Source organism: Hyla sarda, chromosome 3 (assembly GCF_029499605.1).
Source record: "Hyla sarda isolate aHylSar1 chromosome 3, aHylSar1.hap1, whole genome shotgun sequence".
NCBI classification, from domain to species: domain Eukaryota; kingdom Metazoa; phylum Chordata; class Amphibia; order Anura; family Hylidae; genus Hyla; species Hyla sarda.
In genome coordinates, this window is record NC_079191.1 from 80,185,284 (window position 1) to 80,761,999 (window position 576,716).

At 43.2% G+C, this 576,716-nt stretch overlaps 3 protein-coding genes across 3 annotated transcripts; all 3 read right to left on the reverse strand.

Annotated features, from left to right (window-relative positions):
* Positions 1-11,202: 11,202 nt before the first annotated feature.
* On the reverse strand, positions 11,203-335,938 carry EPHB1 (EPH receptor B1). The gene is made up of 18 exons (XM_056564388.1): positions 335,797-335,938; positions 335,267-335,354; positions 334,583-334,661; positions 199,494-199,558; positions 161,954-162,635; positions 90,803-90,958; positions 77,024-77,359; positions 57,571-57,695; positions 55,286-55,448; positions 47,081-47,189; positions 45,258-45,322; positions 33,239-33,361; positions 30,863-31,110; positions 21,853-22,068; positions 16,629-16,778; positions 13,868-14,061; positions 13,372-13,527; positions 11,203-12,356 (listed from the first exon to the last, which is right to left on the reverse strand). Exons 2-18 carry the CDS (start codon positions 335,318-335,320, stop codon positions 12,248-12,250), a joined length of 3,030 nt encoding a protein of 1,009 aa, XP_056420363.1. The 5' UTR covers positions 335,321-335,354; positions 335,797-335,938; the 3' UTR covers positions 11,203-12,247.
* Positions 335,939-350,753: 14,815 nt separating this feature from the next.
* LOC130360578 (kyphoscoliosis peptidase-like) lies at positions 350,754-423,423 on the reverse strand. Its single transcript, XM_056563102.1, has 7 exons — positions 423,393-423,423; positions 412,933-413,015; positions 411,240-411,348; positions 410,523-410,640; positions 389,780-389,968; positions 355,399-355,589; positions 350,754-351,667 (listed from the first exon to the last, which is right to left on the reverse strand). Exons 4-7 carry the CDS (start codon positions 410,606-410,608, stop codon positions 350,775-350,777), a joined length of 1,359 nt encoding a protein of 452 aa, XP_056419077.1. The 5' UTR covers positions 410,609-410,640; positions 411,240-411,348; positions 412,933-413,015; positions 423,393-423,423; the 3' UTR covers positions 350,754-350,774.
* Positions 423,424-483,639: 60,216 nt separating this feature from the next.
* On the reverse strand, positions 483,640-544,320 carry LOC130360974 (kyphoscoliosis peptidase-like). The gene is made up of 13 exons (XM_056563534.1): positions 544,234-544,320; positions 542,382-542,478; positions 536,191-536,244; positions 527,125-527,184; positions 523,220-523,294; positions 520,132-520,194; positions 519,038-519,079; positions 518,533-518,615; positions 496,856-496,961; positions 492,837-492,954; positions 490,556-490,744; positions 487,810-488,000; positions 483,640-485,612 (listed from the first exon to the last, which is right to left on the reverse strand). Exons 1-13 carry the CDS (start codon positions 544,318-544,320, stop codon positions 483,646-483,648), a joined length of 3,132 nt encoding a protein of 1,043 aa, XP_056419509.1. The 3' UTR covers positions 483,640-483,645.
* Positions 544,321-576,716: the final 32,396 nt, after the last annotated feature.

Genomic DNA, 576,716 nt, shown 5'->3' on the forward strand with positions numbered 1-576,716 from the left:
CGCGCGCGCGCCCTAAGGAGCGGGGCCGCGCGCGCCGGGACAGGACCGACGGGGAGCGAGTCAGGTACGGGAGCCGGGGTGCGCATCGCGAGCGGGCGCTACCCGCATCGCGAATCGCATCCCGGCTGGAGGCGGTATCGCAGCGCCCGGGGTCAGTGGATCTGACCGGAGCGCTGCAGTGAGGAGAGTGTAGCGAGCGCTCCGGGGAGGAGCGGGGACCCGGAGCGCTCGGCGTAACACCCCCTTTCTTAGACCAATTGGGACTGCTAGATGTGTGGAGAATGTCTCACCCGGATGATAGGGAATTCACCCATTTCTCCAATGCCCACTCTTCCTGGTCTCGTATAGACTATCTACTGACATCTCCGGAACTTTGCTATAAAGTTAGCTCAGTAGACATTGGAGAACTGGCGTTGTCAGACCATACCCCTCTCTGTCTGCGGCTCCTGCCCTCCTACCCCAAAGGGACAGATATTCTTTGGCGTTACCCCTCACTGCTGGCCAAGGATGATACCTTTCTCGAATTACTTAGGGGTTGGTGGTTAGAATATACCGTATATAATGGGGAACACCGCTCAGACCCAACTCTGTTCTGGGAATCGGGGAAGGCAGTATTAAGGGGAAAATTGATGGCACACGTGGCCCACCTAAAACGCACCTCTCTGAAAAATCTGAATGAAGCAAGTGCTCGACTAAGGGATGTCTATGCCACCTTCGTAGCCCACCCTACTATTCAGAACCGGGAGGAATGGAAATCGGCTAGAGCCAATTTTGAATTATGGTGGGATAGAAGGGAACGCCTAGGGAGGTCCCACTTTGAGGTAGATCTCTTTAGACACGGTAACAAATCGGGACGTCTACTGGCCCGTATAGCTAGGGGAAAGATACCTACCCCTCACATAACAGCACTTAAAGACTCCTCGGGAGTCACGCACAAAAACCCTCACTCCATTAACAAATTGCTGTCCTCCTACTATAGCTCGCTTTATGAAAACTCTCCCTCTGACCTTTCGGCGGGTGAGGCCTTCTTGAAACGGGTCCAACTTCCCACACTGACGGAAGAACAGAGGGAGATTCTTAATGCACCGGTGTCGGTGGAGGAAATACAGGGAGTTATCGGTCATCTCCATAACGGGAAGGCCCCGGGCCCAGACGGGTATTCAGGCGAATTTTATAAAGCCCTATCAGAGCAGATTGCCCCAGTCTTAAGGGATATGTTTCAGGTATTCATGTCTACGGGATCATTACCCACAGAAGCCTCTCTTGCACACATAAAAGTTTTGCCTAAACCGGGTAAGGACCTAACTGACCCAGGTTCCTATCGTCCGATATCTCTAATTAACCAAGACATCAAGATTCTATCAAAAATTTTAGCTGACCGTCTTTCTCGATTCATGCCAGCCTTAATCGGTTCCCATCAAGTGGGCTTTATTAGGAACAGATCAGCTACCATGAATTTGAGAACGGTTATGGCGGTTCTAGATCGCCTACAACATCAGCCCCAAAGGGGTGAAGCTCCTGCCTTGCTCACTTTGGATGCCGAAAAAGCATTCGATAATGTAAAATGGGAATGGCTGGGACTGGTGCTGGATGCGATTGGTATTCAAGGGTCATTTAGGAATTACATTTCTGGGATTTATGCAACCCCCAAGGCTAGAATACACACACCTGGTATCCTATCCACGCCCTTCCCTCTCTTCAAGGGCACCAGACAGGGTTGCCCACTCTCTCCCCTACTCTTTAATTTAGCGTTAGAACCCCTGGCGCTCTCCCTACTGTCTGAAAATATTTATCCTGGCATTAAGGTGGGGAAGAATGAAGTAAAATTGACAATGTTCGCAGATGATATTTTATTGTTCCTTGATGGCCCGACTGCTTCCCTAGGACGCATTCTTGAACATCTGAGAACATTTGGGGCGTTCTCGGGTTACAAAATAAATGTGTCTAAATCGGAACTTTTACCCCTAGGTCCTTTCCGTCACCAGTGGCTTCCAGAGATATCAGGTATGGGAGTCCGCATTGCTGACTCCTCCATCACCTACCTGGGTATCAAAATAGGGAGAACGCCCGACACCATATATAGTTTAAACTATACTCCCCTCTTCTCCAAGATTAAAGCTGAATTACGTAAATGGGAAAAACTCCCCCTGAACTTTATGGGGAGATGTGCACTCATTAAAATGGTCAGCTTTGCGCGTCTCCTATACCCCCTGCAAACCCTACCACTTCTGTTAAAACATACTGACGTGAAAGGCTTAAACTCAGCATTCACCAAATTTATCTGGGCGGGGAAGAGGCCCAGAATCGCACTAAACAAATTGATGCTCAATAGGTCTGATGGGGGACTGAATTTTCCCAATGTAAGAGGATACAATCTATCATGTCTTTTTCGATTTGTTAATGACTGGATACATGGATCCTCTTATCATGCTCTTTACGGTCTAGAGAGTGAATTGGCGGCTCCATGGAACCTAGCAGTCCTCTTACATACTACATACTCTAAACTCCCCTCCATAGTGAAACGCTCTGTACTACTGAGGGATACGGTGGCATCTTGGAAGGAGGTCAGGAAGTTATATGGACTGCCTTACCTCTTATCCAAACATCTACCACTGGCGAAACATCCAGAGTTTCCCCCAAGACTTCCTCCTGAGGTGCTTGGCCTTTGGTCGGACAAGGGCCTCACGACGGCCAAGCACTTTATGGACGTTACTCAGAAACGATGGCTCCGACCATCCACACTGCTCTCCCTACACAACCTTCCCCCGTCTCATGCATTCCCTATGCAACAGATATGCTCCTTCTTCTTTAGTCGATTGCGTAACCTGTCCAAAGAGGCCACAAAGAACGAACTAGACTATCTTATTGGTTCGGAACCCCGTAAATTGTCCATCTCTATGATATACACATCCCTTAGGAAAGTACTACTGAAATTTACACCCTCTTCTATTTTTTCAGCGTGGACCTCATGGGTACCAGGAGACGATATTTCGGAATGTATCTTGAATGGGTGGAATATCATCCGTAAATGCATTATCAATGAGAGATGGCGTGAAACCTATTACAAAATGGCTCACAAAGCCTTATATGGGTTTAACATACTGCCTTCCCCGGATTTCCCCGATCGTATCACGGCCTGCCCTAAATGTACTACCCCTTTGACGAATATGTGGCATGGAGTTTGGACGTGCCCCCATACAGAAAGATATTGGCAAATGATTATATCATACATCAGAGAGAAATGGGAAATGTCACTACCACATACACCAAGAGCCCTATTGTTTCATCAGTTTAGACCACCTGACTTGACCGACCAAGGCCCCACCAAAACACCCCAACTAGTTCACATTGTCCTCTTAGTGGCACTTAGGTGTATCTTCGCAGCCTGGCTCTCCCCTTCTGTTCCCACCATCTCCATGGTCATATCGCAACTTAAATTGTTATGTGGGATAGATAGGCTTGATACTGAACGACACATGAACACAAACACGGCAAAATATTTCGCCAAATGGCAAGATTTTATTGTTACACACTACACATCAGCTGAAATCGAGGACATAGTTAAGCCCTTTAGCTCGACAGACTGGTACTGTCTTGGGGTTTTGAGTGATTCACTGGGTCCATTACGACTTACCTCTTGACCTTGACTTCTAACATACTACGAACGTGGCACGCCTAATTAGAGCGAGGCGAATGAATATTGTGATACTGCCGCGCATGTCCACTTGGGTTATCCATTAGCTGTGTGGAGTTTACAGTTTCTGGTTTTGTAATTTATTGAATGTTCTTATGGCTCCTATTCGACGATATTCCGCACTTAACTATCAATGTGTGATGTTTGTTTATAACAATGAAAATTCAATAAAATTTGTTTTAAAAAAAAAAGTCAAGGTCCACAACAACGGTCAGTCACTGAAGTGTATGAAGACTGTATTAATGAGACTGTTACTGTTCATTGGATGTACCGCAAGTCTTTAAGTAAAGTTTATCCAAGTTCAAGTTCAACTACCTTGTGGACCTTCAGTCATTTTATGCATGCACCTATCGTTACTGGGAAGGGCGGCGATAGGCCGGAGAATTACCTCAGCATACTAGCCCTCAGTCTGGCGTCACGAACAACAGGGTTAACCTTAACCCTTGATATACTGAAACAACACCCTGACTACACTACCCCTACCCCTGAGGCTTACCACACTTGTCCTCAGTGCAGAGCCCTGCTTGTCTTCAGTGTACAGAGCCCTGCTTGTCCTCAGTTTACAGAGCCCTGCTTCTGGATACATTTTTTTTTAAACGTGCAGTAAACTTCAGCCCCTTCTACTTTAATAAACGACTTGCCTTAGGCAGTGCCACCTGGTGTAAAAGGGGGCATGGCACCTTTGCTCTGGGTCCTAAGTGCTGCTGACAACTACATGTGTGTAGTGAGCCATCTCTTCCCCACTGCTCATTCCTTTCTGTGGTACAGCGCAGCATGATGACATAATCACGCTGACTACACCATGACACTGACATGACGCTGACATGTCTGAAGAAAAAGCTTGTAACCTACAAGAGGCTAAGAGCCCATATCGGCTTTACCATGCAGTCAGCATGAGGATGTCAACCTGGACTGTGCTGAGGACCCAGGACAAGAGTTGCAGGAGCTGAGGTAAGTTTTTTTTAATATATATTATTATTGCTGTGTGCAGTACTGCAGCTCAGTTACAGTCACTTCAATAGCACCAAGCTGCAATACTAGATACAACCTGCGGACAGAAAGTGCTGTATTTGCACACACATACAAAAAAAAAAACATTCCTTAACCCATCCTATAACAGCAGATCTTTTGTTCTGTACTAAATATTCCATAATGAAAATATTAACTAAACTAATTGAAATGTCCTGGTGTTCAAAAAGGTGGCACAAAGATGAGTACATTGTCAGAATTTTCTTTTGTGATCCACATTTGGTAATCTCCCGCTTGGCGTTTACCTTCCCGCATGCTTTACCTCAGCTATTTGTTTGCCGAGACTGGGAATTTGAAGTATGAGCTGTCAAAAGTCTCAGAGCAAATCCAGTACACGACAACAACAACAACAAAAAAAGGAAAGAAATAATAAAATAAATAAGACAGAATACTAAGCTGGGATTTTACTGTTGCTATAGAAATGTCGTGATGAAAGTGACAATTGAAAAGCATCTTGTACTTGATAGCGACAATGAAAGAGACAGAATTATCGGCATAAAAAGCGAGGACGAATAATAAAGAGAAGACTGAGAAATGCAATACGGGAGAAGAGAGAGGGGCCCGATCAGCAAGTACTGAAAGATACCAAGTGTCACCTTATTTATATTCTGATAATCGCCATAGCCGCGCTCAGTACACCACTCTATACACCTAATTGGTGCCGGACGGCTTTATAATCACTATACCGAATGCACAATAAGAAACCATCTGTAGCAAGGAAAGGGCCCTAGAAACGAGGATGAATTCTTAAGGTTATTTCATTATTCTTTAATAGCGTAAATATATCTGGCAGCGTGTTACCATCCAGACATAGCACACATACAAACAGGGCTGATGATGGCCCTTAGAGAGCTCGCATTCTGAAGTGAATGATGGCATTTTCAAAACCAACATGACAAATGATACAAGGAGCAATACAGATACCAGAGAAAGCATTTGTAACATGGTGATGAGCTTTCTCATTGAGCATTGGGAGTGGATACTATTGTAACCCTATGGGTACATAACAGTGGCATAGCAATATGGTTGGGGAAGACCATAATTGCAACCTGGCCTCTTAGCTAGGGCCCCCTCGCCACATATTGGATATGCAGTCCAGTCCCTTTATTTAATTGTTTGGGCATCCTTTAGATGCCAATACAGCTGAGAAGCTGAGCATTCGGCTCCCTGTCCTGCAGTGCTTGCTGTGTGATCTGGAATCGATTAGTGCTGCCTGCATAACACAGCATCCAGACCTGACCAGAGGAGCAAGAGCAGTGAGGAGCCGGACAGATAAGTATTACCTGGGGACAGTTCATTTAGGGTCAGTGATCCCCAATCCGTGGCTCTCCAGTGCTGTATGGGTATGATGGGAGTTGTAGTTTTGCAACATCTCGAAAGCCACAGATTGAGAAACAATGCTTTAGAGTTATGGGGCATAGTGGCATGGTCTATTAGCTGCGTAGTGGAACAGATCATTAGGACATGGTGGCACAGTTCATTGGAGCGTGTGGCCCAGATTATTAGTGGTATGGCACAGACCATATGAGCATGGTGGCACAGATCATTAGGGTCATGATGGCACAGTACATTGAGGCATAGTAGCACAGTTCATTAGGGAATAGCAGCACAGTTCATTGGGACATAGTGGCCCAGTTAATTGGGTCATGGTGGCACAGATTATTTTGGGCATGGTAACATAGTTCATTTTGGGCATGGTAGCATAGATCATTAGGGGCATGAGAGGGCCCAAGCTGAACTTTTGCTCCAGGGCCCATGTGCCATTAGCTTCATCCATGGTACATAAATGAGTTCCTAAGTGTAGACAGTTAGGCTGAACTGAAGCATAGCTAGGGGGGGGGGGCCCTCAAGACTGGGTTTGTCAGGACTGTGACAGAATGGGTTAATGGTGTTTTGCGGGGATGTGAGTTTGTGAATTGGGAAAAAGGGGTTGGTGTGTGGAATGAGGGGGAGCAGCTACAGGCGGGGCAGTGGGGAGTGGATGAATAAGGTGGTGTAAAGGAAAAGGGGGGCTATTTATATAAGGGAGTGAAAGGGCAGTTGGAGCAACCATTTTGTGGTGATCCAGCTGGGAAAGGAGAATCTCCCATCCGCCCACCCTAAGAAATTTTTAAGGGTTTTTCTCCTTTATATTTGGTGTATGGCGGGGGATTTTATTTTTTCTAGAGAAGACTTCAGAGTGGATTGTTGGTTGAAGGGGGTTTGTTTTTTTCTGTCACAGCAGTGGGTTGGGGGCAGGGGGTCCTCAGAGTCGGGAGCAACAGGAAGATGTTTTAAGGTGGTGGAGGGAACCAAAGTTGGTTCTGGACTCTGAGGCGGAAGAGGTTAATGGCTGAAGGTTCTGGGAAGAGTGAAAGAAGGATGCGAGGCTTATGTCTCGATTGGGCATGCAGGTTCATTGTGGGGTCGTGCCTCCGAGTCAGTGGGTGGGTCAGCTGGAGGTAAAAGGAACCTGTGTGCATGGTCAGTGGGGGACCACCAGTCGGCTTGTTAGGCTCCGAGGACCTCTGCCACTTTCAGACGAGCGTATTTTGCACCTGATTACTTGCATTCTACGCCCTATTCACATGGGTATAAATTTATGCATCTTGTAAAACAAAGTATGCGCTAGCTTCATCTGTTTTGTAGATCGAAAACACCAATTGAAATCTATGGAGAGGATTAAAATAAAGATGCATATGTGTTCCATATATGATCTATATTGCCTCTGTATTCCATCAGTATTTTATCTGTATTGCATCCATTTTTGCATAGAACACTGCACAGAAATACTGAGGCAATACTGATGGAATACAGAGGTCAATCTCTTATCTGTATTATAGTTTAAAAGTACGCTTGTGTAAACCAGGCTTTGGGTCACTTAAAAACAACAGTATTTCGGTCGGTATTTTCTATCGGTATTTGTAGCCAAAATCAGGAATGGGTACAAAGCACAGAAGAGGTGTAAATCTTTCCATTACACTTTCTCTATGTAGGTTCTATTCCTGGTTTTGGCTTATAAATACTCATACACTACTCAAAAAAATAAAGGGGACACTAAGATAACACATCCTAGATCTGAATGAATGAACTAATCATATAAAATACTTTCGTCTTTACATAGTTGAATGTGCTGACAACAAAATCACACAAAAATTATCAATGGAAATCAAATTTATCAGCCCATGGAGGTCTAGATATGGAGTCACACTCAAAAAGTGGAAAACCACACTTCAGGCTGATCCAACTTTGATGCAATGTCCTTAAAACAAGTCAAAATGAGGCTCAGTAGTTTTTGTGACCTCCACGTGCCCGTATGACCTCCCTACAACGCTTGTGCATGCTTCTGTAGAGGTGACGGATGTCGACCCAGACCTGGACTAAAGAATATGCCAACTCCTGTACAGTCTGTGGTGCAACATGGCGTTGGTGGATGGAGCATGACATGATGTCCCAGATGTGCTCAATCGGATTCAGGTCTGGGGAACGGGCGGGCCAGTCCATAGCATCAATGCCTTCCTCTTGCAGGAACTGCTGACACACTCCAGCCACATGAGGTCTAGCATTGTCTTGCATTAGGGGGAACCCAGGGCCAACCGCACCGTACCTAATGGCAGTCAGGCTACCTCTGGCAAGCACATGGAGGGCTTTGCGGCCCCCCAAAGAAATGCCACCCCACACCATTACTGACCCACCAACAAACCGGTCATGCTAGAGGATGTTGCAGGCAGCAGAATGTTCTCCACTGCGTCTCCTGACTCTGTCACATCTGTCACATGTGCTCAGTGTAAACCTACTTTTATCTGTGAAGAGCACAGGGCGCCAGCGGCGAATTTATCAATCTTGGTGTTCTCTGGCAAATGCGAAACATCCTGAAAAGTGTTGGGCTGTAAGCACAATCCCCACCTGTGGACGTCCCTCATAAAACCCTTATGGAGTCTGTTTCTGACCATTTGAGTGGACACAAGCACATTTGTGGCCTGCTGGAGGTCATTTTGTAGGGCTCTGGAAGTGTTCCTCCTGCTCCTCCTTGCACAAAGGCGGAGGTAGCGGTCCTGCTGCAGGGTTGTTGCCCTCCTACGGCATCCTCCATGTCTCCTGATGTACTGGCCTGTCTCCTGGTAGCGCCTCCATGCTCTGGACACTACGCTGACAGACAAAGCAAACCTTCTTGTCACAGCTCGCATTGATGTGCCATCCTGGATGAGCTGCACTACCTGAACCACTTGTGTGGGTTGTAGACTCCGTCTCATGCTACCACTAGAGTGAAATCAACACCAGCACTTAAAAGTGACCAAAACATTAGCCAGGAAGCATAGGAACTGAGAAGTAGTCTGTGGTCACCACCTGCAGAACCACTCCTTTATTGGGGGTTTCTTGCTAATTGCCTATAATTTCCACCTGTTGTCTGTTCCATTTGCATGTGAAATTGATTGTCAATCAGTGTTGCTTCCTGAGTGGACAGTGTGATTTCAGTGAAGTGTGATTGACTTGGAGTTACATTGTGGTGTTTAAGTGTTCCCTTTATTTTTTTTGAGCAGTGTAAAAAATACTGCCATGTGAGGCCTTAGGCAGGCTATAAGAGTAAAGTACCAAAAGTGTAATTGCAGGACACTTTTGCCTTTGTGTTTTATTGTCGGTGTATTTTTAATGTTATGTAGAATTTATAGATTAGTTGAACTGGTAGGAAGCATATTGGTTTGTTTATATGATGTGAGAAATTACAATAATAACACTTACAGCACGCTGCAATACTGTGACTAGACAGATCAATGATGAAATCTATGGAGTTATCCACCAAGATTTTAAAGGGGTACTGCGCTGGAAAATATCTTATCCCCTTTGCAAAGGATAGGGGATAAGATGTCTGATCATGGAGGCCTGCCGCTGGGGACCCCCACGATCTCCGGGTGGGCACCAATGGTCTCCGGAACACGGAAGCTTCCGTGTTCGTGACCTCACACCATGTCACCTCCATTCATGTCTATGGGAGGGGGCATGACGGTTAGTACATAGCATAGCTGTCACGCCTCCTCCCATAGATATGAATGGAGGTGGTGTGGCGGCTGTAGTCGCCAGTCATCCGGTACAGAGCAAGGTATATTGTGGGGGTCCCCAGTGGTGGGACCCCCCGTGATTATTTGGATAGGGGATAAGATGATTTCCGGTGGATTACCATTTTAACACTGCAAAGATAACGGTGGTGGCTTAAGTCTCTTAACATGGGCTCTTCAGGGTCAAATATCTATCCAGGTTTACCTAAATAACTGGATATACAAATAATCATACAAACATTGCAATGTACAGGATGCCCGCACCATAGGTCCAGTCCCACGGTGATTCCTCTGTGAACCCAGTATGTTGTCCTTAGTGAAAGTGCATAAATAAAGCAGGAATGCGATAACCCAAGATTGACCGCCATACTATTGTAATGTGTAGCTTATGGCCATGACATCAGTGACTTGAACTGAAGGATCGTCTCAGAACTGGACAGTCACAGCGGGGGACAGAGCAATTTCTAAAATATGAGTTTTTCACTATTTCTGTTCTTTTACTATTCACCTAGTTTTGGGAATCTAGATAACCCGACTCTTTGTGACCAACTTCTTCTAGTATGAGCAACATGCCTAAGAAATTCCCAATAATCCTCTTGTGAATGTAACACAATGATAAAATGATGAACTGAACTCCAGTCAAAACTGAATTTTGAGGTTTGCAGTGGTGCAAAAAAAAAAACAAAAAAAAAAACTTGTGATTAACGAAAAGCATTGGCTTATTTTACCGTAAACAGCGCCACTCTCCTCCAAGTCAGTACCTGGCATTGCAGCTCATCCACATACAAGTATCTGAGGATGAGCTTCAATAGAATATGCTTCTAATGGACAAGATTGGTTATGTTCCCTTAAATAAGCCCTACCTGTGGACAACTACAAATAAAATGTAACAATGTGTATCCAATGTACATAGTACTAGAAATCACAATTGTTATGAATAGACAAATCAAGCAAAAGCCTATAGAAATATACTGCAAAAGTATTGAACACCACATTCAGGGCAGATATTTGGAGTCAAAAGAGGCGTATAAAATGATTCTCTTGCCAGCTTTTCTTTTCAGATACCCATACATACTCATGAATGCATGTAGTGTCTACAGGGATAACCTTTTCTATCAAGAAACAAGAGACAGGTGTATTTTGCATGATACTGTTAAGGACTTTGATCAATTCTAATGACAGACGTCTAAGATTACAGCAAATACAGGTAACTAGAAAACGCCAAAAACCTGTTCATCGGTGGAATGTGATAGAAATGATGTGTACGGCTTTATCTTCATCGAGAGGCTAGCTAGATAAGAAAGAGAACTCCTAGAATCAATGGATCATAATTCCACTGGGGAATTCTTCAAGGGTAGACAAAAGTCAATAAGTAAAGTGCATGGTAAAGTGGACTCAACAAGGCCAACATTGTGCACCCGATGTAATAGCTACTCAGACTAGATGTTGAGTTGATAAATCAATTTTAATACTGTACAACAGAACATACAACAAAGCTCAGTACTGACCTCTTAAACTAGAAGATGTCGCTGCCATGTTCAGCATTAAATATTTCCACACAGACAATAAGATTGTCTTAGGGTACAAATCACATGAGCCCAGTGACATTTGTGCCATGTTACTCCAAAATCCATGGTGCACCAACCACAGCAGATGTCCTCATTGTCCCCATCTGTGAGCTGCTTCTTGGCTGTGCTAAGCTCCCGAGACAAAGTCTGCTATTATCCTGATCAATGTCCAGAAAGAAGAGAACTGAACAAAGTCCTCTGTATTTCTAGGTTTCATTCCCTTTTCCTCTCTATATACAAACATTGAATCCGCAGCTCTAAATTATTCAGTATTTTCATTTATTCATTTCTTTGACATATAGGACACAAAGGTAGACGCATTGTCAGGGTTTTTTTTTTTTCTTCCTGAATCTTATTTTTTTTTTTCAGTTTTTCCTTTTTTTTTGCCAAAAAATGCAAGCAAAAGAAGAAAAAAAAAATGTTAGTTCTTCCATATGACCTCATCTTCAATATGAAGACAATCAAAACAATAAAAAGAGAAGATGGAAGTGTGCCGACGGCCTCCCTCCCTGATGCAGCAGCAGTGTCAGTATGAGGAGATGTGGGGCATCCATTCATGAGTGAAGCAGGCTCAATGTGCCATCCTCAATCTCTTTGCAATTTGTAATGTGGTAAAATAAAGCACCTTAATTTCCAAATGACCAGTACCATTGATGTTCACAGTTAAGACTTCCCTAAACAGGGTCCTATGGATATTAAGTACCAGTCTTCCACCACCAGTGACTGGTGGGTTACCTGCCTTCAAATATCTTCAGCGCTTCCTTTCATGAGACAATAAGAGCATCGGTGTTATAGTGTGGATGGACAGTCCACCATCAAAATTGCAATAATTTTTCTTTCCCCACTGCCTAAAAGCTTTCTATTTCCAACCACTTCTCTTCCCCACCCCCACCCTCAATGTCTCCCTCACCCAGTCCAGAGTCTCATGCTATTGAAGTGGGAGACTGGCTCATTTGCACCCTCATGGATTGAATACAGTTCAGGATTTTTTTCTGATGTCCAGCTAGTGTTATTCCTATCCTCAGGAGGTCCCTGGTAAAAACAAAAAACAAAAAGAGAAAAATAAAACGTTTGTTTTGATTGATAAAATTGATCAATTTTTGATAAAAATTGATAAACAATTTAAAGATAATCTGACAGCTAGTTTACACACACTAAACCTAGTGAACAAACAAAGGGTCACTTACTGCTTTTGCAGTTTTCTGTGCACGGTTATCAATCTTTACACTTTTATTCATAGTGTCCCAGCACACGATGGAGGCAGGGAGCCGGCTCACCCAGCTTCCCTGCCTCCTCCATATTTCTCCCCCATCTTGAATATTCAAAGATAAATATTCAAAGTCACTATGACATGAGAGCTGGGGGGAGGGGGGATGAGCTCTCTTAATATTCAAGACAGGGGTGGGCCGGGGAATATGAAGGAGGCAGGGGAGCTGGGGGAGCCGTTTTCCCATCTCCATTGCACTCTGGAATAAAAAAAAAAAAGATTGATAACTCTGCACAGAAGCCTGCAAAAACAGTAAGTGACCCTTTGTTTTAAAGCCCCTTACCGACAATATAACCCAGTATACCAGGTTAAGTGCGGGTTAACCAGCTGTCAGATTATCTTTAATGGATCTTCTAGGAACTGTTTATTCTGTCTTGTATAGGAGACCACCACAAAGAACAGCTCATTTATAATATCTATGATAGCATGACAAGGTAAAGAAGCTTATATGTTATTCATAGGCTTACTTAATGTTAGCATGTTAGCCTTATTATAGATCAATAAGTACCTCTACAACATCCTACTAAGGAATCTGCCTATTCCACCAATCCCCATCTTAAAGATGGCCACATACATTAGTCAGAAAGAACATTCATGGATAAAGTTTTTTTTTTTCTGAATAAAAAAATAATTCCTTCAATAATCATCTAGAAGATGGTCAACTTCTTTCCGAATGATGACAGTGTATCATTTATTGTTAAATTTCACCTATTTTGGATAAAATTGCTAATTTCCTTTAACTTTATTGTGTATAGGCACCTTAACCCTACGGACACTTACTCTGGGGTCATCTGGGCAACAAGCTGCAGAGAGGTGAAACCAGAGCTCAGGAAGTTGTCTCTGTATTGTCCCATTTTGATAGCGCTCAGCCAGTCATCTACTGAGGTAAAAGCTGTGAAGTCTGGGATGGAGCGGTCGAGCAGTGGCTGGGAAGGCCTATAAAAAAAAAATTATAAATAAAAAAAATTTGACTTAAAGTTATTTCTCAATAGCATTCTTTTGCAAATGGCATACGGAATGATTAAAGGGCTGAATTCATCCAGGTCAGTGATAAGCTATGAAATCCAGGAAATAAGAGAACATAAGCAATGTAAAGCTGGAGCTCTAAAGTGTTGGTTGGCATGCCTAGTACCTAAGCCCTTTCTATCTATAAAATGACAATGGCACTTGAATAAAATATGCCCTTTCAGCTCCCATCATAAACAAACTGCTTAACTTCATCAAAACCCATTGCATCGACTGACATAGCGTATATGGTTTCTGCAGCCAAACTCACACAGCAGGGATGGTGGCCACTGTCTTGAGGCTGGCGGGGTTCCGGATCATTTTGTCCAGAGTATTGACAATCTCCCCAAAGCGTGGCCGGCTGTTTCGATCCTTCTGCCAGCAGTCCAGCATGAGCTGGTGCAGGGCAGCTGGACAGTCCATGGGGGGAGGCAAGCGATAATCCTGCTCGATGGCATTGATGACCTGTAGAGGGAGGGAGAGGTAGTGAGGAAGCGGATTTTACAATCCAAATGGCAATTACATTTAAATAAAAATGATCAAGAACCAAATCGCAGTAAAACTGTAAAACAACAGGAGAGACAATGACTAAAACGATAACCAACAATGCATAAGAACAACAGCCTAGCCTGTCAATAGAATAAAATGCTCCCAGTATTAATATAATCTTCATATACTATTAGTGTAGCCGGGATTAGGATTATAATAACTGTATGTGTTATCAAAATAAGCAAATTATCATCATATTATGAATTTACATTATTTTATATACATTATATAAATAGCTACTTCTGTATGTTTGTAAGTCCTTGCATACCTACAGATAAAGCAGAGCTGAATTTGTCATGTAATAGTGCATTCAAATACTCTCCTATGTCTGTAGTCATTCGGCAGACCTTCTTATACCCTCATTGCACTGATCCTGCCGTTGACTTTTGCTATAGCTCAGTATGGACTTGTATTAATTACTACATGCAGTGCCCTCCTATGTGACTACAGGGGCTCCCGGAGTGAGGGCAATGACCCAGCCAAGGCTACAGCAGGTTAATGACAGCCGCATACTGTTCAGAGCATTGTTCTGTTCTCCCCTTCATTATATCCGCCGCTCACTGCATTACAGTAAGAGCGAAGCATCTCCACCAGCCTGACATATGTTCAAAGCTTCTTCAAGTCCAATTACTTCCCAGCGCACTGGCTGCACTTTCCAATTTTCTTGCTTTATGTGGATTCTTTTCTTCTTTTCCAGCCTGATCCATCTGACACAGCAGTAGCTTCAGTGCTCACTCCCAGTCAACCCTCCCTCTTTCTTTCTTACGCTTTGATTTTTTTTGCAATATTTGAACATAGCACCAGGCAGGAACATCCCCTCCGCTCCACCTCAACCGTGTGATGATAGAGTCTATGTAAACCACCGGCAGGCACCTGCGAGTCACCCCTGGTGTGCCCAATCTGCAGATATGTATGTGTGAGGAAAGGCGTTGTGGATGTGATCAGTATATATATATGTGTATGGGAACAGGACTGGTTAATGTAACTGTGTCAGTAGAGCAGGTCGTATGTATATGAGCAGCAGATATGTGTGCCAGAGTAACTCTGATGTATGGGTTAAAAACAGGTCTGGTGTGTGTACGGGATACATGACCTGGTGTTCCATCATCACCATCATAATCATATGTACAGTTGTGCTCAAAGGTGTACATACCTTGGCAGAAATTGGGAAATTTTGCATTCTGATTTGAAAAAATTATGACTAATCAAACATTAAAACCCCATCTCTTATATTTAAGCATAGTGATCATATTAAAGAGTACTCCACCCCTAGACATCTTATCCCTCATCTAAAAGGTTTGGGGATAAGATGTCTGATTGCGGGGTCCCGCTGCTGGGGACCCCCGTGATCTCGGCTGCGGCATCCTAGACATCTGGTGCCTGGTGAAGCAGGGTGGAGAATTGTGAGGTCATGGCCACGCCCCCTCAGCGAAAGTCTATGGGAGGGAGTGTGATGCATTGAGGGGGCATGGCCGTGATGTCACGAGCCTTCGGCACTGCACCTGATGCTCTAAAGGAACGCCAGGTGCAGCAGGGAGATCGCGGGGGTCCCCAGCAGTGGAACCACAGCGATCAGACATTTTATCCCCTATCCTTTGCATAGGGGCGGAATACCCCTTTAAGCCAATTATAATCACATAGTTGTTTGGCTCCTTATGAAATTGTAATAATAGCAGAAATTCCCCCAAATGGCCCTGAAGTTTACCATGCTCTTGAATGTTTGACCTTGTTACAGACACACAATTTGCCACACACACACACAGGTTAAAAAGGCAATTAAATGTTTTTTGTTTTTTTTATTGCAATTTGTATCCATGTATAAAATAGCCAATGAGTTTGTTAGCTCTCACTTGGATGTACTGGGGAGATACTGAGCCATGGGGAGCAAAAAAAAAAACTGTCAAGATCTGCATTACAAGGTATTGGAACTTTTATGGAACTTTGCCTAGGGGCACAGTACCCCTTTAAATTACTAAGTATTGAGTAGCCTATATCACAGATCTCCAGATGTTGCACCTATTATTTTGTGCATCACTTTACTATATCGTAGGAGCAGATCAACAATAAGGACAGGGTTAGATTCATTACATGCTGATGTAAATGATGCCCAGGGACCCCGCTGGGGTTTGCCAGGTTTCTTATATGGTGTCTTCCATTTTTTGTGATATAGTAGTGCTACAAGCTGTGCTATTTTGTTCACCATTTGTGATTAACAAAACCTCAGCTGCAGATGTGAACACAACCTTAAATGCATCAAATATTCCTAAATGTTCTTAATCTCCAGAGCATTTATTAAAGCGCCTATTCAATTATTTGTGAACAGTCCCCGCCAACTCCTTGGTTACTAATGATATGTGTGTCGGGTGGCATGATGGCCTTATATACTGCCCAGCCCCCAAGGAGGAATTATTTCTCGAGCCCACAGTCATTCCTTTTTCAGATTTTTTTTAGATTATACATATCTTAAGGCAGAAATATCTTACATCTTGGTTGGACATGTCCCAGTATGGCCTCTCTCCGAAAGACATCACCTCCCACATGACAATACCATAACTCCAAACATCACTGGCAGACGTGAATTTGCGATAAGCGATGGCTTCTGGTGCTGTCCATCTCACCGGGATCTTCCCACCCTGGAACAAAACAATAACACTCATTTATATCTAATGTTGGTCTAGTCATTCTCTATGTCAGTGTTTCCCAACCAGTGTGCCTCCAGCTGTTTCAAAATTACAACTCCCAGCATGCCTGGACAGCCAAAGGCTGTCCAGGCATGCTGGGAGTTGTAGTTTTGCAATAGCTGGAGGCACCCTGGTTGAGAAACATTTTACGTAGACAATGGACAATAGACAATATTCCTGTTTCTGATAACATGGGGTAGATACTTAGAAGAAATTCACTAAGACCATAAAACCATAAACCATGAACCATAAATAAATCTCCCAAACATGTCCCTCTCCGGGGAATAATGGGTGGTGCCACGATCCAATATGGTCAATAGAAAAATTATTAAAAATGTACAACGTGTTTTCTGGTAATTCCAGACCCTATCACTAAAGAGTAGCAAAAAATAAAAGTTATTTCTTATGCATTAAAATATATTTCCTCCAGCACATTTATGTGCAAATTAAGGAAAAAGAAAAGTACCAGGATCAGCCGATACCACGATGAAAAAGGGATATCGAGCAGAACAAAAAATATTGGAAATCACACCAACACCGTCCAGGTATGTTCACAATAAATTCCTGCTATGTAAACAACATAATGTCCCAACGGGGTTTTCCCTTGTATGGTTGGTCACAGTGTAGGGGTTCATCAGGGGACCCAAAAAGCAGGATTGACTAGTGTAAATAATAACCAATGTGCAATGAGTTGATCTGGTTCTGGCAGAAATTAATGTCACCTGAGTTTGGCTGATGCATCCTGCAATGATGTGATGATGCCCGGGCCAATCAGGAGGCTTGGACAAAAGGCCAATTACATCTGGCCTAAACTTCCACACCCTTCTCAGGTGGGATATATATAATCAGCCAGTCTATTACTCCTTCATTGTGATTGAGTTCTTTCTACACTAGCTCTTGTATTACTCCTTGTTTGATCTATCCTGTGTATATACCCTTGGCTAAGTGCGCCAACTATTTTTCTGTTTTCTGTATTTGTACTGTGAGCACTCTAGAGTTGGATTCGGCCTGTCTGTTCACTCTTTTACTGTTTGTCTGTTTATACCCTGTGTTTTGTATCTAGTTCTATACTTTTTAACCTGTTGTGTTCTAACCTGCTTTCCTGATTTCTGTACACCGTGGTTGGGGCCATCCTATTAAGGAGGTGGGCACCCCAAAAGGCAGAGACAGTGGTGTGGGTGAGCTCAGGGCTATACTTTTTCCTTCCTGGGACAAAATGTCTGCAAAGCTAAATAGCCAGGTCTAGTATTGAACCAACTTGCTCAGAACCTGTAATGATAGGATATCAATACACTGAGATGTTGTAATGCTTTCAGGTGATGATAGGATACCGATGAGCTCATATATGGAGGGATCCTGAAATGAGGAGCCTCCTTTCCTACAGGCAGCAGCATCTGGTACCTGAGGAAGGGGCCAGTAAGGCCTGGAAACACGTTGTTTAATAAAGTTTCTATTGACCACAATGGATTATGTCTGGGCCCATTTTTTTCTGAAGGATGAAGTGTTTGAGAGATTGGTTTATTGCTGTTATACGCCTCGTGTGTTGGGAGCAGTGACAGATTTGGAGGATCCATAAGGTTTAGCTTATATGTGAGTGACCCAATTCACCTGTTTTTCTCATGCCTTTCTTTTTACATATAACCAAAGAATAAGAAGACAAATCCTAAAAAAACATTTATTTTATTCAAAGCATTGCAAAATAAAGTGTACAAAACCATCTCCATGCGTGTTTCAGGAGTTAGTCTTTTGTGATACCGCCTGGAATAGTAATACGCGTCACCGTGAAAGGTCCACTAGGAAGGACACGGCGGACCACGATGAAGAATTGTACATTAGCTTCCACCAGGGGTGAAGTGGCAGCGCTCAGAGCACTAAGCAACTTTAATAATATTGCTGCTTATTTCAAGGGCAGTGGAAACCTTGACTTGAGGAAATGCATTTAATCTAGAGTGATAAAGACATCTCATTCAGGACCTCGCCATATCTACTGAGCAATGAATTCTCCTCGGCATCTGACTAACACAAACTGAAAACTGCTTTATTCAATCATCACTTCCGAGAAATAAGCTATGCATTATGGATAGGATTTAGATGGGATTACAGGACGCCAAAAAAAAAAAAAAAACTAAAAGAAAGGGAGAAAGAAGGAAGGAACAAGGGAATGTATAACGCTGACCAGATGTGAGTGGAGCTCAGAGACAGCTTCATTTAAACAGACCGCCTACATTATATTTGGAGAGCAGAGAGACGGTATTATCCGTTGTCGGATGAGGGCTCAATAGCGGTGTTCTTTTTTTTAAGGGAGATTTATTCTTAAGGCGCCAGCCCTTTGGTTTTCAAATTATTTATCTTAATAAAATGTCCAATAGATTAGACTTTCAATTACTGGAAAAGCATGTACTGTAAGTCATCGATACAGATACCCAGCAAAACTGATTTATGTTTGTATAGTCCGCCTCTTCCTACCTACAATCCCGCTGTAGTACAATATGATCCATTTACAAATGTAAAATAAAAATATATTTGAACTAAAAATAAATAAGTCAGGGTCAGACCAGTAAAAAGGTGTAGCTATAGAGCAGTAGTCACCAAACCGTCGACATTTAGCTGTTGCAAAACTACAACTCCCAACCGTTAGCTGTCCAGGCATGTTGGGAGTTTTAGTTTTGCAACAGCTGGAAATCCACAGTTTGGAAACCATTGCTAAAGAGGGTGCACATGCAGAATGAGGGTCACCTAGCCTTCTCTCATTTTAGTGTAAGGCACAATGAAAGCCATGTAGAGCAGGGACCTCTGTCATTGTGAGGAGTCCCTGCTCATATGCAATAACCAACGCTTTGCATCACTGTTTACTGTGTAGTCCATAGAGGGAAGTGTCAATATTATGCATCAACACTTAACTCAGCGTTTCCCAAACAGTGTGTTTGCAAAACTTGTACTTCCATCATGTCCATGGGGAAAAAAAGTTAAGTTAAGTGAAGGAAAATGTAATTCTCCAATTTTGGTTATATTTTTTATGCTATTTACTGTGCAGTATAAATGACATAATAAAGGGTCTACTAGGGCAAAACATAAATTTACTCAAAGGCTGGGGGTTGTTGGTTGTATAAATATAATAAACAAACCATAACCTTCTCCTCCCATCCCCCTCAGCTGTTGTGCCAACACTGCCAGTCCTCTTCTGGTCTCTGCTTCTCCTGGGTTGGGTGTCAACTCGTCCCCACAGGACCTGTCTACTTAGCCAATCAATGACTGAGGGGAGACAACTCTGCGGTCACTGATTGGGTGACTTGACATGTCCTGTAGGAAAGGGATGACACAGAACCCGGAAAAAGCAGAGACCGATGGAGGACTAAGGTTATCAGTGCATCAGCTGTGGGGGACTGGAGGAGGTGGGTGCAGCATCAATATCATGATCATTCCAACAACAGAAAAAAAAGCTGACAACGAGTTGTCTACAAATCCTTAACTATTAAGGTGATACTAGTTAGTCAAAAGGACTCAGAAAATATGGTACCAGCACTTTGTTAAATCCATGCCATTGACAGTCAAAGGGGTTATCCAGGAATCAAAAAACAAACCTCCTTTCTTTAAAAGCCCATCCCTGTCTGTCTCCACTTTGTGTGTGGCATTACAACTTGGCTCCATTCACTTCAATGGGACTGAGTTGCAGAACCACACTCAAACTGGAGACAGACGGGGAGTGGTTTTCGATAGAAATTATCTCTGTTTTTTTTTTTATTCCTAGATAACCCCTTTAAAGATGTCCTGACATCATCTAGCACCTTAATGATGTCATGACCTGGTGCCTGAATGATGTTATTTACTTGTGTTCCCATCAGATAATCTGGCTATTATTAGTATAAGATCACTGGCAGAAAACAGTAGGGTTGGAAGAAGGCACTATGCATGAAATAGCCTTAGAGTAGACAATACATTAGGCGAGTATAATGAGTAATAATATTAATAACAACAATTACTATCAACTTATAAAATACTGATTATTTTACTTATTTTGCTTACACTTTTATATGACAGCTGAAAAAAAAGATAGACAGACAGCGCTCCGTAGTGTATTAACCCAGGGATGCACGAGGGGAAGGGGCAAGGTGAATTGCGCGCTTACCCCAGGAGGTTACACTCCACCAAGTGCAACGATGGTTATAAGTGAAATAATATAAAGTGACTGCAGCCTTTCCTCGTCTGGAAATAGTTCATAGAAGGAGCCTCCAAGATTCGGCGGAATAGCAGGGCGCTGACACGGACACACAGGGGAAATGGGAAATGACGTGTTTAATCACCTATGATGCAACGCGTTTCACAGTGCAACTGCTTCATCAGGCATACTCAGGTGAGTACAGATACACCTTTTATACGGTCCTTAGATTAACCCTTTTGGGGAAATCTTAAAGGAACCGCAAAACATTAAAAATCACAATTCCAGTACATGCAACCAATAGAATAAAACATATATGCACAAATATGAAAAAATATATGAAAAAATATGTGAAAAAAATATGTAAAAAAATGTAAAAATATGTGAAAAAATGTATGAAAAAATATATGAAAAAATAAATAAAAAAATTTTTTTCATATATTTTTTCATATATATTTTTTCATATTTGTGCATATATGTTTTATTCTATTGGTTGCATGTACTGGAATTGTGATTTTTAATGTTTTGCGGTTCATTTAAGATTTCCCCAAAAAGGTTAATCTAAGGACCGTATAAAAGGTGTGTCTGTACTCACCTTAGTATGCCTGATGAAGCAGTTGTACTGTGAAACATGTTGAATCATAGGTGATTAAACACATCATTTCCCATTTCACCTGTGTGTCCGTGTCAGCACCCTGCTATCCTGTCGAATCTTGGAGGCTCCTTCTATGAACTTTTATATGACAGGAATCCAAATGACTAATATAAAACTAGTATATCTCATTGTAAACTGTTGTATTGCTCTATGGTAACATTTTTCCAGTGTATATTTTATCTATATATTTTCTCCACAAATGTAAGCTACCTTACCAAGGAGCTGGTATATGTTGGATCCGACGTGTCATCTTGAAGGTAACGGGAAAGCCCAAAGTCTGACACTTTACAGACCAAGTTGCTGTTGACCAGGATATTCCTGGCTGCCAGGTCCCGATGCACATAATTCATTTCAGACAGGTACTTCATGCCAGCTGCAATTCCTCTGAGCATACCCACCAGCTGGATGACTGTGAACTGTCCATCGTTTTGCTGTAGGAGATACAAATAAAGAACAAATAGTAGTCAAATCGGAATAATGCCGGTAAGGTAATGTAAAATGTCCATAAATCACCAGTAAATGGGAATCCATGAGTTGCCCTTTTCTGTCAAGTTGGGTTGTTCTTGGTTATATCTGTGTGTTGGAAACACATAGAACAACCAATATGTCGCCCATTATAGTTCCCAAAAAGGTTTACACCAATTTAAAAGGAGTTGTCCTAACTGGGAAACACCCCTTTTTTTTTAGAATGAAGCTGCCATGACCTAATAGTGCCCTCTGTAGAGAAACAGAGGTATTGCATAATGCCCACTTAAATGTATGTCCTAGAGTAGTGATATAAAAACTGTTGACCTCAATGGCCCTCATTTACTAAGAGTGTTGTGTAGGTTTCTTTGTGGGTTTTAATTCCCTACAATTTATTTTCCACGGTATTTACTAGGGTTTCCCTACATTTTCCACTTTCCCTACACTTTGCTTTTTTTTTTACACATGCTCTGATCTGTCTGGTTTTCCTCAGCTTAAATACACTACATTTTATGTGGAAACCTTAGTAAATATGTTGGGTTTTTGTGAAAATGTCGGGGACACGCCCCTTTGGAGACCATGCCCCCTTTCCCCAGCAGCCACGTCCTCTTTTTGGGTTTTCCTAGCAAAATGGAGAGTTAGTCGAGGTTTTTTTAAATTCTGGCGCAAATTCTGGCACAAAATCTGGCGCAGACAGAATTTCTGGTGCAATGCGACAGAATTGTGTGCACAACCTGACAAAACATGTCGGGTTTGCAATAGTAAATGAGGGCCACTATGTTGCAAAGCTACAACTCCCAGCATGCCCGGACAGCCGTTGGCTGTCCGGTCATGCTGGGAGTTGTAGCTTTGCAATGTATGGAGGTCCACAGTTAGAAGACCACTGTCTTAATAGAGTAAAACTGTGAAAGTCACTGGTTAAGAGAAGGATCAAGGTATACTTGAAATAGACTACAGAACAGCATGCAATGTCAATGAGCTGCTTCTATGGATAGGGGAAATTGTCATGTATTGAAACAGACATGGACTCAAGGGACTGGGACCTAAGCCTTCTTTACCATAAGAACTGCTCATTCATGGAACAGTCTACCTCAGGAACTGCTCACAGCAAAAACAATTGAGGGCTTCAAAACAGACATGTGTCTTTTTTTCAACCAGACTAACTATGTATGAGGAATCCTAAAATAGTGGGAACCACACTTTAAGGCAACTATTGCTTAAAAACAGAGGTTCTTCGTTGGACAACAACTGTGATGACAAATGTGTCAACAATTTTAATCAAAGACAACATGTGTCACAATATAACTAGGTGGACTTAAAGGGGTACACTGGTGGAAAACTTTTTTTTTTTTTTTAAATGAACTGGTGCCAGAAATTTAAACAGATTTTTAAATTGCTTCTATTAAAAAATGCTTAACGGGGTACTCCGCCCCTGGCATCTTATCCCCTATCCAAAGGATAGGGGATAAGATGTTAGATCGCCGCGGTTCCACTGCTGGGGACCCCGGGGATCACAGCTGTGGCACCCCGCCATCATTACTGCACAGAGCGAGTTCGCTCTGTGCGTAATGACGGGCGATACAGGGGCCGGAGCAGTGTGACGTCATGGCTTCGCCCCTCGAGACACCACGGCCCGTCCCCTTAATGCAAATCTATGGCAGGGGGCGTGACAACTGCCACGCCCCCTCCCACAGACTTGTATTGACGGGGGCGGGCCGTGACGTAACGATGCTCCGGCCCCTGTATTGCCCGTCATTACATGCAGAGCGATCTCGCTCTGCGCAGTAATGATAGCGGGGTGCTGCACGAGCGATCCTCGGGGTCCCCAGCAGCGGGACCCCGGCGATCTGACATCTTATCCCCTATCCTTTGGATAGGGGATAAGATGTCTAGGGGTGGAGTACCCCTTTAATCTTTCCAGTACTTAATAGCGGCTGTATACTACAGAGGAAATTATTTTCTTTTGAGGTTTCTTTTCTGTCTGACCACAGTGCTCTCTGCTGACATCTCTGTCCATTTTAGGAACTGTCCAGAGCAGCATATGTTTGCTATGGGGATTTTCTCCTGCTCTGGACAGTTCCTGACATGGACAGAGGTGTCAGCAGAGTTCACTGTGGTTGTGACAGAAAATAAATCACAAAAGAAAAGAATTTCCTCTGTAGTATTCAGCTGCTAATAAGTACTGGAAGGATTAAGATTTTTTTATAGAAGTAATTTACAAATCTGTTTAACTTTCTGGCACCAGTTGATTTAAAAAAAATAAATAAATAAAGTTTTCCACCGGAGTACCCCTTTAACCCTTTGAGGAGTCTGGAACAAAATTGGAGCCAACCCAAGTGTGACCATACTGAATGTCCATCAGCCTTCCCGACACCACCATCTCTAAAGAACACAAATCTTTTTTTTTCTTTTTTTATTCAATAGAAAAGAAAAGAAACCTTTTTTTTTTTTAGAATTTTAAATTGAAATTAAATTGTGAATCTCAGACTGTTTTATGTGTACATAGAGTTTTCTCAATGCCGCTCTGCTCTCAAAAACCTTATTCAGATACTGTCCTTTCTTTCTACACGAGAAAACACCAAGGACTTCATCTCCAATGCAGCTCATAAATATAAAGAAAAACACACAGGAGCGGCTTTATTAAAGCTGTATGTGAAATATAATAAGCTGGCTTTATTCCTTTCAATGCATATGCTTCTGTCAAACATGCAAGGGTAGCCAGCAGTCACAATACATCTGTAATGCTGCAGCGAGCGGCTGACAATTCTCTTCATTAGTGGATGAAAAACATATGAGGTGTTATAACAAGGGTTGTGACTGCTAACTAGCAAAATAGCTATTTAAGCTTATGGAACACATGGTTGTGTAACATTATTATCGAAAATACAGTATGTAAATGTAGGAGGCACATTATGAGCACGACAGGGTGGCATGCCGAACTTATAGCAAGCATGTCCCTAGGCTCAGGTCACTACAGATTCTATACTTGCTCTGAAAAAAGGAATAAATAAAGGAAAAAAGCATATGTTTGGTAGGGGGGAAAATAATCACAAAAAATAAAATAAAATATTGACTCTCTATGGGTTTGAGAGAGAGAGAGAGAGAGAGAAAGAGATGACAGATGGATAGATAGATGGATAGATAGATGGATAGATAGATATACAGCAACAGAAGAAGGCAGCAGCACACTGCCAGCACAAGGATATAGGTGAAACATGAATATGCAGTTAAAACATGGAGAGCTATACAGCTATGGTGTAATAGATGCAAATGTGAAACTATGAAATAGTGAGGCACTTAGCTCGCAATTTTGTCTCCGCCGGCGGTCAAATAGCTTGGACCGTCCCACCGCGATAAGGTGGCCTCATTGGGACGGACCCTACACTGTGTATATGCCTCTGTGTGAACAGTTCAGTAAGCATGGCAGGATCTGGAACATCCAAGCCACCTTATATACACACCTGATAGAGGTGGGTGGGGTGCAAGGCCAACATGGAGGTAGCCACTCCCCCGTATGTGCAATACAGACAAAGAATAAGTCAGCCAGCACTTTAGTTGATACCAAACTATTATATGGACCTGGCCTACAGGTGCACGCTACTTGGCTTGATATACAGCAACAGAAGAATGCAGCAGCACACTGCCAGCACAAGGATATAGGTGAAACATGAATATGCAGTTAAAACATGGAGAGCTATACAGCTATGGTGTAATAGATGCAAATGTGAAACTATGAAATAGTGAGGCACTTAGCTCGCAAATTTGTCTCTGCCGGCGGTCAAATAGCTTGGACCGTCCCACCGCGATAAGGTAGCCTCCTGGGACGGACCCTACACTGTGAATATGTCTCTGTGTGAACAGTTCAGTAAGCATGGCAGGATCTGGAACATCCAAGCCACCTTATATACACACCTGATAGAGGTGGGTGGGGTGCAAGGCCAACATGGAGGTAGCTTGGATGTTTCAGACCCTGCCATGCTTACTGAACTGTTCACACAGAGGCATATTGACAGTGTAGGGTCCATCCTAGGAGGCTACCTTATCGCGGTGGGACGGTCCAAGCTATTTGACCGCCGGCGGAGACAAATTTGCGAGCTAAGTGCCTCACTATTTCATAGTTTCACATTTGCATCTATTACACCATAGCTGTATAGCTCTCCATGTTTTAACTGCATATTCATGTTTTACCTATATCATTGTGCTGGCAGTGTGCTGCTGTATTCTTCTGTTGCTGTATATCTAGCCTAGTAGCGTGCACCTGTAGGCCAGGTCCATATAATAGTTTGGTATCAACTAAAGTGCTGGCTGACTTATTCTTTGTCTGTATTGCACATACGGGGGAGTGGCTACCTCCATGTTGGCCTTGCACCCCACCCACCTCTATCAGGTGTGTATATAAGGTGTCTTGGATGTTCCAGACCCTGCAATGCTTACTGAACTGTTCACACAGAGGCATATTCACAGTGTAGGGTCCGTCCCAAGGAGGCCACCTTATCGCGGTGGGACGGTCCAAGCTATTTGACCGCCGGCGGAGACAAATTTGCGAGCTAAGTGCCTCACTATTTCATAGTTTCACATTTGCATCTATTACACCATAGCTGTATAGCTCTCCATGTTTTAACTGCATTTTCATGTTTCACCTATATCCTTGTGCTGGCAGTGTGCTGCTGTATTCTTCTGTTGCTGTATATCTAGCCTAGTAGCGTGCACCTGTAGGCCAGGTCCATATAATAGTTTGGTATCAACTAAAGTGCTGGCTGACTTATTCTTTGTCTAGATAGATAGATAGATAGATAGATAGATAGAAAAAAGAAAAATGTGCTGCTATTTTTATTTTTTCTACATAGCTAGCACCAAAAGACTTTCTTTTTCCAGTGCTGCCCATATTTGTATTTTTTACCTAGATAGATAGATAGATAGATATGAGGTAGATAGATAGATATGAGATAGATAGATATGAGGTAGATAGATAGATAGATATGAGAAAGATAGATAGATATATATGAGATAGATATATATGAGAGATAGATATATATGAGATAGATATATATGAGAGATAGATATGAGATAGATAGATAAATAGATAGATATAAGACAGATAGATAGATATGAGATAGATAGAAAATAGATTGATAGATAGATATGAGATAGATAGATATGAGGTAGATAGATAGATATGAGTTAGATAGATATGAGATAGATAGCTAAATAGATAGATAGATAGAAAGAATGACAGATAAGTAGAGATATATTGATAGATAGATAGCAAAAAGTTACTTTGGAGCAGCACAACCAAAAAAGAGAAAAATGGTGATGGGTGCCAGCGGTCCGTTGTCCCCGGTAACGGGTCAAGAGGTAGGCAGCCAAGAATAAGGAATTCCGCAGTACTCCAAAATCAAATGCAAAAAATTGGTGGATTTATTAGCCTGACGGCATAGCGACATTTTGGCTGCCCACTTGCAGCCTTTCTCAAGCTTGAGAAAGGCTGCAAGTGGGCAGCCGAAACGTCGCTATGCTGTCAGGCTCTTAAATCCACCATTTTTTTGCATTTGATTTTGGAGTGCTGCTGAATTTTTTATTCTTTGATAGATAGATATGAAAGAGAGAGATGCGATAGATAGATAGATAGATAGATAGAATGTCAGATAAGTAAAGATAGATAGATAGATAGACAGATAGATAGGAAGATGAATAGTAATAGATATTGTAGATAGTGATGACAGGGGCCATATTCGAATTCGCGATATTTTGTGAATATATGGTTGAATATTTGTCCTATGTTCGCGAAATTCGCATATTTGCTATGTTCACTTTTTTTTCCATTCGAAAATCATAATGAAATTCATATAGTGTGCATGCATGAATATATAGTGAAGGGGTGGGAAACTTTCCTATTGGTTGTTAGGGATGTTGCTAACCTTTAACAACTGTATTTGCAACCTTCTCATTGGCCCACAAGCTAAAAGAGGGGAGGGATCAGTGTCCTCTGGAAGTGCCAATATTCACGAAATATTCGCGCTCCACACTGACTCACACAACAAATAATATTAGAGCCTTCTTTGGACCACAAGCTGGAAGCAGGGAGGGATGATCACTTTTTTTTTTTACACAGTTAACATCATTGTTGCGATGTGGACTGTGAAGAAAAAAAAACGAATATTTGTCATTACGAATATATAGCGCTATATTCTAAATGTTCGCGAAGTGCTGATATTCGCAGTAAAAATTCGCATTTCGAATATTTTCCCTCAACACTAATTGTAGATAGATTTAATAACAAGAGATGAATAGACAAATAAATTGGTAGATAGATAGATAAAGATAGATAGAACATCAAGATCTTTACATTGTTAGAAAACAAATAAACAAAATATTAATAAACAAAGTGAAGTTTTAAATTTCATCTTGAAACCCATAAAGATACAAAAGAGAATAAGGGGCCAAAATAATAATTTCCTGTTCTAAGGTGCCCGTTTCCAGCTTGGATTTGGTAAGTGTAACTACTGATGAAGTAGCCGCCAATATGATTTGTGCATCCTTTTCCCCTTGCATTCTATGCTATTATTGTACCATACGATGGAATGTTAATGCAGGAGCAGGGACTTCTGTCAAAGTCTAAACTCCCTGCTCCTGTACACTGAGCACCAATGCATTCAGTGTTGTATGTATCGCAGCTCACTTGACATTCGCTGGACCAAGTGTTGCCTCACCTTTCAGACACCATACAAATTCATGGGGTCAGGTGTGAGAGTGCCCAGCCCAAGAATGTAGTTAGCAGCGATGCACACAGTACAATGCATGCATTGCCGCTCGTGTACATGTCTTGGTTAAAGCTCGGCATTTGATGATGTCTGCGGTTCCAGACTTCAGACAGACAGTAACTGTAAAATATTTTCATCCAGGTATTAAAAGTATTCTTTATATTTATTATAATATTTCTTTTAGTTACTTTTAAGCCTGTGACAAGGCATAAGAATAAGGCAGAGAGACTACCCATAGAACATCCGCACCGGTTCTCAGCTCATAATTCTCACTAATCGCCTGTGACATGGGGATTGTCATACAACATGTACTTGACATATAGAGGTAAATGAAGAAAAATCTCTGCATAGGGAAAATGTGATGACATAGACATAAAACACCTCCATGTGACCCATCCATCCCCCCCTAGGTGATGTGTTTGGGTGAGCAGGTTTGTATGGCAATGTGTTATGTTCATTCTCAGACACAGGAGGTCCCAGCGGATTGAGTCCTATAACCTACTTCCAGGAGTTACCAAGGTTCCAATTAATGTCCCTATTTTTATCCTGAGGCTGAAACTAGATTTTTTTTTTAGGTCATCTGCAGCGAGCGTCTGGCTGGTGCTTCATCTTTACAATCACACTGCACCGGCTCCTGACAACTTCATCAATATGGCACAAGCATGTCCACACCTATGTATGCATTACATGTAGTGGATATCCATCATTCTAGTACAGTGTTTTTCCAACCAGTGTGTCTCTGGCTGATACAAAACTACAACTCCCAGCATGCCCGGACAGCCAATGGCGGTTTACTATCTGTGTGCATGCTATGTTGTTGTAAACACACTGTACAGGTCATAACATTCAAACTACCCCCCCAGCAATAAATCATGTTATTCTCTGAATGGCAACAGTCAGTGATTATATCTACAGCAGGAAAAGAGCAGCGTTATGTGCTGAGGAGACTTATCTGCCAGCAAAATCTTCACACAGGGAGGGGAGGTGTGTCTGTGAAGCCAGAAATAACGTGGTGTTTGTCTTCCAGGAGGGTGAGGGCTAGTCTCAGTGAGGGGTTTGCACAAACACAAGGTGGATCTCATAATGACGTCTTTCTCTCACTCCCTGCATGTAAGTGACAGCTAAAAAAGGGAAACTGCTCTATATAGCTAATGAATGATATTTAGACAAATACATGGGTTGGTGAAAGGGAAAGGATGTGCCATGGGTTTAGTTCTCCGGAGTAGCCCTTTACACGCTGGATTTCTGACCATTACCACCTGCTCCTGCGCCACTCCCTCCCGAAACATGTGTGTTCAATCCTGCCTGCTCACGCAAAGATTTTAGAGCTTTTAGAATTAGTATATTAGTGTTGCATGGAGGAACCAGGCTATGTCGGAACAGCAGGTGATCAGGGAAGGTGACTACATGTTATTTATTGCCTTTAGTCCTTTATGGCCACATTTAATTGTTATTTTGTGGACAACCAATAAACAATAAAATAAGAAAAAAACAATAAAGGGTTTCAACTTAACTATATATTAAAACTTTTTGCTCACTGACTATTCTGTTCATCCTTATTGTTCAGGTAATTCCAGTGTAGCCCATTCACATTAACATTAATGGGGCCAGTCACAGTTCCAGAGTAGTGAGGAGCACGGCTGTGCAGGAATACACTATACATACTTTTGAATGAATCAGTCCTGTAAAGCCAGATATATTACAAAGTTGAGTAACTATCTTAAATTGTTTACCAAGGCTGGTACCCAAGACATACATTATGGAAAGACCACTGAGACATAACTTGTAGGTTCTGGGCCCCAATGCAAAATGTGCAATAGGGCCCCATATGACAAGTATATGTGTTTTGGGGCCCCCTTAGGCACCAGGGCCCAGATGCGGCTGCCTCTGCATTCCCAATAGCTACGCCCCTGAAAGACCATGACATAATGTGTTCATCATGTAGTTCACTGGGCTTCTGTATCACCATCAGTACCTGTGTGTAATGCTTAATGCTCACCCGAAGGAAGGAGTCCAGGGCTCCATTTTCCATGAACTCCGTAATGATCATAACAGGTCGACTCTTGGTGACAACACCTTCCAGTCGGATGATATTGGGATGATCAAACTGACCCATGATACTGGCTTCACTCAGGAAGTCCCTTCTCTGCTTTTCAGAGTATCCAGCCTTGAGAGTCTTTATGGCAACATAGATTTCCCTCTTCCCAGGGAGCTTCAGTCGGCCCTTGTACACCTCTCCAAATTCTCCTGCGGGTCACAGAAAATTGTTTATGTTAATACGTTCTGCAATAGGCTAGCACTTTATGGCAAGGTTTGGTAAAACTACAAGCCAACCTCAAGATTTTCCCAGAGCAACATTCTTATGATTTTTGCTTGGCTTCTTCCTCCAAAGAATAATACAGAAGTTGCACAATGTTTGCTGTTAAACCATGACTTTAACCATACCACAACAAAATGTCAGTGTGGAAACCCAGTCTTATGGTAACAATTAGATCAATGTAATGGTATGTAAAAAAAAAAAAGGTGATCATAAAGCCTTAGAAATACTCAAAGTCACTGGATATGGTTCTTATGCCGCATGATTTCTAAACGAGTTTTTTCAAAGTAAATTGAAAACTGTTTCATCATAATTGTTTTTAGCATTAATGCAACAGTAACTAACTAAAGGGATTTTCAGAGACTATAATATGGTCAGCCTATCCTTAGGTGATCACATGTCTGCAGGGCTGTAGTGGACAGGGTGTTGTAGGATAAATGTGCAATGCAACAGCATTACAGTGTATTATACAATTCCCTGAGTGGAAATAAAAAAAGTAACAAAAAAAAAAAAAAAAGGTAACAAAGTTTTAAAATTTAAGAAAAGAGTATACCTAAAGTTGAAAACATTCACCTTTTGTAACTTACCATGTGAAAAAGATCAAAACAATAAATATTTAATTGGAAAGAGGTTTTTTTACAGACGATACCTGGACACAGCTGTGTATGAATTAGAGTCCTCACATTCATTCAGTGATCCAACTGTATGACATACGATACTCACTTTGTAGAAAAAGAATTGTAGCACTTCCCAGTAGGTAGCTTCACAACTTCTTTATTGAACTTGCATAAAAGCGTGGATCACATACAGTGAGGGAAATGGCGGTGAACGAGTGACGAGGTGCAGCAGGACGTGGTGACAGCTGTTTCACGCTGGTAAGATGCTTCTTCCAGCCTCAACCAAAAGAAGCGGCTTACCGGCATGAAACAGGTGTCGCCTCGTTCTGCTGCATTCCCGCATTTAAGTTCAATAAAGAAGTTGTGAAACTACGTACTAGTAAGTGCTACAGTTCTTTGAGTACTGTATGTGGACTGCTTCAAAATCTGGAATCAACATATTCTAAGTAGTGGCAGTGCAAGGTACTGCAGCATTGCCCTGCTCACTTTAAAGGGGTACTCCACTGGAAAACATTTTTTTTTTTTTTAATCAACTGATGCCAGAAAGTTAAACATGTTTGCATATTACTCCTATTTAAAAATCTTAATAATTTCAGTACTTATCAGCTGCTGTATACTACAGAGGAAGTTCTTTTCTTTTTGAATCTCCTTTCTGTCTGACCACAGTGCTCTCTGCTGACACCTCTGTCCATGTCAGGAACTGTCCAGAGTTGGAGCAAATCTCCATAGCAAACCTATCCTGCTCTGGACAGTTCCTGACATGGACAAAGGTGTCAGCAGAGAGCACTGTGGTCAGACAGAAAGGAGATTCAAAAAGAATCTCTCTGCTGACACCTTTGTCCATGTCAGGAACTGTCCAGAGCAGGATAGGTTTGCTATGGGGATTTGCTCCTACTCTGGACAGTTCCTGACATGGACAGAGGTGTCAGCAGAGAGCACTGTGGTCAGACAGAAAGGAAATTCAAAAAGAAAAGAACTTCCTATAGTAAGTACTGGAAGGATTAAGATTTTTAAATAGAAGTAATTTACAAATCTGTTCAACTCTCTGGCATCAGTTGATTAAAAAAAAAAATGTTTTCCAGCGAAGCACCCCTTTAATGGGACAATGCTGCAGTATCATGCATCACAGCTACTAATAGTAGCGCGAAGCAAGGAGTAGCAAAAGTAAATATTAATAAGACTGATCAGCAAAGAAGCCAGCAGTCAGACTCCCACCAATATAATCTAATCCTGACGGTAGGCCATCAATTTTATAAGGCTAGATAACCCTATTAAAAGGTAAGTGTCATTTTGGGTGGCCATCTCACAGACCACAAATAGTGATAGCATCTAGTCTAAGCATTATATTTATTGATTACGGTTGCTGTGCACTTGTGTAAAGATTTATAAAATATAATCATAAGTAAAATGATTAAATAAGTAAATAAGCGCATTTTCCAACCTGCCCCAATGACTTCCTCAATCTTCACAAAAGAGACGTCAATTTCCTTAGCAAACTCTCTTACAGCCTCATTGGGATCTTCATATGTGAAGGGGTCAATGTAAATTTTCATCCCTGGGGATCCTGCAGGCAAAACAACCAGAGAAGATAAAATGGAGAAACGGATAGTGTTTCAAACAACAAGTTATTTACATGCCGATAAATTCATTCTCTCAAACTTAATGAAGCTTTGAAATTGTCCTCATGGCCATTATGGGCTTCACAGGTCATTTGCCATTCTCCGATATCTGAGATGTGACAGTAAAGGAACACAGATGTTACGAATGATCCTCTTCACGATGGAACGTTTGTCAGACGCTTAATTCTGATTGTAGCAAAAATTGTACTGACTGTATACTTTGCTCTGACACCATGGGGACTTTTTGGTCCATTTTATAGGATATAAAATATAACTAGAAAGTGGGAACTATGAACTATTTTCTAAACATGTCTCGTAGACCCTTAAATAATGACATTGCCACCACAGACATGAAAGATTTCTGTTTGATTCCATATTCTGTACTGAGACCAACAGAATGATCTTCAGGTATTAGCTATTATTGGGTGTATTAGCTTTTGTAGAAAATGCCTATAGATTTACTTTAAATTGGCACTGTCAGATTCAAAAACTTTTTATATGTTGTACATATTGGCAAAACATTAACCTTTCTAATATATTTCATATGAAAATTTTATTTCCTTTTTATGGAAATCATGGCTTCTTAAAAAAACACCCCATAGCATACAGAACATAATTCTGTCTGGCTGCAGCATCATCTTTGTCCATGCTGAAGCACAAGCATGGACAAAGTCCAGTAAGTGAGGGCTGGACAAGCACTCCACTGTGCTCACTCCTGTTCTATCAGACTGCAGCATGAAAAGGGGGGAGGGGGCTTACTTGCAACTGACAGGTGGCTGCAGACTTTAGGATTGATGCGTCCAATGCTCCGGACACACACACTGAGACGACTTGACTGCACTGGACCTCAAAAACTAAGAGAAAGATTGCAGTCCCTCCCCTGGTTATATAGGGAGGATGTGCAAGGAGCCCATAGGTCACTTGGGAGGGTCACCTGATCACTAGTGCCTCCTGGGTAACCATCACATGGTATAACAATTAAAGAAACAGTACATTATTAATATCCTAACTTATATACACAGGGGACAATGCATAAAGGGGGCCCTGGGGACATGGAGAGACTCTGCCTGACAGGGCAGGAGAAGTATGGGGAAATACCATCCTGTACTGGGCTACCACATATATTTATTTGATTTATTTTAGCTTATGGCCTACAAAGTCCTCTTCCCTGTCCCTCATACTATAGCTCTTCAAATCCAGCTCTGACTGGTACATGAGAAAATTATGAGTGCTGTTCAGGCTATGGGACAGTCATCTCAAGCTGGCTCGTATCTGTCCAATTCTACATCTTTTGATATAGGAAAAATGCATTTCCTTGGATATGACAAGCCTTCACAGATCAGGATTAAATCTTCCACAGCTCTTGTCCAGCATGCAATGAAATGAAGACTTGATACTGCATCTCTTCCCTTCCTCCCCCTCCCTTCTCCACCAGTTTATCTTACCTTGTGCGCCCTATCTCTATAGAGCCATCACTGCTCACCTTACTCACCACTCAACACCCCTCCTCGTCCTCTCTCTCCCCCCCCCCCCCCCTCCCCTTACAGGAATCTTGTTTCCTTTCTCTCAATCCTTCAGCCATTCTCTCCTTGGCTTTAGCTTCATTTTATAATGAAATCATCAATCCATTATGTTCACATTTTATCACAGTGTCCTGGGGAATGTTTTGTTCCTCCCTTCCCCAGGTTCTCTATGTACCACCATCAATAATATGCACTTTATAAGAAAGAAAAAAATTCAATTTGGTGTTCTCCATTCGGCTTCCAGGAAGTCATTGGCATTTCACTATCAACTCGATCATTTGCTCTTTCACAGTCGCATTGCACAAGGAGGTTAATCTTTCTGATCTTAGAGGGTTAATTAATTTTCACCCTGTCTGCAGCCAAGAATCTTCCTGTGGAAAGGACAGATATCATTATGGGGGGTTTCTGCAGCTCGTGGGCCGCCGCAAACTGAGTGTTTAATGAGAGATGCATCTATCTGCCTAAATGACACATGGGAGCAAGCTGGCAAATGACATTTCTTGTTCTACCATGAAAGAACCCATTTTTACGCATTTAATTCAATATAGATAGAAGAGAAAACACAACCTCTGCATTGTTGAAAGTTGTTTAAGGCACAATCGCAGAATAGTAACAGGTCAATCGGCCAAACCCTATTAGTCTCCAAATGGTACAATTGGCTATTTATTTGGTAATTCACAAAGAAGGAGACCGGAAGAAGCGTCGTTTAGACGAGAAACAGTCTGTTGTCTGTTACCCTCCCCAGCACGCACCCCCCCCCCCCCCCCCCCCGCTATCCTCGCTGTATCTTGCTCAGTTTGGAGTGCTGTTTATCTTGTCATGCCTGGACACCAATAAAGATTCCAGCTACGACCATCCTATTCAAGAGTGTGGTGAGTGCATTTTTCTACTCTCTAAGATTTATTCTACATGAATGTTCCATTTCCCGAAAAATTGCACCCCACACAGAAACTAGCAAGAGAAGTTTTTTCTCCATGACTTATTGTACAGCAAGCAGTACCTAGAAATATTATCCTTACTTCATTTTTGCAATTCACAAAGAATATTGATAGATAATATTGATTTTTGTGCATCTTCTATCCTAACCTACCTCCTGTTTCCTAAATACTTTATATAGTTTTGGCACTGTAAGTACTAGTTAGGACCTAGACCGGTTTTCCCCAACCTCTCTGCATGCTAAAGACAGTCAGATCATGATGGAATTTGTAGTTTTGTAAGAAATGGAGGGCCACAAATTGGGAAACATCAGTGTCACGATGCCGGCTGGCAGGTAGTGGATCCTCTGTGCCAGAGAGGGATGGCGAGGACCGCGCTAGTGGACCGGTTCTAAGCCACTACAGGTTTTCACCAGAGCCCGCCGCAAAGCGGGATGGTCTTGCTGCGGCGGTAGTGACCAGGTCGTATCCACTAGCAACGGCTCACCTCTCTGACTGCTGAAGATAGGCGAGGTACAAGGGAGTAGGCAGAAGCAAAGTCGGACGTAGCAGAAGGTCGGGGGCAGGCGGCAAGGTTCGTAGTCAGGGGAGATAGCAGAAGTTCTGGTACACAGGCTAAAACACACAAAACGCTTTCACTAGGCACAAGGGCAACAAGATCCGGCAAGGAAGTGCATGGGAGGAGGTTAGATATAGTCAGGGACCAGGTGGAAGCCAATTAAGCTAATTGGGCCAGGCACCAATCATTGGTGCACTGGCCCTTTAAGTCTCAGGGAGCTGGCGCGCGCGCGCCCTAGAGAGCGGAGCCGCGCGCGCCAGCACATGACAGCAGGGGACGGGAACGGGTAAGTGACCTGGGATGCGATTCGCGAGCGGGCGCGTCCCGCTGTGCGAATCGCATCCCCAACGGCCATGACAGAGCAGCGCTCCCGGTCAGCGGGACTGACCGGGGAGCTGAAGGGAGAAAGACGCCGTGAGCGCTCCGGGGAGGAGCGGGGGCCCGGAGCGCTAGGCGTAACAGTACCCCCCCCTTAGGTCTCCCCTTCTCTTTGTCCGGTAACTGCCTCCCCTGGGATGAGGACACCGGGAAAGGATGGAGGGATTCCTCAACGGCAGGCAGAACAGCAGGAGTAGGAATGGGGAGAGAGGGCAGAGGGCGAGACCTGGCACGGGGCAGTGTGACACCAGGACGAGGGCCATGAGGGGACACAGAGGCTTGCCTGATGGGACTGGGAGGGGGGGAGAGGCATTTCCTGTGGCAGGCAGAGTCCTTAATGACCTTAGGGGGACCGGATACAGGAGGAACCACAGGGTCACGGCAGGGAGTACTGGGAACCGGTTGAAGGCAGTCCTTGGAACAAGAGGGACCCCAACTCTTGATCTCCCCAGTGGACCAATCCAGGGTTGGGGAATGGTGTTGAAGCCAGGGTAGTCCAAGGAGAACTTCAGAAGTGCAATTAGGAAGGACAAAAAATACAATTTTCTCGTGATGAGGTCCGATGCACATTAGGAGGGGCTCCGTGCGGTAACGCACGGTGCAATCCAACCTGGCTCCGTTGACCGCGGAAATGTGGAGTGGCTTGACAAGACGGGTCACCGGAATGCGGAATTTATTCACTAAGGACTCCCGAATAAAATTCCCAGAAGCTCCAGAGTCCAGGCAGGCCACGGCTGAGAGGGGAGAGCTGGCTGAAGTAGAAATCCGAACAGGCACCGTGAGACGTGGAGAAGCCGACTTAGCATCAAGAGACGCCACACCCACGAGAGCTGGGTGCGAGCGTGCGTTTCCCAGACGTGGAGGACGGATTGGGCAATCCACCAAAAAATGTTCAGTACTGGCACAGTACAGACAAAGATTCTCTTCCTTACGGCGATTCCTCTTTTCCAGGGTCAGGCGAGACCGATCCACTTGCATGGCCTCCTCGGCGGGAGGCCTAGGCGCAGATTGCAGTGGAGACTGTGGGAGAGGTGTCCAGAGATCTAAGTCTTTTTCCTGGCGGAGCTCTTGATGCCTCTCAGAAAAACGCATGTCAATGCGAGTGGCTAGATGAATGAGTTCATGCAGGTTAGCAGGAGTCTCTCGTGCGGCCAGAACATCTTTAATGTTGCTGGATAGGCCTTTTTTAAAGGTCGCGCAGAGGGCCTCATTATTCCAGGATAGTTCAGAAGCAAGAGTACGGAATTGTATGGCGTACTCGCCAACGGAGGAATTACCCTGGACCAGGTTCAACAGGGCAGTCTCAGCAGAAGAGGCTCGGGCAGGTTCCTCAAAGACACTTCGAATTTCCGAGAAGAAGGAGTGTACAGAGGCAGTGACGGGGTCATTGCGGTCCCAGAGCGGTGTGGCCCATGACAGGGCTTTTCCAGACAGAAGGCTGACTACGAAAGCCACCTTAGACCTTTCAGTAGGAAACTGGTCCGACATCATCTCCAAGTGCAGGGAACATTGCGAAAGAAAGCCACGGCAAAACTTAGAGTCCCCATTAAATTTGTCCGGCAAGGACAGGCGGAGGCTAGGAGTGGCCACTCGCTGCGGAAGGGGTGCAGGAGCTGGCGGAGGAGATGGTTGTTGCTGCTGTAGCTGTGACTGTACTTGCTGTAGTTGTGACTGGAGTTGCTGTGTCATGGTGGTCAAGTACGACAGCTGGTGATCTTGTTGGGCGATCTGACGAGCTTGCTGGGCGACCAGCGTAGGGAGGTCAGCGACAACTGGCAGAGGAACTTCAGCGGGATCCATGGCCGGATCTACTGTCACGATGCCGGCTGGCAGGTAGTGGATCCTCTGTGCCAGAGAGGGATGGCGAGGACCGCGCTAGTGGACCGGTTCTAAGCCACTACAGGTTTTCACCAGAGCCCGCCGCAAAGCGGGATGGTCTTGCTGCGGCGGTAGTGACCAGGTCGTATCCACTAGCAACGGCTCACCTCTCTGACTGCTGAAGATAGGCGAGGTACAAGGGAGTAGGCAGAAGCAAAGTCGGACGTAGCAGAAGGTCGGGGGCAGGCGGCAAGGTTCGTAGTCAGGGGAGATAGCAGAAGTTCTGGTACACAGGCTAAAACACACAAAACGCTTTCACTAGGCACAAGGGCAACAAGATCCGGCAAGGAAGTGCATGGGAGGAGGTTAGATATAGTCAGGGACCAGGTGGAAGCCAATTAAGCTAATTGGGCCAGGCACCAATCATTGGTGCACTGGCCCTTTAAGTCTCAGGGAGCTGGCGCGCGCGCGCCCTAGAGAGCGGAGCCGCGCGCGCCAGCACATGACAGCAGGGGACGGGAACGGGTAAGTGACCTGGGATGCGATTCGCGAGCGGGCGCGTCCCGCTGTGCGAATCGCATCCCCAACGGCCATGACTGAGCAGCGCTCCCGGTCAGCGGGACTGACCGGGGAGCTGCAGGGAGAAAGACGCCGTGAGCGCTCCGGGGAGGAGCGGGGGCCCGGAGCGCTAGGCGTAACAATCAGTTTATAGACTGTCAAATAGGCAATCACTATGGCCCTGTTCTCAATGGCGAGAGAGCTCAGGTTCATGCCAATTGACAATTATGCAGTGGTAACTATTTATTTGACAGTCTACACATATCACTGCAGTTTAAAGACCGTCAAGGGCAAGGTCACTGCTGTTCTAGATGGGACGTTAATCTGTGTATCTTCTCATTGAGAAATGGTGGGGGCCACTCAGTTGACAGTTTAGGAACTACATAACACATTGGCACAAAGCATCAAAACAGCAACAAAGGTTAAGGAATTAAGTGGGGGGGGGGGGGTGAAAATAAAAAGCACATAAATCTACAAAGTGGTGACTTTTATAAAGAATTACATTTTTAACCCCTTAAGGACCAAGCCCATTTTAACCTTAAGGACTGGGAGAATTTTATTTTTGCGTTTTCCTCCTCACCTTCTAAAATCCATAACTCCTTTATATTTCCATCTACAGACCCATATAAGCAACCGTTGTCCGTAACTTGGCGTTGGAGTCATTATTGCCCCGGTGCCTAACCCAGGATCCAGCGGTATAACTTTGGGTGGTATTGAGGATAAACCATGCCCTGGCGTCACAAATATGTGGTGACTCACAGTGATGGCATGACCACGGGATGTAGCGGTGTAGGTGGATGGGGCAAGATGGTATTAGCCCCAGGGGCAAGATGGTATTAGCCCCAGGGGCAAGGTGGTATTAACCCCTAATGCTCATGACGCCAGAGTGGTTTTTGGGTACCGGAACCTCCCAAAAGGTGTCTCCGCTATTCCAATAGTTAGGCAGGGAAAATGTCCACAACCAGGTTATGGTTTCATGGAGACTGTAGGTTTGAGGCCTTCCAGGTACTGGACACTAGCACTGAGACATCTGGTCTCCACTGTCCCTCAGCAAGAGTGAAAAAAAAAAGGCAAAACAGAAAGAGATTGCAGCACCTCCCTTCCTTATAAAGGGGGGCTGTACTAGAAGCCCATAGGTCAAGATGCGGGTCATGTGTTAACCTGATGCCCTCTGGGTAACATGTTATAACATAAACATAACATGTGACATTTCACAGGTCCTTTAGACTTTTACTGGAGTGCTCCAAAGGTCCTTTATACTGTCTATACATTAGTATACTGACTATATACCTATTACAATAAATAACATTAAAGTAACAGCAGGGGAGACACTGCAGGAGAGCCCCCAGGTCACTGAGGGACTCAACCTGACAGGGCCTAAGGGTAGTACAGGACCATGGCCTGTACTGCGACATTAGAAATACAAGGGGTTAATGCCATCTGCCCCTAGGGTAATTCCATCTGCCCTGCATCACACCCCATACCACATTGACATAGCTGCTTTCTTCCAGCAACAGCACCACACATGTCCATGGGTTATGTCTGGTATTGCATCTCGGGTCCACTGTATAGAAAGGGGCTCAGTTGGAATTACTTCACATACAGACAGGAGTGGCACTGTTTTCTGCGCAGTCCCTTAAAGTTGGCCTTACACATTAGACCAGAGATTCCCAACCAGGGTGCCTCCAGCTGTTTACAACTCTCAGCCTTTGGCTGTCCGGGCAAGCTGGGAGTAGTAGTTTTGCAAAAGCTGAAGGCACCCTGGTTGGGAAACACTGCATTAGACAAAAGAGTATGACGGAAAGAAGGAACTAAATGTGCTGGATTTCAACTTTTCCAACAGACAGATATGTAATTGATTGATAAAATGATAAATAGATAATAGATCGATGGACAGACAGAAAGATAAATGGATGATAGACAGACAGATAGATATATAGATAGGTATATATGAGATAGATAGATATATAGATAGATATGAGATAGATAGATATGAGATAGATAGATATATATGAGAGAGAGAGATATATAGATTTGAGATAGATAGGTAGATATGAGATAGATAGATAGGTAGATATGAGATAGATAGATAAATATGAGATAGATAGATAGGTAGATATGAGATAGATAAATATATAGATAGAGATAGATAGATAGATATGAGATAGATAGATAGATAGACAGATATGAGATAGATAGATAGATAAATATGAGATAGATAGATAAATATGAGATAGATAGAAAGGTAATTATATAGATAAATATGAGATAGATAGATATGAGATAGATAGATAGATAAATAAATAGATAGATAGAAAGACAATTAGATAGATAGATACATATGAAATAGATAGATACATAAATAGATAGATAGATAAATATGAGATAGATAGATAAATAAATAAATAGATAGATAGAAAGATAATTAGATAGATAGATACATATGAGATAGATAGATACATAAATAGATAGATAGGCAATGAGGAGACGAACAGCACACCAAAATAGTAGAAAAAATGCTGGCGGTGCACGCAGATACTGGAGCTGCGGTCAGGAGCTCACCAACGATACAATCAAAAAAGGATAATTCCGCAGCACACAAGTTAAAGTGCAAAAAAATAGGTGGTTTATTCCATATTAAAAAGTGTTTTCACAGCAAGCACAGCAAGTTTTGCTGTGAAAACACTTTTTAATACGTAATAAACCACCTATTTTTTGCACTTTAACTTGTGAGCTGCAGAATTATCCTTTTTTGATTAGATAGATAAATAGATAGATAGATAGATATGAGATAGATAGATAAATAATTTGATTGATAGATATAGAAATTGATACAAAGATAATTGTGGTCCCGCCATCTCTCGCGGTCAGCACTGCTGGGTCTCTTCTGTGCTCACGACATCTATCTCTACATTCCCAGCTGCTTTAATATGAGAATGTGGGACACTCTGTGTAGTGTGACTGACAGATTGGGGACAGGCAGTGTTATGCCAGCTCCAACCTGCAGCCCGGCTATTATTTACTGTGTCATAGGAAACCTATTAGCAGATAAATGAGGGGATGACTATAGCAAGAAATCAAGATTCATCACATGTGACAAGGGCCTGAGATTGGAGGCCGGAGCAAAGGTGAGAGCCAGCATCTGCAGCCACTGAGTGATGTGCAATGGGACACGGCCTGATAAGAAGTGATGAGAAAGGGGAAATAGAGAGGGGGATGGGACAGTCAGGGAACTGAGGGGAATTCATGAAATACTAAGAAAACCACAATACTAGAAGGAAAATACAAAGATAACAAGACCATTGTGGATAGCTGCAGGTTCCAGCATTGGTTTATGGCAAAGGCAAATACAAGACTTAAGATCCAGTTTTATATGGTCCTGTAATGATCCAAAAAAATAATAATACTTTTTCATTGCAATGACTATATGTGACATCAGGGAGTGCAGCCATCTTGGTGTTCACTACGAACTGGCCTCTCTGCACATACTAGAGTAATGTTACTTTGTCATTGACTGAACATGGTGACATAATGGAAAGCTGGGTGTCAACTTTTAAGAAGCTTATTTGAAGGTACCCAAAAACCAATATGGCTGCTGCTTCTACCAGATTGAAAAAAATCACCGTGGCAACTTTGCCCATAGCAACCGATCACACCAGAGCTTGTAAAGAAACGAAAGCTGAGCCATGATTGGTTACTATTGTTAACACTAGATAGTCCTGGTCTCTTTGTTTGTTTTTATTAATTTTTTATTAACTTGAGCCTATAGAGACAGATTAATACTAACAGTTTTCAACAAAAAGTGGTTTTCTCGCCCATAGCAACCAATCACCGCTTAGCTTTTGTATTTCAAGGGCACAATATGAAACGAAAACTGCACTGTGACTGGTTGCTATGGGTAACAAGAACCATTATTCTATAAATCTTCTCTTATCAGCTAACTTGTGATTTACCCACGTATGGCAATTTTGGGGTCTTAAATGAATATAAATGACAACTTGTGTAAGGGGGTTGAACTATTCAAGCTACATGGTACAATACACCATAATATTGTCCTAAAAATTGTGTAAATTGGGTATTCCAGTAAGGAATGCTTTGGAGTAAGGATGCATTAAAATAAAAAATAAAAAGAAATCATACTCACCTGCCCCAATTCCCCTCAGCTGTCGTTTCAATGGGTCGAGTCCCTGCTCCTTGACGCTTTCCCATACATGTCAACCCTACAGGAAATTCCCACTCAACCAGTCACTGGCCCGCCACGGCTGTATCACGCCACGGCTGTGATTGGTTGTGTGGAGTTTTTGAAATGGACGGCACATTAGAAGCGTGGAGCGATGGGGACCAGAGTCATTTGCCTCTCCTTGCCACTTGCTTTTTCCTCTATGATTTTGTCATTAAATGGCAGCTGTGGGGGGTTCTGGGCAGGTAAGTATGATATCTTTTTTATTTTTAAATCCCTTCCTGGAATACTCCATGATGGTTGTCCCTTCATAAAAACTCCTGTCCATATGTCCTATTAAGAAATATGCACAGTATAAAGAGTGGTTCTCCACTACAGACCCTCCAATATGAGCTAGAGCTGGGAGCCACAAACAAGCACTGGCTGTCAATCTGGTGGGCTCAGGTGATCCATGGATAACATCGATGTCTGTTCATATCAAAGAATACCTATTATTTTTATAAACTTCTGACAAGTCCCATAAACTTTCTATGCATTTAGATGATCCACAAACTAAAAGGGTACAGGCTTAGCAGATTGCTTCTGCCCCTTGGTTATAATGATCTGTGAGGGTCTCAGCAAATGGTCCCCAACAATCAAAACATCTGACATGTAAGAAGTTTGTAAAAATGGTAGGTATCCCAATGTAATGGTAGGGTCACACGTGCCATATTTCACTTCGTATTTGCCGCTGCGTATTTTCCTACCCATTGAAGTAAATAGGTAGCAAAATCAGCTGCATATATTTCTACCCATTAAAGGGGTACTCCGGTGAAAACCTTTTTTCTTTTAAATCAACTGGTGGCAGAAAGTTAAACATATTTGTAAATTACTTCTATTAAAAAATCTTAATCCTTCCTGTACTTATTAGCTGCTGAATACTACAGGAAATTATTTTCTTTTTGGAATGCTCTCTGATGACATCATAAACACAGTTCTCTCTGCTGACGTTATAATAATAATAATAATAATAATAATAATAATAATAATAATAATAATAATAACAACACTTTATTTATTGTTGTTCTCAGTGGGATTTGAACCCAAGTCCCCAGCCCTGCAAGGCAGCCGTGCTAACCACTGAGCCACCATGCTGCCCTTAGCATACATCTGCTATGCACGGTTGCTAAAATGGACAGATATGTCAGCAGAGAGCACTGTGCTTGTGATGTCATCAGTGTTCTAAAAAGAAAGGAATTTCCTCTGTAGCATTCAGCAGCTAATAAGTACTGGAAGGATTAAGATTTTTTTAATAGAAGTAATTTACAAATATGTTTAACTTTCTGCCACCAGTTGATTTAAAAGAAAAAAGGATTTCACCGGAGTAACCCTTTAACTTCAATGGGTAGGAAAATATGTTGCAGCAAACCCTTATACTACATTTCCTCAGCAATAAAATGAGCAGTCAGCTACATCTTCCTCCAACAAAGTCATATAAGTCTCTGGAGCTGAAGAGTGGAGGTTCTCATATGAAATTACATTGTTTTTTTGGTTAGGCAGCCCATTAATAAATGTAGTTTTATTGTGGTTACATTGTGTACAATAGTTTAGTAACACTACATTACATAGGGTGATGTGCCTTCAGTCTCCACCAGTAAATCTGCATATCCATAATACGCTGGATACAACCATTTTATCCAGACTAACCATTTATCACTAAGTCCTTTTGAAATGAAGCCACTTATTGGGAAGGCAACGTGTTCACATAGATTCAAGAAAATGGATGACCCCATATGTGTTATTTTGACAGATGCACTTTAGAAATGTTGAGTGTTGCTCTACTTAGAATTAATACGTAACTCCAAGCCTGAACTCTGCTGACAAATGTTGTCCCCGGTGGCTATGTCTTACCTCTGCCGGTGCTGTAGTGCTGCAGTTTATCACTGTACACTGCCTCTTTGCTGTACGTTCTCTTTCTGAAATACAAAAAAAAAAAACAGTAGACTTGATGCAAATGGCTATAATGCAGTTCGCTGGAGGATCAAACGGATCATTTATATACTGTGTTTGCTGGGTAAAAGCTAAATATATTAGGGGCAGCTGTCTAGCTCTAGGACAAATAGTCAGCTGGTGAGTACACTGGACCCATGGAGATCACTATAGTCAACCGCTAATCTGCAGAACTGACAGTGGCACCTATTGGGGATACAACTTTAGGCCTTCTGCCTCCAGAATTTTGCCTGTGGTTTAGGATGGGGTCTAGGATCTGGCATAGTTTCCCATTAGGCAGGATCAAAAAATTCTTGATCTGCCAAGTTGAAAAGTGCTCATACGTCCAACACCAAGTCCTTTAAGTCTATGAAGTGCCGGAGGGGATGTTGGGTACAACACATGCACATCCAACATTCTTATTTAGGTATGTCTTAAATCCCCAGATTGGAACATACCCTTAAAGAGTTGTAGACCTCTTTTTTGTATTAAATACAAATTCTCATCATATTCTGGCCAAATATATTTTTGAAGAAATCTTGGTTGATATACATTTGGGTTCCTCGGGTATACTATGGGAAGTGTTTCTGGCATATAGGCTTAAAGGGGTAATCCGGGGGGCCCGCTGCTGAGGCCCCCCGTGATCTACCACCAGCACCCGCATTCTATGCAGGTACTGCGTCTCTAGTTTAGGAAACCACCAGGTTTCCGGGACTGGGGACGTGACGTCACGCCATGCCCCCTCCATTCATGTCTATGGGAGGGGGCGAGACGGCCATCACGCCACCTCCCATAGACATGAATGGAGGGGGCGTGGCATGACGTCACGTCTCCAGTCCCGGAAACCTGGAGGTTTCCGAAACTGGAGATTCAGCACCCGCATAGAATGCGGGTGCTGCAGGGAGATCACAGGGGGTCTCACCAGCGGGCCCACTACGATCAGACATCTTATCCACTATCCTTTGGATAGGGGAAAAAATATTTTTGCCCAGAATACCCCTTTAAGCACACGTAATGTGAACACAGCCATTGTAGACAATCTTCTCCCCTTACCCATTCTTTATAGTAAATGTTTACCTTAAATGGTTACTCCGCCCCTAGACATCTTATCCCCTATCCAAAACATATGAGATAAGATGTCCGATCGCGGGGTTCCCGCAGCTGGGATCCCCGCGATCTCTGTGCAGCACCCGGTGTTTGTTTAGAACGCTAGGTGCGGGCGGCGGGGGTTGTGACGTCACAACCACGCCCCCTCGTGATGTCACAGCACGCCCCCTCAGTGCAAGTCTATGGGAGAGGGCGTGGCAGCCGCCATGCCCACTCCCATAGACTCGCATTGAGGGGCCATGGTGTGACATCACAAGGGGGCGTGGCTGTGGCATCACGACCCCCGCCGCCCGCTCCAAGCATTCAAGACAAAATGTTCCTAATGCTAGTTCAGCGGAGTACCCCTTTAAAGTCATTGAAACATGTCAGAAGAGGTTAAATTTTCTTATAATTGAAATGTTTTTTTTTTCATTTGCACATCGCATATTGTGTAACGCACCGCCATCTTACATATACAGTATGTATACACATACTTTAACGTATGCATCCTTCAGGCAGAGAGAACATCCAGCTATCCAGACATATTGAGACCGGTAAGATGTTATTGTGTCGCTTTTCACTTTTATGTGACACAAGCTTACAAAGAAATCACAGCCATAACCCCATCAAGAGACATAAAGAAAGCAGAGCACACTCACCTGCTGCAAACAATGGAGATGGCCACCAGAGAGACGATGAAGACGATGCCTGCAGCAGCCGAGCCGGCAATCAGGGGAAGCTGCTCTCTGAGCTCAGATTTGTAATCCTCTAAAAGAGGGGATAGGAGAAATTACATTGGGCGCTGCCAGCCTGCCCTACGACAATCAGCCTTTTGTAATGTAGCCTATCATTTGTGTCAGATAGACCATGTAAGCGAATCTACAAATCTAGACCTCGCGTCCGATCTTTATTATATGTATGTTCTTTTCATGATTCATGTTGAACCATCTAAAATGTCAAGTCTCCATTATGAGCCTCCACTCTTTTCACCCAGCAAAGGTCAGAAAATCTGTCAGAAACCTATCTTCCAGTAATTTCTTGTGTGCGTACAAATATATTCATGAGGTCTGAATAGTAAAAGACGTACGTACCCAGCATTCTCTATATCCCCCATGTTAATCACCATGGGGGGGGGGGAGTCATTGCGTAGCTAAAGGCATTAAAGGGTAAACAACATATGATCTCTATTCTTAAAGGAGCCCTAAGGGAGGATTTATAGGCTACAGATTTTAAGGGTGCTGACTTGTTTCTATCACAAAATTGTAAATTACTTGTAGGCTTGCATAGTTAAGTTATGGGGGTACAAATGCTGCCCTTGGACTTGGGCCTTGAGCTTTAATTTGGTCTAAAAGGTCCCATAGAACCATGGAAAATAAATTTTTTGAATCAACTGGTGCCAAAAAGTTAAACAGATTTGTAAATTGCTTCTATTTAAAAATCTTAATCCTTCCAGTACTTATTAGCTGCTGTATACTACAGAGGAAGTTCTTTTTGATTTTCTTTTCTGTCTGACCACAGTGCTCTCTGCTGACACCTCTGTCCATGTCAGGAACTGTCCAGAGCAGGAGCAAATCCCCATAGCAAACCTCTCCTGCTCTGTACACTTCCTGACATGGACAGAGGTGTCAGCAGAGAGCACTGTGGTTAGACTGAAAAAAAAATCAATAAGAACTTCCTCTGTAGTATACAGCAGCTGATAAGTACTGGAAGGATTAAGATTTATTAAGCAAAGTAATTTACTAATTTGTTTAACTTTCTGACACCAGTTGATTTAAAAAAAACAATAAATAAATAGTTTTCCACTGGAGTACCCCTTTAAAATATACCTTTATTTACTAACATGGTAGAAGGTTGCCGAATAGTATTGAATCATAATTGAATATAAACACATTGCAAGCCTAAAATTGAACTATTTAGAGAGAGGGGTGGCTAAATATAGATAAACATGTATATAAATGTTCCCCGAAGGAATGTTCAAAGGTCATCATACAAATTAGTAAAGTTAGCCAAAACCTTTTTCATCAGGACCGCCAACCATCTAGGGTGTATGGGACCTCCTTTAGTTGTCAACCAAATGACCAGCCCACAGCTATTAAAGGTGTATGTGCAGTTAAAGGGGTTATCCAGGAAAACACTTTTTTTTATATATCAACTGGCTCCAGAAAGTTAAACAGATTTGTAAATTACTTCTATAAAAAAAATCTTAATCCTTTCAGTACTTATGAGCTTCTGAAGTTGAGCTGTCTTTTCTACCTAAGTGCTCTCTGATGACACGTGTCTCGAGAACCGCCCAGTTTAGAAGAAAATCCCCATAGCAAACCTCTTCTAAACTGGGCAGTTCCCGAGACACGTGTCATCAGAGAGCACTTAGACAGAAAAGAACAACTCAACTTCAGAAGCTAAAAAGTACTGAAAGTATTAAGATTTTTTTGATAGAAGTAATTTACAAATCTGTTTAACTTTCTGGAGCCAGTTGATTTATATATATATATATATATATATATATATATATATATATATATATATAAAAGTATTTTCCTGGATAACCCCTTCAAAACTCTGGGCACAGTTTAAGGTAAAGTAGTGATCATGTTGGCTACTTGCAGGGAACAGAAGATTGCAGTATATATATATATATATATATATATATATATATATATATATACACACACACATATATATATATATATATATATATATATATATATATATATATATACACACACGCACACACACACATATATATATATATATATATATATATATATATATATATATACTCTTTAAAATGCTAGTCCTGCACTGAAGGACTAAGAAATTTTCAATCACACTATGTTGCTTCCGAATCCATTTTTATGAACAGAAGATTTTTTTTTTTTTTTTTCTATTTTTATTTATTTCCTTTTCGGAACAGTTGAAGAAAAATGATCAATTTGCAAGCAGCCGCTCAAGGACAAAGAATGAAAACCTAGACATAGCCTAGACATAAAAATGGAGCAAGGAGGGAAGAAGTGTAAAGGTTGTGATGACTTATGGCATGGTTACCTGACGCTATTATCACTGGGATCCAAACTGGTGGGTATAATTCATGTCCTACGTAAAACTGAATTATCTCCAACAAATGTGTGGATGTTATGGTTTGGGCTAACTAGTGACTTGTTGGCCGTGTGGCATAAGATCGTAGTGTGGCGCAGGAAGTCAGCCGGTTTGGATCTCTGCACACTGAGGTCGCAACGTAGACACTTTTACCTTCATTAGCTGCAATGTAACAGCGCAATATTGTGATCTCCTGTCGCACAGCCAGACCTCATTGTGTAGCCCTAGCCTTGACTATGAATAGAGGACTACAGAAGTGTTTCCCAACCAGGGTGCCCCCAGCTGTTTCAAAACTACAACTCCCAGCATGCCCGGACAGCCTTTGGCTGTCCGGGCATGCTGGGAGTTGTAGTTTTGCAACAGCTGGGGGCACCCTGGTTGGAAAACATTGGACTACAGGAACACAATACAGATATATCATCCACCCTTTATCATGTTCTCATCATTAGGCTATGTTCACATTGCAGAATTTCCGAGTGGAATTCCTCTGGAATATTCCACTGCAGCAGAGTACTATTGATTTTAATGGGATTCTGCTGCACTGTTCAATGTTTCTGCAGATCCCGCTGGGAAATGCATTGCCTTCTATAGAGACGGCGCATTTCCGATAAGTCCTAATGCCGCCAAATCAAGCAAATGGGCGGAACATCCCCTAATTTTTTTCGGCAGACATTTCACTCATTATTGCCCGCGTGAACATGGCCTTAAAGGGGTACTCTCGTGGAAAACTTTTTTTTTTTTTTTTTAATCAACTAGTGCCAGAAATGTAAACAGATTTGTAAATTACTTCTATTAAAAAAATCTTAATTCTTCCAGTACTTATTAGCTGCTGAATACTACAGAGGAAATGGTTTTCTTTTTGGAACACAGAGCTCTCTGCTGACATCATGACCACAGTGCTGTCTGCTGACACAACTGTCCATTTTAAGAACTGTTCAAGACCAGGAGAAAATCCCCATAGCCAACATATGCTGCTCTGGACAGTTCCTAAAATGGGCAGAGATGTCAGCAGAGAGCACTGTGGTCATGATGTCAGCAGAGAGCTCTGTGTTCCAAAAAGAAAAACATTACCTCTGTAGCATACAGACCCTAAAAAGTACTGCAAAGATTAAGATTTTTTAATAAAAGTAATTTACAAATCTGTTAAACTTTCTGGCACCAGTTGATTTAAAAAAAAAAAAGTTTTCCATGGGAGTACTCCTTTAAGTGGCAATTTTTCATAATGGGCCCTTCAAGACTATTATGTTTAATTTATACTTTAATTTGAACTATTAGGTGCCAGCTCCAAAAACCAATGGGCATTTACGCAATTCATGCCAACAGCCCATTGTTAGGCTAAGTTTCCATTGTTTTTTCTTTAGCAAAAATGCCCCCACAAAAAAAAAACACCACAAATGCTACACTGCTTTATTTTTGTGAAAAAACATTGTGGGCAAATGTTAGCTAAAAGTCAATAGGGATTTATGAAAAGCTATACCCACTTGGCATTTTTTTTTCTTTGGCATTTTGACTTTTTTACATCTTTTTTTTTTATTTAAGAGTTTAACCCCTTAATGACTGAGCCTATTTTCACCTTAAGGACTCAGCAAATTTTCTTTTTTGCATTTTCGCTTTTTCCTCTTTCTTTTCTAAAATTCATAACCCTTTCAATTTTGTACCTACAGAGCCATATAAGGGCTTGTTTTTTGCATCACCATTTGTGCTTTGCAATGACATCACTTATTTTATAATATAACCTGCGGCGAAACCCCAAAAAATTTTTTGTGTGGTGAAATAAATAAAAGAAAATGCCATTTTGTTACTTTTGGGGGCTTCCGTTTCTATGCAGTGCAATATTTAGTAAAAATGACACCTTATCTTTATTTTGTAGGTTTATACGGTTACAAAGATACCAAATTTATATAGGTCTTATTTAAATGTAATACTTAAAACAACTATAAACTACATGCACCAAAATTAGTATGTTTGAAATTGGCATCTTATGACCCCTATAACTTTTAAATTTTTCTGTGTACGAGGCGGTATAAGGGCTCATTTTTTGCGCCGCCATCTGTAGTTTTTATAGGTACTATTTTTGTGTTCATGGGTCGCTTTTTGATCTCTTTTTTATTAATATTTTTATGGAATATGAAGTATCCAAAAATGCACAATCTTGGACTTTGGTGGTTTTTTTTTTACGTGTACGCCAACCGTGTGGTTTAGCTAAACTATTTTAATAGTTCGGACATTTACACACGCTGCGGTACCACATATGATTAAATGGGAAAAGGGGGTGATTTTAATAGGGAAGGGGTTAATGAACTTTTATTAAATTTGATTACACTTTTTTTTTTTGGGGGGGGGCTAAAACATGCAATCTTCTGATTGCATATACTGATTAGTGCTCTGCCATTGCAAAGCGCTGATCGAGTGTAACCTGCTGCACAGGTGTGGATCAGTAGATCGCCGATCGGACAACGGAGAGGCAGGTGAGGACCCTCCCATCTTCCAGTAAGCTGATTGGGACATTGCGATTTTGTCGCAATAGTCCCGATCAGCTCCACTGAGCTGCCGGGATTATTTAACTTTTGTTTTAGACACCACAATCAACTTTGATCGCAGCATCTAAAGGGTTAATGCCAGGCATGGGCCCGACTGGCCATGCCCGGCATTAGCCGTGGGTCCTGGCTGCCCGTAGCAACCGGGACCCACCGGGTTTAACCCGTTCTCTGCTGTTGAGAGCGGTTTAAACACGGTTAACGAGACCAGGGCGTACAGGTATGCCCTGAGTCCTTAAGGATCAGGGATGCAGAGCGTATGCATACGCCCTGCGTCCTAAAGAGGTTAAAAAAGGGGTGGGCACAGGAACAAGAAAACCTGCCAAATAAGAAAAAATACAGTTTCACACAAAGGAAAAAGCGCTAGAAAAACATGTGAAAATGAAAGAAAATGCAGTGGCAGTTTCTCTGGCATTTTCCATGAGTTTCTTTTCTGGACAATAGACACAGGCAAAAAAAAAAAACAAGTGGAAACCTAGCCTTACTGTGTCTCTCTGCCTAGAATATAAGAGGGGGAACCAGATTGGGATACCATTATCTTGCACCCCCGAATGTCCTAATAGCGCATAAGAAAAAAAATTGTTCTCATTCTAAAATGCTGTTAAAGATAGCATTAGGCCACCGAGGATCCCATCATTCAACATGTAACATTCACCACCCCTTTCCAATATTCTTATTTGGACTGTAATAAAAATTGCAGCCTTGTTCCAAATCTGCAACACTAAGTTACTACCATCCACATTAACCACCATCTACGCTTTCCCACTTAATGAACCCAAGATTAATGGATATAGGAATCCGCTGCTAACTGTGGGTGACTGAAGATACAAACCTCCCATTGTTCACTGTTGTTGAATAGTATTATATGATAGACAGTGACATGTTTGGCTTCCCTTGGACACCTCACTGACCTATTATGTCTCCCTCCCAAGTGCTCTTCCTGTACATACTATATCTTATCTTCCTGTCCTTGTTCCCCTCCTGAAATTTCCTCCTGTGTAACTTTCCATGGTCTGACCTTTGTGTTTAATACTTCCCAAATGACTGTCCAACCCCTACAACTCATTGACATAAGTGAACGTTCAACCCGGAATAAGGTGGTTCTATTTTTGATGACCACATTTCCATGTTGATAACTGAGATTTTAGATGAAGGCCTAGGGTTGGGTAATGGACTATGAAGAGTAGGACTTGACACAAAAGGACAAACAGTATTGGAAATGAATGACAGGATAGGGTGGGACATGTTTCTCTTGTCTTTACTCTTATTTTCTATCACTCCATTTATAATCCATTGTTTTACTCTCATCTGTGTGAAAACAAAGGGGGAGAAAAATTCCCTCTTCTCTGTCTTGGCCACATTCCATCGAACCTTTATTGGGCACACAGTCCAAAGAGGATTGGCAGGGAAGGTGTTAAGCTCTTTGAAACAATACATACGCACAGCATCTCTTGGCAACTCTACCTCCCTTCCTAATGCCCAGACTTGGTAAGGAGTGATGCCCAGCAGCGTTACGCATGCAAAAGTCTGGCACCGTGCCCCATGCCAGCGTGGGTGGAATGTTTCCGCTCGTGGAGGAGAACCCTCGTGTCTGTCAAGCGGTGACACATGTGTTGGAATTAGATTATTTAGCAAACAGGGGAAAATGAGAATTTGACTGAAATATAACACGGAGCAGGGAGGAATTGTGAACAGAATGGTACCAAGAATGAGATATTCTGGACTAGTTCTCTGGGGGAAAGTTCCTAGCTGTAAATACACGGAATGCACATCGTCTGAATGGTATATGAAACACTCAGACTCAATGAGGCATATATAGTTGGAAATCTAATATAGGTTCCATTTTACACTTCATTGCCAACATCACAAAACGTTAACATGCCAATCAATTCTTCATATGGAATCTGATAGTAGTAACCAACCAAATGACCCGTAGAGATTGCTCATTTCCCTACATGTAGATAGTTATAAAGCAAGGCATAATATATATATATATATATATATATATATATATATATCTCATGTACATCATTGGGTGTCTTCAGAAATGCGGTACAATATGATTTCCTATTTAAGTGCTGATAACCGCATTTATGTCTCCTTTCATTCCCCAACCTCATTGGAGGCTATTTATGGCCAAAAGCAATATTACTTAGTCTAGTCAATACAGTTAATAGAGTGTACTGTAAAGAGAGATGGGATGTCCTGCATGTAACATTTACGGTGCCAGTATTCTCATGCTTAAAGGGATTGTTATATCTTTACAAGCCTGTGCCATTTGTCATAGGGCATGTGGACATTATACGTGCATTTTCACCTAGCAACATATGTTGTTTATTCTGGAGTGGTCTGTTTAAGAAGACCATTCCTTTAACTGAATGTGGGTTTAAAGGGGATATCCCCTTTAGTGCTTACCTTCCAGACAGTAATGGACTTGCTTAGGAAGGCTAAATGGCTATGTTGGGAGTCTACCATAACACTGCTGCTTTATTTTTGTGAAATGGCTATTTCCTGTTGGAGTTTCTCCCTAAACTACAAGTTCTAGGATCCCTTGTTTGTAAGTGTAAGGTCAATTTTCTCCCTCCCTCACCCATTGCAGCACAGCTAAGCTCCCTTCCATGCATGCTGTGCTCGAAACTACAATTCTCTGCAGCCCTGTGGAGAGTTATCTCATTCCCACCCAGGGGTCGCTCCACCCATTGAAGCCCTGCCATGTGATTTAATGTCCCGGGTCACACTGCAACCTAGGAAAAGCCTGAGACAACACTAATTTTGTATGCTGCTAAAAACGAACATTGGGACAAAGATCACATAAGAATTGTGGGACCAGCCATCAAACACAGGTACAGACACTATATTATGAATGGCATTTAACTTTAAAGCCCCTTTAGTATAGTCAAATATAAAGGAAATCCTGGAATACCCCTTTAAAACCTCAAGATCCTCTTTGAGCATACCTGATGGACTACATAGGCAATGTATACAATGAATATGTATACAACGGTAACCAATGCTGCCTATGCCACCACATGTGAGGATTTGTATATTTAGTGGCTCCCTTCATAGGTGATAAGCTCTATTAGAGGAGACGCTGCAAAGCAAGGTTGTGAAACCATAAAGCCTCTTGATATCATTACATTGGTCCAGCCCTATGTCCACACCATGTTTACTTAACATACCTTCATGTTTATAATAGTATACATATCTACATCTCCTGCAGGCACCACTTACCATCAGTCAGGGTTTGGAAGCACATTTTTCCACTATATTTCCCATAACCGGCCACTGTTCTTGCCCGGACCTGCACCACGTAGACAATGCCTGGCCTTAGTCCTTCTATGCTTGCTGTGTTCGTCTGGCTCTTGGCTATAGAAGAGTTAAATTCATTGTGATCCTAAAGATAACAAGTAATAGAAAGTAATTAAGAAAAAGTGATGACACGCAGAGGTGTTGAGTAATGTTACAACTGCACAACCACTGTGGAAGTGGAGCAAATGTGTGCTGTACTGAAAATACTATACACCTAAAGTATCTATTATGGAGGCTCACCTAGCCTTCTATAGTTTTTAGTGTGAGGCACCATGAAAGCTATGTAGAAAGCAGGGGCTCCTGTTATTTTGACAGGAGTCCCTGATCATATGCTCTACATTACTGTTTACTTTGCAGCCTATGGAACTAGTGTACCTGTCTGGGCATGCTGGTAGTTTTGGTTTTGCAACAGCTGGAGGCATACTAGTTGGGAAACACTGACTTAACTCCTTACACTTTATGAAATGGACGCCCTGCACCAGGGAACAAAGGACCCAATTCAAATCAACTTCAAAGCTTTAGCTGTGAATCAAGTACTGGGGTGAAATATAGCACTTACTAGAACTTTCAGCAGCTTCTGTGTGTCTCCCTGCCTCTGTCTCACTCTGCAGCTGACTCCTCCTCCCTTTACATTGTCCATAAACGTCTATGGGCAGCATGAAACTTGATATCTCAGTGATCCATCTGTAGATGGACTTATGCAGCTTTTCAGAGTGAATGGTGAGTTTATTTTCTCCAATAAGATCTATTACAAAGTTTCTGAACTCCTTAAGTACAAAGGGTGATCCCAGTGATGCCCAGCAGTACCCCCTTAGATGCCGCAATCAAAGTTGATTGTGGCGTCTAAAATAATTTTTGTTTTAAAACAGCACTGATTGGGACCACCACGGTAAAACCGCAGTGTCCCGATCAGCTTAGAGGATGGTGGGAGGACTTTTACCTGCCTCATTGCCATCCGATCATTGTTATGAAGCTCCAGTCAGCCATGGCAGGCTGGAGCAGCAGAGCACCGATAACACTGATCAAGAGCTATGGGGATCTGCTTATCCTCTGAACAGTTCCTGACACAGACAGAGGTGGCAGCTGTGGTCAGACAGGAAAGAACTACACAACTTCCTCTTGAGCATACAGCAGCTGATAAGTACTGGAAGGCTTAAGATTTTTAAAAAGTAGTTTACAAATCTGTATAACTTTCTGGTAGCAGTCGATTTGAAAACATTTTTCCCATCGGAGTACCCCTTTAAACTGGTAACTCACCAAAGATTTCAAAACAGCAAGGAGCATATTGCCTCTACTGCCTAGTGGTCATGGTCAGTATTGCAGCTCAGGCTCATTCAAGTGAGTTGGGCTGAGTTTCAATTTTAGACCCAGTCTGTGCACAAAAGTGGTAATATTTTTGGATTTATTTTCAACATTGACAACCTCTTTAAACCATTTCTTAATACACTTTAATTGCTGCTCATTCTCAGGTTCAACATTATCACATTACATCCAAGCTCCTGGAGGCCATCTGCCTCCCCCTCATTCTTATATGTCTCTGTTTAATACACAAAAATGGCTGCCAGCGCTGGGCACAGAAGATAAAACCAGCAAATAATAGGCTGCAAAAATGCAGAATGCACTTCTGCTGGTAAGAGGTGATTCATGTATTAATAGGGATTTCTTCATCGGCAGAGACAATAAATCTAATCACCGCTATTGTAATTTCAGCCAAATCCGCGGAAATCAATGTATTGTCTGAAAGCCAGAACACTGCGGATCAATGGACAGCGTCGTGACCACCAATGGATATTCATGAGAGGCATTTCACAGGTAAGGTGGGACAGTCATTTACAGCATCAATTTTTAAGAGAAAAATCTGAAATGTCACTAAGGATCCCAGTTACCCCAGTTTCCAGCTAGATACTATTGTTCTCATATTTATACCTGGTTCATGTTCTGCACCATCAACTCCCAGATAACAAATCCTAGTGACCTCCGAGCAGGTGAGACAACAGTATTTGGCACCGCAGCCAAGAAGAACATTACGGAATTAGTAAACATTGCGCTCTTTATGGATCATTAAGACTTCCATAATCTTCATATAGTGTTAATAACTTACTGTTGACTCCAATGCTACATCAGCACTAAGCTATTCGGCGCTGGAAATAACGGGCACTTAAAATGAATGAGCAAATCTGCTAGAAAACAAACATTCAATGTCTCACCTTCTCGTAATATCGGATCTCGTAATCCAGAATAATTCCATTGGGTTGTTCTGGCTGTGGCCAAGACAGGGTTATGCTCTTCATGGTTGCTCGGACTTGGTGCATGATGGGTACAGTGGAGGGAGCTGCAGAAATCAAAACGGTAACATAAGACTTTGGATAGGCTTCATGTGAGCTTCACTTATATAATATTAAACTTGGATTCCGAAAACATTTTCCATAGTACTTTAGTGCTTTACAGTTCACTTTTTCAATAGTAAATGCTAGGATATACTATTTATCACAATTAAATAATTGCCGAACAAGTGCTTGGTTGATAACTTCTACATTTAATGGGCCAAAATTTGTAAACCGCACCTACCAAACATTTAAACCAAATGTCCCAGGGAATTTATGGGATTTCAACCCAGGAACACTGACAAACACCCTATTATAAAACAATAAAATATACACACGGCACCGGCAGTTATCATGTGATATTTAAAGGAAAACTGTCAGCTTGCTCCCCCCGCACTAACCAGCAGTACTGCCTGGTAGTGCGGGGGACGCTGATCAATTTGATACCTACCATGCCAGGATCCGCCCTGCCGTTCCACCAAAATCTTCGATTTTCTCTGATGTCAGTGCCGCTCGTCCACAGCGCCGCCCAGCTCATCAATATTCCTCCCCTCCCTCCACCTCCCCCACTTCATTACAGAGTGGGGAGAAGAGGGAGAGGTGGAGGGAGGGGAGGAATATTGATGAGCTGGCCGGCGCTGCGGATGAGCGGCGCTGACATCAGAGTGCCAGTAACCCCGGCCTGTGCCAGTTAGCACCTAAATAGCATATACAGAAAATCAAAGATTTCAGCGGAACGACAGGGCGGATCCGGGCACGGTAAACATCAAACTGATCCGCGTCCCCTGCACTACCAGCCAGTACCGCGGGGGGAGCAAGCTGACAGTTTTCTTTTAAATGGGGACTCTCATTAAAACTATGCGTTTCGGTATCCTGCCAAAACGCATCCTGTTTCTATATATCCTGACATGTGAATTAAAGATTCACCTTCTCTTCAACCTTTGGTGAGTGCTGGGCCATGCGCACCACCACAGAAGTGCCGACCACTATCTCTTGATGTATCGAACACTTGTCTAGGACACAATCCAGTACAGAAAATCTTTACTCAGTGATACAAGAAATAGAAGGAAAGATTAATTTGGACCATTCCCCTATGCTCCTATAACTGAGCATTGTGTTTATGTAATATAGACATGTAATGTACATTCCCATGTACTGAGGCAATACATACAAGGTGAGGACAGATAATGGGGTCTCATTCCAATGTAAGCACTACACATTTTCTCAACAATTGATGACACATGCATCTCGGAATGGAGTGCAATGCATACACTTTACATATTGCAGATGGAGCAGATCAGAGTTTAATATATTTTACACATCTCCTATCACAATGAAGACATTTTGGTGTCCCAGCACCAAAGGCTGTCCTGTGGGCTATGTATCTCCTCGGGCATGCCTGCTGCACATATGCTGGGCCCACTGAGAGACTGTCTGTTGTATTTGTAATGTTCAAGCACCCTAAATTAATGTTGGCTATATAGTGTAGTGGGGGGAGGAGTTGCCCCAGTTTAGCGTGTGCTGTGCTCAAGTGTGGAAAGGAGGTGAAGTTGTGTGTGGAGAAATCCTGAGGGAAGCCTAAGCTAATCTCTTCTCAAGTCAGCCCCGCTATTCTGCAAGTGTTCCCCCGTACAGTGCCAAGCCCTGACGGTGAAGGTAAATGGACCTTGTCAAAACCCTAGCCAGCATGGGAAATCTACAGTCTCTAATCTCAAGTCAGTATCAATTAAGTGGGTGAAAAGCACCATAAGTCCCAGTAAGGAAACAGGGCTCTCAAAGGGTTAAGCTGCATCCCTTCTACTCTGCTCCAGACTGTGTGTAATACCATCTGCACTCTGCTCAGTAAAGACAGTTATCCATAATCCAACGTAGGTGTGTTTCTTTACTCCCCGTGTTTGGCCCAGGAGAAGTGCTGTCTCCACCTCGGACTGTGTATAGGCTAATGGTGCCCTGGCATCACAAAGTGATTAGGAATTCCCCCCCGTGTCACCACACATTTGCAGTTTTTTAGGCGGTGCCCAACAAAGGTGTGGACTCATACTCAGAGTCAGGCCCTGTAGGATCCACACTTTTGCAGAAGCTTCACATGGACTACTAGATCCAGCTCCTAAAGGGATAAGTTGCCTACTTGTAAGATTTTGGACAAGGGCTTTTCCTTGGAAGAAACCATAACTGAATAAACAGGAGACTTTACTTTATCTTCCTTTGCACACAGTGACACACTTGATAGCTTGATAGTTGCAGTTCACTCTAGGTGGCACTAACCCCTTGAACAGTCAACAACACAGTATGAATAATCACTGCAATCACAACAGTGTTATCTGTCACTGTTTATTTCAGGGGGACTTATTCACAATAGCCCTTCCAACAAAGTCCTCCTACCATGTTCTATTCAGTTGATTATATTATAGCACTGAACCATCTAGGCAACAATGTAGGCCTCAAGGTATCCACACTGCTGTACAATTCACTTAGGTATAGCTTAATGTAGGAATGGGTCAACTCCCCTTGGCTTCCTTCCAACCTGACCTCTCCCAATGCCCCAACAGACCTCCCAGAACAGACTCACTCACAAGTCAGCCTATGCAGTGATATCCTGAAAGCTATCCTCTTCTGCAACAACACTATTTTAGCTTAATACTTTGAAGCAGCAATACATCTTTAAGGCTGGGTTCACACTACGTTTTCTCCCATACGGGAGCGCATACGGCAGGGGGGAGCTAAAACCTCGCTCTCCCGTATGCCTTCGTATGCGCTCCCGTGTGTCATTCATTTCAATGAGCCGGCCGGAGTGAAACGTTCGGTCCGGTCGGCTCATTTTTGCGCCATATGCGCTTTTCCCCAGGACCTAAAACTGCGGTCAACCACGGTTTGAGGTCCGGACAAGTATTAGACCTAACAGGTTTTGGAGTCCTCACACTTACTATACCATATGGGCCATATCCACACTTGCAGCCTCTTTACAATTTTACATAAAGGAAGGGGATATATGTTCAACCCTTTACATACTAATAATGCTTAAATGGTCACTGTCACCAACTTTATTTTTTGATATGTTGTAGTACTTATGTACTACAACATATCTCTAATATACTTTTATTTTTTCATTAAAAAGGTTTAATTTACACTTAAAAACCGGCTACTGAAAAAGGACTGATTTTGGAGTGGCAATCAGTCTTTTTCATTTAGGCTGCACTCGCTCTCTGCCTGTCAATCAGACAGGCGGGAGCAAGTGCATTGGCTCCCCGGCCACTGGCTGGGAGGCCACTCCTCCCGCACAAAAAAAATTGGATGGTGGGAGCTAGATGGTGGCAGCAAGTGGGATATCACAGGGGATATTCAACATTACGTAATTCTCATTCACATTGAAAGAAATCGGCTGATGATGTGCGGCACAAACATGCTGGGTCCTCCAGAAAAAGAGAGATGAAAAGAGAAAGACATCCTTGTGGCTGATGTCTAGCCTGCATGATAGATGAGGGTCCTGAATGTGAGACCCCTCTGTCAACGCCACTCTACCTAATATAGTTTTAAAAATAGGTTTTCAAAACCAGACATCCCCTTTAAGGTCTCTTTTTTTTAACAGAAACATTCCTCCTTCACAAAGACTTTTTTCTGCATTTTTGTTTTGCTTGTAAAAGATGCCATTAAGTGTTTTCCCTGCATTTTTATAAGCATTTTTTGTTGCTTTTGTAACGCTTGTAACAAAACTCCAATCTAAATTCCATATTAACCTATATCATTATGTTTTGGGGTGTGAGATAAAACCAATGCAAACACGAGGAGAACATACAAACTCCTTGCAGATGTTCTCCTTGATGGGATATGAACCCGGGACCCCAGAGTTACAAGGCAGCAAGACTAGTTACTGTGTTACCCCCATGCTTTTTTGTGTGTTTTTAAAGTCCTACATAGAATTCTATGGAAAAAAAATTCTAAACTATTCCATACCTGGAACAAACAAATCGAGCAAAAAAAGCTACAATAAATGCATTGCTTGTAATATGTCTAATATTTTACTATACACCTGAAACTAGTACCTAGGTGCAGGAATTTGTTTTATAAAATGCTGCTAAAAAAAAAAAAAAAAAAAAAAAAAAACAATTGGAAATCTGTTCATATGTAAATGAAATGGTTTCACAACTCACTGATAGATAAAAGTTATTAACACATCAATGTAAAATTAGGTTTGGTTTCACTTTAAGCTCAGACATGCACAATTGTGTTATCATGGAAACCAAGCAACACATGAATTCTGGCACAGATGCGCCAAATTTTCTATGTACTGATTTTCCCTGAAATAATACAATTTCACCATTTCAGTTTAGGTGCAGCAAAAAACAGGCGAACTGTGTTTGTTGATGCCCTAGGCCACGCCCCCTTTTTGTGTCCCTATCAGGTTCATTGAGAAAATGCAATTATAATGGTGAAATCTTTTCATTTATTCATCGGCATGAAACTTCCAGTCATTTTCTAGATTTTTTATCCTGTTTTCATGTGTGAACATGTTCTATGTATTCTCCCAAATGTGTGCGAAAACAGTTTTAGGGCTCGCTCACATGAGCGTATTTCCTATCAAACTTACAGCAGATCTTCTGGAATCTCCACTGTTGAAAATCCGCCCCAGACCCTATTGACTTCAATGGGATCTGGGGCAGATTTTCATCAGCGAGATTCCGCTGGCGAAAATCTGCTCTGGGTAGCGCATGGAGATACTTCCCCTTTTGAAACTCACACCGGGAGATCCACAGCGAGTTTGAAAAGAAATACGCTCATGTGAACGAGCCCTTAGGCTGTTGAACCCTTAGACTTTTGGTGCTTTTTCACCCCCCCTGTGATCTGATGTAACTATTAAGGGATATGCCGATACTGAACAACCTATCCCCTATCCATAGGATAGGGGAAAAGTGTCTCATTGCAGGGATCTGACCGCTGGAACCCCTGCGATCTCTTTCCCGATGCCCTGGCTCTCCCCATGCATGAAGCTATATCGACCACATCACGAAGCGGTGGAAAACAAGCCCCCTCCATGCATCTCTATACACAACGGTCATGTATCTCCAGAAATCCCAGAGAAATGCATGGAGGGGACGTGTTGGCCACCGCTCCGTTAGGTGTTCGACATAGCTGTGATCAATCCGTGCATGGGGAGAGTCAGGGCACTGGGCATTGGTCAGGCCTCCCGCAATCAGACACTTATCCCCTATCCTGTGGATAGGAGATACGTTGTTCAGTACCCCTTTAAAGTCTATAGTGAATTATTACATGCTAGATGTTTTTCCAGGTGATGTTTTTGGCATGGATTTAGTAAAATATGCATTTCCTTTTTAACAAGCAAAAAACAAAATGCTCCCAAAACTGGAGGAGGCATAAGGGGTTCAAAGAGAGTTTTTAAATTAGGAATACTTGAGACATTTCTGGCAAAAAAATCCATGTTTAATTGCCAAGAAGACACTTGGGTTTCTAGATGTGGATGTTAAAATATATGGAAAAAAAAAAAAAAGAATATGCGTTTTTAAAGGCAGTTCACATGGCTTAAAAATATTCTTAAAATTTTACCTGCATCTGAGTCAAAACAGTGTCAAATTCCAGTTGGTGTTAAAATAATGAAGAATTGACAGAAAAAACATTAAAAAAATAAATAAATAAAGTGTGTAAATAAACTGTGTAAATTTTCCATTAACATACATTTTGGGCACACAGAATTCAAAATACTAGGTGTATAGGTGGAGGTGGTATACAAACTAGCAGGTGATTTTTATTAATTTATTTTGTTTGTATGATTATTTTTATGCTGATATACCGGTAATACATGCATATATATATATATATATATATATATATATATATATATATATATATATATATATATAAAATTTATTAAAAAAAATTACATTTTTTACAGAAGAGCCAATGCATTATGTACTATAATTCCTTTTTTTTTTTTTTTTTTGTAATCGATTTTCCCTCACTTTTCTATCATATTCATGATAAATGAGGTGTAATATGTCATTAAACCCTGGCGCATCAGAAATCGCACCAAAGTACACCCCATTGCGGTTTTTAACCATCCTATTGAAAGTGAAAAATTACAGCCTGAAAAGACTCTAAAAACAGGGTGAAAACAGAATGGTCGAAAAAATAGTCACACTTTTGCGCATGACCTTAAATAATATAGTGATATGCATTTCCTCCTAACCTTTTTCTAAAAAATTAAGAAAATCCAATAGTAAATGACTTCACACAGGCAAAAAAATGCACGGAATGTTTGCACAAACAACAGGTATGGACATTCTGTGCATTTGACTAACCGGGGGGCGCTAGGACTGCTCAAAAATCTCGGAAATGCGCTCTCTCATAGACGGCAATGCATTTCCTTGTGGAATCGGCAAAAAGTATAAACTTGACTATTCTTTCTGTGGACGCTGGAATCTGAATTTCCGTGCCAGATGTTTCAGTGCCAAAAATCTGAAATCAATGGGCCTCTTCTGACAGCAGAATGCCCATGCGGTATATTCCATGCAAACATTACGCACATTTTTCGCCCATGTGAACCTGGTCATTAAAGTGTACCTGCCATCAACAAAAACATCTTATATAATGTAGATAATACAATTATATGTATATTTGTAATTTACATTGGTTACAAAACTGTGTATATTTATGGGTGAAAAAGAGCTGTCTCTGCAGCTATTGCCTGCGAGGAGTCCAAATACAGGAAGTGAGGAAAAGACAAGCAGGGCTCTGTGCAGGCTCCTGGCTTGTCAATCATCCTCATGTGAGTCTACAGCATGTCACAGAGCCTCACTGCACAGAGCCCTGCTTGTCCTCACTGCACAAAGCCCTGCTTGTCCTCAGTGTACAGAACCCTGATTGTCCCCAGTGTACAGAACCCTGCTTGTCCTCAGTGCACAAAGCCCTGCTTGTCCCCAGTGTACAGAGCCCGGCTTGTCCTCAGTGTACAGAGCCCTGTTTGTCTTCAGTGTACAGAGATCTGCTTGTCCTCAGCGTACAGAACCCTGCTTGTCCTCAGTATACAGAGCCCTGCTTGTCTTCAGTGTACAAAGCCCTGCTTGTCCTCACTGCACAGAGCCCTGCTTGTCCTCAGTATACAGAGCCCTGCTTATCTTCAGTGTACAGAGCCCTGCTTATCCTCAGTGTACAGAGCCCTGCTTATCCTCAGTGTACAGAGCCCTGCTTGTCCTCAGTGTACAGAGCCCTGCTTATCTTCAGTGTACAGAGCCCTGCTTATCCTCAGTGTAAAGAGCCCTGCTTGTCCTCAGTGTACAGATCCCTGCTTATCCTCAGTGTACAGAACCCTGCTTGTCCTCAGTGTACAGAGCCCTGCTTGTCTTCAGCCTACAGAGCCCTGCTTGTCCTCAGCGCACAGAGCCCTGCTTGTCCTCAGTATACAGAACCCTGCTTATCCTCAGTGTACAGAGCCCTGCTTGTCCTCGGTGTACAGAGCCCTGCTTGTCCTCGGTGTACAGAACCCTGCTTGTCCTCAGTGTACAGAGCCCTGCTTGTCCTCAGTGTACAGAGCCGTGCTTGTCCTCAGTGTACAGAGCCCTGCTTGTCCTCAGTGTACAGAGCCCTGCTTGTCCTCAGTGCACAGAACACTGCTTGTTCTCAGTGTACAGAGCCCTGCTTGTCCTCAGTGTACAGAGCTCTGCTTTTCCTCAGTGTACAGAGCTCTGCTTGTACACCCACACTTCCTGTATTTGGTCTCTTTACGGAGGCACACAGACAATAGCTGTTGGGACACAAATATATGCATTTTTTTAAATAATGTATATTACAAAAATATATATAATGATATTATCTACATTATATAAAAATGTTTGATTGTGACAGGTATATTTAAGACATGCCCGCCTCTTTTGACATACCGGAATGTGTAGTTCTTGATGTGTAGGCTTAATGTGATGTGTACTTGTGGAATTATGCAAAGCAATGTTATTTTTTTTAGAAGAATACTTGACGGTGATCCTGTTGCTGTAGCTTTCTGGATTCTTATGCATTACCCATGCTAACCACGCAACAGTGCCATAGCTATGAAGCCTGCAATTAACAAAACAGCAATCAAGTTAAGTGCTTAATTTCAGGAAATTAACATCCTTCTCCAAAAGGATGGGAATAGAAAACAAAAAAGGCGGATTAGAGGAGATCTGGGTAAACAGAAGAAGCGTCGGCTTTCTGCCTTCTGCGAGCACTTGAAAGAGAGACCTCGTATCGGGGAGGTAAACAGAGCTGACCTCCGAAATGAAGCAATATGCAAAGCGGTGAGGAACCAGGGAAGACCTGAGCTCCTCTGATTAGAAACTTAGGAATTATATGCGGCCTATACATATGAGGCAGGGTTTAACTACGTGTCCTCCAAGTAGAAGATGAACATCTAGGATTTTAGCTCCATCCAGCAGGATCTTATGGCGTTGCCTTGATACAAAGCTTAATGCGGATTAATCACAGAACCAATTACGAGATGAACTCTGCTACTGTACATAATACAAATTGGCATTGCAGCTGTATCCTTCTGTATAATTGACCGCTTTATGTTCTTATTGCGCACAGCACATGATCTACAACAGTGGTCTCCAAACGGCGGACCTCCAGCTGTTGCAAAACTAAAACGTCCAGTATGCCCGGACAGCCAACAGGATGCTGAACGTTGTAGTTTTGCAACAGCTGGAGGTCTGCCGTTTGAAGACCACTGATCTGCACCCACTGTTTTCTATAACTTGAGCCATCAGAAAATGATTACAGAAGAAGAATACATTACAATGACTTAAAGTGTACCTGTAATCCACAAAAACTTTTTATTAAACGTAGATAATGCCATTTTATGTATATTTGTATTATACATTGGTTAAAAATATGTATATATTTGTCCCTGCAGCTATTGCCTGTGTGTCTCTATGAGGAGTCCAAATACAGGAAGTAAGGGGGACAAGCAGGGCTCTGTGCACTGAGGACAAGCAGGGCTATGTGCAGTGAGGACAAGCAGGGCTATGTGCAGTGAGGACAAGCAGGGTTCTGTACACTGAGGACAAGCAGGGCTCTGTACACTGAGGACAAGCAGGGCTCTGTAAACTGAGGACAAGCAGGGCTCTGTACACTGAGGACAAGCAGGGCTCTGTACACTGAGGACAAGAAGGGCTCTGTACACTGAGGACAAGCAGGGCTCTGTACACTGAGGACAAGCAGGGCTCTGTACACTGAGGACAAGCAGGGCTATGTGCAGTGAGGACAAGCAGGGCTATGTGCAGTGAGGACAAGCAGGGCTCTGTACACTGAGGACAAGCAGGGCTCTGTACACTGAGGACAAGCAGGGCTCTGTACACTGAGGACAAGCAGGGCTCTGTACACTGAGGACAAGCAGGGCTCTGTACACTGAGGACAAGCAGGGCTCTGTACACTGAGGACAAGCAGGGCTCTGTACACTGAGGACAAGCAGGGCTCTGTACACTGAGGACAAGCAGGGCTCTGTACACTGAGGACAAGCAGGGCTCTGTACACTGAGGACAAGCAGGGCTCTGTACACTGAGGACAAGCAGGGCTATGTGCAGTGAGGACAAGCAGGGCTCTGTACACTGAGGACAAGCAGGGCTCTGTACACTGAGGACAAGCAGGGCTCTGTACACTGAGGACAAGCAGGGCTCTGTACACTGAGGACAAGCAGGGCTCTGTACACTGAGGACAAGCAGGGCTCTGTACACTGAGGACAAGCAGGGCTCTATACACTGAGGACAAGCAGGGCTCTGTACACTGAGGACAAGCAGGGCTCTGTACACTGAGGACAAGCAGGGCTCTGTACACTGAGGACAAGCAGGGCTCTGTACACTGAGGACAAGCAGGGCTCTGTATACTGAGGACAAGCAGCGCTCTGTGAAGTGAGGGCAAGCAGGGCTATGTGCACTGAGGACAAGCAGGGCTCTGTGCAGTGAGGACAAGCAGGGCTCTGTACACTGAGGACAAGCAGCGCTCTGTGCAGTGAGGATAAGTAGAGATCTGTACACTGAGGACAAGCAGGGCTCTGTACACTGAGGGCAAGCAGGGCTCTGTGCAGTGAGGACAAGCAGGGCTCTGTACACTGAGACCCTATGACACACCCCCGGCTCACACAGCAGGATGATTGGCAAGCCAGGAGCCTGCACAGAGCCCTTCTTGTCCTGCCCACACTTCCTGTATTTGGACTCCTCACAGAGACACACAGGCAATAGCTGCTGGGACGGCATTTTTTCACCCAAAAATATACAAATTTTTTAACCAATGTATATTACAAATATGAAAATAATGGTATTATTTATATTGTATCAAAAGCTTTTGTTAATGACAGGCACATTTTAACTAGTGTAGAGCTTGAATATTCGTAAAGTCTAATTTTTATCGCGAATATCGACACTTTGCGATTTAGTAAATATTTAGAATAAAATGCTATAGATTCGTAATGATGAATATTGTTTTTTTTTCCACATGCACATTTTTATGCAAATTGTTATGCAAATTTTTAATGCGAATTTTCACATGGAAAAAAGTGAATGAACATAGCGAATATTAGAATTTTGCGAACATAGGACGAATAGGCATCACTATTTTTGCGAAATATAATTTGAATATGGCTCCTACCGCTCATCACAAATTTTAACCAGCTGATTACATCTAGTTTTATTAAACATTTACTTTAATTTAATGTTAAAGGGTACCTCTCATCAAAAAAACTTTTAATATATTATAGATTAATGTATGCAGAATAACTTCACAATTGCATGTTATTAAAAAATATGCTTCTTTCTATTTAATTTTCCACTTTGAAGAAATTACCACTAGGGGTCTCCCTACCAGTACTGGCAGCAAGCATTTCAGACTCATGCTGGAGTCCTAAACACTACGAGCTGCCAGTCTGCTTTGTTCTCAATGGAGAACACTCAGAGCTGTTAGCCTGCTTTGTTCACAGCCTGTTTGGCTGTGAACAAAGCAAGCTGGCAGCTCTGAGTGTTTAGGACTCCAGCATTAGTCAGAAATGCTTGCTGACAGGACTAATCGGGAAAAATACAATAGAAAGAAGCATATTTTTCATTAACATGCTATTGGAAAGTTATTCAACATTCATTAATCTAAAATATATCAAAAGTTTATTTGATTAGAGGTACCCTTTAAAATGTAAAAATATTTTCTTTTTTTGTTTTGTTAGATTTACCCTTTTAAGTAGCCGCAAGAAGATTTTAGTGTTCTCAATGCTTTTATGAAGCCTTTGAGTCTTTCCTACAAGGTTCATGGTTATTTTTCATTCTTTCCTATATAGAAAAACTGTGATAATCAGTCTCACCACACTTACCTGTTTGTCCAAGTGTGTAGTGCGAGTGTCACTGATGACAACCATACTTACCTGTCCTTGTTCTGTGGTCCCGATATCTTGCTCTGTATCTTTCATTCCGGCGGCAGGCTTGGGGCATGGGCAGAGCATCCTGATGTCACCGCTGATGTTTCCCTGCTGGGCCTTGCTCGAGCAGGAGGTGACATCTGGAAGCTTCGCCCATGCCCCAAGCCCGTCACCGGAACAGAAGAAACAGAGCAAGATAGCGGGACCACCAAACAGGGACATATAAGTATGGTTGTCATCACTGTCACCCGCACTACACACCTGTACCAACAGGCAAGTGTGGTGAGACTGATGACAGTTTTCGTTTAAGGTAGTACCAGAGCTGGACTGTTTGCCTATGGTATTTATACAGGAACTTCCCTTTCTTTACTTATCTGGCCAATCATGGCACAACACAGGACCTGCCCCTCACTTCTATTCAAGCACATAGTGCTGGTGAAAGTGCACAGGACTTAACTTAAATTTTCTCATATCAACTGGCTCCAGAAAGCTAAACAGATTTGTAAATTACTTCTATTAAAACATCTTAATCCTTCCAATAATTATCAGCTGCTGAAGTTGAATTGTTATTTTCTGTCTGGCAACAGTGCTCTCTGCTGACATCTCTGCTTGTCTCGGGAACTGCACAGAGTAGAAAAGGTTTGCTATGGGGATTATCCTCTTCTCTGGACAGTTCCCGAGACAGGTGTCATCAGAGAGCACTTAGACAGAAAATAACAACTCAACTTCAGCAGCTCATAAGTACTGAAAGTAATTTACAAATCTGTTTAACTTTCTGGAGCCAGTTGATTATATATATATATATATATATATATATATATATATATATATATATATAAAGGGTTTTCCTGGATAACAGGCCGGCGCCATGCTGGGGGAATGGTTTAAGTAGTGCACTTATGCAGATAATGTGTTGATGGTGAAGGGGTTGCTGATGCACTGGCTTTGACAGGTGCTATGTGATCAGAAATTAAAGGATTAACTAAAAACCGGGGAAGGATTTACACTAAGCACTAAAATGATAATGATGATGATGATGATGATAACAAGCTAAAGGAAGGAGGGATATTACATTCAGGAGGCAACACTGTGTACCCACAGTAATAACACTGGTACTTACAAAAGGGACAGTTGCCAGAAACTTTATGGGTGGTCAGCATTGATTTACCATTTAAGCACAATGTGAATCCTTTAAAGCCAGACAGAGTCACAAATTGAAATTACATAGCACAGAATTTCTTCTACTCTCCTTATCTAAGCCCCACCCACACTTCCTGGATTCTGTCTTGGTCTCTCTATTGGATAAGATGGACTAAGCCTAACAATAGGCAGTGAACAGCATAATGCAGAAAGAGAGATCCCTAGTGGACAAGAATTTAGACATTTTTTTCTGGGGTAAAGAATAATTTTCTGTAAATTAATAAAAAAAATATCTTAGAAGGATCACCTAGGCTATCACAAGGAGAGAGATTGTTTAAAACAATGGTGTCCATTTAAATGGGTCCTATGCTATCAATGACATCACATCTCTAACACAATGTTAACAATGTTTGATGTAGAAGGTCAGTATAATCCAGGACTCATTGCTGTATTACAGTGCCATTTTGTACTGAACTGTAATAGGGTGCACAGAGGTAAGAAAGGTGCATGAGCCATCTACCACACCCCAGTATGCCTCTAATTTCATACAGAAACACATGGGGGTTTCCTACTATCACAATCTGTATGAATCTGATATGGAAATATTGTGGCATTCCCTACTGGAATAATCTCTAGGAGAAAAAAACCTCTGTCCATACAAAGTCTGTTTCTACCGTGTGCATGAGCCCTAAGATTGCATGAAATGGGCACATAGGCCATCTGTGCCTATTCCTGGTTTGACTCCTGATATTGACACCTGATGATATGCTAACCTTGTTGTTGTTTTTTAGCACCCATGCAGTAAAAAAAAAAAATAGGGAGTTCTTATTTGCGGTTGAAGTTACAAGAAAATGAAAGTTCACTCATACAGAAAATACTATAAATAGGTAAAGTAATACCATAGTAATCCAACAATCTTCTTGAGATTGAGTTGAAGATTTCAGAAAATTTTTCGGTATAAGGCAGGAACCATAAATTTATGGTAGTGCACCTCAAAACTTCACTGAGCCATATAATGTATGTAACTTAATATATTAATGATGGGGTAACCTGCAAAAGTTGGGTGACCTAAACTTAACCCCTTAAGGACCGGGGTTTTTTCCGTTTTTGCATTTTCGTTTTTTGCTCCTTGCCTTTAAAAAATCATAACTCTTTCAATTTTGCACCTAAAAATCCATATGATTGCTTATTTTTTGCACCACCAATTCTACTTTGTAATGACGTCAGTCATTTTGCCCAAAAATCTACGGTAAAACGAGAAAAAAAATCATTGTGCGACAAAATTGAGAAAAAAACTAAGATTTGTAAATTTTGGGGGCTTCTGTTTCTAGTACATTTTTCGGTAAAAATGACACCTGATATTTATTCTGTAGGTCCCAACAATTAAAATGATACCCTACTTATATAGGTTTGATTTTGTCGGACTTCTGGAAAAAATCCTAACTACATGCAGGAAAATTAATACGTTTAAAATTGTCATTTTCTGACCCCTATAACTTTTTTATTTTTACGTGTATGGGGCGGTATGAGGGCTAATTTTTTGCGCCGTGATCTGAAGTTTTTAAAGGTACCATTTTTGCATTGATAGGACTTATTGATCGCTTTTTATTCATTTTTAAATGATATAAAAAGTGACCAAAAATGCCCTATTTTGGACTTTGGAATTTTTTGGTGCGCACACCATTGACCGAGCGGTTTAATTAATGATATATTTTTATAATTCGGACATTTCCGCACGCGGTGATACCATATATGTTTATTTTTATTTACACTGTGTTTTTTTTTTTATTGGAAAAGGGGGGTGATTCAAACTTTTAATAGGGGAGGAGTTAAATGATCTTTATTCACTTTTTTTTTGCAGTGTTATAGGTCCCATAGGGACCTATAACACTGCACACACTGATCTCCTATGTTGATCACTGGTTTCTCATAAGAAACCAGTGATCAACGATTCTGCCGCATGACTGCTCATGCCTGGATCTCAGGCACTGAGCAGTCATTCGGCGATCGGACAGCGAGGAGGCAGGAAGGGGCCCTCCCGCTGTCCTGTCAGCTGTTCGGGGTGCCGCGATTAGCCGCGGCTATCCCGAACAGCCCGACTGAGCTGGCCGGGAACTTTCACTTTCACTTTTAGGGTTAATAGCGCACGGCGCCGCGATCGGCGCTGCGCGCTATTAGAGGCGGGTCCCGGCTTCACTATGACGCCAGGCCCGCCGTGATATGACGCGGGGTTACTGTGTAACCCCGCGTTATATCAGAAGAGCAGGACCAAGGACGTACCGGTATGTCCTTGGTCCTTAAGGGATTTTTAAACATCATAAAGGTCAATGTTCATTACTCATGACCACAAAAGTCCCAAGAAAGTCAAGTGGCATCTCTATTTACTTTACTGAAGAGGAAAGTCCATCTACTTGAGTGTTCCACTATGCCAAGTTAGGCCACTTTCACTTGGCAGTAGATTTGGTCAGAACTTTACAATGGTATTTCTAAGCCAAAATTTGGAGTGGATCCTACAAAAAGAAACGCCATAATGGAAAGATTTGCAATACTCCCATATTTTGGACCCAGTCCTGGTTTTAGCTTAAAGGAAATCTGTCAGTAGTATCACTCGCGTTAAATCTGTTACACAAGCTTGTAGTGCAGGTGATGCTGATTAAAACAATACTTACATTGTGTAGATTCGCCCAGCTGTTCCACCACAAATTGCGTTTTACTATATATGCTAATGAGGGCCTCGGGGCATGGGCGGAGCTCCAATCCGAGCTTCGGGCACCCTGACGTCATCTTCGCTGGGCGCCCGCTGTGCCTGGCTCATCAATATTCATAAACCCCCTCCCTGCTCCTTCGGCCATGTTATTGGACTGGGCATGCGCCGCTTACTGTGTCCTCCCGCTCCCCTCGGCTTCACAGCTGCAGATGTCGTTGCACAGTAAGCGGCGCATGCGCATTACTATAACACGGATGAAAGAGCAGGGAGGGGGTTTATGAATACTGATGAGCCAGGCGCAGGGGCTGCCCAGCGAAGAAGACGTCATGGTGCCAGAAGCTCTGCCCATGCCCCAAGGCCCTCATTAGCATATACAGAAAAACGCAATTTGTGGCAGAAGGGCTGGCCGAATCTACACAATGTGAGCACCATTTTAATCATCATCATCCGCACTACAAGCCTGTGTAACAGGTTTAGTGCTGGTGATACAACTGACAGATTTCCTGGAATACTGGCCAAAATAATATCATGTGAAAGAGGCTCGGTAAAGGTGAATAGGCTTGAAGTCTTTGATTTATACAACTTTGTTCCAAAGATGCATGATATCTGCATGTGAAAAGTCTAAGGGCACTCACGGGGTTAATAAAGAGCAGCCCTTCTTGTAAGAAGCTTGGACCATGTGTGAACGTTCATCAGTTACCTGATGTATAAAAGATAAATGGCTGCGCTAAGATCCATTCCGCAGAGGTGATAGATGTGTTTGCATTAATGGATATTGAAACTAGTTATGTATGTGACACAAATAAAAATATGAAGAGTCGACAAAGTCCAAGATAATATGGATGGATGCTAGATTGAAGAACATGACTTGGAAGATAAGGAATAGATAGTCTGTAGGTGAAGGAGAATGGTGGAGACGTCTGCTGCAAAACTAAAAGCTTCTGTCTCAATCTGTCTGCTGCTATTTCTGGCAAATACCCAAGAACAAGTCCAATATTCATATCATATCATCTCAAATTGTCAATTATTGTCTTACCTGATGGTATTTTAATGCAGTTAAACCATTATGGATTATAGACTATATAGAATTAAACCACTGCACTCTTCTAAAGCCTATGGGAGTTCAGTATGTGACAGTACTGCCAATGAGATTGTATAATATATATTGTATGTGTTTGCCTAGCATTTCCAGACTGATATATTTTGTTACAAACAATTTATTGTAACCACACACAATCACCTACGTACACACACTTATATACCTACATGCACACTCACCAACATACACAATCTACATACACACACTTATATACCTACATGCACACATAATAATCTACATACAGAATCACCTACATACACACACTTATATACCTACATGCACACATAATAATCTACGTACAGAATCACCTGCATACACACACTTATATACCTACATGCACACATAATAATCTACGTACAGAATCACCTACATACACACACTTATATACCTACATGCACAATCATCAACATAAACAATCACCTACATACACACACTTGTATAGCTACATGCACACTCATCAACATACAAAATCACCTACATACACACATGTATGCACCTACATGCACACATAATCTACGTACAGAATCACCTACATATACACTCTTATACATCTACTTGCACACTCACCAACATACACAATCACCGTCCTACATACAAACACTTATACCTGACAAAGCAGCATAGGGAAAACGCGTTTGGGGTTTGGAGGTGAGAGGTGTTCTGTAGGGTGCATGTTCATGTCTCTCGCATACGTACTTTTATTGTCTTTTATTTTTTGCGCTCCTGCTACGTTGTGCGCTCCGGCCACACACGCTGGCCGTGAGCGCATGGTCCCCTTAACTTCTGCTGCCAACGGGGCTGGGACTCGCATCGTGGGACACGCCCGCATGCGAGCCCCAGTCCGTCACTCTCCGGGTGTTTCCCCTGCCTCTCTGCTCCGGCACGCGTGTCCCCGTCCCTTAGGGCGTGCGCACCGGAGCTTTAAGATTTAAAGGGCCAGTACGCTCATTAGTGTAATCCACCTGTGGCTCATTTATAAATTCCTCCACCCTCCTCAGTTCTCTGCCGGATCTTTGTTGCCTTGTGCCTTCGAGAAAGTGTTCCACTGTATTGCCTTGCCGTGTACCAGATCTCCTGCTCCTGTGACCTGACCTTGCTTCTCTGCTGCCTGCCTACTGAACTCATGCTACATCCTGGCTACGCCACTGTGCCACCTGCCCTGACCTTCTGCTATCCAGACTACGAGTTGCCTTATCCATCCTGTGCCTCGCATCTCCTCAGCCGCCTGTGTGGTCGAGCCGTGCCAGGGGTAGCGACCTGGGTGTCGCCTGCAGCTGCAAGTCCATCCCGCTTTGCGGCAGGCTCTGGTGAATACCAGCAGCACCTTAGACTCCGCTCCCTGGTACGGTCCGAGTCATCTGCCACACATGTCCAGCAGATCCACATAAACCGGAGTTCCTGTCTTCAGAAACGTGAGTGTTTCAGCTCCTTTGTACCAGTAGTGGCAGCCACAGTTCTTTCTGTGGAACCAAATTAGTACATGTGCTTTATCCCTGTATATTTGGTACATTCCAACTGTGGTCATACTCACATTATTTGTATTTTGCACTTTACTTGAGTTACCATTTAAATGTTATTTATTTTGGCGATACATGTCCCTATATATACCTGCACAATTATGTGATATTTTTACCACTGCTTTCACCCCCTGCTCTTCTGCCTGAGTATTCTCTTGTACCTACCTATTGTATGTTTTTTATTTGTTTTTATGATTTTTTGTGATACAATAAAGATTGATTATATTGTCAGATATGATTGTTTCATTATGGTCTATAGTGTTGGTGTTGATGTTTGAGATCGACCATATGATTTAGGCTCTCATATACACTTTTGGGTAATTACAATCACCTACATGCACACACACCAACATACACACATAATAATCTACATACACACACTTATACACACACAAAAATACAATCACCTACAGTGCATACACACTTATTTAGCTATATGCACACACATATAGCAACATAAACATGCATGCACTGTATATATCACACATTTTAACTATAATCATTCATGAACAATTTCTCAGTCCTCTATATAAAAATAACCCCTCTACTCTTTCCTAATACCAGCGTACTAAATGTCTAAAGTCAATGTATTGCTCTGCAATAAATTTCAAATGTAAGTTTCCATACAATAAATGTTACAGTGTGATGATAACCAAGACCCTAAATGTAATCTGAGATTCGTAACCTTTGCAAGTTTAATTCAATGGCCTGGGCTAAGGCTACTTATTACCATGTACGAATCATGATAAAAATTGGGGCCTTTACTTATCTCTTCTATGGGGAGAAAAGTTGCAAGTGATCATGGGACAATGCAAACTTTTTGTATTACCAACAGGTAACTAAATACCCTAAATGTACAATACACTCTTCACTTTTATTAATGACTAGGCCTAAAAATTAAAAGCCCTGCAAAGGATCAGTGATATGAAATCAGGAGTGATTCAGGAAAAAATATTACAGTATACAATGTGTTCCTTATGTACATCAGCAAAGGATGCCAATAATATCTTTACTGTATTTTTTGTATTTTTTTTAAATACACTGCCACCACCACCACCACCACCACAACATGTTTCACCACATAAGGTGGCATCTTCAGTGGTAAATGAGGCAATGCCCAAAACTCAATTCTGAATACTGGCAGCCCATGAATACTTGCTTTCTCCATGATAGTAGTGACAATATTCACAGGGGATCCGTAGCTAATGTTCAGTGATGCCCTTACATTGGCACACAGACCCATCAGTGTCAGTACATCAACACTACCATAAAAGCAGTGACTTGTCAATGTCAGAGTTTTAGCATCATCCAAAGATCTGCCATGCAGCCAAAAGAACAAGCCACCATTGCTTGGGGTGCACCCACTGCTATTGGGGTCTGCTCCTTCAAAGGAGCTCGTAATGTACAGACCAATTTTCTCACAAATAACTATCGAGTTGCGAATAGTTATACTGACCATGAACAAGATAACCTTTAACTTAACAAGAACTTACCAGCCTGGTTAGTGGTGATATTGACAGAGACATGCTGAGGAGGAAATGGACTTTTATTGGTGACTCCATTCACAGATTGGATTTCAAAGGTGTAAGGGGTATGAGCCCATAAATTACTAATGAAGACCCGAGTGTTCGTCAGCCCCATCTGACGTGGAACAAAGTCTACATTGTCATCACATCTGGAGCAACTCCGCCGGTCAGATCGGCATTTCTTGCAGATAATATTGTAGGTGACATCGTCCCTGCTACCAGTCTCACGTGGTGGATGCCACTCCAAGGTGATGGTTGTCTCGTTGACTATTGAAATGACGTTTCGGGGCCCAGAAGGAACACCTGAAGACAAAAATCACAGGTTAGTAATAAAGTATTCATTATTTTATTTAAGGCCTCGAAAAAGTGCATGGGTTGAAAAAATTACAAAGAATAGGTTGAAATGGATTTATGTTTTGGAAATAAAACATTACAATCCACATCAGGAGCATTTACATCAGTGAACCTGTCCTCCTAAAAAACATTGCTTTGACCTTACATAAAATTAATTATGTGGCTGCTCTATAGGCTATTGCCTCTTCACATAATGTAATGGCCTAACCACTGTGGCAAGTGAAGATCTTTGAGATTTTAACTGCTTAAGGCAATAAAGTTTGATTTATTTTACGTAACTGTATGCAGGATGAATTGTGGGGGTATGCCATCGGGATGAAAATGTAAATCCACTTTGATGCTAAAAGTCCCTATTGGCTATGGCATCTAAAGGGTTTAAATGCCAGGATATAAAGGGGTACTACACCCCTAGACATCTTATCCCCTATCCAAAGGATAGTGATTAGGATGTCTGATGGTGGGGGTCCCGCCGCTGGGGACCCCCCGCGATCTCGGCTGCGGCACCCCAGACATCAGGTGCAGGGAGCGAACTTTGCTCTGTGCCGGTCACGGCGATGCGGGGCAGAGGCTTGTGACGTCACGATCAGGCCCCGCTCGTAACGTCATGACTACGCCACTTCAATGCAAGTCTATGGGAGGGGGCATGACAGCCATGAAGTCCCCATCAATAGACTTGCTGTGACATCACGAGCGTGGTGTGGCCGTGATGAGCCTCCGGCACTGCACCCAATGCTCTGAACAAACACTGGGTGCAGCAGGTAGATCGCGGGGGACCCCTGCGATCAGACATCTCATCCCCTATCCTTTGGATAGGGGATAAGATGTCTAGGGGCAGAGTACCTCTTTAAGTTATCTCTATGGTACTACAACCATATTTACTTGGAAAAATCCTTTAAGATCCGATATGACTGAAGAGTTTTTCTCATTACTACTAAAGATCATGCACTAGGCCTCTCTAAAAAGAACCATGAAAGAGATTAACTGATTTGGAAAATAGTGTGGCACCATCAAAAAGAAATAGGGGAAGATTTATCAAAACCTATCCAGAGAAAAAAGTAGCTGAGTTGCCCATAGCAACCAATCAAATCACTTCTTCTATTTTTGAAAATGCTTTTGAAAAATAAAATAAGCGTTCTGATTGGTTGCTATGGGCAACTCAGCTACTTTCCCTCTGGACAGGTTTTGATAAATCTCCCCCATAGTTTTTATGGGTGACTTTCTAAAATCATAGACAATGTCGAATAAAATAAGGATCTAGATGGATCTTTATTCCTGCTGGCACAGAGGCGGCTTTATATTGCGTTCTGTTACTTGTACCAAAGGCTTCCTCTGGGATTCTATTCCAGGCATTTACTACCCACTCAATAAAGTTATACTTTCTGACTTTCTGAACTCTTTCTATTTCTACACTCAAGTGCCACAGTGTGATTCCCCCTCCTCTCCCTTTGAAGAAAGGCTGTCCTCCTGAACTTTGTTAAGGGCCGTTAATGTAGTTTGTGTAGTACTGACATCCCTGGGGTCCAGAACGGTATATGTGAAAATGTGTCGACCACAAAAAAAGATTGTCTAGGTCGTGCCGCTAAAAATTCTATTGGGAACAAGATCAAAATGTGTAAAAGGGATGGATACATTGGGTTAAAGGGTAACAGAACTAGTAGCACTTGTTTATTGTAATGATGGGGCACCACAGCTTTGGCATGGTACATCGGGAAGCCTGATAGAGTTTTATACTGGAAATGAAATGTAAATATCAGAAGTCATAAATGGGTTTGTATAATAGATCATAGCATATTATACTGACTTCTGAATTCTAAGAAAAAATAGTCTAGAATACAGATAGAGTTGATAGTTTTCTTAGCATTTGTGATACTGGTACCATACAGATTATAGCTTATTGCTTGGGGTCCTAGCAGGGAGACCCCTTATGATTAGCTTCTCATTGCTTGCCATGCATATAAGAATATACAGTGGTCCTTCAACATACGATGGTAATCTGTTCCAAACAGACCATTGTTTGTTGAAACCATCGTATGTTGAGGGATCCGTGCAATGTAAAGTATATGCCAGTGGTCTACAACCTGCGGACCTCCAGATGTTGCAAAACTACAACACCCAGCATGCCCGGACAGCCGTTGGCTGTCCGGGCATGCTGAGAGTTGTAGTTTTGCAACATTTGGAGGTCTGCAGGTTGAAGACCACTGGCATAGGAAGTTGTACTCACCTGTCCCCGCCGCTCCGGACAGTCACCGCTCATCACCGCTGCCCTGGTGTCGCATTCCATCGCTGTCGCCGCGTCCCCGGGTGTTCCCGACGCTCTGGAAAGGCCTCTGCTTCCCCAGTATCCTCGCTCTACATCGCCGCCATCACGTCGCTACACACGCCGCTCCTATTGGATGACGGGACGGCGTGCGCAGCGACGTGATGACGACGGTGGAGAGCGCCGACCATGCAGGGGATCCCGAAGAGGACACGCCGGAGCCCCGAGGACAGGTAAGTGATCGTCAGCGGACCACACTGGGCACCGTAAACTGCTATCCGGTGGCAGCTGAAGCAGTCAGCGCTGCCGGATAGCCCTTTATGCGATGGCCCCGACATAAGAAAAAAGCATCGTATGTTGATGCTGCCTTCAAAATGCGATGGCCTCTGAGAGGCCATCGCATGTTGAAATTATTGTATGTCAGGGCCATCGTAGGTCGGGGGGTCACTGTATATATATATTCACACACCACTTCTTCTAGAGTGGAGCAGTGGTCAGGATCCTAGGCAATGAGCTAGGGGGAGGAAAGGAGCAGGAATATAAGGAGAAGGAGGTAAAAAGGCTAAATGAATGTATTTGTACACTACCTTTAAGTATAAATAGTACAGAATGCAGAGCTATTCTGTCAAAGAGTAACGGGAACATAACAAAAAAAAGAAGTAACGCAAATGGGGACGCTACTATATTTTTATATATATATATATATATATATATATATATATATATATCTTGTTTGTTATGTTTCTCCAAGACTTTACAATGAATAACTATGTAACCATTATTTACTGCTAAATAGTGCCAGGCATTGACCATTCTTCCTAACTTAACCTTGTGGGACAGAAAAAGGGAAAATGATAAAGAATAAAAAATAACAAAAAAACAGCTCACTCTGAATTTTCGTATATATGACAACGATGACATGATGAAATAACTGTAACATTACACACTATTATACAGGCCGTGCTCTCACTACTTTACATTGTAACAGAGGGTAATTTCTTCAGTGTTGTCACATGAAAAGATATAGTAAAATATTTACAAATATGTGAGGGGTGGACTCACTAATGTGGGTACTGTATACACACATACATTGAGTTTTATATATATATATATATATATATATATATATATATATATATATATATATTTAGATTAAGATTTAAGAACTATACAATTAATGGTCAGGTACCTTAGAATATGGCAGTTTCCTGACCCATTCTTGGCCCGTCCAAGCATAGAGCGTGTGCCCCATAATATATATATACATCAAGCTGAATACATTTTTATACGATATACACTAAGGCAGCCTGGATTTCCAGTCACATACCAGGGCCGATAAGAGTTAATAGTTGCAGCCATGCCATTCAAGTACCATGTCACTTAATCACGTTATGACAACCACTTTGTAAGTCTCTCAAGAATCTGTTTCCACAGTTACCAAGTACTAGAAAGTCGAATTCCCACCGTTTGAGAGGCCGGGCACGTTAACATTTCATATCTTGTTTTCCTCTTGAGTAAGACTGATATCTATGTCTATTACAGATTAGGACCGGTTCTGCGATGGACCTTCTGCACCGTAAGTCCTGGGGTTAAAGTGGATTTAGGACCCTGATTGCCTTTAGGGCTGAAATACCCATGGTCAGTTTGACCTATCTTCATTCTGAGTTCTAATCCTGAGAAAATACCATTTTGTTTAGTTTTTTATTAAATTTATTGTTTTCCAAAAGCCAAAATCTGCAGCTATCTATAAAGATGAACATCTGCCGCCAGCGCTTGTTATAGACCGCACTAATTATATCTATGGCAATTTTACAGTTTGACCATAAATTGTAAAATTAAAGATTTTTACTGAATTGTAGATTTATAGATCTGTTTAAATGCCACTCCTCACCGGGGGAGCAGTGTTAGCACTGAGCTAAGGATTCGGGGAGGTCAAGCAGAGAGCTTGGTATTTTGAAGTGTATAGTTTGTTTGATTATGTATTGTATATGACATTGTTAATAACTGCAGCTATCAATACGCAATGACATTATTTTCTCCTCTTCTAGGAATAATATAATTTAACCGCTTAGTGCCAAGGTGTACTACATCGGCAATCCATATACGTGTATCTGAAGGGTATACGTTAACATAGTTATGACAAAGTATGCTCCTTGAAATTGGATAATGAACATTATGGCAGCAGGTATCACCATCTCCTGTGGATGTCACCTCCTTTACATGGACAGAGGTGTCAACAGAGAACACTGTGGTCAGACAGAAAAAAACAACTCAACTTCCTCTGGAGCATACAGCAGCTGATAAGTACTGGAAGGATTAAGATTTTTTTATATAGAAGTAATTTACTAATCTGTTTAACTTTCTGGCACCAGTTGACTTAAAAAAAAATGTTTTCCACCTGAGTTCCCCTTTAAGACAACACTTTCTTCCAGGCAGACTATGAGTGTTCTCCTTATGACATTTTCTTTTTAACTCCTAGAATACCTCATATTCACATGAAAATAATGAAGAAATCATTATATTATTGCTTTGTAATATATACAGAAGGTGTTGGTGCAATCGTATAGCATGGTCACAGTCCTGTATTGATCAAATCTGCACATACAGACACCAGATGATCACACATCCATCTCCATCTAGCGGGGTTTGTTATCATGCAGGTCAGGCCTCCTGAAGGCCGATGCAATCATTTCTGCCGCTTTCTGATGTTAACCTTCAAAGTCCTTCAATACCACATGTATACCTAGCAATCATCATATACACCGATTAGCCATAACATTAAAACCATTGACAGGTGAGGTGAAAAACATTGATTTTGATCTGGTGACAATGGCTCCTGTCACGGTTGGGACACGAAAGGCAGCAAGTGACTGTCAGTTCTTGAAGTAGATGTATTGTAAGCAGAAAAATGGGCAAGAGTAAGGACCTAAGTGACTTTGACAGTGGCTAAATTGTGATGACTAGATAACGGAGTCAAAGCATCAACTACACAACTCCAACCAGGCAGGTCTTGTGGGCTTCTTCTGGCATGCAGGTGGTAAGTACCAACTAAAAGTTGTCAAAGTAATGAGAACCAGTAAATATAAAAGGGGGTCATGGGTGCCTGATGCTTATAGAAAGTCAATGCTAACTTAACAGGGACGTGAAGTCACGGCCATGCCCCCTAGTGACATCACGCCACGCCCTTCCATTCATGTCTATGGGAGGGGGCGTGACGGCTGTCACCCCCCCTCCCATAGACATGAATGGAGGGTGTGGTGTGACGTCACTAGGGGGCGTGACCGTGACGTCTCATCCCCACCTCAGAGGCAGTGCCCGGTGCAGAATGCCGTGGCCTGCACCGAGATCACGGGGGTCCCCAGCGGCGGGACCCCTGCAATCATATATCTTTGGATAGGGGATAAGATGTATAAAGCCGGAATAACCCTTTAAATGGTCACTGTACTCATGCTGACCCCTGTCCATCGCTGAAAGTGCCTACAATTGGCCTGAGAGAACTGGATCATGGAGCAACGGAGGAAGGTGGTCTGGTGTAATGAATCACATCGTATTTTCCATCATGTTGACAGCTGGTGCATTTGCATTGCTTAGGGCTGGTTCACATCACATTTTCTCCCATAAGGGAGCGCATACGGCAGGGGGGAGCTAAAACAGTAGGCTCATTTTTGCATGGTCAACCACGGTTTTAGGTCCGGTTGTAAAAGCGCATACGGCGCAAAAATGAGCCGACCGGACTGAACGTTTCACTCTGGCCGGCTCATTGACATGAATTACATAAGGGAGCGCATACGAAAGCATACGGGAGTGCGACGTTTTAGCTCCCCCTGCCGTATGCGCTCCCGTATGGGAGAAAACGTGATGTGAACCCAGCCTTACCTGGAGAAGAGATTGCATAAGGATGCACTATGGGAAGAGTACAAGACGGCAAAGACAGTGAGATGATATGAGCAATATTCTGCTGGGAAACCCTGTGTCCTAGCATTTACTAGGAAGCTACTTAGACATGTACCCTCTAGCTGAGCATTATGTTTCTTAAAGGGGTAGAATACTACAGCGGAAATTATTTTCTTTTTGAAACACAGTGCTCTCTGCTGACATCTCTGTCCATTTTAGGAACTGTACAGAACAGCATATGTTTGCTATGGGGATTTCCTTTTACTCAGGACAGTTCCTAAAATGGACAGAGATGTCAGCAGAGAGCACTGTGCTCATGATTTCTCTGTGTTTCAAACGGAAAAGACTTTCCACTGTAGTATTCAGCAGCTAATAAGTACAGGAAGAATTAAGATTTTTTAATAGAAGTAATTTACAAATCTGTTTAACTTTCTGGCACCAGTTGATTTAAAAAAAAAGAAAAAAGTTATTCACCGGAGTACCCCTTTAAAGGCAGTGGCTTCCATTAGCTGGATAATACCCCAGCCACACTGCAGAAATTGCTCAGAGGGGAACATGACAAAAAATTTAAGGTGTTGACTTGATTTTAATATGATCGAGCGTCTAGTCTGATCAACTGAGGCCCCACTTCATACCTTATTGGACGTAAAGTGGTACTCTGCTGCTACACATCTTATCCCTTATACAAAGAATGGGGGAAACTATGTCTGAACACGAGGGTCCCTCCACAGCACCCGACGTTCTGAACAAACACCAGGATCCAGTGGCAGTGGTTGTGACATCATGCCACCCCACCCCATTCATCTCTATAGGAGGGGGCGTAACATTACATCACGACCACTGCCGCTGGAACCCAGAGGGACCCCCGCGATCAGACATCTTATCAGACATCCAGATACCACAGGGTACCCTTCAGAGATCTCGCACAGTCCATGCCTTCACATAAGTACAAAAGGTAGTAATATTGTAACTGGCAGTCTAATGGTCATATTAGATATTACTGACCTAGACCGCCAGTAAAATGATGTAAAATGAATCTAGAATAACAGAATCTCTACGCTACATCTGAATACCATCTAATAAGGGCATTTGTTACAATCACATTATACTAGGAAATTACTTGTTGACATATAGTTAAGTTCCAATAAAAAATTCTCAATTGGAAACAGAGGTTGAGGTCATTTTTACCACCTATCTTGGCGCAGCTGACTAAACAAGCTGCCCACTTCACGATATAACTTGTCACTATTACTACAGAAACATGCAGCCTACGGTATATTTCAATGACTGTATTCAGCATCGAGCCATTAAACCTAATTATATATAAGCAAGCCGTGCCAGATGACCGATGAGTCAGGTTTTTCTGAGGTTTCACTTTTCTTCACTTTTTATGTCTGTGGGTATCTGCGAAAATTAAATCCTGCTAGAAAAAAGATATGTTGGTGGATTTTTCAGCCAACCTAAGCTGTGATTCTTAAAAGGCATAGCTACAAAAACATTAAATGTTCTACACTTCCTAGTTATTTTACTTAAAGTGGTATTCTGCCCCTCAACATCTTTTCCCCTATCCAAAGGATAGGGGATAAGATATCTGATCGTTGGGGACCCCTGCGATTTAGGCTGCGGCACCCTAAACATCCGATGCATGGAGCGAACTTCTCTCCGTGTCAGATGACTGGCGATGCGGGGCAAAGGCTTGTGATGTCATGGCCACACCCCCTCAATGCAAGTCTATGGGAGGGGGTGTGGCAGCCGCCAAGCCCACTCCCATAGACTTGCCTTGAGGGGGAGTGGTCGTGACGTCACGAGACTCCGATGCTGCACCGATGCTCTAAATGAAGGCCAGGTGCTGCAGGGAGATTGCGGGGGTCCCCAGCGGCAGGACCCCCGCAATCAGACATCTCATCCCCTTTCCTTTGGATAGGGGATAAGATGTCTAGGGGCGAAGTACCCCTTTAAGGATTTACAAAGAGGAAAAGAATCCCATGATGTTTCTTCAAGATGCGGCTTTCTTCTAGAATCTAGTGCACACCCCACCTTCCCAATGAGATAGATTGAGACATCATCCCATCTCTATTAATGTTCTGCAGAGTCACCTGTATGTCAGGAGAGGAGGGAGAGGCCAACCTTAAAGGGGTACTCCGGCGCTTAGACATCTTATCCCCTATCCAAAGGATAGGGGATAAGATGCCTGATCGCGGGGGTCCCGCCGCTGGGGACCCCCATGATCTTGCACGCCGCACCCTGTTAGAATCAGCCCTGATCACAGGGCCGGAGCGTTGTGACGTCAAGGCTCCGCCATGTGTGACGTCATGCTCCGCCCCCCTCAATGCAAGCCTATGGGAGGGGACGCTCCGGGGGCTGATTCTAACGGGGTGCGGCGTGCAAGATCCCGGGGTCCCCAGCGGCAGGACCCCGGCGATCGTGCATCTTATCCCCTATCCTTTGGATAGGGGATAAGATGTTTAAGCGCCGGAGTACCCCTTTTAAAAAGATGCTCTGCAGGAAACAGAATGATACATAGTTATCCTGTTAGTGAGCATTGTGTATTTTGAGGGTTGTGCTTATCCTCTAGATTTACAGGAACATTCTGAACTTTTATTGAGATTTTTGTTGTGTTGTACACCTCAACCCCAATGCATGGTTTATACTATACTGTACAGGTTTCACATGGATGCTTCAACGGGGGAATCAAACTAAGTGGGCAACATGATAGGAGAACATTGAAGAGTGAAGAAATGGTTTTATGGATTGCTGAGGCACGAGCCGTTCTCCAAGGGTGAAGCTTTGTCACAGATGAGCAGAGTAAGGGTCTATTCATATGGCAGAATTTCCGCTTGCAGAATTCCGCCTCAAGTTAAAGCCCATAGACTTCTATGGCATTCTGCACTCCCATTCACTCTGAATTTGTGAACGGTTGTCAACCAACTGCACCACTCTTCCTCTGCACAGGTTATAATAAATCTCCCCCTATATGCCAAAAAGAATGCAACAAAGAGAATATAGAAATTGTTTGCTGCTCCATTGTTTTTCATGTGCTCTGCACTCATTCCAGGGTTTGTAACTGGTGGCTTATCAACACTGTACATCCAACACATTTTTTTGTTTTTGCCTTAAAAAAAACATTTTTTAAATCAACTGGCTCCAGAAAGTTAAACAGATTTGTAAATTACTTTGATTAAAAAACCTAAATCCTTCCAGTACTTATCAACTGCTGAAGTTGAGTTGTTCTTTTCTGTCTGACCACGGTGCTCTCTGCTGACACCTCTGTCTGTCTCAGGAACTGTGCCGAGTAGGAACAAATCCCCATAGCAAACCAATCCTCCTCTGGACAGTTCCTGAGACAGACAGAAGTGTCAGCAAAGAGCACTGTTGTCAGACAGAAAAGAACAACTCAACTTCAGCAGCTGATAAATACTGGAAGGATTAAGATTTTTTTAATAGAAGTAATTTACAAATCTGTTTAACTTTCTGGAGCCAGTTGATATGTTTTTTCATGGCATACCGCTTTAAAACTGAAGTTGTGGTTTTGTCTATTTTTCTAAGGTTACTACTTATAAACCTCTCCTCTGAATAAGTCCGCAGGGGTCTGACTTACGACACCCCTAGTAATCAGCTGTTAGAAGGTGCGGCGGTGCTGGTGCATGCACCGCAGCATCTTCCATGTTTACCTACACTTGTCCTTGCAGTCACTGTAAAATATGTAGCGACGATGTAAAATATCCTTGCACTATTATTAAAACTACAGAGATTACAGGTAACACTAAAGAGGCTGCAGGGCCATCAGTATGAGATCATTGGTGGTCTGACTCCTGGCACCCCCTTTCAACCAATAATAATGACTTATGTGGAGGTGAGGCCTTTAATTATTACAGGCTGGATAATCCCATGAAATTGCCCATAATTGGATTTTTATAAATTTCCGTACATCTCTGCTGAAATTGTGGCGCTATATAAGCTGCAGGACAAAATACAGAGGAAAACTTCTGTAGAAGAAGTTTTTGCCGCCAAGAGACAGCCTTTTATCTGTCACGCTGATCAGTTTTATTTTTGTGGTTTCTTATTACCGTATATACTCAAGTATAAGCCGAGTTTTTCAGCACAATTTTTCGTGCTGAAAACGTCCCCCTCGGCTTAAACTCAAGTGAACTCTCTGCCTGTCAATCCCTTCTTAGTGGTCTTCAACCTGCGGACCTTCAGATGTTGCAAAACTACAACTCCCAGCATGCCCGGACAGCCGATGGCTGTCCGGACATGCTGGGAGTTGTAGTTTTGAAACATCTGGAGGTCCGCAGGGTGAAAACCACTGTGGCCTTCGTCATCATTAAGACGCCCCTTTAGTTTTCTACTCACCTCCCCTCGGTGGGAAGGAAGGGTGAGCTGGTCCGGGCCATCTATGCTGCAGGGACCGTCCGGTGGGGAGGGTTAGTTGTTCCGGGCTGCCATCTTCACTGGGAGGCCCTCTTCTCCAGGCCGGCCCTGGACTAGTGACGTTGCATTGACGACGACGCACAGGGACATCTGTCCCTGCGCAGGAACGTCCCTGTGTGTCGTTGTCAAGACGGTCTTCAACCTGCGGACTTCCAGGTGTTTCAAAACTACAACTCCCAGCATGCCCGGACAGCCGACGGCTGTCTGGGCATGCTGGGAGTTGTAGTTTTGCAACATCTGGAGGTTCGCAGGTTGAAGACCACTGATGAAGGGATTGATAGGCGGTGATGATGAAGGGGGGGGATGATGACAGGCGGTGATGATGACAGGCGGTGATGATGACAGGCGGTGATGATGAAGCGGGGGGATGATGACAGGGTGATGATGAAGGGGGGGATGATGAAAGGGTGATGATGACACGTGGTGATGATGAAGAGGGGGGATGATGACAGGGTGATGATGAAGGGGGGGATGATGACAGGGGGATGATGACACGCTGTGATGATGAAGCGGGGGGATGATGAAAGGGTGATGATGACACGCGGTGATGATGAAGAGGGGGGATGATGACAGGGTGATGATGAAGGGGGGGGATGATGACAGGGGGATGATGACACGCTGTGATGATGAAGCGGGGGGATGATGACAGGGTGATGATGAAGGGGGGGATGATGACAGGGGGATGATGACACGCGGTGATGATGAAGCGGGGGGATGATGACAGGGTGATGATGAAGGGGGGGATGATGACAGGGGGATGATGACGGGGGTATTAATGACGGGGGTCTGGATGATGACATGGGGGGATGATGTATTTCCCACCCTAGGCTTATAGTCGAGTCAATAACTTTTCCTGGGTTTTTGGGGTGAAATTAGGGGCCTCGGCTTATATTAGGGTCGGCTTAAACTCAAGTATATAAGGTATAAGCTCTTAGACCTTGAGGTTACCTTATGTTTCTTTATCCTTCAACTAAATCATTGTTGCTTTCATGTAGCAGCAAAATAGTAATACAATATCTTGTCTGGCCTGAGACGATGATACTGACGCCTCAGTGAACAGTGTAGTACGACGCTTACTATGTCCAGAATGAGATGATGCCTCCTGGCGAGAAAGGAAGGTTGAGTCATGTGGTATACTTTGTGTGTATCGACTGGAATGCTCCATAGAGGGCTTGAAATGGCTTCGCAATTACAAGGTTCTCTATAAAAACAGCCTTTTATTCTGCAGCGGTTTTAGCATCCTCAGAGTTAACCTGCAATGAGCTCGCTCAAGTCCCAAAGTAATAATAATGCCATTAATATTACATGAAAGCCGTGGTGTAACCTTTTGGGACAGAAGAAGAAAAGATGGCCCTGGTGTTATGTTCGATGGCAAATTTGTAAATTCATTTCCCTGCTAAATGTACAAAGCTATGAAAGGAGGTCAGGAGGGGCTACCGGAGAGATAATAAATGTATTTCATTGTGGAACACCAGACAGCCTCTTAACATCTGCAGGGGAACAAGCTTTTCTTTTATTTCCCCTCTCACAAATTGTCAGAAATAAAATTATCAGCAAAGCTGAAATTGGCCTATGGGGCTGATATAAACTACCGGAGACAAAAACACGGACAAACGTGCACAGTACAGACCCGGCATAGTATATTATACTATCCCGCTACCAGCAGATAACACCCGCCATAACTAAATTATACATTAACATAACACATTCTTATATAGAGTAGACTGCGCTAGCAGAACCAGCAGCTGCTTCATTAATAACAAGGACATGAGGCTGACACCACCACCCAAGAAGGTTTACGGCTAGAAGTGGCCCACGTTGAGTTTTGCCAATTGGCAAATCAGTCTGTGAATCATTGGCCATCACAATGCACCGCCAACATCTGGGAATCGGAAATTATCCAAAATTTCGCTTTTGTTTAATCCTGTTTTTTTTATATATATATCTAAATAGGTCCAAAATGTTACTGTAAATATCTTAAATCTTAGCAGGCCAAATATATATATATATATATATATATATATATATATATATATATATATATATATATATATAGACTTAAAGGGGCATTCCACTAGAAAACTTTTTTTTTTAAGTCAACTGATGCCAGAATGTTATTTCCTCTCCAACAAGGATTAGAAAGGAAAAACTGGGCAACGTCGGGTACTCAGCTAGTATATATATATATATATATATATATATATATATATATATATAGACTTAAAGGGGCATTCCACTGGAAAACATTTTTTTTTTTTAAATCAACTGATGCCAGCAGAACATTAAATAGATTTGTAAACTACCGGTACTTCTATTTAAAAATCTTAACCCTTCCAGTACTTAAGAGGAAGTTCTTTTCTTTTTGAATTTCCTTTCTGTCGGACCACAGTGCTCTCTGCTGACTCCTCTGTCCATTTCAGGAACTGTCCAGAGCAGGAGAGGTTTTCTATGGGGATTTTCTCCTGCTCTGGACAGTTCTTAAAATAAACAGAGGTGTCAGTAGAGAGCACTGTGATCAGACAGAAATACAATTCAAAAAGAAAAGAACTTCCTGCGAAGCATATAGCAGCTGATAAGTACTGGAAGGATAAAGATTTTTAAATAGAAGTCATTTACAAATCTGTTTAACTTTCTGGCACCAGTTGATTTAAAAAAAATAAAAAAAATAAAAAAATTTCCAGCGGAGCAACCCTTTAATATATAGAAGTTGTATGTCTTTAGCATTTGACCCCATAAGAAAAATGAAGATGAGACAGTACAATGAAACATATAAAAGAAAGTGAGTGCGTAAGAATATTCCTCATACTCACTGGTACACATTGCCTCTGGTGGATCGCTATCTGCCCTATAATATCCGTTGCGGCACACACAGATGGGCGAGGCCTCGGCAGTAGAACGACTGTTGGTAGGACAGGGTGCGCATATTCCCAGGCCCTGGTTAGCTTTAAACATGCCGGCGGGACAGGCTGGAAGATAAAGAAAGAACAAAACATTGCATTACATAGGGACGTAATGACGTACGGCAGGAATCATGAGACATTTTCCAAGTGTCACCACGTCTAGATGACAACCCGAAGGTCAGGGAAAGTCAGACTGTTGTGTCTGAAGGCAGATAACCAGTCAGTCAGACGGCTGCCTCCATTCAATGTCAGATCTGGAATCGAGGCAGGTGGATCTGACAGACGGCAGTCAGGGATATGTTTGCTCGCGTCCCTATTGATTTCCGATTTACTGACTGTGTCAACACTTTAACATGTTCGGCGACTCAGTAGATATGTCTTCTAATGTACAAAGCAGAATCTGTTGCAACCCTTACACTATGCATTGACCTACAAGTACCATGCAAGTACCTACCTTATACGTCTCCATAGCTGAGATACATAATACATAACCATCAGAAGTATTTTTCTAATGCTTCATGGCAACGTATAGACGTAGCAGTTAGAGATGAGCGAACTTACAGTAAATTCGATTCGTCACAAACTTCTCGGCTCGGCAGTTGATGACTTATCCTGCGTATATTATTTCAGCCTTCAGGTGCTCCGGTGGGCTGGAGAAGGTGGATACAGTCCTAGGAAAGAGTCTCCTAGGACTGTATCCACCTTTTCCAGCCCACGGGAGCACCTGAAAGCTGAACTAATTTATGCAGGAAAAGCCATCAACTGCCGAGCCGAGAAGTTCATGACGAATCGAATTTACTGTAAGTTCGCTCATCTCTAGTAGCAGCAGCAAAAGCAGCTTAGAGCTAAAATCATAAAAGAATAAACAGCACTTCCTACATTTAGTGATGCTATGTGGAAAGGGTTTCCAGCCTGCGGCCCTCCAGCTGCGGCAAAACTACAACTCCCAGCATGCCCGGACAGCCGTTGGCTGTCCGGGCATGCTGGGAGTTGTAGTTTTGCAACAGCTGGAGGGCTGCAGGTTGGACACCACAGCTATATGGCCATTTTGTATTTCATACTACTACTAGTAGTTGTATTAGAAATAGAAGAAAGAAGCATAGTAGTAAGAGCATGTAGGCATTGTATCTATAGTTTCCTGAACAGTAAAAGTCTTGGTTACATTTTATTCTTTAAAAAAAAAAAAAATACATGGCTGACATTTGCTCAATCTTCCTTCCTAAACCTTGTGGGAGAGGGAAAAAAAACTATGATATAGAAATTTTTTTTTTAATTATAAAAAATAATAATAAAATAAAAACAATAAAAAATACTGTATTTCATTACCTGTTTACAACATTTTTGCCATTTTTCTTTACAGATTGGGAAGGTTTAAACAGAACAAGCATCTTGTGTGCCACCCAGCTTTTCCACTCTCATGAAGCCCCAGAAGTGATACTAATCAGCCCTTTCATGTCCTCTCTCTGCCTCCATACTGATATTTTCTCTTTCCCCTTACTCTTCTCTCAGCCCTCAATAAATCTTATCTCCTTCACCTGCCCCATCCCCTCTCCCTGCCCCACATTAACTTTTCTGCCTGCCGGATAACTGCATCATACTTTATCATGATGTTGGCCCGACGACAGGATGTTTAAAACTACTGGGCAATCTCTGCAGCCCAGAAATAACAAACACAATCAGGGGTTGTAGTGTAAGTCTGGTTGATTTGCATGGGACTTCCAGTACATCTCCTGATCTCGTTACTCACAGGCTGAGGAGATTGACCAGGAGTTTTAAACATCTTGTTGCCAGACCAACGTCATTGTAAAGTATGATTTAACTGTCTGGGCTTCACTGTTTTACTGACGGGCTGTGGATATTATTGGTATTGGGACATCCCTAAACTCTACTTTATTTCAATATTTTCAATTGACATATAAGAAACAAGACTACCAAGTTTAAAGGGGTATTCCAGGATTTTTTTTTATTTCACTATGCTACAGGTGCTGTAAAGTTAGTGTAGTTCATAATATAGTGTCTGTACCTGTGTGTGACGGTTTTCTCAAAATTCTTATGTGATTTTCACCCCAATATTTATTTTTAACAGCATACAAAATGACTGTTGTCTCAGATTTTTCCCAGGTTGCAATGCGGCCGATACCTGACTCACTAGTCAGCTGATGACAGGGAGCCTGTCTGCTTCAGTGGGTGGAGTGATCGCTTGGTGGGAGAGAGATCATTCTGCAACTAATGCAACAGCTGTAGGCACCCTGATTGAAAACCACAGGTCTTTTGAATGGATGCAGCTCATTTATGTTTCAATGGGTGGGGTGACAGGAAATACCAGTTCACAAAAAACTAGCCACAGTGTTATAGTAATCTCATGACATAACCATTTAGCCCTAAAACAAGTGCAGATCCTTCCTAAGCATGTCCATTACTGTCTGACAGGTACATACTAAAATCACCTTATGGTGGATAACCCCTTTAATCAAAACATACCCATATATACACATGTATACACACATACGTTGATAACATATGTGGATTTGCCTTGAAATTTATCATAATGTTCCATCTCCTAAAACTCCAAGACTCCTCCAGTATTTTTTACAATTCTTCATCTAGTGCCAACATATTACAAGAAGCGCTACAGGTGATGTATTTGCTCAAATTCTGGAAGTCAGCAGTATAAGTTAAAAAAGAAATCAGAAGATTCGATAGGAAGCATATAGGAAGATATTTTGGATTTATGAGAAAACCAAAAGGGATCCATTGGAGGACAGGGACAATACTCAGAATTCATTTAGCTTGTGACGCCTTCAGAATTGAACCGGTGGCCCTCGCGCTGGGTCACTGCAGATAATCATGTGACTCATAATGCTGCCTTATTCATAGTTCTTAAGAGAGTAACCTAAGAAAATGATACATGTTGGGGGTCAAATGGCACAAGCTAGGCTTTAATGAATCCAGTTTTTTTACAGTATAGGCTTGTCATTGGGAGTTGACCTTAGTGCACCACATGGCCACGAACAGACTTGAGAGTTGAGAAATAATAGTGGTTTTTAAAACGGAAATAAAGATCATAAATATAGAGGAGGGAATTTATCAAGAACTATGTGCCAGCTCTGTGATGTAAAAAAATATATATTTTGAGTTATGATTAATTCAGTATTAAAGGGGTACTCCGCTGCTCAGCATTTGGAACAAACTGTTCAGAATGCTTAGAGCCGGCGCCGGGAGCTCGTGACGTCATATCCCCGCCCCTCATGATGTCACGCCCCTCAATGCAAGTCTATGGGAGGGGGCGTGACGGAAGTCACGCCCCCTCCCATAGACTTGCATTGAGGGGGCGGGTGTGGCATCATGAGGGGGCGGGGATATGACGTCACGAGCTCCTGGCGCCGACTCCAGCATTCGGAACAGTTTGTTCCAAACGCTGAGCAGCGGAGTGCCTCTTTAAAGCAAAAATGTATGACATTTCTTTACACTCAACAACTTTGAAACGTAGTAAGAAAAGTCGGCAAGGTTCGATGGGAAGGGACAGGATCTCTACCAATCCAATACATTTTCTAAGTTTAAAGCCAGACAATGGAACATATTGTGGCTCAAATTTACCCCTGTCTAACAGGCATAGATTTCATTTTTTGACTTTAAGACAGACCAAAATGTGTTCAATGTGCTAAGAGTGGACATGGTCCAAAGAAGCCGAAGACCAGATCCTTCTTCGTCGCTATCTCACAGTATATAATTTCAAGTTATCGTAATTCCGGACCAAATATTAGAAAAATAAATGGAAGTTAATATAACCAGACAACACGTTTCAAGGATGTAGCACCCCTCTTCATCAGGTCCCTAACATAATACAGTAGGTTAAATAAAAGCAGGAATGTCTCTAAACTGGGGGTCAAGATAATGTAATTGGAGTAAACAAATGACATCACACATACAAAGGGATAACATTTAGTGCAATAAAATAGACTTTCACAAAGAGTCATTAGATCCATATTAAAATCATACAGCATACAATCAGACACAACTTCTAGGGGAAATGGTCATCACTTTCATGCCCCCTATAGCATGAATCATTGAGGCAGTGTTTGCTTATAGGGAGAGATCTATCAATCAAGGCCAGAAGAGCAGACATAGGCCTCCTGGGACCAGCCCGATGACATGTGGTTTAGGCAGCATGAAAATGATTACAAGTCCCCTTTTAGTTTTGACCAAATGTCTACAGATTTTACACAGGTAGCAGTAAAGTATAGGAAGATCACAGGTCTTAGGGGTATTTGATAAAGAGTGATGCAAAGTACATTTTTTGAAATGTTATCTACTTAGTAAAATGTATGGGTCACAAATATTCAGTTTACCTTAAAGGGGTACTAACGTGGAAAACTTTTTTTTTTTTTTAAATCAACTGGTGCCAGAAAGTTAAACAGATCTGTATATCACTTCTATTAAAAAATCTTAATCCTTCCAGTACTTTTTTGGGGCTGTATACTAAAGAGAAATCCAAAAAGAAATGCATTTCCTGTGATGTCCTGACCACAGTGCTCACTGCTGACCTCTGCTGTCCATTTAAGGAACTGTCCAGAGAAGCATATGTTTCCTATGGGGATTTTCTCCAGTTCCTAAAATGGACAGCAGAGGTCAGCAGAGAGCACTGTGGTCAGGACATCACAGGAAATGTATTTCTTTTTTGTATTTCTCTTTAGTATACAGCCCCTAAAAAGTACTGGAAGAATTAAGATTTTTTAATAGAAGTGATTTACATATCTGTTTAACTTTCTTGCACCAGTTGATTTAAAAAAAAAAAAAAAAGTTTTCCACGGTAGTACCCCTTTAATAATTCCAAAAAGATATGGCATTAAGACATTCATAAATATAATACACACTTGGCACTCAATTGCAGGTGAATTAGTGAATTTTTATTATGAGAGTCTAAAATGTATGTTTCGGTCCTTCCCGGACCTTCCTCAGAATTTTACAGGACTGGTGCGGACGGAGGTTTGGATAGGAAGACGGCCAAGTGCTGTGCTGTGTAGCAGCGTGTGCAGTGACCAAAGTCACACCGCCTTTGGTCACTGCACATGCTGCTACATACTCATCATTAAGACATTTATAAAATTGCACTTGCTACTTAAAAAGGGTGTCTCATTTGGGCAAATGAGAAGTTCGGAAACCTATTAGATAGAATCAGTCATCTAATCTTAGGGGGTCATGGGGATCTCATTGGCAATAATTCATCAGAAATGTTCATATCCAGGAATGGCCATTTATAAAAATCCAATGAGCAAACACCCAGTATCTATAAAACCAAATCAGTACCAACGGTTCTAGAATTTACCACGTTCTGTAGCCCCTTCCTTTATGGGTATGGGTAAGAGTCTAGAACATGTCAGAAAACAGGCTCGGCTTTTTTAAAGACTCAAGACAAATTATTTTTCGCAGTGTCACATACAATCATAAAGTCGCATCCATAATTTCTTCTGCCAAGTTTTTATGCTCATATTTCGTATTCTTGTAATTGGTATTTTGTTTTTTAAAAAAGCAGCGAAGCCTAAAAGCAGCCGTCGCTCCTGACACGGCAATCAATTTCTCTTCATCATCAACTAATATCCAGAAAGAAGCGGTGAGTGACAGGTTAAAGGGTTTCAATAAAGATTAGCAAGACCATATCTTCAAAAGGAAATTGCTTGAAAAAGAGGTTATTCTACCGGCTTCTATTAATTTCCTCTGCCCTGGTTACCTGAAGGAGTCTCATATCCTGACACAGAGGAGATGGGGAATGTGGCTTCGTTCCCTTATCCCAATCAGAAACACACAACCACTCAACACTTAACCCCATCAAGGTAGCCATAGCTCACCGCTCCGCAATCAGCCGCGCTCCCTATGCAAGGACACAAGGTGATCAATCTTACCACAGCTACGTTTGCTGGAAATGCATTAAAGTAGAAATTCACAGTTATCTAACTCCTCGTAAACCTTCACAAAGATATTGCTACACGGAAAAGTAATACAGTGTGGGGTACTCACTGAGCAGCACAGGAATAGTGCCACCTTTTATGAGCAAACAAAGTCAAACTAGAGCTGGAATTGAAGTATTACGGGTTTTAAAGAGATTTTATATCAGTAGCAGTGAACGTGCCATGTTATCGGGGCTCCCAACCTACTATTTGCTTCAAATAATACTTGTGAGACATTGGAACCAATGAGCCCCTCATGAACCCTGTGCCACCCTACAGCTGCGGCATTGTTCAGTGTCTGAAATAAAAGTTTTATTCAGACACCTGGACGAACTACACGTTTCAAGAGGTAGACGACACGAGTATTAGCCATGCCACGCAGAGCCGCGGCAGTGCTGGGTCCCCGTACAGGAGACCGCTGGGGGCCCTGTGGATAGGGGATAAGTTGTCTATGGCTGCAGTACTCCTTTAATACAAGCAAACACACTTCTTGTAAGACAGAAAAGCAACTAGACTTTGTTTGTTGTCCATTTGTTTCCGAATGTTATAATGTGGGTGCACTTTCATGCCACCCATGAGGCCAACATAAGCTGCAACCCCTTACTCCACTGTCCAATTGTAGCCATTAGATGGCCGATGTATATAGTGTATGGATGATTTTGGATATCCATGCAAGATCCACCTGACACTATAATGCCTGGACATAGTCCAGCCTAAGTCACATATTCATGGGCAAACCAGGCTGTAATTCTGAGCCCAACATAGGGACGGGCAATAAAAATATTTAAATAATACAAAACACATACCGTATTTTTCGCCCTATAGGACGCACCGACATATAAGATGCACCCTATTTTAAAGGTCCAAAATCTAGAAAAAAAAGATTCTGAACCCAACAGTGATCTTCAACCTTAGGACCTCCAGATGTTGCAAAACTACAACTCCCATCATGCCAGGACAGCCAACGGCTGTCCGGGCATGCTGGGAGTCGTAGTTTTGCAACATCTGGTGGTTCGCAGGTTGAAGACCACTGGTATAGGAGGTAATACTCACGTGTCCACGCTGACCTGTCACCGCTGCCCTGGATGTCGCTCCATCGCTGTCCCCGTGGTGTCCCCGACGCTCCGGACGTCTTCTTCCCCGGGATCCACGCTCTCCTTCGCCGTCATCACGTCGCTACGCACGCCGCTCCTATTGGATGATGGGACAGCGTGATGACATTGAAGGAGAGCGCCGGCCATGCAGGGGATGCCGGCACGGAGCAGACACCGAGGAGGCAGGTGAGGTCCCTCCCGGTGTCCTGTAAGCTGTTCGGGACGCCGCAATTTCCCGAACAGCCCGACTGAGCAGCCGGGTTAGTGTTATTTTCGCTTCAGATGCGGCGGTCAGCTTTGATCGCCGTGTCTGAAGGGTTAATACAGGGCATCACCGCGATCGGTGATGTCCTGTATTAGCCGCGGGTCCCGGCCGTTGATGGCCGCAAGTATTCGCCGTATAAGACGCACCAACTTTTCTCCCCCAGTTTTGGGGAAGAAAAAGTGCGTCTTATAAGGCGAAAAATACGGTAGGTAAAATGCAATTGAGTTGCATTGCACTGCAGAGTCTCATGGCAGCTGGATACACATGAGCAGACGAATGGAGACGGCTTACATTAAGGCAGAACTAGGACAGCATATAAGTCTTTTAGTAAGGCCGTATAAAATAATGACACATTCTACAGTTTTTGGTTAATCACTGTTCTGCTGTCTAAATGTCATCTTCAATGCTGTTATTTGCGAGGCTGCCTGTAAAAGGAGGCAGTTAGTGACAGTAAAATGATATGATGGAATAAAAAGGCAGAGCTGGAATATTAGAAAAGTACTTTATTTTCTAAAATTTACATCAGCTACATCCAGTAAATGTTTTACTATATGATCAGGCCGAGCATAACCAGAAACCATACACTAAATCACATGCGCATGAGGACATTCGGGACCGAGTCAGCAGGGGCTTAGATACAGTACCTCAGAAGTGTATTGTCCCTTGATATCCTTCTATAAGGAAAATCTGTATTACCAGCATTACTTGTTGCACAGGCTTGTAGTGTGGGTGACACTCATGACAATGATACTTACTAGTACAATGATACTTACAATGATACTTACTAGTACAATGATACTTACTAGTACAATTATACTCACAATGATACTTACTAGTACAATGACACTTACTAGTACAATGATACTTACAATGATACTTAATAGTACAATGACACTTACTAGTACAATGATACTTACTAGTACAATGATACTTACAATGATACTTACTAGTACAATGATACTTACAATGATACTTACAATGATACTTACTAGTACAATGATACTTACAATGATACTTACTAGTACAATGATACTTACAATGATACTTACTAGTACAATGACACTTACTAGTACAATGATACTTACTAGTAAAATGATACTTACAATGATACTTACTAGTACAATGATGCTTACAATGATACTTACTAGTACAATGATACTTACTATTACAATGATACTTACTAGTACAATGACGCTTACTAGTACAATGACACTTACTAGTACAATGATACTTACAATGATACTTACTAGTACAATGATACTAGTACAATGATACTTACTAGTAAAATGATACTTACAATGATACTTACAATGATACTTACAATGATACTTACTAGTACAATGATACTTACTAGTACAATGACACTTACTAGTACAATGACGCTTACTAGTACAATGACGCTTACTAGTACAATTATACTTCCTAGTACAATGATACTTACTAGTACAATGACACTAGTACAATGACACTTACTAGTAAAATGATACTTACAATGATACTTACTAGTACAATGATACTTACAATTATACTTACTAGTATCAAGCCTCTGTTCCGTGCCAATCCCAGTTTTTCTGTACATGTAAATGACCTGCTTGGTGCATGGGGCATCTTCCTATTAATGCCTCCTCCCCTGTGTTCAGCTTCTTCTGCTGCAGAATGGAGCTCCACTCTGTAGAGGCTCAGCACAGGGGAGGAGGCGTTAATTGGAAGATGGTGGCCGGACATCACCATGTACAGAGAGCCTGGGAACACCCCATAAACCAAGCAGATCATTTGCATGTACCAAAGAACTGGGATTGCTGTTAAACAGAGACACAGAGAGGTGACCAGTAAGTATTATAGTCATCAGAGTCACCCACATTACAAACCAGTACAACAGGCTAGTGCCATTGAACTGAAGACAGATTCCCTTTAAATGAGTTATCTGACATTGTACCTTACTCCCATTTAAGCTCAACCACAGCCCATGAACTGGCTCCTCTTCAGATCCAGGCACACTGTACCCTGATGTCATCATTTGGGGCCTGGTGGGTGATTGTACACACAATGTCCTTATGCAGGACAATGTCAAGAGTGCATCAGTGCCTGAACCTATAGAGAAAGGTCTGTAGTCTAAATATATTTCCCAATCTGGACTGAGCAAGATGCCAAAGATTCAGGAGAAGTTGTCATAGAGGTCACTTTTTTTAATCTAAATGGCTATTTTGGATGCGATAAGGATTAGAAGACCAAAAATCCTTGTGCTGCACAGTGTGGGCCGTGCTACATCACACCTATGGTAAGTAAACAGGGTCACACTAGAAGCCAAAAGTGGCAGCGACCACCACCCAGCATTCACATGAAATCCATGACTTTCGTGATTGTTGGGTTGCAGTGGGTCATAATGTGACCCTGTTTACTTACCTTAGTTGCAGTGCAGAACAATCCACATAGGGTTCAAGGTGATTTTGGTTGTGTAACCTATGTAGCAGCCAAAATCACTGTGTAGCCCAATCCTCATATAGTCCTTATTATGGAGTTGACTTACAGACATCCATTCTGACCAGTGAATAGTAAGATGACTCTAACATTAGTATCATTTGGTGTGCTTAGTGCACCGAACAGTCTGTATTGTGACACTGGTGTCTCCATCGCTGATATCATTAAAAGGGACAAATGAGAAACTACACTACTCCAATTATCTATAACGTGTAGTGGATTTTACATGTCAAGACAAGTAGACAAAGGACCATTCTGAACATAAAAGAACCCGAAAGAAACAATGTCTCAATTTTGTACAGCGGGGAAGGAAATGTGCAGCCTGGAGAGGACTGAGTGAGCAATTCTAATCTGTCATAAGACTCAGTTTTCAGAAACTCATTAAAATAACAGTAAAAGGAAACTTTAATTTTTTTGTCAGTATAAAAAAGGCCGTATTCTCTCTAGTGACAGAAAGGCGAAGCTCGGATAAGGCTTGTTTGTAGATTTCATATGACATTTACCTTTTACAAAAGTGTTAAAAAAAAACAGAGAACATAATAGCAAAGAAAACAGCTGAACTGGAAATAAATAAATCCCGGCTCTAATTAGTGGTACGGACGTGTTCACACTGAATTGTGTTCATTATAGATGTGTGGCGGGAGGTGGATAGAGCGATTGTCCTGCCAAACACACAAACACCATCACAATTAAGAACGATCAACTTGTAATAGTCATAATGGAGATGACCGCGAAATGAGTGAAGGCCAAATAAAAGGTGATTAGCGGCAATGGACAGGGAGATAGAGAACAGACATAGTAAATGAATTAGACAGAAACAAGTGAAAAAAATACTTAGAATGGACTATAATGATCATTTATTGATGGGAATTTTTGAGTATCTTTTAGGCCAAGTTCTGTTGAAATTCTGTTGCAGCAGAGTCCTATTGTTTTCATTGTTGATAAATAAAATTATTACCAGATGTTATTCCATTGAGTTTGATTGAACTCAATGGACTGGCGTAAAAATGCTGCAATGCTCAAAATGGAGCTTGCAAAAAATGAGCAACTTTTTTTATGCCACAAAACTGGCATGCAATCCTTAAATGGGTACTCCAGTGGAAAACTTTTTTTTTTCTTTAAATCAACTGGTGCCAGAAAGTTAAACAGATTTGTAAATTACTTCTATTAAAAAATCTTAATCCTTCCAATACTTTTTAGGGGCTATATACTACAGGAAATGCTTTACTTTTTGGATTCCTCTGATGTCATGACCACAGTGCCATCTGCTGACCTCTGATGTCCATTTTAGGAACTGTCCAGAACAGGGGAAAATCCCCATAGCAAACATATGCTGCTCAGGACAGTTCCTAAAATGGACAGTAGAGTCAGTAGAGAGCACTGTGGTCATGACATCAGAGAAATCTAAAAAATAAACCATTTCCTCTGATTCAACAGCTAATAAGTACTGGAAGGATTAAGATTTTTTAATAGAAGTAATTTACAAATCTTTTTAACTTTCTGGCACCAGTTGATTTAAAAAAAAAAAAAAAGTTTTACGCAGGAGTACCCCTTTAATAAATGTTACCTAATATTTACTAAATAAACACCATTTTTTTTAGCCAGAATTTGAGCTGTGTCTTTGGACATTTTACGCTTCAAGGGCCAAAAGGGCACCAAAATACTGTGTGAACAAAGCTTCACTGTAAGAGGTTGCCACAGGGAGCGGGGAAGGTTGTACACAGAAGCTCAGTTGGGAGAGCATGTATGGAGGGAAGGTCACATAAGTTGTAGATAGGAAGGGAAGCACACAAAAGGCATTTTAGAGGAAGAGAAGGGTAATTCACGAGTACAAGTTTAGAGATAAAGTTGAACACCCACAGCAAAATCAATACTCCTAAACACACTAACCTCACAACCAACATGCACTACCGGGAGTACACAACCACTTGAGAAGAGTCTACAACTAGGTGCAATGATAGAAAGAAGGAATTCCGGCACCAGCGACTTAGATGCAAAAAGGGTTTAATGATAATACAGCATGTATTATACACAAGTTACAAAGACGCGTTTCGGCAGCGATAGCCTTTCTCAATCGTGACACGATTGAGAAAGGCTATCACTGCCGAAACGCGTCTTTGTAACGTGTGTATAATACATGCTGTATTATCATTAAACCCTTTTTGCATCTAAGTCGCTGGTGCCAGAATTCCTTCTTTCTATCATTGGATCTATATGATTCACGTGCACGGCGCACCTGATCCTGGTGCCGTCCTCCTCCATACAGATTGTACAACTAGGTGCAGGCTGAAAACTCCATATCAGAGGGTCTGATAAGTAACAATTAACATATTTAAAAATAATTTTTTCTATGTCAAAGGTGTCCATAGCCTCGAATATGTCTGCTGAAGGAACATTTCACCAATACAAATGTAAGAAGACAGATTCAAGGATTTACTGCTAGTGGGAAAAAATCCTGGCCTTCTACAGCACATGCTGTAGTCAGTGTTCTGTGTAAACATATTAATATTCAATGCTCCTCAATCTCCTTTTACTTACAATGTTTATCATAGGTATGATCAATATCTTTGGTACTTATAAGTAAGTGGCTAAAGCCTCAGAGAAAGTGCTATACAGAATAGATGACTCCGTAATGCATCCATACTACCCCCTACTCATCCACATCACCAACTTTAATATAACTACATTATAATGTTATAGGGGTCGCTTCCTTCTAGAGCCACAAGAATGGCAGCCTATAGAGCCTCACTCATGGAAGATTAAAAGCCCATGCCACGGCCATTTCTACCATAGTCAAACCTTTTTAACCTGCTTATTTCTCGAAAAACCCAACCCTGGTTGTCATATTTGACTGACTGTCAAAGGCCTTAACAATGGAGCTCCCTTTACCGGAGTACAGCGGCAATGTGAACGGGCCCTTATGTGTATGGACAGTTTTAATTTAATTTGGGCAGCTTGGTGTCTGAGTGGTCAGCACAGGGGGTCCTAGGTTTAAATCCCATAAGGGCAACATCTGCGACGAGTTTGTATGTTCTCTCCATGTTTGAGTGAGTTTCCTCACACAATAACAGCAAAAGTTGGCGGCTCACCTCAGCCTGACTTTCCCATCCGCTTCCGGACTGACCGGTTGTGCCACCGGTCCAGTAGGCAGAACTAAGAAAAGGAATGTCCAGTGCAGGATGAGGTCAAAAAGGAACTTTATTGATGATCACATGGAGCACACAGAAACACCAACGTGTTTCGGGTCAAACTGGACCATCCATCATGGCAAAACACACACTCCAAAACATACTGATGGGCAAATTTAGATTGTGAGCACCAATGGGGAAAGGGACCAATTTAAGAGAACAGTGTACAGCGCTGCTGAATCTCTGTGCTATATAAAGAATTATATACTGTAGATTGTGTAAAATTGTCTTTTAAGTTGTGCAGTGGCACAGGGAGCATTAGCCATTCCTGCTGTGGAGGGTGCCACTAAAAGCCTGGCACTTACGGCTAGAAAACACCTCCCAACTTAAGAATTATTGTATAGAATTTGTATTTATTCCATTTATATTACTCCGGTTTCTTCCTAGTCTCCAAAAACATTCTGCTAGGTTAATATGGAATTTAGACTGTGAGCCCCAATAGTCGCAGTGACTGATGTGAGTGATGACAATATCTATGTAGTGCTGTGGAGTATGTTGGCTCTTTATAAAATAAACAATTATCATTATTATTATTAATATTATAAGGGTCAAGACTAGAGATGAGCGAACTTACAGTAAATTCGATTAGTCACGAACTTCTCGGCTCGGCAGTTGATGACTTATCCTGCATAAATTAGTTCAACTTTCAGGTGCTCCCGTGGGATTGAAAAGGTGGATACATTCCTAGGAGACTCTTTCCTAGGACTGAATCCACCTTTTCCAGCCCATCGGAGCACCTGAAAGCTGAACTAATTTATGCAGGATAAGTCAGCAACTGCCGAGCCGAGAAGTTCGTGAGGAATCAAATTTACTGTAAGTTCGCTCATCTCTAGTCAAGACCATTAGTGGATACAGTGGTTATACTAGGACCACTCTCCAAAAATGTCCCAGAAATCATCCAATAGATGGCTTTATCACACATGACGGGGCGATACTGTAACATAACTTCTCCGTAAATAGCACCGCCGCCCCTGACTCCACCGCTTTCCTATAGATGGGAAACCTCATAGAATGTACAGAGCCAGAAGAAGTAATCAATGAGATGATGAAGCATGTCGTCCTCGCTGACATCTCGTTCCTTCCAAGTAATTCAAGTGTTGATTTCTTGACAATCTGCAGAGCTCCTGCCCCTGTGACCAGAACCTCTCCAGATATTTCTTTATTGATCACAACACATACAGTAGATGAAATCTTCTCTTCTTCACAGACTCACACTATTGGAAGGCGGAGAGACCACATAAAATCTGAAAGCTGTCTAGTACGGAGGGCATAGATTTTTAACAGGACTATCACGGATGATGGATTCCATATACATGCAGATCAGTAGATGCTGCTTCAAGGAAATACATATATCAAAACATTTAGTAGATTATTTTCTGCGACTTTTTGATTGTGCAGTGTCCTAAGCAAAAAATAAAAATCTTGCTTACCAAAGCAAAAAGTGATTTTTGACTTGCAGTGGTCAGAGATTCGCAAAAAAGTCGCATTGCATGAAAAAACCTACTAAATTTACTCCAGCTCACACATGGAGCAGAAAAAGCCACTACCAAAGCCAAAAAAGAAAAATTGCTTACATGAAAGAAAATTATCAACAGGCTGAAAGCAGTTGATAAATAAGTCGGACATAAGCAAAAAAATAGTAAGAGAAAAAGAACTAAAAAAAGGAATACATAAGCAAACATTGATAAATGTCCCCCTTACAGTCTAGAGTTATGTGACAAAGTATGTAAACAAAACTATGATATTGTGGATGAAATTAGGCCGAATGGGAGTGTGGAATTCCATAGAAGTCGATTGGGCTTTCATTTGAGGCGGAATTCCTCAAAACGGAATTCCGCAAGGGGAAATTCTGCAATGTGAATAGACCCTTAGACTGTCCCATCATAATGATTTTGCAAATGGTCCCTATTCTTCAAGGCAATGGAACTCATAGTTCTGAGTTAATTCACAGAGACTGAGGAGCTCGAAAGACAAAACACTAGATCAGGTGCCCACTGCTGTTTTTTTTATTTTATTTTTATGGAACTACAGAAAAATACTAAAAGAATACTACAATAAAATGTCCTAAATAAAGTGGAGGGCAGGGGTCTATCTGCACTTTTTAACCACTTTTACATGATTGATATACTTCTGAACATGATTGATATACTTCTGAACATTTCTAATTTCTTTGGGGCGATAAAAACATTTCAGGTTTATTAATAAGTGGGCACAGTAATAAAGGGCAATCTTCCAGGCAAACCACATAGACTAGAGGCAGAACCCACCTGCATCACTATCATGGGATAACGGCCTCTCTGAAATGACCTATACTGACTAGTTATATATAACAATTGTTCGATGTGTGCCGATATTGTGATCGGTCACCTTGATTTTCATCTAATAAATAAGTGTATCATACGAATGGCCAAATTCGGCCTATCATTTGCCACTTTGATCTGCCAGATTAATCTTCCAAATAATTGAAAGGCCCATGTGTATAGCCAGCTTAAGAGTTATGGTTTATGTAGCTAGAGTCCATTGTTTATCTGCATTTGAGTTGATAAATAAAATGTTTTAACCTAAATAAATAAATAAAATATTGCATACAGTGTAAAAGGGGTGCTACCTTATTGGCTTTATCGGATTAATTGATCTAAGTTTATTCTCTATAGAAAGCAATACTTGTTTTACCCTTAACTTGTGATGCCTCGCAAAGCATGCTGGGACAGTAAATCCTACACCATCTGGAGAGCCCCAGGTTACCTGTAGATGTAGATTCCTGATTTATCTTGTGCATTATGCATTAAATTCACTCCAGTCTCCTTTCCAAATGACAGCACTGTATAGACAAAGCTACACACACAGGGGTTATAGAAATCTTTGTGCCTGCCTCTGTTTGCACAGCAGGAGCATGCATTATTCTATGGTATTATTATTGAGTTATGTTAATGCCATCATCAAGCCTGGAAAAGTCCCAGCTAATGTACAAGGAAGGCACTCGCCTACAAATTGGGAAAAGCCACTCGCTTGTTGACTGGGAAAACAGCCAATTAAAGGTCTGGAAAACACCCAACTAGGAAGGGATTCGAAGCCTTGAAGGAGTCGCACTTTCCAGTAAACTGAAGATGCACCCAACTGTGGCGCTGAAGAAAAAGGGACTTGATGTGATTAAATCAACCGAGCAAACCCGACTCCTAATCATGGGGAAAATCACTGAGATGCATAAATATTAACTCGCAATCCCCGGGTGTCATGTCAAGCCATTTAATGGCCGGACCACAAACTGTTTGGTAAATGGCACTGGGCTAGTCTATGCCCATCTGTTGTTCATTTCTAAATGGAAGAGAATTGGTTCGGAAACAATTTTTTAAAATTTTATTTTAATAGCAGGTTATTTTCATTTACATTGTAGAGCTAAACATAGACCATGTTGTGTGGCTGAACACATATCTTCGAGGCTTACTAAAGTCCCCATAGTCCTGTCTATAGGGTCAAGTTGTGGGAGTCAGCACTCATATGTAGCTGTGGTGCTCATAAGGATTTTAGACTTACCGGTATTAAAGAAATTATGTCATAGGAGGAGATGTACTTTCAATAATCAAGCTTTTTTGGGACCTTTGACTTCTTGGGTTATGTGAATCTCTTACCTTAACCTTTGTAATTAAAAATACACACACATGCTATATCCAGAATATATTTTTTTTTTCATTAATTTTTTTGGTTCCTATTTTGGGGATGGGGGCCATTCTAAATGTTGAGGGGCCTATATTTTCTGTATTGCCCCTACCCTACCTTGTCCCTGCTTCCCGCACACATAGATCGTCGCGGAGTTTTGCTTCTACATCAGGTTGTCTCTGCCTTTTGTTGGCTGCTGGCTGTATATTCCTGATGGATAAGTTGCTGTAAACAAGCAGCAGGATGTTTGCAGATTGTTGGCCCTTCATTTGAGGAAACATCTCTGCTTAAATTAATACAATTTATAAATGTTGGCCAGCCGACTGAGAACCCTTGACATCCTCCCTGCCATCGGAGCATTGAAGCAGCAGGAGATCATAAAGTAGACCGCACTGAGGTTTGGCAGAAAGCAGGAAGGAAATGTGAGGATTCTGTTTTTCTTTATTTGGGATTCTAGATGTGTGCATTCTATGGAAGTGAATGTGATCTTTACATGTAGATCAGTGTGATAGGGCTGATGTTCCTGGCGGTGTCAGTGATGTGGAAAATGATTGAGCTTCACTAGATAAATGGTCAAAACAAGAAGAACTGCAATTCAATGTGAAATGATGCACTTGCAGAGTAGGAATCTTCTGTCTTTGTATGTTATCAGTAGTTCTTAAAGCTACAGAGGTCAGTTTTAACAGTGTTCAATATAAGGATATGTCGGCTCTTCCGTGGAATCTGCGGTGGTGCACGAGGTAGGGTAAAGCCACAGGTAGAAGAAAGATGATACCCAGCACTCACCAGTAATGCACAGTGAATATTTATTATGCCATAGTGTAGTACAAGGACACACTAGTCTCCCACACCAAAACGAGTCCTTGTTCTATACTATGGCATAATAATAGCTTCACTGTGCATTACTGGTGAGTGCTGGGTATCATCTATCTTCTACCAGTTTCAACAGTGTTGCCAGGCAGTAGGTAAAGCAAGTCATCTGCTTGGCAGGATAGCTAGAGATATAACCAGGGGAAGAGGAAAATTATGATCCTGCTGTAGAGAGCTGTAGCGAGACCAAATCTATAATACTCTAAAGACCTCATCTACAGAAAGATATAGATAAAATAGATCAGGTCAAAAGACAAGCTATAAAAATGATGGATGGCCTTACAGGCATGGTGTGGTGGTTTAATTTTATTTTTAAAAGTGGCCCTGACTGAGCTAAAAAAAAATAAATAAATAATATTAATACTCACTCAACACCCAACCTTACCCGGTCCCTACTGCTCACCACTTCCTGCTGTGCTCTTGACACAAGAAAGTGCCTGCTTAGCCAATCACTATCTGAGGAGGGTCACTGCAGCAGCCAGTGATTGGCTCAGAAGTCACTTCCTTGTGTAAAGAGGACAGCAGGAAGTGGTGAGCAGTTGGGACCGGGCACCAACAGAATAATGAGTTACCAGCCTGGCCAAAAAGAAAACAGGGGACAAGCCATTTAAGTATAAAACAGATGTAGAAAGGCATAGCGAAGGTAGGGCATGATTAAAAGCTATACCTGTTCTATAGAGTTAAATAAGGTACAAGGGGGGGGGGGGGGTTAAGTAACTACACACTAAAACAAGGGGGCCCAATTTGAAATGAGTTGGGGTACAATCAGAAGCAATGTGAGATAATATTTTACTGAAAGAGTAGAAGATAGTTTGAACAAACTTCAGCAGACGTGGATGGTAACTCCACAGTAAGTGAATGTAGGCATGCCTGGGATAAACATGTATTCACCATTAGATAAAATTAATAGGAAATAAGGGGCAGACTAGATGGACCAGGTGGTCTTTTTTTTGCCATCTGTCTTTTATATTTTTCTGTAGACACACGTGAGTGACCTGTACCATATACTGACACCTCATCTTGTTTCCGATCCCCCGGTTGACATCTGAAAAGGTTGCAGGCACCGGTGTCTTCCCAGATAGCTTATTTCAGCCGACCTTTCTTTGTATTAGTGTCACTTACAGTATATTCAGGTTAAAGAATCCTCCTGAGGTTTGTCTAAATGGAGATGGTTTGATGTGAAGTGACATCCAACTGAGAAAAAGGGGGGGGGGGTTATCTCATGTTTTTGCCTGTTTGTTTTGGGTATAGACCATGACATCATTCAACTCACCCATCGCATTGCCTGCATGATATTGTGAATTTGACATTTAATTGGCTCTCTACAGTACCTGCTGTAGGCACAGCCTTGGTAGGAGTATGATAAAGTGTTAAGTAAGAGATAAGGAAGATGAACAGGAGATGGTATGGCAGTGAGAACAGGGAATGTCTATGGGAGAAGTAACAAAGTTAATGGTCCTCCAGGGAAAGAAGGGACCGCAACACCGCCGGCTGCAGATTGTGCCAGCACCTGTCATAGACTGAAAGACGCCCAGGAAACCCAAGAGGCTCACATACCTCCAATATGCTGTTAATGAAACCTCTTCTACACAACCCTTTAATGTACCGCATCGCCTTGTCACACATACTATGTCAACAGAGAACAGATTTCTGCTGCACCAGGAAAGCATATGGAGACACGATTCAGAATAAAGCAGAATAGAATGAAGGAAAATAGAATGAAGCCGTTCTCCACAGTCCAAATAATTGGAAGAAATTGCTTTACAAGGAGGGATGATAATTGTTGGACAAAGGGAACCTGATTTTTTCTTCAATAATTATATCTAGGAATACAGAAGCCAAAGCGTCTTATCCTCGGCCTTAGGATGAGCATTGGCCCGATCCCAACCCTAACTCTTAGGGGAGGATGAAATCCCCACAGTCATAAATCTCAGCCCGCACTCATGGATTTCACACAGCTTCAAAAATCAATGCTTGCAGTCTCACATCCACTGAATAAGCAGCTCTTATGTGCACTGTTGGGATATGCTGAACATAAAGAACGATAGGAGTTCATAAAGGGGCTCTCCAATGATAAAATCTAATCTGAATTTCCTAATAAATGAAATTAAATTGCTAAATACTTTTGTAAGGTTTTCATGCTTTCATTTTGATGCTAATACAAACTGTCTGCTCTTTTGCCTTCACTGCCCCACGTCCTGTATGGTGACCATCCTTTAAAGTAGTTCTTGTTTTTGCTGTACACTCTAGCTTGAATTTCAGTCAACTTTAGCTTCCACTATGTATGTGTGTGTGTGTGTGTGTGTGGGGGGGGGGGGTTCTTGTCAGTGACAGATAGAGTTAGCTTAAATTCCAGCCAGAGAGTACAGCAAGAACAGGAACTCCCTTACAGGATGTACGCTAGACAGGAGGTGGGGCAATAGTTGAAAACACTTCCTTAAAGTATGTTCTAAATAGATTTTGTCCGTATCCCCTAATTTTGCCTCTATTCCCCTGTGTGGTGACTATCCTGTAAAGCAGTTCTTGTTCCTTCTGTACACTCTAGCTGGAATTTCAGCCAACACTGTCTTGTTTCAAACATGTGTGGGGGGTTCCTTTGGATGACAGAGTTGGCTTAAATCCCAGCCAGAGTGTCTCTCACAGGATATACACTGTACTAAAAAATGGGGCAATGAAGACAACAGTGCAGACAGTTTGAAGAAGGAAAGCATTAAACATCACAGAAAGATAGTAAAATATCTTTACTTACCAATATATTTACTTTTTCAACTTAAATTAAGTTTCATTGTTGGAAAACCCCTTTAATGATTTGAAGAAGAAAACACTGATCCCTACTGGTTTAGACTTCAGAAACAAGTCAGGGCAATAGAGGCCATTTTTTTTACATTTTTTTACTGTATATTTTTATGCTTTTTTTATTAAGTGTTCAAAACCTATTCATCAGATCTATGGGCAAGATGAGCCGAGCCTGCTCTAGTCTGCATTATGTTCAATCCCAATCCTAGACAGATATTGTCAAACACAAATTCTACATGTAAAATTCCTCCTGAGATGGATTCCAGAATACTTTGGCTGACAGTTCTGCTCCTACAGATAATTTCTTACAGAACGTGTCATTCTCAACAAATCCATGTGGTCAATAGATATAAGAGCTGCATGGTACTGATACAACCAGGCTGCCAGACGGGGGATACAAGGAAAATCTATTTAGAACACACTTTAGGGAAGTGTTTTCCAACCAGGGTTCCTCCAGCTGTTGAAAAACTACAACTCCCAGGATGCCCGGACAGCCAATGGCTGTCCGGGCGTGCTGGGAGTTGTAGTTTTGCAACAGTGGGAGGCACATCTGTTGGGAAACACTTATGCAGGGTATCAGCACTTCCCTCCATGGGCTGCACAGTAAACAATAATGCAGAGTGCATTGCTGGTTATGGCATATGATGAGAGACTCCTGTCAAAATGACAGGAGTCCCTGCATTCTACCTGGCTTTTACGGTGCCTCGCACTAAAAATTATAGAAGGCTAGGTGAGCCACATTCTGCCTGTGCACCATCTATAGCAATGGTCTCCAAAATGTGGACCTCCAGTTGTGGCAAAACTACAACTCCCAGCATGCCCATAGAGACTTTGGCTGTCTGGACATCATGGGGGTGTAGTTTTGCAGCGGCTGTTGGCACACTATTTGGAAAACACTAATGTGGGGTATCAGTACCTCCCTCAATGGGGTGCACAGTAAACAATGATGCAGAGAGTATCACTGGTTATTGCATATGATCAAGGACTCTTGTCAAAATAACAGGTGTCCCTGAGCTCTACATGGCTTCCATGATTCCTCGCACTAAAACTTATTCTGCCTATGCACCCTCTATAGGAATGGTCTCCAAACTGTGAACCTCCGGCTGTTGCAAAACTACAACTCCAAGCATGTCCGGACAGCCAAAGGGAGTTGTAGTTTTGCAATAGCTGGAGGCACACTGTTTGGGAAACACTGGTCTTAGAATTAAAGACTTCTCATTAGGCAAAATCCATTGTGAAATAAGGTTTTACGTGGGACTTCACAGAGGTCTTCTGCATTATCTAATCTCACTTGCAATAATTATCTCTGCGCCAAACAATGACAACGTTAGTCCTGCTACATCTCTACAGCGTCTATTCTTCAAGTATCACATCACAGGTAGAATGATCTGCATATATGGTATACTACAATCATTGTACATTTCCTTCTATACACTTAGTAAGGTCACCGTACTGTATACGAAAAATAACACTAAGTATTGTTTATGCCCATTTGGGGGGGTGTCCCCCCCCATTCAATAATACATGTGTTTATTCATTATTAATGTACCTCTAATATTTTTTGCGCCATTGTGCTGTCATAGAGCTAAGAGGATGAGTGATGGGGAGGAATAAATCAACATCTAGCGCCTGAGTGCAGGGGGGTCTTCTCTCTGGCAGGGCACCATCACACGGGGTAATTGACATCCTAGTGACAGAAAGACGAGATGACAGCACGGGAATAAGGAGTCAAGTGGGGAGCAGCTGGTCTGCTGGGAGAAGAGACGGGATACCATATGTAGGCTGCCAGCTGATAAGATGGCATTTGTGTCCCCGGCTGCCCCATTAGATCTCGCATACACGTCACATCACATTATCCTGTCTACATTGCGGGGATAACACGATGAGCAGGGTGAATTTCACCGTAAAAAGATATTGTCAAAGGGGGCGACAGAATGGGGGCGATGTGTGGCGCTGGACAAATGTGTAATCGATAATAGGCAAGTAATAGATAACTAGTTACATCAGTGTTTCCCGACCAGTGTGCCTCCAGCTGTTGCAGACGGACAAGAGCGCAGCACTTAGAAAATCGGCCCTCATGTGAAGATGGTGCCCAGTTCACAATCTATCACCCATGTGGGTAGCTGGAAACAACAAAAGGCACAGCGACAAAGACTGTGGAGGACAAGCATTAACCCCTCTGTGTCTTCTGGTGGGCAGGTCGGGCACATTTTGCTGAAACGGCAATGCAACAAATGGTCACATATAAAGCATACGTAGGTGACTCCGCATATGGTGACATGATACACAAAGGAAACTACAGATACAAAAATAGATACTTGTAGGAAGATATGTTAAAGGAGTACTCCAGTGCAGGAACACCTATACCCTATCCAAAAGATAGGTGACAAGTGTCCGATTGCGGTGGGTCTGACTGCTGGGACCCTCCGCGATCTCCTGCACGACACCCGGAAAGCCCCAGGAAGGGAGCGTATCGACCCCCACACAAAGCGTTGGCCTACACGCCCCATCCATGTATCTTTATGGGAGAGCCGGAGATAACTGAATGCTGTATCTCTGGCTCTCCAATAGAGATACATAGAAGGGGCACATAGAAGGGGGTTGACACGTTCCCTTTCTGGGGACTGCTGGGTGTCGTGCAGGAGATCGCGAGGGATCCCAGAGGTCAGACTTCTTGCGATCAGATACCTGCGATAAGTGTTCCTGTATTGGAGTACTCCTTTAATCTAGGTGATCAATCCCATATATATATTAGGAAATCCTGCTTGTTCACAATAATAAACACTGTAGGCGCGCAGGTACAGCAGGATACTTGAGGACCAGAAATCAGATACTTGAAGACCGCATTAATGCGGTCACATAAAGGTTCGATTGCAGTGTTTCCCAACCAGGGTGCCTCCAGCTGTTGCAAAACTACAACTCCCAGCATGCCCAGACAGCCAATGGCTGTCTGGGCATGCTGGGAGTTGTAGTTTTGCAACAGCTGGGGGTACCCTGGTTGAGAAACACTGATGTAGAGGGTTTAAATACCTTACAGAATATGCTGGGAGTTGTGGTTTTGGAAAAGCTGGAGGCACCCTGGTTGGGAAACACTGATGTAGAGCATTTAAATACCTTACAGAATATGCTGGGAGTTGTAGTTTTGCAACAACTGGAGGCTCCCTGTTTGGGAAACAATGATGTAGAGGGTTTAAATACCTTACAGAAAATGCTGGGAGTCGTAGTTTTGCAACAGCTGGAGGCACCCTGGTTGGGAAACACTGATGTAGAGGGTTTAAATATCTTACAGAATATGCTGGGAGTTGTAGTTTTGCAACAGCTGGAGGCACCCTGGTTTGGAAACACTGATGTAGAGGGTTTAAATACCTTACATAATATGCTGGGAGTTGTGATTTTGCAACAGCTGGAGGCACCCTGGTTGGAAAACACTGATGTAGAGGGTTTAAATACCTTACAGAATATGCTGGCAGTTGTAGTTTTGCAACAGCTGGAGGCGCCCTGGTTGGGAAACACTGATGTAGAGGGTTTAAATACCTTACAGAATATGCTAGGAGTTGTAGTTTTGCAACAGCTGGAGGCACCCTGGTTGGGAAACACTAATGTAGAGGGTTTAAATGCCTTACAGAACATGCTGGGAGTTGTAGTTTTGCAACAGCTGGAGGCAACCTGGTTGGGAAATAATGATGTAGAGGGTTTAAATACCTTACAGAATATGCTGGGAGTTGTAGTTTTGCAACAGCTGGAGGCACCCTGGTTGGTGCACAATATGCTGGGAGTTGTAGTTTTGCAACAACTGGAGGCACCCTGGTTGGGAAACACTGGTCTATGGGGTCAATAATTCATTAACGTTCAGGGTAATCAAAGGGAATGGCTATGAAATGGTGTAAGCAATATGAAAGTGGCTAAGACCTAAGAATTGATGTCTATATAGCCCAATGACACTGCCACAAGGTTATTGGGATTAATTGAAGGTTGATGTGAAAAAGGGGGCTGGGAGACCCTAATGAAGCTGTAAGGAGAATCCCAGGAGAGTAATAGTAAATAGGTTAAAGTGCAAATTAGAAAACTCGCAAGGCCTGGGCCACCTGACGCCACATGGGCGGGTAAGCGAGTCAGGTCAATGTGTATAGAAGAGTGATGCAGAGCTGTATTCTTTATGCGGAGGGATAAAGATCGCATTAGTAGAATAGGATGCATGGAGGACATATACATTTATATTCTGCATGCACCGCACATGAAGTGGCGCCATAAATCTACCGTCCAGCCAACAAATCCCTGTTAGATATTCGGGCTTGAATGAATAAAAATGATAATGAAGCCAGAGGGTGCTGGTTCAGGGAGGGGGGTAAATTGAGTATGATCCCATAAATCAGGGGGGGCAATCATTTATTTTCACTCATCCTTCTCACATTACAAGCTTCCCGGAGATATAAAACGTCACGCTGACATTAGGGAATGTGCGCATGGGGGGTGATAATGGTCCTGATATTACTTTGCTTATGGTCATTCATTATGACACCTTATTCTGGTTATTGCTAGGCCCAATGCTGGTATTACAATCCATGTATTGTGCCAATGTACAGAGAGCAGGAACAGAACAGGACTAAACTAGTGCTAGACCTAGGGTGGCCACCGGGTCCGTATTTTACCGGCACAGACGGTATTTTGGTCACCCTGCCGGTATTTTTATATTAGAAATACCGGCAATGCAATGACCTGTATTTATCCAACCAATCCTCCAACTCCCGGAATGTTACACCATATACTATACCAGTGTTTCCCAACCAGAGCGCCTCCAGCTGTTGTAAAACTACAACTCCCAGCATGCCCGGACAGCCGTTGGCTGTCCGGGCATGCTGGGAGTTGTAGCTTTGCAGCAGCTGGAGGCACCCCTGGTTGGAAAACATTGACCTTTACTATATACTACTACATAGTCCAATGTGCTGGGAGTTGTTGTTTTGCAGCAGCTGGAGGCACCCCTGGTTGGAAAACACTAACCTATACTATATACTACTATATAGTCCAACATGCTGGGAGTTGTAGTTTTGCAGCAGCTGGAGGCATCCCTGGTTGGAAAACACTGACCTATACTATATACTACTACATGGTCCAATGTGCTGGGAGTTGTAGTTTTGCAGCAGCTGGAGGCACCCCTGGTTGGAAAACACTGACCTATACTATATACTACTATATAGTCCAACGTGCTGGGAGTTGTAGTTTTGCAGCAGCTGGAGGCACCCCAGGTTGGAAAACTCTGACCTTTACTATAAACTATTAGATAGTCCAACATGCTGGGAGTTGTAGTTTTCATTTGGGGGAGGTGGTGAAACACAGGCTGTATCAGGGCATGCTGGGAGTTGTAGTTAGTAACTAACTGCAACTCCCGAATTTAATAAAAAAATAAAAAAATGATCAAAAGGTCACATTGAAACAAAAATGGTTCTGTTAAAAACTTCTGTTAAAAAATGAGCCCTCATACAGGCCGGTATAAGGAGAAATAAAAAAGTTATAGGGACAGAATAGGACAAAACTTTCCCCGGCATAAGTGTATCCTGTGATGTCACGCATACAAAATTTGTTATGCAAATTAGCATTTATTTTTATTTTTTTTGCAAGAAAGGTGGCAACCCTACCTAAACCTGATGATACTTCTAGGCCTTCTAGTCCAGCACGTTAGATGGTGTCTACTAGAGATGAGCGAACTTACAGTAAATTCGATTTGTCACAAACTTCTCGGCTCGGCAGTTGATGCCTTATCCTGCATAAATGAGTTCAGCTTTCAGGTGCTCCGGTGGGCTGGAAAAGGTGGATACAGTCCTAGGAGACTCTTTCCTAGGACTGTATCCACCTTTTCCAGTCCACCGGAGCACCTGAAAGCTGAACTAATTTATGCCGGAAAAGTCATCAACTGCCGAGCCGAGAAGTCCGTGACAAATCGAATTTACTGTAAGTTTACTCATCTCTAGTGTCTACATATTACTAATAATGTAAAGTATGTGGCCATAGGGTAGAAGACAAAATATGATTCAGCTCATCGCTATGTACAGGAAAAGTCCCTAGGACAGTGGTCTCCAACCTGCGGACCTTCAGATGTTGCAAAACTACAACTCCCAGCATGCCCGGACAGCCGTTGGCTGTCCGGGCATGCTGGGAGTTGTAGTTTTGCAACATCTGGAGGTCCGCAGGTTGGAGACCACTGCCCTAGGAGAACATGGGGGGGTCTGAAGGAAGCTCAGGAGACCAGCAGATGACAGGCTGATTCCTGGTAGAACTATGCAGAAAAGGGCTTCAAAAGTTTATTACAGAATGGTTAAAAAAAAATAATAATAAATTACTAAAATAGTTAAAAGGGTATTCCAGGAAAAAACTTTTTTTATATATATCAACTGGCTCCAGAAAGTTAAACAGATTTGTAAATCACTTTTATAAAAAAAAAAAAAAAAAAAATCTTAATTTGTCCAGTACTTATCAGCTGCTGAAGTTGAGTAATTCTTTTCTGTCTAAGCGCTCTCTGATGACACCTGTCTCAGGAACTGTCCAGAGTAGAAGCGAATCCCCATAGCAAACCTCTTATGCTCCGGACAGTTCCTGAGACAGGCAGAGGTGTCAGCAGAGAGCACTGTTGTCAGACAGAAAAGAACAACTCAACTTCAGCAGCTGATAACTATTGGAAGGATTACGATTTTTTTATTAGAAGTAATTTACCATTCTGTTTAACTTTCTGGAGCCAGTTGATACATATATATATATATTTTTTTTTTTTCCTGGAATACCCCTTTAAAAACCGCAAATGAATGATACACCAACAGGTTTCAAACTGCCAGCAGTTATGGCTTTGTAACTGTTTTGTTCCCTTTTTTTTCTTTTAGCCATGCTCAAATAAACTTTTGAAATTGTTAACCCTTTGGCAGCTGGATAGACTTTTTCCATTTTTTTCCTGCACGTGGCAGAAGATGCCAACATGAGCATAAACCGTACAACTAATAATGCAACAATTCATCACTAAATGTATTATTTTTAACGTGCCAACCCAGACGCAGAGCTTCAGTATTGTGAGTCATCCACCTACACACCTTTTACCAAGCATGCATTCTATACCGTACCAATAAAAGGTACATAATATGTTTCTATAGTGAGAGTGTCAGCACGATGATATCGCTGTGCATGAAGAAGTTATTTCTCCATTATATCACCTTATAATAAGCTTTCCTATATGGCTTTGTGAAATTTAGGCTCTCATGATTTTAAAGCGTAACCGTCAGATTCAACAAAAAAAAAAAATATTTTGTAAAAAACATTAAATATATCACTCAGTACCTAATCCTGACCATGTACATCTAATTTTTATGAGTCTAGCACCTTTATTTATTTTTTTATTACACTTTTAATTTAGCTCACTAGTCTGAATTCTTCTCAAAGGGAGGGGGTGTGGCCTCACTGTGCAGGTCTCCGCCCCCTCCCTCAGTATTCTGTCTGCTCACATCTCCCCTAGCATTAGCAAAACTACAACTCCCAGCTGGTCCTCACTGACAGTAGCGGGCACAAGCTGACAGTGGGAGGATTTTCCCGGTGCTTACAGCTGTCAATCAAGGAAGTGTGTCCATGATATAGGTGATGACGCATGGACACAGCAGGACTAGTACGTGTCCAAGCAGGCAGGGGGGGGGGGGGGGCAGTTGTTTGACTGGCTTTTTCAGAATGAAATACTGAAAATTTTCAAATGAAAGCAATTGCAAAACCTATTGGTTATACATGCTTTACAACATATGAAACGTTTTTGTATCTGACAGTGCACATTTAAAGGGGTACTCCGGCGCATAGACATCTTTGGATAGGGGATAAGATGCCTGATCGCGGGGGTCCCGCCACTGGGGACCCCCGTGATCTTGCTCGCCGCACCCGTTTATAATCAGTCCCCAGAGTGTGTTTGCTCCGGGTCTGATTACCGGCGACCACAGGGCCGGCGGCGTGTGACGTCACGCCTCCGCCCCCGTGTGATGTCACGCTCCGCCCCTCAATGCAAGCCTATAAGAGGGAGCGTGCAAGCTGTCACGCCCCCTCCAATAGGCTTGCATTGAGGGGGGCGGCGCATGATGTCACACGGGGCGGAGCCTTGATGTCACACACTGCCGGCCCTGTGATCGACAGTAATCTGACCTGGAGCGAACACGCACTAGGGACTCATTATAAACGGGGTGTGGCGTGCAAGATGACGGGGTCCCCAGCGGCGGGACCCCTGCGATCAGGCATCTTATCCCCTATCCTTTGGATAGGGGATAAGATGTCTAAGCGCAGGAGTACCCCTTTAAATACTGGTCTATGCAATCGATGTGGCCAGTCTATTAGTGCCAACATATTCAGTAGAGCAGTGTTCTTCAACCAGGGTGCCTCCAGCTGTTGCAAAACTACAACTCCTACAACAACTAGTTTTGCAACAGCTGGAGGCACCTTGTTTGGGAAACACTGCTGTAGAGAAATGCAAGCCTTTGGTCCTTGTCCTCAGTTGGGCCCACAAATATATTGTACATTATAAAAAGCCAATAGATTTAAAGAAGCTTGTTGGGGGGGGGGGGGGGGGGGTTTAATCCTTATATCTGCCTGGATAACATGTATAATAAAAATAAAAAAATAAATAAAAAACTCAGCTATACTCCCCTACCTTAAAAGGGGTACTCTGGTGGAAATTTTTTTTTTTTTTTTTTTAACTCAACTGGTGCCAAAAAGTTAAACAGATTTGTAAATGACTTCTACCTAAAAAAATCTTTACCCTTCCAGTACTTTTTAGTAGCCGTATGCTACAGAGGAAATTCTTTTCTTTTTGAATTTATTTTTTGTCTTGTCCACAGTGCTCTCTGTTGGCACCTGATGCCCGTATCAGGAACTGTCCAGAGCAGGAGAAAATCCCCATTGCAAAACTATCCTGCTCTGGACAGTTCCTGACACAGACAGAGGTGTCAGCAGAGAGCACTGTGGACAACACAAAAAAGAAATTCAAAAAGAAAAGAATTTCCTCTGTAGTATACAGCCGCTAAAAAATACTGGAAGGGTAAAGATTTTTTAATAGAAGTAATATACAAATCTGTTTGACTTTCTGGCACCAGTTGATTTAAAAATAAAAATTCCACTGGAGTACCCCTTTAATCCCCTTCATAAGTATAGCACAGGGCATGATCTTAGTTTTTGGGAGAAAATAGATGCCATTTATTACAGTTGGGGAAGAACAATGGAATTGTACGATCTCATATATTACACATATCTGAAATTCAATGCATTCCTATAGCTAAGTCCTAAGTCCTCACCCAACATTTACATTCTCCAGTCATGTTCAGGAGCAGAATGCTACAGACATTGACTGCTAATTACATATGAATCAACAGGGATGTACATAAGAATAAACAATACAAATATATAACATATAACTGGTTAACTGGTTGTAATGTATTTAGTCTATGAGAAATATGGGGATCATGTCTTCTGTTTATGAACCAGCAACAAAGGACTATGCCATAACCCTCTCTGAAATATTCCTCCATTGCCCAATGTATCATTCAGATCACTGACATCCATGCGGAGGAAAACAATGCACATAACACCGACCAGAGGGCCTGGCAGGAGAGGGGTTAACAGCCCACACTATGACATCTGCCGAATCCTGACTGCATTTCTGCCCATAATTGGTAATTAAAAACCTCCATTAAAAGTTCATTGCACTCGTCTGAAACTGGTAGAAAGAAAAGGTTTATTCTTGGATGTCTGCCTCGTGAAATTATGACAGCACTTAATGGGAATCTTAATTAAAAAAAATTGTACGCCTTTTTTTACTCCCCCTTTTTTTTTTCATGCGCATTACTCTGCCAAATGTTTATTGTGTTTAACTGTGGGGCGCCATCAGCCGGCGTGAGAGATTGCATGTGATCACTACCCTCCTCTACTTCTACCCATCTGAGGGCCACTTAGAAACAGTATGTAGTACCACACGTTCCAGCTGACAGGTTTCCCTGCACTGAGACTCAGCATAGTATAGCAAGACCACTAATCCTAACCATGGAGACGCCAATGTTTGCCCAGAAGATACACTGTCTTGATGTTCTTTACCTGGTTAAGCATCAAGTTAGCTGACTGATGGGGCAGATTAAAGTATAATCATTTTAATACAGTTGCCCGGTGAATATATTTTGGAAAAAGAAAAAAAAAACTCACACTGACCCGTCCGACCCCCTACTGCTGCTCTTAGGAAGGCCCAATTCTCTCAGATGGGACAAATTCAAGTGTAATAATTTTAATACAGTTGCCCAGTGAATACCTGTCCCAGCACCAGAGGCGGTCCTGTGGCTTCGGATTGCTTCGGTCCACTGAAAGACTGATTGTTATATTAACTATGTTCAGCACTTTACAAAAAAATAATATATTTTTGTAGTTATTTTCTTGTTGTTATCCTTATGTATGTTACGTATGTGTTGCTGTGCCTTTAAGAAGAGGAGAAGTGTACTCCACATGACCCTGACTGCAAATAGGAACCCCTAAATTCTTCCCCATATAGTGTAGTGGGGGAGGAGTTGTCCCAGCCTAGATTTAGCGCCAAGTCTGAGCACAAATCTGGTAAAAGTGTAAGGTGTGTTGTGTGCTCTCAGGGAAGGCCCAGATCAAACCTACTTTATCCAGTAATTCTGCAAGGATCACCCGCGCGGTGGAAGTTCATGCCCTGGCGGAGGAAGCTACAAGACCTTGACAGAACCCAAGCTAGCAGGATCAATCTGTAAGTCTCTCAAGTCAGTATCAATTTATTGCGTGAAAGCCCCACAAGTCCCATACAAGTCCCATCAAGGCAACTGGGCTCCCAAGGGGTGGCGCTGCATCCTCGCACTCTGCACCATACTGTCAATGTAATACCATCTGCACCCAGCTCAGTAAAGACAGTTATTTATAACCTGACATCGGTGTGTTCCTTTACTTTCAGTGTCTGGCCCAGGAGAAACTGTCTCCAACCTCGAAGTATAGGATAACTGTGCCCTGGCATCACAAAGTGATAAGGTATTTCCCTACACCACCCGTGGCACCACACTGGTAGTTGTAGTTTTGCAACAGCTAAAGGTACACTGGTTGGGGAACACTGATCTAGACAATGGCCAATGTAACACCAACCCCAGACCTGATGCCTGCTGTATACAAGGAGTATTGTTGTACGAGAGCAGGTGCTGACTCCCATATCATGCAGAGATCAATATTATAAAGGACCAACCTAGATAACAACCAGTGTATGGAGTGATCTAGCAATATGTAGTAGTGATATTAATTTAACCCTTCATATTCTGCCTGCAGGCCAAAATATATATATTTTTTAAAGCTGTGCTTTGATTTTTTTCCGATCCGAGCTTTGATATATATAAAAGCCTTTACAATAACATTACAGAACCATCCCCTACAGCAAGGGAAAGTGTATAAATTGTTAATAAAGACGGTGCATAATCAAACTTTATTGCTTATTCCCATACGACAAGAAGAGAATGCATTATTCAATTACGGCTGTTTGTACAGTTCTGTATCTTGTCCTATTTTATTCCATCCTTCAAAGCATGAAGATTGCGCAGAATTTTTTTTTTTTTTTTTTTTTTTGTTATTACCAAAATGTTTCCATTTGGAGCAAAATAAGAATTAAGTTTCGGAAAACATTGCTCAACCTTACAGATCTTCACTGCTTCCCTATATTGACACTCTGGTTTGAAGATCCCATATTTTATATGGGGACATTATTACAAGCTGTTCCTAATATATATATATATATTTTTTTTTTTAATATATATATATATATATATATATATATATATATATATATATATATATATACATACACACATATATTTGTGTGTGTGTGTGTGTGTGTGTGTACAAACTCTGCTGCCAAGGGATGCCTCTAGACCAGTTTGGAGCAGTTGTCTCCAAACTGTGTCCCTCCAGCTGTTTCAAAACTAGAGGGACACAGTTTGAAGACCACCGCTTTGGATTATGGAAGCCTAGAGGAGTCATTCTACAACCAGTACAAGGGATAGTTATCAAAATATATCTGACATCAGGACATTCAGTCCTGGATACCAGAAGGTAGAAGAAGATTGTCTTTGTATTACAATTTCTGCTTTTTTATTTAATTATTTTATAGGAAGTGATGGGGACAAGTTAGTTCCCGGAAGTTGCATTGCGTGTGCTTTGCGATCACTTACTATATTTTTGCTATGGGCATTGAGCCATGTCGGATAAAGTGACCCCGAATGCAATATAACACATTTCATTTTGTCAGGGGTCTTGAAATTCTTAAAACTAGTCCAACCAACATGGAAAGGCGTGGGAGAAAATGTATCTGGTGCTATAAGTGGAAGTTATAATCTAACATAAAACAGAACATTCATAGACTACATAGAAGAGAACCCTAAAGCACCAAAACATAATGCATCATTGCTATGGATATCATACATGCCCATTTTGGGATTTCTCCCTTCTTTAATTGAAATGATTAGAGTTTCCTCTATTACTAGTAAAGGATTTACCTCCTCTCCCTTGCCTAACCACATAATGAGCATCTCCATGCTATGCTCCCCAAATGAACACAAAATGTCAATATAGATCATTGAGAAACCAGTGATGCCGAGATGAGTATCCAACAGTGATGTCAAAGTAGACTAGTAGACTCCAAGAAGCTGTTAATGGACTTCCCGCTGCACCATTCAGCACTGATCCCATACTCTATCAATAAATAAGCCACCAGCCGATTACCGGCATTTCGCAAAAAGAACGGCTTCATAGTACAAACAACCATGTTCACAGGTCGTGTATTTCCATAAAGATTGCAATAATAATAATAATAATAATAATAATATTTCCTTTGTGTTGATAAAAATCTCCATTCGCTATCACATACGTGCTTCAATTTGTAGGTGGAGGTTTTTATAATGGAAAGGGGGGGGGGGGAGCGGCAAAGATCAGAATAAATCCCAATTGTGGTGGTTGATTATTTTATTTTTTTAATTCCTTTATTTATAATTTTTTCCCCCAATATATTTTTATTGAATAATTTTATAACAAACATAACAAGACAGCATAAACAATGAGTGTCACATAAAAGGTCACATGCGACAACATACAAGGAAGGAAGAGAAAATCATTTAAGGCATGTGGTAGTCCAGGTGTAAGTACCTGAATGTGCCTGAGTCTCCTGTGACCAATAATGTTAAGAAACGTTAAGAAGCGTCCCCTTCTACCCCTATCCGCAGATCAATCCACATCCCCCTCCCCATAAAAATTTGTTACACAATGACCCGAACCAAAGGCCCATATTCGCAGTTGAAGTTGAAGCCCCCGCCTTAGACTCTCTGTGGATTTTACAGGGAGTAGAATAGAATAGGCTATTCCGATTCATCATCAGGCAAGTGAAGCGCACCAAGGGAACCTCGCAGAGCCTCAAAACTGTACTACGTGGTGTACCGGAATGGGCAAAAATGTTTCCCAATCCGTGAGAGTCGAAGTGAGTTACAATCAAAGATTTCCATTTCTGAAAGGAACGCTTAGTGCCTGAGTCACAATGGCATTCTGCATCCAATCAGCATTGGCGAATCCAGAGAGTCTAACCATTTGGTAAAAAGGCAGTGTAACGCCACTAAAAGAGCAACATGAATAAAATGGGAGTCCATCTCCCCTCCCCCTCGTCCCCCTTAGATGGGCGTAGTTTGTGGAACAAAAAGGATTGGGGAGTGAACTGAAGCTTCACTCGCAAATAATCCCAAATGTACTTCTGTACCATCTTCCAGTACTCTTCTGCGACCAAACACTCCCAAACTCCATGATAAAGATTTGTGAGTGGGGTCTTGCATTTGGTGCAGTTAGTAATCCTGTCAGGAAAGGATGGGGGAGGCAGAATGTTAAAACCATATAAGGCCACATGTGCCATTTTAAAGTATGTTTCCCCCATGGCTCATTGATAACATTCTTGCGCACCACTTCCCAACCCGCCAAGATGACGTCAGTGATGTCATCATCTCCAGTCCACCTCTCCTATGTGCAGAAAATCCATTTAGGGTCAACTTTCAAAATGGTTGTGAAAAGCTAAATAGAGATCAGATATCGATGCCCTCCTTACGTTCTCACCTATAATCTCATCTAGGGAGTGTGTTGGTGCTTTCCTTGTGAGGTCTATGAGCCTAGAGGAACAGAAAGTGTATACCTGATCAACTTGTGATCCTTCCGGGAGTCAGCCGGTGATCTTGTACGACTCCCTCTGCGTCTAAGTGGATAAGATGCAATGTTGCCTCTGCCTTCCGGAGAGTGCGAGCGATGCGGTGGGGATCGGGGACGATGAGCTGTTTCCTGCAGGAGCGCTTGAAGCGCTCCTAAAGCAGCTTCGGGTGTCTTGTAAGTGGAAAAGGTGCCATCAGAGCAAAACACTTTCAGGGTTGCAGGATATTGAAGCTAGAAGCGTCTCTTAGCCTTGAACAATGCAGTGCAGATTTTGCCGTAAGCTCACCGGGGCTTAGCCACATCCGCTGAAAAATCTTCAAAGATCAGCACCTTCTTATTGCAAAAAGTGAGCGGTGAGGTACGGCGGTGGTAAGCCCTCAGGATCTCCCCCTTGCCATTGTAATCAAGCAATTTCAGGATAACCTGCGGCAGGCGAGACAGGTCAGTTTGATGGGACTGGGAGGTAGTAGCAGGTGCTTGACCCAGGCGGTGCGCTCTCTCCACTCTTGATTTATGTTGGAGGCCCATGGCTGCAGGCAGGTCACTCTCGCAGAAATCTTGTAAATCTGAAGGAAGAAGAAATTTGCTGACCCCACTAGTCTAAGATTGTTCCGGCGCGAGTGGTTTTCCAGGTCTTCTAGCTTTTCATTAACGTAGCAGAGGTTAGTTTCTGTTTGGCGCAGCCAGGTAGCTAGGCCGCTATTTTCATCTTCTAATGCAATGATCCTCTGTTCTGCCTCACCCTATGTCTCAGCCTGGGCTCCCAGATCAGTTTGGAGCTGTGTTAACGCTGATCGCATGGAGTTTTCAAGTGTTTGTTGTATAGTAGGGGTGATCAGTTGGACTAATACTGCTGCCAATGTCTGAAGATCCGTAGGTGTAGACACTGAAACATCCATAGTGCCCGCCAAAGGTGGGATCAGGTGAGGTCCTGCTTGAGCTGGGGCCCCCCCATCTTGAGTGAACAAGGGCTGACTGGGGGCAACCTCCATTGCTGAGGATCGAGCCTTTGCATTCTGCACCAGTGATACCAGGGTACCGAGCACGGGGACCTCTTGTTGAGGCACCGCTCCATAAAAATTAATGCGGTGCTGCGGCCCGTAGTAATAGAGTCACTGGGGAATGTCTCTCAAGCAGGGCTAAGGAGAGCAGGGACCCTTAGGCAGTATAAGGCTGGCAGGGAGGGCAGGTTAACATCCCCTGGGGACTACAGTACAGGACTACAGATTTTACAGTAACAGTAAAAAATGTTTCCATAATACGATCTTCCCCAACCCTTACTCCGCCCCCTACCGTCGCCTTGCCGCCCCCTTTCCTCAGCCACCTTCCTCCTGCCATGCACTTCATTGTGTCTGATTTTTACCAAGAGAAAGGACTACTGCCAGTGCCCTCTTCTGCAGTGAGGTATATTTTGAGCAGTTTAATGAAGTATTACCTGACTTTATTGGGCTGGATGTAAAATGGTCTGTAACATTGTTTAGTTGCACTTTTTTATGTAACCAGGTAATGGCAGATGGTAATAAGGAGTTAATCCCATTTTGGGTGCATTCACACCATGTTTGGGACAAATGGCAGCCGGATCTGGCAGGGGAATTTTAGAACTGCCTCCATGTCGTACCGCATTCATTGTAATGAGCCCCATTCAGCTAGTGACTACCGTCGGGTCTTTTTCCAACCGTGTCTGGTTTTTAAACTGAACTAAAAAAGTGCAGCAGACCACACTTTTCTGTCCAGTTCAAAAAATAGATGCTGTCAGAAAATAAGTTGACCAGAGTCACTAGCTGACTCGTGTAGGCTTATTAAAATAAATGGCATATGGCATGGAAGGAGGCAGTTTTAAAATTCCCCTGCCACATGCCCCCAACATGGTGTAAATGCACTCTTACTTCAAATACACTTACTACTGTGGTATCCCGGTACCGCATCCTATACGGTACCTATGTATGTGTGGATCCCCATAGCCAGAGTCCCTAGGACGTAGGGATCCCTGTGATGTAGTTTACCCCTTGTCGCCTCTATTCCAGCTCATAGACCAGTAATTTATTTAAGGTTAATGTAAATAGGGTAATATATATGTAAATAAATGGTTAATTACCTGTTCCATAGCGTTGCAGGACTTGCAGGTCACGTAACTTGGTAAACTCTATGGTATTCTGCTTAAGGACCTTTGGAGGCCCTGTGACGTAAGCAATCCCATTACTCTCTGTAATGGTGAATGACCATTGACCAGATGTTCGGACCAATCGAATTCGCCCCTCCCCCTGCCCATATAAGGGAGAGTCGGCCATGTTTTCGCTCTCTTGTTCCTGTACTCCTGTCGTGGAAAGACCTGTACAGCAACTAACGCAGTGAGTTAGGCCCGAGCCTTGCGGCAACGGCTGGATCATTCAAAGTATAGAGTGTATCAATTTCCAGACACTCTGCAGCATCACCGGACCTAATAATACCCCTAAATCCGGACGGATCTGCAAATATCTACCCTAAATTCAGAGACTGTATAAATAGCTCAAGGTCCGCAACAACTGTCAGTCACTAAGCAACATAAGGACTGTTTATATAAGACTGTTACGGTGCCTTGGATGTATCGCAAGCACTTAAGTAAAGTTGTTCAAGTTAAATCTATTTGTGGACCTTCAGTCATTTCATGCACCTATCGTTAATGGGAAGGGCGTCGATAGGCCGGAGCAGTGCCTCAGCATACCAGCCCTCAGCCTGGCGTCACGAACTATAGGGTTAACATTAACCCTTCATATACCGATACCATACCACCACTACCATACACCCCCCAAGGGCTACCACACTACGCTCTGCCGCCACCCATGTACAGCATTACATAGATAACTTTCTAGCATTCTCTGGTATTCCCTAGAGTTCACTAGAATCTTCTAATAAATAGATGGGGTTATTATAATCAGCTTCCTATGTAAGTTTAGCTTTCCTAGGCCACATGGTATAGATAATACATGCTATGACACAGGACTATGAAATTCTGTGTAAGGACTTTGACCTGAAGGACATACTTTTTTCTCCTGAAGTCGCCAAGGGTAGGGTCACACACACAGCGTATACTCTGCATATTTTACACCGGCCAGAGGGAAATACGCAGCATATTTTGCTACAGGCTACAGGCCGACACACAGGGCTTCTCCACAGCAGCCCTGTGTGTGCAGGAGGTTTGGAGGCATGACCAGCACATCAGCATGCCTATGACGTGCGACCCCGCCTGCAAACTTGTCTGTCTGTAACAAAATACACTGCGTTATTTCCCAATGTCCACAGCGTATACGCAACCTGTGACCCTACCCTGAAAAAGATTGAGGAGATAATGATTTCCAGAAATGACTGCCTTTTTGGTCCTTCGCTCACGCCAGATGAACATGTCCGGTTGGGAGCTAGACGAACATGTCCAGAGTTTTTCCAAAGTCTTCCCAGGAATTACCAACTCAGGAACTGCTCAAGCAAACATCTCTTCTCCAAACGGGTTAAAGGGGTTATCCAGCAATTGAAAAACAGAACTACTTTTTTCAAAAACCGCTCCCCATTTGTCTCCAAGTTGGGTGTGGTTCTGCAGCTCAGTTTCATTGAAGTGAATGGAGGCAAGTTGTAAAAACTACACCCAACCTGGAGACAGATGTGGAGCTGTTTTTGAAAGAAATTAGCTGTGTTTTTCTATTCCTGGATAACCCCTTTAACTCATTCACTACCATCTGAATGTTTTGCTGTTTTTCTAATTCTGGATAACTCCATAACCCCCTTTAATATCTATGGACATATTAGTCGGAAGCACAATTGAGCTTTTAATGCGTTATGAATCATAGCATGTTTTAATAGAGCCTCAATAAAGAACTGCATTTTATTTGGATGTGCCAAGACTATCTAGAGATTTTAAAGTTTGCCTATTCACCGTAAGCCAGCAAGTAAGGCTGGGTTCACATATATCGGTCGTTCGGCACAGTTTCCCTCCGGCGTGCACCGGAGGGAAACTGATGCTAGAACTAATCCCATTCATTTGAATGGGACAGTTCACAATCATCCAGCGTCTCAATTTTGACGCCGGATGGTTGGGCATGCCGCAGGGCACCGGACAGGGGAACGCTGCCCAGAAAAAATGGACGCCGCATGCCATACAAGTGATGACAAGTTGTCATAAATTGTGGCATCAGTTGCATCGAGATTTAGGCTGAGTTCACCTATGCCGGACATATGTGAACCTAGCCTAAGTCATTAGCACCCAGGATTCCAGCAATTCTTGTATTACTTGCACTAGATTTGGTGAGCGTCTTCTATGTTCTTCTTAGGCTTCTACTGTACCTTGGGGGCATAACAAATTTGTATGAATCCAACAAATATCATGTTCTATGTATGACTTGATCAGTGTTCTAGTTGACGGTACATCTAACATAAGATGCCCTTCGGAACACCATAAGGGAGGATCCAGAGTCACTAAGGTTGCCTAGTAGGCTAGTAGTAAGCCACAAGGGACTGATTCAGCCATGTGCATGTAGATCAGTGGGTTGAAACTGTGGCCCTCTAGATGTGGCAAAACTACAACTCCCAACATGCCCGGACAGCCGTTGGCTGTCCGGGCATGTTGGGAGTTGTAGTTTTGCAACATCTGAAGAGCCACAGTTTCAAGGCCAGGGATGATGATCGACAAGTGCCGTTTTAGCAGTTTGCGCATGAAGTCCAAATAACTACCCTTGACGGCATTTTTTATTGAATTAAACACGTTTTGCAGATTTTATAATACAATTCTTCCCCCCGCACCGAAGATTTCCTCCTAAGCAAATTACAACAATTTTGCACTATGTGCTCAGCTGTTAAAACAAGGTAGAGCTGAACCTTTGCACATCCCACAGAGCAGCAAATAGATTTCCTTCCTATCTTTAATAACATTACCCTATTATCTTCTCTACCTCATCAATTCTGCAAGGCGTTCAAGTGATACGGCGAAGTAGGCGAAAGAAAAGCGATCTTTATTTAATGAATATAATAAACGCTCATTGCAGTTAGTGGACATAATAATATTAGAAGCTTAATTCAAATTACGAATTAACCTCTGCAAGGTTTAATACTTTTAATTGCAATGATTCATGCTAAATTGTTGGCCAGGGTCCAGGCGAGGGCCAAATACCTATTAGGGTTTTCTATTGTTAAATTAGTATAGTTTAAAAAAAAAAAAAAAAAAAAAGGGAGGACGCCAAAGCATCAGATTGGCACATTCTGTAAAATGGGAGCAGATATTAAATGTCTATGGCTTCCTTAAGCCAGGTTCATTCGGCGGAAAATGTGCGGAATGTCCGCATGGAAAACATGTGCAGACATTCCGAACATTTGTCTAATCAGGTGGGTGCTAGGACCTCTCGGAAATGTGCCATCTCATAGATGCCAATGCATCAACGCCTAGAGGAAAGAAGGTTTAACCATCATCACAGATAGAGATTCTTTACTGTAAGAGCAGTGAGACTATGGAACTCTCTGCCGCATGATGTTGTGATGTCTGACTCAATAAACAAGTTTAAGGGGGGCCTGGATTTTTTTCTGGAAAAATATAATCTTACAGGTTATGGATAGTGTTGAACCTGAATATTCGTAATGCAAAATTTTATAGCGAATATCGGTACTTCGCAATTTTGTGAATATTTAGAATATAGTGCTATATATTCGATGAATATAAATTTTAGTTTTTTTTCCATGCACATTTCCCATGCAAATTTTCGCATGAAAAAAAAATAAACGAACATAGCGAATATGCGAAGGACAAATGATCGTCAATATATTCGCAAAATATCGCAAATTCAAATATGAGGATTGAACATTGATCCAGGGATTTATTCTGATCACCATTTTTGGGTCCGGGAAGGAATTTTTCCGCTGTCATGTCTCACAGAGGCCCAAACTTTGCCCCCCCGTTTGGGATGTCTGCTTTGGGGATACTAGATGGAATAGTGTGGAACTCCTTGCTATCTCTCATAGCTATACATCAGAAGTAAATGTTCAGAACTCACATGCATATGATGGACACTGAGCCTTTTTTCATAACTTGTTAAAGGGGTATTCCAGTGAAAAACTATTTTTTTTTCCATATCAACTGGCTCCAGAAAGTTAAATAGATTTGTAAATTACTTCTATTAAAATTTCTTAATCATAGAAATAATTTCTTCATTACTTATCAGCTGCTGAGGTTAAGTTGTTCTTTTCAGTCTGACCACAGCGCTCTCTGTCTGTCTTAGGAACTGTCCAGAACAGAAAAGGTTTGCTATGGGGATTTTCTCCTGCTCTGGACAGATCATGAGACAGACAGAGGTGTCAGCAGAGAGCACTGTGGTCAGACTAAAACAAGAACAACTCAACTTCAGCTGCTGATAAGTACTGATAGGATTAAGATTGTTTTAATAGAAGTAATTTACAAATCTGATTAACTTTCTGAAGCCAGTTGATATGAAAAACATTTTTTTCACTGGAATACCCCTTTAAGGACCTGATGAAGAGGAGAGTTTACCCTTGAAAAGCGTTGCCTGATCTTTCAACTGACAATAAAGAATCCTTGCTTATTATTTTTCTACTGTATGGTCCATATTGGTAATTTACCACACGTTTATCGGCACAGCTCCATCAAAGTGTCCTTTTTCCTCTGCACACTTTTATTTCTATCACTTGCAACTGGCTTCAGGCCGTGCCCTTGAACTAGCTGCTTACATCCGTGGTGTTTTAGGGTCTGCAACTCACTCGGACGCTAGCTTGTAGCTTGCAGCACAGGCAATGTTCCAGCCAACTTGGCATCACTGGAACCTTGGCTTCTTCTCACTTGCCCACTGCACCTCTGGGGCTCCTTCTCACTTGCCCACAAACTCAGGATTCCTCCTCCTCTCTTGGCCTCTTAAAGTAACCAATACCCGTTAAATGAGAGCGCTGAACAGGTGCTATAGGGTACATTCGTAGGGCCTATTAAATCTTTTGAATTATGATTTTTAGCACCAAATTGGTATATTTGCTGTCTGAGATTAGAAAACAGGGTTTATATTTCTCATATAGGGCACCACTGCTGTTTTTGGTCTGTAGTAGAATAGCAGTGGAAAAGGATGCACTTACCCGTATCAGCTTGCTTGAAGAAATTTATTGACAAACAGCGCAACATGGTACAGTGGGTAGATTCAGAGGAGCGGACTCAAAGCAACAGACTGTTTCCTGCACCCAAGCGCACTTCCTCAGGCAGCCCGAGGAAGTACACTTGGGCACAGGAAACAGGCTGTTGCTGTGAGGCCGCTCCTCTGAATCTACCCACTGTACCATGTTGCGCTGTTTGTCAATAAACTTCTTCAAGCAAGCTGATACGGGTAAGTGCATCCTTTCCCACATCTTTAGAATTTTGCCTTTCTATGTGCTGTTTTGGAGGATTGCACCACTGTTTATATCCTGTACGTTGTAGCCAGTACCATCTAGTTGGGAAACACCAATTATCGGCAGCGGTGCCGGACTCTTTTCTCTATTGTATTGGACTATGTGCTGTGTCTGGTATTTCAGCACCAACCCAGTTCAGGTGAATGGGGCTAAGCTACAATCTGTGGCCACCGCCGAAAAAACACTTCGGTGGCAGGAACTAGCAGCCCTGCGCAGTCACCGTTGACGACAATGCAGTGCTCAGGGACTTCGGTGCAAACAATGAACAGGTTCATTCTTTGCGTGGATCAATTTCAGCAGTGGACTAATGGGTATCGGTTACTTTAAGAGGCCAAGAGAGAAGGAGGAAGACCTGAGTTGGTGGAGCTCCAAAGGTGCAGTGCTCAGGAAAAGAGCCAAGGTTCCAGTGATGCCAATTTGGTTTCCGCAGTGTGAACAGGTTCGCGGAAAACCCATTCACACAATTGGTAATGTTCACAGCTCAATTTTTTTACACACAATTCTGCGCAAGGAAGTTCCGCTCAAATCTGAACATAGCCTAAGGACACAACATTTTTCGTTCAAATGCTACTTTTTCATGTATTTTTTTTTGGCCAAAGCCAGAATTGGATTCGAAAGGAATGGAAATATAATGAAATGACTTATTTACTTCTCCACTTTTGGCATCAAAAACTGCATTGGTGTTTAGTTTTTTTAAACATTTGTGTGTGAAACCACCCCTATGAGATGCATAAGTTGAAACATCAGCTAGTGAATCTGTTCTAGCTGTACAAGCCTTTGCATCCTGTCCGCCTGTAAAGGTCACCATCTTGGCATCTTCTAATACGGAATTGATTCTCTATCTTATCATTATCAGACATTTCTGGGAATGATTTTTGGGATCGAGCAGTGTTGTGTGAAATCCAGTTAACAGTCAAAGATCAAAATGATTTAGAATTCTTGCAGTTCATGGGATAATGGCAATGCTTTTAATATGACAGCTTTTCCCATATAAAAAGGCGTGAGTTTTGTAACCAAGGGCTGAAGGGCATAACAGCAAGACAGTGAGCAAATAAGAAATTAAAGAAAAGATGAAAGAAAAGACTGCAAATCCATCACGAAGGGAGGGCCGCCCAACAAAGAGCAATTACTTTGATCTACTGTAGAGGTAGAGGGGGGGAAAGAAATCAATAAATAATTCAATTTCCTAGTGAATGAAGGCCGACCGCAGCGCTGAATGGATGAAAATGAATAAAGTCAACATCACCTTTGACTCTGGCAACACGATCCTGCACTTACAGATTTTGGTTCCCCCCAACATTTAATCTTTCAACAGAAGAATCTGTAGATTTAACCCCTTAATGCCAGGGGCTGTTGCTTCAAATTCGCACATATCACGGCAGAATAAATCCTCTGTATGAGTATAAATAGTCACTCATGTTCACATCCATTACATATTTCACAATTTTTTTTAAAGCAAAGAACAGTAAGGCTAGGTTCACATTACAGAATCTCTGGACAGAATTTCTGCAGGAGATTTAGCCGGCGACACTAAGACAGCACGGACTGCATTGCCGTCCTCATAGATGTCAATGCATTTCTGAGCAGATCTCCCAAAATATCTACCCAGAAATGCATTGCCATCTATGGGAATGGCAATGCAGTCCGTGCAGTCCTAGTGCCGCTGGCTAAATCTACGGCAGAAATTCTGCCCAGAGATTCCGTAGTGTGAACCTAGCCTAAGGGTCTATTCATATGGCAGAATTTCCACTTGCGGAATTCCACTTGCGGAATTCCTCCTTCTATAGGATTCCATACTTCCATTAGCCTAAAGAATACCCGCCCGGAGATTTAGAATTTGAACTTCTGCTGCAGAACTATCACAGAAATTCAGCAACGTACTATATTGTAGTGTGAATATATACTTAGGGCTCATGCACACTGAGAAAATTCAGCGTGGATTTCCTCAGCTGATCTGGGCCGCATGGAATCGGTGGTAATCCTGCCACCGAACTTCTAATGTGTGAACAGAGCACCAGAATCCTGTTGAAAAAGGGGGAAGCTTCTGCAAGCCGATTCTGCTCAGAAATTTCTTTTGAAAATTCTAAACATAATTTTCTTAGTGTGCAAGGTTCTAGAACAGAAACAATGCAGTGATATAGGAAGGGCCTTACTATATCACTGCATCTTTTCTGTTCTAGAACCTTCCTGCTTAGTGTCTAGAACCCATAAAAGAAACTAGCACTGTGTTTTTGACTTGGAAAAAACTGAAAATGTTTGGAAAGAATAGCATTCACCATAAACCTCTGCACTTAACAGGACAGAAATTATTTATTAATTAAGTTGTCCTTTGACAGTAGACATCTCGAAATGTCTAATAGCCAACCTATAGATAGGTTTACATCTTATCTTTCCAGATTTCTGTTCTGCCATGGGAGCACAAACAAAAATAACTGCAGTACCATCCATTACATACAACACTACGGGCACCCAACAGATCCCACTGACTATAACCAAGCCCGTCATGGTGTCCAATATTTTACTAAAAATAAATAGAGCTGTGGTACTATTTTTTGTAACTTCTTTGTCGGAATCTGAAGCTAGCCTAAAAATTACATTGTTAGGGATTCTGCCAAAAATATCTACAGCTGATTATAGGTCAATGACGATTATTGTGCTGCTGCCATTTTGCGGCAAAGAGACATTTAAGCCCCTTCAGGTACCCAGCACTGGGAGCGCCTCCTATCTTTGCAAGCTATATAGCAGTGTTTCCCAACCAGGGTGCCTTAGCTGTCCAGTCATACTGGGAGTTGTAGTTTTGCTGTAGCTGGAGCCACCCTGCTAGGGAAATATTGCCTCTATAACTATACCACTGACTCTGGTATTAACCAACATCTCCCACCTACCTAGATATTAATATGCATGGTTGGTTGTTCATGTTAATAGAATATTTAGTGGTGTTAATACCTAGATGAAACATACTTTGCGTGGCCATTATCCTATGTCTGCGTCCAGCTTTAAAGGTCGGTTGATATATGCGACTTTTTATAATCTCCCTTTAAAACCCTTTAGGCAATAAAGACAGCACTTAGCAGGCCATTGTCCTATTCGGCCTACGAGGGAATCTTGGCTCGCAGCATAATGTAATATAGGACATACATTAAACACTTAAAGGGGCTTTCAACTTCTGTTAGAAATAAAGCTGTATGGTTATAAATTACAAATAAAAAAAAAAGCAGTAACTGTAATATAAGCCTCTTTATTCCTTTGTGTACCATTTCCTAGTTCTCGGAATATAGCCAGCCATATAAACAATGGAGGTTTTCATTCTTGTTGCCATGGCTACATCCAGGGTCATGTATATACATATACGTGTAGGTACAATTCCTTTACAATCTCTAGACTATTCAGACGTCTATTAGAAACAATAATATGCTACAGCACACGTGTCGAGCAACCATACATATGACTCTTCCTTAAAGGAAATCCTGTTGAAGATGACGTGTCCCTGGACATTACCATGGCAACCAGAAGGAACACTTTTATTGTTTACATCAGGGTTTGACAAATTGGTTAACAATCTAGGAGATCCCACATCTCCTCCTGTGTCCCAGTCATTAGTGTCCCGTCATCTCCTCCTGTGTCCCAGTCATTACTGTCCCCACATCTCCTCCTGTGTCCCAGTCATTAGTGTCCCCTCATCTCTCCCTGTGTCTCATAGTCATTACTGTCCCCTCATCTCCTGCTGTGTCCCAGTCATTAGTGTCCCCTCATCTCTCCCTGTGTTTCATAGTCATGACTGTCCCCTCATCTCCTGCTGTGTCCCAGTCATTAGTGTCCCCTCATCTCTCCCTGTGTCTCATAGTCATTACTGTCCCCTCATCTCCTGCTGTGTCAGTTAGTACTGTCCCATCATCATCCTCCCCTGTGTGTCACGGGTATAACTGTCCCCTCATCGCTTCCTGTGTGTCACAGCTATTATCGTCCCTTCATCTCCCCTGCTTGTCAGTTATTACTCTCCTCTCATTTCCCCTCTGTGTCCCAATTATTGCTGCCCCTTTATCTCTTCCTGTGTTACAGTTATTACTGTCCCCCATTTCTCCCTGTGTGTCACAGTTATTACTGTTCTCTCATCCCCTTCCATTTGTCATTGTTATAACTGTCCCCTTATCTTTTAATGTGTCACACTTATTACTGTCCCTTTATCTTTCCCTGTGTCTCACAGTTATTACTGTCCCCTCATCTCCCTTTTGTGTGTCACAATTATTACCATCCCCATCTCTCCCTGTGTGTCACAGTTATTACTGTTCTCTCATCCCCTTCTGTGCATCACAGTTATCATTGTCCCCATATCTCTCCCTGTTTCACACTTATTACTGTCCCCTCGTCTCTTCCTGTGTCTCACAGTTATTACTGTCCCCTCACCTCCCCTCTTGTGTCACAGTCATTACTGTTCCCTCATCTTCCCTTTGTATGTCACAGTCATTACTGTTCCCTCATCTTTCCTTTGTATGTGACAGTTATTACTGTCCCCTCATTCCCCCTTTGTGTGTCACAGTTATTACTGTCCCCTCATCTCCTGTGTGTTACAATTATGATACCGCGGTCACTTGACATCTGTTGTTCATGTAACACCAGAGCACTGACGGCAGGCAGAACAGGAAAGCAGCGTGGGAATGGACACTGAGGTAAATAGAACAGTTTGTTTCTTTAAAAAATAGACAATCCTTATTGGAAAGGGCTGACAAAAACCCTAAGTGCTCCTGAAATGTGTAAAGACCTGGTATACATCGCTGAATACATGTAAACAAAACAAAAACTAGAAAACAATGCACAATCAATATAAGGTTTATACTAAATAGGTAAGGGAGAATTACTGCAGGATCCATTATTGGTATTTTCTTCTTCTGGATCAACAATGATACATAACTATGTGTCTTTTTTTTCTAACCTCATACAATTATACAAGTATTGCAGTCTATTGTGTAGCTATGACGTCTCCTCTTTTGTGAGACCCTAAGCTTTCTTGTGTTATCATGACAGCTGGGTCAGCCTGTTCGATACAGATATGGCGTATTTAGGGCAAACATGCTGGCGAAAGTGCCGTACAAAGCTGTTGTCATCATAATGTGTGCAAATATCGTACCATAATGTTCTATGCAAAAACTCTGCCATGATGTGCTGGGCAAATATGCTGACAATCTGCTTACCATCTGCACCAGTTCCGGCAGAACATTAATATTATGTGGCGTCGGGGTGTAAGGTGCAGGGTAGCCGTTTTAACCCTAGGGGCAGATGTTATTAACCCCTTCTTGTTGTGACGCCTGGGCGTGGTATAGCCTTAACCACCCGAAGGTAATACCGCTGGTCCTGGGATAGGCAGGGGCAATGAAGACACCGACGCCAAGTTACGGACAAATGGCAGCTTTACTGAGGGTAGACAGATGACACAGTCTATGCAGTACAGCCAATATCCCAAGGAGGTGACCAGTGACAAAGGGGGGCCTCGCAGGCTTGCTGGGACTTGCAGTAGTTAGACTTTGGTGTAGGCCACGGTGACTAAACAGTAGACTTGACTTGACTGACAATGACTGACAATTAGATGACTTTGGCTTACTTGCAATTGACAGGTGGCTGCAGACTTTAGGCTTGAGGCCTCCAATGCTCCGGACACACACACTGAGACGACTGCACTGGACCTCAGGAACTAAGAGGAAGATTGCAGCCCCTCCCCAGGTTATATAGTGGGGCTGTGCAAGGAGCCCATAGGTCACTTGGGGGGGTCACCTGGTCACTAGTGCCTCCTGGGTAACAATCACATGATATAACTTTAATCACATGGTATAATATTTAAAGGTACATTACACTTTATAAGGGATAACATATGTACATAGGGGACAACACTGCAGGGGGCCCTGGGGACATAGAGGGATTCTGCCTGACAGGGCAGGAGAAGGGTACGGGGAAACACCATCCCGTACTGGGCCACCACAATTACTATTAATTAGATATTATCGACCTATAGTTATAATAGACTCTAGTTTGCCCAGGGACTAGGGTAACCATACATATCCCAAACAAGCGGCCCAAATATCCCTCTGCCACATAAGAAGACACAAGTGGAACATGGTAGGTGGGGGCTCTGTTACAGATATGCCCAAGGGCTTCCAAATACTGCTTTAAACTTAAGCCCTGATATACGCAGCTGAAGCAAAACTACAACTCCCAGCATGCCCGGACAGCCAACGGCTGAAAGTAGTGGTCCTTGAGGGGGTCTTTCCACAAAAGACACTCAACATCTATTGGTAGGACAGGCGATGTGTGCAAAATGGATGGGTTTCTGACCCACATAGGTGGGTTTCCTGAGACCCCCATTGATCACAATAACAGAAATGTCATGTCCCCCACTCGTTGAATAAAGTGGTGGTCAGACATGTGTGCTAACACACTACGAGTCTGATGAAGAGCACAGGCTACCTTCGCCAGGTCCATACGATTAAAGAGTACCTCTCATGATCTTGTTAAATGTTATAATCCTCCCAGTTCACTGCCACATCACGATAAACCACTACCATTCCCCGAATGTAAAGACCAGTTCCCTGAATGTCAGCTGCCTGTCAGTAAGTGTACTGCCTCTGGGAACGCAGGGGCAGTACAATAGAATGGTGGAGCAGGAGTTGTAAGCTCCCGCTACTCCATTCACTCACACGCTGCAGACACTTCTGGCTTACAGCGTGTGAGCCGCAGGAGTATTCAGAGAGCACAGTGTGTAGCAGGGTTATAATGATTATTGTTTTCATATGAAGGATCAGAATGCGCTGACATAGTGAGGAGCCATTTGGGGGTCACGTTCTGCAGAGAGAAGATTTTGCTGGATGAAGTCCTGGCGGGATGTACCATCTGAATTATATAAGGAAAGACTACAAAGATGTCACCTGTAGTCACTGATATTATTGTGTATTCTCCTCACTATAGATAAGACGTCACCTGTAATCACTGATATCATTGTGTATTCTCCTCACTATAGAGATGACGTCACCTGTAGTCACTGAAATTGTTGTGTATTCTCACTATAGAGAAGACGTCCCCTGTAATCATTGATATCATTGTGTATTCTCCTCACTATAGAGAAGAAGTCACCTGTAGTCACTGATGTAATTGTGTATTCTCCTCACTATAGAGAAGACATCACCTGTAGTCACTGATATCATTGTATATTCTCCTCACTATAGAGAAGACCTGTAGTCATTGATATCATTGCTTATTCTCCTCACTATAGAGAAGACATCACCTGTAGTCACTGATATGATTGTGTATTCTCCTCACTATAGAGAAGATGTCACCTGTAGTCACTGATATCATTGTGTATTTTCCTCATTATACAGAAGACGTCCCCTGTGATCACTAATATCATTGTGTATTCTCCTCACTATAGAGAAGACGTCACCTGTAATCACTGATATCATTGTGTATTCTCTTCACTATAGAGATGACGTCTCCTGTAGTCACTGATATCATTGTGTATTCTCCTCACTATAGAGAAGACGTTACCTGTAGTCACTGATATCATTGTGTATTCTCCTCACTATAGGGAAGATGTCACCTGTAGTAACTGATATCATTGTGTATTCTCCCCACTATAGAGAAGACATCACCTGTAGTCACTGATATCATTGTGTATTCTGACTGTCCCATCAGAGCTGTAGTCACTTGTAAGTTCTGCAGTTATGATGGGTGAAACAACAACTCCCAGCATAACCTTGGTTATTTGAGTATGTTAATTTGTGTTTTCCTTATTGAGCATGATGGAGAGTGCCGAGTGCCCGTGGGCCCATGTCCCGGATGTTTTAGGTCCCTAGCCACACCCCTGGTCATTGCCAGCAGGCGTGACCTCATCTGAAGCCATACAGGGGAAAACTTCCTCCCTCACTCTGCTACACACAGCCCAGAGCAGTTCAGTGTGTGAGTTATGATTGGCTAAGGCTGCACACCCCCCCCCCCCCCTCAGCACTCCAGACTGCATTTCCTGATTTTGGACTTCTGCAACAGGAGTCCAATGTCTGTGCAAGAGATGGGGGGAAATGTGCTCTGGACAAGTAGGGAGACACCTAGTGGCAGCTTTTTTAAACACAAATAAAACATAGATAATTCATTTTTTTTTTTTTAAACAAAGTACATTAGAAAGACTTTTCATTCACCATAAGGAGTGCATTAGCAATTTATTTATTTTTTTTTAATGACAGTGCCCATTTAAATGGAGCAGCAGTATCATTGCATGGAGGAGTGGACTCACTTATGGGAGATACTGTATATATAATGTGAGGGGTGGGCTCACTTACGGGAGATACTATATATAATGTATGGGGTGGACTCACTTATGGGAGATACTGTATATAATACAGTGGCGTTGCGACCGGGGTGCGGCCCGCACCGGGTGACACCATCCTGATGGGGTGACACCAGGTACGCCCCCGGTCCTCACTTGCGCTGTCTCTGTAATAGCATCCCCTCCCCCCCCCCGTCCATCTCTGTTTGTGTGTGTGTGTGTGACTCTGTGTGTGTGTGTGTGACTGTGTGTCTGTGTGTGACTCTGTGTGTGTGACTCTCTGTGTGTGTGACTGTGTGTGACTCTGTGTGTGTGTGTGACTGTCTGTGTGTGACTGTGTGTGTGACTCTCTGTGTGTGTGACTCTCTGTCTGTGTGTGTGACTGTGTGTGACTGTCTGTGTGTGACTCTGTGAGTGCGACTGTGTGTGTGACTGTGTGTGTGTCTTTCTGTGTGTGTGTGTTTGTGTGTGTGTGTGTCGCTATCTCTGTCTGTGTGTGGCTCTCTTGCTGTGTGTGGCTCTCTGCCTGTGTGTGACGCTCTGTCTGTGTGTGTGTCTCTCTCTGACTGTGTGTGTGTGTCTCTCTATCTGTGTGTGTCTCTATGTTGTGTGTGTGTGTGTGTGTGTGTGCGCAGTTTTTTTTGTGTGTGTGGGGGGAGGGGGGGTTTGTTTGAACCAGCAATCTAATGTGGGGAGACTTTGACCTATTGTGGGGAACATGCAAGGGAACCTGCGGCCTAATGGGGGGAAACTACTACCAAATGTGGGGAATCTATGCTACCTAATGTGGGGAAACTGCTACCTAATGTGGGGAATCAGTGCTACCTAATGTGGGGAATCTGTGCTACCTAATGTGGGGAAATTACTACCTAATGTGGAGTAACTGGTACCAAATGTGGGGAATCTATGCTACCTAATGTGGGGAAACTGCTACCTACCTAATGTGGGGGAACTGCTACTTACCTTAAGTGGGGGAACTGCTGCCTACCTAATGCTCCCCCCCCTGGCAGTAGCACCCTAATCATCCACCAGCAAACCCCCCCCCAGCAGCAGCACCACCATCAGCAGATCCTGGTGGTGGATGATGGGGGTGCTCCTGCCAGGAGGATGATCCTGCCGATGGATGATTGGGGTGATACTGCCAGGGGGGATGGCCAGTAGCACCCTCATCATCCTCCAGCAACACCCCCCCCCCCCCAGTACTAGCACCCCCATCATCCACTAGCAACACCACCAGATTTATATTCAGAGGCAGATTTATATGTGGCAGATTTATATTTAGATGGTACAGTATGTGGTAGTATTATATTCAGAGGGTACAGTGTGTGGCGGTATTATATTCAGAGGGTACAGTATGTGGCAGATTTATATTCAGAGGGTACAGTATGTGGCAGATTTATATTCAGAGTGTACAGTATGTGTTGGTATTATATTCAGAATGTACAGATGTGTGGTAGTATTATATTCAGTGGGCATGGAAGGTTTATAATCAAAGAGTATAGTGTATAGTAGTATTATATTTAGAGGATACAGTGTCTGGCAGGTTTATAATAATACTTGTTTTCATATAGAGGAGGAGAATGCGCTGACATAGGGAGGAGTCATCTGGGCGTCACATTCTGCAGAGAGAAGATTTAGCTGGACCAGGCGGTATGTACCATCTGAATTAGATAAGGGAAGACTATAGAGAAGACGTCACCTGTAGTCACTGATATCATTGTGTATTCTCCTCACTATAGAGAAGACGTCACCTGTAATCACTGATATCATTGTACATTCTCCTCACTATGTCCTATCAGAGCTGTAGTCACTTGTCAGTTCTACAGTTATGAGTGAAACTACAACTCCCAGCATAACCTTACCACTGCATAAAGGGGTAATCTACTGGAAAACATTTTTTTAATCAACTGGTGCTACAAAATTAAACAGATTTGTAAATTACTTCTACTTAAAAATCTTAATCCTTCCAGTACTTATTAGCTGCTGTATAAGTGTTTCACAGGAAGTTCTTTTTTAATTTATTTTCTGTCTGACCACAGTGCTCTGTGCTGACACCTCTGTCCATGTCAAGAACTGTCCATAGTAGGAGCAAATCCCCATTGCAAACCTATCCTGCTCTGGACAGTTCCTAACAAGGACAGACAGAGCACTGTGGACAGACTGGAAAGAACTACACAACTTCCTGTGGAGAATACAACATACAGCTTATAAGTACTATAAGGATTAAGATTTTAAATAGAAGTAATTTAAAAATCTGTTTAACTTTCTGGCACCAGTTGATATAAAAGTAAATGTTTTCCAGTGGAGTACCCCTTTAAGTAATTCTGGGAGCTGTATATTTAAATGGTGAAAACTTCTTTAACACTTTCCCATTCTGTGGCAACTGGTATATCTGATTATTATACTGGAATTTCTCACAATGCGCTACAACAGTGGTGTCTGTTACAACAGGCTAAAAACTTACTGAGGGGGGGGGGGGGGGGGAAGGTATGGGGTGACACCATTTTCTACCGCACCGGGCGACACCAACCCTAGCAACGCCACTGATATAATGTGAGGGGTGGACTCACTTATGAGAGATACTGTATATAATGTGAGGGGTGGACTCACTTATGGGAGATAATGTATATTTTCTCTCCTTTCCCGATCCAGCAAAGTTGGCTTGGGTACAAAATTCAGTGTATACCATATATAACCAAGTACAAACACATAATTTCTTCATTTTACATTACTTTATTTATAAACATGCACATGTTTTTAAATAGTATTTAATGAATATTATTATAATATCCCTATCCAGGATTATGGGGAATTTATTGTCCCTTGCCCATGAATTAAATCTAGGCCTAGGAGACCCTCTTTATAGCAATGTTAAAAGATGGTGTCGGTAACCATCTTCTATCTACCATTTATGTGACACCTCCCAAAAAGACGTGGAGTCCAGATGATGTACAATCATATAAATGTATTCTTTAGCTGCAACGTGTTTACAATCTGTACAGGATTCATCATGAGGCGGACCTTATCTCAATGGATTGCCATGAAAGGGCACATGTCTGCCAATGGATTAGCCAGGCAAGGGCAAGGAATTGGAGCTTCACTGGAAATCGTGTGCTGCTATAGATTACAGTAAGAACATTATATTACCTAATGTATCCTAGTAAGGGAACTTACACTTTAATAGGCTCCTCACTATACAATGTAACAAGGATGAAGAAAAATAACAGAGCAAGAAAAAGAGCGAGGGACTGATTAGGGGAGAGCAGACGCACAGAGTAATTGTAGAGTATGGCCAACTGTGCGGGAGCATAGCCCTCGAGAGATGCTGATGAGCGCTGTGTTTGTGCACTAACACATGTTCACACAGCATATCAGTAATTCAGGGGGACACCTGCTGGGAACCGAGCCCCCGCAGACCATCTTGTAATCGCGCTCTACTTTATTACAACCAGCGAGAAGACTTCTCTATTGCCTTCCTGCATTTCCAGGTGTTCCCACCCAGTCTGACCTCAATCTTCTCTTCAGGAACAATATATTAATTTAACAAGACACAATCTGGCACATACAAATGGCAGATATTTAGGCGTGACCAGCCGGCAGAGTCCTGCGAATTACAGCTGTAACATATTACACTGAACCGTACAATAGGGATAATGGGGGGTTGATTTTTCCTTGTTACAATTTGTCGTCCTGAAGTAGTTTCAGTCACAGCCCCCAGAGATCCGTCACAAAATGTTCAGAGAGTGCTTTATGAAAAACTGCAATTTGAGGCATGAAAGCTTTGGTTTATGTGTTTATTTTCTTGTTTTTCTTATTAAAGTGCCCATAGTGGGGGGGTCGGATAAATGTAGGTCTCATATAACCAAGAACAAGTAGCACTCACACTTCCCAATATGCAATGAGATTAGATTGGTAGGAACAGGGCTGTTGATAGGCCTTCACCCAGGTAGGCGAACGCTCAGTATCACTGTACGGAAATACCCAAGCCAAGGCAAAGTGGCCTGTGGGCACCTTCCCTGGCATTTAGTATTTCCAGCAGATGTTCTGGTAATCTTTTTCCCCCAATTACACTACCATCTAAAGAGTAAAACTGAGCCAAATTTACATTGAGATGACGTCAATGGGCAAATTTCCATTGTTAAAGGGGAAAAAGGGGTGTGCTGCCCACAGACATCTCATCTCCTATCCAAAGGATAGGGGATAAGATGTCTGATCTAGAGGGTCCTGTCACTGGGACCCCCCTGCGATCTCCGTGCAGAACCCTTGCCGCAACCGGCATTCTGAACAGTAAGTTTGGACCTCAGAGTTTCCGTGGCCGGAGACGTGATGCCTTGTAGCATCACGTCCGTTCCCCTCCATTCATTTGCATGAGAGGGTGTGTGGCTGCCGTCACACCCCCTCCCATAGACATGAATGAAGGGGGCGTGATGTGACGTCACAGGGTGCTGCATCCAGAGGATAAGATGTCTGTGGCTGGCGTACCCCTTTACACGCAGCTTAGTAATGGGGAATCATCCCATATGCAGAATGCAATCCAGCTGGGAACAATATTTTAGAGATTTTTCAAAGACAAAGATAAGGAAAAGTAATGCAGTAAACCAGATTGGCTGACATGGGTCACGCCGCTACTTTTTTCTTCACATAAGTTTATTTTTTTATAAATCTCATACAATGTCCTAACTTTCACCTTGCAATCTGCAGCTCCAGATGGCAGACTGGAAAATCATTACTGGCTGTCACAGTGTAGTACACATACAGAGCGGATATTCTTGTCATATTCAACACACACGTCTAGTCAGACATGAAAACCCTTCTATATACTCTTCCAATATATAGGCCAATATTCTTCTATAGCCAGTCATACCGCAGATTGTAATACAATATTGAATGGAAGTTTTTCAGATCAATAGCTACATGGGTCTGCTAAATAAGGATCATTGGAGAGATTTATCAAAACCTGTGCAGAGGAAGAGTGGTGCAGTTGCCCATAGCAACCAATCAGATTGCTTCTTTCATTTTCCACAGGCCTCTTTAGAGGCCTGTGGAAAATGAAAGAAGCAATCTGATTGGTTGCTATGGGCAACTGCACCACTCTTCCTCTGCACAGGTTTTGATAAATCTCCCCCCATATTGTTACACAGAAATGTGCTCAAAGCAGTGGTCACCGCCCTTCCTAAACCCCCCCTAGATAAAGCAGCATATTTGTAGACCAATTGGCTCAATAAAAATCAGCAAAGTATTACTTATAATTTATATTATTATACTGAGCCATGTTCTTTATTCCTAATAATCTCATTTTTATTTTGAGATTGTCATTTTATTTTACTCTATTTTTTGTCTATTATTATGGGGGCAGCCATCTTGCCTGAGCTGTTCTTAACAGCATTTTGGGTAGAGTTACACGTGAAGTATTTTGCTGCATATTTTCGGCAGCTGATTTTGCTACCCATTGACTTCAATGGGTAGGAAAATAAGCAGCAGCAAATATGCCGCAAAATGAGTGTGACCTACCCTTAGTGACATGCTTTACAGCAAGCCCAAATGGACATAGAAAGCAATAGACTGAAGCAATCCCATAAATGGGAAAGGCATCTGAGCATGCTCGTTGACCTTTGCTGAGACCATTCTGGAGGGAGAGGGAGGCTGATCTGTGAGAAACTGCTATTGCACGTACGTCATCTATTATCTATATACCGTGTCCCCTTTCACTGTAATCCGTAATGATAAGGAGGACATGGCTGGGAAGTGATCTGTACAGAACAGGAAGTCTCAGCTAAAGCCCCTTTCACACTATACCTTCATCCATTTTTAAAGATCCGTTATACGTTCCGTTATGAAAACCATGAAAATTGTCCGTCAAACGTCCGTTACAAAATCCCATTATAGTCTATGGGATTTTTTTACATTATTCGTTTTAACCCCTCATAGCCCTTTATTAATAACGGACTTTATTTTGTGACGGGAGAAAGTAACGGGAGAAATAGTGCATGCATATGACGGGTTAAAACGAATAATGTAAAAATCCCATAGACTATAATGGGATTTTGTAACGGCCGTTTAATGGCCGATTTTCAGGGTTTTCATAACGGAAAATTATAACGGGTCTTTAAAACAGATGAAGATATATATATATATATATATATATATATATATATATATATATATATATATATATATAGGCTTAGTCGCCAGAATGGAAACTGCAAGATTTCAGGATTATATAATAAAATAAAAAAGTAAAAAATTTTTTTTTTTAATCTAAAAAAATATATAGGTCCGTTTCCCTTTAATTAATAATTCTTGCAAGCATAGATTCTTGCACCAGATATGACCATGCTCTTATACAGTGTGGTCATGGTCAGGATGATGGTCCACAGTATAGGTAGGTCGGCACTGTGAGAGTCAGTGACCGAGGATTTAGTAGTATCCAATAGAGGTGAAAAGAATCCCGGCACTCAAATGGATGCTGGTCAGGATGATGACTGTCAGTCCTCGGTGTAGACCAGTGTTTCCCAACCAGTGTGCCTTCAGCTGTTGCAAAACTACAACTCCCAGCATGCCCGAACAGCCAACGGCTGTCCGGGCATGCTGGGAGATGTAGTTTTGCAACAGCTGGAGGCACACTGGTTCGAAAACAGTGGTGTAGATAACATAGGTAGTTCCTTTTTCTTTCTTACACATTCAGTCTACCGTAGCATTTATGTTAATACGATCCCTGACAGAATTTCCCTTTCATTTCCCATCCAGACTGCAAACAAAGCTGTTACTTTGCTTTTTCTTAACTTTTGTTTTCCAAGTCGTCAAAAGTTGAAGACAAACACGCAGGCAAGTAGGCACATCAAGGATGGCATGAGCCTGCCTATCAGCATCTGCTGCATCAGGAAGGGAGCGAAACGCCTGACTTCAAAAGGATCCTGCAAGCCTTTCATGTCCCTGTTTAATTGGTCGGTGTAGCGGGAGCTCTGATTAGCGCTGCAGTGATTGATACGCTCTTTACAATGCGCAGCACTTTCCCCGTATATGTATCAGGCTAGGATTCCACTCAGGTTTTCTCCCACCAGCAAAAACGACAGGAAAAAAACTGCCAGAAAAACTGCCACAGGTTTTTCCTGAGTTTTGGCAGTTTTTCTGGTGTTTTTTCTGGCATTTTTCCTGGTTTTGGAAACAGTCAAATTTGTCCCCTGTTGCAGTTTTCTCACTGTCTTCAGGTACCACTCTGTGGGTCGGATGCTGAGCGCCCGGTTCACAGAGTGTAAGGAGATGAGGAGTGATGTACAGCGTCACTACTCACCTCCCTCGGCCGTATAGTATACAGGGGGGCATAGTGTACCCGTGTATACTATACAGGAACCGGGAATCCAGTCACTATACTGACAGGACTCCCTGTTCCTATAGCTGCTTTGGCTCCCTTGCTCCTGTCCTGGCCAGGTCTGTGTAACTCCGCCCCTAGTGATGATGTCATAGGGGACTATCAATAGCAATCGGTTGACTGCTAAGACTGTTCAATGCTATGCATAGGGCATAGCACTGATCAGCATTATCGGTGATCTTCTGCTCTGGTCTGCTCGATGTCAGACCAGAGCAGGAGACGCCGGGAGATGCCCAGAGGCAGGTGAGGGGACCTCCGGCCGCCATTACAGATGATCGGATCCCCGCCACAGCGCTGCGGGCGATCCGATCCTCTATTTTAAGATGCGCATTGCCACAGATGCCATGATTTGTATTGATCACGGCATCTGAGGGGTTAATGGCGGGCTTCTGCGCGATCGCGGATGTCCGCCATGACCTGCTGCTGTGTATGACGCGAGCACCGCTCCGATGCTCGCGATCATACACAGGACGTAAATGTACGTCCTGGTGCTCTAAGTACCGCCGCACCAGGATGTACATTTATGTCCGTGGTCGTTAAGGGGTTAAAATACATTACTAATAAAAAGTTTTACAAAATGAATTCTAAAAAAATATATATTATTTTTTATCATTAAATGGCCCCTTTCTACATTTATTATATTGCGGCTAGATTTTTAAGTCCAACAAAAGAATAAAAACCACCTGCAAAAATACCAAAGTTAAAACCCACATGGCGTTTTTTCACTCCCATCGACTTCAATGGGAGGAAAACACCAAGATTTTCCCGGAAAAAAAAATGCCATAAACCAGCCTCAGAGACCAAAAGAGCTAAAAAAACACCCAAAGGATTAACCCCTTAAGGACTCAGGGTTTTTTCCGTTTTTGCACTTTCGTTTTTTCCTCCTTACCTTTAAAAAATCATAACCCTTTCAATTTTCCACCTAAAAATCCATATTATGGCTTATTTTTTGCGTCGCCAATTCTACTTTGCAGTGACATTAGTCATTTTACCCAAAAATGCACGGCGAAACGGAAAAAAAAAATCATTGTGCGACAAAATCGAAAAAAAACCGCCATTTTGTAACTTTTGGGGGCTTCCGTTTCTACGCAGTGCATATTTCGGTAAAAATTATACCTTATTATTCTGTAGGTCCATACGGTTAAAATGATACCCTACTTATATAGGTTTGATTTTGTCGCACTTCTGGAAAAAATCATAACTACATGCAGGAAAATTTATACGTTTAAAAATGTAATCTTCTGACCCCTATAACTTTTTTATTTTTCCACGTACGGGGCGGTATGAGGACTCATTTTTTGCGCCGTGATCTGAAGTTTTTATTGGTATGATTTTTGTTTTGATATGACTTTTTGATCACTTTTTATTCATTTTTTAATGTTATAAAAAGTTACCAAAATACGCTTTTTTGGACTTTGGAATTTTTTTGCGCATACGCCATTGACCGTACGGCTTAATTAATGATATATTTTAATAGTTCGGACATTTACGCACGCGGCGATACCACATATGTTTATTTATTTTTTTTTTTACACTGTTTTATTTTTCTCATGGGAAAAGGGGGGTGATTCAAACTTTTATTAGAGAAGGGGTTAAATGACCTTTATTAACACTTTTTTTTAACTTTTTTTTTTGCAGTGTTATAGGTCCCATAGGGACCTATAACACTGCACACACTGATCTCTCATCCTGATCACAGGCGTGTATTAACACGCCTGTGATCAGCATTATCGACGTTTGACTGCTCCTGCCTGGATCTCAGGCACGGAGCAGTCATTCGTCGATCGGACACCGAGGAGGCAGGTAAGAGCCCTCCCGGTGTCCGATCAGCTGTTCGGGACGCCGCGATTTGACCGCGGCGGTCCCGAACAGCCCGACTGAGCAGCCGGGATACTTTCAGTTTCACTTTAGAAGCGGCGGTCAGCTTTGACCGCCGCTTCTAAAGGGTTAATACCGCACATCGCCGCGATCGGCGATGTGTGGTATTAGCCGCGGGTCCCGGCCATTGATTAGCGCCGGGACCCACGCGATATGATGCGGGATCGCGGCGCGATCCCGCTTCATATCGCGGGAGCCGGCGCAGGACGTAAATATACGTCCTGCGTCGTTAAGGGGTTAAACAAACGCCAAAATGAAAAACACCAAGTGAATCTGGCATTTTGCCGTTTATTATTGACTTGCAGCTAACATCTGGAAGCTGTGTTTTTTCACAGAAAAAACGCAGTGCAGCAAAATGGGCATTTTATCAGCGTTTTTGCATGAAAAAACCTCAGTGGAATTCTCGCCTCACTCTATATCCTGAACAACTCCCTAAAAAGCTGCAGAACTTAACACTTTCTATTAATGATAATAGAAAACAGGGCTGCAACCTAAATGTAAAGGAGAACGGCTTAACAGGACAGATACAGGAGATTGTTGGTAGTGCCAAGCTAAGGGGGGGGGGGGTGGGGGGGTTGGGGGTGCAGCCATAAAAGTGACACATTACAAACACAGCTAATAAACAAGTGATGGATATTGGGTGTGTGGACAACTGATGTAACAGTATAGCTTTGCATAGATGAGGTTAAAGGAGAACTCCAGCCAAATGAAATTACATTTATATAGCTGCACGAGTTAAAGTTATATTACTTTGTACTATGTACTATATACTAGTGTAATATTTGCTGAGCACATATCCTGTATCCCTCAGCTTTTCCTCCACACAGGAAGTCCAGAAGTTCTTTTCACACATGATGACTGTCTGGCATATATTTCACTTTGTAATATCTCACTCCCTTCTCAGCTCAGAGAGTAAGTGATTTAGTGTGCAGTGTGTGATTGTCCCTGATTGGCAAAGATGCACACACATCCCTTATTTATATTCACTGCTTCTCTAACCATGTGACCTGCTGATAGTTTTGCGTAGTTTTTTGCAGCTCTTAGATGGATTTTCAAAGGTTGTTTCTGGGAGCCTTGGGGTCCAATTTTGAAACAAATCAGCCGGGATACATTGTGGAGTCTTGGTGAGCATAAACATTAGTAAAGTTTTATTTTTACCACTATTGGCTGGATATCTCCTTTAATGTTTACACCCCTGAACCCTCTAGTTTGAGTTCACTCAATACTCCAATGGTAAAATGTATGATGTTCCATTTTAAAACTAACTGGTCAAATGTGGGGAAAATATACAGAAGAAAGGATCCCATGGCAAAACTGAAGGGCCACCCTCTTTATATACCCCCACCACAACAAACCCCATTTCTCTCCATGTACACCTTTAGTGAGAAGTCAAGGCCTAGCATCGCTCAAGAAGCTGTATAAAATGATACAGCCCAGAGGTAGGAAGGGGGCTATGCTTGTGGCTGTAAGGAGGAAGAGGCTTCCATGTCAGGCTGTCACTATATCTCTTCTCAAAGTTGATTCGAATCTGTGAAGTGGTCCCACTACATATGTATCTCAAGGTGGGAATGAGCATGAATGGACACACTTAAAGGGGTACACAACTTAACTTCTATCCTCAGGACTGACTGCAGGGGGTCTGACCAATGGGACTCTGTAAGATCTCCTGTACAGGGTCCGGCTACTCACCAGCCCACAGAGCGCTACAGTCCCTCATTTGTAGATGGGCAGGAGTGACAGTCCGCTTATCTAATCACCGTCTCAGCTGGCGATTGGTTGAGAAGGCAGTCAATCCTGCTCTTCTCTGAAGGAGGGGATAATAGTTGTTACCTTGAGTAAAATATGTTTGCACTAAGTTTAAGTCTGCCACTAAACTCCTTTATTCATTTTCAGACCCCATGATATTCAGATTATTCTACCAGTAATACATGGTGAATATGAAGTCTATATGTTCAGGAGCCTAGAGTTTGCTGTAGGTTCTCTGCATTCTATCAACAATTATACACAGCCCCATGTGATTCTTCCTATGCAAACTGGCTTACGTGTGCTTTCCTCTCTATCTGCAGCCAGTGTAGGCTCACCTGCACGTATGCTCTTGCAACGCTCCACACTTTGAGCTGCTGTGTACAACTCCTGCGCACCACTATTTCTAACACAAAGAGAAGGGCAGACGGGAGCAGAAAGCCTACTGTATCTGATGGATTCTTTTTATCTCTCCCAGGGAAATAACTAGATGAATGAATTATAGACTCCACAGCCGCAAAATAGTTGGACATTCTATTAAAAACTATTTAGAAAGTTGCTTATTTATTCATTCAGGAAATAAAGGAATAATAAAATAATAAAGTGCAATGGTGTCCATAGTTTTTAATCTCTTGTCCTACAAGTCAATAAAACCCATATGATCTTGGTAGTAGTATGATACTCTGATATTTTCTGACCACTTCTAATGATTTAATAATAGTTATAACTTAGAGTTTTAGAAGCTACTCACAGCCATTCAATGTGCACTAATTCACTGTCCCATCTTCAGCTCTGTCAGTAATATGAAGTGACAACGGCCATGCACAATAAACCACAGACCTGACTTTATTCTCTAATCCAAGACCCATTGCAGGTTCAGCTTTCTTGTCGAGAAATGAATCAGTTTTTAATAACCTCCCTACTGACACCATGGTTATGAGAGCTCAGCATGCAGTACACTCCACCGGGCCCCGAATCGGACATCACCGATGCAGCGTGCCAGAACCTTGTGCAGTGGTTATTCTTATTAAATTGATCGTGTCATGTTGTTTTCGGCATTGAGTGCCTTTAGACCTGCTGAGATCTCTTCCTCCTGCCAGTATCTCAAATTGTGTGTGGTGTACGGAAGACATTTGTTGTCGTCTCCCCTGACTTATACCCCATTATGGTGCAGTAATACATCACAACATTGTTGTATGATTGCAGCACACAAAAACATCCCCCAGTCTTGTCATTTCTATGGGTTAATAAAGTTTCTTCACTGTAGAATTCTGACACCAAGCCCTTGATCCCTGAGTAGGCTATAAAAAAAAAAGATAATCCTGGATTTACCCAAATATATTCACTGCTTAACATATTTTCCCACTGCCAATTACATGTGCGCATTAATAGTCCTTAGATTGCTTTGCCCAGACTTGGCACAGGTATTAAAGAGCTCAAAATGCTGTACAACCAAAAGTATGCACCCAGTTGTCCTAATTCTGTCACTGAACTAAAATGAATAGTAGCATACATTATTATAAGCAATAAAAAATTTTTTTACTTGGAAGCATTTGGATATTCACTTTGGCTGTTTTTGGAACGACCCAGGTCTAACATAAGGGTGACATACACTTGTAGCCATGTTCTTATCCGATTTTCTTTACCTAAAATTTCCTCTCCACTACGGCTCTACAGGTGTGTCAGTCTTCACTGTAGTTCTGGCATTCTATTCATATCTGCCATGAGGTGAGATGAGTATCGTGCCTAAGGCAGAAAATTGGAGTTGTCCTACTTATGTGGCTGAACTAAAGGCAATAGAATATATTTTTTGTAGGCAATGCACAAAATAAAATAATAATAATAATAATAATAATACCAGGTATGACAACCACTAGTAGCCCTGTTCCTGTCTGATTTTGTCACCTAAATTTCCCCTCCAGCTCCCATGTTCCTACTCTACAGGTGTGTCAGTCACTGTAGTTCTGACATTCTATTTATATCTGCCATGAGGCGAGATGAGTATCTTACCTCAGATTGTGAAGTCCCTGAAGAGCAGAATGTGCCATACAGTGGCTGTAAATCATTCTGTCTAGCATCTACTGCTACACACAAACTCTCATTCTGTATTGTCGGCTCCATTGACCCCCATGACATGCAAATGATGGCTGGACTTAGATGTGGATTGCATGGCATTAAAGGAGATATTCAGTCCTGAAAAACTTATCCCCCATCTTAAGGATAGGGGATAAGTTTCAGATCGTAGGGGGTCCAACCGCTGGGGCCCGCTGTGATCTCCTGTACGGGGCCCCAGTTGATTTAAAAAAAAAAAAATGTATTACAGCAGAGTACCCCCTTAAACAGACCAAACTTAGTCTACCAGTGATTAGTGTTGCTCGCGAATATTCGCAACTCAAATTTTATTTGCGAATATCGCATATTCGCGAATTCGCAAATATTCGCGAATATAGCACTATATATTCGAAATTACGAATATTCGTTTCTTTTTTTTCTGTTTTTCACTGTACACATCACAGTGATCACCCCTCTCTGCTTCCAGCTTGTGTGGTCTAAAGAAGGCTCTAATACTACTGTGTGAGACCGCCGGGCGAATATTCGCATATGTGAATATTTGCATATGCGAATATTCGCAAATATTGATCCCTCCCTTCTGCTGCTTCTATCAAGTTACACTGGTATACTTGCTATAAAGTTCATAAATTTTCACATATGCAAATTTTCGCATATGCGAAAAAAAAGTCAATATTACGAATATGTGAATTTTGCGAATATATGACGAATATTCGTCCATATATTCGCGAAATATCGCAAATTCGAATATGGCCTATGTCGCTCAACACTACTAGTGATTACATGTAGGCCATTTCCTGAATATATATATATATTTTTTTTTTTTTTTTTGTGCAGGTTGTGTACAGGTATAGGGACTGAACATAAGTCACTAGTAGAGTAAAGCAATTTATAGGGTTCTATACCTCCTGTAATATCTTGTTATTTGAAGTGTTTTTTTTCCCCTGGTTTATGAATTCCTGTATCTTACTTCCTGCTTATATTGTTTATGTATTTACATCTTTTTTTGGGCATTTGGATAGAAGTATACACAGACAGGAAGGTGCCTCATTGTAGATGAATGATGCTGAAAATAGAATGTGCATCAATACATGTAAAGCCTTGGTCTCTGAAGAAAGGATATCCAGCTGTTGCAAAACTACAACTCCTAGCATGCCCGGACAGCCAACGGCTGTCCGGGCATGCTAGGAGTTGTAGTTTTGCAACAGCTGTAGGCTCATGCTAGGAGTTGTAGTTTTGCAACAGCTGTAGGCTCATGCTAGGAGTTGTAGTTTTGCAACAGCTGGAGGCTCATGCTAGGAGTTGTAGTTTTGCAACAGCTGGAGGCTCATGCTAGGAGTTGTAGTTTTGCAACAGCTGGAGGCTCATGCTAGGAGTTGTAGTTTTGCAACAGCTGTAGGCTCATGCTAGGAGTTGTAGTTTTGCAACAGCTGGAGGTCCACAGTTTGGAGACCACTTGTGTACGAGCTCACAATCCAAATAGAACTGACAAAGTCTGTTCCTGACTGTCAGATCCTAATCAGGTTTTGTAACACAGCAGGGAGACTCTATAGGAGATTGCCAATTACAGAAGGAACGCCAGCGTGCCAACAGCATGTGATAGTGCCCTGTGGGTGCATACAATGTACACAGTGGGTGCCAGCGTCACACGGAACACTTCCAAACATTCTGAATCGCCATAGAGGGACATGTCACATAGCTGTTAGTCAACTCGTACTTTGCCCAACAGCGATCGGCCCCATTTACAAGTACAGTGCTATAACAGCGATGCCAAACGCCCCCTGGCATTGCTTATCTAATAGAGATTGTTTATTTTGGACAATGCTTAGTCATATGCTTGAATACTCCTCGTGATCAGTAGTGTTGCTCACGAATATTCGCAATGCAAATTTTATTCGCAAATTTGCGAATATTCGCGAATATAGCACTATATATTCGTAATTACGAATATTTTTTTTTCCACAGTACACATCACTAGTGTTGCTCGCGATTATATTCGCAATGCGAATGTTCGCGAATATAGCGCTATATATTCGTAATTACGAATATTCTTTTTTTTTTTTTTCACAGTACACATCACAGTGATCATCCCTCTCTGCTTCCAGCTTGTGTGGTGTAAAGAAGGCTCTAATACTACTGTGTGAGACTGGTGTGCAAATTTTCATATATGCGAATTTTCATTTATGCTAATTTTTGTATACACTCATTTTCGCATATGCTAATTTTAGCATACACGAATTTTCGCATATGCGAAAATAAAACGTGAATATTACGAATATGCAAATTTAGCTAATATATGACGAATATTCGTCCATATATTCGCGAATATTCGCAAATTCGAATATGGCCTATGCCGCTCAACACTAGTGATCAGCTGTAATCCGTGGGGGGGGGGGGGGGGATCTGGAAGCACATGTTTAGTTTCCCTACAGCGCCACCACAGGGGAAATAAAGAATTACACAATTCCTATTTAAAGCTGCAGAATGCCTGGTTGGGTCTTTCAAAGAAACACCCCCTATATCTTCAGTATTAGGCTATGCTCACATGGCGGAATTTCTGAGTGGGATTCTACTGAAATATTCTGTTTGGAAATTCTGCTTCAATGGGATTCTGCTGCACTGTGCACATGACGGAATTCCCACAGCAATGTCCCCAAAAAGTCTTTGCATGGCTTTTTTTTTGGGTCAAAAACATTGTGGCCAGATCGGGGTTAATAGGGAAATATGAAATGCCATGCCCACATGGATTTTTAATTTTTGCAGTTTTTTTTCACCTTTTAGTGGCATGTTAAAGGGTTACTCCAGTGGAAAACTTTTTTTTTTAAATCAGCTGGTGCCAGAAAGTTAAACAGATTTGTAAATTACTTCTATTAAAAAATCTTAATCCTTTTTAGTATTTATTAGTTGTTGAATACTACAGTGGAATCTATTTTCTTTTTAAAACACAGAGCTCTCTGCTGACATCATGACCCCAGTGCTCTCTGCTGACATCTCTGTCCATTTTAAGAACTGTCCAGAGTAGGAAAAAGTCCCCATAGAAAACATATTCTGCTCTGGTCAGTTCCTAAAATGGACAGATGTCAGCAGAGAGCACTGTGCTCGTGATGTCAGCAGAGAGCTCTGTGTTCAAAAAAGAAAAAGTATTCAGCATCTATTAGGTACTGGAAGGATAAAGATTTTTTAATAGAAGTAATTTACAAATCTGTTGAACTTTCTGGCATCAGTTGATTTAAAAAAAAAAAAAAGTTTTGCACTGGAGTACCCCTTTAAGGCTCAGTTGCACTCTTGTTATTTTTAACATAAGTTAAGTATGTTTTTTTTTAAAGAAATTGTGTTTTTTTTTTTTCCTTCTATACACTTGTGAAAATGAAAAAAATGCCAAAAAAACACCCATGTGTATGATGAAACTTTTTCTGTAGTTTTTTTCACAAAATGTTTCGATGGATTCATATGATCACATGACTTGTAATGAGAAAAATGTAGGGGTACTGCCCCTTTCACACTACCGTTATCCTCCTGTAAAAACCTCCATCATGAACTCCCGCCAGAAAGTCCATAAAACGACCGTCAAAAAATCCCATTCATGTCAATGGGATTTTTTGAGCATCCTTTAGCACCAGTTATATCCTGCTGTGACTAACGTCACTAACCGTTATTTCTGATGGTGCAAATAACGGTGCACACACAAATTTTTGTCCCATCAAAAATAACGGTGGAATAACGGATGTTAACATTTTTACATTGAAGTCTATGGCTGACGGATGTTCACAAATGACATCCGTTATTGTCCGTTATTTTTATGTTCTGTTATGATCCGTTATTGCTACTGAGTCACATGGAAATAAAATAACGGACTATAACGGGTGATAACGGAGGGCAGATGTACGGTATTTTGACAGAAAGCCTATGAGTAGCTAATGAGTATGGCGGAGCGGCCTTTTCATGCATCTTCACAGCTCCACTACCTTTCAGCAATATGATAGTACCCATAACCCGACCTCACAATGCCAGTGACTGACCTGTCATGTACAGTATGACCCCATCCATGCCATCCCCTGCACATGGCCGCACAACTTAGTAAACATGGGCCGGCCTGCCTTTCATCAGCAACTTGGAAGCCGCTGTATTGACCTTGTCTAAATGCTTTCTCACCATTTTATGCTACTCCTTAATCCTCTGAATGAGTAATTGGCTGTTTTTTCCCAAAAGGCCAGGGTGCATTTAACACGAAAATAAAGAACCACTTTGCATTATGCTGAATTCACACTGCAGCGGACAGGATTATAGATGGAAAAGCACTCCTTTCCTTTTGTCCCCAGAGGTTAAGAGAGAGGGGAGACCTTGGCTTGATTAAGGTTTGAGAGCAGAAGCCTTATAAATAAATAAGTATTTGTATATAATCGCCCCTGTGTACACAAATAGATGTGCCAATCCAGGGCAGCGTGCGGGCGATACTCCCCGATACCAGGCACATGATGGATTATACCTGTATACTGGCAGTGTCTGTGACTGGACCACAGTGTGCCAAAGCAATACATACAGCTCATATCTATCTATCTACTGTATCTTTCTGTTTATCTACTCTATCTCATATCTATCTATCTAATATCTATCTATCTCATATCTATCTATCTCATATCTATCTATCTCATATCTATCTAATATCTATCTCATATCTATCTATCTCATATCTATCTATCTACTGTATCTTTCTGTTTATCTACTCTATCTCATATCTATCTATCTATCTCATATCTATCTATCTAATATCTATCTATCTCATATCTATCTATCTCATATCTATCTATCTATCTAATATCTATCTCATATCTATCTATCTATCTCATATCTATCTATCTATCTCATATCTATCTATCTATCTCATATCTATCTATCTATCTATCTATCTCATATCTATCTATCTATCTATCTATCTCATATCTATCTATCTATCTATCTATCTCATATCTATCTATCTATCTATCTCTCATATCTATCTATCTCATATATATCTATCCATCTATCTCATATCTATCTATCTCATATCTATCTATCAATCTCATATCTATCTATCTATCTCAAATCTATCTATCTATCTCATATCTATCTATCTAATATATATCTATCTCATATCTATCCATCTCATATCTATCTATCTCAAATCTCTCATATCTATCTATCTCATATCTATCTATATATCTATCTATCTAATATCTATCTATCTCATATCTATCTATCTCATATCTATCCAATATCTATCTCATATCTATCTATCTCATATCTATCTATCTAATATCTATCTCATATCTATCTATCTAATATCTATCTCATATCTATCTATCTATCTAATATCTATCTATCTCATATCTATCTTATATCTATCTCATATCTATCTATCTATCTAATATCTATCTATCTCATATCTATCTATCTATCTATCTATCTCCTATCTATCTATCTATCTATCTATCCAGGGCTCAAGTCCTGCAGGAACTCCTTGGAATGGAGTTCCTGCACTTTTTCCGCAGCAGGAACGCAGTTCCCATTAGAATCCTGCAGGACCAGCCCTTAAAGGGGTACTCCGACCCTAGACATCTATTTCCCAGGACTTGACCCCTGTATATATCTCATATCTGTTTGTCTTTCTACTCTATCTATCTATCTCATATCTATCTATCTATCTATCTATCTATCTCTCTCTCATATCTATCTCTCTATCTCTCATATCTATCTATCTCATATCTATCTATCTCATATCTATCTATCTCTCTATCTCATATCTATCTATCTATCTCTCATATCTATTTCTCTCATATCTATCTATCTAATATCTATCTATCTATCTCATATCTATCTATCTCTCTATCTCATATCTATCTATCTATCTCATATCTATTTCTATCTCATATCTATCTATCTAATATCTATCTCATTTCTATCTACCTCATATCTATCTCATATCTATCTACCTATCTCATATCTATCTACCTATCTCATATCTATCTATCTCATATCTATCTATCGCAAATCTATCTATCTATCTCATATCTATCTATCTCATATCTATCCATCTCAAATATCTCATATCTATCTATCTCATATCTATCTCATATCTATCTCTCATATATATATCTATCTATCTATCTCATATCTATCTATCTAATATATATCTATCTAGCTCATATCTATCTATCTATCTCATATCTATCTATCTATCTAATATCTATCTATCTCATATCTATCTATCTCATATCTATCTATCCATCTCATATCTATCCATCTCATATCTATCTATCTATCTCTCATATCTATCTATCTCATATCTATCTATCCATCTATCTCATATCTATCTATCCATCTATCTCATATCTATCTATCTATCTATCTATCTCATATCTATCTATCTATCTCATATCTATCTATCTATCTCATATCTATCTATCTCATATCTATCTATCTCATATCTATCTATCTATCTAAAATCTATCTATCTATCTCATATCTATCTATCTATCTCATATCTATCTATCTCATATCTATCTATCCATCTCATATCTATCCATCTCATATCTATCTATCTATCTCTCATATCTATCTATCTCATATCTATCTATCCATCTATCTCATATCTATCTATCCATCTATCTCATATCTATCTATCTCATATCTATCTATCTCATATCTATCTATCTCATATCTATCTATCTCATATCTATCTATCTAAAATCTATCTATCTATCTCATATCTATCTATCTATCTATCTAATATCTATCCATCTCATATCTATCCATCTCATATCTATCTATCTCATATCTATCTATTTCAAATCTCTCATATCTATCTATCTCATATCTATCTATCTATCTCATATCTATCTATCTATCTCATATCTATCTATCTATCTCTCATTTCTATCTATCTCATATCTATCTATCCATCTATCTCATATCTATCTATCCATCTATCTCATATCTATCTATCCATCTATCTCATATCTATCCATCTATCTCCTATCTATCTATCTCATATCTATCTATCTATCTATCTCAAATCTATCTATCTATCTCATATCTATCTATCTCAAATCTATCTATCTCAAATCTATCTATCTATCTATCTCATATCTATCTATCTCATATCTATCTATCTCATATCTATCTATCTATCTATCTATCAATCATCTGTCCAGAGTAGGAGCAAATCCCCATAGCAAACCTATTCTGCTCCAGACAATTCCTAAAATGAACAGAGGTGTCAGCAGAGAGCACTGTGGTCAGACAAAAAGGAAATTCAAATAGAAAATAACTTCCTGTGGAGCAAATAGAAGCTGATAAGTACTCAAAGGATCAAGATTTTTAAATAGAAGTAATTTGCAAATCTGTTTAACTTTCTGGCACCAGTTGATTTTAAGAAAAAAACATGTTTTTCATGGGAGTACCCCTTTAATAGATAGAAGTATGGTTTTTCAAGTAAAAATTAGGTGGAACTAATAATTTATTAATATTACACCCCGGTCATTCATTATGCTGGGCTTAGGAGTCCAGTGGGTGGTCCTACACATTAATTGGCAGTTATCTCACTGTCAATCACTGTGATGAACCGCCCACTGGACTCCTAAGCCCAGAGTAAGCTGAGGTTTAAGTACATAAATTAAGTAGCTTTACAGACTACAGATAACTTACAAATTAGTCTGCACAAATTGTAAGATGCAGCATTAATATGGACTTTACATACAGTAACCAGGATAGCATTAGTAGTTCATTATAAAGAGTCCTCACCTTTACAGACAGTATGGTTCTCGGGCTCATATCCAGCTTTGCAAGTACATCTTCCTATAGGAACCATCCACTCCCCATCTCCATTGCAGTATAGTTTAATGTGTACATCAACTTCCTCTGCGTTTGGGATGCAGGTTCCTCTTGATATCACCAATGATGTGCTCTCTGCCCCAGTCATGGTTTCAGGGAAGACTGCAAAATTCTGAACCACACTAGGGCACTTTTTGAAGAAGACACGTACGGAGAGGAGCGACATGCATGCTCCATAATCCTGGAAGGCTAAATAGAAGCCACTGCGAGTCAATGGGCCAAAACTACGAACCTCTGTGTTCACCTTCATCAGCCTGCCACCGAAGTCCACTTGTGAGAAACTCTCGTCGGCAGCTATGGTGTCCACTTTAAGATAAGGAGCATCGTTCCAAAATGCAGAGTCTTTATTGGCAACATGAGAGTCTGTCTCATAATAATACAAGTTAAATGTCTCTTTACAAGAGCCTGGCACATTAGGGAGACTACTACAGTCCCGGACAGTAAAACGCATTTCCACATACACGCGTTGGGCGTTCCGCCTTGGAATAAAGGTTGTGTGAAGCCAGTTATTTTGGTTAGGCCCAAAGACATTACACACTTGATAGGTGCGGATAGTGTTGAGGGTTTCATCGTAGCCACTTACTTCTTCCCACTGCAACAAAAGAATATAACAATTAGATATTCTGTAAAATATATGACTGTATACAATTCTATAGACAGGGTCTTTTAATGTCAAGTACAAATTAATTTCATTATTAAAACGATAATCTTGTAATCTTCTTGTCATAGACCACGTCAAGCCACGGGGCACTGTCAAGCTGCATATATTAAGTAAATGACTACATAACTGCATGGATTTAATCATTACCCACTAGTTTTAGAGCCCTCAGGTTGCTCTTACAACCAGTGCTACCAGCTATGGCTACTGGGTATGTTCCTCAATTGTAGACGGCACCTGACTACGGCAACTACTGGTCATGGGTAGTGCTTGTTATTCATCAGTAATTGTAATAATTTAGTTAGGATGCATTCACACATGCATATTTTCTGCTGCAGATCTGCTGCAGATTTGCTGTAGCAAATTTTGCTACCCATTGAAGTCAATGGGGAGTGAAGATCTGCAGCAACAAATCTGCAGCAGATATGCAGCAAAAATATGCACGTGTGAACGCACCTTTAGATGGCACCAGAGTGCCAGCTCCTTTATTTTCGTATGAGAGCTACTTTGCATATCTATTTCCCAGGAAGCATTGCATGGTCTTTAAAATTCCCTGCATCAGCTTTGCAGTCTCCCTAATGAGAAATATCATGTTCAAAATAAAAAATTATATATATATATATATATATATATATATATATATATATATATATATTTATTTTATTTATTGTTATTTTTTTTACGTCACAGGTGGCAGCAGTGAGCAAAAAGTAACGTTTATTTAGTGTATTACAAAAAATATTTGAGCCAACACAATGTCGTCTTTAAGAGGTTTCTTCTTTATTAGAAAATCTTCCTAAAAGTCCATGTCAAAAGACAGCCACATCCTTGAAACATGAAAAACTTTCTAAAAGAAGCTGGAAAAACTCATGATGGACTGACATGTTTTGGACTGGAACAGTCCTTTCTCATCCTTAATGAAATTGATCAATAGGTTGAAAGACATTAATGCTGTGTTTGATTCTTACCCGCTGGTTGAGCTATAGCTGTCCACACCAGTAAGAGTCCTCCTTATCCGGCGCCACAATATCCCTTCAGCTTTTGTCCTCTAACTTTATCATTTGCAGCGTAATTTCTGTTTGATCACATATAGTGGCTAATTTTAAGTTGAACATTAAAATTGCCCAACCCCTGTCATCAAAGTTCCCAACCCCTGCCTTAAAGTGACAGTACCCTGAAAATGGCAAGCAGTTCGAGGTACTATTGACGTTCACACCGGTGGACCACCAAGTTCTTTGTTGGATGTCGACTCAGAGATCAAACTTACCTATGTAAAAGGCTGTACATACAGGCCGGCATTTATCATTGTAGGTGTAAGTGAAGCATTTATCATTGTAGGTGTAAGTGAAGCATTTATCATTGTAGGTGTAAGTGAAGCATTTATCATTGTAGGTGTGAGTGAAGCATTTTTCTACACTTTTTTGTGTGCTGGTAATGTGTAGGAGCAACAAATTTATTGAAAGGTAGCAGAGCATTTGATACATTTTGTGAAGGTAAACATTTTCTAAAATTTCACTGTTCACATACACCAAAAAGCTAAGCTAAATCTGGGCTGGTGTATATTTTGAGACTTTTTGGTGTTTTTTTCACTAAAAGGCTCAGTTCATAAAACCCGTCCATATCATGTGTATTGCCCAAAACAGTGGATTGCAACTCAAAATCAGCAGAAATGTGTAAACCAAAAGGCACAAAAAGGCGCAAATAAACCCTGCTTGTACCTTTTTTGCGCCTTTTTTAGACACAAAGAACAATGATAAATGTCAGCCATTCAGCGTAAAATGCTTCTACAATGTAATATTGTGTTAGACAGATGGTTTTCCTGAATACTAAAAGTATGCCATATTAAAATGGAGTCCGAGGTTTTTAAAGCGTCAAGTAAAACAGCAGCCAGGGAAGCACAAACCCTTACTATTTGCATGTGAAATTACCTTGTGTCTGCACTTGCTCTGCATTTTATCTCTATGGGGAATTCTCCTTCTGCAGCATTTTGCTCTTCACCAGCATAACCTGTCTTCGGAGAACTATACATTTTATCTTTTTTGCATAAAGCAGATCCCCCACCAAGCATCATCTTGTCTACTCCCGGCTCATTATCTACATTTCTGCTTCTCTTGCATCACAAAGTTAAGTGATATTAATCACAAAGATTAATTTGGCTGGATAACACTTCATGGTACTTTAGAAATTTGCGCTCCGCAAGCTCCGGGGAGGAAGTCACCGCAGCAACTAATTAAAACCCCATCTTAAAAAGCAATGTTATTGTTCTGATAATGAAATAAACAGGAGATGAAAGAGGATAAGGTGCGTGCGGAGAAGCAGTAACGGAAGCTTTATTTCTCCCTGAACATTAGCGCTCGCCGACAAATCAAAAGTGCCAATAATAACAATAATAATGTGCATTAAACTTTTATGGAAATAAAGCGTTTGGCCTTATAACGTATCCAGGAAAGAATCAGATGGTTACATGATTGCCGCCATGGTTTGGGATATGATTTTTTGTAACTACGGGCTCTGCTAAAAAATGCCCAAAAAGTTGGCGATGCTGCACATCTCCAACCACTAACAATAAATACATAAATAAACGAACAAATAATAAATAACTTTTATTGCTAAAAGTTAGATCATACAGACAAAGGACACCAAACACGCAGAAACATTGGAAACACCTTCTCATTCAGAGTTTTCTTTATTTTCATGACTATGAAAATTGTAGATTCACATTGAAGGCATCAAAACTATGAATTAACACATGTGGAATTATAGACATAACAAAAAAGTGTGAAACAACTGAAAATATGTCATATTCTAGGTTCTTCAAAGTAGCCACCTTTGGCTTTGATTACTGCTTTGCACACTCTTGTCATTCTCTTGTTGAGATTGAAGAGGTAGTCACCTGAAATGGTTTTCACTTCACAGGTGTGCTGGTGTGGAGGAGGAGGTGTGATGGTGTGGGGGTGCTTTGCTGGTCGCACTGTTGGGGATTTATTCAAAATTGAAGGCATACTGAATCAGCATGGTTACCACAGCATCTTGCAGCGGCATGCTATTCCATCCGGTTTGCGTTTAGTTGGACCATCATTTATTTTTCAACAGGACAATGACCCCAAACACCTCCAGGCTGTGTAAGGGCTATTTGACCAAGAAGGAGAGTGATGGGTGCTGCGCCAGATGACCTGGCCTCCACAGTCACCGGACCTGAACCCAATCAAGATGGTTTGGGGTGAGCTGGACCGCAGAGTGAAGGCAAAAAGGGCCAACAAGTGCTAAGCATCTCTGGGAACTCCTTGAAGACCATTTTAGGTGACTACCTCTTAAAGCTCATCAAGAGAATGAGTGTGCATTTTTCATACAATCCAGCTCAGCTTGATGGGCTCTGCAGTTGTTTACTGTGTTTATACTACAAAACTATACTACAAAATAGAGGAAGGAGCAGATCAAATTGGACCATAAGAACCTATGCCCTTGCCACTATTATTTTATTTTAGGATGCATACTCAATGCAGAATACAGACACCAAGCTGCAGGGACAGACGGGCCCTACATCTGTCTGATCCCATAGATATTACATTAAAGGGGTTATCCAGGAAAAAACTTTTTTTTATATATCAACTGGCTCCAGAAAGTTAAACAGATTTGTAAATTACTTCTATTAAAAAATCTTAATCATTTCAGTACTTATGAGCTACTGAAGTTGAGTTGTTCTTTTCTGTCTAAGTGCTCTCTGATGACACATGTCTCGGGAACCGCCCAGTTTAGAAGCAAATCCCCATAGCAAACCTCTTCTACTCTGTGCAGTTCCTGAGACAAGCAGAGATGACAGCAGAGAGCACTGTTGCCAGGCAGAAAAGAACAACTCAACTTCAGCAGCTGATAATTATTGAAAGGAATTAGATTTTTTTTTTTTTTTTTTTTTATAGAAGTGATTTACAAATTTGTTTAACTTTCTGGAGCCAGTTGATATATAAAAAAAAAAAAAAAAAAAAGTTTTTTCCTGGAATACCCCTTTAAAAAATAATATACATTTCCATGCACAAAAAGCCCTATAAAAGGTAGAATCATGATGTCATTTCTAATAATCGATGACTCCAGAATCAATTACATCTGTGTAAGGGAAATCTTGTTTTTAAGAAGCATAAATGTACTAGTTATAGTATATTATTATGGAGGTTAAACTCATATACATTATGATATCAATTACTCCTTTGACCTATAGAAATGTATTCGGCTTACAACTTCTCGCCTCCGAATGGTCATAGGTGTCCTCGGTGACTTATATCCTTATCATTTACATCAAAGGCTCATTGTCCATCGATCTTTTTTTTTTTTTTAGAAGAGAAGTAATTTCGGTTCTCCTGCATGTTAGATTAGCAATACAACCAGGAAAATACAGAGCAGCTGCCAATATGAAGACTTACGATAAAGACACTTCATCGTCTAGGTTGTTTATATAGAGTCTGAGCCAACACTGCTATACAATGAAGTCCTTTATTCATCCTTTCCCCAATGGTGTATACAACCTCCGAGTTGTACGAAGCCTTAATAGGGCCTAGATGTCTATGGGCTTCCACTGTATCTTCGTACAGTAGACTTTTTCTTCTGGGATCATGGCACGTGCCACTGGATGCAATATTATAAAGCATTGTTTTTAGGAGTGAATAACTTTTCAATACAGTGAGCACCATGGGGAAGATGGCTAAGGCCTATATGAGCAGAGGAACAAACCCCACAGACCCCATAAAAGCCTCTATTGAGAAGTTGAATTGTGAATTGACGTTATAAAATAACTCCAGTTATGAACAGGACTAGAGATGAGCGAACTTACAGTAAATTCGATTCGTCACGAACTTCTCAGCTCGGCAGTTGATGACTTTTCCTGCATAAATTAGTTCAGCTTTCAGGTGCTCCCGTGGGCTGGAAAAGGTGGATACAGTCCTAGGAGACCCTTTCCTAGGACTGTATCCACCTTTTCCAGCCCACCGGAGCACCGGAAAGCTGAACTAATTTATGCAGGAAAAGTCAGCAACCGCCGAACTGAGAAGTTTGTGACGAATCAAATTTACTGTAAGTTCGCTCATCTCTAATAGCCACCATGTGAAATGGATTTTATTTTCAACTTGGGTAGTTTATTTTTTATTTTTTTACTTTGGTGCAGTGGTCTTCAACCTGCCGACCTCCAGATGTTGCAAAACTACAATTCCCAGCATGCCCGGACAGCCGTTCCCCACACAAATAGTATTTTTTTTTGGTTGCGCCATACATTTTATGGTAAAGTGAGTGATGGCATTACAACGGTCAACTGGTCACGCAAAAAACAAGCCCTCATACTAGTTTGTGGATGAAAATATAAAAGTTTAGATTTTTTGAAGGGTAGGAGTAAAAAACAAAAACGTAAAAATAAAATTGTCTTAGTCCTTAAGGTCCAAATGAGTCCTTAAGGGGTTAATGTTCCTTATGTTATGCCATGTAAACAGCATTTGAGTGCAATAGTAAGATCAGGTTTACACATAGTATAAGTATTTTTCACACAAAAACAAAAGTGGAATCAAAACAGAGAGAAACTATAATGGAAACAATTGTACTTTGTCCGTTTTGTATTCACTCCAGTTTTACTTGCATTATACGGACTGAAGCACTGACAGTAAGACCGTGTTCACACGCTGTGCTTTTTCAAGCATTTTTAACATATTTTAAATGTCAGAGATAAAGAGGAGCCAATTGGACTTGGTCCAAATTTCCTCAAAATATTCAAATTCCTAAGAGTTCAAAGTTTTTATGATTTGTGTTGGATTCCTTTGTCCCAGCTCCTGTAGACTGGGCAGTAAATGGTGATTCCTACATGCCTCCCAGCTTTCACTCATTACATTTGCTAGGCTAGGCATGCTGCACCCAGCCCAGCTGCTAAGTGTACAGAAGCAGGGATTCCTATCTTTAAAAGGAGTCCATGCTCTTGTGCATATTGTGCTGAATTAATCACAGGGAAACAGAGTCCCTTCCGAGTCCAAATAGGGATCCAAATCCAAGACAATTCTGAGGTCAGATTCACCATAACTGACTAAGGAGATTCCTAATGTCTTTTCAGTGATTAAAGGGTACCTTTCATAAAAAAAAAAAAAACTTTTGATATATTATAGATTAATGTATGCAGAATAACTTTCCAATAGCATGTTATTAAAAAATATGCTTCTTTCTATTTAATTTTCCACTTTGAAAAAATGACCACTAGGGGTCTCCTTACCAGCTCTTTTTTTTATAGATTTCAGACTCATGCTGGAGTCCTAAATCTCAGACTGCAGCCGGGACACAGACAAGCTCAACACTGCTCCCTGGCAGTGAGCAGTGTTGAGTTTGTCTGTGTTCCAGATGCAGTCTGAGATCTAGGACTCCTGCATGAGTCTGAAATCTATAAAAAAAAAGAGCTGGTAGGGAGACCCCTAGTGGTCATTTTTTCAAAGTGGAAAATTAAATAGAAGGAAGCATATTTTTTAATAACATGCTATTGGAAAGTTATTCTGCATACATTAATCTATAATATATCAAAAGTTTTTTTGATGAAAGGTACCCTGTAAACTCCATTGAAAAACCCCATGTATTTGTACTGAAAGTAAAAGCAGTTGTGTGATGCAGATTCTAAAAAGCCATTTCCCAAAACTGCAGTGATTCAAAATTGTTTTCATTTTTGACCTTTAAATTGCAATAAAAAAAACATACAAAAACCATAACATATGAACCCAGCCTTATCGAATTGCAGGAATATCCACTATCTTCATTAATACGTGGAGATCTTTAAATTACCTACTATGATTGGCAGAGACAAAAGTCGACCCCGCAAAATCTAAAAATAAGAAGGACGACTTGGGTTTCATCAAGAATGCTAAGAATGTATGTATTCTGTGTATAGACATGACATTGATCATCATGAGCAGCGGAGATGATGAAAAGCTACTGATAGCAAGAACGTACTGGCTTTCAAATGGAAATGCAGACACAGGGGATAATGACCATGTTGGTGGAGCGTACATTGAACCATCATCGCACATTGTCCTTTTAGTCACAACTCATTGGTTGTGTGAAAAACCTGTCAGCACCTAAGATTATAATAAGTGATATAGGTAAGTAACTAATTATAGGCTGTTCTATAGAGCAATGGCTTCCGCCTATGCATTCTTACCCTGCAGTCATGCTAATGCTCTACATTCACAGGCAATGATCATTTAGTAAAAAGAATAGGATGTAATCAAATTAATAGTGAACCGAAGACCATTTCTCTCTTTATTAATCTAAATAGGTTCCTAATCCTGTGACTAATTCCGTTATGCGTATTTATAGCTCCAGTTCCCCTGCAAAGAAATAGTACTCAATACGAAAACTCTAGTGAACTGCAGTCTCCACTAGGGGTTGCTGAAGAGCCTAATGCATACTTTTTACAGGGGTTATCCAGACGGGGGGGGGGGGGGGGGGGGGGGGGACAGATCTAATTTCTTTCAAAAACAGCACCACTCCTGTCCACAGGTTAAGTGTGGTATTGCAACTTTACTCCATTCCCTTTAATGGAACTGAGCTGCAAAACCACCCCCAACCTACAGTCCAATGTGTTGCAAGTTTTTGAAGAAATCAGCTCTGTTTTTTCTAATGCTGGATAACCTCAATGACACTATAATAAAACAGCTGTAAACGCGGAAGCTTTGCTAGTGGTGGATGCAAGCATGTGCATTCTTAGGATTTAACTCTTTGGGGGAGCAACTTACCACCACCTACACCAAAAATCTGGCGCAATGTGTGCCAAAAACTGACATTTTCAATGTCTTTTAGGCACTTTTAAGGCACTACTGTACCATGCTCGACAAGGGGGTGCAGCATACCAGAAAGTAGGTATGGCCACATTTAAAAGGGGTGTGGTTAAAATTCATAAAAAAAAAAAAAAAGTGTCATTTTAAAGCACAACTTTTATTGTAAAAGTAAGCCAACTAATAGTGCAAACTTACAATAGCCGGTCTAAATAGGTGCCAGCTTTTCACAAATCTGGTGCATTCTTAGACTGTCTAGTTCAGTGTTTCCCAATTGGTGTGCCTCCAGCTGTTGCAAAACTAAAACTCCCAGCATGCCTGGTAGGGATCGACCCATATCGTTTTTTTTAAGGCCGATACCGATAATCGGTGAAGGTTACAGCCGGTAGCCGATAACATATCGATATTCCGGTATAAGTTATCGGCTATTTATCCCCCTGCGACACCGCTGCAGATCAATGATTTAAAGCGGGCGCTTTAAATCAATGCACTGCAGTGGCTTTTGCGGTGCCATAGGCCACCGCTTCTCTCCCCCTACCTGTCAGGGTGGTCCGGGCCATCCATCCTTCCTGTAGTGTCCGGCGGCATTCCGGGTGGAGGGTGAACCGGTCCGGGCTGTCCTTCTTCTCCTGGGGTCCTCTTCTCCACTCCGGGCAGGCTCCGGCCTAGTAGCGCAGCATAGACGCCGCTGTGCAGTGACGCCCGTGCGCAGCGACGCACCTGACATCACGGCGTAGCGCCGTCTATGCAGCGTACTAGGCCGGAGCCTGCCCGGAGTGGAGAAGAGGACCCCCGGAGGACAGCCCGGACCGGTTCACCCTCCACCCGGAATGTCGCCGGACACTACAGGAAGGATGGATGGCCCGGACCACCCCCATTAGGGGTAAGTTTAATTTTTTTTTATTGACTCGGAGGGTGGGGGAGGGGTCCGACCGGTATAGCGGTATGGGCAAAAATCCATACCGTGGGAGAAAAAAAAAACGGTATCCGGTTCATACCGGTATACCGCCCAGCACTACGGTGGGGGGTGCGACGCGGTAAGGTGGGTCGGGGGGGTGGTCGCGGTGCGGCGGTGCCTGTTGACAGTTTCTTTTTACCCTTTTTTGTCACTTTGGTTTTCGTGGTCGTGCGCCAAATTTATCATTTGGTGCAAGTTGTTAGTCATTTTGGCTCAAATGTTTATATCAGCTGTTCACAGCGCCTTTTAGGATGCATTCACACCACGTTTTTGCAATACAGTTCCCGTATCAGGTTTTTGAGGAAAAACGGATTCCTCAAAACCTGACTAAACTGTATCAAAACGTGTGTACAAATTTGAACCCGTATACAGTTAAAAACCGTATACGGTTTGAAAAATGACATCCGGTTGCATCCGTTTTTTAAGAAAAAAAAAGTATACATTTTTAACTTTTCACTCCATTTTGAATAAAGTTTTACTTGTTTGATTGAAATTCCGAGAAAAAAAAACTGTGCAAAGTCAAAAACCGTATGGTGAAAACCGGATGGAACTGTATGCACATACAGTGCTGTACGGTTCCCATTGACTCCCATGTTAAAAAAAAAAAAAGTATACTTTTTAATACAGTTTTTCAACTGGACCTAAAAACGTGGTAGACTACGGTTTTGGGTACAGGAAAAAAAAAACTGACAAAACCGTACAGAATGCAAAACGGACACAACCTGATGCATCATTTGGCAAACGGTTTTCAATGGAGAGTCAATGCATTCGTTTTCCAATACGGTTCCGTACGGTTTTCGCATAGAAAACGTATACAGGAACTGTATTGCAAAAACGTGGTGTGAATGCAGCCTTACACAGAACTTACCGCCACAGAGGATGCGTATTTTACCCCTTGTGCAGCCATTTCGGGGTCCCTCATGCAGTATATCAGCAAGCGACAGGAGTTATTTTCTTTTGTGGGGTTTATAGCCACCATGTGAAATGGATTTTATTTTCAACTTGGGTATTTTTTTTATTTATTTTTTTTGTTACTTTAGTGCAGTGGTCTTCAACCTGCGGACCTCCAGATGTTGCAAAACTACAATTCCCAGCATGCCCGGACAGCCAACGGCTGTCCGGGCATGCTGGGAGTTGTAGTTTTGCAACATCTGGAGGTCCGCAGGTTGGAGACCACTGCTTTAGTGCTTACCTTTCCTGAACCTGTGCGGCCATGTCCAATGCTGGCTCAACGGAGGGTGGAGGTTCCTCAGAGACAACTATGTCGCAGGATAGTATTGAGCCCCCTGGAGGCGTCGCTGCTTTCACAAAAAAAAAACTTTTTTAATGTATTTTTACACCTTTACATTTTCTGACATTGCTAAGTGTATTTTCCATGTGCAAAATTTCTTGGCGGGGATTTGCGCAAAAAAAAAAAAATCGGGATTTGCGCCAAAATTGCGCCAAAGATCGATTGGCGCAAATGATGAATTACTGACTAAAGTTAAAATCGCACACAGGACCGTGTGATTTTGAGAAAGTTGTAAAAATGACAGTGGAGAAGATGCTGCAAACTTTGGCTCAAAAAGACACTGCGCCAAAGTATTGCTCCAAAGTTACGTGAAACCCCCCCCCCACATAAATCCTTTGATAAATACCCCCCTATACTATTAGGCCCCTGAAGCAGCTACTACATGAATGCCGTCCCTCCTGGGGTGTCACTGAGCTCCAGCTTCTGCAGATTTTGTATTCATTATTTTATATAACATCAAAGAGTAAATATATCATGCAACACATGCTAAAATAAGGAAGAAAAGCATAAAATGTTTGATGTTTTATTAATGCTTTGAACAAATGCATCAAAGTGAATATAGCCGAACAGCAGCCACATGCTGACATATTGTTGACAACATCACATTCGATAGAAAAAATTACAATCTAAAGTGTTTTTCATTTTTAGGCGTGTGTATAAATATAGGTGAGAGATGATACTTTATGCTGCGTTACGCTGAGAGGTGTATGAAAACATTGTGCATTACATTATGTCCAATCCGGATATGTCCAGCTGATGTGTCTTCTATTGACTAATGTCACATGAAAATATCTATGTAACTACATTCAATCCAAACCCTACTGTACAACAGATAGACACACAGTAAATAAATATAGGTAAGTGGCTGTAAACTAACTAGTGTGTTATATTACACTCATGGCGGAGTACCACGCTGCTGGAAGGCTCCAAAAAAAGCTTCTTATATGGCGGAACGATCATTTACCTGATCATTAAAAGGGTAGTCCAGTGGTGAAAAACGTATCCCCTATCCTAAGGATAAGGGATAAGCTTGAGATCGCGGAGGGTCCGACCGCTGGGGCCCCCCACAATCTCTCTGTACGGGGGCCAGGCTCGCTGGCCAGAAAGCGGGTGTCGACCACCGTACGAAGCGGTGGCAGACACGCCCCCTCAATACAGCGCTATGGCAGACCCGGAGGTTGCCGAAGGCAGCGCTCCGGCTCTGCCGTAGAGTTGTATTGAGGGGGCGTGTCGGCCGCCGCTTTGTGCGGTGGTCTACACGACCCTTTCGATCGGGCTGTCGGGACCCCAGCGGTTGGACCCCTCCGCGATCTGCAACTTATCTCCTATCCTTAGGATAGGGGATAAGTTGTTCACCACTTGTTCACCACTGGACTACTCCATTAAAGGTGTTTGTTGGAGGAATAGGCATTATACTTTTTGAAATGTTTGTCCCTCATTGGATTCAGTGGCTAATGGTGGTCCTTTAGGGTAAGGAACATAGAAATTCCGTAGTGTGATCCTAGCCTTACTATTGCTATTTAGAATTCCTCTAAGGAATTTTTGTCGGAAACTTTGGTGCAGCAGAATCTCATTATTGGCAATGGGATTTTGCTAAACAGTGCACAATATGAAATTCCGCTACTAAAAGAGTGACTTCATTCTTAAAGGGGTACTCTGCCCCTGGCATCTTATCCCTTATCCAAAGGATAGGGGATAAGATCTCAGATTGCCCTGGTCCCGCTGCTAGGGACCCCGGGGATTGCCGCTGCAGCACCCCACCATCATTACTGCACAGAGCGAGATCGCTCTGTGCGTAATGACGGGCGATACAGGGGCCAGAGCGGCGTGACGTCATGGCTCCGCCCCTCATGACATCACGGCCCGTCCCCTTAATGCAAGTCTATGGCAGGGGGCGTGACAACAACCACACCCCCTCCCATAGACTTGTATTGACGGGGGCGGGCCGTGACGTCACGAGGGGCGGAGCCATGACATAACGATGCTCCGGCCCCTGTATTGCCCGTCATTATGTGCAGAGCGATCTCGCTCTGCGCAGTAATGATAGCGGGGTGCCGCAGCGGCGATCCCCGGGGTCCCCAGCAGCGGGACCCCGGCGATCTGACATCTTATCCCCTATCCTTTGGATAGGGGTTAAGATGTCTAGGGGAGGAGTACCCCTTTAAGGCGGAATCCTTAATGTGAACCTAACCTAAGTTTTGCAACATGTAGTTGATTCTATTGAAAGTTTCCCCTTTGAAATAAAACAATCACAGCTAATGTAACACAAACATATCGGATTTTCTTAACATTTCTTCCCATACTGTGACACAGCAATTTTGATTGCTTTCCGCTATGTTCACAAATCGGAATGTCCGCATGGAAAATCTCTGTGTGCACAGTCCACAGACTGCGGTCCCCGGCATGACATGCCTGCGCTATCTCATAGTGAAGAGTCTGCAGAAAGAATGAAAAGGTTCATTCTTTCTGCGGTCACAAAAATCGGAATTTCCATGCCAAAAACAGCACGCAAAATCCCATGGCAATTACAGTTCACAGATGAGGCACAAAAGCTTAAAGGCGTACTCCGCCCCTAGACATCTTATCCCCTATCCAAAGGATAGGGGATAAGATGTCAGATCACGGGTGTCCTGCTGCTGGGGAGCCCCGGGATCTCGCCTGCAGCATCCACCTGTACAGCTTCCGGCAACGCTGGAGGCTTCAGATCCCGACAACAATGGTGGAAGAGTGTGACGTCACAACAACGCCCCTAGACATCTTATCCCCTATCGAAAGGATAGGGGATAAGATGTCAGATCGTGGGGGTCCCCCCACTGCTGGGGACCCCAGGGATCTCGGCTGCAGCACCCACCTGTAAGGCTTCCGGCAACGCAGGAGGCTTCGGATCCCGACCACAATGGCGGAAGAGCGTGACGTCAAAACTCCGCCACATGTGAAGTCACGCCCCGTCCCTTCACTGCAAGTCTATGGGACGTCGCACGGGGCTGAGTTGTGACGTCACGCTCTTCCGCCATTGTGGTCAGGATCCGAAGCCTCCAGCGTTGCCGAAAGACGTACAGGTGGGTGCTGCAGCAGAGATCCCCGGGATCCCCAGCAGCGGGACCCCCGCAATCTGACATCTTATCCCCTATCCTTTGGATAGGGGATAAGATGTCTAGGGGTGGAGTACCCCTTTAATGATTATAATCACACTTCAGAATTGTTCCCACTACAGACATTCTGCTCAGAATTTTCCAAGAGGAATTGTAAAGATTGCAGAATTTAATTCCATCGAAAGAATGAACATGTCCATTCTTTCTATAGAATCTACCCAGAAAATTCCCTTAATCAACGGGGCTTAGAACTTTAGAAGTTAATTTCGGGTGCAAATTCAACATGAAATTAGCAAAGATTCTGGGTGGCGCAGATTTGCGGAAATCTCTAGTGTTTCTAGTGTGAACATGCCTTAAAAGGGGTACTCCACTGGCCAGCGTGAAACTAAATGTTCTGAATGCTGTTTTCGCACTGTGGGGGTCGGCCACGCCCCCCCCCCCCCTTTAAGTGTTCTCATTGCTTGAATGTTTTAAGATTATAATGTCAACAGAAGTATAGAATATGGAATCTGCATCAGGTCCCTGTTCTCCTCACACGAGCCCCTCTCAGGCCTGTGTTGCTTCACACAGGTATAAATCAGTTTCATATTTCGGCCAACTTGTCTCCTTTTCTGTTAGACCCTGTTGTCTCTTCTAAACTCTCTCCCATAAGACACCACCAAGCAGACATAGGGGGAGATTTATCAAAACCTGTCCAGAGGAAAAGTTGACCAGTTGCCTATAGCAACCAATCAGATTGCTTCTTTCATTTTGAAGATGCCTTGTTAAAAATGAAAGAAGCTAGCGGATTGGTTGCTATGGGCAACTTTTCCTTTGCACAGGTTTTGATAAATTTCCCCCTATGTCTCAATACCGAGACTACTAGATCACTTCACAGGTCTATCTAGAGCAGTGTTTCCCAACCAGTGTGCATCCAACTGTTGCAAAACTGCAACTCCCAGCATGCCTCTCACAAATCTTTACATTCCCCCTCTTGCACCAAATCTACTCTTTTTTTTTTTTATCCTTTCTCAACTACTACTCCCATCCAGCATGGTGGCCGGCATCCCAACTCACATTCTACGTCCAGCACTGACTGTTCCAGTTCCTATGTAGGTAACTCCATCTTCCCATGTAGCAGGAGGTGGTGCGGGAGTCCCTGGCGGGGGTTGTCCCAAAGATCCGACTTGCGGGAGCGGTGCTCCCGCAAGTCGGATCTTTGGGACAACCCCCGCCAGGGACTCCCGCACCACCTCCTGCTACGTTCTCGACCGCTGCCTGCCGTACCGACGACCGGCGGGTCCCGGACCGTGCCGCTACTTTTCAAAGCGCTAACCAGAATTGTGCCTGCCGACAGCACAACCCGCAAGGCATTTCTCAAATTACTCTAAAAAAGAACAATAGAAATGGCACTCTGAGGTTTAAAAATGTGGATAATCTCCCTACTACATCTTCCCATGTAGATAGACAGTCTGAACGTCCCTCACTTTTATGGTCATTGACAACTATTCACTTGGCAGCACCAGCAAGCATACCCTGCTGTAGGTGCAGTCGCATATACACGCCTGCCATGCAGACATGTATAAGGATGTGACCAAGCACTCTCTCAGATATGTAGGTTGTCTAATTAAAGTGTCCACCAACCATATACAAAGAACAACATCCGGACAAAGGAAAAAATCACAGTTTACCTTATAAAGCCATGTTCCGCAAAAATATACAGTAAGTCCAGTCTTAGGCCATGTTCACACAGTGGAATTTAAGTGCAGAATTCAGCAAAACAATTCCGCCAGAAATTCTGCTAAAATGAACTGTCCATTGACTTTAATGGGACTCTGCTGTCCCATTTACAACCCATTCCGCAAAATTTAAAGACCAGTCTGAATTCCATGGCGGAATCCTTATTGGAGTCAATGGGGCTTAATGGGGTACTCCAGCGCTTAGACATTTTATCCCCTATCCAAAGGATAGGGGATAAGATGCCTGATCGCGGGGGCCCCGCTGCTGGGGACCCCAGTGATCTTCCACGCCGCACCGCGTTAGAATCAGTCCCCAGAGCGTGTTCACTCCGGGTCTGATTACTGGCGATCATGGGGACGGAGCATATTGACGTCACGGCTCCGCCCCGTGTGACGTCACGCTCCGCCCCCTTAATGCAAGCCTATGGGGAGGGCCTATAGACTTGCATTGAGGGGGTGGAGCGTGATGTCACACGGGGCGGAGCCGTGACGTCACTATGCTCCGGCCTCGTGGTGGAGATGGACTCAGCCTGAGGACCTCCAGCGGTTCTGGAAGCCGCTAAAAGGTGGGTGCTGCATGGTAGAGCCAGGGGGTCCTTTGGATAGGGGATTAGATGTTTAGGGGCGGAGTACCCCTTTAATTTTAGGCAGAATTCTGTGTTTAGAGAACACAGAATTCTGCCACAATTACGTCAGAATTCCACAATTTTGCACAAATTCCGTATAGCAATCTTTTACATGGAATTTGTACGGAATTGCTGACATTTTGCCATGTGATTATGGCCTTACTGTGGTCACGGGAGGTAACTGTGGGCATCATAAAAAATGTGGTCCTGATTTGATCACGCTTGCACATTGTCAGATGTAGACCAGCACTATGTAACGCCCGTCATGCTTCTGCTTTGTTAGGATCGTATTATACATATAATGTTACATTTACAGCACATAAAGCTGCAAGCAATATAACACTCTGTTTCCTTTAAAGATCATGCGCTGTCTTTACACCGTGCAACCACGCTGTTTTAGTGTTACGATACCCCAGAGCCATGTAAACCCCCATCTGCAGAGCCTCCTCCTCTCCATAGTTTATTGTATATTCTGTACATCCTCCATGATTTAGTTAAGTCAGCAGCTTCCTCACCACCTCCCTTCCCTTGCCCCAATGTGAAGTATCTACTCCTTTCCCGGCTCCATTGGTAACCATGGCAATGGCTGCCGCTGCTGTTCAGCTGTCATCACCGGGTAAGGCTGCATGTGATTAAATGAAGGCCGCAGCCTGTCATCTTTTGTCCCAAGTTGACGGTATATTACACATTATACAGATTGGGACTGGGTGACAGGAGCCGTTCTTGTCGGTTTAACCGATAAAACGCTGGAGGAACAAATTATCCATGATGAAGCTCCAAATACAAAAGATGTGATGTAGAAATATGTCAGAAAGGAGCACAGTGGAAAGGGGCTAATATATCTGTTCACAGAGAATTAAAGATGATGAGACATGGTAATATCGCACATGTATTTCCTCTAAGCAGCCTCAGAATTTGAAAGAATATAGCAAGAGAGGTTGTTGTAGCATTTCTTTGCCTGTTGAATGATCATTATAGCATGTAAGTCACTCACTGATGAAAAATTTAGCCTAAGGCTAGGGTCACACGTCTGTTTGCCCCGTTAATGGTCCGATTGGCTTTTTTTTTGGAGGCGATCGGACCCCTAAATGGGTCGGATGCAAACGGCTACTATCGGGTCATGACTGACCCCATTCACTTGCATGAGCTCTGTCGGTGACCTGGTAATTTTTCAGGATTTTAGCGAAGAAAAAAATTATCTTTGCACAATTTTTTCTCTCCGCTCCGGATTGCCGAAAAGCAGAGTCCGAAGGCAATGTGAACGAGGCCTTAGAGGTTTTGTCCATGTCTTGACATGTCAAAGATGTTTTGGCGAAACAAGGGGAACCTACACAATATTAGGCAGATGGTTTTAATGTTATAGCTGATAGTTATCTATATTCTCTAAGCAATTATTATTATTATTTTTTTTATATAAAACATTCATATATATGCATAAAAAAAAAATAATAATATATATATATATGTCACGATTCGGCTTACGGGTTGTGGATCCGCTGTGTCAGCGAGGGATTGGCGTGGACCGTGCTAGTGGACCGGTTCTAAGAGGCTACTGGTTTTCACCAGAGCCCGCCGCAAAGCGGGATGGTCTTGCTGCGGCAGTAGCAACCAGGTCGTATCCAGTAGCAACGGCTCAACCTCGCTGACTGCTGAGAAGGCGTGGGACAGAAGGACTAGGCAGAGGCAAGGTCAGACGTAGCAGAAGGTCGGGGGCAGGCGGCAAGGTTCGTAGTCAGGATGGATAGCAGAAGTTCAGGTACACAGGCTTTGGACACACTAAACGCTTTCACTGGCACAAGGCAACAAGATCCGGCAAGGGAGTGCAAGGGAGGAGATCAGATATAGCCAGGGAGCAGATGGAAGCCAATTAAGCTAATTGGGCCAGGCACCAATCATTGGTGCACTGGCCCTTTAAGTCGCAGAGAGCTGGCGCGCGCGCCCTAGAGAGCGGAGCCGCGCGCGCCAGCACATGACAGCAGGGGACCGGGACGGGTAAGTGACCTGGGATGCGATTCGCGAGCGGGCGCGTCCAGCTGTGCGAATCGCATCCCCGACGGCCATGACAGTGCAGCGCTCCCGGTCAGCAGGACTGACCGGGGCGCTGCGGGGAGATAGACGCCGTGAGCGCTCCGGGGAGGAGCGGGGACCCGGAGCGCTAGGCGTAACAATATATATATATATATATATATATATATATATATATATATATATATGCTATACCTACCTATCCCAAGCCCTGGCTACTTCCTGGTTCCTAATGACACATTGTCCCCACAATAAGTGCCTGCACAACCAATCACTGCCTGGGGAAACGCATCATTAGGAACCAGGAAGTAGCTAAAACAACCGAGGATCGGGAGCATCTGCACACAGTTGCAGGGGTTTGGGGTAGGTGAGTATATATATATATATATATATATATATATATATATATATTTTTTTTTTTTTTTTTTTTTTTTTTTTTTTACAGCAACCCCCAAGAAAATATTAAATTTTTTTGATCCCTGGAAATTCCCTTTACAATGTTTACCCAGCCTTATAAAATTAAATACTATATTTTAAGGATAGGACATGAATATTGCTTGCATCGGTCAGGGTCCAAATTCCCGCTAGTTATTTGTTTCAAGGGGAAGTGTTGCTCATGTAAGCGCCACAACCTCCTCAGTGTTTAGCAGTACACCTACCTGCATCGCTATACTATTAATGTACTAGTAAGGTACTGCAACATTACTCCATTTACTTGAATGAGACTAGCTGAATAACTTTAAAAGGCTGCTATTAAAATGATGGTGATGCAATTACAAGCATTGGTAATGTGGAGTTGGGGTGCAATGCAGGGTAGATGTAGAGCAGATGTTATGGCCCAAGGGGCAGATGGTATTAATCCCTTCTTGTCGTGACGCCAGGGCATGGTTTAGCCTTAACCACCCAAAGGTAATACCGCTGATCCTGGGTTAGGCAGGGGCAATGAAGACACCAATGCCAGATAAAGGATAACGACAGCTTTACTGAGGCAAGACAGGTGATATAGTATTTGCAGTACAGACAGATATCCAAGGGAGGTGACCAGTGACACAGGGGGACCTCGCAGGTTTGCTGGTACTTGCAGTAGTTAGACTGACTTTAGTGCAGGCCACGGTGACTACAGATGGACTTGACTTGACAGAGATGGTGACTGACAATACGATGACTTACTGATGATCGACTTGTTTTAAGATTTTAAAATAGAAGTAATCTGCAAGTCACATGTTAAAGTCATATGTTTTGTTACCCAGAGAGCACCAGGTGACCAGATGACCTGCAGCTAGCCTATGGGCTCCTTGCTCAGCCCCCTTTATAAGAGGTCAAGTCCAGTCCAGATGTCTCAGAGCCAGTGTCCAGCACATCTGGAGGCCTTAACCTAAATTACAGCCACAAGTCAGTAAGTCAAGTCATCTCTGTCTGCTGTCCCTATCTTCAGTCAAGTCAAGTCTATTATAGTCAACGTGGCTGTGCTAAAGTCTGTCAAGTCACTGCAAGTCCCAGCAAGCTGCAAGGCCCCCTGTGTTACTGGTCATCTCTCTGGGATCCTGGCCAAGCTGTAAAGACTGTACCATCTGTCTACCTCGGTAAAGCTACCGTTAACCCTGACCTGGCCTTGGACTCTTATTTTCCCTGCCTAAATAGGACAAGCGGTGCTACCGTTCGGGTGGTTCTCGGTATAACCACGCCCTGGCGTCAAGAACATTTAGGGGTTAATATTATATGCCCCTGGGCTACAACATATGCCCCATACACCTGACATAAAACCCCCATGGCACGCCACATAGGTCTTTCTTATACATTTTTGATGTTTAAGTGACTTTTCTTATCTGCTATTTAGAACTATGGAAATGGAATAATTAATGAAATCTATTCTGCCACTTGATGATTATCTCATGTATTGTACATAAGGTAAGTGTGACCCCTCTGGAGCATGGATATTTATTATAAATATGGATGATTATGGGGTACATTGGAGAGTACATTGCATGTAGATGTACTGTAGCGGACTCAGTTTGTTACAATTATCGTGTGCTTTTCCATAGGACTGCAGCAATGACATTATCTTAGTTGGTACTTTGGATGAACCATGGTGTCTCGTTCTTCAAAAGAGTAAATTGTTTGCTACTTCTCCCTAAACCAGTGATCCTTAAGGGGGTGTTCCGGATTTTTTTTTTTTTTAATTTGACTATGCTACAGGGGCTGTAAAGTTAGTGTAGTTCATAATATAGTGTTTGTACCTGTGTTTCATGATGGTCTTGCAATTCTTCTGTGATTTTTGCCCCAATGTTTATTTTTACAGTCATCTCCCTTTTTCCCAGGTTTTCCCATCACTAGTCTGGTGTTCAGAGGGAGCCTGTCTACGCTTCAATGGGTGGAGTGACCGTTTAGTGGAAGTGAGATCATTCTCTACATGGCTGCAGGGAATTGTAGTTTTACAACACCTGAAGGCACCCTACTCAGAAAACACTGGTCTCTTATATGGAAGGGAGCATAGGTGTGTTTCAATGGGTGGGGTGGCCGATGTGTGGGAGGGAGAAAAGAGACCTCACACTTACAAACAAGGAGTCACGGGACTTGAATTTTGAGGACACAAACTCCAACAGCCAATTGCCCGTTCACAAAAAAAGATAGCCTCAGCATTAGGGTAATCTCAAAACATAGCCATTTAGCCCCAAGACAAGTGCAGATCCTTTCTAAGCATGTCCATTCCTGTCTAGCAGGTAAGTACTAAAATCACCTTATGGTGGATAACCCTTTTAAGTGCCACTGATTTTTTCTGCAGTGGTTTTCTATTCCTACTCCCCACCCCTTTTTGTTATCGTCCTATGACTTTTCATATTGTATAGATAAAGGTCCGACAAAGGTGACCACCCTTTTAACTCTTATATTCAAATCTCCTTCTAGTCCAACCTCTAAATTTTGATCAGTTGAGGGGAAAAAAAAACATACTTCCATATAAAACAGAAAACAGAAAATCAAACCAATACTTACATTAGGGAATATTGAAATCACCAAGGCCTACGTAGGGGTGGTCAGCTTGTATGGTGCAATGCAAAACCCGAATCGTGAGAACAAATAAGAGGTTGGTTCGTTACTAAAAAGGCTTGTGCTGTATTAAAAACACAACGATTTAAAGTGCCTGAGGATGTTTTGTTCTTCATTACTTCATAAAAGTGACATTAATAGCCATGGAAGAGAACTGCTGAGTGCATTTACTGCCGAGGTTTCAGGTATGAAAGCTGCTTTCAGGCTGCTAATGTTTCCTAATTACAGATCTCAACTGCAAAGAGCGGGTGAGAAAGGGGGGAGAGAGAGGGGATGCACAGTTACCGGCGAGGCCGAGCTAAAGAATAGATATGCAGAAAGGAGGACAGAAAACCGGCATAGACAGAGAATAGATTTAGGGGTTTACATAGAGAATAGGAGGGTCTATAACAAAATCAATATTGTGTTGCATCTTCTTTTGTTGGTTTATACCAGATTTTGCAAAACTTCAACTCCCTCCATGCCCGGACAGCTGTTGGCTGTCCGGGCATGCTGGGAGTTGGAGTTTTGCAACATCCAAAGGGTCACAGTTTGAGACCACTGGTTGATACCATGTTCATCAACATGGAGGTCCAACATCTCCATGGCAGATAAGGATGTGTGACTCTCAGATCAGTTTCCTAATGTTGTAGCTTTTTTGGAGGAGGGAAGGCCAATAGTTTGCTCCATCCATATGAGGCTGCATTCACACCTTGTTTTTTACATACGGGCGCTCCCGTACCCCAGCCGGATCAGTCCGTGACTCCATTTACTTTAATGAGCCGACCGGAGTCAAACGGTGACTCCGGTCGGCTCAGTTTTGACCCGTATCCAGTTTTGGACCGGACCTAAAACCATGGTATACCACGGTTTTAGGTCCGGTCAGGAAACCGCATACGGGTCAAAACTGAGCGGACCGGAGTCACCATTTGACTCCAGTCAGCTCATTAAAGTAAATGGAGTCACGGGCAGATCTGGCTGGGGTACGGGAGCGCCCGGTTTTCCCCTCCCCGGCACCCATATGTAAAAAAACGAGGAGTGAATGCAGCCCAACAGGGCTAGTTTGAGTCCTACAGCAGCATTGTCTTCATGGTGTTACTGCTGTTTGCCTTCTAATAGTATTTTTTATAAAGAGATGGACAATTATTACTAATGGTCCTTTCCACAGATACAAGGTCCATGACTGGCATTTTATGAACTGGTCTTCATGGGAAACATGTTAGAATAGGATGCCCCAAAGGTAATATGCCCTATTGGAAGCCACTTAAAGGGGTACTGCCATGGAAAACTTTTTTTTTAGTCAACTGGTGCCAGAGAGTTAAACAGATTTGTAAATCACTTCTATTAAAAAATCTTAATCCTTCCAGTACATTTTAGGGGCTGTATACTAAAGAGAAATCCAAAAAAGAAATGCATTTCCTCTGATGTCATGACCACAGTGCTCTCTGCTGACCTCTGCTGTCCATTTTAGGAATTGTCCAGAGCAGCATATGTTTGCTATGGGGATTTTCTCCAGCTCTGGACAGTTCCTAAAAGGAACAGCAGAGGTCAGCAGGGATCACTGTGGTCATGACATCAGAGGAAATTTCTTTTTTGGATTTCTCTTTAGGATACAGCCCCTAAAAAGTACTGGAAGGATTAAGATTTTTTTAATAGAAGTGATTTACAAATATGTTTAACTTTACCAGTTGATAAAAAAATAAAAAATAAAATTATCCACTGGAGTACCCTTTAAGGATTGGAGTTTAAGGGGTATTCCGGTGAAAAACTTTTTTTTTTTTTTCATATCAACTGGCTCCAGAAAGTTAAACAGATTTGTACATTACTTCTATAAAAATATATATATATAACTCTTCCAGTACTTGTCAGGCAGAAAAGAACAACTCCACTTCAGCAGCTGATAACAGTGCTCTATGCTGGCATCTCTGTCTGTCTGAGGAACTGTCCAGAGTAGGAGCAAATCCCCATAGCAAACCTATCCTACTCTTGACAGTTCCTGAGACAGACAGAGAGCTCTGTTGTCAGACAGAATAGAAAAAGTAAACTTCAGCAGCTGATATGTACTGGTCGGATTAAGAAATTTTAATAGAAGTAATTTACAAGTCTGTTTAACTTTCTGGAGCCAGTTGAAAAAAAAAAAATTTCACCGAAATACCTTTTAAATAAAGACTGTTCTAAAGAGCCTAAACCTGAGTAAAACGCAGGTGTATGTAATTTATCAATATACTGTATGTCCAACATTTTGAGCACTGAACCACTGCTTACCAGAACGTGCCTGTCCATTACAAAAGTACTATAGACATTGATGGGATTTGTGATTGGGTTCTTTTTTCTTAGTCACAATCCAGACCCCTTTATGGGAATATTGCCCAAAATGTTTTAATAAAAAATCTAAGACTAGGATAGTGCAATTGTACTCTCTAGCTTTACTTTATTAGAGCATCTTATGACCTTTAGGCTTTATATTGTACCAGTATTGTTGATACCACAGTTAAAGGGGTGCTCCGGTGGAAATTAGATTTTTTTTTTTAAATCAACTGGTGCCAGAAAGTTAAACAGATTTGTAAATTACTTCTATTAAAAAATCTTAATCCTTCCAGCCCTTATTAGCTGCTGAATACTACAGAGGAAATTATTTTCTTTTTGGAACACAGAGCTCTCAGCAGAGAGCACTGTGCTCGTGATTCAGCAGACACCTCTGTCCATTTTAGGAACTGTCCAGAGTAGGAGAAAATCCCCATAGCCAACATATGCTGCTCTGGACAGTTCCTAAAATGGACAGAGATGTCAGCAGAGAGCACGGTGCTCATGATGTCAGCAGAGAGCTCTGTGTTGCAAAAAGAAAATAATTTCCTATGTAGTATTCCGCAGCTAATAAGTACTGGAAGGATTAATATTTTTAATAGAAGTAATTTACAAATCAGTATAACTTTCTGTCACCAGTTGATTTAAAAAAAAAAAAAAAAAAAAAAAAAAAAAAGTTTTCCACCAGAGTACCCCTTTAAAACACTCTGCTATAGGTACTAGCCATAATTGCAGCCTTGCATCTACGTTAGATAATAAAAAGCAATATGCCCATCTGAATTTAACCTAATACCTGAACTGTAATTACCCCAATCTCGAGGGCCCTAGTAGCATTCACGAAAAAATATGAAAATACAAAAATGCCACTTATATGGAGTCACAACAGAAAGTAAACATGCTGTTTCCAAGCGAGAATATATATATTCCATTGTTTGAAGTAGAGTTGTCTATGCTTTGCCTTTAAAGGGTTACGGCACAATTTGTGTGGTCCTTGCATCTCTAACATCCATCTATCTCAAAAGATTAACTTTCCAGCTCCACGATCCTTTGCACACAATACTGCTATTAAATGAATATTTGCTCCCACATTAATGTCCATCATAAAAACCCCAGTAAAGTTTCATGGAGCGTAGGAAAGAATCCTTCGGGAGCCTGACCTGTAGAGATGTGGACTTGTGAAATCCGCACAGTAACTATAGCCAATGCGTCTGTATATTCCCTGCCAGGAATACCTTATAAAGTCTGATCGGGTCAATGCTCTTGGACAGCTCCATCTATCAAATGTGTGCATGTGCCTAAGAGCCGAATAGAATTCAAAGATCGGCACAAAGGTGGCTTTTTTGAATTCTGTATCGACCAGAGTATAAGAATATATTTTTTCACTTTTTATTCTGTAGTTTACGGACAAATAAATAGTATTTTCCACCCAAATCTTAAACCGTCAATACATATGGATCATGGTTCTAATATGGCTGCCATTACTATTTTCATAGGATTTGTCATAAAGCTTTCTCAGACCTTGAATGGCAAATCTACCGTGTTATGCCGGAAAACATGTCCTTATACAGCCATAGGTCCTTGACTTATTATTTCCATCAAGGGGTTCACATTTTTTTAGCCTTCTTTGTTATATGTAGCACTAAAAGAGTTGGGTGACATTCAACGTGGGCTTTGGTAGAACATAATGGGGGAGATTTATCAAAACCTGTGCAGAGGAAAAGTTGACCTGTTGCCCATAGCAACCAATCAGATTTCTTCTACAAGGCGTCTGCAAAATGAAAGGAGCGCTCTGATTGGTTGCTATGGGCAACTGGGCAATTTTTCCTTTGAACAAGTTTTGATAAATCTCCCCCAATGTCATTCAGCTTTCCCAAAGGCTTTAGATTGGGTTAACCGTTTTAGAAAAAAAAACATTCTCAAATAACATAAGGATATTATTTCCATAGGCAATTAACATTGATGGGAAAAATGCACCAGTGTTAAATGTCCTATGTACCCTCTGGTGGTGCCACAGGTAGGCTTGCCCGTAGATTAGATCTGAATTTTGGGCATTCAAGTAGGGCTGGGCGGTATACCGGTTCATACCGAATACCAACATTTTTGTGCTGCACGATATGAATTTCAACCCATACCGCAATACCGGTTTGGCCCCTCCCCCTCGGGAATGAATAAATTATCAGCCTAGCGCTGTCCCCACATCGGGGAACTAATCCTATGTGACCCGCAAGCGCTGTTCTGCCCCCCCCCCCCCCAATTATTAGCCCAGCGCTGCACTGTCTCCATCGGGGTACTACTCACATATGTCACCTGCAAGCGCTGCCCTCCTTGTCCTCCTGTATGTTGCGGCCGCCGGCGCGACACTCTATACTAGTGGTCTTCAACCTCCAGATGTTGAAAAACTACAACTCCCAGCATGCCCGGACAGCCAACGGGCTGTCCGGGCATGCTGGGAGTTGTAGTTTTGCAACATCTGGAGGTCCGCAGGTTGAAGACTACTGCTCTATTCTGTATCCCTATGCCCGGGCTGCAAAAGGTAAACAAAGTAAACATTAACTCACCTTCACCCGTCCGGCCGGACCAGCTTCCTAGGGAATGGAACGTCGGACAGCCGTCAGCCTATCACCGGCCGCAGCAATGTTCCGCCTCGGCCGGTGATAGCTTGAGCGCACTGTCATGTAAGAAGCCGGCCTCTTACATGACAGTGGGCTCAGCCTATCACCGGCCGAGGCGGAACATCCCTGCGGCCGGTGATAGGCTGACGGCTGTCCGACGTTCACGTCCTCAGGAAGAGCGTAAGGCCAATGTCGGAACATGCGTTAAAGTTTATTTTTGTTTACCTTTTGCAGCACGGGCATAGGGATACAGTATAGAGTGTCAGCGCCGGCGGCCGCAACAAACGGGAGGACGAAGAGGCAGCGCTTGCGGGTGAAGTGAGTAGTACCCCGACGGGCTAATATTTAATTTTGTGGGGGGAGGAATACCGTTATATACCGAGGAACCGCCATAAGTTAAAAAATACAGCAATACACATATTTGGCCATAATACCACCCAGCCCTACATCCAAGAAATAGGACACTTTCTGATCAGTTAATGATTAGAAGACTCTTCTAATAAAAGGACCAGACCAACTCGAATTGGTAATGAATAGTGTTGAGCACGAATAGTTGTAATGCAAATTTTGTGAATATTTTAAATATAGTGCTATATATTTGTAATGACGAATATTCGTTTTTTGTGTTTTTTTTTCCACATGCAAATTTTTGTGCAAATTTAACATGCAAATTTTCGCATGGAAAAAAAAAGTGAATGAACATAGAGAATATTTGAATTTCATGGACCTAGGACGAATAATCGTCAATATATTCGCAAAATATCTTGAATTCGAATATGGCCCCTGCCGCTCATCACTAGTAATGAATACAATAACATGGCCTATCATCAGTTTGGTGGGGGTTTGACTGCCCTAGCTTATTATCTGACTGAAAGGGCTTCTACACATTTGTGAAAGATGTGGCCTCTCCGCTTAATGCCAGGCACAGTGCCGTACACTGGTTAGCACCGTTACCTTGTATTGCATCTATTCCAATAAAGTAAATGGTACAACTGCAACACTAGGTACAGCCACAACCCAGTATAATGCACTGTACCTGACAGGAAGTAAAGAGGCGGCAATGCTACTTCAATCAACTGTTGATGAAGATGCCAATAGTTGGACCTCCATTGGTTGGATATTGATGGCTTTTTCTAAAGTATAAATAATGATCTCCCATGTGAGATTATAAAAGTTGTCCCAGAGCAGGGGGTGGTCTGTAAACTTTCATTTGGATGGGCGATGTCAGTTTGACACATGGGTTATTAATGGATGGCGGGTGGGACCCGCACTCCTGATCAACACCTGTGTCATCATCGCTATAAGTGTTATATGTACATGCGCAAAGGGTTTTGTAACATGATGGGTGCTAATGTGCAGATTGCCATATGATCAATTGTGAGGATGGTTCTGTATAATTCACTGTATATTAACGTATTGTTTTTCAGCATATCTATGTGTTACCCTAGTATGGTATTGTCTGATAAGTAATCATGGTGAATAATTGTGGGGAGGGGCTATAAATGGTTAATAGGGGAAGTGAGCATTGTAAAATCTGCACTGGTCCCATTTTGGATTTTTACTTGACAAAGATAGTATATAGCACTGCCGGAACATCCTATTGTGGGTGACAACAAAATGGTAGCAATAGTTTTATGAATTTCAAGACAAGGAGTGCTGTGGTATTTTTCTACTACTTTGGCTGTACACTTTTATGCCATCACTCCCATTGGGCGTTGGGGGGGGGGGGGGGGGGTTGCTTGTAACATGACAATTGTGAGCTGACATTCAGGTGTGAACAAGTGGCTGCTTGGATCCCGAGCTGAAGTGTGAAGCCTGTTCCTGGACATAGAGAAAAAGAGACTGTTAAAGACACTGGTGCCGAGATGCGGTTTTGTGGAGGATGCTGGATTGTGAGGGGCCGAGTGTAAGACCAGGACACAGGCGTTATGGCTGGGAGCGGTGCTGGGCAGTGGGTATGGTGTGCAATGGGCAGTGGGGAGCGCAACCCAAGTAAAGCTAGGATTCAGCTAGACAGACTATGAACAGCCGATGTTTGTGTTCTCATCTATAAATGTTTGGAAGGAACCTGTTCAATAACCATCACAATTAACATCCATGCAAGAGCAATCGAAGCCTAATACTGTATTTTGGCAATGTGCTTGTGGTTTGCCTCCTCATTCCGCTGTGCCATACCCTAAGCCCCTCACCCAGCTGGGATTGAGATCGTTTACAGACTCATCTCTTAACTTTCCCAAGAACAAACAAACATTCTTAAGAAACAAAGAATTTATATTGACAATTAAAGACAACCAAATCCTTTGTATTTGATGGTTACTTTGTATTCTCATTAAGGCCAAGAGAGTGAACCTCCAAACCATAATACCCCTTTTCCCCCCTCAGCACTTGCCAAAAATATAGAAAACATTTGCGGAGTAAAAATTCATCTCTTTTCTTCCCTTTTTTCCCCTGTGTTTATGTTTATGTTGCCTCTTCGCATGTAAATCATTTGCTCAAGGTGGATGGAGGGCATGGGGTGATCAAAGCCTTCCACCGAGAATTACCGGTAAAGATAAACACTATGAGGCCATATGCTGAAATAATTTCATTTCTTGGGATAAAATATTAAAATGTGGTGATAAGGTGAAGACTGTGCAAAGCTTATATGTCTGTAGTTAAGTGGGAGTCCACATAATCTCTTTTGCAATGCTAAATAGTCAAGGTTTTTACACCACCTGAGAGCTGGCGGCAGAAAGTGCACATAAACCAATGTGACAGCAAACTAAAAATTGTAATATTGCTAACATTTCTTCCTGGAATCTAAAAAAAAAAAAAAAATGATGGAGGTTCCTATACATCTAGTTTACACATTCAATATGCCAATGCTATTCAGCTTAACATAATATCAAGCCCCTTGGCTAGTACGGCAAAATGTTACTTAAAGGGAACCTGTCATCTAGCCAGGGCTGTAATTGGACTACACTGCAATACATCTATCAAACAGCCTCCTAAAGTGTCTATTGGTAGACTGTAATATTACTAACCATACATGCCCCTCTTCTCTATGAGCCCTGTCACGATCACACCCTATCGGTCCAGCTAAGACGCTAGAGAGAGTGTGATGGTGCAAGGGTTAAAGCCGCCAGACCTCTGGGTATCCACTACTAGTCCCAGCAAGTCACCAAATTAACCCTGAGATAAACGTGTTTACACCAGAGCTGCCTTCAGAAAGGTGAGCTCATATATTTAGAGATCAAAGACCAGGCTGATTAATTAAACATTTAATCTGATAAAAGGTATCACAGTGCTGACTATATAAAAAATACAGAAACAAATGACATACAGGTATAAAAATATGAAAGAATTTAGCAAGGCAAGTTCAGAAAACAAAAGATGAAGTTCTTACAGCATGATGATATAGCCCTCCTTGTCAGTGAGAGTCCAGCTCTTGTCTTTTGGGCACAGCCTTGAACAACCTGAGTCTAGCATTGTTTAAATATTATCTCTGCTTCTTTGGAGGGAAACTCCATTCCCCCCCCCCCCTCCCCTCTGATCCCACCAGGTGGGGCATCTCTCTTCCTGACCCCTTATCTGTTTGATTATATGATGGGACCAGAGTGCATGACTTCAAAGGAGATACAAACAAACAGCCAGACCCCCAATAAAATGCAATATACAAAACACAGTCTGAATGACCCTCACCCCCAGGTCTTGGATAATACCTCACACACAGTTATAATTTATAATACACATATAGGATTTTAACAATCAGGCCTTGGGCCTGACAAGCCCTTTCACCCACTTAGTAGTGCTGCAAAATCTCTATAGGAAGAACCCATATAAATATGGGCATGGAAGTATATTCCTATGCCAGCCTTATCTGGTTTAATAATAATGGTATCTGTACTGTTTGTAAAGTATATGGCTGCCTGTATATATAGTCAGTATATTGGGTAGATGAACCATAAGTAGGGACCATAAATGAATGGGGCTGGAGCTATTGTTGCCACCTGGCCGGTATTTTACTGGCACAGCTGGTATTTTGGCCACCCTGCCGGGAGTTTTATATTAAAAATACCGCCAATGCAATGGCCGGTATTTATCCAACCAATCCGGGCATGTGGGGAGTTGTTTTGCAACAGCTGGAGGAAACACTGACCTATACTATATACTACTATACAGTCCAACATACTGGGAGTTGTAGTTTTGTAACAGCTGGAGGCTTCCCTGGCTGGAAAACACTGACCTATACTATATACTACTATATAGTCCAACATGCTGGGAGTTGTAGTTTTCGTTTGGGGTAGCTGATGAACCACAGGCAGTATCAGGGCATGCTGGGAGTTGTAGTTAGTAACTAACTGCAACTCCTGAATAAAAAAATAAAAAAAAAACATCAAAAAGTTGCATCAAAACAAAAATGGTACTGTTAAAACCTACAGATCGGGGCGCAAAAAAATAATCCTCATACAGGCCCGTATAAGAAGGAATAAAGGTAGTTGTACAGGTAGTTGTAGCAGTAGTTTCCGTTTACTCATTATGGTTGTGTTAGTATAGAACCAATACTACTCTAAAGCAGGTGCTCTTCTGAGAGAAACTCTAGGGAAATGAAGAGCACCATTAAAGGGTTAAAAAAAAGGCAGCTCGGAAACCAGGACCCAAGGACTTCAGTCTGGAAGGCTCTTCATGTACAGTAGTAGTAAAGTACACCTTGTCATGACTTGACGAATGAAACCTGTTAGGTCCTGAAACGCGTTGTCATAATGTAATAAAGTGTTCTTTGCTACTACTAGATTTTCTGATGGATCCACCCAGTGGATTTCTTTCCTCTTCAAGACTTCAAAAAACCAGCATGGCACTGAAAATAGTCCCTTTATTCAAATGGCACGCAACTTCTTTACGGGGAAAGAGTTCATATCTGAAGACATTATATGACCATCTCTCACGTTTCTAAGGGCTTTGTTGATGTTAGGACCACACCGGCTGGTATTAATTCAATATCTGGCCATGACAAACATAGAATGTCTATAGCTACAATCTGCTGCTCTGGTGTATATTTATTTTCCATTTGGTACCCATGGAATCCAGCAGAAAGGGTTGGGTAACTGATAAGAAAATGGGCACGACTGCTAGGTGCGGCTCTGTTCTCCCACTACTTCCTTATCTATGAAATTATGGGCACATACTAATAAGATAACATTATCTGCCACAGCTCTTAACACTTTTGATGTGTGAAAAGGGAAAACCGCTTGTGCTGGCAAAACTACAATGCTACCGCCACTACGGGAGGTACTCTGCCTATATATAGTGCATCCATTTACACATCTTCGCCCTGTCCAGAATACTGAATATACCACTTCCATGCCTATAAGGATTAGGGAGGATATAGTCATTTACAGGCGATAATGATCACAGTCCGAGAGAGAATGGTGTGAAGCTTTTATCAATACAGTAGTCCAGGTATCAGTACGACATCGATAGAGATCAATACTCCATTTACAGGCTGTGCACAGACTGTTCTTATGGTTGTCTTAATAAGAAGATTACTTTATTCTTGGTAAAATCATCAGTTTAGATGGCTAGTTTTATACAGCTATTTATTTATTTATTTATTTTTATATATATAACAGCAGTTTTTTGTCTTGTATTATGTAAAGTAGGATGTAGATCCAGCAGGAAGGAGAAGAGCAATTCCTTACTTTAACAATGTATTGCAGAGAAAGTATAGAATCCTCGGCACTGCTGTAATCACCTATCGGTTTGCCCAATGTACAGATACTGATGTCTTGTGCAGTACACAAGTGTCCATTCATTTAATGCAAACCGTCTGTGGTGCTCACGTAGAAAAATAGATATATGTATAACTGTATTGTGAAGAACAGAGAGCACTCACCAGGTAGGTTGCGTCTTTAAATCCTCAGGCTTTTATTTCATCGTTCACCTGAAGACATGTAGATTACAGGACACAAGCAGTGCGGGAGAGCTGGAGGGTGCAGTGGCGTGGGGGGGGGGATGGGCAACGGACCGTGTCGCGCTGTGACGCTCTTCGTCAGGCCCCTCAGGGGCCTGACGAAGCGCGTCACAGCGCGATACAGTCCGCTGTTCACAATACAATTCCTTACTTTATATTCCTTATTCTTTCTGAATATATTTAAGATATTTTGGGCTACAGAGAAAGTTATGGGGCTAATTGCAATACAGATGTTTTTAAGGGATTTTTACATCTAAAAACACCCTAAAATATGTGCCAAAATATTGACACATCAATGGGCCAAATAAATTCTGTTGCACTTCATATCAAGACTGACATTTTCTGAATTAGAAATTTTACTAAATGTGAATTAACAAACATTTACCACTGGATTAAATGGAATTTTGTACTTAAAAAATTATTATTTTTTTAGACATTTTTCGAGACAAAAATAAATAAATAAAAATGACTCAAAATACTGTGTGTGTACATAGCCCACCAATGGGAGGACAGAGGTAAAAGAAATGCTGAGAGACATGTGGCAATGGCAAAAGCTGGTACTAGCTGGCCTTAGCTGGTACTAACTAATTTTGGGTCCAACCCTTATTTTGGGAGAGGGAGGCTGGACTAGAGATTTCTAACCCTTTACACTGCTTGTTTTACCTCAATACATGCAACTAATGTGATGCAATGTATATAAATACCTTTGCAAATAAACTTGCAGCGCCCTTTACACACTGATGCCATATACAGAAAACTGTTCTTTTATCCACACAACAACTTCTTATTAATTGGAGCTGGAACATTGGGAAACTACAAGTTCTCTTATGAGCCCCAATTTTAAAGGGGTACTCCGTTGCTAGACATCTTATCCTCTATTCAAAGAATAGGGGATAAAAAGTCTGATCGCAGAGACCCCCGTGCTCTCCGTGCAGACACCCGGCGTTCTGAACATTATGTTCAGAACATCGGGTTCAGGAGGCAGTGGTTACGGTGTGGTGTGACGTCACAAGTAGTGTTGCTCGCGAATATTCACAATTCGAATTTTATTCGCGAAAATCGCATATTCTCGAATTCGCGAATATTTGCGAATATAGCACTATATGTTCGAAATGACGAATATTCGCTTTTTTTTTCACAGTACACATCACAGTGATCATCCCTTCTGTTGCTTCTATCAAGTTACACTGGTATACTTGCTATAAACTGCATACATTTTCACATATGCAAATTTACGTATATGCGAAAAAACGCGAATATTACGAATATGCAAATTTAGCGAATATATGATGAATATTCGTCCATATATTTGCGAAATATAGCAAATTCGAATTTGGCCTATGCTGCTCAACACTAGTCACAAGGGGTCTTGGCGTCACGTCACACCTCGCCCCCTCCCATGAATAAAGGGAGCATGGCATGACGTCACGAACATGTCCTTCCGAACCCAGCGTTCTGAACATAATGTTCAGGACGCCAGGTGTTTGCAGAGATTGCGGGGGTCTAGCAACAGACTACCCCTTTAATGGAGTTATTACAAAACAATGGTCGCCAACCTGTAGCTCCTCAGATGTTGTAAAACTCTGACCTCTAACATGACGTAAAGATAAAAAGTGCCACAGGTTGGGGACCATTGTATTCTGTATATCTAGCCATAAGGGCAGGTTAGCAGGAAATCTACAATAAAATGAAAGTTTCCTACAGCCATGTTAGGTAATGGATGTTCTGTAATATCAAGGGAACATTATATAAGAAGACTGACAAACACAAGATAGAGGGCACTGGTGAAAAGAGGGACCGACACCTATGCCCAGCTGTATAACAGCATATAATAAGGAGCCTAACGAACTGTCACTGTGGCCACGCGGAGTCCAGGTGCTCTTGAGTCCGGGGGTGATGGGGACCAAGAAATCCAAAGTCACCCAACAATATACAAATGAAGATAAACAGGTACCCGCACTCACCGCGAGGAAACAGCAAACCGACTCTCCCGGACTCTAGGAAATTCCCGGCATCAGGCTGGTAGCAGGGCGCTCAGAGTGGAGGCCACTGCCGGCAAAATTTCGCGCAAGACGTGCTTCTTCCGGCCTCGTAATACGAGGCCGGAAGAAGCACGTCTTGCGCGAAACTTTGCCGGCAGTGGCCTCCACTCTGAGCGCCCTGCTACCAGCCTGATGCCGGGAATTTCCTAGAGTCCAGGAGAGTCGGTTTGCTGTTTCCTCGCGGTGAGTGCGGGTACCTGTTTATCTTCATTTGTATATTATATAAGAAGACATTTGCTATTTTTATGTTGTTTCCCAGAACGTTCTTGAAGGCGGCGCCAATGGCGGCATATAACAATCTGATTTGATTTAATTTGTTTTCCACAAACTGAAAGGTTTTAGCATTATCCAATTAAGTCAATCAACATCTATTACCGCGCGGAATACATTACCTTCTACACATTTACTGGTAATCAGGTTATTATAGTGATAGAATCCAGGCCAAAGGATGGGGTTTAACCAGCTGTTAGGAAGCCTTAAGGCCTATGCACACAAAAGTTACACATTTTCAGTTTTACTGTACATAGTCATGATGGATTCTAAAATAAAAATAGAGGGGTGCTTCCTCTCATAGTAGCCTGAGATCTCGCTTGCACCCACTACCTCACCACAGGTGTCTACTAACTTGTGTGGTTGGGCTTAATGTAGTCACTACTGTAGTTTTGGCTTTAAAGGGGTACTCTGCCTCTAGACATCGTATCCCCTATCCAAAGTACAGGAGATAAGATGTCTCATCGCCCGACAAGCTGAATTCTGTTCTGAAATATAGTCACTAGACCTATAGAGAAGTGGTCTTTAAACTGTGGACCTCCAGAAGCTGCTGGGAGTTATAGTTTTGCAACATCTGGAGGTCCACAGTTTGGAGACCAGTGCTGTAGATAAATGTAGTAAATGGAGATAATTAATGGTATGGGAGGATTATAGGATATTAAAGGTTATCAAGCATAGGGTTATATAGAGAAAATACGTCTTCGGGGCCATTTTATCACAATATACAAATACAAGTTACAATATTAATTGGTTCCAGGACGACCATTGTATGTTGAAACCATCATATGTTGAGACCATAACTCTATGGAGAACTGATAATTGGTTCTAAAGGCACCAAAATGTCATCCAAAAAATCGGAAAAAGGGAGGAATAAAGAAAAAATAAGTAGATAACTTCTATAGATAAAGCAAGTCCTTACATATAAAAGTAAGAAAGATCTGCTGGGAGCTGGAAATCACTGTCTAGGTCAGTGTTTCCCAAGCAGGGAGCCTCCAGCTGTTGCAAAACTACAACTCCCAGCATGCCCGGACAGCCAAAGGCTGTCCGGGCATGATGGAAGTTGTAGTTTTGCAACAGCTGGGGGCACCCTGCTTGGGAAACACTGGTCTATGTAGAGGACAAGAGCTTCTTCAGGGTCATGTACAGTACACGCAATGTCCTAAAAAAAAGAAACATGGAGTCACCCTTACCTGGTGTCCAAAGGAGCAGGTAACCCTGGTACAGGTAAAGAGTACAGAACATGTAATACCTCCCTGTACTGCAGGGGGCGCTACCAACCACCAGTCAGTGCATACAGTTCAGTAATACAGGTAAAGAGTACAGAACAGATAATACCTTCCTGTACTGTAGGGGGCACTACCAGACACCAGTCAGTGCATGCACTTCAGTAATACAGGGGTTTTACCAGTGAATGTCCATTCTGATTGGTCGGTTCTTCCAGACATTGACACGTTTCACAGATCTGGACTGTCTGTACATTGTATGTTGAGTCTGGTTTCAACTTCCAATGGTCCAGAAAAGACCATTGTATGTTGAAACTATTGTATGTTGAGGCCATTGTAAGTTGAGGGATCACTGTATATGAATGGACAGTACAGAGATCTTTCTAGTGATCTTTCTATACCTAGGCCGGTAACCATGACAAGTGGGCATCCTCTACATCTAGAGGAAAGAAGGTTTCACCATCATCACAGACAGAGATTCTTTACTGTAAGAGCAATGATACTATGGAACTCTCTGCCGCATGATGTTGTGATGTCTGATTCAATAAACAAGTTCTAGGGAGGGCCGGACAATTTTCTGGAAAAATATAATCTTACAGGTTATGGATACTAGATTTATGTGGATAGAACGTTGATCCAGGGATTATTCTGATCACCATATTGGGGTCGGAAAGGAATTTTTTCTCCCTGTACGGAGCAATTGGCATCAGAGGGTTTTAGGCTTAACTTGATAGAGATGAGTTTGTCATTTAACCTTTGGGTGTCTTAGTTTGTGCATATCTCTTTGCAAGAATGTACTAGGCAGTTTATCTGCAGAATACCCATTAGAATGCCATCATGATTTGTGCCAATTTAGCCTTTATGCTTTATACCATATTCCCCTCCTAGTCAGATGACTTGCTCGCGGGTACAGTGGTCCCTCAAGTTACAATATTAATTGGTTCCAGGACGACCATTGTATGTTGAAACCATTGTATGTTGAGACCAGAAATCTATGGAAACCTGGTAATTGGTTCTGAAGCCCCAAAATGTCATCCAAAAATAGGGAAAAAAGTGAGGAATAAAGAAAAATAAGTAGAAAACTAATATGGATAAAGCAAATCCTTACATATAAAAGTAATAAAGATCTGCTGGGAGCTGTAATCACTGTCTATGTCAGTGTTTCCCAACCAGGGTGCCTCCAGCTGTTGCAAAACTACAACTCCCAACATGCCCGGACAGCCCTTGGGAAACAATGGTTTATGATTGGGAAACAATGGTTTATGTAGAGGACAGGGGCTTCTTCAGGGTCCCCACACACAGTGTTCCAGTAAATCACTGTCTATGTCAGTGTTTCCCAACCAGGGTGCCTCCAGCTGTTGCAAAACTACAACTCCCAGCATTCCCGGACAGCCGAAGGCTGTCCGGGCATGCTGGGAGTTGTAGTTTTGCAACAGCTGGAGGCACCCTGGTTGGGAAACAATGGTTTATGTAGAGGACAGGAGCTTCTTCAGGGTCCTATACAGTACACACAATGTCCCAAATGGAGCCACCCTTACCTGGTGTCCAAGGGAGCAGCTAACCCTGGCACAGGTAAGGAGTAGTACAGAACTTGTAGTTCCTCCCTGTACTGTAGGGGGCGCTACTAGACACCAGTCAGTGCATGCACTTCAGTAATACAGGTGATTTACCAGTAAAATGCCCATTCTGATTGGTCGGTTCTTCCAGTCATTGACAGGTATCACAGATCTGGACTGTCCATAGCATTGTATGTTGAGTCTGGCTTCAAGTTACAATGGTCCAGAAAAGACCATTGTATGTTGAAACTATTGTATGTTGAGGCCATTGTAAGTTGAGGGATCACTGTATTGGCTTGTTTCTTAGACCTACTCACCCCTGAAGAAGGAGCTGCTGTCCAGCCTAGCTCTGCCGTAGCCGTCCGAGTGTCCATAAGGGTCTCTGCAATAGAGAAACATTAGGAGATTTTATTAAGCGATATGACACACAGGCGACTTTGTCCTATTTAATGTGCTGCTACGCTTTATCGATTTAGTCTCACACAATATAACCCACAATGAATACCATTTCCGTGTCATTAAGCAATCTACATTTTATTTTCCTACTTTGATAAAAAATGTATTTTTTTTTTTACCGTCAACCTCAAAAATTGCTGCAATGTTCCTTTCGGGAACTTCTAAATCTTACTTTCAGGTGTTCCACCTCATCAGCGACGGCCATATCTTTTGTTAGGCGAGCAAGGTAATCATAACACATAGCGGTAAATAAGAGACTAGTAAATATGCAGGAGCAACCTTCAGATCCAGCCATTTTCTAACGGCAGTGTTAAGCAGGATAATGTGTCACGCTGTGCTCCCCGCTCTCCTGTGCACACACAATTACGCCTTCTTATGACTCATGTATACTGGAAGTGTCACCCTGAATGTCAGCCCCGAGGAGCAGAACAAAGAGTTCTGTGATTTACTCCTGAATATAGTGTTACCTAATAATTGCCAATCTGTATACCATCTGACCTGCCCCCAGATCACATAATATACAGCATGGCTGTACAGATAGGGATGCTGCTTTCTTCTGAAAACAGCAACACACCTCCCCTCAGGTTGAGTCTGGTATTGCAGCTGATCTACATTGAAGTGAATAGGACTGAGCTAACATTTCAATTCTGAAACGAGAACATTCACAGTGCTCTCGGATTCAGAGTTCTCAGTTTAGGGTCTATGGCAGTGATCTTCAACCTGCGGACCTCCAGATGTTGCAAAACTACAACTCTCAGCATGCCCGGACAGCCGTTGGCTGTCCGGGCATGCTGGGAGTTGTAGTTTTGCAACATCTGGAGGTCCGCAGGTTGAAGACCACTGGTCTTTGGTAAAGAGCTTTAATCTTTGCACCACTGTCCCAGAATGCAATGCAGCATTCTGGGACAGTGGTGCATTGCATTAACAGAGCTGTGGGGGGGGGGGGGTTGCAGACAGGTGACGGGGCGAAGCTAAATACTATGAGGCAGGCTGTAACTCAGGATCAGCAGAGATAAGTAACACAATGTAGGTACAAAAATATGCATTGTTTATAATGTCTTACTGCTTCTGAATCCCTTATAGCTATTTAATGTAAAGTTAAGTGATGATACACATCATATGACAGGTAGATATGAGATAGATAGATAGATAAATATGAGATAGATAGATATGAGATAGAAAGATAGATATGAGATAGATAGAAAGATAGATAGGTATGAGATAGATAGATAGATAGATATGAGATAGATAGATAGATAGATAGATATGAGATAGATAGATATGAGATAGATAGATAGATAGATAGATATGAGAGAGATAGATATATATGAGATAGATAGAGATAGATATGAGATAAATAGATAGATAGATAGATATGAGATAGATAGATAAATAGATATGAGATAGATAAAAAAAAATTCCAATGGCGCAGCACTCCAGTAAAAAAGGTGCATTTATTCACACATATCTCAATACAGCGCAACGTTTTAGCTCCTATGGAGCCATTATCAAGCCTTGATAATGGCTCCATAGGAGCTGAAACGTTGCGCTGTATTGAGATATGTGTGAATAAATGCACCTTTTTTACTGGAGTGCTGCGCCATTGGATTTTTTTTTTATCTACAAGGGACCCTGATCAGGTTTGGACGCTGGCACCCATCTTGCATTGGAACAGAGCTGTGCTGCAATTACTTCTTACTATATCTACGATATGAGATAGATAGATAGATAAATAGATATGAGATATATAGATTTATGGATATGAGATAGATAGATATGAGATAGATAGATATGAGATAGATAGATAGATAGATAGATATGAGATAGATAGAGAAGGAAAAAAGCAGCACTCCTAGAGCATAAGTGTAGGTGTGTCTCCTGCTGTAAACCTTGGTAAGAGGTCCGGCTGAATATGTCCAAAAAGAAGCAGTGGCACTCCCGTTGTTTAGTGCAAAGTGATGTCTTTTATTTCACTTCACCGTGGGCTCACTTTGCATTAAACAATGGGAGTGCCACTGCTTCTTTTTGGACAAAGATAGATAGATAGATAGATAGATAGATAGATAGATAGATAGATAGATTGTAGAGAATGGGCAGCACAAACAAAACGTGTCAGTGGTGCAAGCTGGATGACTTGGTCAAAAGTCCAGTAAATTCCATAAAGAGAGACAGCAGCACTCCAATGTCGGTGAAACATGTTTGGTTGAATAAAGCCACTCATATTTTTTTCACCGACATTGGAGTGCTGCTGTCTCTCTTTATAGATAGATATATAGATATATAGATAGATAGGAAACAGATATATAGAGATAAATAGATAGATAGATATGAGATAGATAGATAGATAAATTGATAGGACAGACACAAGACAGACAGATTTTAGATTTATGTATAATATATATATATATATATATATATATATATATATATATATACATAAAATAGATAGATATATAGATAGATATGAGAGAGAGAAAGAGAGAGAAAGAGAGAGAGGGATAGACAGACAGACAGACGAGAAATAATCTCATATTTATCTATTTCTATCTAGCTCATTTATCTATATCTATCTTTCTAATATCTATCTATCTGTCTGTCTATCTATCTTATATCTATCTATCTCATATCTATTATTCTATTTATCCATCTCGTATCTATTATTCTATTTATCTATTTATCTATCTCATATCTATTATTCTATTTCTCTATCTCATATGTATTATTCTATCATTTCTATCTATCATCCTATCTATCTTGTTTCTATACACATAGGCGTACTCCTATTCCGGGATCCATTCACATGCACAACAATACCGCTATGATTTATTATCTCCTCTTAATAGTGAAGTTCATAAATGGTTTATTACTACCAGAACCTGACTATCAGAAAAGCCTTGTAAATCTGCGGCACTCCGATTATTAGAAATTACATTAATTAAATGGCTCACAATGACCGGCAATGAGAGAATTAACCGATCAAATGACTTTCAAAGACTCAAAGAGAAAATCTTTTATAGAAGCCATTTATATTACTTGTCTGATGGTGAGAAAACAAACAAAATGCGGTGGCGATGGAGGAAGGGGTAGGGTCAGCTGTAAATAAAGCCCATAATGTTTTATTATTCAATCACAGATGCCAGACAGGCTTAGTTACAGCGGGTCACCGGAGTGCACCGGCGGAGTCACTATGGATGCTCTGCTAATGTAAGGAACCGGCTGAGTTATGGATTTCGATTATGGATGTTGAGAATCAGAGAATTATGGTTCAGTGACTCCTATTTCATTACCACTCCGCACATCACTAACTCCACTCTCCTCTCATTCCATCACTACAGATGTACCATAATGCTTCCATAAAGACCCGATGAGATACAAGCTCCCCACATCTACACCAGCTCCTACAAAAAGATTCTCTATGCTCTGAATTCTTACATTCCATTTTATGTTAGATGGGAATAGTACTGTTTCGTCGTCTTTCAATCATTATTAAGGGGGGTATTTGCCTATTTAACATTGGTGGCATATCTTTTAAGGCAGGCACCCCTGCCGATAAGATGTTTGAAGAGATGGCTTTCTTCTGCCTATAACCCCTCTGTTTAGTCTATTTTTCCTCTTCTAGATACACACACCATGGCTCCTTATAGTATAGATCCTCTCCTCATTGTAAGTACCCTTACCTTTGGACATCATGTCCAAAGATTTCTTCTTTCTTTGATATTTTTTCCTTCCTTCCTCCCCCCGCCCCCCTTCTTTCTCCTTACTACCTACTGGCTGCCCCCTCTTTCTCCTTACTACCTATTAGCTGCCCCCCTCCCCCCCTTTTTTCTCCTTACTACCTACTGGCTGCCCCCCCCCTCTTTCTCCTTACTACCTACTGGCTGCCCCCCCCCCCCCTCTTTCTCCTTACTACCTACTGGCTACCCCCTCCCCCCCCCCCTTCTCCCCCACCGTTAAATCTATTTACAATTGTGATATGTTCACCCTCTGCAACTTAGTTGTTGCTAGCTATGAAAATATTGTTTCCTATACTCCCATGCTTGGGAAATGTTGGATACTTGTGCCGCATTTACTTATTTGTTCTGTTTATGTTTTTTAATAAAAACATATTTGATAAAAAAAAATAAAAAAAAAGATGTTTGAAAAGACCTATACATCTGTGGAGTATAACATAACCATTAAGGAGTAACTATCATCGTTTTTTTATATGTTATAGTTTATTAAATATAAAACAACTTTCTAATTTGATTTAAAAAAAAATGCTTTATTCTATGTTTATTTTCACTTTGAAACTGTGGCCACTAGGGGTCTCCCTAGGAGTCCCTGACTGCAAGTGTTTTCAGTGATTTCGGACTCACGCCGGGCTGGCAGTGAGTCCGAAATTGCAGGCGCTGCCTGAGCACGGGACGAGTCAATCCGACAGGCGGGAGTGAGCACTGCGCTTGCACCAGTGCAGGGCACGGAAGCTCTGTCTTCTGACATTACTCCTCTTTATATGGCACGTGTAAAGCCAAACAGAGAGGAGGAGACTCAGAAGCTGCCGTCCCTGCAGTGTACTGAGACTGTATGTGCTTCTCTCGAGAGGGAGTGCTGCATACAGGAAGAAGGGCAGAAGCCGGCCTTGGCAGGCATCAGATGACGTTGTGCCTGCAGTGCCACGCCCACTTCCTCCCCTCGCACACAGCTCCAAACTGAGCTACCGAAGATAGAAGAAATGAGGTATTTACAGGGGGCTTGGAATAAAAATAAAAAAAAGGACAGGGATAGAGATAGATAGAGTCAGGGACAGATGGGGAGGGGGATTAGGGAAAGTGTAGTTGATGATAAGTACTCTTTAAAAAAGATGTCCAGCGGTAAGAAGTGCATCCCCTATCCCGGCTAAGCCCTGGCTCTGCTCAAGGAAGCCACGCTTCGCACCCAGCATGTCAGCTGGCGAAAACACACCCCCTCCATTCATCTCTATGGGAGAGGCGGAAGCCTCTCCCATAGAGATGAATTGAGGGGGCGTGTTTCCACCAGCTGACGTGTTGGGTACAAAGCTCGCTCTAGCAGGGCAGAGCCGGGGCCCCGTACAAGAGATCGCTGTCAGATATTTATCCCCTATTCTGCAGATAGGGAATAAGTTTCTTACCACTGGACATCTTCTTTAAAGGTAGGTTCACACCCAGCACATACACAGCGTATTTAACGCTGCAAGAAATCTGCCAGACAGTGGGAAATCCTCAGCGCATGGGCTATGAGCAGACACACAGAGCATTCCCAGAAGCAGACCTGTGTGTGCAGTAAAGCTGCCTGGCTGTAGTTTTCACAACAGATGGAGGCACCCTGGTTGGGAAACACTGCCTTAGTATAAGATCTGGTATAATTTGGGTTCGTTCATTACATATTGTAAGGGTAATAAAGGTTAAAGTTGTGTTCACAAACCACTGCTGGGATCCTTCATACAGGTTCAGGGGTCTGATCACCACGCATGTCAATTCTGTGCAGAAAATAGGAAACCTGATGAAGCGGCTCTATTAACAGGGTGCAAATCATTTCTCAGTTCTATTAACACTCTTAGATCTATGTTAAAATGTTGGAAGCGGATATGTCAGAGGACAATACTTTGAAATTCACAGCAGGATTTTTAATTCTCTCATCTAATCGCTCTGTTTTTCGCTTCCAGATTTTCCTGATTACTTTACCTTTCACCGTCTCTCTTTGTTTCATTCATTTAGAGCAACAGATTTGTATAGAGACTTATAATAGAAGTCGTCAAGTCACAATGGAGGTTCTCCAGCTGTTGCAAAACTACAACCACCATCATGCTCTGAAGGCTGTTCGGACATGATGAGAGTTGTAGTTTTGTAACAGCTGGAGAGCTGCAGGTCGTAGATCACTGGGGGACATATTTAAAATGTTTCATGCCACTTTTTACCAAGTTTTGTGCAGAAGTTTTGGGACAAAACAATCACACACTACATGGCGACACCTAAAATAACAAAGGATTACACAACGCACTCCAGTTTTCAAAAAGCGGGGGTGTCGTCGGGTTTAGGCTAGATTTCAGGACATTTTCAAGAGCTCATACTCGTGTCTGCACCAAAATTGGGGCGCAAAGTGTAACTACCTTTGTAATGGACTGAAAATGTAAAAAAAAATTGATTTTTTTTTCTTTTTTGTTTTTGCGGTGCGCCACGGGGTGTGAAGAGGAGATGTATGTAGCCCAGGGGCAGATGGTGTTAACCCCTAAATGTTTGTGACGCCAGGGTGTGGTTTTACCGAAAAGCGGTAGCACCGCTAATCCTAGTTAGGCAAGGCAAATAAGAGTCCAAGGCCAGGTCAGGGTTAACGGTAGCTTTACTGAGGAAGACATATGGTACAGTCTTTACAGCTTGGCCAGGGTCCCAGAAAGATGACAGTAACACAGGAGACCTCGCAGCTTGCTGGGACTTGCAGTGACTTTGACAGAATTTAGCACAGCCACGCTGACTATAATAGACTTGACTTGACTGAAGATAGGGACAGCAGATAGAGATGACTTGACTTACTGACTTGTGGCTGTAATTTAGGCTTGAGGCCTCCAAATGAACTGGACACTGGCTCTGAGACGTCTGGACTGGACCTGAGCAGAAAGTGTGGTGGAAGAGAGAGATTGTAGTACCTACCCCTCTTATAAAGGGGGCTGAGCAAGGAGCCAATAGGCTAACTGCTGATCATCTGGTCACCTGGTGCTCTCTGGGTAACAAAACATGTGACTTTAACATGTGACAACTAATATCATGTGATCAATAACCATGTGACCATATCAAAGGTCCTTTACACATAATATGCAATTATACACTTTATGGGGGAACACTGCAGGTAAGCCCTGGGGATGTGCAGGGACTCAAGCTGATAGGACTGTGAGATGCATATCCCGTACTGGGACAACACATTTTTTTTTTCATATTGTTATATATTGGGTTTTAAAAATTGATGTTGCAAGAAAGACAGAACAAGTTAATTATTTCGGGGGATGCATTTTAGCGGCAGAAAGCGCCATCGCTAGAATTCCATAACGTGCACTGTGCAACAGAATCCTATTAAGAACAATGGGATTCTGCTGCATTGGAAATTCCTAGAGGATTTGCAAAGCAGAATTCCACTCGGAAATTCCATAGTGTGATCCCAAGCTCAGAGTTTTGCAGTTCCCTCTGTTCATGTGTTCACAAACCTCACCAATCTTGTAAAATGTCTGAAGACAGGCCAAGACCAACATTCACATTCAGAACAACAATGCTAAAAAAAAAAATAGGCCGTAGGCCCCATTCACTTGGCAATAATTCCTGCTGGTTGCTGAGTTGACTTCTGATCCCAGTCCAAAAGTCCAGAATCTTTTCTAAGAAAAAAAAACACCTTCCATTAACTTGGCACATGGCTTTCATAGTGCATATGATGGCTTAAAAAAAAAAAAGACCAAAAAGTATTTTTCGCATTTCTGTACAGATTTTGTCTACTTAAGTGAATGAAAGCTTTAAAATCTGCACTGGATCTTCATCAAAATTCCTGTGTAGGATGTATTCACACACACAGGATACACTGCAGATTTCAAATTGCGGATTCACTGTCACTTTATTGACATGTCAATCAAAAATACATAAAACGTTTTTAACTTCAAATCCAAATCGGATTCGGTGGATGTGATTGGACCTGTAATCCACATCACATCTGCACCAGGCTGATTTTCCAGCCCCTTTGTTTGCCGTGTGAATGTGCCCTTACTTTAATTCTCATACAACACAGTCAATTTTCATCTGCTTTATTTTACTAAATATTGAAGGGGTTTAGTCAATTCCCAGCATTATGTGTGAGAGTTTCTTGACATTGGGCCTAGTCCAATAAAGCTATTTAGCAAGTTCCCAAAGTTGGCCCTAAGCTGTAGAAGGAAAGATATGCCAAATCATCTCCAGTAAAAAAGAAAAATCCCATAGAGAAACTGATACGGTGGGTGACAGCCAACAAGAAGGTGTGCGCCAGTACTAAGCCGCGCTGTTGACAGGTGCACCCACTCACGTGATAACAGCTTCTGCTAATGTGAGAAAGTTTAGATATGCTTCACATCTACTAAAAGAAAAACAAAGTGATCCGTATATGTAATATTTTATACGTAGAAAGTACAGAGGGACATGGATTGTACTTTGGCTCATTTGTGTAATTCGGTATCGGGTTCTGTATGATACTGGTTGCATCCATGTGTCTACTCTAGAATAGGGTTTCCCCAAGTGCAGTCCTCAGGTCATAATTTGAGGATATCCTATACAAGGAAGACTTGTGGTGATGCCTGATGCATCGGCCATTATTATACTGATCTACAAGCAATAGTTAAAGAAGGCAATATGGCCGGGAAGTAGTTTACGATAGAATATGCATGTCTCTATATCAGTAGTCTCCAAACTGTGCTCTAGAGTCCTGCATTGGAATAGAGATCCTGCAGAACCAACGCGATCCAATGAAAAACCTGCGGGCGCTGGCGGTAATGAGGTTGTTGCGGGGGGTCACAGAACATACATCCTGCGCAGTCCCAGAAACCGCTGAAATGCCACAGGGGGCTCATGAAATGGCACAAGGGGGGATGAAATGGCATCGGGGATACTATCTCTAAAAGCTGTGACCAAATGTTTGCGGGAGAGGGTGGGATTGAACACACATGTTGCGGAAGCGGGTAGGAGTGGTATATTACCCTTGCAGGAATGCACGGTAATGGTCAAAAATCCAGCAGTATCCGGATTAAGAAAACAGTCAAACTCTGCTCCTCCAGATGTTGCACAACTACAACTCCCAGCATGCACAGAAAGCCAACGGCTTTACATTTTTTACAGCCTGAGGGCCACCGTTTGGATACCACTGCTCTATAGGATCATAGAGACATAAAGAAGTACAACAAAGGCAATAGGATTTTATGGGTTCCAAATCCTAACTCTACATTTTTTGGGTCTCCATGTGGCCAGAGACCATAAGTCACATGATCTCCAGGGGGCGTGGCTATGCTGAAGTGGGTGTGTGGATTGCAATACAGCACTTCCAGATGTGGGTCCCGTGGATGAAGACCGGACTAAGCGGGGCACGGAGGTAATAGAAAAATATTACACATTATTATAACTCGGCATCATGGGCTCAAAGGGTGAAAAAAAAACTCCTGGAATACCCCTATAATATAGAGACTAACACAAGTTAAATGTGGTGCCAAGTCCTCAATCAAGCCCAGCACTGCATCTGAGAAATAGAAAACGAGAAATACAGAATACAGTAAGGAGGGGACCTAGTAAATATAGGACAAAGAGAATAAAGGCTCAAATTCTTCAGCTTATACTTAAAATTAATATAGAGTTTCAAAATTCTATAATATTCTATTTTATACCACTTCTCATTCTACTTATGTCTATGACATATAATGCAATGTATAGGGACAAATCCCACCTCCAGTATCAGCGAGGGGGGATCTAGGTCTATAGGTATTTCTATTGTGCTATTGTTCAGAATGGTTGACGGCAGCAGAAAAATACACAACCCTCCTCCCTTCTCTTTCTTCGCTCTCCCTGAGGGCTCCCCCTTTTCTCGGCACTGCTGGAATGGGGGGGCTTTCATACAGCTTCCCACTTTCCTCTATGTAGCACTGCCTTTATCTGTGCTGCTGAGCAGAGCTATAATACACTGGGGACTAGTGTAAGCAACATTTACCTGTCACACAGCTCTGCTCCGCATGACAAATGAGAGGTTTTACACTGCTGCCTGTTTATCTTTAACATTTCTTCTCTTGTCTGTAGCTCTAGGGCTACCTCCACCCCTTCCTTCCATTATCTAGCCCTCTCTCTACTATACCCAGGAGTCTGTAACCGCATAAGAGTGTTAGCTCATCAAACCAGTGGAAATTACCATCCGTCACTATTGAGCACTGGTCACACAGAAATCTACAGTCGGCTATCATAAAGCACCGTGCTATCAGATTGCTTTTGAAGCTGGCAGCTCTCCTGACATGCCTGATTTACTAAAGAATTAGGCTGTGTTCACACCACAGAATCCGCGACCGGAAAAATTCCAGCCAGCACCGACTGAATCAGCCGGCGCTAGGACCGCACTGACATCCGGATAGATGGCAATTTCTGCCACGTAGATTCCACCAGAACATTGAGCAATTTTAATGTTCTGACAGAATTTTTAGATTGGAATTTTCGGAATTCGGCAGTGTGAATGGTTGAACGGAAAAACCATTTATTTTCATTTTACCGATAGGCAGCAAAATTTCCAACCGGAATTCAGAAGCTAAATTCCAGTTGGAATTTCTGCAGTGTAAACCCGGCTTTATAGTTCCCATCATATAACAATATAAGAGCATCTTTCCTTAGAATTCTGCATTGTGTTCCTCCTCTGTTGTTCCTCCTAATTTATGAGTTAACTGACAAAGGGGTGTGACCATTCCCTTGCCAAAGAGGCGTGTCCCTATGAGTCAGCAGTGATTGGACAGTGTGAGAGTGGGAAGGGACACGCCGCTAACTGGTAACAGGTAGTGATCAATTTATTATCCAAATATACAAAGAAAGAAGGAATGGCACTAACCGCTTACTGTAATTTCCTATCTTTTATTCTTCATAAAGTGCAGGTGCTTTAAAAAGGCATTTCACCCGGCCGGGTGTGGACGCCAGTGCGCGTGCTACAGGTAACAATTGTTTCGCTCTGGCTTGAGCTTCAACAGACCTTCCCTTTCCCATGCTCCTTCATTCCTTATAACACGTTATGAAGGATCCACGGGGCGGGGATTACAAGCACAGTAGGTTAAAAACAGTGCAAAGTGCAAAAAAACACATACAGTTAAAACCAAAAACTAAGTAACTACAAAAATAATCCTAAATCAATCCTGTCATTTAATCCTCCTAACTCTTGTGCACCAGTTTTCAAAATCCACTTTGCTTCAATCTCACGGAGGATTTTTTCATTATCTTTAAATTGAGTACAAATTAACCTTTTAATTCCCATAAATTTCAGAACGCTTGCATCTCCATTGCTACCGCAATGGGGACCCCGGTAGCATGTACCCTGGCTAACCTTTTTCTTGCCCATTTTGAGGAAAAATATGTTTTTTGTTTAAAAAACCCATTTCTTAAATATATACGTTGTTACTTCCGTTTTGTAGATGATGTTTTCCTACTTTGGAACGGGTCTGTGGAGGATTTTAAGGGGTTCATGTCCTTGTTAAATAACAATGACATGAACATGTTCTTCACATGTAAATGGAGTAAAGAGGAATTGGAGTTCCTGGATGTACGTGTGATAGCAAAAAACGGTACCCTGGAAACAGAAGGTTATAGAAAGGAAACAGCATCAAATTCATATTTACACTACCAGAGCTATCACCTAACTCACACCAGGAACGCAATTCCATACAGCCAGTATTTACGATTAAAAAGGATTAACAGCTCGGATGAAACATTTGAGCAACAAGCCGAGACCCTAACTAAGCGCCTTTTGTTAAGAGGATACCCACAAACCGTGTTAACTGAAGCATTAATTAGAACTAGAAAATTAGATAGAAAAACTCTACTCCATAAAAAAAACTAATAAACAAAAAATAAAAAATCCCGAAAATGATAGGTTCTGCTTTTCCTTTAAATATAGCCCATGTTACGCCTAGCGCTCCGGGTCCCCGCTCCTCCCCGGAGCGCTCACGGCGTCTTTCTCCCTGCAGCTCCCCGGTCGGTCCCGCTGACCGGGAGCGCTGCACTGTCATGGCCGTTGGGGATGCGATTCGCACAGCGGGACGCGCCCGCTCGCGAATCGCATCCCAGGTCACTTACCCGTTCCCGTCCCCTGCTGTCATGTGCTGGCGCGCGCGGCTCCGCTCTCTAGGGCGCGCGCGCGCCAGCTCCCTGAGACTTAAAGGGCCAGTGCACCAATGATTGGTGCCTGGCCCAATTAGCTTAATTGGCTTCCACCTGCTCCCTGGCTATATCTGGTCTCCTCCCTTGCACTCCCTTGCCGGATCTTGTTGCCCTTGTGCCTAGTGAAAGCGTTTTGTGTGTCTAAAGCCTGTGTACCAGAACTTCTGCTATCCACCCTGACTACGAACCTTGCCGCCTGCCCCCGACCTTCTGCTACGTCCGACCTTGCTTCTGTCTACTCCCTTGTACCTCGCCTATCATCAGCAGTCAGAGAGGTGAGCCGTTGCTAGTGGATACGACCTAGTCACTACCGCCGCAGCAAGACCATCCCGCTTTGCGGCGGGCTCTGGTGAAAACCAGTAGTGACTTAGAACCGGTCCACTAGCGCGGTCTTCGCCATCCCTCTCTGGCACAGAGGATCCACTACCTGCCAGCCGGCATCGTGACAGTAGATCCGGCCATGGATCCCGCTGAGGTCCCTCTGCCTTATATCTCTGATATCACCACGGTGGTCGCCCAGCAATCCCGACAGATCGCCCATCTAACCCACCAACTGTCGGAAATGTCCACCATTGTGCACCAACTTCAGTCGCAACTTCAGCAGCAATCATCTCCTCCGCCAGCTCCTGCACCCCTTCCGCAGCGAGTGGCCACTCCTAGCCTCCGCCTGTCCTTGCCGGACAAATTTAATGGGGACTCTAAGTTTTGCCGTGGCTTTCTTTCGCAATGTTCCCTGCACATGGAGATGATGTCGGACCAGTTTCCTACTGAAAGGTCTAAGGTGGCTTTCGTAGTCAGCCTTCTGTCTGGAAAAGCCCTGTCATGGGCCACACCGCTCTGGGACCGCAATGACCCCGTCACTGCCTCTGTACACTCCTTCTTCTCGGAAATTCGAAGTGTCTTTGAGGAACCTGCCCGAGCCTCTTCTGCAGAGACTGCCCTGCTGAACCTGGTCCAGGGTAATTCTTCCGTTGGCGAGTACGCCATACAATTCCGTACTCTTGCTTCTGAACTATCCTGGAATAATGAGGCCCTCTGCGCGACCTTTAAAAAAGGCCTATCCAGCAACATTAAAGATGTTCTGGCCGCACGAGAAACTCCTGCTAACCTGCATGAACTCATTCATCTAGCCACTCGCATTGACATGCGTTTTTCTGAGAGATATCAAGAGCTCCGCCAGGAAAAAGACTTAGATCTCTGGACACCTCTCTCACAGTCTCCACTGCAATCTGCGCCTAGGCCTCCCGCCGAGGAAGCCATGCAAGTGGATCGGTCTCGCCTGACCCTGGAAGAGAGGAATCGCCGTAAGGAAGAGAATCTTTGTCTGTACTGTGCCAGTACCGAACATTTTTTGGTGGATTGCCCTATCCGTCCTCCACGTCTGGGAAACGCACGCTCGCACCCAGCTCTCGTGGGTGTGGCGTCTCTTGATGCTAAGTCGGCTTCTCCACGTCTCACGGTGCCTGTACGGATTTCTACTTCAGCCAGCTCTTCCCTCTCAGCCGTGGCCTGCCTGGACTCTGGTGCCTCTGGGAATTTTATTCGGGAGTCCTTGGTGAATAAATTCCGCATTCCGGTGACCCGTCTTGTCAAGCCACTCCACATTTCCGCGGTCAACGGAGCCAGGTTGGATTGCACCGTGCGTTTCCGCACGAAGCCCCTCCTAATGTGCATCGGACCTCATCACGAGAAAATCGAATTTTTGGTCCTTCCCAATTGCACTTCCGAAATTCTCCTTGGACTACCCTGGCTTCTACACCATTCCCCAACCCTGGACTGGTCCACTGGGGAGATCAAGAGTTGGGGTCCCTCTTGTTCCAAGGACTGCCTTAAACCGGTTCCCTGTACTCCCTGCCGTGACCCTGTGGTTCCTCCTGTATCCGGTCCCCCTAAGGTCGTTAGGGACTCTGCCTGCCACAGGAAATGCCTCTCCCCCCCTCCCAGTCCCATCAGGCAAGCCTCTGTGTCCCCTCATGGCTCCCGTCCTTGTGTCTCCCTGCCCCGTGCCAAGCTTCACCCTCTGCCCTCCCTCCCCATCCCTACTCCTGCTGTACTGCCTGCCATTGAGGAAACCATCCATTCCTTCCCGGTGTCCTCATCCCCGGGGAGGCAGTCACCGGACAAAAAAAAGGGGAGACCTAAGGGGGGGGGGTACTGTTACGCCTAGCGCTCCGGGTCCCCGCTCCTCCCCGGAGCGCTCACGGCGTCTTTCTCCCTGCAGCTCCCCGGTCGGTCCCGCTGACCGGGAGCGCTGCACTGTCATGGCCGTTGGGGATGCGATTCGCACAGCGGGACGCGCCCGCTCGCGAATCGCATCCCAGGTCACTTACCCGTTCCCGTCCCCTGCTGTCATGTGCTGGCGCGCGCGGCTCCGCTCTCTAGGGCGCGCGCGCGCCAGCTCCCTGAGACTTAAAGGGCCAGTGCACCAATGATTGGTGCCTGGCCCAATTAGCTTAATTGGCTTCCACCTGCTCCCTGGCTATATCTGGTCTCCTCCCTTGCACTCCCTTGCCGGATCTTGTTGCCCTTGTGCCTAGTGAAAGCGTTTTGTGTGTCTAAAGCCTGTGTACCAGAACTTCTGCTATCCACCCTGACTACGAACCTTGACGCCTGCCCCCGACCTTCTGCTACGTCCGACCTTGCTTCTGTCTACTCCCTTGTACCTCGCCTATCATCAGCAGTCAGAGAGGTGAGCCGTTGCTAGTGGATACGACCTGGTCACTACCGCCGCAGCAAGACCATCCCGCTTTGCGGCGGGCTCTGGTGAAAACCAGTAGTGACTTAGAACCGGTCCACTAGCGCGGTCCTCGCCATCCCTCTCTGGCACAGAGGATCCACTACCTGCCAGCCGGCATCGTGACAGCCCAGTAGCAGAAATAATAAAAAGTGCTATTTTTTCCAATTGGCATTTGATTGAAAGAGACCCGCTTATAGGTAATGTCAGAAAAAATAAACCAATAGTTACTTTTAAAAGTACAAAAAATCTGAAAGATGAATTGGTACGTAGTAAATATAAAGAAAAGGAAAGTAACAAAACATGGTTAGAAAAAAACGCAGTAGTTGGGAATCATAAGTGTGGACAATGCAATTGGTGTGCATATTTCCAACCAGGAAAATGCATCTCCATTGGTGGCCAAACAAAAACATCACTGAATTTATTTGTTGTAAAACCTCCTTTGCAGTGTATGCATTAGTTTGCACCTGCGGGAGATTTTATATAGGAAGCACTATTCGTGCACTAAATACACGTTTTCGGGAACATACCTGGTCAATAAAATCAGGCAAAGGTTCCCCGAGATTAATAGAACATATTAATACGGCACACAATGGAGATGCAAGCGTTCTGAAATTTATGGGAATTAAAAGGTTAATTTGTACTCAAGGTAAAGATAATGAAAAAATCCTCCGTGAGATTGAAGCAAAGTGGATTTTGAAAACTGGTGCACAAGAATTAGGAGGATTAAATGACAGGATTGATTTAGGATTATTTTTGTAGTTACTTAGTTTTTGGTTTTAACTGTATGTGTTTTTTTGCACTTTGCACTGTTTTTAACCTAATGTGCTTGTAATCCCCGCCCCGTGGATCCTTCATAACGTGTTATAAGGAATGAAGGAGCATGGGAAAGGGAAGGTCTGTTGAAGCTCAAGCCAGAGCGAAACAATTGTTACCTGTAGCACGCGCACTGGCGTCCACACCCGGCCGGGTGAAATGCCTTTTTAAAGCACCTGCACTTTATGAAGAATAAAAGATAAGAAATTACAGTAAGCGGTGAGTGCCATTCCTTCTTTCTTTGTATATTTGGATTTTGGATACTCTTCGTCTTCATAAGGAATTGAGCACCACTAACTGTTATGAGACTGACCTGGTTCATATAGGAGTCACGGGAAGCTTGGCAGTGCCGGACAGCTTTTTCTAATCCAAGTTGTGATCAATTTATTACCCTTTGGGGTCAGCTATTGTCCAATCAGTGCTGACGGTATCAGTCTGTCTAGACCAATGTTTCCTGAGCAGTGTGCCTCCAGCTGTTGCAAGATTACCACTCCCAGCATGCCACTGATCAATAATATCAGCCACAGCTGACGTGAAGCTCTAGGATAAAATAAATTTAATGAATTGACTTGTTGGAGTGGTGGCTCCTACTACAGCATAGCGCTGGCGTTACTTGGTGCATCCATGTGTTTTATTAGTCTAACTTGGTCATGTGATCACTTGTCTGATTCACTCTCCAAACCTTCAAGTGCTTAATTGTCAGAACAGGATGTCAGTTCTAGGTCTGACTTCCTGTAAGCTGCAAGATGACATCATCACCTACTAGATATTTCCTAGCAGATCACAGTTCCTTCCCCTCCCAGCTTCATCTGCAATATTTCCAAAAATTCTTATCCGGCATCTGACTGTCCAAAAATTCTGAGAGTATGGCTGACAATCTGGAAGTAGACAATGAAACAGGGGTGACCAGTTTTGAGGTTCTTCTGACTTGTCTTGTTCTCTCTATGGAATAATAATTCTGTATTGTTATTTTAAAACTTTGTTCTGTTCCTCGGTTAGGTCTCCTAGAAATGTTATGAATACATTGACAAGTGGCCATTATCACTCCTCTTCTTCAAGGGTTGTGTCTCTATGGAAGTGTTCCCAACCAGTGTGTCTCCGGCTGTTGCAAGACTTCAACTTCCAGTATGCCCGGACTGCCAAAGGCTGTCCGTGCATGCTGGTAGTCGTAGTTTTACAACATCCGGAGGCACCCTGGTTGGGAAACACTGTCATAAAGATAGCAGATAGTACTGGAAGGGAACTGTGAGCTGCTGGGAAGGATCTGGTAAGTGATGATGTCATCTTGTAGTTTACAGGAAGTCAGACCCAGAACTGACATCCTGTTCTGACACATCAAGCAGTGGAGGATTTGGAGAGTCAGACAGCTGATCACATGACCAAGTTAGAGTAATAGGACATCTGTATGCAGCCAGGCTAGACTAAAACAAATGGCGCTGTATGACTAGCAAAAGTAGTGTGCTACTATATTAGGAGCCACCAATAAAAGGACTCTGTTCATGAAATTTCTTTCATCCTAGAGCTTCCTCATCAGCTTTGACTGATATTGAGAAGTGCCATGCTGGGAGTTGTGATTTTGCAACAGCTGGAGGCACCCAACCCTTCGAGAAGAGGAATGATAACACCCAGTTGTCTATGTAGTCATAAAAGTTCTAGAAGAAATAACAGAGGAACAGAACAATACGAAAAACAACCCAGAATTGTTACTTCATAGAGAAAACAAAACAACTCAGAGGAGTCCGTAACTGGATACCCCTGTTTAGTTATCTACTTATAGATTATTAGCCATACTGTGAGAATATTTGGACAGTCAGATGCTGGATTGTAAGAATTATATTAAAGAGTACCTGTCATCAAACCATCAAACTAACTCAGATTATATTCACTAACTACTCCTAACACCCCTCCTGCCCTAAAAAAAATGTCCAAACTTTAAAAAGTTGTGTATCATACCTTTCCCCTTGCTCACATTGTGTGAGCTCCCGACAGGAGAAAGTGGGCGTTCCGCAGCAGGGGGATGTCACTGAAGCCTGCAAGAGCTGTGACTCGCCATGCCCGGCACGCACTTCCTGAGTTTGGACTTCTGTAAGAGACCAAATTAACGATTTGGGAACAGAACAGAGCCACCTAGTGGCCGTTTTTTCAATCACATTAAAACATATAAAGGTTGAGAAATGTAACAGCAAGTAAATAGCAAAGTGTCTTATAATTACATAAGGAACAATATATTAAAACTTTATTTTGGTGACAGGTACTCTTTCACTATTTTTTATTAGTCTATGTGTGTTTTAGCGTGCTTTTTTTCTCTTTTCTTTTTTTTGTACTGTAGACGTACAGTAATGGTGTGATCAATCATAGCATATTAGGTTATCTTTCTGAGAATAACATTAATTATGGAGATATCAGAAACAATGCTGTTCTCTCCATTTGTCTCGCCTGTCACAAGAAGCTTGGCCTCGCACAAAGCACAGTTGTCTGGGGTCAAATAGAAAAGCTAATACTGTCTTACAGAAGCGGGTTGTTTGAAGCTGGACTATGAAGACAGATCAATGACGGCAGGTCATCTACCCGTAACACACAACGATATCACACTTCACAGCCATATTCTGTACTGAGCAGGGTGGGGGTCTAGGACTGAGAAGCGGGTTCAGATTTATGAATGGAAGCCATTTGTTTAACTGCATTATATTAAGTACAGAGAAATCGCAGCATAGAAAAATGAATGGGGATCATAAACATGTTATTCTAAATTTCTGGAGTATGACTTTAGGATTAACACGGGAAAAGCACCTTTAGTAATCTTCTGATATGTCATGGGTATATCACAGAATAGCATAGGTGGGTTTTAGACTAGGTTTCCACTTGTTTTTTTGGGGGGAAAAAAACGCCAATAAAAACGCCCATTCTGCCGCATGGCGTGATTCTGTGTGAAAAAATGCTGTGGCCAGATGTTAGCTGCAAGTCAATAGGGAACTGCAAAATGCCATATCCACTTGCCGTTTTTCAGTTTGGTGGTTTTTTTTTTATCCTTTTGGCATTTTTCTACTATTTTGGGCTCCTTGGCAGTTTTTCAAAAACGACCTCTTGTTGAGACTTTGCTGTTTTTTCTGGAAAATCTTGGCGTTTTCTGACTATAGAAGTCTATGGGAGTGAAAAAACACCAAGAAAAATGCCATGTGGGTTTTAACTTTGGCGTTTTTGCAGGCAGTTTTTATTCTTTTTTTTTTTTTTTTAAATTGATGGAGATACCTTTTTTATAAAAATTTCGTAGGGTATCATTAAAAAAATTTATAATAAAAAAGATACAATAGTGATAGAAAAAAATTGTATTTAACGAAATGTATTTTTTTTATAAAAAAAAATGTTTCATTCATTTTTCAACAGGGATCAATTTATGTGGGCGGGCAGGGCACTAAAAATGTAGCCGACAATAATAAAAATGTAGTATGTGTGTTTTCCCTTTTTTAAACTTATTAGGGTGCGTTCACACGGTATTACTAGCAGCAGGTTGCCCGCTGTGGGAATCCCGCTGCGAGTTACGCTACCATTGATTTAAATGGGTCCACAGACAGTCCGCAATAGTGTCAGATATGCGAACTGTCCACGGACCCATTCAAATGAATGGTAGTGTAACTCACAGCGGAAAACCCGCTGCTAGTTACTAGCGTGTGAACATACCCTTAGGTAGTACTACTACTCCCAGCATGGAACACACTGTTCCATGATGGGAGTAGAAGTACCTGTACTAATTGACAGATCGCCCCAGGTCTGTTGCGATCCTCCTGTATAATGTATAGATGCGGCCGGACGCTCTTCTATGGTCCCTTGCACTGCCGTATATATACACCTATTCATATTTCCCGCAGAGAGCTGTGATTGGCCAGATGGTTCCAGCCAATCACAAATCTCTGTGGGAAATATGAATAGGTGTATATATACGTCAGTGCAGGGGACCATAAAAGGATGGCCGGCAGCATCTATACATTATAAAAGGAGGATCACTATTAATGCAAGTACTACAGCTCCCAGCATGGAGCAGAATGTGCTCCATGTTGGGAGCAGTAGTACCTGCAGTAAGGGAAAGATCACAGCGGATGTCACTCCTGACACCTTTTGCGATCCTCCTGATGTGAATGTCGGGACTCAGTTGTGCTCACAGCTACAGAGCCGGGAGAACAGCTGATGCTGAGCAGTAGATATACATTCTATATCTACTGCCCAGCAAGAACTTACAGTGAGCCTTCAATGGGTATACAGCAAGGAAAGAGTTAACTTACACTGCTGGACAGTGTAAGTTAACCCTTTGGGTGGTATACATTATATACAGCTATATATAGATAGCTGTATATAGTATATACAGAAGACAAAGTCCGCTTACTTACCTCCAGTCCCGGCTGGGTCTGTGTAGCTCCGCCCCTAGTGATGATGTCAGTAGGGGGTGGAGCTACATACAGTTGCCAGGCTAGTAAGGGTGTAGGGCTCTGTTCACATTGCTGGAGGTAAGTAAGCCAAAGGCTGTCTGGGTATGCTGGGAGTTGTAGTTTTGCAAAAATTGGTGGCTCCCTGTTTGGGAAGACATTGCAATATGGGTGCTCTCCCCAGCAGACAGCGCCAAAAATGTACTAACCAACATTTTGTGTTTTTTTTTCTTCTCATTTCAGATCCGTGAATGCAGAGGATTACGACGGATTTGGTGGACTACTGCGGATGAACTCTTTTTTTTTTTTTCTTTTAATAAAATGGTTAACGAGGGCTGTGGGGGGAGTGTTTTTTAAAATAAAATAATTTTTCCAATGTGTCGCTTTTTTTTTTTATTGAATTTTCAGACTTAGTAGTGGAAGCTGTCTAATAAACAGAATCCATTACTAAGCCGGGGCTTAGCGTTGGCCCTAAAAATAGCTAGCGCTAGCCCACGATTATTACCCCGGTGCCCACCGCCACAGGGGTGCCGGGAATCTCTTGTGGAATAGCAAAAAGGTGTCAGATCAGCAGCGTCTGACTGCTAGGACCCCCACCAATCATAAGAATGGGGTTCCTTTGCCCCCTCTTCATTCAATAGAGTGTCATTGGTGTTGCTGCCCCATTTAATCTCTATGGGAAAGCCTAAGATAGTCAAGCACTGCTCTTGGCTATCTTCATCATTTCCATAGACTTTGAATGGACCAGCAGTACTGCAATTCTATTCAACTATTTGCTCTTCTGTAAACCTTTTCTGGCTCTCCAATATGACAGTATTAGGGAAAGATTTTGGGACCATATCAATAATAGCTGATAAATCAATCAAAGTCTCCACTCATGGGACAACTACAGGTGCCAACACGTCATGCAAGCCAAGCCACGTAGAAAGCTTTCCCCCCGCCACATCTGCCATGGGTTGTTTGATTCTGGAACTGACATGAATTAGAGTCCCGGGGTCAATCCTCACAGCTCTTACAGTACGCCAGGGACTTCCCTACTGTTTGCTGACATTTTGTTCTTTCTGGTAATTAAGCACATTTTGTTAATCATTGCTTTCCTAATGATCATTGCAGGAAGCCGAGCACTCCTCTTGGTGACAGCTGCAGGTGATGCTGGGAAATGACAGGCGCACATTACTGCATATTCTGGCTAACTCTCCACAGTGGAAATGTTCCAGAGACCTGACTAAACGGAGGAAGAGGTCAAAGGATGTCAACCTGCACCACTGCAATGCTCATGGGACTGCAACACGAGGAACAGATTGTCACAGTCAGCACGTTCCTTGTATAATGACTAGATAGTGCTAGATAAGTCCAAGCTCTTGGGGCACAGTGACCATTAGTCAGACCAGTTTATAAATGAAAAGTGAATCTCCACCCTCTGACACCATGGCCCTCATTTACTAAGAAAATCGGGTTGTAAGTCTATCTTGCTTTCTTACCCGACTGCTTTTTTCCCCTGGTATTTATTATTATGTCGCATCCTGTTTGTCGCACGTGGGTTTTGTTGGTTTTGGTTTCAAACTCCTCTGAGCTGTCGGGAAAAAAATCCACAACAATTCAACAAATTCGGGTTGGAAACCTTAATAAATACGTGGGAAAGCTCAGAAATGTTGGGTAATGCCCCTTTTTCGGGTTTGGGAGAATCCACATCGGGTCCGTCGGGAAAAAATGTCGCATGGCGTCGCAGACTGGCGCACGATGTCTGCGACATGGCGCAGACAAAGATGCGACAAAAAAAACCGACAAAAGAGGTCGGGTTTAGAATAGTAAATGAGGGCCCATGTTGTGTTAAGGATCCAAAATTCTGTGCAGATAAATGTCCTTAAAGGGGTATTCCAGGCCAAAACTTTTTTTTATATTTCAACTGGCTCCGGAAAGTTAAACAGATTTGTAAATTACTTCTATTAAAAAAATCTTAATCCTTCCAATAGTTATTAGCTTCTGAAGTTGAGTGGTTGTTTTCTGTCTAACTGCTCAATGATGACTCATGTCCCGGGAGCTGTGCAGTTCCTATGGGGATATTTTCCCATCATGCACAGCTCCCGGGACGTGACATCATCATTGAGCAGTTAGACAGAAAACTTCAGAAGCTAATAACTATTGGAAGGATTAAGATTTTTTAATAGAAGTAATTTACAAATCTGTTTAACTTTCCGGAGCCAGTTGATATATATATAAGTTTTTGCCTGGAATACCCCTTTAAATATCCTAATAATGGTTAAAGCTGGTGTTTTATTTGCAGAGTTCCAAGGGCTCCAAGAGATGATGTCAACCTGCAGTCACCACTAGAAAGTAGTGTTCAAAGGTGGTTGTTGACTTGGGCTTATTCAGTCCAGTCAAGTGCAGTTAGTCAATGACTAAAAATGGCTATATAGTGGTCCCTCAAATTACAATATTAATTGGTTCCAGGATTTCCATTGTATGTTGAAACCATCGTATGTTGAGGCCAGAACTCTATGGGAACCTGGTAATTGGTTCTGAAGCCACCAAAATGTCATCCAAAAAATAGGAAAAAGTGAGGATTAAAGAAAAATAAGTAGATAACTAATATAGATAAAGCAAATCCTTATATATAAAAGTAAGAAAGAGCTGCTGGAGCTGTAAATAACTGTCCATGTCAGTGTTTCTTAACCAGGGTGCCTCCAGCTGTTGCAAAACTACAACTCCCAGCATGCCCGGACAGCCGAAGGCTGTCCAGGCATGCTGGGAGTTGTAGTTTTGCAACAGCTGGAGGAAACCTCTTTGGGAAACACTGGTCTATATTGAGGACAGAAGCTTCATCAGGGTCCTGTACAGAACACGCCATGTCCTAAAAAAAAGTTAAATGGAGCCGCCATTACCTGGAGTCCAAAGGATCAGCTAACCCTGGTACAAGTAAAGAGTACAGAACATGTAATGCCTCCCTGTAGTGTAGGGGGCGCTACCAAACATCAGTAAATGCATACACTTCAGTAATACAGGTAAAGAGTACAGAACATGTAATACCTCCCTGTACTGTAGGTAGGCGCTATCAGACACCAGTCAGTGCATACACTTCAGTAATATAGGTAAAGAGTAGTACAGAACATGTAATACCTCCCTGTACTGTAGGGGGCACTACCAGACACCAGTCAGTGCATGCACCTTAGGACTACAGGGGTTTTACCAGTGAAATGTCCATTCTGATTGGTCGGTTCTTCCAGCCATTGACACGTTTCGCAGATTCCACAGCATTGTATGTTGAGTCTGGTTTCAAGTTACAATGGTCCAGAAAAGACCATTGTATGTTAAAACTATTGTATGTTGAGGCCATTGTAAGTTGAGGGATCACTGTACACATAAGATAGCTCCATGGAACGCTTGTTCAGCTCATAGCTCAGTGATCCCATACAATTAATGCACATTCAGATCAGCTGAGAATGCATATGTACTTTACAGAGAGGGGAAATAAAGCTGCTACTAGATGCCTGAGAATAAAAGGATCAGCAGTTGAAATCCCACATGCCAGATCTTTTTTTTCCCCCAACATCAGCCATAAGGGGGAGTCAAGAGGGCACCATACACATTAGATGATCAGCCAATCTTGCCAAAATCAGAATGCTCACCCTATGCTTATCTAATGCATTTGGACTGCTTAAAGGGGTTGTGCGCTGTCCAGCTGTTCGGAGCTCCGCTCACAGCGTCCGGAAGTTCATTACTCCGAACGCTGTGTGCGGGCTTCCGTGTTCACGGCTGGCGGGCGTGACGTCACGCCCGGCCCCTTCGTGACGTCTCGCCCGCCCCCTCGTGACGTCTCGCCCGCCCCCTCAACGAAAGTCTATGGGAAGGGGGCGCGACCGCTGTCACGCTCCCTTCCCATAGACTTTGGTAGAGGGGGCGGGCGTGACGTCACGAAGGGGCCGGGCGTTACGTCAATACGGAAGCCCGCACACAGCGTTCGGAGTAATGAACTTCCGGACGCTGTGAGCAGAGCTCCGAACTGCAGGGCAGCGCACAACCCCTTTAAGGCAGAGTGCAAAACAATGAAGAAAACAGTAGAAACTGCCAGAAACTGATGACAATACGGACCCCACCATGGTGTCCAGTATTTTACCTGCTTCTTTATTTTTTACAAGATTTTAGACAGATTTTTCTCCAAAATTATTACAAACAAAGCTGCAAAGGCCGTCTTGAATGTAGTCTTACAAAGGGCAACCCCAAAAGGATGTCATATTACCCCAAATGGGCACTGTCAGATCCCAAAACTTTTTTTTATATTTGACAAAACATGAACCTTTCTAATTTTCCTTTTCATAGGAATTATGGTTTCTAGAAAAGACAACTAGCAGTCCCTATACCATCCAGAACATAATCCTGTCCGGCCGCAGCATTATCTTTTCCCCAGCTAAAGCACAGACAGGGACAAAGTCCAGTAAGTGAGAGCGGGACTAACACTCCTCTGTGCTCACTCCTGTCCTGTCCTGAATCCTGTCTGAAAACAGAGAGAAGGGAGGTTACAGAGCAGCCTGCAGTGATTGGACGAAGAGACACAGCACAGCACAGCAGACTGAGGGAGGCAGGAAAGTGAGGGCGGGTTAGGTGAACCAAATACGGAAGCTAGACACATAAAAAAGACATAAAGCATCTGCATAACCTAGTGAGTAATGTATATAAGCACTTTTTTTCTGTGATTTCATCATATCAATGCCCTGCTAGACATATCCCAATCATAGGCATAATTATAGCCACAATACCTATAACGGGTCCAGAGACTGAAATGGCCCATCACGTACCAGAACATTGTACCTTTTCATAGGAAATGATACGTTAGTACCACTACTGTGTGATATATGGTGCTATTATCCATACCCACCAACTACTTCTTTATCATTAAAGTGGTACTCCACTGGAAAACATTTTGTTTGAAATCAACTGGTGCCAGATAGTTAAACAGATTTGTAAAGTACTTCTATTAAAAAATCTTAACCCTTCCAGTACTTATCAGCTGCTATATGCTATATCCACAGGAAGTTCTTTTCTTTTTGAATTTCCTTTCTGTCTGACCACAGTGCTCTCTGCTGACACCTCTGTCCATGTCAGGAACTGTCCAGAGCAGGATAGGTTTGCTATGGGGAATTGCTTGTACTCTTGACAGTTCCTAAAATGGACAGAGGTGTCAGCAGAGAGCACTGTGGTCAGACAGAAAGGACATTTTAAAAGAAATGAACTTCCTGTGGAGAATACAGCAGCTGATAAGTACTGGAAGGATTAAGGTTTTTAAATAAAAGTAATTTACAAATCTGTTAAACTTTCTCGCACTAGTTGATAAAAAATAAATAAATAAATAAATGTTTTCCAGTGGGGTACCCCTTTAAGTATTGGGGCCCCTATGAATTCTAGTCATATCACTGACCCTATTTGTTAATGGGAAGCGGTATCATCTATGAGTTGCTACAAAAATACATTGTCATGGATTACCAGAGAATATATGATCATCAAAAGCGATGTAGCTCGCAGCTCTGGGAACTGGCTCGCTTTGTAAATTGGCCATATTGAATATAATATATCATTCACATTACTTAATTAACACAACTGAGCCTCTCTATACCTTTACCGTGAGCTTTTCCCAGCAAAACACATCATTCAGCCAAATATCAGAGAGGAGAGAAATATCTGCAATTAAACAGCACTAGAAGATTTAATTGGGCCCCTGGGACAAAAAAAAAGCAAAAAGTGATTCCAAAGTGGTGATTTCCAGGTTATCCTAATGACACAACGGCAGATTTGGCTTCCCTGTGACAGCCCTTCATGTACTGGCTGCGCTGAAAGAGCAATGAAATGTACGATTTTATATTTAGATCAAAGCGGAACATACATGGGAATAACCACAAATGTTATAGTTAGGGGGGAAAACGATATGAAGAAGTTATCAATTCTGAATTTGCAGAACTCCACTGAAATTGTGGCGGAACTCAGAATTCTGCTGAAATTCAAGCCTTATTGATTTCTATAGGATTCCACCTAGAGATGAGCGAACTTACAGTAAATTTGATTCGTCACGAACTTCTCGGCTCGGCAGTTGATGACTTGTCCTGCATAAATTAGTTCAGCCTTCAGGTGCTCCCGTGGGCTGGAAAAGGTGGATACAGTCCTAGGAGACTCTTTCCTAGGTATGTATCCACCTTTTCCAGCCGACCGGAGCACCTGAAAGCTGAACTAATTTACGCAGGATGTACTGTGGCACACCCCAATTTAAAGGATTTCACAAAGTTTGCTAGTGAATATTAATATTTTTAGTCTAGTTCATATAAATGTATTTTATATATATATATATATATATATATATATATATATACATATACATACATACACACCCCGTGTTTCCCTGAAAATACACCCTACCCCAAAAATAAGCCTTAGCTGGATTATCAGGGTGGGCTGCCTGCAATAAAAGCCCTACCCCGAAAATAAGACCTAGGCCAGTGGTCTTCAATCTGCGGACCTCCAGATGTTGCAAAACTACAACTCCCAGCATGCCGTTGGCTGTCCGGGAATGCTGGGAGTTGTAGTTTTGCAACATCTGGGAGGTCCGCAGGTTGAAAACCACTGATCTAGGCAATGCCCGGGCTGCAAATATTAAAAAACAAACTTTAAAGGGGTACTCCGGTGTTTACACATCTTATCCGCCTGATCGCGGGAGTCCCGCGGGAGTCCCGCAGCTTAGTAATCAGTCCACAGAGCGTGTTCGCTGCGGGTCTGATTACGGTCGACCGCAGAGCCGGCGGCGTGTAACGTCACGCCCCCGCCCCCGTGTGATGTCACACTCCGCCCCTCAATGCAAGCCAACGGGAGGGGGCGTGATAGCTATCACGCCCCCTCCCATAGGCTTGCATTGAGGGGCGGAGTGTGACATCACACGGGGGCGGGGGCATGACATCACACGCCGCCAGCTCTGCGGTCGACCTTAATTAGACCCGGAGCGAACACGCTCCGTGGACTGATTACTATCGGGGTGCCGCGTGCATGATCGCGGGGGTCCCCAGCTGCGGGACTCCCGCGATCAGGCATCTTATCCCCTATCCTTTGGATAGGGGATAAGATGTGTAAGCACCGGAGTACCCCTTTAACTTACCTTAGTCCTCCATTCCCCCGTTGCTAAGGAACCGGCCTCAATGTTCTCCGCTGCTCTTGCTGCGGTCCTGGGGATGGAACGTCACAGAGCCTCCAGCCTATCACCGGCCGCAGCGATGTCCCGCCTCAGCCGATGATAGGCTGAGCGCATTGTCATGTAAGGAGTCGACCGGCTTCTTACATGACAGGGCTTCTTACATGACAGTGGGCTCAGCCTATCATCAGCAGAGGCGGGATATCGCTGCGGCCGGTGATAGGCTGGAGGTTCTGTGACGTTCCATCCCCAGGACCGCAGCAAGAGCAGCGGAGAACAGTGAGGCCGGTTCCTTAGCAACGCGGGAACGGAGGAGGAAGGAAAGTTAAAGTTTGTTTTTTAATATTTGCAGCCCGGGCACAGGATACTTAACTGCTCTTTTGGCGCAAAGGTATTGGCCAGTGTTTAGAAGTATAGAGGTGTGTGCTACATAAAAAACATTCAGGTGTATATGTGCGCCCTTCATGCTCAGGCTACTTTACAAGTACAGCGCAGCGGCTGATAATTATTTGGCAGGGGGGGAGAGAAGCTGCGCTCGCGGGTGACATATGGTACAATTAGCCCCCCGATGTGGGGTGCAGCGCTGGGCTGATAAACCGGCAGGGGGGAGATGTTGGGGGGCAGAGCTGTGCCCATCACATGTAAATAAATAAGCCCTACCCTGAAAATAAGCCCTAGTGTGTTTTTGGTGACTAAAATTAATATAAGACCTGGTCTTATTTTCGGAGAAACACGGTTTATATATATTCACATCTCAGTCTAAGGCTATGTTCACACAGCGGAATTCCGCAATCCTGCACAAATTCTGTTCAACAAACTTAGCTGTATGGAATTTTGAAATCCCACGGAATTCTGCCAAAATACAGCAGAATTCTGTGTTCTCTAAACACAGAATTCTGCTGAAATTCAAGCCCCATTGAGTTCAATGTGATTTTGCACGCAATTCTGCAAAATTTAAGACAAATCTTTACATTTTGCAGAATTTTAGCAGCAGAATTGCTGCCACGGAAATTGTGCTGTGTAAATTTCTACATACATATTTACATATTTTTTTACATTAAAAAAAAAAACACCAGGCTGGACCACACTAAGAAAAAAAAGCTCAGTTGTAGACAAGTTTCTATTTATGAAGAATGTGTGCCCCTTTAATAAATTTGGGGGAAGTACATCTGTAGTACGTCCAGGAAAATGGGGATAAACTTGTGTTTTAGGTAACTGGCAAAGAAAACACCTCTGTCGTATATGCCGTCGGTAATGCTCGGAGCTGTAGTTTTGCAACAGCTGGAGACATCCTGGTTGGAAAAAAACTTTAATATATAGGGAGTCGGGTGGGGGGATTTATCAAAACCTGTGTGGAGGAAGAGTGGTGCAGTTGCCCATGGCAACCAATCAGATAATTTTTTATTTTTTTTTTCATTTTTCAGAGGCCTTTTTAAAAATAAAAGAAGTGATCTGATTGGTTGCCATGGGCTCTTCCTCCACACAGGTTTTGATAAATCTCCTCATAGACACCCACCGAGGTCTGCACTATACCATCCACCCAATAAAGACACCCCCGATGGTAACCACCTCAATTGAGGCTAAAATGACCCTCTCTTGGATGCCCTCAGGTGGAGGGGTCTATGGATGTGTTTCCCAGGTGGGAATTGTAGTTTTGAAACCCCTGGAGGCGCACAGTTTAATCCTCAGCTTTGAGAAATATTAATCTATACAGGTTTTCCTCATCTGTAAAAAAAAACAGAGTTTGTATTCACTGACAGCCAGCAGAGACATTGTCTGCCCCCAGCAAATGATAAAAAAAAATAAATTAAACCTTAAATTATTTTTCTTTTCTTTACATCAACCTATTTTTCTTTTGTCTTTCACCACATGCATTTGTTCCTATTGTGCGGCCATAAAAGCGTTGTAGGCAACTCGGCCTTCCTCGCAGCATGGCGCAGGGTAGCAGGGCACCACGCTGCCAGTTCCAATGGTTAACAGCGCCATTTTTATTTTCTGCACAGGGGTAAGCTAGGGGACTAAGCGCGGAGGGCTGCGGCGATAACACCTGCACCTCTTTCATGTTATTCCAACGGTGGAACAGGGAATGTTTTATCCATGCACAATGCATCATGCCGCGGCGCTGCACGCAGACATTTCACCTTTAGACGACTTTACATTTACATGACATTCTGCCACCAGAGACCGCGCTTTGTCCTTCCGCAGCAATCGGAATCCCACTGTCATTTTGTACGGGAAGTTTTTAAAATGAAAGCAGCATCTGGCACATCGCTTTCAGCAACACATTTTTTTTTCATGTTGAGTCCCCATATGATGTCTTATTCCAATTGCCTTTTATCACAAGCATTAATGTGATGTGCGGGAATGTTTGGACACATAGAACCATATGTATTCTACTGTTTAGACCAGTGTTTCCAAACCAGTGTGCCTCCAGCTGTTGCAAAACTATAACTCCCAGCATGTCCGGACAGCCAGCATGGTGGGAGCTGTAGTTTAGCAACAGCTGGAGGCTCACTGGTTGGGAAACATGGGATTAGATCTTATCCACATGGCAAAAGTGTTTGCTGACCCTGCACGGCTGCACAAGAATTTCTTACGAATATATATTTCCAAGCTTTGTACCGCCATACGGTGCATCTGTAACGCACAATATTCTACCATAGAGGCAATGCATATAGAGGAAAAACCGCCATAACATGTCACGTGATGGAACTATGACACATGCTTAGCGTACCCCCTTAATATGTCACATGATGGAACTATGGCACAAGCTGTCCGAGCTTGCTGGGAGTTGTAGTTTTGCAACAGCTGAAGGCACACTGGTTGTTTCAGTTAAAGGGGTACTCCGGCGCTTAGACATCATATCCCCTATCCAAAGGATAGGGGATAAGATACCTGATCGCGGGGGTCCCGCCGCTGAGGACCCCCGTGATCTTGCACGCCGCCCCCGTTAAAATCAGTCCCCGGAGCGTGTTCGCTCCGGGACTGATTATTGTCGATCACGGGGCCGGAGCATTGAGACATCACAGCTCTGACCCCGTGTGATGTCACGCTCCGCCCCTCAATGCAAGCCTATGGGAGGGGGTGTGCCTCCAGCGTTTCCGGAAGCCACAACAGGTGGGTCCTGCAGCCAAGATCCCTGGGATCCCCAGGAGCGGGACCCCCGGGATAAGATGTCTAGGGGTGGAGTACCCCTTTAAGATCTTATCCATGTGGCAAATGTGTTCACTGATACTGCAGGCCGCACAAGAATTTCTTACGACTTTGTATTACCATGCTGTGTACCGCCATACGCTGCATCCATAGAGCACAATATTTTCCCATAGGGGCAAGGCTTTTAGAGGAAAAACCTCCATATTGGCCCTCATTTACTAAGAAAATCGGGTTGTAAGTCTATCTTGCTTTCTTACCCGACTGCTTTTTTCCCCTGGTATTTATTATTATGTCGCATCCTGTTTGTCGCACGTGGGTTTTGTTGGTTTTGGTTTCCAACTCCTCTGAGTTGTCGGGAAAAAATCCACAACAATTCAACAAATTCGGGTTGGAAACCTTTATAAATACGTGGGAAAGCTCAGAAATGTCGGGTAACGCCCCTTTTTCGGGTTTGGGAGAATCCACATCGGGTCCGTCGGGAAAAAATGTTGCATCCTGTCGCAGACTGGCGCACGATGTCTGTGACATGGCGTAGACAAAGATGCGCCAAAAAACCCCGACAAAAGAGGTCGGGTTTAGAATAGTAAATGAGGGCCAATATGTCACATGATGGAACATTGGCACATGTTAAGCGTACAGTAAAAAAAATTTTGGTATTTTTTTGTTCAAGCGACTCATAGTAAAGGCAACAAAGCCTTATGACGGATCCGTACAATACGGACGAATAATATTGTCAGGAAAAAAATCTTACTTGAATTAAAGAGTACCTGTATTTTCAAAAACTTTCTAAAAACCTGCCTGGTGTTGATACATTAAAAGGGTTATCCAGGAATAGAAAACTAGAAAGAGATGATTTCTTCAAAAAACAGCACCACACCTGTCTTCAGGTTGTGTGTGGTATTGCAGCTCAGTTCCTTTGAAGTAAATGGAGTCAAGTTGTAAAATCACACACAACCTGAGGACAAGTATGGTGCTGTTTTTGGAATAAATGATCCTTTATTTAATATTTTTTATTCCGTTATAACGACTTGAACCCTCAGAGCAGTGACGGGTGGCGATCTCACTGCTCTTACTGAACCCCCTCTATGGTGCACAGTTATTTCTCATTTTGTTCTTTTTACAGTACAAGCCAAACACATAAGAGATAAATAAGCCAAACCTTAGGGTACGTTCACACGGGTGGATTTCTTTGCGGGTTTTCCTCTGCGTATTTGAAAGTGGGCGGGCTCTTCTCCGCGGCAGAATTTACGCTGCAGAAAATCCGCCACAAGCCCCATTGAAGTAAGTAGGGAATGCGGTGGATTTTCCGCAGCGTAAATTCCACCGCAGAAAATCTGCTGCGGACAACCGAGAAGGGACCCGCCCACTTTTAAATACGCAGCGGAAAACCCGCAAAAAAATCCACTCGAGTGAACGTACCCTAAGGCTAGGTTCAGACTACACAATCTCCGGGCAGAAAGTTTCCGCCCGGAGATTCAGAGTGCGGCCAGCGTCGACTGAATCAGTGCGAACACTGCAGTCTCCAATAGACTGCAATGTGTTCTGCCTTAAGAATGAGCAACGCCTTTCTTCATGCGGAAATTTCCAAGCGGATTTTTCGTTCACAAATTCCGCTTCACAAATTCCGAAGTGTGAATTTGTGAACGGAAACCCATTCACTACACTATACATTTTAGTAAGCGGAATTTCTGCCTTCAATTTCAAAGCGGAATTGCAGGCGGAAATTCCGTAGTGTGAACCTAGCCTAATGATTTAGAACAGTGGTCTTCAACCTGCGGACCTCCAGATGTGGCCAAACTACAACTCCCAGCATGCCCGGACAGCCGTTGGCTGTCCGGGCATGCTGGGTGTTGTAGTTTGGCCACATCTGGAGGTCCGCAGGTTGAAGACCACTGATTTAGTAGAATCAGCCAACTAACTTATTGATTTAGGGGGGGGGGGGGGGGCTAACTTTTAACAGATGGTGCCAGGGAAATGTAGGATTGGTCATGGTAAAATTCAACACCCAATCTTTTCGTTCTCAAGAGAGGTAAGCTGCTGACAGAAAATTCTGCCAATAGGAAAATTGCTTATTCGTGTCTCCCTACTGGTAGCGCTCGGCCAAGCCGAGAGTGCATGTAATGGCATAAATAACTGTCAGCCCAACGGGTATGGAAAGTGTATATGGCCACAATATCAACTATGTTAGCAGTCATTAAAGGGGTACTCCTGTGGAAAACTTTTTTTTTTTAAATCAACTGGTGCCAGAAAGTTACACAGATTTGTAAATTACTTCTATTAAAAAATCTTCCTCCTTCCAGTACTTATTAGCTGCTGAATACTACAGAGGAAATGCTTTACTTTTTACATTTCTCTGATGTCATTACCACAGTGCTCTCTGCTGACCTCTGCTGTCCATTTTAGGAACTGTCCAGAGCAGCATATGTTTGCTATGGGGATTTTCTCCTGCTCTGGACAGTTCCAAAAATTGACAGCAGAGAGCACTGTGGTCGTGACAGAAGAGAAATCAAAAAAGAAAAGCATTTCTTCTGTAGTATATAGCCCCTAAAAAGTACTGGAAGGATTAAGATTTTTTAATAGAAGTAATTTACAAATCTGTTTAACTTTCTGGTACCAGTTGATTAAAAAAAAAAGTTTTCCATGGGAGTACCCCTTTAAAGCTTCCATATTGAACTACTCACTAACAAAAATGTAGCTTTCTATGTAAATAGTGAATGAAAAAAAAAAATAGATAAATGATGCGGTGTGTTTATACATCTATTTGACATTTTATGTACAGTCCATGTGTAATGGAGTTCAGCACTAGAGATGAGCGAACTTACAGTAAATTCAATTTGTCACGAACTTCTCGGCTCGGCAGTTGATGACTTATCCTGCATAAATTAGTTCAGCCTTCAGGTGCTCCGGTGGGCTGGAAAAGGTGGATACAGTCCTAGGAAAGAGTCTCCTAGGACTGTATCCACCTTTTCCAGCCCACCGGAGCACCTGAAAGTTGAACTAATTTATGCAGGAAAAGTCATCAACTGCCGAGCCGAGAAGTTCGTGACAAATCGAATTTACTGTAAGTTCGCTCATCTCTAATCAGCACCTAACTCTGACTGTTGTACGTGACTTACCAGCATAGCACAGCTGGAATAGGAATCTCAAAACACGAATGGTCACAGCAAAACAGACGCCAGAGATCCGGAATTTAAAAAAAGGCACAAAGCCGAAACGTTGCACATGTATACACTTTGGTGTGGAATAAAACTTGAAGCCTTTTTTATTTATTTAAATGGATTATCCAGCATCAGTAAAACATAGCTGCTTTTCCCAAAACAGCGCTACACTTGTCCTCAGTTTGTGTATGGTATTGCAGCTCAGGTCCATTGAAGTTAATGGAGCTGTGTTTTAATACCAAGCAAAAACCTAAAATCAGGGTGGCGCTGTTTTTTTTTTGTTTTTTTTTTTGTTTTTTTTTTAGTTGCTTTTTTTTTTTTTTTAAACATTGTTTTTCTAATCCTTAAAACCCAAGAAGACCGTACATCTATTGTGCAAAAGAGGAATTTTCCTTTAAGCTACTAAAAAATGTGTTGGACATAGCATTAAATATAAAATGCTCAAGCACTACATACTGAGGAATGGGAGAACCATTACCTAGTTTTAGTGATGGATAGCCCGTAATAGGCAAACTATGAGGCCCCTTGGTTATTCCAATCACCTTGGTGTAATTTACAATACCAGCTCAGGATGGATTATTTTCTATATGTGCCATGCATCATATTGAAGACAATGCCGGTTTTACAAGCATAATTGCACGGCTATTCGTTTTATGATATTGACAATAACACACCCCTAAGAGACCGGGCTGGAAAGAAATCAATACTTCACATGTAATTGTTTTTTAGCTGTATACTTTATATGCTCATGTACAAAGGCTGTAAAAAAGCTCAGGAGAAATGGCCTCTGCTCAGATCGAAGCGGGGAGTCAACACCTCCAGATCCGGCTAGGCTTGAAGGCAAGGTTTACATCAGGATCCTTCTTGCATTGCTTGGTTACTGCACGCAGGCCGGGGAATTAAATACATGCAGGACATAGACACAGATGCTGTCAGTCATTATTGTATCAATCACTCAGAAGAAGCGGTCAAGGGCCCGTGTAGAATGACATCGCTTGCCTGGTTAATGAGGGACTGGCGATGAAATGGCGAGAAGAAATATCAATCAGGACACCTAGGAAACATTGCTCACTAACTGGAGTGAGATTCATGGTGGATTCCATAGTCACTACACTTAATTCATACTCTTTGTCTATTGTTAATGCTGCGTAAAGTCATTTATTATTAACGCCTGCTACAATGTAGTGAATGCACTGTAGAACAGTGTTTAATGTTGTGTTCCCTCAAAATAACACACAGTGATTAAAGGGGTACTGTGTCCCTACACATCTTATCCCCTATCCAAAGGATGTCTGGGAACCCCCGCAATCTCCGTGCTGCACCCTGCGTTCGTTTGGAGCATCGGGTTCAGCACCGGAGGCTCGTCATGTCAAGGTCACGCCCTGCTCGTGATGTCACAGCCACGCCCCCTCAATGTTAGTCTATGGGAGGTGGCGTGACGGCCATCATGCCCCCTCCCATAGACTTGCATTGAGGGGGCATGGCCATGACATCACTAGCAGAGCGTGACAATGACATCACAAGCTTTCGCCCCAAATTGCCAGTCATCCAGCAAGGAGCGAAGTTCACTCCGTGCACCGGATGCCTGGGGTGCCACAGCAGAGATCGTGGGGGTCCCCAGCGATCAGACATCTTATGCCCTATTCTTTAGATAGGGGATAAGATGTCTAGGGGTGGAGTACCCCTTTTATGTTTAAACCTTGACAACAAAAGTGAGTACACTCCTAAGTGGAAATTTCCAAATTGGACCCAATGAGCCATATTAACTTCCCAATGTCATGTGACTTGTTAGTGTTTCAAGGTCTTAGGTGTGAACAGGGAACAGGTGTCTTACATTTGATGTTATTGTTCTCACACTCTCTAATACTAGTCACTGGAAGTTCAGCATGATAACTCATGGAAAGAACTCTCTGAGGATCAGAAAAAAATATATTTTGCTTTGCATAACTATGGCTAAGGCTACCTTAGGCTATAAGAAGTTTGCCAAGACCCTGAAACTGAACTGCAGAAGAGTGGGCAAGACCATACTGTGGTTTCACAGGACGGGTTCCGCACAGAACAGGCCTCACCATTGTCATATCCAGAGGTTGTCTTTGGGAAATAGATGTATGAGTGCTGCCAGCATTGCTGCAGAGGTTTAATGGGTGGGGAGTCAGCTTGTCAGTGCTCAGACCATACGCAGCAAACTGCATCAAATTGGTCTGCATGACCGCCCATCTCTACTGTGCTAAATTCCCACAATCTATCAAGTGAAAAAAGTCCTTTGTAACTGTGCATAATACGGAGTTAAACTTCCAGCCCGGCTCAAACTGTGTGAACACTGCTGCAGAGATCGGGCTATACAAAGATCCAGATGTGTGCATGTCCTCGCATGCAAAATACCCCATTAAGGGGAAGACTGTTCGTTTTCTCTCCATCTGTATTTATGCAGCCCTAAATGATGGAATATACAGGCCTTAATTCAATATAATGTAGATTGTATTAGAATAAATGTAGAGAAATGCCAGAGCATTCTGTCCAGAATGCACAAGAGACGCAGAACAGCGAGATGAGCTGACACAGATGCCTGGGTTTTTGGCAGACTTTCCTTCATGAATGTCTTCCTTTAATTCCAAGAGCCTTTGTTACAACCATCTGTTCCCTTCCCCTAATTAGGACTAGGACAGAAAGCGGCGCTTACAATTATACCAGTGTGAAGTGCTGGGAGGTAGCGTAATGTGGTGCCTGGCCCTGGAGTCACTATTCCTTGTGTAAACAGTAATCTGGTAATAGATTACTGATAACTGATAGGTAATTACCAGGAAATACACAGCTTATACTGAGAACCCTTCTCAGCCATGCCAGCCGCGCACATCACACACAGCCAAAAACATTTGTCCTCTGGACCCAATCAGCACACAGTAGAGCAACCTGCGAAATCTGCGAAAGACAAGCAATTCCTTCCTAATCTTTAATTTAGGCAACAGAAAGTGTTTGGGATCTGTACAGACTGTTCTGAAACTTTTTTCAAGGGGAAGGGCATCAATTATTCTGGTTGTCCCCCACTGTTTATATTGCTAGGAAGCCAAATGTGGGTGGAGTTGTAGTGTGATTGACAGGTTATAGCTACTGGATCAGTAATCTTAGGGCCCTTCATTTGTTTGACTAGAAAATGGAGCAACATCTGGGATTTTTGGTTGCGTTGTTCAAGTGCAAATATATATTTTAAGAGGTACTCCAGAGGGAAAAAAATTATAATAAACTGGCACCAGAAAGTTATACAGACTTGTAAATTACTTCTATTTAAAAAAAACCTAATCCTTCCAGTACTTATCAGCTGTGGTGTGCTACAGAGGACATGGTTTAGTTATTTTCAGTCTAAGGACAGTGCTCTCTGCTGACACCTCTGTCCATGTCAGGAACTGAGTAGGAGAAAATCCCCAGAGCAAACCTATCCTGCTCTGGACAGTTCCTGATATGGACAAAGTTGTCAGCAGAGAGCACTAGAAACTGAAAATAAATACACAACTGTAGTATACAGCAACTGATAAGTAGTGGGAGGCTTCAGATTTTCAAATTAAAGTCATTTATAAATCTGTAAAACTTTCTGGCACCAAATGCTTAGAAAATATTTTCCTCCAGAGTCCCCCCCCCCCCCCCCCCCTTTTATTTTATTATTTTTTTTTTTTATGCCTCCAAGTGCAGTAAAGAAAATAAGAAGGCATACTGACCTTTCCCAGCTCCCACCACTGCCTTTTTGTAGTTGTCCAGTGCCTCATTTCCTTCTGGAACTACACAATGCCTTCTCGGGCAATAACGGGCTGACGAGGGTCACTGCCTGTGGCCTGTGATTGGTTAAGCAGCAGTTTTCTTCAGAATAAAACCTCATCAGAAGCAGGGAGAAGCCAAAGCACAGAGGTCTGGACAACTTGAATGGCAGTGCTGGGAGCTGGGAGAGGTGAGTGTGCTGCTTTTAATTTTTTTATTGTAAAGAGATATTTAAAAAAAATGTTTGTGGCTGGAAAACAGTAAAGCCCTAAACATGCGTTAGAAGATATGTATGGCTACAATCCTGAGCAAACCCTTTTATAAATGTACCAAATGACGGAGCCATAGCTCAATCTGTAGGTATAGGCTATATATACCTCTAGGTTTGCTAATATATCTACCCACATATTCCTTTAATGATATATCTCCGGGTTGTAACTGTATGTGAAGAGCATATATTGGTCCAGATTTATCTATCTGCCTAAAAACCCTATGGGCCTATGCACATGACGGAATCCACCCAGAGAAATTCCATGCAGAACTTCTGTGTGTAGCAGGTGCTGCCGGACTGCATTGAACAATGCAGTTCTGGGTGAAATTCCACCGAACAGTGTTCTTTTTTTGAGTCCAGAATTGGATTTTCCATAGTGTGCACAGTGCAGCAGAATCTCATTGAAGACAATGGAAGGCTGCTGCATGGGAAATTTTGTGCGGAAATTTCCTAGTGTGCATGGGCCCTAGCTGTCTGCTTTTACCATAGCAACCTATGATCGCTTAGTTTTCATATCTTAACATGCTCTAGTAAAGTGAGGCAAGTCCAGGAATTCGAGGGATATGGTGATAAAAGTGCACTTCATTAAAGTAAGGGGTAGGACCATAAAGAGCCTATATAGGATTAAGCTTTGGTGCCATTTAGCAGACCGTAGCTAAGTGCAGATTATGCTGGATCTGCATGCTGCAGGTAGCAAGCTGGTCTTTCTTTAGAGAAGTATCCACCAAGCTGAACTGAGCAAGAGGCTGGGGAACTTGTCAATCAAATCATTGCTGAATAAGAAAACGGGGCTTCCAGACTTGTTTGCAGCTGTGGTGTACTTTAGGCTTTAGCTTCAGAGGTTGGTTAGGCTTGCATCATGTTGACTGCAAAGGATGCGGTGAAGTATACTATCAGTCTCAATGAACGCTTCAACAGCTTTACTGGGTTGTGGAAACTGACTTAAGGGCATAGGCTACGAAAAGTTATCTGCAGAAGTTATTTTTGTTAACTCTGGTCACAAATTACTTTAAAAGAAGGACAGTACATTGTGAGAACTCGAAAGAGTTCAGGGTCAAAGCTAAAGATCTCTCCCAGAGGAGTGTATTGATGCCCTCTTGTCTGGAGATGAGAGAATTTAGCTCTTGAGACAAAGATAACTGAACCAATATTTGAGATGTAGGACATGGAAACCAAACCCTTGAAGTAGAGGGAGCAGTGAACCAACCCTTTAGGTACTTGAAGAAGTAACCCAATATGTGAGATGCAGGTTGTGGTAACCAAATTTTTCAGGTACAGGGAGCAGTGACCTAACCCTTGAGGTACAGGGAGCAGTGACCCAACACTTGAGCTACAGGGAGCAGTGACCCAACCCTTGAGGTACAGGGAGCAGTGACCTAACCCTTGAGGTACAGGGAGCAGTGACCCAACCCTTGAGGTACAGGGAGCAGTGACCTAACCCTTGAGGTACAGGGAGCAGTGACCTAACCCTTGAGGTACAGGGAGCAGTGACCTAACCCTTGAGGTACAGGGAGCAGTGACCTAACCCTTGAGGTACAGGGAGCAGTGACCTAACCCTTGAGGTACAGGGAGCAGTGACCTAACCCTTGAGGTACAGGGAGCAGTGACCTAATCCTTGAGGTACAGGGAGCAGTGACCTAACCCTTGAGGTACAGGGAGCAGTGACCTAACCCTTGAGGTACAGGGAGCAGTGACCTAACCCTTGAGGTACAGGGAGCAGTGACCTAATTCTTGAGGTACAGGGAGCAGTGACCTAATCCTTGAGGTACAGGGAGCAGTGACCTAACCCTTGAGGTACAGGGAGCAGTGACCTAATTCTTGAGGTACAGGGAGCAGTGACCTAACCCTTGAGGTACAGGGAGCAGTGACCTAATTCTTGAGGTACAGGGAGCAGTGACCTAATTCTTGAGGTACAGGGAGCAGTGACCTAACCCTTGAGGTACAGGGAGCAGTGACCTAACTCTTGAGGTACAGGGAGCAGTGACCTAATTCTTGAGGTACAGGGAGCAGTGACCTAACCCTTGAGGTACAGGGAGCAGTGACCTAACTCTTGAGGTACAGGGAGCAGTGACCTAATTCTTGAGGTACAGGGAGCAGTGACCTAACTCTTGAGGTACAGGGAGCAGTGACCTAATTCTTGAGGTACAGGGAGCAGTGACCTAACCCTTGAGGTACAGGGAGCAGTGACCTAATTCTTGAGGTACAGGAAAAAGGTGACATCACACTTAAAACCTAGAGAACTAGATAGTGAAAGATTTAACTGTTAAAGACTCCCTTTTGTTGGGACCCTGCAAATGGGTTAACAGTCCTGGTTGCCATTTTTTTTTTTTTTTTTTTATAAAGCATGCATCTCCTGGTCTCCACAAGTCTCTAGGTTAAGCAGGTCACCCAAGATACAATATGAGGCCATGGTCGTGCAGGTTTCTCTAGATAAATCATGTGTTTTCAATCCTGTTTCTAGGTAGAGGATGCATTTTCAGGGCTACATGTGCTCATAGATGGAGCATGTGTCTCAGGGTCTGCATGTGCTTATAGATGGAGCATGTGTCTCAGGGGCTGCATGTGCTTATAGATGGAGCATGTGTCTCAGGGTCTGCATGTGCTTATAGATGGAGCATGTGTCTCAGGGGCTGCATGTGCTTATAGATGGAGCATGTGTCTCAGGGTCTGCATGTGCTTATAGATGGAGCATGTGTCTCAGGGGCTGCATGTGCTTATAGATGGAGCATGTGTCTCAGGGGCTGCATGTGCTCGCTCTTGGCAGATTCTAGTGTCTATCTCATGTTCTTCCTCCCTCATTTGAGCATCAACATACAAGCTTCACAACACTTGATTCAAGGCTATTTCTGTGGTTTCTTTTGTATTGCAGCTGCTTTTCCCTCACTTCACATGGATAGGCCGCACACAATGAATCACACACTCACGACTGTCACCTCCTGGTTATCTAGACGTCTATAAATTACTGTCATCACTAAACTGCGTTTTGTTTTCAGCTTCTGAAGGCCTTTGTTTCTCAGAACTAGTCTTTTCCTTCTCCTATACATTCCAGTGTCCTCTGTTTCTTCTATACCCAGTAAAAACCTTGTGAGAAAACTAATTTTTCCGAGGAATCTGCTGTAATCTAAAATTATTGGCATTGTATGCTGCAAAACACACAAACCATTTATTCTTTTGTAAGGTTTAGAATGAACAAATTCCTCTATTGTCCCTAAAATAACTGGGTGTACTATATTCCCTTTTTTTCCTAGACACAAAAAAGCTAAACCTTCCATGGTTAGTCTGGCCACCTACACACAAAGCCACTTTTAGGCTGGGTTCATTTGCTTTGGTAATGATTATGCAGGTAGCTGCTCATATATTGGGACTTATACCCAATGGTGGAGCCACATGGAAAATACGCAGAAGTGACATATTTTTCTTTTATTGAAGTAAAAAAGTAAAAATACTACAAAATACCTAGAATAGGTATATACTGCATTTGTAAAGATATGCAAAGATATGCTGTGACTAAGATGTCCTGCAACTCTACGCAGCATTGAGTGAATTAAAAATTTTAAAATGTTGGTTATTTTACAGTCTTATCTGACCGATGCAGATGAATACTGCACCATACATCCAGTGTGTGTAAACCTTTCCTATTATCTGCTAGACAGACTAGGCAAAGAGTTAATTCATGTAATGGACAACTAAAGGAAACCAGACTTCAGGACATACATGGCTTCATATTGCCAAGGATAAAGGGGTACTCCATTGGTTAGCGTTCGTAACATTGAGTTCTGAACACTGTGTGCGTGCTGCGGGGGTCGGCTACCCCCCTCCTCTCGTGAAATCAGGCCACGCCCCCCCTATGCAAGTCTTTTGGAGGGGGCGTGAGGGATGTGACGTCACATGGGGGCGGAGTAGTGACCTCACGATACTCCGGACCTGTGGTTGTCATGCTGCATACTCGAAGCCTCCAGCGATGTGTGCTGAATGACAGATTGCGGGGGTCCCCAGCGGCGGGACCCCCGCGATCAGACATCTTATTCCCTATCCTTTGTATAGGAGATAAGATGTATTAGGGTTGGAGTACACCTTTAAAAGAGATGCTAAAAGGACTTAGGTTAGATAGAAGACCATGTGGCCCAGTAAATTGATATTGGCTCCCACAATGTTTGGGCAGTCAATAACAAATAATAGCATGCCCCATTGGCATGCGCCGAGTCACATAATCTGCTAAACCAAAGCCAATTGATGTCTATATATTTTGTCTTGACCATGACAGTCACTGAACAGTTGTATGGCTTCTATTGGAATGATTATCATATGCACATTTTACACCTCCCTTCTTACAATTCACTAATCTAATATCAGGTTGTGCTTGGTTGACTTCTTATATTTCATCTTCCCACTGGATTCTCTCCAGAGCATCCTTTGCCTTGGAATGCGCTTTAATCATTCTCTCAAAAGAATTTCTGCACAAATTAAATGTTCTCTCCAGGGATGAACATGGAGGTCATTGGGTCATCCATTAACATTGATGAGACAGGTGACGACTTAGATGAACAAATTTTCCAAAAGTCACGTTCTTCATTAGCCCAGCACATATCCTGTCCACGACTAGGAGAGGAGAAAGAAAGAGGTAATGCGTGTAATGAGTAACAAGTCGCTGGAAAAGAGTAAGGTGAAAGGAATGCTACCCTAATATCTATCTTATGTACCCTGTGCAAGAATCTTAACCTATTGTTCACCAGGAGCAGACATTTAAACCTAGGTGGTGTGTTCTGTATTGATTTTCTATTGCATAACTGACATGAGGTACGAGAGACTTCTTTCCTAAATTATTAGCATTATCTTGCTGTGTTCCACTAGGTACCCTGTAGGGCCTGTTGGTTGGGTTGTGGTTGACTGTGTCTTGTTCCTTGCTTTATATAGGATTTTGCACTTGTGTAAGGTTTTTAAATTGTTTATATTGGTTTGTACTACAGTTATGCTGTTATTACACCTGTACCATTTTTGATTGAGGATAAGGGGTTAACCAATGCACTATATTCATACCCATACATTTACACAAGGAACATTCTAGAGTGGAGAGGAGTTTGTTCTGAACCCTTTGCCTCTCTCTCTACAGAGAGAAAGGACGTTTAGTAGATGTAGAGTGGACTAAAAAAGAAAGTAGACCATCCCATTTCTCTTTTTTCATAGTACAGTCTGAACCCAGGATTGATTTGGAGCTAAAGGGCTCATTTGAAAAATATTTCTCATCCTGGTGATTCATCTTTGTTCCCTTCTGAGGAAAAGGGATACAAAAAGTGGACTATAAAAAATCTGTGGGGAGAAGTTGGACACAAGTCCCATAGAATACTCTAAGACCTTCTAAGGCTCCAGGCCCGACCTAGGAACCAATTAGCTGCCCTGCACCTTTCTTTAAATGGCCTGCACCCCGCAGTGGGCACCGCAGCTCAAGAGTAAGAAGAGACTTGAGATTCAGCGTGAGCCGGCCAACTGCATAATACAATTCGCAGAGGAGATAATTGCTACAATAAAGGCAAGCATAAAGTCTAAACATTTCAGTGACTTAAGTATGTTACCTAAGCTAAACAAGGCTAAATTCTGCTCGGGCCACATTATTTTATTGTACTGTGGGTGGCACAGCAGAGGTGGCTGCATTACTTTTGGACATAAGCTATTTTGCATTCTTCAGGTAGTCGCTCTTTCTATACCTATTTCAAAAGCTATTAGGCTATGAATGGTAATAGTGTGTCAACTTCATGATATATGCTTGTGTTGTTTTCGAACACAGTATATTTTTCATATTTCTAATAATGACAACCCATAGAGGGAGGTCCCATTATCAGTTTCTATTCACCGGTCTCCCTGCATCAATTCGGCAGGTAGACCATGCTAATAAACATTGCTGAGTGAAACAGTATGTAATATAAAACAATTACAATAATGATCCAGACATGCTTGACAGTAATGGGAGGTATCAAAGTACAGAATCAATTTACATCAATCATAGGGCAATGCTTATGGAAAGAAAGAAATCTCCTGAAGCCAGCATCTGCATATATAATGGACGTCAAAAGGTGTTTTTTTCTTAAAGGGTTGCTGAAAACTTTGTTCATATCCCTAAAATAACAGCACTAGACACCATTTAACATTTTAATACAGAATTATAATGATGCTGCTCAATCTAAGAACCTGTCTATAACCCTGACCCTTCTCCAAACAGCCTCCTAAGGATAACTGAGCACATACCAAGACCAGTCCAAGGACTACGTGGTTAACAGCGCAATGGAAACTTTCATTTTACATGTGCAGCGTGTTTCTGGGCTGCTTCGGCCCCTTTGTCAGACACACCTGTTAAAGGGGCCAAGTGGCCCAGAAACCCGTTGTGTATGTGAAAATGAAATTTCTATAGCACTGTTAACCACTTGGTCCTTTAGCTGGTCTTGGTATGCTCCAGATATCCCTAGGAGGGGGCTTTAAGAAAACTCATATTATGGTCCATGCCATAGTTTAAGAGGTGCTGTCCTTAGTGAGACAACACCTATACTTCATTGATGTTTGTCTCGCATTGCACAACACTCCTTCTCTAACTGAGCACTGACAGAGTTGCCAGTGATTTGTATATATAGGGGTTTGCTCTGCTTTGGGCTTTATATTTTTCATAACCCTGTATGTATATATGTCTAGAATGCTGCCCAGCAACAGGGTCCGCTGCAGGATTTTCCTAATTCAGTAGGTCTGGTGAAGCATACAGATAGACATCAGTACCATCTCTGGCATGCTGGTGGCTGCTGATTCTACAGTGCGAATTACCCCCAGAAGCAATTTCTGTTATGTGGGTTAAAAAAAAAAAAAAAAAAAAAAAAAAAAAAAAGGTGAGCACCAATCAGAGTTACCCTCGATATGCCTCTAACATTTAGTTAAAAAAAAAAAAAAATACTCTTTAAGGATGTGTTTACTTAAATAAAATATCATGCACGCCAGTATCAGCTGCTGTATGTCCTGCAGGATGTTGTGTAATATTTCCAGTCTGACCACAGTGCTCTCTGCTGCCACTTCTGTCTGTGTCAGGAACTGTCCAGAGCAGAAGATGCTTGTTATGGGTATTTGCTCCTGCTCTGGACAATTCCTGACACGAACAGAGGTGTCAGCAGAGAGCACTGTGGTCAGACTGGAAAGACTACATGACTTCCTCTGGAGCATACAGCAGCTGATAAGTACTGGAAGGATCAAGACTTTTCTAAATAGAAGTCATTTACAAATCTGTATCACCTGTTGATTTAGATTTAGTTGATTTTTTTTTTTACCCCTCTAACTTAGTAGTCAAAGTCAACAATAAATCTGCAACAAATCTGTGATGGTGAACATAGCATAGGAGGAGTTAGCCTGACGTTTTCTGAATATTTTATGATCGCTTCGTGGAAAAAATCTCAGTGTTCGGATAAGCGGCTTCATGTGTCATATGGTTGCATCGATTGTTAAGGTTGTCAGGATATGGGGCGACACTTTTGTGACATTGTCGCTTTAATGCCTCATGTACATGTACTACTGTATATCGCTTTACAATACAGTGGTCCCTCAAGTTACAATATTAATTGGTTCCAGGACGACCATTGTATGTTGAAACCATTGTATGTTGAGACCATAACTATATGGAAACCTGGTAATTGGTTCTGAAGCCACCAAAATGTCATCCAGAAATAGGAAAAGGTGAGGATTAAAGAAAAATAAGTAGATAACTGATATAGATAAAACAAATCCTTACATATAAAAGTAAGAAAGATCTGCTGGGAGCTGGAAATCACTGTCTGTGTCAGTGTTTCCCAACCAGGGTGCCTCCAGCTGTTGCAAAACTACAACTCCCAGCATGCCTGGACAGCTGTTGGCTGTCCGGGCATGCTGGGAGTTGTAGTTTTGCAACAGCTGGAGGCACCCTGGTTGGGAAACAATGGTTTATGTAGAGAACAGGAGCTTCTTCAGGGTCCTATACAGTACAGTGAGTGTCCCAAATGGAGCCGCCCTTACTTGGTGTCCAAAGGAGCAGCTAACCCTGTCACTTGTAAGGAGTAGTACAGAACTTGTAGTTCCTCCCTGTACTGTAGGGGGCGCTACCAGACAGCCGGTCAGTGCATGTACTTCAGTAATAGAGGTGATTTACCAGTAAAATGCCCATTCTGATTGGTCAGTTCCTCCAGTTGTGACACGTTTCACAGATCTGGACTGTCGGTAACATTGTATGTTGAGTCTGGTTTCAAGTTACAATGGTCCAGAAGAAAACATTGTATGTTGAAACTATTGTATGTTGAGGCCATTGTAAGTTGAGGGATCACTGTATTTGAAATGCACAGAGCTGTAAGAAGGCACAAATGACTTCTTTGGAGTTGATTGTCCCTCCCAATGGCACCTTTGTAATATGGAGGCCTATAAAGGATTTTCCTATTGATTTGGTACTCAGGGCTGTAGGTAGGAGGGGCTATCAGGGCATGCCCGATTCAGTCGGAGCTGGTCGCACTTTGGAACAATGTCTGCGAACTGAATTCCACCAGAACATTGGGCAAATGGTTCAGTGTTCTGGCGCAATTTTTGGATCTGAATTTTCTGACAGAAATTCCACCCAGAAAATTCCTCAGCATGAATGGGTTAATGGAAACCCCATTCACCTCCATGTTACCTTCAAGCAGCAAAATTTCCAACCGAAATTCCTGACTGGAATTCCGCTCAGAAGTCCCATAGTGTGAACCCGACCTTAGGGCTGTAAACATTTCCCCTGAGAAAACTAAAGCCTTGCTCTGGATCTACATCATGACGCTGATAGTCGGCATCACCCAAACATTTCACCGCACCTGACATGACATGAAATCACCCCAGAAACGTGTCTACATGCCAGCTATGAGACTGTCCCGGAAATGTACAAGGAAAGGCACAACTACAGAACAAACATTGTTTTCTGGATAATTATCTGTGTTTACTTACAACATGAAACGCGTCGCAGGGAGATCTGTTGTTGGGCAGATTGCCAGCAGCCTCTCAACATAAACAAAGATTTGCATTGTAAAACAAACAATTTCCAATCTCAAAATTAAGAGTTAAATGTTTCCATTGCGACTTTTCAACATTGTATGATACACGCCTTCCATTATGGGGCAAGTTTTGTACTAAAGGGGTACTCCGGTGGAATTTTATATATTTTTTTTAATCAACTGGTGCCAGAAAGTTTAACATATTTGTAAATTATTTCAATTTATAAGTCTTAATCCTTCCAGTACTTATCTGCTGCTGTATACTACGAAGTTGTGTAGTTCTTTCCAGTCCGAACACAGGGTTCTCTGCTGCCACCTCAGTCCATGTCAGGAACTGTCCAGAGCAGTAACAAATCCTTACAACTGCTCTGGACAGTTCCTGACAAGGACAGAGGTGCCTCAGATATTTGCCTCAGGTCCCGCTCCCAGAAATCCTGGCAAACATATTTATTAGGGCAGTGTTTTTAAACACTGTGTCTCCAATTGTCTCAAAACTACAACTCTCAGCATGTTAAAGGCTGTCTGGGCATGCTGGAAGTTGTAGTTGTGCAACAGCTGGAGGCACACCATTTGTAAAACACTGTATTAGGTGTAGCCTTAGCCAGCCAGCCTTATCCCCTGTAGTGGTTTATAGAGGTGAGGGTTCTGATGGATACCCCAGTCTATAAGATCCAAAATATTGTATTCAGACATTTCTTAACCGCATCTGATTTGGTGATTATTGTGGTCAGCATTTACTTTCTATATATGTTATCACCCAACTTTCCTACTATGCAGAAAAACAACTCTAGCATTTGCAGTGTATTTCATCCTGTATTCACCTATGACTAAGGGCTAGATGTGCCGGAAACAGGTCGGAATCAGTTAAGTGCTGTGTGTGTTATTGGTACCAGTTTGCTGTAACCACACCAGTTAAAGGGGTACTCCCGTGGAAAATTTTTTTTTTTTTTTAATCAACTGGTGCCAAAGAGGTAAACAGATTTGTAAATCATTTCTATTAAAAATTCTTAATCCTTCCAGTATTTTTTAGGGGCTGTATACTAAAGATAAACCCCAAAAATAAATGCATTTCCTCTGATGTCATGACCACAGTGCTCCCCATAGCAAACATATGCTGCTCTGGACAGTTCCTAAAATGGACAGCAGAGAGCACTGTGGTCATGACAGCAGAGGAAATGCATTTCTTTTTTTGGATTTCTCTTTAGTATACAGCCCCTAAAAAGTACTGGAAGGATTAAGATTTTTTAATAGAAATGATTTACAAATCTGTTTAACTTTCTGGCACTAGTTGATTTAAATACCCCTTTAAATAAAGCCAAGTTATATCTTTTGGAGAAAAAAGGAATCCCATCACTCGCTTGTTTTTTTTTTTATATCAAATGCACTAGTGTTTATTCACACATAGATTTACGCAAGACGTGTTTGGGCATTATTGTCTTTCTCAATTCCCTTTGGATTTTTCCCATTCAGGTACACAGCGCCATACTAAAGTTCTGCTCCTCAATATATACTTTGGACTTTATCTCATGGAGACACAGGAAGCCTCCATTTGCCTGCATTGCTACGTGTTGTCCGCTCCCCCGTGTACATCACATATTGCAGTAGTGAACTGAATCTACAACGTGTACCACATTTATACAATAGTGAATGTCATATCTGCCTCATTATCATATCACAAAGAGGCAGATTACAGATTATCATATAATAGTTAGGCAGATTTTTTTCAGGGAAAGTTGGGTGGAAGCTATAATGCAGACCATACTAGTAGTCACCCATCTTTCCCGTAAAGAAATATAACCAAGAAATCAATGGATACAATTTGGGAGAAGAAGATGACAGGGGCTTAGGTTGACTGGTGATCCTTTTTATTTTAAAGTAAATGTTTTTTAACCAGACTCAGTCTCACGACATGGTCTGTTGTCCACTTTCCTTCCTCTCTACCCATCTCCTTTTTTAATTTCCCCTCCGGTCCTGTCTGACTAATCCTTTACTCCTCATCTATCTTTCCTTTTCCAACATCGCCACAGCATGACCCAACATGAGCAAGAGGTGTTAGGACCAGCTCATGCGAAGAAAACCAATCCATTTATCATAATCCCATCAGAAAAGACATTGAAAATAATGCAGCCCCATGTCAAGGAAACGGGCTACCGGGAGGAGAGCAGGAGACGAGGAGAGTAAGGAGACACATAGCAAAAATGTTACTAAACAAAAGGAGAATTAGGAGGATTGGAATAAAGGAATGAAAGGGATCTTATACTTGGGAGAAATGAGGGAGAAAGGCCAATTTGGGGGATGGGAGATTCCCAAACATTTCTAATCCCTTCTTCAGGATACCACAAAAGAATGACAGATAAAAAGAGCATTGGAGCAGTAAACAACTATTAAAACCGGCCCTGCTTAGAGTGCAGGGAGACAGATTGTGTGACATAAGGCCTATTTTTAATGGTTAAAGCTTTTGGTTAGTACCGATGACACTGTAACAAATAAGGGACATACAATTCCTGTAATTAGTGTCTATTTATCCATCACAAACATGTTACGTAGGGCTGTACAGAATACTGCGCTCGGTCTTTAGCTACATGCTACTCATAACCTAATTTACCTAGGCAAGAAAGTAACAAAAAGTATCTGTTTTGGATGCAGATAGGCCTCTATCCACCCTATTTTTTTTTAGGCGAGTCTTTATCCTCAGTTCAGATAATAGAGCAGATTTGGGTGCTATAACCCCCGCCTCCTGCAATTGTCAATGGGAACAGTTTATAAAACTGCCATAAGCCATTCCATATTTATTGACCAAAAGACTTGTAGCAGGAGAAATGTAGTTACAAATGTTTAAAAATAGGTATAATGGGATAAATTTGTACTTTGATGATCCCAAAAAACAAGTACCGTATACACTATACTCGAATATAAGCCCAGTTTTTCAGCATGATTTTTCGTGCTGGAAACGCCCCCCTCGGCATACATATCGGGTGAACTCTCCGCCTGTCAATGCCTTCTCAGTGGTCTTCAACCTGCGGACCTCCAGATGTTGCAAAACTACAACTCCCAGCATGCCCGGACAGCCATCGGCTGTCCGGGCATGCTGGGAGTTGTAGTTTTGAAACATCTGGAGGACCGCAGGTTGAAGACCACTGCGGCCTTCGCCATCATTCAGACCCCCCTTTAGTTTTCTACTCACCTCCCCTTGGTGGGAAGGAAGGGTGAGCTGGTCCGGGCCATCTATGCTGCAGGGACCGTCCGGTGGGGAGGGTTAGTTGTTCCGGGCTGTCCATTTTCACCGGGAGGCCCTCTTCTCCGCTTTGGGCCCAGCCCCGGACTAGTGACGTTGCCTTGACGACGACGCACAGGGACGTTCGTGCGCAGCAGACGATGAAGTATAAAAAAATTATTAATAATTTTGATGTAGCTGCTGCCACCATGCTGTGGGCTATAGAAAAAATACATTTCTCCCTTTGTTGAATCCACATGGGCCAGAACTGCTATGAAATGAAATTGTAATACATGGGATTTTGGCAGAGTATGACATAAGTGGATTAACCCTAAGAGGATGTGGTCAGTCCGATTGCCTAAGGCCATGTTCACACTACGGAATTCTCGCGGGATTCCAGGAGTGGAACTCCGCAAGCAGAATTCTGCAGTGTGAACTTAACATTAGTGTGAATGGGTCTCCGCGAGACCCGTTCACACTGCGGAATATCCGCAGTGGACAATTCCGCCGCTGAAATTGTTCCGCGCAAAGAGAGAACATGTTCATTCTTTGCGCGGATTCTGCGAGCACTGCAAGCAGTCAATGGTGACGGCTCAGTGCCCCACGGCCCTAGCGCCGAAGCATTTTCAGTGGCGGCAGCCAGGCGGAATCTCCGCTAGCGAAATTCAGCGAGCGGAGATTCCATAGTGTGAACGTACCCTAAGGCAGCACCTACTGTAAATACGGCCCTGGTCATATCTCTACACCATATCAAATGAATGTGCTGTATAGCATGTATTACCGCTATTAATACCTTCCCCCCCAAAAGTAGATGACAAGGGCCTGCCTTGGCAATGACCCTGGGTACCAGGATGTAAAGATATAAAAAGAAAAATGTCATCAACATAAGACTAGAAATAATCATCAGATTTCCTTATGGAAATCTGTTAATGATATCCGTCGTCATCCACACTTTTTTTTAAAGCAATCTGCTTTGGGTGCTTATGCGCCTACACTAAAAGCATATCCTCATTTAATCTACTGCTAACGTTTTATTGTTTATTTTTATTACATTAACATTTTTTACTGTTATTTTATGGGTATGTATTTCCTCTTTTATTTCCACATTAAATTTTAAATTATGATTAAAATATTCTATTCTTTTAAATGAGATGAAAAGATTGTTTCTAATCCCTCACGCTACTCACTGCATATGTAATGCTGGACCGGTGGGGTGCAACGGTACCATAAATGGCTCCTGGAGCAGGTGCGCTTTAGTTGTTTAGCTTTGACAGGAGATCAATGTCTTGTCACATTGGGCTATTAAGTATGGACTGAGTCTAGTTATGAGTAGACAGGACAATGGGTGTCAAGAAGTGAGACCTTACTCCTCATAGAACACAGATAATGTAATAATGCAGATTACAGATCAATCAAACCAGACACATTAATTGAAAATGACTATTGTTTGATTGATTGATTGATTAATGATTGATTTGTTTTAAGACAAATACAAAAAATTAATTGATGGAAATGAATAGAAAAGATAATAATAAAAGTAATAATAATCATCTTAATTCACATGTGAAGGCCCAGCTCACAAGAGCTTACAGTCTACATATGACAACATAGGAATGACACAAGAGGTAAAAGTGCTTGTTCTGGGCAATGGTTTAGACATCTGTACAAATACGAAGTGCGTCATGATGTATGGAGTAAGAAAATTTGGTAGTGAATACTGTTAAATGAAGATACAATAGTGAAAAGCCATCCAAACCTGCTGTTTTCGGAGGGACCGGCCAGCTGTCTAATTTTTATAGAGACTTTCTGACTGTCCCCGACAGAAGATATCAAAGAGAGGGATTGGGCATGTTGGATTTTAACTGCCCAACCTGTTTGCTGACGGGGAGATAAGACACTGTCTGGCAGTAGATTACCTTCCCTTTCTCTCTATTCGGAACACGTGAATATTTGGCCAAGCCAAATATTTATGTACTTGGAGGGATTGAGTGAGAGATGAATAAACAATTAAAATTTTGCCTGTCTCCGCAGTCAGAAAAGGATGGATTTTGAAGATGTTATAACATGGAGGTGGCCGGAGCATTCAAGTTGTTCAATTTGAGGAGTGAAGGAAAGATTGTAACCCTAAGACAGAGAGATATGGAGGTACCACACACAGAAATGGAATCAGGATAGAGATTATACTAAAATAGGGGCTCCATAGAAAGAAAAAGGAAATTACTCAGGACTGATCTCTAAGGAACCCAAGAAAGAGAAAGAGAAGAATACAGCTGGTAAATGGTATGTCCAGGGAACTGTCAAAGACGTAGGAGAAAAACAAAGAGAGAGAGCAGAGTCCTTGAGGCCAACAGAGTGGAGCATTCCAATGATAAGTTGGTGATCTACAAACACTGCGGAGAGATCCTAGAGAACCAACAGAGAGTGGTCCCTGTCCTCAAGAGATGATTTAAGAGTGTGGAAACCAGATCGTAAAGAGTCCGGAAGAAAGTCAGCGAGACATAGCGGATTAGGCAAAAGTAAACCAAGTGTTCCAAGAGTTTAGAGATGAAGGGGAGATTAGAGATGGGAGACTAGCAGAATCTATGGCACAAAGGCAACATTTTGCACCAATAAGTGATCTGATAAACTTCGGAAACACAGTTATCCTTATATTGTGCGGATACAGAATAGTTTTAAATGAGAAGTTTTACAAGAATGTAAAAAAAAAAATTCTCATGTGTTCATGACTGGCATATGGACTTGAAGAAAAGAAAAAAAATGTCCAGGCTACTGTAGGATTCCTTTGTTAAATTATCACCAGCAGGACTGATATCTATTCTGGGGCAAACTTACCATTTGGGTATCAGGGCAGTGGTCAAGGGCACAGGGTCTGATGAGGCTCGTGACTCCTCAGTCAGTTCCCCTCTTTAATAATCTGAAAGTGATAGGTGTTCCTGCAATATTTTACCTCAAACCAAGCATATCAAGGTTACAGGGGAAGGCAAAGGAGCCCCAAATAAGAAAATATGATATGTTTAATAGTTGTAAAAGGAAGTTTGGCTTTCTAATAAACTGCTATTTGTTTTACCCATATGTAAACAGTACTTTTTTTATATAGATTACTTGGTGGGGAGATTACTCTGCAGGGGTGGGGTAGGCGCAGGCTTAGGGCTGGGTGGTATACCGGTTCATACCAAATACCGAAGTTTTTGTGCTGCACGATATGAATTTTAACCCATACCGCAATACCGGTTTGGCCCCTCCCCCTCGGGAATGAATGAATTGTTAGCCCAGCACTGCGCTGTCCCCACATCCGGGAACTAATCATATGTGACCTGCGAGTGCTGTTCTGCCCCCCCCCCCCCCCAATTAATTATTAGCCCAGCGCTGTGCTGTCCCCATCCGGGTACTACTCATCTGGAGGTCCGTAGGTTGAAGACCACTGCTCTATACTGTATCCCTATGCCCGGGCTGCAAAAGGTAAACAAAATAAACACTTTAACTCACCTTCCCCATTGGTCGGGACCAGCTTCCAAGGGAATGGAACGTCGGAGAGCCGTAAACCTATCACCGGCCGCAGCGATGTTCCGCCTCGGCCGGTGATAGGTTGAGCGCACTGCCATGTAAGAAGCCGGCTTCTTACATGACAGTGCACTCAACCTATCACCGGCAGAGGCGGAACATCGCTGCGGCCGGTGATAGGCTGACGGCTGTCCAACGTTCACGTCCCCAGGAAGAGCGCAAGGCCGACGTGGGAACATGCGTTAAAGTTTATTTTTGTTTACCTTTTGCAGCCTGGGCATAGGGATACAGTATAGAGTGTCAGCGCCGGTGGCCGCAACAAACAGGAGGATGAGGAGAGAAGCGCTTGCGTTTGACGTGAGTAGTACCCCGATGGGGACCACGCTGGGCAAATAATTAATAATTTCTTTTTTTTTTGGGGGGGGGGGGGAGGAATACCGTTATATACTGTGGAACCGCCATAAGTTACAAAAATACACATATTTGGCCATACCGCCCAGCCCTAAGCAGGCTACATAAAACCAGTAGTCTGGCATTTGCATCACAAATACTAAAGTCACTAATTTCGTGATATGATCAGTTGTTTTTTCCAAAGTACAGTATTAGGCAGCTTGTGCACTGTTTAAGAACATTTGATGAAAAAACACGAAGAAAAAAAAATTATAATAATTATTGTGTCTAGCAAAGTGATTAAGAGGGCAATAAACTATAATCATCTATAGGAAACCTATTGCATTGTCCTCTTATTTTCTGATATTATTATGTGATATTATTTTGCTTTCCTTATTTATAAATTGCCCAATACATTTTATTTTTCTGCTGCCATTAAATTGAGAAAATTCTCAGATTCCTCAGAAGCTAGTATTTACATGACTTTTAGAACACGGAATAACCAAAGTCAGACTGTCCTGACCACATGCAGAGCTCATTGATACTATTCACGAGAATGAGGTAATATCCTCCATGCAAGTAACGCAGCCTGCAGGAAAACATTACTGAAAAACTTACTGAAATGTACCTATTTCAGTAAGTGTAAAAAAAATCCCCACCATGGAGGAAAATAAAAGTTGAATAAAATTTTAAAAAAATTACCACCTGCGTAAATGAGTAAAAGGAACTGACAGACCCAGAAGATGAATGAGGAAGGTGAAGAGGCAGAAGGAGTGGGAGAATGAGCGCAGCGACAGAAAGTAAATGCGCTGGGAAGAAATGAGGGCTTTACGGGATGAATATGTATGACAAGTTTGCTTCCTGTTTAACACATAGAACAAAGTTACACGGCTTTTCCTTCAAGACTTTAAATCTGCTTCAAACTCACAAAGACTTAAGCAAAACTCCTAAATCGTTTGGAAAATTGTGCAAGAGTTCTCCATAGGTCAACCACAATGGAATCACTGGGGTTAATCCGGGCCATAAATGGATGATGTACCACAATTGGTTGGCCAGACAACTCATCCTCAGACCATATTAGAAATGGGGTCATTTACGTAATGAAGAGATCTTTCAATACGTTTCTTCTCGTTATCACAATATCTCCCAAACTAGTTGGTTGATCCAATCTTTCCCAAAAATATTAAGTGCTGAAGAGTTAATCTGAATAGGCTACAGCTTTCAGCCGAATGCTTATTTTACCTTACCATAAGTATGTTTATATCAATGGGGAGAGGGCAATAAACCAATGTCAGACCCCTTTGCCAGAGAGTTATCTCCAATGGAAATTGGGAAGGATTGACAGACTCAATCTTTTGTTCCCCATACGTCTGTCCATAGGAACCAATCCGTTTGCTTTTTATTTTTCAAAAATTAAAGTAGCAATCTGATTGGTTGCTATGGACAACTAGTTAACTTTTCCTCTGCATAGCCATGGGTTGGAACAAAGTTGAACCAATGTGTATGGCCAGCTTTAGACAACCTGATGTTCTCCAAACTGTGGACCGCCATCTGTTGCAAAACTACACCTCCCGACATGCCCGGACAGCCGTTGGCTGTCCGGGTATGCCAGGAAGTGTAGTTTTGCAATAGCTGGAGGTCCACAGTTTGCAGACCTAGATGTCTTACTAGATACCAGGATACTAATTTGACACTAGGGATCGACCAATATAGATTTTTTTAGGGCCGATACCGATAATCTGTAACCTTTCAGGCCGATAGCCGATAACTTATACTGATATTCCGGTATAAGTTATCGGCTATTTCTCCCCCAGCGCACAGCAATAGCGCAGGAGCCAGAATTAGTGCGGACCCCAGGAACGGGTAATTATAAAACCGGGGATGGGGGAGGTGATGGGGGAGGCAATGGGGCCGATACCAATAACGCCCAAAATCATAAATATCAGCCGATAATATTGGCCAAACCGATAATCGGTCAATCCCTACTTGACACGTATCAATGAACTTCATGAAGATAAATACTATGCTAGAACTATATACATATTTGGTAGGGTTGAAACAAGACATAAATCAATGAACTCCAATCTATCTTCCTACCATTTTGATCCGGATGCAGGCAGAAAGCCCTATGAGGTAGAAGCCCAGTGCCTCATGTTAAGGAAACAACTCCTTTCCATGTTCAAATATGTCAGTCCACAATCTTGTCAGTCTACAATCTGTCAACATCCCTGTCTTAGAACTAAGGATCGACCGATTATCGGTTTGGCCAATATTATCGGCCGATAATCACGATTTTGGGCATTATCGGTATCGGCAATTATCTTGCCGATAAGCCGATAATGCCCCGCACCGCCCCCACCGCACCGCGACCGCCCCCCCGACCCGTCGCACCGCGACTGCCCCCCCCGACCTGCCGCACCACGTCGCACCCCCCCACCGCACCGCCCCGGCCCCATTGCCTCCCCCATCCCCGGTTTTATTATTACCTGTTCCCAGGGCCCACGCTACTTCTGGCTCCTGCTGCGTCCTGAGTTACGCTGTGCGCAATGACGAGTGACGTGCGCGACGTGACGTCACCGTCAGTGCGCACAGTGACAGCTCAGGAGGACGCCACCGGAGCCAGATGTAGAGTGGACCTCGGGCCCAGGTAATTATAAAACCGGGGATGGGGGAGACAATGGGGCCGGGGCGGTGGGGATTGTGACGCGGCGCGGTGGTAGGGGGCGCGGAGCGGTGCGGCGGTGGGGGGAGCGGTGGGGGAGCGGTGCGGGAGCGGTGCGGGGGTGGCGGTGAAAGGACTCAGGACCCCCGGACAGGCAGGGGGAGAGTAGCGGGTGGCGGCGGCAGTCTATGGCCCCGCAAAAGCCACTGCAGTGCATTGATTTAAAGCACCCGCTTTAAATCAATGATCTGCAGCGGTGTCGCAGGGGGATAAATAGCCGATAACTTAATCCGGAATATCGGTATAAGTTATTGGCTATCGGCCCTAACCTCCACCAATTATCGGTATGGGTATCGGCCCTAAAAAAAGATATCGGTCGATCCCTACTTAGAACAGCTAAAGTAGCCAATGACTTACTGAGAAGTAAATTATATTAATGGCAGTAAGTGCAATGGTGACCGAAGTCATAGACAACCAACACATCCAAGATAATACATTAGAGAATACCATATAAGTATTATGGAGACCCATAGTTGGCCAAGATCTTGACTAGAGATGATTGAATCTGCCAAGATTATCTTCAGATTCATATTTGGAAGTGCCCTGATATTGCCCAAGCAAAGTATGTACAGGAGCAGGGACTCCAGGACAGGAATCATTGCTCCTATACTGAAATTTGAGCCAGGTGCTAAGAGCACAGTCAAGTGAATGGAAGCTGCCATGCATACAGCAGCACCACTTATATCCAAACCATTCAAAGAGGAAACAAACCCTAAATTAATATCAAAAAGTTCAAATTCAAACAAATCTGATTTTCATTTTATTTTTTAAATTTTTTTTTTTAAATTTGGACCAAATTTATTGCACTAATCTCTATACGAGCGATTCCTTCGCCTCCATGGTTAAATTTTCTCTGACCTCACAGCATTGGTCAAATTCATCTTGTCATCCTCCCTTTTCTATATTCATTCCAAGAATCGCATTCCAAAGAAATAAGTCAATTACTGGTGTGTGTGCTGTGTAATCATTCCCGCTAAATTGTTACAACGCACTAAACAGATACAGATGTGCAGATATTCCTAATATCACAAGTGGCTTTACTACGCTGCAGATGGGAATACTAGTCTTGGCTGTCGACAGCAAATGTTATGCAAATGAAGTTTCTGCTTTAAGCTTTCTTCTGTCTTCCCAATATGATTGTGTTTCCAAAAATTCTGGATGTTAATTGTGCCTGGATCTAGAATCGATAGTGGCGTGGAACCTTCTGACCTATCCTGCCAGGCATTTACATTGTCTCCAGTATTCTAGAGTGGAGTGGACAAAGTAAGGACCTGATCTTCTCTCTCCAGCTGCAACAACAACCAGGTTGTAATCTGGATGTGAACTCAAGCCTCACTAAATTCTTACAGAAATGTCTCTCTGCTGCACACACCCTGGTTGTCTGAAATAAATCTAAAATCTATCTACCTAATATCTATGTATCTAATATACACCTATTTAAAAAGTACTTGTCGACAAATAAACTTTTCTAAACTAACTCAGGCTATGTTCTCTAACTACTCTAAATTTTAGAGCTTTAAAAAGCTCTGCATCATGCCTTTATTCTTGCTCACATAGGGTCATCTCCCAGCAGGAGAAAGTGGGCATTTCCCAGCAGGCATGACATCACTGAAGCCTGCTGGGGGACCACTTTCGCCCTCACATCTTTGCAGTGCTGTGATGAATAGAAGACCTCAAGCTCTGTGCAGCTTTCAGTGAGGCTCTATGCATGTTTCAGTGAGGCTCTTTGCAGCTTTCATAGAAACATAGAATGTGTCGGCAGATAAGAACCATTTGGCCCATCTAGTCTGCCCAATAATCTGAATACTATGAATAGTCCCGGGCCCTATCTTATATGAAGGATAGCCTTATGCTTATCCCATGCATGTTTAAACTCCTTCACTGTATTTGCAGTGACCACTTCTGCAGGAAGGCTATTCCATGAATCCACTACTCTCTCAGTAAAGTAATGCTTCCTGATATTACTTTTAAACCTTTGCCCCTCTAATTTATAACTATGTCCTCTTGTGGTAGTTTTTCTTCTTTTAAATATGCTCTCCTCCTTTATCGTGTTGATTCCCTTTATTTATTTAAAAGTCTCTATCATATCCCCTCTGTCTCTTCTTTCTTCCAAGCTATACATGTTAAGGTCCTTTAACCTTTCCTGGTACGTTTAATCCTGCAATCCATGTACTAGTTTAGTAGCTCTTCTCTGAACTCTCTCTCTAGAGTATCTATATCCTTCTGGAGATACGGCCTCCAGTACTGTGCACAATACTCCAATTGAGGTCTCACCAGTGTTCTGTACAGCGGCATGAGCACTTCTCTCTTTCTACTGCTTATACCTCTATACCTTTCAATGAGGCTCTGTGCAGCTTTCAGTGAGGCTCTGTGCAGTTGTCAATCAAGCTCAGTGCAGAGAAACACTTCCTGAGTTTGGTCTCCTTCCAGGCCTGGAGGAGACCATACTCACGGTATTAAATGTGGCAGGGAACAGAACAGAGCCACCTAGTGGCCATTTTTTCTATTACATTTTAAACATATTTATGTTGATAATTTTAAAAGCAAGTGAATGGGAAAGTGTCTGCTAATTACACAAGGAACACTATATGAAAAGTTTTATTTGGTGACTCTTTAATATCTTAAAGGAGCTATCTATATTTATCTATTACATTTATCTATCTATCTCTCTCTCTCTCTCTATCTATCTTCTATGTATCTATGTACCTATCTATCCATTTCATATTTATCTATCTAGCCAGTTCATATCTATCTATCTATCTATCTATCTATCTATCCATCCATCCATCTCATAACTATCTTCTATCTATCTATCTATCTATCTATCTATCTATCTATCTATCTATCTATCTATCTATCTGGCGCAATCTATCTTTATCTCTTTCTCTCTCTCATATCATTATATATCCTATATATCTATCTATCTATCTATCTGCCTGTCTATCTATCCATTTACCCATCTATTTCTCTATCTATAGCTCATATCAATACATCTATATCTAGCTGTCAGTTCCTATTTATATTATATCAATCTTCATATAGTCTATCTATGTATCTAGCTATCTCATATAAATTTTTCTGTCTGTCTTTCTATATCTGATAATCTATCTATAGCATATCAATGTATCTATAATCCTATCTATCTCATATCTTTCTTCTAAATATCCACATCAATCAATAACTACCCATATGAATAAATACAGTCTGTTTTTACCACTTTATATTCATTTTATGGCCCAGTCCTTATGTTTAACCCTTTCCTGCAGCTTGGTCTGGGAGCGCTTACAATCTGCTGGAGGATTTCGGTAGAGACAGGAGCTGGGACTAGAGAGTACAGCAGATGGCAGTGCTTGACAGTGTGGCAGAGCCTATTGTTTAACTGCGCTGTCTACAAAGCTGTATTGAATTTTTTTTTTTTTTCAGTCCATTTAAAAGACAGGAAAATATGTTATTTGCCTTGGAATATGTAAATGCATCTCAGAAGAATGAGGAGTGCTCCGGCAGAAAGAGGCAAAGTGAATAAAGGGATCTGCTTGGGTAACAAACTAATAAAAGACAGGGAGAAGACAGGTTTTAATTACTGTATTCATAATACCTTCTATTAAGGCAGCGCTCCTAGTTAGCGCAGTGGGTGGCCTTCCTATGAACCCGATGCAATGATTCCATACCGCCAGCAATCTAGTTTTTAGTTAAGACAAAATCTTATTTAATACCGAGCATAGCAAGTAAATGAGGCGAGGTTTGCAGTTTACAGGCACTCTGAGGAACATCAGGCTCCGTGCAATGTGTTTGCAGTGTGTGCGTTTGAGATATTAGGTATCCGGCTGTAATAGCTATCCTATAATGGTGAGGATTATTCCGCGAGGATGTCAGAAACACTTTCTTGTTCGTCTCAGCAAGTTATAGGTCAAACCATTAAAACTTTTCCGGGCTGTAAACAGCTCCCGCCATGCTGTTTGTGTCACTCATTAGTGCTGACACTTGGCAGCTGGGCCCTCATTAGCAAACTGTGAGATGGGGACTTGTGCGGACAGCAAAGGATTTCTAGAACAGACTTCCATCCCCATCCATTAACCTTTGTGGATGTGACAAGGCGAGAAGGTGAAGTTATACACACACACCTATCCTCTTCAGTGCAGCACAAAGGTCTTCAAATTGAATGGCCCCTGGAGAGCGGTGGGCATTGTAAGAGCAGGACCGCAGGTGACCCCATAACTACGCAATGAATAACAACCAAGAGCATATGCAGATCCTGCCCCAGTAATGTTAGAGTTGGTCACCTTCTAGGATGCTGGGATCTAAGAATATCAGGCAAGAAATTGTGATTTTATTTCATACTAGCTGAGTACCCGGCGCTGCCCGGTTTTTCCTACCTTATCCTTGTGGGGGAGGAGAAGCAACAAAGGAGGAAGCTTTTGTCCTCATTATCCCATCCCTAAATCCTGACCCCACATCCCCTCATCATATCCCAACCCCAAATCCCCTCCTCATATTCCGACCTCATATCCTGTCCTCATATTTTGTTCTCAACCCCATATCCCATCCCAATATCCTGTCCTCATTTCTTGACCTCATATCCCATCCTTATATCCTGTCCTCCTATCCCGATCTCATATCCCGTCCCTATATCCAGACCTCATATCCCGACCCCATATCCTGTCCCCATATCCCGACCCCATATCCCGACCCCATATCCCGACCCCATATCCCGACCTCATATGCCATCCTCATATACCGTCTTCATAGCTTATCCTCATTTCTAATCCTCATAACCCGTCCTCAGGTAGGAATGCGTTGTGGTAAAGGTACTGTAAGCTGAAAATAAGAGGTGTGGCTTAAAAGGTGGGCGTGTCTTTTTGAGATGGGACATGGCATGTAGGGAGGGTGTGGCTTACCAGGAGGAGAAGCAGAGCAGAGCAGTAATATATACTTGCATGGGACTTGAAACAAAAACCCCATCCTTCACATATGGGGGCAGGTTAGAGGCTAATTATATATTTTTATTTGACATATAAATAACATATGACCAAGCATTATCGAAATATCTCCAGCTGTTTGGAAGTTATGCAGTAACATATATTTCCCATTTCTCAGACTTGTATGGGACTTTAAATAAAATCCCCAACTCTCGCAAATGGGGGTGGGTAAGGGTTAAATTAGCTATCCTTTGTTTGTTGTTGACATATAAGTAACAAATGTGCCAAGTTTCATGTTATAGGGGTTATCCACCATAAGGTGATTTTAGTATGTATCCTAATGGACATGCTCAGGAAGGATTTGAGCTTGTCTTGGGGCTAAATGGCTATGTTGTGAGATTACCATAATACTGTGGCTAGCTTTTTGTGAACTCGTATTTACTGTTTGAGTTTTATTTTTTTCCTACAAATCCCATACTTCCATTTCTCTCACTCCAACACATTAGCCACCCCACCCATTGAAACATAAATGAGCTGCATCCATTCAAAAGACCTGTTGTTTTCAATTGGGGTGCCTACAGCTTTTGCATTAGTTGCAGAATGATCCCTCCACCCATTGAAGCAGATAGGCTCCCTGTCATCAGCTGACTAGTGAGTCAGGTCTCGGCCTCATTGCAACCTGGGAAAAATCTGAGACAACAGTCATTTTGTATGCTGTTAAAAATGAATATTGGGGTGAAAATCACAGAGGAATTGTGAGAAAACGGTCACACACAGGTACAGACACTATATTATGAACAACACTTGTAGCATAGTAAAAAAAAAAAAAAAAAAATCCAGGAATACCCCTTTAATATCTTTAGCAGTTTGGAAGTAATGCTGGAACATGTGCACACACACACACACACACACACACACACACATACCGTATATACTCGAGTATAAGCCGAGTTTTTCAGCACGATTTTTCGTGCTGAAAACACCCCCCTCGGCTTATACTCGAGTGAACTCCCCCACCCGCAGTGGTCTTCAACCTGCGGACCTCCAGAGGTTTCAAAACTACAACTCCCAGCAAGCCCGGGCAGCCATCGGCTGTCCGGGCTTGCTGAGAGTTGTAGTTTTGAAACCTCCGGAGGTCCGCAGGTTGAAGACCACTGCGGCCTTCAACATCATCCAGCCCCCTCTCACCCCCTTTAGTTCTGAGTACTCACCTCCGCTCGGCGTTGGTCCGGTCCTGCAGGGCTGTCCGGAGAGGAGGTGGTCCGGTGGCATAGTGGTTCCGGGCTGCTATCTTCACCGGGGAGGCCTCTTCTAAGCGCTTCGGGCCCGGCCTCAGAATAGTCACGTTGCCTTGACAACGACGCAGAGGTGCGTTCATTGCCAACGTACTTCTGCGTCGTTGTCAAGGCAACGCCTCTATTCCGGGCCGGAAGCGCGGAGAAGAGGCGCCCCCAGTGAAGATAGCAGCCCGGAACCACTATCCCACCGGACCACCTCCTCACCGGACAGCCCTGCAGGACCGGACCAGCGCCGAGCGGAGGTGAGTACTCAGAACTAAAGGGGGTGAGAGGGGGCTGGATGATGTTGAAGGCAAGGCCGCAGTGGTCTTCAACCTGCGGACCTCCGGAGGTTTCAAAACTACAACTCCCAGCAAGCCCGGACAGCCGATGGCTGCCCGGGCTTGCTGGGAGTTATAGTTTTGAAACCTCTGGAGGTCCGCAGGTTGAAGACCACTGAGGGCGAATGATGAGAAGAGGATGATGAAGGGGGGGTGTGGGGATGATGAAGGGGGGTGGGGATGATGACAAGGGGATGATGAAGGGGGGGTGTGGGATGATTACAAGGGGATGATGAAGGGGGGGGATGTGTGGGATGATAAGGGGATTGAAGGGGGGATGATAAGGGGATGATGAAGGGGGGATGTGTGGGATGATGACAAGGGGATGATGAAGGGGGGATGTGTGGGATGATAAGGGGATGATGAAGGGGGGATGTGTGGGATGATGACAAGGGGATGATGATGAGGATGTTAATGACGGGTCTGGATGATGACAGGGGGGGGATGAGGTATTTCCCACCCTAGGCTTATACTCGAGTCAATAACTTTTCCTGGGATTTTGGGTTGAAATTAGGGGTCTCGGCTTATACTCGGGTCGGCTTATACTCGAGTATATACGGTACATACATACACACGATGATTTATATTCAGTGGTCCCTCAACATACGATGGTAATTCGTTCCAAACGAGCCATCGTTTGTCGAATCCATCGTATGTTGAGGGATTCGGGCAATGTAAAGTATAGGAAGCTGTACTCACCTGTCCCCGCCGCTCGCGATGGTGTCCCCGCCGCTCCCGATGGTGATCCCGGGCCTCCGCTGGGCTCTCCGCTGTCTTCTCCGGTCCTCTGCTGTCTTCCACAAGGCCTTACTGGGCCTGCGTAGCGACGTCATTACGCCGCTGCGTACGCCATTCCTATTGGATGACGTGCGCAGCAGCGTATTGACGTCATCAGAGAGGGTCGAGAAGACACCGGAAGACCAGCGCTGGACCCGAAGGGCACCCCGGAGCATCGTGGAGAGTAAGTAATACTTACCGCACCACACGGGGAACATTAAGCTGCTATCCGGCAGCAGCTTAAGCATTTTGCGCTGCCGGATAGCACTTAATGTGATGGCCCCGACATAAAAAAGCATCGTATGTCGATGCTGACATCGACATGCGATGGCCTCTGAGAGGCCATCGTATGTCGATTTGATCATATGTCGGGACCATTGTAGGTCGGGGGGTCACTGTATATATATATATATAGATAGATAGATAAAGGGGTTGTTCAATCTGCACAACACCTTCTTTAAGGTGTACCTGTCATTAACAAAAACTTTTTATATAATGAACATAATACTATTATATGTATATTTGTAATATCAATTGATAAAAAATTATTGGTATGTTTATGGGCAAAAAAAAATGCTGTCCCTGCAGCTATTGCCTGTGTGTCTCTATGAGGAGTCCAAATACAGGAAGTGAGGGCGGGACAAGCAGGGCTCTGTGCAGGCCCCTGGCTTGTCAGTCAACCTGATGTGTGAGCAGGGAACGTGTCACAGAACCTCAGTGCACAGAGCCCTGCTTGTCCTCAGTGTACAGAGCCCTGCTTGTCCTCAGTGTGCAGAGCCCTGCTTGTCCTCAGCGTGCAGAGCCCTGCTTGTCTTCAGTGCGCAGAGCAGTTTGTCCTCAGTGTACAGAGCGCTGCTTGTCCTCAGTGTGCGGACCCTGCTTGTCCTCAGTGTACAGAGCCCTTCTTGTCCTCAGTGTACAGAGCCCTGCTTGTCCTCAGTGTACAGAGCCCTGCTTATCTTTATTGTCCAGAGCCCTGCTTATCCTCAATTCACAGAGCCCTGCTTATCCTCAATTCACAGAGCCCTGCTTGTCCCCAGCACACAGAGCCCTGCTTGTCCTCAGTGTGCGGACCCTGCTTGTCCTCAGTGTACAGAGCCCTGCTTGCCCTCAGTGTAAAGAGCCCTGCCTGCCCTCAGTGTACAGAACCCTGCCTGTCCTCAATGTACAGAGCCCTGCTTGTCCTCAGTGTACAGAGCCCTGCTTGTCCTCAGTGTACAGAGCCCTGCTTGTCCTCAGTGTACAGAGCCCTGCTTGTCCTCAGTGTACAGAGCCCTGCTTGTCCTCAGTGTACAGAGCCCTGCTTGTCCTCAGTGTACAGAGCCCTGCTTGTTCTCAGTGTACAGAGCCCTGCTTGTTCTCAGTGTACAGAGCCCTGCCTATCCTGAGTGTACAGAGCCCTGCTTGCCCTTAGTGTACAGAGCCCTGCCTGTCCTCAGTGTACAGAGCCCTGCTTGTTCTCATTGTACAGAACCCTGCCTGTCCTCAGTGTACAGAGCCCTGCTTGTTCTCAGTGTACAGAGCCCTGCCTGTCCTCAGCGTACTGAGCCCTGCTTGTCCACCCACACTTCCTGTATTTGGTCTCCTCACCGAGACATACAAACAATAATTGTAGGAACAAAAATATACACATTTTTTAACCAACGTACTGTATATTACAAATATACATATAATGGTATTAGCCATATTATATAGAAAGTTTTTGTTAACGACAGGTACACTTTGAAACAACAAACTCCCCCACCCTAGCAATTAGTAAAAACCTAAATGTCTAATACTGGAGAAACGTAGCCCACCCCCTCTAAGATGTCAACATGCCCTAATAATATCCAACTATAGCATATGGATGGGAGCCGTTCCAACAACGTGTTAGTCTCCCAGGAAAACTATAGGAACTATTTTGAAACATTGAGTGCTTTTATTATAATTTATTGCTTCTATACATCATTTTCTTAAGGAAAACTTAGTTCTTAGTAACAAATGTAGGTCTTGCCATTGAAAGCCAAATGACAATCCTTCAGGATCCTGACAGACAGTGTGATCTAATGTGAGAGTGCGGGGGTCTTAGGTCCAAATCTCACCAAGAATTACATCTGCAAAGAGTTTGTATGTTCTTCCCAGATTGCAAAAACATACTAATTGGTGAATTTTGGTGAGCCCAATAGGGACAGGGACCAGTTTGAGTGAGGACAAGGTGCAGAAAATGAATAATACACATTTTTATTATTATTTCAACAAATGTTTGACATGTCAAAAGTTTGTATCAGTTGGATTTCAATAGAGTAAAGGGGAAGAAACACTACCTTGTCTGGAACTTTCATTCCCCAAAATAGGGGGTATCTAGTGGTGCCAACACTAGTTACACATCCAACATAACTTTTTATTAGGAGTTATAGTTGACACTGTGTGGTGGCGGGGTGTGGTGCAGGGCAGATGTTGTTACTCTAGGGGCAGATGGCATTAACCCCTTGTATTCCTAGGTGTGGTTTAGCCTATAACCACTCGAAGGTATACCGCTGGATCCTGGGCTAGGCATGGGGGAGCAATAAAGACTCCGGTGCCAAGTTATGGACAACGGTAGCTTTACTGAGGTAGCTTTACTGAGGTACAGTTGGTAAAGTCTATACAGTCCAGCCAGGGCCCAAGGAGGTGACCAGTGATGCAGAGACCTCAAGGGCTTGCTGGGACTGGACAATTAAATGCAGACCACGCTGACTTGACAGATGACAGGGACTGACTTTTTCTGCCTTCCTGTATTGTGTTATAATTTTGGAAGAAATCCATATATAAAAGGAAGAAATTGTTGCAGTTAAACAGTGTGTGCGAATTCCTTTTTTTACTGTGCCTATACTGGGATTAGAGCACCCAGTCACCACACTGCACCCTAGGACATAAGTCTCTTCCCTAGACACATTATCCAGGGACTGACTTGACTCATAAAGCTGTGACTTTAGTTTACTTGACTTGATAGTGGCTGCAGGACTTGACTTTGAGGTTTCCAATACTCTGGACACACACACTAGGCACGACTGCACTGGATCTCAGCTCAGCAGAAGAGCAGAGCTCAAAGAGAAAGAAGCTCCACCCAGGGCTTATATGGGGGAGACTAGCAGGGAGCCCACAGGTCACTCTTGAGGTCACCTGGTCACTGGTACCTCCTGGGTAACAATCCCATGACAGATCACATGGTATAACTCTTGAAGCAACATTACATTTTATAACACTGTACATGGTAAAACATATTTACAATTGGGAAACAAGTGCAGGGGGCCTTAGGGACACTGAAGGAGGCTGCCTGACAGGACAGCAGGAGCACAGGGTAACACTTCCTGTACTGGGCCACCGCAACCGCAGGGTGCAAAGGGTCTGGGGTAACCCTAATTAACAATAATAATCTGTGATGTAGAGAAACATACACAACAAAAATTCTGAATTCCCTAGATCAGTGTTTCAAAACCAGGGCACCTCCAGCTGTTGAAAAACTACAACTCCCAGCATGTCTGGACAGCCAAAGGCAGTCCAGGTTTTCTGGGAGATGTAGTTTTGCAGTGTTTGGAGGCATCCTGGTTAATAAAAACTGCTCTAGACTTAAAAGGAGTTGTCTAGGGAGAGTGAGAGAAAAACTGGAGAGATTTTCCCAAAACAACCAATCATAGCTCAACTTTCACTTTACCAGAGCTCGCTAGCTGAGCTGTGATTGGTTGTTGTGGGAAATTCACTGCAGTTTTTAACTCACACAGTTTAATAAATCTGGGCCTAATTTTTTTTACATAGAAATGTTCTCAGGCAGGGCTAAAAAGATAAACAAAGTGTACTCACGTGCCCCAGTCCCCTGTCACCACCGTTCTGCCTGCACTGGACACCGCTGTATTGGCTGAGTAGGACCTTCTTGTGCCAAGGCCGAGACTAGGAAGTGCCAATCAATGGGACTGTGCACTGTCAGAGTGGAGCAGCAGGGTATCAGGGAATGTGAGTATTCCTTTCATGAGCACATCTGCAAGTAAAAAAAATAGTCCCCAGGCAACCCCTTTTAAAGGGATCCTTTTTTTCCTGCCTTTCCAACATATTTCAAAGATTCTAAAGTCACAAGTGGTTCTTATTCATAGCATCAAATAATATAATGATATGAATTAGAACACACAATACATAGTTTATAAGCCAAGAATGTGCTGGAGTTTCTCAGTTTGAGCAGTCACTGTTTCTGGTACAGCTTGGTCCTAGCAGTCTCATAGGAAACCTGCATAATCTCCATACAAAGCAATCTGTATTTACCTTCTCTTTTCCGATAAGTAAACTGTCTACCTATCAATTTACTTCTTATTTAAAGCATGCATTATCGTGAAAAATGAGGATTTACATGATGTACCTCCTAATATATCTCTATAGGAATAGAACATCACATTCCTCACATCCACACAGAAATGCTTACACTGCCTCTCTACCAATATTGTAAAGGCTACTAAGGACGATGCCTGCATTCGATTTGGGGGTTGCGATCCACCAACCTGCTCACAAAGAATTTCAATAACACAAAGGGTTATGGGTTATAATATATGCAATTATCCAGTATACAATTGTGGTAGTGGGGTATGATGGGGGCAGGTGTTGTTTCCCTAGGGGCAGATGGCACTATCCCCTTGTATTCGTGACGCCAGGGCGTGGTTTAGCCTAAAACCACCCGAAGGTATACCGCTGGATCCTGGGCTGGGCACGGGGGCATTAAAGACTCAAAGCTGTGACTTTAGCTTACTTGACTTGATGGTGGCTGCAGGACTTGACTGTTGGAGGTCTCCAACACTCTAGACACACACTAGGCACGACTGCACTGGACCTCAGCAAAGACTTGTAAGGAAAGAGAGAAGCTAGCTCCACCCAGGGCTTATATAGGGGAGACTAGCAGGGAGCCCATAGGTCACCCCTGGGATCACCTGGTCACTAGTACCTCCTGGGTATCAATCACATGACATAACTCTTAAAGATACAACACACTACAGATACTGCAATACACAGCAGAACATATGTACAGGGGGGAAACAGGTGCAAGGGGTCCTGGGGACACTGAAGGAAGCTGCCTGACAGGGCAGCCATGGAATGGGGTAAAAAATCTCCCGCACTGGGCCACCACACAATATGAAGGGCTATTGCACACTAGTCACTTTTACCCAGAAGGACACAAGGTGTCCCAAATGGAGTTTCACATTTTTAAGCAGTAAGCATGTCCGGGAAGAGGTGGTGACGGAACAAAACAGGATTTATATTGGATTCACTGTTTAGACACACTTATCCAAAAAGGCTTGAATAGAGAGTATGACCTATATATTGAATTATGATTTTGATACTTATACCTTACTATTATTACCCATTCTAGGTTTCTGCCATCCATTCCACTAATTGACCTAGTCCAGTGTTTCCCAACCCGGCTGCCTCCTGCTGAGTAGTTTTGCAACATCTGGAAGTCCACAGGTTTAATACTTACAGTACCTCAGCTATATATACACTTCATCCCAATGCAGATTCATGACTACGTATACACCTCCCATACTTCATATCAAAACTCCTGTAGAGGAAGAGCGCTGCAGTTGCTCATAGCAACCAATCAAACTGCTTCTTTCATTTTCAAGGTCTTTTTTAAAATGAAAGAAGCTATTTGATTGCTATTGTCAACAGTCCTACTCTTCCTCTTCTCGGATTTTGAAAAATCTTATACAATATACAATAGATTATGTTATACATTATTTGTTATTACAGTGATCCCTCAACTTTCAATAGTTTAGACATACAACGGTCTTTTCTGGACCATTGTAACTTGAAGTCAGACTCAACATTCAATGCTACAGACAGTCCAGACCAGTGAGACGTGTCAATACCCGGACCAACCAGAATGGACATGTCACTGGTGAAACCTCTGTATTACTGAAGTGCATGCACTTAATTCCTATCTGGAAGCGCCCCCTACAGTACAGGGTGGTATTACATGTTCTGTACTACTCTTTACCTGTGTCACAGTTAGCTGCTCCTTTGGACACCAAGTAAGGGCGGCTCTATGTTTCTTTTTTAGGACATTGTGTACTGTACAGGATCCTGAAGAAGCTCCTGTCCTCTACATAGACAGTGATTTACAGCCCCAGCAGATCTTTCTTACTTTTATATGTAAGGATTTGCTTTATCTATATTAGTTATCTACTTTTTTTCTTTAATCCTTACTATTTTTGGATGACATTTTGGGGCATCAGAACCAATTACCAGGTTTCCATAGAGTTATGGTCTCAACATGCAATGGTTTCAACATACAATGTTCCTCCAGGAAAAAATTAATATTGTAACTTGATGGACCACTGTATTACTTTTTATAGTGTTCTTAGTTCCAGGGCACTGTACATATAATAAGAGTTAAAATATATAACACAAACACAAGAAACATGCCAAACAGTAAATAGTGGCCTGAGGAAGAGAGGGCCCTACAATCTATATACATTATACTATATGGGGGAGATTTATCAGAAGCTGTGAAAGCGAAAAGTGGTGCAGTTGCCCATAGCAACCATTGAAAGAAGCCATCTCATTGGTTGCTATGGGCAACTGCACCACTCTTCCTCTGCACGGGTTTTGATAAGTCTCCCCCTATGTTTCCAATGGAGATGAGAATATAAGGGTTGGCTTTTTTCTTCCTCTTCTCTATGGGTTGTGTATGATATTGTAGTTTGGCCTAAGCTGTGATATGAGACACAGACTATGGAAAAGAGCGTCTCACTTTTTTAAAATTTAAAACATAAAATAAATAACCAGACTGTTTTAAATCTCAAATAACTCATTTAATTTCAGATTTCAGTTTTTAGGATCTACATCTCTTCCTGACAACATTCTCTATCAGAAATAAATAGAACGGAAGGATTTTACTGATCCGTCCATTTATCATAACATAAAAACTAAACAGCAGAGCGAACACCAACAACTAGGCTCTAATTCATCAAAAACCTGGACCCATTTATCACCCTATGCAGAAATGTATCAAAATGTGCGAGAGAATGAGTCAGCGACAAAATGCACCACATGAAAAATACTCACGGAAATTGCACTTGTTCCAAATTTTCTTTTCTATTTTTTTTTTTCAGACATTTTTCAAATATCAGAGTTTTATGGAGATGGTTTGCAGTTAGTTTTACCAGTCACAGTTTTGTTCCAAAAATATATTCCATTGCTTTGGGTAAGCGTTTATAGGGAACCTGTTATTAGAGCTGGGGGGTATGACCAAAAATATGTATCACAGGATTTTTGTAAGTTATGGTGGTTCCACGGTATTTAACAGTATTTTCCACCCTCCCCCCCCCAATCATACGACCCGTGGGCGCTGCTTCTCTAACCCCACCTCGTCCTCCTATGAGTTGCGGGCCACTGTCGCTGGAAATCTGTACTGTACTCCAAATTCCTTGTGCCCGGGCTGCAAAAAAACAAAACAAAAAAACTTTAACTCACCTTCCCACGTTGCTCCGGTAACGGCCTCACATTGGGGATGGGAACATCACAGAGCCTTTAGCCTATCACCGTCCACAGCGATGTCCCACCTCGGCCTGTGATAGGCTGATGGCTCTTTGATGTTCCCATCCCCAGTGTGAGGCAGTTACCGGAGCGATGACGGGGGAACATAGAAAGGTGAGTTAAAGTTTATTTTATTTATTTTTGCAGCCTGGGCACAAGAAAAAGGAAGTACAATACAGATTTCCAGCGCCGGCGGCCCGCAACTCACAGGAGGACGAGGTGACATATGATTAGTTCCCCGATGTGGGGGACAGCGTAGCGATGGGCTGATAAACCAGGGGGAAGCAGAAAAGCGCCCTTGGGTCTCATATGATTGGTTCCCCGATGTGGGGGACAGCGCGCTGCAGCTGATAATTAAGTCATTCGAGGGGAGGGGGGAAGAGTTATTCTCCATGCACGTATTACCTAAGTTGGAGCAGGACATCAACTTAGAGTGGTCACTTGGAACGAATCCAAAACAGGGTCACACATGCCTTATTTTGCTGCATTGTATTTTCCTACCCATTGAAGTCAATGGGTAGCAAAATATGCAGCTGATTTTGCTACCCGTTGACTTCAATGGGTAGGAAAATACGCAGTGGAAAATTCACAGAAAAATACAGCATATGAAACCCCACCCTAAAGGGAACGTGTCATTGGATTTTACCATATACTGTATACCACAGGGCAAAACATTATATACAATAAAATTGTCTTCCTTTCCATGCCCGGGAGACATTCCTGCCGGCAGCAATGGTGAAGATATGATTTTTCAAAGGAGTTCCTCACCAGCGCACAAATAGTGCTCATGGTTGGGAGGCATCCTCTTCTAGTCCTATCTGCTTGGACTGTAATAGCACCCTCTCAGCAGAGCGATGGTCCAGGCCGTGCCCGGGCTGTCAATCACCCTGAGGGCATAGTCACCAACTAAACCCAATTTATACAACCCCCAGCCCCTAATCACCAGGCAACTCCCTCTATTCCAATCTGTATGGCCATCATTGCACAAGTAATGCTTGGCCTACCAGCTTTCATAAACGCCTATCTCCCCATACACATGTTTCTGATGACAAGGATAATAATAAAAAAAAAAAAAAAAAAAAAAAAAAAGGAGTTTGCGACTCAGAAATTAATAATGTGTTTTGCTGTAGCCTTGAAAACAGAGACAAGAATCAATAAATCTCGTGTAAGCGGCAAGCAGGTGCTGATCTAGCACACCGTGATATTACAAGTCATCTGTAATAAGAGTGTCATGATGAGAAGAAAATAAAGAAGGAGAATTTGAAGCCTTGGAGATCCTAAAATGATTTTCTTATTAATGATGTTGGTCAAGTTGTATATAATTCCAGGGGGAGGGGGGGGGGGGGCGACAAAAAAGTAATCGGGGCTTGGTGTATTCATTTCCTTCTCCGCATTCCAAGTGGTTCCACCACTGGCCGCCAGCCACTCTGTGCCAGTCACTTGTACCTCCATTTATCTCCATCTTGCTCTTTTTGACTCCCTCCTGCAAGGTTTAGTCTGTATGCATAGACATGGATTAAGAAGCGGCAGAGTAATCATTGTCCTATTATTTCTTCTAACACATGTATATGCCTCTTCCCTATGTTTCGTCTATATTTCTCTCCATAGCATGGATCTCCCGGGCCTAGTAAAATCCCATATACAGGTTTTGAACCTTCCCAAAGATCCCAGGATCTTAACACTGATAGCCTAGTCATAGGATAGGCCATAGGATTGATCTATGTGGGTCTGACTTCTGAGTCCCATTGATAAGTACAATACTAGGGATGCGAGTGCTTTGTCCCATTCTTTATTTGCATAGGAACAGCAGATCATCCAAGCCTTCCAGTTCAAACACTGCCGCTTGTACTGAAGAGCCTCAGTTCCTATGTCAACAATGAAAGGGATAGATTGCCCACATCATGGCCCCTTCTTTTTGCTGACCGATATCGGGTCCTGGAAATTGGATCTTCACCGACCAAACACTGATGGCTTATCCTAAGGACAGGCCTTCAGTTTTAACATTTGAAAGAGCCCATCAACAAGACACAAGATATGAAAATGCTTAAATACACATAAAAAATACTTTAGCGATCTCACTATTTGTAGCATTGCATTCAGGCGGTACTGTTTCTCCTTGCTGAGACAGCCAGCTGGCATATTGAGTCTTACATACCAGGCAATGCTCCCTGGCAAGCACTCTCTCTAGTGCCACCTACAGTCGATAGCTTCAGTTTCTAATACTATGAAAACATTGTGCATTTATCATATAACAATACCACTTAAATCATATATTTGTATAGAAAGTAGGCCTTGTGGTCTGCTTAAAGTGCCCTAGTGTAATGGTAGCAAATTGCTTTCACTAATGTTCAAGTAGGTGCCACCAACCCCTATGACAGTGTTTCCCAATCAGGGAAATATCAAAATAACCATATAATGTTTACAGACTATAGAATATTTGTTCATTTACAGTAATGTAATGTGATGTCCCAGTACGGGATATGCTCCTACAGTCCTGTCAGGTTCAGCCCCTGAACGTCCTCAGGACTCTCCTGCAGTTTTCCCCCATATTGTTAATAGGTTGTATATTTAGTGTAAATGACCTTTGATATGGTCACATGGTTATTGATTCCATGATAATCGTTGTCACATGTTTAAGTCATATGTTTCGTTACCCAGAGAGCACCATGTTACCAGATGACCCGCAGCTAGCCTATGGGCTCCTTGCTCAGCCCCCCTTTATAAGAGGGGAAGGTACTACAATCACTCTCTTAGATCCTGAGGTCAAGTTCAGTCCAGACGTCTCAGAGCCAGTGTCTAGCACATTTGGAGGCCTCAAGCCAAAATTGCAGCCACAAGTCAGTAAGTCAAGTCATCTCTGTCTGCTGTCACTATCTTCAGTCAAGTCAGTTATAGTCAGTGTGGCTGTCCTAAAGTCTGTCTGTCAAGCTGCAAGGTCCCCTGTGTTACTGGTCACCTCTCTGGGATCCTGGCCTAGCTGTAAAGACTGTACCATCTGTCTACTTCAGTAAAAGCTACCGTTAACCTTAACCTGGCCTTAGACTATTATTTGCCCTGCCTAACTAGGACTAGCGGTGCTACCTTCTGGTGGCTACATAGGCAAACCATGCACTGGTGTCACGAACACTAAGGGGTTAACACCATCTACCCCTGGGCAACACCATCTGCCCCTACACCTCAATAAGTTAAAGTTTGCTGAAAAGTAACAAAAAAAAAAAAAAATTTACAAACTGTAACAGATTTTACATATATAGGAAACGCTAAAAGTTTTCCCATGTGGATAAAAAATTCTAAGTTGTAAATAGTAAAACTGACCACTCTGGTGTTCGTCATAAATAATACATTACATGGTATATAAAAGAATCTAAGAAATGTACTACAGCTTTAGTCCCAGCACCACATTAGTCACGCAGTCACACCAAGGTGTAAGATGTTCATAGTGGTGACAGACACAGTGAACGTGTTGACCCGCGCAGTCCTTCTCCGCTTCCTCTTCCATAACAAAACACAAGCATCCACTTTCCTGTTTACTGCAATACGTAATGGACCAAGGAACATCTATAAACACCTACACCCAACTTCGGCATCAAGCTCACAGAATACAGGAAAAACATCAATAAACTGGTGTTTAGCTAACACATACATACTGTACATGCTAGTAGAAGGAAACCTTTAGGTAGTATGGTAGAAGGTTTAGCTGGCATCTTCCTATTCAGTTAGTATGAAAAAAATGACTGCATGGGGTCTCACTGCTGACCCCATGTGTTCTGTTGGTGGACTCCACTGTAACAGCATTGAAATTAATAGGTGGCCATTGTTGTCAGGAGACACTAGCAGGGAATCTTCTCCTCCAAGGTAAACACATCATAATGTAGCATATAAGACCACTCTAAAGCTGAAAGTCCCCTTTAACTTTAGTGACCTCTTGTCTGATGTTTACTTTTAGCACAGATCAATCACATCCATCCGTAAATCGGCCAATCCATCAAATGCTCATAAAAAGCCTAAAAATAAAAAAGACAAAGAGCGGACACTTGCCAGATTATCAATCCCTTCAAAACGCCCCATCTCCTTTCAATCCCCCCTGAAGATATCATAGGTGATGAAAGCCGAATCCTATGAATTCTTCTGGATTCCTTTAAAAGAAAAGGATACAAAATTCCAGCTTAATATGAAAGGGCGCAAAATAAACAGGAGCCTCCAGCTGACCTCACCTCTCTCATCACCTGTACATCTCACAATGAGCGGCCCATGACAGATCACACAAAGCCACCGAGCACACAGGAAGCCCCCAGAGCGCCACAAGGAGCTCACAGAGGTGGACGCAAGGTCAAACTCTTCAAGGATTTTCTCATGAACTCTCAAGGCTTTTTTGTCTCTACTCGGTACCCTGTTTGATAAAAGACGGATTTAGCTTATGAGAGGGGAAATAATAAAAAGTTTAATCTACTATTAGGAGGTCATGGGATTTTTCAATACAATTGCACTGACATCATTTGAGAAATTTCTATAGTGTCGGCAAAAGCTGAATATGTACAAAAATAGTATTTAAAATGAGTTACTATAATTACTATAACTATATTATTTACTATTACTTTATTTATACTTCCTATATTTACTATAACTATATTTACTATTACTTTATTTATACTTCCTATATTTACTATAACTATATTATTTACTATTACTTTATTTATACTTCCTATATTTACTATAACTATATTATTTACTATTGCTTTATTTATACTTCCTATATTTACTATAACTATATTATTTACTATAACTTACTATATTTATGATTCCTATATATGTACTATATCTTACTATATTTATTTTTCCTATATATTTACTATAACTTTATTTTTTTACTATAACTTACGATATTTATACATCCTATATTTATTATAATTTTATAATTTACCATAACTTTACTACATTTATACTTCCTATATTGATTATAACTTTATAATTTACTAACTAAATTTAATAACTAAAATAGTTACTATAACTATATTATTTACTATAACTTACTATGTTTATTATTCCTATATATTTACTATAACTATATTATTTACTATAACTTTGTTTATTATTCCTATATATTTATTATAACTATATTATTTACTATAACTTACTATGTTTATTATTCCTATATATTTACTATAACTATATTATTTACTATAACTTACTATGTTTATTATTCCTATATATTTACTATAACTATATATTATTTACTATAACTTACTACCGTATGTTTATTATTCCTATATATTTACTATAACTATATTATGTACTATAACTTACTATATCTATACGTCCTATATTTTTACTTCCTGTATATTTACTATAACTTAATTTTTTACTATAACTTACGATATTTATACGTCCTATATTATAATTTTATAATTTACTATAAATTTACTACATTTATGCTTCCTATATTGATTATAACTTTATAATTTAATATAACTATATTTATACTTCCCATATTTATTATAAATATATAATTTACTAAAACAATATTTATACGCCCTATAATTATTATAACTATATCATTTATTATAACTATATTTATATTTCCTATATTTACTATAACAAAAAATATTTACTATAAGTGGAGACCAAAAAAAAAAGGAAAATAACAACAAATATCTTTAACTTCTATTTGGTGTTTATATAGTCTACTATATATTATTTGTGCATAGCATGAACCATTTGACAGCTTTGTATAACAAATACAATTTGTATTTCATCAGTCATGTATGATCCCCAACAGTGTGAAACATTATAGGAAACAATGGAAGACAATGAAAGATTTTTATTAAACAAGGAAAAAAAAATGGGTAGCATGCACCACTGCATTAAAGGGTTTTTTATGCAAATTTTGTTCCCTAATTTATTGTTAGGGGCGACTTCTCCCACACTGTGGCTTTCTACCTGTTACAACACTACAACTCCCATCATGCCCTGACAGCCTTAGGCCCCTTTCACACTGCCGGTATGCTCCAGCCACCAAACTTCCTTTTTTTGCAGTTTGCCGTATGTAATTTTGCCGGAGCATACCGGCAAATAACGAGTCCCGATGGATCCCATTGTATTCAATAGCAGCCGTTAGTTTTGGAGAGAAAAGCAGTCGAAAAAGACGGTGCAAGCAATATTTTTTCTCTGGCTTTTCTCGAACCTAAAATAACGGGCTTCACACTGCCGGAGACAGCTGGCAGTGTGAACCTAGCCCAAGGCCGTCAGGGCATGATGAGGGTCATAGTTTTGCAACAGGGCATGATGGGAGTTGTAGTTTTGCAACAGCTGGGGAGCTGCAGGCTGTCAGGGCATGATGGGAGTTGTATTTCTGCAACAACTGAAAAGCCAAAGGATGTCAGGGAATGATGGGAGTTGTAGTTTTGCAACAGCTGGAAAGCTGCATGCTGTCAGGGTGTCATGGGAGTTATAGTTTTGCTACAGATGGAGAGTCACAGGCAGTCAGGGCATGATGGGAGTTGTAGTTTTGCAACAGCTGGGAATCCACAGGGTAAGGAAAACTGCCTAAGGGTATGTTCACACTACAGTGTGATCGCGGAGACCCATTCACACTAATGTTAAGTTCACACCGTGGAATTCCGTAGTGTGAACATACGCTTAGAGGAAAAGCCAATGTACAATTGTGATGGTATGACCCCAGATACAACCACAGCTAAAAGCCATCAGGGCATAATAATAGAGGAAGTTTTGCAACAGCTGGAGCACCACAGCTTGAGGAACACTGTTGAGTAAAAGATCATCAGAACTTGCAGAGAGTGTCTTGTCCATAACAGTGGGGTTGTGCCAGGTATTGCAGCTGAGTCCATATCATTATGCCTGGATAAAGATGCGCTGCAGACCCTTCATTCATGGCATATTCTAAGATCAATCAAATATCCAGGAACATCTCTAACCTTTTCCCACATCTGACATTGTTCCTTATGGACGACAGATTTTCTATCAAGCGCTGACAAAATAATGAGGTCCAAATGTCGAGAAGAAGACCAAAACTGGCTCCAAATCGCCTGTAAAATAGGGTGGAGATTCTTGCTGCTAGGGACAATTCTTTCAAACCTGACTCACAAATAACGTATTGATGTGTCCTGTCTGACAATTTTTTACATTTCTCTTAGTGGCCAGATGGACTGAAAACGTTTTTTGAGATAGAGTTAAAGGGGTACTCTGGAGAAGAAAAAAAAATTGTCCAGATCAACTGGTGACAGGAAGTTATTCAAATTTGCTAATTATTTCTTAATAAAAAAAACTCAAGCCATCTAGTTCGTATAAGCTACTATATGCCCTGGAGGAAGTTGTGTAGTTCTTTCCAGTCTGACCACAGTGCTCTCTGCTGACACCTCTGTCTATGTCAGGAACTGTCCAGAGCAGGAAAAAATCCCCATAGCAAGACACTCTTGTTCTGGACAGTTCCTGACAGGGACAGAGGTGGCAGCAGAGAGCACTGTGCTCAGACTGAAAAGACTACAAAGCTTGATCCAATTCCAATGCCAGCGGTTTCATGGCAGAAACACTATTGCCAGTCTTAGATTTCTGCTGGTGTATATTCTACTATGGTGTTACCGAACCAGGGTGACTCCAGCTGTTGCAAAACTACAACTCCCAGCATGCCCGGACAGCAAAAGGCTATCCGGGCATGCTGGAGGTTGTAGTTTTGCAACAGCTGGAGTCTCACAGGTTAGACACCACACAGTGCTACTAAATATCTGTTGCATTAAAGGAGTACTCTGGGATTTGAAAATGTATCCCCTATTCTAAGGATAGCGAATAAGTTTCTGATTGTGGGGGGTCAGACCGCTGGGACCCCCTGCAATCTCCCATTCGGGGCTATTTAGCCAAATAGCGCGTGTCGACCAATGCACGAAGCGGCGGCTGACACGCAGCACTCCGGCTATCCTATAGAGTTGTATTGAGGGGGCGTGTCAGCCGCCACTTCGTGCGGTGGTCGAATACTCCCCCTTCCTGCGGACTGCCGATGCTCCGTACAGGAGACTGAGGGGGTTCCAGCGGTCAGAACCCCGCAATCTGAAACTTATCTCCTATCCTTAGAATAGGGCATAAGTTTTCATATCCCGGAGTGCTCCTTTAAAGCCACCATGTGTTATCATACCCGTACATCCAGTACTTATCAGCTGCTGTATGATCCACAGGAAGTTCTTTTCTTTTTGAATTTCCTTTGTCTGACCACAGACACCTCTGACCATTTTAGGAACTGTCCAGAGTAGGAGCAAATCCCCATAGAAAACATATTCTGCTCTGGACAGTTCCTAAAATGGACACAGGTGTCAGCAGAGAGCACTGTGGTCAGGCAGAAATGAAATTTAAAAAGAAAAGAACTTCCTGTGGATCATAATAGCAGCTGATAAGTACTGGAAGGATTAAGATTTTTTAATAGAAGTAATTTACAAATCTGTTTAACTTTCTGGCATAAGTTGATTTAAAAAAAAAAATCTATGTTTTCCAGTAGAGTACCCCTTTAATATTGCATACAACTTTGACTATCTGACCCAAGAGAGAAGATCTTGTAGATGGGAACAGGTTTCCTTTACAAAACCCCACACAATACAATACCTACACATAGTAAATACAGTCTAGTATAACAGTGTGTCCGTGTTATATATCAAACCAAAGCATAATACCGTCTTTTAATTCCTTTTAGAGAGTGTATTGATCCATGTCAACTTTGATCTACATCTCATCCATTATTAATACTACTATATCATTACTTATTTAATAACACCACCACAGTCCACCGAGTACAGTGAGGGATGATGCAGGTACAGGATGATGGGTCATAGTTTTGCAACAGGGCATGATGGGAGTTGTAGTTTTGCAACAGCTTGAGAGCTGCAGGCTGTCAGGGCATGATGGGAGTTGTTGAGATAAATGCTGATAAGTGATAATGTCCCCCATTCTAGGGCATCATCTCCATCACAACAATTAATAAGGCAAATCGTCATGATCTGCACCCTAGCTCCTAGACCTCAATGCAAAATCTACTAAAGAACCTACCTACAAAGTGCTAATTAAGGAGTTCTCCAGTAACTAGAAGAAAAAAAAAATTTTTTTTACTAAACCCTGTATGCTACAGAGGAAATTCTTTACCTTTTGAATTTATTTTTTGTGTTGTCCACAGTGCTCTCTGCTGACACCTCTGTACGTGTCAGGAACTGTCCAGAGCAGCATAGGTTTGCAATGGGGATTTTCTCCTGCTCTGGACAGTTCCTGATACGGGCATAAGGTGTCAGCAGAGAGCACTGTGGACAAGACAAAAAAGAAATTCAAAAAGAAAAGAATTTCCTCTGTAGCATACAGCTGCTAAAAAGTACTTGAAGTCATTTACAAATCTGTTTAACTTTCTGGCACCAGTTAATTAAAAAAAGAAAAAAAAAATTTCCACCGGAGTACCACTTTAACTTGTCACTGTTTTATCTCCGCCTCTCCATTATCCCACCCAGTGGGAAGGCAGTAGCAATTTTTCAAAAAAAAAAGAAGAGGAAAAAAAACCTTTGTGGAAACCTAGTCTGTGGAGTTTCTGTGTGGACTTACACATTGGAGTCCCATTGTATTCAAAGGGATTCTGCTGCACTTTGCACACGGCAGAATTTCCGCCCCAGATATTTCTGGCAGGGAAATTCCGACTTCTGTGTTCACAGAATTAACCTGTCCATTCTTTCTGCGGACTCCGCACTATGAGACAACACATTCCTGTGCGGTCCTAGCGCCGGCATGTGAACATAGCCTTATAGTTACACCACTGATTTCTGGTTTCAAATTGCCCTATGGTGGACTCCAGTAGAAAATATTTTAGAATAAAGCTTGGCATGAAGGTATAGATCTTTATACATATATATATATATATACACACACACATATACATACACAGTGACCCCCTGACCTATGATGGCTCTGACATACAATCATTTCAACACAGACTGCTTCAGCTGCCACCAGATAGCCGTTTACGGTGCCCCGTGTGGTCTGCTGACGATCACTTACCTGTCCTCCGGGATCCCCTACATCATCGGCGCTCTCCATCATCATCACGTCGCTGCGCACGCCGTCCCGTCATCCAATAGGAGCGGCGTGCGTAATGACGTGATGGCGGCGACGGAGAGTGAGGATGCCGGGGAAGCAGAGGCCTTGTCGGAGCGTCAGGGACGCGGCGACAGCGATGGAAGGCAACATCCCGGGCAGCGTTGACGGTCCGGAGCGGCGGGGACAGGTAAGTACAGCTTCCTCTAACAGTGGTCTTCAACCTGCGGACCTCCAGATGTTTCAAAACTACAACTCCCAGCATGCCCGGACAGCCGTTGGCTGTCCGGGCATGCTGGGTCTTGTAGTTTTGCAACATCTGGAGGTCCGCAGCTTGTAGACCACTGTCCTATACTTTACATTGCACGGATCCCTCAACATACGATAGTTTCAACAAACGATGGTCCGTTTGGAACGGATTACCATCGTATGTTGAGGGACCACTGTATAGAAGAAATTATATATATGTATATATACACACACACATACCCTTGCTTTGCCATGGCCACTTTAAAACGTAAACAGTTTTGGAATGTGAACATACTAGAGATGTCTCTCGGGGTTCCAAAGTGGCGAATGAATATAATAAGAAAGGGTCCAGTTAGACAAATGATTTCTGGCATTGGCGCTCAATAACACTGTCACGGAGACTTGGTATGTGGCTGTTCTTGTCACAAGTCATGTAGCTGGTCCAGTGCCCCGGGCAGAGGAAGCTGCAATCTCCAACCTCAGCCATCCCTCCCCATTCGTTCTGCTGGTATCTCTAGATGTAAAGACAAATTCCTGCTTCACTTCTCAAATAACCTCAGACAGACTCCGATGCAGGTCAGGTGGGGACACAAAAAGTCCATTCTTTTACAGAAATGTTTGTTAGGTCGTTTAAAGTTTTTTTTAAATCAGGTAACATTTCAGAATTTGAACAAACACATACTGTGGTGCAGTTTATGTACTTCCTTAGCTTACCGCAGTAGTATCAAACTGTGGCCCTCCAGATTTACTAACTACAACTCCCAGCATGCCCTGATACAGCCTGTGGCTCAGCAGCTGCCCCAAACGAAAAAACTACAACACCAAGCAAGTTGGACTGTATAGTATTATACAGTATAGGTCAGTGTTTCCAAACCAGGGGTGCCTCCAGCTGTTGCAAAACTTCAACTCCCAGCATGCCTGTCCGGGCATGCTTGAAGTTGACGTTTTGCAACATCTGGAGGGCCACAGTTTGAGACCAATGGCTTACAAAATATCACACCATGCCCACTTTATTTAAAGGGGTTCCCCTCTGGAAAACATTTTTTTTTTTTTTTTTTAATCAACTGGTGCCAAAAAATTAAACAGATTTGTAGATTACTTCTATTTAAAAATCGTAATCCATCCAGTACTTATCAGCTGCTGTATGTTCCAGAAGAAGTTCTTTTCTTTTTGGATTTCCTTTCTGTCTAACCACAGTGCTCTCTGCTGACACCTCTGTCCATTGTAGGAACTGTCCAAAGTAGGAGCAAATCCTCATAGCAAACCAAAAATTGGACAGAGGTATCAGCAGAGAGCACTGTGGTCAGACACAAAGGAAATTCAAAAAGAAAAGAACTTCCTGTGGAGCATACAGCAGCTGATAAGTACTGGAAGGATTAGGATTTTTAAATAGTACCCCTTTAAGTGCTTCATAACCCATCATATCATATAAGCTTCTACAAGTTTGACTAAGGCTACTTTCACATTGTTGTGCTCCGTCCTTAAACGGCTGTTAGGCTCTTTTTTTTTTTTTTCAGCCTTTAACGGCCGCTATCGGGACAGGGCACAATGGGCAATAACGGGTCCCAATAGATCCCATTTACTATGATGGGATCCTTTGGGTGCCTTTATTTTTAACGAGAGAAAAAGACAGGTATTTTAACGTAAGACGTAAGCAGTATTTTTTGTCCCACTATTCTCCCCGGCTCCCCTGATGGCCGTAAAACTGCAGTGTCCGAACGGCAGTGTGAAAGAAACCTTACATCTCAAACCTTACAGCTGCCTTAGGCTTCTTTCACACTGCCGTTCAGACACTGCAGGGTTACATCCGTCGGGGAAGCCGGGGAGAATAGTGGGAGGAAAAATATTACTACTCCCGTCGGAAAACAACGGCATCTGATGGACCCCATAATAGTAAATGGGATCTGTCGGGATCCGTTGTTTCCCATTGTGCCCCGTCAAAAAGAACGTTTGTTAAGGCACAAAAAAAAAGTGCCTGACGGACGTTCTCTGATGGGGCACAACGACAGTGTGAAAGGGGCTTTACTTAAGGGTTTTGCCAGTAGCCAGCTTGAAGGCACATTAGTCATGTGCCATATATGCAATTTGCAAATAACATTCATCTCCACTGTACAATTTTAAGAACCTATGGTGAAAAATGTTGCATTTTCACTGAATAGTTGAACATCAGAAAAGATTCTCCTTAAGGTTGACAAAAGCTAACAATTTCAACAAAAATTTGAGGTAAAATTAGGGAGCTCTTTTACACACACTGATAACGAAGCTGCACACTGAGTGTGTCGATACATACACCAACAGATCCTACAAGTCCCATTGACTTTGAATGGGGTCCGACGGGTTTCCATTTGATGTCCACCGTTATAATAGAATCAGGGAACGGAGCTCCTAATGCTGATGTGCAGGAGGCCTTACAATTGTTTGAGTTGACCAATGGCAAACTGTTATCCTCTGAAAAGAAGTTGCCCGTTTTTTTTTTTTTTTTTATTTGTGGGCAACCAGATAAAAGATTGGCCGTGATTGAAAGCTTTTTTATTTTATTTATTTTTTTACTAACAATCTTTTAGGAAAAAAATATCTTTTTTCCTTCTTCCGGCCTCACTTATCATGTATGGACTGAAAGGTGTATGGTAGTGTCTGTAAAACAATTGTTCATAAGGATTGTTTGTTTAATGTTTTTTCCTCTGACAAACCACCTTTTGTCTTGGACATTATAGAGATCAGTGCGTTTAAATAGAAGGTGGTCATGTCGGGTCACCTGGTACCAGACATAGAAGTAGTTGAAGAAGTTCCTTTTTTATGGCATGTCAATTAGACTGGGAACCATGTAATCCCAAGAGGCGCACAAGGTGTGTCAACTTACAGTAAATTCGATTCGCCACGAACTTCTCGGCTCAGCAGTTGATGACTTTTCCTGCATAAATTAGTTCAGCCTTCAGGTGCTCCGGTGGGCTGGAAAAGGTGGATACAGTCCTAGGAAAGAGTCTCCTAGGACTGTATCCACCTTTTCCAGCCCACGGGAGCACCTGAAAGCTGAACTAATTTATGCAGGAAAAGCCATCAACTGCCGAGCCGAGAAGTTCGTGACGAATCAAATTTACTGTAAGTTCGCTCATCTCTAATAGCCACCATGTGAAATGGATTTTATTTTCAACTTGGGTAGTTATTTATTTTTATTTTTTTTACTTTAGTGCAGTGGTCTTCAACCTGAGGACCTCCAGATGTTGCAAAACTACAATTCCCAGCATGCCCGGACAGCCGTTGGCTGTCCGGGCATGCTGGGATTTGTAGTTTTCTAACACCAAAAAGAGAACCGTACCACAACAACAAAAAAGTTATAAGATTTAAAAAGGTAAACTTTATTAGTGCAATATAATGAAGAAAATAATAAAAGATAAAATTAAAACTAAAACAAAGAAGTAGTAACAATAAATAGGCACCAGTAAACATACAAAGATATAGGACAATGGTAGGACCCAAGTACATCAAAATATACAAGTATAAAGAGTAAATGCCAGAATAGCTGGTAAGGTACAAGAATGATACCTCCCAGAAGTACACAATTAAGGGTGCCAAACCATACCTACACCTGAACCCCAACGATCGTTTCACTATTATGCTGCTTCTTCAGGGGGCGTGACTAACCTGAGAGAGTCTGTAGCCTTTATATCCTGCCCTAACCAATAGGATCCTCCATATTATGATCGTCATCTATATACACCAATTGTAGTATAGCCCATAGTCCACAGACAGGTGCTTCCTCTAACCTCACTTCCTATTGTCTCTGAAAGCACATACCTTAGTGGCGTTCTCTCCAGCGGGGAACGCAGGGATCTCTGTAATGCGCAGGCGGAAGTCTCCAGCGCGTCCGCGATAGTGACGTGTCACATGATCGCTGTGTGCGGTCACATGACCTGTCAACACAAGAACGCTGGAGTCCACGCCATGCGCAGCCAGGGATCTCCAGCGAGACTATATTGACGACATGTCACGTGAGCGCTGAATGCGGTCACATGATAGGCGTCTCAGCCGAAAAATAACTTTGATAAACAGACAGTAGTCGCAAGCGCAAAAACCACTGCTTTAGTGCTTACCTTTCCTGAACCTGTGTGGCCATGTCCAATGCTGGCTCAACGGAGGGTGAAGGTTCCTCAGAGACAACTATGTCGCAGGATAGTATTGAGCCCCCTGGAGGCGTCGCTGCTTTCACCCAAAAAAAAATGTATATATATTTTGACGCCTTTACATTTTCTGACATTGCTAAGTGTGTTTTCCATGTGCAAAATTTCTTGGCGGGGATTTGCGCATAAAAAAAAAACCGGGATTTGCGCCAAAATTGTGCCAAAGATCGATTGGCGCTAATGATGAATTACTGACTAAAGTTAAAATCGCACACAGGACCGTGTGATTTTGAGAAAGTTGTAAAAATGACAGTTGAGAAGATGCGCCAAACTGTGGCGCAAAAAGACACTGCGCCAAAGTATTGCGCCAAAGTTACGTGAAAAAAACCCATAAATCCTTTGATAAATACCCCCCTATACTATTGCATGAGTCCTATTTTTCATAAAAGCTTATTGTTATTTTTTTTTAAACAGGGAACATATCTACTCTGTCTTGTCCGATAATTCTCATTGCTTTGGTCTTCTCATACTGCTAAATGGTGACCAGTAAAATAAATAATCCTACAAGTATTACACAAGCTAAGGCAAGCCTGAATTAATACCATACATAGCCATTCATGAAAGGTCATGGTGGTTGAAAAGGAGGGATAAACACTTTGGAATCTTGGGAATGTCCCTCCATCACAAATTAAAGAAAGGATTAAGAGATTGGGGGGGTATCGCTGTGTGACTGCCATCTCTGTCTGAATCAAGAGGGACACCTGTTCCAGATTAACACGCCGGGGCTTAGCTGACCTGATTTTATCTCTGCATCTTAAATTAGTCAGAAAAGGGTTAAAGAGATCAAAACGAATGTGTGTAGGATCACAGGGGCCTTCAGTTCTGGATTAATAGGATGAAGCCAATGATTCAGAAAGCAGGAACCCTTTTCCAGATGACTGAAGATTCATGTGGATTTTCCACACTGTTGTGCAATGTAGCGTGTTCAGAAGATATGGGTGAAAGGGAAACTCAGGTAAAAGCCTTAACTCTCCATCGTAGTAACTGCAAATAGTGTCATCTTGTCCAACAGGCTTCCTAATAGATAAGTCTCTGACTCTTCTGTCAGGCTCCTGCTATCCAAGGCAAGAAATGACCAGCAGTGACACGTCCGGGCCTCAGATAGGTCATAAGGCCACTAGAATGGCGGCATATAGAGCAATATAAGGGCTGTTACCCACCAATGTAACCTGGATGCCCCCTATAAGTAAGTCATGTATAGTATATTTACAACATTTGGCAAAGGCTAAGTGGGTTTCTGTCAGATAAGTAGCTGTGACATCATAGTCAGGTAAATTGTTGTAACATCACAAGAGTGTTTAACTGTGACATCACAACTGTTTATCTATCTGGTAATTTGCCTTGACGTCATAAAAGTTTAACGTGCATTGTCTTTCTTCAGGTAATTTACTGTGACATCATAATAGTTTTATTTTTTTTTTATTTTTTCATCAGGTAATTTGCTGTGACATCACATCTGTTTATGGATCTGTTCATTTGCTGTGACATCACAATTATTTATTATTATTTTTTCATCAGGTAATTTGCTGTGACATCATGATTGTGTTTTATGAGGTAATTTGCTGACATCACAATTGTCTTTCATCCAGTATTTTTTCAGGCATCACAACTGTTTCTATTCTATTAGTCCGATCATTTTATCGACATCTACTTTGTGTTCTCGATTCTAGGGGTCTAGCGCAGCTAGGGTTGCCACCTTTCTTGCAAAAAAAACAATGCTAATTTGCATAATTAATTATGTATACGTGACATCACAGGATACACATATGTGGGGGACATTTTGTCCTATTCTGACCCCTATAACTTTTTTATTTAACCTTATACCGGCCTGTATGAGGGCTCATTTTTTTGCGCCCTAATCTGTAGATTTTTTAAAAGTACCATTTTTGTTTTAATATGATTTTTTATCGCTTTTTTTAATTAAATTCAGGAGTTGCAGTTAGTTACAAACTACAACTCCCAGCATGCCCTGATACAGCCTGTGGCTCAGCAGCTTCCCCAACATGTTGGACTATATAGTAATATATAGTATTGATCAATGTTTCCCTCCCAACCAGGGATGCCTCCAACTGATTCAAAACTACAACTCCCAGCATGTTGGACGATATAGTAGTATATAGTATAGGTCAGTGTTTTCCAACCAGAGGTGCCTCCAGCTGATTCAAAACTACAATTCCCAGCATGTTGGACTATACAGTAGTATATAGTATAGGTCAATGTTTCTCAACCAGGGGTGCCTCCAGCTGTTGCAAAACTACAACTCCCAGGATGTTGGACTATATAGTAGTATATAGTATTGGTCAAATCTTCCAACCAGGGGTGCCTCCAGCTGTTGCAAAACTACGACTCCCAGGATGTTGGACTATATAGTAGTATATAGTATTGGTCAATTCTCCCAACCAGGGGTGCCTCCAGCTGTTGCAAAACTACGACTCCCAGCATGTTGGACTAAATAGTAGTATATAGTATAGGTCAATGTTTCTCATCCAGGGGTGCCTCCAGCTGTTGCAAAACTACGACTCCCAGGATGTTGGACGATATAGTAGTATATAGTATAGGTCAATGTTTCCCAACCAGGGGTGCCTCCAGCTGATTCAAAACTACAACTCCCAGCATGTTGGACTAAATAGTAGTATATAGTATAGGTCAATGTTTCTCATCCAGGGGTGCCTCCAGCTGTTGCAAAACTACGACTCCCAGGATGTTGGACTATATAGTAGTATATAGTATAGGTCAGTGTTTTCCAACCAGGGGTGCCTCCAGCTGATTCAAAACTACAACTCCCAGGATGTTGGACTATATAGTAGTATAAAGTATAGGTCAATTTTCCCAACCAGGGGTGCCTCCAGCTGTTGCAAAACTACAACTCCCAGCATGCCCGGACAGCCGTTGGCTGTCCGGGCATGCTGGAAGTTGTAGTTTTGCAACAGCTGGAGGCTCTCGTGTTAGGAAACACTGGTATAGTATATGGTACAACATTCCAGGAATTGAAGAATTGGTTGGATAAATAACGGCCGTTGCATTGCCGGTATTTTTTATATAAAAATACCGCCAGGGTGGCCAAAATACCGGCTGTGCCGTAAAATTCCCTAAGTGCAGCTGTTTTTCATAGTACTCAACGCAGGCTACATATGACATTTGAAAAGGTACTAAAAACAGACCATTGTGCAGTAATCCTTCAAAAATTCATATCACTGAATGAAAGAATGTTCTCACAATCTCCCATAAACTCTGTATTGCCTAGAACAAGATGAAGCATGTTAGCCCCAAACTGCGACGCGAATATCCAGCCCTCCAGAGCAGTAATCGTGTTCCCGTAAATTGGACCTGACAGATCTGAGTTTACACAGTTTTAACACGGAGCCCTTGTGTAGCAGTAAGAAAACAGTGCTGCGCCATGGAAATCGCATGTGAAAACACCGCCATCCAGATGTAAAGTTAGGGACTTGGCATGAGAGTCCCCGCTCCTGGGTGGTTGTCTTCTCACATTACAGTGATCCTGCCACGCCGCCTCTCCCACACACAGACCCGCCGGTTCCTCTACACCGAGCACTAATCACCATGTAAAAACAGTATTAACTAAAAATGATAGGTCCCATCTAATAGCGAATTCCATCGTTAATGATGGCCCCTGCCTATACGTGCACAGCTCGCGAACGCAATCCATAGGCGAGCCGGCACGCATCTAAGAACAACAAAAGTGTTCAATGTGTTTTCTTAAACAGAAAGGAAGAATTTTCCCAGAAAATTAAACGAAAACGGATAATAATCCATCTGCCTCTTCCTCATTTACGTGGTCTCCTCTATAGATAACGGATGCTGGTTGCTCGCCATGTATGACTGCCATTGCGGATTGCTATACAACGTGTCAGTTTAACCCATTCCCTACTACCCTGCCCGTGTATCAGTCATTACTGCCGTTCTTTTATCTAAGGCTGGGTTCACACCACGTTTTTGCAATACAGTTCCCGTATACGGTTTGAGCGTCAAAACCGTATGGAATCGTATTGCAAACCGTATGTTAACCGTATCATGCGGTTGCATACGTTTTGTATCCGTTACGGTTAAAAGCGTTTAATTTCCCGTACTTCAAACCGTAGTCTACTACGGTTTGAAGTCCGTTTGAAAAACCGTATTTAAACCGTATCCGTTTTTTATATAATGGTGGTCTATGAGAACCGTATTCAACCAGATACGGTTACATCCGGTTTTCACAATACGGTTTACGAATCTGCACATGCGCAGTTGGTTCCGAAAGTTCCACCAGCTTCTAGAATCTTCTATCTGGGAGTGTTTTTAGTGTAAAACCGTATGCAACCGTATATACGTTTTTTATTAAAATGCGTTTTTTAACCGGAATCCGGCATATACGGTTGCATACGGTTTAGTACGGGTTTTAGCGATACGTTTCCTTCAAAAAAACGTGACATGGGAACTGGATTGCACAAACGTGGTGTGAACCCACCCTTATTCACAATGCAGGAAGTTCAGGATGAATTAGGCTCACCAACAGCGTGCTATAGTTTTTTAGTTTAAAGGAGTACTCCAGTAGAAAACATTTATTTTATTTTTTTTTAAATCAACTGGTGCCAAAAAGTTAAACAGATTTGTAAATTACTTCTATTAAAAAATCTTAATCCTTCTAGTACTTATCAGCTGCATATGCTCCACAGGAAGTTCTTTTCTTTTTGAATTTATTTTCTGTGCTCTCTGCTGACACTTCTGTCCATGTCATGAATTGTCCAGAGCAGTAGCAAATCCCCATAGCAAACCTATCCTGCTGTGGGCAGTTCCTGACATGGACAGAGGTGTCAGCAGAGAGCACAGTCAGACAGAAAAGAAATTCCAAAAGAAAAGAACTTTCTCTGTATTATACAGCAGCTGATAAGTACTGAAAGGATTAAAAGGGGTACTCCGGTGAAAAACTTTTTCTTTTTTTAAATCAACTGGTGCCAGAAAGTTAAACAGATTTGTAAATTACTTCTATTAGGGTGCGTTCCCACACGGCGTAAACACAGCGTATTTCACGCTGCGCAAAATTTACGGCAGCAGCGGGAAATACGCTGCGTATTCCTTGCTCACTGTACACACAGGGCTTTCCGGCGGCAGCCCTATGTGCGCAGTGAGTTCTGGAGGCGGAGCCGCGCATCACAGTCACGTCGGCACACAGCCCCGCCTCTAGAACTCACTACACACATAGGGCTGCCGCCGGAAAGCCCTGTGTGTACAGTGAGCAAGGAATACACAGCGTATTTCCCGCTGCTGCCGTAAATTTTGCACAGCGTGAAATAATCCTTCCTGTACTTCCTATACTTATTAGCTGCTGAATACTACAGTGGAAATTATTTTCTGTTTGAAACACAGAGCTGTCTGCTGACATCATGAGCACAGTGCTCTCTGCTGACATCTCTGTCCATTTTAGGAACTGTCCAGAGTAAAAGGAAACCCCCATAGTAAACATATGCTGTTCTGGACAGTTCCTAAAATGGACAGAGATGTCAGCAGAGAGCACTGTGCTCGTGATGTCAGCAAACTGCTCTGTGTTTCAAAAAGAAAATAATTTCCGCTGTAGTATTCAGCAGCTAATAAGTACAGGAAGGATTAAGATTTTTTAATAGAAGTAATTTACAAATCTGTTTAACTTTCTGGCACCAGTTGATTTTAAAAAAAAATTCTCACCGGAGTACCCCTTTAATTTCCCCTTTTAGGTAGCAGAACAGGAAGCAATCTCCTTTAGGCTGATAAAACTGTGAGTCAGAGCTGTAGGACCTGAAGCAAAGGAAGATTTTATTGCAAGGTTTTTTACAATTCTTAACCAAGTCCAACTTTTATCCTACTGAGCTCTTCCATTTAATTTCTGCTTTGTAGTTATTTGTTTTGTATTTGCGATCCTCCAGGCTGCGGGCAGTGGGTGGCGCTGTACTGAGCTGCTTCATTTTGGCTGCACTGGATAGAATTTTCTGATCTTAAAGAGGTATTCTGGTTTCAGAAAATTGTATGTAAATAAGATAAGACTATCACCACAAAATATTCAACTTCCTAATATAGTGTTATCACAAATTGTACTGGCTGCACCATGCTTTTTGTGTGATTCACCCGACAGGAAGTTGTGCAGTTCTTTCATTGTTACTGTGGTGTTACTCAGCAGCTCCCCAAATCCTCCTTTTCTCCCAAATTAATGCTTCATCCTCTGATGTCTCAGGAGGTGTGGCTGGTTATTGTCACTGAGTTTTAGCCCCGCTTCCTGAGTGATGTTATCACCTCTGACCAACCCCCTTAAGTCTACATCACCATCTCCCTGTCATTTACACATACACATTTTAATTGGGACACTGAGGGAAGAGTGAGGTGTGTTTACAACATGCTGCCTTGTGCTGAACAGTGCAACAGGCAGAGGAACAAGCAGGAAATGAATACAGCAAACTCATCTCTGCACTTCTGGGTATAGGTCCTCTGTATGAAAGCGAGACAAAGCAGAGCACAGAGGTAATAGAAGCATTTTACACAGACTTCACAACATGGGCTCAAAAGCTGGAGAAAAAAAAATTTCTGGAATATCCTTTTCATTCGTCTACTCCCCCATGATGAATCTTCCAATTCAGTGGCCCTCCAGATGTTTCAAAACTACAACTCCCAGCATGCCCGGACAGCCAACGGCTGTCCGGGCATGCTGGAAGTTGTAGTTTTGCAACATCTGGAGGGCTGCAGTTTGGAGATCAAAAATTTGACAAAGTAACATGAAGTCACAAGACTGAAAGGATTAATAAAAAAAAAAAAAAAACAATATAAAATTATTACTGGGTAACACTGGGCCAGCGCCGCACATGAACCTGACAGAAACAATTGGTAACGATATTACCAGCAGTTTTCGGGGTTGCAAGTTCATCTTTTTCAATAACGACTATTTTTTTTTTTTTTTTTTTTTTTTTTTTTTTTTTTTTTTTTTAGCGGTGGAGAATTCTGTGCTTCATAAAGTTTTACTGGTGTCACGCTCTGTAAAAGTTACCTTGTAACTGTTACCATATAAACTCTGATGCAGTCACTTGTAAAATAGCAGCTAAGTTCTGTGTGTGTGTACATAGCAAGTCCAATCCGTGCTGACAGACGCTCCGCAGGCTCACAGCGGTGTACCTCTGGGAATAGAACACGGCTCAGAGCTCAGGAAGTTCTGCTCCAGATGCCGTGTTAAAAAGGGAGTTTCCGAGTATATTGAGTTCTTGTATATACCTCCAGGTCATGCACAAGCTGACTCTGTGCTGCTTATGTCAATTATACGCCTTTGATATCCCACACAGCATGCGGCCAGGGTCAAGTTGTGTTTTTCAATTACTATAGCCAGTGTTAAAGGGGTATTCCAGGAAAAAAAAACTATATATCTCAACTGGCTCCAGAAAGTTAAACAGTTTTGTAAATTACTTCTATTAAAAAATCTTTATCCTTCCCATAATTATCAGCTGCTGAAGTTGAGTTGTTCTTTTCTGTCTGGCAACAGTGCTCTCTGCTGACATCTCTGCTTGTCTTGGGAACTGCACAGAGTAGAAGAGGTTTTCTATGGGGATTTGCTTCTACTCTGGACAGTTCCCGAGACAGGTGTCATCAGAGAGCTCTTAGACAGAAAAGAACAACTGAACTTCAGCAGCTCATGAGTACAGAAAGGATTAAGATTTTTTAAGAGAAGTAATTTACAAATCTGTTGAACTTTCTGGAGCCAGTTTGACATATATATAAAAGCAAAATCATCGGTGGTTGCAGTATCTTGTAATACCTTTGCTTCATCCTCTGATACGATATATATATATATATATATATATATATATATATATATATATATATATATATATATATATATATACATATATATATATATATATATATATATATATATATATATATATATATATACATATATATATATACACACACACACACACACACACACACATATACTAAAGTCAGAGGCGCAGACACTCTTTAGGCCTTATTCTCTGGGTGGTGCCTGATACGGCATCAAAAACTTGTCCGACATGTTTTTTTCACTGATTGTTGGGAGTTTTTTTTATTTTTATTTTTTTATCTATAGAAAAAATTTCTGGAAAATGTTACTAAAATAATGCGTGTGTAGTGCTACATTGGTTTAATACACTGAATTTATTAAGGGTGGAAAAAAACAAACACTGTAAGGTCATGTTGACGTGGTGACATTTTCCAGCAAAATACGGCGGAAAAATTCAGCTGGGAATACCCATTTCAGTTTCATTGTTTTAAATGAATTTCTGCCGTATCATGCACACGGTGGAATTTCCGCAGAGGCAGAAACATCTGCTGCAGAAATTCCGATTCCAGACACTGAAGAAATAATTGACATGTCAATTATTTCTGAGGAATACGCTCGGAAATGCAATGCCCATAGGCGAGATTTATCAAAACCTGTCTAGAGGAAAAGTTGCTGAGTTGCCCATAGCAACCAATCAGATCGCTTCTTTTATTTTTGAAAAGGCCTCTGAAAAATGAAAGAAGCAATCTGATTGGTTGCTATGGGCAACTTTTCCTCTGGACAGGTTTTGATGAATCTCACCCTATGTGTCTATATGCATTTCCTCTATGGAGATGGCGCCATTTAGAGCAGTCCTAGTGCCAGCACAGCATCCTGCGAAAGGTCCACATGGAAATTGTCAGACATTCTGCTGTGTGAATAGGGCTTAATTTGGTCTGGACTTTAAGGGGTGATCCAGGGTAGTACATATAAAAAAGCTCCAAAATCAGCACACTACCTGGATATGTTGTCTGTAAAGGATTCTGCCTGATATACATTGCTCTTGTGGCCCCTGTGATCATATCTGGCTGCTTAATATTCTTTGCCATCCCCCCCCCCCCCTCTTCAGCTTAAACACTACATTTCCAGGCAGCCATTGCAGCTGTTTTCATTGTCTCCCAGCTCCTCATAGCTTCTTCTCTGAGAGCAGTCCCCACCTTAATGATCTGTGAACAGAGAAATACAGTGTGTGATTGGCTGAAGCTGCACACACCTCCCAGCTAAAGGGAACCTGACAACCACATAGTCTGTGTTTCTGCAAGGCAGAAACCACATAGTCTGTGTATCTCAGGAGGGTGGGGGCTGCTTTCAGAGAGACTTTGACAGTAAATAGCTGGATGACCTATCTTTTTCACTCCCTGCATGTGAGTGACAACTGAAAGAGGGGAACTGCTCTATAATTAAATAGGCTGGAGAGAGGGAAAGGATGGGCTATGGGTTTAGTTCCACAGAATAACCCTTTAAAAGCATGACATTAATTTTGAATGGTATGTTTCATTTCCAGATGTCTACCCATAGGCCTGCTTATGAACGGATGATAACCGCCTGTCATCTGTCAGCCAAAACAATTGTTTACCCAACGAATGATCCTTTTGGTTCAAATCGTTCACGTTCATCAACTTTAACCTAAAGTGTATGGGCACTTTAACACAGAAAGTTTGTCAATATCAGTCAATCCTTTCAAAGTCAAAGGACTTCTGATTCCTATTAACTCTTAAGCAAAAAAATATTAAATACACACACACATAATTATATATTATATATACATACACAGACACATATATATACATACACACATACACATTTTTATAATTTTTTATTTATTTAATTAGAACTAACAACTAACATTTTATTAGAACTAACAAGGGGCTCTGATACGTTTGGGATTTTCAAGACCCATTACGTTAAAGCAGTGTTCCCCAACTCCCGGGCCGCGGACCGGTATCGGTGTGTGGATCAAACGATACCGGGCCACCCGAGGAACTTTAAATAATTTCACTGTGGCGGCCAAGTGCATAGCATTGCTCCCTCCCGAGCCCGCCCATTGTGTGACAATAGCGAATGAAAAATTCGCTATTGTTACACTGATCCTCCTCCTGGCCAATCAGAGAGTGGGTCCTCCCACTTCCTGATTGGCCGAAAGGTAAATCCCACGCCATTGGCCGAGGAGGAGTCCCCGCGGGAGGACTGAGAACTCTAGGTCGTAGACGCGAGGACCGAAGAGAAGCTGCCGTGAGGTAAGTGCACAGAGGAAGTAGGTGACGGTGGGTGAAGGGAATCACAGTGTGTATTTCATGTCCCCTATCAAAACTGGCTTACCTGTGTGACATATTCAGCCTGCTCAATGAACTCAATCTGGGCCTTCAGGGGAAAATGACAACTGTTTTCAAGTTGTCAGACAAAGTAGCTGCATTTAAAGCCAAACGGGAGTTGTGGGGACGGCGCGTGAACAGAGGCGTTTTGGACACGTTTCAGACATTAGCGGGGATTTTAGGCGAGACTGAACTTGAATATTCATTCTGCCAGTTGGTGCACGATCACCTGTCTTTGCTTTTAAAAGAGTTTGAGCGCTACTTCCCAACCACAAAAGACCCATGAACTGGTAAGGAATGGATCCGCGACCCATTTGCCAACAAATCAGGTGAATCTAGCATGTCTATACAAGAAGAAGAACAACTGCTGGAGATTGCAAATGACGGTGGCCTTAAAACTACGTTCGAGACAGAAACTCTGCCGGTGTTCTGAATTAAAGTCATGGCAGAATACCCTGAGATTGCCACCACAGCACTTAAATCCCTATTGCCATTTCCGACAACCTATCTGTGTGAAGCGGGGTTTTCCGCAGTGACAGCAACCAAAACAAAACAACGGAATAAACTGGACATAAGCAACACACTTCGGGTGTCATTGTCTCCTATTACCCCCAGATGGAACCGTCTTGTTGCAAAGAAACAAGCTCAGGGTTCTCATTGGTTTGGCATTCTAGTGAGTTAAATAAAAGAAATCACTTTATGTTCATTTTTTGGTGTAGCTGTATTTTATTTTGAAGGCATGTTTGAATAGAATGACATTTAAATTATTAAATTAAAACAAGCAGGCCACGGAAAAATTATCAAACGTTTACTGGTCCGCGGCGATAAAAAGGTTGGGGAGCACTGCTTTAAAGGACAAAAGTAAATGTCTTAAGAGGTAAAACCTTCACCCACTAGAATTTTCATTACACAGCAAGAGTAACCAAAGAAGAGCAATGTCCCTTTAAGTATCATAGATAACTAACACTGAATCTTTGATACTGGAAGACACAATGTTACGCGTTTAAGTGAATTTCAGTTTTTCACAGTTAAATGCTACATATCAGTCAATTACAGCCCGAGAGAATATAATTGAATTTGTCTTAGGCAGTAGACAAGCAAAGGAAGAGTGAAATTCGCAACAGTTGTTCTTGGTTTCTACAGTTTTTTTCATGTTTTCTCGAGCAAAAGCAATTATCTTTGTATCAACAGGACACAACTGGGTACGATAATGAACCAGCTCAAGCCCCAGGGCTAAAAAGTTTGCTAGTGATTCAGCTGAGTGGAAACCTGCGGTAAGCAAAAAAGATTGCGGAGACCTGTCGGCTACTGTGATAGTCCATTATAGGAAGGAATCAACTCTTCATCCTTACCTGCCAAGAACTACGCAAAAGGGTAAAAAAGATGTAGATGAGCACTTACATATATATCACAAGTCCCTGATTTATCCCTGCTCCACACAATACATCACTTCTTTACGGCCGCTATTTACATACGGAATCTCCATACAGCTGTAAAAACTGCAATAAAACATTTTAAAGAAGAAAAATGAAGCCCACAGAAATGTGTGTATATATAACTATTTGCATAGGAGCAGAAAAGTAGAATTTTATATTTACAAGAGAATTAGGGGGAGCAATAAATTAGCGCATGAACACTGCCAAGTCAAATGTCGGAAGAGACTGCAGTTCTCCTGATAGATGGAAAAAAAAGACAACCATGAAAAACTGGTTTTGAGCACAAGAACGAGAAATGAAAATTCATTTTTTTCCTCATTAAAGTGAATGAATGCTCTGTTTTTTTTACTGACACAGAGCTCCAAATCTCCTGCACAAATATACATTTACAACATAACATATTCCCTGCCTGTATAGGAAGCTTAGGGGCTTACTGTATACCATGCTTATCCTGAGCTCAGGAGCCCTGTGGGTGGTCCTCCTCAAAGATAGCTGTCAATCACTAAGTAGGACCACCCACTGGACTCATAAGCCCAGAATGAACTGATATTTATATGAATAAATGACTAGTTATACTAAATTGCACTGCATTTTCAAAACATCAGGTTCCCTTTAAAATGGCCCTCTGTTCACTTTCCACGGTGGCTTCTGCCTGGCCCCCCGGGCTTGACTGATAGGTCTCTTCCCGAACCCAAACAGAGAAAGATTTATCAATCCTGATTGATGAGGTGGCTAGAAGCCATTGGGAACTGCCCCAGGTACTCGCGTTTAGGCAGCACGTAAGTGATGACAAGTTCCCTTCAAGCTCTGATTCTTAAAACAACACATTGTAAACCTCACATAAACTAGACATACTAGATAGGGACTATCTAGTCCGGAAATGTTGTCATTCTGGAAGGTAAAGTTAAAAACTGACTCTGACTAGCAGGGCAATCTCTGCCTTGTTCTATAACCTATGGTATGCTTGAATGCTACTTATGGAATTCTCATTGCACCCAACACAAAGGTTGAGGTTTCCACACATTTTTGCCTTTGATCAGCATCAACCATTCTCTCGTGTATAGCAATAGTCACAACAAATCAGTTTCCAGACATAAAGAAATATCTAGTGTTTGTACAGCTTTATTGATCTGGTGTCACAATACTGAGAAGAGATCTCACGTGCTTGATTTCTCCAGATCATCCCATGGAAATGCTTATATTAGTCATCTTTTTTTTAAGGGGTATTTTGGGGAATTTATCAGACACTTATGCCCTATCTACAGGGCAAGCGCAAGTGGAAAGAGGACGGGTAAGTAGATGGAGCCCAGTACAGGAGATCGCAGGGGGTCCCATCGGTCGGACCACTGCAATCAGACACTTTTGCTCTATCCTGTTGATAGGGGATAAGTGTCTGATAAGTTCAGTTCCCTGGTCTATCCCAATATGGTCCCCATTCACATTAGTTAGCAGAACTTCAGCGGGACAGACAAACTGTCTAATATGTTTGGAGCCTTCCTGAAAGGATCTGCTACTCCTCACTATATACCCCTGGCATATAGTGTCTTAGTTCCACCTTGGTTTGTGTAAGCTTCTCTGGCACCAGGAGAGTGTCTCCCACATAGGAAAAAATGACAGGCAAAAAGATATGGGGGAAACAGAGTCTACTTTATTGCATTGAGCATCAGTATAAAAAGGCAAAGGGCGTATTTACATTGACCAAATAAAATGTGGACACGAGTAAAAGGTGATATAATTGTTTTGATTTTACGTACTTTTTCCCTGGTTACATAGCTAGCCAATTAGCAGATAGTTTGAATTCTTTGGCAAGCAACTTTAGTTACAGGAAAAGTAACTTAGTAGGAACAAGACCTTGAGCAAGGCTGAGAAATAACAGAAAAAATAAAACGATAATAAGGGAGAACTCTACTGTAGCCTTTCACTAACTACAACTCACAGCGTGCCCTGATACAACCTTTCACTTCCCATACCCAATAGCCCGATAGACAATGCATGTTTTTGAGAAGAAGAACCACAAACAAGAGCTGGCAGTTCCTAACTTTCCCTATCCAGAGCTATAGGCCAACAGCCTATAATTGGCATATGGACACCTTCTAATGTTACCAGCCTCCAGTATTCTGAGTAATTTTCTATGCAGGTTCCTTAAAGGGGTACTCCACTGGCCAGTGTTCGGAACATTTAGTTCCGAACGCTGTGTGCACGCAGCAGGGTCAGCCACGCCCCCCCTCGTGATGCCATGCCCCCTCAATGCAAGTCTATGGGCCCCCCCTACGGCTGTCACGCCCCCTCCCATAGACTTGCATTGAGGGGGCATGGCGTGAAGTAACGAGGGGGCTTGGAACTAAATGTTCTCAACACTGGCCAATGGAGTACCCCTTTAAATGTAATGAAGCAGACCACAGGAACCCTTATGATCTCAGCGGAACTGGGAGCCCATTAGGACATTGAAAACAGGGTTTTAAGTTTAATTTGAGTAAAAAGAAGCATTTTCAGTGTTGCATAAAACCCATGCTTTAAGTTACACACTTTTTTTTTTTTGTTTTTTTTACTTGAACTCCTACTTTGCCTGTCCCAGCAGTATATAATCCAACTCATTGCATTAACCCAATCATACACGGGGCTTGCACATCCACATCTTCTGTCTCCACTTGCTCTTTTGACCCTGGTGATTTGTACAAGTCACTGATGACATTCATTGGAATTAATGTATGAGAAAATGTACGGGAAACCTGTTCTGTTACTTTTGCATTAAAAGCTTTATCTGAAAAATGACTGCTTGGTCTTTGTTGGTCTACAAGGGCTCACAATACTTCTTCTGTATCGTGAAGTCATCCGAGCTCAGGAGAGGGAGCGGAGTCAGCATCTGAGTCGCTCCCCCTGGGAAAAGACATTACTACCTTTGCTGTATTCAGAGAAAAAGCACAAAGGCTTCCATGACGGAAAGTTACTTTACACAGAATTTCTGGCCAGTTACAGATCTGATGAGTTTTTATCGCTCTCCTGCCTTCACGTTACTGATATCATACAGTCTCATACAAGAGTAGGGCTACATGGGTAACTGAAATACTGTGAACAACGACCTTCCTCAGACCGGATTGCTGCGGAGGAGAAGAGCAATTAAGGAATAAACAGTACCAGATAACTGTGTGGTAAGTAGGTGGGTAAAGCGACCGTAGTCGCATGTGGCTGGCCACATGCGACTAGGGTCGCCTTACCCACCTACTTACCACACGGTTATCTGGTACCGTTTATTCCTTAATTGCTCTTCTCCTCCGCAGCAATCCGGTCTGAGGAAGGTCGTGATTGACCGAATCGTCACATAATTTTGGATTGCCAGAATAAAATTTACTTCTATTTTTTCACCGCAAGTGGAGTGCTATGTTATTATTTCTTTGAGTATTGAACGGATTGGGACCCTAACTGTGCACCCACGCTCTTGCAGAGAGTGCCGTATTCTCTATCAACGTATGAAATACTGTGAACTACATTATACAGAACAACTACAAAACTTTGCCCTCAATAAATCCCGAACAGGATCCCATAAAAACATGAACACAAAGGACATACTAAAAACAATGGTGGGGGAGCACGGGAGATTTTAATAGTATAGAACTAAATGCAAAATATGAGAATGCAGACTATAAATTACACGATGCCCATATGCTGTGTGGGTGCACAAAAGGGAAACATTACTACTACTTTTCAAACGGGCAAATAATTATTGTATTGCTGTGTTTAAATGTGGTCTAAAGAGATATACCAAGTCTTATAGCTCAGCAAGGGGGGGGGGGGGATCATCTTGCTGTAAACAGGTACATAGCTATGTACTGTTACTGCAACTAATTTTTTTTGTGTGACCAAAGTTTCCCTTTAAAGGGGTATTTCGGTGCTTAGACATCTTATCCCCTTTCCAAAGGATAGGGGATAAGATGCCTTATCGCGGTAGTCCCGCCGCTGGGGACCCCCGTGATCTTGCACGCTGCACCCCGTTTGTAATCAGTCCCCGGAGCGTGTTCGCTCCGGGTCGGATTACCGGCGACTAGAGGGCGGGCCAACGGCGTGTGACGTCACGCCTCCGCCCGCGTGTGATGTCACGCTCCGCCCCTCAATGAAAGTCTATGGGAGGGGGCGTGACAGCTATCACGCCCCCTCCCGTAGGCTTGCATTGAGGGGCGGAGCGTGACGTTACACGGGGGCGGAGGCGTGACGTCACACGCCGCCCGCCCTCTAGTCGCCAGTAATCAGACCCGGAGCGAACACGCTCCGGGGACTGATTACAAACGGGGTGCCGCGTGCAAGATCACGGGGGTCCCCAGCGGCGGGACTCCCACGATCAGGCATCTTATCCCCTATCCTTTGGATAGGGGATAAGATGTCTAAGCGCCGGAGTACCCCTTTAAAGGGATTTGCCCACAAATCAAAAAAGTGGCTTCCCATCCACCTCCAGTCTCTTAAAGGGGTACTGATCACAATTTCGGCTTCGGCACCCCAGACATCCGGTGTACGGAGCGAACTTCGCTTCGTGCCAGATGACTGGCAATGCGGGGTGAAGGATCGTGACATCACGGCCACGTCTCACTTGTGACGTCATGGCCACACCCCCTTAATGTAAGTCTATGGGAGGGGGCGTGATGACAGTCACGCCCCCTCCCATATACTTGCATTGAGGGTGTGTGGCCGTGACATTACGAGCTGGGTGTGGCCGTGACGTCACAAGCCTCCGGCACTGCACCTGACACTCTAAACGAATGCCAGGTGCAGCAGGGAGATCACGGGGGGTACCCAGCGCAGGGAGCACCACGATCAGACATCTTATCCCCTATCCTTTGGATAGGGGATAAGATGTCTAGGGGCGGAGTACCCCTTTAACAGCGACCGTAGTAGATGGTTGGGAAGCCACAAAGAAATTCACTTGCTCAATTTCCTTAACTCCCATTGATATTATTGGGAGCTTCACTGTTCACGTAATTCTCGAAGTTAAGGGAAAAAAAGCCTAGCTCACTAGAATAACCCCAGGCTAAATTTTTCATTATTCTGCATCGAGACAATCTAGTGACCGGCACAGAGTGATGTATTGAAACTCTCATCATTTGTTAAAATAAATATTACTATTGTCGGCTTTGTCCCTTAAGGAGAGTATTCATTTATACAGAGTATAGGGTGGATTGTGGCACCGCCTTGTTTTTTTTTCTATATCTACCTATGGCCTCATGTCCTACAAGAGGTCTAGAAATCACTGACATAATGATGTTTCCCATGCCTGAAGCCTGTACAAGTTTGTAAGAAGCATAGTTGCTGTGTTCCGTTTTATCAATCGAAGACTCAATAAGAGACAACCACTACGGTATACAACAAGGCCTCGGGTGACATTAAGGTAGATAATAAACTGTGGCGGCAACCTTTATTGTTTAACTTTAGTGATTCCTAAGTATTTCGTGACCTTAGTCAAACAAGAGATGATGTTTAATGTAGACGTGACAGTAATAAATATAGACAGGTGGAGATAGGGACATGAGGTTATAGAGTGTGCAAACACAAATACAATGGATGCATTGTGCGCCACCTCAGACTTCCCATGTAGACTTTGCTCCATGTGGTGCTATACAGAAACTCTAGTAAAGTTCTGTAAACCAAGTGAAAGTAAATGGGAAAGTTGTAATGCACACTTTCCCGAATTGATTGGTTTGTCCGAATGTTTTAAGCGTGTTTTCTTCTTTTTTCACATTAGTCAACGGCCAATGTATGGCTATGGAGTGGCACACATAAGAGGTATATATTAGAGATAAAAGTTGAGAATACTCCTGATGTGTATTTTCAACCTATAGCAGCAATACAGTGTGCATATAGGCTAAATGGTTTAAAGCAGAGGTCTCCATCAGGGCTTAAATCCTGCAGGAATCTGTGGGAACTGAGTTTCTGCACTTTTTCAAACAGGAACACCATTCCCATTAGCAAGAGTCCTGCAGGACCAGCCATTGAGAGAAATCTTGGGTGACTTCCCACACATTTTTTCCAGGACTTGACCCCTGTCCCCAACCCAGTACTCAAGGCCCCCCAAGAAGCCAATGGAGTAACTGAATAAACATGGAATGTTGGTAAGGACTTGGTTGGGGACTTTTGGTCTAAAGCATCACTTATCAATATTTTTCTCCTATCAGAATGTGATACCTGGGCTTCACCAGTAGTTTGACACTATACCAAAATTATGAAAAAAAAATTTGCTTTCCTGAAAATGATGTGGTGGCTAAACCAGATGGCGTAGCAACCTTAGAAAGGCCTGTGCAGCATCTGATGCTGTCAAAGCTACCTCCTCAGTCGTCAAGTCTATATGTGACAATCTTCTCTATTTGATTAACTAGATTATTCACTGATGACCAAAACCAAGGGTTTCAACCTCCGTCTGAATGTTTTTGTGATTGGTCAGAGGTTTCTGAAACATTACATTGTACTTTTTTGTAAGTTTAAATAATGAGCCCCGATAGGCATCCCAGGTCATGGGCCAACCATGTTATCCTGCAATAAATAAAAGCGAGAAAAGAAACAATATCCAGTTGGATGTGCAAAGTGAGGGTAGCTATATTTTATGTCCAGTAAGAACAGAGCAAGACACCCAGCAGCCAATACATCCGACATGTTTCTGACATCATAAGACATCCTTAACCCATGTTTACGGACATTTTATGATGTCAAGCATTGCTTGTGCTTATCGAATAAAAATAAGTGGAATTCTCAAGTTTCTTCCTGAACCCACAAAGGCTTAACGCAATAATATAATGAAAAAATATGCTTGAAGGGGTACTCCGCCCCTAGACATCTTATCCCGTACCCAAAGGGACCCCCTCGATCTCGGCTGCGGCACTCCAGAAATACGGTACACGGAGTGAACTTCGCTCCGTGCCGGATGACTGGCGATGCAGGGAGGAGGCTTGCGACGGTCTCTACCCGCTTGTGACATCATGGCCAAGCCCCCTCAATGCAAGTCTACACCCCCTACCATAGGGGGCATCTTATCCCCTATCCTTTGAATAGGGCATAGGATGTCTAGGGTGGAGTACCCCTTTAACTATACAGCATAAAAATTGGCAAACCCTTTGAACAAACTGTGCAAGCAGAAGAGTACCAAGGGGTTACTACATTTTTTGATTTGCGGGAAGCATGTATTTTTTATTTTTTTTAACAGATCCTTTTATGTACCAATGAAGCAGTTTTAAAACGCTCTGGAGTTTCGTTGCTTTTTGTTTGTTTTTTCCTTTTTAAACTTATTCAGAGTATTGGTCTTAGTGTGTGCTTGCAAAAGGGAATACTACATTGTATTATAACATCAAGAGCAAAGAAAACAATAGACACATACACATTCTAATAATGATCAATTCTCAGTGATGACACAAATGTGAGCCTGAAGAACACAGACACAGGTCGGAGATATAAATCAATGAACAGGGTCTCGATTGCCGGAGGTCATATTTAACTACTATAATAAAATAACCCTCAGCATCTGGAAACCATATCTAGTGTTTAATAGATGCAGATGGGACTTTTCCTCAAAGTGATACAAGATAAAAGTTAGCACATTATTGTCTCTCACTGTATCATCTGTAATTCTCTATTATATCATCCCCGTGAAGACTCCTACGCAATTTATTTCTATTCATCTGCTCTTTTCTAATTTATATTGTGTGAAATCTTGGTATTACTCCACTGAGCTTCCTGAACTATAAATGTTACCACTTTAGGCTCAGTCTGCCAGTGACACATTCATCTTTTAATGGATAAGCCACATGCACGTGTTCTGGTGATAGTGCCGGCTACGCTTCTCCTTGCCTATTTTTTTTTTTATAGACGTTAATCTCCCATGTGCTCTACAGTCTTGTAAGGGCAATGCTCATGGCATGATAAGGGTTCGGAGTTCTCCTTGGCAATGAAAGCCACCTGTTTGTTAACAGGGGAAAGTAAGCAAGGCTTAGCCCGGTAGGAAAAAAACAAGGAGACATTAGCTCTGTTTAATCCATCCAAATGAAACTTAATCTCCTTCTGATCTTTTGTACCTGTCTTCCGAGGGAATCCGTGTTCATTAAGAAGGATTATAGTCTTCCTCTCCTTATGACTGATGCAAGACAGCAATGAGCTTCTCTGTCATCTCCCTGCCAATAGGCAAGTGACAAGTAACGCCGCCTATCCCACATTACTTACGGAGAAGTGCGCCGTCACTTATACGGACACTAGTTACAATAGGGATTAATATACTGTATTATAATTTAAATCTCTCATCTATGTATGTATCTATCGCATATGTATCTATCTATCTCACATATAGCAATTTTAATATCTATATATTAATGGTTATTCATGTCATCCTATCTATCTCTCATATCTATCTATATGTAATCTCTCTCTTCATCTATCATGTTGTCTTCTAATATTAACCTCATATCTATCAATCTATCTATTTTCTACTCATCTATTAATACTTTTAAAGGTTGACTCCAGATGGCAGGGGACATAGCATAATAGATTGCACTGTTACAAAGCATCTCTGCAGAAGAGGTTTTATGTTGGGTTGGCAGCAATACTGCCCAACGTGTTTCTCACCTGTTTCATGTGGCTGGAATTAAAGGAGTACGCCACTGACCAGCATTTAGAACATTTAGTTCCAAACTTTGTGTGTGCACTGCGGGGGTTGGTCCCGCCCACTACATGCTAGTCTATGGGAGGGGGCGTGGTGGCTGCCACGCCCCCTCCCATAGACTTGCATAGAGGGTGTGGGGAGTGATATCACGAAGGGGTAGGGCCGACCCCCGCAGCATGCACTCAGCATTCTGAACTAAATGTTGTGGAGTGCCCCTTTAAGAACACTGTTGAACAAAAAAACAACAAAACAAAAAAACTTTACATTTCAAAATTGCTGACAATTACATGACTTTATATCACTGCCCTGTTCTTTTTAATCTCCTTGAATAATTTACATTCCATTTTTTTTTACAAAATCTATGAAGGATAGGAGTAAAATGGTATAATCCAATGGACTTATCCATCATTATCTATTTTCCCTTTCTAACCCTGTTGGTTTTGGTTTATAATGGGTCTGTCAGGAATTTCTTCTTCTACATGTAGAAAAGCACAGCATGTTACCCTATTCTCACCTTCAAAAGGCAATGGAAACCTGATGGGACAGAAATCACACATGTGTAAACAGCCTCAAAGTTACTCAGAAGATTTTTTTACGGGCAATTGCTGCTCCCTGCCATCTGTCCCAAACTCACCAAGTGCTGCTAGAAATGTTTTTTTGTATTGACGTTTCTCTCACACATATTATATATATATATATATATATATATATATATATATATATATATATATATATATATATATATATATATACACACATACACACAGGAGAATAGAGCAGCACACTGCTAGCACAAAGATACAAGTAAAACATGAAATACTATATTGCTACAATGCAAAAGGTACTTAGCTCACAATTTGGCGGCCAAATAGTTTGGACCATCCCACCACGATAAGGTGACCTCATTGGGACGGACCCTACAGTGTGAATATGCCTCTGTGTACACAGTTTAACAGTCCTGCAGGGTCTGAGATGTCTACCACCTTATGCAACACCTAATAGAGATGGGTGGGGTGCAGGAGCCAACATGGAGGTAGCCACTCCCTGTATGTGTAACACAAACAAGAATAAGTTGGCCAGCACATACTGATAGCGAAACTACTGCATGGACCTGGCGTACAGGTCTGTATGTCAGGTCCATGCAGTAATTTCGGTATCAGTATGTGCTGGCCAACTTATCCTTGTATATATATATATATATATATATATATATATATATATATATATATATTATATATATATATATATATATATATATACACACACACAGTACATGTTTCGGCAAACATCCCGCCTTCCGTAGCTGTCCTTCTCAAGGCAAGATGTTTGCTAAAACTACTCCTGTATATACCCTTATGAGTGATACTTCAATAAACACAATTTTTTGCAGAACTTGGTGAGTGCTGGGCCCTTGACTTTTCTACATGCACCTACATCCATGTGCACCACTGCCCATGGACAACCTATCTATACCAAGCTGTATACACAAAACTCTCTATATATTTTTATCAAGGCTTTTTGCAAAGGCTCTTTATTGTTCTGATGCATCTAAAATATAAATAAAGTAGTTGTGAAAGTGTATGAAGCCTTTTTAACACATTCTATACTCCGTAGCCCGTTCACCTCCCCAGGTGGATGACGATACTTCCTCACATACATAACACATCTGGAGAGCGCAGCCAGGTGTTCTGACAGAGAACCTCTGGAAGCTGAAGTTACTTTTTATTGTTCATTCTCTACGTGATTTCCAAGCTTACTTCCTAACCTCTTTATGAACCACATACATTGTGTTTTTGTAGCTGGGATTACCCTATCCCAATGGACAATGGCCTCATCATCCTGTTCCGACATTGGCTGTGAGCTTGGACAGATGTCCTCAGTTCCTGACCATGGCTTTATTCACTCAAAGGCTGCACATTTTCTAGTAGCCCTGTTAGGTTTTCATAATCCTTCTTTAACATGTGGACTTTACTCCAATAGTAGGAGACTTAAAAAAAGCTATCCAAAGACCAAATTTAGAAATATTACAGTCACTACCACCTGCATAAAAGTGCTTTAAAGGGGTACTCCACTGGCCAGCGTTCGGAAGTAAATGTTCCTTTAAAAGGGTCCTCAAGCTCAGATCAGCTTCTGACATATGCACCAGCTTGATAAGACCATGTAGATATTGAAGTCAATGTCATGAAAGTCTTTGAGAGCAGAGACCTATCGGAGCCAAAGTGTCCAGCTCCCAGACCTACAGACACGGAGGACCTTCATATACATCTAAATGTCAAGTTCTATGGCTTATGCTTTTGAGGTAGTTATTCCCATAGACTTTGATGGAAAAAAAACTGCAGATGCAAAACACAATTACTTGTGACTTTTTTCTTTTCTAGGAAACAGTTCTTAAGAGATTACCAATTACTTCTTATCATATCAAAAACAGCATGTGTATTTGGACTCATGTATTATGCAAAGTTATATAGTGTTTTTGTGTTTTCTTTAAAGATGTTATAGCTATAGCATATACTGTAGTATCAGCATGTGAGCTTAGGCTTGGGCTCCATGCTCAAGAAGACCAAAATGCACATATGGGTTCTTAATAAGGCACCAAACTGTACCTCCATTTTTCTCTTTATACCAACAAAGAGGTATGTACCACAAAGGTACTTTCTAATAGTAGCTTTGCTAGTGGCAAGTCTAAGGCTATGTTTACATGGCAGAATTGTCCCATTGACTTTAAGGCTGGGTTCACACTGTGGAATTTCTGGGCAGAATTTCTGCCAGAGATCTAGCTGGCGGCACTAGGACCGCGAGGACTGCATTGCCATCCCCATAGATGTCAATGCATTTCCGAGCAGATCTCCCAAAAGATCCACCCAGAAATGCATTTCCGTCTATGGGGACGGCAATGCAGTCCATTCGGTCTTAGTGTCGCCGGATAAATCTCCGGCAGAAATTCTACCCAGAGATTCCATAGTGTGAACCTAGCCTAATGGTATTTTGCTGCCAAAGACTGGTGGGAGTTGTAGTCTTGCAACAGCTGGGGACACACTCTTTGGAAAACACCAGTTTAGCCAATGAGACCAGGATGTCTTGTATTACAAGGATGTAATGTAATTCAATGTATAGACCTTGTAAATGCAGAGAATTTCCTAAATAATATGCATAATTCTGCATAGGTTGCCGCTATTCTGTATGTACATACAGAATTGATGGCGTAATCGATACCCGCTACCGGCAGTCAGTAGAAGCGAAGCGAGGCGTCTTTGTGTAGAACATTTTAAATCAGAGGAGGACAAATGTCACTGTACTACAGGGTGAAAAGTGAGAAAGCCGGCGATGAAAGGAAGGAGCGCAGGGCATGTGACCGTACTAATTAGTGTGCCGTGCCCAGCGCCCACAGGGGGCCTTACATTATTACAGTCCTATACAAAGGAAGGCAGCCAGACAATGACTTGTGGCAGAGAAGGGGTCACCAGTACCAGCTCCACTCAGGATGAACGTCTGCTGACTGTGTCATGTTATTGGAAGGTGAGGGATGTTAAGAAAACAAAAACAACATTTCAACACACCCAGAACCGAATCCATTTTACTGGCACGTTCCGGAGGCGGAAAATTAGCAGAGTTCAAAGGGCCCGTGTCTGCCGGAGAAAAGTGCCCCAGCTGCATCCAGATAACTCCAGGAAGAAGTGGCGGAAGAGACAAACAAGAAGGGTTTCCTGACTACAGACCATGGCCTTCATTTGGTTTCTTCGTATAGCAGAGCTGAATTTGTCAGTACAGTTTTTTTCTCGCTCATAACTATATAAGCCCGATGACTCACTCACTGAAAATGACTCAGTAGGTTTACCTGCGGGTCCCACGTAAAAAACAAAGATAACACCCCGTGATATCCCACCGAGCTTTGCCAAATTACAAACTTGGCACTGCTACGTCTGCGCATCTGAGTCCAGCTGGCCGCTCTTTGTAAAGTAAACTATAAGAGGAATGATTTAATAGATTACCATAGCAATTCCACAGAGATGCCAGCGCAACAGAGATAGATAGGAAATGACCGCAAAGGCTTATGGGTAATCATAAACATATCACTAGAAATCCCTAACATTAGTTAACCTGACTCTGGGAAATGCAGTGACCACATCTCAAGCGCGATGCCAAACCACAGGCATACCACAACAACGTCTTGCAATACTATATACCACTTTGCCAGTAGCCTTCCAACACCCCATGGGTATATCTATACCGCAAATATGCTTTAATATAATTCACTGCAGCGGCCGAAATGACTGCGCACCGCAGAAAATGTAGCAAGAGAAAGCAGAATTGAACCGTAATGATACCACGCAATTCTGCCCAAAAAGGTCTACGGTTAGGGTTGCCAACTGGTCGGTATTTTAACGGCACAGCCGGTATTTTGCCCACCCTGCTGTTAATTTTATATCAAAGGCTGTCCGGGCATGCTGGAGGTTGTAGTTTTGCAACAGCTGGAGTCTCACAGGTTGGACACCACACAGTGCTACTAAATATCTGTTGCATTAAAGGAGTACTCTGGGATTGGAAAATGTATCCCCTATTCTAAGGATAGGGAATAAGTTTCTGATTGTGGTGGGGGTCAGACCGCTGGGACCCCCTGCAATCTCCCATTCGGGGCTATTCAGCCAAATAGCGCGTGTCGACCAATGCACGAAGCGGCGACTTCGTGCGGTGGTCGAACACTCCCCCTTCCTGCGGACTGCCGATGCTCCGTACAGGAGACTGAGGGGGTTCCAGTGGTAGGAATCCTGCAATCTGAAACTTATCTCCTATCCTTAGGCTGTCCGGGCATGCTGGGAGTTGTAGTTTTGCAACAGCTGGAGGCACCCCTGATTAGGAAACACTGACCTATACTATATACTACTATATAGTCCAACATGCTGGGAGTTGTAGTTTTCATTGGGGCAGCTGCTCAGCCACAGGCTGTATCAGGACATGCTGGGAGTTGTAGTTAGTAACAAACTACAACGCCTTAAATTCATTTTAAAAAAGTGAACAAAACCCCTATGGTCAATGTGGTTTCAGTGGGAGCTGCAGGTTCAATGGAGGAGATTTATCAAAATCTGTGCAAAGGAAAAGTTTCCCAGTTGCCCATTAAAACCAATCAGATCGCTTCTTTCATTTTGGAGAGGCCTTGTTACAAATGAAAGAATCAAACTGATTGGTTGCTATGGGCAACTGGGCAACTTTTCCTCTGAACAGATTTTGATAAATCTCCCCAAATGGGTTCAGCCACCCAACCTCAATCTCATGGTAGCATAGATATGACTCCAATTTACCATTAAAAAAAAAAGCCTTGGATACTGCGTAGGGACCCTCAAAGTCTTCACACCCAGTCTGCGGAGCTCCATACTTTCATGGTCCCAGCACAGTATCCAGGGATTTCTCCTTTTTTTGATAGTATACTGTGATGTCTGTCTTCCAATCATTTTCCTCTCTTACGGCACAGAGACCTTTTGACCCCTAGGGTGCGTTTCTGTGCCCAGTTCTTCCCCAATATCATCTTGAATTTCTAATGAATACTGAGCCCCCCTCCCCCTGCAGTCACGTAACTCAAGACCACTACAGAGGGGCGGCTAATCATTCATGAGGAGGCGCTGTTAGAAAAGCAAGCGAGTGGCCATATAAAGGATCGCCCACAGTGCACTGAGCCACCTCATTTACATATCGATAAAAAGGATATTACAGATGAACAGCCCACCGGAGCCCCATATTAAGGGTACTATAATGTAGCAGGCTAGGATGCCATTAAGGTGACTTTAATATTGAGTTTCACCATAATAGACTTGGGAACTCATAGTAATTGTTCTATTCTTTGTTCTAGCCCAATAACAGACGCAGCTTATAACGTTACTCCAGCCCCTACACCGCTCCATGCACAATATTACTACAGAACAAAGACAAAACCACCGCCTAATATAGTTGACATCGTAATTGTGCCGACACTTCTATAATTTAATAAGGGGACGTGCGAGTATAATACAACCATTGTATGAGTATCACAGTCCAGTGTCCACACACAGCATTACCCGGTATTCACAGCACTATTGTATTATTAGGAGAATTCTTTCTATATTTCCTGAGCGGCAGAAGCCGGGGGGATGTCAGACACCTACCAAGCGTTGAGTCGGCCTTTAGATAAACACGCTTTGTTTGAACAGTTCACAGGAAATCTTTAAAACTATCTGACCTGGATGTCTACATTGTGCACGGCTGAAATGCTTACTTGACATTTCTTTTTTTTTTTCTACTTAGCAAAATCACTCAGAAATCTTAGCCAAATATTTCTTAAGCCCGCCGAGGCATCGCGCTATTTAAACATAACCTGTCACCAATCCCTGCCTAAGCTTTCTGAGGCCTCTGATGTCCCCAATCCTGGACTCTAACCGGTAGAGAAAATAGTAATTTTAAAGATTGATGCCGCTTCAGCGAAAAATTGGCTGCCGCTAGATTTCTCCGAATGCTGTTTCTTAGATTCACACAGGAATAATTGCCTCTTTCCCAAACAAGGCAAGGACTGCATCAAAAAACTGCGGCCACGCTGGCACTTAAAGGGGAATTTCATCTAAATGTCTTTTCAGACAGAGGAAATTGATGGGGGCTGCAAGGTTCAGATTTCTAGAGGAAGTATCTGAACCCCACTGCTATTACTGGAAACTTCACACATCACTAGGGATGCTAAAGGGGTACTCTAGTGGAAAACATGTTTTTTTTTTTTTTTTTTTTTTTTAAATCAAATGGTGCCACAAAGAGTACCTGTCATCAACCCATATTTTCTAAACTAACTCAGATTATATTCCCTAACTACTCCTAACATCCCTCCTGCCCTTAACATTTTTTCAGAGCTTTAAAAAGCTGTGTATCCTACCTTTCCCCTTGCTCCCGTTGTGTGAGCTCCCGACAAGAGAAAGTGGGTGTTCCCCAGCAGACATAACATTATTGACGCCTGCGAGAGCTGTGATCCGCCATGTCCCACACGCACTTCCTGAGTTTGGTCTCCTGCCAGGCCGGGAGGAGACCAAACTAACTGTTTGACTTGCGGCAGGGAACAGAACAGAGCCACCTAGTGGCCATTTTTTCCATCACATTAAAACCATATAAAAGTTGAGAATTTTAAAAGCAAGTAAATAGCAAAGTGCCTTATAATTATAAAAGGAACAATATATTAAACGTTTACTTTGGTGATAGGTACTCTTTAAACTCATTTGTACATTTCTTCTATTTAAAATCCTTCCAGTATTTATCAGGAAGTTGTATTTCTTCCTGGAATTCTTGCTGCTGACACCTCTGTCCATATCAGGAACTGTCCAGAGTACAAGCAAATCCCCATAGCAAACCTCTTCTGCTCCGTACAGTTCCTGACATGGACAGAGGTGTCAGCAGAGAGCACTGTGGTCAGACAGAAAAGAACTCCAGAAAGAAATACAACTTACTGTGTAGCATACAGCTGCTGATAAGTATTGGAACGATTACGATTTTTAAATAGAAGTTATTTACAATCTATTTAACTTTCTGGCACCAGTTAATTAAAAAAATATATTGTTTTCGACCGGAGTACCCCTTTAACTAAAGTAAGCGAGCATTGTGATGGAGATTATCGATGTTTGGGCACCATTAAGCACCGACTAATAGTCACATACATACAGCCTCTTCTATCTCTATCAGTGATCTCAAACTGCGGCCCTTCAGATGTTGCAAAACTTCAACTCCAAGCATGCCCGGACAGCCGTTGGCTGTCCGGGCATGCTGGGAGTTGATGTTTTGCAACATCTGGAGAGTCGCAGTTTGAGATCACTCATCTATATGCTATCCATTGTAATACCACTTTAAAGAAGTGTCTGACTTCTCTCGGCTTCCTCTGTGGCTGTGAGGTCAACGCAATGCGTTTTTGAGGAGAACACCTGCAAAACCTAAGACCTTTTTTTTCTAGAGACATGCTATATGATATACTTATATAGAACTCAACAGGAACTAGGCTGCCACAAACGACTAAGCTGGTCAGACAAGGCCAAATTTGGAGATCTTTTAGTTATAAGGGCTCCGGAACGTATAAGAGCCTTGGTAACAATGGCCTGTCTTCACAGCTTTATGGTTATCCCCACCAGCATTCAAATGGGGCATGCCACAAGTTTAAGCATGCGACATATTATATATAATTATTATATATATATATATATATATATATATATATATATATATATATATATACATATACATACATACACACACACACACACACACACATACACACACACAGTACAATATGGCCCTATATGGTTTGCAATGGTCACATTACAGTTTTGTATACCTCAATATGATGCACAGAGGCATTAAGCCTTCATCTGACCATGACCACAATATTCCTAAATATTGTGCATTATTCAAATTATAGCACTATGGCTACTAGAAAATTTCAACCAGGGTTCAATGAGCATTCCAAGACACCTATATTAGTACAGTATGACCCTATAGAATTTGTCATGGCTCCATCACCCATTTAGACTATGATACTCATCATCCGAATCATCTGAATCTGCATTATTAATCAGATTATTACTCTATGACTAATAGAATATCCCAACCAACGGGATGTGCCAAAGTTTTAAGTATGAGGCATACATCATTACAGTATGGCCCTAAAGTATTTGTGATGGCTCCATTACAGTTTGATGTGAGTCAATATGACCCACACAGACGTATGCATTAGGTCTTCATCTCACCATGATATTCCTCATTTGAGTCTGCATTACTAATCAGATTATTACTCTATGACTACTAGAATATCCCAACCAACATTCAATGGGATGTGCTAAAGTTTTAAGCATGAGGCATATATCATTACAGTATGGCCCTATAGTACTGGTGATGGCTCGATATGACCTATACAGGAGTGTGCATTAGGTCTTCATCTCATCACGATATTCCTTGATTCTTCTGAGTCTGCATTATTAATCAGATTATTGCTCTATGACTACTAGAATATCCCAACCAACATTCAATGGGACAAGCCAAAATTTTATGCATGAGGCCTACATTATTACAGTATGGCCCTATAGTATTTGTTATGGCCCCATTACAGTTTAGTATGACTCAAAATGACCCATACAGGTGTGTGCATTAGGTCTTCATCTGATCCAGATATTCCTCACATGAGCCTGCACTATGAGGGTCCCTCCACACGGGCAGATTACCTGGGTGCGAAGGAAAATCTGCAAATCTGCCTACTGGATCCATTCACATGTGCGTATTCTTGGCTGCAGATTTTGCTGCCCACTGATGTCAATGGGCAGCAACATCTGCAGCAGCAAATCAGCAGCAGATCTGCATAAAAAATTTGCACGTGTGAACTGACCCTAAGGGCTTGTTCACACGGGCAGATCCACAGCGTATTTTATGCTGTGGATCCACTGATGATGGACCCCTACAGTGTGTCTCAGATGTGCCTGCTCGGAGCGGCAATCCGACGCTAGAGCAGACACACTGCTGCGATGTGTGAGGTGCGGTGTACTCGCACACATCGCGGACCCTAACATGCTTCCTGAGCTAGGCCGAGAGCAGCTGCAATGTGTGTGAGTATACTGCTCATTCACGCGGCGACTCGCACATTGCAGCAGTGCGTCTGCTCGTAGCGGCAGATTGCCACTCCGAGCAGGCACATCTTAGACACATTGTAGGGGTCCATTGTCGGCGGATCCGCAGGGTAAAATACGCTGTGGATCTGCCCATGTGGACAAGCCCTAAGAGTGTGTTCACACATGCTTATTTTCTGCTGCAGATTTGCTTCAGCAGATTTTGCTGTCCATTGAAGTCAATGGGCAGCAAAAATACGCATGTGTGAACGTAACATTTTCCAAGCAACAAGTTTCAATGGATAAACGTTTTAACAGTGTCTGCCATCCGGTCTTAACAATCTATCTTGCAAGTTGTAGTTCTACTACAGCAGGCCATTTTTGAAAATTGCTACGTTTCGATCAGAAACTGCTGTATTGTTTTTGCATTTGCACAATTCACAGCAAAACCACAATATGAACACAATGGTGATAAAAAGTTTTTTAAGCCATCATTTCTGGAGGACTTCTAATGACACTTGTGAAAATATATGGCCCGGTGTGTTCCTTATGCTCTATTGTTGGTCTAGATTCGCTAATGCGAGAAAAAGGGACATTTTGGAGCACAAAGGAAATAAAGCATTCAATGTCATGGCTATTTGCTTTCCCTTTATGGCAGACAACATTCATCTTTATTTTATGGTAATCTTCAGATCCGATCCTAGCCACAGGGGCCCATAAAACAAGCATGACGTCCCTGACAGCAAATGTTTAATGAGCATAAACTTGATTCCAGTCCAAATGTGCTAAGACGTCTTCGAAAAAGATTTCCTCTCTGCCCTTCCCCCTCCTCATCATCATTAAATATACTAGGTCCCTCCAACCTGGAATTAACCCTTGTAACACCACAGTGAATCCTTCTGTTTATCTTCCCTAAATCCCGGCAGTAATTAGCATTAGTAAGGTATGTGGGCCGCCATAGGAAGGCCTCATGGGGAACATCAGACTATTCCAGGTACATTTGTCTTTTGTTAATGATACTCATTGACTCGAGCTTCAGTGGAGTGATCTGAAGCCGGGCCAAGACATCTGCAAATGTGGATGAAACTTTTAATATTTCACGGCACAATGTGCTGTTCTACCCGTTTTCCAAATCTTCATTTTCTGTGATTTTCTACACATCAATTGAAGTCAGATCCAAAAGAACCTTGCTGATGTTTGAAAAAGTATTTCATAACCTGCCGCTCTACAGTTGTTGCAAAATTACAACTCTCATCATGAGTCTGCTTGCCTACAGCACCACCCTTGCCTATTGGCTGTGCCTGATATTGCAGCTTAAAACTTATAGGGGCTCTCCCGCAATTACGAGTTATCTCCTATGTGATTGTGTGGCGTTCGACTGCTGGGACTCCCTGCAATCTCATGAACCTGAATCTCCGACAGAATGAAGCAGGGGGAAATGCATAGGTGTCGCCATTCTATTCATTCTCTATGGAAGTCGCCGAAGAGGGCTGAATAGCTCCCATACAGAATAAATGGAGAGGAGACACATATGTGCATATCATCGCTCCACTCCAACAGGAAATGCCGGTCCCTCTTTTCAAGATCACGGGAGGGGGGGGGGGGGAGGGGCAGCGGTTAGACCGTCCACGATCAGATAGCTTTTCCCTTATCCTGAGGAAAGGGGATAACTTGTAATAGTTAAAGAATCCCTTTAAGCGAATGTGGTGCAGTACGAGAAGCAGCATACGGATGATATTCTAATTCTGGACAACCACCATTATTCGCCAAAAGATAGATGGGGCTTTAACAGGTAGAACCATCACCAGTGCTTGGGCCAATAAGGCCATGGACATGAAAATGTACTGGAAATCACAACACCTTAAAAATACCAATTATACATAAGACAACCGGTGACTGGCTAGTGTTCAACCAGTATTTTTATGGCCATTGCATCCATTGTTACACACAATATAGAAATGTAGGAACAAATGAGTCAGACGACTATAACAGAATATCTTCTTTTTCCAGATATTTCCCTCATGATAAGATAAGAACATGAATAGGCTCTCCATAGTTGCTTCATTGCAGTTAATATAAGACAGATACCCATCAGTGTTTTGAATACATGGACGACCGACATGGGTATACATTTGGGTAATGTTGCCCATATGTAGTGCTGTGGGTGCAATCTATGTGCCTCAGATGGAAAAAAATGATGTCATAGTCAGCCCATACAAATACCATTTTCTGTCCTCACTACAAGTAATGGCTCTTGAAGGAGAAAATCCATTAGAACTAATGAGATACAGGAATCGGGAGGGAGAAGAACCAGTATAATACCCTACTATCTAGAAATGAAGGGTAAAGATATGGAGTGAATTTGAGAATGGCCTACAATCCACTGTAGATTTTTTATACTGCAAGTAATTTTTTTACACCATGACATTTGTTGAAATTCCATAAACTTACATTGTACCCTACTTTGTTACAGAATTTCAGTGAGGATTTCACAACCAAAATCCAAAATGGCTCATACACACTATGGATAATATATTAATAAAACATTTTATTTAATTCAAATAATTGATCCCTATTGATCTAAAAGGGATTCTGCTGCTCAGTGCACACTACGGAAGGTCTATGGAAGTGGATCCAGACTCCGCCAAAAGAAAGAGCGATTTTATTCTTCTGGCGGAATCCGCCAGAAAAGCCCATTAGTCATTGGGACCTTGAATTGCAGGCGGTGAATTCCACTGACGAATTCAGAGAGGAACTTTCTTGTTGAATTTCCGGAGTGTTACAACCACCACATACATGTTCAGTGTGAAAACATATAAAAAAAAACAAAAAAAAAAAAAACAACTTCCTACTTTCAATTGGGAAACTTTATCAAAACCTGTGGAGAGTTAAAAATGACCAGTTGCCCATAGCAACCAATCAGATTGCTTCTTTAATCTTTTAAAAAGGCCTCAGAAAAATATAAGAAGCGATCTGATTGGTTGCTATTGGCAACATGTCAACTTTCACTCTGCAGAGGTTTTGATAAATCTCCCCAAAAGTTTCATAATCGGGGAGTTTTACTAATTCCTGATCTCAAGGGGTAACTTAAAAGCTCCTGGACCCCAAAGCAAAACCTGTAACTTAGCCCCTTCATCATGTATCACTTAGAATACAGATGTCTTCTATTATGGCTGAGGTTTTTTTGGGCCCCCTCAGGCGACTATTTCCTCACCCCTTATAGCTATACCCCTGCTTCATCCTATGGGATCCACCTACATGAAACTATAACAAAAGGCCATATTAACTAAGCCCACAGGAAAATGCGCAAATGCACTCGGCTTCTAGATAAATCGCATAAAAAAAAAAAAATCCTATGCATTCATTTTATATTTGCCCCTATGGAGCCGGATGGAAATAACGACACGTCAATGCAATTTAGAAAAAAATAAAAATTAATAAAAAAGAACTAAAAAGAGATTATTATGTAACATAGTCCTCTGCTTTGTGTCAGCGGTTGTAGAGTTCCTAAGTATGTTTCGTTTTATAAATAGGCATCTTTATTTCATCCTTAAAAGGTGTATGCTTCTCAGATCCCCACTGCTCTGCTCCAGGTTTCTGTCGGAGAATTAACAAACGCAACATATGCTTTAGGGGGCAGCCGACGCATTTAATGAAAGAATCCCTGAGGAGCAGAAGAGTGAAGAACACAGAGGGGGAAACTTATAGGGTGGAGGGGAAGCAAAGTTGAAGAACTGCACAACACGACTTCGTTAACCTCAAAAGACGCTTAGAAAATGTGGATATGTAACCCCTTCCACCTCCGACAAACAACAAAACACACTGCGGTGCCAGATACGGCGACACGAGAATAGCGGGGTTTCGGGAAGAAGATTTTTTATAATCTCACCGTAATGTATCTGCTTTTAATCCTAAAACCTACATGGTTAGGCAGTAGGGTTGCCGCCTTTCCTACCAAAAAATACCAGCCATGCTAATTTGCATAATTAATTATATATGCGTAACATCCCGGGGAGGGGGGATATTGTCCTATTCTGACCCATAGAACTTTTTTATTTCTCTTTATACGGGCCTGTATAAGGGCTCATTTTTTTCCGCCCGATCTGTAGTTTTTAACAGAACCATTTTTGTTTTGATGTGAATTTTTGATTGCATATTTTTTTTTTAATAATTCAGGATTTGCAGTTGGTTACTAACTACAACTCCCAGCATGATCTGATACAGCCTGTGGCTCAGCAGCTGACCCAAACAAAAAAAACTACAACCCCCAGCATGTTGGACTATATAGTATTATATAGTATAGGTAAGTGTTTCCCAACCAGGGGTGCCTCCAGCTGTTGCAAAACTACAACTCCCAGCATGCCCGGACAGCCGTTGGCTGTCCGGGCATTCTGGGAGTTGTAGTTTAGCAACAGCTGGAGGCGCTCTGGTTGGGAAACACTGGTATAGTATATGGTGCAACATCCCGGATAAATACAGACCATTGCATAGCCGGTATTTTTAATATAAAAATACCGGCAGGGTGGCCAAAATACCGGTTGTGCCCTTAAAATACCGGCCGGGTGGCAACCCTATCAGGTAGTCATAATGGCTCCAAAGTGAGCATCTGGAACTCTAAGTAACAGGAAAAGAAGCAGATACAGTATGTGAGCACTGAGAAGGAAATTTGTGGGCTATTTCAGTAGGCCGCCAACTTTATAACTCTTAAAAGGGACTACACCAAAATACCAGGAATAGACCACGCACAAGAGTGGAGGACAAGAGATAGAGACATAGAGAGAGAGAGAACGAGAAATGGGGAGAAAGAAAGAGTGATAAGACCAGTGTTTCCCCACCAGTGTTCCTCCAGCTGGGGCAAAACTTCAACTCCCAGCATACCGGAGAGACAATGGAAAGGAAAAAGAATCTTCTTCAGGATGGAAAACCAGCATGGAGTGTAGCAAAAGATGTTGGTTGTTCTCAGTCAGCTCTGTGCAAATTTTGGTGCTGGGAGTTGTAGTTGTACAACAACTGGAAAAACACTGGTTTCGACAGTTTTGTCTAACTCCACACATCCTATTAGTTGGCTTGATTTGTGCCAGATTTTTGCACCATCATTTTGGATCAATTTTGGTACGTGATGATGGATCTTAAGCTACACTGAAGCCACGGCCATTTAGATGAGGGGCGAAAAAAAAAAAAAGGTCTTAAACACATAAAAAAGTGGTACAATGCTTTTAGTTCACATTGGGGGAGATTTATCAAAACTTGTGTAGAGGAAAAGTGGTGCAGTTGCCCATAGCAACCAATCAGATCACTTCTTTCATCAAGTGATCTGATTGGTTGCTATGGGCAACTGCCCCAGTTTTCCTCCACACAGGTTTTGATAAATGTCCCCCCATTGTACCAGAATTGTGGCACATCAGCAAAAGTGAATTTGCCCTATTGTTTTGTATCATATCTGATTTTTTGTATATTTGTAAATAAATAAATACATAAATAAGTAAATAACTGGGTCGCCATCCTTTAAGTATGGCACCATGGCAGCTCAGTGGTTAGCCCTGTTGCCTTGCAGCGCTTGGGTCCTAGATTCAAATCCCAAGGGATAATCTGCAAGGAGTTTGTATGTTCTCCCCATGTTTTTATGGGTTTCCTCCCACACTCCAAAACATATATAGTTGAATTTAGATTGTGACCCCGATAGGGACAGAGAGCAATCTGAGTGTACAGCGCTATGGAATCTGTGTGCGCTATATAAAATAAAGAATTATTATTATTATTATTATTATTATTATTAATTATTATTATTATGTTGTACAAAGAACAGACCCATCACTCAGGACGCTTGTCGAGCGCACAAAACAAACGTATACAACTAGAAATAATGTAATTGCCGAGTTATTTCAACATAAAAAATACTCAATTTTCTTAGCATGATGAATTTTGCACTGGGCAGATGGTAAGGGAAGTAATACAAAGTCCAGATGTCCAAATCAATAAAGATCCACATTAGATGCATGGCCAGAGCACATGGCAATGGGGACTAACCTATTCTTATCTCATTTCAGAGAGAAATCTGTCTCAGCGCCTCCGTAAAACACTTGGACTTGATACCCTGATCTATATCGGCTCAATGGGAAAACAGGCTGTTGTTTTCTCTAGATTCTGTTCCCTGCTTACACTCAACTATCACCTTCACTTTGTTGTAGTTTTGCAACAGCTGGAAGTCCACAGTTTTGAGACCACTGCCAAAAAGGGTCCTGATATTCTGGTGAAAAACAAAAACTTTGCAAGGTTTAGGAACTAAGATGGATTTCGCTGGCCAGGAAAATCCATCTAGTTCTCATCTTCTTGTACAGGGTAGGTTTAATAGAATATGTGCCCTGGGCAAAAAGTATTTCATAGTCACCATATTTAAAATTATATATTTATAAAATAGTGCCATGTCATTTCTATATAATACCGCCACGCAGGATCCAAATAATAGTACTGTATACTGCCATTATAACACTGTCACACATTGAGCTTACAATAATGACATTCAATATTCCAAAAAGAACTGGCACAGTACAGTCAGAACACTACAATCATGTGATGCCTTCAAGAGGTACTCCGGAAAAAAGGATATTTTTATTTTTGCCAAAAAGACACTATACTCACCCGGTCCTCATAGCCTCCGGTGTGCTTCACTTCCTAGTGCTGGGTGTCAATATGTGACATCACAGCTCAGCCAATCAATGGCCGCCATCATGTTCCACCAGTAACTGGCTAAGCGGTAATGTGGCGTATTGACACCCAGCACCAGGCGGTTACCGGAGGCTACGGGGACTGAGTGAGGTAAGTATAGTTTTCTTTTAGTTTTTTTGGCTGCTTTTGCATGTTTGTAAAAAAAAATTAAAAAATTAAAAAAAAAAGACCACCCGTTTTAAAATACTCCCATAGGGTACGTTCACACGCGCAGATTTTTCAGCAGGTTTTCCGCTGCGTATTTGAAAGTGGGCGGGCTCTTCTCAGCTGTCCGCAGCAGATTTTCCGCGGCAGAATTTACAATTTTGTCTTTATTTGTATCCCCAAAATTGTAAGTGCTGCGTTCACACGGGCGTCTAGACACGTCCCGTTCTTCTCCCATCAAAGATAAAAAAACGGACTTTAAAAAAAAAAAAAAAAATGGACAATAACGGATGCAAATGGATGTTATCCGTTTGTATCCGATATGCTCAAAAGTAAAAAACGGATCAAAAAACTGATTGAAAAACAGTTACATACGGATGACATTAAAGGCTCATCCGTTTTACATAGACTACAATGATAAATTTACTGTATCCGTTTTTTTCTTCCGTTTTTTGGACGGAAGAAAAAATACTGCATGTGCCGTTTTTTCTGCCGTCAAAAAAAAAAACGAAAATGAGTGCAGACGGGTGCAAACGGATTGTAAAAAAAATCCCATTGACATGAATGGGATTTTTTTTAAACCGTTTTGAATCCTTTTACAGCCTGCAAAAAAGGAAACAAAACGGGGATAAAAAAAACGGGGACAGACGGCCGTGTGAACGCACCCTAAGTGCTGCGAAATCTGTTGGCATTATATAAATAAATATTATTATTATTAATAATAATCATAATATTATTATTATTATTAATAATAATAATAAAATAATAATATGTATTATTATTAATAATATTATTATTATTATTATTATTAGTTTCCCCAACAGCCTAATATACATTAGTTAGTGTAATACAGGAAAGAACTTTGCATAAAGGTTCAAAATATCGGAATTAATAACAGAAACATATTGGTATCTCTAACAAGAAATTGTACATGGAATCTCTTAAAGAAAACGTATCCACTTGATGTTAGTCACCGGCTTTCAAGTGCACAGCGATTGTAAGGAAGGTTCTCCTAATGGCTTTCCAACCACAGAAAGCGAGGAGACCAACATCAGTGGCGTCTCATTGATCATGCACAGTATGGGGGAAGGGGTCAACATTCACGTCTCTTACCATATGGTAGCGGGAGAGCAGCACATTTATCCTGTGGGATATCAGGTGGAAACTAAGAGATGATGATGGTTTAAAATCATCTTTATGGACTTCCATTCAAAACTGGAAAATAATGGTGGGGCCACAATCATCCCTGATACCGCTCCCCCCCCCCCCCCCCCCCAAATGTCACATTTGTTGGGGTCTATTAGCCATTAGGTAAACCAGTGGTCTCCAAAATTTGGTCTGCCATCTGTTGCAAAACTACAACTCCCAGCATGCCCGGACAGCCGTTGGCTGTCCGGGCATGCTGGGAGCTGTAGTTTTGCAACTGCTGGAGGTCATCAGTTTGGAGACCACTGACATAAAGGGCCCTGACATTCGGACACTGACATTTATTCTATGTGATCTCAGATAGATATAAGATGCTGATGGTTCTTACACATGATATACAAACAATATCTATGGGGTACGGTGGAGTGCTAAAGACTTTCTGCATATGGCAGCATTAGACTCCTGGATCTAGGTCCCCATCTTGTTGTCACCCTATTTATGTATGATTGGTGTATGAGAGTGACAGAAGATAAAGAGATGATGGGATAGATAGATACGGGATAGATAGATACGGGATAGATAGATACGGGATAGATAGATAGATATGAGATAGATAGATATGAGATAGATAGATATGAGATGAGATAGATAGATAGATAGGAGATAGATAGATAGGAGATAGATAGATAGGAGATAGATAGATATGAGATGAGATAGATATATAGATAGGAGATAGATAGGAGATAGATAGATATGAGATAAATAGATAGATATGAGATAGATAGATATGAGATAGATAGATATGAGATAGATAGATATGAGATAGATAGATATGAGATTGATAGATAGATATGAGATTGATAGATAGATATGAGATAGAGAGATAGATATGAGATAGATAGATAGATATGAGATAAATAGATAGATATGAGATAAATAGATAGATATGAGATAAATAGATAGATATGAGATAAATAGATAGATATGAGATAAATAGATAGATATGAGATAAATAGATAGATATGAGATAAATAGATAGATATGAGATAAATAGATAGATATGAGATAAATAGATAGATATGAGATAAATAGATAGATATGAGATAAATAGATAGATATGAGATAAATAGATAGATATGAGATAAATAGATAGATATGAGATAGATAGATAGATAGATAGATAGATATGAGATAGATAGATAGGAGATAGATATGAGATAGATAGATAGATAGATAGATAGATAGATAGATAGATAGATAGATAGATAGATAGGAGATAGATAGATAGATAGATAGATAGGAGATAGATAGATAGGAGATAGATATGAGATAGATAGATATGAGATAGAGAGATAGATATGAGATTAATATACAAAAATGAGAGATAGATAGATATGCAATTAAACCCTATAATATGGAGTATAACAAATGAGTATATAGAACCAAACATTATGTACAATATATAATTAAACATTCTCCACCCATCGATTCTCCAGACTGCACTGATCTACAGCACCACAGATGGCAATAGGGTAGAGAAGCTGCCGCATATGTCAGATGTAGAACCCTGGGTCTAGTACACATCGCCAATGAGGAGATCAATAGAACGTCAAGCATCCTACAGATATTTGTTTCTAGACTTCTGACTATTTATATCCAAACAGAAACATTTCAAGCCTCCTACACATCCCGGAATCCCATTGCCTCTCACCTTATCCTAGACCGGCAGCTAAAATGCATAAGTGAATAGTTTGTTCCAATGTATTGATCCAGAATACAGACATATAAGTTTGTGTTCACACGTTAAAGTTTTTCATGGCAATTACTGAATACAAAGCCAGGAACAGATCCTAAATGGAGGACACGTATAAAGGAAAGACTGAGAGTTCTTTTTATTTTAAATCCATCCCCCGCTTTGTATTTAATAATTACAATGAAAAGTCTGAAGGTGTGAACACAGCCTAAGGATTTAGCCAAAAGGTGGAACTCTTCCTCCCACATAGACATCATGGTAATACTTCATGTAGCAGATGTGAGATTTGTTTGGCATACGACATGTTGTATTGGTGGTTCTGCTGGAAAACCAGATAAGTCGCTGTAGATGTCATGTCACCACGACGGGCAGCAACTGGTCGCTGTGGACAAGACATCATGAAATAGAGGTGGTGGTGGAATGGAGACATATCTGCTAGCTCAGTAGATTTGCATTTTTTATATTTTCGTATATAGCACTTTTTTAATTTGTGACTTTTTACGACAAGTTTCATACTGCATAATCTAAGGGTGCATTCACACCACGGTTTGTGTATACGGATTAGGAATATTCACCGTATGAGCTAGAACCATATGAAACTCCATACACACACAGTTTTATACAGTTCTTATTGACTACAATACTATAAAAAAAACAAAAAAAACAACTGTATACGGTAAATATATGGTTTTGAAACAGTGGACAAAACAATGATAGGACCCAGTTTTTTGTTGACTAATCCGCAACTGTATCAAACTGCGGTTTATGTATATGGCGATTATATGCGGTTTTAGGGTGTATTCATACGTACAGGATCCTGCGCATATTTGATGCACAGTATTTGAAGCTGCAACGTTCAATGGAAACTAAATGACTGAACACAGCTTCAAATCTGCAGCTTCAAATATGCGCAGGATACTGTATGTGCAAATTCACCCTTAGGGTAGGGTCCCACGTTGCGTATACCCAGTGTATTTCATGCTGCACTGTGGCAAATAACCTGCATACTCTCCTATAAGCAGACACATGGAGCTTCCCAGTGTGCGCATTGAGGTTTGGAGGCGGGGCCAGTGCATCAACATGCCCCTGCCTCCAACCCTCACTGTGCACACAGGGCTGCCGCTGGGTAGCCCTGTGTGCCTGCTTATAGGAGAATACGCAGCTCATTTCCTAATTTTGTGCAGCATGAAATACTCTGTCTAAACGTTATGTGTGACCCTACCTTTATACTCCAAGATCACACAGAACCGTTATTTCTATAGGCCGGCATCAAGCAACCGTATTAAAAAAAGTAAATCCGGTTTTGTACGGTATGGCCCAGTTGCAATTTTATTTTTTTATTTTTTTTGCCTAACAAAAAAAAAAAAGGAAAGAAAATGGGTCCTACCATGATTTTGGCTACTGTTCCAAAATCATATAGGGGGAGATTTATCAAAACCTGTACAGAGGAAAAGTTGCCCAGTTGCCCATAGCAACCAATCGGCTCCATCTTTCATTTTGCAGAAGCTTTGTTAACTTCTTGGGGATGAGCCCTGCATCCCCAATCCTTAAGGACTCAGAGCATACCTGTACGCCCTGGTCCAGTTTAACAGGTTTAAACCGTTCTCACCAGCGGAGAACGTGTTAAACCCTGTGGGTCCTGGTTGCTATGGGCAGCCAGGACCCACGGCTAATGCCGGGCACGGATGATCGGGCCGATGCTCGGCATTAACCCTTTAGATGCCGCAATCAAAGTTGATTGTGGCGTCTAAAGTGAAAGTAAAAGAATCACGGCAGCTCAGCAGAGCTGATCAGGACTATCGCGACAAAATCGTGATGTCCCGATCAGCTTACTGGACAACAGGAGTGTCCTCATCTGCCTCTCCGTTGTCCGATCGGCGATCTACTGCTCCATGCCTGCAGCAGGCTAGAGCAGCAGAGAGCTGGTTACACTGATCAATGCTTTACAATGGCATAACACTGATCAGTGTATGCAATCAGAAGATTGCATGTTTTAGCCACCTATGGGGGCTAAAAAAAAAAAGTGTAAAAGAAATGTAATAAAAGTTAATTAACCCCTTCCCTATTAAAAAGTTTAAATCACCCCCCTTTTCCCATTTTTTTAAAATAAAATAATGTAATAAAGAATAAAAATAATCATATGTGGTACAGCCGCGCATGTAAATGTCCGAACTATTAAAATATTAGGTTAGCTAAACTGCACAGTTAATGGCGTACACGTAAAAAATACCAAAGTCCAAAATTGTGCATTTTTGGTCACTTCATATACCATAAAAATAATAAAAAGCGATCAAAAAGTCCCATCAAAACAAAAATGGTACCGATAAAAACTACATATATATGAGCCCTCATACCACCCAGTACACAGAAAAATGAAAAAAGTTATAGGGGTCAGAAAATGCCAATTTTAAACATACTTATTTTGGTGCATGTAGTTTATAATTTTTTTAAATATTAAAATAAAATAAAACTTATATAAATTGGGTATCCTTGTAACCATATGGACCTACAGAATAAAGATAAGATAAAAGTGCACTGCGTAGAAATGGGGGCCCCCAAAAGTTACTAAATGGCATTTTTTTTTTATTTCACCCTACAAATAATTTTTTTTTCGGTTTCACCGCAGGTTATATTATAAAATAAGTGATGTCATTACAAAGTACAATTGGTGCCGCAAAAAAACGAGCCCTTATACGGATCTGTAGGTGCAAAATTGAAAGTGTTATGATTTTTAGAAGGGAAGGAGGAAGAAAACTAAAATGCGCTGAGTCCTTAAGGTGAAAATTGTCCGAGTCCCTAAGGGTTTAAAAATGAAAGAAGCAATCTGATTGGTTGCTATGGGAAACTGGTCGACTTTTCCTCTAAACAGAGTTTCGAGAAATCTCCCCCATATTGGCCTAAGAGTAGGGTCACATGTGTGCGTATTTTGGTGCATATTTGCTGGTGTGTATTTTCCTAGAGAAATCAGCTGCGCATTTTGCTACCTGTAAACTTCAATGGGTAGGAAAGTGTGCAGCAACAAATGCGCAGCAAAATACGGCAGGTGGGACCCTACCGTAAAGCGCTTTTTATCGTATTGTAATCAATGAGAACAGTATTAAACTGTACGGTATATGGTATAAACAATCCCGAAGTAGGTTTTTATATGAGTGTTTTACAACCAGGGTGCATCGAGCTGTTGCTAAACTACAACTCCCAGCATGCTCGGACAGCTGAAGGCTGTCCGAGCATGCTGGGAGTTGTAGTTTGGCAATAGCTGGAGGCACCCTGGTTGGGAAACACTCATATAAACACAACTGGAGGCCATGCTACAAGCCGCCTGCCCCTTGCCCAACCCTTTCCACTCGGCTGGCACTGAATGGTTGGGAATATGCTATAAGCCTGAGAGTGTGTTTTAGCAGCGAGATAGATGGTGCGATCATTTATCACATCCATTCTACGCTCCCTCTCTCTCTCTCTCTCTCTGTCTCTGAGCCTCCCCGCTCCGTGCAATCTGTCCGTGCATTCTGCTGGGAGACACAGCTCTTCCGTTCGTGCGAGCCTTACTCCTGTATTTAGAAGACGGTTCTGTGCTTTGCGCAGCTGTTCAGAATTGGATGGAGGCGCAGAGAAAAAAAAAAAGCAGAGAAGGCGCAGGGGCTGGCAACATTGTCGGATCTCGCCATCGGATGGATAGCGTCACAGCGCGATCTTCTGCGCCTACATCTACAGATGACGCGTGTAAAATTTACTAGCCTGCTCTTTTTCTCAATGGACATACAGGCCGACATTTATCATTGTCTTTAGACTGGTTTTTTTTTGTGTCTAGAAAAGGCGCAAAAAAGGCGCAAGCAGGGTTTATTTGCGCTCTCTGGTTTACACATTTCTGCGGATTTTGAGTTGCAACCCACTGATTTTGGCAATACACACGATATGGAAGGGTTTTATCAACTGCGCCTTTTTGTGAAAAGGCGCAAAAAAGGCGCAAAGCCACTGTAAAGTCTCTAAACTACACCAGCCCACATTTAGCTTAGCTTTTTGGTGTATGTGAAGAGAGAAATTTCAGAAAATGTGACCTGCACAAAATGTATCAAATGATTTAATAAACTTAATAAATTTGTTGCTCCTACACATTACCAGCACACAAAATAAAAGTGTAGAAAAATGCTTCACTTACACCTACAATGATAAATGCTTCACTTACACCTACAATGATAAATACTTCACTTACACCTACAATGATAAATGCTTCACTCACACCTACAATGATAAATGCTTCACTTACACCTACAATGATAAATGCTTCACTTACACCTACAATGATAAATGCTTCACTTACACCTACAATGATAAATGACAGGTAATAATGGAAATGTCCAGCGCTTTAGGATGCAAAAATTCTTCGGCTTTATTAAGTTGAAGAATTTTTGCATCCTAAAGCGCTGGACATTTCCATTATTACCTGTCGTTTCCATTCGGCCAGGTGCGCTGCTGGCCCGTCCGAGCGCAGGTGCGGGAGAGTGGAGCTGTCGAGTTACTACACGTACAATGATAAATGCTTCACTTACACCTACAAAGATAAATGCCGGCCACTGTATCTGGTACAAATTGTCGCACTGTTTCAGACCAAATGTCACCCCGCACAGACAGAAGATGACATGGTGCGTGCACAGGCCTTACCCGTCATCCCTATATATGACTTTTTAGTATCGACTAATCCAAAAGAATAAGAAACGTACATTGCCTACACTTTCTGCTAAGACCACTGCAGGTGCTTAAAGGGTATGTGCCCATTTATGCGTCAGTTCAATAGAACTTTAATGCACCATCGGCTGTTTCTTAACCAGTGTGCCTCCAGGTGTTGCAAAAATTACACCTCCCAGCATGCCCGGACAGCCAAAGGCTGTCCGGACATGCTGGGAGTTGTAATTTTGCAAGAGCTGGAGGCACACTGGTTGGGAAACACTGCCCTAGCCTTATTGGTACTAGAGGTCTAGAAATCCAGTATACTAAAGTCCTATATTACCATAGTCCTATATATTATAGTTCTATGGCATGCTGGGAGTTGTAGTTTTGTAGAACGCAATAGGGTTGTAGAACATGATAGGCCAGTGTTTCCCCAATTAAAAGCTGTCTGGACATGCTGGGAGCTGTATATTTGCAACAGCCGGAGGCACACTGGTTTGGAAACACTGACCTAGCCATATTGGTACCCAGGTCTAAAAATAAAGTCCATTACCACAGCCCTATAGTTCTAAGGCTGCCCAAGCATGCTGGTAGTTGTAGTTTTGTAAAATGCAATAGAGTTGTACAACATAATAGATCAGTGTTTCTCAATGATAGCACCTCCAGCTGTTGAAAAACTAAAATTCCCAGCATGCCCGGATAGCGAAAGGCTGTCTGGGCATGCTGGGAGTTGTAGTTTTACAACAGCTGGAGGCACCCTGGTTTGGAAAGACTGCACATAACAACTCCTATCATTCTCAGCTCACAACCCCATCTATCCAACAATTAAAGGGTGCACTGTAATCAGCCAGTGTGTCTCAGTCTGTTGTAAAAATACAACTCCTAGCATGCCCGGACTGCCTTCAGTTGTCCGGGCATGCTGGGAGTTGTAGTTTTGCAACAGCTGGAGACGCACTGGTTTGGAAGGATTTGAAGTTTGAGAAGGAAGGATTTGGTCAGCCGATTGATCATACTCTGATCTATCCCACTGGATCCCATCCTATTAGTCTACATTAATTCTATATAAAGATTTTAAAATTCCAAATCTATTGGGAGTTTTGCCTGCGAAGCTTCATCTGGAAATGTATTTTAATGGAATGATAATTAAAATGGTAACGTTGGTGCGTGCTCCCCCCTTGATTGTCAGATCCCGTCCATCCCCATAGATTTTACCTCGAAATGTTTATGGGTTGGGCATAATTAATAACCTGCCAGCGCTCTCCAGCTGTTCGGGAGGGCACGGTTCAGTGCTCTATCACCCACGGGCATGCATCAACCGCGTTCTGGTGTTTGTGATCATATAATATAAAGCAAAATCCCTGGAAGGCATGTCATCCATAAAGCATATACATATAGAAAGGAATCGAAAAGAAATCCCCAGCTAGAGCGAAATCCCAGAGCCGCGCAGACCTGTTCACATTCATTATTGTTGCATGTTTATTGTGTCTCAAAAAAGCCACGTATGGTGGGAAGCAATGGCAAACTCCAGGGCTTCTCTTATGGTAATGTGTGTGCCATTGTAATACGGTGCCACGTATTATGTTAAACGTGTACAGACTGAAGCCATGACCACCAAGAGGATTCCTGGACCACAGGCTACCATAGAATAGCACAGTGTTTGCCAACCAGGGATGCATAACTACAACTCCCAGCATCTTTACCTTAAATGGTTTTATACACTGCTCAAAAAAGTAAGGGAACACTTAAACACCACAATGTAACTCCAAGTCAATGACACTTCTGTGAAATTACACTGTCCACTCAGGAAGCAACACTGATTGACAATCAATTTCACATGCTGTTGTACAAATGGAACAGACAACAGGTGGAAATTATAGGCAATTAGCAAGACACCCCCAATAAAGGAGTGGTTCTGCAGGTGGTGACCACAGACCACTTCTCAGTTCCTATGCTTCCTGGCTGATGTTTTGTCACTTTTGAATGCTGGCGATGCTTTCACTCTAGTGATAGCATGAGACGGAGTCTACAACCCACACAAGCGGCTCAGGTAGTGCAGCTCATCCAGGATGGCACATCAGTGCGAGCTGTGGCAAGAAGGTTTGCTGTGTCTGTCAGCGTAGTCGCCAGAGCATGGAGGCGCTACCAGGGGACAGGCCAGTACATCAGGAGACGTAGAGGAGGCCATAGGAGGGCAACAAGGAGGAGCCAGGAGGAGCAAAAGGAGCACTGCCAGAGCCCTGCAAAATGACCTCCAGCAGGCCACAAATGTGCATGTGTCCACTCAAATAGTAAGAAACAGACTCAATGATGGTGGTATGAGGGCCCAATGTCCACAAGTGTGGGTTGTGCTTACAGACAAACACCATGCAGGACATTTGGTATTTGCCAGAGAAAACCAACATTGGCAAATTCGCCACTGGCACCCTGTGCTCTTCACAGATGAAAGCAGGTTCATACTGAGCACATGTGACAGATGTGACGCCGTGGAGAACGTTCTACTGCCTGCAACACCCTCCAGCATGACTAGTTTGGTGGTGGGTCCGTAATGGTGTGGGTTGGCATTTCTTTGGGGGCCGCACAGCCCTCCATGTGCTTGCCAAAGGTAGCCTGACTGCCATTAGATACCGAGATGAGACCTAATGAGATCCCAGAACAGACCCCTTGTGAGACCATATGCTGGTGCGGTTGGCCCTGGGTTCCTCCTCATGCAAGACAATGCTAGACCTCATGTGGCTGGAGTGTGTCAGCAGTTCCTGCAAGAGGAAGGCATTGATGCTATGGACTGGCCCGCCCGTTCCCCAGACCTGAATCCGATTGAGCACATCTGGGACATCATGTCATGCTCCATCCACCAACGCCACATTGCACCACAGACTGTCCAGGAGTTGGCGGATGCTTTAGTCCAGGTCTGGGAGGACATCCCTCAGGAGACCATCCACCACCTCATCAGGAGCATGCCCAGGTGTTGTAGGGAGGTCATACGGGCACGTGGGGGCCACATACACTACTGAGACTCATTTAAATTGTTGTAAGGACATTACATCAAAGTTGGATCAGCCTGTAGTGTGGTTTTCCACTTTTTGAGTGTGACTCCATATCTAGACCTCCATGGGTTGATAAATTTGATTTCCATTGATAATTTTTGTGTGATTTTGTTGTCAGCACATTCAACTATGTAAAGGCGAAAGTATTTCATACGATTAGTTCATTCATTCAGATCTAGGATGTGTTATCTTAGTGTTCTTTATTTTTTTGAGCAGTTTATATAGTATTTTAACCAATGGGAATGGTATAAAACCGTATGGTGTTAGCCTCTACGGTTTTATAGCGTGCACAAACTGTGGTGTGAAAGCACCCTAAGCAGGTCTTTATATAGTGTTTCCCAACCAGGGTGCCTCCAGCTGTTGCAGAATTACAACTCCCAGTATATTTACTTTATACCGCTTTAAAGAGTATTGTAACCAATGGAAATGGTATAAAGCCTACGGTTTTAACTCATACACTGTTAAAGTACGCACAATCCTTGGTGTGAATGTACCCGAAGCAGATCTTTAGAATAGTGTTTCCCTACCAGGGTGCCTCCAGCTGTTGCAAAACTACAACTCTCAGCATGCCCGGGAGTTGTAGTTTTGCAACAGCTGGAGGCACCCTGGTAGGGAAACACTAAAATAGCAGGTGCCTATGGTAAAAGATGAGCAAAGAGATAGGAAGAACTGATATTGGGTCAAATAAGGTTAAAATCAAAACGAGAAATTGTGTATGTGAATATGGGGGGGGGGGGTGTAAATATATGGAAAAGAGAAGAGATTATAAAACACGGAAAGTGAGAAAGACTATAGGCGAGGACTGCTAGACACAGTAACGGACATGCAGCGTCTCCTAGAATGGAAGGTGAGAGATATAGAAATAGGGGTGGTAGGTGGAAAGGGTTAAAATGGAAAGATTTGAGAAAAAGAAGAGGGTGTCTTAGGTTAGGAGGGTACCAGCTGGGGAGGTTGGCATAGACGCAGTGCCACCACCAACTCTAGGGTAGCAGCACACATCCCCCACCCCTCCCTGGTCATGCCATGCCAGACACAGTGCCAGCCTCCCGGTGTGTGTCCTGCCATCTCCCCATCACCCTACGCTGCTTTTAAACTATATCAGCACCGCAATGCAGCTTCATTCTTTTTGGCAAAGCCAAGTAGAAAGCGAGGAAAGGGACCCGAGCTTCGATATAAGGGGGGGGGGATGCCAGCTTGGTACCCACAGAGGCGTCTTCTACGGAAAGTGAGAATCTATAACCATCTGTAGGACACACACCGAAAATCTATCAGTCAATCCGCTCTCCACCGGCCAGAAAGACCACATTGATTCAGCAGTAACAGAAGGAGCCATCCATCTTCTCACCCGCTGACATTAAATGGCCCATTTGCACCTTATTTTTTGTATTTTGCCCCCATCTATTTAATGGACGGATCGTCTTCACCATGTTAGAAAAGTAGCAGACCACCTCGGAGAGTTCCCACCGTCTCCTGATTATATTCTGTTATATTTGCAGCTGTGAAACAGAACATTTATTTTTATTAAAGAAAGCAGCCGGTGTCTGTAGCACTCCATCTGTTCCGCCCGAACATGGATCAGGAAACTAATAATAATCCTGTAATGAGCCCAGGCGCTGGGATTACTAATCTGCATTGTCTCCTCAGCACCAAAAAAAACTTAAGTACCTTGTTGCTTCCCCATAACAGGTGCTTCCCATCCCGAGACATGTAAACACGTCCGCAACGTTATTACAAAACAATAACTTTGTATTCAAGGCAACACTCCGCATCTTGCTAAACCAGTGTTTCCCAACCGGGGTGCCTCCAGCTGTTGCAAAACTACAACTCCCAGCATGCCCGGACAGCCAACGGCTGTCCGGGCATGCTGGGAGTTGTAGTTTTGCAACAGCTGGGGGGGCACCCTGGTTGGAAAACACTGTGCTAAACCTTCCCTGGGCTGAAGAGCTTGCACTCTACACCTGTGCGCTAAGCTGGTGGCATCACCTGCTACCGCAGACGTGACTCTTCCCTCCAGCCTTACCATATATCGATATATAAATTGAGAATACGATACAAAAGCCGAGGCCCGCAGGTGACAAATAGAGAACCCCCCCCCCTTTAAAAAATAATCCAGAAACCGCTTAACCCTTTCAGTGCACGTGTCCGTAAATCAGCCTTGGGCTTACCTTCCACAGCTTGAACTTGCCAAACCAGAGATAACAGCAGCATCCAGTTAAGTTCCATGGTGGGATGGAAGGAGGGCGACTTTAGACCAAAAAATAACAAAAAAAAACGTAAAACGTTAATAATAGAACTGAGGAAACATAGTAAGGACAATTACGCAGCAATCCAAAATCTTCAGGGTTGTCCTCCCTCCCCCCCTTTCTCACAGCAATTTTAAATCCTCATTTGGCATAGAATTGTCCGGCTGTCTTGCTGAGGAGCATCATTGAAGTCCCAGGTTGGAGATGCATTTTGCTGCACTGGATGGAGAGATGTGTGTGCATGCATGACAGCCAGCGGATCATCAGTGTGCACCAGGCAGGGGAAGTGTGCATGGATGGGAGTGCATGTGTGTGTGCATGTTGGTGGTGGGGGTATTGTGATGAGGCTATCCCAGGTTCACATTGCAAGCAGTAGTAAAGTGTTCACTGAAGGAGCACAGGCACTGAGACTGAAGAGGGGGGGTGATCACCCCCCACTCACACAATTCCCCTCTTCCAAATCCCCCCTCCTTTTTCATCCTGTCTGAATTCTACACACCCCTCACACCTCCCAACCAATCCAGGAGCACAAGGAACAGGCACCCCCCTTCTGCAATCAATAGGAGACCCTCCTTTCTCTGCTATTGTTGAAAGAAAATTACTTACATTGACCTGTAGAAAGAACCAGCAGCACTTGGCTTGTCTGTGCGACACTGCCATCTAATGGCCGAAAGTGATTACTGCAGCAAAAGTGCAGGCGAAGAGGAAAAAATAGGGAAAAGATGTTTTTAAAAACATGTTTTTAAAAACATGTTTTTATCCATTTCTGGACTTTTTGTGAGAAAGGGAGCAAATAAATTCTAGCTCAGAAAACACCCACCTATGTCTAGGCTACTAGCTAATGGGGGCCGAGAATCGCTATTGCCTTCAGGCTATAAGGATCAGACAACATGGACACCTTACAATTACATTGACATGATCTCAGGTGATACAAGGTGCTCAACCCCAAGTGCAGTTGTGAACCTATGTTGGAGTGGAGGACCTGCACCTGTGGATCACAATGTGGTTTCACTGCTGTGGTTAATATAAACAATGACATTAGGTAACCCTCAAAACTGATGTAAAATTGAGACATTAGCCAGTATATCCTTATATGAAGGACACACTTGAGCCCGCACACCACCCGGACACCTTACCATCCCTGTACAGTGTCCATTTTAGGACATCGTCAGACGTAACTCCGTCCTTCATCAGGTGAAACGGCGTCCCGCCTCCTCCCTCGGATCAATCGCTGTTAGTCGTCAGCCGTATCTCCGTCAGGTGAAACGGCGTCCCGCCTCCTCCATCAGACCAATCGCCGTCCTCCTTCAGCCACAACTCCATCCTCCCTCATCTGAAACTCCATCGTCCAAAATGCCGTCATCCCTCAGACGATTCTCCCTCAGACGAAACTTCCTGCCGCATAGCAGAGCCGACGCTGCACAGCATGTATAGCAGAGTCGAAACTGTGAAACTTGCACGTGTACTACAGACACTACTGGGGAGATTTATCAAAACCTGTCCAGGGGAAAAGTTGCCCAGTTGCCCATAGCAACCAATCAGATCGCTTTTTTCATTTTTAACAAGGCCTCTGCAAAATGAAAGAAGCGATCTGGTTGGTTGCTATGGGCAACTGGGCAAGTTTTCCTCTGCACAGGTTTTAGTAAATCTCCCCCTACATGTTCTACAGAGTCTGTATAGCAGAGCTGACATTGAATAGCATGTACAACAGAACCCGTATAGCAGAGAGACGACACTGACTTGGCTCTGCTACATGGCAGGAAAGTTTTTCGTCTGTTTCGGATGAGAGACTTTAGGATTACAAAGGAGGGAGTTGCGGCTGATGCCTGACAGAGATTGGCCCGAGGGAGGAGGTGGGACGCCGTTTCACCTGACGAAGTCCTAAAATGGACACCATGGGGAGATTTATCAAAACATGTGAGAGGAAAAGTGGCTCAGTTGCCCATAGCAACCAATCAGATTGCTTCTTTCATTTTGCAGAGGCCTTGTTAAAAATGAAAGAAGCGATCTGATTGGTTGCTGTGGGCAACTGGGCAACTTTTCCTCTGCACAGGTTTTGATAAATCTCCCCCCATATCCCTGATACAGTTTATTCGCTTATTTATTTATTTTTTGAACTTGAAATTAAAACATCCATGCTGTTTCAAGTAGATGTCACAGATTTTTATTGATTTATACAGCCAAGGGGTTGTCCAGGAAAAGAAAACATACAGGGGTTATAAATAAACATACTGTACTACTATACTCACCTTCTCCAGTCCCCACAACTGCCCCACCACGCTCTGGCCTAGGGTTGCCATCTTTCTTGCAAAAAAATGCTGGCCATGCTAATTTGCATAATTAATTATATATGCGTAACATCACAGGATACACATATGCGGGGGATAATTTTGTCCTATTCTGACCCCTATAACTTTTTTTCTCCTTATACGGGCCTGTATGAGGGCTAATTTATTTTATTTCTTTGTGTCCCAATCTGTAGTTTTTAATTGTACCATTAAAACAAAAACAAAGACAGAACACATACATACAGCTCCCGGCATGTTGGACTGTATAGTAGTATATAGTATAGGGAAGTGTTTCCAAACCAAGGGTGCCTCCAGCTTTTGCAAAACTACAACTCCCAGCATGTTGGACTATATAGTAGTATATAGTTTAGGTCAGTGTTTCCCAACCAGTTGCAAAACTATAACTCCCAGCATGCCTGGACAGCCGTTGGCTGTCCGGTCGTGCTGGGAGTTATGGTTTTGCAACAGCTGGAGGTGCTCTGGTTGGGAAGCACTGGTATAGGTTATGGTGCAACATTCCGGGAGTTGGAGGATTGGTTGGATAAATACCGGTCATTGCATTGCCAGTATTTTAAATATAAAAATACCGTCAGGGTGACCAAAATACCGTCTGTGCCAGTAAAATACCGACCCGGTGGAAACCCTACGCTGGTTTACATTTCTTTCAGGTTCTGTGTCATCCTAATCCCACAGGACCTGCTCACAGTGACTAAGGTGTAAGGTTGCCACCTGGCCGGTATTTTACTGTCACAGACGGTATTTTAACCAGCCTGCCGATATCTTTATACTAAAAATATTTTTAGAGACAGGGCCCAGGGCTACTCAGCAGCCACAGCGGATCACTGTTCTAAAGGGGCCACTGCCGAGCTGCTGAACAGGCAACAGGAACCGTGGCCACTTTAAATCAGTGACCAGCAGCAGTGTCACTGCCATGCCTCCTATCCTATATTCCCCGACCTGTAGCCCCACCAGCGACCTCCCATAACTCCGCCCTGATAGCCCTCAGCTCCGTCCCCTGAGCTCAGGCATCCATTTGCCGCTCTGCACTAGAGGTGTTCAAATGAAGAGCTTCCCCATCTGTTCCTAGGATCCAGGTACACAGGGGCAGTGTTTTCCAACCAGAATACCTCCAGCTGTTTTCAAAACTACAACTCCCATCTATCTGTGGTACCACGGGTGGTGTAGGGAAAATACCTTATCGCTTTGTGACGCCAGGGCACTGTTATCCTATACACGGTCCGAGGAACCAGCTTCTCCTGGGCCAGACACTGGGAGTAAAGGAACACACTGATGTCAGGTTACGGATAACTGTCTTTACTGAGCAGGGTGCAGATGGTATTACACAGACAGTATGGTGCGGAGTGAGAGGATGCCCCTTGGGAGCCTTGTTGCCTTGCTGGGACTTGTGGTGCTTTCACCCAATAAATTGATACTGACTTGAGAGAATTGAAGATTGATCCTTGTAGCTAGGATTCTGTCAAGGTCCTGTAGCTTTCTCAGCCAGGACATGAATTTCCACCATGAAGGTGATCCTTGCAGAATGACCAGATGAGATGAGATTTGTTCTGGGCCTATCCTCGGAGCTTCTCCACACACCTCACACCTTTACTGCACTTGTGCTCTGCTCTCAGCTCTAGGTTTAACTGGACTGGGGTGACTCCTCCCCCACAACGCTATATATGGACAAGAATCTAGGGATTCCCATTGGCAGGCAGGATCACATGGGGTGTACTGCTCCTCTCTTAAAGGTACAATAACACATATAAATAACATAGATAGAAATAACATGATAACTATAAAATATATTAACTCTTGGCAAAGTGCTGGGAAATAATAAACACAATAATAATTATCTCAGTGGGCCCAACACCTGTGCTGCAGGTCTGCCTGAGGAAGTCCGAAGCCACAGGACAGCCTTTGGTGCTGGGACATCACCTATCTGTCTGTCTATCTATCTATCTATCTATCTATCTATCTTTCTCATATCTAATCTCATATTTAACTTTCTATCCATCTATCTATCTCACCGCCAGCCCCTTACCCCCCTGTGTCCCTACTCACTTAGACGCCAGGAGGGGCTGCAGGCCCTTTAAAATAAACACAGGGATTCCAACTACAGGCTACTATCTACTGGGGGCACTACCTACCTGTTGGAATTACCTACCTAGGGGAACAACCTATTAGTGGCATGACATACCTGGGGGCACTATTTACTGGGGGCACTACCTACTAATGGTACTGCCTACTAAGGACATTACCTACCTGAGGAGCACTATCTACTGGGGGAATTACCTACCCAAAGTTCACTATCTACTGGGGGAATTACCTATATGGGGGAATTACCTACTACCTACTGGGGCCATTACCTACTACATATTTACTGGGGACATTAACTACAACCTATCTGGGTGCATTACCTACTACTTACCTACTGGGGACATTACCTACTTGGGAACATTACTGAGGGCATTACATACTAGGGGCATTATTGACCTACTTGAGCATGGGTTCTACCTTATAGGGTGATTTCCTAACTACTGGGGGCACTTCCTGGGAAATTACCTACCTACCCCCACGCAATCCCCCTTCCCTTTCCCCCAACACACTTAACTACTCCCTCATACTATGCAGTGCACCAAGTGGGGCATTATTTGGGGCACTTAGGGTAGGGAACATGTGGAAAATGTGCTGAAAAATGATGATAGTCTGAGCATGTGTGGTGTCCTGGTACTGTACTGTATACCGTACCTAGTGTGGTGGTCCCCAAAGTCAGAGTTACTACGTTCAGGTAGGGTCCCCCAGGTGGGACAGCCCCTAGTAGCCTCCTTCTACTCTTATTCTCTAGTGTTTATATGTGTATATATTTAATAATAGTGTGTATTTAACCCCTTGGGGACGAAGCCCATTATGACCCTAAGGACGGGAGCATTTTTTGCAAATCTGACCACTGTCACTTTAAGCATTAATAACTCTGGGATGCTTTTAATTTTCTTTCTGATTCCGAGTTTGTTTTTTCGTGACATATTCTATTTTATGTTAGTGGTAAATTTTTGTCGATACTTCGAAATTCTAAAATTTGATGAAAAATTTGTAAATTTTGCATTTTTCTCACTTTGAAGCTCTCTGCTTGTAAGGAAAATAGACATTCCAAATAAATTATATTTTTATTCACATATACAATATGTCTACTTTATATTTGCATCATAAAGTTAACATGTTTTTACTTTTGGAAGACATCAGAGGGCTTCAAAGTTCAGCAGCAATTTTCCAATTTTTCGCAATATTTTCAAAATCGGAATTTTTCAGGGACCAGTTCAGTTTTGAAGTGAATTTGAAGGGTCTTCATATTATAAATACCCCATAAATGACCCCATTATAAAAACTGCACCCCTAAAAGTATTCAAAATGACATTCAGTAAGTGCGTTAACCCTTTTGGTGTTTCACAGGAATAGCAGCAAAGTGAAGGAGAAAATTCAAAATCTTCATTTGTTACACTCGCATGTTCTTGTAGACCCAGCTTTTGAATTTTTACAAGGGGTGAAAGGAAAAAAAATCCTCTCAAAATTTGTAACCCAATTTCTCTCGAGTAAGAAAATACCTCATATGTGTATGTCAAGTGTTCGGCGAGTGCACTAGAGGGCTCAGAAGGGAAGGAGCAACAATGGGATTTTGGAGAGTAAGTTTTTCTGAAATGGTTTTTGGGGGAAGCCCCTATGGTGACAGGATAGCAACCCCCCCCCCACATTGCACACTATTATGGAAACAACACCCCTCAAGGAACGTAACAAGGGGTACGGTGAGCCTTAACACCCTGCAGGTGTTTGACAACTTTTTGTTAAAGTTGGATGTGTAAATTAAAAAAAAAATGTTTTCACTAAAATGCTGGTTTTTCCCCAAATTTTACTTTTCTTTTTACAAGGGGTAATAGGAGAAATGCCCCCCAAAATTTGTAACCCCATTTCTTCTGAGTATGGAAATACCAAAAAAATTACATTTTTCATTTTCACGGATCACTGTTCCAAAAATCTGTCAGACACCTGTGCGGCGTAAATGCTCACTGTACCCCTTGTTACATTCCGTGAGGGGTGTAGTTTCCAAAATGGCGTCACATGTGGGTATTTATTTTTTTGCGTTTATGTCAAAACCGCTGTAAAATCAGCCACCCCTGTGCAAATCACCAATTTAGGCCTCAAATGTACATAGTGCACTCTCAATCCTGAGCCTTGTTGTGCGCCCGCAGAGCATTTTACGCCCACATCTGGGGTATTTCCGTACTCAGGAGAAATTGCGTTACAAATTTTGGGGGTCTTTTTTTTCTTACCTCTTGTGAAAATAAAAAGTAAAGGGCATCACCAGCATGTTAGTGTAAAACATTTTTTTTTTTACACTAACAGGCTGGTGTAGACCCCAACTTTTCCTTTTCATAAGGGGTAAAAGGAGAAAAAGCCCACCAAAATTTGTAGTGCAATTTCTCCCTAGTACGGAAATACTCCAGATGTGGGCGTAAAATGCTCTGCGGACGCACAACAAGGCTCAGGAGTGAGAGCGCACTATGTACATTTGAGGCCTAAATTGGTGATTTGCACAGGGGTGGCTGATTTTACAGCAGTTCTGACATAAACAGAAAAAAATAAATACCCACATGTGACCCCATTTTGGAAACTACACCCCTCACGGAATGTAACAAGGGGTACAGTGAGCATTTACGCCCCACAGGTGTGATTTTGGAACAGTGGTCCGTGAAAATGAAAAATTACGCCAATAGGGCGTAAAATACGACAGGGCTCCGAAGTGAGAGAGCACCATGCGCATTTGAGGACTAAATTAGGGATTGCATAGGGGTGGACATAGGGGTATTCTACGCCAGTGATTCCCAAACAGGGTGCCTCCAGCTGTTGCTAAACTCCCAGCATGCCTGGACAGTCAGTGGCTGTCCAGAAATGCGTGGAGTTGTTGTTTTGCAACAGCTGGAGGCTCCGTTTTGGAAACACTGCCGTACAATATGTTTTTCATTTTTATTGGGGTGGACAGTGTAAGGGGGTGTATATGTAGTGTTTTACTCTTTATTATGTGTTAGTGTAGTGTTTTTAGGGTACATTCACACTGGCGGGTTACGGTGAGTTTCCCGCTAGGAATTTGCGCTGAGGCGAAAAATCTGCCGCAGCTAATACTTGAAGCAGGAAACTTACTGTAAACCTGCCTGTGTAAATGTACTCTGTACGTTCACATGGGGGGCAAACCTCCAGCAGTTTCAAAACTACAACTCCCAGCATGTACTGACAGACCGTGCATGCTGGCAGTTGTAGTTTTGCAACAGCTGGAGGCACACTGGTTGGAAAACCTTCAGTTAGGTTCTGTCACCTAACTCAGTATTTTCCAACCAGTGTGCCTCCAGCTGTTGCAAAACTACAACTCCCAGCATGTACTGATCACAGAAGGGCATGCTGGGAGATGTAGTTATGCAACAGCTGGAGGTATGCAACTACAACTCCCAGCATGCCGAGACAGCTGTTTGCGCATGCTGGGATTTGCAGTTTTGCAACATCTGGAGTGCTACAATTTAGAGACCACTGAACAGTGATCTCCAAACTGTGGACCTCCAGATGTTGCAAAACTACAACTCCCAGCATGCCCAGACAGCAAACAGCTGTGTGGGCATGCTAGGAGTTGTAGTTTTGCAAGATCTACAGGGCAGTATAGAGATCACTGTGCAGTGGTCTCTAAACTGTAGACCTCCAGCTGTTGCAAAACTACAAATCCCAGCATGCCCACACATCAAACAGCTTACCGGTTTCCGTCGCATCCAGGGAGCTGTCCTCTTCTGCCGCATGCTGCCCGCAGATCTCCGTCGCCGCCCGCCGATCACCTTCGCTCCGCAGCCTTCGGACGGGTAAGTGGACGTCGGCGCCCGGTCCTCTTCGTTTTCCCCGTTCTGGCCTGCCTATTGTGGGTGGGCAGGACGGGGAAAACGAAAGTAAAGCCCCACGCCCCCGATCTGCTATTGGTGGTCGCGTCTAGACCACCAATAGCAGGGATAGGAGGGGTGGCACCCCTGCCACCCAACTCCTATCGTTTCAGGGGGATCGTGGGTGTCTTAGACAACCGCGATCCCCCTTAAATTCCAGGTCACCATAGACCCGTAATGACCCGGAATCGGCGCAAATAGCAAGTGTGAATTCACTTGCGATTTGCGCCGGTCGCCGACATGGGGGGGTCTAATGACCCCCCTGGGCATTTGCACGGGGTGCCTTAAGTACCAGGACGCAAGGGCGTATGCATATGCCCTTCGTCCCCAACAGGTTAATATAATGTATAGAGTACTTACCTTGTTAGCGTCGCAGGACCTTCGGTCATGTGACTATGTTGATTCCTCTATGGTATGTTAGAGAACCTTTGGAGGTCTTTGGGTCACATGTTACCCATAACCCTTTGTAAGGTGATTGACATCAGTATTGGACCAATTAGCTCCAGTCCAGCCTCTGCACATATAAGGGAGCTGTAGCCAATTATCGCTCTCTTGGGTTGCTGCTCTCGTGGATACCGGACTAGCAGGATGGATCAGCGCAACTTTCAAAGACATGCTAGGCCAGAAAACCTACCAGCCTCAGCTGAACTAAACCGTGAGTTCTAAACTAATCCCCGCTAAAGCTAGCGTGACTACTGGACCGCAACTAAATCCCCTAAATCCAGTGGAACAGCGCATATCACCCTAAAGACTCTAAATTGCTTAAGGTCCCAACATTCATCAATCTCCAAGAGAATCTGCATGTATAGAGACTGTTCAGGTTATGTAGCTTGCATAAAATCTTCAGTAAAAGTTACAACTGTTTTCAGCAAACTCTCCGGTTGTGGACATTCAATTATTCTCTACCTCCCTATCGCTCTTGGGAAGGGTGGCGGTAGGATAAGCATTACAGAGGAGCCCTGACCCTGGCGTCACGAATAGAAAGGATTAACCAAACACCCTTTAGTCAACGCACAGCTACACCCCACATACCCTACTCCCCCAGGCTATCATACATGACTTTAAGATGACGCCCCCTGTGAGTCAATAAATGTAACTGCACTGTAATTAATTATACGGTCTGCAGCACCTGTGTAGAGCCAGGGTCACCACTATGTGGGCTTTGTATGGGTGATGATAGAATAAGAACAACGAATCAGACCGGCAGACTCACCACGTTTCTCTTCTTCTTTATTTGCGTAAGCAAGGCATAGACAGATACTCACAAACTTGGGGGATAGGACGTACAGTGGGGGGACAAACTGGCAACAGACTCCGTTTCGCACGGAACACCGTGCATCCTCCGGAGGAAGCACGGTGGCCCGTGCGAAACGGAGTCTGTTGCCAGTTTGTCCATCCACTGTACGTCCTATCCCCCAAGTTTGTGAGTATCTGTCTATGCCTTGCTTACACAAATAAAGAAGAAGAGAAACGTGGTGAGTCTGCCGATCTGATTCGTTGTTCTTATTCTATCATTTCTACTGTGCCTCAGCTTTGACCAGAGCACCACCACCCTCATCTACATCCATCCACCTATACCACATCGAGTCCAACAATATACAGCAGTGCCATGCCACTCGCCTTATCTTCTATATTTGTATGGGTGATATTGGTCTATGTTCAGTGGTTTTATTTCACTCACTATGTGGTGGCGTTATTATTTTCACTTTTATATTGATATTATTAATGGTAATATTGGTCTCAGTATACAGGATTTGGCCAGTAACAGTATGATGGAAATATGTCTGGTGATAATATTCCTCCTTCTATACTGGTATTATTGGTAATATTGGTAAGTAACAGTATGATAGTAATATGTATGGTGATATTCCTCCTTGTATACTGGTATTATTGGTAATATTGGTCTTAGTATATTGGAATTCGTCAGTAACAGTATGATGGTAAAATGTATGGTGATATTTCCTCCTTCCTCTTTGAGCTAGAGGGCTCTTATTTTTCTTGATCTGTGTCTTAAAATATTTTTTTCATAGACGAAAGTGGCCATACTTGGTGGTGGGATACGGGAGGGGATGGTCGGGGGCAGGTCTTGAGCTGTGTAAGGGGCCCTACAATTTCTGATGGCGGCCCTGTCTGCCGGTATATTTATACAAAAAATACCTGCCATAGAATGGTCGGTATTTTTCAGAGCTGATGGTCATTGTTCTAAAACAGTGAGCTGCGTTGGCTGCCGGTAGTCAGGACTGATGAGTGCGGCCCCTGACGTTGTGCCGAGGAGCTGTGCAGGAGAATATCACTCATCAGTGTCCCTCAGACCTTTCAAGATGCTGCCTGCACCTGAGCCTGCTAGAGACACAGGCTAGGTGAGGAATAGTACAGGACAGCGCCTGCAGGGGATCAGAGAGGGGAGGAGAATTACAAAGGCACAGGAGGGATCAAAGGGAAGGAGGTATTGAAAAGGCACAGCTTGGGATGCCTCGCCATACATTTTGTGGTGAATTAAGTGATGTCATTACAAAGTACAATTAGTCCCACAAAGAACAAGCCCTCATATAAGTCTGTAGGGGGGGGGGGGGAATTAAAAGAGTTATGGATTTTAAAAGGCAAAAAGGAAAATTTCCCTGTATAAGTATTGTATTTCTTATATCACTTCCTGTGATACCATGCACGTATAATGAATTATGCAAATTAGCATGGTCATGCTCATTTTTTGCAGGAAAGGTGGCAACCCTACTGAGATGGGACACTGCTGCGGCACCTGGAGTGTCCGGAGGAGGTCAGTACAACATGCTTATTATTTTGACACCATACGCAGCTTTGGAGAAAAATTCTGTTTTGTCCAGGCAACCCCTTTAAAGGCTTATTCTCGCCTTAGACATTTATGACATAGCTACACAGTATATTAAATATAAAAAAATGTTTAATAGATGCAAGCCATGCACCTTTTTCTGAAAGGGGATCTCCTTACCACCATCCTGCCTGGTACTCAGCTGTTTCTATGACTTCCACAAAAATAAATGGAGATTCATTCAGCCGTAGGCTGTCCGGGCATGCTGGGAGTTGAAGTTTTGCAACAAATGGAGGGCTACCGTTTGAGACCACTGGACTCTAGTCCTAATGCCAGTATTATGAGTGCCAGGCTTAGTGCTCAGATCTAGCAGTAAAATATGGAAATTATTTTAAAACTACGGCAGTGAAAGAACATTATGGTAGTGACCTTTATATAACGCAGGGTGCCAGAAAGTGTCAGGTCCTCATAACATACTGGCCATTAGTTGCTGGTGCCCTTTGCCAGTCTCGTGCTGAGAGCTGTCGGCTGCCATTGTACTGTCCATTGACATAAAAGTCTCTGCAGGGGCTAAAGCATTGGACACTTAATAAGATTTTCCAAGATAACACAGGTTTATCTAAGGCCCAGTTCCTTATGTTACCTTTGTCCTAGACTGCCATATATATATATATATATATATATATATATATATATATATATATATACGGCACTGACAGTAGAGCAAACACAAACAGTTTCTCTTACAAATGGCGACCAGGGGACAATGTTGTGCCAGACCTGTGTAATACATTTGCAATTTTTACATGAAAACTGTTTTTTCTGGTTCTTAATAAGGTCCCTGTTTTAAATATTATTTTCTTGTTTATTTTTGTTAACAAAATGAACTAGTAAGGAACTGGCCATACACATCAGAATAGACTGGTCAACCCCACCGATGGCCACTGACTTGATTGACCAACCACCTAATGTGTATGGGGGCTGGGGGCTCCCAATTTATTCTCAATGGCAGATGTCGGAAGGGATGGGACAAGATATTTTGTATAGGGCACCGTTTATCACTACATACCAAAACACTTTGTCCACCTCTGGCATTGGTAAAGTGTATAACAATAAATACCTTTACATATATTATAACAGTCTGCAGCAGTAAGGGATGAAACACTGGTTAGTTTTAGCAGCAATGGCTCCTCTCTGGGTCTCTTTCACTGACTATGACATGGACAGTTACTATAATATCTGTTGGGTCATAATTTGTAACTAGCAACAGTTGATGGAATTTTTTCCCCATTAAACTTGCTCCCGGCCCCACTCCCTGGCACCCCAGGTGTCTGCCTACCCCTTATCCCAGCCCTGGATGTCTTAGAAGGGTTAGGCATGCTGGATTTCAACATACCAGAGTCGAGTGTTCTTGGGAAAATAAGCTGCCATCAGAAAAGGTTTGATCAGTCGGGGTGTCATATGTCTGCATAATATGTCAGAAGTTTTTAAAATGATAATAATGCTATAAAGTGCTGAACCTCATTGCTTGGTGCCCCCCTTCTGCCTCTGTTCTGTCTCGGAAATATAACTATATGTATTATATCGCGAACATTGCATTTGGACGAAACCGCGGATAATCCCTTTAAGCTCTATTTGCTTGTAAGGAATTGCATGAACCTTGATTTCCAGTTTATGATATTACTAAATGGAGGGATGATATTGAAGAGATAGGTGAAAACAAAGGAGGAGAACATTGGGGGAGATTTATCAAAGTTGTCTATTTCCCGCATCAATATAGATGTCAGGGTCCGGACTGGTATGCGGGGAGGACACGTGAGTGGATCCTCTGTGTCAGTGAGGCGATGGCGTGGGCCGTACCAGGGGAACGAATCTAAGAGGTTACTGGTTTTCACCAGAGCCCGCCGCATTGCGGGATGGACTTGCAGGTAACCCCCAGGTCATTCCACCCGATAGCGAGTCAACCTCACTGACAGCTGAGACAGGCGCGGTACACAAGGACAAGGCAAGGCGAGGTCAGACGTAGCAGAAGGTCAAGGCAGGCGGCAAGGTTCGTAGTCAGGGGCAACAGCAAGGGGTCTGGATACACAGGCTAGGGATACACTCAAAACGCTTTCTCAGGGCACTAGGCAACAAGATCCAGAGAGGACAGGAAGGGGAAGTGGGTTTATGTAGTGTCTGGAGGTAATTACTAGTGTTGAGCGGCATAGGCCATATTCGAATTCGCAAATATTCGCAAATATATGGACGAATATTCGTCATATATTCGCGAATATTCGCATATTCGTAATATTCTCGTTTTATTTTCGCATATGCGAAAATTCGTGTGTTCGAAAATTTACATATGCGAAAATTAGCATATACAAAAATAAGCATAAGCGAAAATTCGCATATACGAAAATTAGCATATGCAAATTTTCGCATTTACGAAACTTCGCATGTGCGAAAATTAGCATATGCAAATTTTCCCATATACACGCAGGTCTCACACAGTACTATTAGAGCCTTTTTTACACCAAACAAGCTGGAAGCAGAGAGGGATGATCACTGTGATGTTTACTGTGAAGGAAAAAAATAAAATAATAATAATGAATATTCGTAATTACGAATATATAGTGCTATATTCGCGAATATTCGCGAATTCGCGAATAAAATTCGCATTGCGAATATTCGCGAGCAACACTAGTAATTACACTGATTGGGCCAGGCACCAATTAGTGGTGCACTGGCCCTTTAAATTTCATATATCCGGGGCCACGCGCGCCGGGACGTAGCCGAAGGAGGACGGGGCAGGTGAGAGGATCGGGATGCGACCCGCGGGCGGGCACGTCCCGCCACGCGGATCGCATCCCCGCTGGGGACACACGAGCAGCCGCGTGCGCTCCGGGGCGGGACAGGGACCCGGAGCGCTCGGCGTTACAATAGATCAACCTACAGAGCGTTAGGCCGATCTATTGTGTGCCTAATTCATCAAAAGTCGCACGGCTCTTGATAAATTCTGCGCACGGACTTCGGGATCTATGCTTAAGACTGTATTTAAACCTGCTTCAGTATGGTCTGACATTTCCGATGTGAATTTTCGCTGAAAAGTCGCTATTGATAAATTCTGCACCAATGCATTTTTCCATCTAAAATAGACTAGAATGCATCATGGACAAAAAATCCTCTAAAGCAAAAGTCGCGAAAAAGTCACATGTATTTAGACTGCGACTTTCTGTGCGACAATTTAGACGGAAAAAAACTGATAAATCTCCCCCAATGTGTATTATTTATTCAGTGTCAGTTTTCTTCCCAAAGTTTATTTTGTATAAAGCCCAATATACACCTGGTAGAATGAAAAGGCAGAGGTTAAAGTGCTACTATCACACTAAACATAACCTAATAAATTCATGTGTAAAGTGTGGCAAGTGCTGTATAACCGTTTCTGAGCTAGTGGGCATTGCCAGCAGTATGCTGTAAGGCTATGTTTACATGATGGAATTTCTGAACAGAATACGGTGAAAAAAGTCAGTTTGAAAATTCCGTTGCAGCAGAGTCCTATTATTTTCAATGAAATTCTGCTGCACCGCACACATGGCATGATTTCCGAAGCAGAAACATCTGTCACAGAATTTCCAATTCCAGCCTCCATTTCTTTCTATGAAATCTGCCAGACAATGCATTGCCGTCTATGGAGACAGCGCATTCCGAGTGGTTCTAGTGCTGGCATGTTCTGCTGTGCTTACTGTCTGCATTATATGCGCTTAGAAATTTTCTGGCCAGACTTTCCGCCATGCAAACATACCCTTGGTGTTACCGATCCCATATTTACCATACTGCTTTTCACTGGCTCCTTGGCTGCGTGTAACACGCTCTGCACAGGTGCGCGGGGAGACTGGTGACTGACAGCTGGAGCATGCGGGACAAAAACCACAATCAGATGGGCCAGAAGGACACAGACGCTAAGGATGGCAATTTGGAAAGAATTGAGACCCTTAGTGGCTGGATAAAATTCAGGTCTTTTTTGTCATTAAAGGGGTACTCCCCTGGAAAACATTTTTTTTTTATCAACTGGTGCCAGAAGGTTAAACAGATTTGTAAATTACTTCTATTAAAAAATCTTAACCCTTCCAGTACTTATCAGCTGCTGTATGCTCCACAGGAAGTTGTTTTCTTTTTTAATTTATTTTCTGTCTGACTACAGTGCTCTCTGCTGACACCTCTGTCTGTCTCAGGAACTGTCAAGAGCAGGAGAAAATCCCCATAGCAAACCTTTCCTGCTCTGGACAGTTCCTGAGACAGACAGAGGTGTCAGTAGAGAGCACTGTGGTTGGACGGAAAATAAATTCCTGTGGAGCATACAGCAGCTGATGAGTACTAGAAGGGTTATGATTTTTAAATAGAAGTAATTTACAAATATGTTTAACTTTCTGGCACCAGTTGCAAAAAAAAAATTTTTTTCACCGGAGTACTCCATTAAATGTATCTGTTCGCAATGCACACTTTTATACACTATGGGGGAGATTTACCAAAACCTGTCCAGAGGAAAAGTTGCCCGGTTGCCCATAACAACCAATCAGCTCCCTTCTTTCATTTTGCAGAAGTCTTGTTAAAAATCAAAGAAGCGAGCTGATTGGTTGTTATGGGCAACTGGGCAACTTTTCCTCTGGACAGTTTTTGGTAAATCTCCCCCTATGTGCAGCCAAACATAGAAGAGAGGGAGCCATATTGCAAAGGTTAAATGGTGCCAAAGTGTTGCCTCCCAAAACGGGCCTGGTGTTTGTCCTCTCCTTTGCCTCCTTCCTATGACCATTGGGCTAATATCCCAGTCTCTTGTTGGGTAACAATGTTGTTCTTCTGGACAGGATATACCGGAAAAGGTTTTTGCCAGCCGGAAACACAGAGAGTGGGACCATACAAAGCTTGACCCCTCTCTATAGGTTGCCCCCAATGGTAAGTGCATCAGAAAACAAAATTTAACAAATTTGAAAAATCTTTAATACAATTTATCAAAAAACGATTTTCATTTTAAATAAAAGCACAAAATATAAAAGTAACTTTGTATGTGGTTTTGTAAACATAATAATACATTGAGTTTACTTACTTACTTCATATTTTAGGATGTACTGCCAACTATTAGGTTCATTAGATGGGATCATGACAGCAAGTTCTTTCCTACCCGCTGTACTGCAGGTCCCTTCCCAATAACCACTGTCAGTCAGTGTTAGGGGAACGTATTGTTCCCCCTTTATACGTACGTCAGTCACATCGGGAATCTGAAGCTTAAAGGAGACATTGCTGTTTTTTGGAAGAACTCCTTCTAGAGGATGGACTAGATCAAAGTGTTGGCCCCATGCACTATAAGCCATAGGGAAAACAGGCCACTTTACAGAAGGGTTGGTACAAATGATGAGATAGTTACATAGGTAGCTGTAAGAACCTGTACTACCCTCCTGTTTATAAAAAATCTGCAGAACATATGTTCCTGAGCGTGGAAGACGGACCTTCATTTCTGCATTGTCCTTTGTTTGGAGTAGGAAGACATATTGACTCGCCATATCTGATGTTATTTGTATTTCATCAGAGTGTAAACTACATAAAAACTTCAAGTCCTTGGTGGTTTTAAAGCTGATGGTGCAGAATCCGTCCGCTGTATGAATGACTGGCTCAGGGTGTGATGGCTCCTCAAGTCCGGCCTCTTCAGTCACCCAGCTTGGACCAACAGGATTGTATAGACATTTGGGGATTTCCATGATGGTGTCTACAGCCTGACAAAGTATTTTATAGCTTAGAACCCAATTAAATGTGTTTGTAGAGTTTGACCCCTTAGCATATATTTGTAGCTCATGTTCTCCAGTCTTCTGAAGGTAAACATCGAGCTTCATTCCACATTTTAGCAATTTCATTATTCCGTGCTTAGCTCCATTGACATCAAAGGTAAACTCAGTATTTTGTCGACTTTGAATGGCAATAGAAACTTTTCCATTTTCTGGGGGGAAGAAAAGCAATACAATGTGTTCTTAAAGGGGTACTCCGCTTGAATTTTTTTTTCTATAAATCAACTGGTGCCAGAAAGTTAAACAGATATGTAAATTACTTCTATTTAAAACTCTCTGGGCTCTCTGCTGACACCTTTGTCCATTTTAGGAACTGTCCAGAGCAGGATTGGTTTGCTATGGAGATTTGCTCCTATTCTGGACAGTTCCTTAAAGGGGTATTCCGGGCAAAAATATCTTCTCCCCTATCCAAGGGATAGGGCATAAGATGTCTGATCGTGGGGGGCCCGCTGCTGGGACCCCCGTGATCTCCCTGCAGCACCCGCATTCTATGCGGGGCTGCGTCTCCAGTTTCGGAAACCTGGAGGGGGTGTGGCATGAAGTTGGAGATTTCCTAAACTGGAGATGCAGCCCCGCATAGAATGCGGGTGCTACAGGGAGATTGCGGGGGGTCCCAGCAGCGTGCCCCCCGTGATCAGACATCTTATCCCCTAAGTAATTTACAAATCTGTTTAACTTTCTGACACCAATTGATTTAACATTTTTTCTTTCCAGCAAAGTACCCCTTTAAGTATTTTAGAATTTACAGTTTAGGAGGAAAAGCTGAATCTAAAGTAGCAGAGCTGACTTAAAGGGGTACTCCAGGGGAAAACATTTTTTTAAATCAACTGGTGCCAGGAAGTTAAACAGATTTGTAAATGACTTCTATTAAAAAAAATCTTTACCCTTCCAGTACTTTTTAGCAGCTGTATGCTAGAGGAAATTCTTTTCTTTTTCAATTTCTTTTTTGTCTTGTCCACAGTGCTCTCTGCTGTAGTTAACGGTAGTTAAGGTTTTACTGAAGTAAACAGATGGTACAGTCTTTACAGCTAGGCCAGGAGCCCAGAGAGGTGACCAGTAACACAGGGGACCTCGCAGCTTGCTGGGACTTGCAGTGACTTGACAGACTTTAGCACAGGACTTGACCTCAGGATCTAAGAGAGAGATTGTAGTACCTCCCCCTCTTATAAAGGGGGCTGAGCAAGGAGCCCATAGGCTAGCTGCGGGTCATCTGGTCACCTGGTGCTCTCTGAGTAACAAAATATATGACTTAAACATGCGACAACCAATATCAGGTGACTAACAATCATGTGAAGTCCTTTACACTAAATATACAACCTATACACAATATGGGGGGAACACTGCAGGAGAGTCATGAGGACATACAGGGAATCTACCTGACAGAACTGTAGGAGCATATCCCATATCCCGTACTAGGACATCACATTGCTATGGGCGACTGGGCAACTTTTCCTCTGGACATGTTTTTGATAAATCTCCCCCATTATCTTCCAATGTGCATTTCTGCATGGAGAGCAGAAAACGTGTGTAGTGATTCCGCACATTTGACTAACCCGGCAGGTGTTACCATAGGCAGAGTATGACAGAAGAACAGAAATATATCAGTATACTAGAATTAGTGGTTTAGTATTGGTCTAGTGAAGTCCCCATTGGGGAAAAAAACTATACTTAAAATAGTTTTAGAAAAAATCATAAAAATATTTTAAAAATCCCCATAATAAAAAAATGTCATCACCCCATGTTCTCATTTTTCAAATAAAAAAGCTAAAGTACAAAAATGTACATAGTTGGTAATGTTGCATGCAGAAATGTCCAAACTATTAAAGGGGTACTCCGGTGGAAAGCTTTTATTTTTAATTTTATTTTTTTTAAATCAACTGGTGCCAGAAAGTTAAACAGATTTTAAATAATTTCTATTAAAACATCTTAATTCTTCCAGTACTTATTAGCTGCTGAATACTACAGAGGAAGTTCTTTTCTTTTTGGGACACTCTGTTGACATCACAAGCACAGTGCTGAATTCTCTGTCCATTTTAAGAACTCTCCAGAGTAGGAGAAAACATATGCTGCTCTGGACAGTGCCACCGGAGTACCCCTTTAAAGTGTTTCTGTCATTTAAAAAAACTTTTGGTAAGTTTTTATTGTTTTTTTGTTAAGACCCCCCCTGATCAGTAGAATGAGTGGGGTAGCTCCTTTAACTCCTGGCTCACAGCAATCTCTCCCAAAGATATATAAGGGGGATGAAGGATGGAGAGTGCTGTGAGCACTTTAACATATAATTGGATATATTGCGCACAGTAAATGGCATAAGCAAACAAAAAAAATATCAGTGCCAAATCACACATCTTCAATAGGTTAAAGATGGAAAAGCAGAGTTTTAACTATATTTTCAAACGTATTAATTAATATGCAGCTACCATATGTAAATAAACTTAGAGGATGTCAGGACAAGCCTTTATTTCGCAGATGGGCAGCTGAACCCCCAGGGTGGTGCTGCTGGCCTCCAATTTCTCCTGCACTGCTCTTTGAGAACACATAAACCCTGAAGATGTTGTCCTGAGCTGTAACCCCTTGGCCATAGTATTTTAAGTGTTTCGGGTGCTACCATTTGTAGCACCTTGTAATCAGGGGTCAAGTCCTGGAAAAAAAAGGGTGGGAACTCACCCAAGATTTACACCCCCCCCCCCCCAGTTTGCGCAAAAAAAACCAAAACGAAAATGTCCAAGCTAAAACTTGACATCCTGCACAGTTCCAGGATTCTTACAGGCCACAGGCATACAGCTGCCTATGGAGTATAAGAGTGGCACACTGTAACAAACCTACTCCTCATGTAACCTCCTTACTACTGTTGTGACACACTGTAACAAACCTACTCCTCATGTAATCTCCTTACTACTGGGGTGACACACTGTAACAAACCTCCTCCTCATGTAATCTCCTAACTACTGGGGTGAAACACTGTAACAAACCTCCTCCTCATGTAATCTCCTTACTACTGGGGTGACACACTGTAACAAACCTCCTCCTCATGTAATCTCCTAACTACTGGGGTGAAACACTGTAACAAACCTCCTCCTCATGTAATCTCCTAACTACTGGGGTGAAACACTGTAACAAACCTCCTCCTCATGTAATCTCCTTACTACTGGGGTGACACACTGTAACAAACCCCCTCCTCATGTAATCTCCTTACTACTGGGGTGACACACTGTAACAAACCTCCCCATGTAATCTCCTTACTACTGGGGTGACACACTGTAACAAACCTCCTCCTCATGTAATCTCCTTACTACTGTGGTGACACACTGTAACAAATCTCCTTCCATGTAATTACCTTACTTGGGTTACATGTGACCTCTCCTCCAGCTCAGCCCCGCCTCCTCCACAGCATCACACAGGTCCTTCAACCACGATCTTTCCTTTTCTCCACAGCTAAGCTCCGCCCCAACATGTGATGGTGACATCATCACAGGTCCTACATCTCCAGCATCTAGCAGTCCAGGCCGGGGGAGGAGACGGACGGAGGGTAAGAATAATTCAGAGGTCGGTCCTGCAGGACTAGTGTAACAGGGACGGCGTTCCTCCTCTGGAAAAAGCAAAGGAACGTCGTTCCTGTGCGTTCCTGCAGGACTCGAGCCCTGCTTGTAATACATCTTTAGGGTACGTTCCCACCTGGCGTATTTTGCTGCGTATTTTCTGCATATTTGCTGCTGCGTATTTTCTAACTCATTGACTTCAATGGGAAATAAAATACGCAGCAGCAAATACGCAGCAAATACGCCAGGTGGGAATGCACCCTTACCTTGGTTCTGACAGCTCATTGCACTAACAGGAGGGGGCCTAACAAGTCCTTATTTACATCAATTACCCTGTTGTTGTTTACCTGAATTTATAATTCCTGTTTCTGGTTGTACAGATAAAAGGCCCATGTTATAGAAATCTCCTTTGAGAAACACAAATTTTTCAAATTGTCCTCGAGACACCTTTGGCTCCAGTAATTGGTGTTCTTTCTCATCTGGATAGTGGTTTCCAATAAAAAGAGCGGGGTGGGTCAAAAAATAATATTCATTATACCTATAGAGTGGAGAATAGCAGAATGGTATTACATATAGAATAAAAAAAAGTGTCTTGGTATATGTTATTAGATGATGTTAATTAATGACTATCTTTAATAAAGTTATTTGCCATGTCTAAGCAATAGAGGGGTTCCACTTTTGTTGGATGTACACATTCATTATATAATAAAGTCTATAAACACAGCCAATTTCCAATTTTCTGTACCATGCCAGATAAAAGTATCATGATGGTCACAATGTGGGAGATTTATTTAACCCTGTGAAAAGTAAAAGTTGACCTGTTGTGTGGTATGGGGTGTGATGCAGGGCAGATGAAATCACCCTAAGGGCAGATGTCATTAACCCCTTGTATTTGTGACGCCAGGGCTTGGTTTATCCTCAATACCACCTGAAGGTATACCGCTGGATCCTGGGCTAGGTACGAGGGCAATAATGACTCCGACACAAAGTTACGGACAACGGTAGCTTTACTGAGGTCAAACAGTGGGAAAAGTCTGTACAGTTCTGCCACAGCCCACGGAGGTGACCAGTGACTTCAGAGACCGTAAGAGCTTAATGGGACTTGTAGTAGAACGGGACAATTTAATGCAGGCCACTATTCAATTGAAAAGAGAAAAGAAAACCAGGGCAACTCACCAAATACGTAAACTTCAAGCTTCTTTATTAATCCATGAAGGGTATAAACAGTGCAAGATACGGGTGGACAGAACACAGGGGGACGTTCGTTCTGGGCTACGGTGCCGTTTCGCAAGATATGCTTCAACTGGCCCACATCGTCTTCCAGCCGGAAACACATTTAAATAACCCTCCCCTCCGTTGTCATAGAAATGAACCAAACAAAAGGTAAGTGCAATTAAAATGTTAAAAACAACTGTGTGATACTCCTAAGATTCTGTTTATGTTAATAATGCACTGAGCTCAGTACGTTCATTAATCTTCTTGTAAGATGCTGATATAGCAGAAATTACTAATGAAAAACCGATTGTTACATATAGAAAAACTAAGACAGTTGGAGATTTATTGAAAAAAAGAAAAAACGCATCGGAACAGAATTGGTTGTCTGAATCACGCCCAAAAGGGAATTTTACTTGTGGTTCATGTTCATTTTGCTCTCTAAATATGAAATGTAGAATTGTAGAGTTAGCAGGTAATATTATTAATGTGAAACAATGTATTACATGCAGATCCTCCCATGTGGTTTACGCATTGGTATGTAAATGTAAATTATTTTATATTGGGAAGACAAAAAGGCCCTTATTTCACAGAATCTGCGAACATGTTCGATCCCTCAGGACCGGCATCGGAGCCACTAGATTTATACAACATATTAACAAATTTCATTCTAGAGAAAAATATGGATTCCGTTTTGCCGGGCTGGAAAGGATCGAACATGGATATGCTGGGAAAAATAGAGAAGAAATACTATTAAGAAATGAAACGAAATGGATTCTTCGTTTAGAAGCAATGGGGCCTTTAAGTCTTAATGAACGTACTGAGCTCAGTGCATTATTAACATAAACAGAATCTTAGGTATATCACACAGTTGTTTTTAACATTTTAATTGCACTTACCTTTTGTTTGGTTCATTTCTATGACAACGGAGGGGAGGGTTATTTAAATGTGTTTCCGGCTGGAAGACGATGTGGGCCAGTTGAAGCATATCTTGCGAAACGGCACCGTAGCCCCAAACGAACGTCCCCCTGTGTTCTGTCCACCCGTGTCTTGCACTGTTTAAACCCTTCATGGATTAATAAAGAAGCTTGAAGTTTACGTATTTGGTGAGTTGCCCTGGTTTTCTTTTCTCTTTTCAATTGAATATTTGCATTGGACTTTGCTATTACCAGTGAGCACCATCAGACGTGGTTGGCCAGCAGAGGCATTGGATGACAGGTGCTAATAATTAGGCGAGCTGTGCCGAGTTTTTCTCTCTACTATTGAATATTAATGCAGGCCACACTGACTTGACAGATGATTTTGACTTGACTGACTTGTGACTGACAATGCTGTGACTGTGGCTTACTTGTAGCTTGTGGCTGCAGACTTGATTTGAGGCCTCCTATGACTCCAGACACACTCCTAGACTTGACTGCACTGGACCTCAGCTTAGCAGAAAGAGCGAGCAGAGGCTCCACCCAGTGGTTTATGGGGGAGACTCTGGTCTGATCCCATTGGTAACCCTTAAGTCACCTGGTCACTCATACCTCCTGAGTAACAATTACATGATAACTCACATGACAACTGAAGATCACATGGGAACATTTCTTAAAGTTATAACACTTCTTTACACACTTTACAGCATAATAAATGGCAAAACATATGTACATTAGGGTACAGGTGTAAGGGGGCCCAGGGGACACTGCGGGGAGGCTGCCTAACAGGGCAGCAAGGGTACAGGGTAAATACTCCAGACTGGGCCACCACAAACTCCCCCTCTTAAGCAGAGCCGTCCTCAGCGCCTAGTCCTGGAGGGTGGCTGACCGGAAACGGCTACTGGGGCCTAGCAACAACAGTTCCTTGGGCATATGTGTAAAATGTCCTTCACAGGTCTGATTATGGAAAACAAAACAGAAACAAGTCCATGTAGCACTTTATGAAAAATGTCCATACATGCTTTTGGTGATATCAAAACTCAAACATGTGGGATTCATTACCCTTGTAACTGCATTTGTAACACACTCTAGATACTGAAACACATAAGTTGTGGATTGGGCTGCCGGTGGCTCTCTACCCAATGCCTTAGCTGCTGGGGCCCATCGGACTAACCACTTCTCCCCAGAACTCAATAGGTAATTTTATAATACACAACAAAGTTACCTTTCCATACTGCACTCTGTCCCTACATGTGCTTATTTATCTTTTCAGGGGAACCCTCTGTCCAGTAGAGGGCCCTGTACACATGGACAGGAAAAAATGTTAGACAGGTGAATTATGGACTGGAAATATACATGTTAGATACAGTCCTAACTAGGCTTTTGACTAGCTTATATAATACATTATGTAAGCTTACTGAATTAGTCTAGGTGTTAGGGTGCGTTCACACTGCGGAATCTCCGCTCGTTGAATTCCGTGAGCAGAGATTCCGCCTGGCGGCCGCCGCTGAGGGGCCACGGGGCACTGAGCCGTCACCATTGACGGCTATGCAGTGCTCGCGGAATCTGCGCAAAGAATGAACATGTTCTTTCTTTGCGCGGAACAGTGCTCGTGGAGACCCATTCACACTAATGTTAAGTTCACACCGCGGAATTCCGCTCATGGAGTTCCGCTCGTGGAATTCCGCGGGAATTCCGTTGTGTGAACGCACCCTTATACTGAGAACTTTGTACACAGCACTACCATTATTACTTATACCTATCTAGTAGTTGTCATGGCATTAAGTAGTGGCTACGCTTCTCCTGATCTGGTCAGGATACCTCCTATGTAAATTTCCATGAACAAAAGACACTTTACACTTAAACATTTTTGTACAAATATATTATATACATTTTATTACGGCACACCATAAACCTTATAGTACACTACCATGTACATTCACTTGTGCAAAAATATAAACAAAAATATATTACTATGACAGTACATACATGTTTTTCTAGTACCACTCCACAGTTCTGGTACGTTTTTATTTCTCAGTAAAGAATCACGGCTAAAAGCCGGGCACATGCTTACATATATGGTTACGAATAAACTTCTTGACAAGTTTGTCAGGCACTTCTTCTTGAACGTTGCATAACCTGTAACAACAACAATGCTTCCGCATAAAATACAGTTAGTCTTTTCAACTCAAGAAATACCAAACATCTTGCAAAATTCAAGCACTGTGGCCAGGCAACTTTCCATCCCAACCTTGACGGTCCGCTCGTTTTCTATTCTAGGACATGTACCTAGGACCACGAGACTGTGCCCCCTCCATAGGGCTGACATGGGTATCCCACGACACATGGGATAAACTAGATTCTGTGATGGTCGGGCTCATGGTGACCACCACTTGTACAGCAGCAGCTTGCACCACTGGGGGATCAGGTGTAGGTGCCTGTTGGGCCGGCCAAACCTCCTCCTCAGCAGGAGTAGGCTGAGGCTCTTTAGTTGGTGCCCTTTGGTTAGGTCAAACCTCCTCGACCACAGGAACAGGCCTGGGCACATCTGTAGACGACCCTCAGCACAGGTACTTGGGGTCCATGACAGGTGACTCAGGAGACAATTCTTCTTGGACGACTTTCCCTTTGATGCTTGGTGGCAGGAGACCAAATGGATCTGAGTCCCAATCTTCAGAGGGGAAATAGGCGAAGGGGATTTGCGTAGGATTCTTGGGCCTGGTGATGGCTGCTTCCCATTCCCCTTGCAGGCTATGTACTGGGCTGTGTTCTACAATCTCCCCGCGCTCTAGGGAGTGTAGAGGTGGAAGGAGGTAGTCTCTCTTCACCGCTCTCCTGTTGACCAGAATAGTGCCACCATGGTGGCAGTCCATCAATGTGCCATACCCCATGTCAAACTTAATGACTGTAGCTCTTTGCTGCTCTAGGGGTGGCTCTCCCTCTCGGGTTTGTTCTAGCCTTCTGATATATAAGCAAACAAACCAAAAAATAGTAACAGTCCTACTAGGTTAAAGGATAGTAAGAGAGAATGTGTCCAATAATAATTTAAGAATATTTATTAAACAATAAATGATGCTTGCTGTGATGTCTTCTGCAGGGCCCTTGCATCAGACATATCACAGGTTTAAATAGATACAATAGAATAAGATAAAATTATACAAATATTCATAAAATGCTCATATGGTAAAACAGTAAATAGAAGATTATTCCCCAATTGGCAGACTGAGTATAAATGTTAAAACTGATGTCTCATTAGCAGCGCTATAGTTAACGGATTAGTGCCTTTCCACAATACTACAGTGATATAATAGTCCAAATAGCAAACTGTCTCCTATGAGAATAGCTCGGACGGCGCCATGCCGTATTATCAATATATATAAAACTGAATGGGGGGAATTCATCAAGAGTGGTGTAGGTGAACGTCTTTTTACCCCATTCATTCATGTGGTGGAAACTGTGTACCTGCACCAGACTCATTACATGGTGCAGAGCAAGTGATAAATTTGGTACTGATCCCATTTCTTACTTCAATACTACACTTTGTCTGGTGATTCCTTTGTGTTTTTTGGTGCAACTTTTTATTAAGTGCGACAAAATGTGCGACTTTTTAAAAATGCTGTCCACAGTCAGTTCTGTAAGCCAAGTCAGACCTGGTGTAGATTTGCACCCACAGTTGTGTCAAAAGATGCGACAAACTGAAAAGTCGCATATGATGAATTCCTTACCACTGCATGATATCAACTGAAATCATGACTTGGTATGTATCTTCTTAAAAACCTTCTAAAGCAAAAGTCGCAATGAAATGTCTCAAAACAGCATCTGAGACAAACGATGTGACAAATCTACACCACAAAACCAGGGTAAAACCAACGATAAATTCACTGAAAAATGTGTGTGTGTGTATATGTATGTTCCAGAATCACGTCCAAACGGCTAAAGATATTAACATGAAACTTGGCACACATGATACTTATATGTCAACAACAAACATAGGATAGGTGATTTAACCATTATTCACAGCCCTTTTCTAAGGGTCAGGGTTTTTGTTTAAAGTCCCATACAAGTCTATGGGAAATATATGTTACCGCATAACTTCCAAACGGCTGGAGATATTTCGATAATATTTCGATAATACTTGTCGCATGTCGATAATCGCATGTTACTTATATGTCCACTTAAAATATAGCATAGTTAATTTAACCCTTAACTACCCCCATTTGTGAGGGTCAGGGTTTTTTGTTTAAAGTTCCATGCAAATCAATGGGAAATGTATGTTCCCACATACCTTCTGTACGGCTGGAGATATTTCAATAATACCTGGTACATATATTACTTATATGTCAAATAAAAAGATATGATAGTTAAATTAACCCTTACCTACACCCTTATATAAAAGATGGGTTTTTGTTTCAAGTCTCATGCAAGTATATGGGACTTCCAGTACCTTACTCCACAAGCTCCGCTCTGCATCTCCTGGTGAATGTGTCAGTCCAGTTTGCAAGCCACACCCCATCTCACAAAGACATGCCCACTGTTTAAGACCCACCCCTTTTATTATCTACCCTTTTTGTGCATCGGTCTGGCTTGCAAATCCCATCCAGTCCCACAAAGCCATGTCCCCTTCTATTTTCAGCTTACAATATCTTCATCACAAATCAGTCCCACCTTAGGACAGGATATGAGGATGGGACATAAGGACAGGATATGAGTTCGGGATAAGAGGTCGGGATATGAGGACGGGATAGGAGGACGGGATATGAGGACGGGATTTGAGGACAGGATTTGAGGACGGGATATGAGGTCGAGATATGAGGTCGAGATATTGGGACGGGCTATGAGGTCGGGCTATGGGGTCTGGCTATGAGGACAGGATGAGGTCGGGATATGAGGTCGAGATATGAGGACGGCATAGGAGGTTGAGATATGAGGTCGGGATATGAGGACAGGATAGGAGGTCGGAATATGAGGACGGGATATGAGGACAGGATAGGAGGACGAGATATGAGGTCAAGATAGGAGGTCAGGATATGAGGTTGAGATATGAGGTCGAGATAGGAGGTCAGGATATGAGGTTGAGATATGATGACGGGATATGAGGATGGGATATGAGGTTGAGATATGAGGACTAGATATGGGGACGGTATATGGGGTTGGGATATAACAACAATATATGAGGATGGGATATGAAGTCAAAAGCTTCCTCCTTTGTTGATTTTCCTCCCCAACAAGGATTAGGAAGGAAAAACCAGGCAACGCCGGGTACTCATCTAGTAAACATATAAAACAATATGGCACTGCGCCGTCCGAGCCATTCTCATAAGAGACAGTTTGCTATTTGGACTATTATATCACTACAGTATTGCGGAAAGGCACTAATCCGTTACCTACAGCGCTGCTAAGGAGACATCGGTTTTAACATTTATACTCAGTCTGCAAATTGGGGAATAATCTTGTATTTACTGTTTTAATATATGAGCATGTTTTACCATATGAGCATTTTATGAATATTTGTATAATTTTATCTTATTCTATTTTATCTATTTAAACCTGTGATATGTCTGATGCAAGGGCCCTGCAGAAGACATCACAGCAAGCATCATTTATTGTTTAATAAATATTCTTAAATTATTATTGGACACATTATCTCTTACTATCCTTTAACCTAGTAGGACTGTTACAATTTTTTGGTTTGTTTCATATAGTATTTTGACAAATTGGGTAATGTATCCTCGGTTTAGGATTCTTGATTTATGTAGCGCTCACACAATCCTTTTTCTTTGTATATTCTGATATATCAGGCCTCAAGGCTCTTGGTGTCCTGTTGCTGGACTTGACATACATCATACGGCATTACTTTAGGGCCACACTCTCTTCTCCCCTGCGCCCTTAACTCTTCCACTATGGAAGCCACTAGAGATGAGCAAACTTTTGAAATATTCGATTCGGACAATTTGCCAAATTTTCCGAAAAAATTAGTTTTGGGTCAAATTTATTTGCAGTGAATCTATTAAAATGGCTATTTGTGGCCTACAGAGAGCCTCAATAGGGGTGTAGAACACTTTGCTTTGTTCTAACACACATAGGGAGTGTGCTGTGTTAGTCAAATAATACTGTTATTCAGTTGCTGAATGATACAGACTGGAGCTGGCAGCAGCATGAGTAGACACAAGGGCTTCACAATCCCTAAGATTAAAAGATGAATTTTGAAATTTAAACAGAATTTTGGTAGCTAGTGCTACCATAAACATTTTAACCCCTTAAGGACACATGACGTTCTGGAAGGTCATGTGTCCGCTCCTGATCTAAAACGCGGAGCCACGGCGGGTCGGGCCCGGCACCTAGCAACGGCCGGGACCCGTGGTTAATAGCGCGCTGCATTGATCGCGGCGCTGCGCGCTATTAACCCTTTAGACGCGGCGTTCAAAGTTGAACGCCGCGTCTAAAGTGAAAGTGAAAGTATGCTGGTTCGCTCAGTGGGCTGTTCGGGATAGCCGAGGCTAAATTGCGGCATCCCGAACAGCTTACAGGACAGTAGGAGGGTCCCTACCTGCCTCCTCGCTGTCCGATCGCCGAATGACTGCTCAGTGCCTGAGATCCAGGCATGAGCAGTCAAGCGGCAGAATCATCGATCACTGGTTTCCTATGAGAAACCAGTGATCAATGTATAAGATCAGTGTGTGCAGTGTTATAAGTCCCTATGGGAGCTATAACACTGCAAAAAAAAGTGCAAAAAAAAGTGAATAAAGATCATTTAACCCCTCCCCTATTAAAAGTTTGAATCACCCCCTTTTCCCATAAAAAAAACCACAGTGTAAATAAAAAAAAAAAAAAAAACATATATGGTATCGCTGCATGCGGAAATGTCTGAATTCTAAAAATATATTGTTAATTAAACCGCATGGTCAATGGCGTACCCGCAAAAAAATTCCAAAGTCCAAAATAGTGCATTTTTGGTCACTTTTATATCATGAAAAAATGATAAGTCCTATCAATGCAAAAATGGTACCGCTAAAAACTTCAGATCACGGCGCAAAAAATGAGCCCTCATACTGCCCCATACGCGCAAAAATAAAAAAGTTATAGGGGTCAGAAGATGACAATTTTAAACTTATTAATTTTCCTGCATGTAGTTATGATTTTTTCCAGAAGTACGACAAATTCAAACCTATACAAGTAGGGTATCATTTTAATCGTATGGACCTACAGAATAAAGATAAGGTGTCATTTTTACCGAAAAATGTACTACGTAGAAACGGAAGCCCCCAAAAGTTTCAAAACAGCGGGTTTTTTTTCAATTTTGTCTCACAATGATTTTTTTCCCGTTTCGCCGTCGATTTTTGGGCAAAATGACTGACGTCATTACAAAGTAGAATTGGTGGCGCAAAAAATAAGCCATTATATGGATTTTTAGGTGAAAATTTAAAGAGTTATGATTTTTTTAAAGGCAAGGAGGAAAAAACGAAAATGCAAAAACGGAAAAACCCTCGGTCCTTAAGGGGTTAAGGTAATGTCCCAGGCCCAGCTGCATCAGTAAACCATATAAAAGGATAAATGGCACAGCATGGAGCTGGCGGCAGCATGAGTAGACAATAGGGTTTCACAATCTCTAAAATTAAAAGAAGAATTTTTACATTGAAATTGAAGAATTATGGTAGCTAGTGCTACCATAAAATATTTTTCTGTAATGGCCCAGGCCCAGCAGCATCAGTAAACCATATATTGGCTAATGACACAGCCTGGAGGTGTCAAAAGCATGTGGAGACCATATTGTGGCTGAATGGCACAGTCTGGAGGTGGCTGAAGCATGAGGAGACCATATAGTGGCTGATTTGCACAGCCTGGAGGTGGCTGAAGCATAAGGAGACCATATAGTGGCTGAATTGCACAGCCTAGAGGTGGCTGAAGCATGAGGACACCATATAGTGGCTGAATTGCACAGCTTGGAGGTGGCTGAAGTATGAGGAGACCATATAGTGGCTGAATTTCCCAGCCTCGAGGTGGCTGAAGCATGAGGAGACCATATAGTGGCTGAATGGCACAGCCTAGAGTTTGTAGCAGCATGAGGAGACCATATAGTGGCTGAATGGCACAGCCTGGAGGAGGCTGAAGCATAAGGAGACCATATAGTGGCTGAATTGCACAGCCTGGAGGTGGTTGAAGTATGAGGAGACTATATAGTGGCTTAATGGCACAGCCTAGAGTTTGTGGCAGCATGAGGAGACCATATAGTGGCTGAATTGCACAGCCTGGTGGTTTCTGAAGCATGAGGAGACCATATAGTTGCTGAATGGCACAGCCTGGAGTTGGCTGAAGCATGAGGAGACCATATAGTGGCTGAATGGCACTGCCTGGAGTTGGCTGAAGCATGAGGAGACCATATAGTGGCTGAATGAGACACCCTGGAGGTGGCAACAGCAGCATCAGGAGTCCTGAAAGTGACCCGGTGACAGAGTGGTGCAGTGGGTGGCAATACCAGTACCCGGTGACGAAGGTGAGTGAAAGAAGGAGAACTTGGCATCAGATGTGTGGCATCAGGCGGGTGGAAGGATCAGAATAGTAGCTGACGCAGGTAGGCAGAAGAAACTGTATTTTTTGTCAAAGTATTAGTGTTGAGGATATGCATTACGTAAAACGTAACATTTCTTAGTATAAAATATATGGACCCCAATTTTTTTTTTTTAAATCTAACAAAAGGAAAGGTGTGCAAAAAACACCATGTGCAACCTACACCACCAAGTATTTAAGCGATGCAAAGATCTCTAAAAGGTGGAAGGGAACAACGTGTTGTTCATTGTAACAATTGGGGGTAAAAACTTCCCCGGTAAGGCCCTACTCTCACACTATTAATTCCCTTATTGGCAAGTGTTACTCGTCCTAAAAAGGCCGGCTCCACACAGGAACCTCTCTCTAGTTCCACCTAGAAAAACTGCCATTTCCCATGGTTTTTAGTTGGAAATAGCGAAAGGTTCCTGTGTGGGGTTGCCCTTTATAGGACGAATAACACTTGCCAAAAAGGGAATTAATAGTGCGAGAGTAGGGACTTACAGGGGAAGTTTTTACCACCACCTGTTACAATGCACCATACGTTGTTCCCTTCCAAATTTTAGAGGTCTTTGCATTGCATAAATACTTGGTGGTATTGGTGGCACATGGTGTTTTTTGCACACCTTTCCTTTTGTTAGATTAAAAAAAAATTTTTGGGTCCATATATTTTATCCTAAGAAAAGTAAAGTTTTACATAATGCATATCCTCAATACTTACTTGTGGTCTAATGCAGAGGAATTTCAGAAACTGGGGACCAGCACCTTAATTATGTTTTGCAGTATCCATGGCAGCACAATGAGAGAGCCTGAAGGTGGTAGAATCAGCATGAGGAGACCATAGATCAGCACAATGAGAGAGCCTGGAGGTGGCAGCATCAGCATGAGGAGACCATAGAGCAGCACAATTAGAGAGCCTGGAGGTGCAGCATCAGCATAAGGAGACCATATGGCGGCACAATGACAGTGCCTGGAGGTGGTAGCATTAGCATGAAGAGACCATAGAGCAGCACAATGACAGAGCCTGGAGTTGGCAGCAGCAGCAGCATGAGGGCCATGCTAACTGAGGGTTGAGTCTTAGGAACCCACCGACTGTTGACTGGGGGTGTCGGATAACACTTGGGATGAAGTAGATGACCGAGTGAACCGATCAATCACGGCTGCTGGGTTGCTCGTCGAGACATGACTGCTAGCTGACACCGGGAGCTCAGACCTCTTGCTTCGACTCTAGCTGCCACGTTGTCTAGAACAGCAGCAGGTGTGTACTATTGGCTGTCCTTTCACAGTATATAGGCCCTTGACAGATTAATAGGTACAAAATAGTACACTACTTAGATGTATGTATCTGGAATGCACTTATTAGGGCAGAAAAATGCACTACAGTACGCTTAAAAAAGTATTTGAGTACAACACCAGCAGGTGAGTACTTTTGCCTTGCCTTTCACAGTATCTAGGCCATTGACAGATTGACAGGTACAAAATAGTACACTACTTAGATGCAGGTATGTGGTATGCACTTAAATGGGCAGAAACATTTGCTACAGTATGCTTAAAAAAGCACTGGGGTAAAACACCAGCCGGTGATTACTTTTGCCTGGACCTTCACAGTATGTAGGCCCTTGACAGATTAACACAGTAGTACAGTACAAAATAGTACATTACTTAGATGTAGGTATGTGGTATGAACTTATGATGGCAGAAAAATGCGCTACGGTACACCAGTCAGTGAGTACTTTTGCCTGGCCTTTCACACTATCTAGGCCCTTGAGACTTTAACAGGAACAAAATAGTACACCGCTTAGATGTATGTATGTGGTATGCACTTATGAGGGCAGAAAAATGCGCTACCGTACGTTTCAAAAATTATTTGAGTAAAACACCAGCAGGTGATTACTTTTGGTTGTCCTTTTACAGTATTTAGGCCCTTGACAGATTAACAGGTACAAAATAGTACACCCCTTAGATGTAGGTTATGTCATATGCACTTATGAGGGTGTAAAAATGCGCTACAATAGGCTAAAAAAAAAAAAAAAACATTTTGCCCACACCAGCAGTACACAACAGTGCTGCAGCACACAGTCACTGTGTACTAAACCTAAAATTGCAAAAAGACTCTCTCAAATACTATCAGGAATGGACTGATGGGTATTATACCGTCTACAGACTAGTATAACCAGCAGACCAGTTGTTGTGGAACAAAGACACAGATTTGCCCTAAAAATTTATTTCCCCCTCCTCTGAAAACGTTTCTGTAGCTGAGGCAACACACAGCTCTCTGCCCCTCTCTGTAATACAATACTGTTCACAGTGACTGAGGTGTTAATCAATGCAGTAAGAATTCATTTCTGTGCAAAAACGCTGTGCTCTGTGTCCAACAGAAGACTGAAGTGACTAGGAGGTGAAATGCTGCTAGAAAAAGCTTTTCTGTGTAACAAACACACAGCAATGTCCGTCCTATCTCTCTGCAGTGTAATGAATGAAATGAGCCGGAATATTGCTGCAAAATATATGCGGCTGTGACATCACAGGGGTGACTGACTGCTGATAGGCTGCATCCTGCATGTGATTCAGGGTCATTCCGCCTACCCTTGTACCCGCCTTCCCAGGATTCCTTCCCACATATAGTGGCATGTGGATCTGCCATTTTAGATGCCCTGGAGCCTGGACCACACTAAATGGAGTTTAATGAAGCGATTCACGCGATAGAATCTCGGTGATATTCGCATTCGTTGCAATTTGAAATTTTCATGAAATTCGTAACAAATTTGGGTTTGTTAGCTTTGATTCGCTCATCTCTAGCAGCCACTTCGGACTCATGTTTGGCCTTTTTGGTCTGGGCTGCTGGGACAGAAGGATCGGACTTCCCTGGCAGGGGTAAGAGATGGTCCCTCATGAACTGGATCAGTGTTGGTTCGTCGCCGAACAGCGACCGGGGACGTGCTGGGGGCTACTGAACCTGGGGCGCCTCGGCCGGGGTGCTCACTTCCGACTCCTCCGTGTGGATCTCCTCCCAGGATCCCCAGGTCCGGTGGTGAGGAGACAGCCTCACCTGCGATGATCCTCGCGATGATGCAGGTGTTTGATGCAGGCGTTCCACCCACCGGAGTTGCAGGCCAATCCCCATCGTCTTCAGGCAAAGGAACTTTCAGATGGGCATCTTCGGCCCCGATGAAGAATCTCTGCAGACGATCCGCTAACTCCTGGAACATCTGCGCAGTGGCCGCAGCGACTTGCCGGGCCTCTGGCGCCATCTTGGGACTCTCTGCTCTCGTGCTCTGCTGCGCATCCGTCATCTTCTTGCTCTTACCAGAAATTTCTGCAAGACTCAAGAGGTTCGGCTCCGATCCGCTTCTTATACCGGTCTCCAACAAAATGACTCCCGGCTGGAAGTGCTTGGGATCGGAAGTGACTCAGTGGTGCGTCCACTTCTTCCACTCCCCCGGCAACAAGGGGTGGACCTTTCAAGTTCCACTTAGGACTAGGAACTGCGACTCTGCTTCCACGCCCAGGGGTGGGAGGCTGGCTCTGGCGGGATCCTTTCTCGTGCCTTTCTTCCAACAGATTAACCCCTTCAGGTGTGACGGCAGAAATCTTGGCACATAACATTGCTTCAGCACAGATTTTACACATACTTCAGGGCTATTCTCAATGGCAGATAACAGTCTTTTCTTCACATCCCCCTATATTTCATACGCGCCTCGGGTAAAACACTTTCCACTGACAAAGTCCCGTACACTTTCTGGCGCAAATTTTATTTGCATTGTCATGTGATTTTCGGATACAGCTCAGACTGGGGGAGGACTTTAGGCATAAGGCACACACCCGTATCCTGTTCGTAGGATGCCAAAAGTTGTGGTATGGGGTGTGATGAAGGGCAGATGAAATTACCCTAAGGGCGGATGGCATTAACTCCTTGTATACGTGATGCAAGGGCATGATTTATCCTCAATACCACCCGAATGTATACCGCTGGATCCTGGGCTAGACATGGGGGCAATAATGACTCAGACACCAAGTTACGGACAACGGTAGCCTTACTGAGGTTAGACAGGAGGAAAAGTCTATACAGTTCAGCCAGGCACACTGAGGTGACCAGTGACTTCAGAGACCTTAAGGGCTTGCTGGGACTTGTAGTAGAATGGGAAAATTTAGTGCAGGCCACGCTGACTTGACAGGGTGACTTTGACTTGACTAACTTGTGACTGACAATGCTCTGACTGTGGCTTACTTGTAGCTTGTGGCTGCAGACTGGACTTGAGGCTTCCTATGACTCCAGAAACACTCCTAGACCGGACTGAACCTCAGTTTACTGGAAAGAGAGAGAGCAGAGGCTCCACCCAGGGCTATTATGGGGGGACTCTGGTGGGATCCCATTGGTCACCCTTAAGTCACCTGGTCACTCATACCTCCTGGGTAACAATCACATGACAACTGAAGATCACATGGGAACATTTCTTAAAGTTATAACACTTTTTTACACACTTTACAGCATAATAAATGGCAAAACATATGTACATGAGGGGACAGGTGTAAGGGAGCACAGGGGACACTGCAGGGAGGCTGCCTGAAAGGGCAGCAAGGGTACAGGGTAACAACACCCGTACTGGGCCACCACAGTTGCCCATAGAAATCAATCAGATTGCTTCTTTCATTTCTAACAAGGCCTCTGAAAAGGGAAATAAGCGATCTGGTTGTTATGGGCAACTGGTCAACTTTCTCTGCACATGTTTTGATAAATCTCCCCCATTGTGATCTGGTTATACCACATTTTTAGTTCACCAACAAATAATCTTAATGAGTCCATAAGGAATTAATGCACACAGTTATATTCAAGATCCATACGCCCATAGAAATCTAATGGTCCATGCTGTATCCTCGTGTGCCCTTAAAGGGTTATTCCAAGATTTTTGGTACTTTGAATGTAAGACAGGAGCAGCAAAGTTAGTCGATTTACTAATATACTTCGCTTACCTGTGTTTGGTGGTTGGTATCAAATTAATTTGTCTTTCTTTTCTCAGGAAGTTCATTTTCTGCAGCATTCAAAATGGGTGTTGTCTCAGACCTTTTTCAGTTTCGTGTGGGGCCCGAGACAATACATCACAAGTCAGGTGCTAAAAGGAGGCTTGGCTGCTTCCTCTGTGTGTGAAGCCAGCCCCCAGATAATGTTGTCGGCACCCATGTGCATACATTCATCATCACACACAGATCCACAGCTTGTGTTTCAGGATGTGATGTTCTGCAATTGGTGGGGGGACAAATGTGTGGGAGGAAAATAAGTCACCTTTCACCTTGAAACAAGAGATCCTAAGGATTTTAGTCTGAGAAAGGCCACAGAAACAGAAAGTAGCCAGTTCCCAAAAACAAGCCAGCAGTGTGATGGGAGACACAGGACAAAGCCATTTACCACCAACACAAGTACAGATCCTTGGTAATCATATTCACTACTGTATGAGACTTAAAAGGGTACTCCGGCGCTAAGACATCTTATCCCCTATCCAAAGGATAGGGGATAAGATGCCTGATCACGGGGGTCCCGCGGCTGGGGACCCCCGTGATCTTGCACGCAGCACCCTGTTACTATCAGTCCCCGGAGCATGTTCGCTCCGGGTCTGATGACTGGCGATCACGGGGCCGGAGCATTATGATGTCACGGCTCCGCCCCCGCCTGATGTCATGCTCCCACCCCTCAATGCAAGCCTATGGGAGGGGGCGTGACAGCACAGTTTTCCACACGCGCGAGCGGTCACAGCTCCGCCCCGTCAGTCCCCAGCGGTGATGTCTCATCAGTCTGCGAGGAGGAACTAAAGATCCGCCCCGTGTAGCACGGGGGGAAGACTTTACCAGCCAGACCTAACAGGAAGTTCCCTGGGCACAACCATATTGAAGGTTCCGGCGGCTGCTCCGACTCTGCGATCTACAGTTTAGCACCCGCTGCAGTGCAGACTCTGCATAAACCAACGATCTCCTGCAGTAAGTATCCGGCACCGGTGGAGACTCACATTAACCTCTTACTGCCCAACAGTGTCTCCGGGTACTTGCAGTATAGTGGGGAAGCACCACTCAGAGGATTCCAGTTAATCAAGGTTAAGTCGCTGCAGCATATTGTCAAGCATCTTAAAGGGCCAGCGCACCCAAATCATCTTATGAAGCCAACGCATTCAAATTGTCTTAAAGTGACAGCGCACTCAAGTAGATCTTCAAGATGTCAACACCCAGCTCTCCAGATCAGCCCAGCGACAGTGCCCCTTCATCACCAGCAACAGGAACATCTGCTGCTCCAGCGGTCGGAATGCTGCAGATTCCGCTTGCAGTTCACATCAACAATGTGGGTGTTCCAGCGTCAGCACCAGTGTTCTTGGAGAATGCTGTCCTCTCTATCTACAATGGCGACCCCTTCACCCTGAGGGATTTCAAGGAGAAGATCCAGAGTATGTTTGTCTTTTACTCTCTCCCTCCTAATCAACAGGACAACTACAGGGACCAGCACTTGAGGTAGTCCGCATCTGGCCAGAACCCGAGAAGGCGACTGTACAGCAGATCATTGAAGGGTTTTACCAGGTATTTGAGTCACACTCTCCAGCAGAGGTACGTCTCTGATTGTATGAGAGATGGCAGAAACCAGGTCAGACTCTGAGAGCTTATTCCATAGTTCTTCAGAATACCCTAGATACTGTTCCAAAGCTAGATGGTATCACTCCCGATCAGGGTAACAAAGTATTGATGGACAGATTTATTAATAGGGCTCATAATAAGTGGGACAAAGCTCAGTTGAGGATGTTAGCAGTGCAAAACCCCAGTCTGTCCCTCCCTGCTTTTAAGAGGCTGGCTATTTAGGTCCTAGAGTAGGACTTAGTCATAAGAAAATTGTGCCCCTGTCTCAGAGCCACTACGGGTGGTAGCTGGACCCATGCATCCACCATCGGCTCCCGCCCCAGTGTCTACTGCCCTATCAGTTGCTTTCAGAATGTTAAGCAGGACACTGAACAATGACAGGCTGTGAAGGAACTTCGGGCCACTCCACCTGACTGTGAACCGCCCCTACAAAGGAAACCGTCTCTGTTTCTTCTCCCTGTCCTGTTAACCCCCGCAATCCTCGGCCCAATAGGCCCCTGGGGACTCAGAGGCCCTTTTGTACCTATTGCAATAAATCTGAACATTGGAAAGTACAATGTTGGGATTTAAATGATTTTCCCTGAGGTCGCGGACCAGCACTAAGGAGAAAAGGCACCAGGTCCGAACCCAGAACGACCTAAGTCAGGACTCTCACTTTATGTCACCTCCTACCCATATGTAAAGGTCATTAGGGATGGAGTACAGCTGGAGGTGTTAATAGATACAGGATCCCATGTCTACTATATCCAAAGATGTTTTTTTTTATAAATACTGGAATGCTAATTTGTTGTGTAAGCCTGATGATATTGGTTTTAGAGTAGTAGCAGGTAACGGGAAACCAATACCCAGACATGGATATTGGGAGCCCACTATCCAGTTGGGGAAACATGTACTCAAAGGACAGGGAGTGATAGTAACTGATGTGTCTGATAAAGGGTCTGCAGAATTTATATTGGGGATGAATATCATGAAACACTGTTTTGATGAAATCATAGATTCTTTCAATGCCTCTCTCCCTTACATGTCCCTCTCAGGCCAGCGGGCTGCACAGCACCACTTAAAGGTTCTACAAGCAGAGCAGAAGTTTGCCAACCAACATCAGGTGACCTTGCAACCAAACACATAGACAATCATTTAGTGCCGTGCACGTCCTGGAGTAAGAAACAAGGACTATCAAGCTCTGCTAGAGCCTATGCAGCTGGAAGACCACATTCTGGTCCGAGCCACCAAAAGTCTTGTCACAGTTACCAATGGGAGAGTTCCAGTTCAGTTGTTCAATCTGTCCTAGGTGGCTACAGTCTTACCTAAATACACTCCAGTCGCCCAGATGTATCTTCTAGAATCGAGGGACATCTTAACAGAACGCAACGTGGCCCGACAGCGGACAGACCAAGTGACTCTGGGATCTGCTGTAAGTCCCCCTTCGTGACACCCATGGGACTGTTTGAATTCAAGAGTATGCCGTTCGGGCTGTGCAATGCCTCTGCTACTTTCCAGCATCTGATGGAGTGGTGCCTGGGCCATCTAAACTTTCAGAGCGTCCTGTTGTACCTGGATGATTTCATCATGTACTCCAAGTCCTATCAGAAGCACCTGGATAATTTGCCAGACGACTTCTGAGTCCTGATCTAACATGGGCTGAAGATAAAGCCGTCCAAGTGTCAACTGCTTAAGCCTCTGGTATACTGTACTACCTAGGTCATGTTGTCAGCGCCGAGGGAGTCCATCCTAATCCTGAGAAGATAGAGATTGTCAAGGACTGGCCTACCTTGTGCATTGTGAAAGATGTCAGGAGCTTCCTGGGATTTTCTGGCTACTACCGCCACTTCATTCCCCACTTTGCCCCGATTGCAGAACCCCTCACAGCTCTTTACAGTGGAATACTACCTGTGGAGTGGGCCGAAGAGCAAGAAACAGCGTTCCAAGCTCTTAAACACCTGTTGACAGAGCCACCCATCCTGGCTTATCCAGACTACAGTCAGCCATTCCGGTTGTATACTGATGCAAGTTCTGAAGGTCTGGGAGCTGCCCTGTCCCAAGTCCAAGAAGGGCAAGAACGAGTGATAGCCTATGCCAGTCGTAATCTGCGAGGAGCAGAGAATGATGCCAACTACAGCTCCTTCAAGTTGGAACTCCTGGCACTAGTGTGGGCAGTAACTGAGAAGTTTAAAGACTACTTGGCTGCCACGCCTTTCACTGTCTACACGGATAATAACCCATTGGTCCATCTGAATACTGCCAAACTGGGTGTCATCAAACAGCATTGGGACTCGAGATTGGCCAACTACAACTTCCCCATCAAGTACAGAAGCGGCAAGTCCAATATCAATGCCGATGTACTATCTCGAATGACCCCCGGCGAAGAACCGCCATCAAAGACGAATTGGAAGACATGGAGATGTTCCAGTACCAGAAGTTTGTGAGTCAGAATACTGTGACATGGGGGTCTGTTGGAGTACCTTCTGATGAAAAAGGTACCAACCCATCTACACCAGGCCCAGAGTGACTACAGGTTGAAGCGTCTGTGGCGATAGAGGAAGCGACTGTTCATACACAAGGGACTGTTTTACCAAAACTCCTTGGATCCGGTTTCAGGTGATCGACTTCATCAGATCCTGGTTTCCCAAAGTGACACGGTGATGGGCCTCAACGCATACCATGATCAGTCGGGAAACTTTGGAGTCCAGACCGAAGCTACTGTCAGACGAAGATTCTACTGAATTGGGATGTGGAGCGACATTGAGAAATGGTGCAGTGAGTGTGCCGTCGGCAACATCACCAAGAATGGGTGCAAGGACACCAGAGCACCCCTCCATTCCATCCAGAGTGAAAGGCCTAACCAGTTGGTCGTGTTAGACCAGGGGTACTGCAACCTTTAAGACAAAAAGAGCCACTTGGACCCGTTTCCGAAGAAAAAAAAAAAAAACCTGGGAGCCGCAAAACTATTGCAACATTTAAAACAAATATAACACTGCATATATTGTTTCTTACTTAATGCTATGTATAAAGGATCGTGCAGTCAGCTGTCAATCTGAAGAAAAAAAGGACTTTCACTTAACAATGTAAAATATATTTCTGCTGGGGTGGGCTTTTTTTGGGCCCAGGCCTGGGGTGGGCTTTTTTATGGGCCCAGGCCTGGGGTGGGCTTTTTTTTGGGCTCAGGCCTGGGATGGGCTTTTTTTGGGCCCAGGCCTGGGGTGGGCTTTTTTGGGGCCCAGGCCTGGGGTGGGCTTTTTTGGGGCCCAGGCCTGGGGTGGGCTGGGGAGAGGGGGGTTAATGCTGCCGCTGGGTGAGGGGTTAACGCTACCGCTGCCATGGGGTGAGGGGTAACTTAACCCCTCACCCCATGGCAGTGGCAGCGTTAACCTCTCACCCCGCGGCAGCGATAACGCTGCCACTGCCATGGGGTGAGGGGCTAAGTTACCCCTCACCCCATGGCAGCGGTAGCGTTAACCTCTCACCCTGCAGCAGCGATAACGCTGCCGCTGTCATGGGGTGAGGGGTTAAGTTACCCCTCACCTCATGGCAGCGGTAGCGTTAACCCCTCACCCCGCGGCAGCATTAATGCTGCCGCAGGGGGAGGGGTTAACGCCCCGCTGTCAAGTGAGTAATGTACTTTACATACTCACCAGCTCCTCGCGTGGCATCTTCCTCTCACGGCGGCACTGATCGACTGAGACGTAGGCCGGCGACGTCACTGTTATGTGACGTTACATTGTCACATGACAGTGAGGATCCGTGCGGCTCCGGAAGAAGAGACTCCGCTCCGATGGCACCAGGGCAGGTAAGTAAACCGACGACGCCGTGACGGCGGCTCACGGGCTCAGATCATTCCAGGACACTGCATTGTCCAGGAATGAGGGTGACCGGGACCCGGGACAGACTCGCGGAGCCGCGGAAAAGGAGTAAAAGAGCCGCATGCGGCTCCAGAGCCGCGGGTTGCCGACCCCTGCGCTAGACCATGTCAAGTTACATAGTTACATAGTTACATAGTTAGTACGGTCGAAAAAAGACATATGTCCATCAAGTTCAACCAGGGAATTAAGGGGTAGGGGTGTGGCGCGATATTGGGAAAGGGATGAGATTTTATATTTCTTCATAAGCATTAATCTTATTTTGTTCCAGGAATGTATCTAATCCTGTTTTAAAGCTGTTAATTGTTCCTGCTGTGACCAGTTCCTGAGGTAGACTGTTCCATAAGTTCACAGTTCTCATGGTAAAGAAGCCGTGTCGCCCCTTGAGAGTAAACTTTTTCTTCTCCAGACGGAGGGAGTGCCCCCTCGTCCTTTGGGGGGGTTTAACCTGGAACAGTTTTTCTCCATATTTTTTGTATGGGCCATTAATATACTTATATACGTTTATCATATCCCCCCTTAAACGTCTCTTCTCAAGACTAAACAATTGTAACTCCTTTAATCGCTCCTCATAGCTAAGATGTTCCATTCCCCATATTAGTTTAGTCGCGCGTCTCTGCACCCTTTCCAACTCTGCAGTGTCCCTTTTATGGACAGGTGCCCAAAACTGAACAGCATATTCCAGGTAAGGTCGTACCAATGATTTATAAAGGGGGAGTATTATGTCCCTGTCCCTTGAGTCCATGCCTCTTTTGATACATGACAATATCCTGCCGGCTTTGGAAGCAGCAGCCTGACATTGCATGCTATTCTGTAGTCTGTGATCTACAAGTACACCCAGATCCTTCTCTACCAGTGACTCTGCCAGTTTAATCCCCCCTAAGACATACGATGCATGCAGGTTATTAGTACCCAGATGCATAACTTTACATTTATCCACATTGAACCTCATTTGCCAAGTGGATGCCCAGACACTTAGTCTATCCAAGTCATCTTGTAACTTATGCACATCCTCTATAGACTGTACCGTGCTACAAAGCTTGGTGTCATCTGCAAAGATAGAAACAGAGCTGTTAATACCATCCTCTATATCATTAATAAATAAATTAAACAACAGCGGTCCCAGTACTGAACCTTGGGGTACACCACTAATAACCGGGGACCAATCAGAGTACGAATCATTGACCACCACTCTCTGGGTACGATCCATGAGCCAGTGTTCAATCCAGTTACAAACTAAAATTTCCAAACCCAAAGACCTTAACTTACCTGTCAGACGACTTGTCTCCTACCCGGTCCGTGTACACTTATGCTCTTACCATGGGGGATCACTACTCCAAGTGGGGTGTCGTAGTGGCAGTTAAAAACCTCACAGGCAAAACCACGGCCCAGATGTTCTACTATCATTGGGTGCAAATCCTTGGGTGTCCGGAGTCTTTCCTAACGGACCGAGGAACGGCCTTAGAGGCCCAGCTCTTCCAGGAGCTGTGTCGGTTCCATGCCTGCAAGACTACTGCTTATCACCCTCAAGGGAACAGGCTCTGTGAGCTCATCAATCAAGTTTTTATCCACATGCTGCGAGCAGCGTCGGAGTCAAAGCATGAAGAGTGGCCCCAATTGTTACCCGAATTGCTGGAAATCTACAACAACACAGTTCACTGTTCTACGGGATACACCCTGTTCTACTTGATGACGGGTCGACACGGACAGCTGCCAAAAGACCGGACGTTTGGACTGCAAGCTCTCTTCAACAACTCTCCACAAGCTTCTATGGAGTGGGTCTCCGAGCACCAAAGAAGGATCCAGGAAGCAAGAGAGATTGTCAACAAAAAGAGGGGCGAGGCTCAACAGAGGCAACAACAAGACTACAACTCTCATGCCTCAGTCAAACCTCTCCAGTTAGACGACAAGGTTTGGCTGTGGAAGTTCCCGAGGACCCACAAATTGGACTCCATCTGGGAAACGGAGCCCTACACAGTGATGGCCGTACCCTACCAAGACTCAGATGTGTGCGCAATCCAGAAGCCAGGGTACGAGCTGCAAGTCGTCCATTGTAACAGAATCAAGTTATGTCACAAAGAAGACCTACCTGTGCTCCCCGTACCTTCACCACCAACAGTCAGATTTGCGAGGTAGTACATGCCAGGAGAGGGGATTCACCCATCCATGGATGTCCCCATGTTCTCTCCAAGGCAACCTGCAATCTTGTGTATCATGCCATCTCAGGGGCCGGTCCAACCAACTCTAGTCACCTCACCAGCTCAAGCCCTGTCACTGCTGGTGCCAGTCTATACTATACAGTTTATTCCAATTGAGTCAACAGCTCCCGAAGAAGTAGGCGTTCCTGAATCCCAAGAGGTGGTGCTGCGTAGGTCCTAACGGTCCACGCAATGTCAAATACCAGCCAGATACAAAGATTAAAGTATAATACAGTAAAGAGTAATGTTGTGTACTACACATAGTCCACAAGTACACATAAAGTCATGTACACATATCCACAGTACATTAAGGCTCTAACACTCACAACTACACAGTCCATACAAATGTCTTATACTGTATGTCTAAAATGTCTAATGTAATTTCTTGTGTCTACGTGCTCCGTACACACGAGATCTTCTTGTTGGTTGGCAAGGTCACTGACCTGATGTCCCCATGTTCTCTCCAAGACAACCTACAATCTTCGGTATCATGCCATCTCAGGGGCCGGTGCAACCAACTCTAGTCATCTCACCAGCTCAAGCCCTGTCACCGCTGGCACCAGTCTATACTGCAGTCTCCAGACCGCCTGTCTCACCCATGTCTATGCCCACAAGTCCAAGTCCTGCCAGTCCAGACTCGCTACCCACTTCAGCCTTCGACGAGAGAAAACCTGTTGCAATTCCAATCGAGTCAAGAGCTCCCGAAGAAGTAGGCGTTCCTAAATCCCAAGAGGTGGTGCTGCGTAGGTCCTAATGGTCCACACAAGGCCAAATACCATCCAGATACAAAGATTAAAGTGTAATACAGTAAAAAGTAATGTTGTGTACTACACATAGTCCACAAGTACACATAAAGTCATGTACACATATCCACAGTACATTAAGGCTGTTACACTCACAACTACGCAGTCCATACAAATGTCTTATATGTCTAAAATGTTTAATGTAATTTCTTGTGTCTATGTGCTCTGGATATTTTGCTGGCAAGAAGGTATTCCTGTTCCCACAAACCCACGTAATTCAAAAGTCAGAGGTAACAAGTTGTTACGCCAAGCGCTCCGGGTCCCCGCTTCTCCCCGGAGCGCTCACAGCGTTCTCCTGTTCGCAGCGCCCCGGTCAGACCCGCTGACCGGGTGCGCTGCGATAATGCCTCTAGCCGGAATGCAATTCGCGATGCGGGATGCGCCCGCTCCCGGTGCGCATCCCGACCCACTTACCAGACTCGCTCCCCGAATGTGCTGCCCCGGCGTGTGCGGCCCCGCTCCCTAGGGCGTGCGCGCGCCGGGTCTTTGCGATTTAAAGGGCCGGTGCGCCACTGATTGGCGCATGGGTTTTAATTAGTGTCTTCACCTGTGCACTCCCATATTACCTCACTTCCCCTGCACTTCCTTGCCAGATCTTGTTGCCATTGTGCCAGTGAAAGCATTCCTTGTGTGTTCCTAGCCTGTGTTCCAGACCTCTTGCCGTTGCCCGACTACGATCCTTGCTGCCTGCCCTGACCTTCTGCTACGTCCGACCCTGCTTTTGTCTAATCCCTTGTACCGCGCCTATCTCAGCAGTCAGGGAGGTTGAGCCGTTGCCGGTGGATACGACCTGGTTGCTACCGCCGCTGCAAGTCCATCCTGCTTTGCGGCGGGCTCTGGTGAAAACCAGTAGCAACTTAGAACCGGTCCACCGACACGGTCCACGCCAATCCCTCTCTGACACAGAGGATCCACCTCCAGCCTGCCGAATCCTGACACAAGTGTCAAATGTTATCTGAAAAGAAAATGTCTAGCATAAGAAAATGTCTAGCATAAAAATAACTAGTGTTCTGGGGAGAAGTGTGTAATGCCAAGGGACCCCAGTTGCCAAGGTATTGGGCAGAGAGCCTCCGGCAACCCAATCCGCCAGTGTCATGTCTAGTCATGTATAGAGTGCTATATACAGTATATAGTCAAATGTAATATGTATAGTCAACAGTCATAATATGCATAGTCAAATGTCATAAAATGTATGAACATTATTATATATAATCCTTGTTCTCCAGTAATTCCATGGTTATCTTCAGTTATGCAAATCTAACAGAGCATGTATGGACATTGATACAGAGACTCTATTGTGTTATCAGTTCTTGTCAACAAACAGCCTAATAATGGAGGTTAATTGCAATGCCCCAGGACTGCATGTGGCCCCGTGGCTGTTTCGCTCCTCAAAGCCTTCTAAAACAGATGTCAAGGGCGACTTTACTTGAGTAGGGGTTTTGTGATGTCCTGATACAGGCTAACATTGTACAGTCCTATCAGCTTGAGTCCCTGTACGTCATCATGGCTCACCTGCAGTGTTCCCCCATAAAGTGTATAGGTTGCACATAAAGTGTAAAGGATCTTTGATATGGTCACATGGTTATTAGTCACATGATAATGGTTGTCATATGTTTAGTCACATGTTTTGTTACCCAGAGAGCCTATGGGCTCCTTGCTCAGCCCCCCTTTATAAGGAAGGGAGGAGCTGCAATCTGCCTCTTTTGCTTTTTCTTTCTGCTGAGGTCAAGTTCAGTCCAGACGTCTCAGAGCTAGTATCCAGCACATCTGGAGGCCTCAAGCTTAAAATTACAGCCACAAGTCAGTAAGTCAAGTTATCTATGTCTACGGTCCCTGTCTTCAGTCAAGTCAATTATAGTCAGCGTGGCTGTGTTAAAGTCTGTCAAATCACTGCAAGTCCCAGCAAGCTACGAGGTCCCTTGTGTTACTGGGCACCTCTCTGGGATCCTTGCCTAGCTGTAAAGACTGTACCATTTGTCTACTACTTGCCCTGTCTACTTGCCCTGCCTAACCTAGGACTAGCGGTGCTACCTTCAGGTAGTTACATAGGCAAACCATGCCCTGGCATCACGAACACTAAGGGGTTAACACCATCTACCCCTGGGCAACACCATCTGCCCCTACACCTCACATCGCACCCCGACACCACACCTATGAGTCTTGCATGTACCCTTTGAGATAGAGAACCTGTTCACATCAAGAGGACTACAAGTCTCAACCTACCCAAATTTCTCAAGGACTGTTACATACTACCAGCCAGGGGCAGACTGACTGGCCTATACATTCAGATGTGGTCCGAGGGCCCACAACCTACTAGGGCTGTACGATAACTGTGATGTGTATGATAACTGCAATTATCTGCAGTGGCAGCCCTGCACCATATCACGCACAAAGGGTCTGAGGCTGGGCCGCTGCACAATTTTCAAATGCTAATTCAGTGTTTCCCAACCAGCTGTAGCAAAACTAAAAATCCCAGCATGCTGGAGCCACCCTGGGTTGGAAACACTGTCCTAAGTAATAATAGGGGTGCAGGGGAAACATATAAACCCTGATGCCCCGGTCCCCGTAGGTCTGCCTCAGCTCCCGTTCACCTCCGTGTGGTCCCGGTATCTTCTCTATGCTCCTGACAACCAGCTGGTTCCAGGACTTTTCCTGCTCAGCCAATCAGTGGCTGCAGCCATGTCATGTGTAGGGCCAGTGATTGACTGAACAGGAAGGTGCTGTAAGTCCCATAAGACACCAGACTGCATGGAGGAGAATAGTACCTGCAGCAGAGCTACGGGGGACCTGGGCTAGGTAAGCATCAGGTTTTTTAAAGTTTCTGCTGCGCCCCAGCACAACATTAATGGGGAACATGTGACATGGAGGAGATGTGACATCGGGGGTGTTGACATGAAATAGGTGAATGACGTGAAATGGGGGGATAGAAGTAAAATGGGGGACAGACATGAAATCGAAGTGTGGAGATGAAATGGGGACATGTGAAATGGGAGGCGAGGATGTGAAATGGGGGAATAGATGTTAAAAAGGTGGATAGACATAAAATGGGGGAATGTGAAATGGGGGAATGGACATGCAAAAGGGGGGATAAACGTGAAATGAGGGGTAATTTGAAATAGGGGATTGACATGAAATGGGGGGGACAGATGCAAAATGGGGGGGATGTGAAATTGGAGGATGGAAATGAAATGGGGGAGATTGTACATGAAATTGGGGGATTTCACTATTTGTTTATTATATTACATAATGATATCGCAATTTTTAGCTCTATAATCGCAATTGCAGTCACTTTCCCCAAATCTTGCAACCCTACTACCTACCTACATATCTGGCTACCTAGCTATTTAAACACCTACATACGTGGCTACCTAACTATATACCTGGCTACCTACCTACATACCTGACTACCTACCTACCTATATATCTGGCTTTGTACCTACATACTTGGCTGCTTACCTACCTACCTGGCTACAGAACTACCTTCCTACATACCTGGCTCCCTAACTACCTTGTTAGTTAGCTACATACCTGGCTACCTATCTACCTGCCCTTTTACTGTGGAGGACACCAGGGGGGGGGAGGGGGCATTTTTTGAAGTTTGGGGACTGAGGGACTGAGGGTGGTAGGCCGAGGAGAAGTCCCGATTGATGTCCAGATGGTTACAAAGGGCTCGCCAGAACTTAGAGACTTAGAGACAAACTCGATCCGAAACGATATGCTAAGGAAGACCATGTAAACGAAAGACATGCAACAAGAAGTACTTTGGCAGAAGGAAGACCTGGTAGAGGAATGAAATGAGCCTTCTTGGAAAACCGATCTACCATGAGCCAGATGACAGTGTTATTATGAGAAGGTGGCAAATCGGTGATGAAATCCATGGCGATATGGAACCAGGGAGTCTATGGAATGGGTAAAGGCTGTAGGAGTCCTGCAGGTCTGCGCCGAGGAGTTTTGTCATGTACACATGTTACACAGGACAGAATAAAATCAGAAACATCATGTTCAAGATGGGGCCACCAGTAGTGCCGGGAAATAAGAAGTAAGGTCTTGCCAATTCCAGGATGTCCTGCTGTCAAGGAAGAATGACCCGATTTCAGGACCTTGCGTCTCAAACTGGCAGGCACAAAGGATTTTCCTGTAGGAACTTGCTGAATCTCGGCAGGAGCGGCAGGAATCAAACGGTCAGGAGGAATAATATGTCTAGGCTTGGAGTCCAAACCAATGACGTCAGAGGACATGGAGAGAGCATCAGCCCTGATGTTTGTGTCTGCTGGACGGAAGTGAATGAAGAAGTTGAACCTGGAAAAGAACAGTGACCATCTTGCCTGGCGGGGGTTCAAACGCTGAGCAGGCTGAAGGTGTAGAAGATTCTTATATTCGGAGTAGATGCTGACTGGACCTTCCAATAAATGTCGCCATTCTTCCAAAGCTAGCTGTATAGTGAGAAGTTCACGATCTCCAATGGAGTAATTCCTTTCAGCAGGTGAGAAAGTCTGGGATAAGAACCCACAAGTTACACTCTTGCCCTTGGCGTTCTTCTGAGTGAGAACGGCACCCGCTCCAATAGATGAGGCATCAACCTCCAAAGCAAAGGGCCTCTCTGGATCAGGTCTTGTAAGCACGGGAGCAGAGGCAAACACAGACTTTAAACGGGAGAAGGCCTTTTCAGCCTCTTGAGGCCAAGATTTAGGATTAGATGCCTTTTTAGTGAGAGCCACAATAGGAGCAACCAAGGATGAAAAATGTGAGATAAACTGACGATAAAGGTTAGCGAATCCCAGAAAGCATTGAATAGCATGCAGGCCCGACGTACCAGGCCAATCCAATACTGCAGACAATTTATCTTGATCCATCTGCAGGCCCTGATGAGAGACAATGTAGCCAAGAAACGGAAGATTAGATTTCTCGAACAGGCATTTCTCCAGTTTGGCGTAGAGATGATTCTTCTGAAGTCACTGAAGAACCAGACGAACATGAGTACGATGCTCCTCTAGGTTGGAAGAGAAGATCAGGATATCATCTAGGCATCCGACAACACAGGTGTAGAGAAGATCATGGAAGATATCATTGACGAACTCTTGGAAAACGGCTGGAGCATTGCAGAGACCAAAAGGCATTACCAGATACTCAAAATGTCCGTCACGAGTATTGAAGGACATTTTCCATTCATCTCCCTTGTGGATACGAATGAGGTTATACGCTCCACGTAAGTCCAACTCGGAGAAGACCTTGACACCACGTAGACGGTCAAAAAGTTCTGAGGTATGAGGTAGAGGGTAACGGTTCTTGACCGTGATTTTGTTAAGTCCCTTGTAGTCAATGCATGGACGGAGTGAGACATCCTTCTTCCCTACAAAGAAGAAACCTGCTTCAGCAGGAGAAGTGGACTTACGGATTAATCCCTTTTAGAGATTCTTCTGAATATACTCAGCCATGGCTTTGGTCTCAGGAACTGATGGAGGGTATATCCTCCCACGAGGAGGAGTGGTACCAGTCAGAAGATCAATAGGGCAGTCGTAATTTGCAGAAAACGTCCAAGAAATCTTGGTAAGGTGGCGGCAGGCCAGGTAAAGGAGGAAGACTAGAAACAACTTTATGCAGAACAGGTTGGAGGCAAAAATTTTGACAGGATTTGTCCAAACCGAATTATTTCTCCAGTTCTCCAATCCAGTTGCGGGAAATGGTATTGCAGCCAAGGAAGACCAAGAAGAATCTCAGAAGTACAGTGTGGTAGAACATAGAATTCAATCATTTCTTTATGCGATACTCCCACTTGCATGACGAGAGATTCAGTACGAAAGTGAACCTAAAAATCCAGATTTTGTTCATTAACAGAGGAGATGAACAAGGGCTTTGCAAGCCGAGTAAGGCGAAGATGATACTTGTGGACTAAAGCCGCATCAATAAAGTCACCTGCTGATCCGAAATCCAAAAATGCTGTAGCGCCGAAGGAAGACTTGGTTGAAGCGAAGACTTGGACAGGAATAGTTAAGCGTGGTGAGGTAGTATTCACACCCAGGGATGCCTCTCCCATGTACCCTAGGTGCGGGTGAACTGTACAGTCCTTGAGAAAGTGCTCCAGGCTAGCACAGTACAAACACTATTTCTCATTGCGTCGTCGTGACCTCTCCTGTTGCGTAAGACGAGAATGATCTCCTTGTATAACCTCTTCGGCAAGAGGCGCTAGAGACAGAAGAGGTGGATGTTGGAACATGGGTGTAAGGCAGGCAGATTCCCTCTCAAAGCGCAATTCCTCCTGTCTTTCGGTAAAACGCACATCAATGCGTGTGGCCAAGTGGATAAGTTCAGTCAAAGAAGATGGAGGATCACTTTCTGCAAGGACATCTTTAATCCTGCTTGACAGTCCTTTTTTTTGAATGTGGCACACAAGGCCTCATCATTCCAGGCAAGTTCAGAGGCTAAATGCAGAATTGAACTGCGTAGTCACCAACGGTAGAATTCCCTTGACAGAGGTTCAGTCCCTTGACAAGAGGCATGTGCGGGTTCCTCAAAGACACTGCGAAATTCTGCCAAGAATGCCAACAAATTGGAGGATACTGGATCACCACGGTCCCAAAGGGGTGTAGCCCAAGCCAGGGCTTTTCCGGAAAGTAGACTGTAACAAAGGCCACCTTACAACGTTCTGTCAGAAACAGTTTAGACATGAGCTCCAAATGCATGGAGCATTGTGTAACAAAGCCAGAAGACAAACAGAAGACACTGCAGGAGCTGGAGATGGGAGTGGGCCAGACTGTGGTACCTGCTGCTGTTGCAAGGCCAAAAGCTGTTGCATCATGGCTGAAAGTTGAGAAAATTGCTGCGCCTGTTGGGCCAACTGCTGCGACTGACGTATCACAATGGAGGAAAGATCCACAACTTCAGGCAGGGGTACCTCAGCGGGATCCATGGCCGGATCTTACTGTAACACTCACGTTTCTGAAGACAGGACTCCAGTGGATGTGGATCCGCTGAACCTGTGTGGCAGATGACTCAGACCGTACCAAGGAACAGAGTCTAAGGTTCTGCTGGTTTTCACCAGAGCCCGCCGCAAAGTGGGATGGGCTTGCAGCTGCAAGTGATACCCAGGTCGCTACCCCTGGCACGGCTCGACCACACAGGCGGCTGAAGAGATGCGAGGCACAGGAGGGATGAGGCAACTCGTAGTCTGGATAGCAGTAGGTCAGGGCAGGCGGCACAGTAGCGTAGTCAGGACGTAGCAGGATTTCGGTAGGCAGGCGGCAGAGGAGCAAGGTCAAGTCACAAAAGCAGGAGATCTGGTACACGGCAAGGCAATACAATGGAACGCTTTCTCTAGGGCATAAAGCAACAAAGATCCGGCAAAGAACTGAGGAGAGTGGAGGAATTTATAAACAAGCACAGGTGGATTACACTAATGAGCGTACTGGCCCTTTAAATCTTAAAGCTCCGGTGTGCACACGCCCTAAGGGACGGGGACACGCGTGTCGGAGCAGAGAGGCAGAGGCAGTGGAAACACCCTAAGAGTGAAGGACTAGGGCTCGCATGCGGGCATGTCCCGCAATGCGAGTCCCAGCCCTGTCAGCAGCAGAAGGTAAGGGGACCATGCTCTCACGGCCAGCGTGTGTGGCTGGAGCGCATAGCGTAACGGGATTTAGGGATTTGGGTGGAATAGGGGCAGGAAATCGGTGTGGCCAGGGGTGAAGTCATGCAAGGGGCCCTTGCTTTATTTGGTCTGGGAGCCCTTAGTGTTGTCAGTTCATCCCTGCTACCAGTCCTCTCTACCTATTGTGTTACAAGTGTTGTGCCTCAACTGTATCAGATCTACATCACCAAGTAAAAACAAGTTGGTAATTATAAATCCTGGTTTTTAAGGTGTTCGTTTCCCAGGACCCTGATATGGAAAACAACTTCCTTAAAGTAGTGGTTAGTGGGAACTGTCATCTTACTACAGGGTTGCTTCACTTTAGGGCAGCTACAACCCTCATCATCCATTATTCACTGTATCACAGCCCTACTTCTGGCTTTACTACCCTGACATCCTGCCAGCTAAGTATCCATACTATTTCTCATTCCCGCCATGCCACATAATGTTAGATAAATCTCACCCAATGTCTTTGTCTGTGTGGACACAGCTTTTAAAGCAGTGGTCTTTAAACAGTGGACTTTAAACTACAACTCCTCGCATGCTCGGACAGCCAAAGGTTACTGAAAGTAAGTACAGTGCCTTGTAACTATTAGGCCTGAATTGTGTAAATTCTAGAATAGCAAAGCCTGTTGGTTCTCCATTAGTAAATTGATATCACAAGGCAAGCAATCCACATATACAGTCATGGACGTAAATGTTGGCACCCCTTCTACTCCACGGGAGGTTTCTGTCCTTCTTGAGCTCGCCACAGAGAAAAGGATTGCAGTAACACGTTTTGCTATACACATGTTTATTCCCTTTGTGTGTATTCCCTGCTCCATAGGAGGTTTCTGTCCTCCTGAGCTTGCCTCAGAAAAAAGGATTGCAGTAACACATGTCTAGCTATACACATGTTTATTACCTTTGTATGTATTGGAACTATACCAAAAAAGGGAGGATAAAAAACTAATTGGACAGAATGTCACACCAAACTCCAAAAATGGGCTGGACAAAATTATTGGCACCTTTAACTTAATATTTGGTTGCACACCCTTTGGAAAAAATAACTGAAATCAGTGGCTTCCTATAACCATCAATAAGCTTCTTACACCTCTCAGCCGGAATGTTGGACCACTCTTCCTTTGCAAACTGCTCCAGGTCTCTCTGATTGGAAGGGTGCCTTTTCCCAACAGCAATTTTAAGATCTCTCCACAGGTGTTCAATGGGATTTAGATGCTGGCCACTTCAGGACCCTCCAGCAATTTGTTGCCATCCATTTCTGGGTGCTTTTTTATGTATGTTTCGGGTCATTATCCTGCTGGAAGACCCAAGTTCTCGGACACAAACCCAGCTTTCTGACACTGGGCTGTACAGTGCGACCATAAATCTGTCAAGGCACCCAGTGCCAAAGGCAGCAATATAACCCCAAAAACATAATTGAACCTCCACGATATCTCACTGTAGGTACTGTGTTCTTTTCTTTGTAGGCCTCATTCCGTTTTCGGTAAACAGTAGAATAATGTGCTTTACCAAAAAGCTCTCTCTTGGTCTCATCGGTCCACAAGACATTTTCCCAGAAGGATTTTGGCTTACTCAAGTTTTTGGCAAAATGTAGTCTTGCTTTTTTATGTCTCTGTGTCAGGATTGGGGTTCTCCTGGGTCTCCTGCCACAGCTGTCACGCCCCCTCCGATAGGCTTGCATTGAGGGGTGGAGCAACCTGGAGTGAACATGCTCCGGGGACTGATTTTAACTGGGGTGCTGCGTGCAAGATCACGGGGGTCCCCAGCGGCGGGACTCCCGTGATCAGGCATCTTATCCCCTATCCTTAGATGTCTAAGTGCCGGAGTACCCCTTTAATGTGTGACACTGACGACAACTGAAGGACGCTCCATGCAATTGATTGCAGCCCCCTGAGGAAGGCGACGAAACAGCAGCTGTTGGGGTAGTGGAGTGAAGTGGTGAGGATGTTTATGGCACTTTATATGCATATGCACTTTAATGTTATACAGTACTGTAGCAGGTTATGGTACCTCACTGAGATTCTCAGGAGTGAGCTCAGAAATTTTGGGGACATTAACAGACTAACAATTTATTGTATTGCATATGATATACTTCTTGTACTCCCTTGGGATATATTGTTGATATTGATATAGAGTGCATAGTGTCACAACAGTATTGAACCTCACACTGCAATTTGTTTATATTGGTAGATCCTGTCTGCAGAGCTTAATGTTATATTTTAATTATGCTAAATAAAATTGGATTTTAATTTATTTATGTGTAAGCTCTACAAATATTTTGGTGTAAAATGTATGTAAGTAGAGTACTTAGTGCTCAGAGTTAGGCCAGAGGGACATAGTTGATTTAAACATGAGATTGATACATGATAAGGATATATGTCCTGGAGGACCTTTTTGTGTATTTATGTATAGTAATTGTATTAATTTATTGTGTGTTTCTTCCAAGCTGTGCTGTGTTGCAGTACATCGTATGTAAGTTTATGGTACTTGATTGCTAAGGGTGCGTTCCCAGCTGGCATATACGCAGCCTATTTCACGCTGTGCAAACTTTGAGGCAGCAGCGAGAAATACGCTGCGTATTCATTGCTCACTTTCTTAGGGCGCGTTCCCACCTGGCATATACGCAGCGTATTTCACGATGCGCAAAATTTGCGGCAACAGCGGGAAATACGTTGCGTATTCCTTGCTCACGATACACACAGGGCTTTCCGGCAACAGCCCTATGCATGTAGTGAGTTTTGGAGGTGGGTCCGTGTACCGGCGTTACTGTGATGCGCGGCTCCGCCCCCAAAACTCACTGCGCACATAGGGCTGCTGCCGGAAAGCCCTGTGTGTATAGTGGGCAAGGAATACGCAGCATATTTCCCGCTGCTGCCGCAAATTAGGGTAAGGGTGGACCTGATTCAGATACATTATGTAAAGGTAGATTTTACTTTTGCTAGACCGTGGCAAATACAAAATACTCACTTAAATTTGAACTTGTTTCTATTTATCTCAGTACTGCCAGCTCCCCATGTACTGTCCAGTAGATGCCATCTCCCTTCCAGGTAAACCATGTTCCATGCATGATTGGAGCTATTAGGTATTTTCTGTCCCACTTGGTATCCTGCCCCTTTTCCATAGCCATTGACTGTTTTGCATGTTACACCTGCACGGCTACACAAAAAAACATTACTTGAATTATTACAAAACTTTTAGTTGTTTTTATCATACCTATAAGATGCAAACAATATGTCACCAGGGTCAAAACTGCTTGTGATTTACAGAAGATGCCACCATGTTCGGCTTCTTTCACACTGCCGTTAGGACACGGCAGTGTGACGGCCGTCGGGGGATCGGGGGAGTATAGCGGGAGAAAAAATATTTTTCTTTCACTACTCCCGCTACAAAATAACGGTGCCCGATGGACCCCATTATAGTAAATGAGAACCATCGGGACCCGTTATTGCCTGTTGTGCCCCGGCCCAATAACAGCCGTTACAGGCTGGAAAAAAAAAAAAGAGCCTAATGGCCGTTTAAGGACAAGGCACAACAGCAGTGTGAAAGTAGCCTTAAAGGAGTACTCTGGTGCAGACTACTCCTGCTCCGTTCTGCCCGGGCTGCAAAATAAATGAAAATAAACCATCTTTCACCTGCCTGGGTTCCCGTGGAGCGCCACTACAGCTGATCGGTCCTCCGGTCCATCTTCTTCATACTTCCGGGTGTAACAAAGTGTCACATGGCGCTCAGCCTATTATGGGCCGAGGCAGAACATCACGGCGGCCGGCGATAGGCTGAGCGCCATGTGACGCTTCGTTACACCCGGAAGTATGAAGAAGATGGACCGGAGGACCGATCAGCTGTAGTGGCGCTCCGCGGGAACCCAAGGAGGTGAGAGATGGTTTATTTTCATTTATTTTGCAGCCTGGGCAGGACGGAGCAGGAATACTCTGCACCAGAGTACTCCTTTAAAGCAAGGGTCTCAAACTGGTGGCCCTTCAACTCCCAGCATGCCTGGACATGCCCAGACAGCCATTTGCTGCAGCTAACGGCTGTCAGGAATGCTGGGAGTTGAAGTTTTGCAACATCCGGAGGGCCACCAGTTTGAGACCCCTGCCTTAAAGGAATACTCCCAACCAGGAAACTTCCAGTTGTTGCAAAACTTCAACTACCAGAATGCCTGGACAGTTTTGCCACAGCTGGAGGGTCCCTCTTTGGGAAACACTGGGCTAGTCTATATGGAGGCCTTTTTATGAGTAAGTTACTTATTACTTGTCTGGCTATAACAACTAAATGCTTATTCTGGGCAGTGGCATTATTTTTTAAATATGATCCCCATTCTGGTCCACTGCGTAGAGAAGAAGCCAGTCTTCCTTATACATTCCTATGAGATTCACTTTGAGTTAGTGACTTCTAGTTCACACAGTAGACACTGTGACTGTGGCATTTGAACATTCAGAGTGTGGGTTACGTGGGCTAACATAAAGACTGTAAAAGAGAACTTAAAGGGGTATTCCAGGAAAAAACTTTTTTTCTTATATCAACTGGCTCCAGAAAGTTAAACAGATGTGTAAATTACTTCTATTAAAAAATCTTAATCCTTTCAATAATTATCAGCTGCTGAAGTTGAGTTGTTCTTTTCTGTCTGGCAACAGTGCTGTCTGCTGACATCTCTGCTTGTCTCGGGAACTGCACAGAGTAGAAGAGGTTTACTATGGGGATTTGCTTCTAAACTGGGTGGTTCCCGAGACACGTGTCATCAGAGAGCACTTAGATAGAAAAGAACAACTCAACTTCAGCAGGTCATGAGTACTGAAAGGATTAAGATTTTTTAATAGAAGTAATTTACAAATCGGTTTAACATTCTGGAGCCAGTTGATATATTATTTATCCTGGATAACCCCTTTAAACCCTTAAGGACTAAGCCCTTTTTCACCTTAAGGACGCAGCCCTTTTTTGCAATTCTGATCACTGTCACTTTATGCATTAATAACTCTGGGATGCTTTTACCGATTATTCTGATTCCGAGATTGTTTTTTCGTGGCATATTCTACGTTAACACAGTGGTAAATTTTCATCGTTACTTGTATCCTTTCTTGGTGAAAAATCCCCAAATTTTATGAAAATTTTGTAAATGTTGCATTTTTCTAACTTTGAAACTCTGCTTGTAAGGAAAATGAATATTCCAAATAAATTATATATTGATTCACAAATAAAATATGTCTAATTTATGTTTGCATCATAAAGTTGAATTTTTTTTTACTTTTGGAAGACATCAGAGGGCTTCAAAGTTCAGCAGCAATTTTCCAATTTTTCACAACATTTTCAAAATCAGAATTATTCAGGGACCAGTTCAGTTTTGAAGTGGATTTGAGGGTTCTTCATATTAGAAATACCCCATAAATGACCCCATTATAACAACTGCACCCCCCAAAGTATCCAAAATGACATTCACTAAGTGTGTTAACCCTTTAGGTGTTTCACAGGAATAGCAGCAAAATGAAGGAGAAAATTCAAAATCTTCATTTTTTATACTCGCATGATCTTGTAGACCCAGTTTTTGAAATTTTACAAGGGGTAAAAGGAGAAAAAGCCCCCCAAAATTTGTAACCCAATTTCTCTCGAATAAGGAAATACCTCATATGTGGATGTCAAGTGTTCGGCGGGCGCAGTAGAGGGCTCAGAAGGGAAGGAGCGACAATGGGATTTTGGAGAGTACGTTTTTCTGAAATGGTTTTTGGGGGGCATGCCACATTTAGGAAGCCCATATGGTGCCAGAACAGCAAAAAAACTCCAACATGGCATACTATTTTGGAAACTACACCCTCAAGGAACGTAACAAGGGGCTCAGTGAGCCTTAACACCCCACAGGTGTTTGACGACTTATCGTTAAAGTCGGATGTGTAAATTAATTTTTTTTTCACTAAAATGCTGGTTTTCCCCAAAATTTTACATTTTTTGCAAAGGGTTATAGGAGAAAATGTCACCCAAAATTTGTAACCCCATCTCTTCTGAGTATGGAAATACCCCATGTGTGGACGTCAAGTGCTCTGCTGGCGCACTACAATGCTCAGAAGAGAAGAAGTCACATTTGGCTTTTGGAAAGCAAATTTAGCTGAAATGGTTTTTGGGGGGCATGTTGCATTTAGGAAGCCCCTATGGTGCCAGAACAGCAAAAAAAAAAAAAAAAAAAAAACACATGGCATACTATTTTGGAAACTACACCCCTCAAGGAACATAACAAGGGGTACAATGAGCCTTAACACCCCACAGGTGTTTGACAAATTTCCGCTAAAGTTGGACAGGAAAATGAAAATTTAGATTTTTTTCACTAAAATGCTGATGTTACCCCAAATTTTTCATTTTCACAAGAGGTAATTGGAGAAAAAGCCTCCAAAAATGTGTAACACCATTTCTTCTGAGTATGGAAATATGTGGATGCTCTGTGGGCAAACTACAATGCTCAGAAGAGAAGGAGCGCCATTGTGCATTTGGTGAGAGAATTTGGTTGGAATAAAAGTCGGGGGCCATGTGCGTTTACAAAGCCCCCGTGGTGCCAGAACAGTGGACCCCCCCCCACATGTGAACCCATTTTGGAAACTACACCCCTCACAGAATTTAATAAGGGGTGCAGTGAACATTTAGACCCCACTGGCGCTTGACTTGTTTGACTTATTGTTTTGCGTTTATGGCAGAACCGCTGTAAAATCAGCCACCACTGTGCAAATCACCAATTTAGACCTCAAATGTACATAGTGCGCTCTCACTCCTGAGCCTTGTTGTGCGCCCGCAGAGCACTTTACGCCCTCATATGGGGTATTTCCGCATTCAGGAGAAATTGCGTTACCAATTTTGGGGGTCTTTTTTTTCCTTTTACCGCTTGTGAAAATTAAAAGTATGGGGCAATACCAGCATGTTAGTGTAAACATTTTTTTTTTTTTTTACACTAACATGCTGGTGTAGACCCCAACTTTACCTTTTCATAAGGGGTAAAAGGAGAAAAAGCCCCCCAAAATTTGTAACACAATTTCTCCCTAGTACGGAGATACCTAAACTGTTTCCTTGAAATACGATAGGGCTCCGAAGTGAGAGAGCGCCATGCGCATTTGAGGCCAAAATTGGGGATTTGAATCCCCACAAAAATACCCCACGGCAGTGTTTCCCAAACAGGGTGTCTCCAGCTGTTGCAAAACTCCCAGCATGCCTGGATAGTCAGTGGCTGTCCGGCAATACTGGGAGTTGTTGTTTTTCAACAGCTGGAGGCTCTATTTTGGAAACAGTGCCGTACAAGGCGTTTTTTTAATTTTATTTGGGGGGGGGGGACTGTGTAGGGGTATGTGTATATGTAGTGTTTTACTTTTTATTTTGTGTAGGTGTAGTGTAGTGTTTTTAGGGTAAATTCATACGGTTGGGTTTACAGTGAGTTTGAGCTGGGAGTTTGAGCCGTGGCGGAAAATTTGCTGCATCTCAAACTTGCAGCAGAAAACTTGCTGTAAACCCACCCGTGTGAATGTACCCTGTACGTTTACATGGGGGGGGGGGCAAACCTCCAGCTGTTGCAAAACTACAACTCCCAGCATGCACTGACAGACCATACATGCTGGGAGTTGTAGTTATGCAACAGCTGGAGGCACATTGGTTGTGAAACACTGAGCGTTTGTTACTTAATTCAGTGTTTCGCAACCAGTGTGCCTCCAGCTGTTGCAAAACTACAACTCCCAGCATGTACAGTCTCTCAGTGCATGCTGGGAGTTGTATTTTTGCAACAACTGGAGGCACACTGGTTGCGAAACACTGAATTAAGTAACAAATGCTCAGTGTTTCGCAACCAATGTGCCTCCAGCTGTTGCAAAACTACAACTCCCAGCATGTACAGTCTCTCAGTGCATGCTGGGAGTTGTATTTTTGCAACAACTGGAGGCACACTGGCTGTGAAACACTGAGTTAGGTAACAAACTCGGTTTCACAACCAATGTGTCTTCAGCTGTTGCAAAACTGCAACAATCAGCATGCATTGACAGTCGAAGGGCATGTTGAGAGTTGTAGTTTTGCAACAGCTGGAGGCACACTGCTAAAACTTCCAGCATGCCCTTTGGTAGTCTATGCATGCTGGGAGTTGTAGCTATGCAACAGCTGAATGCATACTTTTTCATAGAAAAAATGTGCCTCCAGCTGTTGCAAAACTACAACCCCCAGCATGCACAGACTACCAAAGGGCATACTGGGAGTTGTAGTTGGAACTCAAGCTGTTGCAAAACTACAACCCCCAGCATGCCCTTTGGCTGTGCATGCAGCGAGTTGTTGCTAAGCAACAGCAGGATGTGAACCGGACTCACCTCCTGTTGTATCCTGCCGCCCGGGACCGCCACGGGACCGATCCTGCTGCTCCTGTTCCCGCCTCCGATCCTGAGGGGACTCTCGCCGGACCAGGGCAAGGTAGGAGACCCCCGCCGGCGCCGATCTCCGCTCCGATCGCCGTCCCGATCACCGCCCAGCAGGTCTGTGATTGATCGGTCGTTCTGACTGATCAATCACGTGATCGTGATGCCACCTCACTCCTGCTGGGTATGGGTGAATGTGGCTGTTTACACACTGGGTGAATATGTTCTGAATTCTCACTGCATTTTTTGTAATGAATAAAAATTGAGATAAAAATTAACTTTAAAATTCAATTCCCGGTCATATGTCTTTCTTTGCTATGAGTACTGTCTCGGACAGCCCCATTCACCCTTTTTTTCCGGGTCTGGTCCGGAATAGTGCAAATCGCCGGTCTGAATTGACTGACGATTTGCCGTGATCACCGACATGGGGGGGTCCCGGGACCCCCCTGGGCGATATGCCGGGATGGCTGCTGATTGATATCAGCAGTCATCCCATGTCCGGAGACGCGGTGATCCAGGAAAGCTGCGCGGTAAATGTACGGCGCTGTGCGCTAAGAACTTCTTAGCAGCGCTTGTCCTTAAGGGGTTAAATGGGTACTCCATGGCGTTTTTTCATCGAAAAAATGCTGCGGCCAGATCTTAGCTGTAATTCAATAAGAAATTGCTAAATTCTTTTTCCACTTTCCGTCTTTCAGTTTGGCGTTTTTTAAATCCTTTTGCCATTTTTTCACTCTTTTTCAGCTCCTTGGCGGTCTTTCAAAGTCGCAGCATTTTGAGCCTATGGCCTTTTTTTCCCTGAAATCGTGGCATTTTTCTCCATTAGAAGTCTATGGGAGTAAAAAAAAACGCCAAGCAAAACGCCATGTGGGTTTTAACTTTAGTGTTTTTGCAGGTGGTTTTTACTCTTTTTTGGACTTTCTTTTATATATTTTTGACATTTTTATATAATTTTATAGGGTACCATTACAAAAAATTAATAAAAAAGCTACAGTAGTCATGCAAAAATTGTATTTAACGAAATTTATCTTTATTATAACAACATTTTTGTCACGATGCCGGCTGGCAGGTAGTGGATCCTCTGTGCCAGAGAGGGATGGCGAGGACCGCGCTAGTGGACCGGTTCTAAGCCACTACAGGTTTTCACCAGAGCCCGCCGCAAAGCGGGATGGTCTTGCTGCGGCGGTAGTGACCAGGTCGTATCCACTAGCAACGGCTCACCTCTCTGGCTGCTGAAGATAGGCGAGGTACAAGGGAGTAGGCAGAAGCAAAGTCGGACGAAGCAGAAGGTCGGGGGCAGGCGGCAAGGATCGTAGTCAGGGGCAACGGCAGGAGGTCAGGAACACGGACTAGGAACAGACAAGGGAACGCTTTCACTAGGCACAAGTGCAACAAGATCCGGCAAGGGAGTGCAAGGGAGGAGACTAGATATAGCCAGGGAACAGGTGGGAGCCAATTAAGCTAATTGGGAAGATTGGGCCAGGCACCATCATTGGTGCACTGGCCCTTTAAATCGCAGAGACCCGGCGCGCGCGCGCCCTAGGGAGCGGGGCCGCGCGCGCCGGGACAGGACCGAGGGAGAGCGAGTCAGGTACGGGGACCGGGGTGCGCATCGCGAGGGGGCGCTACCCGCATCGCGAATCGCATCCCGGCTGAAGGCGGGACCGCAGCGCACCCGGTCAGTGAATCTGACCGGGGCGCTGCATCAACGAAGATGAGGCGAGCGCTCGGCGTAACAGTACCCCCCCCCTTGGGTCTCCCCCTCTTCTTGGGGCCAAAGAACCTGAGGAAAAAAAACTCAATTTTTCCGTGATGAGGTCCGATGCACATTAGGAGGGGTTCTGTGTGGAAACGTACGAGACAGTCCAATCTTTTATTGTAAAAACAATAGATGTAGAGGGGTCTGGCGAAACTGGTCACAGGAACGTAGAACCTGTTGATGAGAGAGGCCAAAAAAAATTTTCCTGCAGATCCGGAATCCAAGAAGAGCATAGTAGAGAAGGAGAAGGTAGAGGCAGATATCCGCACAGGCACAGTAAGGGGTGGAGAGGCAGAGTTGACATCAAGAACTGTGTCACCTTTGTGCGGAGTCAGCGTACGTCTTTCCAGGCGGGGAGGACGGATAGGACAATCCTTCAGGAAGTGTTCGGTACCGGCATAGTACAGGCAAAGATTCTCCATGCGGCGTCGTGTCCTCTCTTGAGGTGTCAAGCGAGACCGGTCAACTTGCATAGCCTCCGCGGCGGGAAGCACAGGAACAGATTGCAGAGGACCAGAGGAGAGAGGAGCCGGAGAGAAAAAACGCTTCGTGCGAACAAAGTCCATATCCAGGCGGAGCTCCAGACGCCATCCGGAAGAACGCATGTCAATGCGAGTGGCTAGATGAATGAGTTCATGTAGGTCAGCAGGAGTCTCTCGTGCGGCCAGAACATCTTTAATGTTGCTGGATAGGCCTTTTTTAAAGGTCGCGCAGAGAACCTCACTATTCCAGGACAACTCGTAAGCAAGAGCACGGAACTGAATGGCGTACTCGCCAACGGAAGAAACACCCTGGGCCAGGTTCAGCAGGGCAATCTCGGCTGAAGAAGCTCGGGCAGGTTCCTCAAAGACACTTCGAATTTCCGAGAAGAAGGAGTGTACAGAGGCAGTGACGGGGTCATTGCGGTCCCAGAGCGGTGCGGCCCATGACAGGGCTTTTCCAGACAGAAGGCAGAACACGAAAGCCACCTTAGACCTTTCAGTAGGAAACTGGTCCGACATCATCTCCAAGTGCTGGGAACATTGCGAAAGAAAGCCACGGCAATACTTAGAGTCCCCATCAAATTTGTCCGGCAAGGACAGGCAGAGGCTAGGAGTGGCCACTCGCTGCGGAGGAGGTGCAGGAGCTGGCGGAGGAGAAGATTGCTGATGAAGTTGCGACTGAAGTTGGTGCGAAATGGTGGACATTTCCGACAGCTGACGGGTTAGAAGGGCGATCTGTCGGGCTTGCTGGGCGGCCACCGTGGTGAGGTCAGCGACAACTGGCAGAGGAACTTCAGCGGGATCCATGGCCGGATCTACTGTCACGATGCCGGCTGGCAGGTAGTGGATCCTCTGTGCCAGAGAGGGATGGCGAGGACCGCGCTAGTGGACCGGTTCTAAGCCACTACAGGTTTTCACCAGAGCCCGCCGCAAAGCGGGATGGTCTTGCTGCGGCGGTAGTGACCAGGTCGTATCCACTAGCAACGGCTCACCTCTCTGGCTGCTGAAGATAGGCGAGGTACAAGGGAGTAGGCAGAAGCAAAGTCGGACGAAGCAGAAGGTCGGGGGCAGGCGGCAAGGATCGTAGTCAGGGGCAACGGCAGGAGGTCAGGAACACGGACTAGGAACAGACAAGGGAACGCTTTCACTAGGCACAAGTGCAACAAGATCCGGCAAGGGAGTGCAAGGGAGGAGACTAGATATAGCCAGGGAACAGGTGGGAGCCAATTAAGCTAATTGGGAAGATTGGGCCAGGCACCATCATTGGTGCACTGGCCCTTTAAATCGCAGAGACCCGGCGCGCGCGCGCCCTAGGGAGCGGGGCCGCGCGCGCCGGGACAGGACCGAGGGAGAGCGAGTCAGGTACGGGGACCGGGGTGCGCATCGCGAGCGGGCGCTACCCGCATCGCGAATCGCATCCCGGCTGAAGGCGGGACCGCAGCGCACCCGGTCAGTGAATCTGACCGGGGCGCTGCAACAACGAAGATGAGGCGAGCGCTCCGGGGAGGAACGGGGACCCGGAGCGCTCGGCGTAACAATTTTTATAAATTTTTAAACAGGGATAAATGTATGTCTGCGGGCAGGGCACTAAAAATGTAGCCGACAATAATAAAAATGTAGTGTGTGTGTGTGTGTGTTTTTTTCACTTTTTTTTCTTTATTTTTTACATTTTTTAGATAGTACACACTGTTCCGTGATGGGAGTAGTAGTACCTGTACTATTTGACAGATCTCCCCAGGTCCGTTGCGATCCTTCTGTATCATTTATAGATGCGGGCAGCCACTCTTCTATGGTCCCATGCACTGCCGTATATATACACCTATTCATATTTCCTGCAGAGAGCTGTGATTGGCCAGATGGTTCCAGCCAATCACAACTCTCTGTGGGAAATATGAATAGGTGTATATATAGGTCAGTGCAGGGGACCATAGAAGAGCGGCCGGCCGCTGCAGGTACTACTGCTCCCAACATGGCGCACACTCTGCTCCATGCTCCATGGAGCTGTTGTACCTGCATTAATAGACAAATTGCAACAGGTGTCAGAAGTTACTCTCACTGCAATCTATCTATTAATGCAGGTACTACAGCTCCCAGCATGGAGCAGAGTGTGCTCCATGTTGGGAGTAGTAGTACCCACAGTTAAGGACAAATCACAGCGGGTGTCACTCCTAATAACACCCGATACGATCGTCCTATCTATTGCAGAGATGAGGAGCGTCTCTGTACAGGGCTCGCATCTCTGCTCTGTATCCGGCCAGCCAGTGATGTGAATAGAAATTTACATCACTCATTCAAATTTCCCAGTGAGATCAGGGATTGGCTGCAACCATTCGGCAAATCCACACTCGGGTTTCAGGAGTGACACCCGGGGCGATATGTCTATTAATACAGGTACTACTACTCCCATCATGGAACAGTCTGCATAAAGTATCTGCATGACCTACTGAGTAACATATAAGCATAATTTTTTTGTGATATGACATGTACACTTTAAACACATAGAATGCACAGACATTTAAAACCACTTAAAACCATTAACACATCAGAGTGGAGGATACTATATTAAACCTACTACACTCATCCCTTTGGAAATGCAAAACAGCAACCAAGGATCCCAAAATTTCCGAGGGTCCCCAAATTATATACATAATAAAAAGTAAATAAATAGATGGATAGATAGGAGATAGATTGCATGATTACAAAATACTAAATCTAATATACTAAATAATACTAAATATAATAAAGTGCAGCATGCAGTCCAAAACAATTGTAGACAATATCCCCTCAAAAAATTGGAAAATACCATGACATCTGGCTGAAGTGTCAGGTACTGTGAAAACAAACATAGATGTAATGAAACTGTGAAACTGCAAAAGGTAGAAAACATAAACCTATTTGCATACAGAGATCTCATCAGATGCCCATGGGGAAACAGACCCCACACATTCCGGCACTCACTAAGGCAGCTTCCTCAGGAGTGATGCTTGTTATGGTATTTTGCTATTTTGTTGGGGGATATTGTTTCCAATTGTTTTATACAGCACAGTGTTTTATACAGTGACCCCCCGACCTACGATGGCCCCGACATACGATCATTTCAACATACGATGGCCTCTCAGAGGCCATCGCATGTTGAAGGCAGCATCAACATACGATGCTTTTGTATGCCGGGGCCATCGCATAAATGGCTATCTGGTAGCGCAGACTGCTTCAGCTGCCGCCGTATAGGCATTTAATGGCGTTTAAGGTGCCCCGTGTGGTCCGGTGATGATCACTCACCTGTCCCCGGTGCTCCGTACCGTCCTCTTCAGGATCCCCTGCATCGCTGTTGCTCTCCTTCATCGTCATCACATCGCCGCACACGCCATCCCGTCATCCAATAGGAGCGGCTTGCACAGCGACGTGATGACGGCGAGGAAGAGCGACGATCCCAGGAAGCAGAGACTGTCCTGAAAGGTGGAGACACCCCGGGACGCAGCGACAGCTATGGAGGGCGACATCCAGGGCTGCGGTGACGGTCGAGAGCGGCGTGGACAAGTGAGTAAAACTTCTTATACTTTTCATTGCACGGATCCCTCACGATGGTTTCAACTAACGATGGTTCATTTGGAACGAATTACCATCGTATGTTGAGGGACCACTGTACTTATAAGATTTAGTATTTTGTAGTCATACACATGTAAAATTTATATTTTTGAACTTTGGAGGATTACTATTTATATCTGAAATTTGGGGACCCTTGGTTGCTATTATGCATTCCCATTCGGATGAGTGTAGGAGGTCTTAGATTGCATCCTCCACTCTAATATGTTTCTGGTTTTAAGTAGCTTTAAATGTGTGTGTATTCCATGTGATTAATAAAGTTTTTCTGACTTTGAATAATTTGGTGGTGTGCAAGAGTGTATCATTGCCAGTTTTCTTATATATATTTTCTGGCAATTCCATCACCCCAACTTCATTTGTTGTAGCAGTGCCCATCTTTTTCCATTTGTTACAACTAGAGCTGGGCGGTGTGACCAAATATGTGTATCACAGTATTTTTTTAACTTTTGGTGGTTCCACGGTATATAACAGTATTTCCCCCCCCCCAATCATGTGACCCGCGAGCGCTGTTCTGCTCGCCCCTCCCCCCAAATTAATTATCAACCCAGCGCTGCGCTGTCCCCATCGGGCTACTACTCACGTCACCCACAAGCGCTGCCCTCCTCGTCCTCCTGTCTGTTGCGGGCCGCCGGCGCTGACACTATATACTGTACGCTGTATTCCTATGCCCAGGCTGCAAAAGATAAACAAAATAAACTTTAACACACCTTCCTACGTCGGCCTCACGCTCTTCCTGGGGATGGGAACGTCGGAGAGCTGTCAGCTTATCACCGGCTGCAGCGATGTTCCGCCTCGGCCAATGATAGGCTGAGCCCACTGTCATGTAAAAAGCCGTCCGGCTTCTTACATGATAGTGGAGTCAACCTATCACCGGCCAAGGCGGAACATCGCTGCAACCAGTGATAGGCTGACGGCTCTCCGACGTTCCTGTCCCAGGAAGCAGGTCCGGACCGATGGGGGAAGGTGAGTTAAAGTTTATTTTGTTTATCTTTTGCAGCCTGGACATAGGGATACAGCGTACAGTATAGAGTGCCAGCGCCAGTGGCCCACAACAAACAGGAGGATGAGGAGGGGAGCGCTTGCGGGTGATATGTGAGTATTTACTCCGATGGGGACAGCGCAGCGCCGGGCTGATAATTAATAGGGGGGTGGGGGTTGGGGCAGAACAGAGCTCACGGGTCACATATGATTAATTCCCCGATGTGGGGACAGCGCAGCGCTGGGTTGATAAGTCATTCATTCCCAAGGGGGAAGGGCCCAACCGGTATTGCGGTATGGGAAAAATTCATATCGTGAAGCACAAAAATTTCGGTATTCGATATGAACCGATATACCGCCCAGTACTAGTTACAACAGAGGATGTGCATTAGGCATACATGACCCTCAACGAACAACATTTACTGTATTATCCTGCCCACTACCTTAAATGGGCACTGTGAGATCCAAAACTTTTTGTTGAAACATGTTGTTACTGGTGAAAATTAACCCCTTAAGGACACCACCAGTTTTTACCTTAAAGGACAACTGTAGTGGTACAGTTTTACATATATCCGTGCCCGGGCCTCAAAAATAAACAAAATGAACTCATACATACCTTCCTACGAGCCCCCGTTGGTCTGGCACAGGCCTCACGGTCCGGCAGTGCTGACGTCATTCCACTTCCTGGGGACGGGGAAGCCGCAGAGCCGTCGGCGTATCACCGGCCGCAGCGATGTCCCGCCCCGGCTGGTGATAGGTTGAGCCGACTGTCATGTAAGAAGCCGGCTAGAGCTCCTTACATGACAGTCGGCTCAGCCTATCACCAGCCGGGGCGGGACATCGCTATGGCCGGGGATACGCCGACGGCTCTGCGGCGTCCCCGTCCCCAGGAAGTGGAATGACGTCAGCACTGCCGGACCGTGAGGCCTGTGTCGGACCAACGGGGGCTCGTAGGAAGGTATGTATGAGTTCATTTTGTTTATTTTTGAGGCCCGGGCACGGGCATATGTAAAATGTTACCACTACAGTTGTCCTTTAATGACCAAGCCAAATTTTTCAAATCTGGCATGTGTCTCTTTAAGTGGTAATACCTCTGACATGCTTTTACTTAGCAATGCGATTATAAGACAGTTTTTTCGTGAAATATTTTATACTTTATATAAGTGGTAAATCTTTGTTGATTCATGCAGTATTTTTTGTGAAAAACTCCGTTCAGAATAAATGCCATTAGCATTTTATTATACAAGTCAATAAGGATGTGGCAGTACCTATTATGTATAGGTTTGGCCGTTCTTTTTACTTTTGACAAAGGAGCATTTATTCAACTTTTTTTTTTGCACTTTATTAATTTATTTTAAGTTTTTTTATTATTTTACATTTCACTTTTTACAGGTTACACTATGCTGCAGTACATCTGTACTGCAGCACAGCATAACAGTCAGTACTACACTGACATAAAGCATATGCGATCCAGACTATGGCTGGACTTCACATGCTGCGGTACTAGGTAAGCAGGAGGCCATCCGGTGATCGCATTGTAGGATTGCCATTGGTGGACAGGGGGAGATCCCTCCCCCTGTCAACTCCATAAATCTATGGAGTTAAAGGGGTTCTCCGGTGCTTAGACATCTTATCCCCTATCCAAAGGATAGGGGATATGATGCCTGATTGAGGGAGTCCCGCCGCTGGGGACCCCCGGGATCCTGCACGCGGCACCCCGTTTGCAATCAGTCCACGGAGCGTGTTCGCTCCGGGTCTGACCACCGGCGACCACACGGCCGTGTGACATCACCCTCCACCCCTCAATGCAAGTCTATGGGAGGGGGCATGATAGCTGTCATGCCCCCTACCATAGGCTTGCATTGAGGGGCGGAGCGTGACATCACACGGGGGTGGAGGCGTCAATTCCCACGCCGCCGGCTGTGTGGTCGCCGGTAGTCAGACCCAGAGCGAACACGCTCCGGGGACTGATTACAAACGGGTTGCCGCGTGCAAGATCCCGGGGGTCCCCAGCGGTAGGACTCCCGCGATCAGGCATCTTATCCCCTATTCTTTGGATAGGGGATAAGATGTTTAAGCACCGGAGAACCCCTTTAATGCTGCCAAGACTGGCGCAATCCTGGTCTCGGCAGCTGCAGCAGGACCCTGCCTATGATTGACAGCCGGGTCCCACCGGCGATCTCCTGCAGTGCATTGCACTTTGAAGGCGATCGCTAGTCCAGTTGCGCTAACTAGCTAGAAACTTGGACATAACCATATGTTCTACGGTGGAAGGGGTTAAAGACCTTTTCTTATATCGTTGTTTAAACATTTTTTGAATATTTAACCCTTAAGGACTGAGCATTTTCCGTTTTTGCACTTTAGTTTTTTTCTCCTTACCTTTTAAAAATCATAACCCTTTCAATTTTACACCTAAAAATCCATATGATGGCTTATTTTTTGAGCCACCAATTCTACTTTGTAATGACATCAGTCATTTTACCCAAAAAACTACGGCGAAACGGGAAAAAAAATCATTGTGCGACAAAATTGAAGAAAAACCGGCATTTTGTAAATTTTGGGGGCTTCCATTTCTTCTCCGTACATTTTTCGGTAAAAATTACACCTTATCTTTATTATGTAGGTCCATACGATTAAAATTATACCCTAGTTATATAGGTTTAATTTTGTCGTACTTCTGGAAAAAATCATAAGTACATACAGGAAAATGTATACGTTAAAAATCATCACCTTCTGACCCCTTTAGCTTTTTTATTTTTCCGTGTACGGGGCAGTATGAAGGTTAATTTTTTTGCGCCGTGATCTTAAGTTTTTAGCGGTACTCTTTTTGTATTGATCGGACTTTTTGATCGCCTTTTATTCATTTTTTCATGATATAAAAAGTGACCAAAAATACGCTATTTTGGACTTTTGGATTATTTTGTGCGTACGTCATTGACCGCTTTAATTAACGCTATATTTTTTATAATTCAGACATTTCCGCACGCGGCGATACCACATATGTTTATTTTTATTTACACAGTTTTTTTTTTTTTATGGGAAAAAGGGGGGTGATTCAAACTTTTATTAGGGAAGGGGTTAAATGATCTTTATTCACTTCTTTTTTCCCTTTTTTTTGCAATGTTATAGCTCCCATAGGGGGCTATAACACTGCACACACTGATCTTTTACATTGATCAATGGTTTCTCATAGGAAACCATTGATCGAGGATTCTGCCGCTTGACTGCTCATGCCTGGATCTCGGGCACTGAGCAGTCATTCGGCGATCAGGCACCAGACCCTCCTCGGGTGCTACAGGTGTTTGGGATGCCGCGATTTTGCCGCGGCGATCACGAACAGCTCCCTGAGCAAACCGGCAATGTTTTAGTTTCCCTTTAGACGCTGCGATCAACTTTGAACACCGCGCCTAAAGGGTTAATAGCGCGTGGCACCGCGATCAGTGCCGCGCACTATTAGCCATGGGTCCCGGACGTTGTTATGGCTCAGTGTTATAGAAAGGGAGCGGACTCGGGGCGTGAAGGTACGCCCTAAGTCCTTAAGGAGTTAATAAAGAAAAAGGCTCCTGAAGATCCCACCACTAGGGGTCCCATACCTAATGTGACACTAGCCAGTCCTGCAGCAGCCTCAGGCTGTCCATGAGTCATGAGCAAACACACCAATCACCTCCCACCATCACAAGGAGGGACACACTTGCTTCCCCTGTGAGGACTTCTAACACTCTAATGAAAAGAGGTATTTTTATAATAAATATAGGGGATAGAGACATAAAAATTTGATGTATATGGTAAGGATTAGGTACTGAGTAACATATTATTTATTAATTTTTTGTGGGATCGGAAAGGTACGCTATAAGGTCCTCCTTAACCTGTTGGGGACGAAGGGCGTATGCATACGCCCTTGCATCCTGGTACTTAAGGACGAAGGGCGTATCCATACGCCCGTGGGAATTTCGGCCCCCGCCGCGCGCCGGGCGGGGACCGGGCCGGGGTGATTGCTGATATCTATCAGCAGGCACCCCGTGCAAATGCCCAGGGGGGTCATTAGACCCCCCCATGTTGGCGATCGGCGCAAATCGCAAGTGAATTCACACTTGCGATTTGCGCCGATTCCGGGTCATTACGGGTCTATGGTGACCCGGTGACCCGGAATAGAAGGGGGATCGCGGGTGTCTAAGACACCCACGATCCCCCTAAAGCGATAGGAGTGAGGTGGCAGAGTTGCCACCACTCCTATCTCTGCTATTGGTGGTCTAGATGCGACCACCAATAGCAGATCTGGGGCGGAGGGGTTTACTTTCGTTTTCCCCGTCCTGCCCTCCAACAAAACGAAGAGGAGCGGCGCCACTTACCCCTCCAGAGACAGCGGAGCGTCGGGGATCGGCGGCGGCGAAGGAGATCTGCGGCGGCGTGCGGCAGAAGAGGACGGCTCCCGGATGCGACGGAAGCCGGTGAGTAGTTGCATAGCAACATCTAGAGGGCTACAGTCTGAGACCACTATAGTGGTCTCTAGACTGTAGCCCTCCAGATGTTGCAAAACTACAACTCCCAGCATGCCCAGACAGCTGTTTGCTGTGTGGGCATGCTGGAATTTGTAGTTTTGCAACAGCTGGAGGTCTGCAGTTTAGATACCACTGCACAGTGATCTCTATACTGCCCTCTAGATCTTGCAAAACTACAACTCCCAGCATGCCCACACAGCTGTCTGCTGTCTGGGCATGCTGGGAGTTGTAGTTTTGCAACATCTGGAGGTCCACAGTTTGGAGATCCCTGTTCAGTGGTCTCTAAATTGTAGCACTCCAGATGTTGCAAAACTACAAATTCCAGCATGCCCACACAGCAAACAGCTGTCTCGGCATGCTGGGAGTTGTAGTTGCGTACCTCCAGCTGTTGCATAACTACATCTCCCAGCATGCCCTTCTGTGATCAGACATGCTGGGAATTGTAGTTTTGCAACAGCTGGAGGCACACTGGTTGGAAAATACTGAGTTAGGTAACAGAACCCAACTCAGTATTTTCCAACCAGTGTGTCTCCAGCTGTTTCAAAACTACAACTCCCAGCATGTACTGACAGACCGTGCATGCTGGGAGTTGTAGTTTTGCAACAGCTGGAGGCTCACTGGTTGGAAAATACTGAGTTAGGTAACTGAAACTAACTGAAGGTTTTCCAACCAGTGTGCCTCCAGCTGTTGCAAAACTACAACTCCCAGCATGTACTGACAGACCGTGCATGCTGGGAGTTGTAGTTTTGAAACAGCTGGAGGTTCCCCCCCCCCCCCCATGTAAACGTACAGGGTACATTCACACGGGCGGGTTTACAGCAAGTTTCCTGCTTCAAGTATGAGCTGCGGCAAATTTTTCGCCGCAGCGCAAATTCCTAGCGGGAAACTTACCGTAACCCGCCAGTGTGAATGTACCCTAAAAACACTACACTACACTACACTAACACCTAATAAAGAGTAAAACACTACATATACACTCCCTTACACTGTCCCCCCCAATAAAAATAAAAAACGTATTGTACAGAAGTGTTTCCAAAACGGAGCCTCCAGCTGTTGCAAAACAACAACTCCCAGCATTTCCGGACAGCCACTGATTGTCCAGGCATGCTGGGAGTTTAGCAACAGCTGGAGGCACCCTGTTTGGGAATCACTGGCGTAGAATACCCCTATGTCCACCTCTATGCAATCCCTAATTTAGTCCTCAAATGCGCATGTGCTCTCTCACTTTGGAGCCCTGTCGTATTTCAAGGAAACAGTTTAGGGCCACATATGGGGTATCTCCGTACTCGGGAGAAATTGCACTACAAATTTTGGGGGGCTTGTTCTCCTTTTACCCCTTATGAAAAGGAAAAGTTGGGGTCTACACCAGCCTGTTAGTGTAAAAAAAAAAATTTTTACACTAACATGCTGGTGTTGCCCTTTACTTTTTATTTTCACAAGAGGTAAAAGGAAAAAAAGACCCCCAAAATTTGTAACGCAATTTCTCCTGAGTATGGAAATACCCCATATGTGGGCGTAAAATGCTCTGCGAGCACACAACAAGGCTCAGGAGTGAGAGCGCACTATGTACATTTGAGGCCGAAATTGGTTATTTGCACAGGGGTGGCTGATTTTACAGCGGTTCTGACATAAATGCAAAATAATAAATACCCACATGTGACCCCATTTTGGAAACTACACCCCTCACATAATGTAATAAGGGGTGCAGTGAGCATTTACGCCCCACAGGTGTCTGACAGATTTTTGGAACAGTGGTCTGTGAAAATGAAAAATTGAATTTTTTTGTTTGCACAGCCCACTGTTCCAAAGATCTGTCAAACGCCAGTGGGGTGTAAATGCTCACTGCACCCCTTATTACATTTCGTGAGGGGTGTAGTTTCCAAAATGGGGTCACATGTGGGGGGGTCCACTGTTCTGGCACCACGGGGGGCTTTGTAAATGCACATGGCCCCCGACTTCCATTCCAAACAAATTATCTCTCTAAAAGCTCAATGGCGCTCCTTCTCTTCTGAGCATTGTAGTTCGCTCGCAGTGCACTTGACGTCCACATATGGGGTATTTCCATACTCAGAAGAAATGGGGTTACAAATTTTGGGGGGCATTTTCTCCTATTACCCTTTGTAAAAAAGTAAAATTTGGGGAAAAACCAGCATTTTAGTGGAAAAATATTTTTTTTTCATTTACACATCCGACTTTAACAAAAAGTTGTCAAACACCTGTGGGGTGTTAAGGCTCACCGTACTCCTTGTTACGTTCCTTGAGGGGTGTTGTTTCCATAATAGTGTGCGATGTGTTTTTTTTTGCTGTCCTGGCACCATAGGGGCTTCCTAAATGGGACATGCCCCCCAAAAACCATTTCAGAAAAACTCACTCTCCTAAATCCCATTGTTGCTCCTTCGCTTCTGAGCCCTCTACTGCGCCCGCCGAACACTTGACATACACATATGAGGTATTTTCTTACTCGAGAGAAATTGGGTTACAAATTTTGAGAGGATTTTTTTCCTTTTACCCTTTGTAAAAATTCAAAAACTGGGTCTACAAGAACATGCCAGTGTAAAAAATGAAGATTTTGAATTTTCTCCTTCACTTTGCTGCTATTCCTGTGAAACACCTAAAGGGTTAACACACTTACTGAATGCCATTTTGAATACTTTGAGGGGTGCAGTTTTTATAATGGGTTCATTTATCGGGTATTTCTAACCAGAAGACCCTTCAAATCCACTTCAAACCTGAACTGGTCCCTGAAAAATTCCGATTTTGAAAATTTTGCGAAAAATTGGAAAATTTCTGCTGAGCTTTGAAGCCCTCTGATGTCTTCCAAAAGTAAAAACTCGTCAATTTTCTGATGCAAACATAAAGTAGACAAATTGTATATGTGAATTAATACATAATTTATTTGGAATATCCATATTCCTTATAAGTAGAGAGCTTCAAAGTTAGAAAAATGCAAAATTTTCAAATTTTTCATGAAATTTTAGCATTTTTCACCTAGAAAGGATGCAAGTATCGCCGAAAATTTACCACTAACATAAAGTAGAATATGTCATGAAAAAACAATCTCGGAATCAAATTTATAAGTAAAAGCATTCCAGAGTTATTAATGCTTAAAGTGACAGTGGTCAGATTTGCAAAAAATGCTCCCGTCCTTAGGGTCATAATGGGCTCCGTCCCCAAGGGGTTAAAAGGGTACTCCACTGGAAAAAAAAATTTTTTAAATCAACTGGTGCCAGAAAGTTACTTCTATTAAAAATCTAAATCCTTCCCGTACTTATCAGCTGCTGTATGCTCCACAGGGAGTTCTTTTCTTTTTGAATTTCCTTTCTGTCTGACCATAGTTCTCTCTGCTGACACCTCTTGTCAGAGCAGGGAGTGCAACACTATTCTCGCCCACTCCCCCTTTCCCTGCCTACTTGCCTATCCTCCCTAGGCAGCGGATCGATTGAGGGGAGTAAGGATCAACAAAACAGACTATAATAAAGGCAAAGTCAGGATACTGTAAGCGAGCACACAGACTAACAGGAATAATAAGTCACAGTCCACAAGCCAAGTGAGTATTAAGACAAGAACAGGTGCTCCAATCAAGGTCAGCTGACCAGTCCAGTCAGCCAGGCGAACCCAGCAACAAAAGGTAAACAAAAGAAACTGTCAGAACCATTTAACCCTATGGGTTCTGACACTTCTGTCCATTTTAGGAACGTTCCAAAGTAGGAGCAAATTCCCATAGCGATCCTGCTCTGGACAGTTCCTGACATGGACAGAGGTGTCAGTAGAGAACACTGTGGTCAGATAGAAAGGGAATTCAAAAAGAAAATAACTTCCTGTGGAGCATACAGCAGATGATAAGTACTGGAAGGATTAAGATTTTTAAATAGAAGTAATTTACAAATCTGTTTAACTTTCTGGCACCAGTTGATTAAAAAAGAAAAATGTTTTCCAGTGGAGTACCCCTTTAATGGATCAACTACAGAAGACTGAATGGATTAGAGGATTTTACTGTGTAAACCATTTGCAGAACAACATTCAGTATTTCACCTGCACATATCCTGAAACAAACTGGAGTATCCAGCACAAACACCTTTTCCACTCCTAAGGATTTCTTCAGGATCAGTTGATCTCATGGCTGTATTTTTATAGCCTATTATGTCATATTCTAAAAAAAAAAAAAAGAATGTTTTTAACTGGAGAAAAAAGAAACAATCCTCATTAACAGGTTTTCTCACAATTTATCATGCCCACATATATAGGTATCATATGGCAGGAGCTATGCTTTTATTGCATCTCCAGTCTCGGAAACCTCTTTGTTTCCGGGACTGGAGAAGTGATGTCCTGCCACGCCCCTTCATGATGCCACGCCCCCTCCATTCATGTCTATGGGAGGGGGGATAGGGGATAAGATGTAATTGGCCAGAATACCCCTTTAATATTAATATTTCCACTTCCTATCCTAATCCTAATTTCTACTAGCAATTCTCCTGGATGACCTGTGGACTGGTCAGCGAATAACAATTTCTACTTAAAAGAATCCAGTATTCAAGTATAATGCGGTCACCTAGTATTTGGACCAGGGGCATAAGCCACGTAACTATAGAGGTAGCAGTCACAACGGGCTCTGGTGCCTAAGGGGACCCCTAAGCATATCTGCCCCATAAGAGAGCAGTACAATAGCTGGTATATGGGGCCCTGATTGCAGATTTTGCATCTGTCTACAAGCTCCGCCTCTGATTTGGACTATTTTAATGATCTATTTACCTATATGATGGCATATCCATATCCAGATAGCCCGGACTCTCTCCAAGTCTGTATTAACACCATGTATTAGTTGCTTTGTTAAATCATCCAAGGATCCTGTAGATGGCAACTAATATGAAAAAAAAGAGATTTGAATATAGAGATCTGAATATATGCAAAGATAGAGAGGCATGACAATATATAACTTAGGGTATGTTCACATGCAACAGACTTGTGGCAGATGTTTCTGCAACTAAAAAATCTATAAATTTAAATGAAAGTTGTTTCTACAGCATGAATCAGAGGGAAATATGGAAATGGTACACAGGTTAGATGGGAGTACAGTTTCAGATGGAAAGATGGAAATTACAAGATACAGGATGAGTCCAATAGGTTCATTTGTACTGTGAAGAGTCTACACGTGGCTTATTGTGGTGCAGATTCTTGTATACGTTGCTTGGTTTAAAATGGTTTTGTGGCACAATAATCTAGGCAGAAAAAAGGTTGAAGAAAGTATTGTTACTAATTTGGACCATAGGTCCACAAAGAGAATAGTGTACACAGCGGGGTCCTTGCTCAGCTTTACTCCTCCTCTGGCTAGATGATACTTCTTGGATCAGGAACTGAAAGCATGATACCGTCAAAAGTTTGAACTGGAGAGAACCTTTTTTGGGTGAAATCCTCCAAACTAGGCACATGCCTGCCTCAGATTAGATGGTTCTTGCAACTGGAGCAGGATCTGAGAGACCCAGGTACATTCTCTAACTGGGTGCATGTATTTTTGCATGACCAGTCTACCTGGCAGTAGCAGCCTTAGAAGAGATGTTCACTCCTTCCTGGTTAGAGACAGACTCTGCCAAGGAATTCATCAGCCACATGACAACTTCACATAGTTGTAGCTGGGTCACTGCACCAGGATGTAAGGAAACCCAGTTTTGATGAATGGGACTGTAAAGACAGGGTAGGCACTAGGGCACTAGTTAGAATCAGTCTCTCTTTTTGGCCCAGTGCACAAAGTCTCTTTTAGCTTAGTCATGGCCTCCCACTTTGTCTTGCAACACAGACAACTCCTCCCTTTTGGGCAATCTATTTTAAGTAGCCTATGCTCCTACCACGTGTTTAAAAAAAGCTGCATGTAGGCCACAAAAAGGTCATCTCACCAAACTTGGGTCAGAAGCTAAACATCTCGGGTGGGGAATCCTAGACTGTCATGTCACCAAGATCAAGCAGCCATCAGCTTCACCAATAACATAGTAATCAAAGAAATCAATATAAAGATTTTATTTCTGAACACATAATTGGTTTCAACTATGTCAAACAATAAAGTAGCACACTTTAGAGCCCCATAACATCTTTCTGTTTTCACATGATTTTTATTTACTTTCCTGCGAATGACTGATGACCTAATATTCTAGCACATATACTGGAGTTGTTCTGTATTACAGTATGAACACAGACATTTACTGTACACCAAATGAGACATTTTATTACAAGTCAGAACACATTTGGATGTTATACGTGCCTGTGCTATTGGCCATGCAGTGAAGAAGAAGGTGGAGGGGCAAATATGGCCCAAGTCCTCCTGTGTTATGGGGTTGGGATGCAGTGGATTAAACAGCGCCAGAAGAGGGACCCCATTTTAATTTTTGCTATGAGGCCCCCTTTCCATGATACACTCCCTTGACACAAGATATACAATTATGGTTATCATTACCTTTGCTGCAAAAGCATCCAGTTTCTCAAACTTCTTTAAGTCTATGTGTAAAGATTTTAGAATTGATTTGTCCCAAGGATATTCTGCCATAAAAGAAAGATTAATTGATTTCAGTAACAAGTAAAATCTGAAAATAAAGCAAAACTAAAACCTAGAAGTGAAGTACCAGCTCATAGAGGGCTGTGTGCACTGTTGTATATATCCATAAAACACACGTCAGTGATATATCTATCAGAACAGACCTATGATGCACAGGATTTGAAGCTTCACATTTAAACGGAAACTAAATGACTAAACACAGCTTCAAATCTGCAGCTTCAAATCCTGAAGAACAAATATGCTCAGTGTGGTAGCCAAGTTAGGGAGGTGTTACCCTGTGCTCCTGCTCCTGTCAGGCAGCGTCCTTCAGTGTCTCCAAGGCCCCCTGCACTTGTTTCCCCATTGTAAATATGTTTTACCATATAAAGTGTTATAAAATGTAATGTTGCTTTAAGAGTTATACAATTTGATATGTCATGGGATTGTTACCGAGGAGGTACTAGTGAACAGGTGATACCAAGAGTGACCTATGTGCACCCTGCTAGTCTCCCCCATATAAGCCCTGGGCAGGGCCGGATCATCATTGGTGCTCATGGGACATCCATTCGGGAAATCCCTGTGTCCCGAAAAATCTTTTCAGGACACAAGGATGTTCCGGCAGCTACCTCTCTGACGTCCCGTGCGTGCGCCCATAGGAGAAAAGTGGAGTGGAGCATAGAGGAGGACGCGCGCGCATGGTAAGTTACCAGCAGCACGTCATTTTCAGTGTTCCGACCTCCGCTCCTTCGCTCCCGGGACCTACTGCTATGGCCCAAAGACCATAGCAGTAGATTGTGACCCCGGTCCCCAGGGTCCCCGGACCGGTGGAGCGGTGGTCGGAACACTGAAGTGAGGCAGTAAACAGGCATACAGCCTTCAACCATACACTGTATATGGCTGAAGGCTGTATGTCTGTGGGGGAACTGTACTGCACCTAATGTGGGGGAATTGTACTGCACCTAATGTGGGGGAACAATACTGCACCTAATGTGGGGGAACTGTACTGCACCTTATGTGAAGAACTGTACTGCACAGTGCACCTAATGTGGGGAACTGTACTGCACCTAATGTGGGGAACTGTACTGCACCTAATGTGGGGAACTGTACTGCACCTAATGTGGGGGAACAATACTGCACCTAATGTGAAGAACTGTACTGCACCTAATGTGGGGAACTGTACTGCACCTAATGTGGGGGAACAATACTGCACCTAATGTGAAGAACTGTACTGCACCTAATGTGGGGAACTGTACTGCACCTAATGTGGGGAACTGTACTGAACCTAATGTGGGGAACTGTACTGCACCTAATGTGGGGATACTATACTGCACCTAATGTGAAGAACTGTACTGAACCTAATGTGGGGAACTGTACTGCACCTAATGTGGGGAACTGTACTGAACCTAATGTGGGGAACTGTACTGCACCTAATGTGGGGATACTATACTGCACCTAATGTGGGGGAACTATACTGCACCTAATGTGGGGGAACTGTACTGCCAACCTAATGTGGGGGAACTGTACTGCCAACCTAATGTGCGGGGACTTATACTGCCAACCTAACGTGCAGGGACTTATACTACCAACCTAATGTGCGGGGACTTATACTGCCAACCTAATGTGGGGGAACTACAACCTAATGCGGGGCAACTATACTGCCAACCTAATGTGGGGGAACTATACTGCCAACCTAATGTGGGGGAACTATACTGCACCTAATGTGGGGGAACTATACTGCACCTAATGTGGGGGAACTGTCGGGGGGGGTGGGGGCATCATAATGAAGTGCTCCGTCTTCCAGGCAGCCTTAATCTGGCCCTGGCCCTGGGTGGAGAGGAGATAGCTTTTCTCTCAATGAGCTCTGCTCTTCTGCTAAGCTGAGGACCAGTGAAGTCGTGCCTAGTGTGTGTGTCCAGAGTGTTGGAGACTTCAAAGTCAAGTCCTGCAGCCACTATCAAGTCAAGTAAGCTAAAGTCACAGCTTTATGAGTCAAGTCAGTCCCTGTCATCTGTCAAGTCAGCGTGGTCTGCATTCAATTGTCCAGTCCTACTACAAGTTCCAGCAAGCCCTTCAGGTCTCTGCATCACTGGTCACCTCCTTGGGACACGGCTGAACTGTATAGACTTTACCAACAGTCTACCCTCAGTAAAGCTACCGTTGTCCGTAACTTGGCATTGTAGTCTTTATTGTCCCCATGCCTAGCACAGGATCCAACGGTATACCTTCAGGTGGTTTTAGGCTAAACCACGCCCTGGTGTCACGAATGCAAGGGGTTAATGCCATCTGCCCCTAGGGTAACAACATCTGCCCTCATCACACCCTGATGTTACAACTTATGGCATGACAAACAAGATACAGGTGTGCGCTTTATGCCACAAGTCATCCCCCTTAGTCTGAACTGTGTCCAATATTGTCTGCAAAAACATTGTCTGCATGCTGATGCAATTTATGTCTGCGCCAAAAAGTGTATGGGACTTTGCAAGTGACAAGTGTTTTACTTGTGGCGTTTGTGATACAGAAGAGGAGGTGAAGAAAAGACTGTTATTTGCCATCGTGGCTTGTAGAGAGTCGGTACCAGAAAGGGTTAAATGGGTCCGGTGTTTCCTGCAAGCGGTCGCAGCTCCACCCCGTCAGTCCCCAGCGGTGATGCCTTTCCAGCACAGTTAGGAGGAACCAAAGAGCTGACCTGTGTTGCACAGTGGAAGACTTTGCCGACTGGACCAAAACAGGAATGTCCCTGGGCGCAGCCATATTGGAGGTTCCGGCGGCTGCATCTGGCTCCGTTGTCTTCTATCAAGCATCTGTTGCAGCACAGAGTCTTCAAACATCAACAATTACCAGTATCAAGTCTCCGGTGCCTATAAGTATCAGCATTAACCCACTAGTGTCCGCAAGTCTGGTCGCAAGACAAATTACTACCAAGTACCCGCAAAATAGAGGGGGAGCATTCATTATAGTACTCCCACTAGCCGAGTATTAACCGCTGCAGCACTTCAGCAACTATCTTTAAGGGGAAAGCACCTTATTCTTCTTAAAGCGACAGCACACTCAAAATTCAACAAGATGTCAGAACCCAGCTTTCCAGATCAACCAGACAACAGTGCCCCTTCATCTCCAGCAGCGGGATCATCACCTGCCCCAGTGTCCGGAATGTTGCCAGTACTGCCTGCAGTCCACATCAACAACCCTGGTGTTCCAGCGTTTGCACCAATATTCATGGGAAACCCTGTCCTCCCTACCTACAATGGAGACCCCTTCACTCTGAAGGATTTCAAAGAAAGGATCAAGAGTTTCTTTGTCTTTTACTCTTTCCCTCCTAATCCACAGGTGCAATTGCTCACAGAACAACTACAAGGACCAACGTTAGAGAAAGTCCACAGCTGGCCAGCCTCCAAGAAAGCAACTGTAGAGCAGATCTTTGAAGGACTGTACCAGGTATTTGAGTCATATTCTCCATTAGAGCTAAGGTGTTAATGGACAGATTTATTGATGCGGCTGATAATAAATGGGACAAAGCCCAGCTGAGAATGTTAGCGGTCCAAAACCCCAACTTGTCATTCCCCGCTTTCAAGAGACTGGCTTTCCAAGTGATTGAGTCCGGGACTGAGTTAGAGGAAGCTTGTCTATCTGTCCAAGAGCCACTACAGGCGGTAGCCAGACCTATACCATCACCATCACCAGCCCCCGCTCCAGTGTCACCTGCTTTGCCAGTCACCACAGCCTAAGATTTACAGAGTGTTAGGCAAGACATCGAACAACTGACTAATGCTGTGAAGAAGCTTGCCACCCCGTCCAATCCACCTGACCGTGAGCCGCCCCTACCCAGAAAACCTGCTCCTGCTCCCCGCAATTTCAACCCCTGCAACCCTCACGTTATAGACCCTCAGGGACTCAAAGACCCTTTTGTAAATAATGTAATATACCAGGACATTGGAAAATGCAGTGTTGGGATTTAAACGGATTTCCCCTGAGTTCTCGGAAAACAGTTATCTGGTCCAACCCACATAAGACCTCAGTCAGGACTCTCACTTTATGTCGCCTCCTGCCCCTATGTAAAAATGTTTGTAGAAAGTGTACCGTTGGAGGCGATAGATACAGGGTAACAAATGTCTACTGGGATGCTAGTTTATTGTGTGAACCGGAGGATGTTAACTTCAGAGTAGTTGCAGGTAATGGGCAACCAGTCCCCAGGCATGGATACTGAGAGCCAACCATTCAGTTCGGAGAGCATGTACTTAGCGTGCAGGGAGTGATTGTTACTAATGTGACAGATAAGGGGTCTGCTGAATTTATACTGGGGATGAACATTATGAAAAACTGTTTTGTTGAAATAGTAGATGCCTTGCATGCCTCTCTTCCCATATGTCCCCTTCAGGCCAACGGGCTGCGCAGCACCACTTGAAAGTTGTACAAGCGGAGTGGAAGTTTGCCAACAAGCAAGGTGAAATCTGCAGAGTTCGAGTACAAGACATCCGGTCGGTGACCTTTCAACCCAACACAGAAACTATAATTTGGTGTCTTCATGTCCCGGAGTCAAGAATAGAGACTATCAAGCCCTGCTGGAGCCTCTGCAACTTGAAGACCAACCTCTTGTCCGAGCTGAGAGAAGCCTTGTCACCATTACCAACGGGAGAGTTCCAGTCCGGTTAGTCAACCTGTCTAATGCTACTGTGTTACCCAAATACACCCCAGTAGCCCAATTGTATCTCATAGAGTCAAAGGACATCTTAACAGAACGTAAGTGGCCTGACAGCGTGTAGCCCAAGTGGCCGCAGGATCCAGTACGAGTCCTCCCAAGCCCTGGTGGGCACAGCTCCAAGTTGGAGATGGCACTACCCCAAGAGACCAAGTCAAGGAAGTCATAAATGTCGCTAAAAAGGTACCATGAAGCTTTTAGCAAACATCCCCCATATTTCAGACATACGTCCATGATCCAACACCAAATCCTCACAGGTGACAGCCCACCTATCAAGGAAAGACACCGCCTGGTCATGCCAGGCATGTATCAGACTGTCAAGAAGATGCTGGCCAACATGAAAGAGGTAGACTTGATCCAAGAAAGTCAGAGTCCATGGGTGGCGCCACTTGTCCTGTTCAAGAAAAAAGACGGAACCATCTGCTTCTGTGTCGATTACAGGAAACTGAACAATGTCACACATAAGGACACTTATCCTCTGCCAAGAATCGAGGAGTCACTCACAGCCCTCGAGTCTGCTGGTTAATTTTCCACCCTGGACTTAACCAGCAGATATTGGCAAGTGCCCATGGCTGTGGAAGAACGGGAGAAGACTGCCTTTGTGACACCTATGGGATTGTTTGAGTAAGTATGCTGTTTGGGCTATATAATGCCCCTTCTACGTTTCAGCGTTTGATAGAAAGGTGCCTGGGCCATCTAAATTTTCAAAGTGTCCTATTGTACCTAGAGATTGTCATTGTGTATTCCAAGTCCTACCTTGAACACCTCAGTCATCTGTCAGATGTGTTCCAAGTCCCGATCAAGCATGGGCTGAACATCAAGCCGTCAAAATGTCACTTGCTCAAACCTCAGGTACACTACCTGGGTCATGTTGTCAGCGCCGAGTGAGTCCAGCCCAATCCTGAAAAGGTGGAAGTTGTCAAGAACTGGCCTACCCCGCGCATGGTGAAAATTGCCGGGAGCTTCCTGGGATTTGCCGGCTACTACTGTCGCTTCATTCCCCACTTCGCCCAGATTGCAAAACCCCTCACAGTTCTCTTACAGGGTACGGCAAAGGAGAACTACAATGGGAAACTACCTGTTGAATGGGCCGAAGAACAAGAGACAGTGTTCCGAGCTCTTAAACATCTGCTGACAGTACCACCCATCCTGGCATACCAAGACTATAGTCAGCCATTCAGGTTTTATACCGATGCCAGTTTCAAAGGTCTTAGAGCTGTCCTGTCCCAAGTCCAGGAAGGGAAAGAGCGAGTAGTTGCCTATGCCAGTAGTAACCTGCAAGGAGCAGAGAAGAATGATGCAAACTAAAGCTCATTCAAGTTAGAACTTCTTGCCCTTCCGTGACCGAATAGTTCAAAGACTATTCAAGTTAGAACTTCTTGCCCTTTCGTGACCGAAAAGTTCAAAGACTACTTGGCCGCCACGTCATTTACTGTCTACATGGATAATAACCTGTTGGCCCACCTGAACACTACCAAGTTGGGTGCCATCTAACAATGTTGGGTTTCAAGATTAGCCAAATACAGTTTCACCATCAAGTACAGAAGTGGCAAGTCAAATGCCAATGCCGATGTACTGTCTCAGATGACCCCTGTTGAAGAACCACCTGTCGAAGACATGTAGGAGGATGTGGAGATTCTCCCATTTTATCAATGGTTCGTGAACCAGAATGTTGTGACCGCCATGATGGACGGCGAACCCAGGTCCGAAAAGGTTAAGGAAGACCTGTACACCTGGAAGACTCTTCAAGATGAAAGACGAGTCATGGGGGATCTGTTGGACTACCTTCTGGCGAAAAAGGTACCAATCCGTCTATGCTGGGCCCAGTGTGATTATGAGCTGAAACGTCTGTTGTGACAGAGGAAACGACTGTTTGTGCACAAAGGGCTGTTGTGATTCTATTGGAGCGACATTGAGAAATGGTGCAGTGAATGTGCTGTCTGTAAATTGTCAGCAAGAAGATGGGCGAGGCCCAACAGAGACAACAGTAGGATAACCGTCATGCTTCTGGCAAACCACTTCAGTTGGGCGATAAAGTCTGGCCGCAAAAGTTTCCAAGGACCCACAAGTTAGACTCTATGTTGGAGACAGAACCGTACATGGTGACGGCCATACTATATCTAGACTCTGGTGTATACGAAGTGCAAAAGTCTGGGTATGAGCCACAAGTTGTTCACGGAAACCGAATCAAGTTGTATTTGAAAGAAGAACTACCAGTGCTCCCAGCACTACCTCCTCCAGATGTCAGACCTATGAGAGGATATGTCCCAGGCGAAGGAATCCACCCATCTAAAGATTTTCTCATGTTTTCTCCAACTCAGCCTGCGATCTTCTGTGTCTCACCAATCTCGGGGCCGGTTCAACCAACACCAGTCCTAGTCTTGTCACTATTGGCTCCGGCCTATACGCCTGTCTCTAAAGTACCAACTCAGTCTCCAGCCTTTCCAATGCAGATGCGAGCAACTCTGGGTCCCGCCAGTCCTGGACCAATACCCGCTCTTGAATTCGTCAAGGAAGAGTTAGCTGCAGCTTCAGAGGCTCCAAGGCTCCCGAAGACGCAAGAGTTCCAGATTCCCCCAAAGTGGTGTTGTGTAGGTCTCAACGGTCGACACAAGGACATATTCCCGCCAGGTACAAAGATTATCTCATAATGCAAAGTTATGTACCACACATAGTCAGTTCACATATGGTAAAAGTAGTCCACACATATTCAAAACGTTAAGATAGGACTGTAACATTATTTGTCATCCCAGTCTACAAGTTCTAAACATATACAGTTATGTAAACACCAAAAGAATGATTACTAGATATCAAGAAAGTAATAGAAAACATAACAAAATCTTTATTTAGACAAATGCAAAGATACATAAAAAATACATAAGACATACATAAAAAATGGCACAGTAAGATAACAGAATGGATAGCAGATGCCAAGGTAAGCCGTGACTACATATAAGGTAACAGTCTAGGTAGAGAGTCTCATACAAGAAGCAATAGTGCAACAAATAGTAAATAAAAGTGTAAGGAATACAATGAAGACATAAACCAGACCAATATATATTACCAATACCATATGATACAATAGGACTTACCAAGGGATATGCTCAACACCTACATATGTTTCGCTCCTTCGAGCTTCCTCAGGGGGCATCATATTCAGTTATGTGTCTAATGTGTTCTCTCCTGTCCATGTGTACAGGGTACTCTACTGGCCAGATGGTTCACCTGACATCTAGATAATGCACGCAGAGTGACAGAATTGCTAAATGTAAAGATAACTCTGTTGTCTAGTGTAACAACGTATAGCCTCCGACAGCCCAATCCATGAATCTGTGTATATTGATATGTATATTGTTGTCTTGAGTGTCTTCAGAAAGCAGTTACAAAGTCAAATTAACCCCATATGTTTAAAGAGCATGTATGGACATTTACCATGCCACATGGACTCACCCATATCTTGTTTCGTAATCCAGACCTGAGAAGGAAATTATGCATAAATGCCCCAGGAACTGTCACTAGGCCTCAGTGGCCACTTCAGTCCTCCGCCCTCCAGGACGACTTTAATTAAGAGGGGGAGTTTGTGGTGGTCCAGTATGGGAGGTGTTACCCCGTGCTCCTGCTGTCTTATCAGGCAGCCTCCTTCAGTGTCCCAAAGGCCCCCTGCACTTGTTTCCCCATTGTAAATATGTTTTACCATATAAAGTGTTATAAAATGTAATGTTGCTTTAAGAATTATACCATGTGATATGGCACAAAACAATTAGCCCTCATACCACCGCTCATACGGAAAAATGAAAAAGTTATAGATCATCAAAATAGAGGGATTTTAAACGTACTAATTTGGTTAAAAAAAAATTCTAAGAAAGTATGTAATCATGGGTATCATTTTAATCGAATTGACCCACAAAATAAAGAACACATCATTTTTACCATACATTGTACAGCGTGAAAACAAAACCTTCCAAAATTTGCTAAATTGCGGTTTGTTTTCTTTTTAATTTCCCCACACAAATGGTATTTTTTTGGTAGCGCCATACATTTTATGGTAAAATGAGTGATGTCATTACAAAGGACAACTGATCTTGCAAAAAACAATACCTGATACTAGTCTGTGGATGAAAATATAAAAGAGTTTTGATTTTTAGAAGACGAAGAGGAAAAAACGAAAATTCTAAAATAAAATTGGCCTGGTCCTTGAGGTCAAAATGGGCTTGGTCCTTAAAACAGGGCTCTGAATAAAGTAGCAGTGCACAGACTAGACTGCTGTTCCCTATGATGTCTATAAAAGTGCACAAAATTTACACAGGCTATCTCTGACACTCCCACAGACAATGAATGGTACGGCAGTCAAGTCTGTGTACTGCTGCTTCGTTCAGAGTCCTGGTCCCTGCAGTCAGAACCCCTGCTATCAGACACTAATCCTCTCCTGGGGATTGGGAATAAATGACTATGCAGGCAAAACCCCTTTAAGTGACGGGAGGTTCAACAATACATTAGTGCATATACTGCAGATTTCACACTACAGCCTAAGAAATCCATAGCGTAAAATCTGCAGTGTATACACTACATGTAAACACACCCTTAACATCAATTGTGATAGTATAAATAAAATCTGTGCCGTACACAATTCATTTTAATCAGCCAAATGGAGTCAGCTAGAGATCTTTTGATCGGAACTGAAAACTGGTCTGCTGTGGTTTTCAGTCTGGTTCAAAGGGCATTCATCTCATTGAATAAATGGGGTACAGCATGGATCCACCAGGTATATGGCAGCAGGTGGTTTTGAAACATAGAGGATCAGTACAGGATAAGTAATGTGAAGTATGCAGTGATTCCACCAGGAGATGTGGCTCCTGATCTTCATCCTATATTAAATATAGGATGTAAATCAGTCAGGATCAGGAGTAACATCTGGTATACTCTGGAGGTGTGCTCGCTATTCGGCTGATGGAGTCACTGGGGCAGATTTATCAAAACCTGTCCAGACGAAAAGTTGCCCAGTTGCCCATAGCAACCAATCAGATTCCTTCTTTCATTTTTAACAAGGCCTCTGCAAAATGAAAGAAGTGATCTGATTGGTTGCTATGGGCAATTTGGCAACTTTTCCTTTGCACAGGTTTTGATAAATCTCCCCCACTGTGTACAATTACATTACTCCTGTACAGGGTATTATATTGTAATGTATATGCACAGTGACTCCATGCCAGTAAGGTAGTGAGCGCAGCCCTGAGAGTGTAATACAGAACTATTACTGACTGGGCTCCCTCCCTGGCTCTTATCAGTGGTGTGGCGGTGCTCAGCTCTGGTGGAGACGTTAGGGGTGGGGTTAGGAAGGCTAACAACTCCATACAGTTAGTACCCTCGGAAAATGGCAAAAAGCACAATGATACTGCTGTCACCAGGCTGCTCCTTGGCTTCGTCACTCTGTGATTATCCTGATGCCACATGACCAGGCAGCCTGCCCCCGCATTTAACAGAATGGCCAATTGGCCTGGCGGGAAGCTAAACAGAGGATATTGAGTATGAGGGAGCCAAGGGGCCAGGCAAAATTAAAAACCTAAATTAGCAATTCATCAGAAAACAGCTGCAGAAAATATGCAGCAAAATATGCAGCAGAAAGTGGTTTTCCAGAGACAAAAAAAACTTGATATGTGACTAGGGGACAACTAAACACATACTTACCTACCTCAGTTTCCTGGGGCTCTTGCTGGGATGTCATCCAGTTAACCGCAGTTGTGGATTATTCCACTTTCCAAGACAAGCTCTTTACTGTGAAGAGCTCATGTCGGAAGGAGGAAGTAGCCAGAGCTGCCAAGTTTACTTAGCAACATATTGTTACATTTCTCTACATCTCTGTCTCTAGTTGAATCACTGCATCATTTCCACTAAGGGCACCCCCCTTTCTTGGTCCCAGACATACATCACAGAGTGTGCCCTGGGGGAAGACTACTACCACCATCTTTGCACCCGCTGTCACTGTGCTGAGGAGTGCAAGAGGACCAGTGAAGCCACTTCTGCCACCCTGACATCTGAATTGGTAAACCCACTGGATTTCTAGTTACCGCACCCCCAGGGTACCACACAGGCAGCTGGGAATATGTGATGTGCCGAGCTCCCAGTACAGCACCTGAAAATCAGGACTGTTCTGTTGGATCTGAGATGGTTACAAACAATACAATGAACACAATACAAAAAACCTTTGTCACATAACACTTCCATACTGTTGTCTAAATAGCAACACGATACTGTGCTGCCACCATCAAGCACTGCACGGTATCTTGTGTGGTCCAATTATGTATAGTTATAATGGCCTATATTTACTGTACTTATATATACTCGCTGTTTCCTTACTTAAATTTGAACTTTGTTTTGCTTTTTCCTTTTCTTTTTGTTCTTTTCTTCCCTCTTCCTCAACGTGAACTAAAGGCAAGAATATACAGCAGCGTTATATACACCCTAGAACACAACAGTCTATTGTGCTATAATTAAAGGCTAATTTTCTGATAATAGTCAGTGACATAAGTAAAAGGTTTTATGCTTGAATGGAATCCACTAGAAGCATGATCATAACAAATAATGAAGGTTTAAAAGACAAAAAAAATTCAGCTCCTTTTCATGAATAGATTTGACATATGTAGTGTTTGGTTAACAGAACACTGGGTGGGCTGTGCTGCACATTGAATAGGACAGTTACCAGGGCATGAGTGCTGTAGGGGCAAATGTCATGGCAGCAGGGAGTTGAGCCAACCATGGTCCTACAATCTTAGTTAATCTATGGCGGGAGCCTATGTAAGACACCCCTCTTCTGAGGAACTAAAAGTAATGGACATGGCACCAACCATGTTTGGCATTTGCACCAATTTATAGTAGTTATTTGTGGCAAAGTTCCCTATAAACAAGATGAATACTGACATTTTGTTTTGAACAAATTTGCACTTAAATCGGCTAATTAAATTGAAATGGTCTAGAAGACATTACTCACAGTAGATTATTTTTATGAAAGTGTACCTGCCATTAACAAAAAAATGTTTTATACTATGTAGATAATACCATTATATGTATATTTGGAATATACATTGGTTTAAAAATATGTATGTCTCGTAGTAGTCCAAACACAGGAAGTGTCGGCGGACAAGCAGTGCTCTGTACACTGAGGACAAGCAGCGCTCTGTGCACTGAGGACAAGCAGGGCTCTGTGCACTGAGAACAAGCAGGGCTCTGTGCACTGAGGACAAGCAGGGCTCTGTATACTGAGGACAAGCAGGGCTCTGTACACTGAGGACAAGCAGGGCTCTGTGCACTGAGAACAAGCAGGGCTCTGTACACTGAGGACAAGCAAGGCTCTGTACACTGAGGTCAAGCAGGGCTCTGTACACTGAGGACAAGCAGGGCTCGGTGCGGTGAGGAAAAGCAGGGCTCTGTACACTGAGGACAAGCAGGGCTCTGTACACTGAGAACAAGCAGGGCTCTGTACACTGAGAACAAGCAGGACTCTGTACACTGAGGAAAGCATGGATCTGTACACTGAGGACAATCAGGGCTCTGTGCACTGAGAACAAGCAGGGCTCTGTGCACTGAAAACAAGCAGGACTCTGTACACTGAGGACAAGCATGGCTCTGTACACTGAGAAAAAGCCGGGTTCTATGCACTGAGGATAAGTAGGGCTCTGTACACTGAGGACAAGCTGGGTTCTGTACACTGAGGACAAGCAGGGCTCTGTGCACTGAGGACAAGTAGGGCTCTGTACACTGAGAACAAGCTGGGTTCTGTACACTGAGGACAAACAGGGCTCTGTACACTGAGGACAAACAGGGCTCTATACACTGAAGATAAGTAGGGTTCTGTACACTTAGGACAAGCAGGGCTCTGTGCACTGAGGACAAGCAGGGCTCTGTACACTGAAGACAAGCAAGGCTCTGTGCACTGAGGACAAGCAGGGCTCTGTACACTGAGGACAAGCAGGGCTCTGTACACTGAGGACAAGCAGGGCTCTGTACACTGAGGTCAAGCAGGGCTCTGTACACTGAGGACAAGAAGGGCTCGGTGCAGTGAGGACAAGCAGGGCTCTGTACACTGAGGAAAAGCAATGTTCTGTACACTGAGAACAAGCAGGGATCTGTACACTGAGGACAAGCAGGGCTCAGTACACTGAGGACAAGCCGGGTTCTATGCACTGAGGATAAGTAGGACTCTGTACACTGAGGACAAGCAGGGCTCTGTACACTGTGGACAAGCAGGGCTGTGTACACTGAGGAAAAGCTTAGCTCTGTACACTGAGGACAAGCAGGGCTCTGTACACTGAGGAAAAGCCAAGCTCTGTGCACTGAGGACAAGCAGGGCTCTGTACACTGAGGACAAGCAGGGCTCTGTACACTGAGGACAAGCAGGGCTCTGTACACTGAGGAAAAGCCAAGCTCTGTACACTGAGGACAAGCAGGGCTCTGTACACTGAGGACAAGTAGGGCTCTGTACACTGAGGACAAGCAGGGCTCTGTACACTGAGGACAAGCAGGGTTCTGTACACTGAGGAAAAGCCGGGCTCTGTGTACTGAGGCTCTTTGACACACTCCCGGCTCATACATCAGGATAATTGTCAGAAGTCTGCACAGAGCCCTGCTTGTCCTGCCCTCACTTCGAAGACACACAGGCAATAGCTACAGGGAGAGCAGTTTTTTCACCCAAAAATATACAAATTTTAATCAATGTAAATACAAATATACATATGATGGTATTATCTACATTATAATAAAAGTGTTTGTAAACAACAGGTACACTTCAAAGAAAAATGATATACAAGTACATTTTCTATGCAAAGTCAACTTCTACTTAACTTTAAAAGTGATTGCCTGGTTTACAGAACCTGTTGCCAGATAAGATATTAATAAAAGGGGATCCCCTGTTGCGGACTCTCATCTATTAGCCAGCTATATGGACAGCCCATTGATTTCAATGTAAACCGGCAATGCTTCATATGCCATGAGGTAGTGCTGCAGGGGAATTAAAAAGTTGCTGTAACAGATTGATCTTTGAGCAGGGACATAACTATAGGGGTTGGTGAGGTAGCGGTCACATCAAGGCCCAGATGCCTAAGAAGGAACCTCTGCCCTAAAAGAAAACACCAGTTTTATAAATGGCACATAGTGAACATGGGGCCCTTTTTTTCAGATTTTCCTCTGGGGCCCAGAAGCTTTAAGTCATCTTCTTTGAGGGTTCCAGCCAGACACCCTGTGATCATTTTACTGTTGGGGAGATCGTATTCACAAAACAGATTGAGCAAAGTAAATAACTCCTATAAGCCTAAAAGAGGTGAAGAAACTGTATAATAAAAAAGTACTTGTTATTGGGTTACTAAAACGTAATATCAGTTACATAGAACCACATTCACTTAAGATGGCCCTTAAAGAGTACCTGTCATCAAACCATATTTTCTAAATCAACTCAGATTATATTCCCTAACTACTCCTAACACCCCTTCTGCCTTTAAAAAATGTTCTGAGCTTTAAACTATTGGGGACCACGGGCGTATGGATACGCACTTGTGTCCTGGTACTTAACCCCTTAAGGTCCACGGGTTTTTCCGGTTTTTCCTCCTTGCCTTTTAAAAATCATAACCCTTCCAATTTTTTGCGCCACCAATTCTACTTTGCAGTGACATCAGTCATTTTACCAAAAAATCTACAGCGAAACGGACAAAAAATCATTGTGAGACAAAATTGAAGAAAAAACGCCATTTTGTAATTTTGGGGGCTTCCGTTTCTACACAGTACATTTTTCGGTAAAAATGACACCTTATCTTTATTCTGTAGGTCCATACGATTAAAATGATACTCTACATATATATAGGTTTGATTTTGTCGTACTTCTGTAAAAAATCATAACTACATGCAGAAAAATGTATACGTTTAAAGTTGTCATTTTCTGACCCCTATAACTTTTTATTTTTCCGCATATGGGGCAGTATGAGGGCTAATTTTTTGCGCCGTGATCTCAAGTTTTTAGCGGTACCATTTTTGTATTGATCAGACTTTTTGATAGTTTTTTATTCATTTTTTCATGATATAAAAAGCGACAAAAAATAAGTTATTTTGGACTTTAGAATTTTTTTGCGCGTACGCCATTGACTGTGCGGTTTAATTAATGATATATTTTTATAGTTCTGCAGACAAAGAAGTGTATAGTCCAGCTCACTCCCTCAGCCCGTCGCGCCAGGACCGGCGTGGGCAACACCGACTGGAACTGACAAGTAAAAGCAAAATGTCCAGCGCGAATATGAAGGAACTGGATGTTTATTCCAATAGCCAAAAAGACAAGGAGAACATGACAAGGTGACGCGTTTCGGTCCTAAGGCTGGACCTTAGTCATACCTTATTTTTATAGTTCGGACATTTACGCACGCGGCGATACCACATATGTTTATATTTCTTTACATGGTGTTTTTTTATGGGAAAAGGGGGGTGATTTGAACTTTTATTAAGGAAAGGGTTAAATCACATTTATGAACTTTTTTTTTTACACTTTTTTTTCAGTATTATAGCTCCCATAGGGACCTATAGCACTGCACACACTGATTGCCAGCACTGTTCACTGCAAAGCCATAACTTTGCAGTGATCAGTGTTATCGGCGGTCGAATGCACAAGCCTGCATCTCAGGCTTGGAGCAATCAATCGCCGAGGGGGCACACCGGAGACAGGTAAGAGGACCTACGCTCGTGTCCCAGCTGATTTTCACTGCAGTAGTCCCGATCAGCCCCGCTGAGCAGCCGGGCAGCTTTCACTTTCATTTTAGACACAGCGTTCAACTTTGAATGCCGCATCTAAAGGGTTAATAGCGCGCAACACCGCGATCACTGCTGCGCGCTATTAGCCTGGGTCCCGGCATCAGATACATGCCGGGACCGACCCGATATGACGCGGGGTCACCGCGTGACCCCGCTTTATATCGCTGGAGCCGGCCAAGGACGTAAATAAACGTCCTTGGTTGTTAAGGGGTTAAGGACCAAGGGTGTACCTGTACGCCCGTGGGAATTTCGTTCCCCGCTGCTAGCCGGACGGGGATCGGAATGGGCTGCCTACTGAAATCATTCAGCAGGCATCCCGTGCAAATGCCTGGGGGGGTCCTGAGACTCCCCCGTGTCGGCGATCGCCGCAAATCGCCAATCAATTCAAATCGGCGATTCGCGGACTTTCCGGGCTGATTGGGTCTCTGATGACCCGATAGCCCGGAAAATAGGGATGATGAGAGCTGCCAGAGACAGCCCCGATCATCCTAAAGGAAAGGAGCGAGGTGGCAGGGGTGCCACCTCCTCCTATGCCCTGCGATTGGCCGATCAGGGGGCAGGGGTAAAAGTTAATTTCCCCCCGCTCTGCCCACCCCTGGATGTCAGGGCAGAGCGGGGGAAAGATGGCGACAATATGTGGGGAGCGACTGTGGATGCGGCGGGGACTGCCGGCCCCAGTTACCTGGCTTCCCGCGGGGACCGAGGACCAGGGACTGGCAGCTGCAGGAGGCGCAGGCAATTGGAGGCAGCGGCAACGGTTTCCTAGATACTGCAGTGAAGATCGCCGTAAAGTGATCTTAACTGCTGTATCTAGGAGCTTCAAAACTACAACTCCCAGCATGCCCAGAAAGCCTTTGACTGTCTGGGCATGCTGGGAGTTGTAGTTTTGCAACATCTGGAGGGACACAGTTTGGAGACCACTGTCCTTTCAGATGTTGCAAAACTACAACTCTCAGCATGCCCGCACTGTCTAGTTGTAGTTCTGTAACATCTGGCACTTCAGATGTTGCAGAACTACAACTCCCAGCATGCTTGGACAGTCTCAGCATGCTGGGAGTTGTAGTTTTGTTACATCTGGAAGAGCACTGTTTGGAGACCACTATACAGTGGTGTCCAAACTATAGTGCTCCAGATGTCAATTCAAAGCATGCCAAGACTGTTCAGACATGCTGGGAGTTGTAGTTCAGCAACATCTGGCCCTTCAGATGTTGCCGAGCTACAACTCACAGCATGCCTAGGCATGCTTGGAGTTGAAGTCTTGCAACATCTGGAGGGCTACAGTTTGGGGACCACTACACTGTGGTCTTCAAACTTTTCTCCTCCAGTTGTTGCATAACTACAACTCCCAACATGCCCTTCGGCTGTATGGGCATGCTGGGAGTTGTAGTATTGCAACAACTGGAGGCGCACTGGTTGGGAAACATTGTCTGTTTCCTAACTCAGTGTTTCCCAACCTGTGTGCCTCCTGCTGTTGCAAAACTATAACTCCCAGCATGCACTAACAGACCATGCATGATGGGAGTTGTAGTTTTGCAACAGCTGGAGGCAAATGGGTTGGGAAATGCTTAGTTAGGAAACAGACAGTGGTGCGGAAACACTGCGGTAGTCTGTTACCTAACTCAGTGTTTCCCAATCCCAACCAGTGTGCCCCCATTGTCTGTCAGTGCATGCTGGGAGTTGTAGTTTTGCCCCCCCCCCCCCCCATGTGAATGTACAGGGTACATTCAGACGGGTGGGGGTTTACAGCAAGTTTACCGCTTCAAGTTTGAGATGCGGCAAATTTTCCGCTGCAGCGGGAAACTCACTGTAAATCTCTACCCGTATGAATGTACCCTAAAAACGCTACACTACACTACCCCTAAATAAAGAGTAAAACACTACATATACACTACACCCTTACACTGTGCCCCTCCCCCCAATAAAAATTTAAAACGTCTTGGACAACAGTTTTTCAAAAACGGAGCCTCCAGCTGTTGCAAAATAACAACTCCCAGTATTGCCGGACAGCCATTGACTGTCCAGGAATGTTGAGAGTTTTGCCACAGCTGGAGGCACCCTGTTTGGGGAAAACTGACGTACAGTATTTTTGTTGGAGGAGGCAAGTGTAACGCTTGCATCCGGGTACACCCCTATGAAAATCCCTAATTTATGCCTCAAATGCGCATGTGCTCTCTCACTTCAGAGCCCTGTCGTATTTCAAGGCAACAGTTTAGGGCCACATATGGGGTATCTCCGTACTCGGGAGAAATTGCGCTACAAATTTTGTGGGGATTTTTCTCCTTTTACCCCTTATGAAAAGGTAAAGTTGGGGTCTACACCAGCATGTTAGTGTAAAAAAAAAATTTTTTTTTACTCTAACATGCTGGTGTTGCCCCATTCTTTTCATTTTCATAAGAGGTAAAAGGAAATAAAGACCTCCAAAATTTGTAACACAATTTCTCTCAAGTACAGAAATACCCCATATGTGGGTGTAAAATGCTCTGCGGATGCACAACAGGGCTCAGGAGTGAGAGCGCACCATGTACATTTGAGGCCTAAACTGGTGATTTGCACAGGGGTGGCTGCTGGTTACAGCGGTTCTGACATCAACGCAAAATAAATAAATACCCACATGTGACCTCATTTTGGAAAGTATATCCCTCACGGAATGTAATAAGGGGTACAGTGAGCATTTACACCCCACAGGTGACTGACAGATTTTCGAAACAGTGTTCCGTGAAAATGAAGAATGTTATTTTTTATTTGCACAGCCCACTGTTACAAAGATCTGTCAAACACCAGTGGGGTGTAAATTCTTTCTGCACCCCTTGTTACGTTAATTGATGGGTGTAGTTTCCCAAATAGTGTGCCATGTGGGGTGTTTGCGTTGTTCAGGCACCATGGGGGCTTCCTAAATGTGACATGCCCCCCCAAAATCCATTTCACTAAAATTTGCTTTCCAAAAGCCTAATGACGCTCCTTCCCTTCTGAGCCCTCTAGTGCACCCACAGAGCACTTTACATCAATTTCCTTACTCGAGAAAAATGGGGTTTCAAATTTAGCGAGACATTTTCACCTATTACTCCTTGTGAAAATGAAAAATTTGGGGTAACATCAGCATTTTTGTAAAAAAATTAAATTTTTCATTTTCACGTCCAACTTCAACAAAAAATCGTCAAACACCTGTGGGGTGTTAAGGCTCACTGTACCCATTGTTATGTTCCTTGAGGAGTGTAGTTTCCCAAATAGTATACCATGCGGGGTGTTTTTCGCTGTTCTGGCACCATAGGGGATTCCTAAATGCGACATGCCTCCCAAAAACCATTTCAGCAGAATTCGCTCTCCAAAATCCCATTGTCACTCCTTCTCTTCTGAGCCCTTTAGTGCGCCCACAAAGCACATTACATCCACATATGAGGTATTTCCTTACTCAAGAGAAATTGAGTTACATATTTTGGGGGGGCTTTTTCTCCTTTGACCCCTTGTAAAAATTAAAAATATGGGTCTACAAGAACATGTTAGTGTAAAAAATGAGGATTTTGAATTTTCGCCTCCACTTTGCTGCTATTCCTGTGAAACACCTAAAGGGTTAACAAACTTTCTGAATGTTATGTTAAATACGTTGAGGGGGGCAGTTTTCATAATGGGGTCATTTGTGGGGTATTTCTAATATGAAGGCCCTTCAAATCCACTTCAAAATTGAACTGGTCCCTGAAAATTTTGGGAAAAATTGGAAAATTGCTGCTGAACTTTTAAGCCCTCTGATGTCTTCCAAAACTAAAAACATGTCAATTTTATGGTGCAAATATAAAGTAGACATATTGTATTTGTGAATCAATATATAATTTATTTGGATTGTCTATTTCCCTTACAAGCAGAGAGCTTCAAAGTTAGAAAAATGCAAAATTTTCAAATTTTTCCTGACATTTTGGAATTTTTCACCAGGAAATGATGCAAGTATCGACAAAAATTTACCACTAACATAAAGTAGAATATGTCAAGAATAAACAGTCTCTGAATCAAATTCATAAGTACAAACATCCCAGAGTTATCAATTGTGAGAGCTACCGGTAGGAGAAAGTGGCATGCACTTCCTGAGTTTGGCCTCCTGCCAGGCCGGGAGTAGACCAAACTAACTGTTTGACAGAACAGAGCCACCTAGTATTTGTTATTCAATCACATTAAAAACATATAGGGGGACATTTATCAATGTTTGCTTATGTATTCCTTTTTTTAGTAATTTTTTTTCTCACAATTTTTTGCTTATGTGCGACTTATTTATCAACTGGTTTCAGTCTGAAACTGTCAAAAAGTCGTACGAAAAATAGAGTAGTCGCACATATGATTTTTTTGCGACAATTTTAAGCTTTGATAACTGTCCCCCATAAAGGTTGAGAATTTTAACAAGTAAACAGCAAAGTGTCTTATAATTACATAAGGAACAATATAATACAAGTTTAGTTTGGTGACAGGTACTCTTTAAAGCTCTAACCAACATTTTCATTTTCCATATAATTCAAAGCAGGGTAGAACAAGGCTATGTTTTACTAACACCACCAAAGACTACAGCATAGTCATATTTCTTACCTTTATTTATGGGTGTTATGGAGAAAATTCTCATAGTATTTCTGTCATCTGTTCTCTGGCCTAAAGAAGTAATAATACAGTGAATAAGTACCTTAAAGGGAATGTGTAATCAAATATGATCAACTTTTTATACCAAATATAATGTTTAATTTATTTTTAAAGAATATTGGTGTATTTTTTTTTGTTTTCTGATTTTCCATGTTAATATGTTTTTAAATAATGCTGAAATCTTGTTTTTTTTCTTTCTGGCCACAAAGCCTAATAATAATCTGACACTTCCTGTTCTGTTCAACTTTTTTCCTCCCTATCATTACAGGCAGGATTGCAATGAAGGATGACACCAGTGTATAGATAAGACAGATTTACAATAAATGATGGTCACAGCTCATCTCCTCCCAATCTCTGCATAATGACCTCCACAATGGTCACAGAACATGTCTAGCAGTATCTTCCATAGATGTCAATGAGTTCACCCAGTCTATTATTTCTTTATGGCCATGTAGTAACAGAACAGAGTAGTAGCTCAGACAATATGGCTGCCTGCATATAGTCCAAACATTTTACAAAAAATAGCCCTTAGGAAATAGAAAAAGATTAGAAAAATGAGCACGGTCCAGTCTCTGATTGGTCTAATGAGTAAAATAAATGAACAATAAAAGACTCTTGGAATCATACTAAATGCTTACTCACCCTCTTCATGTTGAATATCTTCATTGTTCTTCTTTTTATCTAAATAAATAAATGAATAAATAAATAAATACTTTGTTAAGACTATATGATACAAATCTTCAAAAATATTGTTCAAAGTAAATCTGTCACCTGGAATTCAGTTGTGAACAAAACAAAAACAAGTCTCACATTGTACCAGCTCCATTGAGACAGAAAAAGGTTACACTAAACCAAATATATATATATATATATATATATAGATAGAGCAGGAAAGCAGCACTCCAGGGTAAGAAAAAGTGTTCGGGTGCCTACTGTGTCGGGTCTAGGTTGGGGACCCCTCCAAACACAGAAAAATTAAATAAACAGTGGCACACCAGGTGTCAGCAAAAAATAAAATGTGATTTATTCCAGAGACGTGTAGGCAACGTTTCAGCTGGCTCACCCAGCCATTTTCAAGCAACAAATGACTCACAGTGATACATATAAATAGGGTATACAATCATTGGTGTCAATAAATTAATTAAGTGTATAAACAAAGGTAAAAAGTACATGAATCATAATAAATATATTTATAAAACAGTGTTTAGGATGCACATACATAAAGAATACATGGTCTGGAACACCGATCACGTTCAGATATGTAACCGCATAGATAGTATAAAAGTGTATATTGTAATAATAAAGTGGTTGTGCACAGGTGAATATTAAAATCATCATCAACTGGGCGGGGAGATGAGTCCACTCACCAAGAAGTATACAACAGTGGCCACGAGGACGCCATTGCCAAGGGAGACAGCACACGCCAGCAAAGAGGAACCGGAAACGACAACTCCAATGGGGTGTCATGTGATCCTGCGTGTCACGCGCGTTGGCGCATGCGCAGGGCCAAGAGCTTAGACACCGTCAACCATCTTGGTTATGGGCACACCCACACACATACTCGTAGGGAGCACAGCAATCTTCGGTGCGCGATCCAGCGCAAGGTGTGGCCAGGTGGAGGGCGGAGCCCCGTCCCCATCTAGCGAACCTGTACCTCCTATTCTCCAAAGCATCAGTATCCCTGATGAGCTGGGTTTCGGGGGCGCTATTTGGCACCATATGAAGAAGTGCAGCCTTTTTTCTTCTGTGTTCTTCGGGTGGCTTTCATATGCGTTGATGGTTGGGTGATGAGATGTAGAAGCGGTTCTTGCTGTAGAGGCGTGTGCTGTTATTAAATAAAGTGTATAGAAATTTGTGAGTGTATCCCATCTCCAGTGTCCAGTGATCTGAAATAAAGTAGAGAAAAGAATAAATAAAAACAAAGTATGTAGTCAAAAATACAGAGGGGTAGCAAGCAGAAGTTGGACCAATACAATTATACATTATAAATTTCCTGTGTTACATGAAAATCTACATTCAGGCCAGAGGGTTTTAAAGTATTAAGTTCATAAATCCATTTTAGTTCCTTACGTTTGAGTATAGCCACTCTATTCCCGCCCCACTTGGGTACCGGTACATGATCTATAAGCATAAATTTAAGATCCTTCTCACTATGTCCTAATTCTACAAAGTGGCTTGGGACTGGTAAATCAGTTCTCTTTTTGCGGATAGAATAACGGTGTTGATTCAATCTAGTCTTAGCATCTAATGTAGTCTCACCTACATATATAAGGTTGCAGGGACATTGTAGAATATATATTACATGGTTGGAGTTACAGGTGAGATAATAACGGTTATTGTACTTTTTACCAGTTTGTGGGTGTGTAAACTCTTTTCCCTTCATCATGTATGTACAATTCACACAAGTGCAGCATGGGTAAGAGCCCTTACTTGCTACTGTCAAGTATCGTTGTTTGGGTTTGTTGAGAGAGACATCGGACTTGACTAGTTTGTCTTTCAAATTGGTCGCTCTACGATAAGATAGAAGTGGAGGGTTAGTCATTTCTGGTATATGTGGCAATCCAGTGCGCAAGATCTGCCAGTGTTTCCTCACAATACATGCAATTTTCTGGGACACGTCAGAATAGGTAGTTACAAAGGCAATTCTATTTTCTTGTTTCTTATTTGTATTAGTCTGAAGTAGTTTATGTCTGTCTAAATTTCGTACTTTATTCTTACAAGTGGTTAATAGAGATCGTGGATAACCTCTATCCCTGAAGTTAGTACACATGCGGTCTAATGCATCATCAATGTTGTCCTCATTACTCACAATTCTTTTAACTCGCATCATCTGACTCGTCGGGAGTGATCGTAACATATTACGTGAGTGTTGGCTATCGTAGCGTAATATGGAGTTCACATCTGTCGGTTTAGTGTAAATGTCCGTGATGAGCGTCTTATTGTTTACACTAATGGTAGTATCTAAGAATTGTACCTGAGTCATGGAAAAAGTCAGAGTAAATTCTATGCTAGTAACCAAGGAATTCAAAAATTTGTGAAATGAATGTAATTCGTCAACTGTGCCAGTCCAAATCAGTAGAATGTCATCTATGTATCTCCACCACTTCAGCACATGGCTGAAGTGGGGAGATACATAGATCATGGTTTCCTCCATATGGGCCACGAACATGTTGGCGTAAGTGGGCGCCACGTTCGTGCCCATAGCGGTGCCATTTACTTGGATGTAAAATGCGTCGTTAAATACAAAATAGTTTTTAGTCAACACTGTTTCGAGTAGTTCCAAAATTAGGGAGCATTGATCAGGGCCCAGGTCATCTCGGATGAAAGAACCCACAGCCTGCATACCTCCATCGTGCGGGATGGAGGTATACAGGCTTACAATGTCAAAGGATGCCAATATAGTGCCTTCAGGAATAATAAGTGTGTCTATTTTTGTCAATAAATCCCCAGTGTCTCGAATGTAGGATTTGGCAGTATACACATATGGTCTGAGTATTTTATCTAGGAAGATCGATATATGACTTGTTAAAGACCCCCGACCAGACACAATTGGTCTGCCCGGAGGGTCACAGAGGGTCTTGTGTATTTTTGGCAGTAAGTATAATTGTGGAGTAATCGGGTGTTTAACAATCAGGTACTCTAAAAGGGATTTATCAATGAGTCCCTTCTCAAATGCCAGATGTACTGTCTGTTCTATTTCACGGCCCAATTGCCATTTGGGGTCTGAGTTGAGAGGTTGGTAAATGTTCGTATCGCTCAATTGTCTGTTAGCCTCCTGAATGTACTTGGATCGATCCATGACCACAACCCCACCCCCTTTGTCGGCGGGTTTGACGATGAGGTTGTGGTCATGGATCAGTCCATTAAGTGCCACCAATTCATTATGTGTCATGTTGGGATGTGCCAAAGATAACTCCTCATGTTTAAGTTTTTCTATATCTTTCCTGACCAGTGTGTGAAAAGCATCAATCAACGGAGAATTAACATTAGGTACAAAATCACTCGGGGATTTAATCCCTAGGTCTGAAAATTGAAATGCATTAGTAGCCTGGGGTTCAGATAAATCGCAAACATTATTCACAGGTTGATTAGAAAACCATAGTTTCAGCTTCAGCTTTCTAACCAGCTGTAATAGGTCAAGCTCAAGCTGAAACCATTCAGGCATTTGTGCAGGGCAAAAATTGAGTCCCTTGGCCAACAATTTCAATTGATCATCAGTGAGAGTAGTGGAAGAAATATTTACCACAAATTTTTTGTTATTTTCCTTGATGGATTCTGTTTGGACGGCACAGTTTTGTTGTTGGTTGCAGTTCGCTGTCCCCTGGTACGGGCAAATCCGTTTGTGTCTCCGCCCTCCTCTTCTGGTACGTTTGTGGCGAATGAGTCTCTGGTGCCTAAAAAATCAGCATGGTCTGTAGAAGGAACAGCAGAGATATCAGCATTTTTATCCACATTTTTATCAGTCTGTCTATTGCCATCCCGCATCCTCCTATTGACAGGTCTTTTGTTCTGTATTGTGGGTGTGCCCCACCTATACACTTTGCCATTATCATAATCGCCAGAGTCACGTGCCCATTTGAGTCTCTTTGAATCCTCCTGTTCACTTCTAAATTTTGTTAGGAAAGTCTCTTGTTTACACACCAATTTCTCATAATCAACAGTTAATAGATGTTCTTTTAATGCAAAGTCCAAGTCCAATAATTTTTTCTTGGAAACCCCCACATCACGTTGCAGAAATTCAAGTTGTAATAATATAAGATCCAATGAATACTTATTTGAGATCTGCTCATATCTAGCACGGAAATCCACATCATGTGAAAAGGAATTATCGTGTGGTTGTATCCGCATTCCTCGTGGTATGCGTTGATGTTTAAAATATTCAGCAAGTGTAGTCAGATGTAATTCTAATGAGAGTAAACGTTTAGATTCCGCCTCATACCTTCTCTGTAGATCAATAGTGGATGGAGTATGTAGAAATGAAGGATTACCATCTAGAAGGCCCATAATTCTGCTTGCATCGCCCTCGGTATACGAAAACACGTTAGAAGCCGCTGTAGGAGAATCCGATGGTGTTGTGATAGTAGTAGGTTCCATGGTCAAAGATAAACAAATGGGTGCAGGCTCATAAACCAAAGAATAGATAGAGCAGGAAAGCAGCACTCCAGGGTAAGAAAAAGTGTTCGGGTGCCTACTGTGTCGGGTCTAGGTTGGGGACCCCTCCAAACACAGAAAAATTAAATAAACAGTGGCACACCAGGTGTCAGCAAAAAATAAAATGTGATTTATTCCAGAGACGTGTAGGCAACGTTTCAGCTGGCTCACCCAGCCATTTTCAAGCAACAAATGACTCACAGTGATACATATAAATAGGGTATACAATCATTGGTGTCAATAAATTAATTAAGTGTATAAACAAAGGTAAAAAGTACATGAATCATAATAAATATATTTATAAAACAGTGTTTAGGATGCACATACATAAAGAATACATGGTCTGGAACACCGATCACGTTCAGATATGTAACCGCATAGATAGTATAAAAGTGTATATTGTAATAATAAAGTGGTTGTGCACAGGTGAATATTAAAATCATCATCAACTGGGCGGGGAGATGAGTCCACTCACCAAGAAGTATACAACAGTGGCCACGAGGACGCCATTGCCAAGGGAGACAGCACACGCCAGCAAAGAGGATCACATGACACCCCATTGGAGTTGTCGTTTCCGGTTCCTCTTTGCTGGCGTGTGCTGTCTCCCTTGGCAATGGCGTCCTCGTGGCCACTGTTGTATACTTCTTGGTGAGTGGACTCATCTCCCCGCCCAGTTGATGATGATTTTAATATTCACCTGTGCACAACCACTTTATTATTACAATATACACTTTTATACTATCTATGCGGTTACATATCTGAACGTGATCGGTGTTCCAGACCATGTATTCTTTATGTATGTGCATCCTAAACACTGTTTTATAAATATATTTATTATGATTCATGTACTTTTTACCTTTGTTTATACACTTAATTAATTTATTGACACCAATGATTGTATACCCTATTTATATGTATCACTGTGAGTCATTTGTTGCTTGAAAATGGCTGGGTGAGCCAGCTGAAACGTTGCCTACACGTCTCTGGAATAAATCACATTTTATTTTTTGCTGACACCTGGTGTGCCACTGTTTATTTAATTTTTCTGTGTTTGGAGGGGTCCCCAACCTAGACCCGACACAGTAGGCACCCGAACACTTTTTCTTACCCTGGAGTGCTGCTTTCCTGCTCTATCTATTCTTTGGTTTATGAGCCTGCACCCATTTGTTTATCTTTGACCATGGAACCTACTACTATCACAACACCATCGGATTCTCCTACAGCGGCTTCTAACGTGTTTTCGTATACCGAGGGCGATGCAAGCAGAATTATGGGCCTTCTAGATGGTAATCCTTCATTTCTACATACTCCATCCACTATTGATCTACAGAGAAGGTATGAGGCGGAATCTAAACGTTTACTCTCATTAGAATTACATCTGACTACACTTGCTGAATATTTTAAACATCAACGCATACCACGAGGAATGCGGATACAACCACACGATAATTCCTTTTCACATGATGTGGATTTCCGTGCTAGATATGAGCAGATCTCAAATAAGTATTCATTGGATCTTATATTATTACAACTTGAATTTCTGCAACGTGATGTGAGGGTTTCCAAGAAAAAATTATTGGACTTGGACTTTGCATTAAAAGAACATCTATTAACTGTTGATTATGAGAAATTGGTGTGTAAACAAGAGACTTTCCTAACAAAATTTAGAAGTGAACAGGAGGATTCAAAGAGACTCAAATGGGCACGTGACTCTGGCGATTATGATAATGGCAAAGTGTATAGGTGGGGCACACCCACAATACAGAACAAAAGACCTGTCAATAGGAGGATGCGGGATGGCAATAGACAGACTGATAAAAATGTGGATAAAAATGCTGATATCTCTGCTGTTCCTTCTACAGACCATGCTGATTTTTTAGGCACCAGAGACTCATTCGCCACAAACGTACCAGAAGAGGAGGGCGGAGACACAAACGGATTTGCCCGTACCAGGGGACAGCGAACTGCAACCAACAACAAAACTGTGCCGTCCAAACAGAATCCATCAAGGAAAATAACAAAAAATTAGTGGTAAATATTTCTTCCACTACTCTCACTGATGATCAATTGAAATTGTTGGCCAAGGGACTCAATTTTTGCCCTGCACAAATGCCTGAATGGTTTCAGCTTGAGCTTGACCTATTACAGCTGGTTAGAAAGCTGAAGCTGAAACTATGGTTTTCTAATCAACCTGTGAATAATGTTTGCGATTTATCTGAACCCCAGGCTACTAATGCATTTCAATTTTCAGACCTAGGGATTAAATCCCCGAGTGATTTTGTACCTAATGTTAATTCTCCGTTGATTGATGCTTTTCACACACTGGTCAGGAAAGATATAGAAAAACTTAAACATGAGGAGTTATCTTTGGCACATCCCAACATGACACATAATGAATTGGTGGCACTTAATGGACTGATCCATGACCACAACCTCATCGTCAAACCCGCCGACAAAGGGGGTGGGGTTGTGGTCATGGATCGATCCAAGTACATTCAGGAGGCTAACAGACAATTGAGCGATACGAACATTTACCAACCTCTCAACTCAGACCCCAAATGGCAATTGGGCCGTGAAATAGAACAGACAGTACATCTGGCATTTGAGAAGGGACTCATTGATAAATCCCTTTTAGAGTACCTGATTGTTAAACACCCGATTACTCCACAATTATACTTACTGCCAAAAATACACAAGACCCTCTGTGACCCTCCGGGCAGACCAATTGTGTCTGGTCGGGGGTCTTTAACAAGTCATATATCGATCTTCCTAGATAAAATACTCAGACCATATGTGTATACTGCCAAATCCTACATTCGAGACACTGGGGATTTATTGACAAAAATAGACACACTTATTATTCCTGAAGGCACTATATTGGCATCCTTTGACATTGTAAGCCTGTATACCTCCATCCCGCACGATGGAGGTATGCAGGCTGTGGGTTCTTTCATCCGAGATGACCTGGGCCCTGATCAATGCTCCCTAATTTTGGAACTACTCGAAACAGTGTTGACTAAAAACTATTTTGTATTTAACGACGCATTTTACATCCAAGTAAATGGCACCGCTATGGGCACGAACGTGGCGCCCACTTACGCCAACATGTTCGTGGCCCATATGGAGGAAACCATGATCTATGTATCTCCCCACTTCAGCCATGTGCTGAAGTGGTGGAGATACATAGATGACATTCTACTGATTTGGACTGGCACAGTTGACGAATTACATTCATTTCACAAATTTTTGAATTCCTTGGTTACTAGCATAGAATTTACTCTGACTTTTTCCATGACTCAGGTACAATTCTTAGATACTACCATTAGTGTAAACAATAAGACGCTCATCACGGACATTTACACTAAACCGACAGATGTGAACTCCATATTACGCTACGATAGCCAACACTCACGTAATATGTTACGATCACTCCCGACGAGTCAGATGATGCGAGTTAAAAGAATTGTGAGTAATGAGGACAACATTGATGATGCATTAGACCGCATGTGTACTAACTTCAGGGATAGAGGTTATCCACGATCTCTATTAACCACTTGTAAGAATAAAGTACGAAATTTAGACAGACATAAACTACTTCAGACTAATACAAATAAGAAACAAGAAAATAGAATTGCCTTTGTAACTACCTATTCTGACGTGTCCCAGAAAATTGCATGTATTGTGAGGAAACACTGGCAGATCTTGCGCACTGGATTGCCACATATACCAGAAATGACTAACCCTCCACTTCTATCTTATCGTAGAGCGACCAATTTGAAAGACAAACTAGTCAAGTCCGATGTCTCTCTCAACAAACCCAAACAACGATACTTGACAGTAGCAAGTAAGGGCTCTTACCCATGCTGCACTTGTGTGAATTGTACATACATGATGAAGGGAAAAGAGTTTACACACCCACAAACTGGTAAAAAGTACAATAACCGTTATTATCTCACCTGTAACTCCAACCATGTAATATATATTCTACAATGTCCCTGCAACCTTATATATGTAGGTGAGACTACATTAGATGCTAAGACTAGATTGAATCAACACCGTTATTCTATCCGCAAAAAGAGAACTGATTTACCAGTCCCAAGCCACTTTGTAGAATTAGGACATAGTGAGAAGGATCTTAAATTTATGCTTATAGATCATGTACCGGTACCCAAGTGGGGCGGGAATAGAGTGGCTATACTCAAACGTAAGGAACTAAAATGGATTTATGAACTTAATACTTTAAAACCCTCTGGCCTGAATGTAGATTTTCATGTAACACAGGAAATTTATAATGTATAATTGTATTGGTCCAACTTCTGCTTGCTACCCCTCTGTATTTTTGACTACATACTTTGTTTTTATTTATTCTTTTCTCTACTTTATTTCAGATCACTGGACACTGGAGATGGGATACACTCACAAATTTCTATACACTTTATTTAATAACAGCACACGCCTCTACAGCAAGAACCGCTTCTACATCTCATCACCCAACCATCAACGCATATGAAAGCCACCCGAAGAACACAGAAGAAAAAAGGCTGCACTTCTTCATATGGTGCCAAATAGCGCCCCCGAAACCCAGCTCATCAGGGATACTGATGCTTTGGAGAATAGGAGGTACAGGTTCGCTAGATGGGGACGGGGCTCCGCCCTCCACCTGGCCACACCTTGCGCTGGATCGCGCACCGAAGATTGCTGTGCTCCCTACGAGTATGTGTGTGGGTGTGCCCATAACCAAGATGGTTGACGGTGTCTAAGCTCTTGGCCCTGCGCATGCGCCAACGCGCGTGACACGCAGGATCACATGACACCCCATTGGAGTTGTCGTTTCCGGTTCCTCTTTGCTGGCGTGTGCTGTCTCCCTTGGCAATGGCGTCCTCGTGGCCACTGTTGTATACTTCTTGGTGAGTGGACTCATCTCCCCGCCCAGTTGATGATGATTTTAATATTCACCTGTGCACAACCACTTTATTATTACAATATACACTTTTATACTATCTATGCGGTTACATATCTGAACGTGATCGGTGTTCCAGACCATGTATTCTTTATGTATGTGCATCCTAAACACTGTTTTATAAATATATTTATTATGATTCATGTACTTTTTACCTTTGTTTATACACTTAATTAATTTATTGACACCAATGATTGTATACCCTATTTATATGTATCACTGTGAGTCATTTGTTGCTTGAAAATGGCTGGGTGAGCCAGCTGAAACGTTGCCTACACGTCTCTGGAATAAATCACATTTTATTTTTTGCTGACACCTGGTGTGCCACTGTTTATTTAATTTTTCTATATATATATATATATATATATATATATATATATATTTCCTTAAACAGCTGAATCCTGTACTTAACCCCTTAAGGACACATGACGTTCTCATACGTCTCCATTTCCAAGTCCTTAAGAACACATGACGTATGAGAACGTCATGTGTTTTACCGGCCCCCCGCAACCATCTGGAGCGGAGCCGGTGCCCGATGCCTGCTGAAATCGTTATGACCCCCCCATGTCGGCGATGGCCGCAGATCGCTGGACAATTCAGTCCAGCGATCTGCGGCGGATTCCGGGTCAATCGGGTCTCCAGTGACCCGATGACCCGGAATTACTGGCTGGAGGTGGCAGGGGCCAGAGCCAGCAGGGGTGAGGTGGCACTGGTGCCACCTCACGATCGCCCTGATTCGTCGGCCGGATTACCTGCCGACCAATCAGGGCGCCTGCTGCGGGTGTCACTCCCCCAACCCGCTCCGCCCCTCTTCCGGAGGACGTGAGCGGGTGCGGGACGTGCACCCCGGGTGCTGCGGACCCCGATCCCCAGCGTCAATGTTGGGATCGGGGCCCCAGGAGCAGCGGCGGCGGCGACGACGAGGGACTGACCTGTGCTGCGAGGATCGTTGGAGGTGAGTGACAGCCTCCTGCTGTTGCTTAGCAACAGCTCCCAGCATGCAAAAAGGGCATGCTGGGAGCTGTAGTTACACAACAGCAGGAGGCAGACCACCACAACTCCCAGCATTCCCTTATGGGCATGCTGGGACTTGTAGTTTTGCAACAGCTGGAGGCACATTCTTTCTATGGAAAAGTGTACCTTCAGCTGTTGTATAACTACAACTCCCAGCTTGCACAATCAGCTAAAGTGCATGCTGGGAGTTGTAGTTGTGCATCTGGTGGTTGCATAACTACAACTCCCAGCATGCCCGTTGGCTGTCGGTGACTGCTGAGAGTTGTAGTTTTGCAACAGCTGAAGGCACACTGAGTTAAGTAGCAAACCAGTGTGTCTCCAGCTGTTGCATAACTACAATCCCCAGCATCCCCAGCCAAAATAGTATGCCTCCAGCTGTTGCATAACTACAACACCCAGCATGCCCTTCCGCTGTCCGTACATGCTGGGGGTTGTAGCTTTTGCAACAGCTGAAGGCACACTGGTTGCAAAACACTGAGTTTGTTACTAAACTCGGTGTTTCACAACCAGTGTGCCTCCAGCTGTTGCAAAACTACAACTCCCAGCATGCACTGATAGACCGTACATGCTGGGAGTTGTAGTTTTGCAACAGCTGGATGCTGGATGTCCCCCCCCCCCCCCCAATGTGAATGTACAGGGTACACTCACATGGGCGGAGGATTACAGTAAGTATCCGGCTGCAAGTTTGAGGTGCGGCAAAATTTCTGCCGCAGCTCAAACTGCCAGCGAGAAACTACTGTGAACCCCCCGCCCGTGCGACTGTACCCTAAAAACACTACACTACACTAACACACAATAAAATAAAAAGTAAAAAACACTACATATACACATACCCCTACACAGCCCCCCTCCCCAATAAAAATGAAAAACGTCTGGTACGCCACTGTTTCCAAAACGGAGCCTCCAGCTGTTGCAAAACAACTACTCCCAGTATTGCCAGATAGCCGTTGACTGTCTAGGCATGCTGGGAGTTTTACAACAGCTGGAGGCACCCTGTTTGGCAATCACTGGCGTAGAATACCCCTATGTCCACCCCTATGCAATCCCTAATTTAGGCCTCAAATGCGCATGGCGCTCTCACTTTGGAGCCCTGTTGTATTTCAAGGCAACAGTTTAGGGTCACATATGGGGTATCGCCGTACTCGGGAGAAATTGCCTAACAAATTTTGGGGGGTATTTTCTGCTATTACCCTTTTAAAAAATGTAAAATTTTTGGGAAAACAAGCATTTTAGGTAAAAAAATATATATTTTTTTACATATGCAAAAGTCGTGAAACACCTGTAGGGTATTAAGGTTCACGTTACCCCTTGTTACGTTCCCCAAGGGGTCTAGTTTCCAAAATGGTATGCCATGTGTTTTTTTTTTTGCTGTTCTGGCACCATAGGGGCTTCCTAAATGCGGCATGCCCCCCAAAAACCATTTGTCGCTCCTTCCTTTCTGAGCCCTCTACTGCGCCCGCCGAACAATTAACATAGACATATGAGGTATGTGTTTACTCGAGAGAAATTGGGTTTCAAATACAAGTAAAAATTTTCTCCTTTTTACTCCTTGCAAAAATTAAAAAATTGGGTCTACAAGAACATGCGAGTGTAAAAAATGAAGATTTTGAATTTTCTCCTTCACTTTGCTGCTATTCCTGTGAAACACCTAAAGGGTTAATACACTTACTGAATGTCATTTTGAATACTTTGGGGGTGTAGTTTTTATAATGGGGTCTTTTATGGGGTATTTCTAATATGAAGACCCTTCAAATCCACTTCAAATCTGAACTGGTCCCTGAAAAATAGTGAGTTTGAAAATTTTGTGAAAAATTTCAAAATTGCTGCTGAACTTTGAAGCCCTCTGGTGTCTTCCAAAAGTAAAAACTCATAAATTTTATGATGCAAACATAAAGTAGACATATTGTATATGTGAACCCAAAAAAAATATATTTTGAATATCCATTTTCCTTACAAGCAGAGAGCTTCAAAGTTAGAAAAATGCAAAATTTTCATTTTTTTCATCAAATTTTGGGATTTTTCACCAAGAAAGGATGCAAGTTACCATAAAATTTTACCACTAAGTTAAAGTAGAATATGTCACGAAAAAACAATCTCAGAATCAGAATGATAACTAAAAGCATTCCAGAGTTATTAATGTTTAAAGTGACAGTGGTCAGAATTGCAAAAAACGCTCCGGTCCTTAAGGTATAAAATGGCCTGGTCCTTAACCCCTTAAGGACTCAGGGTTTTTCCGTTTTTGCACTTTCGGTTTTTTCCTCCTTACATTTAAAAAATCATAACCCTTTCAATTTTCCACCTAAAAATCCATATTATGGCTTATTTTTTGCGTCGCCAATTCTACTTTGCAGTGACATTAGTCATTTTACCCAAAAATGCACGGCGAAACGGAAAAAAAAATCATTGTGCGACAAAATCGAAAAAAAAACGCCATTTTGTAACTTTTGGGGGCTTCCGTTTCTACGCAGTGCATATTTCGGTAAAAATTACACCTTATCATTATTCTGTAGGTCCATACGGTTAAAATGATACCCTACTTATATAGGTTTGATTTTGTCGCACTTCTGGAAAAAATCATAACTACATGCAGGAAAATTTATACGTTTAAAAATGTCATCTTCTGACCCCTATAACTTTTTTATTTATCCACGTTCGGGGCGGTATGAGGACTCATTTTTTGCGCCGTGATCTGAAGTTTTTATTGGTATGATTTTTGTTTTGATCTGACTTTTTGATCACTTTTTATTCATTTTTTAATGTTATAAAAAGTTACCAAAATACGCTTTTTTGGACTTTGGAATTTTTTTGTGCGTACGCCATTGACCGTACGGCTTAATTAATGATATATTTTTATAGTTCGGACATTTACGCACGCGGCGATACCACATATGTTTATTTTTATTTTTTTTTACACTGTTTTATTTTTCTTATGGGAAAAGGGGGGTGATTCAAACTTTTATTAGGGAAGGGGTTAAATGACCTTTATTAACACTTTTTTTTTACTTTTTTTTTGCAGTGTTATAGGTCCCATAGGGACCTATAACACTGCACACACTGATCTTTCATCCTGATCACAGGCGTGTATTAACACGCCTGTGATCAGCATTATCGACGCTTGACTGCTCCTGCCTGGATCTCAGGCACGGAGCAGTCATTCGTCGATCGGACACCAGGGAGGCAGGTAAGAGCCCTCCCGGTGTCCGATCAGCTGTTCGGGACGCCGCGATTTCACCGCGGCGGTCCCGAACAGCCCGACTGAGCAGCCGGGATACTTTCAGTTTCACTTTAGAAGCGGCGGTCAGCTTTGACCGCCGCTTCTAAAGGGTTAATACCGCACATCGCCGCGATCGGCGATGTGTGGTATTAGCCGCGGGTCCCGGCCGTTGATTAGCGCCGGGACCCACGCGATATGATGCGGGATCGCGGCGCGATCCCGCTTCATATCGCGGGAGCCGGCGCAGGACGTAAATATACGTCCTGCGTCGTTAAGGGGTTAAAGGGATACTCCGGTGAAAACCTTTTTTCTTTTAAATCAACTGGTGGCAGAAAGTTAAACATATTTGTAAATTACTTCTATTAAAAAATCTTAATCCTTCCTGTACTTATTAGCTGCTGAATACTACAGAGGAAATTCTTTTTTTTTTTGGAATGCTCTCTGATGACATCACAAGCACAGTTCTCTTTGCTGACATTATTATAATAATAATAACACTTTATCTATTGTTGTCCTTAGTGGGATAACCCAAGTCCCCAGCACTGCAAGGCAGCAGTGCTAACCACTGAGCCACTATGCTGCCCTTAGCATACATCTGCTATGCATGGTTGTTAAAACGGAAAGAGATGTCAGCAGAGAGCACTGTGCTCGTGATGTCATCAGTGTTCCAAAAAGAAAGGAATTTCCTCTGTAGCATTCAGCAGCTAATAAGTACTGGAAGGATTAAGATTTTTTAATAGAAGTAATTTACAAATATGTTTAACTTTCTGCCACCAGTTGATTTAAAAGAAAAAAGGTTTTCACCGGAGTACCCCTTTAACTATAGTCAATAGGGCAGTCGTAGGGTCTATGTGGGGGTAAGACCTCCGCCTGCTTTTTACAGAAGACGTCAGAAAAGTCCTGATAGACCTTTGGAAGGGCAGGCAATGGAGTAGCGATGGAGACTTGGCTGGTTGGTACAGACTTGAGGCAACGTTTGTGACAGGAAGAGCTCCAGGATTTAATGTCCCCAGCGGTCCAGTCGAGGGTAGGAGTGTGATGCTGGAGCCAGGGCAGGCCAAGAAGGATGTCAGAGGTACAGTTAGGCAAACCAACGGTCATGAGCAAAGGTTCAGTGTGGTAACGTACGGTGCAGTCCAGATTTTCTCCGTTTACAGAAGAAATGAAGAAGGGTTTGATGAGAAGGGTAACAGGAATGTTGAATCTGTTGATAGATGAGGCTTCAATAAAGTTTCCTGCAGAACCTGAGTCCAGGAAGGCCACAGCAGAGAAGGAGGAATTAGCGGATGGAGAAATCCGCACTGGAATAGTCAGGCGTGGAGAGGATGAATTCACACCTAGTAACGCCTCTCCCACGTTAACTAGGTGCGTGCGTTTCCCTGACGCGGAGGGCGAATAAGGCAGTCCTTAAGGAAATGTTCTGTACTAGCGCAGTACAGGCACAAATTTCCATTTCTGCGGCGAGTCCTCTCTTCTTGGGTCAGGCGAGACCGATCCACTTGCATAGCCTCCTTGGCGGGAGGCACAGGAGTAGGTTGCAAAGGACTCTGGAAGAGAGGTGCCAAGCGAGAAAACCACCTGGTGAGTACAAGATCCTTTTCTTGGCGGAGCTCCAGGCGTCTTTCCGAGAAATGTATATCTATGCGGGTGGCCAACTGGATAAGTTCAGGCAAGGTAGCGGGAATTTCTTGTGCGGCCAGAACATCTTTGATGTGGCTGGATAAATCTTTCTTGAAGGTTGCGCAGAGTGCCTTATCGTTACAAGCTAGCTCAGAGGCGAGGGTGTGGAACTGGATGGCATATTCGCCCACTGAAGAGCTCCCTTGGACGAGATGCAGAAGAGCCGTCTCGGCAGAGGAGGCCCGGGCTGGCTCCTCGAAGACACTGCGTACTTCAGAGAAGAAGGACTGGATGGAAGCAGTGGCAGGATCATTGCGGTCCCAAAGCGGTGTGGCCCAGGACAAGGCCTTTCCAGATAGTAAACTGACCACCAAAGCCACCTTAGACCGTTCTGTGGGGAACTGGTCCGACATCATCTCAAGGTGAAGGGAACATTGGGACAGGAATCCACGGCACATCTTAGAGTCCCCATCAAATTTCTCAGGAAGAGACAAAGAGGAAGTAGTGGCAGCTCGGAGTGGAGGAGATGCTGGAGCTGGCGGAGGAGATGGTAGACGCTGTGGAGGCAGAAGCTGCTGGAGCATGGCGGCCAACTGCGACAGCTGTTGTCCTTGTTGGGCGAGCTGCTGAGACTGCTGGGCAACCACGGTAGTGAGGTCAGCGAGACTTGGCAGCGGCACCTCAGCGGGATCCATGTCCGGATCTAATTTCAGGATCCGGACTGGTATGCGGGTAGGATACGGGTAGTGGATCCTATGTGTCAGTGAGGCGATGACGTGGGCCGTACCAGGGGACCGGTTCTAAGAAGTTACTGGTTTTCACCAGAGACCGCCGCAAGGCGGGATGGATTTGCTGCGGCGGTAACTCCCAGGTCGTATCCCCTGATAGCGACTTGACCTCACTAACAGCTGAGAAAGGCGTGGTACACAAGGACAAGGCGAAGGCAAGGCCAATTAATGGTGCACTGGCCCTTTAAATCTCAGCAAGTTGGCGCGTGCACGCCCTAAGGAGCGGGGCCGCGCGCTCCGGGAGGAAGCAGCAGCGGGAGGACGGTGAGTGACTTGGGATGCGATCCGTGAGCGGGGAAGTCCAGGGGGACAGCGCTCTCGGTGAGGAGCAGTGACTGGAGCGCTGTTAGAGGGAGGACGCCGCGATCGCTCCAGGGAAGCAGCGGGACCCGGAGCGCCCGGCATTACAGATGCCTTGCTAGGACTTGTGGTACTTTTCACTTGACTGACTTATTTTCTGTGGATTTTAGACTTTTGCTTTTAGGCTTTAGACTTGTTACTTGAGACCACCCACGCTGACTTTGTACTGATTGTTGTAAATTCCCCCTGAGCTTTAGCTTACCGCCAGGCTTGGACTGTAGACTATGTGACCAAGAGTTGCCTGAGGCTAGCCAAAAACCTCTCCTGGTGTCTCCTGCTAGCCAAAATTACAAACTGGACCTATGCGGTGGGGCACTTGTAGATGCGTGGTTACAGACTTTTGATTTTCCTTCAGGTTACAAGAGATTTCTCCTCCTCCAGCTCTAAACGCCTCTTCTCCAACTAACTAGCTCCTCCTTCCCTACACTACTTAAGGCTTTGGCTACGGGGCATCCCATTGGGCAGCAGGATCACATGGTTTACTCTGTATTAGCTCCCTTATAGGCACAATAACACTGTTAACCATTCACATAAACTTGAATCACAAAATAACATAACACAATATACTCTTGAATAGTGGGCCCAAAACAGAGACTCAAACTGTGCCTGAGGCAACGTTTACCTGACAGGACAATATCAGGTACTGGGTTACCACAAATAGTCACACAGTACCCATTGTAGTCACATTAACTGGGGCATGAATGACGTGCCAAAGAGGGTCTGATGTCACTAGAATCACAGCTGAAATATTGCGCATACTGTACAGATTTCTGTTTTCTAGGCTTGTGTAGTGAAGCCGGGTGTACTGTACTTGCTTTGGCTTCATTTACTTACTGGTATGCTTTTTCTATGTTTTGCTGTAATGCTTAAAATCTTTTGACTGATCAAAACTTTTGTCTGTTTATTTAAATGACAGTAACACTTTAACCCCCTGCGCCGTATATGCATGGCACTGCCACATGGTACATCATGCACAGTTCTGTACAGCTATGAAGGGAACGCAAGAGCTATGCTCGCCTTATAGTGGGTAAGTACAGGCTACTTTCAGCTTCCCTCTAATGGCGTATGTCAGCAATCATTAACCCTTTAGATGCCCTGATCAGTGCTGATAACAGCATCTATAGGGATAATGTCAGATGCCGGAGGGTGCAGGGGGCTCACCAATCAACGGCAGTGCGATCACGGGGGTCCAAGAGTCCAAATGGTGGCCGGAGGTCTCTTGCCTTCCTCCTGCATGCAGGAGGGCTGATCTTCTTGTAAAGGATGCCTAGGCAGGCTGTACAAGAAGATTGCTGATAGTACTGATAACACTGTAATGTTATTACATAGTACTGAACTATGAACTATGAACCCCCCACACCAAAAAAAAAAAAACAACAACAACAATGTAAATCACCCTCCTTTTCCTAATAAAAAACAAAAAAACAAAACGAGCAGCATATTTGGTATTGGAACGATTAAAATATTACATTTTGGATCCTGTGAGGCGAACGGCAATAATGTAAAAAATATTTAACATCAAAATAGCTTTTTTTCAGTCACATCATATACTGTATCAGGAAAAAAAATGAATAAAAAGCAATTGAAAAGTCCCATCTGAACATAAACTTAACCAATAAAGACTACAGATCATGGTGCAAAAAAAGGCATCCTCATACAGCCCAGTATATGGAAAAATAAAAGAAATGATTGGGTTCAGAATAGGGAGATTTTAGGCAAACTTGATTTAGTCAAAAAAGTTTGACTTTTTTTTTTTTTTAAATTAGTACCACAAAACTATGTAATATAGGTATTATTCAATCATATTGACCCACAGAATAATGTATCCAAAGGATAGGTGATAAGATGTCTGATCGCGGGGAGCCCGCCGCTGGGGACCCCCGCAATCTTAGCTGCGGCACCTCAGACATCCGGTGCATGAAGCGAATTTCGCTCCATGCTGGATGACTGGCGATGCGGGGTGGAGGCTCATGACGTCACGGCCACACCCTGCTCATGACGTCACAGCCACGCTACCCTCAATGCAAGTCTATGGGAGGGGGCGTGATGGACATCCCGCCCCCTCCCATAGACTTGCATTGAGGGGGTGTGACATGACATCACGAGCCTACGTTGCTGCACCCGACACTCTAAACGAAAGTGGGGAGATTGCTGGGGTCCTCAGCGGCAGGTCCCCACATCAGACATCTTATCCCCTATCCTTTGGATAAGGGATGAGATGTCTAGTGGTAGAGTACCCCTTTAAGGGGTTAAAAGAACATTTCTAAGAAACAAAAAAATAACAATAACTTATTGTGGGAAAAAAAAAAAACAGTCACAATCAATTTCACAAGTAATGCCTCGTCCACACTGGTGACATTCATCTATTGCAAAACTACAACTCCAAGTATGCCGGAACAGTCAACGGCTGTCCTGGGATACTTGGAGTTTAGTTTTGCAAGATGTGGAGTTCCACAGTTTAAAGTACATAAAAAGGGGAGGTGATAAGCACTTACTCAGACAATAGGCACACAGGTAGAAGGGGAGGAATGGAAAGCATAGAATTCCCAGCAGAATCTTCTGCCACCAACTCAGTCCATCGTGTAGAGCCATGGTTCATGCCAGAAGGAAATGAGTGAATGTATATATACCGACTGCTAGCCATATACAGTGTTGATCAATGATTTGTAGCCAGGCACCTAAACTATCATGATCAGGAAGTTTAAAAGTCTGCAGGGGTCAGGTTTCTACAACAACCTTCAGCACTTACTAACAGTACAATTGCATAATACACAAATGACACATTGCAGACTATAATTCTCAGAAACCATGAGGTGTACGGCCATACTGAAGTTTATAGCTGTATTATCAGCACAGTAAATCGACACTTCCTTAAAGGGATTGTCCAGTATTAGGCAATCCATGCTTATTCACTGTATAATACATTTAGGCAACTTTCTAATATACTTTGGGGGAGATTTATCAAAACGTGCAGAGGAAAAGTGGTGCAGTTGCCCATAGAGACCAATCAGGTCGCTTCTTTCATTTTTGAAAATGGCCTCTGAATAATGAAAGAAGTGATCTGATTGGTTGGTATGGGCAACTGGTCAACTTTGCACAGAATTTGATAAATCTCCCCTTTGTGTTTCTATTCCTAACCATATGTAAGATCTTTGCTTGCCATCAGTAATACATCTGAAAGTTTGATACAATTGTATCCAGGGCTAAATAGCCTGAAACACATTTAGAGGTGAACTCCGGTACATAACATGCTGTGGATAGGGGATGGGCGTCTAGTCGCAAGTGGTCCTCACAATCTTCTGCCGCACCCCAGCTCTTCTCATGCTGGAGATACAGAAGCGCTGTATCTCCCGCTCTCCTACAGAGATGCATTAAGGGGAGTGTCAGCCACCGATTTATGAAGTGGTTGACAATCTCCTTGCACGGAGCAGAAGTTCGCTACGTGCAAGAGGAGAGTTGGGGTGCTAGGCAGGAGATCGCGGGAGGTCCCGGTGGTCCGGCCCCCTGCGATAAGACAGAAAAGGGGATAAGATGTTATGTCCTGGAGTTCGCCTTTAAGTCTTTTTTATCATAGGCTTTTTGAAGCCACATGCACCAAGAAAGTAGGTGACACATAAGGCAAATAGATACCCAAGCACCCATTTGCAAGATCTTGGTACAGATCCTGCTTCCATAGAAGTATTTGGCTGTCATATGGTTGCAGTGTTGTTGTAATGTGTTTTATTTCCTGTAATGTCAGTCTCTATGCATAATACTTTCCGTTCCTATATATTCTGTTCCAGTTGTAAGGGTAGAAGTTGCCCCAAACTGAAAAAAAAGAGCCTGTGTCTGTTTTTGGCTGCTTGTGGTGCAGGCAGCATGAAGCACATGACAGTTTTTTTTTTTTTTTTTTTTTTTTTATAAATCTTAAATTGTCACAAAAATTTCCACCAACATTTTTTAGGTTATATTAAATTGTGACATGTCCTAGGGACATGTTCAATAAAAATTGTCATGGACATGTTCAATCCAACAGCAGTAGAGGGCATTGTGTCTAAGAAGATAATAAGATGCAAGTCAGCCACCAACCCAGTCAGTTAAATAGGTACTCCGGCGCTAAGACATCTTATCCCGTGATCGCCAGTCATCAGACCCGGAGCGAACATGCTCCGGGGACTGATTAGAATTGGGTGCTGCGTGCAAGATCATGGGTGTCCCCAGTGGCGGGACCCCCTTGATCAGGCATCTTATCCCCTATCCTTTGGATAAGGGATAAGATGTCTTAGCGCTGGAGTACCCCTTTAACTCTAAATTAACTTCAATAAGGCAATCTTACAGCACCCAGGATTGCAAAATCTTCAAATGTTTATGAAATCACCAAGAACATACATGCAACCTCTTGACCCATTTGGGTTATGCTTCATAAAATCCATGATAGATTTAAACATTGCATGTATTCACTTGGTGACTAAAACATCTGAAGAGTTTTGATTGCTTGGGGTCTGGGAACTTAAACCCCAAACCATCACTATAACAAGCAGGGGGAAGCCAAGATCATTGCTTATTCTATCTGAGATATCCTTGCTGCAGGAGATGGGTTCTATAGGAAATCTATGGAGCCAATCTTCTGCAATGGGGAGAGGACTTGGAAAACAAGCAGTAGACCCTATTGGTTTTCACCCTTAATCCCATGCCAGAATGTGGAAGTTGGACTTGGTTACTACCCCAAAAGGCTGCTACTCCAAAAGCGGTTGCAGAGTGGGTAGGATCTGGCAAAGTGGTCGAGATGGCCTTGGCGCAAGGAACCTAGGGATCAAGCAGAGGCATGTCTTAAAGGGGTATTCCAGTAAAAAATATACTGGCTCCAGAAAGTTAAACCAATTTGTAAATTACTTCTATAAAAAAATATTAATCTTTCCAGTACTTATCAGCTGCTGAAGTTGAGTTGTTCTTTTCTTTCTGACCACAGTGCTCTATACTGACACCTCTATATGTCTCAGGAGTTGTCCGGAGCATTAAAGGTTTGCTATGGGGATTTGCTCCTACTCTGGACAGTTCCTGAAACAGACAGAGATGTCAGCAGAGAGCACTGTGGTCAGACAGAAAAGAACAACTCAACTTCAGCAGCTGATAAGTACTGGAAGGATTAAGATTTTTAAATAGAAGTCCTTTACAAATCTTTTTAACTTTCTGGAGCCATTTGATATAAAAAAAATGTTTTTCACTGGAATACCCCTTTAATCAGGTGAGGGTCGTGGGTTGGTGGCAGGTAGTGAAGGTTATGGCAAACGGCTCAGGGTCAGCAATCTTGATCACACACAAGAGGATCAGTATGGTAGTGTCCAGGCAATGGTGAGAGGTTAGGCATGGGTTAATTACAGGATGTCAGAACAGCTTCAGCAACATCTGTGGGACTAGTGAACAAGAAGCAGGAGACCTGATACAGTGTTCCTTAGTCTCCAGTACCCGAGTAGTGTGTAGTGTTGAGCAAGAATATTTGTAATGTGAATTTTTATCGCGAATATCAGCACTTCGCGATTTTGTGAATATTTAGAATATAGTGCTATCCATTCGTAATGACGAATATTGTTTTTTCTTTAATTTTTTGTTTCACATGCAAATTTTAATGCAAATTTCCTATGCAAATTTTCGCATGAAAAATTTAAGTGAATGAACATAGCGAATTTCGCAAACATAGGACGAATAATCGTCAATATATTCGCAAAATATTGCAAATTCGAATATGGCCCCTGCTGCTCATCACTAGTAGTGTGTACAATGGTCTGCGATCATTAGGAATAATGAGTTACAATATATTTTTTATCTATTAGGGACAAGTCAGTTGCACTTTTAGAATTTTTAGGTTACATCGGCTTGGCCAGTGTCAAGGTTCAGTTGCTTTTTGGTAGCCCTGGCTTTTGGTATTAGGATTAGGGGACTCGAGAACTCAAGTATATTGTAAGGGGATGACATGGCTGGACAGCCAATGGTCAGTGTCCTTTTTGCTACTAGTGTGTATGGGAAGTATACAAGTTCTAGTAGTGTGCAACAAAATCTCCCTTGTGTCATAATGACACACCTGAGGTGATGCAACCTATCCTGTATGACAACAGGAACCCTCAAAATCGAATTTTATACCAAGAAAAATAGAGTTCAACCAACACCTGATTTCTTAAAGATTTCAGGTTTAGAGTACATGTTATATGAGGGTAAGCAAACCCACAGTCATATAAAACTAGGCCAATGAGTCCTAAGGAAGCACAAAAGTACATGATAAATGACACGTAAGTAAAATGCGTAATTAATGGGATATATTGCCTAGCCCTAGTGAGGGTGAAGAGTTAGAATGCAGGGTTGGGGGCCCAGAGCAGGAGGAGAAGTGCTGAGAAAGGGATTTTCACCTTTGTAATCAATCCAACGGTCTTTAAGACCTTTTCCTAGAAGGGCTTCATCTTGGAGCAATAAAGCCATATATGAGATAGCTTGCCTGCTTCCAAACCACATCTCCAGCATAAATTATAACCTATAGGGTTGAGGTGGAAGAGCCAATCGGGAGTGTGTTACCACCTAGTTAAAAGCTTGAAGGAGTTCTCCGGAATCCTGACACATCTAATAAAGCTGTGCGAGTGACTTCTTCCTAGGTAGCGCCTAGTTCTGAACTCAAGCAAGCAAGTAACTAGGTGACATGGGAGCAATTAAGTAGTTCTTCATATGGACATGGGATAACACCCTCTGGGAGCCAAGGAAGAGGACAGTATTTATTGAGCCAAGAAAGAGGGTGCGGGGAGGGAAGTAATCCCTTAACTCCTTAAGGACGCAGGGCGTACCTGTACATCCTGTGCCCGCTCCCGCGATATAATGCCGGGTCATTATATCATTAATTAAACTGCACTGTTATCGTAAAGAAATTCTAGAGTCCAAAATAGCGTATTTTTGGTCACTTTTTATACGATAAAAAATGAATAAAAAGTGATCAAAAAGTCTGATCAAAACAAAAATGGCACCAATAAAAACTTAAGATCACACACCGCAAAAAATTAGCCCCCCTACATCCCCATATGCAGAAATAAAAAAGTTAGAGGACATTTTTATTCAACATATTCATTTTCGTGCATGTAGTTATGATTTTTTCCAGAAGTAAGACAAAATCAAATGTATATAAGTAGGGGATCATTTTAATCGTATGGACCTACAGAATAAAGAGAAGGTGTCATTTTTACCAGAAAATGTACTGCGTAGAAACAAAAGCCTCCAAAATTTACAAAGTTGCATTTTTTCTTCAATTTTGACGCACAATGATTATTATTATTTTTTTTTTTTGTTTCGCCGTAGATTTCTGGGTAAAATGACTGATGTCATTACAAAGTAGAATTGGTGGTGCAAGAATTAAGCCCTCATATGGATTTTTAGTTGGAAAATAGAAAGGGTTATTATTTTTAAAATGTAAGGAGGAAAAAAAGAAAATTCAAAAACTGAAAAAGGCTGAGTCCATAAGGGGTTAAGTTGTCTAATGGTATGTCTCAGATGTAACTGAGATATGAAATTAAGAGTAGTGCGAGAAGAGGTGGAGGGTAATGTTTGTGGATCATCCGTCCCATCTATGTATAAGTCTCTCAAGTTTAGGCCACAAACTGCTTCCAAGCTACAGCATATTGTTTGTCAAGACCTAAATACAAAGGGAGGTTTTCAAGAGGGGCAAATGGATATATCGGAGGAGAGCCATTAACTGAAGTTAAAACTTTCCTATATTCCTTTAGAGTTGCATTAGTCAGAGGGCTAAGAGATTTACGTCACTTACCTTCTGGGAAAATAGACCAGAGAGAACCCCGCTCCTTAACCCCTTAAGGACCAGGCCATTTTATACCTTAAGGACCGGAGCGTTTTTTGCAATTCTGACCACTGTCACTTTAAACATTAATAACTCTGGTTAATGCTTTTAGTTATCATTCTGATTCCGAGATTGTTTTTTCGTGACATATTCTACTTTAACTTAGTGGTAAAATTTTATGGTAACTTGCATCCTTTCTTGGTGAAAAATCACAAAATTTGATGAAAAAAATGAAAATTTTGCATTTTTCTAACTTTGAAGCTCTCTGCTTGTAAAGAAAATGGATATTCAAAATATATTTTTTTGGGGTTCACATATACAATATGTCTACTTTATGTTTGCATCATAAAATTTATGAGTTTTTACTTTTGGAAGACACCAGAGGGCTTCAAAGTTCAGCAGCAATTTTGAAATTTTTCACAAAATTTTCAAACTCGCTATTTTTCATGGACCAGTTCACGTTTGAAGTGGATTTGAAGGGCCTTCATATTAGAAATGCCCCATAAAAGACCCCATTATAAAAACTACACCCCCAAAGTATTCAAAATGACATTCAGTAAGTGTATTAACCCTTTAGGTGTTTCACAGGAATAGCAGCAAAGTGAAGGAGAAAATTCAAAATCTTCATTTTTTACACTCGCATGTTCTTGTAGACCCAATTTTTGAATTTTTGCAAGGGATAAAAAGGAAAAAATTTTTACTTGTATTTGAAACCCAATTTCTCTCGAGTAAGCACATACCTCATATGTCTATGTTAATTGTTCGGCGGGCGCAGTAGAGGGCTCAGAAGGGAAGGAGCGACAAATGGTTTTTGGGGGGCATGCCGCATTTAGGAAGCCCCTTTGGTGCCAGGACAGCAAAAAAAAAACACATGGCATACCATTTTGGAAACTAGACCCCTCAGGGAACGTAACAAGGGGTAAAGTGAACCTTAATACCCTACAGGTATTTCACGACTTTTGCATATGTAAAAAAAATATATATTTTTTTTACCTAAAATGCTTGGTTTCCCAAAAATTTTACATTTTTAAAAAGGGTAATAGCAGAAAATACCCCCCAAAATTTGAAGCCCAATTTCTCCCGATACAGAAAACACCTCGCATGGGGGTGAAAAGTGCTCTGCTGGTGCACTACAGGTCTCAGAAGAGAAGGAGTCACATTTGGCTTTTTGAAAGCAAATTTTGCTCTGGGGGCATGCCGCATTTAGGAAGCCCCTATGGTGCCAGAACAGCAAAAAAAAAAACACATGGCATACCATTTTGGAAACTAGACCCCTCGGGGAACGTAACAAGGGGTAATGTGAACCTTAATACCCTACAGGTGTTTCACGACTTTTGCATATGTAAAAAAATATATATTTTTTTTACCTAAAATGCTTGGTTTCCCAAAATTTTTACAATTTTAAAAAGGGTAATAGCAGAAGATATCCCCCAAAATTTGAAGCCCAATTTCTCCCGATTCAGAAAACACCCCATATGGGTGTGAAAAGTGCTCTGCTGGCGCACTACAGGTCTCAGAAGAGAAGGAGTCACATTTGGCTTTTTGAAAGTGAATTTTGCTCTGGGGGCATGCCGCATTTAGGAAGCCCCTATGGTGCCAGGACAGCAAAAAAAAAACACATGGCATACCATTTTGGAAACTAGACCCCTCGGGGAACGTAACAAGGGGTAATGTGAACCTTAATACCCTACAGGTGTTTCACGACTTTTGCATATGTAAAAAAATATACTTTTTTTTAACCTAAAATGCTTGGTTTCCCAAAATGTTTACAATTTTAAAAAGGGTAATAGCAGAAAATACCCCCCAAAATTTGAAGCCCAATTTCTCCCGATTCAGAAAACACCCCATATGGGTGTGAAAAGTGCTCTGCTGGCGCACTACAGGTCTCAGAAGAGAAGGAGTCACATTTGGCTTTTTGAAAGCGAATTTTGCTCTGGGGGCATGCCGCATTTAGGAAGCCCCTATGGTGCCAGGACAGCAAAAAAAAAACACATGGCATACTATTTTGGAAACTAGACCCCTCGGGGAACGTAACAAGGGGTAATTTGAACCTTAATACCCTACAGGTGTTTCACGACTTTTGCATATGTAAAAAAATATATATTTTTTTTACCTAAAATGCTTGTTTTCCCAAAAATTTTACATTTTTTAAAAGGGTAATAGCAAAAAATACCCCCCAAAATTTGAAGCCCAATTTCTCCCGAGTACGGCGATACCCCATATGTGGCCCTAAACTGTTGCCTTGAAATACGACAGTGCTCCAAAGTGAGAGCGCCATGCGCATTTGAGGCCTAAATTAGGGACTTGCATAGGGGTGGACATAGGGGTATTCTACGCCAGTGATTCCCAAACAGGGTGCCTCCAGCTGTTGTAAAACTCCCAGCATGCCTGGACAGTCAACGGCTATCTGGCAATACTGGGAGTAGTTGTTTTGCAACAGCTGGAGGCTCCGTTTTGGAAACAGTGGCGTACCAGACGTTTTTCATTTTTATTGGGGAGGGGGGTTGTATAGGGGTATGTGTATATGTAGTGTTTTTTACTTTTTATTTTATTTTGTGTTAGTGTAGTGTAGTGTTTTTAGGGTACAGTCGCACGGGCGGGGGTTCACAGTAGTTTCTCGCTGGCAGTTTGTGCTACGGCAGAAAATTTGACGCAGCTCAAACTTGCAGCCGGATACTTACTGTAATCCTCCGCCCATGTGAGTGTACCCTGTACGTTCACATTGGGGGGGGGGGGAACATCCAGCTGTTGCAAAACTACAACTCCCAGCATGTACGGTCTATCAGTGCATGCTGGGAGTTGTAGTTTTGCAACCGCTGGAGGCTCCGTTTTGGAAACAGTGGCGTACCAGACGTTTTTCATTTTTATTGGGGAGGGGAGGGGGGCTGTGTAGGGGTGTGTGTATATGTAGTGTTTTTTACTTTTTATTTTATTGTGTGTTAGTGTAGTGTTTTTAGGGTACAGTCGCACGGGCGGGGGGTTCACAGTAGTTTCTCGCTGGCAGTTTGAGCTGCGGCAGAAATTTTGCCGTACCTCAAACTTGCAGCCGGATACTAACTGTAATCCTCCGCCCATGTGAGTGTACCCTGTACGTTCACATTGGGGGGTGGGGACATCCAGCTGTTGCAAAACTACAACTCCCAGCATGTACGGTCTATCAGTGCATGCTGGGAGTTGTAGTTTTGCAACAGCTGGAGGCACACTGGTTGTGAAACACCGAGTTTGGTAACAAACTCAGTGTTTTGCAACCAGTGTGCCTTCAGCTGTTGCAAAAGCTACAACCCCCAGCATGTACGGACAGCGGAAGGGCATGCTGGGTGTTGTAGTTATGCAACAGCTGGAGGCATACTACTTTGGCTGGGGATGCTGGGGATTGTAGTTATGGAACAGCTGGAGACACACTGGTTTACTACTTAACTCAGTGTGCCTTCAGCTGTTGCAAAACTACAACTCTCAGCAGTCACCGACAGCCAACGGGCATGCTGGGAGTTGTAGTTATGCAACCACCAGATGCACCACTACAACTCCCAGCATGCACTTTAGCTGATTGTGCAAGCTGGGAGTTGTAGTTACACAACAGCTGAAGGTACACTTTTCCATAGAAAGAATGTGCCTCCAGCTGTTGCAAAACTACAAGTCCCAGCATGCCCATAAGGGCATGCTGGGAGTTGTGGTGGTCTGCCTCCTGCTGTTGCATAACTACAGCTCCCAGCATGCCCTTTTTGCATGCTGGGAGCTGTTGCTAAGCAACAGCAGGAGGCTGTCACTCACCTCCAACGATCCTCGCCGCACAGGTCAGTCCCTCGTCGTCTCCGCCGCCGCCGCTGCTCCTGGGGCCCCGATCCCAACAGGGACGCCGGGGATAGGGGTCCCCAGCACCGGGGGTCGTCTTCCCGCACCCGCTCACGTCCTCCGGAAGAGGGGCGGAGCGGGTTGCGGGAGTGACACCCGCAGCAGGCGCCCTGATTGGTCGGCCGGTAATCCGGCCGACGAATCAGGGCGATCGTGAGGTGGCACCAGTGCCACCTCACCCCTGCTGGCTCTGGCTGATCGGGGCCGTCTCTGACGGCCCCGATCAGCCAATAATTCCGGGTCACCGGGTCACTGGAGACCCGATTGACCCGGAATCCGCCGCAGATCGCTGGACTGAATTGTCCAGCGATCTGCGGCCATCGCCGACATGGGGGGTCATAATGACCCCCCTGGACGATATGCCCCGATGCCTGCTGAACGATTTCAGCAGGCATCGGGGACCGGCTCCGCTCCAGATGGTTGCGGGGGGCCGGTAAAACACATGACGTTCTCATACGTCATGTGTCCTTAAGGACTCGGAAATGGAGACGTATGAGAACGTCATGTGTCCTTAAGGGGTTAAAGATACAATTCAAAATCTGCGCAAGGGGGTCTAGGGGGTGGGGGGTGGGGGGGCAAGTTAAATACAACCACCTTGCAAGGTGAGTTTCTTGGTAATACTTATAATGGTTGTTAGGATTCACAGCAGGTGGACAGCAGGAGGGGGATTCTCTGGGCCTTTGTGCATGGAGACTTGAGCCGTGCCAGGGAGCGGGGTCTAAGGTGCCACTGGTACGACTTGTCCACACAGGTAGCTGGTGGTGGCGTGACACAGACAGAGACTGGCAGGACATGACGGGATCGCAGAAGTACATAGCTGAAACACAGGAACAGGATAGGCGAACCTAGGAACAGATACACAGACTCTGGGAAACAGGACTTCACTAAGGCATAGACAACCAAGGAATAACAAAGAATACCAAAGATCCGCCCAGGGAACAGGGAGGGGCAGATACTTATAGCCCAGGGAACAGGTGCAGGTGCTAGAACTAATTGGGTAATGGCCCTTTAAGAAAGTTTGCTCTGGCGCGCGCACGCCCTAGAAGGAAGAGGCATGCGTGCAGGAGCTGCGGGGACAGATGGAACAGAGACACAGGACCGTAAGTGACAACAGGCTGAGACTCACATGCGGGCGCGTCCCACCATGTGAATCTCAGCCCCGCCGGCAGCGGTAACACTGTAACAGTGTCCCCTCCTCCCCTTTGGTCTCCCCTCTTCTTTGGAACTCAAAGAGTTCCCCACTACATGAAACCAGGGGGGGCACTGGACTAGGCAAAGGCTGAAAGGAACTAGCAGACTTCTGGCAAGGAGTCTTCCGTCTTTTAAGATGAGCGCCTGGAGAGAAAAAATTGACAGAAGACAACACAAGAGAAAGAAGACAATGAACTTGGCAATACAAGACCGTCCACATCCATAGCCTCTTCGGCAAGAGGCGAAGTTGGTAGCAAGGAAGGATGTTGGGACTCCAGACAAGGTATAGACAGGCAAGGCTGGGAACCAGGAGACACTGCAGGAGCCAAAAGGTGCAAACGGACAACATCCATAGCCTCTTCGGCAAGAAGCAAAGTTGGTAGCAAGAAAGGATGTTCAGAAGACACTGCAGGAGCTAGATGGGGCAAAAGGTCCACATCCAAGACCTCTTCAGCAAGAGGCAAAGTTGGTAGCAAGGAAGGATGTTGGGACTCCAGATGAGGTACAGACAGGCATAGCTGAGAACCAGAAGACACTGCAAGAACTGGTAGTGGGCCAGATTGTGGTACCTGCTGCTGTTGCAAGGCCAAAAGCTGTTGCTTCATTGCTGAAAGTAACTTCAGTCATTGCGCTTGACAGACCACGACAGTGGGAGGGACTTCTGGCAGAGGTACTTCAACAGAATCCAAGGCCGGATTGAAAAGACCCAAAAAATCTGACAAAAGCGCCCCAGCGGAATCCATGGCGGATCTTACTGTTGGGAATCCCAGTAGGTGGACAGCAGGAGGTGGATTCTCTGGGCCTGTGTGGATGGAGACTTGAGCCGTGCCAGGGAGCGGAGTCTAAGGTGCCACTGGTTTTCAACCAGAGCCCGCCGCAAAGCCGGATGGTCTTGCTGCGGCAGGTGGCACCCAGGTCACTACCCCTGGCACGACTCGTCCACACAGGTAGCTGGGGGTGGCGTGCCACAGACAGAGGCTGGCAGGACATGGCTGGCAGGACATGACGGGATCGCAGAAGTACAGGGCTGAAATACAGGAACAGGATAGGCGGACCAAGGAACGGATACACAGACTCTGGGAAACAGGACTTCACTAAGGCATAAATAACCAAGGAATAAGAAAGAATACCAAAGATCCGCCCATGGAAGAGGGAGGGGCAGATACTTATAGCCCAGGGAACAGGTGCAGGTGCTTGAACTAATCGGGTGCTGGCCCTTTAAGAAAGTGAGCTCTGGCGCACGCACGCCCTAGAAGGAAGAGGCAAGCGCGCTGGAGCTGCGGGGACACATGGAACTGAGACACAGGACCGTAAGTGACAACGGGCTCTGCATGGCTGGAGCGCCACTGTAACAAGGGTTAGGGAGACCCATTCCTCCATGGGAGGGTTTCAAAATCAGAAGTCTATGAGGGAGACAAGGTGTTTTACCCGACCATAAAAAGAGGGTGAACTCTTTACGCATAGATACAAAGAAAGAGGTAGGAAGAGAAATAGGTACCATTTGCAGGACATAAAGTACCTGTGGGAGTATATAGGTTTTCAGATACTTTTTACTCCCAAGTCACATGGGAAGTGTGAAATCTGACAGCTGTTTTTTAACTTTACCCAAAAGTGGAAGGAAATTCTCCAGGGAGCTTGGGGATTTAAATCCTAAATATTTGATATGAGTGCAAGGCCAGTTGAATGGAGATAAAACTTTAAGAGGGGATAAGGAGGTATCTGGGAGGGTGACATTCATGATTTCAGATTTGTTAAAGCTTATTTCTAAATTGGAGACCTGTCCATAGTGATGGAAGATTTCCAATACTCTTGGGGCCATCACTGAGGGGTTGGAAATGAGAAGTAAATCATCAATGAAAGCTGCCGTTTAGTGCATGAAATCACCAATCTGTATGCCCTGTATCTCATTGACTGCCTAACTTTCTGAATCAGAGTCTCGATAGTTAGAACAAAAAGGGTGGCGTGTCCCATTTGTGAGCCACTGTACCATTCAGGCAAAGTTTTGCCGTGGGTTGAGAGTATAAAGTACAGATCGCGGTAAATTAAACTTAGCCAGCGTCACATTCATAAATGACCAAGACACGGTTAAATGCTTTTTCAGTGTCCGTACCCAATAGAATAAGGTCTATATGGGATTGGTGAGCATGGTTTATAAGAGAAATAAGGCGTGAGATATTATGTTTACCCTCCCTAGAATGCACAAAGCCCACCTGCTCAGGGCCTACTAGTTGCGGAATAAGGTGTTTCAGGCAAAAAGCCAGCAGCATAGCCCACCATTTAATGTCTGAATTTAATAGTGAGATGGGGCGGTAGTTACCACACTCCAACCTACTCTTCCCCTCCTTGGGCAGAAGAGTAATATGTGCTTCTAACGCTTGGGGAGGAAGAGCAGCCCCTTGCAAGAGGGTGTTGCACATAGAAACAAACTTAGAGAGAAGTGGTCGTTTAAGAGTTTTGTAGTATGAGATTGGAAGCCCATCTGGACCGGGGCTTTTACCTGAGGGAATTGAGGCCAACACTTTTGATACCTTGTCATCAGTCAAGGGTGCAACCAAGCGTTCCGTATCGCTATCAGAGATGGCGGGGAGAGAGATGGAATCAAGAAAACGTGAAGTTAGAGATTCAGCATTGGGGTGGTTAGGTAAGTTATAGAGAGAGCTATAGAAGTGTAGGAAAGCTTTGGATATGGAGTCAATGGGGGGCATTTATAAAGAGTAGTGTGAATTCTTAACTGTTTTAGAGCACAAAAGTTGCATTGATAGTTGCGGACTTGGGCCAAATGTATCAAATGGCACACAGACTTTGATAAATTTAGCAGATGCAACTCCTAAAAAGTTGCAGATTTTGTAGAACAGGGCTGAATTGACCTGAGAAACCGTCTATTTCTGGGATCATGCGACATTTGTGTTACATTCGCACTTAGTAAATCAGTGACCACTGCACAAAGTGCTCTAAATTGGTAAAAATCATGGAAATGTTTCTAAAGCAATTGTCGAAAAAAGTCGCACGGACCCATTTTGCGACATTCTGTGTGTCAAACTTAGAGAAAAAAGCCATTTAAAAAGTTTTATAAATGTCATGATAAATGTGTGAACAGTTTTATCTTCCCTGGTTAGGGAAGAGTTAATTATCTGTCTGTTTCATCCCAGGCCTCTGTTAGCCAATAGCTGTTTGGGTGTGTCTATTTAATGTCAGTCCAGGGTAGCCTCTGGTGGCTGGTTATTGAGATCTTGACCTCCTGATGTCTTGCTGCTAACTTGCTACTGCCATGCTGCTAATGGAGGCTGTGTGAAACACTCTTTGTTTGAGCTTTCATATCTACTATATCTGTTTTAGCATGCATTTTTTTAGTTTCAGGTGTTAGCCATGTTTTGGCATGCACTTAGTAGATTTTAAGCTGTGTTTGTTTAGTCGGTTTTAGGATTTGTATAATCTCTCTGTTATGCGTCTGTTCACACTGTGTATTCTCTTGTATCCGTTTATGTGAAGTTCTGTGTTCTATATTTCTGTTTTTCCTGCTGGGCCAGCATCCTGACCACACTGCGGTGTGTGTGCCACTGGTCAGCAGTCTATTTGGATTTATTATTAATGTCATTCCTATAGTGGAGTGGAGTGTCCAGTGTGAACAGTGTCCTATATTTATATTCTTTGGAGTCTGCCTTTCTGTCTTGTTCAATGTGAACTGTGTTCTATATTTATATCCTGTGTTCTAGATATCCCTGTTACCTGTCCATGGGGAATCCGGGGCATTGAGAATTAGTACAAGATATCTCCGTGCTCCAAGGTGGACTCTGGGAGATTGCGTTCTAGTATCAAGACATTCCTGTTTCTGCTGGAGGTTATCTGGGGGATTGCGATATTCCTGTTTAGCTATACAGTAGATCTCTGTTTCTGGTCCATGGACTTGGAGTCTATTGGACGTTCTGGGGATTATGCTACATTCCTGTCTGTTCCTGAAGTCTGTTGACTTATCCGTTTTCCTGTCTGGTGTTTTGAGCTCTATTTGTTCTATTATGTATTAGTTCTTGTATTCTGATCTCTTGAGTTTTGTACATGTCTACTTATCTATAGTGACCTCTGTTCATGACCACAGATCTATAGCTAAACAGGAATATCACAATCCCCCCAGATAACCTCCAGCAGAAACAGGATTTTCTTGATACTAGAACGCAATCTCCCAGAGTCCACCTTGGAGCACGGAGATATCTTGTACTAATTCTCAATTCCCTGGATTCCCCATGGACAGGTAACAGGGATATCTAGAACACAGGATATAAATATACAGTCATGGCCATAAATGTTGGCACCCCTGGAAAATTAAGTATTTTTCCTAGAAAAGGATTGTAGTAACACTTGTTTTGCTATACACATGTTTATGCCCTTTGTGTGTATTGGAACTAAATCAAAAAAGCGAGGAAAATAGCAAATTGGACATAATGTCACACCAAACTCCAAAAATGGTCTGGACAAAATTATTGGCACCCCAAACTAAATATTTGGTTGTACACCCTTTGGAAAAAATTACTGAAATCAATCACTTCCTATAACCATCAATAAGCTTCTTACACCTCTCAGCCTGAATGTTGGACCATTCATTCTTTGCAAACTGTTCCAGGTCTCTCTTATTGGAAGGAACGCCTTTTCCCAACAGCAATTTTAAGATCTCTCCACAGGTGTTCAATGGGATTTAGATCTGGACTCATTGCTGGCCACTTCAGAACTCTCCAGCGCTTTGTTGCCATCCATCTCTGGGTGCTTTTTGACATATGTTTGGTGTCATTGTCTTGCTGGTAGACCCAAGATCTCGGATGCAAACCCAGCTTTCTGACACTGGGCTGTACAGTGCGACCCAAAATCCGTTGGTAATCCTCAGATTTCATGATGCCTTGCACACATTCAAGGCACCCAGTGCCAGAGGCAGCAAAACAACCCCAAAACATCATTGAACCTCCACCATATTTCACTGTAAGTACTGTGTCCTTTTCTTTGTAGGCCTCATTCCGTTTTCGGTAAACAGTAGAATGATGTGCTTTACCAAAAAGCTCTATCTTGGTCTCATCTGTCCACAAGACATTTCCCAGAAGGATTTTGGCTTACTCAAGTTCATTTTGGCAAAATGTAGTCTTGCTTTTTATGTCTATGTGTCAGCAGTGGGGTTCTCCTGGGTCTCCTGCCATAGCGTTTCATTTCATTTAAATGTTGACAGATAGTTCGTGCTGACACTGATGCTCCCTGAGCCTGCAGGACAGCATGAATATCTTTGGAGCTTGTTTGGGGCTGCTTATCCACCATCCAGACTATCCTGCGTAGACACCTTTCATCAATTTTTCTCTTCCGTCCATGCCCAGGGAGATTAGTTACAGTGCCATGGGTTGCAAACTTCTTGATAATGTTGTCCCCTGTGGACAAAGGCAAATCTAGATTTCTGGTGATGGACTTATAACCTTGAGATTGTTGATATTTTTCCACGCTTTTGAGACAGTTCTCTTTTCCTCTTTCTCTTGTCCATGCTTAGAGTGGCACACACAGACACACAGTGCAAAGACTAAGTGAACTTCTCTCCGTTTTATTTGCTTTCAGGTGTGATTTTTATATTGCCCACACCTGTTACTTGCCCCAGGTGAGTTTAAAGGAGCATCACATGCTTAAAACAATCTTATTTTTTCACAATTTTGAAAGGGTGCCAATAATTTTGTCCAGACCAATTTTGGAATTTGGTGTGACATTATATCCAATTTGCTTTTTTCCCTCCCTTTTTTAGTTTAGTTCCAATACACACAAAGGGAATAAACATGTTTATAGAAAACATGTGTTACTGCAATCCTTTTCTGTGAGAAACACTTCATTTCAGGGGTGCCAACATTTACGGCCGTGACTGTAGAACACAGCTCACACTGAACAAGACAGAAATCGGATGAGTCTAAGCAGACTCCAAAGAATATAAATATAGGACACTGTTCACACTGGACACTCCACTCCACTATAGGAATGCCATTAATAAAAAATTCAAATAGACTGCTGACCAGTGGCACACACACCGCAGTGTGGTCAGGGTGATGGCCCAGCAGGAAAACAGAAATATAGAACACAGAACTTCACATAAATGGATACAAGAGAATACACAGTGAGAACATACACATAACAAAAAGGATATACAAATCCTAAAACCAACTAAACAAACACAGCTTAAAATCTACTAAGAGCATGCCAAAACATGGCTAACACCTGAAACTAAAAAATGCATGCTATCAAAATGCATGTCAGTAGCAAGTTATCAGCAAGACATCAGGACGTCAAGATCTCAATAAACAGCCACCAGAGGCTAGCCTGGACTCACATTAAATAGACACACCCAAACAGCTATTGGCTAACAGAGGCCTGGGCTGAAACAACCAGAGAATTAACTCTTCCCTAACCAGGGAAGATAAAACTGTTCACACACAGCAAAACCAAAAGGCTGTGTGTGAACACAGACCAATGCAGACATGAGTTATGTGCCTTGACTAAGTCTGTCATCTTTCATTTTCCCTAACCTTTCTAGAGTAGTTATTTGCACTCAAAGTGAGTTTAGTTGGGAGGAACATTGTTTTTTCAAGCAGGAACCTAGAGCTATGAAATGCCTTATGGGCTTCCCAGACAATCGATATGGAATTTCCGGAGATTCATTACGGCTAAAATAGTCAGTTAGAAGTTATGTAAACCTCTCTTTATGAGCCTCCAAATCTAGCAGGGTCTCATTGAGAGTCCAGAGAATTTGGAGCACACAGGTTGGCGATGGTCACTAAAGAGCCAGCTAAAGAGCCCTTGATAAACAAATACCATCCGTCAGGGTCTGGCAGAGAGGCAGTATGTATGTATGGGGTGTGTGTGTGGATGGCAATACTCATCCCTTTTGATGCTGAAGTGGAATGAGTGATGTGGAACCATTGAGAACATTAATGAGTTGGTAGATGAGGAATCCTACAACCTTTAAAATGCATTTCTTGGAGCAAGACAATGTCCACCTTCTCTTTGCGGATAAGTGAAAGTAATTGAACCCTCTTTCTTGGCTCGTTGAAGCCCTTGACATTGTAAGAAGATACAGTTACGTTACCATAACACATTACAGAAGAGTAGAAAAAACAATGCTACCTGCTTAAGGGAAGGATGCCTGGTGAACAGGGCCATAGATAATGGCCCGGGTGAATAAATGGTTTCCAAACGGTAGAAAATAGCGATAACATAAATGGACCACAAACATCAGTAGTAATTCATATAAATTAGACATACAAAATCATGTAAGAAAGGTATTATAGCTATATTTTATCAAATACAACCAGAAAGGGGGAGGAGGAGGGGGTAGGTGTCGAGCGAGAGAGTCTCTGCAAAGGCCGAGGGTTCTGTAAAGCCCTAGTATATCATTAGAAAAAGGAGTAATCATAATGGGATAGCTGAGGGGGGGGGGGAGAAAAGGGAGAGACGTATATCCAATCTAGGAGATGGGAAAATAACGGATGGAACAGGGAAGTCTTGAGAAGGATTGATGGGTGTGATCATGGAGAAGGCTACTGAAGAAGAGAGAGAGTACATCCTGATCATGTAATTAAGCAAGAAAGCATGGGCAGGGGGGAGTGGGGGAGGAAAGAGGAGATGGGGGGGTAGATAGGGTATAAATGGGAGATATAAAAGGGGGGGGAGAGAGACATAGGATGGCAAAATCTAAGCGTAAACATGTTCCCTCAATGTATCAACCAAACAAATAACATTAGAAAGGTTATTTGATATGCTGTGAACAGTCCTGCAGAAGCAATAGAAGTTGCTTCCACAAAAAAGAAGTCTCATCAGTTGTCTAATGCTGACAGCATATAGCCATAATATGTACACCACGTAGGAACCGGTGGATGTTCATGGGCAGCAGTAGGTTAAGGGAAGCCAAGGATGTCTCAGTGTGCTTAAGGGAAGGGTAGGTCTCCGGCCACCATGAAGAGCTGCAAGGAAGCCCTTGTGGAGGAGTCTACCTGTAGAAATTGAGAGAACAACAGGAAACATACATCAAATAGGAACAGGAAACTAGTGCAGTCCACGAAGTATGAAAAGAAGGCTAGGTGGGTTAGAAGGCTGTCCAAGGGAAGAAATTGAGGTTGTTTGGCACATGTTGCGTCTCAATCCCTGGGAGGCATTCAAGTGGCCGCCATGTCAATTCTTTTAGGAGGGAGTTTTCCAGAGCGTTTTTTTGGACTTCGCTTTAGATGAGCCCACTGTTCGCTTTAGATGAGCCCGCTGTCTTCCAAGGTGTAGGTATGGTGATGGGGGGGAGATAGGTGAGATCCATGACTGTAGCCCAATCAGGTACATCAACATCTTACCATTCAAGGTAGGACCGCGTATCTGTAAGGTCCGCTCTTGAGCGAATAATATATCTTTTACTGCCTGCACATAAAGACAGACCAAATGGGAACAACCATTTGTAAGCTATGGATATAGAACGGAGAAGTTTGGTGAAAGGTCTCAAGAGATTATGCTTGGACAGAGTAATGTGGGCTAGATCTTGGTAGATCGAGAGCGGTGCATCTTCAAAGGAAATTTCAGAGAGGCCTCTCATCTTGCGGAGGGTGTCATCTCTCACAGTGGAATTAAAGAGCCAGCATATGACATCTCTAGGAGGTTCATGTGGCCTCGGTCTAGCTCTGAGAGCTCTGTGCACTCTCTCAATTCCTTATTTCGAGGTGGTAGGAGTCACCACGCACTTGGATGAAAATTAGTTTGACAGTCGATGTCAATCATTCAGGGAGGACAGACTCTGAGAGGCCTTTTATATGAAGGTTGTTGCGCCTACCTCTGTTATCTTGATCTTCCATCCAATCGATTATCTTGTTAAAATTAATTTAGCATTTCGCGAATGAGGATGTTTAAGATTCAGTGTAGGAAATGAGGTAGCCCTGTGTTGTCTCCAATTGCTCAACCCTGTTACACACTTATTTCATGTCCTGTTTGAGCTCAGTTAAATCTTGGCGGATAGAGTTCAAATCTGTAGAAATTAGATCGCTCATGAATGACCTAGAAACAAGCAGCTCACCCACCTGGGAGGGGTCTTCCATGTCGCTGTCTGATTCCCTGGCAGCGTGTCGCCCAAAAATTGGTGTGTAGTGTTTATCAGGCAGAGGGTTATGAGGTTGAGCCTTACATTTGTTCCCTTTCAAGTGTTTTGGCCTATTTTAACCATCCTTGCCCTCCTGATGGAAGGGGTTTGACAGCTGATATATTATAAGGTAAGAGAATCTGGCTGCATGGAAAAGCGAGAAATGGCTGTAACATGTAGAGAGGTCTTCACCGGGACATTATCGGCAAGCCCAGAGAAAATCTGTGCATCTAGAATAGGTAGGCATAGAAAATTGGAAAAGCAAAATTGTAGTGACTGTTTGTGGCCCTGTAGGCAGGGGCGTTTGAACAGTATCACCAGCTATAGGCTGCTGGCACGCCAGGGGGGGGGGGGGGAGCAGGTGGGTGCATAACAAGCGTTAGTGCGGCAAAACTAAGAAAGTCAATTGTGCTGATGTAAATAGTTAAAATGCTGTACTCAGAAATAGCCACGGGGTGGCAGCAGAGGAGAAGAAAAGAAATATCTGTTCTGTTTATACAGTAAGAACAGGTAGTAGAGCAATTATATACCTTGGCACTATGGATCTCAGGCAGTATGCCCCACAGCAGCTATAATGTCGACACAATGGGACCCTGTATCACCATTAATATATTAACGATATGATAAAAATATATAGTAGACAGCAGCACTCGCAGGGACTTGCTAATACGTGTATGACTAGTGGGTATTGCCGGTGCAGTGATTAAGTACAATACTATATAATGGGATGTTTTCCACAAGTATAGCACATACAGGCAGCTGAAAGAACACAGGTGCAGGTAACCTTTAGTGTATGTGTGCTTGACATATATTATCCCAGTCCTCCGATGTCTGGATCTATGGTGGTAGCGTGTGTGGAAATCTTTATGCAGCCGCAGGGAAATCTGCCCCGGCCGGTGGTGTCTCCACCTGCGTGCTACAAAGTGAAAGAAGTAAAAGTTTGTACCTACAAGTGACGTCACTAAGGTAAAACAGATGGGCCAAAACGGATAGCTCCAACGGCGTTTCGGAGAATGACGTTCTCCTTCCTCAGGGAACCCTCAAGGATCCCTGAGGAAGGAAAACATCATTCTCCGAAATGCCGTTGGAGCTATCTGTTTTGGCCCATTTGTTTTACCTTAGTGACGTCACTTGTAGGTACGAACTTTAACTTCTTTCATTTTGTAGCACGCAGGTGGAGATGCCACCGTCCGGGGCAGATTTCCCTGCGGCTGCATAAAGACTTCAACACACGCTTGGAGCACCAGCACGGAATACAAATCACCAAGCAACAGAGCTGAATCCCTGCTGGAACTACCATCATAGATCTAGACATCGGAGGACTGGGAGAATATATGTCAAGCACACATACACTAAAGGTTACCTGCACCTGTGTTCTTTCAGCTGCCTGTATGTGTTTTACTTGTGGAAAACATCCCATTACAATAAAGTATTGTACTTAATCACTGCACCAGCAATACCCACTAGTCATACACCTTTTAGTAAGTCCCTACGAGCGCTGCTGTCTACTATATATTTTTCAATGTATATAAGAAATCTGAAGACTGTTCATCTTCACAGCTACTGTAAAGCAAGAAAAAGTCTCTGGGGTCTTCAGCTCTTCTTCTGTGTGAATTCTTTGCAGGGCAGGAGATATAGGGCATGTAGGGGGACCCTTGCTATCTCCACTCTTTGAGATCCAGCAATAGATAATGTGGAACAATGTCCTTGCCTAATGGTGTGAGGAGGGGGTCGCAGGGCAGATGGTAGCAGGACCCTGGGTAAGGTGAATAAAAAATGGGGGAGGCAGCCTTGTGCGGAGGTAGTTATACAAAGGTCCGGAGCTTAATGGCTGCTATGGACTCTCAAGATGGTGCCCATTCCTATCTTCACCTCCCACGTCGCCCCTAGTAGCTGCTATGCAAAGGATAGCTGTGAGCTCGGGCTGTCAATTGTGGCGACACTTACTGGGTGGTGCTGCTCCGTCTGGCGCACAAATGGAAGCCAATGACTCCGCCGGGTCCGCTGTCCCCAGTGCATTGCACTTTATGCTCCAGCTCGTAGAAGGAGGTAAGATGGCGCCAGTCCTTTACTGCTGCACTCCGATCTTCAAGTGTGCTTAACAGAGGAAGCAGTAGTCCTTGTGGGACTGGAGACCCACCAAAATGATCCCCTAAGGTCAGGGAGCCACAAAGGGAGCTCACCAGTCTGTAGAATGGGTTCCAAGACCCTAAATTAGGGAAATCTGGAGGTTTCACACAGGAGCTGTGGTGATAAGCATCCTGCTCAGTCTCCTGCTTGCTCTGCCCCTGTTTGGGAGTAACCTTGAGTACAGTTTACTGTTCATTTTTTGATGATGCTCTGTTCAAGTTGGCCCTTTTTTTTGTGTGTTTTTGGGGGGCTTTTAAATTAACTGGTGCCAGAAAGTTAAACAGATTTGTAAATTATAGAAAAAATTCACTCAAACCTCAAGGACAGAGTGTGAAATTTCTTTAGGGAGTAATGGAACAGACCGTGCTTCAATTAACAGTTGTAGTTATTAAAATATCACAATAATATAATAGTAATAATAAACGTAATAAACAACAGATCCCCTTACAGGGCCCTATGGGGGGGGGGGGATCTAACAATATACTAAGAATTTAATGAAACAATTACTGATGCCACTAACAAGTTAATTTGTGCGTTCACTTAGAGGGACATTTATCAATGTTTGCTTATGTATTCTTTTTTTTAGTAATTTGTTCTTTACTTTTTTTTGCTTATGTGCGACTTATTTATCAACTGCTTTCAGCCTGTTGATAATTTTCTTTCACGTAAGCAATTTTCCCTTTTTTACTTTGGTAGTAGCTTTTTCTGCTCCATGTTTGAGCTGGAGTAAATTTAGTCAATTTTTAACCCTGTTGCGACTTTTTTTTGCGCAGTTGCGACTGTCGCAGTTAATAAATACCTGACTACCCGTAGTCCATTTTAAAATTATTACTACGTAGTTAATTTTTGGAAAACTTGCTTTTCTCTCTTTCCAGTCAAAATGTCGCATGAAAAATTGCGTAGTCGCAGTTGCGACAATTTTGCAACAATTATAGTAAAGAAAACCTGACTAAACCCGTTGATAAATGTCCATATTAGTGAACAAATATATATCATATAAATGTAGCTAACAATGAATAGTTCACTGAAAGGATGTTGAAAAATAACAGTTAACATATAACAATGTTACCGAAATGTCTTTCAATGAGAATGAATGATAATAAATATAGAACAGAGTTGCAATATTAGCCTCTATAGAGAAGATGTGGCAGAGTTGCGGTATCCTCTGGACAGATAATATTGTCTCACCAAAAACAATGAGGCCAAATATGGAAAAAATTCATATACTTTATTGAAAGAACAATAAAAACTTATGTTAAAAAATTACATAACAATAATGGATCGGTGGTCATGCAACACACACTGCAAAAGAATGATGAGAATGTCCCGTACGACTAAACAGAATGTACAAAATACAAAAGGTCTCATTCAAAATGGTGGCGTACCATATGGAATATGTCAATATGCAAATACATAACATGTATAAGAAATGAGACTATGAGAAACAAGAATCGAATACAAAGAAAGGAAGGGCAGGGTAAACAAAGAATGGAAAAAGCAAACAAATTTTGGTCATGCACCCTATCCTGGGACAGCTCACCTACCCCGAACGCGTTTTCGCTTGCCGCTTCGTCAGGGGGCGTGTCTCAGGTCAGAGGAAGTGATGTATAAATAGATAGAGGGAGCCAATCCGTAGCGCCATAACAAAAAAGGAGGCCAGGATACAGGTGAAAACTATGATCGCATCGCATTACTTGCGATCATGTGACCAAGCTCAGTCTCGATCTGATCCCCTGGTCCTATTCTGATTCCCTGATGTCATGTGACATCTCCAGACCTCGTTCTGATGCAGCATTCCTTTCTATCTCTTTTTGATCCGGCGCTGGGGGATCACGTGACTTAGTGTCACGTGATACCTCCAGACCTCGTTGTGATCCTCTTCCCCATTTCCGGATCTTACTGACCAGGACTCACACTATGCGCGCGGCACTGACGGAGTATGACCAACCAATAAGGTGTCGCATAGGATATATAGTAGAACGCATGACTGTGACACTAATAGTTTTCACCTGTATCCTGGCCTCCTTTTTTGTTATGGCGCTACGGATTGGCTCCCTCTATCTATTATACATCACTTCCTCTGACCTGAGACACGCCCCCTGACGAAGCGGCAAGCGAAAACGCGTTCGGGGTAGGTGAGCTGTCCCAGGATAGGGTGCATGACCAAAATTTGTTTGCTTTTTCCATTCTTTGTTTACCCTGCCCTTCCTTTCTTTGTATTCGATTCTTGTTTCTCATAGTCTCATTTCTTATACATGTTATGTATTTGCATATTGACATATTCCATATGGTACGCCACCATTTTGAATGAGACCTTTTGTTTTTGTACATTCTGTTTAGTCGTACGGGACATTCTCATCATTCTTTTGCAGTGTGTGTTGCATGACCACCGATCCATTATTGTTATGTAATTTTTTAACATAAGTTTTTATTGTTCTTTCAATAAAGTATATGAATTTTTTCCATATTTGGCCTCATTGTTTTTGGTGAGAGTATGTTATAGTGGCCTATGGTACTATTACTTAGTTAGTTTGGCTAACACAGATAATATTGGTAGTCCCAGCAGAGTATATGAAAAATGAATGGCAGTCTATGGGCTTTTTGTGCTGATGGTTGACTGCGCTGGCAAGCGCTGACTATAGGTAAGTGTTGCCGGTGGTAATGGCAGCTGGTCTGGATTGCACCGGACCTGTTGTACAAGCTGCCCGTCTGTATGCACAGGAATAAACAGCGCTCTCGATGTAAAGATTAAACGCTCACCGGTAGTTGGATGAAGATCAGTCCACGTTGGTGACCGGTCAGGTAGAAGACTGTGAGCCAGTTCACCGACACTCTGCAGCACCTCAGCCTCGTGGATTAAGCGTGTGAGGTCACCAGGTACTCTGCTGGAGTGAAGGCCTCACTGAGATAGCAGTGTAATAGGAGCCGTAGATATTATCAGTCGTATATGGATCGTCTGATAGATGTAACGCAATAAAACTGCAACTTTCGAAGTATTGATATAGAAACCGCAGATGTAGATGGCATCAGTCACCTAGACGCGTTTCAGGCTACTTAGATATCGACCCTTTCTTCAGTAGGGATATAAATGTTCTGGGAATCAACTGCCTTTTATTTAGCACGGGATCAGAATTGGATAAGAAACTTGGAAAACATGTTATGGATGTCAGGATTCGGCAGGCTGGAGGTGGATCCTCTGTGTCAGAGAGGGATTGGCGTGGACCGTGTTGGTGGACCGGTTCTAAGTTGCTACTGGTTTTCGCCAGAGCCCGCCGCAAAGCGGGATGGACTTGCAGCGGCGGTAGCAACCAGGTCGTATCCACCTGCAACGGCTCAACCTCTCTGACTGCTGAGATAGGCGCGGTACAAGGGATTAGACAAGAGCAGGGTCGGACGTAGCAGAAGGTCAGGGCAGGCAGCAAGGATCATAGTCAGGGGCAACGGCAAGAGGTCTGGAACACAGGCTAGGAACACACAAGGAACGCTTTCACTGGCACAATGGCAACAAGATCCGGCAAGGAAGTGCAGGGGAAGTGAGGTATTATAGGGAAGTGCACAGGTGAAGACACTAATTAAAACCCATGCGCCAATCAGTGGCGCACCGGCCCTTTAAATCGCAAAGACCCGGCGCACGCCCTAGGGAGCGGGGCCGCGCGCGTCGGGACAGCACAGACGGGGAACGAGTCTGGTAAGGGGGTCGGGATGCGCACCGCGAGCAGGCGCGTCCCGCATCGTGAATCGCATCCCGGCTGGGGACATTATCGCAGCGCACCCGGTCAGCGGGTCTGACCGGAACGCTGCGATCAGGAGAACGCCGTGAGCGCTCCGGGGAGGAGCGGGGACCCGGAGCGCTCGGCGTAACAATGGATTCTCTCAAACATAGCAAAATAGCAGACTGTTCACATCTGTTAAAACTGCACTAATCGCAGTTATCTCTGGTGGCTACAGAGAATATGTATATTTGTAAACAATATAAATAAATGGTAAGTATACCAAGTGGAAAAATAATAACATTTAATGAATAAAGATAGATAAAAATGGAAATAAAAATAAAATTTGAAAAAATGAAAATAAAAATATAAAATAAATGAATAAATAAATAAATGAAATAAAAAATGTGGAGAATGATTGCATAGATAATATAAAAATAAAAAAAATGAGAAGGAAAAAATAAATAAAAATAGAAATTAAAAATATAAATAGAGATAAAAATTAAAATAATAATAATAATAAAAGAAATATAAAATGAAATTATAGATAGGGATAGAAAAACTAGAAATAGGGATATAAATAAAAATAGAATACATAATGGAATAATGGATTTATTTATCCATTATGTATTCTATTTTTATTTATATCTCTATTTCTAGTTTTTCTATTCCTATCTATAATTTCATTTTATATTTCTATTATTATTATAATTTAAATTTTCATCTCTATTTTCATTTTTATTTATATTTTTATTTATTTTTATTTATTTTTTTCTTCTCATTTTATTTTATTTTTATATTATCTATGCAATCATTCTCCACATTTTTTTTTATTTCATTTATTTATTTATTTAAGATTTTTATTTAAATTTTTTAATTTTTTCTAATTGTATTTTTATTTCCATTTTTATCTATCTTTATTCATTAAATGTTATTATTTTTTCACTTGGTATACTTACGATTTATTTATATTGTTTATAAATATATATATTCTCTGTAGCCCCCAGAGATAACTGTGATTAGTGCAGTTTTAACAGATGTGAACAGTCTGCTATTTTGCTATGTTTGAGAGAATCCATAACATATTTTCCAAGTTTCTTATCCAATTTTGATCCCGTGCTAAATAAAAGGCAGTTGATTCCTAGAAAATGTATATCCCTACTGAAGAAAGGGTTGATATCTAAGTACCCTGAAGCGCGTCTAGGTGACTGATGCCATCTACATGTGCGGTTTCTATATCAATACTTCGAAAGTTGCAGTTTTATTGCGTTACATCTATCAGACGATCCATATACGACTGATAATATCTACGGCTCCTGTTACATTGCTACGACTGATAATATCTACGGCTCCTATTACACTGCTATCTCAGTGAGGCCTTCGCTCCAGCAGAGTACCTTGTGACGTCACACGCTGAATCCACGAGGCTGAGGCGCTGCAGTGTGTCGGTGAACCGGCTTACAGTCTTCTACCTGACCCGGCACCAACGTGGACTGATCTTCATCCAACTACCGGTGAGCGCTTAATCTTTACATCGAGAGCGCTGTTTATTCCTGTGCATACAGACAGGCGGCTTGTACAACAGGTCCGGTGCAATCCGGACCAGCTGCCATTACCACCGGCAACACTTACCTATAGTCAGCGCTTCCCAGCGCAGTCAACCATCAGCGCACAAAGCCCATAAACTGCCATTCATTTTTCCTTTTTCATATACTCTGCTGGGACTACCAATATTATCTGTCCAGAGGATACCGCAACTCTGCCACATCTTCTCTATAGAGGATAATACTGCAACACTGTTCTATATTTATTATCATTCATTCTCATCTAAAGACATTTCGGTAACATTGTTATAGTTCAGTGAACTATTCATTGTTAGCTACATTTATATGATATATATTTATTCACTAAGTGAACGCACAAATTAACTTGTTAGTGGCATCAGTAATTGTTTTAATCAATTCTTAGTATATTGTTAGATCCCCCCATAGGGCCCTGTGAGGGGATCTGTTGTTTATTACGTTTATTACTATTTTATTATTGTGATATTTTAATAAATACAACTGTTAATTGAAGCACGGTCTGTTCCATTAATCCCTAAAGAAATTTCACACACTGTCCTTGAGGTTTAGGTAAATATTTTTCTATAAAAAAAACTTTTCTAGGGTATAGGTGCTCACCCAAGTTAACCTCGGACTAGTGTATTAATTGTGAGCTGCACTTATCCCCTTTTTTCTTTAAAGTTTGTAAATGACTTCTATTAAAAAATCTTATTCCTTCCAGTACTTATCAGCTGCTGTATACTACCCAGTAAGTTCTTTTTTTTATTTATTTTCTGTCTGACCACAGTGCTCTCTGCTGACACCTCTGTGCCTGTTAGGAACTGTCCAGAGTAGGAGCAAATCCCCATAGCAAACCTCTCCTGCTCTAGACAGTTCCTGACATGACAGAGGTGTCAGCAGAGAGCACTGTGGTCAGACAGAAAAAAAAAAAAAAACAGCTTGTATGTCCTACTACTAATAGAGGACTGGAAGTATACTTTGAAACTATGTTGAGTTATTACAGGGGCTGGTAAAGTTCTAGATTGGGAGGTCTGTGAACATGAGTGCTGTTGTTCTGTTTCATGCTTGGTGGAGTGCCAGTTTTGGAGGTGGGTGGTTAGGGCTTTCTTTTTTTACGTGTTGTGTTATTAATTCACAACAATTTCCTGTATTTCCACCTGTTTTTGGTGCTTTTTATGGCTGTATTTGAAGCCTTTTTTGGGCTACAGAAAAAAAACTAAAGACCAAAGAAATGGCTATTTTAATTTGGGCCTTATTGTAAACAATTTACAGCTCAAAAATTACTTTTTTTCTGTAAGTGGCAAAATATAGGACATGCAACCTTATTTTATGGGTTTTATGACCCATAAAGATGGACAAAAAAAAGCTATATGTGAACATAGCCTTAGAGGCTGTGTATTTCTAGAATTCCACTGGAATGTACAACTGGACGGGCCTCTTGAGATGTTAGCTGTAATGGGTAACTGGTGTGGACCCACAGTAGCGTCCAACCAGTTTGACTTTTGAGCAAACCTGAGAGTGGAATCTAAGCAGCCCCTGTTTTTTCCAGGATGTAGAAGACGAACATAGCTGCAAGGGCCTATTTAGTGAGGTCCAGGCTCCAGGGCATCTAAGATGGCGGCTCCACATGTGAGGACATGGGGCAAGGAAAGCTGGGAATATGGGTAGGCGGGATGAGCCTAAATCACATACAGCATGCAGCCTATCAGCAGCCAGCCACCTCTGTGATGTCACAGCCCTATATAATTGGCAGACATCTTGCGGCCAGTCACATCAGCTTTCTATTACAGAGAGAAAGAGGGACAGACAGCAGTGTGTGTTACACAGAAAATAATTTTTACAGCAGAGATTCACCTCAAGGCCAAATCCAGCCTAGAAGCACTGATAGGGAAGGGAGTGAGATTGAGAGTATACCCAAAGTGCAATTTTGGGTGTACTACACAGCGACTGTGTGCTGAAGCACTGGTGTGTACAAAAACTGAAAAGCTAATAATAGCCAGTCAGTTAGGGTGAGCAGAGCACTAAATGCCATAATCACCTGCTATTAGAGCCTAATACAAGTTGTGTGTGGGAGCGTTTTGGCCTCTATTAAGTGCAACCTGTGCGTACATAGGTGGTGTATGATTTTGTTCCTGTTAAAGTCTTAAGGGCTTACTTACTGTGAAAGGCCAGCCAAAAGTACACACCTGCTGCTGTTGTAGACAATTACTGTTTTAAGTGTAGTGGATCGTATTGTACTCCCTCATAAGTGCATACCACGTACGTACATCTGCGCGGTGTACCATTTTGTTCCTGTTAAAGTCTTAAGGGCCTACTTACTGTGAAAGGCCAACCAAAAGTACACACCTGCTGCTGTTGTAGACAAATACTGTTTTAAGCGTAGTGGACCGTATTGTACTCCCCTCATAAGTGTATACCACATACATACATCTATGTGGTATACCATTTTGTTCCAGTTGAAGTCTTAAGGGCCTACTTACTGTGAAAAGCCAGCCAAAAGTACACAGCTGCTGCTGTTGTACACAAATACTGTTTTAAGTGTAGTGGAGCGTATTTTCCTCCTCTCATATAGGCACTAATTATGTCAGGTAGAGAAGTGCCAGGATGTGGACAGATGAGTGGCAGAGGCCTATATTCATCAGGCAGAGGTGGCAGCAGACTAAGGGCGAGTGGCAGCAGGAGTCGCAGCGAGACCCCTGAGCTCCCGGTATCAGCAAGCGGTCGTGTCTCAACCAGCAACCCATCTGCCGTCATCGATTGGTTAACTCGGTCATCCACTTCATCACAAGTGACATCTGATTTCCCCAGTCAACAGTCGGTGAGTTCTTCAGACACAACCCTCAGTTGGCATGGCCCGGGAGCAGTCCCTGTCCTCCCATTGCCTCTGTCCTATGCTGTTCCCTCCCTCCAGAAGTATCGTATGCTGTGGGTTCAGCTCCACTATTTAGTGAGGACTATCTACTAGAGGACAGTCAGCAGCTACTGTCCAGCAAAGAAGTGGAGGAGACATCCGCCGCTTCCTCCGCTAGGCGGGCAAGTAGTGATGAGGAGAGTGGCATGGGAGGTGGTGTTGCGAGCATTCAGGCTCCTGAAGCTGACACTGTTGAGGAACCTGAGGAGGACATCAATGACGGGCAGACAGGACTCGATGATGATGAAGCCGATCTCACTTGGGAGCTGGGTGCAGAAGGGGCTTCATCATCCAAATCCTCTGGACGGCTAATTACATGACAGTTGGCTCAGCCTATCACCGGCCGAGGTGGAACATAGCTGCGGCCGGTGATAGGCTGACGGCTCTTCGACATTCTTGTCCCCAGGAAGCAGATGAGGCCGGTACCGGACCAACGGGAGGTGAGTTAAAGTTTATTTTGTTTATTTTTTGCAGCCCGGGCATAGGGATACAGCATAGGGATACCGCACAGTATAGAGTGTCATTGCCAGTGGCTGCAACAAACAGGAGGATGAGGAGGGCAGCGATTGCATGTGACATGTGATTATTTACCCCGATGGGGACAGCGCAGCGCTGGGCTGATAATTAATTGGCAAGGCAGAGCAGCGCTCGCGGGTCACACATGACTAATTCCCTGATGTGGGGACAGCGTAGCGCTGGGATGATAATTCATTCCCGAGGGGGAGGGGCCAAACTGGTATTGCGGTATGGGTTAAAATTCATATCGTGCAGCACAAAAATTTTGGTATTCGGTATGAACCGGTATACCACCCAGCCCTAATGCACACCCTTGTTTCCTCCTGGATATTAACAGATGGCTTTGTTAACGTGCCTATACAACTTGGTAGACCCAGCATGGCTGCCATTTATTTTATTTATAAAATATTAAAAAAAATAGGAAAACATTTCTGTGACTGGTCTCAACAGGTTTCAAAGGTCATGAAAAGAGTATATTGGTCAGCCTATTTAGTGATCAGTGAAATTAGTGTATTTTACCAATGTATGTTACAGTTGATTGTTAGCATGAATACAAACAATACATAGAAAGATTTATTTTATATAAAAATGTCATATAAAATAACACTATAGGATAAAAAATAATAAATAGTGCAAATGTATTCATCTCAATGAAGCAGTTCTGTTCCATCCTCTCTGCAGGTTCTTCTCCCCCACATGATACTGCAAAACAAACTTCCTAGTTGTGGGGTCACCTTTAGAACTTATAACAACATACATGTAGTTACAATCCTCTGTACTACAAGACCCTTCCCAGTAACCATCATTGCTCAGGACCAAAGGAAATAAATCCTTGCCCTTTACACTCACTTCAGTAACATTGGGAATCTGAAGCTTGAAGGCAACATTGTTGTTTTCATGTAGAACACCTTCCAGTGGCTTAATAAGATCATATTGTTCATCCCAGTCTGTGTATGCTAATGGAAATGGTGGCCATTTCACTGTGGGTTTTTTGCATATGATGAGGTAGTTACATTGGTGTTTGTACATGTTACTGTTTTTAGGTTTGACATTCACATGCAGAACATAGGTTCCTGACTGTGGTAGACGTACCTTGATTTGTACCTTGCCTTCTGTTAGAGTCTGGAAGACATGTCTTTGGGTCATCTCTGGTGTCACTTTTACTTCATCACTGTGTAATGTAGGAAAAATACTTAGATCCCGCAACAGTGCAAAACTGACAGTGAGACAACCATCTTCTGAATGAATTATAGGGTCAGGGTGTGATGGCTGAATGAGGCCAGCCTTCTCTGTATCTGGATTTGGTCCAACAGGATTGTGAAGGCTAGAAGGGAAAGGTGGCCATTTTACTTTGGGATTTGAACATTTTACTAGATAGTTACAGATGCATCCAGCTGTTCCATCAAATATCTGGAGAACATAAGAACCTGGACCTGGCAGATAAACATTAAGCTCTAACTTATGCTTCTGTATGCTCTGTATAACATGCATACCATTTGGGGTGATCTGTATGTCTTCAGACTTTAGGCTAACTGTCATGTTCAGTATTCGGTTAGTAGAAAAGCTAAGGGTGAAGTATCCGTCTTCCGTGTGGACAATTGGGTCTGGATGTGAGGGGTTAAGAAGTCCCGCCAGTTCTGTGTCTGGACTGGGACCCACTGGATTTTGGAGAATAGTTGGAAACGGTGGCCATTTGACTTGAGGATTTGAGCTTTGCAATAGGTAATTGCAAATATATCCATTATTACTGTCAAAAATCTGGAAAACATAAGAACCAAATTGGGGAAGATGTATGTTAAATTCAACTTTATGCTTTTCTGCCCTTTGTATTACGTGATGTAGTATAGTCTGTAATTTGTCAGACTTCAAGCTGCTGCTCAGTTTCATGTAGCTCTTGAGTATGAAACTGATGGTACAACATCCATCTTCAGTATAAATGACCGGGTCCAGGTGTGAAGGCTGAAGACCGGCCTTTATTGTGTCTGGGTTTGGGCCAACTGGGTTACATAATAAACCAGGAAATGGTAGACATTTGATTTTGGGATTTGAACATATTATAAGATAGTTGCAGATATACCCCATAACAGCTTCAAATATCTTGAGAACGTAATGACCAGATTGTGGGAGATGAACTCTAAACTCCACTTTTTGGTCTTGTACATGTTGAATGACATGATTGAAAATCTTTTTTCCTTCTTCAGATTTGAGACTAGCTTTAAGTTTTAGCTCCTTGTCCATCATAAAACTAATAGTACAGCATCCATCTTCTGTATAGATGACCGGATCTTTGTGTGAAGGGGAGTGAAGTCCTGTTTGCTCTGACAACTGACTTGGACCAACAGGGTTACTAAGACATTTAGGAATCTTTATTTTGGTGTGAATAGACCTGCAGTCTATTTTGTAATCCACGACCATCTGGTAAGCTTCTTTTGTATCTTGTCTTCTTGCATAAATTTGTAAAATCTGTTGTCCAGTCTTTTGAGGGTAAATATCAAACTTCACTTCATGGCCCATGACTTGTAGCAGACCAGGATCTTCCGTTTCTTGTAGGTTGAAGAGGAAGGACAGGTTGTGCCGACTCTCTATCATGATGGACATTTTCCCATTTTCTGGGTAAAACATAAATGTAGTTAACAAACAAATATTGTCCCCCATGACCATCATAACAACCTTCATTTATTGAGTATCAGGAAATGGCTTGTGCACATGTGCATGGTCCTAGCTACCTTTTATAATGCACATGTACTGTACTTATGCCAGATACAATAAAATGTTCTTTATTAGGTAAGAGAAACCAAAAATAAAGACACAAAGGCCACTAAATGTATCCAGTGAGAATCTACCAAAGGTGTTGTCAATACAGCCAGAACACATTGACCAAATTGTACAGAGTAGTAGAATTTTTATTTTATATTTTCACATCACACCCCAGAAAACATGGAGTAAAAAGTAATCAAAAAATCCCATCTACCCTAAAACAGTACCAATAAATACTACAGCTCACCTGACAAAAAAATTACAAAAGAATGGGGGGGGGGGGGGAGTGAAGGTGCCGGGTTAAACAGATTTGTAAATAACCAAATTAGCAGCACTATACTACAGAGCAAATTCTTTTCTTTTAGAATTTATTTTTTGTCTGCCCACAGTGCTGAGACCTCTGTCCATGTCAGGAACTGTCCAGAGCAGGAGAGGTTTGCTATGGGGATTTTCTCCTGTTCTGGACAGTTCCCGACATGGACAGAGGTGTCAGCAGAGAGCACTGTGGACAGACAGAAAAGAAATTCAAAAGAAAAGAATTTCCTCTGTAGTATACAGCTGCTAATAAGTACTGAAAGGATTAAAACATTTTAACAGAAGTTATTTACAAATAGTGTTGCTCGCGAATATTCTCAATGCGCGAATATAGCACTATATATTCGTAATTACGAATATATATTTTTTTTTTCACAGTACACATCACAGTGATCACCTCTCTCTGCCTCGAGCTTATGTGGTGTAAAGAAGGCTCTAATACTACTGTGTGAGACTGGCGTATGGATTTTCGCATATGGGAAAATTTGCATATGCTAATTTTCGCATTTGCTAATTTTCGCTTATGCAAAATTTTGCATATGCTAATTTTCGCACATGCAAATTTTTGTTTATGCTAATTATTGCATATGCAAATTTTCGTATATGCGAAAATATAACGCGAATATTACGAATATGCAAATTTTGCGAATATTTGACGAATATTCGTCCATATATTCGCGAAATATCGCGAATTCAAATATGGCCTATGCTGCTCAACACTATTTACAAATCTGCTTAACTTTCTGGAGCCAGTTGACTTAAAAAAGACCTAAAAAATGTTTTCCACCGGAGTACCCATTGAAAAGCAATTGGTTTCAATGGGTTACTTTAGAGGAAACAAATATATATTTTTTATAATTATTATCACATCTGTTCTCACTCATGGGACTTATTGTGATCAGTATTTATAACTCAGGGAATTGCATAGTATCACACTTGACTCCCTGGTTGGCCACCAACTCCAACTTTTTTGGTGTAAAGACATAGACAAAAGTTTGGCTTCGATTTACAGATGGAAAGTAAGCCATGCACCGCTGGGCAAAAGGTCCAAACTTTTTATTAAATGATTTAAACAAAATAAAAATAAAATAAAAACTGAATAAAGGTCTATTTACATGTACAGTATCCTGTGTATATTTTATTTGAGCTGCAGATTTCAATGTAAACTAAATGACTGAGCTCGGCATCTACACGTAAGCTAAGTTTCCACTTGTTTTTTTCTTATTTTTTATTTTTTTCTGGCAGTTTTTGAGCCAAAGTCAAGAGTGGATCCATAAGGGAGGAGAAGTGTAAGTTCTTCCTTTATATGTCCTATTTCTTTGGAATACACTTCTGGCTCCAAAAACTGCCAGAAAAAAAAACTAGTGAAACTTAGCCTTAGGGTAGGGTCACAAATACTGTATTTGCTGCATATTTGTTGTTACACATTTTTCTACTTACATGACGGTTGAACAATAAAAAAAAAAAAATGATTGATCTTAGAAGCCGAGAAGGAAGTGAAGAAACAAAAACTGCTGCAAAATGAAAAGGTTAAAGTGTTTCAAAATAAAATTTGCACTGTTTTCTTTATGATATTTTGTTCTATTTACCCTTTTACTAGTTTACTTTGTCCACAAATGTTTTGATGCCATTTATCCTGCCTGAACAATACAAAACGTACTTATTGTTTGCTGAACAAAAAGCTTTCGTGAGGAAGCAAGCGAAAACCTTCCGTGATCTATAGAGAATGTTTACCTGTTTCAGTAACAGCTGTTTCTGGCTGAGAGGACAGCAGTCCTAGGCTGTAGAAGTGGCTTCTGCAGTGAACACTTTGTTCAAACTGCTTCTGGGACACTCTGGGCTCCAGTAATTGAAAATCTGCTTTCTCAGGATAGTGATCGCCAATAAAGAGAGCAGGATGAGTCAAGAAATAGAACTCATTGTACCTTGAAGAAAAAAGAAGAAGGCGAAATGGTGGGAAAGCATCAGTAATAAATCGATCCTACAGTAATTATATGAGATTGCACCCCTAAGGTATTTGTGAGCAAAGTCTTGTACCACATCATGAGACAACCCGCGTGTCTGTTTACATATACCATCAGTGTTCTATAGAAAAAGAATATACCGTATATACTCAAGTATAAGCCAAGTTTTTCTGCACGATTTTTCGAGTGAATTATCCGCCTGTCAATCCCTTCTCAGTGGTCTTTAACCTGTGGACCTCCAGATGTTGCAAAACTACAACTCCCAGCATGCCCGGACAGCCATCGGCTGTCCGGGCATGCTGGGAGTTGTAGTTTTTGAAACATCTGGAGGTCCGCAGGTTGAAGACCACTGTGGCCTTCGTCATCATCCAGACCCCCCTTTAGGTTTCTACTCACCTCCCCTCAGTGGGAAGTTAGGGTGAGCTGTTTCTGGCCATCTATGCTGCAGGGACCGTCCGGTGGGGAGGGTTAGTCGTTCCGGGCTGTCCATTTTCACCAGGAGGCCCTCTTCTCTGCTCCGCTCCGGGCCGGCCCCGGACTAGTGACGTTGCCTTGACGACAACGCACAGGGACGTCCGTGCGCAGCAGACGTCCCTGCACATAAACGTCCCTGTGCGTCGATGTCAAGGCAACGTCACTAGTCCGGGGCCGGCATGGAGCGGAGAAGAGGGCCTCCCGGTGAAAATGGACAGCCCGGAACGACTAACCCTCCCCACCGGACGGTCCCTGCAGCATAGATGGCCCGGACCAGCTCACCCTTCCTTCCCACCGAGGGGAGGTGAGTAGAAAACTAAAGGGGTGTCTGGATGATGACGAAGGCCGCAGTGGTCTTTAACTTGCGGACATCCAGATGTTTCAAAACTACAACTCCCAGCATGCCCGGACAGCCGATGGCTGTGTGGGCATGCTGGGAGTTGTAGTTTTGCAACATCTGGAGGTCCGCAGGTTGAAGACCACTGATGAAGGGATTGACAAGCGGTGATGATGAAGGGGGGGGGATGATGACGAGGAGGATGATGACAGGGTGATAATGACGGGGGTGTTAATGACGGGGGTCTGGATGATGACATGGGGGGATGATGTATTTCCCACCCTAGGCTTATACTCGAGTCAATAACTTTTCCTGGGTTTTTGAGGTGAAATTAGGGGCCTCGGCTTATATTCGGGTCGGCTTATACCCGAGTATATATGGTATAATAATATAAAAACGAAATAATATAAAATGTCTATTTTTTTAATTTGACAAGTCATTCAGATATGCCAAAAATTGTAATCAATCAGGGTTTTTTTGTGCTAATCTGAGAGAAAATCTATATATTAGGAGACAGGCTGCACTATAAATCCATGGAGTAAAACGTGGTGCCACACACTTCTCACATCTACATTTATATATCGGTTGGAGTTTTGGGAATCAAACCATGACCAGTCAAAACTTGGAGTGCAATGTGCTGCCACACACTTCTCATAGCTACATCTAGATATTGTTAGGGGTATCGGGACTCAGACCCTGACCAATCAAACCTTTTGAAATGTCTGCATCACGTGTAAAAAAAAAAAATTCAATAACAGTAACCCTTTAAAAATGTTATCATTTAAAAACTAGCTCCAATTGTGTGCATAACCATATTACTGCTATCAAATAGAAAAGATAAATAAAGCTGCCCGAAACAAAAGCCTGGTGCAATTTCCAAACAGCCTTAGCCACTGTAATAAGTTTGGCGCATTTTTACAATGTCTAGTAATAAATACACTGCCTATAAACTAGGTAGTGTAAATATATAATCCACTCATACAGAGACATACACATCGTTGTATCAGTTTCTATATAAAGCTAACAGAAATGACATACAGCCTTATGATAGACCTCATCTCTCCCTGAAGGAATGTTACTATAGGTGAATAATTCTATAACATAACACTGCAAAATGCATCATATGATGACATACAGGGTGCCTAGGGGTCCCCAAGCTACAGGACCTATTAAAGGGGTACTCCGGTGAAAAACTTTTTTTTTTTTTTAATCAACTGGTGCCAGAAAGTTAAACAGATTTGTAAATGACTTCTATTAAAAAATCTTAATCCTTCCTGTACTTATTAGCTGCTGAATACTACAGTGGAAATTCTTTACCGTTTGAAACACAGAGCTGTCTGCTGACATCATGAGCACAGTGCTCTCTGCTGACATCTCTGTCCATTTTAGGAACTGCCCAAAGTAAAAGGAAATCCCCATAGCAAACATATGCTGTTCTGGACAGTTCCTAAAATGGACAGAGATGTTAGCAGAGAGCACTGTGGTCATGATGTCAGCAGAGAGCTCTGTGTTTCAAAAAGAAAAGAATTTCCGCTGTAGTATTCAGCAGCTAATAAGTACAGGAAGGATTAAGATTTTTTAATAGAAGTAATTTACAAATCTGTTTAACTTTCTGGCACCAGTTGATTAAATAAAAAAAAAAAGGTTTTCACCGGAGTACCCCTTTAACCTGGGATATCTGAACAGTGAATCATGCATTACTTACTGGAAAATAAACTTGCTTATGTTTTCATCCACTTGACCAGCTCCCCATGTGCTGTCCAGCAGGTGCCAACGTCCTTCCAAAAATACCATGTTCCACGTGTGGTCTGAGTCCCCGGATACTGACTGCCCAGGCTTGAATGATGCCCCCTTGCTGTAGCCACTAACTGACTGGCAGAGTACACCAGCAAGTCTAATGGAGGGATAAGTTTCACTCAAAGTAGTACCATATAGTAATAAATACAATTTGTACTTCCTTGTTATGGCTTCTGTTACTAGGTACATACATTAAAACAACACTAATTGGCCCTAGGGCCACAAACACTCCTAATACTGTAAGAACCCCTCCCAATAAAAAGGCAACTTTTATTTACAATGGTAAAAATACCAATAAGTGAATATGTATAGATTATAACATTAAAAATAAATGTGCAATAAAAACACTTCAATATACACCAGCACTAGAAGCGAAATGTTATTTGTAATACGTGGGTACCATTATAGCCCATATAGAGTTATACTATTTGGCAGCTGCAAACTAACTACTGTATATTTACTTATGTATATGAGCAGTCATTAGGAACACCAATTTTATTTTTGCTTTTTTCGTTTTTTCCTCCTCGCCTTCTAAAATCAATAACTCTTTTATATGTCCATCCACAGACCCATATAAGGGCTTGTTTTTTGCGTGACCAATTGTACTTTGTAATGAAACCTCTCATTTTACCATAAAATGTACGGCGAACCAAAAAAATTATTTTTTTAGGGCGGAAATTCAAATGAAAACCACAATTTTGCACATTTTGGAGGGTTCCGTTTTCACACCATACACTTTACGGTAAAAAATAAATGTGTTCTTTATTCTGTGGGTCAATACGATCAAAATGATACCCATGGCTAGATACTTTTATATTTTTGTACTGCTTAAAAAAAAAAAAAACTTTTTATACAAAATCAGTAATCTAAAATCACCCTATTTTGACCACCTATAACGTTTTCATTTTTTGCGCTGTCATCTGTACTTTTTATCAATACCACATTTGCTATGTAAAAATTTTAGATAATTTTTTATGATTTTTTTTTTATAAAATGCGACTAAAAAGCAGCAGTTTTGGATTTTTTTTTGGGACGTTTACGTCGTTCACCGTACGGGATCATTAACATTATATTTTGAAAGTTTGGACATTTGCACACAGGGTGATACCAAATATGTTTATGAAAAAAATATTTACGCTGTTGGGGGTAAAATGGGAAAAACTGACAATTTTCATTTTTATTGGGGGAGGGGATTTTTCACTTTTTTTTAACTTTTTTTTTTTACATTTTTCAACTTATTTTTTACACTCTTTTTGTCCCCATAGGGGACTATCTATAGCAATCATTTGATTGCTAATTCTGTTCAGTGCTATGCATAGGACATAGCACTGATCATTGTTATCGGTGATCTTCTGTTCTCGTCTACTTGATTTCAGACCAGAGCAGGAGACGCCGGGAGACGGATGGAGGCAGATGAGGGGACCTCCGTCCACCGTACAGATGATCGGATCCCCGTGGCAGCGCTGCGGGCGATCCGATCATATATTTTAACATGCACACTGCCGCAGATGCCGTGATCTGTACTGATCACGGCATCTGAGGGGTTAATGGCGGACATCCGCATGGTCGCGGATGTCAGCCATTGCCGGCGGGTCCCTGGCTGGTGCTAGCAGCCGGAACCTGCTGTGTATGACACGAGCACCGCTCCGATGCTCGCGGTAATACACAGGACGTAAATGTACGTCCTGGTGTGCTAAGTACCGCCGCACCAGGACATACATTTACGTCCGTGGTCGTTAAGGGGCTAAATACATGTGAAATATATGTGTCCTACAATGAAAGAAACTACTATCTGTTAACCTGAAAAGGACTGCAGAATCAGACAACATAGGGCTTGTTTGTAGTCTGTTGCCATGGAGACATAAAGGGTCTGCAGGGAAAACTGTATACACTGAATGATATATGGGGGAGATTTATCAAAACCTGTCCAGAGGAAAAGTTGCTGTGTTGCCCTTAGCAACCAATCAGATCGCTTCTTTCATTTTTGAAAAGGCCTTTGAAAAATGAAAGAAGAAATCTGATTGGTTGCTATGGGCAACACAGCAACTTTTCCTCTGGACAGGTTTTGATAAATCTCCCCCATAGTGATTTTGTTTTGTCTTTTTACGCTATTTGTTAGACAGACATAAATCCTAGGATATATAGAGATTGCTTTGGTAATATGACTGATGCATTATAATAAACATCACCTGCACATGTGCTCAAAGAGCGAGCTGTATCCTGTACAAACACCTTTCTTGTTCCTAAAGACATCTTCTGGGTCAGAGGATACCAGTCCTTTATTCTTTAACCCTGCTGTGTCGTACTCTGAGATAATGAGAAAGGAATAAAATACTCTTTAATATGTAACTTACATGGGTAATTCTATTATTAATGCTCATTTCTGCTGTACATTGATCTTATAATCCTTAAAATATCTTCATTTTGGGGAGGCTTAGGGTGCCCCGATTTAAAGAGGTATTACTACGCCGCTCTGCTTGACCAGCTGAAGGCCTGGTGGACCGGAGATCTTTCAAAATCCTGGGTAGAAATAGAAAGCTCATTCACACCTTCGGGTTCACTTTTCCTGGAGATGTGGGCTTCACGGTTAACCGGTAGAATATTATCCAAGTATATCTCCCACTATGAAAGCTGCTTTTTCCACTTGGCTACTTCCTTTAGTAAGGAATTCTATTCTGCCACTTGCTCTTAACCCCTTAAGGACCCAGGCTTTTTCCGTTTTTTCATTTTCAATTTTTCCTCCTTAACTTTAAAAAATCATAACTCTTAAAAATTTTCACCTAAAATGATATATAATGGCTTAATTTTTGCGTCACTAATTCTACTTTGTAATGACATTAGTCATTTTACCCAAAAATCTACGGTGAAACGGGAAAAAAAATCAATGTGCGACAAAATTGATGAAAAAACACTATTTTGTAAGTTTTGGGGGCTTCTGTTTTTACGCAGTACATTTTTTGTCAAAAATGATACCTTATCTTTATTCTGTAGGTCCATACGGTTAAAATGATACCCTACTTGTATACGTTTGAATTTGTATCACTTCCGAAAAAAAATCATGAATACATGCAGGAAAATGTATACGTTTAAAATGGTCATCTTTTGACCACTATAACTTTTTTATTTTTCTGTGTTCAGGGCGCTTTGAGGACTCATTTTTTGCGCTGTCATCTGAAGTTTTTAGCGGTAACATTTTTGTTCTGATCAGACTTTTTGATCACTTTTTATTCACTTTTTTGTGGTATAAAAAGTGATCAAAAATGCGCTATTTTGGACTTTGGAATTTTTTTGCGCGTACATCATTGAACGAGCGGTTTAAAAAATGGTATATTTTTATAATTCGGACATTTCCGCACGCGACGATACCACATATGTTTATTTTTATTATTATTTACATAATGTTTTTTTTATTTTTGGAAATGTCGGGTGATTCAAACTTTTATTAGGGGAAGGGATAATTGAAAGGGTTAATGATTTTTTTACACTTTTCTTATGCAATATTATAGCTCCTATAGGGGGCTATAACATTGCATTAACTGATCTTTTACACTGATTGATCCATCTCCATAGGAATGGATCAATCAGTGTTTTCGGCGATTGAATGCTCAAGCCTGGATCTCAGGCTTGAAGCATTCATTCGGCGATCGGACAGCACAGGAGAAGGTAAGAAGACCTCCTCCTGTGCTACAGCTGTTCGGGATGCCGCGATTATACCGCGGCGTTCCCGAACAGCTCCCTGAGCTAACCGGCACATTTTACTTTCGTTTTTAGCCGCGCGGCTCAGCTTTGAGAGCGCGGCTAAAGGGTTAATAGCGCGCGGCACAGCGATCAGTGCCGCGCGCTATTAGAGGCGGGTCCCGGCTTCACTATGACGCCGGGCCTGCCGCGATATGATGCGGGGTCTCCGTGTGAACCCGCATTATATCGCAGGACCGGGACCCAGGACGTACTCATACGTCCTGGGTCCTTAAGAGGTTAAAGATTTACCTTTGGAGGCTGTAAAAATAGTGATTAAAGATACTAACTATAAATCATGGAAGAATAGAGGTATCCATTTATATTCGGATATTTCGAATGTTGACGGTATATTACCTTTTCAAACCATAAGGCATAAATTTTCAATCCCTAATCTAGATTTTTACAAATATTTACAGCTTAGGCACCTGTTAAATTCTACACATATTTCATACACTCGGTTAAAGTCCCCCTATGTCTTCTTTTTTGCAAATACAACCTTAACTAGGGGGGGCCTATCTAGGGCATATAAGACACTGCTCCCAGAACAGGATACCCCAACCTGGTGCACGAAATGGGAAGAAGAGCTGGGAAGGGCATTTGAGGAATCAGACTGGACTTTTGCATTTGGAATCACTTCTAAAGTGTCCCATAACATCTTACACTTGGAGACATCCAGGAAAATTCTATACAGATGGTATATGACCCCTTCAAAATTGTACCATATTGACCCCACATGCTCTAACATATGCTGGAGATGCAATAGCAGTACAGGTACCATGCTCCATATATGGTGGGAGTGCTACCCCATGAAACATTTTTGGAACAAAGAATATACATTATTAAATCAAATATTTGTGCTACTATCTCCCTTGGGGCCCAGAGGTTGCACTTCTACACTTAGGTTTTACTGAGTCCGCACCTGCAGACATCACCATAGCCATACACGTATTAACAGCAGCCAAATCCTCTATAGCAGCTAGATGGAATTCTAAAGAAATACCTGAAATTCAAAACTTAATAAACAAGATAGAATTCAATTGTAATATGGAACGTCATATAGCCTTCATAACCAATCAGAACCCAAGATTCTTCAATTTGTGGAATAAATGGCTTATCTATACCAAGACACATATACTTTAACCAGCCCTCTAATTCTCTTGCTCTAGTCTTCCTAGTTTTCTCCTTTTTTTATTTTTTTTCTCCCTTTCTTTCTTTCCCTCTTTTTCTCTTTTCTCTCTCCCTCTTCTCTTCTCTATTTTCCTCTTGCAATGTCTAACCTAGTTAATTGTAACAATGTATAAAGTTTTATGTAAATTGAAATTTGAAAATAAAAAGTAAAAAAAAAAAATCTTCATTTTAGTTTTGAAGAGCTTCAGTATCTAGCTCCACCGCCACTAAAAGTACAACAATGCAGGTACTTCACATTGTCCCCTATACATTAGTAATGTGCAGCTGGCTGCAGTTTTCCTCTACAAAGTCAGATGGTCTTGTCAGAAGGCTGGGTTCCCATTACGTTTTCCCCCATACGGGAGCGCATACGGCAGGGGAGAGCTAAAAACTTGCGCTCCTGTATGCCTTTCTATGCGCTCCCGTATGTAATTCATTTCAATGAGCCGGCCGGAGTGAAACGTTTGGTCCAGTCGGCTCATTTTTGCCCCTTATGTGCTTTTCCCCCGCACCTAAAACTGTGGTCGACCACGGTTTTAGGTCCGGTTGTAAAAGCGCAGACGGGGCAAAAATGAGCCGACCGGACCGAATGTTTCACTGCGGTCGGCTCATTGAAATGGAATTACATGTACAGTTTCCTGTGCATATTTAATGCTGAAGATTTTACAGGGGTACTCCACTGCTCATTGTTTGGAACAAACTGTTCTGAACGCTGGAGCCGGCGCCGAGAGCTTGTGACGTCATAGCTCCGCCTCATCATGATCTCTCGCCCCACCCCCTCAATGCAAGTCTCGTCACGCCCCCAGTCGTCACGCCCCTCCCATAGACTTGCATTGAGGGCGTGACTTCATGAGGGGCAGGGCTATGACATCACAAGCTCCCGGTGCCAGCTCCTGTGGAGTACCCCTTTAAGCTGCAGATTTCAATGTAAACTAATTGATTCAATACACAACACAACCAGACACACCTCTGCTGTTCTATTGCTCACTAGATTTTCTGCCCAGCATGTGAAACACAATCCTCTCTGAGACAGGGTGGAAGAGGGTAGAGCCAGGAAGCCGTGTAGACAAGGCATGTGATGTGTAATCTCTTGTAAATCAGAAAGGGGGCTAGATGATGGGGCTTTTTGGTAAATATGCTAGACACTTTTCTCTTACGTTCACCAACTTTTTTAGGCACTTTCTAAAATGTGTCTAAAAACCATAAAAAGTACAGCATGTAGATTTGTTTTCTGGTGAGTTTAAGGCCAAATTCTAGTGCATTCTTCTCCACTTATGTACTAACAATTAGACTGTATTCATACCTATATGATGACAAATCCACATCCAGATAACTCTTGTCTTCTCCAAGTCTGTGTTAGTGTCACATGTAAGTTCTCTTACTAACTGTTCCAGTGTCGTACCAGTCACCTGTAAGAGGGGGGAGCATCATCATTTAGACTGTTGGTCTATAACTTATACAGACCTCCCTATAAAAAAATCTCCTGACATATGTCTAGATGTATGCAACCGTATGACATTCTTCACCTCATTCAGGTGCTGTTCAATTAGCATTTTAATCGGATATTAAAGGGTTTTCCATGAGATATAGCCATAACATGTCGATATGATTGGTGATGAGTGTCTGGTTGGTCGGGTCCAACTGCTAGGACATCAAGTGATCACGAAAACAAAGGTTCTGTTTCCCCTGGTTTGAATATAATGGTGGTTAGACATGTGCACTGCCATGCAATTCATCTCAAGAGACCTGATAAAAATATGGCAGACACTGTACTTCACTGTCTTTGTTTTGCATGTCTAACCGCTTCTTTTAACCAAGTGGACACGGGACCCCTGTTCTCACGGGTGGGGATCTCAGGAGTACTGACCATACTGATCAGAAACCCATAACTTTTTCTGCAAATACATGATAATGCAGGTTGCCATGGGTAATATGTAGAGACACGTTAAGGTCTGATATTTACTCTCTCATATGGTACATAGCTATGAATATTTATTTGTATTATAGTACTTTTTTCATATTTTAAACAGTATGTACTGCTAAATAACCAAACCAGGTTAAAATCCATGAAAAGCTGAAATATGTACTGGTCTCGGCAGTGATGGCCTGCACAGCCAATCACTGACCAGTGATTGCGCCATCTGAGTTGGCTGTCACTGCAGAGACTATGACGTCTCTGAAGATGGGGGCTGGAGCACTGGAAGGTAAGAGATGGGCCCTGTTCTGGAGATCACGGGGGGTCCGACCGTTGGGAGACCTGTGGATAGGGGATAAGTTTGTAATACCCGGACAACCCTTTTAAAGGGGTACTCTGCCGAAAAACATCTTGTCCCCTATCCAAAGAATAGGGGATAAGATGCCGGATTTCTGCTGGATGACTGGCGACTACAGCCACCATGCCCCTCCATTCATGTCTAAGCGAGGAGGCGTGATGGCTATGCACTAGCCGTCATGCCCCCTCCCATAGACGTGAATGGGGGTGTGGCGTGACATCACGAACGCTGAAGCTCCAAGCTTCCATGATCTGGGCACCGCCACTGCTGGCCCAGTGATTACGGGGCTCCCCAGTGGCCCCTTTGGATAGGGGATAAGATATTTTTTTGGCAGAGTACCCCATTAAAAGGGGTACTCCAGTGGAAAACTATTTTTTTTTTAAATCAACTGGTGCTAGAAAGTTAAACAGTTTTGTAAATGACTTCTATTTTAAAATCTTAATTCTTCCAGTACTTATCACCTGCTGTATGCTCCATAGGAATTTGTATTTCTTTCTGGAATTATTTTCTGTCTGACCACAGTGCTCTCTGCTAACACCTCTGTCTATATAAAGAACTGTCCAGAGCAGGAACAAATCCCCATAACAAATCTCTCCTGCTCTGGACAGTTCCTGATATGGACAGAGGTGTCAGCAGGGAGCACTGTGGTCAGACAGAAAAGACCTCCAGAAAGAAATACAACTTCCTCTGTAGTATACAGCAGCTGATACGTACTGGAAGGATTAAGATTTTTTAATTGAAACAATTTACAAATCTGTTTAACTTTGTGGCACCAGTTGATTTAAAAATAAATTGTTTTCCACCAGAGTACCCCTTTAAGCTCTCTATATCAGTTTTCTAACATAGGTGTATACTTCTGCAAAAAGCCAAATTTTCTACAAAAAAAATTAGCATCTTTTTTCAATCCTGAGATCATTATGCCTTTCCTAAACAGTAAGTGAGGCTTAGCTGAAAAGGGCATGACTTTCAACAATCCAGCAGGTTTACTATAATTTACACCAGTATTTGGCACAAAATACACCTGAAACCTAGACCAGTTTGTAGCTGGCACATAAACAGCCAAAGATGCAGCAAATTTATTACGAAGCTGGTGATTCTTAATAAATTCACTGCATCCTTTTTAAGTACAATTTGCTTAAAGGAGAATTGCAATGTAAATTATGGAAGTTCCCCTGTGCACGGGCTGCAAAAACATAAAAAACAAACTTTAGCTCACCTTCCTACATTCCCCTCTTTCCTCCGGTATCGGCGTCCTGTTCCTCCGGCACTGCTGGGCTCCCTGCTTCTTAGACTCGGAACATCACACTGCAGTCAGCATATCGCCAACCGCAGCCTCGGCTGGTGATAGGCTGAGCGCACTGTCATGTAAAGAACCTTACGCTGCCTTTACTGTGATGCTTCGAGCCTAAGAAGCCAGCAGCAACGGCGGAATGGGACGCTGATATCTCCACAACGGGGGAACATAGAAAGGTGAGGTAAAGTTTTTTTTTAAATGTTTTTGCAGCCCGGGCATAGGGGGACTTTAAGATTGCTGTCACGATTCGGCTGGCAAGAGGTGGATCCTCTGTGCCAGAGAGGGATTGGCGTGGACCGTGCTAGTGGACCGGTTCTAAGTTACTACTGGTTTTCACCAGAGCCCGCCGCAAAGCGGGATGGTCTTGCAGCGGCGGTAGTAACCAGGTCGTATCCACTAGCAACGGCTCAACCTCTCTGACTGCTGAAGATAGGCGCGGTACAAGGGAGTAGGCAAGAGCAAGGTCGGACGTAGCAGAAGGTCGGGGCAGGCAGCAAGGATCGTAGTCAGGGGCAACGGCAGGAGGTCTGGAACACAGGCTAGGAAGACACAAGGAAACGCTTTCACTGGCACGATGGCAACAAGATCCAGCGAGGGAGTGCAGGGGAAGTGAGGTATACATAGGGAGTGCACAGGTGAACACACTAATTAGAACCACTGCGCCAATCAGTGGCGCAGTGGCCCTTTAAATCGCAGAGACCCGGCGCGCGCGCGCCCTAGGGAGCGGGGCCGCGCGCGCCGGGACAGGACCGACGGAGAGTGAGTCAGGTACGGGAGCCGGGGTGCGCATCGCGAGCGGGCGCCACCCGCATCGCGAATCGCATCCCGGCTGGAGCCGGTATCGCAGCGCACCCGGTCAGTGGATCCGACCGGGGCGCTGCCGTAGCGAGGGTGTTGCGAGCGCTCCGGGGAGGAGCGGGGACCCGGAGCGCTCGGCGTAACAGTACCCCCCCCCCTTGGGTCTCCCCCTCTTCTTGGAACCTGAGAACCTGAGGACCAGACTTTTATCTAGGATATTGTCCTCAGGTTCCCAGGATCTCTCTTCAGGGCCACAGCCCTCCCAGTCAACCAAAAAAAAAGTTTTTCCTCTGACCTTTTTGGAGGCCAGTATCTCCTTTACAGAAAAGATGTCAGAAGAACCGGAAACAGGAGTGGGAGAAACAAGTTTGGGAGAGAAACTGCTAGGACATCAAGTGATCACGAAAACAAAGGTTCTGTTTCCCCTGGTTTGAATATAATGGTGGTTAGACATGTGCACTGCCATGCAATTCATCTCAAGAGACCTGATAAAAATATGGCAGACACTGTACTTCACTGTCTTTGTTTTGCATGTCTAACCGCTTCTTTTAACCAAGTGGACACGGGACCCCTGTTCTCACGGGTGGGGATCTCAGGAGTACTGACCATACTGATCAGAAACCCATAACTTTTTCTGCAAATACATGATAATGCAGGTTGCCATGGGTAATATGTAGAGACACGTTAAGGTCTGATATTTACTCTCTCATATGGTACATAGCTATGAATATTTATTTGTATTATAGTACTTTTTTCATATTTTAAACAGTATGTACTGCTAAATAACCAAACCAGGTTAAAATCCATGAAAAGCTGAAATATGTACTGGTCTCGGCAGTGATGGCCTGCACAGCCAATCACTGACCAGTGATTGCGCCATCTGAGTTGGCTGTCACTGCAGAGACTATGACGTCTCTGAAGATGGGGGCTGGAGCACTGGAAGGTAAGAGATGGGCCCTGTTCTGGAGATCACGGGGGGTCCGACCGTTGGGAGACCTGTGGATAGGGGATAAGTTTGTAATACCCGGACAACCCTTTTAAAGGGGTACTCTGCCGAAAAACATCTTGTCCCCTATCCAAAGAATAGGGGATAAGATGCCGGATTTCTGCTGGATGACTGGCGACTACAGCCACCATGCCCCTCCATTCATGTCTAAGCGAGGAGGCGTGATGGCTATGCACTAGCCGTCATGCCCCCTCCCATAGACGTGAATGGGGGTGTGGCGTGACATCACGAACGCTGAAGCTCCAAGCTTCCATGATCTGGGCACCGCCACTGCTGGCCCAGTGATTACGGGGCTCCCCAGTGGCCCCTTTGGATAGGGGATAAGATATTTTTTTGGCAGAGTACCCCATTAAAAGGGGTACTCCAGTGGAAAACTATTTTTTTTTTAAATCAACTGGTGCTAGAAAGTTAAACAGTTTTGTAAATGACTTCTATTTTAAAATCTTAATTCTTCCAGTACTTATCACCTGCTGTATGCTCCATAGGAATTTGTATTTCTTTCTGGAATTATTTTCTGTCTGACCACAGTGCTCTCTGCTAACACCTCTGTCTATATAAAGAACTGTCCAGAGCAGGAACAAATCCCCATAACAAATCTCTCCTGCTCTGGACAGTTCCTGATATGGACAGAGGTGTCAGCAGGGAGCACTGTGGTCAGACAGAAAAGACCTCCAGAAAGAAATACAACTTCCTCTGTAGTATACAGCAGCTGATACGTACTGGAAGGATTAAGATTTTTTAATTGAAACAATTTACAAATCTGTTTAACTTTGTGGCACCAGTTGATTTAAAAATAAATTGTTTTCCACCAGAGTACCCCTTTAAGCTCTCTATATCAGTTTTCTAACATAGGTGTATACTTCTGCAAAAAGCCAAATTTTCTACAAAAAAAATTAGCATCTTTTTTCAATCCTGAGATCATTATGCCTTTCCTAAACAGTAAGTGAGGCTTAGCTGAAAAGGGCATGACTTTCAACAATCCAGCAGGTTTACTATAATTTACACCAGTATTTGGCACAAAATACACCTGAAACCTAGACCAGTTTGTAGCTGGCACATAAACAGCCAAAGATGCAGCAAATTTATTACGAAGCTGGTGATTCTTAATAAATTCACTGCATCCTTTTTAAGTACAATTTGCTTAAAGGAGAATTGCAATGTAAATTATGGAAGTTCCCCTGTGCACGGGCTGCAAAAACATAAAAAACAAACTTTAGCTCACCTTCCTACATTCCCCTCTTTCCTCCGGTATTGGCGTCCTGTTCCTCCGGCACTGCTGGGCTCCCTGCTTCTTAGACTCGGAACATCACACTGCAGTCAGCATATCGCCAACCGCAGCCTCGGCTGGTGATAGGCTGAGCGCACTGTCATGTAAAGAACCTTACGCTGCCTTTACTGTGATGCTTCGAGCCTAAGAAGCCAGCAGCAACGGCGGAATGGGACGCTGATATCTCCACAACGGGGGAACATAGAAAGGTGAGGTAAAGTTTTTTTTTAAATGTTTTTGCAGCCCGGGCATAGGGGGACTTTAAGATTGCTGTCACGATTCGGCTGGCAAGAGGTGGATCCTCTGTGCCAGAGAGGGATTGGCGTGGACCGTGCTAGTGGACCGGTTCTAAGTTACTACTGGTTTTCACCAGAGCCCGCCGCAAAGCGGGATGGTCTTGCAGCGGCGGTAGTAACCAGGTCGTATCCACTAGCAACGGCTCAACCTCTCTGACTGCTGAAGATAGGCGCGGTACAAGGGAGTAGGCAAGAGCAAGGTCGGACGTAGCAGAAGGTCGGGGCAGGCAGCAAGGATCGTAGTCAGGGGCAACGGCAGGAGGTCTGGAACACAGGCTAGGAAGACACAAGGAAACGCTTTCACTGGCACGATGGCAACAAGATCCAGCGAGGGAGTGCAGGGGAAGTGAGGTATACATAGGGAGTGCACAGGTGAACACACTAATTAGAACCACTGCGCCAATCAGTGGCGCAGTGGCCCTTTAAATCGCAGAGACCCGGCGCGCGCGCGCCCTAGGGAGCGGGGCCGCGCGCGCCGGGACAGGACCGACGGAGAGTGAGTCAGGTACGGGAGCCGGGGTGCGCATCGCGAGCGGGCGCCACCCGCATCGCGAATCGCATCCCGGCTGGAGCCGGTATCGCAGCGCACCCGGTCAGTGGATCCGACCGGGGCGCTGCCGTAGCGAGGGTGTTGCGAGCGCTCCGGGGAGGAGCGGGGACCCGGAGCGCTCGGCGTAACAGTACCCCCCCCCCTTGGGTCTCCCCCTCTTCTTGGAACCTGAGAACCTGAGGACCAGACTTTTATCTAGGATATTGTCCTCAGGTTCCCAGGATCTCTCTTCAGGGCCACAGCCCTCCCAGTCAACCAAAAAAAAAGTTTTTCCTCTGACCTTTTTGGAGGCCAGTATCTCCTTTACAGAAAAGATGTCAGAAGAACCGGAAACAGGAGTGGGAGAAACAAGTTTGGGAGAGAAACTGCTAGGACATCAAGTGATCACGAAAACAAAGGTTCTGTTTCCCCTGGTTTGAATATAATGGTGGTTAGACATGTGCACTGCCATGCAATTCATCTCAAGAGACCTGATAAAAATATGGCAGACACTGTACTTCACTGTCTTTGTTTTGCATGTCTAACCGCTTCTTTTAACCAAGTGGACACGGGACCCCTGTTCTCACGGGTGGGGATCTCAGGAGTACTGACCATACTGATCAGAAACCCATAACTTTTTCTGCAAATACATGATAATGCAGGTTGCCATGGGTAATATGTAGAGACACGTTAAGGTCTGATATTTACTCTCTCATATGGTACATAGCTATGAATATTTATTTGTATTATAGTACTTTTTTCATATTTTAAACAGTATGTACTGCTAAATAACCAAACCAGGTTAAAATCCATGAAAAGCTGAAATATGTACTGGTCTCGGCAGTGATGGCCTGCACAGCCAATCACTGACCAGTGATTGCGCCATCTGAGTTGGCTGTCACTGCAGAGACTATGACGTCTCTGAAGATGGGGGCTGGAGCACTGGAAGGTAAGAGATGGGCCCTGTTCTGGAGATCACGGGGGGTCCGACCGTTGGGAGACCTGTGGATAGGGGATAAGTTTGTAATACCCGGACAACCCTTTTAAAGGGGTACTCTGCCGAAAAACATCTTGTCCCCTATCCAAAGAATAGGGGATAAGATGCCGGATTTCTGCTGGATGACTGGCGACTACAGCCACCATGCCCCTCCATTCATGTCTAAGCGAGGAGGCGTGATGGCTATGCACTAGCCGTCATGCCCCCTCCCATAGACGTGAATGGGGGTGTGGCGTGACATCACGAACGCTGAAGCTCCAAGCTTCCATGATCTGGGCACCGCCACTGCTGGCCCAGTGATTACGGGGCTCCCCAGTGGCCCCTTTGGATAGGGGATAAGATATTTTTTTGGCAGAGTACCCCATTAAAAGGGGTACTCCAGTGGAAAACTATTTTTTTTTTAAATCAACTGGTGCTAGAAAGTTAAACAGTTTTGTAAATGACTTCTATTTTAAAATCTTAATTCTTCCAGTACTTATCACCTGCTGTATGCTCCATAGGAATTTGTATTTCTTTCTGGAATTATTTTCTGTCTGACCACAGTGCTCTCTGCTAACACCTCTGTCTATATAAAGAACTGTCCAGAGCAGGAACAAATCCCCATAACAAATCTCTCCTGCTCTGGACAGTTCCTGATATGGACAGAGGTGTCAGCAGGGAGCACTGTGGTCAGACAGAAAAGACCTCCAGAAAGAAATACAACTTCCTCTGTAGTATACAGCAGCTGATACGTACTGGAAGGATTAAGATTTTTTAATTGAAACAATTTACAAATCTGTTTAACTTTGTGGCACCAGTTGATTTAAAAATAAATTGTTTTCCACCAGAGTACCCCTTTAAGCTCTCTATATCAGTTTTCTAACATAGGTGTATACTTCTGCAAAAAGCCAAATTTTCTACAAAAAAAATTAGCATCTTTTTTCAATCCTGAGATCATTATGCCTTTCCTAAACAGTAAGTGAGGCTTAGCTGAAAAGGGCATGACTTTCAACAATCCAGCAGGTTTACTATAATTTACACCAGTATTTGGCACAAAATACACCTGAAACCTAGACCAGTTTGTAGCTGGCACATAAACAGCCAAAGATGCAGCAAATTTATTACGAAGCTGGTGATTCTTAATAAATTCACTGCATCCTTTTTAAGTACAATTTGCTTAAAGGAGAATTGCAATGTAAATTATGGAAGTTCCCCTGTGCACGGGCTGCAAAAACATAAAAAACAAACTTTAGCTCACCTTCCTACATTCCCCTCTTTCCTCCGGTATCGGCGTCCTGTTCCTCCGGCACTGCTGGGCTCCCTGCTTCTTAGACTCGGAACATCACACTGCAGTCAGCATATCGCCAACCGCAGCCTCGGCTGGTGATAGGCTGAGCGCACTGTCATGTAAAGAACCTTACGCTGCCTTTACTGTGATGCTTCGAGCCTAAGAAGCCAGCAGCAACGGCGGAATGGGACGCTGATATCTCCACAACGGGGGAACATAGAAAGGTGAGGTAAAGTTTTTTTTTAAATGTTTTTGCAGCCCGGGCATAGGGGGACTTTAAGATTGCTGTCACGATTCGGCTGGCAAGAGGTGGATCCTCTGTGCCAGAGAGGGATTGGCGTGGACCGTGCTAGTGGACCGGTTCTAAGTTACTACTGGTTTTCACCAGAGCCCGCCGTAAAGCGGGATGGTCTTGCAGCGGCGGTAGTAACCAGGTCGTATCCACTAGCAACGGCTCAACCTCTCTGACTGCTGAAGATAGGCGCGGTACAAGGGAGTAGGCAAGAGCAAGGTCGGACGTAGCAGAAGGTCGGGGCAGGCAGCAAGGATCGTAGTCAGGGGCAACGGCAGGAGGTCTGGAACACAGGCTAGGAAGACACAAGGAAACGCTTTCACTGGCACGATGGCAACAAGATCCAGCGAGGGAGTGCAGGGGAAGTGAGGTATACATAGGGAGTGCACAGGTGAACACACTAATTAGAACCACTGCGCCAATCAGTGGCGCAGTGGCCCTTTAAATCGCAGAGACCCGGCGCGCGCGCGCCCTAGGGAGCGGGGCCGCGCGCGCCGGGACAGGACCGACGGAGAGTGAGTCAGGTACGGGAGCCGGGGTGCGCATCGCGAGCGGGCGCCACCCGCATCGCGAATCGCATCCCGGCTGGAGCCGGTATCGCAGCGCACCCGGTCAGTGGATCCGACCGGGGCGCTGCCGTAGCGAGGGTGTTGCGAGCGCTCCGGGGAGGAGCGGGGACCCGGAGCGCTCGGCGTAACAGTACCCCCCCCCTTGGGTCTCCCCCTCTTCTTGGAACCTGAGAACCTGAGGACCAGACTTTTATCTAGGATATTGTCCTCAGGTTCCCAGGATCTCTCTTCAGGGCCACAGCCCTCCCAGTCAACCAAAAAAAAAGTTTTTCCTCTGACCTTTTTGGAGGCCAGTATCTCCTTTACAGAAAAGATGTCAGAAGAACCGGAAACAGGAGTGGGAGAAACAAGTTTGGGAGAGAAACGGTTGATGATGAGTGGTTTAAGAAGAGAGACATGAAAGGCATTAGGAATACGAAGAGAAGGAGGAAGAAGAAGTTTGTAAGAGACAGGATTAATTTGGCACAAGATTTTGAAAGGACCAAGATAGCGTGGTCCCAATTTGTAGCTGGGGACACGGAAGCGGACATATTTAGCGGAGAGCCATACCTTGTCTCCGGGAGAGAAGATGGGGGGAGCTCTTCTTTTCTTATCGGCAAACTTTTTCATGCGTGAAGAAGCCTGTAAGAGAGAATTTTGGGTCTCTTTCCATATGGTGGAAAGATCACGAGTTATTTCATCCACAGCGGGCAGGCCAGAAGGCAAGGGAGTAGGGAGGGGGGGAAGAGGGTGACGGCCGTACACCACGAAAAATGGGGATTTGGAAGAAGATTCAGAGACTCTGAAGTTGTACGAGAATTCGGCCCAAGGTAGAAGATCCGCCCAGTCATCCTGGCGGGAGGAAACAAAATGCCGTAAATAGTCACCCAGGACTTGGTTAATTCTTTCTACTTGCCCATTGGATTGAGGATGATAAGCAGAAGAAAAGTTTAATTTAATCTTGAGTTGTTTACAGAGAGCCCTCCAGAATTTTGACACGAATTGGACGCCTCTATCCGAGACGATCTGCGTAGGTAAACCGTGAAGACGAAAAATGTGTACAAAAAATTGTTTTGCCAACTGAGGTGCTGAAGGAAGACCAGGAAGAGGAATAAAATGTGCCATCTTGGAAAATCGATCAACGACCACCCAAACAACAGTGTTGCCAAGGGATGGGGGTAAGTCTGTAATAAAGTCCATACCAATCAGAGACCAAGGCTGTTCGGGGACAGGCAGAGGATGAAGGAGACCAGCAGGCTTCTGGCGAGGAGTCTTATCTCGGGCACAGACAGTGCAGGCCCGCACAAAATCAACAACATCCGTCTCCAGAGTCGGCCACCAATAAAAACGAGAGATGAGTTGCAAGGATTTTTTGATGCCCGCATGGCCTGCGAGGTGGGAGGAGTGACCCCATTTGAGGATTCCGAGGCGTTGGCGTGGAGAGACGAAGGTCTTCCCTGGAGGAGTTTGCCTGATGAAGGCTGGAGAAGTGGAGATCAGGCAGTCAGGAGGAATGATGTGTTGCGGAGAGAGCTCTACTTCCGAGGCATCCGAGGAACGAGAGAGAGCATCGGCCCTAATGTTCTTGTCGGCAGGGCGAAAATGAATTTCAAAATTAAACCGGGCAAAGAACAGAGACCACCTGGCCTGGCGAGGATTCAGCTGTTGGGCAGACTGGAGATAGGAGAGATTCTTGTGATCGGTGTAAATAATAACTGGAAATTTTGATCCCTCCAGCAGATGCCTCCATTCCTCAAGTGCTAATTTAATGGCCAGTAACTCTCGATCCCCGATGGAGTAGTTCCTCTCCGCCGGAGAGAAGGTCCTAGAAAAAAACCCACAAGTAACAGCATGCCCGGAAGAATTTTTTTGTAGAAGGACCGCTCCAGCTCCCACTGAGGAGGCATCAACCTCCAATAGGAAGGGTTTAGATGGGTCAGGTCTGGAGAGCACGGGGGCAGAAGAAAAGGCAGACTTGAGCCGTTTAAAAGCGTCTTCCGCTTGAGGAGGCCATGACTTGGGATTGGCATTCTTCTTGGTTAAAGCCACGATAGGAGCCACAATGGTGGAAAAATGTGGAATAAATTGTCTGTAATAATTGGCGAACCCCAAAAAACGTTGGATAGCACGGAGTCCGGAGGGGCGTGGCCAATCTAAGACGGCAGAGAGTTTATCTGGGTCCATTTATAGCCCCTGGCCAGAGACCAAGTAACCTAGGAAAGGAAGAGATTGACATTCAAACAGACATTTCTCCATTTTGGCATAAAGTTGATTGTCTCGAAGTCTCTGAAGAACCATGCGGACATGTTGGCGGTGTTCTTCTAAGTTGGCAGAAAAAATCTGAATATTGTCCAGATACACAACAACACAGGAATATAAGAGATCACAAAAAATTTCATTAACAAAGTCTTGGAAGACGGCAGGGGTGTTGCACAGGCCAAAGGGCATGACCAAATACTCAAAGTGTCCATCTCTAGTGTTAAATGCAGTTTTCCATTCGTCCCCCTCCCTGATGCGGATGAGATTATAAGCACCTCTTAAGTCCAGTTTGGTAAAGATGTGGGCACCTTGAAGGCGATCAAAAAGTTCAGAGATAAGAGGAAGGGGGTAGCGGTTCTTTACTGTGATTTTATTAAGTCCGCGGTAGTCAATGCAAGGACGTAGAGAGCCATCTTTTTTGGACACAAAGAAAAATCCAGCTCCGGCAGGAGAGGAGGATTTGCGGATAAACCCCTTTTTTAAATTTTCCTGGATGTATTCGGACATAGCAAGAGTCTCTGGGGCGGACAGAGGATAAATTCTGCCCCGGGGAGGAGAAGTGCCCGGGAGGAGGTCAATAGGACAGTCATAAGGCCTGTGAGGAGGTAAAGTCTCAGCTTGTTTTTTGCAAAATACGTCAGCATAGTCCATATAGGCCTTAGGGAGACCGGTTACAGGGGGAACCACAGGGTCACGGCAGGGAGTACTGGGAACCAGTTTAAGGCAGTCCTTGGAACAAGAGGTACCCCAGCTCTTGATCTCCCCTGTGGACCAATCAAGGGTTGGGGAATGGCGTTGAAGCCATGGTAGTCCAAGGAGAATTTCGGAAGTGCAATTGGGGAGGACCAAAAATTCAATTTTTTCGTGATGTGGACCGATGCACATTAGGAGAGGCTCCGTGCGGAAACGTATGGTACAGTCCAATCTTTCATTGTTAACACAATTGATGTAGAGGGGTCTGGCGAGACTGGTCACCGGGATGTTGAACCTGTTGATGAGAGAGGCCAAAATAAAATTTCCTGCAGATCCGGAATCCAAGAAGGCCATAGTAGAGAAGGAGAAGGTAGAGGCAGATATCCGCACAGGCACAGTAAGACGTGGAGAAGCAGAGTTGACATCAAGGACTGTCTCACCTTTGTGCGGAGTCAGCGTACGTCTTTCCAGACGGGGAGGACGGATAGGACAATCCTTCAGGAAGTGTTCGGTACCGGCACAGTACAGGCAGAGATTCTCCATGCGGCGTCGTGTCCTCTCTTGAGGTGTCAGGCGAGACCGGTCAACTTGCATAGCCTCCACGGCGGGAGGCACAGGAACGGATTGCAGAGGACCAGAGGAGAGAGGAGCCGGGGAGAAAAAACGCCTCGTGCGAACAAAGTCCATATCCTGGCGGAGCTCCTGACGCCTTTCGGAAAAACGCATGTCAATGCGAGTGGCTAGATGAATGAGTTCATGTAGGTTAGCAGGAATTTCTCGTGCGGCCAGAACATCTTTAATGTTGCTGGATAGGCCTTTTTTAAAGGTCGCGCAGAGGGCCTCATTATTCCAGGATAGTTCGGAAGCCAGAGTACGGAATTGTATGGCGTACTCGCCAACGGAAGAATTACCCTGGACCAGGTTCAGTAGGGCAGTCTCAGCAGAAGAGGCTCGGGCAGGTTCCTCAAAGACACTTCGTATTTCCGAGAAGAAGGAGTGTACAGAGGCAGTGACGGGGTCATTGCGGTCCCAGAGCGGTGTGGCCCATGACAGAGCTTTCCCAGACAGAAGGCTGACTACGAAAGCCACCTTAGACCTTTCAGTAGGAAACTGGTCCGACATCATCTCCAAGTGCAGGGAACATTGTGAAAGAAAGCCACGGCAAAACTTAGAGTCCCCATCAAATTTATCCGGCAGGGATAGTCGTAGGCTGGAGGCGGCCACTCGCTGCGGAGGAGGTGCAGGAGCTGGCGGAGGAGATGATTGCTGAAGCTGTGGTAGTAGCTGCTGTAGCATCACGGTCAGTTGAGACAGCTGATGGCCTTGTTGCGCTATCTGTTGTGACTGCTGGGCGACCACCGTGGTGAGGTCGGCGACAACTGGCAAAGGAACTTCAGCGGGATCCATGGCCGGATCTACTGTCACGATTCGGCTGGCAAGAGGTGGATCCTCTGTGCCAGAGAGGGATTGGCGTGGACCGTGCTAGTGGACCGGTTCTAAGTTACTACTGGTTTTCACCAGAGCCCGCCGCAAAGCGGGATGGTCTTGCAGCGGCGGTAGTAACCAGGTCGTATCCACTAGCAACGGCTCAACCTCTCTGACTGCTGAAGATAGGCGCGGTACAAGGGAGTAGGCAAGAGCAAGGTCGGACGTAGCAGAAGGTCGGGGCAGGCAGCAAGGATCGTAGTCAGGGGCAACGGCAGGAGGTCTGGAACACAGGCTAGGAAGACACAAGGAAACGCTTTCACTGGCACGATGGCAACAAGATCCGGCGAGGGAGTGCAGGGGAAGTGAGGTATACATAGGGAGTGCACAGGTGAACACACTAATTAGAACCACTGCGCCAATCAGTGGCGCAGTGGCCCTTTAAATCGCAGAGACCCGGCGCGCGCGCGCCCTAGGGAGCGGGGCCGCGCGCGCCGGGACAGGACCGACGGAGAGTGAGTCAGGTACGGGAGCCGGGGTGCGCATCGCGAGCGGGCGCCACCCGCATCGCGAATCGCATCCCGGCTGGAGGCGGTATCGCAGCGCACCCGGTCAGTGGATCCGACCGGGGCGCTGCCGTAGCGAGGGTGTTGCGAGCGCTCCGGGGAGGAGCGGGGACCCAGAGCGCTCGGCGTAACAATTGCTTTGAAATATAAATACATATAATGCATACATTTTCACTTTCATGTACAGTGGGCAAAAAAGTATTTAGTCAGCCACCAATTGTGCAATTTCTCCCACTTAAAAAGATGAGAGAGGCCTGTAATTTTCATCATAGATATACCTCAACTATGAGAGACATAATGAGAAAAAAAAATCCATTAAATCACATTGTCTGATTTTTTAAGAATTTATTTGCAAATTATGGTGGAAAATAAGTATTCGGTCAACAACAAAAGCTCATCTACATACTTTGTTATATACCCTTTAATGGTAATGACATTGACACTGTTGCTGGTATTTTAGCCCATTCCTCCATGCAGCTCTCCTTTAGAGCGGTGATGTTTTGGGGCTGTCACTGGGCAACACAGACTTTCAACTCCCTGTAAAGGTTTTCTATGGGGTTGAGATCTGGAGACTGGCTAGGCCACTCCATGACCTTGAAATGCTTCTTAGGAAGCCACTCTTTCGTTGACCGGGCGGTGTGTTTGGGATCATTGTCATGCTGAAAGACACAGCCACGTTTCATCTTCAATGCCCTTGCTGATGGAAGGAGGTTTTCACTTAAAATCTCATGATACATGGCCCCATTCATTCTTTCCTTTACATGGGTCAGTCATCCTGATCCCTTAGCAGAAAAACAGCCCCAAAGCATGATGTTTCCACTCCCATGCTTCACAGTAGGTATGGTGTTCTTTGGATGCAACTCAGCATTCTTTCTCCTCTAAACATGATGAGTTGAGTTTTTACCAAAAAGTTCTACTATGGTTTCATCTGACCATATGACACTCTCCCAATACTCTTCTGAATCATCCAAATGATCTCTAGCAAACATGTACTGGCTTAAGCAGGGGGACACGTCTGGCACTGCATGATTTGAGTCCCTGGCGGTGTAGTGTGTTACTGATGATAGCCTTTGTTACTTTGGTCCCAGCTCTCTGCAGGTCATTCACTAGGTCCCCCCGTGTGGTTCTGGGATTTTTGCTCACCGTTCTTGTGATCATTTTGACGCCACGAGGTGAGATCTTGCATGGAGTGCCAGATCGAGGTAGATTATCCGTGGTCTTGTATGTCTTCCATTTTCTAATAATTGCTCCCACAGTTGATTTCTTCACACCAAGCTGCTTGCCTATTGCAGATTCAGTCTTCCCAGCCCGGGGCAGGTCTACAATTTTGTTTCTGGTGTCCTTCGACAGCTCTTTGGTCTTGGCCATAGTGGAGTTTGGAGTGTGACTGTTTGAGGTTGTGGACAGGTGTCTTTTATAATGATAACTGTTACGCCGAGCGCTCCGGGTCCCCGCTCCTCCCCGGAGCGCTCGCTTCACTCTCCCCGCGGCAGCGCTCTGGTCACGTCCTCTGACCCGGGGCGCTGCGATTCCGCTGCCAGCCGGGATGCGATTCGCGATGCGGGTAGCGCCCGCTCGCGATGCGCACCCCGGCTCCCCTACCTGACTCGCTCTCCGTCTGTTCTGTCCCGGCGCGCGCGGCCCCGCTCCCTAGGGCGCGCGCGCGCCGGGTCTCTGCGATTTAAAGGGCCACTGCGCCGCTGATTGGCGCAGTGGTTCCAATTAGTGTGTTCACCTGTGCACTTCCCTATATCACCTCACTTCCCCTGCACTCCCTTGCCGGATCTTGTTGCCTTAGTGCCAGTGAAAGCGTTCCTTGTGTGTTCCTTGCCTGTGTTTCCAGACCTTCTGCCGTTGCCCCTGACTACGATCCTTGCTGCCTGCCCCGACCTTCTGCTACGTCCGACCTTGCTTTTGCCTACTCCCTTGTACCGCGCCTATCTTCAGCAGCCAGAGAGGTGAGCCGTTGCTAGTGGATACGACCTGGTCACTACCGCCGCAGCAAGACCATCCCGCTTTGCGGCGGGCTCTGGTGAAAACCAGTAGTGGCTTAGAACCGGTCCACTAGCACGGTCCACGCCAATCCCTCTCTGGCACAGAGGATCCACTACCTGCCAGCCGGCATCGTGACAGTAGATCCGGCCATGGATCCCGCTGAAGTTCCTCTGCCAGTTGTCGCTGACCTCACCACGGTGGTCGCCCAGCAGTCACAACAGATAGCGCAACAAGGCCAACAGCTGTCTCAACTGACCGTTATGCTACAACAGTTACTACCACAGCCTCAGCAGTCATCTCCTCCGCCAGCTCCTGCACCTCCTCCGCAGCGAGTGGCCGCTCCTGGGATACGCTTATCCTTGCCGGATAAATTTGATGGGGACTCTAAGTTTTGCCGTGGCTTTCTTTCCCAATGTTCCCTGCATCTGGAGATGATGTCGGACCTGTTTCCCACTGAAAGGTCTAAGGTGGCTTTCGTAGTCAGCCTTCTGTCCGGAAAAGCCCTGTCATGGGCCACACCGCTCTGGGACCGCAATGACCCCGTCACTGCCTCTGTACACTCCTTCTTCTCGGAAATCCGAAGTGTCTTTGAGGAACCTGCCCGAGCCTCTTCTGCTGAGACTGCCCTGTTGAACCTGGTCCAGGGTAATTCTTCCGTTGGCGAGTATGCCGTACAATTCCGTACTCTTGCTTCAGAATTGTCCTGGAATAATGAGGCCCTCTGCGCGACCTTCAAAAAAGGCCTATCCAGCAACATTAAAGATGTTCTGGCCGCACGAGAAATTCCTGCTAATCTACATGAACTTATTCACCTAGCCACTCGCATTGACATGCGTTTTTCCGAAAGGCGTCAGGAACTCCGCCAAGATATGGACTCTGTTCGCACGAGGCGTTTCTTCTCCTCGGCTCCTCTCTCCTCTGGTCCCCTGCAATCTGTTCCTGTGCCTCCCGCCGTGGAGGCTATGCAGGTCGACCGGTCTCGCCTGACACCTCAAGAGAGGACACGACGCCGTATGGAGAACCTCTGCCTGTACTGTGCTAGTACCGAACACTTCCTGAGAGATTGTCCTATCCGTCCTCCCCGCCTGGAAAGACGTACGCTGACTCCGCACAAAGGTGAGACAGTCCTTGATGTCTACTCTGCTTCTCCACGTCTTACTGTGCCTGTGCGGATGTCTGCCTCTGCCTTCTCCTTCTCTACAGTGGCCTTCTTGGACTCTGGATCTGCAGGAAATTTTATTTTGGCCTCTCTCGTCAACAGGTTCAACATCCCGGTGACCAGTCTCGCCAGACCCCTCTACATCAATTGTGTAAATAATGAAAGATTGGACTGTACCATACGTTTCCGCACGGAGCCCCTTCTTATGAGCATCGGATCTCATCATGAGAGGATCGAACTTTTGGTCCTCCCCAATTGCACCTCGGAAATTCTCCTTGGACTTCCCTGGCTTCAACTTCATTCCCCTACCCTGGATTGGTCCACTGGGGAGATCAAGAGTTGGGGGTCCTCTTGTTCCAAGAACTGCCTAAAACCGGTTCCCAGTAACCCTTGCCGTAACTCTGTGGTTCCTCCAGTAACCGGTCTCCCTAAGGCCTATATGGACTTCGCGGATGTTTTCTGCAAAAAACAAGCTGAGACTCTACCTCCTCACAGGCCTTATGATTGCCCTATCGACCTCCTCCCGGGCACTACTCCACCCCGGGGCAGAATTTATCCTCTCTCTGCCCCAGAGACTCTTGCCATGTCCGAATACGTCCAGGAGAATCTAAAAAAGGGCTTTATCCGTAAATCCTCCTCTCCTGCCGGAGCAGGATTTTTCTTTGTGTCCAAAAAAGATGGCTCCCTACGTCCTTGCATTGACTACTGCAGTCTTAATAAAATCACGGTTAAGAACCGCTACCCCTTACCCCTCATCTCTGAACTCTTTGATCGCCTCCAAGGTGCCCACATCTTCACTAAATTGGACTTAAGAGGCGCCTATAACCTCATCCGCATCAGAGAGGGGGACGAGTGGAAAACGGCATTTAACACCAGAGATGGACACTTTGAGTATCTGGTCATGCCCTTTGGACTGTGCAACGCCCCTGCCGTCTTCCAAGACTTTGTCAATGAAATTTTTCGTGATCTGTTATACTCCTGTGTTGTTGTATATCTGGACGATATCCTAATTTTTTCTGCCAATCTAGAAGAACACCGCCAGCATGTCCGTATGGTTCTTCAGAGACTTCGTGACAACCAACTCTATGCCAAAATTGAGAAATGTCTGTTTGAATGCCAATCTCTTCCTTTTCTAGGATATTTGGTCTCTGGCCAGGGACTACAGATGGATCCAGACAAACTCTCTGCCGTCTTAGATTGGCCACGCCCCTCCGGACTCCGTGCTATCCAACGCTTTTTGGGGTTCGCCAATTATTACAGGCAATTTATTCCACATTTTTCTACCATTGTGGCTCCTATCGTGGCTTTAACCAAAAAAAATGCTGATCCCAAGTCCTGGCCTCCTCAAGCAGAAGACGCCTTTAAACGACTCAAGTCTGCCTTTTCTTCGGCTCCCGTCCTCTCCAGACCTGACCCTTCCAAACCCTTCCTATTGGAGGTTGATGCCTCCTCAGTGGGAGCTGGAGCTGTTCTTCTACAAAAAAATTCTTCCGGGCATGCTGTCACTTGTGGTTTTTTCTCTAGGACCTTCTCTCCAGCGGAGAGGAACTACTCCATCGGGGATCTAGAGCTTCTAGCCATTAAATTAGCACTTGAGGAATGGAGGCATCTGCTGGAGGGATCAAGTTCTCCTGTTATTATCTACACCGACCACAAGAACCTCTCCTACCTCCAGTCTGCCCAACGGCTGAATCCTCGCCAGGCCCGGTGGTCTCTGTTCTTTGCCCGATTTAATTTTGAGATTCACTTTCGTCCTGCCGATAAGAACATTAGGGCCGATGCTCTCTCTCGTTCCTCGGATGCCTCAGAAGTTGAACTCTCTCCGCAACACATCATTCCACCTGACTGCCTGATCTCCACTTCTCCTGCCTCCATCAGGCAGACTCCTCCAGGAAAGACCTTTGTTTCTCCTCGCCAACGCCTCGGAATCCTCAAATGGGGTCACTCCTCCCATCTCGCAGGTCATGCGGGTATCAAGAAATCTGTGCAACTCATCTCCCGCTTCTATTGGTGGCCGACTCTGGAGACGGATGTTGTGGACTTTGTGCGAGCCTGCACTATCTGTGCCCGGGATAAGACTCCTCGCCAGAAGCCCGCTGGTTTTCTTCATCCTCTGCCTGTCCCCGAACAGCCTTGGTCTCTGATTGGTATGGATTTTATTACTGATTTACCCCCTTCCCGTGGCAACACTGTTATTTGGGTGGTCGTTGATCGATTCTCCAAAATGGCACATTTCATCCCTCTTCCTGGTCTTCCTTCTGCGCCTCAGTTGGCTAAACAATTTTTTGTACACATTTTTCGTCTTCACGGGTTGCCTACGCAGATTGTCTCGGATAGAGGCGTCCAATTCGTGTCTAAATTCTGGAGGGCTCTCTGTAAACAACTCAAGATTAAATTAAATTTTTCTTCTGCATATCATCCCCAGTCCAATGGACAAGTAGAAAGGATTAACCAGATCTTGGGTGATTATTTGCGACATTTTGTTTCCTCCCGCCAGGATGACTGGGCAGATCTCCTCCCATGGGCCGAATTCTCGTATAACTTCAGGGTCTCTGAGTCTTCCTCCAAATCCCCATTTTTCGTGGTGTACGGCCGTCACCCTCTTCCCCCCCTCCCTACTCCCTTGCCCTCTGGTCTGCCCGCTGTGGATGAAATTTCTCGTGACCTTTCCATCATATGGAGAGAGACCCAAAATTCTCTCTTACAGGCTTCATCACGCATGAAGAAGTTCGCGGATAAGAAAAGAAGAGCTCCCCCCGTTTTTTCCCCTGGAGACAAGGTATGGCTCTCCGCTAAATATGTCCGCTTCCGTGTCCCTAGCTACAAGTTGGGACCACGCTATCTTGGTCCTTTCAAAATTTTGTGTCAAATTAATCCTGTCTCTTATAAACTTCTTCTTCCTCCCTCTCTTCGTATCCCTAATGCCTTTCACGTCTCTCTTCTCAAACCACTCATCCTCAACCGTTTTTCTCCCAAATCTGTTCCTCCCACTCCTGTTTCCGGCTCCTCGGACATCTTCTCGGTCAAAGAAATTTTAGCTGCCAAAAAGGTCAGAGGGAGAAATTTTTTTTTAGTGGACTGGGAGGGTTGTGGTCCTGAAGAGAGATCCTGGGAACCTGAGGACAACATCCTAGACAAAAGTCTGCTCCTCAGGTTCTCAGGCTCTAAGAAGAGGGGGAGACCCAAGGGGGGGGGTACTGTTACGCCGAGCGCTCCGGGTCCCCGCTCCTCCCCGGAGCGCTCGCTTCACTCTCCCCGCGGCAGCGCTCCGGTCACGTCCTCTGACCCGGGGCGCTGCGATTCCGCTGCCAGCCGGGATGCGATTCGCGATGCGGGTAGCGCCCGCTCGCGATGCGCACCCCGGCTCCCCTACCTGACTCGCTCTCCGTCTGTTCTGTCCCGGCGCGCGCGGCCCCGCTCCCTAGGGCGCGCGCGCGCCGGGTCTCTGCGATTTAAAGGGCCACTGCGCCGCTGATTGGCGCAGTGGTTCCAATTAGTGTGTTCACCTGTGCACTTCCCTATATCACCTCACTTCCCCTGCACTCCCTTGCCGGATCTTGTTGCCTTAGTGCCAGTGAAAGCGTTCCTTGTGTGTTCCTTGCCTGTGTTTCCAGACCTTCTGCCGTTGCCCCTGACTACGATCCTTGCTGCCTGCCCCGACCTTCTGCTACGTCCGACCTTGCTTTTGCCTACTCCCTTGTACCGCGCCTATCTTCAGCAGCCAGAGAGGTGAGCCGTTGCTAGTGGATACGACCTGGTCACTACCGCCGCAGCAAGACCATCCCGCTTTGCGGCGGGCTCTGGTGAAAACCAGTAGTGGCTTAGAACCGGTCCACTAGCACGGTCCACGCCAATCCCTCTCTGGCACAGAGGATCCACTACCTGCCAGCCGGCATCGTGACAATAACAAGTTCAAACATATTCCATTAATGCAGGTAACGAGTGGAGGACAAAGGAGACTATTAAAGAAGAAGTTACAGGTCCGTGAGAGCCAGGAATCTTGCTTGTTTGTAGGTGACCATATACTTATTTTCCACCATTACTTGCAAATAAATTCTTTAAAAATCAGACAATGTGATTTTATGTTTTTTTTTTTTCCTCATTATGTCTCTCATAGTTGAGGTATACCTTTGATGAGCCTCTCTTATCTTTTTAAGTGGGAGAACTTGCACAATTGGTGGCTGACTAAATACTTTTTGCCTCACTTTATCCCACTTTGAGCTTACACTTGCCTACATATATTTATTTAAAATTCACATAAACATAAATAATTTAGTTTATAAGACATATAGTAAAAAGAGAACACTTTATTATACCTTTATAGCATGGGGGTCCAGCTTTTCAAAAACACTTGTGTCAATATCTAGAGACTTTAGGTTTATTTTGTCCCAAGGGTAAACTATGTAAAACAAGAACAGCAAACAGTTAGCAGGGACATAGTATTGAGGGCAGAGATAGTAGAAACACCAGCCATGGTTTCTAAAAGAGTCCTAAAAACCTTTCTCCCACATGAAAATACATCAGAATTGTCATGGGTGTGTGGGGGTATTTTTAGTTCCTGTAGACAGCATCATAATCATCATGCCACCTTGGAAAATACCAGATGTAACCAATACAGCAATCCCTTGTTGAAACATCATTACTAAGAGTCACTCCTACTCACACCTTGCCCACTTTTTGGAGTTTTTTTTTGGAGGGTCTATGTGATTATTCTTAATGTATACAGTGCAGCTGACAAAGGCGAACATTTACCTGATTTAGTTACTTTTTCAGCTGAAAATGAAAATATATTTGATACAGGTAGTATGATGATTATCTTACTGTATTTTGATGTTGGGTTGATTTCACTCTTCTGTATTTGATCTGTGCAAATAAGACACAAACACGATGATGGTAAACGTTCTTACATGTTATACTTAACTACTTATTCTACTATGATGCAAATAAATAGAATAAAGTAATTACTATACAATTTGGCATGAAGCCAATTCATGAATTTCCCCCACATATGGGCCTGCCACCCCATTTGTACCTCACACTTTGGTGACCCATGCCTCTCCTACCCATACAGATTTATCAGACTTGAACTTGTGATTAAGTTCTTTGTTGGACCTACAGCCAGGGATTTGCACAGACATTTTGGGGGGCAGGGACTCAAGTAGAAAAAAGGGCACTTTTCATTGTTAAGTATGTAAAAACCTTACATATGTTAACACAATTCCTGAGCTAATGGACCTCCGGCAGTCATGTCAGCTGAATGGGGCCCACATCACTCCAGGGATGTCCCAATCAGTGAGGGCATCATAGGGCAGGTGCATTAAAAGGGAAGGGGCTCAAGCACCCTTTGAGTCTATGTGTGCATGCCCCTTCTACAGCATTTCAACATGATGATAAATATCTAAGTCAAAATAGTTAGTTTGCTTGTAGGTGACAACTGTCACGACCCCTCCATAGGCTTGCTTTGAGGGGGTGGAGCGTGATGTCACACGGGGGCGGAGCCATGACGTCACTATGCTCCGTCCCTGTGATCGCCAGTAATCAGACCCGGAGTGAGCACGCTCCGGGGGCTGATTCTAACAGGGATCGGCGTGGAAGATCACGGGGTCCCCCGTGATCATGCATCTTAGCCCTTATCCTTTGGATAGGGGATAAGATGTCTTAGCGCCAGAGTACCCCATTAAACATCACATTTCAATTATTTATTATTATCTGTCTTTATAGAGGCCCAGGCATCACCATGACCTTACTGGTGAGGCCTCAGTAGAAAAGGTGTTCTAGATCTGGTCTGGTCTATAACATATCATCAATTAATAAGTAGAAGGAAGTGTTTTTTAAATCTCGTATTTCTTCCACTTCTTACGCCTCTGTGGGTGTGTGGACAATAACCCCGGGCTGTTTACTTTCTTATTACTCACCAGAACTGTGATTACTTTTCTTTTTCTTGATTTCTTCTTTGTCCTTGTAAAAGCTTTTCCTTCCTTATAGAGAATGAAAACACTGATAAATAGTGAACAATGTAAATGGGGTTGCTTCTGCAGCACGTACATGGATTTTACCGATGGGTATGTAATTGAGTCGGAATAGTTCCACCATGTTTTTTCTGCGTACATTTTTGCTGTTAGCCGAGGGTATAGTGTTGGCAGTGTTATTCAAGTCTTTGGGCTAGATATTTCTTCGAGGCTTCTCAGCCACATAAGAAAACACTAATATTATAAAGGGTAGATGGGGGCTCTATTGCAGACTTTCAATTGGGAATCAAGAGGAACAAGTTAAACTTCCACTTTGATTAATTTCGTAATATAAACCAATTAGCTGTAAAATGAAAATGATCTGCTTAATGTTGTGTAAGTTTACCTTTTGCTACCAAAACAACTTTATAAGACAAGGCTTTCTGTGATATCGTTTGTGGTATCTGGCAACAGTGTGTTAGTAACTGTTTCTTTGAAGGACATGAACCACAGGCCGCATCAAACATACAGATTTTCTTATCACAATAACGTATGAATTATTCTGAAATGATGGTGTGGTTATAAAACCTGCTGGTAACTGGGCTCTAGGTCTTTGGGAAGGTCCCAGTGGTTTTCTTTCCTTCTCAGTGGTTTTCTTTCCTTCCCACCACCTATCGCTCTCTATTTGGGTGTAGGGAGAAAACTAGATCCAACCATGACCATCGGGTGCCTTGTGGTGGCACCCTATGACATCCAGAAATGTACCTATGGGTTTATAAAACAAGTCCATAGGCACTCTGTTTACCACTGTAGTGAGCTCTTTGGAATTCCTTTCAGGGACAGGGGTGCCCGATTTTGTAATGATGAGAGATGCACCCTGCACATATCGCCCACTCCTAAAGCTGGTTCTAAGTGCGAGCGCTTAATTAAACATCGACAACTCTCAACCATTTCAGCAGGACTCAGCCTGTCTAATGTGTATTAGAGTGTGTTGACCTTCCTCTTTCAACTTGGGTCAAAGAATAGGAGGATGGGCATTGGGTTAGAGTTTAACAAGCCAGATCCTTTGATCTCATGGGGACAGAGGTTTATGGCAGTAGCTTAGTGTGCATGTGTATCAGGTTGGGTCGGAAGTAGCAGCTCTTGGCCAACAGTGTATAGACACCTTAAAGGGATACTCCGCCCCTAAACATCTTATCCCCTTTCCAAAGGATAGGGGATGAGATGTCTGATCACGGGGGTCCCGTTTTGTTTAGAGTGTCGGGTGCAGCGCCGGAGGCTCATGACGTCACGGTCATGGCCCGCTCCCATAGACTTGCATTGAGTGAGCGTGGCCATGACATCACCAGAGGACCATGACCTCACGAGCCTCCACCCCGCATCGCCAGTCATCTGGCACGGAGCAAAGTTCGCTCCATGCACCGGATGTCTGGGGGGCCACAGCAGCGAGACCCCCGGGGTCAGACATTTTATCCCCCATTTTTGGGATAGGGAATAAGATGTCTAGGGGTGGAGTACGCATTTAAGATCTACTTTATAGTTGAAAGTACAGGGTGGGCCATTTGTATGGATACACCTTAATAAAATGGGAATAGTTGGTGATATTAAATTCCTGATTGTGGCACAATAGTATATGTGAGGGGGGAAGCTTTTCAAGATGGGTGGTGACCATGGTGGCCATTTTGAAGTCGGCCATTTTGAATCCAACTTTTGTTTTTTCAATAGGAAGAGGGTCATGTGACACATCAAACTTATTGTGAATTTCACAAGAAAAACAATGATGTGCTTGGTTTTAACGTAACTTTCATGAGTTATTTACAAGTTTCTGACCACTTATTAAATGTGTTCAATGTGCTGCCCATTGTGTTGGATTGTCAATGCAACCCTCTTCTCCCACTCTTCACACACTGATAGCAACACCGCAGGAGAAATGCTAGCACAGGCTTCCAGTATCCGTAGTTTCAGCTGCTGCACATCTCGTATGTTCACAGCATAGACAATTGCCTTCAGATGACCACAAAGATAAAAGTCTAAGGGGGTCAGATCGGGAAACCTTGGGGGCCATTCAACTTGCCCACGACGACCAATCCACTTTCCAGGAAACTGTTCATCTAGGAATGCTTGGACCTGACACCCATAATGTGGTGGTCACCATCTAGCTGGAAAAACTCAGGGAACGTGCCAGCTTCAGTGCATAAAGAGGGAAACACATCATCATGTAGCAATTTTGCATATCCAGTGGCCTTGAGGTTTCCATTGATGAAGAATGGCCCCACTATCTTTGTACCCTATATACCACACCATACCATCAATTTTTGTGTTCCAACAGTCTTGGAGGGATCTATCCAATGTGGGTTAGTGTCAGACCAATAGCGGTGGTTTTGTTTGTTAACTTCACCATTCACATAAAAGTTTGCCTCATCACTGAACAAAATCTTCTGCATAAACTGAGGGTCCTGTTCCAATTTTTGTTTTGCCCATTCTGCAGCACCTGAAACTATGGATACTGGAAGCCTGTGCTAGCATTTCTCCTGCGGTGTTGCTATCAGTGTGTGAAGAGTGGGAGAAGAGGGTTGCATTGACAATCCAACACAATGGGCAGCACATTGAACACATTTTATAAGTGTTCAGAAACTTGTAAATAACTCATGAAAGAATAAAGTTAAGTAAAAACCAAGCACATCATTTATTATTCTTGTGAAATTCCCAATAAGTTTGATGTGTCACATGACCCTCTTCCTATTGAAAAAACTAAAGTTGGATTCAAAATGGCCGACTTCAAAATGGCCACCATGGTCACCACCCATCTTGAAAAGTCCCCCCCCCCCTCACGTATACTAATGTGCCACAAACAGGAAGTTAATATCACCAACCATTCCCATTTTATTAAAGTGTATCCATATAAATGGCCCACCCTGTATAATGGAGCGTTCAGATACATTTTCTGGAGTCCTACGTTACAATATTACCCGGACTTATTTTTCACTTCCATTTGTGCTGCTTAGCAAATGTGTTTATTTAGTGATTTTACTATTATAATTAGGGCATTTCTTACCAAATTGCTTGATTGCTTTAACTCCTTGTTTCCCATCTTCTGGACTAGAAGATATTGTTTCATCTTCCACAGAGACTAGAAAATAACAGCAAAGGTTCCGCAGGATAAGAAATACCACAACCTATTTACTTGTAAGTTGTTATTCTCTATTGCACTTTTAGAAATTCTGGTCAGATATAATCTGAAAAGTAGTATGTTTCTTTAATAAATGCTATTTAAACATGTCTGCCTCTCCTTAACCTTTGAAATGTTGCCTAGTGGAATGATTGGAATGTTTCGTAAATAAAAGAAGGATACAGTAAGTAGACTTTCATTGCTGCAATCATTAACCCATGCCATACAGTACAGACCAAAAGTTTGGAAACACCTTCTCATTCAGAGTTTTCTTTATTTTCATGACTATGAAAATTGTAGATTCACACTGAAGGCATCAAAACTATGAATTAACACATGTGGAATTATATACATAACAAAAAAGTGTGAAACAACTGAAAATATGTCATATTCTAGGTTCTTCAAAGTAGCCACCTTTTGCTTTGATTACTGCTTTGCACACTCATTCTCTTGATGAGCTTCAAGAGGTAGTCACCTGAAATGGTCTTCCAACAGTCTTGAAGGAGTTCCCAGAGATGCTTAGCACTTGTTGGCCCTTTTTGCCTTCACTCTGCGGTCCAGCTCACCCCAAACCATCTCGATTGGGTTCAGGTCCGGTGACTGTGGAGGCCAGGTCATCTGGCACAGCACCCCATCACTCTCCTTCTTGGTCAAATAGCCCTTACACAGCCTGGAGTTGTGTTTGGGGTCATTGTCCTGTTGAAAAATAAATGATGGTCCAACTAAACGCAAACCGGATGGAATAGCATGGCGCTGCAAGATGTTGTGGTAACCATGCTGATTCAGTATGCCTTCAATTTTGAATAAATCCCCAACAGTGTCACCAGCAAAGCACCCCCACGCCATCACACCTCCTCCTCCACACCAGCACACCTGTGAAGTGAAAACCATTTCAGGTGACTACCTCTTGAATCTCATCAAGAGAATGCCAAGAGTGTGCAAAGCAAAAGGTGGCTTCTTTAAAGAACCTAGAATATGACATATTTTCAGTTGTTTCACACTTTTTTGATATGTATATAATTCCACATGTGTTAATTCATAGTTTTAATGCCTTCAATGTGAATCTACAATTTTCATAGTCATGAAAATAAAGAAAACTCTGAATGAGAAGGTGTGTCCAAACTTTTGGTCTGTACTGTACCTTAAAGAATACACCTTTGCACCGATTTTTTTTTTTTTGTCAGTTTGTTTCCTAAATGCAACAGTAAACAACTTTCTGTGTGGTCTTCAATACAAAAGATTCTTACTGTTTTGCTGCTGTAGAGCTTGTGAAGCCCCTATACTTAGTTGGCACTGCAGTGTCTGGCATTGATCTTGGCAACTATGGATCTTGGCACTTTTTGCTCTACCCCCTTGTCTCAGTTAGTAAATAACATACAGTGAAGGAAAATATTATTTGATCCTGCTGATTTTGTACATTTGGCCACAAAGAACTGATCAGGTATAATTTTAATGGTTGTTTTACTTGAACAGTGAGAGACAGAAAAATACATTTCAATTAAGTTATGAATAGATTTGAATTTCACTTAGTGATATAAGTATTTGATCTCCCATCAATCAGCAAGATTTCTGGCTCCCAGGGGTCTTGTATACAGGTAACAAACTGAAATTAGAAGTACTCTCTTAACCCCTTAAAGGGGTACTCCAGTGGTCAACTGGTGCCAAAATTTACAGATTTAACAGTAATTTATTTGCAAATCTGTTTAACTTTCTGGCACCAGTTGATTTAAAAAAAAAAAAATTTTTTGACCGGAGTACCGCTTTAACAACGTTCTCGCAAAAAATTGAAAATCTTTTCTAATTTTTCCCCATGCTTCCAATCTCACATTACTGTCTTCCTTGTTTTATTGCCTGGATGTCAGTGAATATTATTACTATCCAGAATACTAAAAATACCTGGTCAAAGTCTATGTTAGAATTTTAATTTCCATTCATATTGTGTAATCCTGCTACAATTATTAATAATTGGTCCAGATTTATCAATCTGACCAAAACAGTCTGATTTGCACATACAGTGGGGCAAAAAAGTATTTAGTCAGCCACCAATTGTGCAAGTTCTTCCACTTAAAAAGATGAGAGAGGCCTGTAATCATTGGTATACCTCAACTATGAGAGACATAATGAGAAAAAAAAAATCCATAAAATCACATTGTCAGAGTTTTTAAAGAATTTATTTGCAAATTATGGTGGAGAATAACTATTTGGTCACCTACAAACAAGCAAGATTTCCAGCTCTCACAGACCTGTAACTTCTTTAAGAGTCTCCTCTGTCCTCCACTCGTTACCTGTATTAATGGAATATGTTTGAACTTGTTATCAGTATACATGACACCTATCCACAACCTCAAACAGTCACACTCCAAACTCCACTATGGCCCAGACCAAAGAGTTGTCGAAAGACACCAGAAACAAAATTGTAGACCTGCACCATGCTGGGAAGACTGAATCTGCAATATGCAAGCAGCTTGGTGTGAAGAAATCAACTGTGGGAGCAATCATTAGAAAATAGAAGACATACAAGACCTCTTATAATCTAACTCGATCTGGGGCTCCATGTAAAATCTCATCCCCTGGTGTCAAAATGATCACAAGAATGGTGAGCAAAAATCCTAGAACCACACGGGAGGACCTAGTGAATGACCTGCAGAGAGCTGGGACCAAAGTAACAAAGGCTACCATCAGTAACACACTAGGTTGCCAGGGACTCAAATCCTACAGTGCCAGACATGTCCCCCTGCTTAAGCCAGTGCATGTTTGGGCCCATCTGAAGTTTGCTAGAGATCATTTGCACGATCCAGAAGAGGATTGGGAGAATGTCATATGGTCAGATGAAAACAAAGAAGAACTTTTTGGTAAAACCTCAACTCGTCGTGTTTGGAGGAGAAAGAATGCTGAGTTGCATTCAAAGAACACCATACCTACTGTGAAGCATGGGGGTGGAAACATCATACTTCGGGCCTATTTTTCAGCAAGGTGACCAGTACGACTGATCCGTGTAAAGGAAAGAATGAATGGGGCCATGTATCATGAGATTTTGAGTGAAAACCTTCTTCCATCAGCAAGAGCATTGAAGATGAAATGTGGCTGGGTCTTTCAGCATGACAATGATCCCAAACACACCGCGCGGTCAACGATGGAGTGGCTTCGTAAGAAGCATTTCAAGGTCCTGGAGTGGCCTAGCCAGTCTCCAGATCTCAACCCCATAGAAAACCTTTGGAGAAAGTTGAAAGTCCGTGTTGCCCAGCGACAGCCCCAAAAATCACTGCTCTAGAGGAGATTTGCATGGAGGAATGGGCCAAAATACCAGCAACAGTGTGTGAAAACCTTGTGAAGACTTACAGAAAACGTTTGACCTCTGTCATTGCACACAAAGGGTATATAACAAAGTTTTGAGATCAACTTTTGTTATTGACCAAATACTTATTTTCCACCATAATTTGCAAATAATTTTTTATTCTCAGCTTTTTTAATGGGAGAACTTGCACAATTGGTGGCTGACTAAATACTTTTTTACCCCGCTGTAACAACCAATCACAGCTTAGCTTTCCTTTCACCAGAGCTCGATAAGATATGAAAGCTGAGCTCTGATTGGGTTTCAGATTGAGAAATTTGTCTCACTGCATAAGTCACAATGTCTTAACTGTCTGTGTGTTTATCCACAGCTCTACCAAATGTTTATTATTATACATTGTTGTTACTTATTCATCTGTGATATAATGCGTTATATCTATAAATTTTATGCAACCATATGAAAATGATTGTATAATGATGAACACAGTTTCTTTTCATACCACCATTATTATTGATTGATAGCCTCCTTCGTCCATCCTTTGTGGCAGTGCTTGAATTTTCTGCATGGGAGAGATGTTACATTATGATTAGATCAGCCACTATTCCTGTACACATACAATGTAATTTATGTACACAGTGACTCCACCAGCAGAATAGTGAGCGCAGCTCTGGAGTATAATGCAGGATGTAACTTAAGATCAGTACAGGATAAGTAATGTAATGTATGTACACAGTGACCCTCACCAGCAGAATAGTGAGTGCAGCTCTGGAGTATAATACAGGATGTAACTCAGGATCAGTACAGGATAAGTAATGTAATGTATATACACAGTGACCCCACCAGCAGAATAGTGAGTGCAGCTCTAGAGTATTATACAGGATGTAACTCAGGAATTTAATGTAGATTAGCCACTATTCCTGTACACATACAATGTAATTTATGTACACAGTGACTCCACCAGCAGAATAGTGTGTGCAGCTCTGGAGTATAATACAGGATGTAACTCAGGATCAGTACAGGATAAGTAATGTAATGTATGTACACAGTGACCCCCACCAGCAGAATAGTGAGTGCAGTTCTAGAGTATTGTACAGGATGTAACTCAGTAACGTATTGTACTGTATGTACACAGTGACCCCACCTGCAGAATAGTGTGTGCCGCTCTGGAGTATAATACAGGATATTACTCAGAATCAGTACAGGATAAGTAATGTAATGAAGGTATGCAGTGGCTCCACCCGCAGAATAGTAAGTGCAGCTCTGGAGTATAATAGAGGATGTAATTCAGGATCAGTACAGATAAGGGGTGTAATGTATGTACACAGTGTCTTGTGGTGTCCCAGCACCAAAGGCTGTCCTGCGGGCTGCGGATCGCCTTGACTATGCCTGTGGCACTTGTGTTGGACTCACTACGTTATTGTTTACTGTGATATTGTAATTCACTGTATTATGGTAATATATGTGTGCTGTACCCTGAAAGTGGTACTTCAGTGGAAAACTTTTTATTTATTTATTTATTATCAACTGGTGCCAGAAAGTTAAACAGATTTGTAAATTACTTTTATAAAAAAAATCTTAATCCTTCTAGTACTTATTTGCTGCTGAATACTAAAGAGGAAATTCTTTTCTTTTTGGAACACATAGCTCTCTGCTGACATCATGACCACAGTGCTCTCTGCTGACACCTCTGTCCATTTTAAGAACTGCCAGAGTAGAAGAAAATCCCCATAGAAAACATATGCTGTCCTGGACAGTTCCTAAAATGGACAGATAATTTCCTCTGTAGTATTCAGCAGCTAATAAGTACTGGGTGGATAAAGATTTTTTAATAGAAGTAATTTACAAATCTGTTTAGCTTTCTGGCACCAGTTGATTAAAAAAAAAAAAAAAAGTTTTCCACCGGAGTACCCCTTTAAGAAAGGAGATGCAATGTAACCAGGTTACCCTGTTACCCAATAGGAACCCCCAAATTTCCTTGTATATAGTATAGGGGGTCGGAGCTATGCAGTTCAGTGCTAGCTCATGCCTAACTCTGTATAAAGTGAGTCTAGTGACTGTGCAGAGCTCCAGATGAACTGCAGTGTGTCACGTATGGGCAGGAAAGAGTGAAGCCTTAAACTCACCCGCTCCCACTTGCCCTACCTACTTGCGTACCCACCCTAGGAGACAGGTCCACAACCACGGTGGCAGTCCCTGCCTGAATACGTGCAAGGAGTCAAACTTCAACAAAATAAACTATAATACAGACGGAGGTCGGGACACTGTATGGAAACACACACACTAACAGAAATAATATTTAAACATACACACGCAATAAATCACAGTCCACAAGCCGAGTCAATACCAAGAGAGTATCAAAGGGACCCAAAGGGTCAAATATGGCAGAAATTCAAGATAAAATACAAACACTAGCTAGGAATAGGAGCTCTTTTGCAGGCCAGGTATGAGAGCAGACAATAGGAGCCAGACCAGGTGCACTCATCAGGGTCAGCTGACCAGTCCAGGCAGCTGGGCGTAGCCCAAGAACAAAAACAAGACAGAGAGAACTGTCAGAACCGTTTAACCCCATGGGTTCTGACAGTACCCCCCCCCCCCCTTTTTAGGAGGGGCCACTGGACCCTTCAATTTGGGTCTGGGTTTGTCCGGGTGAGAGTTGTGAAACCTTTTTACCCTGGAACCCACAACCTCTCCTCCGGACCATACCCTTTCCAGTGAACCAAATACTGTACAGAATTTTGCACCCAACGGCTGTCCAGTATTTTGGAGACCTCATACTCCAGTTCTCTGTCGATTTCAACTGGAGAAGGAGGCACCAAAACTGGAGACTGTGTAGGAACATACAATTTTAATAAAGAACAGTGGAACACATTTTGGACCTTAAATGAAGTAGGTAACAGACAGGATTAATAACCTCAATTATCTCATAAGGCCCAATGAACCAGGGGCGCCAACTTTTTAGAAGGAACCTTGCAACGTAAATTTTTTGTAGATAACCACACTTTATAATCTACTTTAAATGTAAAGGGGTTATCCACCATAAGGTGATTTTAGTACATACCTGGCAGACAGTAATGGACATGCTTAGGAAGGATCTGTGCTTGTTTTGGGAAAAAATAGCTATGTTGTGAGATTGCACAACACTGTGGCTATCTTTTTGTGAACTAGTATTTCCTGTTTGACTTTTCTCTTTTTGACTACAACTCCCACAATTCCATTTTCCTCCCTCCCACACATCAGCCACCCCACCCATTGAAACATAAATGAGCTGCAGATCTGTGGTTTTCAATCGGGGTGCCTACAGCTGTTGCATTAGTTGCAAATTGATCCCTCCACCCATTGAAGCAGACAGGCTCCCTGTTATCAGCTGACTAGTGAGTCAGGTCTCGGCCACATTGCAAGCTGGGAAAAATCCGAGACAACAGTCATTTTGTATGGTGGTAAAAATTAATAGTGGGGTGAAAATCACAGAAGAATTGTGAGAAAACTGTCACACACAGGTACAGACATTATATTATGAACTACACTAACTTTACAGCCCCTGTAGCATAGTCAAATAAAATTAATTCCTGGAATACCCCTTTAATGCCACAAGTACGTCTCTTGTTGGAAGATTTACTTTGTACTTCTTGGGCATTTCTCAGGTTCTTCTGAACCTGGGCCCAAACTGTGCACTTTACTCATGGTAGTCTCGACTTCAGGGTTATCATTAATAGTATTAGTACAGGAAGAGAACCGCGGATGAAATCCATATATACAGAATAATGGTGACATACCAGTAGAAGAGTTGTCTCGATTATTCAAGGAAAACTCAGCAAGAGACAGGAAAGATACCCATTCATCCGGTCTATCTGCTATATAACATCTAAGGTACTGTTCAACATTCTGATTCATTCTTTCTGTTTGACCGTTAAATTGAGGATGAAGAGCGGATGAAAAAGACAATTCTACACCTAACTGTTTACAAAATGCTTGCCAAAATTTAGAAACAAATTGTACCCCTCGATCAGACACAATATTTTCCGGAACCCCATGGTACCTAAAAATAAATCAGCAAAAATTTTGGCCGAAGGGAGATTTTTCTGAGGAACAAGATGACACTGTTTACTGAACTTGTCTACCACCACCCACAGATGGAGGCAGATCAGCCATAAAATCCATAGAAATATGAGTCTAGGGCCTCTTGGGAATGAACAATGAACTTAACTCTACTGCAGGACGTTTCCGAGGAGTTTTTGCTCAGGCACAAATTTCGCAAGTAGCAACAAAAGCCTCCACATCCCTGTTGAGAGTTGGCCATGAGAACTTCCTTTTAAGCAATTTAATATCAGATGTGTAATTAATAAAGGCCACACAAAAGCCTGATATGGATCCCACAGACAACTTAGAACATAAATGTATGAAATATATAAAGGGGTGTCGTTAAAATATAAAATGTATTCATACAAAAATATAAAAGCCACCAGATGGAACAGTGTAGTTACCCAAAGGTCCTATAGAGACAGAACAAAAGAGATCCTCAATACTCCAATATTACGGTGTTAGTGTAATGAGGATATTGCTAGAATAAAGAACTATTACTATACACTCCTGATAGATATGTGGTGTGCATTTATTCTGGAGAGCACTATAGAATGTTTACGAGATTAATTGCACGCATACCTGACACGTTTCAGTCCGCATGCTAAAATGCAAAACGCATGGGAACATCCTCGGGAACCTGGTGAAGCCAGAATAGTAATTCAATAATAATGCTTAAAACTAGGGTTCATCTATATAATTTAAATGTGTACTCCTTAAATGTTGATACAATAACATCGCACTGCTGTTAAATCTTCCGCGCAAGAACATCCTGGTGCCAGGAGGAATAACCCCTGCAGAAAACAGATAATAGAAAATAGTATAAACAACCTTACCTCATCCAGTAGTCATATTCAGAGTATTTAGTTCATGTCATACTCACATAGTTTGCATTGGGAACCCTATAAAAGACGGGCAAGCTAGTTCAACTAACTGCTGTTTCCTTAATTACATCAAGCAACTCCGCTCAAAGTCAATACTTACAATTTACAGCGCTTGAGCAAGGTAAACAATGCAATCCCGCAGTGGCAGGATGCTGGGGAGATCTTCCGGCATTCTAGTCAGGCTCCTGGTGAAGCCAGCGCCAGCTTACACAGCTCCACTTATGTATATGATGACTTCCAGTCCGCTCACCTCCCAACGTCAGAGGAGGGGGGCGGGACCGCTAGCTGTGAGCGTCACCATAATGCTCAGGTACGGTGCAGTAAGCCTTCCGGAGGTGGGCGTGTCTTTCCCACATAACAATATATAGATACTGGTTTAAGGTTGAGCACGAACTAACAATAATCTTTTAACTAAAATAATAAGGTTACGGCTCCAATTCTACTGCCATAACGCTAAATCGAAACCGGGTAACACACAGTTATTTGAAATTAAGCGAGTCTCCTAGTTAACAGTAGGTGCCTAATTCAGTAGAAATAATCCAAACCAAGTAAGGAGAAATAACAAGAATTAAAGTTCTGTAAGGCTCCTAGTTGGTCTGCAGGTACTTTATTCAGCAGCATTGTCACACATAAAAATTAGATGTATTATTCAGCAATATTCTTGCCATTGTACTGAATGATAGGACATTCAGATGTACCATATAATGCTTAGTCCCATAACTTTATCTCAGGTCCGTGTATATTTTATCTAAGGGCCATGTATATTTTTTTGATTGGGGAGAAAAAGCTTGAAGCTCCAACCGGGAAATAGACATAAATGGGGGATTCAAAAGGAGCTAGAGACAGTAAGGGATAGCTTAACACACTGCGGTAACTTAGAGGTATTATTAAATTTCATGAGTATTCCCTACAACCAGGTTACATGGTGACCAGCAAAGGACCCTATTCCGGAGGGAGGTTATTAATGTGGGGGTCTAGGACCTATTCTCATACCTAGCACCGACCTACACTCATGGCCCTAGGCCTAAGCGGCATGGACGCCCTTAAAAGCGTGGTACCGGATACTGGATGCCTCCTATAATGCCCTAGTCACCCTACCACTGCAGAGTTGGTGCTAGAGATGATAAGTCCACTAGGACCCTCCCTGACTACCTAATTACCACCTCTTAGTCACCATGATGCCTGGCTTTGGAAATATAATAAGATTAAGGGAGAGAACTTAAAAACACTTTAAGGAGAGTAAATGGGGAGGAATAATGTACAACCAAATAAAGGATGAAAAATGTAGTTTTTCATTTAGGCCATGGGGTGCCATGGTCTGCAAATTATATATCCACTTGCACTCATATTGTAGGAGGAGTTTGTCAAGACTTACACCACCCAAACACCCCCCCCCCCCCCCCCGTGGAGATGGTGTCACTTTCTGGATCCCCATGAATCTTAGCCTCCTACTGTCTCCTCCATGATGTTCCCTCGTGTAGATGGCTACTGGTATGTTTCTGTCATTCCTGATATGCCAGAGCTGCTCTAAAATTCTTCTCCAAAATTCTATAATGGGCTTGCCTACAAAACGTTTACCACAAGGGCAGGTGGCAATGTAAATCACTGATCTAGTAATACAGTTGATGAAACCGTTGATCCAGTATGTTTTGTTTGTGTAAAGAGTCCATCAGACCCTTTCTTTTTCCCACGTTGCCACATTCCCTGCGGTGCCCACAAGGAAACCACCCCGTTGTAGGGGCTCAGTTTAACCAGGTTCCCATACTGGTCGTTTAAGGTGTCAAGTGGCTATGAGTGAGTATGTCTGCGAGGTTCCGCACCCTACGATAATCAATACAAGGCCTTAACCCTCCGTCCTTCTTTGCCACAAAGAAGAAACCTGCTCCCATAGGAGATACAGAAGGACTAATATGACCTTTTTGCAAACTTGACTGAATATAATCCTTCATAGCTTCCCTTTCAGACCGGACAAATTATAAATTCATCTCTTAGGATACTTGCCGTCAGGTACAAGTTCAATATAACAATCATAATCTCAGTGTGGGGGCAAAGCAAAGGAGGCCTCCTCAGAAAAAATGTCACAAAAATCTGAAATACATCCAGGTAGATTACTTTGGGCTACACCGAGAGTTGCAGCACAAGGGGAAATACATTTGTTAACACAATCAGAACCCCACTTGATGAGTTCCCCGGAGGACCAATCAAAGACAGGTTTTCTTAACCAAGGTAAACCCAAAATCACATTTACTGACAAATTTTCTAAAACCAAGGATGTGATTTTTTCAAAATGCTATAAGCCCACCAGTAATCCCACTTCTGGAGAAGAAGAATAGACACAACCCCCAGATAAAGGAGTGTAATCCACTCCAGCAATGGGGATAGTATTTTCCAATAATTTTCCAACAATTTAAGGTAAGATTCAAAGACTTAATAACATTCAGATCAACAAAATTGGCACCAGAACCTGAATCAACAAATGCTTTACCGGATACAGATTTTTTAAGAACAAATATTTCGACTGGTAACAATAATTTAGAAGACAATCTTGAAGATGCCTGTGCGCCTAAATGATCTCCTGATTGTCATTTAGGCGCTGACGTTTGGGACAATTCTGTATCTGATGTCCTACTTCTCCACAAAAGAAACATGAGTTGTCCTTCTTCTGGATAGATTTTCTCTCCTGAGAGGACAATTTCCCTACCTACATGGGTTCCTCAGATGAGACAGGAGAGATAGGTAAAGAAGACAACATGGAGGAAGTAGAGTGAGAAACAGAAGAAACAAACCATTCACTTCTTCTCTCTCTTAAACGTCTGTTAAGTTGTACCATCACGGCCTGTTCTAAGGAGTCAGGTGATGGATAGCTTACAAGGATATCCTTAATAGCATCAGATAAACCAAGTCTAAACTGACACATAAGAGCTGGATCATTCCAACCAAATTCTGTACACCATTTCTGAAAATCTGCAAATACTACTCAGCCGTTCTTCTCCCCTGCTTAAGACTAACCAACTTAGACAACTTAGACACATAGCAGAAAATAAAGCATCCACAGAACTTAATTCAGGAGCAGAGGGAGGTAAAGAGAATACCCGTTCCTATGGATTCCCTTGCAACAATGACATGACAACCCCTACTCTCTGAACTTCAGTGCTAGCTAACTGGGGTCTTAGGTGGATATACAGCTTACCACTCTCCCTGAATACCATAATTTTTTTTTCAGTCACCAGAAAAGCGGTCAGGAAAATGTATTTTCAGGTCACTTGAAACAGCTGGAGGACTGTCCACTGCCTGAACATTATCTGATTCCTGAGCTTGAACCCTTTCGGCAAGAGACTGTACTAAATGTGCTAAAAACCCTTCATTTGCTATACTAGAGCTGTCATTAGTTCCATCTTAGCAAATGCAGGTATGTGGGCCTGCGAAAATGTCACATATGGGCAGGGTAGAGTGAAGCCCTAAACACACCCGCTCCCACTTGCCCTGCCTACTTGCATACCTGCCCTAGGCGACGTGTCCACAACCACAGTGACAGTGACAGTCCCTGCCCGAATACGTTCAGGGAGTCAAACGTCAACAAAATTAGGTTGGGACACTGTATGGAAACACACACTAACAGAAATAATAACTAAACATTCACACAATAAGTCACAGTCCTCAAGCCGAGTCAATACCAAGAGATAACAGAAATGCCAAATTGCAAGAAAAAGGAGAAGAGTCAGAGAGCAGAGCCAAAGGGTCAAATATGACAGAAATACCAGATACAATACAAACGCTAGCTAGGTGTAAGAGCTCTTTTGCAGGCGAGGTATGAGAGCAGACTGCCAGCTAAAATAGGAGCCAGACCAGGTGCTCTCATCAGGGTCAGCTGACCAGTCCAGGCAGCTGGGCATAGCCCAAGAACAAAAACAAAACAGAGAGAACTGTCAGAACCGTTTAACCCCACTGGTTCTCACACAAGGTGGAAAGGAGTCAGAAGAAGTATGAGATGATTCTAAGGGAAGCCTAAAAAAAATCTCTTATCAAATCAACCCCGCAATTCTGCAAATGTTCCCCGCACAGGAGTTGGAGTTCACACCCTGGTGGTGTAAGTGAAATTAGACCTTAGCACAACCCTAGTCAGTGTGGGATATTTCAAAGTCTCAAGTCTGTCATATCTAATAGCAAGTCAATTCAAGTGGGTGAAAAGCACCATAAGTCCCAGCAAGGCCACAGGGCTCCCATGGGTTACACTGTATCCCTTCTTCTCTGCTCTGTACTACGAGTAGGGTACCATCTGCTCCCATCTCAGTAAAAAAGACAGTTATCCATAACCTGGCATCAGTGTGTTTATCGCCCCGTGCCTGGCCCAGGAGGAGCTGCCTCCACCTCGGACCGTGTAGGTTAACGGTGCCCTGGCATAATGATTTGACAAGTATATCTTACACCCCTGTGTCATCGCAGTCCCAAGGAGGTCATTTTTTGTCTATGTGTGCACACAGTGACTCGAGCTAGCCCGCAGGTCACTCAAGCGGCATTCCCCAGTGGCCAGTTACAGCTTACTACTAGTAGTGCATGTAATTGATGGCTACATTCTAATGTTGTAATAAAGAAATACATCTTACCTAAATCTCCTTGTTTTCCCTCCAACACTGATTCCCTTTCATCTTTCTTTATACCTGTTGATAAATGAAATACAAATACCAGATTTACAGGATGAAAGGTGACAGATATCAACATTGCCATACACAGTGCTGCTATTGTGAGCGAGGAGGAAATTTTGTTTAGCTCTACTTATAATGTTATGTCTCCTCTGCATGTTGGTAAAAATCCCCTAGGCGTATGAATGTATCAGAGATAAATAAAAAAAAAACATAAAAACATCTGCAACGCAACATCACTGTCAGTGGCCCGGCGCCACTGACAGGACGCTTCCGGAGCCAGAAGCAGCGTGGACCCCGGGAACAGGTACCGTATTTATCGGAGTATACCACGCACCAGCCTATAACACGCACCCTCATTTTTCAGGGGATATTTGGGTAAAAAAAAGTTTTTTACCCAAATATCCTTGGTAAAATGAGGGTGCGTGTGTGTGCATGTGTATACCCTGATACACTGTTTCTGACCCTGCAGAAGTGCGGTTTTTGCAGGGTCAGACACAGCTGTTGCTGCCGCTTCTCTCCCCCTGCCTTTCCTGGGATCTAGAGTCCTGGTGCCACCGCTTCTCTCCCTCTGGCTATCCAGAGACTGCCGCTGCCGCTTCTCCATTACCTCCCCCATCCCCGGTTTTATAATTACCTGTTCCCGGGGTCCACGCTGCTTCTGGCTCCCGTCCTGTCAGTCCGCCGGAGCCAGAAGCAGCGCGGACCCCGGGAACAGGTACCGTAATTATAAAACCGGGGATGGGGGAGGCAATGGGGCAGTGGCGGCGGCAGTCTCTAGACCGCAGGATAGGCAAGGGCAGAGAAGCGGGCAGCGATGGCGGGTCTCTGGACCTGCAAAAGCCGCTGCAGTTCATTGATTTAAAGTGCCTTCATTGAACTGCAGCGGTTTATTGACGTATAACACGCAAATGGACTTTAGGTTAAAAATTTTAGCCTAAAAAATGCGTGTTATACGCCGATAAATACGGTAATTTACAAATCTCTTTAACTTTCTGACACCAATTGATATAACAAAAAAAAATTTGTCTTCCACTAGAGAACCCCTTTAAACACTGCTCATGGCATCTGGCATAAAAAGGATATGCCTTTAACCCCTTAAGGACCAAGGACGTACCGGTACGTCCTTGGTCCTGCTCTTCTGATATAACGCGTAGTTACACAGTAACCCCGCGTCATATCATGGCGGGCCCGGCGTGATAGTGAAGCCGGGACCCGCCTCTAATAGCGCGCAGCGCCGATCGCGGCGCCGCGCGCTATTAACCCTTTAGCCGCGCGCTCAGAGCTGAGCCGCGCGGCTAAAAGTGAAAGTGAAAGTTCCCGACTAGCTCAGTCGGGCTGTTCGGGATAGTCGCGGATAATCGCGGCATCCCGAACAGCTGACAGGACAGCGGGAGGGCCCCTTCCTGCCTCCTCGCTGTCCGATCGCCGAATGACTGCTCAGTGCCTGAGATCCAGGCATGAGCAGTCATCCGGCAGAATCGTTGATCACTGGTTTCTTATGAGAAACCAGTGATCAACATAGAAGATCAGTGTGTGCAGTGTTATAGGTCCCTATGGGACCTATAACACTGCAAAAAAAAAGTGAAAAAAAAAAGTGAATAAAGATCATTTAACTCCTCCCCTATTAAAAGTTTGAATCACCCCCCTTTTCCAATAAAAAAAAAAACACAGTGTAAATAAAAATAAAAATAAACATATGTGGTATCACCGCGTGCGGAAATGTCCGAATTATAAAAATATATCATTAATTAAACCGCTCGGTCAATGGCGTGCGCGCAAAAAAATTCCAAAGTCCAAAATAGTGCATTTTTGGTCACTTTTTATATCATTTAAAAATGAATAAAAAGTCCTATAAGTCCTATCAATGCAAAAATGGTACTGTTAAAAACTTCAGATCACGGCGCAAAAAATGAGCCCTCATACCGCCCCATACACGGAAAAATAAAAAAGTTATAGGGGTCAGAAGATGACAATTTTAAACGTATTAATTTTCCTGCATGTAGTTATGATTTTTTCCAGAAGTCCGACAAAATCAAACCTATATAAGTAGGGTATCATTTTAATCGTATGGACCTACAGAATACATATCAGGTGTCATTTTTACCGAAAAATGTACTACGTAGAAACGGAAGCCCCCAAAATTTACAAAACAGCGTTTTTTTTTTAATTTTGTCACACAATGATTTTTTTTCCCGCTTCACCATAGATTTTTGGGCAAAATGACTGACGTCATTACAAAGTAGAATTGGTGGCGCAAAAAATAAGCCATCATATGGATTTTTAGGTGTAAATTTGAAAGAGTTATGATTTTTTAAAGGCAAGGAGCAAAAAACGAAAATGCAAAAACGGAAAAACCTCCGGTCCTTAAGGGGTTAAATGTAAGCCTTGTCAGCTATGAATGAAACCATATTATTAACTATTGATCACAGTCAGATAAAAAATGCAATCTCATTGACTTAGCCCTTTTAGTTGTAGACATTTTAGATAGATAGATAGGTAGATAGCTATTATTTGTCTGTCTGTGATTTTGGGATACATTTTCCATTAAAACAAACAAACGTTGAGGTCAATTATACCTACTAAAGCCAGTTTTCAATGAGTATATATTTTGGAGTATGGGTGGAAACCAGAGTATTTAAAGGGGTATTCCAGGCCAAAACTTTTTTTTTTATCAACTGGCTCCGGAAAGTTAAACAGATTTGTAAATGACTTCTATTAAAAAAATGTTAATCCTTCCAATAGTTATTAGCTTCTGAAGTTGAGTTGTTTTCTGATGACTCACGTCCCGGGAGCTGTGCAGTTCCTATGGGGATTTTCTCCCATCATGCACAGCTCCCGGGACGTGACATCATCATTGAGCAGTTAGACATAAAACTTCAGTAGCTAATAACTATTGGAAGGATTAAGATTTTTTAATAGAAGTAATTTACAAATCTGTTTAACTTTCCGGAGCCAGTTGATATATATAAAAAAAAGGTTTTGCCTGGAATACCCCTTTAAGGAAAATCCATGCAAACTCATGGCCAATATATGCTATTCAAATATTCCTAGGTTGAATTGAATTTTGGATCCCAGCACTTTTACTGGAAAGAAAATGACATTTCTCTGGTGTATAACTGCTATATTGACTTTGGAATTCACTACTTGCATCTTAGCAGAGATGTATAATGTGGAGGATAGTAGAAATGCCTCAACCTGATACCTGTGAGCTTTGACTGTAGTTGTAAATAACTTAAACACCCATAAGCTATATATAACTTTTTTTTTAAGAGTAGAATAATAAAGCATTGGCAAAGTCACAAGACATACACAGATTTATAGAGACATAGATATAATTGGATAAACAAGAGTATATCCTATGATCACTTTATATACCTCTAGTTCAAATGCCCAGACCTCAATGGGGTAGAAATTGTAGTGTATTCACAGTGGACAATAAAATGTCAGGTAAAATGAAGAAGGATTACGTAAACTCTCCAATAAATGTTGCCTGTTTACACCAGAAAGTAGTGCAGCACCATCTTAGGCTGGGTTCACACTATGTTTGTAGTGTGCGGGTGCCGGATCCAGTTGGGAGGAGTGAAAACCGGCCGCTCCCGAACCCCAGCCGGATCCGGCCAGAACCCCATTCATTTCAATGAACTGACCGGAGTCAAACGCTGACTCCTTTCAGCTCATTTTTGCCCCGTATATGGTTTTCTGACCGGACTTAAAACTGTGGTATACTCAAACGCTGACTCCGGTCTTCTCATTGAAATGAATGGGATACGGCAGCCGGTTTTCGCTCCTCCCTACCAGATCCTGCACTCGGCCCTAAAAAAATTTAAATAGATAAATCCCCAAATCTAGGTGATGTTCATCCTTTTGTTCTAAGTTAAGCAACTCCTATTTTTAATATTTAATTTTATCCTTAATTCTCAGTTTATCGCTTTTTATTTCACAGAAATAAGATTAGTTTTTGTATTGATGTGGCCAGAGTGTGCAAAAATGAATATTCTTGGGACCACTAGTATCTGAAGAGGAACTTGGCTACAACCCCCCATGTAGTAAAAATTATACTTACTGGCCCTATTCAAAATGAAATGAATGGGACTTCATATTATTGTTTTACGTTATATTGATATGCTATAAAACTCTTATTTGACAAATCCTTTTTAAATGACCCTGCTTATTCAGCCCTCCAGAACAATGTAAATTCTTTTTTTAAGATCTCTGGGGTTTCAATGGATAGGTCTCCCATGATCAGATGAATTCCTGGTATTCCAGATTATTGCTGCAAATCCCCTTTAGGGCCTATTCACACGTACAATATTCTGCTTATATTTGAGGTGCAGGATTTGAAGCTGCAGATACCAATGTAAACTAAATATTTGTATAAAGTTTCAAATTTGCACATCAAATCCTGCGCATCAAATATGTGCAGGATACTGTACGCGTGAATATAGCCTTAATGGTAATTCTGTATCATAGTGTTACATTTGCATTTATTCTTAGAGATATGACCACAAAACAGAGGAAAGTTCCTACTATTTTTGTCAAACTGTTTATTATTATTCAAAAACCTGATCCTATTCAGCAATATTCCCCATACTCCGTACGCACTGTTGCTCTATATATCTGCGCATCCACTGATAGTGGCCATTGATCATTGTACAGAACAGGCACTTTTACATCTTGTGTCCATATTATTTCCTCATAGAGTGTAAGCTCTTGTGGGCAGGGTCCTCACTTCTCTTGTTTCAGTTTGATATCTTGTGGATAGGGATTTATTTGTACATCTACCCTCAATGGTGACATATAAATACATCTTCTTATGGGCCAGCATTGAGGCTGTGGAATATAAGCATTGACTCCACAGTCCTGAATGTTCCCAGCATGCTAAGACTGTATACGGCATTGATATTATTATATACAGCACTGAACCAACAAGCTATAGTGTATAACAAGAAGTACTTACACAGGCAGTATACACACAAGTAGAATGGGAGCAGAGGAAAGCAGAGGAACGCCAGCAATATCCTTTGCCACAGACTAAGTCGGTGGTGCAGTGCCATGATGCATTTCATCCAAGGTGATATTATCTATGTTCCTTGTTCTTGTTGTTGTCCGTGTTACTGACTGCATGAACTTTAAACTGCAAATGTATAAAACCTCTCAGATACGAGCGCTATATGACGCACTGTCAACACAATCCCTTTTTTGAGCGAGAGTTTGGGTGTGCTCACATGACCTTTGGTTAAACACCTTATTTCCTCTATTATACTGCCTTAGATAGTAGTGACTGATAAAAGATACTAGAACTTCAGCTGAAAACAAAACATCTCCTCCCAAAAGGTGTACACAGAACCTGAATAACTCTGTGGGCAGAAAGGTTCTCCTGATTTTAGAACTGCCCTAAACTATGAGCAAGCTAGTAGTAGATAGGAAAGATAACAAATGTAAGGACTATAAATGAATAGTGTTGCTCGCGAATATTCGCAATTCGAATATTATTCGCGAACATCGCATATTCGCGAATTCGCGAATTTCGCGAATATAGCGCTATATATTCGTAATTACGAATATTCGGGTTTTTTTTAAAGTTTTTTTTCACAGTACACATCACAGTGATCATCCCTCTCTGCTTCCAGCTTGTGTGGTGTAAAGAAGGATCTAATACTATTGTGTGAGATTGGCAAGCGAAAATTCGCATATGCGAAAATTCGCATATGTTAATTTTCGCATATGTTAATTTTCGCAGACGCGAATATTCGCAAATGCGAAAATAAAACGGGAATATTACGAATATGCGAATATTCGCGAATATATGTCCATATATTCGCGAATATTCGCGAATTCGAATATGGCCTATGCCGCTCAACACTATAAATGAAAGCTTCGATAAACTCACTATATGACTGTGGGTTGCATGCCATTGAGAATTGAGCACTCTTATGGGCCCCTGAGGTGAAACCAGAAGCTCCAGGGCCCCAGTGGAAAAACTTTAACAGATCCCTTCACCTACCATGTGCCATTTATTATACTGGTGTCTTCTATGTAACAGGGACACAAAGACCACCTCAGGAACCTGGGCCCAGGTGTATCTGCTACCTCTGGACCCTTTTGGATGAGACCCATGAAGTATTAGTTAAACCCATTTTTTTTATAGTTACCATGGGACTCCTTAGGAAAGGCCATCAATATCTGATCAGTGGGGTGCCAACACCAAGCACGTCGCTGATCAGCTATTTGCCTGAGCCACAGCGCCCACTTATACAGAAAAAATTAGCCAGAAGCAGACCACAAAACTCTCACCATTCACAGAAAGTTCTCAATTATCCACAAAACTCTCTCCATTCACAAGAACAAAATTCTTTTGCATGAATGGAACAGCAGGATGAATGCTCGTCCATGTGTGGTGTCCTGGTACGAAACACATTACACTGTCCATCCTGTCTGGCAGATGTGGCGTAGCGTGGGTTGTCAGCACCCGGGGCAAGGCAAGTAATTTGCGCCCCCTAACCAGTAGATTAGTTAAAGAAACCCTTACCCCCTAAGCACATATATTGTTTGTTATGAAAATACTGATGTAATTAAAGTAAAATGCATCTAAATACAAGTCTATTTTCAAACACTTTATTGAGTGCGAACATGCATTACACATTCTCCACATTTTCAGCAGGTCTATGAATACAAATCTACAAATGTAGTAACCTAGCATGGGCCGCGCTATTATATGTCGTCTCACAACTATCGTAAACGACAAAAAATATCAAGAACAAAAACTAAACATCAAAATGGAACCATACCCTGGAGATGATCCAAGGCACATGACTTTGGGTATTATAATAGTATATAATAGTATTATCATGTGCCCCCACATATATTGCCCCCTGACATGTGCCCCTCACATATAATGCCCCCCTGTCATGTGCCCCCACATATAATGTCCCCCTGACATGTGACCCTGACTTATAATGTCCCCTGTCCTGTGCCCCTCACATATAATGCCCCATGTCATGTGCCCCTCACATATAATTCCCCCCTGACATGTGCCCCTCACATATAATGCCCCCTGAGGGGGCAGGACAGGGGGCATTATATGTGAAGGGCACATGTCAGAGGGGGCATTATATGTGAGGGGCACAGGACATGGGGTATTATATATGAGGGGCACATGACAGGGGGGGTCCTGTCATGTGCCCCCACATATAATGCCCCCCTGACATGTGCCCCTTACTCATCATTTGCCCCTCTCACTTATAATATGCTCCCCACTTCCCTTTCTCACGCCCGTCACCTTTCTCCCACGCTGCGGCTGCTCCATTCCTGCAGTCAGTGAGAGCCTTGGGGACGTGATCTCCGGGCGCCGGCGCGATGATGTGATGTCACCGCGCTGGCCTGCCATGATTGGCTCTCACTGACTGCAGGAATGGAGCAGCCGCGACGTGTGATAGCAAGGTGACGGGCGTGAGAAAGGGGTGGTGGAGCGGAACAGCCGACAGCTCCCGCTCCACCATGCGATAGTTCAGGAAGAGGGGCAACAATCTCGGGGGGGGGGGGGGGGGGGTGGCGACCCGGCGGCTCGGATCGGATTCGCACAGCCAGCACTGCAGAGAGAGTGAGTGAGCCAGGCAGGGGCAGAGAGCTGCGAGTGCGAGCGCGCCCCCCCCAGATGTTGCACCCGGTGTGGCCGGCCCCCCCTGCACCCCCCACGCTACTCCTCTGTGCTTCAGGTGTCCATTCCGGCCCATATCTCCTGGGGAGATGTTATGTTCTACTGTACTGATTGATCAATGATTTATTATATTTATGCCTTAGTACCAATAATGTGTTATTAATAGGGCTGCTGTACCTGCAGAGGAGTCATGTGAACAGCTGTGGCCAATTAGAGTCATTCCTCTGCTCTGGCTAAACAGGGAGGCATTTTTCTAGTTCGTTCAGTTAAAGGAGATCTGTAGTGTACATCTTTCATTATCCCCTGTGCCCGGGCTGCAAAATGTAACAAAACAAACTTTAACTCACCTTCCGACGTTCCCCCGTTGCAGCTATTTCGGTGTCCTGGTTCTCCGGTGCCGGTCTTCTACCTGCTTCCTGGGGACAATGAGTCATGCTGCGCTCAGTGTATCACCGGCCGCAGCGATATCCCGCCCTGGCGAGTAATAGGCTCAGCACACTGTCATGTAACGAGCCTGGGCCTGCCTTCTCCCTGCTGCCCAGACTCGTTACATGACAGTGCGCAACGCCTATCACTGGCCGAGGCGGGATATCGCTGCAGCCGGCGATACACTGAGCGCAGTATGACTCATCATCCCCAGGAAGCAGGAAGAAGACCGGCACCGGAGGACCAGGACACCGATATCGCTGCAATGGGGGAACGTCAGAAGGTGAGTTAAAGTTTGTTTTGTTACATTTTGCAGCCCGGGCACAGGGGATTATGAAAAATGTACACTACAGATCTCCTTTAAGTGGTGAGTTGAGTCCAGTCAGAGCAGGGAGAAGCATCTCTGCTGTACCCTGTCCCATACCTTTAATGGGGCCAGGAGTTCAGTTCAGTTCAGTTGAGAAAGAGGAGTGTAGTTCAGAGTGAGGAGAGGAGTCGTGGTGGAGTCTGAGGAAAAAGCCCAAGTTCTGCAAGGGAGCAAAAACACTACCCACAGGCGTTCTGCTGAACAGGCCCAGTCCAAGTCATAACTTGTGGAAAGAAGTAGCAAAAGTGCTGACAGGGGCCCCATAGCATAAGTCAGGAATCAGAGTAGAAAGCCTCAGGCAGCTCCAGTCCACAAATCTAAGTCCAAGCCTGGCTTTAAGTTTGTTCCGTGGATGCATTGTAGAGGGCCGCAAGTCACGGTCAGTTGTCTCTAAAATCTAAAGTCTAAAATATAAAGTCTCAATTAACCAAGTCAAGTTGTAAGAAAGTGGAGGATACTACAACTCCCAGCGTGCCCAGCCACTTTACCATAGGCTACCTCGACAACTCTCTGTTCTACCCTGCTGTTGAAAGACTGTATTGCTTTGGTTATAACATCTGCCAGTAACTTTCTTAGTTGTTTTCCGTAACCTTGTATCTGGTGTTTTTATAGCCCAGTGCCTGGCCCAGGAGAACCGCTTCACCTTGAAGTGTAGTGAGTTACACTTCTGGCATCACAAACTATTATCTGTCTGTCGCTGCACACAAAAGTACACTACAACACACCATCAGCCACCACACATGCACTTGTGTTAAGAATTCCCATAGAGAATAAAAGAAGCAGTTGAAGAATAAAAGAAGCAATTGGCCATCATGCGTGCTACTGTTCTCATGATCAATGGATGTCCCAGAGGTTTGATCTACTGAGTTGTATTTGCTGATAATGCAGTTCTCTATAGAGAGCAGTCCTGCACAGTTTGTGTTTTTTTTTTTTTTTTTTTTTTACCAGAAAGGCTAGGGCTGGCCCCCCACTCTCCAAGGACACTAAAGCAGCCTCATTGTCTGGTACATACGCAGCTGACTTAGGGGACTCAGAAACCTGGGTGGCTAACGACGAAACCTGGGTGGCTTAACGACGAAGGACGTATATTTACCGGGTCGGTCCCGGCGGCCATCAACGCCCGGGACCCGCGGCTAATACAGTACATCACCGATCGCAGTGATGCCCTGTATTAACCCTTCAGACGCGGCGATCAAAGCTGACCGCCGCGTCTGAAGCGAAAGTGAAAGTATCCCGGCTGCTCAGTCTGGCTGTTCGGGACCACCGCGGTGAAATCGCGGTGTCCCGAACAGCTTACAGGACACCGGGAGGGACCTTACCTGCCTCCTCGGTGTCCGATCGGCGAATGATTGCTCCGTGCCTGAGATCCAGGCAGGAGAAGTCAAGCGCCAATAACACTGATCACAGGCATGTTAATACACGCCAGTGATCTGTGTAAAAGATCAGTGTATGTAATGTTATAGACCCCTATGGTAGCAATAACATTGCAAAAAAAAAGTTTAAAAAAAGTGTTAATAAAGATCATTTAAAGAGGTATTCCAGGAAAAAACTTTTTATTATATATATCAACTGGCTCCAGAAAGTTAAACAGATTTGTAAATGACTTCTATTAAAAAATCTTAATCCTTTCACTACTTATGAGCTTCTGAAGTTAAGGTTGTTCTTTTCTGTCTAAGTCCTCTCTGATGACACCTGTCTCGGGAAACGCCCAGTTTAGAAGCAAATCCCCATAGCAAACCTCTTCTAAACTGGGCGTTTCCCGAGACAGGTGTCATCAGAGAGCACTTAGACAGAAAAGAACAACCTTAACTTCAGAAGCTCATAAGTACTGAAAGGATTAAGATTTTTTAATAGAAGTAATTTACAAATCTGTTTAACTTTCTGGAGCCAACTTTTTTCCTGGAATACCCCTTTAACCCTTTCCCTAATAAAAGTTTGAATCACCCCCCCTTTTCCCATAAAAAAAATAAAACAGTGTAAATAAAAATAAACATATTTGGCATCGCCGCGTGCGTAAATGTCCGAACTATAAAAATATATTGTTAATTAAACCGCACAGTCAATAGCGCACACGTAAAAAAAAATCAAAAGTCCAAAAAGTCAGATCAAAACAAAAATGGTACCAATAAAAACTTCAGATCACGGCACAAAAAATGCGTCCTCATACTGCCCTGTACATGGAAAAATAAAAAGTTATAGGGGTCAGAAGAGGACATTTCTAATCGTATAATTTTTCCTGCATGTTTGATTTCTTCCAGAAGTACGACAAAATTAAACCTGTATAAGTAGGGTACAATTTTAACAGTATGGACCTACAGAATAAAGATAAGGTGTCATTTTTACCGAAATAGGCACTGCGTAGAAACGGAAGCCCCCAAAAGTAACAAAATTGCGTTTTTTCTTCGATTTTGTCGCACAATGATTTTTTTTCCCGTTTTGCTGTGAATTTTTGGGTAAAATGACTGATGTCACTGCAAAGTAAAATTGGTGAAGCAAAAAATAAGCCATAATATGGATTTTTAGGTGGAAAATTGAAAGGGTTATGATTTTTAAAAGGTAATGAGGTTGAAACGAAAATGCAAAACTGAAAAACCCTCCGTCCTTAAAGGGTACTCCGCCCCTAGACAGTCCACATTGTATAAAAAGGAGGCTGAAATAATTTGCTATCTAGAGATAGCTTTCATGCCCCACAGACATTTAAAGGGAGTCAGTTTATTAGGGGCAAACGAATCTGCAGCACTAAAGAGATGTTGGTAAAGAAATTTGTGGAAAGAGGATATAGAGAAGAAGAGGTTAAAAAAGTGGGTGATGAGGTTCAGGAGATTCCAAGACAACAATTTAGACATAGGAAAAAGAAGGATAAAAAGAAACTATCTGATGAATTTGTTTATCTGGGTACATATGATAAATATGCCCGATTATAAAAAATACGGTAAAGAAATATTGGGGTCTCCTTAAGGCTGATGCAAAATTTGGCAAGATGTTTGGCAGCATGCCCCGTTTTACGTATAAAAAAAAGGAAAATCATTAGCCAACAGTCTAGAGAGGGCTGATATTAAAAAAAAGAAAATTGCAAAACAGACTTTTTTTAAATCTAAAAGTAAAGGTACATATGCATGCCTGTCATGTTCTAATTGTTCTGAGATTATCAAAAGTGATCACATTGTCCATCCATTGTATGGAACCAAATTTCCTATCAAGGTATGGTACAGTTGTGAAACGAAACAGGTGATTTATCTACTAAAGTGCCCGTGTGGTAGAATTTATGTAGGTCAAACGATGCAAAGTGTGAAATACCGGATTATGGAACATCGTTTGGTAATCCGGAATGCACTTGCTAAGAAAAAAACGGTAGAGGAAAGTAACAAATACAGTGAAACGGGGGTTGCCAGACATTTTGTTGGTGCAGAACCATAGGATCAGTGAATTGAGAAATACAAGGTACCACTGAAAGTGAAATAAAGAAGCGATTACTACAACGTGAAATCTATTGGATCGAGACACTTAATTAATTGAGTCCAAATGGACTGAATAAATCATGTAGTTTTGGAGTATACCTGTGAGATGTCATCTTTTCGGCTGTCCGGAGTTCAATCTATTTTCTTGACATATCTCAGCTTTTTAGTATGTGATTTTAATCACATTATTCTCGTTTAAAGAGATAAGGTCTTGTGAGATTGACATGCCTAAGTAACATGGTGGTGGTGAGCACGTTAGGGATACTTGAGAAAGGAGGCGTGGTCTCCGAAACGTCGTAAGGTGTCGACGTAAGCTCCAATCTGTTCCCCTTCGTGAGAGGAAGGTCCATGTACTGAAGGAAGCCCGGACATGGGGTGAAGACTTCCTACAGCTTGGAGAGTGTCGAGCGTGTCCGTAGAAGTTGCACTTTAGGTGAATTGAAATTTTGTAATATCTACTTTTTGCAAAGACTCTGCCTAAAATATTGTGAATTTTTAAAAATTTTCACTAAAAGCAATTTATAAAGAAACAAAGTTGTCGGTGGCGATTTTCATTTTGTACTTGGATTTTCAGTGAGTTGGGAGCCCTCACTTATAAAACGCAGGACACCCGCCCAAGTGTGAACAGGTGACATATATATATATATATATATATATATATATATATAAATATATATATATATATTTGCTGGCTATTACAGCTGTTACCTAGAATTCTTGGGTTCTTGAAATGGGCACTGTAAGATCCAAAAAATGTTGTATGTTGTTACTGATTAAATTAAAGACCTTTTGTAATTTAGTTGTTTAAAATGTTTTGAATATTTAATAAAGAAAACGGCTACTGAAAACTTCCACCGCTAGGGGTCCCCATACCTAAGGGGACACTAACCAGTCCTGCAGCAGCCTCAGGCTTGTCCGTGAGTCATTGACAAGAGATTACTCATGAACAAGCCTACATGAGCAGACACACCAATCATCTCCCACCACCACACGGAGGGACACGCCCCCTTCTCCTGAGAGGATTTATACCAATGTGAGAGGTATTTTTACAATAAATATAGGTGATAAAGGCATAACAATGTACATTTCAGGATTGGGTACTGATTAACATATAATTTTTCTTTTTTTGTGTGCGATCTGACAGGTACACTTGAAGGACATATCTGGCTTATTAACAGCACTACTGAATAAATTGTATGGGCCTTATAACAAATATAATAATCGTGGGAAGAGGGTTGCGTTACCCTCGAAACACATTGTCTTTATGTGTGTATGTTTCCTAATAAATTCCTTTAAGAATATGTTCACACTGCGGAATTACGCACAGTGAACATTAACATCAGTGTGAATGGGTCTTCTGCGAGACCCGTTCACACTGAGGAATTTCCAATGAAATTCGCGAGCCCTGCATTGCCATCAATGGTGACAGCACCGGGCCATGTGGTCCTACCGCGTGGTCCTAAGAATTTTAACGGCGGCCGCCAGATGGAAATCTCCGCTCGTGGAATTCTGCAATCAGAGATTCCGTTAAAAATCCTCAGTGTGAACATACCCTAACAGAGAGTGAATTCAGGTAGAACCCAGGTAGGGCTGGGCTGAGGGGGTGGGGAAGAGTGCAGCACATGTTCAAGCAAAAAAAAAGGAGGGGATAGAAAACACAGTGTGAATTCGGGTAGAAAACAGACGTGGTCGCACATCTACAATCTTGTATAATGATCTAATTGCTTCTCAGCCAGCATAATATCAAAAACTAACAGGTAGTTAGTATACATTTTTGATCAAAAAGTACAAGCCCACTCGCGACGTCAAAGCCACCTATTTAGAGTGGGTCCCTAACGTCCCTAGCATAAAATGACGTAGAACCGGGCGGCGACCACCACCGCCCCGGCACCAATGCCCACGGGGGGGGAGGGACGACCTACTGGCAGAGCGGCCCCAATGCCACTCAAATCAGTCTATGGGCCGCACCCCCCCCCCCCCACAGACACGGCGCCGTGGCGGCAACGGACGCCGCACAGCACCACACCAGTGTGAACAAGGTGTTACAGCACACTTACCATGCTTTCCCAGTCTGACTGGGAGGCTGCTAGAAAAGAAATGGCCCTTGTGTAGCTAACTACTACTTATATAGGGTTGGGCTGAGGGGGTGGGGAAGAGTGCAGACACATGTTCAAACAAAAAAAAAAAGAGCGGATAGAAAACACAATGTGAATTCAGGTAGAAAAAACAGGCATGGTCGCACATCTACAATCTTGTATAATGATCTAATTGCTTTTCAGCATAATATCAAAAACTAACAGGTAGTTAGTATACATTTTTAATCAAAAAGTACAAGCCCACTCGCCACGTCAAGGCGACCTATTTAGAGTGGGTCCCTAACGTCCCTAGCATAAAATGGCGTAGCACCGGGCGGCGACCACCACCACCACGGCACCAGTGCTCACGGGGGGGGGGGAACGACCCACTGGCAGAACGGCCTCAATGCCACTCAAACCAGTCTATGGGCCGCACCCCTCCCCCCCACAGACACGGCACCACGGCGGCAACGGACGCTGCACAGCACCACACCAGTGTGAACAAGGTGTTACAGCACACTTACGATGCTCTCCCAGTCAGACTGGGAGGCTGCTAGGAAAGAAATGGCCCTTGTGTAGCTAACTACTACTTATATAGGGTTGGGCTGAGGGGGTGGGGACGATTGCAGACACATGTTCAAAAAAAAAAAAAAGAGGGGATAGAAAACACAATGTAAATTCAGGTAGAAAAAACAGGCATGGTCGCACATCTACAATCTTGTATAATGATCTAATTGCTTCTCAGCATAATATCAAAAACTAACAGGAAGTTAGTATACATTTTTGATCAAAAAGTACAAGCCCACTCGCCACGTCAAGGCCACCTATTTAGAGTGGGTCCCTTACGTCCCTAGCATAAAATGGCGTAGCACCGGGCGGCGACCACCACCGTGATATATTACACCTTGTTCACACTGGTGTGGTGCTGTGCGGCGTCCGTTGCTGCCATGGCGCCGTGTCTGCGGGGAGGTGCGACCCATAGACTGGTTTGAGTGGCAATGGGGCTGCTCTGCCAGTGGGTCGTTTCCCCCCCGTGGGCACTGGTGTCGCGGCGGTGGTGGTCGCCGCCCGGTGCTACGCCATTTTATGCTAGGGACGTTAGGGACCCACTCTAAATAGGTGGCCTTGACGTGGCGGGTGGGCTTGTACTTTTTGATCAAAAATGTATGCTAACAACCTGTTAGTTTTTGATATTATGCTGAGAAGCAATCAGATCATTATACAAGATTGTAGATGTGCGACCACGTCTGTTTTCTACCCGAATTCACACCCTAACAGAGAGAACACTGCTTCTGAGGCTAATTCCTTGCTCAAACACCGTGGTGAGCAGCGTCCTAAAGACACCATTTTCTGTTGCTGCATGGTCTGTACACCATCCCAGACCTGAATTATGATCTGATGCTGGTCGCATACCTTGGTCAGAGGTGGTATAATCTGTAAGTGGACCAGTCATAAAGAAGACCATGCTAGGGAACGCCCCTTGGGCTTTTGAGCCTCATTTGCTAAATTAAGAAAAAGCCTTATATGTTGGCATTTATAAGGACTATTTTGGAGATATATAAAAGGTCTACCTAGAATCATGATGAGAATCCCTATGTAGCCATATACTTATGCGCACCCCAGATTTTCTGCTGTTTACCTGTACAGTATAATGCAGTCAGTGGGATGCAGTATTTCTTGTTTCTATTTGGTTCAAGGACCTATAGTGGCAGCAGTGGCAAAAGGCGATTTGAGGAAGCTGGTGACTAAGGCTTCTGCCCAGAGGTAACTGTGCGGGAAATTGATAACTTTTTACTAAAGTTGAGCAAACTTTTCAAAAGTTCCATTCGGTGGCTCACCAAAAGTTTAGTTTCCGGCTAACAGGTTCTCTGTGAACCGGCAATGGAATAAGTTTTAAAACACATGTATAACACTGCCTAAGAGCTAAGTTAATGTCAAAGTTGCTGCGACATGCTGTAAACTATGGCAACTAACTGTTGTTTAAAAAGAAACTACAAATTTGTATGCTTTTTTAACACTAAAATAAAGCTGCATTAAAGGGGTATTCCAGGATTTTTTTTTTTTTTATTTGACTATGCTACAGGGGTTGTAAAGTTAGTGTAGTTCATTAAATAGTGTCTGTACCTGTGTGTGACGGTTTTCTCACAATTCTTCTGTGATTTCCCCCCAATATTTATTTTTAACAGCATACAAAATGACTGTTGTTTCCGATTTTTCCCAGTTTGCAATGCGTCCGAGACCTGACTCACCAGTCAGCTGATGACAGGGAGTCTGCTTCAATGGGTGGAGCGATCGCTTGGTGGGAGAGAGATCAATCTGCAACTCATGCTCATTGAAAACCACAGGTCTTTTGAATGGATGCAGCTCATTTATGTTTCAATGGGTGGGTGGCTGATGTGTGAGAGGGAGGAAAATGGAATTATGGGATTTGTAGGCAAAAAAGAAAAACTCAAACAGGAAATACCAGTTCACAAAAAGCTGTTATGGTAATCTCACAACATAGCCATTTAGCCCCAAGACAAGTGCAGATCCTTCCTAAGCATGTCCATTACTGTCTGGCAGGTATGTACTTAAATCACCTTATGGTGGATAACCCCTTTAAGTGTCCATTTTTGTTGCCACATGCTTGCTGGTGTTAAAATGCACATGGAGGTATTGGAAAACACAATGGCTTCCGAAGCGTTCCAAACGGATTGGTGACGGTGTCTCAAAATTGTGAAGAACTTTACGTAGGTAGTGAAGAAGAAATAGCTTTTGTAAATATTGAAAAGTTGAAGTAGAGTCCAAAAGAAAGGTCAGCACTTGTCCACCTCCTGTGCTTTGCAGGTGCTCAGACAGCATGCAAAGGTTGGAACGGCAATGCAAAAATTGGATAAAGTCACACCACAACTCCAGAGGTCCAATTTTCAAATCAGGGCTGAAGATTTATTGTACCATATTACAACAAAGATATATTTCATCAAACAGTGCCTTTCAGCAAAAAGTGAAGAAGAAATAGCTATGCTTTCTTCACTTGGATGGAGAAGACACCTCTGTCTGTCTCAGGAACAGCACAGAGCAGGAAAGGTTTGCTATGGAGATCTGCTCCTACTCTGGACAGTTCCTGAGACAGACAGAGGTGTCAGCAGAGAGCACTGTGACTGAAAGACAGAAAATAACAACTCAACTTCCTCTGTAGTATACAGCAGCTGAATGATAAAACACAAGAAGAAATGGAGCCGTTCAGAGATAAATATAAAAAATATACTTTATTAAATCTTAAAAAACTGAGGACTCACACCATAGATGGGGGACAAAAAACAGCAACCCCCCCCCAGTGACCCCCCCCCCCAGAACCCAAAGGGAGCTAATTGAACAGGGCATGCATAGGTATGATAGCAAAAAACAAATATAATGTCCAATAGTGTTTCACAAGGACTACAAAGGCTACACAGGAAAAGATAATGACAACCACATACTTATACAATGCTCCACCAGGGCCTGGGAGGAGATTTTGAACCAAATCATATAGTTATAACCAAGGAAACCATGCTTGAAAATGGCTCCAGGAGGAGTTTAAACGTTGTAATGCCAATATGAGAAAATAAATCACAGTTGGTTTAAGTGCTGCGCCATGGTCTGGTATATATATATATATATATATATATATATATATACCAGAGTGGTTGCAGCACTTCCAAAACAATGCATGTAGGTGCCAAGCGTCCTAGGTCTGATCGGGACCCCTTAAGATATCCAACAAAAAATGGCGCAGCACTCCAACGAAATTTCCCCAAAAAAACTGTGAGTTTATTCACCACATGTTACCAACAGCAACGTTTCAGCTCAACACTAGAGCCTTTTTCAACATGCTTGAAAAAGGCTCTAGTGTTGAGCTGAAATGTTGCTGTTTGTAACGTGGTGAATAAACTCACAGTTTTTTTTGGGAAATTTCGTTGGAGTGCTGCGCCATTTTTTGTTGGATACATATATATATATATATATATATATATATATATATATATATACAGTCATTATGAAGCAGTCTTTTTTTTTCGTAGTATTTCCTCATGATTTTTTACTTGGAGGGTACCTAATATATAAGCTATTCCTGATCAATAAAACATGGGCTGACAGGATCCTGGGAATCAGTGATCCTTTGCTGTCATAGACAGTAGATGGTGCTTGACACAGCATCAAAGTTCTGTAAGGGAATGGTTGTTTTGCACACATTGTGATTCCTTCTTTGCCGGTCAGGATCTCTTATGTTGTGCCAACATCACTTGGCACATCCGTCCCTTATATAGGGATTGATTCTGCTAATGAGACGTTGTACAACCAGTCATTAAACCAAAAAACTATATAGCCCTGTAGCTGAGCTTTCATTCTGTGAACTTTAAAAAGTATATTTTTATTTAACACATATGCAAATGACATATATTTAAAATATAGAAAAAATATAAAATCAAGGCACCACAAGAACAGCTGCAGAAAAGTGGAGGAGGTACAGCAGGTACAAGTACATGGAGTCCAGGGAAGAAAATGCATATAAGCGAGAGTAAGGCCCTCTTAATATTCCCACACCCCTCCTTGTAGTATTTTCTATGACTCTTATCACACTTCACTCATTATTATCACTTTTTATCACTCATCACGTTTGCTGTGTCACTCCCCTTTTTTTTTTGCATTCACACACCACTTTCTATGTCTACATGTTTGTCTGTTATTGTTTTGTTTGTTTGTGCCAGCTAGTGTAGAGTTAAAACAATTCACACCCATTAGAGGTCATTACTTCATTGCATGCAAGCCATTCACATTGTATTCAACGATGTGAACTGGCCGCCTTCCGTAGCCAGACCTCAGAGTCATGTGATCAGTGATCACATGACTACTGGCATCGGCGTTCGCGTCCTTATTCCGTGATGCGCCTGTATTGTTCGATGTTCGCATGCGAATAGTGCACGCATTGAACAGTATAGGCGCAGTCACATGACTAGTGGCAGCGCCCGCCTCCTTCCATCTTTGTGCGCTCTGGCATAGTCCGGATGCGCATCACTCATATGCGCGGCCATTACTAATGATGTCAGACTCTAATGGGCCAGATGTTTGCTATTGTCTAAAGGTTGGAGTGAGATGCTAGGATACTATTGGTTAGTGCATCTGGCAGATATTATTGGTTATGTTGGGAATGCTTATACTTGAGTGGTCAATATACATGCCACTCATCTGTTGGCTGTACATGATTGGCTTAAATAACATTTATATACCCACCAGTTTGGGGGTTCTAGACACGCCCCCTGACTAAGCACAACAAAACGTATGTTGGGGTTGGAGGTGGTAGGTAGGTAATGCATGGCAAGATGTTATCTATGTGTGTATTTTGTACTAACTCCTATATTTACATTCCTGTAATACATTTCTGTATATTCTATATTCATTTATGTATTGTGTGCATTGGCTTTGTGCCTGTTACCCTGGGCCTTACTCTCGCTTATAAGCATTTTCTTCCCTGGACTCCGTGGACTTGTACCTGCTGTACCTCCTCCACTTTTCTGCAGCTGTTCTTGTGGTGCCTTGAGTTTATATTTTTTCAATTTTTTCTGTATTTTAAATGTATGTCATTTGCATATGTGTTAAATAAAAGTATACTTTTTACACTACTGGTTTTCTTTTGTGGGTGTATATGTATGTGTATAAACCAGTGTTGGCTTTTCCTCTTATGGCTTAGCCCCCTCCTCTGTTGGTGATATAATTCTGTGAACTTTCTCAACTTCACAACATTGTTGCTTCTTCTCTCCACCTTCCATAGCTACTAACTGACACATCTGTTAAAAAACTGCGCAAATAGTAGGACATAGTCATATGGGACATTTCTGTACTCAGGACAAACTGTGTAAAATAAGTTGGGGTGCATTTCCTTCTTTTCACACATAATGTAAAAAAAATATGTCACACAAATGATTTGTATGCATACCAAAAAAGACTCAAAATACTAACTTTTGGTGTAAGTGAATACTTTAGGGAGTAAAGTTTCCAAAATGGGGTCAATTGTGAGGGCTCTGTAAGGTTCTGGCAGCTAAAAACCTTGACATGCATGAGGTGCGGCCTACATGATGTCCTGAAAGCCAAATGGTGCTCTTCTCCTTCTGGGTCCCACCACGCGGCCAAGCAACCAAATAAGGCCTAAGCGGAGGTATTGATGAACTCGGGACAAACGGCATAATAAAACTTGGGCTGCATTTTTTTTATTTTCACACGCAATGTACAATAATGATGTCCCACAAATGAAGCATTTGTGAAAAAAAGCTAACTTCAAATTTTTACTCTGACTTTGTAAAAACCCCTGACAAAAAAATATAGTGGTAAAATACTCACTATTCCCCCTGGTGAATACCTTGAGGGATTTTGTTTGTAAAATTAGGTCATGGGGGGGGGGGGGGGGGGGGGGGTTCTATATTCTGCCACCTCTAAGCTTCTGCAAATCTTGCATAGCACATAAAAAAAAGAAGTACTTTTCACATTTTCATAATTTTCTAAATTTCAAGGCAACTTGTTAGGCTTGTAACTGTTAATTTAAAAAAAAAATCAATGCTATCAAAATAAAGTAGACATCTGAATGCGCGCGCCGGCCGGAATGGTAAGTGACCAATACGAGCTGGTGCGGGGGAAACTATGTGGAGGAAACTATATTGCACCTAATGTGGGGGAAACTATACTGCACCTAATGTGGGGGAAACTATACTGCACCTAATGTGGGGGAAACTATACTGCACCTAATGTGGGGGCAACTATACTGCACCTAATGTGGGAAACTATACTGCACCTAATGTGGGGGAAACTATACTGCACCTAATGTGGGGAAAACTATACTGCACCTAATGTGGGGAAAACTATACTGCACCTAATGTGGGGGAAAGTATACTGCACCTAATGTGGGGGAAAGTATGCTGCACCTAATGTGGGGGAAACTATGCTGCAACTAATGTGGGGGAAACTATGCTGCAACTAATGTGGGGGAAACTATACTGCACCTAATGTGGGGGAAACTATACTGCACCTAATGTGGGGAACTATACTGCACCTAATGTGGGGGAAACTATACTGCACCTAATGTGGGGGAACTATACTGCACCTAATGTGGGGGAACTATACTGCACCTAATGTGGGGGAACTATACTGCACCTAATGTGGGGGAAACTATACTGCACCTAATGTGGGGGAACTATACTGCACCTAATGTGGGGGAAACTATACTGCACCTAATGTGGGGGAACTATACTGCACCAAATGTGGGGGAACTATACTGCACCAAATGTGGGGGAACTATACTGCACCTAATGTGGGGGAACTATACTGCACCTAATGTGGGGGAACTATACTGCACCTAATGTGGGGAAACTATACTGCACCTAATGTGGGGAAACTGTACTGCACCTAATGTGGGGGAAACTATACTGCACCTAATGTGGGGGAAACTATACTGCACCTAATGTGGGGAAAACTATACTGCACCTAATCTGGAGGAAACTATAGTGCACCTAATGTGGGGGAAACTATACTGCACATAATGTGGGGAAAACTATACTGCACCTAATGTGGGGGAAAGTATACTGCACCTAATGTGGGGGAAAGTATGCTGCACCTAATGTGGGGGAAACTATGCTGCAACTAATGTGGGGGAAACTATGCTGCAACTAATGTGGGGGAAACTATACTGCACCTAATGTGGGGGAAACTATACTGCACCTAATGTGGGGGAAACTATACTGCACCTAATGTGGGGGAACTATACTGCACCTAATGTGGGGGAACTATACTGCACCTAATGTGGGGGAACTATACTGCACCTAATGTGGGGGAAACTATACTGCACCTAATGTGGGGGAACTATACTGCACCTAATGTGGGGGAAACTATAGTGCACCTAATGTGGGGGAACTATACTGCACCAAATGTGGGGGAACTATACTGCACCAAATGTGGGGGAACTATACTGCACCTAATGTGGGGGAACTATACTGCACCTAATGTGGGGGAACTATACTGCACCTAATGTGGGGAAACTATACTGCACCTAATGTGGGGAAACTGTACTGCACCTAATGTGGGGGAAACTATACTGCACCTAATGTGGGGGAAACTATACTGCACCTAATGTGGGGAAAACTATACTGCACCTAATGTGGAGGAAACTATACTGCACCTAATGTGGGGGAAACTATACTGCACCTAATGTGGGGAAAACTATACTGCACCTAATGTGGGGGAAAGTATACTGCACCTAATGTGGGGGAACTATACTGCACCTAATGTGGGGAGCTATACTGCACCTAATGTGGGGGAACTATACTGCACCAAATGTGGGGGAACTATACTGCACCAAATGTGGGGGAACTATACTGCACCTAATGTGGGGGAACTATACTGCACCTAATGTGGGGGAACTATACTGCACCTAATGTGGGGGAACTATACTGCACCTAATGTGGGGAAACTGTACTGCACCTAATGTGGAAAGATATACTGCACCTAATGTGGGGAACTATACTGCACCTAATGTGGGGGAACTATACTGCACCTAATGTGGGGGAACTGTACAGCACCTAATGTGGGGAACTATACTGCACCTAATGTGGGGAGCTATACTGCACCTAATGTGGGGGAACTATACTGCACTTAATGTGGGGGAACTATACTGCACTTAATGTGGGGGAACTATACTGCACTTAATGTGGGGGAACTATACTGCACCTAATGTGGGGGAACTATACTGCACCTAATGTGGGGGAACTGTACTGCACCTAATGTAGGGGAACTGTACTGCACCTAATGTGGGGGGACTGTACTGCACCTAATGTGGGGAAACTATACTGCACCTAATGTGGGGAAACTATACTGCACCTAATGTGGGGGAACTATACTGCACCTAATGTAGGGGAACTGTACTGCACATAATGTGGGGAACTGTACTACACCTAATGTGGGGGAACTGTACTGCACTTAATGTAGGGGAACTGTACTGGTGCAGTACAGTTCCCCCACATTAGGTGCAGTACAGTTCCCCCACATTAGGTGCAGTACAGTTCCCCCGCATTAGGTGCAGTACAGTTCCCCCGCATTAGGTGCAGTACAGTTCCCCTTCATTAGGTGTAGTACAGTTCCCCCACAGTAGGTGCAGTACAGTTCCCCCACATTAGGTGCAGTACAGTTCCCCCACATTAGGTGGCACCTAATGTGGGGGAACTGAACTGCACCTAATGTGGGGGAACTGAACTGCACCTAATGTGGGGGAACTGTACTGCCAACCTAATGTGGGGGAACTGTACTGCCAACCTAATGTGGGGGAACTGTACTGCCAACCTAATGTGGGGGAACTGTACTGCCAACCTAATGTGGGGGAACTGTACTGCCAACCTAATGTGCGGGGACTTATACTGCACCTAATGTGGGGGAACTATACTGCACCTAATGTGGCGGGACTTATACTGCACCTAATGTGGGGGGACTATACTGCACCTAATGTGGGGGAACTATACTAACTGTGTGTATGTGTGCGTATATATACATATATGCACGCGCGCGGCGTGAGTTTGTGCTTTAGGGTGCACACCCTAATGCAATAGGCTGCGCACGCCTATGCAGCAGAAATGTGTAAACCAAAAGGCGCAAATAAACCCTGCTTGCGCCTTTTTTGCACCTTTTGCAGAGACAAAAAACAGTCTAAAGACAATGATAAATGTCGGCCAGTATGTTTGATTAAATCCAGAAAATACATATGACTTGTCAATAGATGGCTATGCTACTGTCACAAACCGGCCGGACAGGTAGTGGATCCTCTAGACCAGAGAGGCGATGGCGCGGGTCGTTCTGGAGGATCGGTTCTAAGCAGTTACTGGTCTTCACCAGAGCCTGCCGCAAAGCGGGATGGATTTGCTGCGGCGGTAACTACCAGTTCGTGTCCCCCAGTAATGACTCGACCTCTCTGGCAGCTGATATAGTGTGGTACACAGGGAGTAGGCAACAGTGTAGTCGGACATAGCAGAGGTCAGGGCAGGCGGCAAGGGTTCACAGGCGAGTAGTCGATAGCAACGGGTACGGCAACAGGCAAGGCAATACAAGGCTACAGGGAACGCTTTCTCAGAGGCACAAGGGCACAAAGATCCGGCAAGGGCAGGAAGGAGCAGGTTACATTAATAGGGAAGGAACCAGGGGTCAGTAACCAGCGCACCAATCAATGGCATGCTGGCCCTTTAAATTTAGAGAGCGGGGCCGCGCGCGCCGGGAGGCAGAGACCGTCGGCGTAAGGAGCGATGAGATAGGTGAGACCGACCGGGATGCGGCGCGTGAGAGGGGAACAGCCGCCACGGCAGCCGCGTCCCCGACAAGCACGTCTGACCGGAAGGCGCCGGGATCCCGAGGAGGGAGGCCGAGGAAGCGGGTTCTCCGGTCCGGAGGAGGGAACCGGAGCGCTCGCTGTGACAGCTACCTTCACTCGGTTGATAGTATCTCTGCTCTATAACTAGCAGTGTTGTATAATTTCTATAATGCAGAGACTCAAACAGACAAGGATTGCTTGTAACTAAGTTTCACGTAACTAAGTCAGTATTCTCATCCTCTAACCAATACTGTGCAGGCAGGAAGCATGGACAGTCCTAATACTGGCTTGGATAGTAGTATGAAGGCCTAGTCACTGGATTAAGATGACCACAGGTCCAAGGTTCCTCCTCAGACTTGTTCTCACCACACCATGTCTATAGTCTACAGTCAACTCCACTTTTTGTGCTAGCCAATTAAATCTCCTTGTTCCTGGGTGTCTCTTTAGATCTAGCACTGCAATGATGAGTCCTGACTAGAGTTTAGCGAATTTTTGAAAAGTTCGGGTTGCCGGACTTGCTGAACTTTTTTGGAAGTTCGGTTCGGCTCGGTTCGACTCGAACCAGCAATGAAATAAGCTTCTAAACCCCTGCCTAATACTGTTAGAAATGTAAAAAAATGTTGTTTTAACCTTAACCCCTTAATGGCATCGGACATAAATGTACGTTATGGAGCGGTGGGACTTAACGCACCATGACGTACATGTATGTCATGTACATGACCGCGAGCACCAGACCGGTGCTCTGATCATGCACAGCACGTCCCAACTGCTGTCAGACACCAGGGACCCGCTGGTAATGGCAGACATCAGCGATCGCGCTGATGTCTGCCATTAACCCCTTAGATGCCATAATCAATACAGATCACTGCATCTGCGCCAGTGCTGCACTTAAAATGGAAGATTGGATCGCCCACGGCGCTGCAGCGGGGATCCAATTAACTATAACGGTGGATGTAGTTTCCCTCACCTGCCTCCGTCCATCTCCAGGGGCCTTCTGCTCTGGTCTGAGATCGAACAGACCAGAGCAGAAGATTTGGCGATAACACTGATCAGTGCTATTCCATTGCATAGCACTGAACAGTATTAGCAATCAAATGATTGCAATAAATAGTCTCCTATGGGGACATAAAAATTGCTAAAAAAAATAAAAAAAGGAAAAAAATAAAAAAATTCAAAAAATTGCTTCCCCCAATGAAAATGTAAATGGTCCCTTTTTCCCATTTTACCCCCAACAAACGTAAAAAAAAAAAATGTTTATAAACATATTTGGTATCACCACGTGTGTAAATGTCCAAACTATCAAAGTATAATGTTAATTATCCAGTATGGTGAACAGCGTAAACGTTAAAAAAAAAAATAATCAAAAATTGCTGCTTTTTTGTCACATTTTATTTCAAAAACATAATTAATAGAAAATTATTAAAAAGTTAAATATAAGCAAAAGTGGTTACAATAAAAACTACAGATCACAGCGCAAAAAGATGAGCCCTCATACCACCATGTATACAGAAATATTTGAAAGTTCTAGGTGGTCAAAGTAGGGCAATTTTAAACATACTAATTTTGCTAGAATAGTTTGAGATTTTTTTAAAGCTGTACAATTATAGAAAAGCATATAACATGGGTATCACTTTAATCGTAAATTTGGGGTTAAACAGCCGAGCAAAACGGAATACCAATCAAGGCAGCCCGGCGAATAAACAACATACATATTCATAAGGAGGGCTTGTGAAAGAATGTGCACTTTCTGAAGCGGGCGAACAGAAGCGAACAGGGCTGCCAGTGGGGAAGACAGTCACGGATACATTTAAAAACTACTGCACATCCGGCCCAAGATACAGGTAATAAAAACACAAACATCCTGCAGAAAAAAATAACACATATCAATTAATAAAACCTTCACAATAACAAAAGGGAGCTACTTCACTAAAAATTAGCCCCTGACTACCCCTTTAAGGTAAAAAAAATTGACTTTGTTCTTAAGGGGTTAAAGTGTTTTTAAGGCTCAGTTATGCCGATATGCTGTAACCCATGGTAACTATTACAGCTCACTCATTTTTTAGGCTTATTCACACCAAAATAAAGCAGCATAAAGTATACCTGGTTGTCGGTAGATGCCTGCCAGTGTTAATATTCACATGGGGGCATCAGAAGACGCAGCGTTCCAACAAATTATGCCTTTTTTTGGAGTAGCAACAGGTTCTTAGTCTAACAAGTGAAGAAGACGGCATGGATTTGTGGTCTCCCGGTATCGTATTGCATACCGTACCTTGGTTAGGGGTCCCCAAAGTCAGAGTTCCTAGTAACTGTGGGATTCCGCTTCTTTAGTCATCCCCTAGTCACCCCTCCTATAGTTAATGTATTGCTAAAAAAAAATGTAAATACTGTATAGAAAGTGTATACTTACCTTGCATAGCGTCGCAGGGCCTGCGGGTCATGTGACTGTGGTTTAGTCTCTATGGTAGGAAAAGGACCTTTGGAGGTTCTGGGTGATGTGTTACCCACAATGCCTTGTAAAGCTGATTGACAGATGGTGTGGACCAATCCTAAAACGGCCAGCCCCTGCCCATATAAGGGAGTTGCAGCCAATGATCGCTCTCTTGTTCCTGCGCTGCAAAGCAAGCAGCATCTCTTTGCTCTCCGGTTGCTGACACTTCATGAGGAAAGACCTCCGCAACTTACAACGACAAATACTAGGCCACAGCCTGCCAGCCTCGGCCTGAACCGAAACAGTGAGTACTTACAATTTCCCCGCTACTTCTAGCAAGGACCCTAGACCTAAACATAACCCTAAATCCAGCGGATCTGCGCATACTAAATCCTACTAAGCTAAAGAACTTACAAAAGTCCCAACATATCTCAGCTAAGCTGTATATAGACTCTGTTATAAAGACTGTTCCTGTATTTGCATGTTACAGAAAATCTTCAGTAAAGTTTACGCAAGTTTTCAGCAAAGCTCTGGTTGTGGACAATACTTTATTCTGCATCTACCTATCGCTCTTGGGAAGGGTGGCGGTAGGCCAAGCCATACAGCATTTAACCCTCACCCTGGCGTCACGACTGACAAGAAATAATTATAACCGTGATTTACCTCACAGCAACACCCCAACTGCCATACACCCCCCCCCCAAGGCACCACAGATTTTTCCAAGCATACCAAAAATTATTTTTTTGAGAGTAGCAGCAAAATTGGCTGTAGAAGAAATAGCTCTTGTATGACAATCCGAAAAAAAATTATCCCTTTTCTGGGGATGATTGGTTGTGTATGTGTAGGCTTGGCTGAAAGTAGGGTGAGACTGGTTTTACTAGTAGTATCCCGCGTACAGCAGGTAGTGGCTGACTGATGTTAAAAGTGTACAGCATGAAATGGTGGACTCATGTTACCAGCATACAGCATGAGATGGCAGACTGGTAATGGCAGGAAAGTGGTAGGCTGGTGGCTAACTGATGTTACTGTTATACCATAGAACAGAAAAAACTTTACTAGAGATAGATTCCCAAAATGTAACAACATTTTATTTATAATACATAAATCACATACACATACATGTAATATTAAAAAGGTAAAGGTACCCAATTGCGAGGATAACTGGTGCAGCAATTCATATACTGTTATATATTATGTGTATATATTATATATCATGTCTCATATAGAGAAAAAATTGCTTGTGCTAAGTAAAGTGCAATACTAAATAATAACCTCATTGGTCAGGCAAATTCCTATACAGTAAAAATATATCTGCCCTATTGCACCCTATCACTTCACATAGTATTCATCACATCGCTATACTGCCATAGCTATCAAGTTGTTGCCTTACCCATGTTGAACTGCACACTTGTACCACAGCGACCCCTACAGCTGTTTTGTCTCCTTCAGGGTTCTCCTTTAAAAAAAATTTCATTTCAGATCCATCTATCATGTAGGCTACATTTTTTTTGTTTAATATTAACAACATTTTGTAACAAGGGCTTGTGGGGAGTGTTTTTTGTAATAAAAGATATTTTAAATGTTAATTTTTTTTTTTTTTTTTTACTTTACATGCTTAGTAGTGGAAGCCGTCTTATAGAGCTTAGCGTTAGCCCCAAAAACAGCTAGCGCTAACCCTCGATTATTACCCTGGTATCCACCTCCACAGGGGTGTCGGGAAGAGCCAGTACCAACTGGCCCGAAGCGTCAAAAATGGTGTTCCTGGGCCTAGGCGGTAACAGGCTGGTGTTATTTAGGCTGAGGAGGGCCAGTAACAATGGTCCTCGCCCACCCAGGTAACGTCAGGCTGTTGCTGTTCTGTTAGTATCTGGCTGAGAATACAAATACAGGGAACTCTATGCGTTTTTCTTTAATTATTTAATTATTTATGGGGAAAAAACATACATAGAGTTTCCCATATTTTTATTCTCAGCCAAATACCAACCAAGCAGAAACAGCCTAATGTTACCAGGGTGGGCGAGGACCATTGTTACTGGCCCTCCCCAGCCTAAATAATGCCAGCCTGTTACAACCTAGGCCCAGGAGCGCCATATTTGACGCTCCGGTACTGTTGGTAGGGGCTCTTCCCGGCACTCCTGTGGTGGTGGGTACCGGGGAAATAATCAGGGATTAGCGCTAGCTGTTTTTCGTGCTAACGCTAAGCCCTGGCTTAGTAATGGATTCTGTCTAGCTTTCACTACTAAGCCTGTAAAGTAAATGTAAAAAAACAATGCTTGAAAATTTTTTATTCCAAAAAACATCCCATACAAAGCCCTCATTAACCATTTTATTAACATTAAACAAACAAACAAAAAATAAATAAACACTGGTCATCGTCGTAGTTTACAGATTACACGGATCTGAAATGAGAAGGAAAAAAAAACAAGGAATATAGGTTAGTACATTTATTGTAACCGACCCGCACAGCACCACATGACTACAACTCCCAGCATGCCCTTACAGTAAGGACATAATGGGAGTTGTAGTCATGCAGCAGGGCTGGGGGGAGATGTGCAAACGGGTGACAAGCTTGTCACCTGCCCCCAGCATGCCCTTAAAGCAGGGACATACCTAGAGCATTTGGCACCCGGGGCGGACCCTTTGTTTGGCAACCCCCCCCCAGACACCCCTTAATTACACACCCTCCCTCCCCTCCCCCCAGGGGCAGACTGACAACACTCGGGGCCCCCGGACCAAAAAAAGGCCCCTGCTAGGCTCTGCAGCTCGTCAATCTTCTGCCATGCTCCTATTCCACCCAAATCCCACACACAATAAATTAAAATGTATATATGTAAGAAACACTTTAACGTAGGTAAATTTCCATGACCAATAATACTGGTATACAAGGAGTAAATATATACCACCACACAATAATTGGATAATACCGCCATACTGTACTGAATAAAACCACTATACGCAGACCAGTATACTATAAAGGATCTGTATACAAAAGAAGTGATTATATACAGGACAATATGGCGGTAGATATCAGCTGTACACAGGATCTGTATACCATATAAGTGATTACAGTTACATTTTGGGACTCACAATTACGTCTTTTCTGATCAGTGGCGTCCTCTTTCCTTTTCTTCTCTGTCCAGATAAGACCGCCATGTGGATTTCTTAACATCTGCATGAAAAACATGTCAGACTCTGCATATATTCAGTGCCCTCCTCTACACAATCTTTCCATCTATAGGCCCACAAACTGTAATAATGCCCTCCTTGGTATCCTGCACAGTAAAAGGGCAGGTAGGTAGGTAGCCAGGTAACCCCCTCTTTCCCATAGGTATGTGCAAAGCTACGCTACACCCCCCTCTTTCCCATAGGTATGTGCAGAGCTACACCCCCCCCCCCTCTTCCCCATAGGTATATGCAGAGCTACACCCCCCCTTCCCTATAGGTATATGCAGATCTACACCCCCCTCTTCCCCATAGGTATATGCAGAGCTACACCCCCTCCCTTCCCCATTGGTATATGCAGAGCTACACCCCCCTCTCCCTCCCTTTCCCATAGGTATATGCAGAGCACCCCCCTCTCCCTCCCTTCCATATAGGTATATGCAGAGCACCCCCCCTCTCCCTCCCTTCCCTATAGGTATATGCAGAGCACTCCCCTCTTCCCCCTTCCCTACAGGCATATGCAGAGCCCCCCCTCTCCCCCCTTCCCTATAGGTACAGTATATGCAGAGCCCCCCCCCTCTCCCCCCTTCCCTATAGGTACAGTATATGCAGAGCACCCCCCCCTCTCCCCCCTTCCCTATAGGTACAGTATATGCAGCGCCCCCCCTCTCCCCCCTTCCCTATAGGTACAGTATATGCAGAGCCCCCCCTCTGCCCCCTTCCCTATAGGTACAGTATATGCAGAGCACCCCCCCTCCCCCCTTCCCTATAGGTACAGTATATGCAGAGCCCCCCCTCTCCCCCCCCCTTCCCTATAGGTACAGTATATGCAGATTTATGGGGGAGGCACTGGGGGGGGGTCCTATATGTCACCCCCAAGTAACTTGGTCACTGATACCACCTGGGTAACAATCACATGACAAATCACATGGTTAACAGTCTTAAAGTGACAACAATTTCTTCACACATTACATGGTTTAATACATAATAAACATATTTACATGGGGGACAGATCCAAGGGGGCCTAGGGGGACACTAAAGGGAGGTTGCCTGACAGGGCAGCAAGGGTACGGGGTAACACCTCCCGTACTGGGCCATACCTCCCATACTTGTGGCGACGCTCCATATGCCTATGTAAGATGTAGTTCCTACACTTGGACCCTGGCCATGGCCTTCTGTCGTTTTTCCGAGACAACATATTGCCACATTCTCTGCATGAGGTAAGGTAGAAAAGAAGTTCCACACATCAGAATACCGGACAGAGACAGCACCACCTGACTGTGCCTCTCCTCCTGATGTTTTTTTTAATAGGACCTGAACAGGCAGCAGCGTCGCTGTCACCTGAGCTCATCAGACCAGCAGCCCTATGCCTGTTACATTTCACAGGTTTTCTTCCCCTACCTCGGCTATGCCCTTCTTCGCTGACAATGCCACTACCCTCCTGCTCTGAACACGTCAGCTCATGCCCAGGTGGTTCCCGTGTCCTGTCCAACATCACATCATCGTCAACATCAAACTCTTCATTGTCCATGCCACTCCTCTCTACATGGACATCTAGGGCTCCTTGATCCCCCTCAGCATAGCCACCTTAATGCCTTACAGTATCCCCTCCATGTCTACCATCACCAGTCCTGCTTGTGCTGGGCTCCACCACTGATTCTACCTCCACCAACTCCAACACAACTCCTCCTCGTGGCTTGTCCTATCCTTCTACATAACAACAGATGGGGAGGCAAAGACAGAGAGGAGGAAGCACAGCATTTAGGATGGGCCTTTCCACTTTCCCATGTGAGTGTCAAATCTAAGTTTCAACACTTTGAACGCTTTTTGCGTGGCAGAGCTGACAGCACAATGAGTACTGAAGGTGTTTGCGGAAATCTATCATATGCACTATACAATTTTCACGCCTCCAAGTGATAAAGCCCATCAGTGTACGTAGGCTGACACCAATTGCAGGTGCCGCATCTGTACATTCCTGGGGATAAGGTACGATTAAATGAAGACAGCATTTAAGGAAAAATCTAATAAAGAGAACTGGCTTAATCGTACCTTATCCCCAGGAATGTACAGATGCGGCACCTGCAATTGGTGTCAGCATACGTACACTGATGGGCTTTATCACTTGGAGGTGAGAAAATTGTTCAAAAAAAGTACTTTGTGTTGCAGAACAAGTAATGTTGTCTATGCAATTTTTTGCACATGTAAAAGATTTTATATAGGTTGCACCACTAGACCTATGAACGTGCGTTTTAGGGAACACGTTAGGTCGCTAGTTACAAAAAAAGGGTGCCCTAGATTAATTTCACATGTGGAAGATGAACATGAAGGGAACATTAAAGTACTAAAGTTTGTCGGCTTGAAAAAGATAATTTAAATTCCAGGAACGGATAGTAAAAAGCGCTTATTACAAACTGAAGCGAGATGGATCATTCGGACCTCTGCAGAGGGAAACCTCGGTTCCAGCATCACTTCCAAACGGCTAAAGATATTAACATGAAACTTGGCACACATGTTACTTATAAGTCAACAACAAACATAGGATAGGTAATTTAACCCTTTCCCACCCCATTTGCCAGGGTCAGGGTTTTTGTTTAAAGTCCCATACAAGTCTATGGGAAATATATGTTACTGCATAACTTCCAAACGGCTGGAGATATTTTGATAATACTTTGTTACATGTTACTTATATGCACAACAATGGATTGCCGCTCACCACACCCGCAGCTGCTCCTAAGTCCGTGCTTGGACACGCCGGTACCGCCTCCGGCTCACACAATTAGCAGCAAAGAAGATAGTCCGGCACAGAACTGTATATGTCCACTTAAAATATAGGATAGTTAATTTAACCCTTAAATACCTCCATTTGTGAGGGTCGGGGTTTTTGTTTAAAGTCCCATGCAAATCAATGAGAAATGTATGTTCCCACATAACTTCTGTACGGCTGGAGATATTTCAATAATACCTGGTACACATATTACTTATATGTCAAATAAAAATATATGATAGTTAAATTAACCCTTACCTACACCCTTATATAAAAGATGGGTTTTTGTTTCAAGTCCCATGCAAGTATATGGGACTTCCAGTACCTTTCTCCACAAGCTCCGCTCTGCATTTCCTGGTGAATATGTCAGACCGGCTTGCAAGCCCCATCCCTTATTCTTTACCCTTTTTGTGTATCAGTCTGGCTTGAGGATGGGATATGAGGATTGGATATGAGGACGGGATAGGAGGTTGGGATAGGAGGTTGACATATGAGGACGGGATAGGAGGTCGGGATAGGAGATCGAGATATGAGGTCGGGATATGAGGACGGGATATGAGGTCAGGATAGGAGATCAGGATAGGAGATCGGGATATGAGGTCGGGATATGAGGACGGGATATGAGGTTGGGATATGAGGACGGGATATGGGGACCGGATATGGGATTAAGATATGAGGACGATATATGGGGATGGGATATGGGTTTGGGATATGACAACAATGTATAAGGATGGGATATGAAGTCTAAAGCTTCCTCCTTTGTTGATTTTCCTCCCCAACAAGGATTAGGAAGGAAAAACCAGGCATTTCTTCCAGATACCATAGTGTCTTCATAACGTGTTATAATTCTGGGGAAGGCAACTATACCATGTGTATTTGCTTACATCTAGTGGCAGCACATCAGACACATGAGGACCGCAGGTTTGGCATCAGTGATTTTGTAACATTTAATTGTTTATCAATACAGTATAAAGCTTTGAACCAGCAGGTGGCACAAGACAGTCCTTTATGCCCAAGGACTGTTTGCTGAACAGGAGCTGGGATAATGTTTTATTACAAAATCTCTGCATATAAATAGCTTATCTGACTGTACAGCTTCTACCCACACAAATCATGTTGCATTGTGCTACTATTTTAACCGTTACAGTCATGTGCCACTCACACAGCTGTTCTGAATATTCTGTGCAAACTTTACGGTGTGACATAACTATACTGCAATGCAAAGAGCCAATATATGGGTTTACCATAGCTGTTAAATTGTGTTAATATTTAAGTGATGTCATTTATTAAACTGAACTGTTCTGTTTAGTTTCACATAGTCTTTTTTATGACCCATGCATGATGCACTTTCTGGAAATACAGAACTCATTTTATGTTTGGTATCCCCATATCCAGCCCTAGCAGGTGGTAAATCCCTTTACTGCAGGGGATTTAGGATGGGGAGAGAAAAGGCAATGTCATAAATGCTTATAGTAGTGTTTTCCCAAAAGGGTGCCTCCAACTGTTGCAAAACAATAACTCCCAGCAAGCTCTGACTGGGCATGCTGGGAATTGTTGTTTGGCAACAGCTGGAGGCACACAGGTAAAGGTCAAGTATCATGGAAAGGATAGGGGATAAGTTTTAGATTGTGGGGGGTCCAAACACTGCCCCCCCAATCTCCTGTTTGGAGCCCCAGCTCTCCTTCACAGTGGTGTGTCACGACCCCTGCCCGATGTGGGGGAGCCACCACTCCCCCTCTATATAGCTCTATGGGAGAGCTGAAGATTGCCGAATGGCTCTCCCATAGAGCTATATGGAGGGGGCGTGGTGGCCCCCCGCTTTGGGCTGGGGTCATGACGTGCTACTGTGAAGGAGAGTTGGGGTTCCAAACCGGAGATTTCAGTGGGCCCAAGCGCTCGTATCCCCCGCAATCTAAAACTTATCCCCTATCCTTTGGATAGGGGGTATGTTTTTTACATGATACTTGTCCTTTAAAGGAAAACTGTCTTGGGACTTCTGGAGCTGTGGCTGGCTCTCCCTCAGCAAACTCAGGAGCTGGTATTAGTTCTGGACTGGCTGGACTCAGATTCACTGGCAGAGGTGCTGGAGAGGCTGGTGACAGGGATGGCACTCTGGAGACTGGTGTATAGGCTGGAGCCAATTGTGACAAGACTGGGATTGGTGTGGAGACTAATGTGGGTTGAACCAGCCCCGGGGTTGGAGAGACACAGAAGATCGCAGGCTGATTTGGAGAAAACATGGGGAAATCCATAGATGGGTGGATTCCCTTGCCCAGGACATACTCTTTTGCAGGCCTGACAGCTCGAGGAGGCAGCGCTGGGAGCATTGGTAGATCTTCTATGAGACATAACATGATTCGATTCCTAATTGCACCCAATTGGAGTAGAACATCTGGGCCGCTGTCTTGGCTGTGAGATTTTTGATGGGTACAACGTCAACCCATTTAGAGTAATGATCCACCATGGTGAGAGCATAAGTATACCCGGACTGGGTAGGAGACAATTTGACGTGGTATAGCGCGACCAAATGGTTGGGCCTTTCACTCTGGAATAGAGTGGAATGGAGGGGTGCTCTTGCGTCCTTGCGCACATTCTTGGTGACGTTACAAACTGCACATTCACTGCACCATTTCTCCATGTCACTCCGCATTCCGATCCAATAGAATCTTCGCCTGACAGTAGCTTCGGTCTTATGGACTCCAAAGTGTCCTGACTGGTCATGGAATGCGTTGAGGACCATCGCCGCGTCTCATGGGGGAACCAGAATCTGATGAAATCGATCACCAGAGATCTGATCCAAAGAATTTGAGAACAACAGTCCTTTGTGCACAAACAGTCGCTTCCTCTGTCGTCACAGATGTTTCAACTTGTAGTCACACTGGGCCCAGCATAGATGGGTTGGCACCTTTTTCGCCAGAAGGTCGTCTAACAGATCCCCCATGACTTGACTTCTGCCTTGAAGAGTCTTCCAGGTGTATAGGTCTTCCTTAACCTTTTTGGACCTGGGTTCACCATCCATGAAGGCACAAACCGCTGATAAAATGGGGGCATCTCCATGTCTTCCCACACATCTTCGACAGGTGGTTCTTTGCCGGTGGTCATCTGAGACAGTACATCGGCATTGACATTTGACTTTCCACTTCTGTACTTGATCGTGAAACTGTAATTGACTAGTCTTGAAGCCCATCGCTGTTCAATGGCACCCAACTTGGTAGTGTTCAGGTGGGCCAACGGGATATTGTCTGTGTAGACAATAAATGTCATGGCAGCCAAATAGTCCTTGAATTTTTCAGTCACGGCCCACACCAGGGCGTGAAGTTCCAACTTGAGTGAGCTGTAATTGGCATCCTTCTTCTCTGCTCCTCGCAGGTTGCAACTGGCATAGGCAATTACTCGCTCTTATCCTTCCTGGACTTGGGACAGGACAGCTCCCAGACGCTCAAAACTGGCATCAGTATACAGCCGGAACGGCTGACTGTAGTCTGTATACGCCAAGATGGGTGGTTCCATCAGCAGACGTTTAAGAGCTCAGAAAACTGTCTTTTGCTCTTCGGTCCATTCAATAGGTAGTCTTCCATTGCAGTTCTCCTTCGCCGTACCCTGTGAGAGAGCTGTGAGGTGTTATGCAATCAGGGCGGAGTGGAGAATGAAGCGGTGGTAGTAGCCAGCAAATCCCTGGAAGCTCCTGACATCTTTCACCGTGCGTGGGGCACGCCAGTTCTTGACAGCTTCAACTTTTTCAGGATTGGGCTGGAACACTTCTTGACTGACAACATGACCCAAGTAATGAACCTGTGGTGTCCCGGTACAGAACATGGTTCTGTACAGTCCAAAAGTCTCCTCAAATAAAGACTCTCAGGTCCATAGGGTTCTCTTGCAGGCTCCCCCTAAGTCATGACATGGTATTCTGTTGTATATTAAAGGGGTATTCCAGGAAAAAACTTTTTATATATATCAACTGGCTCCAGAAAGTTAAACAGATTTGTAAATTACTTCTATTAAAAAATCTTAATCCTTTCAGTACTTATGAGCTTCTGAAGTTAAGGTTGTTCTTTTCTGTCTTAGTGCTCTCTGATGACACCTGTCTCGGGAAACGCCCAATTTAGAAGAGGTTTGCTATGGGGATTTGCTTCTAAACTGGGAGTTTCCAGAGACAGGTGTCATCAGAGAGGACTTAGACAGAAAAGAACAACCTTAACTTCAGAAGCTCATAAGTCATGAAAGGATTACGATTTTTTTATAGAAGTAATTTACAAATCTGTTTAACTTTCTGGAGCCAGTTGATATATATATATATATAAAAAAGTTTTTTCCTGGATAACCCCCTTAACCCCTTAAGGACCAGGCCATTTTATACCTTAAGGACCGGAGCGTTTTTTGCAATTCTGACCACTGTCACTTTAAACATTAATAACTCTGGAATGCTTTTAGTTATCATTCTGATTCCGAGACTGTTTTTTCGTGACATATTCTACTTTAACTTAGTGGTAAAATTTTATGGTAACTTGCATCCTTCCTTGGTGAAAAATCCCAAAATTTGATGAAAAAAACGAAAATTTTGCATTTTTCTAACTTTGAAGCTCTCTGCTTGTAAGGAAAATGGATATTCAAAATATATTTTTTGGGGGTTCACATATACAATATGTCTACTTTATGTTTGCATCATAAAATTTATGAGTTTTTACTTTTGGAAGACACCAGAGGGCTTCAAAGTTCAGTAGCAATTTTGAAATTTTTCACAAAATTTTCAAACTCACTATTTTTCAGGGACCAGTTCAGTTTTGAAGTGGATTTGAAGGGTCTTCATATTATAAATACCCCATAAAAGACCCCATTATAAAAACTACACCCCCTAAAGTATTCAAAAAAACATTCAGTAAGTGTATTAACCCTTTAGGTGTTTCACAGGAATAGCAGCAAAGTGAAGGAGAAAATTCCCAATCTTCATTTTTTACACTCGCATGTTCTTGTAGACCCAATTTTTGAATTTTTGCAAGGGATAAAAAGGAGAAAATTTTTACTTGTATTTGAAACCCAATTTCTCTCGAGTAAGCACATACCTCATATGTCTATGTAAAGTGTTCGGCGGGCGCAGTAGAGGGCTCAGAAGGGAAGGAGCGACAAATGGTTTTTGGGGGGCATGCCGCATTTAGGAAGCCCCTATGGTGCCAGGACAGCAAAAAAAAACACATGGCATACCATTTTGGAAACTAGACCCCTCAGGGAACGTAACAAAGGGTAAAGTGAACCTTAATACCCTACAGGTGATTCACGACTTTTGCATATGTAAAAAAAAAATATATTTTTTTTTACCTAAAATGCTTGGTTTCCCCAAAATTTTACATTTTTAAAAAGGGTAATAGCAGAAAATACCCCCCAAAATTTGAAGCCCAATTTCTCCCGATACAGAAAACACCTTGCATGGGGGTGAAAAGTGCTCTGCTGGTGCACTACAGGTCTCAGAAGAGAAGGAGTCACATTTGGCTTTTTGAAAGCAAATTTTGCTCTGGGGGCATGCCGCATTTAGGAAGCCCCTATGGTGCCAGAACAGCAAAAAAAAAAAACACATGGCATACCATTTTGGAAACTAGACCCCTCAGGGAACGTAACAAGGGGTAACGTGAACCTTAATGCCCTACAGGTGTTTCACGACTTTTGCATATGTAAAAGAAAAATTTTTTTTTACCTAAAATGCTTGTTTTCCCAAAATGTTTACATTTTTAAAAAGGGTAATAGCAGAAAATACCCCCCAAAATTTGAAGCCCAATTTCTCCCGATTCAGAAAACACCCCATATGGGTGTGAAAAGTGCTCTGCTGGCGCACTACAGGTCTCAGAAGAGAAGGAGTCACATTTGGCTTTTTGAAAGCGAATTTTGCTCTGGGGGCATGCCGCATTTAGGATGCCCCTATGGTGCCAGGACAGCAAAAAAAAAACACATGGCATACCATTTTGGAAACTAGACCCCTCGGGGAACGTAACAAGGGGTAATTTGAACCTTAATACCCTACAGGTGTTTCACGACTTTTGCATATGTAAAAAAAATATTTTTTTTTTAACTTAAAATGCTTGTTTTCCCAAAAAATTTACATTTTTTAAAAGGGTAATAGCAGAAAATACCCCCCAAAATTTGAAGCCCAATTTCTCCCGAGTACGGCGATACTCCATATGTGGCCCTAAACTGTTGCCTTGAAATACGACAGGGCTCCAAAGTGAGAGCGCCATGCGCATTTGAGGCCTAAATTAGGGACTTGCATAGGGGCGGACATAGGGGTATTCTATGCCAGTGATTCCCAATCAGGGTGCCTCCAGCTGTTGTAAAACTCCCAGCATGCCTGACCAGTCAACGGCTATCTGGCAATACTGGGAGTAGTTGTTTTGCAACAGCTGGAGGCTCCGTTTTGGAAACAGTGGCGTACCAGACGTTTTTCATTTTTATTGGGGAGGGGGGCTGTGTAGGGGTATGTGTATATGTAGTGTTTTTTACTTTTTATTTTATTTTGTGTTAGTGTAGTGTTTTTAGGGTACAGTCGCACGGGCGGGGGTTCACAGTAGTTTCTCGCTGGCAGTTTGAGCTACGGCAGAAAATTTGACGCAGCTCAAACTTGCAGCCTGATACTTACTGTAATCCTCCGCCCATGTGAGTGTACCCTGTACGTTCACATTGGGGGGGGGGGGAAATCCAGCTGTTGCAAAACTACAACTCCCAGCATGTACGGTCTATCAGTGCATGCTGGGAGTTGTAGTTTTGCAACCGCTGGAGGCTCCGTTTTGGAAACAGTGGCGTACCAGACGTTTTTCATTTTTATTGGGGAGGGGGGCTGTGTAGGGGTATGTGTATATGTAGTGTTTTTTACTTTTTATTTTATTGTGTGTTAGTGTAGTGTAGTGTTTTTAGGGTACAGTCACACGGGCGGGGGGTTCACAGTAGTTTCTCGCTGGCAGTTTGAGCTGCGGCAGAAATTTTGCCGCACCTCAAACTTGCAGCCGGATACTTACTGTAATCCTCCGCCCATGTGAGTGTACCCTGTACGTTCACATTGGGGGGGGGGGGAACATCCAGCTGTTGCAAAACTACAACTCCCAGCATGTACGGTCTATCAGTGTTTTGCAACCAGTGTGCCTTCAGCTGTTGCAAAAGCTACAACCCCCAGCATGTACGGACAGCGGAAGGGCATGCTGGGTGTTGTAGTTATGCAACAGCTGGAGGCATACTACTTTGGCTGGGGATGCTGGGGATTGTAGTTATGCAACAGCTGGAGACACACTGGTTTGCTACTTAACTCAGTGTGCCTTCAGCTGTTGCAAAACTGCAACTCTCAGCAGTCACCGACAGCCAACGGGCATGCTGGGAGTTGTAGTTATGCAACCACCAGATGCACCACTACAACTCCCAGCATGCACTTTAGCTGATTGTGCAAGCTGGGAGTTGTAGTTACACAACAGCTGAAGGTACACTTTTCCATAGAAAGAATGTGCCTCCAGCTGTTGCAAAACTACAAGTCCCAGCATGCCCTTTTTGCATGCTGGGAGCTGTTGCTAAGCAACAGCAGGAGGCTGTCACTCACCTCCAACGATCCTCGCCGCACAGGTCAGTCCCTCGTCGTCTCCGCCGCCGCCGCTGCTCCTGGGGCCCTGATCCCAACAGGGATGCCGGGGATCGGGGTCCCCAGCACCCGGGGTGCACGTCCCGCACCCGCTCACGTCCTCCGGAAGAGGGGCGGAGCGGGTTGCGGGAGTGACACCCGCAGCAGCCGCCCTGATTGGTCGGCCGGTAATCCGGCCGACGAATCAGGG

What these genes read in the sequence shown, in the direction of transcription:
- EPHB1 (XM_056564388.1), bottom strand. Translation starts at nt 335,320, where the DNA reads ATGGCAGTGTCGCACAGACAAGCCAAGTGCTGCTGGTTCTTTCTACAG. An exon ending in TATCACCACTAACCAGGCTG is followed by an intron (nt 57,696 to 77,023) that starts GTAAGTTCTTGT and finishes TGATTTCTGCAG; the next exon opens with CTCCCTCCACTGTACCCATC. An exon ending in GTGGCCACCATCCCTGCTGT is followed by an intron (nt 13,528 to 13,867) that starts GTGAGTTTGGCT and finishes TTTTTTTTATAG; the next exon opens with GCCTTCCCAGCCACTGCTCG.
- LOC130360578 (XM_056563102.1), bottom strand. Translation starts at nt 410,608, where the DNA reads ATGAGATCAACTGATCCTGAAGAAATCCTTAGGAGTGGAAAAGGTGTT. An exon ending in TTGTTTCAGGATATGTGCAG is followed by an intron (nt 389,969 to 410,522) that starts GTGAAATACTGA and finishes TTTTTTGTGTAG; the next exon opens with CCGTGCAGGTGTAACATGCA. An exon ending in AACAGGAATTATAAATTCAG is followed by an intron (nt 351,668 to 355,398) that starts GTAAACAACAAC and finishes TCTTCCCCCCAG; the next exon opens with AAAATGGAAAAGTTTCTATT.
- LOC130360974 (XM_056563534.1), bottom strand. Translation starts at nt 544,320, where the DNA reads ATGACTCATTGTCCCCAGGAAGCAGGTAGAAGACCGGCACCGGAGAAC. An exon ending in CTTTCCTAAGGAGTCCCATG is followed by an intron (nt 536,245 to 542,381) that starts GTAACTATAAAA and finishes ATTTATCAACAG; the next exon opens with GTATAAAGAAAGATGAAAGG. An exon ending in GAAAAGTAATCACAGTTCTG is followed by an intron (nt 519,080 to 520,131) that starts GTGAGTAATAAG and finishes TTATTTGCACAG; the next exon opens with ATCAAATACAGAAGAGTGAA.